Source organism: Anthonomus grandis, chromosome 9, assembly GCF_022605725.1.
Source record: "Anthonomus grandis grandis chromosome 9, icAntGran1.3, whole genome shotgun sequence".
In the NCBI taxonomy this organism is placed as follows: domain Eukaryota; kingdom Metazoa; phylum Arthropoda; class Insecta; order Coleoptera; family Curculionidae; genus Anthonomus; species Anthonomus grandis.
This window is the reverse complement of record NC_065554.1, coordinates 3397955-3974670: the sequence shown is the minus strand read 5'-3', so window position 1 is coordinate 3974670 and position 576716 is coordinate 3397955. Positions and strand designations below refer to the sequence as shown.

Here is a 576716-nt window from a genome sequence, read left to right as displayed (position 1 = left end):
ATATTAACTTCACACAAATAGCAGACTTTTTCTCAGCTAGTGCCTTACTAAAGCCAAATATTATTTACCATTATCATAAAACAACTAACACAAAAATTCCATTCCAAAACAAATTAAAAGTATACTAACCTACACCTCTATCGTGTATCAAAACTGTCAAATAACAATTTTTATAAAAATAATTATTATTATAATTATTCTAAAAAGCAAGGACCAATATAAGCCTTAACAAAAAAAATCCTATTTGAAATGTAACTAAATTTTGTAGTTTGCTCCCGTATTATATGAATATAACCATTTTGATTTTAAAAATAAAAGCACTTCGTTCGGTGTATGCGTTTACTACAACTTTACGAGATATCTCAGTGTATTTGCGCCGGGTGCATCTGTCAGTTGGGCTTATAAAAAACTGGTTCACGGATATCAAAGGAGCCGACGCAAGCCTTCGCTTCTGTAAGATCGTTTATTCTGTGGCCGTGCGGCAGAAATATCAGTGTTGCCAAACGTATTAATTTGAAAACGGCATGTATTTTGCCCTCTGTCTGTCTCATGCAGACTCCATATGTCCCCTCTCGCTTACACTCATATTCTTTATAGGAAATACCTATAGGCGAGATTTGAATGATTATATCTGTACAAATAAACCAGAATTTTAATAAACCATCATTTTAATTGTTAATCATACCTAAAAACTCTAAAACCTCTTTTCTGTTTTTTAGGCTCAGGAAAATTTTTAATCGCGTTGATTCAATCTGAATCTACTGTGACATCTTTGCTTGAAATTTGATGACCTAAAAATGTTAAAGACTGTGTTGCAAAAACACATTTTTTGTCATTTAAGGTTAGTCCTCCGCCTCCATACGTTTTAACACTTCCTCTAAAATTTTGTTATGTTCTTCCAAAGTCGAAGCATGAATTATTAATATATCATCGATATGACTTATGACCATTTTTACGCCTGACAATATTTTATTTAATAATATGGAAAAATATTCTGGAGTACAATTAATTCCGAAAGGAACTGTTTTAAAGAAGTACCTCCTAAATGGAGTAATAAAAGCAGTAAAAATTTGAGACTCAGGACTAAGCTTAATTTGATGAACACCTGAATTAGTAATTTGAATAGTAACAGAATGGTTTCTACTTTTCCTATTAGAAAGTGTGAACGTTGAACCGATTTGTTCAATTTAGTATAATCAACACATAGTCTAATTTTAGAATTTTTTTGAACCACTACAATAGGACTAATCCAGTCTGTTGGACACTATAGCTTCAATTATACCAAGCTGTTCAAGTCTTTCTAGCTCTTCTTTTAGAGGATTTAATAATGGAATGGGTACAACACGAGGCACAGACTGTACAGAGGGCTGAACACCCTTTGAGTTTAATGCGCATTTCAGTTTTGAAGGTAGCAACATCCTTAAAGGTTCCTAGAAACCTTCTCTTGACATTGTCTTTAAAAGATACTGCCATATTCCCTTGTTGAATGGAAAAATTTGACTTTTTATGTGAGAAAATAGATTTAATTTTATTATACCTTTACCAAGTACAAGTTTGGTCAATTTATCAATAATGTAAATGTCTGTATCGAAGCGCTGATGCTGAAAACTCAATCGCACTGATAATGTACCTAAAACATCTAGTTTAATTCCAGACGGACCGGTAATAACTTTTTTAGAAAATTTGCAATTATTTTTAAACTGTTTAAATAAATGAGATGGTACACATATAATGTCAGCCCCCAAATCAATTAAAAATTCTATATTTTTGTTAATCATAGAGACAAAAATTAAAGCTCAAAAAAGAATTGACCTCTTTAGAATCCCCAAAATTATTTACAGAATTGTACTCTAACTCAAGTTGTTCTAAACTCTTGATTTACATTATTGTTAGTGTGGATAAGCCTGACCTTATTTGTACTCCTGCGTACTATTGCTAAATATTCTGGCTTTTGGCATTTCCTACATGTAGATTTTGCGGCTGGGCATTAATCCCTAGAGTGGGGTCGTAGACCAAAGAACCCACACTTGTCTCTACTGCCAGTGTTGCCACTTTGAAAGTGGTTTTTGTCCCTACCTTGACTAGAAATACCTGGAACCTTTGAGTTTTCACTTTTAGTAGACTGCACTCGACTTACTTGACGACTAGATAGTTCCCTTGACTGGGATGCTTGTAATTCTGCTTGCTTAGCCATCAGAATGCACTCTTTTAAATTGAAGTGTTCTTTTAGCTGCAGACGCTTAGAAGTCTTAGAATCCAGCATCCCAACTACAATTCTATCTCGGATAAGTTCTTCTTTTAGAGTGCCGTAGTTGCAATGTAAATTCATTCAAATTTGTTATAAAGGACTCTATTGGCTCACCTGGTTTTTGAACCGTGGAATTAAATTCAAACCTTTCAAAAATTATATTTAATGCTTCTATATAAGATTCTGGCTATGTTGGAAACTGTAACATAATTTCCTCTGATTCTTCTCTCATTATGTACACCAAAATGTTAATTTTCTCTTCTGGTTTGCTTAGTTGTCCGGATAGAGATATACCGGATATAGATTTTTTTTTTGAGAGATATGACATATATCTCTCAAAACTTTTCCTCCAAGATGTCCACGCACCTGGAGTAGAAAAAGGAAATTTATCTGGCGGGCGCACACTAATGGGAGTTTGTAACATTAACCACTTGGAGGCCTTGAACACTGTCCAGATGTATTTGCACCTTCCTCTGCACCTGCTTGATTTTTTGTCTGAACATGATGATTTTTTAATCTAACCAAAAAAAATACCTTGTATGATTTCAACAAGGGGTTGCGTTAAATGATACTGTACACTACTGGAACTGGTAATCGCGCATTCGCTGATCTTGATACGTATTCCCGTGCCTAGCTTGTGTTGTGAGGCTTGAAAGCACATTTATAAGTTAGGTGAGAACCCACGGCGACCGTCTACTGTAAAAGCAATAATTTGCTTTTCACGCCACTGCACGACGAAACTATACCGCTGCCACATTTAAAAGAATTTTAAAGAATCATATTCAAAGGGTTTTAGGTTTAAATGAAAAACAAAGTGTACAGTATTTATTTACTGTCGATAATTGATGCCAATACATACTAGCAAATATTTGTGTGTATACCTGACAAGAATACAGAAGTATGGCGACAAAATAACTTCAAAAAATTAAATAAATCATAAAAATTATTTTGTTTTTAAGTTATATAAATGGGTATTCCTTACAGTGTACTTGTAAATTAGAAATTCTAAAACAGTACTAACATTTAGTGTTTGTGCCTTCTGCCAAAATATTATTGCTCTAATTCAGTGGCGGATAATTCGTAGATTTTTAATCTGGACCGCGTAAGTAAATGGTAACATAAAATGAGACACATTCTGCACCGAACGTTATTTAAAAAAAAAAACATTTTTGGAGCATTTGGGTCCTGTTAAAAACTCTGAATTTGCACCGAGTTAAATTCATTTCTTTGAACCCTTCCATTATCAAGCCGGGTGAAGTCGAATATAGAAAAAAGAAAGTATTTAAAGTATAAGAACTACAAATTGCAATGTTTATTTATCTCGGATTGTTAATTTATATTTCAAATTTATTCTTCTATTTTTTAGGCAGCAAATACTTCATAGCTTTATTGTCAAAATTTAAAATATTGGAAAAACTGCACAATTTTATTCTATTCAAAGCGTTTTCAAAAACAATTAATTCTTTTTGGAGTTAAAAAATATCTTTCCCGATCATTATGTTGAGTACAAATAGTTTTCTAAAAATTTGTAGGTTTCGCAGAAACCTTTTTTTTTAATAATTTAATTTTTTTTTATTACAAATAAAGAAAAAACTAAAGAATACCAGTGCTATCTCAGTTATCATACAGATCATCTCTACTGTATATAACCGTAAATTTGAACTTTAATTTTTCACTATTAATAAATAGGTTAGCGCTACTACGTTAATTGTTTCATTAAAAATGACTTTGGGAAATAGTAGTTAGTTTATAGCTCTGAAACATATCTAAGTGTCTTGTAAATTGGCAAGTTAATACGTTGTCGTTTATGAATTTGTTCATTATTTTCATTGTTAGCATATTGAAATAATAAATCAATTTTAGGATTTTGACTTGTGGAGTTATATGATGAAGGGCTTCTAAAAGGAAATTAAAATCACCTGAATTTAAATTACGTATAAGCCCATTTGACGATGACATTGCTTTCCCACAGCCGACTTTACTCAAGCCGCGAAATAACAGTTGACAACGTCGCACCACGTGGGAGATTCGGATCCGTTTACGCTTTGAAAGCGCGGCTCTGCCAAGATGGGCGTTCAATTTTGATTTTGCTTTATTTACAAATAAGAATATTTTATTTATGTGATTGATTTATCGTTTCAAATATGTATAGGCGCCGTTAATAATTATATAAATGCATTATTAGATTTTTCCCCCTATAGTCTAGTCTTTTAGTTATATAAATTTCATCAATTAATAAATACCTTTTGGTGGGTAGATTAAAATAATCTCTTAGCAATTTTTTATTCGCAAGTGGATATAATATATAACATAAAAGACATTACTATAGTTGATGGGCAATAACGTTTTTGCTTTAAAATAAGTAAAGTTATTTGGTCTATTAAAAGTATTACTCGATTACAAATGTCACTATCTTTTTCATCCTCTAAGTTGTGAGAATCAGAATTTTCCAATAAATTTAACGCCTGTTTTAAGAAATCTGAATTTTGATTAATGAAGTCATGAAACTTCTCTAGAGATGAAGAGTACGGTTTGTTAAGCTCACAATAATCAGAAGACTTATATCTAGTTAATAGATTTTCGAGTTGAGACCACCTGCTTAATTTCAATTCAAAAGGTAAAATCCATTTTAGGTCATTTTGGGACAACTCATTGTTTTTTAAAAAGACTTTAACATGTAGGTCGCTATCTATTGATATTTATACAAGCATCATTCAAGTTTAAAGTATAGAAATATAGTTTTGTAACCCCAACAATTTTTTACATTCCACAGGTCAGATATTCGAATTTTTTGGGAATAATTACTCATCTTGAAAATTTGTTATGAAATCAAGTTGCTCAGAGGCTTCATTGGCAAGTTCTTTATGTTTTTGTTGTTCACTATTTCTTTCGTCTGGACTTTTCCTAGAAAGAGGCACTGTTTTTGTTAAATATGCGGGTAAATTTGGAAAAAATTTGAGGCACTACCGAGAAAACTAATCTTGCTTTAACTCTAATCTTAGTGAGTGTGCCATTAGGTAAAAGATAATCATCTTCACGGATAATATCATTCGGGTCAAAATGCTTGGCACAAACCACAGAATATTGAGTAGGAGCCCAATTACGAGGGTGAATCAAATATGAACCGGACTTTTCTGTTTAGCGCGCCATAGGTGAAGCGAGTGGCGCGACGTCCTGATATATGCTAGATAGGGATGTCAAGAGGAGGGGAGTCAGTCGGTTTGGCGCACCGGAGTAGATGAGCTGTTAGTAGCATCATGTCTGAACAAGAGGTACACACGTCTGTTGCGCAACGCGTTATTATAAAATTTTTGTCGCGTGAGGGCGTAAAACCTTCCGAAATTTTGCGTCGACTAACTGCACAGTTCGGTAATGAAACCTTATCAAGGACTCAAGTCTACGACTGGCACAAAAAATTTTCCGATGGCCGAGAGGTAGTGGAAAACGAGAGCCATGCACGCCGACCCAGGACAAGCATCAATGAGGCGAACATTCGTGCGATCCGTGAGCTGATTGAAGGTGACCGCCGCCTTACATTGTGGGAAATTGCTGCACACGTCGAAATATCATACGGAAGTGCTCAATCAATCATTTCAGAAAATTTGGGTTACCGCAAAGTGTGTGCAAGATGGGTTCCTCGCCTTTTGACGGAAGATCAGAAAGCAAACCGTCTTGCCGTGTGTGAAAGGCTTTTGGCACGATTTGAACACCCGCCTTACAGTCCCGATTTGTCACCATGTGACTACCACATGTTTGGGCCACTAAAAGAAGAATTGGGAGGTTATCACTTTGACGACGACGAAGGTGTGGAAACGTTTGTGCGCAATTGGTTACTGACACGACCAGCTTCATTCTTTGATGAAGGAATTAAAAAACTTCCGATCCGGTGGGAAAAATGCGTAAATAAGAGAGGAGATTATGTAGAAAAATAACATGTGTTCAAACTTTTATTTACTGTACCAATAAAATTACTAAAACCAAAGTCCGGTTCATATTTGATTCACCCTCGTATCTCTAGGTATGGCTTTTAGCCATTTAATTGAAGACCACAGGGGAAAAAGAGGGAATGTCACAATATATCAAAAATTGAGTTAGCGTCTCCATCTACTAGAAGAACGTCTATATTTTATTATAAACACATATCCTGTAGAAGATCACGGCATAGTCCGTTAGTAGCCGCGTCTAAAATAACGCGGAAAAACAAGAAATGTCCACTGGCAAAATGATAACAACAAGGAATGTCCACAGATCGCTACGATGCATATTACCGGTTCTAATTTTAGTTATGTTTTGCTTTCTAAGAGTAAACAAGTGAATATTTTTCGTGCATATTTTTGCAGTTTACAGCGTTAAGGTTATGTTTTAATGTACAAAATATAAAAGTAAAAAGTGCATCATGGAAGAAAATGAAAATAGTGAGCAGCGGGAGCAGCAGCAACACAGTGAAAAGTTTAAGAAAAGAAAGATACATGGACGGATTACGGATGTAAACAAGAAAATAAAGGTAAGCAGTCATGAACTAGGAAATGACTGTAAGTGTAAAAGACTGAGATGTTTCGAGAAAAGCAGTAGTGAAGAAAGGCAGACACTTTTGAAGAACTTTAATCTATTAGCATCAAACAATGAACAAAATTTACATTTATGTGGTTTGATAAGATGTAAATCTATTAAAAGAAGACGTCCTCGAAAAGATGAAAATGTAGCTCTATTACATGATAATTCATATACATATAGTGTCAAAGTGGTAAGAGAAAATGCAATTTTAGAAGTCGATGTGTGCTACAAGGCATTTTTGGTAATACATGGGATTACAAAAACCAAATTAGAATATTTGCAAAAATCCCTAAAAACATCGGGTAAAGCCCCTGTTGATTTGAGAGATAAGTATTTAAATCGACCTAGAAAATTTTCTGACCAGACGAATGAAAATGTGGTTACCGATACTAAATCATTTCAGGGAAACAAAAGCCATTATGGCCTCAAAAAATCAGATTGTCTTTATTTAAGTGAAGATCTTAATACAGTATAACCTCGACTATCCGAACACGCGTTTATCCGAATATCCGATTAGCCGAACCAACAAATTTTTGGTCATTATCCGAACCCTCTTGATTAACCGAACAGTGGCGTCAATTTGCAGGTCTCGACTCGTCAGTTTCTCGGGTGTTTGCTTTGGTCGTTTTGTTCATTAGTTTTGGATAGATCAGCGGATGGGTACACGACACGTTAAGCGGCGTGTTACGTACATGTTCTAGATGGTTTTAGTACATACAGTGTTTAATAAAAAGACTATGTTCCTGAGTGTAACACAATTAGGTATATGCACTGCAAATATGTCAAAGAGAAAACGCATTTGTTTAAAGTTGAGTGATAAGGTCACAATTTTAAAAAGTATTGACGCTGGTGACAATGTCAAATTTAGCTACTAAGTATGGTGTTGGTAAATCTACGATCTGTGATATAAAGAACCGCACAAAACTTTTGGCCTACTTTGCTAGCTTGGATAGTGGCCTTGGAAATCGAAAGAGTCTTAAGTTAAGTGCTAATCCTGACGTAGAGAAGGCGGTTTACACCTGGTTCTTGCAGGAGAGGTCTAGAGGTAAAATAACAATGCATAAATGTTTCTCAAACTTACGATTTTTTTAAAATTAAATTACAGGTACACCAGTGTCTGGGGAAATTATTTGTGAAAAGGCAAAGTATTTTTACCAGCAACTGCATGGTAATAATACGTTTAAAGCTAGCTCAGGGTGGCTCCAAAATTTTAAGCAGAGATTTGGAATTCGACAGCTTTCTATTTCCGGGGAAAAACTTTCCAGTGACCTCTCTGCAGTAGATCCTTTCAAACTAAAACTTCATGATAAAATTAAGGAGTTAGGCTTAAATGCCCATCAACTTTATAATGCTGATGAAAGTGGGCTATTTTGGAAAATGTTGCCTCAAAAAACATTGGATCATAACCAGGAAAATTCAGCTCCAGACAGAAAACAAAATAAACAACGGATAACAATTATGCCTTGTTCAAATGCTTCAGGTAGCCACAAGTTAAAATTACTGGTTCTTGGTAAATCAAAGAGGTCACGTTCATTTAAAAGCCATTACATTCCTGTAGTTTACATGGGTCAAAAAAAAAGCATGAGAAATTTTCACAGAATGGTTTCACACGTGCTTTGTCCCCGCCGTACGTCAAAAAATGCATGACTTGGATTTACCTGAAAAAGCACTGCTACTCCTTGATAATGCACCTATCCAGAAAATTTATCCAGCGAGGATAAACAAATGTGTGTAATGTTTTTACCTCCTAACTGCACTCCTTTGATCCAACCAATGGATCAACACGTAATTCAAGCAGTCAAACTGTACTATCGGAAAAAAAAAATGTTGAAACACCAGGAGATATATCGGCGGAATTGAAAAAAAATTACCTTAAAGGATGTCGTAGCCGAACTGGCTGAAGCTTGGCAAAATGTCAATCAAAGCTTGTTAAGAAGATCTTGGAAATCGCTCTTACCACCAAATTTGATTGCACAGGAGTGGGATGAAGAAGATCTAATATCTCTTGCTAGTTTAGCGAATCGCTTAAAAATAGGTATTTTTCATCAAGAGCTGGGTGAAATCATAGATCTATCAAAAAAAATTGAAATAGGTTTAGCTGATGAGGAAATACAACAGTGGGCTGTAGGAAAAGAAGAAACAGTCGAAAAAATGACCGAAGAAGATATAATAAATTTGGATGAGGAAGATCAAGATTCAGAAGAAGAACATGGGCTCATAGCTACCAAGTCTATAACGCATAATGAAGCGGTATCCTCTTTTGATAAATGTATAGAGTGAGCAAATAATAATGGAGAAGCTCAACACCATATCCTTCTATTGGAGGAAATGAGAAATAAAGAAAAAACCAAATGGCAATAAATGCTATAAAGCAAAAAAAAATACCGATTTTTTTAAATAAGTGTTTTTTTTGTGTCAAGGTGTTTACATATTTATATGTTTATAAAAAAATGTAAACTGACATGAAATGTTTTGCTTAAAGGTTGTATACATATTTTAATAAAGAAATTTGCAACAAAAACATGTTTTTATGTAAAACTTAATTATCGAACATTTTGCTCATACTAACGGGCACTTGCAATTAATGATTCGGATAATCGAGGTTATACTGTATTGCAAAAATGTATAAGCTATATCAAAACAAATTTCCTAATCATCCTGTTTCATACGAGTTCTATAGAAATGTTTTTAATACAAAATTCAACATATCGTTCGGGTACCCTCGTAAAGACACCTGTAGTGTTTGTGATCAATATACTGCAACAAAAAAAGATTTAACATTAAAACTTGAAAATAATAAGAATATGCCAACTTTTACATCAGTTCTTGCCGAGATACAGAAATCTTTGCTGAAACACTGAAGAATGAAAATAAGCTCCACAAAATAAAGGCCCAAGTATTTTACGACCGAAAAAATTTTCAAGAACCAGGTCCAGAAAGATAAAGAGTGTGAAGGTATCTGTCTAGATTTCCAAAAGAATGTACCCGTTCCAAACAACGAATGATGTTTACTACAAGAAACAGTTATCTGTGTACCTGTTCAACATTCACATCTTAGCAAGTGGTGAGTCCGTCTCTTACCTATATCCAGAAACAGTGGCTGCAAAGGGAAGTAACGAAGTTCTTTCAATGCTAAATCATTTTGTTGAAAATTACCTTGACCCCCAGATAAAACACCTTGAAGTATTTTGCGACTCGTGTGGGGGTCAAAATAAAAACTATAACATGATCAAATACATGCATTATATTGTTCATATCCAAAAAAGACTGGAGTCTTTTTAAATAACTTTTCCAATTAGGGGGCACGCTTATTTAGAGTGCGACCGAAACATGGTTCTTCTGAACCAAAAACACCCTGCTGAGCTGCCGAGACACTGGGTCGAAGAAATGTCCAGAGTTAAGCCAGCACCATTTCATGTCGAAAACCTGGAAGAGGGCCACGATATAATAAGAAACTGGGATTTTTTTTTTGTGAAGCTGAATTAAAAGAAAAATTGCCCGTTCGCAATACGCCCTGTGAGGGAAATGGAAGTTACAATTAGGCACCCCCCGACTTGCTTCACATAGATGTTCCTAAAATGGGTGTTGGGAACAAAGCTCAGTACTACCACCTATACAAACGAGAATTTATGCTGTATTGCGAAATGATGTATTTTTATATCCTGACCGAAAGTATGAAGGTAAGTTTTTTTTAAATATAAAACTTTTACTCATAGAATACGATTTTCAGGTCTAATCCCAATAAGCGAGGAAAATTTTAAAGATTTGCCAGCTCTGAAAGTGTTCTGTTCTCAAGAAGCTTAAAACTATTATGATAAGTTACCTCATGCCGCTAAAAACAAAAAGAAAAAGCAGCAATAAAACTACGAAGGTAAGATATTTCCTTTGATTAGTTTATTGCTATTACTCATAGAATATTATCTACTTTTAGGTCCTAAATCAATATGGAACAAATACTATAACTATGATAGATGAAACCTCGATATATTGGACATTACCCCTTTTTACTTTGAGAATTGATTTTTTTTGGACATTCCTCATTTTTGCTATGGAGAATTGCAAGTTTTTTTTTTTTTTTTTTTTTTTTTTTTTGTATTGAAATGTGTTTTGAAATACAATGCTTTTGAATACGTGTAACAGACAGTTAAATAAATAATATTTGACATATCTCAACCATTTCATTTTTAAGTCAAAGAATCTTAGAAGGTCCAAACTTTAAAATCGATATATCTCAGTATTTTTATTTTGTGACATTCCCTCTTTTTCCCCTGTGGTCTTCAAATGTCAAATCTTTTTCATCCTCTAAGTTGTGTGAATCAGAACTTTCCAATTTAACGCCTGTTTTAAGAAATCTGAATTTTGGTTAATGAAGTCATGAAACTTCTCTAGAGATAAAGAGTATGGTTTATTAAGGTCACAATAATCAGAAGACTTATACCTAGTTAATAGATTTTCGAGTCGAGACCACCTACTTAATTTCAATTCGAAAGGTAAAAGCCATTGTAGGTCATTTTGGGACAATTCATTGTTTTTTAAAAAGACTTTATCATGTATCTATTGAAATTTGATTAATAATATTTATACAAGCATTCAAGTTTAAAGTATAGAAATATAGTTTTGTATCCCCAACAATTTTTACATCCCATAGGTCAGATATTAGAATTTTTTGGGAATAATTACCCATAAAATCTTCAAAAATTTGTTATGAAATCATGTTGTTCAGAGGCACGTTCTTAATGTTTTTGTTGTTCACTATTTTTTTCGTCTGGACTTTTTCTAGGAAGAGGCACTGTTTTTGTTATGCAGGTAAGTTTGAAAAAATTTGAGGCACTTCTGAGCAAACTAATCTTGCTTTAACTCTAATCTTAGTGAGTGTGCCATCAGGTAAAAGATAATCATTTTCACGGATAATATCATTCGGGTCAAAATGCTTGGCACAAACCACAGAATATTAAGTAGGAGCCCAATTATCTCTAGGCATGGCTCTTAGCCACTTAATTTTAAGTTGTTCACCTTTGGGGAAACCAAAAACAGAAATACTTGCCTCCCCTACTCTTAAACTCCTTTGGTGATTAGATTTACATCCGGGAGCACAGCAGGGACTTGGCATGTTTCAAAAGGCAAAAAAAAATCTTCAATGAATTCCTATATATAAATAAAGCTAATACATTTACCTACATTTACTAATACTATGGGAATTCCTTATCAGATTTTCTCCAAATATGTTTGTAAATAAAACAAAACCTTACCTACCTATTAACCTCGACTCTTAGGCATAAGTTTCTTGTTTTAGTGGAACACATGATATTCACAAAAAATTCCAAATCACACGGATAATGTGCTCTTACACAAAAATCTTAAAAGTGATATGTAAAATAAACTTGAAAATCGATAAATAGCACAATGATCCACTTAAGAAGCCCGGCCGGCTCCACCTGTTTCTGTTTCCAATCAAGGTGTTTATCTTTATAACCATTTATCACTTTTTATAGTATATAACACACCGACACTGGCTGGGAGATGTTACTAAGATTTAGTAAGTTCTTAATAATAACTACATTCACTTTCCTTTCCGAAATTTAACTTAAAAATTCAAATTTAAAAAACGGATTCAAACGATCTCTATTCCAAGTCCCATGAGAACTGAAATGAAAACGGATCTGAAAGCCATGTTGCCGATGTTATCATTTCGCAACTTAAGCCAAGTCGGCTGTGATTTTCCCATCTTTATTCTCTTGTATACATTTTACCAAACATTCAAGCAATATTTGCATACTACCGTTGCATTATTATTTTATTACCATTATTTTTTCTTTAATCGGGCATAGGACGACCTAACTTTTCAATTTCTCGTTAAAGGACGATTCTCCATTTTCTAAAATATTATTTAATAATATTCATTATTATTTTTTATATTTAACACAAAAAAAAAATAAATCCAACGATGATACGAGGGAGTTTAATAGTGTTATCTGTTTATTTTTATTAATTTTAATATTTTTAATTTTATTTTATTGAAAAAAATAGGAGCGTTTATGCTCCTGTGCCCCCTCCTTGTAGCCGTCACTGGTCAAATTTAATTTTAAAAATATTTAAAGTTTGGAAACTGGGACTGCCTGGAGATATTCAGAATTTTTGGTAGTACTTTTAGGCTAAAACCAATCTTTATGAAATCTAATCTTATGAAAATGTAAGTCTTTTTACTTTTCAGTAAAAAGATTCTCTATCAAAATAGATTTTTTTTTAATAGCTTGTGAGTTTTTAATGAATAAATCACAAAATAAAAGAATAATAATTAGTGTATAGAAATAAAATATTTAAAAAATAGTTTACTAGATAATTTGTAAGTGAATTTATGCAATACTCAATAATCAATGTCTAAAGGGAAAATTTGGTTTATGTATTTTTTTTTTGGTAAACCATAAAAATTTGGTATTATTGCTATTATGTGGAGTTATTCAACTTTATCAATATCTAAAAATTAATTTTTGTTTTATATTAAGTTGGCGTTTTATTTTTACTGTAGGGTCTTTTAGTAATTTAGAATAATTTTCATAATTAACCATTCAGTTTAATTTAACCCATATCAACTTTTGGTAAGTTTTGACATTGTAGTTTTTAAATAATGTGCTAGTTGATAAAACCTTAAATATTGTTAAAATTAAATTAAGAGACTGATGAGTAATTTGGAAGAAGGCATAACACCAGTCAATAGAATAAGGAATGTTTAATAGTCTTTTTAATATTAATAATTCTTAAAAAACACAAGTAGAACTAGTACAAATTTTTTATAAACACTACACGTACTATTAAACTATATTTTCCAAAATAGCAAAAGATATGTAAGAAAGGTAAATACCGTACAAACTTAGTTCGAACAGCTTAATTTCCTTTTTCTGTCTCCACGTCGACTTGGCCATAAGTGTGGTTTCTTAATATGCATTAATGGTCTTCCCACGTGGATGATGGGGATTTCTTGACCATCTACGTCATCCTCTTTAAGTTTTTTTGGTACGCTGATTTCAAGAATTCCGTCGGAAGAGAGAGTAGACTCGATTTTGGTCGTGTCACAGTCTTTCGGCAGGAGGTAACGACGTACAAAGTGTCTAAAAATGTAACTTTGTGCAAACATTGATTGAGTAAACCACAATTTCCTACTGATCAATCATGAAGTGTAGAAAATTCTACATTTCAATCCAAATTACAACATCGATACATTATATTTTGACAGTTTATACATTATAAACTGTCTCTTGTCTCGTTATATCTGTGATATTATTAATAGGGTTTAATTACATAGATATAATTAATATTTGTTTGAGTTAGAAGATAATAAAAGGCACAAATGAATATATTGTATAAAAATTTATTAACCGAATATTATAAGAACTGTTACAAAGAAATTAAGATGTTATTTCAACCTTATAAACTTACAGACTAAATACGAACGAAAAACCACATAATCCATATAGTGTTATACAATTATAAAAGAAGTGCTTATGCTGCGGTATCTCGATAAAAGTCCCCGAACCCATAAATTTGTTCTTAATGGTTATATTTTGAGATCCCGATGCCGCCATAAAGACTGTTTATTTAAGCTAGATAAAAATAATTATTGTTAAATATTAGATTCGAACATCCCCTTGCAACTAAAATTATTTTTCAATTAATCAAACAGACTCCCTCTATTACTTAAGTATTCTAACTTAACCCGATTCAGAGGCTTAGTCAACATGTCAGCTATCATGCTTTCAGTTGGACAATATCTGAAGGTAACAACGTTATTCTCATATAATTCCTTGACAAAATGGTACTTTGTATCAATGTGTTTCGTCCGATTGCTAAATTTGTGATTTGCTAAAAGTTTTAAACAGCTTTGATTATCTTCATATATAACAACTTTTGACTCTAAATTCACAAATATCTTTATTACTCCTTTCAACCAAATTGCTTTCTGACATACTTCAGCCAATGCTATGTACTTTGCTTCGGTTGATGATAGAGACACGCAATTCTGTTTTCTGCATCCCCAATTAATAGGTGAACCACGTAGCATAAATATATACCCGCTATTTGATTTTCTATCGGTTAGTCAGCGTCTGCGTAGCCATATAATGTACTATCTGTTCCTTGTTGTCCTAGAACAAGCTTTTTATATTTACTTTTCTTTAAATATCTTAATACTCTTTTTGCTTCATTCCAGTCTACTTTTTTGGATTTTTATTTTGTTGGCTTAATATGGTGACACTGGCCAATATATCCGGTCTTGTATTCACTGCAATATATAATAAACCACCAATTAGTTGTTGGTATATTTCACTGTTCTTCATGGGCTTTTCTCTGCTAAGCTTATAATATCCAACATCCAACGGTATATGAGATTCTTTGGCATCTTTCATCATAAACTTACCCAACAAATTGTCTATATAACTGGCCTGATTTAAACTAAATATTCCTTGCTCGTTTCTTTCATTATGCATGCCTAAATAATTTTTCAGCAATCCTAAACTCGTTATTTCAAAATTACATTTAACTATTTCTTCAAACGTATCAATTACTCGAGTATCTTTTGCTGCTATTAAAATATCATCCACGTATATTATTACGTAAACCCTTTCATTATTTATTTCCTTGATGTATAAACATGAATAAATATTGCTCTTACAACATTTTTCTTTTGTCAAAACTTCATCAAGTTTCTGGTTCCAAGTCCTAGCAGATTGTTTTAGGCCATATAAACTTTTACTTAACTTGCAAACAAAGTTTGTATCTTCTTCTTTAAATCCCTCTGGCTGTTCCATAAAAATCTCTTCTGTTAGTTCTCCATTTAAAAACGCTGTTTGTTAAGGTTTACGTTAATTAAAACACCTGAATTGTTTTTTGATAGACCAAAAAAACGTCACGTTGTTGTCAACGACGAACTAACGCCGTCAAATAAGCCCTCCACTTTCTTTGCATATTAAGTACATTTTTCTAAAATAAAGAAGTGGTTCACGATGGACTTGTTTGTTTAATTCAACTATAAAATAAAATACAGTCCACAAACAACCCTTGCTGTTCCCAGCAGCAGAGACACTACACAATTTGGTGATCCAGCAGCGGAGCAGCAACAAAACATTTTTTGGTCGCATCGAGCGGATTTCAAGATTTTCCGGCGATACAATTACAATTTGGGAGGTCAGTAGCCACAACAGGTGAAGACAAATACCAAGGCCGCCTCTACAACGTCAACAAACAATTTGCAAGACAAAGGGACAATTTACCCATAAGTATCCTTTTTAAACAAAACCAGGGATTGGAGGTAAGCCTTTATTCATCACTTGGTCAATCACGGGAAAAGAAGTGCTCCTGTAATATCGGATTGCAGTTCAAGCTGAGTGGCTTCGCCCGCATTAATGTATTGAACATATATATACAATAGTCAGTAATTAGTGTTAAAAGAGGCGTTAATACTTTTAATTAATCGCATTTCAATTCATATATTACGTAATCAAGTGTCGTCATAGTCATCGTCGTCGTTCATACCCACTACTGCATTCCAGAATTCACATGTATTCATAATGAAGTGTTATTTTAGAATTTAATGTACATAGTTTCAATCAGCTACATTCATATTTACATTATATTTATCTTATCGCATATAGGCTAAATCTTAGCATATACAATTAGAATTTGTAAAGAAGTTCTAATAGTGCAATTCTGTCATTTTAGCAAATTTGAGTCAGAGTACAAAATACATATCTTTGTAATTCATTTGGATCCTCAAGGGCTGCTCATTTTTCACACCTCTTATATTTCTTTGGGAAATTGAGCACATTTTTTAAACTAAAACAAACCTTGTCGAGTTTTTCATAATGGCACCAAGAAAAGGAGCAAAGGGTAAAAACGAGTTAGATGAAGATGAAACACTACCCCGAATTCAAAATCTGGTAAGAAAGAGGGGTATGATTAATTCAAAATTATCACGTTTATTAAACTATTTTAATTCTTCAAAGGAAAGTGCTAATCCATCAACAATTCTTGAAATTGAATTGAGGTTGAAAGAAATAGAAACAAAATTGCTCACAGAGTTTTCAGAGATTCATTTTGAACTCGAAGGTTTAGATCCTGATAATTTCACTGAACAGGACCTAAATGATTTTGAAACTTTATATTTTAAAACAATTGCTGATATTAAACAATTTCTTTCAATTAAAACAACTTCAAGTGATCAGCAAGTTATACACGATGAATCCATTCATTCTTTACCACCCTATATTACATCCTTACAACGTCAGGTCTCTGTTAAAAGGCAAAACACAAAATTGCCTGTCATTGAATTGCCTAAGTTTTCTGGCCAATATGATAAGTGGCTAGAATTCAGGGATTTATACACTTCTCTAGTTCACAAAAATAATTGCCTTGAGCCAATCGAGAAATTTCAATTTTTAAAGGCTACACTAGAGGGTGCGGCAGCACAATCAATTCAGGCTATTAACATCACAAATGAAAACTATGATTTAGTATGGGACATTCTTTGTCAAAGATTTGAAAACAAAAGATTAATAGTGCATAATCACATTAAATCCTTATTCAATATTTATGATATAAGACCGGATTCTGCCAATTCATTTCGCAATGTACTAGACATTATTTCGAAAAATATGCGCTCTCTTAACAATTTAGGTGTTATAACGAATTCTTGGGATCCATTAATCGTATATTTAGTAACCAGTAAGCTAGATGTTGAGTCAATCCGGGAATGGGAACAATCAGGCTTCGCTGAAGAACTGCCCTCTTTGGCAGAATTATATGATTTCCTGTCATCTCGTGCAGATTTCTTAGATAAAGTAGCAATGCATAAGGATAAACCACGCAAAACCTTCATTGTCAATCAACCGTCAACTCATCAGAGTTCTAACTTATGTTGTTTTTATTGTAAACAACAGCATGCAATCTATCACTGTCCTAAATTTACTGCTCTTTCAGTAGATCGGAGATGGTCTACAATTAAATCACAAAAATTATGTGTTAATTGTTTGCGCAGTGGCCACAAACTAGATAAATGTCGGTATGGTCATTGTAGACATTGTAAACAACGGCATAATTCATTACTTCATAAACAGCAACCTTTAATTCCAGTTGAAGATGGCCACCTTGTTTCAAGTAAAGAAACTACTCAAGGTCAAGTTGCCTTATATAATTCAACTAAGAGTCAAATCTTACTAGCCACAGCAGTGGTGCAAGTTTTCGATATTCATGGTAAAGGGCATTCATGCAGAGCCCTCCTCGACAATGCTTCAATGTCTAATTTTGTATCCCAAGATTTTGTGAATAAATTAGGCATAACACAATACAAAATTAATTCCTCAATCCTAGGAATTGGGCATTCAGTGTCTAATATTAACAAATCATGTCGAGTCAAATTCAAGTCTTGTTATAACAACTTCAATGTTTCATTAGATTGTTTAGTCATTCCACAAATCACAGGTGATTTACCTAACACATATTTCAATTCAGAATGTCTAGATATTCCAACTAACTATCATTTAGCTGATCCAGCATTCTTTGAGCCCAATCACGTTGACTTACTTATTGGAGCTCAAGTATTTTGGGATATTATTTCTGCGGAACGCATTACTTTAGGCCCCAATAAGCCTGTTCTGCAGAATAGCAAATTGGGTTGGTTGGTGTCAGGTCCCATAGGCATTCCTAACTCATCAAAGAATACCCTTTGTCATTTCTCAAAAACCTTAGATATTCAAAATCAGTTGCAAAAGTTTTGGGAAATTGAAGAGGTTTCAACCTCATCGCCAATCCTTTCAGAAGAAGAACTCATAGCAGAGAAACATTTTATCGAAAATGTTGAGAGAGATTCAGATGGCAGATTCATTGTAGGGATACCACTAAAGAAGTCTTTAGAAGTCTTGGGTGATACAAAGGTTCAAGCAACACAACAATTTTTATCCTTAGAGAGAAAATTACATAAAAATCCGAAGTTGAAGCAAATGTATCAGTAATTTATGTCCGAGTATCAAAGTTTAAATCATATGTCACCATTTATACCTTCTAATGATCAAATTTGTTATTTTTCTCCCCATCACGGTGTGCTACGTGAGAAAAGTCAAACTACCAAGCTCAGAGTCGTCTTCAATAGTTCGTTTCCAAGCACTACTGGTTTATCTTACAATTCAATTCAAATGGTTGGCCCAGTAGTTCAGGACGATTTAGTTTCTATAATCTTAAGATTTCGACAGCATCAAATCGTTTTTTCAGCAGATGTTTGCAAGATGTATAGGCAAATACAGGTAAAGCAAGAGTTTCGCCCTTTACAACTAATTTTATGGCGAAGTGATCCAAAGGATGATCTAAAGATTTTCGCTTTAAACACTGTTACATATGGTACGGCTAGTGCCCCTTTCTTAGCCACACGGTGTCTTAAGCAGTTAGCATTAGATCACATCTCATCATACCCTCAGGCATCAAAAATCATAAGTAAGAATTTCTACGTTGATGATTTGCTCGCAGGAGCAGACTCAGTGGAAGATGCAACTCGGTTATGCCTCGAAATTTCCTCAATTTTAAAGTCAGCATGTTTTGACTTACGAAAATGGAAGTCCAACAGCAAAGATCTTTTATCAAACCTTGCACATGGAAGTTGTACTCCTGATCATTTCTTCGGGTCTTCAGAAACAAACAAAACCTTGGGCATGTTTTGGTCTTGTGAAACAGATAACCTTTCATTTCATATCGATATCCCCTCAAAAGTTGGGCAATTCTCAAAACGACTTATTTTGTCCGAAGTGGCAAAGATTTTTGATCCCCTTGGTCTCTTAAGTCCAGTTGTCATTAAAGCGAAAATACTTCTACAGATTTTATGGACACTAAAACTTTCATGGGACGAACCAGTTCCAGTTGACATAGCCAAGAAGTGGTTACATTTCAGATCGCAACTGTTTAATTTAAATAAATTACAAATTTCAAGATGTATTTCAGTAAAAAATCCAGTCACTGTTCAACTCCATGGATTTTCGGATGCATCAAATAGTGCATATGGAGCATGTATCTATGTTCGAACTGTGGACGAATATAATAAAGTTCATGTCGAACTTCTTACATCCAAAACTAGGGTAGCGCCACTCAAATCTTTAAGCATTCCAAGATTGGAATTATGTGGCACTTTACTTTTGGCACAACTCTATATTAAGGTCAAATCTTCTTTAACTTTACAATTCAGTGAAGTCTATTTTTGGTGTGACTCAACTGTAGCCCTTGCGTGGTTAAGATGTTCACCCAACACTCTACAGGTTTTTGTGGGAAATCGCGTTTCCACTATACAACAAATTACTCCAATTGACTCATGGAGATATGTCTCTACGGATCAGAACCCTGCAGACATTCTAACAAGAGGAATGCTACCCAACGATATTATTAATTCAGATATGTGGTTTCATGGTCCATTGTGGCTTCGTGAGCCATCTATCAATTGGCCCTTAGATATTCACATGCACAAACCAATAGCTGTTACAGAATTGCCAGATCTTCGCAAAACAACCCAAACATTTGTGGAAATCGAAAATCAAAATTTATTTCCTTTCCACAAATTTTCAACTTTCACTCGTATTACTCGAATTATGGCATTTTGTCTTAGGTTCATTTTTAATTGCCGAATTAAAAAATTCGATAGGCATTTTAGCCATTTGACAATATCTGAACTTCGCAATGCTAAAGACATGTTAGTCAAGCTATCACAGCGTGAGTCATTTTTTGATGACTATCAACAACTGTTAAAATTTGGGGTAATGTCAAATAAAAGTAGGCTACTCAGTCTCACTCCTTTTATTAAAGAAGGAATTATCCGAGTTGGTGGAAGACTAAAGAACTCATCGTACTCATTTCATAAGAAACATCCAGCAGTGTTATGTCCCAAGCATCACCTAACCAAGTTGATTCTTCAGCATGAACACAAAGTGCTTATACATTGCGGCTCTCAATTATTGCTTGCACACATCAGAGATAATTACTGGCCTATATCTGGTAAGAATTTAGCAAAGCGAATTATCAAAGAGTGCCTCATTTGTTTTCGTTTCAATCCCACTTCACCTAACCCTATCATGGGTAATCTTCCAAGTTCCCGAGTCAGTCCTCGAATTCCGTTCTCTGATGTTGGCATTGACTATGCTGGACCTTTTCAAATAAAGGATCGAAAGGGACGTGGTTGCAAGATCAGCAAATGTTATTTAGCACTCTTCATTTGTTTAACAACAAAAGCGATCCATTTGGAGCTGGTTACTGAGTTAAGCACGGGGGCCTTTCTTGAAGCTTTTCAGAGATTTATTGCAAGACGTGGTAAACCGTTGAATGTTTATTCTGACAATGGTACTAATTTTGTAGGTGCATGCAATTATTTGAAGGAACTAGGTACCTTCCTAAAAAGCAATTCACCCACACTTAAAGAAAATCTAGAATCATCTTTTGAAGTTTCATGGCATTTTATTGCAGCATATTCTCCTCATCATGGTGGTTTGTGGGAAGCCGGTGTTAAAGCGGCAAAACATCACTTAAAAAGGATTTTATTTAACACAATATTGACTTTCGAAGGTCTTTACACAGTAATTACCCAGATAGAAGCTATTCTAAATTCACGACCTTTAACGCCACTCTCGACAGATCCAAATGATTTGCAAGTGCTCACCCCAGCACATTTTTTAATTGGGCGATCACTTCAATCTGTTATTCACCCTGATTTACAGAATACTGCTATCAATAGATTATCTAATTTTGAGCAATTAGAACTTCTAAGACAACAATTTTGGTCGCGCTGGACCAAAGAGTATATTTGTAATTTGCAAACTAGACTTAAATGGAAGAAGAACCAACCGAACATTCAATTAGGGACTATGGTTCTTATCAAAGACAATCACTTGCCACCGTTTAAGTGGAAATTAGGTCGCGTTAATACCCTCTATCCAGGGAATGATGGTGTTGTGCGCATTGTATCCGTGAAAACTATATCGGGTAACATTAGATGCACTGTTACCAAACTGTGTCCGCTTCCAATTAGTGACAATTGACATTTAGCAAAGTTGACATTGTTTAGAATAGTTCTAATTTAGTAAGTCTGTTATTAATAATTATTAAGTTCATTTTCATTTTTACTTTATTTATTTCAACTAACCTGCGTATTTCATTTTTTACTTAGGTTAAGTCATGTTTTTTATGTTTAGTGATTTGTATTTCTCTAGTTTTCATTGAAAGTATTTTCATTCTTTCAAGGTGAGGGGCATGTTAAGGTTTACGTTAATTAAAACACCTGAATTGTTTTTTGATAGACCAAAAAAACGTCACGTTGTTGTCAACGACGAACTAACGCCGTCAAATAAGCCCTCCACTTTCTTTGCATATTAAGTACATTTTTCTAAAATAAAGAAGTGGTTCACGATGGACTTGTTTGTTTAATTCAACTATAAAAAAATACAGTCCACAATTAACCCTTGCTGTTCCCAGCAGCAGAGACACTACACAATTTGGTGATCCAGCAGCGGAGCAGCAACACTGTTTTTGCGTTTAGATGCTTTACTATGAAATTTTGACTCCATGACTCCGTTAATAAAATTCGAAGAGTAGCCTGCCGTACGACTGGAGCAAACACTTCATAGTAATCTACGCCGAATTTTTGGCTAAAACCCCTTGCTACCAGTCGTGTCTTGTACTTCTTCGAGTTCTCATCCTCATCCGTTTTTAACTTGGAATACCCATTTACATGACACTATATTCTTTCCCTTCGGTGCTTGTATTAAATCCCAAGTTTTATTATTTTTTAATGACGTGATCTCTTCTTCCATAGCTTGCTTCCATTTTTCACTATTACTGCTTTTAAGCGCTTCTTTAAAGGTTTTGGGTTCTACTTTTTGGAGTTCTGTTAACTTTGCTATGTAGCGCTCAGGTGGAACACCTTTATTTACTCTGCTGGATTTACGGTCACCTAAATTCTCTTTATCCGTATCTTCATCTAATTGATAGCTTGAATCACTGTTATGGGATTGTTCTGAACTTAAACTGTCATACGTATCAGATGTCTCCGTATAATATTCTATATCCTCTGTGTTTTCAAAATCTGCTACCTCTTTTTCTTCTACTGTTTCTGTATCCTCCTGTTCCATCAAAAACTCGATGGATACTTCTTCACTTTTCTCTTTCTTTTTCTCGACACATATTTTCCTATCAGAAAACACTACACTACGGCTAATTGTAATACGCCTGTATATACGTTTAACAATCTATATGCTTTAGATTCCTGAGAATAACCTACAAATATTAATAACTCAGCTTTTTGATCAAATTTATTTTTACATCTTTCCTTTGGGATGTGACTATACACTTTAGATCCAAATATTTGCAAAGTCGACACATCTGGTTTTACTTTATGCCATAACTCAAACGGCGTTTTTTCTTTTTACTTCTTAGGTAGGCGATTTTGCAAATAGTTGGCTGTCACTATTGCTTCCCCCCAATATTTCTTTGGTAAATCCGCATCGATTAGCATGCACCTAGCCATCTCGACTAGCGACCTATTTATTCTCTCTGCAACCTCATTTTGTTCTGGAAAGTACCCCGCTGTATATTGAATCTGTCTGACCTAATTACTTTCGGAACCCTGCCTAACTGATTACTCGTAAATTCTATAAACTCTTTTATACATTTTACAGTTTCATTTTTATGATTTAATAAATATATAGTTGTATACCTTGAGAAATCATCAATTAGTGTTAAAATGTATCGTTTACCCCCTGGAGTAACAGTCTTCATGGGACCGCAAACATCTGTATGTATTAAGTCAAGAATATTAAATGTATTGCTTTGAGAAAATTTCGGGAAACTCTTACGAATAATTTTACCTTTTACACAGCAGTCACAATCCTACAATCCTTAATATTAATCCCGATTGCCATGTTCCTTTCCATTAAGTGTTTAACTGCATCCATGTCCCTGTGTCCAAACCGTCGATGCCATGTATGCTGACAATCACTGGAATGCTCAAAAACACTCAGTCCACAGTCGAAAGCTTGTATAAGTCGGGTGATGGCATCGCACTCGCAATCACTTTTTTGCACTCATTTTTATCGAACTGCACATCATATCCCGCACTTGTTAGCTTTTTCACAGATAGTAAATTTGAATCTAATCGCGGCACATACAAAACATTATCGATTTTTAAATTTTCCACTCCCGCACCAGTCGCACACTTAATAAGTCCTGTTCCTATACCCTGAACCTCGGAGTGTTGCCCTTTCTCTGCTATCCTCACAACGCCCTGTCTGCTACCCTTAAAATTGGGTATAAAATCCTTTGTAGTTAACCATGTGGCTCGAAGCTCCCGAGTCCACATACCACGAAGCAGAATTCCTTTTTTCGTTATTTCAGCTATAATTAACCATAAAACATGCATCATTAGTATTAGTTTCAGTGACCTTATTGGCCTTTTGCTTTTTAAACACTTTGTACTTAAAACAATCTCGTTTAAAATGGCCTTTTCTGTTATAAAAATAACACTGCTTTACTTCTGTGCTTGCAGTACCATTATTTCTGTTACCCTTATACACTGATTTCATAACTGACTGATCCTGGTTTCCTCCTGAAGCTCCCTGACGCCTCCTGTACTCATCGATTAATTTACTCTTTACGAATTCCAGTGTAAACTCATTCGACGACTTACTTTCCGGCGCTGTAATTAAAAAACTGTACGAGTCTGGAAGACTTCCCAGCAAAATTCCTGCTGCGAACCTGTCCTTAATTTCTTCCCCTAAGGCGGCCAATTTATTTAACAACTCTAGGAATAAACTGATATGTGATCTTCCATATCACTATTCTCCTCCAGCGACAACCTACAAATTCGTTTTAGTAGGAAAACCATGCTAGATAAACTTGATTTCTGGTGATATTCCTTTAGTGCTTCCCACGCATCACATGCATATTCTTTATTTCTAATATGCACTAATTGACTAACGTCGACAAGTAAGGCTATAGTTGACAAAGCCTTATCATTTTGTTTTTCCAGGTAGTGTCTCGACTTTCTTCTGCTGGTAATACACTCGAAACTACTCCCCATAAGTCAGCATTGATAAGCAACATTTTTACTAAATAACTCCACGACTGATAGTTCTGGCCATTTAATTTTTCGAAGTTATACTTTGCACTTTCCGCCATTATTCCGGCTTTCCACAAAACACGAATCCTACTCGCGATTGTACACTTTTTATTATCTTTATATAGGTGAGCTAACGCGACGTACCTGGGTCCATAACCTGTTCGAGTTAGAAGATAATAAAAGGCACAAATGAATATATTGTATAATGATTTATTAACCGAATATTATAAGAACTGTTAGAAAGAAATTAAGATGTTATTTCAACCTTATAAACTTACAGACTAAATAGGAACGAAAAACCACATAATCCATATAGTGTTATACAACTATAAAAGAAGTGCTTATGCTGCGGTATCTCGATAAAAGTCCCCGAACCCATAAATTTGTTCTTAATGGTTATATTTTGAGATCCCGATGCCGCCATGAAGACTCTTTATTTAAGCTACATAAAAATAATTATTGTTGAATATTAGATTCGAACAATATTTAATTTCAAAATGAATCACATTTAGAAATTTTAACAAAAAAAACCATGTTAATTTATATACAGGAAACCCAGGTTTATCCAGCAATATATAAAATTTAACTTCTACTGGCCAAAATTAACAACTTTTGTTCTGTAAATTCTTTACCCATTTTGAGATATTTGCGATCAATGTTTTTTTTCTGTTTTAAATATTTCTGATTAATAAAACTAAAATTTTTCTAAAATCACACTACCAAAAAGCATTAGCTTATATCAACTGCAGGGCACTGAAATGCTTTTTCAAATCATGTGAAAGAAAAATAATTTGACTGACTTGACCTGACAATTATCACTAGGTCCATTTTTTTGAGCGACCGTACAAAGCAGTTATTTCACAAAAATTGGAACGACACACATTAACAGGCCACTTTTTCAAAGTTAGGTAATGACTTTAAATCTTTTTTAATACACAAATCCTTTCATGTCAATTTAAATTACTGGCGAGGAAGTGCTTCAAAATGGCTTCCATTGTGTGCCACGCAACTTCGACACCTTTGACATACTCAACGCGTTGCTGTTGCTATCTGACCAAGTGTTATTTGTTGACAGCAAGCCTGGATTAAATCAATAAGCTCTTCTCTTGTTCTTTGGATTTCTGTAAAGCAGCGCCTTTAAATGCTCCCACAAAAAAAATCAAGCGGTGTAAGATCGGGGGATCTTGCAGGTCGAGCAAGGGGCCATTCCTTCCGAACCAACGCTCAGGACAATTAATGTTTAGCCAGTTTTGAACAAGTCGACTATAATGTGCAGGGCAACCATCAAATTGAAACCAAACTCGCTGTCTTACATTTAGCGGTAAATCTGCCAGAAGAACAGGAAATTCCTCTTGCAAAAAGTGTAAAAATATTGACCATTAAGACGGTTTGGAAATTTTAAATTTTTTTTTGGAAAAAATGAACCTATAAGTCGATTGTTAATCATTTCAATCCAAACATTAACGCTAAAATGATTTTAGAAGCGATCTTCTCGCATAGCATACAGATTTTCATGCATTCATCCAGTTCGTTTCACATATTTAAAAGACCTCTTCGAGCAAATGTCCCTTCGTCAGTCCATTAAATCATTTGGCAGTGTGGTCTGTTAAGGCGAACGGCATTAATAAACCATTGAGAAAATTGAATACGCCTTTCAAAATCTCCAGCCAAAAGTTGGAATTGTATTCGGGAAATATGATAAGGATATCTGCCATCTCTTCTTAAAGTTCGCCTAAAGCCGCGTCCACACCAAAGTCGCTTCTTTCGGCAGGTGTGGACGTGCGAGATAACTTATGCCGCGCAACAAAATTTGCCGAAGCCGATTCATTTACCGACGCTTGTCGGTAAAATCAAAGAGGCCGAAGCCGATTTGTGCAGTGTGGTCGTGCCGCCTGGCATAGTTTTTAGTTTAGTTAAATTTGTTGGTATTTTTTGTTCAGTCGTGTCGGGGTTGAATCTTAAAGCGATTATTGGCGTCAGTATGGAATGGTCCCAGGAAAAAGTTTTGACGTTAATTGAGTTGTACCGTGAGCGTGCTGTTTTATGGGATGCTGGAAATAAAAACTATAAAGAGAATAAGAGAGAATGGCCCAGTTACATCCTGTTTGCAGACATCTGAAATACGAAATACCCTATACAATCCAAATTTATCCCAGTTAATCACGATTTTTGTCAGTCCTGTTTTTTTGTTATGATACATCAAAAATATTTTCTAATTTATCATTTAATAACTTACCTTAACATATTCAGTTAGAGATTCTATAATGGCAGTGCACACATCTGGAATAAATTTTGAGATTGACTGTTTCGATATTTTGAAAAGATACATAAGCGAATGATATGAATCGCCCGTCGCGAAAAATCTGAGTGTCAACGCTAACTTTTCCTTTGCGGGAATTGCTCTTCTGTAATTGGTATCCTGTGTGGTAATTTTAGGTCCAATTATATTTAAAAGAAACTCAAATTCGCTGCTTGACATTCTGAAAAAATTGCGGAATCCACCGTTGCACCTGTATTCTAAATTCAAAATATCTTTATCATCGATGATCAGATCGTTAATTAAGTGTGTTCCACTATAACGAGTTCGGCTCCGGAGACTTGGTCGCACCCAAAATCTCTTATTTTTTTCTTTTTTTTAGCAATTACAATAAAAGCAGCCGCAACTATCAAAGCGTCTTCTTCGGTAAACATTTTTTACAGGACTATTCATGTTGATGCCACTGCTTGTCATTTCAGTAGTGTGGTTTCCTAAAAAGAGGCTTAAAATGAAAAATAGAAAACCATGGGTCACAGCAGGCCTCAGAACTTCAGCTAAAAACCTACGTTTTTTGGCTAAGTTGTGCAAGTTTACAACTAATGCAAACATTATTCTTTATTATCAGAAATATCGTAGTCTATACAGAAAGACGATAAAAGCAGCAAAGGTTAAATATTATAGTGACCGCTTGAATATGTCCTCAAATAGGCAGAGAGAATGCTAGTCAATTATAAATGACTTCAGGCATTCTCACAAGAAAGTTTCAGAACCAGAAGTGTAAATAATTATTACTGTAATATTCCTCATTTATTGCTCAAGGATGTGAATACTAATATTGATCCTTTTCATTATATTCAACAAGTGTCAGTTCAAAATTCTTTTTTCTTTTATCCTGTTAGACGTTGGAGATGCAATTAAAAGCTTAAAAAACCATAAATCAGCTGGAGCTGATGGGATATCATCAAAATTATTACTCATTTTGCCTGACTCAGCATTGAATGCCTTAGCTTCTGCCATAAACAATTCCGTTCATAATGGCATCTTTCCAGCATGTTTAAAGGAGGCAGTGGTTATCCCTCTTTATAAGGGTGGAGATTTGAGTGAGCCTTATAATTTCCGTCCAATTTCTATATTATCTACCCTCTCCAAGATAGATGAAAAACTTGCAAAAATCAGAATTTTGTCTTTTTTGCAACATAATTGCATTTTATCTGCAAATCAGTTTGGATTTCAAACGGGAAAAGGGACTCATGACGCTGTTTTCGGCTTTTTGGAGAGTGTCTATGTGTCCTTAAATTCTGGAGAGTCCGCGGCGGCAGTGTTTTGCGATTTATTCAAGGCATTTGATTGTGTAGATTATGGAATACTGCTGTCTAAGCTCAATAATTATGGCTTTAGAGGTGTGGCATTGCAATGGCTGGAATCCTATCTGTCTAATCGTACCCAAAGAGTTACAGTATCTGGATGTTTATCCGATTCCAGATCCCTTAAAACTGGAGTACCTCAGGGTTCAGTGTTAGGACCACTATTATTTTTGCTCTATGTAAATGATTTGGGTTCATTAAAACTGCAGGGCAAAGTGGTTCAGTTTGCTGATGATACCACCATTTTATGGAATCATATGGTGTGCTGCAAACAGGCTTGTATTTAATGTGGGAAAAACCTTTATTATGGGATTTAAGTGTGACGTTCAGGGCCTTATGTTTAGTGAAAACTCCCCCTTGCAAAACAAAGAAAGCTGTAAGTTCCTTGGTATTACCATTGATGGTCGCCTTCGCTTCGAAGATCATATCCTAAATCTTGCATCAAAATTATCCTCTGGATGCTTTGCAGAAAGAATGGCGGGGCATGAGCTGGGAGGGGTAGTTGCACGTTCAGTGTACTTTTCTCTTATTGAGTCCCATCTTCGTTATGGCTTGCCTTTTTGGGGTTTAAGCAACAAGGGATTATTAAACATAATTTTTGTGATTCAAAAAAAGGCAGTTATATACCTATGTTCCGCTGGGTTAAGAGATTCTTGTAAACCTCGCTTTATATCTCAAAAAATCCTAACTCTTTTTTCTCTTTTTATCTTAGAAACAGCTACTCTTATTCATAAATGTCCTAAACTTCCCTCTAACACTGGTCATATGACTCGCCAGGTTAACGATTTTCCCTTTCCAATCCCTACATCCTCCCTCACCAAGAACTCACTTATATACCTTAGCAAAAAAATTTACAACCATGTTCCTCTATGTATCAGACAAATTTTAGAAGTTAAGAAATTCAAAAAGGAATTAAAATCACTTTTATTATCCAGGGCATATTATAGCCTTGACGATTTTTTTAATGATACCTTTTGACCTGTGCTCTGACATCATTTTAGTGTTTTAGTTTTGTTTCCTATTAAATAATTTAATTTACTTCCTCTAAATTCTGTTTTATTGACAGCTTTACTTATTTTTTAATCAAATTTATCAAAAAGATGCTTTTTTTTTCTCAATCTGTTTTGTTATGATTAATTTTGGTAATGTGTGTAAATTTTATAGTAAAGTGTTTTAGACGTTATGTTGTTTGAAATTTGAAATTTAAAGTGAATTTGGAATTTTTTAATTTTTAGGATGGTTGTACAGGGTGACCCAATAAGACTGTTCCTCGGCCATATCTCGGGAACTGTTCGTAAAAAAAATTAAAAAAAAAAAAATTATTAGGTAAATCGGTCATGAAAAATCGTTGGAAAATATTTTCAAGTTCTAAAAATTACCACCAGAGGGCGTAATTGCCATCTTAAATTTTAAAATTGCATTTTTCTTTAAATTTCGCATAACAACCAAATTTTTTTTTTACATTTTTAAAGAGAATTTTTAAAGAGAATTTTAAAGAAAATCTATGATTTTCGTAAAATAAAAAAATCAGCCATTTCAAAAACAAAGATGGTGGAGCGCGTTCAGTTGTTTTTGCAATAACTTGCTTTAACTTCTTAACGGTTTGACCGATTTTAACAAATTTGGTATCGTTGAAAAGAGCATTCCTTGGGCAATAAGAATCAACCAAAATATAGTTGATTTAGTTGAATCCTTTTCCGCCTGGGGGCTAGCTTTGACACTATCACCCAAAATCCTAAAAAAATCAAATGGAATGATATGACTTTTTCTTTATGAAAAAGTAGCCAAATAACATCCAAAGAGACCAGTGAAAACCGTTTGTCAAAATGTCTTTCCTAACCGCAAATATTGGGAAAATAAGGAAAAAAAACGCATCCCGAACGTAATAAGTCACTTTAATATTATAGGTAGGCCTTGGAAAATGAAACAAATGAAACATGAAAGGAACAAGAAAGTGATCTAATGGCGACCCAGGTGTTCAAAATGGCCTCCGTCATTTTGGACGCACATCTGAAGACGCTGATAAGTTGAAGAAACAGCAGTTTCAATTTCAGCTATTGGGATATTTAAGATGGCATTCCTAACTCTTGCAATCATATCCTCGCGGGAAGTTGGCCTTGTTGCATAGACTATATCCTTAATCCTTCCCCAGAGATAAAAATCAAGGCAGGTTAAATCGGGAGACCTAGAAATATTCATTAAGTTTTAATACGTGTGCAATTATAAACAGAATCATTCCAAATAGGCAACGTCTAAAGATTCTTGTGTTAAATACTTGCCTTGGCGCCCAAGGGAATAGGCTTCCTCTTCCGATCCAACGGTCAGGGAAGGTGGCATCTAAATACTGGCGAACAGCAAGAGCATAATGGGCGGGGCACCATCATGCTGGAAAAACATATTTTGGCGGACGTTCAGCGCAATATCTTCCATTAAAATTGGAAGAACATTTTCTAAGAAATGTAGGTATGTTAGACCATTTAATGCGCCGTCCAAAATATATGGACCAACAACCCGCCCTCCAATTATCCCACACCAAACATTTACACTATATCTCCCTTGATGCTGAACTTGTCCAAGCCAGCGCGGATTATTTCGGGCCCAAAAGTGCATATTATGTAAGTTTAAGTGCCCATTGCTATTGAAGGTGGCTTCGTCAGTCCACAACACAGTTGAAAGAAATTGAGGATTTTCTGCTATCATGCTTATTGGCCAGTGGCAAAAATCTAGCCTTTGGTCGAAATCCGGAGGAGAAAGGGCTTGGTGTAAGTTGATATGGTAGGGATGTAGCCTAAAATAGCAAGAAATGTAAAAAAAACCCTAAGATATGATATTTAGCAGGTTACATACCTATGGGTTCGAAGAATGCGGTGAACCGTACTTTGAGGAATACCCAAGTCTCGAGAAATCTCTCTAGTACTAATTTGGGGATTGATTTCTACAGATGCCAGGACATTAACTACATTTTGTTCGTTATTTTGGCTATTTCTAATCATGGCAGGTCTATGGATGCTACCTGTTGTTAACAGCCGCTGGGCCAAACGCACAAACACGCGGCGATGGTAACGTGGTCGATTCGGATAGCGCAAATAGAAGGCGCGGGCAGCGATGGTCGCATTTTGCAAACACTCAAAATATATCGCCAGCATATTAAATGCTTCTTGGTTAGAAATCGGCATTGCAGAAAAGATTCAAAATTCAAATAACTACACTTTCTGAATGTAACACAGCAGAATAATGACAATAACAATGACAACAACACAGCAAATGACAGCTGTTATTATTTTATAATGCATCATGTTTCATTTGTTTCATTTTCCAAGGCCTACCTATAATATTAAAGTAACTTATTACGTTCGGGATGCGTTTTTTTTCCTTATTTTCCCAATATTTGCGGTTAGGAAAGACATTTTGACAAACGGTTTTCACTGGCCTCTTTGGATGTTATTTGGCTACTTTTTCATAAAGAAAAAGTCATATCATTCTATTTGATTTTTTTAGGATTTTGGGTGATGGTGTCAAAGCTAGCCCCCAGGCGGAAAAGGATTCAACTAAATCAACTTTATTTTGGTTGATTCTTATTGCCCAAAGAATGCTCTTTTCAACGATACCAAATTTGTTAAAATCGGTCAAACCGTTAAGAAGTTAAAGCAAGTTATTGCAAAAACAACTGAACGCGCTCCACCATCTTTGTTTTTGAAATGGCTGATTTTTTTATTTTACGAAAATCATAGATAACCTGGTTCTCTTTAAAAATGTAAAAAAAAAAAGAAAGAAAGACAGAAAGAAAATGTGCTATATTACGTAAGAATAATCTTGTGTACAAGCATCCTACAAGCTAAAAAAACAAAACACAAATACAATTTCAAAAATTGACAAAACAATGAACAAAATTAAACACAAAAAGACAAAACTTTTTGAACATACTTAAATTAAAGATAACTAAATAAAACAATCAATTACTAAATAAAGGTAAACTTGTTGACAAAACTAGAGAAGAAAAAAGGAAAAAAAGAAAACTTTCCAACATGTCCAAGGTTAAAACCTATCATTAAAAAAGTCATCCAGGTTATAATATGCCTTAGACAATAAAAGCGACTTTAATTCTCTTTTAAATTTCTTAATATCCGATATATGTCTAACACACAGAGGAACATGATTGTAAATTTTTTTACTTATGTAAATTAATGAGTTTTTGGTAAGGGAAGACGTAGGAATAGGTAGGGGAACATCATTTACACGACGAGTCAAATGGCCAGTGTCAGAGGGTATTTTGGGAATTTTGTGAATAAGAGCAGCTGTTTCTAAGATAAAGAGTGAAAAAAGAGTTAGGATTTTTTCAGAAATGAAGAGGGGTTTGCAAGAATCTCTTAACTTAGCAGAACACAGGTATCTAACTGCTTTTTTTTGAATAACAAAGATAATGTTAAGTAGCCCCTTATTGGTTAAACCCCAAAAAGGCAAGCCATACCGAATATGAGATTCAATAAGTGAAAAGTACACTGAACGTGCAACCACCCCTCCCAGTTCTTGTTTTGCCATTCTTACTGCGAAACATCCAGAAGATAATTTCCCAGCTAAATGTAAAATATGATCTTCAAACCGAAGGCGACCATCAATGGTAATTCCTAGGAACTTGCAGCACTCTTTATTCTGCAAGAGGGAATTTTCGTCAAACATCAGACCCTGAACATCGCACTTAAACCCCATAATAGACGTCTTTCTTACATTAAACACGAGCCTGTTGGAAGCACACCACCCTGATAAAATCTGAAGGTCTTCAAGGATACAAGTCTTAATATAGTCAGAATTTTTATGGCTCCATAGTATGGTGGTATCATCAGCAAACTGAACCACCTTGCCCTGCAGTTTCAATGAACTCAAGTCATCCACATACAGTAAAAATAACAGTGGTCCCAACACTGAACCCTGGGGAACGCCGCATTTTAGGGATCTAGAAGCAGACAAACGCCCAGACACTGAAACCTTCTGAGTACGATTTGATAGATAGGACTCAAGCCATCGCAATGCTACGCCTCTAAAACCATATTTATCGAGGTTAGATAACAGTATTCCATGATCCACACAGTCAAATGCTTTGGATAGATCACAAAACACTGCCGCCGATGACTCTCCAAAAAGCTAAAAACAGCATCATGAGTCCCTTTACCGGCTTGAAATCCAAACTGATTTGCAGACAAAATGCCATTATGATGTAAAAAGGACAAAATTCTGCTTTTTGCAAGTTTTTTTACTATCTTAGAGAGGGTAGACAAAATAGAAATGGGACGGAAAAATTTGGTTGTTATGCGAAATTTAAAGAAAAATGCAATTTTGAAATTTAAGATGGCAATTACGCCCTCTGGTGGTAATTTTTAGAACTTGAAAATATTTTCCAACGATTTTTCATGACCGATTTACCTAATAATTTTTTTTTTTTAATTTTTTTTACGAACAGTTCCCGAGATATGGCCGAGGAACAGTCTTATTGGGTCACCCTGTACACAAGATTTTGTTGCCTTCGTAATATAGCACATTTTGTTTCTTTCTTTCTTTCTATTCGGCAAAAGCCATCCAAAACCCGAGCGGCTTTGCCGATCGGCAAGCCGGCTTCGGTGTGGACGCGGCTTAATGGTGTCTCGAGGAATGTTTAATACATTACTGGCTCGTCTGACACTGATACTAGGATCATTGTTGAAGTGGTGAAGAATGGCATTACCTCTTTGTGGTACAACAGGATGTGGATGAACTCTCATCATAAAATGAAACGATCCTGTTTCTCGAAGAGCCCTATGAACGCGCACAAAAACTTTGGAGGACGGCGCCTTTCAGGAAATGCGGTTATGTAGACCCTTTGAGTTTTCAATGTGTTTCCCCGAGCAAGTCCGTAATAAAAGTGCATATTAGCTATTAAAGGCATTGCGTTTTCAAAATTTTAAAAAAATTTCAAAAGCACTTAATACCATACAAAATCAAATCACAACTAAATACTTTTTTTTAAATATTTATTTTTAAACCACACATAGATTTATTCGACAAAATAAGGCAAAAATCTAAAACAAAAACTTATTAAGGTAAAATGAAAATCATTCAATCTCCCTCCACTTATTTATTAAACATTTAGTTAGATTAAAATTCCCTACATGTTTCGGATACAGTGGTGTCCATCATCAGGGGGTAAAAGGTTTAAAATTGGTAACAGGCACACGCCCCAGGGTTTAAATTCATATCAAAAACCCTCTATTTATTACTATTGTTTTCAATTTTAATTTTTATTTGTTTACATTCTGTTGCTGATGTCAACAATGTTGATGATGAAAATGATGATGGACACCACTGTGTCCGAAACATGTAGGGAATTTGAATCTAACTAAATGTTTAATAAATAGGTGGAGGGAGACTGAAGGATTTTCATTTTACCTTAAGTATGGACGATTTCTTCACTAAAAACTTATTAACTTAAATTTTTTTTAAACGCGCCATAAAACGCGCATATCTGGCGGTTAAAAAATATCAAAATACCGAACAACATTTTTTAAAATAAATCCTCATAAAAAAAGACGCAATATAAAAAAACTATTTTTTTAACTGCATTTGAAACTCCTTAGGACAAGTATGTTTTTTAAAGGTTGACAAGTTATGACAAAATTTTAAAAATTTTTTTTAAAATTAATTCCAGAGAAACGCTTCGGATTTATTAAAGTCAAATGGCTTTTTTTGGCGTAAGTGTCAAAATAAGAGGAAAATCTTAATGGAGAGGCCCAATATTCTTTCCTGGAGATACAAATATCTTCGCGAAATACAATAATTTCGTGAAGAAGGCCGAAACATTATTTACTTGGACGAAACTTGGGTGGATAACAATTTGACGTTCAAGAAATGTTGGCAGAGCGATACGGTTACTGGTGTTTAAAAAAATATTAGTTCAACGGGTAAGCATACAATACAAAACAGTGAGTATAAGTTACAGTCATATATTTTTTCACGCGCAAGGACCCGTTAAATTTGAGAAATATACAGGGTGTCCCGAAATTACATCGCAATATTTTACCAGCCGCATCTTTGTCTAAAAATAAGACAAAAAGTCCATATACAGTATGGTTCAAAAGTGCATCGTTTTTAAGTTACAGGGTGTTTTATGAATCATGTTAAAGATGGTTTTTTGTTAATATATCCGGAACGCCTAGTTGTAATCTTTTGAAATTTTCAACATTTACTATTGGTTTTATTAAAAACTGATATTGCAACCATTTTTGCCAAAATGTGTACAAGGTCGTGTAAAATAAGTGGTCGGTAAAGTTTAAATTGTTTAAACTTTTTTTCTAGCAACTCCGTGATAATTTTGGTATTAGAATTGAAAAGAACAAACATTTTTACATAAAAAAGGTGCTCTTGTCTAATTTCAATAGGAGCTTCCGTTTTCGAAAAAATCAATTATTAATAAATCATGAATTGGTATTTCAAAAAGTAACTATAAATAACATCTTGTAAAATAATAGTTGGCAGTGTTTGTTGACAATTAGTTTATTTGTTAAATTTTGTTTAACGTTTTGTTGACATTTCACATTTTTTAAATTTGCTTTGGCAAAGTAAATTAGTTTTTTTTTGTGATTCATTTTTCAAAAATTATGGACAGATTTACAAATCAAGAATTAGCTGACATGCATTTTGTTTATGGTTTGTGTAATGGCAGTTTTTTAGCGGCTGTCCGTGAGTATCGCCGAAGATTTCCCCTAAGACATGTTCCAGATCGTCAAGTTTTTATAAACACTCACCGAAATTTATGCAATAACGGAAGTTTTCAAAGAGCTCGTGGACAAGGCAGACCACAAGAAGATTATAATTTAGAAAAGGTTTTAAATGTTTTTGAAGAAAATCCGGGGGCAAGTATAAGAAATGTGTCAAGAGCCACACATATCCCTCGCTCTATAGTAAGATCCCAAGGGTTACATCCGTTTCATTACCAGCGGGTCCAAGATTTAGAGCCAGACGATTTTCCAATTTTGTTAGTGGGTAATTAATAATCCAAACTTAATTCCTTCCATTTCATGGACGGACGAAGCCACTTTCACACGAAATGGTTCATTTAACATGCATAATATGCATTTTTGGGCAGATCAAAATCCAAGAGCCATAAGCGTAGTAATTTTCAAAGAAGGTTTCCAGTAAATTTGTGGGCGGGATTAATCGGGGACCAACTTATTGGCCCGATAGAATTACCCAATCGGCTAACTTCGGAGAATTATCTTTATATGCTGGAAAATAATCTTGTGGAGCTTCTGGAAAAAGTTCCTCTTATCTTACGCCAAAAAAAAATAATTTTTCAACAAGACGGAGCGCCTGCTCATTTTAGTCGCAATGTGCGTGAGTGAATAAATAACCATTTTCCTGAACGTTGGATTGATCGAGGTGGTCCTATAAATTGGCCTCCTCGATCTCCAGATCTAACTTTGTTAGATTATTATTAATGGGAACATTTAAATGAGTTGGTATATGCCGTGGAGATAAATATCCATGAACAACTGATGCAAAGGATTAATTGGGCTGTTAGTGAAATAAAGAGAAATCCATTTTTTGTTTTAAGGGCTACTCGCGAAATAACGCGTAGGGCAAGATTGTGTCTTCAGCAAAATGGAAAGCACTTTGAACATTTGTTGTAATTTGTGCTTTTTTGTTTGGTGTTTTTATGATTTTTTTACGTAATAAATTAATTGTTCCTTTTTTTTACCTATTCAATTACATTAAAAAAAAACAATTTTTGATCTTAAATAAAGTATTTGTGATAGTCTTAGGTCATGTTTATCCACAACGGATTTTTAAGATGCTTTTTAATTTTATTAACTGTTACCAAAATATCTTACGCGTTCTCTTTGCAAAACATTTACATCTAATTTTTTCGAAAACGGAAGCTCCTATCGAAATTAGACAAGAGCACCTTTTTTATGTAAAAATGTTTGTTCTTTTCAATTCTAATACCAAAATTATCACGGAGTTGCTAGAAAAAAGATTTTAACAATTTAAACTTTACCGACCACTTATTTTACACGACCCTGTATTCATTTTGGCAAAAATGGTTGCAATATCAGTTTTTAATAAAACCAATAGTAAATGTTGAAAATTTCAAAAGATTAGAACTAAGCGTTCCGGATATATTAACAAAAAACCATCTTTAACATGATTCATAAAACACCCTGTAACTTAAAAACGATGCACTTTTGAACCATACTGTATAGGGACTTTTTGTCTTATTTTTAGACAAAGATGCGGCTGGTAAAATATTGCGATGTAATTTCGGGACACCCTGTATATATTTTAAACGATATTTTAGTGCTAAGACAAGAGGTCGTAAGTAATAAATTTTAGATTCGAATATATTTGCCTTTTTTCAATGACAATTTGAATCCTTAATGAATTACGTTAAATTCATAATTTTTTTAACTCAATGGAAAATTAAAATTCCCCTGATTTGAGGTGTAAATCGATTGATATCTTATATGGTACCTTGGTGGAGATATTTGAAAATTTGAAAGTTACGACATTTTGATTAAGTAAATATTCAGATTTTTTAAATTGGAATTGATCTATCTTTTTGTCAGTTGCGACTTTTTGACTTTGGATTGTTGCGATACCACATATTATCTTAGTGATATATAATTATAGGTAAATATTATGTGAAGTTACGACATACTGTCTTAATAATGATAATGTAAAACCTAATAAACACTATTATAAAATATTAATGATCAATAATGTGCAATTACAGCTATTGTTATCATGGTTAAAGATAATAGGAAAAATGTAATTTTCCAGTGGGACATAAAATAACACAATATAAACTACTAGAAACATTTATTAGTTCGTCTTTATTAGAATATGACGTCAATCAAAAATAAATATATAAATCCTTAACATTAAAATTAACGTTATAATAATAAACAGTTTAGTCATTTAAATTGGTTTCTTCCTGATTTTCAGGCAAACTTTGCCAAAACAGAAGTCGGCCTTTTGAAATAACCATTGCTGTTAGTTTCTGAATAAGATTTTGTTTTCTAGCTATACTGATACCTCTAGGAATAGTTTTTCTTTCTGGCTCAGGAACACCTTCTTTTAGTGCTTTGGCAGTAAGGAAGTCCAGTTCAATTAAAGCACTCTCGAAGTTTGTTTTATACAATTATGTCCTACACCCTCTGACAAAAGTTACTTCACAAACATTAGAAAGGTAGGTTTTTGGTTCAGTTTTATTTAGTTTGAATCGGGAAGAAAAGTCTCTTACGTTCAGAAAATCATGGAGGTTCATTTCTAGGCAGCTGTTTCGGCCACTATTCGACAATTGTACACAATTTTTATAGTCTTCAAAGTAGTTCAAAGTCTAAAACTTTTCCTTTTTGTTTTAGTGATTTCTACACCTGATGGTGGAAGGCATCAGCACTCATGAAGGTGTGCCCTGATTGCAAATATTTTTTAGTTTAATTTGCTTTACAGATGTTTGCTCAGAATTTATAAAATACATAAGAAATGAGTACAGAGTCCAGTTTTTTTTTAATTTTTTCAAATTATTTTTCAATAAGCTAAATTAATATGTCTTAAGTGACACATAGTATATTTTGTTTTTGTATACATTAAATACGACATTTTGATTTAGTATTTTCTCAATATTTGGCAGATATGACAATATTGTTATACTGTTTCGGGCATTTCTACTTAAGATACAACTTTATGACTTAGTATACTGATCAGAATAATCATACCGGTCCCAAATATGCAAAAACCTTAAAATCCGAAATTTTGTCACTTACGACCTCTTGTCTTAGCACGGCAGAATTGTTCATGCAGGTTCCGACAAGGGTTTTGTGGACAATGCCTGTTTAATATTTAAAGCCGGATTGGCCACAGGTGATTACTATGGCCAAATGAATAGGGAAAATTTTACTAGATGGCTCACGGAAAAACTTCTCCCAAATATACCTGCCAATTCGGTAATAGTGTTAGACAATGCTCCTTATCATTCGGTGCAGGAGGATAAAACCCCAACAAAATCCACTTTAAAAAGAGATAAAAAGAACTTAATAATTAAGCCTTTTGAACTGATAAATTTTAAATATATAAATGTACCTACATAATATGTACATACACGGTGAGCTAATGAAAACTTTCCACCCCAGTTTCTTCAGATATTTTCTTTAAAAAAAAATTTTTGATGATCGTTTTTTGACTTCAGGCGAACAAATTTATTTGGTATTTTCAATCCCTTAACTCTAACCCCCATTCGGGGGTGACTATCAACCCCAAAACCTTAAATAGGAAGGGGTGTCGAGTGATATAATATCGATTGGCAAAAAAAATTTTTTTAAGAAAATGGCTGAAAAAAATGGGATGGAATAAGGTTTATCCTGTATATTATTATGTATTACATATACTATATGTTATAGGTACGATGCAAGTGCCAGAAAATTTAATCTTTTCGATTTGGTTTTACGCCACAAACCACCTGGTGACCAACAAAATTATATAGTAGATCGGATTATAAGGTCCCATGGGCATACTCCATTAAGAACACCGCCTTATTTATGCGAGTTAAACCCAATTGAATTAGCTTGGGCAAGACTCAAATTTTTAATAAGAAGTCGGAATACTACTGGCAATTTTAACATTACAACCTTAAAGGAGGTTACTGAGGATGCTGTATCCTCGATTTCCGAAAATGATTGGCAGAAATTTTGCTAGGACGTCAGAACTGTGGAGGATAAATTCTGGGAAACTGACCAAATCATGGAAGAAATCGAGCCCCTTGTCATGACAATAGGAAATGAGGACAGTGACACTAATGGCAGTAGTAGTGAAGACGATAGTAAATACGATGCTGAAGGTAAAGAAAACGAGCTCGCTTATTTCACAAGTGAAAATAAAAACATGTTTAAGTGAAGTGTGTGAGACTTAAAAAAAACATTAACATAAATAACAGTAAACAAAAAATTAGGTAAGTTATTTACCTTATATTTTTCTCAAATTACCTTACTTTTTCGGAAATACCAAAAGGGTGAAAATTTCGCATAAAAAAACATAAAAATTCCCGTTCCTAGTTTAACCGAACTTTTATCATTGCCAAAACGCTTATGCTGTTCGTTTTTTATAATCTATACCAGGTGGCTCATTTTAGTCGACGTTTGACTTTTGTTTTGTTTTTTTTAATGACCTTCAAAATACACGTACTATTGCAGTGACGTGGCCCCGTGTGACCTTAGCAACTTTTGTTTACTTTTTACAACTTTTTCAGTCAGAAGATGGCGCCAATTGAATAAACACGCGTTTCTACGTAGCTGCAACAAATTTGTGTAATTTTGTTTACTGTGCAGGGGCAATTGAGCAAATAAGTAATCCCGAAGGAGGCTCCTATCCTAATCTACAAGAATCTGTAGAAGTAATACGTATTTTTTTTTCCTAGTAGTGGATAAAACTCTGAGTTCCTAAGTGAGGTTATAAAGGTGCACATCTGTTTACAATGGTGTTATCAAGAAGCGATCTTGACAATATTAAGTCAATATTTACGGATCAATTCCTCAAATCTATAGTCGATAGAGTGTTTACTCTTGTCCAAGAGAAATTTGAGGAGCGTCTTCAACAACAAGATAAAATTATTAGTGACCTACGTAAGGAGCTTTTGAATTTAAAGGACGCCAATCAAAGAATAGAGCGCGTCCTTGATAATCAAGAGCAGGTTTCCAGGAACCTTAACATTAGGGTATTTGGAGTATCCTACTCAGAGAACGAAAATATTCGTGCCAAAATGTTAGGCATATTCCAAAAAATGAACGTCCCAAATATCATCGACGCTGATATGGTAAAATGCACTAGAATCTCTCCCAGGCATCCCACCGGCAGACCACCGTCAGTACTTATCCGGTTTGCAAGTGACGCTGTCCGCAAATCGGTATTTAAAAATAGAAATCTTCTTAAATCCACAAATACTGTAATTAAAGAAGATTTAACACGATACCGCGTGAATTTATTGTCCGCTGCAGGAAAAAAGTTTTCCTATAAATCCGTATGGTCTTACAACGGGGTTATTTGTGTAAAAACTGGTGACACGGTGCATAGAGTGAAGTGCCTTGAGGATTTAGATAAATTGCAGCCGAGCGTACGTAATTAAAATTAATAACAGCAAACCCTGTGTAGTTATATCAGGTTAATTTTAACGAACTTAGGTATACTGGCTAAACATAGTAAATTTAATACTGCTAAATATTTCCAATTTTACGATTTCTAGCTTTTTTTTAGTACCTATATTATTATTTATTTATTGCAATTTTCGTTTTTTCTTTAACAATAATCATTCTAACATGCCAGTATAACATAACTTTGGGTGCGCTAGGACTGTGATTAATTGTTTACTATATTATTTATTTGTTGTAAATATTACTGCTTGGTGGCAATTGTTTAATTTTGGGTTTTTTTTGTTTTTGCAGTAAATTAAAAGTTATAATATATATTATTTATCAATATGAGCAGGTACTAGGGCGTAGATTTATATTTTCTTCACATTAATTGTGTTTATTATTTGGATTTATCATATATTACTTAAAACCTGCACCCACTTAAAATTTAAATTGTTAATTACTCAACCTGCATATTTCTATTGCCCAGATACAATCATAATCAATTTATAAATATTTTTTATTCATAATTGTTAAACTGTACTTGGGGGTGATTTATTATTTTCTTGATATATTTTTGTATATCGTATGATTGGTAGATACTTCTGGAGCCATCTTTATTATGTAATGATGTTATTTGTTACGTTAATATTTAGTTTAAAGGAGTTCTTTGTTTAAGTACAGTTATTTTATTTATTTTTTTTAAATTTTTATGGCGTGAAAATGAAAGTAGCGCATATTAATTTACGCTCAATAAACACAGCTTTCAATGACTTTCAGACTTTGATTGTAAATTCAAATAACTTTGATGTTATTTTAGTCACAGAAACTTGGCTTTCTAATGGTCAGGATGTATCTGTTTTCAAAATGCCGGGCTATAATTTTTATATGAAAAACAGAGATGGTAGAGGAGGCGGTGTGGGTGCCTATGTTAAAGATCACTTAGATGTAGACTTAATTATATTTGATTTCCCAATAACTAAAGAACTTGAATATATCTTTTTAAAAATAAAGCTAAAATCTTCTTCTATTGCCATTGGTAATTTTTATCGCCCCCCAAATATAAACATAGGTCCTCTTTTGAAAGATTTTGATAACATTTTATCTGAAGTTGTTCCAAATTTTGATGTGGTATTATGTTTAGGAGACTTTAATATTAATTTTTTTGATTTTAATAATGTTGTCCTTAACTGTTTTGACTCATATAATCTTGTTCAGATACCAACTCGGATAACTCAAAATTCAAGCAAGCTTATAGATCCAATTTTTATCAGTGATACCACATTAGTTGCATCCTCTGGTACACTCTCTGCCGATACAATCTCTGATCACAGACTTGTTTTTGTTGACTTAAAACTAAAATCTAATAAACCTTTATCAAAACTTGTTACGTATCGTTGTTTTAAAGGTTTTGTTTTAAATGATTTTTTGTCCGATCTCTACAATTTGCCTTGGATGGACATTGTTTATGAGAACGATATAGACAAAAAATTACTTCTTTTTACTAATTTTTTAAACAGACTTTTTGATATTCATGCTCCCTTTAAAGAATCTAGAGTGACAAAACCTCATGCTCCGTGGCTAACAGAAAATTTGAAGGCTGTCATGAAGGAGCGAGATAAAGCCTTACAAAAATTTAAGCGTACTAAAGAACCTCAAGATTGGGACCGGTACAAAGAACTACGTAATTTTACAGTTTCTGTACTGAGATCCGAAAAAAAGGCCTATCTCAATTTTATTTCTAGACAAAAAAACATAAAAAAAACATGGTCAGCACTAAGATCGTTAAATGTCCTAAGCTCAAGTGATAGCAAGTTATCACCTAATTTAACAGATCCAAACTTAATAAACCAGCATTTTTCTCAATTTTTTAATAACAGATCTAACGACTGTGATGAAACTATAGAATTTTACGAAAACAACAAATTCAGCGCATCGAAAAAATTTAAGCTTTCCATGTGTTCTATAGAAGATGTTCATAAAATTATTCAAAACATGAAAACTACTGCTTGCGGCACAGATAAAATCACATCATCTATGTTAAAATATTGCAGTCCATTTATTGATCCGTACATAACTAATATTATTAACAGTTGCATAGAACAAAATTATTTTCCTCAAAGTTGGAAAACTGCAATAGGAATACCTTTACCAAAATCAAAAAAGCCAGAGACCTTCAATGACTTACGCATTATAGCAATTTTACCTGCCATTTCGAAAATAATGGAGAAAATTTTATACAGCCAGATGTACTCATATTTAAATGATAATGGTATGATCTCAGAATTGCAAAACGGGTTTCGTAAGGGGTATTCCACATCCTCCGCCTTGGCTGTGGTAACTGATGATATAATTGAGGCACTGGATCATGGACTTGAAAGTATTCTTATACTATTAGATTACTCCAAGGCATTTGACACTATAAATCATCGACTCTTGTTGGCAAAGCTAAGATATTACGGTTTCGACGTCGACTCACTGTCACTCATCGCATCATACTTCTCTAACAGATCACAAAAAGTGTTTGTTAATGGTGTGTACTCGGAGTCTAGTGTCATACTATCAGGAGTACCTCAGGGCTCTATCCTTGGCCCCCTTTTCTTTATTATTTACACTTCTGAACTTATAAGCTCTCTTCATGTCGGAAAGATACAAGCTTTTGCTGACGATACCCAGTTGTACTATCACTTCTCTTCAAAAGACTTTGTTACTTGTAACGAAACTATCAATCATGAACTAAACAACCTAAAAGATCTCTCTAAAAAACATGGCCTTCAACTAAATCCATCTAAATCAAAACTTATGCTGTTTGGCAAAAGAAATCAAAACGAATATTTAAAAAATAATATTAAAATCAAAATAGATGACCAAATATTACCATTTTGTAATTCTGCTCGTAATCTAGGTGTTATACTTGATTGTCAGCTTAATTTCTCCGATCATATTAAGTTACTTCTACAAAGGTCATTTACATCGCTTAAGCAACTATATTCCAATAGAAACCTTTTAGGTACCAAGTTAATGGCAATGTTATGTGAAACTCTTGTACTTTCTCACTTTAACTATGCTGATTTTATTTATGGCCCTTGTCTTCGTCAAGCGGAACAATATCGTATTCAAAAGGTGCAGAATACATGTATTCGTCTAATTTTTAATTTAAGAAAGTCAGATCACGTATCACATAAAATTAATGAGTTGAACTGGTTAAATATGTCAAATCGTAGAACTCAACATTTAGGTCTTTTTATGCATGGTTTAATTACTAATTCAAAATTCATATCTAAATCTCTAAAAAATAAATTTAAAACCAATTTGAGCGTCCATGATATAAATACCAGAAATAAATTTAAATATATTATTCCTCGACATAATACAAGAACATACAAGAAGTCTTTTACTTATAATGCGATTAAAACATGTAATTCCTTGCCAAACAATGATTTACTACTTTATAATTTTACTAAGTTTAAGTCAGGTTTTAGGTTGTATTTGTTTAGAGAACAGTTGAGCTCCTATTCTTTAACTCACTAGTATGGTGTGCTCCAGAGGTAACATGATGGTTCTTTACGATTGCATACAGAGGTATTTGTTTGTGTACAGTCTTGTTTTGGTGCAGGTTGTGAGTTTTATATCTCCTCCGTGTTGGGTATAAGTATTTTTTTGGTGTGAACAATTGTTTCTTTATAATATTTCATCTTTATATTATTTTTCTTATTATTATTATGTATGATTACCGAAATTTATTTATTATTTATTAGGGTTAAGTTTGAGTAGCCTTAGGCTAGACTTCGCCTTTTTTTTCCATTTGTAATATTTGTCAATCTATTGTTTTTTTTTTGAATAAAAGACGATTATTATTATTATTATTATTATTATTATTAAACTTTGTTTTTAAATTCGGCTTAGCAACAGAGATATTTGCGTGCGACCCTGTATACAGGGTGTTCCACAGTCAACGTCACAGGCAACTTTTTTATTTTTAAGTATATTTTTTTTAAATATATTTTTAATAGCTATAGGATCACTACCCAAAATTACTTTAAAAAACTACCTCCGACAAATTCATTTTTGGGGGATGTATTTGTTGGGGGTAGTTTTTTTTAAGTAATTTTGGGTAGTAGTCCTATAGCTATTAATTTTTTTTTTAATTTTTATAGTTAAAAATAAAAAAGTTATAGCCTGTGACGTTGATTGTGGGACACCCTGAAAAAAAAAGAACTTATTTCTAAAACCATAAAACATACAAATGAATAATTAATTAGGAAAATTTATTTTGATAAATTTTAAGATTATTTTCCTTAAATCGAATTTAAATAGTTTCACATAATACCACACGCCACTGTCCATTTTATGAATGAAGTCGGCCATGTTGTCTCCACTACTGCATTCCCCTTACCTCAGGCCGAAGTGTTTCAGATCCGTCTGCCACACTGTAGGTTTGTTAAATACAAAATAAATCCCTGTGTATATGTAAGTTAACGTGTTATTTTTCTTTTGAAAAAATTAATAGTGTTGAATTCGTTAGATTGATATCTAGAAACATAAAATAATAAACGAATGATCATCTTGAAATGTATATTTATTTGATTTTTACTCCCAAAGTTAGGAATTGGGGTAAGTTTATTTTTTGTGAGGGCAATGGGATTTAATAATCCTGCCGTTGAGAAATTTTTTTCTAACCTTAAAAGTTTATATGAAAAACATAAATTTTACCCTGCTGAAATATACAACATGTACGAGACCGGTCTTTTTCTCCTTTCTTAATACCCTGCCATTGGGTAAACTAACCTCCTACATATTTTTCGCGGATGACACTACTATTACTATTCATGATCAAGATCTTGTTAGATTGAATTGGAGATCGAGTCAAACACAATTAGAGGCCATAAATTGGTTTAATGCTAACAAACTTAAACTAAACCAGGATGAGATCCAAAAAATGCTATTTTTAATGAGAGATAAAATTCCTGAGTTTATAGCTGGATCTAAAACTCACTTGGGGGCCAATTTATTTCCAAATACTGTGCAACAGGGTGTTAAAGTTTTCAAAAAAAATATCAGTTTTTTAATAATAACTTAAACAATATTGCAGACATTTTTATGAAATTTGGTACATGTATTCTATGCTTCAAGACGCATTTTTTGATGTACAAAAAAATACAACGCCACTTTTATTTCTTAAAATAAAAATTATTTTTAAAATCTTTAATCACTTTTTAGCAAATTTGATCTCTTGGTTTTTTTTCGTCCGAGGCATGGTTTTCGCTTAAAAATAAATAAAAATTTTCTAATATTTTACCTAAATATCTGATGCGGTGTGAAAATGTTTGTTCGTCGATTGCAAGCAAATTAAGGGATCAGATTTATTACAAGTATGAAAAGTTATAAAATTTAAATAATTTAAGAAATACTGATGTTTTTAAGGCGTTTAAAAAGTAAATGGGAGTGCCGTAACGAGCTATGATTTTAATTGTCAAATTGTTAAAAACCATCACAGCGCGTCATTTATTTGATTTTTAACTATTTATTGATGTTATTTTCTTTCCACGCTATTTTTCTAAATATCAGTAACGGAAAATTATACCAATGAAGAAATGGCAGCAATGCGTCTCGTATATGGCCTCGCCGATGGTATCGCAACAGAAGGCAGACGTATTTATCAGGAAAGTTATCCGAATCGTGTCCTACCAGATAGCCATATCTTTTCAAATATTCATCGTCGACTTAAGGAAACTGGTTGTTTCAAGAAAGGTACTTCGGAAGGTAGACCTCGAATTGTCAAAATCCTTGAAATTAAGAACGCGGTGCTACAAGCAATCGAAGAACACCCTGAGACGAGTATGAAAAAGATCGCTAGAACTCTACATATCTGTCATCAAATTGTTTGGCGCATTTTGGTTGATTTTTTATTATACCCATACCATATTTTAAGAGTACAGGCATTACTTCCCGGAGATTTTCCGCAGCGAGTGAACTTCTGTCAGTGGAATCTCCAGAAAATTATACTAAATCTACAGTTTGAGTCACAGATTTTGTTCACAGACGAAGCAAATTTTTCTCGGAACGCTATTCAAAATTTTCACAACAGTCATTTGTGAGCAGAAGAAAACCCCCATGTCATAACGGAAACAATACCAATTTTCGTTTAATGCATGGGTAGGAATTATTGGTTATTACCTATAGGCCCGTTTTTTCTACCAGGGCGCCGTGATGGTCGGTCATATTTACAGTTTCTCGAAGAAGAACTGCCTGGGCTTCTTGAAGATGTGTCACTTCTGTTAAGAAATCAAATATGGTACATGCACGATGGTGCCCCTATTCATTTTAATTTAATTGTCCGAAACGATTTAAATAATACGCTATAATATAATAGCGCGATATAATACGCCAGGAATATTTGAACGTGTGCGTAATTCCATACTTAGTGAAGCTGGCCATTTTCAACAATTTTTATAATCAGTGTAATTAAGATAAAATACATTTGAGCCGTTCATTTAAGCTTAGTTACATAAAATTAAATAAAACTCGTTTTTTGAACTCTAAACCCTATTGTTTTCAAAGTAAAATTAGGCAGGTATTTCTAAACTAATTGCCAATTGATATTAATCAGACGCTCAAAAAAGAAAAAAACACATTTAATGGTATTCAACACCAACAATTTACTTTTTAAGACAACAGCTTTGTATTACTTTTTAAGATAACATCAATATTTATGTATAAAAACGGCATTTATTCATGCATAGGAGCAATAAGAAACATGCATATGCGACTCCGCGACTTTATTTGCGGTAAAGACGCGTTACGGCACTTTTTTATTCCCATTTACTTTTTAAACGCGTTAAAAACATGAGTATTTCTTAAATTAATTAAATTTTTTAACTTTCCATACTTCTTGTAATAAATCTGATCCCTTAATTTGCTTACAATCAATGAACAAACATTTTCACACCGCATCAGATTTTTAGGGAAGTAAAATTGTTTTTATTTTTTTAAGCGAAAACCAGGCGTCGGACGAAAAAAAACCAAAAGATTTGCTAAAAAGTCATTAAGGATTTCAAAAATAATTTTTATTTAAGAAAAAGCAGTGCTTAGTATTTTTTTCACTAAAAATATGCAATAGAAGACCTGTAGGGTACCTGTTGATGCATATAATATATGTACCAAATTTCATAAAAATGTCTACAATATTGTTTAAAGTCGAAATTATACCCGTTTGTAATGACGTCATTTTTGTTTATCTTTGTTTAGCATATTCGAAACAGCGGCGACAACAAACTTTTGAAAAAAATTGGTGTCTGATGATTATTCATCTTTTATATACTAAGTTATGTGAAATATCCGTCACTGTCAATCAAAAATATTGGTTTGTTAACTTGTTCTTGAAAGTTATTTCGAAAAGTGTTAGATAATGCCTAAAAAAAGATATAATAGGTATAATGAACAATCGCAGCTGATGATTTTAAATATATTGGCTTTTTTTCAACTGGAAAAGGAACAAGTCCGAAACGGAATTGCACTTCAAATTGAGAATGTGATACAGCGAGCCGCAGATGCGACAAAATTGAGCATAACAACGATCGCAAATATAAAGAAGAATGGGATAAAATCAGAATCAGGGTTACGCAGCCCGTATATCTTCCAAGCAAAAGACAGCAAAAACCAAAATTACAACATATTTGAAACATAGAATTCGGGACACAATTTATTCTATGTACGCCAGAAAAGAATATGTAATATTGGCAACAATAAGAGAAAAGTTCAGGGAAGAATTTGAATATTTTGAGTTTTCCATTGACTCCTTAAGAAGATGGATCAATAGTATAGGCTTCAAGTGGAAAAAATCAAATAACAGAAAATATTTGATGGACTTGCCAAATATTGTTCATAAAAGAATCAATTTTTTAAGGGAGTATATCAAAAATAGAAATGTAGGTCCGGAAGGTTTTACTCCAGTTTTCATTGACGAGACGTGGATTTTTAGCAAGGGATCATTTCGTAGTAGCTGGCAAGATGACACCAAGCACACGGATTCAAGGAAAAACAGTGAACGTAAAAATTATCTGGTTATCTTTTTAGATTTTTTTTTGAATAAAAACTATTGCCCTTGTAAGGGCCCTCTAACTTTATAATTTCATCTGTTTCATAGTTTCATATAATTTCTCTCTAAGACAATATAAGGGAATTTAACTCCTTACACTACTCGTATGTGCATCGAACATTACTTATTAATTATATTAAATTTATGTTCTGGAAGAATGATTTCTAAAAGAAGAGAATTGAACTATCTTTTATTTTTAAAGTCATCGTTATATCGTGGTCCACGCCGGAACCAAAGATGGCTTCATCAAGGGTGCAAATTTAATATTTAAGAGTGGATTAAAGACGGGAGATTATCATGACAATATGAACAAGAAAAACTTCGAAAACTGGTTTAAAACTCAGCTAGTTCCAAATCATCCCCCAAAGTCATTTATAATCATGGACAATGCAAGTTACCATTCTGGTTTATTAGAAGAAATCCCGAGAAAATCTTGGACAAAGCAGAGACTGACCGAATGGTTGAAGAAAAAGAATATTGGCTTTCCAGAAAAAGCCATGAAAGATAAAATATGGAGTATTGCACGCAGAAACTGCCCTAGTGAAAAAAAGTACTTCCTTGATGAATATGTTAAACCTTTAGGACACAAAATTTTGCGACTGCCACCATATCATTGCCAGTTTAATGCAATTGAAATGGTACGGTCGGAATATAAACGAAAATATGATCAATATATTTCCAATTTTAAGGGGTCACCTTCAATGTAGTAGTAAGTTCTGACTACATGGGAAAGGGTAATAATCGAAATTTCTATAGATCATTGGCAAAAATATGTTTTTCATACAGAAAAGGTAATTGAAAAGGCTTGGGAGGCAATACAAGTGTGTGATGCCTATGACATTCTGCCACTTGTGATTACGACTGACGAAGACGACGATGACGAAGACAATATCTCTGATTTCAGTTCTGACTCTGACAATACTGACGAGATTGATTAAGCTTTTTTTGTTCTAGCAAATTTTATTTTATGATCGTCGTTTAAGTATTCAATCATATCGTTGCAATTTCATTAACTTGGTAATGCAATATGGCGTGTTTTTTTTTGAGTTTGTATGTTTTATTTTTTGGAATGGTATTTTCAGTTTAATGTGTTAACATATTCCTTCAAGCAGCATTTTTTTTCATGAACAAGTAAATTAAATTGTCAGTATTTAAATTTTTCCCAGTGAGTTAAAATAATTTTATACTATTATTCACAATTTTTGTAAGCTCGGTTTTGTTACGTCTACTGCTCGTGCCGAATTCTACTTTTCAAATATGTTGTAGATTTGGTTTTTATGCGGTCTTTTGCTTGGAAAATATATGAGCAGCGTAATCCTGATTTGATTTTATCCCATTCTTCTTTATATTTGCGATCGTTGTTATGCTCAATTTTGTTGCATCTGCGGCTCGCTCTATCACATTCTCAATTTGAAGTGCAATTCCGTTTCGGACTTGTTTATGTCCCATTATTTATGATTAATTATAATAATATTTGTTAATTGTTAAGTTTGTTAATAATACAATAAATACTACAAGATTTTTTTTAATTTTTGGGAATGAAAGTATATACACGAATATAAAAATATAATAATATGCTGCTAAAATAAATCATTTGTTAATTTCTGAACGTATAAAAATACATAGCAGACTATTAATTTCTGAAGGCGATGGTAAAGTTTCTAACCTAATATTGATTGGCAAAAATCTCTACGCCGTACGTTTTTTCTCACCTGGATGACATAACTACAAATGGGTATAATTTCGACTTTAGTTTTTTTATTTTAAGTTATTATTAAAAAACTTATTTTTTTTTTAAACTTTAACACCCTGTATCTCAAAAGTTAAGACGTTTAGGACATATGTTCATAAAAACTTTTTTTCATAAAATAGTTCCAAGAATCACCCTCTTAAATATTAGCACGTCTTTAAGGAACATCCTGTATATTTTTAAATATATAACGTAATAACCTTAAAAAAATATCTATTTATATTGATATTCTATAATAATAAAAATGTCACATTACTTCATCTAAATAAAATTTGCTATTAACACATAAATAAATAAAAACATATGCTACTATTACCTGATTTTCGATGTGCTATTTAATTTTGTTGGGCTTACCTAGAAACAAATCCATGATCATCTTGTTGTTCTTCATGTTTAGCCTCAACTTTAATGGAATTATCATCCATTAGTTTGACACTAATTTCTTCAGGCCTGAATTGTTGAACATCAATGTGGGCTTCGAAATGATTTTTTTTGTCAGATATGGCAGTCCCTTGATCATAATGAGCAAGACTATTCCTTAAATCTCGTAGGTGCTGAGACGATCTGTATAAAAAAAAAACATTTATGAAACTGAGGTATATTATAACTGCGTTTTTTTTTGCAAGATTGCTCAAATATATATTACAAATCATAAGTATTATGAGTATTGTGTATATGTGCCTTATTTTTATTTGTTTGCTGAAAATTACCTAATTATTATTATTAAGATGAATTAAAAAGTTCATATGCAAGTAGTTAATGGATATCTACATATTTTAATTCAAAGTTCTAAGAATCCTAATATTAATCCCGTTTATATTTTTTGTATATCCTATAACATAATAATAATTATAAACTTACTTTAAAAGAACAAGCAGTTTAAATGAAATAAGTAGGTTGCATAAATATGAAAAGTGTTTGATATAAAAAAATATATAAAGTCCTACCTATTTGGCAATATAGCTGGCCATCCAAGAAGTTCATCCGAATCAATCCATTGTGATAGCTTTCGGTGCCGAAAAAGATCATCATCGAAAAGATAAGGAAGAAGGGCCATCTTTGTGGATATCTTACAGGGTTAAACCTGCTAATCACAAAAAATACTGGTTTAATGATATTATACCCGCCTAAAAATGTAATATGCTATCCAATCAAATCTTCTCCTATCCACCCCAAGCCAATCTTAACGAAACTCAGTTTGCGAATTACGTTTAAAGCGAGGAGTTCAATATACCGGTCCAAGTATATGTGGTGTTGTCAGCTTGTATTATTGATTTTCAAAAAGTCGCGAACTAGTCAGAATTACAACTTGTAAGTGGTGTTAAAACATTGAAAATGGCCATTTATAAGTAACAAATTTTAGTAAATATCTTAGTTTCTTCAATTTGTCAAATTAAAGCTTCGAAAATAAGTGCATTTTTCAGGTATTTACTCGAGATTTGGCAACACTAAGCTCTGTGTTACTGTACTGCGTGTCATTTATGAAGTGATCCTCAGGCAGTGGTTAAAAGTTATAGAATTGTGGTACAAATTCAGACAAAAAAAAAATAAGTTTTTTTCTATAATTTAGCAGATATGGGTTGTACAGGGATTTAATATTTGCCATCTAAATTTGAATTAAAGTGAATTTCGACCGAGTGAAATTGTACCTATATTAGATGTATGAAAATAACATTCATCAATCAAAAAGTTCAGTTCTTACGTGTTTACTTTGTAAACTCTTAAGAATTGATAGAGATTAAAGAGACATAGTAGGACTGTAATCATTATTTATAAGATGTACAATTACACAGTAGGTACAGTAGGTATTGTACATCTACATACATATTATGTATGTAGATTTTCTAAGACTTGGCAGTTTTTAAATTTTTACTTTTAAAAAATGAAATAAATAGACCAAATATTTCATTAAATTATTGATATTGCAATGATCATATAGTAATTATATGATTATTCAATATAGAAGGATTTGGATAAGGAAGTATAGAGCAGTTTTTTTTACAAGAAGCCAAATCGCGTTCAAATGTTAACCTTAAAATTGAATTCAAATACTCAAACTAGAGCCTTTACGCTTAAAAAAATCGATCAGGAGAAGTTTGGCAGCCCCATTGCGACTTATATATATAATCTAGGGCAGCAATATTAGGAAATATAAAAAAAAACACTGCTATTGTTAAATTACATATTGGGATATTTAAGCTGATCAATATTGTTTATTTAATAAGGATGAACATACTACTACCAGCATTTTATTACAGGAGATTTATTACAGACTGCCGATCAGAAGTGCGTTGGAGTATGAAAACTTGTATTGCATTGGGCAGAATGCAATACAAGTTTTATATGGGGATGAAAATAATGAATGTCAAGAGTACGGTACAGGAAATATTATTTGTAAGTTGTTATTTTCTGGCAATCTTGATAGGGGTCATTATAGTTTCGCTTCGCAACTTTTGCGAAAAATGAAAAGTCGAGTTTCGCTCATTGAATGCAGAACTAGTCCAAGTCCAATTTAGCTCAATTTGTGTTTTAAATCCTAAATGACACTATTAAAAACGCTGAATTTGGATGCAGAACTAGCCTATTTAAATTTTACGGCTATCCCCTCCATCGACACCTCCCACCTACTATCCTAACTGGAAAGCTTAAGTCCTTGAAGTCCAAACATTTATGGACTTAAGTTAGTTCTGATTTATTTTTTATAATTTAAACGGCGAATTTCTTTTTTTTGAAAAACTTGTACTCCTAAAATGAGTTCTAGAACTGTGAAAATGCTTCAGTTATTAAAGGACAAAACGATTAAGGAGACTTTAAACACAGGTTAGTTGATAAAATTTTTATTTTTTTTGTACTTTATAGTAAACATTAATTTATTCTAAGACAAAATCTAAATTGTTGTGGCGGATTCATAGTTTGAAAACTATTATTTGGATATTTCACCACAGTTCCATATAAAATATAATTAAATATAAAAAAATTAATTAATTGTTCTTCATTTCAATATTTTTTTTATTTAATTATATTTTATATAGAACTGTGGCGAAATACCCAAATAATAGTTTTAATCTATGTTATTTCAATATAAATTAATTTGGTAAACTTGCAAATTTAGATCTCAAAGATCAATCTAAACCTGCCACAGTCGTGCTAGCAAAAAGCGAAAATAACGTGTCTCGGGGGATAGACTTCCAGTCCAGTCAAAAAACCACTGATGGCAAAAACATTATCAAAAAAGGTAAATTACTTTTTCTTCTAAAATAAAATTTAATAAAAAAAATTACAGTTATTGAAGAGGATATCTCTACTGACTTAAGTAGTATAGCTCAATTAATGGATAGGAGTGTTACACTACAACCTCCCGCTTTCTTAACTCCTTGGGAAACCTCTATTTATATGTCTGCACCTCAAGCTATTTCTTCAAAACCACAAAATAAAATTTTTGCAGCTATACATTCTACAGTCTGTACTAACCAAGTGCCTTTACAATTAGGAACTGACGAACAAAATAAGAACAGCGTATTGCCGGACTATTTACCACCTTTAAACGTTTTGTCGTGTGCAAGTACCAGTAGAAATATAGAAAATGATTGAAGTAGAAATACAACTAAAGATCTGTGCATTTCAACATTAGAAAATGATATGTTTCTTTTTTAATCTGAAGAGGATCCTTCTGCATGCGATGAAGATTCTGATTATGAGCCGACCCAAAAAAAAACAAGCAAACAATTTGTTGAGAACTTGGATACTTCGTCGAGCAGTGATTCTGAAAGCCAATTATCTCCTTTAAAGAAAAATACACGTAAACGACAGAGAAATCCCAGTAATTGGAGAAGGAATCAAATTAAAAAGCTACGAAATTTGAGAAAAGAATATACTAGCTGGAAAGGAACAGTTCAAGCTGAAAGGCAAGTTAAACCCGCGTGCATAAATTGTAGACAGAAATGCACTGAAAAAGTGACAGAAGAAGAGAGAAGCCAAATTCATACCAACTATTGGAAGCTAGGAGATGTGAATAGGCAACGGGATTATATTTCGAAAAATGTGGAAATGAAAGAGAAGGCTAGAACACGAAAAAGAAAAGAAAACCAGGACGAAATAAGTAGTGTCGAAGAAGATACTACGAAAGAGGAAGAAAAGGAAAATTCTAAAGAAAGAAAAAGATCATTTTCTTTTAAATACATGTTTTTGATAAGAGATAATAAGATTAGAGTATGTAAAACCTTTTTTTTTAAATCCATTAGGTATAAGTGCTCAAGTCGTAAAAACAGTATTTCAAAAAATGGGGACTACTGGTATCGTAGTAGAAGATCGCAGAGGTAAAGCTTGTAAAAACTCGAAAATCGATGATTCTATAAAGCAATCAGTAAGAGATCTTATTAATTTATTTGAAACTGTACAGAGCCATTACTGTAGAAAAAATACGACTAAACGATTTTTACCAGCAACACTAAACATTTCCAAGATGTATGCCCTTTATCTCGAGTACTGTAATGAAAAACATCTCAAGCCACCAGCGACTGAAAGTTTTTACCGATTGATTTTCAATAGTGAATTAAATTTTTCTTTTTTTATTCCAAAAAAAGATTTGTGTGACCTTTGCAATAAGTATGACCAAAGTACAGTAGAAGAAAGAGATGAAGAGGAATATTAGCTACCCATTAGAAACAAAGACATTGCGAGGCAATTCAAAAACGCGGATAAGGAGAAAGCGAAATTAGACAATAATTTATGTGCAGCTGATCTAGAGCAAATTCTTCCTGTACCAAAATCTAATGTTGGGTTAACTTATTATAAACTCAAACTTTCTACATATAATTTTACGGTTTACAATATGGCTAATGGTGATGGATTTTGTTATATGTGGTATGAGTCTATCGGAAAACGGGAATGCTCTGAAATAGGTAGCTGCCTAATGCAATTTATTAACTTGAACGTACAAGGAAAAAAATAATTTTCCTTTTATTCTGATAATTGTACAGGTCAGAATAGAAACAAATTTCTTTTTTCCATGTAAAACTTTTTGGCCCATAAACATGGAATTGTCATCAGACATACATTTTTAGAAAAAATGGTCACACAGAGACTGAAGGGGATTCGATGCACAGTGTAATTGAGAGGGCTTCGAAGCATATTCCTATATTTACCCCTGATCAGTGGTATACCCTAGTCCGGACCGCAAAAAAAACCAAACCTTACAATGTAATTGAGATGGGCCAAGAAGATTTTTTTGATCTAAAAGACCTTACCAAAGACACTGTTTTAAATTGGAATAGGGACGAAAACAATGATAAGGTATATTTTCTCAAAATTAAGGTAGTCAAAGCTAATAACAATTTACCAAACACAATTCTTTTTAAATATAATTATAATGAAGAATTTAAACAAATAAACCTAACACAAAAAGGAAGAAAAAAAATTGACATTGACCTTACCAAAGTTTAGCTTAAGCAATGCCATGAAGATTTAATTACGTTAACAAAAAAGAAATATGATCATCTCCAATTTTTGTGCAAAAAGAAAGTAGTACCAGATCAGTATCATCACTTTTACCATAGTTTAACATTTTCCAGTATTCGTCAAGAAGAAAAAGATTCGGGATAAAATCTATAATAAGTGGTTTTTTCCACAAACACGTTTCCAAAATGTTTTTTTTTCAAAATGTAATTAAACAGCCGAATTTCTTTATTGGCAAAACATAAGAATTTTATTTACTGTAGGCACTGTTTTTTACTTTTTTTATCATTTTTTTTGCTAATCAGAACTAACCTAAGTCACATATTATTTTACTTAATCTCATAATTACATAGGATATTAGTAGTGAGAAATAGGGATTCTAAGTCCATTTTTTTTCTCAGTCATATTTAAAGCTCAAACTTACGAAGAAACTAAACAAGGATTATTAGATATATTATAAAACATAGTTTTTTCTTTAAAATTAACGCGTAGTTAAACAAAAATTTAAAAAATCATCTCCTGTAAAATTACGATTTTGTGACTTAAAATAGTTCTGCATTCAATGAGCGGTTTGGTAAAGGAAGATAATGTTCTTCAAAACTCTAAAAATAAACGAAGAAAAACTTTGACTGGTTGGAGGGAAAAGTTAGCGAAACGGATACAGGCCCAACGAAACTATCAAAATCAAAAGAGTAGACGTTTCAAACATTTTTTCAAACGTCGTACCTCTTTTTAGCTTAGGCAATTTGACAATTTTTTTTCATGAGAACGGATTCCGTTGGGCATTTTGGTCTTTGTTGCAGCAATAAAAAGTTTATTTTGGCTGAGTTTAAAACTCCTGATGAAATAAAACAGCTCTTTACTAATAAAAATTATTTATCAAAAAATCTTAGGGAAAATATCTGTCAATACAACAACTCTCTATCATTAGTGGCTGTTGAATCAAATCTAAAATTGCTTCTATTGTTTTAGAATTTTAAGTACAATATATCAAGATTTTTATGTTATATCCTAAAGCTGTAAAATCTGCTTCTTACGTCGTTCAACTTTATATTTTGGATTTTTCTGAAGCACCAAATTAGACTTCAGCATCCCGCAAACACTTCATGGCAAAAAGTTGTTCTAGAAATATTAAATAAAATACAAATCAATCAAACCAGATGTATTCAGAGCAATTTTTATTTTAAAAGCTTAGCAGAGCGCTTTCGGCGTATGAGCCATCATCAGTGCTAACTGAAATGAGTTGGGTGTTAAATGCGTAAAAGACACTATAGTCAAAGGTGAACGAATGGAATGTACTCACTTGTCAGTTTACCATAGTGGGAACACATTCGATATTATTAAAATTACACGTAACATTTAGACACACTTAAGACTATACAGAACACTAAACAGGACGAACAGTATTTAAAAAGGGGAGAACGTTGGTCTCCTTTGTGTTTTGTTTACATTTATTGTGGTTTCTTAGATGGCGGGAAAAAATGTGTGTCAAATTAGGTTAGATTACAGTTAACTTTACTTTAAAATTAATATTTATATTATGCGAACCTATCAGAGTGGTAGTAGCGACAGATCGGTCTAGATGTCATTATCGTAAATGATGTGCGGTAGTGCGAGTTGGTTATAAATTGGTGGCACAAATTAGAATACAACAGTGAATTTTTGTTCGGATAAGGAAGTTGTTATCCTTTAAGGATGTAAAGCAAACTTTTAAATTAGAAAGTTGCCAATGCTTATAAAAAATTTTAATTGTGGAGTCTTCTATGTAATGGAACGTAAGGTCTGTTAAGGTTCACTTGTATATTTAAACAAGAGGGATTTTTTATGAGCTCGTTGGTGATATAAATGCCTTCAAGAAAATCTAGTCGGTTATAGTTCTTAGAGGTTACCTGTTGGAGAATTTTAGAATTAGACTTTGGACTGAAATTATGGTTGTTAGATTTTATATGTTCACCAAATGCAGATGAGGGTCTACTTAAGTGCTCGGTTATGCGTGTTTTTAAGGGTCTACAAGTTCGTCCCACATATGAGCAATCACACTGCAATCTGTAAATACCACTCTTTGATAATGTGTCAAGTTTATCCTTGGTATTGATCAAAATCGAACCCAAGTTGTTTTTAGTTTTATAAGAAATTTGTAATTCTGATTGGTGTTTAATGAAGCTATTGTTGATTTTCTTATTTAGATGAGAATTAATGAATGGTAGAGATATGAATTTACTATCTTTTTTAACATCAGGAAAGATCTGTTTTTTAATTTTTGGTAATTTTATTTTTCTGATTAAAATATTAATTAGTTTGGGGTCATAGTTATTATTATAAGCAATTTGTTTAAGAACATTTATTTCGTTTTGAAAATTAGAAGGAGATAGAGGAATGCTTAAAAGACGGTGAATGTAACAATTAAAGGCAGCCATTTTGTGTTGGTAAGGGTGATTGGAAACATTTGAAATTATGCGGTCTATTTGAGTGGGTTTCCGGTGTATTGAAAATTCTAAACTATTTGATTGTTTATGTATTGTTAAGTCTAAAAAATTCAAATTATTATTTGTTTCAATTTCTAGTGTGAAAGAAATCTTAGGATGTATTTGGTTTAGCTTATTTAAGAGTAACTGAGCTCCTACTATTCGCATAATATAAATATTAATTTTAAAGTAAAGTTAACTGTAATCTAACCCAATTTGACCAACGTTCTCCCCTTTTTAAATACTGTTCGTCCTGTTTAGTGTTCTGTATAGTCTTAAGTGTGTCTAAATCTTACGTGTAATTTTAATAATATCGAATGTGTTCCCACTATGGTAAACTTCTGGGCTTAACTGACAAGTGAGTACATTCCATTCATTCAGCTTTGACTATAGTGTCTTTTACGCATTTAACACCCAACTCATTTCAGTTAGCACTGATAATGGCTCATACGCCAAAAGCGCTCTGCTAAGCTTTTAAAATAAAAATTGCTCTGAATACATCTGGTTTGATTGATTTGTATTGTCCTTCAAGCAACACAGCCACTTCCCTCTTCTATTAAATAAAATGTTAACTCATTATAATCCATATGTACATTCATACAAAACGATGCATCAGAAGATTTGTGAGGAAAAAGAGCTGATCCTTGAACTTGGTAATGCGATTTTATCATGAACCCCAGTCAGATCTACGACGTTATAATAATTCTACATGTTCAGAAGTGGCAGCAGTATTTGAATCAGTAGATGGAGGACCTCCGTCCCATAGGCACATTGCCGTATACCCCAACGAAGATGGGTTAAAAAATCTTGATTACGATAGCATGCACTGTGCTTATTTATATGGCCGTGGGGAGAGCCAGGTTGGCATGTTTCAATACCAACTAGGGGTGAGGGAAAAACCAAAGTACGACAAAATGAAGCCAACAATTGATTATAGATTATTACTGCCGTATTGAAGGAGAGAAGGGTTAAAGTTTATCCGCAAACAAAAAGCAAAAATTCGAGTAGATACTTATATTGGTCTTGCAGGTGAGAGCTAAAAATGAAAAATTAATAACTCGTCGGATTGTTATTTTACCTTTCTTGGCAGTCTACATAATGTAATGCAAAATTATCAGGATGTAATGGCAATGGTTAGAAAATTTGGAAAAGCGAAATATTTTTTTTTAACTTTCACTTGATATTATTGTACGGGTTTTTCATTCAAACGTAAAGAAGCTATTACGATTAATAAACCAAGAAGAAATTTTTGGTGAAGTACAGACTTTTTTATACGCCATAAGAGTTTCAAAAAAGAGGTTTACCACATGTTCATTTATTGTTTACATAAGTAAACACACATACAAGTGTCAAAACAAACATCCAATCGTAGTCCTGGTAGAATATTTAGTACCGCTAATTTAAGTTTCAGAGATTGCGTGACAGAATAGAATGGCAGAATTTAAGTCTTACTTCAGATCCTATTGCTGACTTTTAAAAATACATCAGTTAACAGGATGTAAACTGATATATTTATTAAGGCGTTTCCCATACAACTAATTAAGGAAAACACCAGAAAGAATAAGCTCTGGCTTACTAAAGATTTGAAAAAGTCAGGAAACGCTCTTTAAACTATTTGCAGAAATGCACCGATAACGTAAGACTTATTAATTATTGTAATAGTTATCGTAGTATTTATAGAAAACTGATAAAGTCTGCTAAGGGAATGTACTACAGTAAACGACTTAATAAGGCCAAAAATAAACAAAAGAAAAGCTGGTCATTAATTAATGAATTTCGCAAAAACTCATCTCATTCTAAATTCATATGAGTTGCAGCAATTCATTGGCGTTCCATCAAGAGAAAAAGATCTAACAAAAACATGTATTAAGCATTTTTTTAAGTAAAACAAACTATAATAAAAATTACAATAAAATATTAATAAAATCACTTCTATTAGAAACCCAAATAACCGATCACTATCCAATTATGCTAAATATTGAACTAGTGGAACCAAAAACAGAAAACAAAAATGTTAACTGTTAAAATAAGTTTAAATAAAAAACATCCGATATATTACAATCAAATGAGGTGGAAATTGTATGTCACAGGTTTATCACCCAGTTTAACGAGCACTTAAATTCATCTAAAATTGAAAGGCGAAATCCCAAAAAAGTCCATAAAATTAAAAAATGGATTTCAACAGAATTAATCATCGCAATACGAAAAAGGGACAAAATGAAAAGGAATTAAAAAAAAACAATACCCAAGAATTACAAACAGAATACCAACAATATAGAAATTATGTACAGGGTGGCCAAATAAGAATGCGAGGTACTGTATCTGGGATAAAAAAATTTATTACTAAAATGACCAAGAGAATGACCTGGAAAATATTTTCAAGTTTCTAAAATGGCCGCTAGGGGGCGCAACTGCAATCTTGAATCTAGAAAACTGATGTTTCTGTAAATTTTGCTGAATTAACCTAACAAAAAAAATAGCTGATTATTAAAGTAGAGACTAATCCGAACCTTTTTTATTTGAATAGTTTTGCTGTATCTCTAAAAATAAAGTGGTGGGGGGTGTTCAAATGTTGGCTTAAAACACACCCTGTATACTAAAAACGCCTTAGCCGATTTGATCAAACTTGGGCTAGTTGAAAAGAGCTATTATTAAGCTACGAATATTATTATATTTCATGTTTTTTTAGTTTTACATCTCGCCGCTAGAGGGCTTTTTTCGGCTTTCTGACACAAATGACTAATTTTCTCAAAAAACTTAAATGCGTTGATATGATTTTTTTTTTCATAGAAAAATAGCTAAATGATGTCTAAATAATCTTGCGAAAACCGCAACTCGATATCTTGTTCCTAACCTAAAATATAGGCCAAAGAATATTTTATACCCTTAAATTTTAATTTTTGTATACTAATTATTTTGGAATTTTTTAAAATTCACTACTTTTGAAAACAAAATTTACCATTTTTGAAAATATTACCTAATATCACTAAAAGGTAAGTATTAATAATGCTTATATCAAAAATCAGATCTATTTTATGTTATATATTCACTATGGATATAATACGAAAAAAATAATTATTAGAAAGCAGGCCATGGAATGCAACAAAACAAATGTCTACTCAAATTATAAACATTCCTCAAATTGTCAATAGTAAGTTGTCAAAAGTTTTACGTTACTTGAGCATTTTTTGTTTTTGCAAAATGCGTTTTACGAACGATGAAGCTGTTGATATGCTTACGGTTTATTTTGAATGTCTTCAAAATGCTGCAGTAGCAAAAAGAGTTTATGCTGCTCGATATCCAAATCGAAGTCCTTGCGATATTAGATTTTTTCCCCGATTAGTGGCGAACTTACGAGCCAATGGTAGTTTTCGGCCTAGGTTTCAACGGCCAAGAATTAGAAGAAATGTGGACAATATTAACAGCGTACTGGGATATATTGAAGGAAATCCTCATGTTAGCACAAGAGCATTATCCCTTGAATTAGGCATATCAAGAACAACGATTCAAAATATTTTGAAGGACAATAGGTAAATTCTAATAGCCATCGCCATATATGGATTTATTTAAGTTCAGCTTTTTTTTAAATATATTTATAGAATGCACCCATATCATGTTAATTTACATCAGGCATTGAAAGAAGCAGACTTTGACCGTAGGTTGGACTATTGCCATTGGATATTAGGCATGATACGCGAGGACAGAGATTTTTTATTTAAAATTCTTTGGACCGATGAAGCCACATTTAATAGTGACGGTAGAGTCAACCTGCATAACATGCATTATTGGTCTGCAGAAAATCCGCATTGGTTGCGTGAAGTTCAGCACCAAGGGCACTGAAGTTTAAATGTGTGGTGTGGTATACTTGGAGGCAACATTATTGGACCATATTTTTTTGAGCAATCTCTAAATGGCAATGTTTTTTTCGACTTTTTGGTAAATCAATTACCGTTGTTGCTGGAAGATGTGCCACTGGAAGTCCGGCAGTAAATTTACACAGTAAATTTACAGAAGTAAATTTGTTTTTGCAGTTGGATGGTTGTCCAGCATATTTAGCTAGGAATGTGCGAGATATTAATAACATTTTTCAACAGCGCTGGATTGGAAGAGGAAGCCTGTTTCCATGGCCTCCGCGATCCCCAGACTTAACCTGTCTTGATTTCTATTTATGGGGGCGGTTAAAGGACATTGTATTGCAGACTCAGCCTACGACTAGAGAAGATATGAAAAACCGCATTCGTAATGCAATACATACCGAGAGCCGAAATTGAAGCTGCAGTTCTATATACCCATGAGAGGCTTCAGCAATGCATAGAGCGTGATGGTCAGCATTTCGAGCATTTACGGGGGCATTAAAACCCTTTCTTTTTAAAATCGGTCCTTTATAGGGCCACAACTTACATTATAAAAGAAATTCGAAATAAATTATTTTGTAGTTTTTATAAATATTAAGGGATTTCCATATAAAATTTTCTTTGGCCTAAATTTTAGGTTAGGATGAAGATATTAAGATGCGGTTTTCGCAAGCATATTTGGGCGTCATTAAGCTATTTTTTTGTATAAAAAAATTTATACCATTGCATTTAAGTTTTTTGAGAAAATTAGTCATTTGTGTCAGAAAGCCGAAAAAAGCCCTCTAGCGGCGAGATGTAAAACTAAAAAAACATGAAATATAATAATATTCGTAGCTTAATAATAGCTCTTTTCAACTAGCCCAAGTTTGATAAAATCGGCTAAGGCGTTTTTAGTATACAGGGTGTGTTTTAAGCCAACTTTTGAACACCCCCCACCACTTTATTTTTAGAGATACAGCAAAACTATTCAAATAAAAAAGGTTCGGATTAGTCTCTACTTTAATAATCAGCTATTTTTTTGTTAGGTTAATTCAGCAAAATTTACAGAAACATCAGTTTTCTAGATTCAAGATTGCAGTTGCGCCCCCTAGCGGCCATTTTAGAAACTTGAAAATATTTTCCAGGTCATTCTCTTGGCCATTTTAGTAATAAATTTTTTTATCGCAAGCTTCTACGATGAATAGTTTCCCAGATACAGTACCTCGCATTCTTATTTGACTACTATAAAACTCAAGTGATAAAAAATAGGAATAATATTGAAAAAAATTATCAGAAAATAAATGATGTTACTAACAAAAAAAAAGCTCGCCTACTCCTAAAATTAATAACAATAACAATGCAGCTTTTGAAACGGACAAAGATACGGCTAATTTCTGCAATGATTATTTTATAAATATAGTTATACACATGAAAAATAAAATTAAAACTCCTCAGAACGAATTTCAAATTTCCCAAATCTTCAAATTCTTCCATGTATTTGACCCCAACCACAACGAGTTTTAAACACATAGCTACCTTAAAAAATAATTCATCTCCAGGTTTAGACCAAATTTCTACTAATATAATCAAATTAACAAATAAATTCATTTTAACTGCTTTAAGACATATTATAAATTTAATGTTCACAAGTAGCCAAATACCAGCTTACTTTAAACAATCTGTGATAACTCCAATACATAAAAAAGGTTTAACTAATAAGATTGAGAATTATTGCCCAATTAACCTTGAAAAATGTATTAAAGATCGCTTAACACTTGGTATATTCTCGGAAAATCAGTATGGATTTACAGAGGGCCTGAATACATCACATGCAGTATATAAATTAACTTCAGAAATAACAATTTTTAAATACTGGTAAAAAAAGTATTGCAGTTTTCATTGATCTGGCAAAGGCCTTGGATATGATACCGCATACAAATCTTCTTCAAACTTGAAATCATTATGGTATTAGAGGTATAGCACTAAAGCTATTTGACAGTTATTTTGAAAAGAGAGAGCAGGCTCTTAAAATAGATAAAACCTATAGTGATCCATTATACGTATCCATCGGAGTTCCTCAAGGAATAATACTGGGACATATATATTGTTTAGGATATACCTAAATTCTCTTCTTAAAATACCGTTGTCGGGTCAAATAGTATCATTTGCTGATGATAGTGCTTTAATCTTTAATGGCAAAACATGGCAGGAGGCTAGAGAAGCTTTATGTGATGGATTTAAGCATGTAAAAAACTGGCCGGTTATATACTTAAAAATTAACTATGAATATGGAGTACATAGCCTTTTCTTTGACCAATTCAAATAGACCACCTTTTAATAAAATTTTATTGGATGATATTAATAATGAAGAAATCTTTGAAAAAAAAGAAAACTAAATATTTACGAGTCATAATTGATCAACACCTCAAATGGGTAGACACATAAATCATCTTGCTGGAAGAATTAGACATTTGATCCAAAAATTTTACATACAAAGAGAAATTTTAAGCTGTAAACTTTGTATTCTCATTTATAAGTCCTTAGTAGAATCTCCAATAACATACTGCATCATAGCATAGGGCGGTATCTACAAGTACATTGCAGTCTTTGAATGTAGTACAAAATTATGTTTAAAAACAATAAAATGCATCACACTGAACATTTATATAATGAAAATATAAGCAATGTAGAACGTCTGTATAATCAGCATTCAGCATTTGTGTTCATTTGTTCATACATCTGATATATCTAAAAGAATTACTAGTCATTCAAAATTCACCAGAAATAATGCTCTTAATTGCTTGTCCCTTCCATTAAACATGAGAAGCATATTTAAAACTTATAGACTGCTTAGGACCCAAAATCTACAATTTGTTGCCAAAGGAAATTAAAATAATAAAAAACAAAAAAAAATTTATGAAATGGTCAAAGAATATATCTTTGTAAATATAAAAAAGTTCAAATCATGCATAGTAAATTGATTTAGGAAAATGGTTTTATGGTAAATATTTTCATTTTGTAAACAATATCTATTTATTTACTTATTATTTTTTTATAATATGGGTGTCTAAATTGAAGGTATTAGGTTACCTAGGTGCTTAAGGTTAAACAAGAAATGTTATGTTGAATACTTTATGTAATATATTTGATTTGATTCTAACAGTGATATCAATTCAGAGCACTTAAATATCTTTTTTTATAATATAGCTAATAACCTAACCCAAAGTATGACATCTACCTCAGATCCCCTGTATTATCTTAAAGATCTTTCTATTCCTCGTACATTCGCTTTTTATGATACAAACCGGCAAGAAATTAGGATAATAATCTTCGAAATTAAAAACAAAAATTCTAGTGGCGAAGATGACATCTCTCCTGAAGTGCTCTTACGACTGCCTGATAAGGCCCTTGACTCTCTCTCTATGGCTATTAACCATTCTTGGTCTGAAGATGTGTTTCCTTCTTGCCTAAAGCCTTCTCTGGTGGTTCCTGTTTATAAGGGAGGAGAAGTCGATGATCCGTCGAACTATCGCGCAATCTCCTTACTTCGAACCTTATCAAAAGTCGAGTCAAAAAAAGAGTCTGTGATTATGTTCGATCTCTTTAAATTATAACAACAAGACAATTCGGATTTCAATCATCTAAAAGTACTCAGGATGCAATTTATAGCTTTCTCAAGAGTGTTTAGTTTTGGTGTGAACCAGGGTAATGTATCGGCAGCGGCCTTCTGCGATCCGTCAAAGGGATTTGATTGCGAGGATGACGGAATTCTACGGTCTAAGATGGAAAGATATGGGTTTCGTGGGACCGCACACTCATGGTTTAAATCGTACCTTAAACGTCGAGCAGTTGTGAACTCGGGTGGGGGATCATCAGCCCTTAACATCAATTGTGGAATCCCTCAGGGCTCTGTTCTTGGGCCAATACTGTTCCTAATTTATATAAATGACCTTTTCAAACTGAATATCTCTGGAGAATTCGCCCTATTTGCAGACGACACATCTATCCTGCGGAAAGTGAATGAAATTCTAAGGCCTCTTGAACTTATACCTAATAATCTTAAGGACTCGTTAATATCTAATCGTCTTTGTCTGAACCTGAGTAAAACTCACATCATTGGGTTTAAGTGTGATGTAAATGGTCTTCTCTAAGATGGTCATGCATTGCCAGAAACTACAAAATCTAAGTTTTTGGGTATACTAATTGACCAGGAATACGCTTTTAAAATCATATATTATCATTAGGAAGAAAGCTCTTATCATGATGTTTTGCTGTGCGAGTGGTAAGGGAAGAATTAGGTCAACAACTAGCCTGAACAATTTACTTCTCATTATTTGAGTCTCACCTTAGGTATGGTATACCATTCTGGGGTCTTGTTAATCAAGGCTTACTAAACTTACATATAACACAAAGAAAATCATGTAGACCACACGGAGACACGTTCCCTTAACTTTAAAAACCGAGAAACTCCGAGGGTCTATTCCTTAGTACGAAACACGTCAAATTCAGTTTCTTCCTTTACCAATTCCCAAATCTTCTCTGGTAAAAAAGTCTGTGATTAACGAGGGTCGAAGGATGTTTAATCATTTGCCAATCAATTTAAGCACAACTTTTTCTCTTAAAAATTTTCACTGTCAATTAAAAAAACTACTTTTTAGGATGAGCTCTAATATTTATTTATTTTATTTATTTATTTTAAAAGTATCAACAGCTACAAGGCCACTTACAGATACTAACTTAACATACATACCTACATAAATATACATAACTTAAAATAGCATAAAAAGTACTGTAATAAATAATAATACATAAAATAACAAAAACCCAACACATCACTGACCAGTTCAGTTCTGTTTTAATTTATTTAGTATTATTTTTTTAAACTGATTCAGACTAGTTGAATTAATGTCAATATTGGAAAAATATAAGTTAAAATACTCACAAAGGTTATAAATGGGAGAATTCTTATAAAGGTTAATTTGTGGATAAGATAAAAGAATAATGGATGGCGAGTGTTAATTTCGTTTAAAGCAAAACTGACTAAGAATCTCAGGACAATCTATTTTGTTTTTCAGTATTTTGAAAAGAGTGCACAAAAATATGCTAATTCTTCTTTCTCTGAACGCCTTCAACCATTGCCACCCAAATACTGAACTGGGGCGACCAAATAATGGACCCATATTCCAAGATTGGCAAAACTAATCTATCAAAAAGAAGAAGACTAACTTCAACATTTAGCTCCTTGGTGATTCTAACAATAAATCCAGAAATTTTTGAGCATTTTCTACTTTTGATAAAATGTGTTTGGTTGAGTCAAAAATCACTCCTAGATCCTTCTGCTGGGGTACTTTTTGAAGTTGTTTACCATTAAAGACTACTATTTAGGGTAAATGACATACAAGCACACATACTGACCTTTAATCTAAAGCCATTTAATTCATACCAGTTCGCAACATCCCAAAATTCATCTTGCAAACCCTGACAATCATTCACAGATTGAATCTGAAGGAAACACTTGAAATCCTCAGCAAATAATAATCCCTTTGCATTTTTAATATTACGAGTCAGACCGTTGACAGCAGCGAAAAACAAAAGTGGTCCAAGATTGGAGCCCTGTGGAATTTGGAACACTAGAAGTACTTTTAAAAATACACGACTTGGAAAGGTATACGACTTAAAACCTTTAATTTCAACATATTGAAACCTACAACTGAGGTATGACTAAATTAGGCACATAATAGAAGGAGACACATGTAAGTCTGATAAAGATTTCAGGATTATACAGTGCTTCACTCTATCAAACGCTTTCTCCATATCTGTATAGATAACGTCAACCTGGGATCTTCCATTAATAGCTGCATGGACATATTGACAGAATGAGACAAGATTAGTGAAAGTTGATTTTTTGGGCAAGAAGCCATTCTAACATGAAGAGTAATGCGACCAGCTATTTCACTAAATAGGCCCTCAAAGATAATCAATTCCAAGACTTTAGAAATAGAATTTGAAATTTGAATTTGAAAGCTTATAGTAGTAATTGGGCGGTAGTTCTTAATTTCATCTCTAGAGCCAGATTGGTATATAGGATATATTTTGGTAATTTTTACCTACCTAGATAACTTGAAGCCTAGAGAATAATATTAAAAAGATATCATAGAGACTTCAACAAATGGTCACAGCAATGGTCACAACACATAAGTTGGAATTGCCTGTGACCATTGCAGACTTTTCATTTGTAAATCTTGTGTTGTCTTAATTGCTGCTGAGACTGACACTTAGACCATCCAGAACAGGTCAATCTCTTTTTATTGTAACAGTTGCTTGTGTTTCCCATCACTGACATATCCTCAACAGTATGAATCTCTCAAAATTCAATTGGATCGAAAAACCAAAAATATATTTTTAAACTTTAGGCAGAAGTCAGTGACTTATAATGAAATCTTGGATCTAAAATTAATAGATTAATTGGGGAAAATAAATTGAAAGATGATCACATCAAACGGCTCCAGATGCGAACTAAAGCTTTGGACGATGAAGTCTTTTTGGTAGTTAAAGCACGGGACACCAACATTAAAGGATAAACTCATTACAATTAAGTAATTTATTTGACTGCAAACCAAAAACGCCGAGTGTCGGAGATAAACCGGTCCTTGGTTAAAAAGTTGGAATCACTCGATGATGAGATTAAAGATCTTAAACACAGTAGGGACTCTCTACTTCATGTCAAATCTCAGCTGAGTGAAGAAAATGTAAACCATATTCAAAGTCTTATAAACTTAAATAAACAACTTTTTCTCAAAAACTCTTTTCAGATCGTACAGACAGATGCTCCCAAAATGATCTGTTCTCGTTAGATAACAGCACTCCAGAGGTGGATGCAGCTACCGATGTACCAACATTTGACGTATTAAACATGACGAAGCCTCAAACTCTCACCAAGGGATTAATTGGCAGCTGTCAAAAACGACTGCTTCTTCTGTGCGAACATTTAAACATTGATTGTTTGTTATCATAAAGTGTATTAATTTAGATATGTTTTGTATAGTAAATTTTAATCTATTTTACAATGTATTAATGTATGTGGTTTTAGTATTTATGTGTATAGTGCTTAGCTTTTTATTATACTATGTTTGTCAACAAAATTCATATTTTATAAAAATAAAGCACTTTTTAAATTTAAATATTACTAACTTTAAAAGATTACAATAAGTTTCAAAAAATTTTGGATATTGATAAAATTTATATTTACAGAAATTCCAGACCGTAATAATACAACACTCTATAATTTAGATAAGTCACATATGGTGCACGGTCATCAGTTTGTATGATTGAGGGGAAGTGTACAAAGGAATTTCTAAAAACATTTATTATCCTCTTTATTGTATAAGAAATAATGAAAGGACTATAACAAAAGATATTAATCCGAAAGATGTGAAAGTTGACAACCAATACATTGTTCCTTACAAACGAATAACTATTTTTTAAATTATAACTGGCTGGCAATTATGGAGGAGAATATAGAAAATACAGTTCAAAATTTCTACAGTTTCTGTTCTCATCCTTTGATCTTTTTGTACCTATAAGAAATTATAAACCCTCTAACAAGTTTCCCCAGTGGTTATCTAGTGAACTAAAAAAAAAATATATTTTAAAAAAAAATTGCTCATGAAAAGTACAAACAGACCAAAAGTGATGGGAACTACTACCAGTTTAGCACTTTGAGAAGGGAATGTCATTCTTTATCTGTCCAGTGCTACGAAAACTTCACAAGAAATGCTGAAAATTCACTAACCAATGATCCCAAAAAGTTCTGGAACTTTATTCACTCTAAGTGTAAGTGTAATGTGGGTATGGTGCCCCAGGTAATGCATCTTGATGGGGCTACTATCAATGATACTGGTATTTATGACAATCTCGATCATATTGACATAAGCACTGAAATGGTTCATAAAGCTCTAGATTCTTTATTTAATATTAATAAAGGCAAAGACCCTGATGGCATTTCAAATAGGGTTTTAAAATTGTGTGTAAAATCAAACCCTATATATTCGTCTCTACTGTATGTTTAACAAGTCTTAAAACTCTGGAATTTTCCCTGAAGTATGGAAGCTCTCCTACATTACTCCTATAACAAAAGTGGTGATAAGTGCAATATTAGAAACTAAAGGCCTATAAGTATTTTATCAGCAATACCCAAGATATTTGAACAGTGTGTCATGCAAGGGCTATCAACTCATTTCCAAGGTAGAATATTACCTCAACAGCATGGGTTTACCCCCGATAGGAGTGTAGATAGCAACTTATTTATTCATAACTATTCTTTCACCAACTATATTTTTAAAGACTCTGAATCAGGGCTTGAGACCCCTGCTATATACACAGATTTTAGCAAGGCTTTCGAAAGGGTCGGGGACTCATTTAGGTCCTCTTTTCTTTATTCTTTTCATTAATAACCTTGGCAAATTGCTTACTTGTAACTTCCTGATGTTTGCTGATGACCTCAAACTTTTTATCAGTATAGCATCTTGCAATGATGTGCTTAAACTGCAAGATAATTGTGACATTGTTTTTTTGTGGTGCCAGGCATATGATATGCAATTAAACTCCAACAAGTGTAAATTTTTAATTTTCAGTAGGCTCTTGAATAAAATGCCAGTTGTGTCCTTAATTACCAATGTAATTCTTGAGGAGGTCAGTGTAATTAAAGACCTAAGTGTGTATCTAGATTCCCAACTGACATTTCATTTTCACTGTGAAAATATTATTTCGAGAGCCAACAAAATGTTATAGGCTATATCAAATGGTCATGCAAATATTTTAAAAATGTCTTTGCTCTAAAACAATTGTATATTGCATATGCAGGTCTACTTGAATTTTCTAACATTATTTGGTGTCCCTATTTTCAAATTCATATTGACAGAATTGACACAATTCAAAATAAATTTCTAATATACGCTAGCTATATACTCTCTAAGTCTGGGATAAAATTAAACAGTGAACTTACTATGTCATACCTAAACCTAAGTCTATTGTCTGCTAGAAGGGAGTATTATGATGTTTGTCTCGCATACAAAGTGTTAAATAACTATTTAGATAGCCCAGAGTGTTTAGCCACCTTTAAAATTCATGTACCATCATACCAAACATTTGTTGTGCATGTGCCATATTACAGAACATTTTACTTGCTTTACAGCCCAGTAAACCGAATCTCAAATAAGGTTAACAAATATCGTAATGTGATAAACAAAACAGATTGAAAAAATAAAAAAAAGGTTTCTGTTTGGTGTCTTTTTGATAAATTTGATTAAAAAATAAGTAAAGCTGTCAATAAAAGAGAATTTAGAGGAAATAAATTAAAATATTTAATAGGAAACAAACTAAAACACTAAAATGATGTCAGAGCACAGATCAAAAGGTATCATTAAAAAAACGTCAAGGCTATAATATGCCCTGGATAATAAAAGTGATTTTAATTCCTTTTTGAATTTCTTAACTTCTAAAATTTGTCTGATACATAGAGGAACATGGTTGTAAATTTTTTTGCTAAGGTATATAAGTGAGTTCTTGGTGAGGGAGGATGTAGGGATTGGTAAGGGAAATCGTTAACCTGGCGAGTCATATGACCAGTGTTAGAGGGAGGTATAGGACATTTATGAATTAGAGTAGCTGTTTCTAAGATAAAAAGAGAAAAAAGAGTTTCTAACTGCCTTTTTTGAATCACAAAAATTATGTTTAATAATCCCTTGCTGCTTAAACCCCAAAAAGGCAAGCCATAACAAAGATGGGACTCAATAAGAGAAAAATACACTGAACGTGCAACTACCCCTCCCAGCTCATGCCCCGCCATTCTTACTGCAAAGCATCCAGAGGATAATTTTTAAGATTTAGGGTATGATCTTCGAAGCCAAGGCGACCATCAATGGTAATACCAAGGAACTTACAGCTTTCTTTGTTTTCACTAAACATAAGGCCCTGAACGTCACACTTAAATCCCATAATAAAGGTTTTGCCCACATTAAATACAAGCCTGTTTGCAGCACACCACTCAAATAAAATCTTAAGATCCTTAAAAACCTGAGCTCTAACATAATCAGAATCTCTATGATTCTATAAAATGGTGGTATCATCAGCAAACTGAACCACTCTGCCCTGCAGTTTTAATGAACCCAAATCATTTACATAGAGCAAAAATAATAGTGGTCCTAGCACTGAACCCTAAGGTACTCCAGTTTTAAGGGATTTGGAATTGGATAAACATCCAGATACTGTAACTCTTTGGGTACGATTAGATAGATAGGATTCCAGACATTGCAATGCCATACCTCTAAAGCCATAATTATTGAGTTTAGACAGCAGTATTCCATGATCTACACAATCAAATGCCTTGGATAAATCGCAAAACACTGCCGCCGCGGACTCTCCAGAGTTTAAGGACACATAGACACTCTCCAAAAAGCCGAAAACAGCGTCAGTCCCTTTTCCCGTTTGAAATCCAAACTGATTTGCAGATAAAATGCAATTACGTTGCAAAAAAGACAAAATTCTGATTTTTGCAAGTTTTTCAACTATCTTGGAGAGGGTAGATAATATAGAAATGGGACGGAAATTACAAGGCTCACTCAAATCTCCACCCTTATAAAGAGGGATAACCACTGCCTCTTTCAAACATGCTGGAAAGATGCCATTATAAAAGAAATTGTTTATAGCAGAAGCTAAGGCATTCAATGCTGAGTCAGGCAAAAGGAGAGGTTACATTATTTTAGTTGTACTTCTCCAAATAAATTTAAGTGTGAAGCACAGAAAGCTATTCTGCACAATTAAGCAAGAAAATAATTGGATGTTTCTCTTTATGGGTGTTTTATGAAGTTCTTTTGATATTCTATTGTTCCATTCTGTGGACACGTATACTGTTCATTGCCACTAACGTTAAGCTTAAAATAAGTAGAATTAGTATTAATATTGAAAACTGTAATGTAATAATGTAATTTATGTTAATAAATAAATAATAACAATCCATTTTTACTAATTTCAGGTTCACATTAATGTTGAACTGTGTGCAAGTATTCATACTACAAAATATATACACAAACATGTGTAAAAATATGTGATTATTGCAACAGAAGAAGCTACACTTCATTATGATGAAGTATCAACATTTTTGAATACTTGCTATGTTAGTTACCTACAGAATTTTTTACTTTCCAATGCATACAAGCCAAGACCTACATCATTTAGTCACTGAAGAAGAAAATGAAAATCTACAATTTCCAGTTTAGTTTTTAAATAGTTTGGAATTAAGTATATTTTTAAACTAAATGGTGCAATTGTAATGCTATTAAGAAACTTAAATGTATCTCAAGGCTTATTAAATGGTACCAGATTAATAATAAGATATATGCATGATAACTGTTTAGATTTGGAAATTATTGCCATTATTTGAAGTTTAGGAAAAAGAAAGTTATGAAGAATACTTTGATAAATAAAAGATAAATTTTTGAAAAATAGCAAATGATTAAGACTGGTCAAAGTTTTGAATGTCAAAAATCTCATTAGAAAATCTGGAATTAAATCAGGACCTGTTGTGGGTTTACATTTAAGTTTACGAAGTGCTAGCCAAATATCTTTTGTTATACTAACTATTTGTAAATTTCATTACTCATGTTAGATATTGAGTAATTATCTCCTCTCTAAGTAATAACCTTATGAAAATTGTTGAGAACATATCTTAAAAAAATCCACAAATGCATTTACTATATTAATTGGTTTATTTAGTCCCTGATTCTCCAACCTCTTAGAACTGCATAGATACACATAATACAACCGCTAGCTAAAATCCTGTGTTTTTGAGAGCTCCCCGCAATATTACAATTGATAATGTTTTTTTAGTCCATTCTAAGCATGTTTTGGTTTGTTACCTCTCAAGATTCTGGCACATTAAGTTTTTCCAACTCTTCAATGCATTTTATGTGGACGTTTTTAATCTGATGCATTATAATTGCATGTTATGTGCTTTAAATTTAATTGGGGCCGTAGTTTAAATTCTAAATAAGTTTGTAAATGATCCTAATAGTATTTAAAAAACATTTTGTGCATTTTAAGTGAGGGTGTGCAGCGTAATGCGAAACGTAAGCCGAAATATGCGAAAAGTACAGACCAAATTTCTATACATATTATTATGCTTAGAGTTTAACATCTAAATTTTTACTTCGTCTTATAACTTAACTGCGCCTATGACCTGACTTTTGTTTCTTTAACTCCCGAACACGCAAACAAGTGCTGCAACGTTTACAATTCGAAGCATTTTTTAAAGAATATGACTCATCTAATTACGAAGAAGAAATAATTTCTATTCAAAACTTACAAGACACATTTCATGAAAAAAATTTGGAAGAAGCACATGCTTACCTTTAATCCAACAGATTCATGCACAAGCATGAATCTGTTGGATTAAAGGTAAATATTTTATCGACACTATTGGTTTTAAATATTAAGGAGTCATACCAATCTTTAAAAAGGGCGATAAGTCGGAGCTTCGAAATTATAGACCTATATCTATTTTATGCAATTTTTCCAAGCTCTTTGAAATTTGTATTCATAAAAAACTGTACAATCAAGTTAAATCTTTCATCTCTATCGATCAGCACGGGTTTGTGGAGCAGAGATCATGTGTCACAAACCTGAGCTGTCTTTCTGAATATGTGTGTCAGGCGCTTAATGCTGGAGGTCAGGTAGATGTCCTTTACATGGACTTTCAGAAGGCGTTTGATCAGGTAGATCTCAGAATTTTATTAAAAAAACTGGATTATCTGGGCTGTTCCACAGGTCTGTTAAGTTTTCTTTCCTCGTATCTCAATGGGCGTAGGCAGTTTGTCGAGATCGACGGCTTTCGTTCTTCTCAATATATAGTGAAATCTGGAGTTCCCCAGGGAGCAAATTTGGGTCCTTTGTTGTTTATATTGTTTATTAACGATCTCGCATCAATCATCTCTTGTTATAAATTGCTTTTTGCCGACGATCTGAAAATGTACACTAAAATTAACTGTTTAGCCGACTGCCAACATCTTCAAGAAGTATTAAATAGTATTAATAGCTGGTGTCAGAATAACAGACTTTTTCTTAATGTATCAAAATGTTTTCTTGTTTCTTATTGTAGGAATAAAACTTCTATACAATATGATTACCATATACAGAATCTTCCTTTAACAAGATGCCATGAAATCAAGGATTTGGGTGTAACGTTTGATGAAAATTTTGACTTTAAAAGCCACATTCAGAATATTGTACTATCATCATCCAGGTCTTTGGGGTTTATTATTAGAAATTGTCGTAATTTTAACGATACCAGCGTGGTACTATTATTATATCAATCTTTTGTACGCTCAAGACTCGAGTATGCGTCACTTATATGGCATCCAATATATGAAACTGAAATCAAAAACGTTGAATATATACAACGCAGGTTTATAAAGTATTTGCACTATAGGGAAGATGGCGTTTATCCAGCCAGAGGCACTTGCCAAAATGTCATGCTTGGACGGTTCAATATGAAAACCTTACTCGATCGTCGTGTGACAACGGCTATAACTTTCTTATATAAGCTAGTAAATAACAAAATAGACTGCATTTCACTCCTAAATCAGATTCGGTACATTGTCCCAAGGATAAACTCCAGAAATTCTCGCACTTTTTATTGCAACAGAGCATTAAATAATATTTTCAAGAGAGCTCCGATTTTTTACATATGTAATTTGTTTAATACGCTTTGTAACTACAACATAGATCTATTTGTTGATACGCTATCTTCTGTGCTGAGGCTACTCAATCAATAACCTAATATTACAACCTGTCTAATGCTGTTTGTTATTTAGAAGTGTGGCATAAAGGTTTGTTGAGTTCTTTTTTTTTTATTTTTCTTTTCTTTTTGTTTATTCTTTAAATTAGTTTTAACTCTTTTACTTTACTACTTTGTTTTTTTGCATTTAATTTTTATTCTGTTATTATTGTTTTGATTTGTATTTTTTTTCTGCACTTCCTGTAAGTGGGTGACCGTTGGAAATAAAGACTTATTTATTTATTTATTTATTAAATTTAATCTTTATCAGGAACTATGGATAAAAGCAGGAACAGGGGCTACAAAACGAGACATCGCAATACATATTATGGCATTGCGTTGTGGCACAGAAACCTGTTTGGTACTTCCTGCTTTTCAAGCCGAACCAGAAAAGTATCTTTTGAACTTTGCACAAGGTATAATAATATATATCAAATCCTTTATTAAATCCATAAAACATGTAGTTAGAACAATACACATTTTTTGTTACCTATGTGAGGTGTGGATTTTGTCAGTAAAAAAAATTCTAACTTAATTAAATATACAATTAAAATATTTATAAAATTTAAAGCATTCAGTCACTTATCCATTCATGTCATGATTTATCAAAATATTAAATTTAAATATAAATAAAAAGGCAACACGCGAGTACACAAAAATTAAATAACAAGAAAATATAACATTCATTCACAATTAACTCATGCACTAATACACAATACTAGATGAGAGTTTCATTTAAATTTTAAGCCATATACTCATGAAGAGAATAAAAGGCCTTTTCTTGCAGATATATTTTAAGATCTTTCTTTATCTCTTTATCTGATTTTTGTCAGAAGTTTATTGGGAGTTTATTCCAGACATCTAAGATACTATGTACCACATTTTTCTTAACAAATGTAAAATTTGGTTTACAAGTCTTGAAATTGTTTTTGAACCTAGTATTATGCGGATGTTGCCCTTTCAGATTCTCAAAAAAGATTTTATTGTCAAGGATAAACGAAACACATTCATAGATATAAATACAATAAAATGTTAGGATGTTATGATTAAAAAAATATGGTTTACAGGATTCCTGATAGGGTAAATTCAATATAGTTCTCAAGCACCTTTTTTGCAAGATAAGAACTCTTTCAGAGTCTCCCGAATTCCCCCAAAGATTTATACCATATCTGCCTCTGGGCTATATATAGGCATGATATGCTGAAAGGGAAGCCACTGTACCCACCTCCTGTGTTATTAGTCTCAAAGCGAGGCAATATTTGGACATATTTGCTGCCACCAACTCAACATGGGCACCCCAATCCAATCTTTCATCCATCATTACCCCAAGGAAGTTAGCTGACTGCTGTGTTCTTATCTCTGTCCTTCCAATTTGCACTAGAGAGCTTTCACTAGGCCGTTGTTTAAAGTTTAATATTTGCGTTTTGTTGACATTCAGCAGAAGATTATTTATGCTAAACCAGTCTTCTAGCAATCCAACAGTTTGGGCCACATGATTTGCACACTCCTGATCTGTATTTTTGCTGCATATAAGACTTGTGTCATCAGCAAACATAACCATATCATCATAGACATTGGTGACATCATTGGTGTAGATTATATACAGCAATGGTCCCAGAAGGGACCCCTGAGGCACACCTTTTTCTATTTCTTTGTAACCAGACTTGAACTGTCTACCATCACTCATTCTGTCAACTACACACTGCCTACGGTTTGACAAATAGGACTCTAGAAGTTTAAGAGCAACTCCTCTGATTCCATAGGCTTCTAGTTTTTTAAGCAGTATTGAATGGTCAACACTGTCAAAAGGCTTGGATAGGTCAAGAAAAATTGCCATTGTAGCTTTTCGATGATTCATTGATTTAATAATTTTCTGCAGTGCTTGATATATAGCCCCAACTGTTGATCTGCCCTTTCTAAACCCATTCTATAATTCTGTCAGTATTTGATGTTTCTCAAGATAAGTTTCAAGCCTGGTGTATACAATTTTTTCAAAAACCTTGTTTATATTGGGAGTAGCAATATTGGACGGTAGTTTTTAGGTTCACAGGGATTGTCTTTTCTGAAGACCGGTTTAACTAGAGCAATTTTAAGAAGTGTTGGATAGGTACCCTGTTGAATTGATAAGTTTATGACATGAGCTAGTGGCCTCACCAATTGCCCTGAAATCTGCTTTAAAAATAAAATAGGAATGTCATCATGACCTGTTGATCTCTTATTTTTTAGTTGTTTTATTGTGTTCTCTACTTCAGTTGGATTGGTAGGAGCCAAAAAAATGCTGTTTGGATGTCTCTTTATTTTGCTTAGATCAATATTATTGTTAAAGTTAATGTCAGCACAGATATTTAAGAAGTAGTCATTAACAGTGTCAAGAAAATCAGATTCACTATCAGATTTAGTATTTGAACATTCCAATATTGATTTTTTTTGAGACTTTTTGTTTGTAAATTTTTTAATTAAAGACCATGTAGCCTTCCCTTTTTTTCTCAGATTCAGCAATATATTTAAAGTTAGTAATTTTTTTAGCCTCTCTAATTACTTTTTTTAAGTAATTTTTGCTAACATGTCCAGAAATCATTTGATGAAATAAATTGTGTTTCTTTTTTGATGAGATCTTGATACCTTGTGTTAACCAGGATCTATTCTTTGAGCTTTCTGATTTTATTTTTTTTATTGGAAATATTTGGTTGAGCTTAGTATCCAAAATACCTGCCAGCTTATTAAAAGCTTTTTCAGCATCCGCCTCCCCCAGCACATCATCCCACACACAGCCAGTCATTTCAGAACATAAAGCCTGTAATTTAGATTTTGAAAATATTCTCCCCATTTTCCATGCACCAACTTCTTTGTCGGTGTTTAGACTTGTATTAATTGAGATCTGTATTGCATGGTGATCAGAAAGGGCTGTTTCCAATACTTCAGCATTGCTAAAATCTAAAAAGTTAATGAAAAAATTATCTATACATGATATTTTATTTAATAGATTTGGTCTTGTTGTATCAAATATTGTTTGATTAAAATTATAAGAGTGTAAAAGATCCAAAAATTTCTGCTTTTCCATCCCACTCTCATTTAGATTTTTTTCTTGCGATAAATTGACATTAAAATCACCTGTCATAACTATCCTAAAATTCTTGAAAGCTGAACATAAACTCTTGACACAATTCCTCAAAGACGCGTATGGACTAACATGTAATCTCTTATTCTGTTTACTTTTGACAACTCATTTTATGTTTCGCCATCTTTAAAATATAATTTCAATTATTCTGCTGTATTCTAATATCAAATTTGGTTTTTAATATTCACCCTAATGCCTAATGGGTGAAAATATTAAAATGCAAATTATAGGGTGAGCAAATTTATGTGCTCTATCTTGTTTTTCAATAGCATTTATACAAGATTTTTGTTGTTTATAAAGATTTTTTAAAATTTTAAGATTAGATTGTTTTTTATACAATTTTACCATTTTAATCTGTATTTTTTTTAAATTAATAACAAAAAATGATGATGGCAAGAACACTTGATGAAATGCATTACTTATAACATTAGAATTGGATTATTATTTGTGGAAAGAAGACTTAGAATAGACACAAAACTGTTAAATCCAAGGTAGAATTAATTTGTCAAAAAATACCCTCAAATGTGTCTTCAACATTATGGCAATGCTGCAAAAACACCTGTCATGCAACAATAAATAAATCATAGAAGACAAGAAATAAAGCTTTGTCAAAATTATACAAATTATTACCTTTAAAGTTTATTACATTTTAAGAGTTAAATTTAATGCTAATGCAGGATAAAGAGTATTCTCCAAGGTATATTGTAATACTATTTAGGTATATTGTAATGGATTGCAAATGCCTTTCTTTATAATATTTAAACCCCTTCAAAGTAAAATGCATCTAATGGCACCCTGCATTCCTGATTGTTGTATCAGGGTTCCTAGTTTTTATTTTGTAAACAATATTAGGGCAAACTGTCTGTACATAATATATCAAAATACAAAACATAAACACAATAATTATGGAACAGTATCTGATTCTCGATTGATTACTAAAAATCTGTGTTCATATTTTTATTAATGATGTTCCATTAGAATATTAAACTAATATTACCTAAAAAATCGTAAACAGGTTTCCTAACACAAAACAAACACAAAGTACAAACGAATTAGGAACGTTTGACGGAATTCAATTGTGAATAAAATTCAAAAACCTCTAGAGACGTTTTCCATGACATGTGTGTGAAGCTAGCAGTGTTGCCAACTTTGTTACAAGACATTCCACCAGAAACTATCTACTAAATGAAAATATTAAATTCCACTAGAATTCAGCTGAAAAATAATCAAATTGAACTAGAATTCCACTATATATATATATTTTTTTTTTTTGAGAAAAATATCATTTAATTATTAGGATAATATGATTTATCATCTTTTCTGCGATTTTTAAAAATCAGCCCCATCTGTCGGCGAATGTATTTATATAGGTACATATGTCAATATGTTAAGGTATAGCAGAAATCTACAATAAGTTTTTGCTATGCTTACGCCATCTTTTTGTGAGGGGTAGTTGCAATTTGCAATTAAAAAACTCATAGTTTTATAGAAAACATTACATATTTATTATAAAAAAAATGGAAAATATATAAACCGATTCCAAGCGGTCTATCGGTAATTACCTTTCCTAAATGGTATTAACCAGACACGTCCAAGCGGTTATAGTTATAACCGCTTGAGATACGTGACCTCACCAATAAAGGTGCTGTTACATGCATCCGATGTCCGATGATACGACGGTACGAAATCGTTCTTATTGGTCAGAAATTTGAATTGTCATTTTTAGTCCGATAATTTTAACTTTGTACGATATCGGACGGGAGTTAAAATAATTTAATATTTTTTCCGTCATCGGATCAACTTTATCCTCACTTTTTGAAATGTTTTTATTATTATTTGTTTCTATTTCTGGTGTCTGTTTATTTTCACAAGAAAGTTATTCACAAAAATTAAATTTAAAGATTTATGGACGAATAGCCCTGGCCGTTTAGTCCATAGCTGCCCTCTCTGGACCCAGAAGGGTGTGAAGCCACAAGAAGAAAATTATAGATTTGTTTTTCCTTTTTTTTCGTGGTAATTTACCCCCTGGGAATCATACCTACTTGAATATCATGAATTTATGTTAATACGTAGAAGTCCAAAGGCAAAGAAGACGTATTATCAATGTATTGTTGTTATCGCTACTTCTTATCAGAAAAAGGCAACAAAAAAGGCAAAGACGGTTTGGGGTTCATGACATTTATAAAAATCGGAAGAATCAAGGAGCCTATTACAACTTATTAAATGAAATGAAGCTTACCGATACTGAAAAATATTTTAATTATCTGAGGATGTCTAGTGATTCTTTCCAAGACTTACTTCAGCGTGTGAGTGGAAAGTTGGCTAAAATTCACTGTGTACGAGAACCCATATCTCCAGGAGAAAGACTAGCTCTTACATTACGGTACAATATAAAATAAATATGTTATTTTTTTATTTACAATATTATCTTTCTAGGTATCTTGCCAGTGGAGACAGTATGATTGAGTAAATATCCTATGCCTTTCGTATCGCTCCTTCAACAGTGAGCATTATTATTAAAGAGACATGTGATGCTATTTGGGACTGTTTGAATCAAAAAGTTTTACTGACCCCAAAAATAGATTCCTGGTTGCAGATTGCTGAAGATTTTAAAGCCAAATGGCAGTTATCACACTGTGTTGGAGCTATTGATGGGAAACATGTTATAATCCGGGTATCTATTTACCAGATTTTTTTGTCACTACTAAATTCCTATGTAACATTGTCTACAGTAACCACTATAATAAATTTTCAGGCCCCAGTAAAATCTGGATCTACATTTTTTAATTATAAGGGGACGCACAGTTTAAAATAAATCTTCTAGCATTATGTGATGCAAATTATAAGCTTACACTAGTGGATATTGTGGAGCAGAAGGTAGGTAAAAAAACTCTGAAATCGGGAGGTTGATAACAATAAATAATATTAAATTTCCAGCACCAACAGTTCTATGCGATAAGGGGAAGTTATTCAATTATTACATTGCAGCAGATGAAGCTTTTCCTCTGACTACTTCTATTATGCGCCCATATCCAGGTCGGTTTTTCGTACAAGATAAAAGAGTTTTTAATTACAGGTAAAAAAGTGTTTTTTTAACTGTCAATAAAAATGAATATTCCTAGTTATAAAATATTTTTTGCATTTAATGTACAATACAAACTGGGTATGATGCCATGGACTCAATTTTATTGTTTGTTAACTGCATATTTTTTTATTTATTTTAGATTGAGTCGTGGCCGAAGGGTAATTGAGAATGTGTTTGGAATTTTGGCTCAAAGATGGAGAATATACAGAAAAACAATATTAGCAGGTGTACCAACTGTTGAAGCCGTAATTAAACCCCCTGTATGCCTACATAATTATGTAATAAATGCAGAAGCTAACAACAGGAGTACCAGAAGATATTTTACTCTTAATAGTATTGACAAAGAAACCAATCAGGGAGAAATAATTGATGCAGACTGGAGAAATGATGATTTCATAGATGGGCTTATTCCCATAGGAAGAACAAGCTCAAACAGATATGGTAGACCTGCAGAAATTATGAGAGATTCATTATGTAAATATTTTGTAGGTGAAGGAGGAGTAGATTTTCAGTGGAATAAATAAAAGCGTAATATTTGCTCCACTAGTTTTATTTGTTTTTGCTTTCTGGATTCTTTATCCCCATCTATTATCAGATATGTCAAAAAAATTGATAACAAATGCATTTTAAGAAAGTTACTTAGAAAATTAACCTACCTTTGCACCCGTTTCCAAAAATCCAGGCCTCGATTAACTGTTTAGCAGTAAGCAAAGACAAATTCTTTGTCATATGGAGTTTATTGGGGGAGTTGTAGGTGCTGGTGTAATGGGGAGTGGAGCGTTTACTGTTTCTAATGCAGCAATTATAGCCATATCCACCCCTTGCACTTTTTTATGTTTTTTATGATTCTCATCAGCACTAATAGGCGAAGTCAGTGGTGATGGGTTACTTGCTGTCGATGAAACACAACATTTGTCACAGTGGGCCTATAGCTGATTGTGTCATTTAAAAATGACATTTGGTCATAGTACTCCCACTTTTTTTTCTTTTTAGCAGCTGAGCCACTAGGAGTATATTCACCCCTTACCCTCACGTACGTGTCTCTTAGATTTCTCCTTTTTTTTTTGGAGAAAATCGAGCGAGAATTCAGGATTTTCTCCAAATTCTTGAAAAATCTCCAACCACAGCCTGTCACGAATTTTTTTACTTCTCTCCTTAAGGGATACTAAGAGTTCCATAATGGAGGTCTCTCTTCAACACACGTGATAAGCAACTCTTTAACGGTATATTGTTGAAGTGTTTCTTCGGGTTCATCAGGATCAGCACTATCAGCAAGTACTGGTGTTCCCTGGGATATTTGTGACATCTGAAATGTTAAAATAATTTATTAGAAATATAATGACTTTTTTAATAAGTAAAAAAAGCTAGTACTATAGGGTTTACTAAAAGCTCAATTTCTATGATCTATTCCTACCTCTGAATAGTCATTAACACTTTCTGGATCAAAGAGACTCTTATCCATCTCCAAGTTAAGAAGATTTAAAAAAATTATCAAAAATTAAAAAATAATACACAAAAACACAATAACATAAACGACAGATTGACAGATGACAGAAAATGAGAGAATATCTTATGGACGTGCTATCGGATACGTATGAATGTAAACACAAAAAATAGATAAAAGCGATATATTTGTTGACCAATAGGAAGGTAAGATTTCGACCAATAAGAACGATTTCGTACCGTCGTATCATCGGACATCGGATGCATGTAACAGCACCTTTAGCCCTTTATACGTCATCAATTTGGAACAGTAATTACCACTGGCGGCTAGCGACAAGTTTTCCACTTTGGCTTTCGCATTGTACGTTTGCGCATAAATCTGGTGAACCAAATTCTAACATTTTTGTTGTTGTTTTGAAGTTTTTGTATGGTAATTTTTGTAAAGCTGAATCCTTATATAAAGTTTTAGAGAGCGGGTATACTTCACACTAAAAAATAAATAAGCGCCTTGACTATGCTATTTATATTTTAATGAAGTTTGTCAGGGACAAGCTATTTAATCTTTAATTGTCGTAAATAAGGGAAAAGTTTCCAGCAAATTAAAAGAATTAAGAACTAGATATCATAAGAACATAAAACCAGTGAAACCTTAAATGTGTCTTCAGTAATAGTAAATAAAAATGGCTGGATTATACCATCATCGTCCACAAATGATCTATATCAAATTGAAGAACGGCAGATAGATTGTAACTGCAAATTGGTGTGTAGTCAGTGTCAAAATAAATGTATTCATATTCATTCAGGTATACCTGTTCATGCTTGGATTCTTCAATCAAATGGAACATGTGCAAATACATACGTCATACACCTTCTATGCAGGTTTTTAAAATCTCAAAATATCAATGGGACTGGTAATCAGGATTATCAGGAAATTGGGCAGTATTATGGTAGGTAACTATATGTATTATCTGAAAAATAAAACCTGAAATTTTTAAATTCATTGATGGCAAGTTAGTTTTAATGATTTCCTTTCATTATACGTATAAGAGGATTCAAATGGTTAAAACATTGGTTTAAATTTTAATGAATATCAATGAATTTAAAAACTTGCCCTTTCAAGCAATTTTTCAACCTTATATCTAAATGTCAATCATATTTTTTTTTTTCAAGAAAAACTAACGAAATAGGAGTACAAGGTATTTTGAATGTTTTTGGGTTGGTTTGGTGTAATGGTGTTGTGTAGAAACCATTTTGGTTATAAAAATGTTGGTGTTAGTAGTACAACATATTGTTAGTGATGTGAGTAAAATTGGTTATAAACATTAGATGATCATAATCTTTTAAAATAAACTATGTCATACTTTAATTCAACCTTTTTCAACCAGTTTTAAAGAGCTTTGAAAATGAGATTTTTTTACTTACATAATAATATTTGACATTAACCTCAAAGGGTCTTGAAGAGTTAAGATAGGAAAGTGAAATCCGTTTTTCTCTATCTTTAACAGTATCAGCTTTAGAACCCTCAAAGCTATAAAAATTCCATTTTCAACACCCTGTATTTCAAAACAGTTGCATTAAAGTATAACATGTGATATATTAAAATTTTTGGAATTTTATAATAAATACTTGGTATTTTATAAAAATAATATACAGGGTGTTCCATTTAAAAAATTATAACATTTTAATGCCAGACTTTTTGTGAACACCCTATAGGTCAAAATATGTTAGATATTTTATTTTTTTACATATTTTACACCTACAAAAAAGAAATTTTTCACCTGTAAAAATAGAGCCGCAATAATTGAGGGTAGTACTTTATACGAAATCACCCGGTACAATAGAGGTTTATCAAACTTAAACAGCATTTAGATTCCATAAGCCATTTATTTCACTTGATAAGAATGATACGGGTTAAATAATATACTGCTTACTTACTTATCAACCGCAACATATTTTAGGTACCTTTATTAATGGTAATATACCTATAGGTATTGCTTAAAAAATAAAGAAGATCATTAAGTACGACAAACTTTTTACTATTTATTAGTTTAGATTTATTGGATTGGATTAAAATATGAGTCTGGCTTTTATTCTTCTTAATTAGATTTTCAAGTTTTTTTTTTGTAGATGATGATAAACCCGAATTGATGATTGACGAAAACGAAAATGTTAATGAGGAAAAACCAATAATCAATGCATTATCGAAGAAAAAGGCAAACCAAATTGAAAGTTTTAAAAATGACAATTAAAACTGGAAATATCAGAAACTATTAACAGTCTTGAAAGTTATGAAGAATTGGATATAGCAAAACAAACATTAGTTTCCCTTGTGCCCAAAATAAGAGCATTCAGAGATTTAAGGAATAAACAAAATAGCAAAATAAATAAAAATGTCATACCTCATAATAGGAAGATTGCTCAATAACGACGAATGTTTAAGAAGAAAAAGAAACATGTAGGAGGCTCAAAACAAGATGGGATAACGAAACCGGATAGCGAAGACGTCAATAAAATTTCACGAAATATGCTACTTGGAGAATAATTTAGCTGTTTACTTTGATATGTTATTAAATCTAAATAACATAAAATTTGATTTTATTAATCACATAAAAGTAGTTTTATTTTTATTTTTTCTTTAATAAAATTATGTTAAAAAGAGCTCTTAACATATTACATTTTTATCTCTCAAAATAATGTTTATGCTCGAACTAAAAGAAAATGTAACGAAAGGCGTTAATTAAAGGCGTAAAAAGCGGAAATAAATTAAACAATTATATTTCCAAAATCTTAATGGAAATCTTAAAGTTCAATTTTCCAATAGTATGGGTTAATTAAAATTAATCCAATTTAATATTTTTACTGACATACCAATACCCTATTAGGGTATATATATTTAAAATCATTTATTGCGATTTTAGATTTCGATTTCAAGTTTCAGCGTATTTTTTTATATAAACTAAAATACACCTAATGTATAGTGTGAATATAAACTAATAATAAAAAGTTCTAAATTCTAACCTCTCCTTTAATCCTATGCACGTTATTTAAGTATATTTCTAATAGAGAAAAAAATATCGTAAATATCGCGCCAAATGTTAACGCGTGCGCGCAATGTGAAAGCCAAAGTGGAAAACTTGTCGCTAGCCGCCAGTGTAATTACCCACGTCCGGAGCTGTTTTCTAAACGTCAAATGTCAGATATTGAAATAAGTGCGTGAAAAAATAAAAACAAACAACAAATTATTTCCTTTTTAAAAATGACACATAATTTATTATGGCTAATAAGTTTTCTTTTTTGATATTTATGTTTAAGAACTAATTACATATAACATTACTGGCGTCTGGGGTATTTACAAACAAACAAAATGATGACAGCGACAGCTGACAAATTACGAAGTTTCTTCAACCAAACACGTCCAAGCGGACACGATTGGTTATGTTATAAAGGGACTGTTCAAGTTCAACCAAGGGCTTAACCGCGGTTAAAACCGATAGATCGCTTGGAATTGGTTCATATAACACGCGTTGACGTTGACATTAGTAATTGATCTAGGCTGCGTTCATCAGAACAAAGCGATGCAGAAGCGCTCGAAGCGCAGAAGCTTCCTTGAAGTTTAGCAGAAAAAATTGCATCGTTTTAGTAAGCGCTTTATTCTGATGAAGGCGACCGTATTGGCGCTTTCTCAAGTGACGAGCGGGTTGCCTAAAATGATGTTGCCAACTGATGCGCTTTACTAAAAAATTTGAAAATAACAAAAGTACCATCATTTTGCAAAATATCTTATTTTCACTAAAAATTCCGCTAAAAAATTCATTTCCACTAAAATTTCCATCATGGTGGATTTTGAAAACGCCATTCCACTAAATGACTATCAAATCCACTAGATCTAGTGGAAAATCTACTGTGTTGGCAACACTGGAAGCTAGCGTCCGATCGATATCCAGCAACCAAAATCGAGAACTATGCTGCCGGTTGCCAGCGACCAATTTATAGTCCGCGCTCCCTGTTATTTAATCAATATAATGCCCGTATCTCGTGGAATTCCCAAGGGATTTTAATATTTTTTTGTCAATATTAACAATGAATACCTAAATCGACTGACGATAGTCTCAAGCCTCTACAAACTAAGGTTTTGTTGTGAAAATTAATTAAAAAGTCAAATGGTAAAAAAATGAAAAACGCTCTAACTCCCAAAATTCCCAAAGGATTTGGATAAAATTATTTTTTATAAAAGATAATAACTATCTAAATTGATTTTAGATGGTTGCAAACCTCTACAAACGAAAGTTTTTTGGTAAAAAATAATTGAAGTGTTACATGTAGAAAAATATAAACGACTATAACTTCCAAAACTCCCAAAGGATTCGAATTAAACTTTTTTAGGCAATTAATAATAAATATCTAAATCGACTTAACATGGTTGCAAATCTCTACAAACGAAAGTTTTTTGGTAAAAAATTATTGAATTGTTAGATGTATTAAAAAAAACTTAAAGGCTATAACTTCCAAAACTCCTACAGGATTTGAATAAAAATTTTTTTTTAATATTAATAATAAACATTTTAAGTGATGAGATTTAAGAAATGTTGCAAAACTCTCTATTTAAACTAATTAAATTGAGTTATTTTAACCAATCAAAAGACCATAATAATTTTCCAATTGTTTATTTTTTTATATAACAAATACAAAGATAGTGATTTCTGAGTAGAAATACAAGATCCAAGTCCAGCCAAATAGTAGTATGGAATTAAACCATCGGGGCTAGTAGCTCTAAGTCGTCAATACTATAGTCAGGTCCTACAAAACGAGTCCGGGTCTTCCCTTTAGGTAATCGCTGTCTTTCAGGAGACAACAGTCAATATTCTCCAGAAAGGAGGTTTATATATATTATACCCGAGGAGGTTTCATTAATTGTATTTAAGGAAAACTTACATAGGCGTTGTTTGTAACAGTGTGTGGTCTCAATTAAGATCCTTTTGGAAATTCATCCAGGAATTTGTATATGTTGTTAGAAGCAGTTAAGTTTTTACCTACTGAACTGCCCAGCAATAAAATTCTTTGCGCACTTTGGTGTAATTTTTTTTTAAATTTTGTTTTATTACACGACGGGGAATGCATTTACGCACGAACTGGGACGCACAAGGCGCTCCAGGACAGTGTGAGGCTCGGTGAAGCCACTACCCACTAAACCCCTCCGTAGGCGCCGATATGTACCCATCTTAACTCCTAAAAGTCAAACTAGTTTTATACACGTATGGTTATTTGGGTGGTGCAATTCCTATAAATATAGGCGATCATGCATCTTATTATCTTAAAATTTTTGCGGTCCAGCCCTCAGCGATTTTGGGCAAAGCCAGGTTTTTGAGATTACCCAAAAGGCATAATCGCCGCATATTTATAAGAGCCCTCCATATGTGTATATGTTTTGGTTTTTGGAAAAATCGCGCTTTACTAATTAGGTGGAATATATAGCCGCTGTTTATTGGCTGGTCGACGCAACTACCAACTTGACCGCAATTCTTATTTAAATTGGGTACGCCAAACTTCGCTCTAGAAATAAATTCGCATTTTTGGTCAAAATCATTTAATCTAAAATCAATTTACCTGAATTTTGCAGCTAGCCCTCTACTCATTTTGAAGTCCGCTGAGACACAGTGGGCAACACTATGTCCAGCTTCTAAGAAGTCAAAAATGTTTGCCCCACATTCTTTGATATTTTTAGTGTCAATTTTTTGTTGATTAAAGAGCAGCCAAAACTGATTGTAAGATTCAACGTCTTTTTTCCTAGATTAAATTAATTTATTAATATAATGGAAAGCCATATCAGTGAAGAGTGAGGTATGTTTTTTTTTACGTCAAGGCTGTTAGTAATACAAACAGAAACGAAAATCAGATTTTTACAGTGGAGTTCTGCTCTCAATATATTTTTTTTTATTTTTAAGGATTAAATCTGTTTTTAAACTTCTACAATAAAGTTAAGAGAAAAAGTATAATTATATATAGACTAAAGTGGTGTAAATTTGATTTTTTTGCAGCATAAAAGATAAATTTTTGTAAAATAATAAATAGTTAAAAAAACACAGTAATTGTTACAAATTTTCTTCAAACTCGATTTATAAATAAAAAATATAAAATACACCATATATCTCAGAAACACACGTTTTTTCAGGGGTTTTCAAGTGGAAAAGTCATCTCCAAATATTTTTAAAAAATCTGCTAATAATTTTGTTAAACCTTCAAATTCGGCATGTAAATAAAAGATTATAAAATACACCCTATATCTCAGAGACACATCCCTTTTCTCTATATATAAGTATAAAATTGGAAACAATCCTTAACCATGTTAAATCGATTTAGATATTTATTAGTAATTGCGTAAAAAAGTTTCATTCGAATCCTTTGGGAGTTTTGGAAGTTATAGCCATTAAGTTTTTTTAATACATCTAACAATTCAATAATTTTTTACCAAAAAACTTTCGTTTGTAGAGATTTGCAACCATGTTAAGTCGATTTAGATATTTATTATTAATTGCCTAAAAAAGTTTAATTCGAATCCTTTGGGAGTTTTAGAAGTTATAGTCGTTTATATTTTTCTACATGTAACACTTTAATAATTTTTTACCAAAAAACTTTCGTTTGTAGAGGTTTGCAACCATCTAAAATCAATTTAAACATTTATCATCTTTTATAAAAAAAAGTTTTATCCAAATCCTTTGGGAATTTTGGGAGTTAGAGCCTTTTTCATTTTTTTACCATTTGACTTTCATTCATTGTTAATATCTGAACAAAAAATTATTAAAATCCCTTGGGAATTTCAGGAGATACGGGCATTATATTGATTAAATAACAGGGAGCGCGGACTATAAATTGGTCGCTGGCAACCGGCATATGCTGCGTTCTCGATTTTGGTTGCTGGATATCGATCGGACGCTAGCTTCACACACATTTCCATGACAGTGTTGCCAACTTATTAGGGTTGAGCAAAATTTCACTACTTCGCGAATCATTTACTGTGAATAAAAAATCACATTCACGACTCGATGACAACTTAAAAATAAACTGTGAAATGTTTCAAAAAAAAACATTCAGACGAACGAATACTCGATTCGTTGAAATTTGAAAAACCGAAAGAAGTAATTCATTCATCAGCGATTGGCCGTCGTTAAACAGACTATCTGACTCCCATCGTCTATCCGTCTCTCTCGTTTGTGGGGAAAAACGAGAAAACAATAATTTTTTATAAATTATTTTTGTTGTACATATATTATATTTTATATTGTCATGCTTATTTAGTTTTTTTACTGGATTTTTATTATGATAGAATCTTTTCATTTATCTATTTCTGCGGAAGGTCGAATATTAAAATATGTTTGTTTTTATCATTATTTTAAACTTTTAAAGACAATTATTTCTTATTAGGACATCGTGATATTAGCTTTAAAAATGTCTATGAAAATATATATTTTTTCAAATGTGACAACAATGAATCATTGTTGTCAATGTCAATGATATTGTCTCCAATTTTTATTTACTTTTAGCCCTTTTAATATTTGTATATGGGTATGAACTATCCGAATGAACTCCGTAATCCAGAACTCCAAAACTCCGTATGAACTACGCGATTTTCTATTCACTGTGAATATAACCTGTGAACGTGAATTCACGATTGAGCGCCGGTTGGCGAGTTTGCTTATTGTTTAGTTTAATATCATGGCAGTGAATTCGCATAATAACAAGAAAAGTATTACTATTCTGGGTTTATTATGTTAACAGTTATACCTGTGAATTCAAATTCACGACTTAGCTCAACCCTACAACTTATATGTTGGGCGTAATAGCACAAGCGTTGATTGAATATTTGATAAAAATATTAAGCCCGGTCCAGACGCTAGGTTTTGTACAACGTTGCAGACAAAAAGTTGCGTGTAGGTAAGAAAACTGTGCAGTTTTGAGAACTGCGCGGAGACGTTACAGTTGCAGCAACAAACGCGAGAGGGCAAAGATATCCGTGGATTGCGCAGGTAAGTTGGTACGTGTGGACAATTGGTTCCGCTTTTTTTACGTTTTTCTTTTACATTTTGTTTCGTTCTCTCTCCTTTTGTTACTTTTTCATATTTTTTATTTTGAAGTTTAATCGAGTGGATTTTACCTAATTTATTACTTTGTTGAAATAGCTCCGATTAATTCAAGATATAAAAATTTCCAGAGCCAAAGCTCTTAGACAAACCTCTTTAAATCAGTTAAATCATATTATTATACATCAAATTGCTCTGGAAGCTAAGGCTGACGCTTCATTCCAAAATCAATTTAAGTTAGTTTTCGTAATATAAAAAAGATCAATAAAGATTTTGAAAAGCACCACAATTCTCTTCTAGCCTTGATAGCTAAAGACGAATGTCAGTTATCTATTGAAAATCTGATTCAAACTAATTTTTTTGTAAAATCTCAAGAGGTTAAAACTATGTTTTTCGACATTTTTGAAGCCCCATTAGAAGACTCGATGTCACCTTTTAATAGCACTTTTGCTCCTGCTGCTATAACTAATATTGCGTCAGATCATTCATTAATTCATAAAATGAAATTACCTACCTTTTCCGGAGATATATCAAATTTTCCTACTTTTCAACAAAGTTTTAATACTATGGTACATAATAATAGAGCCGTATCTACTATCGAAAAATTTAATTTACTTCTCTCTTGTCTAAGCGGCCCACCACATGATTTAATTTCAGATTTACCTATACTTCATGAAAATTATCTTAATGCCTACACTACTACAATAGAGCGATATCAAAATCCTCGATTAAGAGCTTATAACATAAGCATTGGAAAGCTATTGAAAACTGTCCTAAAAGTTACCACAGAAAATGCAGAAACTGCGTAATCTGGTTGATACATTTACTTAACATATAGCTGCATTAAAGGTCATGAAATTGCCAACTAATGAGTGGAATTTCACTTTGTGTTATATGATGCTTGATAGATTGGATTCTAACACTAGGCGTGCATATGAGCAGTCTCATGGCAGTAATGAAATTCCCAAGTATAAGTCGGCTAAAACTTTTGTCTTAAAACAATGTACAGCATTAGAATGTGCTACTAATGCCTTTTCTTCTGTTCCTGCTAGAAAAGGATTATCGAATATTTTGCCTATTACCAAATCTAATTTTTCGAATAACCCTCGTAATGTAAATACCAATACCAGAAATAAAACATTTCATGTTCATAGTCAGTCTTCACCAACTTGTTTTTTGTGCAAAGCTCCCTTACTATTGGACCTCACTAACAAAAGATTGATCTTAATAAAAATCGAAATTCGATTCTAAATTTGTGTTTCTGTACTCCTTTTTATTAAAAATATAAAAAAATACATTTTCTGTAAATATTAGGATTTACATAAGTTCTAGGATAATCATAAAATATCAGGAGTTGCGATAACAAAAGTTCCGATAGATGTGTTCCACTTCACCTATTCCTTGGTTGAGCTACAATATTTCCTGCTTGAGAAAAGATCCTTTCCAAGACTGGCTATAATTTAGTTGAGTAAAAATTTGACCAAAAGGAAATTGGATTATTTTCCACTAGAATTGTTGGAAAATTTAAATATGCTTTAAGGCCAACTGACATTTCATTTTGATTAGAAGCTAAAAATTTGTTTTGGAAAGTGTCCAATTTTTTTGTGATATGGTAAATTGTCAGTATCAGTATCTGTATTGGTAGTTACTTGCTTTTGAGAATCCACCCCTAGTTGAGAAGTACTATTTTGAGTCAGGAAGTCTAAGTTTGGAATACTATTTTTTAAACAGTTATCCATTGGAAATAATTTTGCTGCATGTTAAATATTGTTTTCTGCTAATTTCATTGGATGCCTATTCAATAAACTTTAAAATAAAAAGGAGTTATTTACATACTTGTATTTCTGCAGCTGTACATACATATACTGACTTTTTATTAATAATGGGGGTAGAAATTGGAAGAGTTTTAAAAATCTCTCCACCTCATAGAAGATGGAATTCCACCTGATTGGAACTGACTAATTTTAATTTTTTATCAGAATTTTGTGATACCCTTAGCTGATCTGCCGCCTATACACTTTGTTTAAAATATGTAAAAGTAGACTTTATTTGTTAAATAATTTTTTTATTGGCAGCGTCCTCAGTAATCTTATTTTCAACTAAATTCAATGTATGTGCAAAACAGGGTATGTGTGTTTACTTTTACCAAAGGTATCAGTATTTTATACCATTTGATTCAATCACAATTCGCCCCATTATCAGTTACAACAGCACTTTTGACAAATCAATTTCTCACTCTACACAAACACACTGCAAGCATTCACTTAAATATTCAGCGATGTGATGAAGTTCTTTGACGCCAATACCAATAAACTTACTGATTTTATTATCTAAATAATAAACAATGACACATCGCGGGAATACAGTTGACCACACCACGTCAACTCGTGGTCAGGACTCAAGACCGGCGGTGAGGCTCTTCTTCAATTCCTTAGATTCATCACCCTAACATAACACTCACACACATAAGCATACGCGATAGGTGCAAAACACTACAACATACATCACCATCCCAAAAAAATTATGAATTTACAAGAAAGGGACATCGGCGAAAAAGAGTTCACAAACAAAACAGGGGATCCTACGTCCAAATCCCCTGAAGCCAGGGTGGATTTTTCATATATCCAGGAGGAGGAGCTACTAAGGTCACGCGAATTAAAGAAAAAAAGAAGCAAGCAAGGAACCGTAACCGCACGAAAAGGCGTAAAGAGAAAAGACAGAGGAAGAAGGAGAAGAGGGAAGTTAACCAGGAATGACGAACAGTTCCGCTAAGACTAATTTTCGCTCCTACAAATCGTCTTGTAGGAGGCAGCTCCAAGGGCAACACTAAAGACTCGAAAAGCGGGAAACATCCGAGGAGTCGCGTAAGGGCGTGGACCAAGGGCAAAAAATGGAAGGCGAGAGGCAGTACCGGCTCCTACAGAGGAGAAGTTAACAGGGCAAACCAGGTCATTTTTAGGTCGGATAGAGAAGGTGGGAGGGTGACCAAAGAGGAGGCGGAGCGCCTAAGACTTTATCTCATCTCTGAGATGAGAAGGACCAAGGCTGAGCTCCACTCCCAAAACTCTGGACTTAGAGAGACGGGCTAGTTTCTGGTCACGACGGAGGACGAACCCTTAAGAGACTGGCTTCTGAGCTCCCGTTAACCACTGACCGCCATGACCAGAGAACATAGTCTTCACTCTGAGGACCACCGGTGCGACCAGACCTGAGAGTATGTCAGGAAAATTCTTGAAAATTCCAGGTGGATACTCTTCTTCGAACTGGTCAGACAGGTAAGCGGGCTACCCGTACACCCATGGATGTCCACCCATGGCGCAATTAAGGCTAAGCCGAATTAATCTCCAACATAGTCGAGATGTAACTGCCGAATTGGCGAGCATCATGACTGGTAAAGCTGGAGAGATTGTATAAATACAAAATTCTTAATTTTTTAGGGAACAAATAAGAGGACTAGGAGCCACCATCTTCAAACTCATAGCTGGCGTTGAAGAAGACCAGAACGTGTCTCTTAGCATCCGTCAACTAACATCTCTGCCACTCGTAAGCTCCAAGGATGCTACGGCAGTTTTGCCGTTTTGGCTTTTGCCGGAGTAAACGGTAAGCAGCACAAAATAGAAGTTAATAATATGTAGTTTATATATTCCGTATGATAATGCACAACTTCCGACGGAAGAACTAAAAAGGCTAATAAAATATAGTAAGGATAACGATTTTCGATTAATCACGGGATGTGACGCAAACGCGCACAACATTGTATGGGGAAGTACAGACACTGTAATAACTCAGGTCGTAGGTTCGTTTTTTAGAGGCCATTAATAATAGTTAAAATTCAACCTTTCTACATAGTTTATTTAACTATTCTGATCACAATATGGGTCGTATATTGACCGGACATTGCACTTGCTTACTTTGCAGAATTGCATAAAACTATAACGATAACAATTTCCCTAGCATATTAATTCTAATAATATACCGGATGATTTTATTTATATTAAAATTACTTCCTACTACATTACAACACCAACGCGAGGAGATGGCATTATTAAAATATGTAGTACCGGCAAACCTTGAGGTAGCAAACGTAAATGCAGAACCGACTTTTGTCTATCGAATTAGACAAGAGGATATCGACATAACGCTGGTAACACGGTCATTTGCGGATAGGGTTGAAACCTGGAGGGTATTACAGGACATAACGATGTCCGACCATAGAATGATCCGATTGAAAACCGGTTCGGATAAGAAGGAAGCGCTCCTCAAGAGAAACCCGAGGACTACCGACTGGATCAAATTTAAAGAGGGTCTTGTTCAGTGGGTACTCTAAGTAGAGGAGTCTCCTCCAAGGAAGAACTAGATACAGAGGTAGTACGGCTAAACAGTATAATTACCGATTCTTAAGAGGGAGCATATCCTCCCAGGTGAGTTGGTAACAAGAGATTGCTCTAGTGGAATCATAGTCTCGACCGTCTTAAAAAGACGTAAGAAGATTGCACCACCACGCTCTCAAGGAGGGAACTTAAGAAAACTGGGATGTATACTTAACAGCTAGAAGAAAATTCAAAAACGAAGTCCGACGCTATAAAAGAGACTGCTGACGCCCGTCTTCTGAAGCTACTGTACTACTATGGACCTCAAACAAAGAAGAGATCATCGAGCTTCTCCTTAAAACTAACTTTCCAGGAGAAAGAAACACTGCACCTTGCGGTTTAAGGTTCCCGGAGCCGGACTGGAGCTCCGCCAAAAACATAGTACCAAACGAAGCTATAGCTTGGGCAGTGGGTGAGTTTAGTCCATATTAGGTTGCGGGATCTGATATGGCAGGTAAGCCTCGAAATTACACCCCTTACTTAAAGAGAGTTTTTGAGGTCAGCATTGCAATGGGGAATGTTCCACTAACATGAAGGGCGGCAGATGTGGTCTTTATCCCAAAACCGGACAAGAAAAACTACTGCCAACTAAAATCCTTTAGGGTCTGATAAGCCTGACTTCATTTCTACTGAGAACTCTAGAAAGTCTTATAGACAGGTATATATCAGAGGAGATTTTAACAGAATGGCCACTACTTCGGAACTCTACTACTTTTCTACTACTAATAGCATGCTTACTTGACCGAAACGACACTTTCTGTAGTGAGCAATGCTGAAAAAGCCATAGAGAAGAGTGGTACTTGCTCTTTTCTTTCATGTGGAAGGAGCATTTCATAAGGCGAAAACAGATACTATCTGCCACGCCCTTCTGACCAGGGGTACTCCGGCTTACCTGATTCAGTCGCAGTAAAAAACAAATCTCTCAGGCACTTAATAATTGGGCCTGGGAAAAAAACAAGGAAATTTTAGAGGACAAAAGGATGTAGACAGGCCAAGGAGATGACACCAGATCATGACGGCTCTAAAACAAGGCGACTGCTAGCAAAGATCCGACAGGGTATCAAAGACTTGGTGGGAATCCTGACTGGGCATAACTGTCTAAACAGGCATCTACACCTTCTTGGTATAAGAGAAACTCCGCGCTGTCCGAATTTCGGTACAGGGGAGGAAACTTCATACCAAATACTAGTTGTCTGTGATAGGTGGAGTCGCCTGAGAAGGAAAACTTTTGAAGCAACGACATTCCAACAGGAAGATCTTAAAGATCTGGACTGGGATAACGTGCAAGCCGTTATTGAAAGAATGGGCCGACTCAGTGAAGACCGCGCATTGGGAGTGGAGGCGCAGGGGTGAGTCATTCTGGGGTTGTCAAAATGGGACTGTTTGGGCCTACTTGCCGGGTTCTAGCTTCCCCACCCTTACTACTACTACTACTACTACTATCTTCAAGTGAAATATACAATACACCAGAAAAATATTACACCAAACTTGTAATATAAAAACGTGATAAAAAAACAACTTTATTTACCTTCTTTATTAAACATAAGATTTTAATTACAAATCGTTCCACTCGCTTGTTCTGATGGCTTGCAGTGATGGTAGCTTCATTATGATCGAGACTGGGTATGCTGGAACAAATAGTGATGGTGGTATTTACAAAGCATTACGAATGGTTGATGGCTACAACAAAAATTATTAGATTAGCCAGAATCCAAGCCCATGCCTCGTGATGAAATTGGTCAAAATTTCCCGCATTACTTTGTTACTGACGAAGCATTCCCCATTCATAAATAGCTAATGCGACCAAATCCGAAAAGAAGACTGGATAACAAGAATCGCATATTTAATTACCGATTAAGTAGAGGCCGGAAAACTGTTCAATGCTCTTTTGGCATGTTGACACAAAAATTTCAGGTATTATTGACTGCGATTCGTTGCAACATAGTAAAATCTGTTAATTGCATTGTTCGAGCACCTTGTATCCTTCATAACTATGTTCACATGAACGAAGGAAGACCGTATTTAACAGAGTATGAAGTAGATTAGGGTGAAGACGACCTAATGAAACCTGACATGATGTTTGCAAATGACAAAGAAATAATTACTAATAATACAACGCTCTGTCATGTAGAGCGAATGCACCAGCTTGGAGAGATTATTTATCTCAATACTTCCTACGCTAAAGCAAATATACGATTAAGAATTCAAATCTTTTTTAATTATTTGCAACACAAGGTTTTTGACAAATATATTGTATTCAAAAATAACTTACCTGTATCATTTAATTTTGACGCTACTGCTGCCGAAGCTTATTCGGTCACATCTTTTCGAGAATATTTTTGTATTTTATAATTGTAAAGGCAAACATATTTTTCTGCAGCGACGACTAATCTTTCATTAAATTCCTGTTCATTTTTCTGTTGCGCCATATCATTAATATCCTCTTTCCTCATTAAAACGCAAAAATACCCCGATCCTCCACACATAACACAGCTTTAATGTCGCTTCACAACTAACCGGTCGAGTCGCTTGGTAATTAGAAGCCGATACGCATCCTGGATGTTTCTTTGCTGGAGCGTCAATGGTGATAGGGTATACAGGTTGGCAAATAGAAGACTACACCTAGACATTATAAATGGCAACATTGCTTCTCGTTTACTTTCTGGTTGATCAGCAGCGCGGCGGATTCCGATCGTCTGATTTGCTATTTTCGGCACGATACAATCAGCAGACCTCATTTTGCTGTGTGATTCAAGCTCTATTTTTTTTTAAATATTTCTCATTTTGGCTGTTTATATCCCTTCCGAAAAAGTTCAAGTGATTAAATGGTTTTATTGAGGCAATTTGGCAGTACAATGCAGGGCTTTAATCTCAGTAAATTTTGAAAATGGACCAATGCCTTGTGCTAAAACTATTTTAAATATCGTGTCAAATTTTAATTTTTTTGTCTCCAAGAATGTAGAAATTATCACATCAAGAGACACCTATTGAAAATTCCAAAACTCAGGAGGTGGGTCCTAAACCAGTGGCAAAGAATGGCATTTTATGAAACAATGATGGAAAAGGCAGGAAAGGAAATGAAAATTTTTTAGAAAATATTTTGTTTTCAGATGATGCGTCTTTTTCGTTGTATGGTAAACAGAATCCTTCCATAGTTCGTTACTGGTCTCAAGAAAACGAGCACAGAAGTTTTCAGTTCCGTACTCAGTACCCTCAAGAGTTGAATGTTTGGGATGGTATTTTAGACGACTGCTAGTCGCCCAAAGATATTGGGCCACTTTTCATTGATGGCACTTTAAACGCCGAAAAATACCTTGATTTGCTACAAAACCAAGTCCTTCCTGCTGTTTAACTCCTGCTTATAATGCAGTTACAGCACATGAATTTTTAACAAATATTTTTCCTAACCGCCATATTAGTGGGACCTGTAATATTAAATAGCCTAAAAGATCTCCCAATTTGTCACCAACTGACTTTCATTTGTGAGGTTATCTTAAGGAGACTATTTATAAACACAAGAATAGTAGGCCAACGAATTTGGAGGAGTTGAGAAACAAAATTGTTGAATCTGCCGATTCCACCGTACCTCAAACTCTTTTGGAAGTAACAAACAGATTTTACGATAGGCTAACCTTTTGTTTAGCTTAAGAAGGAGGTCTTTTTGAGCCTTTTATTTAAAGAATTATTTGTTAGGTTTATTATTTAGAGATACAAACCCGACTGACGTCAGATCTGCCGTCTTAAGAAAGAAGGTCGTATCTGACAATTTCATCAAAATTAGGTTTATACAATATTCAGGATTGATATATAATTTTCTACCTATTGCACTAGAAACAATAGTCAAAATGTATTGCTAAATATTGCAAATTAATGGCTAAAATTTCCTTATGAAATTTGTCATAACTGCAAAGTTTCCACGGTTCCTAGTTAATCTTGTCGGATCTAGCTAATGCTAAGAAAAACTGTCATATTCGCACATATACGTCTGTTCCTTTTAGGACTAGTAAAACAAAAAAAAAAAATTGGTGTCCCTATTAAGTTAGTCGCATATGGCAGATACTATCAAAAATTGTCGTATATTACAATTTCGCCGTGAGCTCGCGAATGTGGAAACAACATAACCTAAATTCGTGTGCCTCGTTTGAATGTTAAATTAAACAGTAAGATAAGAATCGATGTTTTTTTAATATTTAGTGGTTTGATTACTGTTTTATTCTTCGAGAAATATTGACGATAAATAGATAAAGGTAAGTAGTTTTTTGTTTATTTATGTTAAAAAGTGTTTCAAATCTAAAAACTTGCTACTATTAACTAGAACTTGTTTTATTTGTTGTGCTAATTTTTGAAACAAAATTATTTTGTATATTTTATAATTGTATTAAATTTAGTACTAAAAAGTATGAAAAATTAGTCTCGGGTCTAAGCCTCTAATACGTTGTTTCATAATTTTAGCATGAATAGCAGAACTCAAAAAATCATGCAACTTCTGCCACAAAATCTACCATGGAAAAAATTAGCTAACTAGTTCGTTGGAATCGTCTGCTAATTTTTCGGAAGATTGTGATGATTCTGATAAAGACCGAGACTTTGTCTTATCAGACTTTGAAAAGGACGCGGATTTAGTCAGTAGTTCATCGGAAGATGACATAAATGAATTCTTAGATTTAGAAGAAGACGACCTTCCTTTGTTTATCTTAAAAGAAAGAGACACTCCAAAAGAAATAAAAAAAATGCTAGATTCTATGATTAAAGAAGTTTCAAAAAATTTCGATGGTGCTGTTTATACAAAAAAAGGTACAATAAGGAAAAGGAAAAAGTATGATACTTCTCCTGAACACGAAAAAAAAAATAGACTTAACATGAGAAAACAAAAATATTCATCTGTAAAAGAAAACTGTGGTGAAAAGTGTAGCAACGGCAGAATCAGATTAATCAGGAATATTGGAACTTGGAGGAAAAAGAAAGGCGAGCCTTTATATTGCATAAAACTAGCACCACTGCTGTTAAAAGAAGATCAATCATTTTAGCTGCTGAAGGATCCCGAAGAAATAGATCTGTTCAGTATAATTTACCTGATGAGAATGGCTGCAATCAAAAAGTTTGCAAAAATTTTTTTTGGCAACATTAGGGTATGAACTAAAAAATGACCGTGTTCTTAGAAATGTTACTTTATTAAATGAAAGGACATCTATTGCTCCAAAACCAGATAATAGAGGAAGAAAACAAAAAGAAAATAAATCTGATTAAACATTGATTGAACAATATGTTGAAAGCTTTCAACCCACAATTTCGCATTACAGACGGGAGCACGCCCCACTACGAAGATACTTGCCAAGCGATATTACAATAAGGGCAATGCATCAAGATTTTTTATTGGAGCTTAATGCTAAAATTTCTTATGAAATGTATAGAAAAGTTGTTGCCAAAATGAATATATCGTTTTTAAATTTAGGTCATGAGGAATGTTTTGACTGTAAATCATTTAGATTACATTGTATCTCGACCAAACATGAAAAAGAAAATGTCTGCCAAACTTGTGAAATATGTACCGGGTGTTTCAAATTCGAGCCACATCATTGGGATTTCGGAAACGGTAAGAGATACAGGGTCGGTTAAATTGGGACAAAGTTGCGTATTTTTATGCTTAACAAAATGCCGTTTTCAAATTTAAAAAATTCCGACTACGTACGAAGTTATTCGGAGGAGAAAATATCGAAATTTCGGAAAATCGTTTTTATTTTTTTGTGATGTTATTTGAAAACATATTTTAAAATAATTGACACTTTATTATTGTCACTTTTTCTCCTCTACCAGATGGCGTCGTCAAATTTAAAATCCGACGTTTCGTCTTTTGGCAACCATCATCAACTTTATTTTTTTAAATACGGCCCTGGAATTTTTTTTACTCATTTTAATTCCCCTTTTTATTATTAGAGAAATGACATATCACATAGTTTAATTTTCCAATATTTTGATGTCAAAAATTTACTTTTATTAAAAAAAAGTTAATACTGTCCTGTTGTTTGAAATAAAAAGTATTAATTTATCTTAACACTATCATTTATTGAATAAATCAATGTTTTTGACGAAATTTTTTAATTATTAACATGGTAAAAATAGTATAAATTTGATATATTATACTAAATTTTAACAATAACAATAGTAACAACTATAATTTATTACTAATTTGTATGTTGAACAACACAAACTAAAAATAATAGAACTTAATGCGAAAAAATGCAATATTTTAAGTTTAAAGTAAATATTCAAATAGTTGACCCTGCACCTCAATACATTTCTGTATCCTTCTACGTAAATTTCCAGACACTGCCCGCTGGATAGTCCTGGCTCGTATACCCCTTAATTCTGTCAATAAATTTGCACGTAAAATGTTTATATCATTTGGGGTGTTCTTAAATAGTCTGTTCTTTAAATAGCCCCAAAGAAAATAATCCAACGGGGAAAGATCGGGACTTCTAGCTGGCCAGCGCACCACCCCTTGATTTCCAATCCACTGATTAGGAAAATTATGATTTAAAAATCGTGTGACATTCCTTCCATTATGGGGTTGTGCACCATCCTGCTGCCACCACAAATCGCGGATAATATCAAGAGGTTCATTTTCAAGAACATCGAATATATTTGGCAGAATTAAATCTAAATAGCGCTCAGCAGTTAAATTACCGTCGTATATAATAGGTCCCAAAATTCGATTCCTGTAAAGACCCACCCAAGCATTGAAAGAATTATGCCCCTGTCTTCTTACTTCGCGGTTTTGTCTCGGATTTTCGACTGAATAAAAATGTTCATTATTCCGATTAAATAGCCCGTTGGTCGAAAAGTTACATTCATCTGTCCAAATTATTTTGTTTAAAAAGTCTTCATCATCTTGCAGTTTTTCGTTCAACCAATTGCAAAACTGAAGCCTTCTATCGGTATCTCCATGCCTAAGTTCTTGACTGATATGAAGTTTATAGGGGCGATAGCGATTTTATCTCAATACTCTGTGGATACGGGTACTTGGCATATTCAATTCACGGGAAAATTGTCTGGTTGAACCTTGCGGATTTTGGGTAACCTTTAAGGAAAGCTATCTGATAAAAAGTTATTGTGAAAGTATATCGTTGTAAAACTTACAGCATTAATAATCGCCTGCTCGGTTTCAGGATGCACTCGAGTCCCATACATATTTCGAGGTTTAGTGAAACTTCCATAGAGGCTAAGGTTCCTGTCCAAAGCTCCGAAATACGTATAATTAGGTTGGGGGCGCTCTGGATATTGCTCCAGATATTGTTGGCAGGAGCGTTGCGAATTTCTATTCAAAGAATAGTAAATTTGGACCATATCACGTTGTTCGCTACTGGAGAATACCATTTTTGATTTCACAAAATATCGAAAAAGCCAAATGTCAAACAGATATAAACAATTAATGACAGATGGTCGTCCATTTTTTTCTAATTCAAAGCCATCTTTGCTAATAAGAATTTTCAAGTTATTCAGCCGGAGACTTAGACATCAGGCCTGCAGAAAAATTTGTGAAAATATAATATAACATATTAGCAATATTTTTACCATGTTATTGATTGAAAAACAACATCAAGACAATTTTTATTTCAAACAACAGGACAGTATTAACTTTTTTTTAATAAAAGTAAATTTTTGACATCAAAATATTGGAAAATTAAACTATGTGATACGTCATTTCTCTAAGAATAAAAAGGGGAATTAAAATAAGTAAAAAAAATTCCAGGGCCGTATTTAAAAAAATAATGTTGATGATGGTTGCCAAAAGACGAAACGTCGGATTTTAAATTTGACGACGCCATCTGGTAGAGGAGAAAAAGTGACAATAATAAAGTGTCAATTATTTTAAAATATGTTTTCAAATAACCTCACAAAAAAATAAAAACGATTTTCCAAAATTTCGGTATTTTCCGAATAACTTCGTACGTAGTCGGAATTTTTTAAATTTGAAAACGGCATTTTGTTAAGCATAAGAATACGCAACTTTGCCCCAATTTAACCGACCCTGTATCTCTTACCGTTTCCGAAATCAATGATGTGGCTCGAATTTGAAACACCCTGTACATCATTGAAGAAACATCAAGATGCATATCGGAAAGCAAGGGAGGAGTATAAGCAGGATAGTGCTGCGAAAGATGGTTTATACTTTTTAGCTGACCTCCAGAAGGTACCTTTCAATTTAAAAATGTAAAATTAAATAATTAATTTTTTTACTGTTACAGGTTATTATGCTTCCTAGATGCGAAATGTTTAAAGAAATTATGTTTATGCCGAGAGTTATTGCATTCAACGAAACATTTGTGCCAATAGGGAAATCTCAGGAAAAACCGTTTGCCTTTATTTAGCATGAAGGTGTATCGGGAAGATCCAGAGACGACATTATTTCAACTTTTTATAATTTTTTATTAGCCGTGAGAGATGCTCCAAATGTGACCACATGGCGGACAACTGTGCGGCCCAAAATAAAAACTGGGGATTATTTTCTTTTTTAACATATTCAATCGAATTCGAACGAAATCAACCTAAAAACTTTGAATTTAAAATATTTTCAGCCTGGGCACACTTTTATGTCTAGTGATGCTTTTCATCAAGTTGAATTAGCCTTAAAAAGAAAAAAAAAGTGTATGATTTCGAAGATTTCAGCGAATGTATTACTTTAGCCAATTCAAAAAAGGTAGTTGTTAAAAAAATGAATATAAACAATTTTTATACTTTTTCGGATTTAACCTCCCAATATAAACTAAAGAAAATTAACCCCAGACCCTATTTACAAGATATGGTTTTTGTTCTGTTCGAAAGAGGAAAAAGAACTTTGAATTATAAAACATCTTTTTCAGAAGATTTTCAGTCCTTGAATTACCTATTAGCCAAATATGAAACAGGGCCCTTACCTCACCCTAATCAAAAAATTTGTGAGAGGGGTATATCCAAAGAAAGAAAAAGTAACATTTAAACTAAAATTCAAGGGTTGATTCCAGAAAATCGTTTACCATTCTGGGAAAATCTCGTAGAAGCTGAAACAGAAGTGGCTCTAGATTGACTGAAATTAAAGAAAATACTATGTTTTAAAGAATAATATTTTTTTTTTGTAATAAAATATGTTATTTTTAAAGGCTTAATCAAATATTTTGACAGATACGATTGTTTTTCTTAGCAATTATAACTAAAGTTATCTAGAAGAAATGGCGTATCTGACTTCTCCTAATTGTAAGTTTTTAAACATATTCCACATAATTTAAAAAAATTATACTTCTTAAGTGCCTATTTCATTTTAAAACTTTAAATAATGTGACTAAAATAGTACAAAAAAATTTATATTTTTATAAAAATTACCCTCGTGTAAAAATATAAAAAGTGCAGATACGACCTCCTTTCTTAGGACGGCAGAGATGCTTACTAAAACAGAATTTAAAATAATTGAGCTCGAACCTTGCACACCAGCGTACTGCCGCGGCGGCGGAGTTGCAACATCTCACTTGTTAGGAGCTTTATATGTGTCGTGACCCATTCGCCAATCTGTATATAAACCATGAGTTATGAAAGATACACACTGGGAACATCGTGTCTTTGTCGAATCGCTGTAGCTTTGGTGGAACAAGGGCTTAAGTCTGCTGCATTAATTTGAACTTCCCTGACTATAGTCGTATCCACCTCGGTAAATTATTTATTCAACCTATTTGCAATATTCTTACCATTATTTTCTAGTAGGCCATTTATTTCCACTTGGTAAATACCGTATTTTGTATTCACATTAAAAAGACCATATACGAAATATATTTGTGTCATTTCTAAATTAGAAAATTTGCCACTTTTTATTACAATCCACGTTTTAAGACAAAAGGAGAAATAAAAACAAATTGTTAAAAATAATCATTAACATCAGTGTTGTTTAGTTTTCCGGCAAAAGTAAAAGAGGAATTTTTGTTTATAACTTATTGAATAATTACAAAATCATAATTATTTTCTTGAGATAATCGCGTAGTATTTTATTTGTGAAATCGTATTGAAAATGTGTTAGCTATGCCACTGGTTACTGAAAAAAAGTAAATGATCATCTAGTGTATTTTTTTTACCATATCCTGTGCCAAAATTCATTTCAGTATCTCAAACCTTCTTTGAATAACTTATTAAAAACTGAAAATAAAATAAAACTTGAACACACTGTATCTTAAGAACTTAACATTTTAGAGCCCACGTTTATATGAAGTTTTCGACTTAAAATCGATTCAGGAATGCCTCCTCCCATTATACATTGCCCCTACTATGTCATATCATTAAGTAACACCCTATGTACAGGGTGTCGCAAACTCGAGCCTCACCATTGGGATCTCGTAAAGTAGAAGAGATACGAAGTCAGTTAAATTGAGGGAAAGTTGCTCAATTTGGTGCATCATGTCTTTTTTCTTCAGAAGAATTTATTTTGATTGAATACGAATTAACGATTAGTGAACCAAAATATTTAATAGTTTAAATGTAAACAAATAAACAATGATTCTTAGCGTGCACGACGCACCGCCGTTTTGATAAATAGTTGCTAAAATTTTTACACATTTATCTCAGGGCCTAAGATTTGAAGAATGCTACTTTAATTATTGTATTATTTATTAACCTTTTTTTATTGTTATTGTATAGAAAAGGTTTTTAATCCTATTAAAAATATATTTTCTGTTTTTTTTTTAACACATGAGTCTTTATGGGAAAAATCCATTAATATAAAATTTTTGAATAAGTCCATATTTAAAAAAACAGACTTGATGATGACCGCTCAAATACGAAACGTCGGTTTGAAAATCTGACGACACCATTTTGTAAGACAAAGAATGTAGCAATGAGAACGAATAATTTTTTTTTGTTAGATCTATCACAGATTTAACGAGACAAACAGATAAGTAAAGCAATGCATTAAAAACGGTACACCGAATGGATCCCAACTTTAAAAAGTTAAGATCCATTGGACTTCGACCCGACGGATTCGCTCCTCGGTCCGTGCTTAGTTGCCAATACAATTTTGTATGAGGAAGGTTTTTATCTATTTTTCGTATTATAGGAAAAATGCCTGCTTCGGTCTGCGCTGGTTGGATTCACTGCGGCCGTCGGCGATGAACGGCGTCGAGTCGATGAGCGTCTTTACCCTTTTATTTAGGAACTAGGCAAATTGAAAATTATTGTAAATGATTATTTCTCACTTTACTCCCGTGCGTTCTATGGGTCTGATAGTCTGATCTTTATAAAAGACATAAATGCGTTTTCAATATGCTTCCACGTTCAAGGGTTACTGCAGCAGGCAATAAATGCGATTATTACAATTGCGGAAATACTAGACGTATTGAAAAAATAAAAATGTTTAAATTTCCAATAAATCAAAGAAATTTGTGATGTTTGGATTTTTAATAGTGGTAAGTTACAAAATAAATGTATGTTTACTATACCATTTACATCACACAGTTTGTGTTTTCATATGAATAAAATTAAACTAATATTTTTTAAAATGCTATGTTTAAATTAAAACTAAATTATTCTTTAGTTATAATAGTAAATACAGCTATAATAGTAAGCTATAGTATATAATTGCCTGAACATTGAAATAATTATTGATATGAGTTATTTATGCTCGAATTTATGTTTTCGGAGATACCAAACATTTATCCTCTAACCAAATAATAATGTAATTTAGACATCTAGAACAATTATCAAACACATTTTTGTCTCTTAACCTTTAAAAAAAATTGAAAAAGGCAAAACCTTACTTTATCAAAATATTTTTTTAATAATAGACTTAAATGCAGAGCTACTTTCTTATTACAAAAATAATTATGAAATTAGTACACATATTATACATTTATTTTAAATTTAAAATTGTTTTTACAGTAGAAACAACACTTAAAGCCCCCAAAATAATAAAAAATAAACTTCTTAAAAAGATCTTATTGTTATTAATACTTTACAAATAATATAATTTAACTATATTAGCAATAAATATAACTTTTTTTAAAACATCTTTTTAACAAAAATAATATGTTAATTTACACAATAAACAAATAAATATACAGGGTGTCCCATAAATAATGGTAAATATTTTAACAGTAGATTTCTTTAAAAAAAATTAAGATTAGGTAAAATTTTCCTTGTCCGAAAGTCAAGGCATCCATGATTCAGAGTGATAAATTTAATAACGTTACTAAACGTATTTGAGTTTGAATTATTATAACCAAGCATCAAAGTAACTGACAAGAACATAAACCATAACAGTGACAATGACGTCTATAATAATTCATCTTGTTATGCACAGTCTATTTAAAGTGGGATAATAAAATGTTATCTTGAGGGCATTGAAAACTCTAAATGTAAATATTTCGAAAAGGGTGAATCGTAGCGAGATTTTTGAAGTATTTTTTTAAGCAAAAATGTTTGCACAATGCATATTTTAAATCAACAAAACTTTTTAGACACCTCCTTAAACTTATGATAATATTTACTTTTATTTTTTAACGATGTTTGTTATTTTAGAAAATACACAACTAGTCGTTCTTCCGGAAGATATGCTTAAAAACAAATGTATTTGCGACATTTTACAGAGAATGACTGGAAAACGGAAAAAAGACATCGATTAAAAGACAGTGCCGTTCCTATTAAATATAAATGTTTATTGGACAGTTAACAGAATTTACGCGTTTTAACGCCCAAAAAGACCTATACAAATATCAAGACTAACGTGTCATTAAGTGATAGTCCGCGTTTAAGTCCACCTTCAAAGAAAAAAATTAAATTTGAAGAAGAAAACGAGTTTGTTAAAAAAATTATCGACTTCCCGGATACACTTAACAGTCCAAGAAAAGTAAAACTTAAAAATAAAATCTCTTATCAAAGGAAAAAAATACATAATATTAAGAGAAGAATTACTCGGTTGAAACAAGAAGTTCGCAGGTGCAAATTTTCAATTTTTAATTTGTTACCTTTTTTATCATTCTTATCCATACCTGCAAAAACGTTTGTTATGATGCAAGTACGGGGTAAACGTCGTACTTTATATTCCCGCAACGAAAAGGAGTTGGCGGTCTCCCTGTACTATAGATCACCATCATGTTACAATTTTTTTAAAAGAAAAGGCATTATATTATCATCTACGTCAACCATTCAAAAATGGATTGGTCAAAATACATTTAAGACTGGCGTAGATGATAATATAAAAACCTGTGCTAAGCTGAAGTGTGCAGGTATGGATAAGAATGAAAACAAATGTTCGGTGGCTTTTGATGAAATGTCAATCAAAAAATGCCTCGAATATAATAAAAAACTGGACCTAATAGAAGGTTTTGAAGACTTAGGTCCTCTAGGACGAAAACCAACGGAAGCCACTCATGTTTTAGTTTTTTCTATTCGAGGCATATATTCATCATAGAAATTTCTACTTGCATTACTTTTTCTCACCACTACAATAATTTAAAACTTTTGATTTTTTACGTTTTAAAATCTCTAAATGAGACTGGTTTTATTCGCAAGGCAATAGTGTGTGACCAAGGAAGTCCTAATAGGGCAGCTTTTAAATTATTGAGTGTTACTAAGGAACGACCTTTTTTTATTATAATGATTTAAAAATTTTTGCTTTATTTGACGCTCCGCATCTTTTCAAAAGTATTAGGAACAATTTGTTGTCGGGAACTTTTAAGTTGGGAAAATGAAAGCATATGTTTTAATGTTATTAGGAAAACGTATGAAATTGATAAATCTTCATCTACAACAAAAACTCTTCCCAAAATTACCGATGTCATGCTCCTTAGCGCTACAGGTTTTTTCAAGTACTATGGCAGCCGCTATACGAACTCCTGTCGATAAGCCTTTTATACCCAAGGAGCTAGGTAATAATACTGCTGATTTTATAGAACTGATGAACAATTTATTCGATGCTTTAAATAGCAAATGCCCTTTTGCCAAAAATCCTTTTAACCGTGGTCTTAGCGAAAACAGTTCTTGTGTGAATCTGGTTTTTGGCAAAGGTAAATCTGTTTTTGAAGCATTGATTAAGTTGTACCGTAAAAGGGGAAAGACCGTAATTAGCGAAACAAGGCCTCCATGTTTCGATGGAATTATTCATACTATAAATGCAATTGAACAGCTTTTTGAAAGTGAAAAAAGGGAAAATATTCAGTTTATTCTCACAAATAGATTAAATCAAGATTTCTTGGAAAACTTGTTTTCAATGGCCAGGCAACGGGGTGGTTGGAATTTAAATCCAACTGCAAAGTCATTTCGACTATTTTTCAGGATTAAATCCATAACGGGTTTATTAACTCCATCAAAGTTATCGAGTTGCGAAGATGATACAGATACTCAACTTTTGTTGTCAGGAATTACAAGGAATATTGATACAAAATGGGACAGCGAAAAAACCACTCAAGGTGTTCATATATCACAAGAACTAAATACTGAAGAAGATTGGTCTCAAAGTCCGGTTTCTGAATTAGAAGAAATTGCAGCAGTCAAAGAACCTGAGATAAATTTGGAAGAATCGGCAAATAACTATTATGCGGGGTATTTAGTTCGACGTGTTATCGAACAATTTAAATGTAAAAAATGCAAATTTTCAAAACAGCACAAAATTTACAGACCATTCTCAAATTTTTTCCCTTCATAAAAGTTTCACTGGGCAAGAGAAAACATCTCTTGTAATTCCTACTTCAGAAGTTGAGTATATTGTGTCAAAAGCAATGTCCAAGTTTCAACAATATTTTAAAAAATATAAGCATCAAGAGTGGCAACAAAAATTAAAAATAAAATTGTTTCAAAACATCTAGTATGGTTGGGGAAAAAAACTGACGACTGTCATGACCATAAACTGTTTTTATTAAACAAACTTGTTCAAATAGGTTTATTTAAGTTCTGCAAATGGTCAAGGGAAATGTCAAAAAATCACAGACAAAAGATTAAAAATTTGCAAAACTCGTAAGAAAAATATAATGTACTTAACTTACCTAAGAATATTTTTTATACTATACTTTATCTACAGTGCGTTTTTTAAGATTCATCATAGATGATCTTACATGGATGATTTTACATGAAAAAAGTTAATTTTTGATTTATTTATTTGATTCATGTTAAGGTAATATAACACTGAAAATTTTTTTTTCTTAAAATGCCTGGTATATTAATGACCACCAATTTTAATAAAATTAAGACAATTTGTTAAATTTGACAATGGCTGGTTTTAAATACCTATCTCGATAAAAATTTTACGTGTTTCAATTAATTTTATTGTTTTTTTATACAACTCCAAAACGCTTTTTAATAATTAAATTTTACAAAAAAAAAACAATTAATTATTTGATAATTTTAATAACGTCTTTCAACACCAAGCACACAAAATTAGTACTTTACCACCAAATAACATCTAATAAGTTAATATAACACCTCCAAATCCATCCATCCATCCATCTAATAAGTTATAATATAACAACTTCAATATGTAGGTATGTTGATATTCACGGCATCGCAACCCACAAAAAAGATTTGAAAGTCTTTTTAGTTTGGCAGGGCAGCTTACGTACTTCGACTAAACAATCATTAAATCGCGTCTGTAGATATCAGGAGACATTCTATCCTAATAATTCACATATGGCTTATCATCTGGCAACGTGGTCTAATATCGTATTGCCGCGAGAGAAGCAAAATTTAAAATATTGAGAATTTAACTGATCGCTCGATCGAAACGCCGCCAAACACCGTATTCCATATACCGCCATAAGATTATGTATCTGTTTGTCTCGTTAAATCTGTGGATCTATTCAAATAGAGTCGTAAAAAAATAAAAATGGAATCGCGAATATTCGGTTTTTTCCCAATATCTTCGGAAGTATTGGGAATTTGTGAAATTTCAAAAGGGCATTTTAATGAGCACCAAATTGCGCAACTTTGCCATAATTTAGGCGACCTCGTATCTCTTCTAGTGTACGAGATCCCAATGGTGAGGCTCGACTTTGGGACACCCTGTATATCAATAAAAGATCTCTAAAAACAAAAATATACGGGCCCGGGATTTTTTTTAAATTTCCACATTCCGAGCCGTAAACTTTAGTATAGAGTTTTTTATACATCTAGAATTTTTTTTTCCTCATTTAAAAATGATAATTAGATAAAATGCTTACGTAAAAGTTTAATTAAATAAAATATAAAGCAATGTATTTAATTTATTCATTTATTTATTCAATCAATATACGGGAAACCCCATTTTACAAAAGATTTGGTTACAATATTAAATAAAGTAAAAGATGTATAATTAACATAATAAAAGTACTTTCACGAACATAATTAGACAGTCTTCAAAACATATACACAAAAAATAAACACAATAAGAGAACAATAAATTAAAATATTTTAAAATATTTGACCCCAGTTTACCAATAAATCCAGAGAGTGAGCTTGCAAATGGATCAAGTTCAGGGTGGAGTTTAAATAGGCAAGACTACGACAGATTGGAGAATGTAAAGAATAGTTGGAGTGACAGATTGGTAAAGCAAACAGTTCATGTCTCCTTAGGGTGCGTGCAGGGACCTTTAAATTAAAGCTGTTGATGAGAGCAGGGCAATCAATAAGCCCATGAATAACCTTATACACAAAGCTGAGGTCACTTTGAATCCTTCTAGATTCCAACGATTGAAGTCCCAATATTGCCTCCATGTCAAGTAGGTTATCCTGCATATTCAACCTGTAGGAACAGTACCGGGTAAACCTTTTTTGGACTCTTTTAAGTTGCATTTTGTGACAATTATAAAAAGGAGACCAAATGATCGAGGCATACTCTAAATGACTTCTAACTTATGAACAATAAAGTATCTTCAAAGTAGATATAGACATGTCACGACAAGTTCGTAAAACAAAACCTAACATCTGAGAGGCCTTCCCCTCCACAAGATCACAGTGTACCCCAAATTTGAGCTAAGTATCAAAGACTACTCCTAAATCCTTTATTGAGTCAACAGAACTAAGTACTATCGTTGATTGAATATTTGGGAAGATACGCAACCTTATGGGCTAAAGCGTAGCCGATCGATAGTTCTAGCCTGGACACTTATCCCCGCTTCCATCGATACCTCACAACAGAAGCCGAAATCATGCGAGGCGACGACCGCATCGCAATGGCACAAATTCCGCGCTGGGGCACATATTTTGCGTTGATTCGAAATAATATTTTACTGCAGTTATTATTGTAGTTTATAGTAAGATTACGCATTTAAAATTTTAAACTACCAAACTATTTTGATACTCGCTTTGAGTTTTAAAAAGAATAAAAATTCAATAATAAAAATGTAAAATATTAGGTCCCGCGGTATCTCCACTTAGTCGTCCTTCACTATCTCGGCTTCAATTTTGACGCCACGAAACCAGTGTCACGGCTAGTACTATCGATCGGCTACGGCTAAAGCATGACCGCAAATATGCGTGAAAAATAGATGGCGATTCTCCCCAGTATGCGCGAAAATAATTTCGTCCGTCGCTTCTTATTAGTAATCGGCCGATCATCCCTGAGTCGTGTGGGAGAGTTTTTGCACAGGTTCGTGTTTGCCGTATTGCAATTTGGTAGTTGTTAAAAAAATTTCTTGGATATCATAATCACAAATAGATAGATATATGTAAATGTGTTTAGTTTGTGAGACGATGGCTTCTTTAGGCAAAATTAATCAGTGTGCGTATATTAATTAAGACTTTGATTTATAACAACCTAAAATGGGAATCTCAAAATCTTATTAGAAAATCTTTAAAAAAATCTAATTATAAACCTCACAGAAAATTATCTATTTTATCTACAAAAATCAATCCGAACTCTTAAAGATTTTGTCTCTTCATGTCTATGAGAGTCATTTTCTCTTTTTCTTTTTTTTACTTTAAGAAAATTTTAAATCAATATATTATGTTTATGGTCTTTAGTGTTTTAAGTATTTTCAATAATTGTTTTCATGATGAAATTCATTCATGAAAAAGTTAAAAATAAAGCCTAAAAAGCCTTTAAAGTTATTGAGAAACTGGTTATAGTACGAATGGTAGCTTTCCTAATTAAAAAAAATAACATATTAAATGAATGTCGAGTAATGTTTTTATTCCTGGAGAGATTATATTTGAGCTTGAAGAAGGTCACTTTGCTGCAGCGGTATTCTGCGACTTCTCTAAAGACTTTGACTGTGTCAACCATGGAATACTGCTCGGTAAGCTTTTTAGATATAGGTTTAGGGGAGTTGCTCTAGAATGGTTAAAATTTTGTTTTGTTAGACACAGAAAAAAGTTTGTTTGGCCAAATGGCAGTTTGTCTGAACTTTGTGTAGTAAGCAGGGTTCGTTTCTCGGTCCTATTTTATTTCTATTGTATATAAATGACCTGGCGTCTCTCCAGATAAGGGTATTCTTCAATATTTTTGCAGATGAGATCTTATGGGCAGACAATAATAAAAACACATTAACAAGAACAATTTCTAAAGATTTATTAATGATTAAACAGTGGTTTGATGCTAATTTGTTGTCTTTAAACATAGATAAGACTAAATTGTTAAGTTTTTATGTTCAGAGCAGTTCATGATTCACAACAAAGAATTGGAAGTGAATAATTTTAACAGATTTCTTGGAATTGTTATCGATCATAAACCTAAGTTTTATGGAGATATGTCAGGAGGCAAAAACTGGCTAGACGATGTTATGCTGTTAGAGTGGTTTTAAATGAACTGAGATTGATATCTGCAAAAACGGTCTATTTTTTTTGTCGCAAGTTGGAACTTACTTTCATACAAAAATACCTACAGTATGGAATAACATTTTGGAGTTGCATTAGTAAACGGCTTTTTGACTCGATGTTTGTTTTTAAAAAACGAGCTATTAAATATATGTGTCATAAATCTCCACAGGACATGCAGACCCCTATTTAAAGATACTTTCCTTGTGTTGCTTGTTTATTGTTGAGTCTGCTTGCCTAATATACAAAAAATATAAATTGTATCTTCAGAATAATGGCTCCTTAAAACATTATAATATCAGAAAAAAATACAATATTCCAATGCCCATCCCGAAAAGTGAACTAAGAATTCTCTTATTTACTTGAGCATAAAAATTTTTAATCATTTTCCAAATGTCATAAAAGTCTCTAGAAGTTCTCCTCGCTTTAAAAAGTCCTTAACGAAACTTCTTAAAAGCAAGTATTTTTATAGCATTAGAATTTTTTGAAGATAGTTAGGAATAGGCCAATAGTATATAATTAGTTTTTAGTAAAGATATAAAGGTTAGAATTTGTGATGTTACTCAAAAAAAATTTTAGGTCGTCTTGCTTTGAAATTGAAAATACATTTTGTGTTTATACTAGTATGTTGAACCCACTATTGTGTATTGTTTTTAAATTATGTGTTAGTAATATGTCGATTAATGTGCCTATTTTATATCATAGAAGTACCATGTCAACAAGTGGGTACCATGTGTTTATGAATAAAGTAGAGTAAGGTATCCTAATTTGGACCACTTTTCAAACATCTATTGTATTACACATGTTAATAAATATTTCAAAATTTTATTATAAAAATCATTTACTAAGTACTGTTTATATTCCAAAAATTCACAAATAATAGATACATGGTACTTTATAATATTTTATTTTTCAAATGAAAAAAATTTAAACAAAAGTTCAATTTCGGATACCGGTATCCTTAATTGGACCATTAGCGCCCTAAATTGGACCGATGTTAAAACCTATATTTAAACATGAGGAACGCGAAAAAAGATATATATTAGCATAACCTAAACTAATATTCAACGTTTTTTAACTGATAATCTTAACCTAAATGTAAAAAATCTTTATTATTATGTAATATTAAAAACCATAATCTTAAGTTTTACAGTTTGAACAATAAAATATCTTAGTTTTTAGCGATACATTGACACATTTTGCATGAAACCAAATTTTATATTTAAGACACTGGATCATTTCTTCGACCGATTCAGACTCGCATATTTCATAATACCAGCTATCCGATTTAGCTCCACCTAATTTTGCTACCTTTTTTTTATCACTAATCTTTGAAAATTTTAAAGTAGTTTTAACCGATTTTGCTTTAGATGTCTCAGCTCTTGCTTCAAGTTCGTTTTTGTACGGGAAACTAGTCAATTCAACTGCGTCCTGGGTGCGGCAAACTTTTGATGATTTTGATTTTTTTATAGGTAACGGCGAAATATCCTGGACTGAAATATTTAGGGAAGTTGATGCTGCTCTCTTCGTTCGTAATCCTTGCGACCTAACGACTTGCGCCAATGGAATATTATCTTCTTCAGAAGAGGATGCCTCCTGTTGGGATTCATGGTTACAGTTTGATGCACTGTCAAACATCATTGAAGCTGCAAAATCAGATTCTTTAATTAAAAACATTTTCATCTATAGGCCAAATGCCACTAGCACGAAAAGCGTTCTGTCCGTTTCTCACTGTTGCAGCAAGCCCATAAGCCTCTCCAATTATCCCGGAAACCTGAAACATTGATACAGTTCGACCCACGTTATTTCGCAACCATTTTTGAATGCATTGTCCATAAACATGTTGAAAGGTTCTGAAGAATCCAACGGTTGGAGTCTGTGTGTTGTGTGACTTGGTAACTGCAACAACCTAATTCCATTATCCCTGGCAATTTGTAGAGCTTTTAGGTTTTTGCTGTGGGTGCTGTGGCCGTCCAACAATAACAAAACAGCGGCCTCAGGGCTTGGCGTAACTGTTTCAATGAAATGTTTAAGCCATGTCACAAAAAGATCGCTACTGATATATCCAGTATCGCTAATAGTAACAATGCTGCCAGGCGGAGCACCTAATGAAAGTTCCTCTTAAAACCGTTTCCTCTTAAAAATTATCATGGGTGGTACAAACTGCCCTGCTGCACTTGCACAACAAACCACAGTAGTATTTGCCCCCCTCTCTCCACTAGAAATGCTCCCAATTTGATGTTTTCCCTTCTTGGCTAATATTTTCTGACATTGCCGTTGTACGGTTGAGCAGCCTGTCTCGTCGACGTTGAATATGCGTGTGGCGGTCAATTTATCCTCTTCACAGATATTTTTTTTTAAAAGCTCATAGAATTTATTAACTCGTACTTTGCTAAATCCTGCAGCCCTTGCCATTGATGTTTTCTCCGGCTGCCGCAACGATATTCCTTTATGTCTTGACATGAAACCATAATACCACTTTTTGCCTGCCATACGTTTATCTGTGTTGAAATTGTGTTTCAAATTGTTTCTTGTTGCCAATTCAAATGCCAGTTTGCGGACGTCTCGTATGCCCATCCCGAACATTCGCTCTTCGAAAATTAAAATATGCCTAGCCAATTCTGCTTCAACTTCTTCATTAAATACACTAAACCTGCCCATTTTTTTAATTGAATTATTTGCCCGTTTGTTTTTCTCTTCGAGATGTCTTTTTAGTGTAGCTTTAGGTACTTTAAACAACCTTGCACATTCATTAAGCCCATAAGAACCATTACGAAAAGCGAAAATAGCACTGCTTAAATCTTCTGTGCTCCACTTGCCGTATTTACCACGTGATGACATTCTGAAAAAAAAATATTAAGAACTAAGTAAATGGAAGTGGTTGCCTAAATTGGACCAGTCCAATTTACAAGTCAATTGCTGTCCAATTTAGGAACCTCGCTCTCAAAACTAAACAATATCAAATTTCACCCACAACGGATTTTACCAATTTGGAGGTTAGGTCACTAAAATAACCCCTAAACTATGGCCAAACGAAAACACTAATATTTCCTCAACCGTTGTTTACAGACGCACACGTGTTGAAACTCTAACAGTTTTCGAGGTGTAGTTTTAGTTGGCATTGACAGATAGCGCCACTTGTTGTGGGTTTGCTCAAATCTTCAAAGGTCCAATTTAGGAGCCGGTCCAATATAGGCAACCCTACCCTATGTTTTGAATTTTTTGAAATTCGAAATTGTATTTAAAAGAAAAAGAGGTATATAATATTTAATAGGGATGATTCCAACTACTCACTAGAAATTACCTCGTTGAAAAAGTAATTAAAAGGGTTATTCAAAACTGCAAGTGGCCAACATGGCGTCGACAAGAAGAAACAAAGTTGATTATGACTCTCTAAAGAAGGAATGTCGTATTTAAAAGTTAAAGATGTTAACTTGTAAATAAGAGAAAGTGTTTACAACAATGTATAAATGATTTTATTTTATATTTTCAAATAACGCCAGAAAAAAATAAAAAAAAACATTTTGCCAAATTTCACCTTTTTTTTGAATATTAGGAAGTATTTGGCATTTTCTCCAATTTTTAGATTGCATTTATTCAATCATTGCATTTATATTGCGCAACTTTCGCCTAATTAAACCATTTACCGCTCATCCTTATTTTGGACATCCTGTATAATCGCGATGAGATCCTTCACATGTACTTCACAGATCTCACTACCCTACACAGTTTTTGAGATATTGGCTGGTTTCACAAACCCGTATTGTCAAAAATCACATTACGGGCTACTTTTTGCAAAAAATTATTGACTCTAAAAAACTATAGTACCTTATATAGTTATTAAATCTTTAATTATTTAATTTACTCTTTATATTTACGTGAAACCTACCTATATCATCACCTTTATTTAATATTTTTGTTAATTTTCTAATTAATAAATAAAAGCTTATTGAATTTTTGTTTTGTTTTTATTTATTTATTTTTGTCTCAAAAAAGGATTTTGGTAAGTAATTTATTATTTGTTAATAAAAAATTTAAGTTGTAAGAGATAGCACCTTCCAATACATTACCTGACCACCACATTTATCTAGTTATTTATGCGAGATCACAGCGCATTTAAATATCGGCAATAACAAAATAAATAAAAGCGCTGTTATCATCATCGCCCTTGTCTTAAAAAAATAACAAAACGGCCGGGCGCCCAAAGATTCCCGCGTCGTTAAACTGCAAATGGTCAATATAGCGCCGACAAAGAAAAACAAAGTTGATGATGGCTCTTTAAAGACAGAACGTCGTATTTTAAATTTAAAGGTGTCATCGTATAGGCGAGAAAAAGTGGTCACAATAATTTCTTCATTTAATAAATACTTTTGTCATATATTTTTATTAAATAACGCCAGAAAAAAAATAAAATGATTTTGCCAAATTTCAGTTTTTTGCAAAATTTAGGAAGTATTTAGATTTTGTTATAAAAGGACACTATATTGCTCAACTTTCCTCTAATTATACCACCTCTATTGACGTCCTGTATAACCGTGATGCGGGTCTTTAAACAAAATGTTTTTTTTTTGTTAATAGGTATCTTTTTATAGTTTTAAGTATAGTTGTAACAACTGGCAATTGAGAATTTTCTATTAATATTTGAGAATTTGTGTCGCTTAAAACTTAAAATGTGGCCTATTTTCTATTTCTATTAACATCCTCACTCACAACCCCTTACTTTACAGATCTCACTACGCTGCACAATTTTTCAGATATTGAATCACATGACAAAATGGGTTACTTTTTAGAAAAAAATATTGATCAAGAAGTTATATTACCATCGGTATTAAGTCTTATGAATTATTTCAATTATTCTTTATACCTAATATTTACGTGAAACCTACTTATATCTTAAAATTTGTTCCACATATTTTTTGTATATTAGTTTTTAGTTAATTAAGTGCAACGGGCTTTTTATTTAAAAACTTGACCCTCTTGAACACAAAATGAAGGAAACATAATGTTTGTTGGAATTATAACTTGTATTAAACTTTGTTGGTAATTTTGTAAAAATAGCTTTTTATATATATTTTTGTATTAATTTTTGTCTCAAAAACATATTTTGGTAAGTAATTATTTGTTTATAAAATTTAACTTTTAAGAAATTTCAATATGCCTCCACCCTTATGGTCAAGTGATAAGTGATATACTTATCACTTGACCACCACATAAATGACACCGTGTTGTATGTTCAAAAAAAAAATAAAAACATAGTTGGCAGCATCATTCCATATCTTAAAAAAATATCCAACACGGTCGCGTAACCAGAAATTCCAGCGTCGTTGAAAACCTGACTCAAAGAAGCCAAAAGCCAAGTCCATGCAGCTAAAATAAATCGTTCCTAGATTTGACGCTTCGCGGCAGCACCACACGGTGCACGAAACTGAACGGCAATCCGATAGTCGACCGGGTACACTTTTTAACACAGGATTGCGTATCTTTCCATATATTCAATCAACGGTACTATGTCATCAATAGTGTATATATTATTCATTTTATTTTTAAGTCTAGAAAATCCAATTGAGTAGCACTTATTTATATTTAAAGAGAGATCATTCATATTAGCCCACTTTACAAAAGAAGTAAGATTGTGTTGTAAGATATCAGAGTCCCGCTGTGACTTAATAACATGGAAAAGTTTCAAATCATCTGCATATGCTAAGTAATCACAGTCAGTTAAACACGTTACAAGGTCAGTCAGAAATAAATTAAAAAGCAATGGGGAACAGTGTCCCCCTTGAGGAACTCCAGAAGTAACCAAGATACTTCCAGATTCAGAATCTCCAATCCTAACACGCTGCTCACGACCCAGCAGCATGCTTCTAAACCACCTTAGAGATCTTTCACTAAAGCCAAGGGAACTAAGTTTTGCTAGTAATAACTCATGATTGACCCTGTCGAAGGCCTTCGAGAAGTCAGTATAAATTGAATCCACTTGATAACCATTCTCGAAGGCCTCCAGCAAGGCAACCTCATATAAAACAAGATTAGTAGAGGTAGATCTACCACTAATGAACCCATGCTGCCTCTCATCAAACACCCCCTTGCACGCCCACCTAAGCTGATCACATATAATATCATCCAAAATCTTGGGAACAGCAGACTGCCTTGAGATGCTTCTATAGTTCTCAATGCGATCCCTCTCACCACACTTATACACAGGGATTATATAGCTTAATTTCCATATATTTGGAAGCTCACCCTCTGATATAGATCTATTAAACAACAAAAACAAAGGAAGTGATATACTATATTTAAGTCTGCTTAACATGTACTCAGGTATCTTATCAGGTCCACAGGAAAGTTTATTAGGTAATTTAGAGAGTTTATCAAATATCTCAGACAAGCCAATATCACAAATAGAAAAATCAAGCCTATTCTCTAAACTAAAATTGGGAGTTCTTACATTACTGGTGCATTAAACATTAAAAAAAAAAATTAGCGAATAAATCATCTATATCTTTACTATTATCTGCACTTTTGGTATTATAAAACATACAGGTAGGTAGATTGTGAGATTTTCTTTGCTGGTTAACAAATGACCAGAACTTTTTAGGGTTATCAGTAATATTGCTTTCAGTGTTCCTTACATTCAGACCGCATTGCAGCAAATAATTGAAAATCCCTCTGGTAGCCGCTTATTCTGTATTGTTGGTGTGCTTGCTTTTTCAATATTATTTTTGTCCTCAATTCAGAGGTAAAGTAAGAAGGAAAATTGGAGCTTCTGTACACTTTAGTTGGAACAAACATAGCTAGACCCAGATTAATGATTTCATAAAAAGTGTCACTACAGAGTTGAATACTTTTATCCTGAAAAACACTACCCCACTGTATACTGGAAAGAAAGCTGTTAAATCCAATATAATTGGTATTTTTAAAATCAAGGTAAGTATGCTCTACTTTCAATTGAGGGGGATGCATAACAGCTATCTTACCAAAATAAGGAATATGGTGCATACTCTCAGGCAACAGATAATCAATAGCTCGCATAAAATTGGTTTCTTTAAAATGACTGAAAACTAAATCTAAGTAAACATTACGTCCATTAGGAACAGAAATTAATTGCTTAAGATCTAAAAATGTAAAGGACTCTACTAAACAGGTTGCATGGCTTACAGACTGACCAATTGCAGTTAATCGATCTTCATGGCTGCCCCATGTGACATGTGGCAGGTTGTAGTCTCCACACAGAACTAATTTGGATGATGGATTATTGTAACAAATTTGCTCTACAGCATTACAGTGGTGTTGATAAATATCAAGGCCAGAATTAGGAGGGATATAAACTCCTGCAAAAATAAGTTGGGTACCTCCATAATTGCAACAAACAAACAAATGTTCAACAGATTCAAAATCAGTTCTCACTAGCCTGGGACAAAATGAGCTCCTGACAAACATGACGACTCCTCCATCATACTGCTTTTCACTTGTCAGCACACACCTATCTTTTCTATATGTTGAATAGCCTCTGATGTTGATTTCGGAGCCATTTATATTGATCGAAAGCCAGCTTTCAGTTAAAATAATAACATCATATACAGTCAGCGCCACAGCTTGTTTAAAATCTGAGATCTTCGTTTTCATACCACCAACATTCTGATAATATATTTTCAGGGGGGCTAAACTTGGTGATAAACGGATTACCATTTTTATATTTAATGCCGATATTATTCTCACCATTGGCCTTTCTCTCATTTACTTCTGAGTATAATTGCTTTAAATGGGCTAGTTGAGTTGGGGTCAGATGTGGTATAAAGCCTCAGTTTGCGTTTTAGGCAAGCAAGAGCAGATCCAGGTTCAGCAAATATAACTTTGATTGGCGTAGACCTCTCACCCTTTTTTCCAACTCGAGAGACTTTGAAGTCAGTTATTTCAGGCAAGTTAAGAGTGTTTAGGACCTCAAGTATCTGCGCTCTGTCATAATCTATTCTATCTTTGGTCACCTCAGAACGACTTTCATTAATATTAAATACCATAATATTTTTTGAGCGGGAGGATCTCTCTTGAATTTCAGAGTACATGTCCACTTGCTGTACTGCAGACAAGTGGTTTAGGGGGGCATTTGTTGTTTCTTGTCTATTTCCACCCGCCTTAAGCTGAGAGACTTCTACACTAAGTTCTTCAATCTTGAACTCCAGAGCGTCAATTCGATCATTTTTAAGTCTTACATTCTTATTAATTTCCTTCAAAGAGCCTTCCAAACATTGTTTTTGCTTCAATAAGAGGTCAATAATGCTGACCATAATTGTAAGAATGTCCTTATTCGAAGTATTTTGTTTCTTTATAAGGCTATCCATTTGCTCTTTTAGTTTTACCTCACTTTCAAGACTCTCAGTGTCTCCAGAAACACTTACAGAAGTGATATTATGATCGATGTCAGAGCCCGAGCCAGCAGAAAGACGTTTGTTTACATTTGATTTGCAATTTTTGCACGTCCAGTTATGAGACCCGTTTTTCTTAAATTTCCCAGCCAATAGATCGTATTCCGCATTTGTTAACAAGGAACAGCCTTTATGAACCCACGATAAACAACTAGAACACTCAATAACTGCATGATTACGATTGCATTTGCGATTACAATAAGGACATACAAACACTTCCGTCATCCTTTACTTCCTGGTTACACAAACAATTTGCTATTAAAAAAGAGGCACTAAAATTTAATATTTCAGCTGAAATACGCTACACTAATATCAGTTAAAAAGTATGAAAATTTGCTACACTAATATTAACGGTAGAAGTCCATTTACTGTAGGAATGTTCTTTCAATAATAGAAATTCCAATGTATTGTTGTTAAAAATCCTCTGTCTTTGGCATTTTATTGATTCTATGTAATTCTGTTCTAGGGATTAACTTTAGTTAAAGCCAGTCAAATTAAGCACTTAAAAACACACATTTAGATATCAACCACAACTTATAACACTTTGATAAACTGTGACAAAAACTGATAATAAGAGAGAAACATTAAACACGTGTTAACAGTTATACATCCATACTTGCATTAAAAAATATCTTTATTTGAAATGAAAATATCCTGAAAACTTAATGAGTTAAAAAAAAACAGTTTAATGATTAAATTTTAATACGTAACCGATATTTACACTGGTATTAAATCATACTCATTTATGCCTGAAAAATAAAAGATAAATTACACATGAGGATATTAAAAATAGAACACCTGTATTCTAGCATACTAATAATAAGCATTTTAAATAGCATAAACCAAAATCATGTTTTAAGATGAGCAGTTATAGGATTGGCCAATATTACTCCATATGTTCTTAGTTGAAATAAAAGTCGCAGTATCACACAATAAATCTATGTCGGTAATCATATTAGGAAAAAATAGTTTACTATGACTATAAATGGTATACATCATCTTATCGTCATACGGAATTGCAGTAAGAAGTCCAGCAGGCAATATCTTAGAAATTTCTTGGAAAAATAAATGCTCTTGTGGATCTTCAGTTAAAATAATGACAGCGTTTCCTAAAAATATTCATACAAAAGATTAAATACGAACATAGTTTTATTTAATGTTCGTTTTGAAGTAACTTACCTAACAATAGAGGCTTTAAAACAAGTCTTGCCATATTAGTCTTTTGGTTAGGCCATTTTAAACGTCCAACAAAAAGGACTCCTACCGGATCTGGATAATACACAGATGATACACAGTAGCCATCTAAGGTGCCGTTAAAGGTATCCATTGAGTTTGGTTCTATTAGTACAGCTGATATACCACGTAAAAAGTCTTCAATTAGGTCTTCTGGTAGATCTCTTAAATTACATTAAAATAATATATAATGTTCTCAGCTCCTCGTTAAAAATTAATTTTCTATTTGAATTCCGTATTCTTTGTTTTCTATTTCATATATTCTTTCCGTTCAAAAACTAACTAAGAAAACATTCATAATAGTTCCCAAAAGGTCTTTACAAAATCTCATTACAAATTCATAAGATAAAAATAGGCCGATTTAAAGAAACTAACCTGAGTCCGAAATTGCTCCGATTTCGACCTACAGGACGGTAAAGTTAGAAAATATTTAGTTAGAATTAATAAGCAAAAAGCATATTCGTGTATGTTTATAAAAGATTGCTTAGAAAACGATTTCCTAAATGACTGGCCTTCTAATCTAGCTGAATAAGAGTTTTTGTGTATGAAGCAGTTATGCCGCTCTTTGTGTATATAAAAAATATATATTGCCAACAACACTGTTTTTTAGTTAGTTCTTAATAAGCTCTCATGCATAAAGCTTAGAATTACGGTAAAAGAAATATAATCGATATCAAAGTTGAATCACTTGTGTTTTGATGTGTTCAACCATACCTTATTTAATAGGTTATGGGCCCAGACACATAAGTGATCGCGAGTGATTGTGTATCTTGGTGCAAATAAAAATAATAAAATAAAACAATGGCTAGTGTAACCAAACGTAATTTAAAATTGTTTAATGGAGAAAACTATTTAATGTGGAAATTTAGGCTTAGTGAAATAATAGAACAAGAAGGTGCAAGTAAAGTGCTTAGTGAAGAACCACCAATGCCACTAACTGATGAGTGGGTAAAATGGGAACGTTTTGCAAGGGGTACGCTAATCGAATACCTCGATGACATCATACTTTCTCAATTACCCCTAGGCCGTGCAACAGCTAGGAAAATTCTGGAAAAATTCGATTCCTTATATGCTTGCAAAAAGGTGTTAACCCAGTTATGTGTACAGGATCGTTTATTTAATTGCAAGCTTAAACCAGGAACTCCCATAAAAAAAGCACATGATGGAGATAGAAGAAATGGTGCGTGATTTAACTGCCTGTGGCATGGAGGTGAGCGAAACTACTAAAGTTTGGTACATGCTCAACTCATTACCCTCAACTTATGCACCTGTAAAAGCTGCAATTAAAACTATAACTGACGATAGAGTGACATTAGCATTTGTAAAAGGTATGCTAATGAAGCATGAGGAGTATTTAATACGGGAAAATGCTGACACCAGCATGAAAGCGCCCCATTTTAGAGCTCCAACAAAAAACAACAAATGGAAGAAGACAGATACATTTCATACAAGAAAATCATTTAAAGCGAGATTGCTATTTTTATAAACAAAGTATAAAAATGCATCAAGATAATAAGTTTAAGAAAAGAAATAATCAGGGAAATCAGGAAGCTAGTGTATCAACCGCTGTTATAAATGAGTCATTTGCATTTATGATGTGTAATAGCTCCAATACAAAACAATCAGGGCATTTTGTATTAGATTCTGGTGCCACAGAACATATTATCAATAATATGGAGTTGTTTACTACATATAAAGAACTATTGGAGCCAATTCGTATAAGTGTTGCGAAAAAGGATGCAATTATAGAAGCAACACATATTGGCACTCTAAATGTAACGACAACTCTTGGCTATAGTGTCGAATTGGTCGATGTCCTCTACAGCAGCAGTGTGCCTGTCAACCTTATATCAGTGAGGCGCATCCAAGAGGCGGGACTGTCAGTTGTATTTACTGAGACTGAAGATGTAGAGATCAAACGAGCCGAAACAACAATGATAAAAGGTAAGCGCATAAATAACTTGTATATTATAGAGTTATTAATAAAAAATGAGTATAAGACAGCACGGGTTGTAGGTCACGTGGCTGAAATTATTTGTGACAAAAATAAAATATGGCATGAGCGATTAGGTCACATAAGGAAAAGTTCTCTCAATTTAAATTAAAAGGACTAGCTAGTGATAATAATTGCTTAAAAGATATAAATTCTATTAACTCATTATGTGAAGCGTGTATCAGCGGAAAACAAACACGTCTGCCCTTTAAAAAAATTAAAGATAAAAAGTACATACAAAGACCGTTATTTATAGTGCATTCTGACGTATGTGGGAAAATAACTCCTTCGACAATAGACAATAAAAACTATTTTGTAACTTTTATTGATGAGTATACTCATTATACAGTAGCATACCTGATGTCAAATAAATAAGAAGTCTTTATTTGTTTTAAAGATTACGTTCTAAAAGGAGAAGCCCACTTTAACCCAAAATTAGTAAATTTATATTGTGACAACGGTCAGGAGTACTTATCGGGCGAAATGAAAGATTTCTGTAAACAAAACGGAATAACATATCATCTTACGGTGCCATACACTCCGCAACAAAATGGTGTGGCGGAGCGAATGAAGCGTACTTTAACCGAAAAAGCACGTGCGTTGGTACATAGTGCAGGTCTAGACAAACGCTTCTGAGCATACGTTAAAATACAAATATGCCCAGCCAATCAGAGAAATTGAGAGTGGAGCAGCACTGCTGATCCTTTCGTGAAAGTTCGTACGTCAAATTTCGTTGCCGATTAGCTACGGAAATTGAAAATCAAGGCATTGGTTTTGTTTAACTTAACCAATAACCTATATTGCAGATTTTATTTGCTTTGCTTGCTTCCTAATAATTAATTTAATTATATCAACTTTGCGACTATTTGAGTGAAAATTCATAGTGTATAGTGTTGAGTGTTTACTCCATTATCTATACAATCCATATCTGTGCTGGTTTTGGGCTCAAAAACAGACAATTTAGTGTTTGAGTTTCATTACCTTTCAATAAACTTGCCAGTGTTTCTTAGCGCATAATTTCCTTCCACTTAAACCAATATTTGCACTTATCTGTTGCTGTCTGTTAGACAATTATGGCATCACTAAGGATCACTATACATATAATTTGTTTAGTTCTAATTTCAATAATTATTTATTTTGCAGTCAACAAAATGCAATCTGTGAAGTTTGTGATAAGGAATTTTCAAGCACATCTACCAGAAACAGGCATTGGAAAAAGTTTCACCCTGAATTTGTTGGGAAGGAACAAATAAAACACATTATATGTCCATTGTGTACTAATGATATCCAGACATTTTCATATTTTAACTGTTTAAACAAACATTTGCTTGATATTCACCATATGACTGTCAAAGAATCAATTTTAAATTCTAGGAATTTTGAAGAATTTACATCTTGGAGGCCACAAGATAATAGGGAAGTAGATTATGCTTGTCAGACCCGAAACAAGTTTAAGAATGGGGAAGAACACATATTTTACAATTGCAACAGGAGTGATATCAGAGGTTGTACAAAGTCTTAGTTATCATTATCAAACATACATAAGTATGTTTTCTTGTGTTTACTTTTAGGATTTAATAGCGCGTGCAAAGTGAGAAGTCTGGGGGAAGCATTCGCATTCAAGGAACATGTCAACAAGACCAAAGTCAAATAGCTATCAGCATAAAATTGTAATAGAAGCCCATAACAAAGCCGAAAAAATGAATGGTAAGGTAGAATTTTTAGAATTTGGAAAATTTAAAGTACAAAGTGTTTCGGTAAGTGGTAAGTTCTATGTTGTGTCTTGTCATGAACTATGTGATGAGCAATGTCACACTGGATACTGTAACATCTGTAAAATATGTTTTCATAAATACAGATGTGAGTGTCCAGAAAATTCTGTCTAAACAGTACTTTGTAAACATATACATGCTGTAGCCATTTTTGAGCAGAGGAGCGAGTTTGCTGTAGGTTCCCCAACTATGAGTGAAGAGGAAGAGGATAATGTTTTGTTTGTTGATCAACCCACAACTAGCCAAATCAATTATCAGGAGGATGTAAACCATTTTATTCAGGAGAGTTCAAAAATGAAAGTCAATAGTTCTGCAATGGACTTTGAAGAAAATCGAAGTAGTTTGAGTAAAATATAAGTTACATTTTTATTACATCGTTTATACTTATTTTAAGATTGCATTGCAAGAGATTTGTAGCTATGGTAAAAGTTTAGATAAAAATGCATTTGCCAGATTTATGGCTGTAATCAACAAATTTAAAAATAAAGAAGTGGAGGAAGAAAATTCTCAGGGCATTGAAAAGAAAAGAAAAATTGAAAAACAAATGTACTATCCAAATAAAAAATAAGCTAGACTTCTTTGTGTATTTAATGGCTAGATAATATTTGAATTATGGCTATTTTTTTATGTTTGTATTATAGCTATGAAGTTAACAAAAATAGGATGTGGTATTTTATATGGTATTTTGTGTTATAATCAGTATAATATAACTAAGTATATTTTTTGTAAGGTTTTGGTGCAGGTTTCAAATTGTAAATACAAATTTTATGTAAGAGGTCATATACATAACTAGGTATAGTTTTTGTAAGGCTTAATTTGGTGTAGGTTTCAAATTGTAAAAACAAATTATAAGACATCATAGGTGTTGGTTTCTGTATAACTATTTTTATATCTTTTATTTTAAGACTAAAATGTTAGCTTATTTTGTATGTTAATATTCAACTAATCATTTTCTATTACATTTTGTTTGCTATGTTTTTAATATTTTTTAGGGTGCAGAAAAGCTAATTGGATTAACTTGAAATTGACATGGAATGAGGGGGAAGATCCTCTGTGAGTATATATTTATGAATTAAAATGTATACAGAGCAGTATTTTTTTTCCATGTTACTATTGTATGAAAGTTTGAATGGTTTGGGCTGTATATACATGACGAGCCGAGATGACAAATAAGCTAAAGAAGTGCGAGTCTACATACTACATACTATATACCAGATTAATACATTTAGCCTCTTTGCATTTAATTTTGAGGTTGTTGATATTAAAAATACCATAAATTATTATATTTAAATAACAAATAAATTTATAGATTTTTTATTATTTGAAATAAACAAAGTTTAAATATAATTTCTACGTTTTTTTTTTGTTTTCTGTTCTTATACTTTGACTTTTTAGTCATATTTACCCTTTATCCAGCTTTTCCAACCATATATATATACTTTATATCAATTATCAACCACTAAAGTATAATGTATAGTGGTAGAGAACAATTTAAAATAATATTATACTTTCAAATAACTATTGACAATTATTATATTACTAAGGTGCATATTAGAATTATGACACAGAGGTATGTAAAAATGCGAACTTTAAAATGTTCACCATATATTGTTAAAAAATTTAATTGCCATTTATTTCTATTTTCTAACTTCTTTATTTATCCACTCATCCACCTATTAACCAATTAATTTATCAGCTCTACACACCAATTCAATTTCGTATCACCCCATTTTTAATATTTAACTAACCATAATAATTAAATAATTCATACATTGCGCTTACACGTACCGCTATACCAAATGATTAACAATTTCGTCACACGCTGTAAATATTAAAAAAAATCAATAATCCATTTACTAATAATAGCTAAAATATCTTCTTAGTAAATGTTTTTAATGCATATTGCACTTTTCTTCATCTAAAATATATATGCATCATAAAAACCTAATTAAATATAAATATGAATAGAAAAACTACATACATTGAAAATTTCCTATTTTGAATTTGGCGGTTCGCATACCACGCCCTCGCGGATGCCGAAGCGCTCTCATTGGCTAGGCATATTTGTATTTTAACGTATGCTACGCTTCTGGGGCGAAGCAATCTTAACTGCAACCTATTTAGTAAACAGGTCTCCAACAAAAGCAATAAATTTAGACAAAACCCCGTATAAAATGTAGCATAGTAGAAAGCCAAAAGTAGGTAACTTAAAAATATTTGGCTGCACCGCATATGTGCATAATAAAACAAGAAAAACTAAATTCGATAGTAATTCGTTTAAGGGTATTTTTGTGGGTTATGCGCTAAGTGGATATAAGATTTTTGATGTAAAATCGGGAAAATTCATTATTGCGCGCGATGTAATTTTTGATGAAATTTCATATAAAACATCAAGATTAGAACTTGATGAATTAGTAAAAATTGGTAGCGAAATTTATAGTGACGTAAATACAGAGGTAAATATTATACCAAAAGGTACAAATAATAAATTATCAACAGGGGGTGTTGATGAAAATAACTCTGTAAATAATTTTATTCCTGGTGAAATGGACAGTAAGAAGTGCAAACAAACACTCAGTAGAAGTGTCCCTGAAAATTGCACTCAAGGTCAAACATCTTCAAGTTTAAAGGATGTCCCTGAACAAATAAGTATGAGCTCAAATAGTGGTAATGAAAGTCCATGTACCCCAGATGATAATAATTATTATCATCCGGGGACATTAAATAATTCACAGGAAATGAGGAGAAGTGAAAGGTTAAAAGCTAAACCAATAAATTCTTATAAAGAGGATAACTTTGAAATTTATAATTGCTTAACAGGTTTTAATAAAATATCTGAAAATTAAATTCCTCAATGTTATCAAGACGTAGCTAATAATCCAAATAGGGTTAAATGTGAAAAAGCTATTAAAGACGAATTAAAATCCTTAGAATAGAATAAAACGGGGACGTTTGTACAAAAGCCAAATAATGTAAATATCGTCGACTGTAAATGGGTGTTTACAATAAAAGCGCGCGGTTTTAGCCAAAGAAAATCTCTGGATTATAATGAAACGTTTGCGCCGGTTGCGCGTATCAGTACATTCCGGTGTATTCTTGCGTTAGCAAACCAATATGTTGACACATCAAATGGATGTGAAGACGGCCTTTCTTAATGGGATTTTAAAAGAAAACATTTTTATGAGGGTCCCTGACGATGTTGTAGTCCCGACAAATGATTTAGTTCGTAAATTAAATAAATCGTTGTATGGTTTAAAGCAATCAGCCCGGTGCTGGTATGAATGCTTTAATAATGTATTGATAGAAAAGGGATTTGTAAATTCCTCAGCAGATCAGTTTTTATATCTTTTGGACAGAGGTGATGTAAATAAAAATATTTATATCATTTTATACGTCGATGATTTGGTAATTGCAACAAAGGATATAAACAGACGAAAAACAATGAAAAACACAAAGTCACGGTCTCACAACATTTACTTAAAGCTACACGTGTTTCGCTCTATTCAGAGCATCATCAGGCCTAAAACAATAATAATTAGTATTGAAAGAAAAAAAGAGGACATTAAAAAGACTAAAACCTTAAAAAGCCGCTAACGTTGGCAAAACAGTAAATAAACATACATTTAAGGTTAGGATGACTATACAGTTATTTAGAACCAAAAAATAAAAAATAAAAAATTGCAAAATAATATCACACCTATTGGGAATCGAACCCGCGACAACAAGCTTACAAGCCAGAGACTATAACCTATGGGCTACCGCAACACTGAGAAGAAGTTCAAAAAAATTTGTTGTTAAGCCAAGGCATTTTAACACAATATTAAACTTATTTCAGTTGGAAGAAATTATGTAAATATAAAATTGATTAAATAAGATTATTAAAAATAAGGTTGGGTTCAAAATTAAATACGTCGTTAACACAGACAAGAACAGGACTCTTCTTGGCTTTAGTAATTTCAAAGTTATGTGTGGAAGCTAACAGGTGATTCGCAAACGCTGACTTTGTATCACGAACGTCTGTATTTTTAAATTTCTCAAACAACGCTACATGTTCTTTAACGCGTGTAGAAATTTTTCTTCCAGATTGGCCAATATATACAGCGTCACAATCCCCACATTTCAAAGAGTAAACCCCTGATTTCGAAAAGACATTTGCCTTGTCTATCACGCTCACTAACTGTTTTTTTAAATTATTCGCGGTTTTGAAAGCGATTTTGATATTAAAAGTCTTAAAAAATTTAGCTAAATTTAATGAAATTGAGCCGAAAAAGGACAAAGATCTAAAGGACTTTTTGTCGTCTTTCTCATGAAGAAGATTGTAAGTCAACCTGTATTTATTTAAGAACTGAAAGTATAATTTGTTAATTAAGTAAAGTGGGAATCCATTATTAAAAGCAATATGTTTTATAATATTAAGCTCTTTAGCAAACGCTTCCTTTGACAGGGCGATGTTAAAAAGTCTGTAAAAGAAAGAATTGAAGGAGGCAAATTTGTATGGATAGGGAGAAATAGACGCGTATTGAATGACATTATCAGTAGTTGTGGATTTACGATATATTTCAAATATTAGTTTATTATTGAGTCTTTCTATAAGGAGGTCTAGGAATGGCAGTTTACCATTTTGTTCTTCCTCAATGGTAAAATAAATCTTTGGGTGCAAAGAATTCACAAAACGAAGAAAATTTGTCAAATCTTCTTTCTGGCCATTCCAGACAATAAAAATATCGTCAACGTACCTCCTATATTCAATGAGAAACTCCTCAAACCTACCCTTAACAATCCTTTCTTTTAGGTTGCTCATAAAAAATTCACTTAACAGTGGGGAAAGGCATGAACCCATAGCCAATCCCGAGACTTGTTTGAAAATTTTATTATTGAATTGAAAGAAATTTTGATTCACAACAAGGCTGAGCAAGTCCAAGAGGTTATCAACTATAACTCGACTAAGGGAAGATTTTAATAATATAGTTCTTACCAGATCTATACATTCTGTAGGGGGAATGCTAGGAAAAAGATTATTTATATTTTTACATCCAAAGAAATAAGTATAGATCCGTCAGGTATGTAAAGATTTTTCAGACTATTTGACAAATCCACTGAATTTTTAGTTGAATAAACACTCCTAAACTTAAAGTCACCTCCCTCAAAACTGTGTTTAACCAAGCTGATAAATGGTAGCAGGGGGAATTGATAAAAGAAACCACTGGTCTTATGGGAACATTGTCTTTGTGAATTTTTGGAAGACCGTAGAGAATTGGAGTTCTGGGATTCATAGGATACAGCTTTTCTTTCTTAGTATTTTTTTTTTTTTTTTTTTTTTTTTTTTTAAAGAAGTTAGGTGTTCCGGTAGCCCATAGGTTATAGTCTCTGGCTTGTAAGCTTGTTGTCGCGGGTTCGATTCCCAATAGGTGTGATATTATTTTGCAATTTTTTATTTTTTATTTTTTGGTTCTAAATAACTGTATAGTCATCCTAACCTTAAATGTATGTTTATTTACTGTTTTGCCAACGTTAGTGGCTTTTTAAGGTTTTAGTCTTTTTAATGTCCTCTTTTTTTCTTTCAATACTAATTACTATTGTTTTAGGCCTGATGATGCTCTGAATAGAGCGAAACACGTGTAGCTTTAAGTAAATGTTGTGAGACCGTGACTTTGTGTTTTTCATTGTTTTTCGTCTGTTGTATACGTCGGTCTCTTTGTGAAAAATGGATGAGATTTTCTTAATTAAAGGATATAAAAACAATGAATAGCTTTAAAGAATTTTTGATGAAGCGGTTTGATATGGTTGATCTAAATTAAATGAATTATTTCTTAGGAATAAGAATAAATAGGTCAAATTCTGAAGTTTCTTTAGATCAAACTGTATATTTAAAATCTGTTTTGCAAAAATTTAACATGAGTGAATGCAACCCCGTCAGCACCCCATTGCCTGTATAATTAAACTATACAGCATTAAATTCAGAAGATAGTTTTGATGCACCTTTTAAAAATTTAATTGGCTGTTTAATGTACGCAATGCTTTGTACAGGTCCAGATTTATGTACTGCCGTAAATCTATTAAGTAGATATCAGACAAAAGGAAATAAAGAGCTATGGTTATGTTTAAAGCGAGTGTTGCGATATGTTAAGGGAACATTAAATATAAAATTGGTATACAAACGTATTGAAAACTATCACCATGTATTAACAGGCTATGTTGATGCCGATTGGGCTAATAATGAAATTGATCGCCGAAGTACAACAGGTTGTCTATTTAAGTTATTTGACAATTGTACAATAACTTGGATTACACGGCGACAAAATTCAGTTGCTACACATCATCAACTGAGGCTGAATACATGGCGGTATTTGAAGCAATAAAAGAAATTTTATGGCTTAGGTCTTTATTGATGAGTATCAATGTCAATATGTTTAAACCAATATCTTTATATGAAGACAATCAAAGTTGCATAGCAATTGCAAATAATCCTGTCAATCATAAACGTTCTAAACATATCGACATTAAATACCATTTTACTCGTGAACAAATTGAAAACAAGATTATCTTTTTGAAATATTTGCCTACCAGTGAACAAGAAGCTGACCTATTGACAAAGTCCTTGACACCACAACAATACAAGGACATAAGAGAAAAAATGGGTCTTCACGAGAAATACGAAGCCATAAAAGATTTAATAATATATTTTTTTAATAATGGTTAAAATTGTAAAATTGTAAATTGCAAATAATTAAAATTTATGTTAAATACTAATTTAAACCGCTTATGATCTGGTTAGGTTTTTGTGGGGTTTTTCCTAACCCCTGCAACAAATGTTGGATCATTGTTACTCCCCGTAAGCCGTAAATTTTCAGATTTAAGATTTAAACTCATATCTTTTTGAGGAGGTGTGTTGGTTAATAAGCAAAAAGCATATTCGTGTATGTTTATAAAAGATTGCTTAGAAAACGATTTCCTAAATGACTGGCCTTCTAATCTAGCTGAATAAGAGTTTTTGTGTATGAAGCAGTCATGCCGCTTTTTCTGTATAAAATATATGTTATATCATATAAAAAATATATGTTATCAGTGACATAACATACAGGGTGTCCCAGCGAAAACAAAACAGAGCTATTTTCGGTATGAAAAAAAAAAATTTTCAAAAATCTCGGACACGTCGATTTTATTTTTGAGGGGGACAAATTTTCCTTACCAAGGCACCCTCATACCAGCAACCCCCTTCGAGGGGGTGGAATCACTCCTAAAATCCTAAATGGAAAGAGGGGTCGTATGATACCTTATTTTAAAGGTCTTTTAATTCTGAATATAACTGGCAAATTTGAAGTGGCTAAAATTATTTCTCTGGATAAAACAGCTTGTCAAAATTGCGGAAACAGCCAAAATGAAAAAGGTATTATGGACTCTTTTTTGGATAATATTTTTAAAAGAACAAGGAAATCCTATTTTCGAAGGGGTCACTTATTAATTAAGAGGTCACCTAATACCTGGAATCCTTTACGAGGGGTTGAAAGCACCCCTTAAATCTTAAACAGAAAGAGGGATCGTGTTATACCTTATGTTGAAAGCATTTTCACTTTAAATTTAAATGGTGACTTCTGAGTGACTGATCGATTTCTTCTGGATATGAAAGCCAAATAAAATTCTGGAAAAAATGCTTTAAATAAACCTTTATGCCTGAAACCCTTTCTTACAATTTTTTTATTGGATCATTAAAACATGATTAAAAATTTATTAGTATTGTTAATATTATTGTTATTACACCTTATCAGCATATCATAAATAAAAACAAAATATCAAATGCAAACACAAGTATCTGAAGAATTTATTTTTTAGCTTGCTAAATATCATTGGTACTTTTTTCATAAAGCAGCATTTATTTAAATAGTTTTAAATTATTACCCAGTCTTTTACGTGTTAAAACACTATTAGCAATGGTTTATTCTACTGCAGAGCGGGTTGAGATGATAGAGTTTTTCTTTCGGCATAACAATTGTGCCAATAGAACGGTACAAGAATTTAATGACCTTCATCCAGAAAAACGAGTTAACAGAAAATACGTTCTAGAAATAGTTGCTAAATTTAGGGAATCTGGCAGTGTCTTAAATAAAAAGCGTGAGGTTCAAAATGCTGTTGTTGTCAATGAAGCAATGCAAATAACTGTCCTAGGTCAACTTCATGCCGAGCCAGGAATAAGTGTCAGAAAATTGGCGACGAGTACAGGAGTAAGCAAAAGTAGTGTTCATAGGATACTTAAGCATAATAAATTCCATGCTTACAAAATTCATCTGGTGCAAGAACTGAATGAGGACGATTTTGACAGACGAGTGCAATTTTGTGAATCGCTTAGTGATATGATAACTGTTAATCCGCGTCTTATTTACAACATTTGCTTTTCAGATGAATGTACTTTTTTTCTTAATGGCAACGTAAATCGTCATAACTGCCGCTACTGGTCAAATGCAAATCCGGGCCAGTTTCGTGTAGTTCATACCCAGTTCCCTGAGAAGTGAAATGTTTGGGCGGGAATCTTGGGCGCCTCCATTGTTGGTCCGTTTTTTCTGCCCGGAAATTTGAATGGAGAAATGTACCGAGATCTCTTGGAAAATGCCGTATATCCAAGAATAGTAGAAATAATGGAAGGCGGAAATCATTCTGATGATGATCAAGTCGTTTTCCAACAAGACGGAGCGCCTCCACATTATGCTGCTGGTGTGAGGCAATATCTTGATGAGATATTTCCTGATCGTTGGATTGGAAGGAGAGGACCTTTTATGGAATGGCCAGCTAGGTCACCCGATTTAACCCCATTAGATTTTTTTTATGGGGGCATTTAAAAACAAAAGTTTACGCTACCCAACCAGACACCCTAGAAGACTTACGCCAGAGAATTATAAATGAGTGTCAGATGATAACACCTGAAGTTCTACAAAACGTCAGGCATCGTTTTGAGCAAAACCTGTATTCCTGCATGGAAGTAGGTGGGGCACAATTTGAACATTTAATAAATTGACGTAATTTAAATAAACTTGTTTTATTTAAAAGACACAAAAGGAAAAGGGTAGGTATTTCTTATCTCTCCACTTTTACTGGCAGTAAAGATTGTATTTCTTGCTATTTTTATATCCACAAGATATCCATCAGTCACTCAGAAGTCACCATTTAAATTCAGAGTAAAAAGGCCTTCAAAATAAGGAATGACACGACCCCTTTTTCTATTTAAGATTTAAGGGGTGCTTTCAACCCCTCGTAAAGGGTTCCAGGTATTAGGGTGGCCTCTTAATTAATAAGTGACCCCTTTGAAATTAGGACTTCCTTATTCTTTTAAAAATATTATCCAAAACAGAGTTCAAAATACCTTTTTCATTTTCGCTGTTTCTACAATTTTGACAAGCTGTCATATCCGGATAAAAAATTTTAGCCACTTCAAATTTTGCAGTTATATTCAGAATTAAAAGACCTTTAAAATAAGGTATCACACGACCCCTCTTTCTATTTAAGATTTTAGGGGTGATCCCACCCTAAAATCTTAAATAGAAAAAAAAATAAAATCTTAAATACTGGTATGAGGGTGCCTTAGTAAGAAAAAGTTGTCCCCCTCGAAAATAAAATCGGCGTGTTCGAGATTTTTGTAAAAAAATTTTTTTTTTCATACCAAAAATACCTCTGTTTCGTTTTCGCTGGGACACCCTGTATATATTGCCAACAACACTGTTATTTAGTTAGTTGTTAATAAGCTCTCACGCATAAAGCTTAGAATTACGGTAAAAGAAATATAATCGATATTAAAGTTAAATCACTTGTGTTTTCTTGTGTTCAACCATACCTTATTTAATATTTATGATCGATTTTTTTATAACATTTTTAACGCATTATTTTAAAAATGTGTATTCAGGTTTTTTTTTTGGACGTGAAATCCGAATATGGACACCTTTTCAGTGTGGTCATCAGAGGGCGCTTCACACTTTACTTCTAATTGTTTAAAATGCCCAAAACTTTTTTCTCGCTGTAGTTTCTTACTTTTTTGTTAAAAAAAATCAATTTTAAACAAAATTGCCCTTTTCTTAAAACCCGCTAAAGTTTCGCCGTTTTCGCGAAAATTCGGTTTTGATATGATCAATGTTGCAACGGCATGTTCAAATACTTTAAATAAAATTTTTTAGTTAGTTGTTTTGTTTTTAAAATTTAGTTGTTTTATTTAAGCACGAAATTAATTTATGAAAGAATACGGAGTTCCCCATTTTATTTATTTATCCATCTACAGCAAACCATTTACAGCAGATACCTAACAGCAGATAACACGTCATCACATGATAAGTCTACATATTAGTAAAAATTGCCTAAGCAGCTAATAACAATCCAAAGTAATTAAAATCAATACAAATTTAAAATAGACCATAAAAGTTGCAACAATATAAATCATTTAAACAAGTTTGTGTTTGCTTCGTCTATTTCCGGAGGCTATCTTAAACCTAACTAGGGCCAACAATTGGGAGCAGTCAATGATAGCATTGACAACCCGATGCAAGAAACACATGTCAATCAGGGTTCTCCTTGCTTCAAAAGAATGTAAATTCAGACGTGTTCTAACCCACTCATATTCACATTCCTCTCTCTGAAAGCCACAACTTTTAAAAAATTATTCTGCACTCTTTCTTTTTTTGATGGACATAACAGTGATATGAAGCAGACCATACAACAGAACAGTATTCCAAAATGGCACGTCCAGAATAACAGTATAATCTCTTAAATGTAACAATCATGCCCATTTTAACATTAAGTAGAGTATCATCCATAGAGTACACAAAGTTGATTAGATTTCTTTGTGTTGAAAATGTGATATTATGATGTGACGTCGCAACATTTAAAGTCATTTTATTTTCCACCCACCACTCAAAAAATACTCTATGGTCTTTCTGGAGGTGAATAGCATCATTGAGAGACCTATCCTCCCTGAAAAGTTTCACATTATCAGCAAATCATAGAGAACTACTGTTCTTATTTCTCTGACTTAAATCTGGTAATTAAGTTCATAAGACTTCTGGGGCACCCCAAAAGCAACCTGTATCTCCACAGAAATTAACAAATAAAACGTTTTTTTGTCCTTGGAATAGTGCAGTATATTTCAGCTCCTACTCCAAAATTGGTTTTGGAGCCGTCTGAATAAACTCAGATGTCCGCGTTCTCTAGTTCCATCCGTTTCTGATCCCGGTCCGCTCGGTCTGATATGTTGACCGAGTCTGAACTTCGGTTTCGTTTTTTTCTTGGCATTAGGTCTATGGAATAATAAGTGTGCTGTGATTGCACACCTCAACCAGTTCAGTTGATTCCATCCAGACTTCATTTGCCGACATGCCATTTATGACATGGTGCAGCTTGTAAGTAGTTCTTATGGCTTTCCCCTGCAGGTATATGCGCGGAGGGGTTAGTCCAAGTAGTATGGTGGCTGTCGGGGTGCTTCCGATCGCCCCCGTAATAAGCAAGCAGGCCTGCCTTTAAAGGCTGTTAAGTTTTGTTTTGGCCAGTTGCTGTGCTGCTTTGCTCCACCACAATACAGAGCCGTAGGATATCGTCGGTCTGCTGACCTGTGTGTATAACCACTGCATCTGTTTTGGGTTCATTCCCCAGGTTTTGCCGCGTATCTGGGACAGTTTTGCTTTCTTGATTGTTTTGTCAAGATGCAAGTTCCAATTAAGCGTCCTATCTAAGGTTATCCCAAAGTTATTTGACAGACAGGGCTTGCTATTTTATAGCATCACCAGGGCCTCTGTCTCTCTTATCGAGAGCAAGAAAGCGGCCGATGACACCAGGGTGGCTACTTCCACAGTGGCCCCTGGGCCCTCGGCCGCCGACTTAGAAAAGGCCACTACTGCTGACACCGCAGCTTCCGAAAGGCCAGGGCAATCCGTAGGCTCTTCCAGCTCCAAGGACTAAGCTGGCAGTCAGCCAGCCCCACACCATACAGCATGCCTTTAACATTTCTGCAGGCAAATCTACAGCATGGAAGAGCGTCCACCACTGTTCTGTGCAAAAGGCTCACTGAGCTGGTCGTCGCCTTATTACAGGAGCCCTGGACTTACCAGGGATCCCCGAAGAATCCCCGCGCAATCATCCTTACGAGGAATGTGCGGTGCTTTCTTCGCTCAGGCCTCTGTACAAGGGACCTAGTAGCCGTCAAACCGTCAATAAACACGGGAAAGGATCTGGAGTCTGCTCTGCCTACTTTCCCATCGAAATTAAATCAAATGGCCTAGAACTACTCAACCGAGGCAGTGTCACAACTTTCTACTGCACTGTCGCTGTCACTTCTAGATGGGGGCTTTACTACCAATGAGCGGGAGTCACTGGAGGTCATGCTGCGCATTCACTTCCCAGACTCCAACTCATCTCGCGATCCTCTTCGCTTAGAGTTCGAGACTGCTAGAAGTTACCTACGAGAGGGTGAAATGGGCAATCAAGACATTCCCCCCCTTCAAATCTCCGGGCATGGATAGATTATATCCATGCCTTTTGCAAAACGGGTTAGATGTACTAACCCCACACACAGTCAGACTATTCAGGACGTCCCTTGCTCAGGGCTACGTCCCAAAGTATGGCGTCAAGTGAAAGTCGTCTTCATTCCGAAACCCGGAATGAAGACCCGATTTTACAGATCTCAAATCGTACCGACCTATCAGCCTTACCAGCTTCATGCTGAAGGCGATGGAGACGCTGATTGATCGGTTACCTTAAGGAAAGCATCCTGGTCAACAAACCACTGCATGTGCACCAATACATCTATCATGCGGGCAAATCCACGGACCTGGCCCTACACCACCTCGTGTGGAAGGTGGAGGGTGCTCTGGGTAGGGGCAAGGCCTGTCTGGGTGCGTTTCTAGACATTGAAGGGGCGTTCGACAACACCCCTTTCGCATTAATCTGCCAAGAACTCAAGAGCCGCGGCTCGGAACCCAGTTTGGTTAGCTGGATAGAGGCCATGCTCTCGAAACGTCATGTATCTGCCCAGCTCAACAACGAGATTGTCGAAACGTTGGCGGCTAGGGGCTGCCCGCAGGAGTATTGTCGCCTACCTTGTGGTGCTTTGCGGTCAACAGTCTGATAAATCTTATAAACAATGCTGGCCTATACACACAGGCCTACGCTGATGATCTGGTAATCCTTTGCCCAGGGAAAGACGCCGTCTCAATGCGGGGCCCTATGATGAGAGCCCTGCGTATGGTGGACCTATGGTGCCTCTCGGGGGTCTCAGGATTAACCCCAAAAAAGCAGAGCTCCTACTATTCACGAGGAGACGTAATGAGGTGGCGTGCAACTGCATTATTCCAGGACAGTTCGATTTCTGGGAATCAAGTTAGATCCCAAACTCTCCTGGTACGATCATGCAGACACCAGAATGAAAAAGGCCACCTGCGTGCTATGGGCCTGCAGGCGGGCTTTCGGCAATACCTGGGGTCTGTCTCCGAAGATCCTCCACTAGATCTACTCGCGCATTGTGAGACCTCTTCACATACGGGGCTATCGTTTGGTGGCCATGTACGGAGAAAGCGAAAATTCGTGCTCAACTGGACAGAGTCCAAGTCTTGCATGTCTCAGCATAACGGGTTCCATGCGGACGGACACCGCAATAAAGTCGTATAAATATGCTCGGACAGCAGAGCTGCCATTAAGGCTATCACGGCCGCAAAGGTAACCTCCAAACTTGTACTAGAGTGCATAAAAGTCCTGAAAAAACTGGTGCAGGTGGGCTGCAGGGTCCAGCTCGTCTTGATACCTGGCCACGCAGGCCATGCAGGTAATGAGGAAGCGGACTCTCTTGCCAGACTGGGATCGGCGAATGTGCTGATGGGGCCGGAACCCATAGTTGGTATCGCCAAATGCGTTGCGGTCGCGTCAATGAATGGCCTGCTGGACAAGTGGACACACCGAAGATGAACTGAGTCCCCTGGTATGAGACAGGCCAAAGCGCACATAGGTGGGCCCTCTGCCTGTCTCACCAAAAATCTACTACGCCTAAAAAGACGCGAAATTCGGCTAGTGACAGGTCTTTTAACCGGTCACTGGCACTTAAGAAGCCATCTCCATACTATCAGTAATGCGGACAACCTGGAATGCCGATGGTGCTGTGAGGAAGATGAAACCGTTAACCATGTAGTCGGGAAGTGCCCAGCACTCACGCGCGCCAGGTTCAAATACTTGGGTAACACTTTCAGTGTACCGAGTGACTTTAAGTCCTTCAGACCAGAGAGCCTTATCGGTTTCTCTTAGGCCGTTGGGCTCTGGTAACCCCCGGTGGGACATGACAGGTCCATCAGGAGCCCTATATGCACAACTGCCTTGGCAGCCCACTGTTTCGACAATTCGACAATTTAAATCCCAAAGTATTTCGCCTCCGTTGTAAATTGGATGATTTCACCTCTCAGGATCGGCGGTTTGAGTTTGCTCATATTCCTTTTTCTGGTGAATGGCACTATTACCATTTTATGCGGATTAATGGACATTTCCTCACTCTCGCACCATTTTAGAATGATGTTTAGCACTTCTTGTAGTGATGTTGAGATTGCTTTCTCATTTTTTTCTTTTAATAGGATCACCAGATCATCTGCGTAAGCTTGGACTTTGACCTCCCACTGTCGAATTATGGCCAACAGGTCGTCAACGAGTAGCGACCACAGGAGGGGAAATAGTAACAGCGGACAACCTCGCGCGTCTCGGAAGTGCACGCGTTCGCCCTGTACGGTGATCATTATTCTTCTTTCACTTAGCATGGTTTTGATCCAGTTGCAGATAAGAGGGCTGACTGCTCTTGCTGCTGTCGATTTATAGAGTAAGCGTGGCAGTGCGTTGTTAAAGCCCCGTTCTATGTCTAAGAAGGCCGCCACTGCCACTTCCTGTTGTTTCAACGAGTTATTGTTGCTCGTTACAAGATTGTTGAGTGTTAAGTCTGTTGATTTACCGGCCTAATGGCGTATTGGAGGACATTAAGCGGGCGTTTCTCCAACGCCACATCACGATGTCCATCAATGACTTTCTTCAGGATCTTCAACAGAAAATATGTCAGGCTTATTGGCCTGAGCGGCAAATCCGACCGGGAAAGTGTGTTTGTGCTAGGGCTTCAAGCGTCCCTCGTCTCGGTTTGTGTCAAAGTGCCATCAGGGCGCTTTATTTACCTTACCTCCTGTTTACACTCTCTTGAGAGCGCTTTGTAGATCCTTGCACTGCGAGACATTTCATTGACGTCCTCGTCGAACCTTCTCCATGAATCCGTATCAACTTTACGAATAGTCTTATTGTAGTCGGTTAATGCCCTACGATGTGGCTCCACGAGTTGTTACAGGTTTAGGCAGGGTTGCAGAGTTTGCGTACTCCAGACCATATTTTGTTAAGATTGTTGTTTCACTAAGGTGTGCCACGATTGTACCGCTTCACCTTCAGTGGACAGTTTTCATTATATGCTGTTACAATAGCTTCCGACACATTATCAGCCATGTAGTATAGCTGATCATAATTCTTTTTAGTTTTGTTACAAGATAGTAAGTTCTTCTGTAGGGTCGATTTATATCCGACCCAGTTCCTGATCTTGCTGCCGATACAGTTTAAACTAATAGTCAAATCTAGTATCTCTTGATTTGATTTTAGTGATTAGGTTATTAATCTCTGTTATTAATTATTAAGATTATATATCTCTGTTATTAATTATCCAGAGTATATAGTTATCTCCAAGTATATAGTTAAAAAGAGACTCACTTCTGTGATTAATGTTTGTGCTTCCCCAGGCTGTGTGGTGAGAGTTTGCATAACATCCAAGGATAAACTGCACGTTTTTCTTTTTGCAGTATGCATTCAGATTTTGATCTGTGGGGAGGCTGTATCGCCCAGGAAGTATGCAGAGCATATGATTGCATCCGCTCCATCCGGGAAAAAGACGTGAGCTACTATGGTGTTCCTGTCGCAGAGATCTGAGAGAGTAAAATAGCCTGGTTAGCATAATGCACCATCCATAGATTACAACAAGTCAGGCCATTTCCTATGCTGCCCATGTTAAAATGAAAATGACCTTGAATCTCAACGGCTCTGGCTGTACTGCGTATTGGGGATTATTAATGAAAACAAATTCAGGAGGTCTTCATTATATGTATACGCAGGGTATTTATTAGTATTTTAATTTATAAAATAGAAAACAATTATTTATTAAAATGAGCTGGAATAGATTTTTGTACCTCATTTCTTATTGACATAACTTTTGATGTAAAACTAAAAGTAAATGCACAAGAAAAGTGTGTGGAGTATAACATAATATATAATATTTATTATAATATACTGAAAAAAAACTACATGCAAAAACTATTTCAAGAAACGTACTGCACCAGTGGGACGTATAAAGATATAAGCGAAAACTAAATGCCGGCAAAGTCTGCCGCTTGTACGGTAAAGCGAGGAACGGAGGCAGCAGAGGGAATTTTCCAGATTTGCTTGAGTGGCCTGACTTGTTGTAATCTATAGACGGTGCCAGTGGTTACACCCAGTCTACAGACTCGACCTTTATTGGAGTTCCATGGTTCTTGGATAAGGGCAATATCCAAACCATCAATTGCAGCCTCATCGAAGATTTTTGCCAGAAAAGTGATTGCAGCCCTAGCATGCTGCAGATTGGCTTGTAGTACTTTAAACCGTGGTGCAGCCAAGCTGTAAAGTACCAAGAGGAGGTTGAGTCTCCCTCGCGTCCCCGGAATGCTCCTTGCTCTTTTTGATGATGACGATGGCAAGGGCAGTTTCATAATCTTTGCTTTGCGTTTCCGTTGCGCCTTGTTAAGTTTCTTCCTAAGGGTGATCGGAGCATCTCTAGGGATCTTACATTTCTCAGAGGCACCACGATCACGTCCCTTAAGACTCACGGCATTGTGAACCCTTAAAGAACCTCCCGCCACTCGTCGCTGATCCAAAGCCTCGAGTGTCCGAAAGGAGAGGTTCTCTTCCTCACTCTCGGCCGTTACCACCTCCATTGCAGAGTTCATGACACCCTCTGCAGCTGTACCTTCGGGTAGCGGTAGCAGTGCGGATGGCAATTCATTCGTCACTCTCGAATATTCTTTTAAATGAAGATTGTGACTATTGCCTTTAAAGACCCTAACTTGCACGTTAAGATCTTTAATTTGTTCGTGTCGTTTCTCCATAAAAAGTTCCACGAGAAGCTAGGGAACGTTGGTCGATTGTGACAGAGCCCCGCATGCTACAACAAGATTTGAATATCTGACATTTTTTTCAGACAGGTTTCCGTAAAAGAGGAAAACCTTTGAATACCTCCCCACCACTTTATTTTCAGAAATACAGGAAAAACTGTTGAACAAAAAAGGTTCAGATTGTATCGAAATTCATAAATACTCCAATTTCTTAGATTCAAAATCGCAAACAGACCCCCTAGCGGTCATTTTAGAAACTTAAAAACATTTCCCAGGTTTTTCTCTTGGCCGGTTTAGTAATAATATTTTTTACCGCAAGCCTCTGCGATGAATACGTTCCAAGATACAGTACCTCGCATTCTTAGTTGGCCACCCTGTACCGCCGGCATGATAAATGTTAAAGAAATCATTAAAAATTGAAATACGGTCAAAGTTTAACAATAGCGTAGTGTGATTTATGAAGCTATGGAAACGACTAAACAATATTTTAAACAATATTTTCTTAGGTAGGTATAAAATGCGACTACTCTTAAAATGTATTCTGTTATTCCACCAAAAAACGAACGTGCACAGAAAATAAATAACAAAAGGGCTTTTTTTTGTTTAAAATTGATAAGGAAAGGGTGTGCATATTCGGGTTTTGCATCCAGTTTTTTTTTGGGTCTTATAATGAAGCACTTGCACAGTCCGTATCGAGGGCAACATGCACGCGAGACGCACAACGACGAATGGTATGATGGATGGATATTGGAGGACGGATGGAGTGAGAAGGGGAAAAATTCTTTAAACTTGTGCGCGATATAGCATGTACGATGTACTACCTTATACAAAATTATATTTCAGCGTCCAATCCTTATACAGTGCATCCCAAAAGTTATGTCTAAATTCATTTAAAATTCAGGGGTGTGTTCGAAAAAAAAACGCTCGGACCCGTCGATTTTTATTTCAAGTTGCGCATTTTTATACGTGAAGTTTGTATATACAGGGTTGCTCAAAAATAAATTACGACCATCAACTTCATTTTTTCAAACAAAAGCACCTTTTTTTTATTTCATCTTTGAATTTCGAGTGGAATTCTACGTCTGCTTCATGCATCATTTCCTATACCTACAGGCAACAGTTATCGAAAAAAAGATCATGTAACAAATAAAAAAAAGAACAAAAATTAAGTTAAATGTTCAAAATGGTTGCCATTTACGGCATATATCAATATATACAAGCATATGACAATATCCAAGCCGATCAATAAAGTCTCGTTGCACATTTTCAATCATTTCCGGAGTTATGGCGCGCACTTCTCTGCGAATTCTCTCTTTCAAGTCATCTAGATTATTTGGCCTATTAACAAATACCTTCGACTTGAGGTATCCCCACAAAAAAAAGTCCATTGGTGTTAGGTCAGGCGACCTAGCAGGCCATTCGATGGTTCATCTCCTTCCTATCCCCCGATTGGGAAAGGTTTCATCCAAAAATGTACGCACAGTGGCAGCATAGAGCGCCATCTTGCTGGAAAATTAGTTCTTCGTCAGAATAGTCTGGGTCCAATGGATTTGGAAATAAAGCTAGTAATGCTGGAACTAGAAATAGATAGAAGAAAATCGACATACAGTTGTCCCGTTAAAGTCTGTTCAAAGAAAAAGGGACCTATTACTCTTCCGCGCACTATTCCACACCACACATTTAGTTTTTGAGGGTACTGGGTGTTTACCTCCATCATCCAATGCCGATTTTCTGTTGTCGAATATCGACAATTTTGTCTGTTCACGCTACCATTCAAACAGAACGTGGCTTCATCGGAAAAAATAATATTTGTAACTAAATTATTATTTAGATTGCACATGTTTTGTAAGTGTTCACAAAACACATTTCGCCTATCGAAATCGTCATCAAATAACTCTAACTCGCACAGAAATAACTTTGTAGGGGTGATTTATGCTTTTTAACTATTCGGTCAACTATAGATTTCGCCATGTGTAAATTTGCCCCAATCTGCGACAGAGGAGTGCATGGATTTTCTTCCAAAGAAAGCAAAACGTCAAGTTGTTCATTTTCATCTCGAGCAGGACGACCAGATTTCGGCAGATCTCTAACATGACCGAATTCTCTAAATTTAGCCTCTATTCTACTCACCACCTTTTGACATATCGGAGGACGATCAGGATGGATTTCATTGAATAATTGAGCAGCTTCTCTTTGAGTATGTGTTCTATCACCAAACCGAACCATGCACAGAATTTCTATTTTTTCTCGTTCCGTTAACTTTACCATTGTGAAAACCGCAACTTTGCTTGTATACTTCACACTTGACAATAACTGTTTGACGTACAACTGTCATACAGTTTCTATGAAAATACACGGTCACCAGCCGACAATAAAAAAACACGAATGAATGGAATTTTGCTCTGTATAAAAATTCTCAGAGATAAGGTGACTCTGATAATAATGTTTGGTCGTCTTTTTTTCGATAACTGTTGACTTTAGGAATAGGACATGATGCTTGAAATATACGTAGAATTAATTCCACGCGAAATTCAAAAATGAAATAAAAAAAGGTGCTTTCATTTGAAAAAATTAAGTTGATAGTCGTAATTTATTTTTGAGCAACCCTGTATATACAAACTTCACGTACAAAAATGCGCAACTTGAAATAAAAATCGACGGGTCCGAGCGTTTTTGTTTTCGAACACACCCCTGAATTTTAAATGAATTTAGACATAACTTTTGGGATGCACTGTATAAGGATTGGACGCTGAAATATAATTTAAAAAAAATCGAATCTATTCGCCTCACAAACAGATGCTGTACTACAGATAAAGCCGGTATGCTTAAATTAGATCTTACTTACTTTAATTTTGTTTTGACTGACTCAATAAACTCAAACATCTCATGGAATAGTTTCCTCTTATTCAGAATCGACATTTTCCTAAAGGAAATTAGCGCATTATTCCCTAAAGATATTGCTTTCATAATCGCATTGTCGATCTCAACTAAATCATTTTTCCATATGTTCCACATAGACCATCTTGAAACATATTCCTGTAGTTCACACCAACCTAGAAAAAAAATGATATAAAACCGTGAATTTATTATCTTCTTTCTATTTTCTTAATTCTAAGCAAAGCAGGCCCGTATAGTTTGAATCAATTTAGGTTTTGGGTTGGAACGAGAAGCAAATATACAGGGCGGCCATTTAAAAACGGGACAAAGCCAATTTCAGCATACCTGCGTTAGGGTAGTCTAGCATTTCACTGCGATTAGCCATAAACTAAATGCATATTAGCATATTCTTTGTTATTAAAATAAATCATTATTAGGCACAAAACAATACTACTATTCCTCCTTAATAATATAGAGGGTGTTCATTTGAAAACTTCCCACCACGGATTTATCGAAAACCACTGTTTAAAAAAAAACGCCGAAATGCGTCAAAAGGTTTGTCAAGCGGCACAACTTTCTAAGCTAAAATTACTTCACCCTCTGCCCCCCAGAGTCAACCCCTTAAAAATTTTAAATGGCAAGGGGTATCGAGTAACAGCTTGTTTAAAAGGTCCTTCGAAGTCTTTTATTTTGGTGTTTGATTTTTTCAAATCGATCGATTTGTTTTCGAGAAAATTAGAAAAATCTTTGTTTATCTTAATTTGTTTAGATAGAATACAAAAACATGAAAATATCAGTTTTTATTTCAATAAGTGTTCAAAATGTGGCCCGTTAGGGTTTGCCAAATCTACAATTCGTTTATAATTTAAAACGGAAACTACCAACATAAATAGCAATTCCAAAGATTGGACGTGGAAAAAACTAAATAACAACCTAAATTTTTTTCCGCATTTTTTTCATCAACACAGATATCCTGGGCGAACTGTATTTATTGTTATACCTGCTTAGTTATTTAAGGGCGAAAACACAGTGAAAGCCGGTTTCCTGCTTACCGGAAACCAGCGCCGATCGGTTCCGAATTTCGGCACTTAGTGCGGACACAGTGCCGACGAGAAAAAAGCAAATAAAAACCAGCCTTTTGTCAGTTCCAGGTTAACCTTTGCGTCAACATGGCATCTAGCTCATCTGACGATGAATTTATTGCGTTAGATAGCCTTGTAACTAAAATAATTACTAGAAAAAAAGTTGGTGTTCACTCTATAAATCGTGAGAGGGTACTTTATGGTGAATATCATCATTTGTTCAAGAAGTTGACAGATGACCCTGACCGCTTTTTTCAGTACACCAGAATGAACCATGAAACCTTCAAATATATTCTAGAAAAAGTTAAACATCTTCTAACTAAAAACTGGTGTAACCTTCACAGTCAGCCCATTTTACCAGAAGAAAGATTAGTCATTACCTTGAGGTAAGTATCTTTATAATATTTACGAGTATATATTTTAAGTAGGTTACTAACAAACAAATCATTTACTATTAACAAAACGTCTAGCAAATAATTACATATGTTGGTTTTGTTTCAACAAAAATAAGACTTAAAATGGTTGATTAAATTTTTATTTCAAAAAGAAGGACAGTGGTGGGGGACATTCGGAAGTACCAGAAACCGTTTCAGGTTGTTCCATGTTTGATAAAATGAGACTTGTACATTCTTCTTCTGCAGTGAAACGATTTAATTCAGTGATTGATTGGAAATAGATGAGTTGGAAGTTGAAGGACCAAGAATCGTAGATGGAACAGATTCGAACCTATTTAGCGGGTATGAAAATTGTTCAACTAGCTCTTGAACCCGGCATCGAAAAGCTAATACGCGTGACTCAGGAATTTTTTTCACATGAGGCAGAAGACTTTTAAAAAACAAGAGGTGTTCATCTTCTTTCTCATTTGCTCGCTTAGATTTTGACTCTAGGTATGCTATTTTTTGTTTCTCAATTTCTAATAATGAGTCGTTAAATATTTCTGTTGGGCCTCGTTTCTTTTTAGATGAAAATTGTGGTGTCGAAGATACATCAGTATTCCTTTTTGTTCTCGAAGGTGTTTCAATATTTTCTTGCCTTGTATTTTCTACGATATCATCGCCAGCATTTCGTTGAGGAGGTACAACATCTTCAGTGGAACAAAAGCTGGTCTCGTCTAATTCCATCGATGACTGAATCGACTCTTCTGCTTCAGTTTGACTTTCTGCAAAGCTTTCAGTACGACCACTTACTTGTGGCAAATTTCCTTTCAACTTTCTAGGCATTACCGTATCTTTCAAAAATAAGAGCAGTTTGAAGTATGGCCACTTGGATGTCGGAGTATCATTTGCGGCATCACCTGAACGTGGAGGAGGAAATTTTCCTAATTCTACGGAAAATTGATCCCTGATATACTTCCATTTTTTCCTCAGTTTATTTTCTGAAACAAAATTACATAGTAAAAAATTGCACCGACGCGACGCCGAAATTCAAAATGCACTAAAAAGTATGAAATAAAAATAATTAGTATCAAAAATTTGTAAATATCTTGATTATTCAAAATTCAATAATTTTTTCAAATTTATTGTTTGCTTTCATTATCTTATGATTTTACCATCTCTAAAAATATACCTTTAGGATAATTTTAATTTACACCCCTCACTGACTATTTGTAATCATTCATTCATTTATCAAAACGTCAAAACCACGTTCTAATAAAATATGTTTTTTGCAGGTATCTTGCTACAGGCTCATCTTTCAGAATGCTGTCATTTTCATTCAGGGTTGGAGCTTCTACTGTGGGAAAAATTGTAACAGAAACAGTTGCTGCATTGTGGAAAGTACTGCAACCAGTCCATATGCCTGTGCCCACGAAAGATGATTTTCAAAAGATATCTGAAGATTTTAACAATATTTGGAATTTTCCACATTGCATCGGCAGTATTGATGGAAAACATGTACGCATTCTTTGCCCTAGAAATTCAGGGTCAATGTTTTTTAATTATAAAAAATATTTTTCTGTGGTCCTACAAGGAGTAGCAGATGCAAATTATAAATTTATAGTTATAGATGTCGGTGGATACGGCAAACAAAGTGATGGTGGTACATTTCAATCTTCGGAACTGTATAAGTTGCTATCGAATAAACAACTGGATATTCCAGAACCAGCGTATCTGCCTCAAACTACCTTAAAAGCACCGTTTGTACTAATAGGTGACGAAGCATACCCCTTGCTTCCCTATCTTTTGAAACCATTTGGTGGAAGAGATTTAAATTTTGAGAAAGAGTGCTTTAATAAACGTTTATCTCGTGCAAGGAAAACTATTGAATGTGCCTTTGGTATCGTGAGTGCTAAATGAAGACTACTTTTAAAGTGCATTGAAACTGACATAGCTACTGCAGATCATATAATTAAATGTATATGTATTCTTCACAACACTATAATAGACAGAGAAGGATTTGAACGACATTTGACAGATGTAAGGTTAAATATTCCTGATCACAATAGATGGCAAGTAACAGGACGACCATTAAATGAAGCCAAAACGATTAGAGATATATTTGTAACATATTTTTCCAACATCACTCTGTCATACGATAAATAATAATCTATTTATTCATATTTTTAGAGAAATAAAAACAATAATATTATAATAAACGAAATAATAGATATATATTTTCATACGTACCATCCTCTTTCATTTCTTCAGCAATTTCTTTCCAACATTTGTCAACAACATTTCTATTGCTGTGTAATTTACTTTTCTTATCCCATATTGGGCATTTCTTATACACTGATGCTATTAAAATCTCTATATCCATAGCTGTATCTGTCTGCCTGTACCAACAACCGGCTAGAAAGAACTAAATAATCATTCCGGTAAAACCGGTGACGCCGACTACCAGCGCCAACAAGCCTGAGCCTGTCTCTATTGTGTTATTGCTAACTTGAAAGCATTATTTATTATAGAAGCTTATAGGCGCCGATCGGCGCTGGCTGCCGGTAAGCAGGAAATCGGCGCCCACTGTGTTTTTACACTAAGGTACACACACAAAGAAAGCAGGTTAGCCAGCGCCTAATTTCGGCGCTGAATACCGGCGCCGGTATTTACACATCCTCCTAGGCTATGGCACCGGGGTGCTGAAATCAATGAGGATGTGTAGTAACCGTTCCACTACAAATGCTCCCAGGTTTCGGCACCGCGCTTTTCGCGATGTTATTTGCTGCTATTTTAAAAATGTTAACATGTTTGTGATGATTTAAACAGCAAGAAAATAAGATAGGCATAAAATTTAAGACTTACGAGATTGATATATTATATTAAGGATTTTTTAATTAAGTTTGTACATATTATATATTTTTTGAAACTTGGCATGAGTCAATAAGTCTATAAATACTATCATTTGCTAAAAAATTGACAGTTTTAATCAAAATGGCGGCTGGGCGCCATCTTAAAAAATAAATTTAAATGGGAAGGGGAGTCACATTGAAGGGGAGGGGGGGGACAATAAAGATCCGCACTGTACAGGGTGGCCCAAATTCGAGCATCATCATTCTCGCGAAACGTAAGAGAGGGGTAAATTATGGCAAAATTGCGCAATTTAATGCTTATTAAAATTCCGTTTAAAAAATTTGAAAAATCCGGATACGTTCGGAAATATCCGGAAAAAAAACAACATTTGTAAAAATCTTACCACTTAACCACCCTGTATTTAAATTTTAAAGAAAAATAAACTTTTTGAGATGAAATAATTGCCCTGTATGATGTGCAATTAAAAGAAAAGCAATACATATGTGATTTAAACAAAATCTTATTCGTTAATAAACCACAATTTAATTATAAAATACGTGATAATTTTCACGGTACGTCATACAATATACAGAGCGAATATTTTACGTCTTCTTAAAAAATTTCATTTAAATCACCCTTTAGGATATATTGCAGCAAATAATAACGCTAACGTCTAAGTTATAGCTTGGATATTTCATAACCTATTTCTTTTTAAATTGTCTTGTTAACTCAATTATTAAAATAGACATATTGATAATTATAATGTAATATAGCAGCTATTTAAATAAAAACATTTTTACGTTAAATCTTATGAAAAAAGTCTAGATAATGCAATAATTTTTTGGCGAAGTGTATTGCTCATCCTCAAAATCCCCTATGTACCAATTTTGAACAAAATTAAAAAAGCACCAAAGGGCCATAGTCTTACTACCCTTATCGTTACAATGATTATGTATTTTTTATTCAGAAAACAGAAATTAAAACCAAATTATTTTAAAGGACATAGTATGATAAACGTACGAGTATGCCTATTCCCTAAAAAAATGTAGGTAGGTATACTCCTTATTTATACAAAATTATTAATAAAAACCCTTATTACATATCTTTATGAATCATTTATATTTTTGTTTTGGATTTTCTTGCTGTTTAAATCATCGAAAACACGTTAAAATTTTAAAAATAGCAGCAAATAACATCGCGAAAAGCGCGGTGCCGAAACCTAGGACACCGAACATAAACTAGAATAGAAGGATCACTCTAAGCGCCGCCCAAAATGTTGCCTTTCTCACTCGCTTTCTGATGCTCTTTTTTGTTGCCCGGTGGCACAGTATAAAGAACAAGACAGTAGGTTCACTCTCTTGCGGCCGTTTGAAGTAGGGACTTCTAAACAGTGCCGACTTTTTTACGCGGTCGTAAATCATTATTTAGTTTCGACGGCAATCGTTTACGATACGGGGGGTGTTTGAAACATTTTTAATAAGGAATATTTTCGTACATCGCGGCGGGCAGCGTGTAATATATGGAATTTTTTTAAATTAAAGGCACTTTGTATTATTGTTAAAATGAAATTGAAAGAATATTATTAAGTATCTCTTTTGAACAAATAACTGTAAGAAAAACACTTGGTAGATAGCTTTAAAATTAAGTTTATTAGAATGTACACAATTAAATCTTAGGTTTACGTTCCTTTCACGCTCTTTTCTTAACTGACCAAGAAACTACCTACCTAATATTACATACACTTAATTAATAATGACTTCGTTAATATACCCATTTTTTAAATATTTAATAAAATTTACATAATAATGTGATAACAACACTCAGCATATGGAACTCGGTAACAGTGAAATATAAAAAGGCAGTTAAATAAAAAAAAACTTATTAAATGTCTAATTATTTGCTTTTTAAATAGGGGATGGAAGAACAAACCACTAAAATTCAAATAAAACGAAAATAGGTGTTTTACAACCTAGAATTCATATAAATATGCAAAATAAATATAGTTTTACATTGGGGATTATAGTACACATCAATATTTTGAAACTTAAACCCTTAAAAACCACCCTTAATGACGAAAAAAATGCAGTTTTAAGTATGGTTAGACGGTATAAGTGGCAAAAATTTATATCATTCAAATGATTGCAATGCAACTAATAATAAATCGGATAGCTTTCACTATTAAAAACCACCACTAATAACAGAATATTACCAAAAATTTTGCATTTTTTTAGATTAAAATCACGATTAAAAAAAAATATGTACTCTAAATCGCTGACACTTTTTGAACATATTATTGGTACCTATATATAGTCCATTGTAGAAGGCTACGCTTTAATTTTTGAAATAAATACATAATTTTTTGTGATAATTTTTTTTAAAACTGCAATTATTTTTATTTTATTCCTAACTTTTTTAATTTTTATGCTAATGACTTACAATCAAGTTTATTTTTAAAGTTTTTGATAGTACATACTTGAAAAAATGTGCTAGATATTTGTCTAAAAAACGTATTTTTTTAATTATTTCACGTTATTATTTTACGTCATTATATTTTGTTATCTAAAAAAAGGGGTTATGTTCACACAGTTGTATCTTAGCGTCTATAGCACCTAGATAAATCAAACAAAAGCCAATCTTTTGTTTTTAAACCAACTTTTGTTTATTAGATTTTTTTGTAGTATCTCAATTTTCCGAGATATTTAAGAAATACTGAAGAAAAGCGTGTATTTTTTTCTGTAAACTAATCCATTTTTATTTAAAAAAAAATGTATATCCCCTTTTACTCCTGCAGCCATCTACGCAACATATCGCCGGCATTTTTAAAGTACAAAATTTCCGCACAACGCTATTATAGTTCTAATATTGAAGACGCCCCTGTAAAACACAGTCGCCACCGACACCGAACATAAACTAGAATAGAAGGATCACTCTAAGCGCCGCCCAAAATGTTGCCTTTCTCACTCGCTTTCTGATGCTACTCTTTTTTGCTGCCCGGTGGCGACTGCGTTATACAGGGGCGTCTTCAATATTAGAACTATAATAGCGTTGTGCGGAAATTTTGTACTTTAAAAATTCCGGCGATATGTTGCGTAGATGGCTGCAGGAGTAAAAGGGGATATACATTTTTTTAAAAATAAAAATGGATTAGTTTACAGAAAAAAATACACGCTTTTCTTCAGTATTTCTTAAATATCTCGGAAAATTGAGATCCTACAAAAAAATTCAAAAAGTGTCAGCGATTTAGAGTACATATTTTTTTTAAATCGTGATTTTAATCTAAAAAAATGCAAAATTTTTGGTAATATTCTGTTATTAGTGGTGGTTTTTAATAGTGAAAGCTATCCGATTTATTATTAGTTGCATTGCAATCATTTGAATGATATAAATTTTTGCCACTTATACCGTCTAACCATACTTAAAACTGCATTTTTTTCATCATTAAGGGTGGTTTTTAAGGGTTTAAGTTTCAAAATATTGATGTGTACTATAATCCCCAATGTAAAACTATATTTATTTTGCATATTTATATGAATTCTAGGTTGTAAAACACCTATTTTCGTTTTATTTGAATTTTAGTGGTTTGTTCTTCCATCCCCTATTTAAAAAGCAAATAATTAGACATTTAATAAGTTTTTTTTTATTTAACTGCCTTTTTATATTTCACTGTTACCGAGTTTCATATGCTGAGTGTTGTTATCACATTATTATGTAAATTTTATTAAATATTTAAAAAATGGGTATATTAACGAAGTCATTATTAATTAAGTGTATGTAATATTAGGTAGGTAGTTTCTTGGTCAGTTAAGAAAAGAGCATGAAAGGAACGTAAACCTAAGATTTAATTGTGTACATTCTAATAAACTTAATTTTAAAGCTATCTACCAAGTGTTTTTCTTACAGTTATTTATTCAAAAGAGATACTTAATAATATTCTTTCAATTATTGTTAAAGTGCCTTTAATTTCAAAAAATTCCATATATTACACGCTGCCCGCCGCGATGTACGAAAATATTCCTTATTAAAAATGTTTTAAACACCCCCCGTATCATAAAGGATTGCCGTCGAAACTAAATAATGATTTACGACCGCGTAAAAAAAGTCGGCACTGTTTAGAAGTCCCTACTTCAAACGGCCGCAAGAGAGTGAACCTACTGTCTTGTTCTTTATACTGTGACTGTGCCTAGGAGCATCTGTAGTTAAACGGTTACTACACATCCTCATTAATTTTAGCACCCCGGTGCCGTAGCCTAGGAGGATGTGTAAATATGCCGCCGGTTTTCCCGCTTGTACGTTCATAAAGAAAGCTGGTTAACTGCTAGTATAAAGCCGAAAATGAAGGTAAGATGTCCAGCTCATCCTCCGATGACGAATTTGTGCTTTTGGAAAACGTTTTTCTCCAAATACAAAGACGAAGGCAAGGAGTTCATCACCTATTTCTGACTTTGAAACAACATGAAGAACGGTTTTTTTCGTATATGAGAATGACATTAAATACATTTAATTATGTGTTGGGGAAACCTGAGCAACGTCTATCAAAAACATGGTGCAACTGGCACAAACAGCCGATTCTCCCCGAAGAAAGACTGGTGATTACTATTAGGTAAGTAAAAATTAATTTTTTATCAAATTAAATATAATTAATTGAACAAAATTATAATTCTGATAAAAAGTTTTAAAAGATTTAATTAGATACCCTGTTTATCTAAAGTTCAAGCAAATCGGTCGATAATTCTTGCTCCACAGCTGTCTCATGGATTGTAGTTGTATAATTTGCATGTAGAGCAAATGGATGCGTGACTTGTGTACTATACGTGGATGAAGAAGAGGATGCACTTCCAGGATAAGGAGAAATTTTAGGAGTTTGTACAAAAGGTGATTCATGTCCATAATATGCATATTCTTCGACAATTTGTTGAACGCGCCCTCTAAATGATAGTATTTTGTTAACTGGAATTTGTCGTACATAAGGAAGCAAACAGATGTGTTTAAATGTCTTTAAAAAAAATAATTTTTGTTTCTCAATTTTTATCATTTGTTCATTCCAACTTTCAGTTTCCCGTTTTCTTTTAATTGATTTTGTTTTTTTGTTTAATGCTTCTTGGCGTTCTATTTTGTTTCCACCATTGTTTGCTTCGGCTTCATTTATTTCATTTGTTTTTGGGATAGCGTTATCTTCATTTTGCCATGTGTTTGTTTCGATATCTAAACTTTCATCTTGAACCTGGTCAATTTCTTCATTTGTGTGACTATTTGCGTCTTCGTCTTGCATACTTTCTGCAGTTTGAATACTACAATTTCCACTAGAGACTCTGGCTTTTACTATGTCTTTCAAAAAAATGAGCGAATGAAAATATGGCCATTTTGATATGTAACTAGAGGGTGCTGCATCCCCTGACCGAGGTTTTGGAATTTTTCCTAACTCCACTGCAAAGTGGTTATGCAAATACTTTTTTTTTCGTAACACATTTTCTGAAAAAAAAAATTGCTTAAATTTTTGTGTTGGAATTGATTAACGTTTATTATTTGTTTCAGGTATTTAGCTACAGGGTGTTCATTTAAGTCTCTGGGATTTTCTTTTCGAATGGGAGCCTCGACTGTAAGGAATATTATAGCCGAAACTGTAGTAGTAATATGGCAAGAGTTACAGCCCGAACATAGGCCTATTCCAACAAAAAACACTTTCAAAAAAATCTCTGAAGAGTTTTACAATATATGGAACTTTCCCCACGTAATAGGTGCTATTGATGGAAAACATGTCCGTGTTATTTGTCCAAAAAATTCTGGATCTATGTTTTTTAACTATAAAAAATATTTCTCTGTTGTACTTCAAGGGATTTCAGACGCCAATTACAAACTGATTGCTATAGACGTAGGTGGTTATGGAAAGCAAAGTGACGGCGGCACTTTCCAGTCCTCAGATTTCTATAAACTATTAACTACCAAGGAAATTGAAATACCTGAACCCTCTAATCTTCCAGGGATAAATACGAAGGCACCATATGTTTTTATAGGTGATGAAGCCTATCCACTTTTAGATTTTTTACTCAAACCTTACGGCGGAAAAAAATTGCCTCTGGATCATGAGTGCCTTAACAGCAGACTCTCCAGAGCTCGAAAAACAATCGAATGCACTTTTGGGATACTAACTGCAAAATGGCGTATCTTGTCCAAACCCATCGAAACGGATATACGTGTTGCTGACAATATTATTAAATGTATTTGTATTCTACATAACACGATTCTTAATAGAGAAGGTTTTGAGAGAAACCTAACTAATGTAGAAATTGCGCAAAGAAATCATGAAAATCATGGTGCTGGGAGACCGCCAAATACAGCTAAAACAATTAGAGATATATTTACCCACTTTTTCTCTAATAATCCACTAAGTTATCGTAATTAAACAATGTAATCATATCCGTAATTTCTTCTTGTCTGGTTTGTGTATTTAAGTAATTATAGAGGTATCTATACTTACAGTATTGTAGTTTTTATTAAATAATGGAAATAAACAGGCTTTTATTATTAATAATAAAAACTTACCATTGATCCCCATTTCAGCTGCTATCTCATTCCACAAACTTTGGGTCACGTTCCTATTGCTGTGAGACTTTAGCCGTTTGTTCCACAGCGCAGGTCTTGCACATACAGCAGATATCAAAATTTCGACATCCATTATTATAAAATAAATCCAAAACTCTACTAAAACCCCACATCTGACTCCGATAATAAGCGACCAAGAATTAAAAATTCATTCCGGTAAAATAGTCGGTGCCGATTCACGCTTGCAACAAGCTCCGGCCGGCTTTTTCTATGTGCGGGCAAATTTAAAAGTACACTTAATTATCGGCGCTTATAGGCGCCGACTGCCAGTAAGCAGGAAACCTGCTTTCTTTGTGTGTGTACACTTAGTTTCTAAAGAAAATAAAGAATTTATTTTGCCGTCAGTTATATTTGTGACAGTCTTGAAATAGTGAAAATTTATTTAATAAATTGAAGATTTTACTTCCAAAATGGTTTACATACGCGCCGAATTACCTATTCACCGCCCCTCACTTCATTTGCTGGGTGACGCTCCTACAATCGAATCTGTTGGGTTACACAGTGAGTGGAGTTTAAATCGTTTTGATGTGCGAGCGTTTTATTACTAGTTGTACCGGGTGGACTCAGTGGACTGGCAAATTATTATAATCTATTATATTAAAATGTCGACTTATTGTTCGGTAGACAGTTGTTTTACAAAGCGTGGAAGTGGATGAAAATATATATATAAAATATAATATTTATATATATAATAAAATAACAAATAAGAAATAAGGGTAACCAATAGCCAGGTTATAGTACCTCTCTGTCTTGAGAGGGTGTGTTGTGACCAAAATAACGTGCGCAGTTTCGTTTTCACATAAAATAAAATATGAAACTTGGATTTTGGTCAACTTAGAGAAATCCAGCTTAAGAGACTACATTGTTTACATTTTAAAATGGCAAAATATATTTTCCTCTCCATCTTTTGTCCTTCTTTTACAATATTGCACTTTTGCCAGAGCTATTTATCCGCTTTTTAAGTATTAAAAAATGTAATACCTTGTAAAGGTTATTTGAGTCGGAAACATAACTGAGCTTATAATGAAAAAAAAACTAATCGAAAATTAATAAAATTCATAGAAAAATCGACTTAATTAATTTAAAAGCAAAAATATTAATAAAGACAGCAGTCAAAACAAAAATATCTTGGAGCATTAAAAAATGTAGTCACTTCGGCCACGTTGCGCTACAGTCTCAAGCACGTTTTACTATTTTTCGAGTTCTGTCAAAAATTATGAATGAATGAATCCCGAGCGATGTTGCCAAGGAATTAAAACAAATAAACGCTTTAAATTATTGAGTCTAAGGGCGTGTTTTGTGTTTAGGGTGTGTTTTATCAGTTTTTTATTATTTTCGTACTTTTTGGAGAAAATTAATGCCAAAATAAACGATCATGGTGCATTCTTGTGTAGTAAAGAGAGTAGAGCATTAAAATCCAAATGTAACGTTTCATCGGTAAGTTTATTTGTTTACGTTTAAACAGCAAAAGACTTTTGTATTTATACCAACAGCGTCGTCACATGAAAAATATTAGGGTTAATTAATTATGTAATGACATTTTTCGCCTCTATTTAAAATTGCACAAGAGCGACGAAAACAACACGTATAGATATAGAAAATTATTTGTACAGTATACAATCCTAACCCGATTTGTAAGGGAGGGAAAATGAAAATTACAAACTTGTCGATTATTATAATATTATTTGCACTAGTGCATAAGCTCTACCCCACTGGCAAGAAACCAAACAAAAATTAATTGAAAATCTGCATTGTTGCCAAGGGATACTACCAACACTTTCTCCATCCTTTTCTCTCTCACTACTAATTTTAAAACAATAAAATTCCACATTTTTGGGCTGGTTATGAATGAAACATTACGTTTATCACTTATAATGTCTTTGACAATGCTATTATTAGTCTGACAAAATAACAAAAACGTCAAAAAGTGTAGTAATCAATCATTGAAAATTCAAATATGTCATTACTTAGTAGTTATGTCTATCTTTAGTTGTTACGTTTAGTAACAGTAATATATGCATTTTTTCACACAAACTTTTGACTTTGATTTAAAAATAAATCCTAATGAAACCAGTCGTACCAAAACAACCTTTAATAAGATACCTAAGTACTTAATTATTAATAAAAAAAAAATTTAACCATTTAGTTCTTGAATTACGTAAACTTTGATAATGTAAAATTTATTTAGTTTGGTGGCTATAAAAACAAATAATTTAAAGTATTATCAATTTATATATTTTTCCCAAGTAGGTACATTAAATAATAATTTTATGCCAGATAATAAAGTTATTATAAAATCGTGCTCCGTCTTCCCCTACAGTTCGAATTAGACGAAATTCGTAAAATAATAGGTATTTTTTACCAGAATTCCCCTTTACATTTTTTGCTAGTTCCCCGTCGGCAAGGAGCTCGGCGGCCTGCCTTTGAGATCAAAAGATAAAAGGTTTTTCGCCGAGTGAAGCAACTTGTATTTTATTCAGTAAACTTTGATATTGGAGCAATGAAAATCCTCATGCATTTGTAGAAGGGCATACCCAGTACCCTCAAGAAATGAATGTATGGGCAGGCATTTTAAGAAATAAAATGATTGGGCCATTATTTATTAACGGAAATTTAAATGAAGACATTTATTTGGATATGTTGGAAAATACCATCAATCCGCTTATCACTGAATCCATTGAAAACCAAATCGATGATGATGGAAACCCTATACTTGATGAGGCTGAAATATATTTCCAGCAAGACGGCGCTCCTCCTCAGTCCTCACTATGTTCTTCCCGTTCGGAAATGGCTAGACGACGAGTTTCCAGATAAATAGATAGGGCGAAGGGGGCCTATAGAATGGCCTGGTAGATCTCCTGATATAACGCCGTTAGACTTTTTTCTATGGGGTCATTTGAAATCTATTGTGTTTACTTCCCAACCTGAAAGTTTGGATGAACTTCGTCAACGCATCATCGACAGCTGCCATGATATCCCATAACATGTTTTTGAAAATGTCCGTCAGGAATTTGAACATCGCCTATATCATTGTTTGGCCAAAAACAGGCAACATTTTGAACACTTATTGAAATAAAAACTGATATTTTCATGTTTTTGTTTTCTATCTGAACAAATTAAGATAAACAAAGATTTTTCTAATTTTTTCAAAAACGAATCGACCGATTTAAAAAAATCAAACGTCAAAATAAAAGACTTCGATAGACCTTTTAAACAAGCTATTACTCGATACCCCTTGCCATTTAAAATTTTTAAGGGGATCACCCTGTGGGGCAGAGGGTGAAAGGGGATGAAGTAATTTTAGGTTAGAAAGTTGTCCCGCTTGACAAACCTTTTGACGTATTTCGGCGTTTTTTTTTTAAACAGTGGTTTTCGATAAATCCGTGGTGGGAAGTTTTCAAATGAACACCGTGTATGAAGCATTTTTTATAATAAAATATGATGATGCTCTATAAAAACTCAATATTCTAAGTTAAATGAATACAGATAACCTATATTGGAGAAAAATGCAACAACATTGCAATGCCGCTCGATCGCGTTATTGATTCCACCGACACAAGGAATCTTTCCAGTGACGTCAAAAATATTTACACAACAGATATTAATTCATAATAGATTATGCTTTAAATTATAAACAATATTACCGTTTATGAACTCTTTATGCGTTTTTTTTAACGTACTTCCATTAGAGTAAAGGTACCTATCTAATAAAAAGCATTTTTATAAAAATATTTTATAATTATTATAGATTTCTAATTAAAAACTAAGGAAAAAACACAGAACTTCACAAATGCCGCATGTTAATACAAAGCCGTTTGAAAAGATGACATTTCGCAAGATGATATCAGCTTTTGCTTGCGGTGTTGCCATTTCAAATTTTTTAGAAGCGTTTTACGAATAATAATGTTAATTTTTTTTTGCTTTAAAGATGACATTTTCACACTTAGAAGGGAAGACAAAAAAGGGAACACTAAATAACTTCGTTACTTTTCAAGATAAACAAATGAAATTTGGTATATCGATAGAATAGTTATAAGAGCATCTTTTAACGTATTTTATTGTTTTCCATTACTTTCGGTTTAACAGGAAATGACGCTAACTTTCTTATTTTAAATGGGACAGTTGGTATATTATGACGTATTTCGATAAAAAAATATTATTCTGAAAACAATAATAATGTATTTTCTACTTTTTTTTTATACTCATAGAAAAATATATTTTTTTTAAATTTTAAAATAAGGTGCCATGAATGCGTTCAAAGTTTTAATTTATCAATCTCCTATAAAAAAAAATACATTTCTACTTAAAAAACGCGGAAATACCATTAAAAATATGTTTAAGATCGAAGAAAAATTTCAATATTTTTTTCCCCGTAGTAACTTTTAATTGAATCTCTTAACGAAGTGTTTTCAAAATATTAGGCTGCCTTAATTTAAAAAAGGACCAAATTATTTCATAATTGAAAATATAACTGGTTTTTATCCGTAGAAATAAGGTAAAATAATATGTAAAAACAAACCTCTAACCCCTCCAAAATGGCCGTTACCGCTACCTTTTAATGGACACAAAGAAATCTCGGGTGAAAAAAGACCATGTCCGTTTATCCAAACATTTCCCACCTACAAAGTAAATTCATATAAATAAATCTATAGTAATACAATATAACAATTATTATAAAAGGGGCTTATAGAATTGTCAGGCTATAATATTCAATTTTATTTTTTTATATTGGGTTTCTTCCTAACGAGGTGGTGTAGGGCCAGGTCCGTGGATTTGCCCGCCTGATAGGCGTATTGGTGCACATGCAGTGGTTTGTTGACCAGGATGCTTTCCTTAAGGTAACCGATCAATCAGCCTCTCCATCGCCTTCAGCATAAAGCTGGTAAGGCTGATAGGTCGGTACGATTTGGGATCTGTAAAATCGCTTTTTCCGGGTTTCGGAATGAAGACGACTTTCACTTGACGGCATAACTTTGGGACGTAGCCCTGAGCAAGGGACGACCTAAATAGTCTGACTAAGTGTGGGGTTAGTACTTCTAACCCGTTTTGCAAAAGGCATGGATATAATCCATCCGTGCCCGGAGATTTGAAGGGGGGGAATGTCTTGATTGCCCATTTCACCCTCTCGTAGGTAATTATTCTTCTAGCAGTCTCGAACTCTAAGCGAATCGGAGCCCGAGAACAGCTAGGAGGATCGCGAGACGAGTTGGAGTCTGGGAAGTGGGTGCGCAGCATGATCTCCAGTGACTCTCGCTCATTGGTAGTGAAGCCGCCATCTGGAAGTGACAACGACTCCAATTTAGTTCCAGGTTCCTTGGACAGTACTTTGCACAGTCGTGCTGCGTATGGTGTGTTTTCAACGTCATCGCAGAACCGCCTCCAGCACTGTCTTTTGGAGTCCCTGAGTGTCTTTTTGTATTGCCTTTGAGCTGCGTGGAACGCATCCCAGTCAGTGGCAAGCTTAGTGCGCTCAGCCCTGCGAAGGAGCCGACGCGTAGTGTCACGAAGCTTTTCCATGTTCCTGTTCCACCAGGCATTCTTGGCATTGGCGGGTCTCCGTCTGAGGGGACAGCTGCCCTCGAATGCCACGACTATCGCACGAGTCAGGTTGACAGTCCCGATCTCTGTGTCGGCCGGAAGTGTGTACCTTGCCGGCATGTCCGCAAGATCACCGACTAGTTCCTCTCGAAAGTGGTCCCAGTCAGTGCACCTTGGGTTTCTGTAGGCTGAGGTATCGCACCGAGCCTGCTTCTTTAATTCAAAAAGAATGTGCCTGTGGACATTGTGACCTCGAGGGACACTCTCCATGAGCTAAAAAGGTTCACAGTACTAGGTGAACAGATAAGTAAGGTCAATAATTGATTGACTCTATTGCAGTAGAAAGTTGGGACACTGCCTCGGTTGAGTAGTTCTAGGCCATTTGAGCACAGGAAGTTAACCAGGGAGCGGCCTCTTGGGTTCTCATCTCCGCATCCCCAAAGGCCGTGATGTGAATTCAAATCGCAGCCCATGAGAAGCGGGAGACCCAGTATTTGACCACAGCAGGGAGGGGGGTGATTCAATTTCGATGGGAAAGTAGGCAGAGCAGACTACCAGATCCTTTCCCGTGTCCATTGACAGTTTGACGGCTACTAGGTCCCTTGTACAGAGACCTGAGAAGAGAAAGCACCGCACATTCCTAGTAAGGATGATTGCGCGGTGATTCTCACAAGGTACATGTTCATGTATTGTGCCGCCAGTTAAACCCAGGCCTTTAACAGAGCCCTGGTAAGTCCAGGGCTCTTGTAATAAGGCGACGTCGATATGGAGCTCAGTGAGCCTTTTATTTTATTTTATTTTTATTACACCACTCCACAGAAAAAATTCCAATTATTGAGTGGGGGAAAAAAATACAATATTATACAAATTACAATCCAAAACTAGAGAAAAAAAAAAGAATAAATTATTAATAGCAATAGTTTCCTACAATATTATACAATACTTAAATAAAAAATAAATACTTTAATAATAAAATAATTTTGTTTATGTCTACTATCTAGGAAAAGCGTACTCTTTTAATTTCGGACAAACTGCAGTTGAATATGTCACATTGATCCTGAACAGAATTAAAAGTGCCACATGCTCTACGCATCGGAGAATATTTACAAATATTCGTTCTAGGTCTAGATAGGTAAAATGTGTCAGAATTTCTAGATGATATGCGGGGCACATGAAGATTTACATGTCGTAATAAGTCTGGCGAATCAATTTTACTATTAAGAAGTTTAAATAAAAATTTCAGATCACAGCAGATTTTCGCCCCTCCTCAAGACTACTAAAGGAGTACCTTACTAGTAGGCGTTGATGTGAAAAACCAAAGGGCCATCGTCTACGGATAGCCCTGGCCCCTCGGAAGCTGCGGTGTCAGCAGTAGTGGCCTTTTCTAAGTCGGCGACCGAGGGCGCAGGGGCCACTGTGGAAGTAGCCACCCTGGTGTCATCAGCCGCTTTCCTGCTCTCGATAAGGGAGACAGAGGCCCTGGTGATGCTATAAAATAGCGAGCCCTGTCTCTCCCTTATCGTTTTGGCCGATCCCTCATTCACCCCACCACCAGCCTGAGGTTCTTAGCCTCTTCCTTGCGCTCCCACACTCTCCACTGGGAGCACGGGAGGCTAGGATTTTGAAGCTCCAGAAGGCTCAGGGTGTCCTTTTCAGACTTATATCTAATACCCGGGATCCTTAAGATGGCCCGGCGTAAGGGAAGCGTGGAGGGATCCACTGTTATCAGCGTAACCCTCTCCCAAGGGGAAAGACTTGGGAGTGCCCGACGGAGCCACTCCAGACTTTCCTGGTTCGCGGCCGTTAACAGAATGTGGTTCCTGATCAGAATTGCAGTGACTGTGCCTCACTGCCGGACGAAGTCCGCAGTATGGCCTCAGTCACCGAGTCCACGAATTGTAGCAGCTGTTCGCCAGTGAAACCGGCTATCCCGTTCTCTCGGGCTGTCCCGTTCGGCACACTGCCAGCTGCAGCTTCGCGCTGCCGACCGATCGCGCATAGCTGACTTGAGGCCGGGACTCAGCGGTCCGCGGTCTCTTAGCCCCGCCAGTGCGCTCGGTAGGCGTAGACCAGGGTGTCCTGAACCTTTTGGTGCCTGGTCCCTCCTTAGTGGAAGCCCCAGGCTTGCAAGCCTCTGAGGGAGTAGGTGCCAGGGCCGCCGCGGAAGCCGAGTCCAGGAAGCCCTTGGCCTCTTCTGCAGCCCTAGCCTTCCTTCTCCTTCTTTTCTCAGAACCGCAGAGGTCCTTTCTTTTCAGCTGTGCCCTGTTGAGAGCTCCAGCTAGATCGTCAATGTTGACTACGGAGATTTCCGGGTTCCCTGCTGAGACAGAGCCCTCGGGGGTGGAAGAATATGTGGGCCCATCAGAGGAAGGGCCCGCAACAGGAGCTGAAGGAAAGGTGTGCTCTCTGATGTATTAGAGCCCGCCATAGTGGAGGGGGAACAAAGGAGAGAAAGAGTTTTTTTGGTTTTTTGATGGTCCATGTTGGTCCCACGAGTATAACGGAATAGCGGTCCACCCAGGCAGAGACATTTACCTGGGTAAGTCGCCCGGTATTCCAGAGGGAACGTCTGCGACCGTGTTTTGCCCCACGGCCATTCATCCCTCGGCACGTTGCCTACACACCTTGGATTGGAACACTAAGAAAGAAAAACAGCAGGCCGAGAGCGGCAGATAGTAAGCAGAAAGAAGAAAAAGCAGAGGCACATCCAAGAATAGCGGACGAAAGGTGTGACTCTAGTCCAACAATCCCAAATGTTATTGCCGGGGAGTTTATCGACGTCCAGTCTAGATCTACAGGATTTAGTTTCAACAGGGTTACCGCGTGAAGGATGCAGGCTAGGCCTGCACACTCCCGCTCATTGACGGGAGTATCCTGTAGTCTTGGTAGTTTGATGACTATGGAGGTGCTAGCCAAGAAGAAAAACAAAAAGGTCTCCGTGCAGGTCCAACAAACTACCCAAGAGGTGTGCTAGGGACCGTTCAGCCTTACGCCGATTAGAGCCCAGACCACCTCCCCAACCCCGAGTGGATCCTTTTTTCTGATGAGGCTACATTTACCCTAAATGGTCATGTTAATAAGCAGAACTGTCGCTACTGGTCTGACGAAAACCCACACTGGGTAAGGGAAACTAATACACAATATCCCCAGAAAACTAATGTTTGGGCTGGCATAATTGACAGGCAAGTTATAGGGCACATATTCTTCAATGATACTTTAACTGGGGAAAGATATCTAGAATTTCTTGAACATGAACTAGTTCCAGTCTTACGTGCCTTATATCCGAGTCAGTTCGATCCAGATTTGTATGATGAAAGAATCTGGATACAACAAGATGGTGCTCCCCCACATTGTGCCCGTAATGTACGCCAGTATTTAGATGACAATTTTCCAAACAGATGGATTGGTAGAAGGGGTGCAATCGAGTGGCCGGCACGTTCTCCCGATCTCACCCCACTTGATTTTTTTCTGTGGGGACATTTGAAAAGTCAAATTTATATGAGCAAACCAGGAAACCTAGACGAACTCAAAGAACGTATTAGGCAAGAAATCCGACAAATATCTCCAGAAGTGTTAGAAAATGTCAGAAACGAATTTTATTATCGTCTTGGGCTTTGCCAACAAGTAAATGGTGCTCATTTTGAGCATTTTATACATTAAACGCAACTTTTAATAATTTAATGGTTTTTATTTTTTTTCGTATTTCTCCTTTAGATAATCACAAAAGTAAATAGGGCTATTTAATCAAGAAAAAGGGCTCTTTTCAATGAGAGTTTAAAAAAAGTGGCTTTCCATTTGAAAAAAAAAGTTTGAGTTAATTTGGACTCCCCCTGTAGGTGAAAAAATACAAAAACTATCTTGAAATGTGAAAAAAAATAAACAAAAATCGACGGGTCTCAGCAATTTTGCGAGATAAATTTTGATTAGTTTTAACTGAATTTATTCCAGTTAAAGTCACCACACTGTAGATCAAATGTGCCCAAGAACCGAAATTATTCAAAAACAAATATATGTCAACAAAAAATGGATAACCGCTGAGATTAGAGAACTCATGAAGGAAAGAGATAACCTATACAACAGAGCTACAATCACTAGAAACGAAAATATATGGGATGAATATATAAGGCAAAAAGAAACTTCATTGTAAATAAAATCAGAGTGGAGAAGGAGATTTTTTTGCAGAATGCATAGATTCCAAAAAAACAATCCTAAAAAATTGTGGAGAAATTTAAAGACCTTTCTACTAAATAAAAAGCAAACCCTACCTGAGCAAATTACCTTTACATCAGAGATAGTCCAGGAAGAAGCAGAAATATCTTATAGATTTAATAAATATTTTATTGAGAGTGTGAAACAGATTATACGGGATATACCATAGGTAACTGATAGATTAAACAATCCTATATTGCCACCTGGACATCATATATTTTCAAAATTTGAAAAAGTTACTATGTCGAAAATGAAAGAAATCCCCAAAAAATTTTAAAATGTCGCAGGTGGTGAACGTCGTATTTCAAAGAAAGTTCTCTGTGATGTCTCTTGTGTAGTTGGTAATTAACTGTTTTCGAGATATTATTGATATCTCACTGATTAATGGTAGATTTCCCGAATCTTGGAAATTGTCTACTGTTGTTCCTGTTCCTAAAGTTCAAAATAGCAAAGAGTACAATGAGTTCTGACCTATTAACACATGTGCTTATTTATGAGAAGCTCCTTGAGTGTCCTGCGTAAAGGAACAACTTCTTGATTTTTGTGACAAAAATGCAATAATAGTTCCCAATCAGTTGGGGTTTTGTGAGAATCACTCCTGCGAGTCTGTAATTGTTAATATTTGTGATGATTTTCCCAAAGCCACTGACTGTGATAACATTATTTTAGCAGTGGTCCTAGATTTTAAAAGAGCATTTGAAACTATTGACAGACTAATTTTAATATGAAAACTTATACTGTTAAGAGTCAGGAGTAGCGTTTGTTTATTTGAGTTAATTTTGAGGTACCACAGAAAACTGTTTTGGGGCCGATATAATAATATAACAAATGAACTCAATAACTTGTTTGATTGGCTTTGCGAAAATAAGTTAAGTTTAAATGCGGCAAAATAAAAAATCTGTGTATTCGCTAAAAACTAAGCAGGGAAACTTTGCAACGAACATGTAAAATTATATTTTCTGTAATCCTCCTGATAATTTTGTTCAGTTTCATTTCTACTACCTCTAGAACACATAGGCAACATCGCAATACGTCACCAACACGCGCGCGAATATCCTCCTGGTCGCCAGTTGTTTATCAGCAACCGTCCGAATATTAACGTAAAAATTCTATGATTTTCTGGCTTTGCAAAATCATACTGTGCAGAAAGTCCCAGAGCACAAAAATTGGTAAGTACATGTCTAAAGGCTTATACTATAACCGATTGCAATTTGTAGTTGTTAAAATAACGGGTTTAAACAAGGATAGCAATAAAAAAAACATTGTTTACATGTGCACTGATCACGTGGAATTGGGTATACTTTGCACCGCTCAAGTGGTGCAAAGTATCCCCAACTTGCAAGTGGTGTAAAGTATCCCCTACTTGTCACGTCCAAACTATTTTCATTCGCAAGAGTAAAAGGTAAATGGTTTTCAGAAAATGCCCAGACGTTATATAAGGAAACTGGGATCTCGCAGATATGACGACTACTCAGAAGAAGATTTGGAGGCATGTTTGTCAGCAATACAAGATGGCATGAGCACAAGAGTTGCCGCTGAATCCTTTAACATTCCAAGGAGAACTATTTTTTACAAATTAAAAAGAACACAAGCTAGAAAACCTGGATACCCATCAATTTTCTCTTAGAGGAAAGATGTTTCGTACAATGCATTCATAGCCTTAGTGATTCTGGTTTTCCTGTTACTGGAATGGAATTGCGACAAATAATCAAGAGCTATTTAAATCGCAAAGGAAAAAAAATTACTCGTTTTAGGGATAATACTCCAGGTATCGATTGGGTCAAATAATTTTTAACTCGTCATAAGGACCTTACTGCAAGGATAGCCTCGAACATAAAAAGAAGTAGAGCAGCACTCAATGCAAACCAAATGACTGAATACATAGAAAATCTAAAACATTAACTGGTGTAGAGCCGCATGCTATTTTTAATTATGACGAGACAAACTTAACCGATGACCCCGGTCAAAAAAAGATATTAACTAAACGTGGTGTTAAGTATTCCGAAAGAATTCTTAATGCCTCAAAGAGTAGCATTTCTCTTACGATTTGTGAAAATGCATCTGGTGAGCTTCTACCTCCTTATGTGGTGTACAAATCCAAGCATTTGTGGGACACCTGGACTGAGAATGGTCCCTCTAGTACGCGTTATGCAAATACTGCATCTGGTTGGTTCGAATCACAGACATTTGCAAATTGGTTCAGCACTCTCCTATTGCCCAGGCTTAAAAAAATTCAGGGAAAGAAGGTCGTTTTAGGAGACAATTTGTCTTCTCATATTAATGATGAAGTCCTCGATTTATGTCGAAGACACGACATTGATTTTGTGTTTGCCTCCGAACAGCACCCATGTTAAACAACCGCTAGATGCCGCGTTATTTGCCCCCATTAAAAGAGCCTGGAGAGACATTTTATCTCAATATAAGGAAACTCAGGAAGGGAGTAGATCAAATGTACTTGAGAAATAGCATTTTCCAATGCTTTTACGATCATTAATGGAAAAAGTTCAAAAGAATAGCGCTGAGATATTAAAGTCGGGATTTAGGAAATGCGGTATCGTCCCTTGCGATGTAACACCGCTCTTGGAGCGGTTAACAATAACTAAGCAATCTAATATGACAACTGCTAGCGACACAAATAAATCAAGTTCGTCGGATATCGAAAACACTTTCATTAAGTATTTAGAAGATAAAAGACAGGAAGCCACACAGTTTAAGCCACGTAGGAAGAAGAAAATAACGGTTTCAGCAGGATACAGTATTTCACATTCTGAAATTAGTTTAACAGATCTAACTGGAGCATCTACATCCACACCTTTTCAAGCTGTTGAACCAGACATCGTAGATGATTCAGAGGAGGACATTGTTTTGGACGACCACTTTCCACTAGGCAGGGATTCATCAGATGATGAAATAAATGAGATGCAAGAGATGGAAGAATAAAAAGAATTTAGTGAAAAACTCGTCTCAGGTTCTCTTGGAACAAATATTGTCGAAAAAGTCAAAAACTCTGAATTAGATGATGTTAAAAAAGTTGTTGGTGAGTACGTTTTATTTTCCTCTGAAGATCATGTTTATCCTGGAGTGATAACAGCAATAGAAAACGATGGAGCGATGATCAATGCTATGGCCAGATCGATAAAGTTTTGGAAATGGCCAGAAAGACGTAACGAAATATGGTATTCGTGGGACAACGTAATTGGTGCCATTAGCCCTCCCAAGAAAATGTCCAAACGAGGATTGTACATTGTCCCAGAATGCGACGAATTGTGGTGGGATTAGTTTCAAACGTTGTATTTTTACTATTATAATGTTATAATAAAGTTTGTTCATTTAAATTTTATGCTTGTTTCATAAATATATATAGGTAGGTAAATTTAAATTCACAAAACTTGGCCCACGAATATTTTTTCGCATTTAATTGGTGCAAAGTTTGAAATAATAAGGGTTTTCTATGCACCAGCAAGCATTTAGTAGCCAAATATTAATAAAATATTAAGTGGTGCAAAGTATGACTTTTTTAGGGTATACTTTGCACCACTAATAAAACTAGGTTGTTCTCTTGGTTAGGCAATATACGTTACAAATAGTTATAATCAGAGTTATATTACAACCTGCTCAATTGATATTTATAATAAAAAGTTCAGATCTTCTTTCGAGTGACGTTACATCCTAACTAATAAAATAAAGTTGAAGAAGTAGTCCATACTTGCGATTAATGACTAAAAACAAAATAAAAATTACTAAAGATTTTTAGTCACTTTCTCATGCATCTTAATATGCCCTTTTTATTTATTGTTAGTAATTTTAACCTTTGACCTTGCCAGAAGCACTGTGGCTTTTTATGTGTTGTGATGAAAACCCTCATTGTATATCCCTGATGATGGACATCTTATATGTCCGAAACATGTAGGATAGATGGTTTTTCTAATAAATTTAGTGGAGGATGACAGAAACTATTTTAGTTACCATTTAATAAAATAAAACTAAAAAAAAATGGTGCAAAGTAACCCCGTTTTACGGTATTCTAAATGCTAATTTAGATTTTAATGTAAATAGAAATAGACAATATGGATATTACTATAAATGGAGAAAATATTCACTATGAGAAAGAAATTAATCTCTATAATTATATCTCGGTACTATTCTAGATGCTAACTTAGATTTTAATGCAGACTACATAACGCGAAAATTTTCTAAAAAGTTTGGATTTATAACGAGAGTGGGAAAAAATCTCTCAATGCATATTAAATTACTTCTTTTTAACACAATTGCACTTCCTCATTTACAGTATTGTTCAACTCTGTTGTATTTTCTACCCGAATACAGGATTCACCAATTACAAAATAAAGCTTTGAGACTGATGACTATGAGTATGATGTCTGTATGTCAACGTATAATGTTTATTTGTTTATATTTAAATTAAAACTTCATTTGTTTCCTAACTATATCTGTGATAAGTTGAGAGTCTTTAGGGATGTTCATAAACCGTACAGACTTTATACTGATAAATAGATGCAACACTGGTCAAATGTTCAGTTCAACGAATTACCTGTGATTATTAAAACGTGTGATAACTTAAACCAATTTAAAAGGATTTTGAGAAAAGTCATTTTAGTTAGGGCATAGTAAGATCGTTTTTTTTTAGATTTAGTTTTACTGTTTTATTATTATTATTTTACCCTTAGCTTAAGTTTTATTTATACAGTTTTAATAATATTTTTATTAATACCAGTTTTTTGTTAGTTTTTTTTACACTCATTTATTGTAAATTAGTTATTTTATTTTTTACATTAGTTATGATTACCATATTTATAGTCATTTTGAATGGAGTATTAATGCTAAATAAATACCTCATTCATTCATATTTTTAATATGGGTATCAAGATAGTATAGAAGTATACAAATTGTTTATGTAAGCCGATTTGTTGTCTACTTTTTTGTATCTTATGTCTAATATTTATAAAAGTTTCGAACCGGAATTGCACTTCAAATTGAGAATGTGATACAGCGAGCCGCAGATGCAACAAAATTAAGCACAACAAAGATCGCAAATATAAAGAAGAATGGGATAAAATCAGATCAGGATTACGCAGCCCGTATATCTTCCAAGCAAAAGACAGCAAAAACCAAAATTACAACATATTTGAAACATAGAATTCGAAACACAATTTATTCTATGTACGCCAGAAAAGAATATGTAATATTGGCAACAATAAGAGAAAAGTTCAGGGAAGAAATTGAATATTTTGAGTTTTCCATTGACTCCTTAAGAAGATGGATCAATAGTATAGGCTTCAAGTGGAAAAAAATCAAATAACAGAAAATATTTGATGGACTTGCCAAATATTGTTCATAAAAGAATCAATTTTTTAAGGGAGTGTATCAAAAATAGAAATGTAGGTCCGGAAGGTTTCACTCCAGTTTTCATTGACGAGACGTGGATTTTTAGCAAGGGATCATTTCGTAGTAGCTGGCAAGATGACACTAAGCACACGGATTCAAGGAAAAACAGTGAAGGTAAAAATTATCTGGTTATCTTTTTAGATTTTTTTTGAATAAAAACTATTGCCCTTTTAAGGGCCCGCTAACTTCATAATTTCATCTGTTTCATAGTTTCATATAATTTCTCATGGAGATTATCATGACAATATGAACAGGAAAAACTTCGAAAACTGGTTTAAAACTCAGCAATGGTCCCAAATCTTCCCCCAAAGTCATTTATAATCATGGACAATGCAAGTTACCATTCTGGTTTATTAGAAGAAATCCCGAGAAAATCTTGGATAAAGCAGAGACTGACCGAGTGGTTGAAGAAAAAGAATATTGAAAGATAAAATATGAAGTATTGCACACAGAAACTGCCTTAGTGAAAAAAAGTACTTTGTTGATGAATATGTTAAACCTTTAGGACACAAAATTTTGCGGCTGCCACCATATCATTGCCAGTTTAATGCAATTGAATGTGACGAATAATGGAATGTAAACGAAAATATGATCAATATATTTCCAATTTTAAGGGGTCACCTTCAGAAGTTCTGACTACATGGGAAAGGGTAATGAACGAAATTTCTATAGATCATTGGCAAAAATATGTTTTTCATACAGAAAAAGTAATTGAAAAGGCTTGGGAGGCAATACAAATGTGTGATGCCTATGACATTCTGCCACTTGTGATTACGACTGACGAAGACAATATCTGTGATTTCAGTTCTGACTCTGACGAGATTGATTAAGCTTTTTTTGTTCTAGCAAATTTTATTTTATGATCGTCGTTTAAGTATTCAATCATATCGTTGCAATTTCATTAACTTGGTAATGCAATATGGCGTGTTTTTTTTGAGTTTGTACGTCTTATTTTTTAGAATGGTATTTTCATTTTAATGTGTTAACATATTCCTTCAAGCAACATTTTTTTCATGAACAAGTAAATTAAATTGTCAGTATTCCCAGTGAGTTAAAATAATTTTATACCATTATTCACAATTTTTGTAAGCTCGGTTTTGCTACGTCTACTGCTCGTGCCGAATTCTACTTTTCAAATATGTTGTAGATTTGGTTTTTGCGGTCTTTTGCTTGGAAAATATATGAGCAGCGTAATCCTGATCTGATTTTATCCTATTCTTCTTTATATTTACGATCGTTGTTGTGCTCAATTTTGTTGCATCTGCGGCTCGCTCTATCACATTCTCAATTTGAAGTGCAATTCCGTTTCGGACTTGTCGTTTATTTCACATTATTTATAATTAATTATAATAATATTTGTTAATTGTTAAGTTTGTTAATAATACAAAAAATACTACAAAATTTTTTATTTTTTTTGGGAATGAAAGTATATACACGAATATAAAAATATAATAACATGCTGCTAAAATAAATCATTTGTTAATTTCTGAACGTATAAAAATACATAGCAGACTATTAATTTCTGAAGGCGATGGTAGAGTTTCTAACCTAATATTGATTGGCAAAAATATCTACGCCATACGTTTTTTCTCACCTAGATGACGCAACTACAAATGGGTATAATTTCGACTTTACTGACATTGCAATTGCCGCCACTGCATTTATTTTAATATGTGATCATCTTAAGAAAGCTCAAAAAAAGAAAAGACAACGCTAGTGGACAACAAGGCTATTTCAGAGTCGAAAAAAGTATAGTGAAAGTGTTCTAATAAATGAATGTCTGGTTCTCGACAATTTAACATTTTTTGCCGAATGTTATCCGAAGACTTTGAATATCTTATAAATTTAATTGGCTTCAAAACAGAGAAACGTGATACAAACTATAGGGAGGCGATTCCAGTGAAAGCAAGATTGGCTGTAGTTTCTTACAACTGGAGATGCATATGCTAATGGGTTAGATGAAGCATTATGTGAGCAAACATGCACATTTCGGCTATTAGCTATTTCTTGTCAAGCGTCATATTTTTTTGTTTTTTAGGTGGTAATTGTTATTGGTTAGATTCCACAGATCCGGCTTAGATTCATAAAGATTTATTAACCTAATTATTTTTTCATGAGTCCACTCATTACATTCTTAAACACACGATTACCAAAAACAACGATGGTCGAATTCGATTTATCCTATACATGTGATAGCCAATGTTAATTAAACCAGATATCAAAAAAAATTAAATAACTTCTAAATTCCATATTATTAAATGACTTACATCTAATCTTCTAGCCACTTCATTAACCAGTCCGATATTCTCAGACCACACGGATGCACCTAAGCCTTGCCTACGATTATTTGTTAAACTGACTGCTTCTTCAATTGATCTAAATGGTACTAATGTTACTGTGCCATCATTTTTCTCAGATGTAAAAACTGACTGGGACACTTTAGCACCTGTAAAAAAAAATAAAAAATAATAGTGTATAATGTTGCAATAATAATTGCAAAATTGCAATTTAAATACCAATTATAATAGTAGGTGAACCATTATTATCCTTCTGGAACACTTTAATCCCTAATGAGTTGGCCTTATTAACAATATTTGCCTGATTATTAAGAAATTCCTCACTAGAAGGGCATACGATATCGGAACTGTCAATAGCCTCTACCTTTTTTGTAAATTTATCTGTAAATTTTACAAAAACGCTTTCTTGGATCAAAATGGTATTCACTGACCAAGGTAGCTAAAACCAATTAAATTAGTTTTTAACAACAAATTTTCGTTTAACATACCATTCCGTGATATCCCCAAACGGCCTCAATGGCATTTTCCACGGTCGAATTCAAGTCGGCATCCTGAAATACCAACATGGCTGCTTTTTGGGCTAGAATTAAAATAATGCTACTATACAAAATAGTTCTCTATAGAGGTCTACAGCTTACATACGTATTAAAGAAAGAAAATTATATTTGCCATAATCTTTGCTTTCACTTTGGAGATTTGCGAAAATGACTGGAATTGTTAGTCTATTGGTTGCCTCATGATAACACTTTAAGTTCTCTGTGTAGGAACATACATGGAGTATTAAATTTTTTGGAAAACTGAAATAAAAATATTAAAATGTTATAAGATATTTGAGATTTTAATTGCAATTTTAATGTTGTTAACAGAAATTCTAGAAGATTCAAATAGAATATTAAATGCATCAATTTAGTTACATTTTAAATACAATTTTTTGCGTTATTTTGAATGAAGATTTATCTTTTTTAGTTCCTAGATTAAATAGATAAAATTTAGATGGGTTTCTAGATTAGGAGATTTGGAAAACGCATCTAAATTTTATTATCAATGCATTGATGTAAAAAATATCAATGTTTTTGGAATATTTAAAATACCAAATTTATGCTGACACCTGCAAGGTCTAAGTAGTATATCCACTGTGTAAGAAATATTACACCCAGAAAGAATAAATTCTTTAACTAAATTATTTGGCCATGATCTAGTTACATCAAGAATGAAACGATAACAAGTAATAAGAACAAAATTAATAATGTATTTGGCGACCCCGCAGCTAATTACACTCCTGTATACCTCTAGGCATCGACAAAATGAGATGATCGATGTCTGGTTGTGGCACCTCATTTCAAGCAATTCGAACATCGTGGATTAGCTGTTCCAAAGTCTGTGGCGGATGGTTCCAAGTAGTTAGTCTCTTCCCCATCATACCCCACATATGTTCGATGGGATTTAAATCCGGTGAGTGGGTGGCACGGTAAAACAGTAACACCTGCTTCTTGAAGAGCGTCCGTAGTATGACAATATAAGGACGTGCGTTATCTTGATAAAATAGGTCGTGTGGACGGCCCTCTAGATAAGGCAGTAAAATGGTTTGTAGAAAATCATCAACATAACGCGCAGCAGTCATTTTGCCTCGAACAAAGAGAAAGGGTGATCGGCTACCATAGGCAATATCCCCCCAAATGTTAACTCCCAATGTTGCCGCTCTCTACTCTAGTTCAAACGTTGACGACAGTGGTCCGCCGACGAAGCACGATTAGTGCTTCCCCTAACTGTGAACGGTCTTCTCCTCTCTCCAACCAACTTTCTACTTTTTTCTCTCCAACTTTCAACCTTCTCCTCCAAACGGTCTTGTAAGATTAGATGTCTGAAGCGCCTATATTGAGGCTTTGTGGTACGCTTCTGTTGACCAGTTGACCTATGTACAGGGTTTTTCCGAACGCTCGATGTTTAAAAACAGTGCATAACCAAAGCAAGTATCATACAGCCGTTAAATTTCAGAGTACTCAGTCATTAGTGACATTTTACTATGGAACGCTACACGATTAAACAACGCTTAGAAGTCGTTAAAACTTTAATATTAATATATCAATGTTCAGTTCGCCAAACGTTGCGTTTAATTTATGGTATTCACGATAGTCTTGCAGGGTCAACAATTCGTTGTCTAATAACGAAATTCGAACCAACCAAGCAAGACCTATACATCATCAAATTAAAAGAAGTCGTCCATATTCTCAAAGAGACTCTGATATAAATAAATCAAAAGAGAACAACACAAAATATCGGTCTCTGTCTAAACGACATTTTTTAAATATTTTACATTTTTTGGTAGTTTTAAATATTCATACATATTTATATAAAATTGTTTATATTAGCCGGTCAAGGTGTTTGCGATGGATTTTAAGCTCACGTTTGCTATAAGTTCGCAAGGTCGAAATTAGTAAATAGTTAAAATTATGATTACGATGCTCACCTTGATTTGTATAATTACCTCGAATTGTTATCTTAAGACTGATATAAATAGTTGTTAATTTTTGTGAATAAACCAGTATTGAATTCTACAATCAAGTGGTTCTCTACTCAACCTATTACGGCCAAGCCACCCTTGCCTGTAAACCTATAGTGAGGCTGCTATAGGGTAATAGGGAATAAGAAAGGTTTAGGGATAAGCCCTACATCTTTTCATGGTCCTTCGAGCTTTTAATTGAACCAGGAGTTGCCGCCCACGACGCCGCCTCCATCTTCAAATTAAACAAAAGCAGTTGCCGCCCACGACGCCGCCTCCATCTTCAAATTAAACAAAAGGAGTTGCCGCCCACGACGCCGCCTCCATCTTCAAATTAAACCAAAGGAGTTGCCGCCCACGACGCCGCCTTCATCTTCAAATAAACCAAAGGAGTTGCCGCCCACGACGCCGCCTCCATCTTTGAGTTAAACAAAAGGAGTTGCCGCCCACGACGCCGCCTCCATCTTCAAATTAAGCCAAAGGAGTTGCCGCCCACGACGCCGCCTCCATCTTCAAGTTAAACCAAAGGAGTTGCCGCCCACGACGCCGCCTCCATCTTAAAGTCAAGCCAGGAGTAACCGCCAAAAAGAGCCGTCTCCATCTTCAAATCAAAGCAGCCAAAGCAGACAAGTCAGTCAAAGCAAAGCAGTCAAAGCAATCAAGCCAATCGAAGCAGTCGAGCCAATCAAAGCAGTTAAAGCAGTCAAGCTAGTCAAAGCAGACAAGTCAGTCAAGCCAAAACAGCCGCGCCCATCATCGAGAAAGCAATGGAAGAAACGAATAAAATTGCCCTCCGCCAGCAGGAGCTAGCGGGAGAATTAGAACAACTTCTAACCAATGTAAAGAAAGATTCAAACTCAAGAAAAACATCATCATATATTACTCAGAGAAACCAACAGGGAGACAGAATATGGGACGCAATTGTAGAAAATGACGAGAAGCTTAGAAAAATCGGAGAATTCAGTCATAGTTACTTCACGAAGAAATACTTGGACCAAATTAAGGGATTGTACGATAATTTAAAAAGCCATTTGAAGACGTGCAAAAAACCAGAAGAAGAAAAGAAGCCTGAAGAAGACGAAGCAATACTAAGACGAAAAGAAGTAGTAGTCCAAGAGTTTCAATTTTTGATTGAAGAAATTGAAGAAGAACTCTGCAGAGATAAACCTACAACTCGCTATGAATTTCTGAAAGAAGACACCAAGAATCAATGGGGTCCCATTCAGCAACTTCACAACGAGATCCTCTGCAAAGGCATTACAAGCAAGGAATATTTATCTGCCCACCGTCTAATTAAAAGGTCATACGATGATATTATAGAGAAGCTAGACGAAAAAATAAAGGAGGGCCAAAATCTATCAAACAACACACCCATCCCAACAATTAACATTCCAACATTCAACGGACTGTACGAAGAATGGCCCACGTTTGACGATCTTTTTACCAGGATAATTCATCGAAATGACAAATTATCAAATGCACAGAAGCTCCAGCACCTGAAATCCCTTCTTCGAGGAGAAGCACAAAGCACTATCAAGCACCTACTTGCAACAGATGGAAACTACCCTGCAGCATGGAATTTATTGAAGCAGAGATATCAAAACAAACGTCTCATTGTATCAAAATTAGTAGACAAGATTTATGAGTTTCCGACAATTACGTACGAATCAGTGCCAAAACTTAAACAACTGTATAATGTCATAACCGAATGCCTAGAAGGCATTAGGAATCTAGGCTACGACACGTCATCGTGGTACCCGATAGTAGGAAGAATAATATGCAGAAAATGGGACCAGGAAACGACAAAAATCTACGAGAAAACTTTAGAAGACCCTCTAGAAGTCGCCACACTAGAAGACATTTTAGAATTTTTAAAAAGAAGATTTCAGTCACTTGAAGCACTCAACTCAGAAAAAAAAGATAGATTCCCAAGAGATCAAGTATGCCAACTATGCTACCGAGGACATAATATTTGGCGCTGCAATCTATTTTTGCGCCAATCACCAATGGACCGAATGAAGATGATAAAAGATCATCAACTATGTACCAGATGTTTAAGCCATAATTCGAGAGATAGTTGCACCGCAACAAGCAACTGCAAAATCTGCAGTGGACCCCACAATACTTTACTACATCAAGCCCGACAAGCCACTTCAAACGCAAGAAATGGAAACTCCACCTCAAGGCCACAGAACTACCAAAACAGCTTCAGGAGAAACAACGAATCGATCTTCAGGCCCAATATTGTCAACTCTAGATACAATGAATCGAACACAAGAAATAACAATTCAAGAAATCACCCCCAAAGCACTCACCACGCAGCTGAAGAAAGAAACAATACCGATAAAAAAGAAGTTCTACTGGCTACAGCGCTAATACAAGGCACATCATACGACGGCACGTCCCATTTATTAAGAGTGTTAATTGATCAAGGCTCCCAGTCGTCATTTATTTCTGAAGAGGCTGCACAAGCATTAGCTTTACCAAGACAAAAAATACGCGCCGAAATATCAGGAGTCGGCGACAATGAATCAAGTGTTTCCAAGTCAAAAATAAAAGTCCAATTAAGGCCAAGATTTCCCAGCGACTACATACTCACAACAGAATTGCTAGTATTACCAAGGATTACGAAGGCGCTCCCGAGTGAACCGTTAAACGAGATAGACGCAGGAGAATGGGAAAATACTATTCTGGCAGACCCCACATTCAATACAACGGGACCAATCGACGTACTACTAGGAGCAGAAGAACACGGAAAAATAATACTAGAAGGGCTCAAAAAACGGGATGGACTAATAGGACAAAAAACAGAATTTGGTTGGATTATTTCTGGAACAATGATCATCAGTGAAAAGAGTAAACACCTACAAATAAAGAGCATGATATCAAGAACAGAAGAAGATAATCAACTGACCAAATTTTGGGAAATAGAAGAAGTCTCATGTCAACAGCAAATCAAGCCAGAAGACCAAGTGTGTGAGGAACTCTTTCAAAAAACAATAAAAAGAAACAAGGATGGAAGTTATATAGTGAAGCTGCTCTTCAAAAAATATCCACCGCAATTAGGAGAATCAAAATCCCGAGCCATAGCAAGATTTCAACAATTAGAGAAAAAGTTTGTAAAAAATAAGAGCCTCTACGACCAGTATCGACAATTTATGGAAGAATACATAAGGCTTGGGCACATGGAAAGAGTGCCCAAATACGCCTATAATCAAGGAAAATATTACATACCTCATCAAGCTGTCACAAGAGAAGAAAGTACAACTACAAAACTTAGAGTAGTCTTCGACGCATCATGTAAAACAACCAACAAACAAAGTTTAAACGAAAACATGCATACCGGACCCAGATTACAAAATGACCTGGCAGACATTCTACTACGCTGGAGAAAACACAGAATTGGATTTATAGCAGACATAGAAAAAATGTATAGACAAATAAAAGTGGATAGTGCAGATCAGGAATATCAAAGGATTGTCTGGAGAGAGCATCCAGATGAACCACTACAAGAATTCCGATTAACCACAGTAACATACGGAACAGGCCCGGCACGATTCTTAGCCATAAGAACTCTTCACCAACTAGCTCAAGATGAACAAAGAAACTTTAAAAAAGCATCGAAGATTATCCTGGAAGACTTTTATGTTGATGACGTACTTTCGGGTGCTAACAGTGTCACAGAAGCACATGAACTTCAAAATGAACTAATAAAATTACTAAAATCCGGTAATTTTACACTGAGAAAATGGTCCAGCAACTTCAAAGACCTTCTACAAGAAATCCCAGAAGAGCTAAAAGAAAAAAGCACTATTGAAATTGGTGAAGAAGAGGTCAAGAAATCACTAGGAATATTATGGAGTTCAGCTGATGATAGCTTCCATTTTAAAGTCAATGCAATAACAAGAATCAGCAATACTAAAAGACAGATGCTGTCAGAAATCGCGAAGATATTTGACCCATTAGGATGGTTAGCACCCTTTACCATTCGAGCAAAACTAATCATTCAGGATCTATGGCTTCAAAAATTAGCATGGGATGACATTGTCGAAGGAGAACCCTACAAGAAGTGGCAAAAATTTCAAAAAGAAACAACCAGCATTTCAAAAATCAGAATTCCAAGATGGATCCAATACGACAACCAAGAAATTAATCTGGTGGGATTCTGCGATGCGTCCGAAAAGGCATACGGTGCAGTAATATACAGTATAACGAAAAGTGGAAATGAGATTAATATTACTATGCTACAGGCCAAATCCAAAGTGGCTCCAGCAAGAAACCGGACTACCCTTCCAAAACTAGAACTATGTGCTGCCGTACTACTCGCTAAATTAATGGACAAAACAAAAAAGGCCCTAAAAATAGAATGCAAAGAAGTCTATGCCTGGACAGATTCAATGATCACACTAGGCTGGATTAAAGGAGATACTACAAGATGGAACACTTTCGTCGCCAACCGAGTCTCCGAAATTGTGAAACTAATACCAGCGCAGAAGTGGAACCATGTCAAATCTCAAGATAATCCAGCTGACGTAATATCAAGAGGCATGGTAATTACCGCTCTAAGAGAATCAAAATTATGGTGGAAAGGACCGAATTGGCTGTGCAACCGAGAAGAATGGCCTATAAACAGTGAAATCCCCGAAATTGACGAAGGACTAAAGAAGATCAACTGTCATCAAGCATGTATAACTACACAAGGGGAGGATTGGAGCCGTTTTTCGTCATTGACTAAAATGCTACGAGTTCTTTCAGTATGTAGAAGAATGAAAAAAGACTCTCCAAAAGGAAATCTAAGTCCAGCAGAACTAGAATCGACATTAGAAGCCGTCATCCGAGGTGTACAAGAGTCAGAGTTTGCAGAAGAAACCAAAATACTTAAGCAACGTAAAAGAATTGACAAAAAAAGCAAATTACAAAACCTATACCCAATATTGGATCAAAATGGAATAATGCGTGTAGGAGGAAGACTCAAGAATGCTAATATACCAATCGATCAAAAACATCCAATCATATTGCCCAGAAATAGCCATCTAACAAAACTCATCATAAGAGATGCCCATGAGAAAACATTGCACGGAGGAAACCAACTAACTTTGGCCTACATTAGGCAGAAATTTTGGATTATCAATGCAAAACGGACAATTGCAACAATGATAAACAAATGCATAAAATGTATCAGATATAAGCAGCAAGCAGCACAACAAATAATGGGAGATCTACCGAAAAAAAGAGTCACACCATCACCCCCGTTTTCTCATACTGGAATCGACTACGCAGGCCCCATATTCATCCGAACAACAAAAGGAAGAGGTCATAAATCGTACAAGGGATACATAGCGATTTTTGTGTGCATGGCAACCAAGGCAATTCATATTGAAATAGTAAGTGACATGACCACAGAGACTTTCCTGGCAGCATATAGAAGATTCATTTCACGAAGAGGACAATGCACAGACATATACAGTGATAATGGAACCACGTTTGTCGGAGCAGCAAATCACATAGAAGACGAAGTACTAAAAATAACTGAAATACAAGAAGTACAAGACGCAATTAGCACCACAGGGACAAAATGGCATTTTATTCCACCCTCCTCACCACACTTTGGAGGACTGTGGGAAGCTGGGGTTAAATCAACAAAACACCACCTACGAAGAATCATTGGAGAAACGACATTAACATTTGAAGAATTGTCAACGTTAGTATATCAAATTGAAGCGTGCCTGAACTCTCGGCCACTGTATGCAATAAATGACGCTACAGACAATGAGACAATACTCACGCCAGGTCATTTTTTAATTGAAAGGCCACTAGTAGGCCCATTTGCATGGTCAGAGACAGACATAAATGGTTCTATGCTTCAGAGATGGAAGTTAATTCAAAAAATGAAGAAGGACTTCTGGAAAGTATGGTCGACAGAATACCTAAGTAGACTACAAATGCGATACAAATGGAAAGAAGACAAAGAGAATTTGAAAATAGGGACAGTAGTGCTTATCAAAGAAGACAACATTAACCCAGCAAGATGGCCATTAGCGAAAATAACCAAAGTGCACCCAAGTGATAACAACAAAGTTCGAGTAGTCACCCTCCGAAAAGGAAATACGGAAACAAAAAGGGCAGTAACAAAATTAATCCCGTTACCATACGAAAAGGAACAAGACTATCATCAACCCGCAGAGACAGTAAAAAGCAATGTAACAACATCAAGGAACGACCCAAAATTTTAGCGTAGCCGACATCCAAAACATGGAATTACGCTATTAAACATCCTGCTATGTTTCACCATTTTTATGCCAACAAGTGGAACAGCAAACTATGCAATCAAGCAACCCGCGAAAGGCCTATTTATCGAGCATTTGGGAACATCCAGAATCGAAAGAGGAGAATTTAGGCTTCAACTCAATATCAACAAAAGTCGAATTGATGATGACAGTAAAAAGGTCTCACAAGTAATAAGTCGATTCGAAAGCCTATGTGAGGAAGCAAAACAACTTTCAACAGCAACCAACTGTCAAACATTGGCACACCATCTTCTAGATAAAGAAAAAGAGATAGAGTTATTTAACACTGGATTATTTGGAGTTCGCCGCAAAAGAAGAGGACTTTTTGGCCAATTCCTAACATCGGTTTTTGGAGTAAATGATGAAGTTTATAGGGACATCGACAGCTTACAGTCGAATCAAGAAGAACTAATTCAAACTTCCAAACACCAAACCAAAGTAATGATCTCTGCTATCGCGCAGATCAATAATACAGAAGTAAAAATGGAGCAGCACATCAATCGATTCCAAGAGAAAATAAGCCAAAGTATGGAAATCATCAATAAGATGAAAGGGTATGAGCGCATAATAGACAGTAATGAAGTTAATATTCATATCCTTATGGTCTATCAGCTGGCATCAAATTTCATAGCTGAAATAAGTGGCTACTATTTAATACTCTTCAAGATACTATTTGAACAAGGATCAATTTTCACCATCTTATCACCAGCCCATGTACACAAAATTCTTCAGAAAGCCAACGAAAAATTACCATCTCACTTAAAAATAAGGCAGGTACCCATAAAGACATCGCTACAAGAAGAGGGAAGACAATGGGCAAAAATGTTTACACATTTTGCCATTGAAGATATTTCCGATTTCAACCTCCTGAAGGTATATCCTACAGCTCTACACGTTGAAAATAATTCCTACTGGTCTCTGGACATACCTAATGACATTTTGGCTGTAGACTACAACAACCAACAATACTTTGAGCTATCACACAATGAGTTAACAGCATGTATACATCGAAGCAGCCATTATTTATGTTCGCCGACAACAGTTAGGAACATAGACGCCAGTCCAAATTGCGTCATTGACGAAATATATCAACGACATCAAGGGAATTCTTGCACCATAACAAAACATAACCTCCACACGACTATTTGGAAACAGCTTTTTACTCCAAATACATGGATGTTTATCTCTCCAAATCCCATAAGCATCGCAATCACGTGCAATGGCGTACGAGAAGAAATGGTATTAAACACCACTGGTATAATTCAATTAACCGAAGCATGCATTCTAAAAACAAAACAAAATAATATAATTGCAAACCGATTTGATACCGTTCCTGTTGTTTCTAGTTATACAAAAACATCAACATTTATTGATGTCAGCGACCTACACCATACAGAAACAAACACAATCAGCAGTTTTTCGAGAGAAGCCGTGTTCAAGGTATCAGATGACCTGACTAACCTTTCGATTGACGAGCAGCGACTAGACCAGCAGCTGGAAGACAAGATATGGAAGAAGGTCACACTCCACTCCTATACTGCAGGGGGCTGTACTATACTGATCATCATCCTAGTGTCTTGCGTATTCCTATGGGTTATTAAAATTAGACAATACAAGCAACGAGAACCCAGACATAAGACCAGAGAGACCGAGATGGTAGAACTCCGACCCTTAAACATTCCTCCAGCAGAAAGCAGAGAGAGCGGGGAATATGTCTAAACGACATTTTTTAAATATTTTACATTTTTTGGTAGTTTTAAATATTCATACATATTTATATAAAATTGTTTATATTAGCCGGTCAAGGTGTTTGCGATGGATTTTAAGCTCACGTTTGCTATAAGTTCGCAAGGTCGAAATTAGTAACTAATTAAAATTATGATTACGATGCTCACCTTGATTTGTATAATTACCTCGAATTGTTATCTTAAGACTGATATAAATAGTTGTTAATTTTTGTGAATAAACCAGTATTGAATTCTACAATCAAGTGGTTCTCTACTCAACCTATTACGGCCAAGCCACCCTTGCCTGTAAACCTATAGTGAGGCTGCTATAGGGTAATAGGGAATAAAAAAGGTTTAGGGATAAGCCCTACATCTTTTCAGTCTCAAAAAATTATTTTATCGGTTAAAAACACACTGAACGGTAAAATATAGGTTTAAAAAATGACGTCACAAATATATAAAAAACAATAACATAGAACTCCAATACAAGAAAATAATAAAAAAGCAAAAAGAACCTATCGAGATTCGAACCTAAAACTCACAGCAAAACTTAAGGTTTAAAACTTAAAAGTTAAGGTTTGCTGCGTTCCATTTTTGGTCAAGTGATTTTGTTAATAAGCAAAATTGTTGGATATGGGGACGATGAAAACCTACGGGCCATTCATCAGGTTCCATTGCACTCTATAAAAGTTACTGTTTGGTACGCGTTTTGGTCCTGCGGAATAATAGGCCCTTATTTTTTTGAAAACGTAGAAGTCGCGCTTACTGTAAACGGTGATCGATATCGGGGCATGATAACTAATTTCTTTTGGCCAAGATTGAATGGGATGAATCTGCAAAACATGTGGTTTCAACAGGATACTGCACGCGAGACAATAAATTAAGTTATTGCGTGAAAGATTCGGAGGTGCCGAAATCAACTGGCCTGAGAGCTGTGTCTAATCTCGAACAAACCACAAACGATTGCCGCCTTAAAGGACAACATAACTCGCACCATCGGCCAAATTTGTATTAGAATGTCATCGAAAATTGCATTTCTAGGATTTGAATGACTCAGCAAAGCCACGGCGGTCAAATAATTTAAAAACTTAATGTCATCAAATATACTTTAAAATAAAAATAAAGCCATTGTAATATCATTTTTATAATTTGTTTTATTTTCATTCAAAAATAGAGCGCTGAAAACAGAAAAACTCTTTATATCGGACATACACGCATTACTGCCATTGTAGTACAATTAACACGGTACAGTGGTCGAAAATACCAAATATCGCACCAAAACCTATAAATTTCGTAGTTACCGATCGGAATAAAATTCATTATATCATGTTCAGGGTGCATGACTGTCGAGAAATACAAGAGGGCGGATGTTTCCATTCATTAGTTTCGAGCAGGTAGACGCTCAAAGATTAAAGGTGCATCCAGACCGGGCGAGCCGAACCACGCAAAACGTTTTGTAACATTGCATCGCATTCAGTGTGGACAGAAAACATTCATCTTTGCTGGTCTTCGTTATTGTTCCGTCAGTTGTCGGTACATCACAAGAAAACCGAGGCTCGTGCGTGTCTTGGCGCGGTTATTTTGGACGAAGTTTTTGAAGTGAACTGTTAACGAATAATTTAATAGATCGCTTCCACTTTACTTTTTTCGACTCTGAAATAGCCTTGTCCACCAGCGTCATCTTTTCTTTTTTTGAGGTTTCTTAACATGATCATATATTAAAATAAATGCAGTGGCGGCAATTGCAATGTCAGTATCACTCATATTTTTAAATTGACGCAAATCGGTTTAACGATCAATATTCACCACAAAATTTTAAAGAACCAAACAACCAATCGCAGGGGTTGGAACACTGACGAATAACTGTTTGTTGCAGAGTGGAGCAGCCGGTTTGGACGTTTCTCGCGCTAAGATCAAATTATGTTTGCTAACGTCGCCGCAACGTTCACACACAAATGCTCAGTGCGGCTTGGCGTGGTTCGCCGCGCCTGGTCGGGACGCAATTTGTTTGTTTGTAGGCGTTCAGTAGATATGGCGCCACTTGTTGATAACTGATCGAAACGCAGCAAACAGCGCCAAAAGCCGTAAGGCTCCGCGCATAATTTTTTGTTGCAGATCGTGTGGAGTGCGCGGCGCGATTGTTTTGTTGCAAGACAATACGCACCCTTACGCGTGCACGCGAAAGTACTAGTTCGTAAAGAGAGTGAAACGTTTCCGAGGATGTGGTATGTAGATTATTTCTGTATAAGTTTGAACTGTTTAGATTAATATTTACGACCGTCAAAGATGTCCAAACAAAAGCGTTCTTTTTTCCTTTTGTGTGATGATTTTTTTTTTATTTAATGGAGAACTAGTTTATGAGTGCCACCGAGTTCCACCTAGAGACTTATTGTTTTGTAAGCGGAAAGTGTCTAGAATAAAATAGCGTCGAGATTAGCTGCCGAAATCTGCCGCCTTCTTATTTAGAACGAATTTAGTGAACCTCAAAATAAAACCTACAATTAGATCTTCTGCCCTGGGCCTTACGTACTCTGCAGCGGAATAGTGCGCTCCTGTGTGGCTTAATAGCGCTCAGGTGAAAAATTCTGTTGACTGTTGTTTAGTTGACGCACAACTAAACAACACCAAGAGACTAATTGCTGGCTTAATCAAGTCGACCCCAACTGAATGGTTACCAGTACTGACCAACATTCCACCGCCTCAACTCTGCCGAATCAATATGCTGACAAATAAATACAAACAGATACTCAACAACAGAGAGCTCCCAATACATAACTATATCGAAGACGCCAACAAAAAACGACTACGCTCGAGAAAGCTACCAACAAAGACCACAAGAAATGCCATAGAAACTAACTTCAGTGTAACGAACAGGTGGACTCACGAATGGTCTGAAGCTCAGCCAGACAACATCATGCCCTGCATAACACAGAAACCTCCTGGCTTTAATTTACCACGCAAGACCTGAAGCACACTTAATGACCTGAATCGCATTAGAACCCAATACGGCAGATAAACACACTTCCTACACAGATGCGACAAACTTCCTTCTCCTGCATGTGACTGCGGAAAGGTTCAAACTATCAATCATATCATAGAAGACTGTCCAGTACTTTCATTTACAGGCCCCTCTGATGATTTGTTGATTGCAACACCAGTAGGGATAGAGTATCCAAAAAATCTTGATGTTTCGTTGTGAAGTTATTTAAGTTTGTTTTCTTTATATCTTTATAAACGTGTCGAAATGCCATACGCTAAATAAATAATAAATATGACCTAGATACAAAATTAATTAGCCATTTTTAATCGTAATTCAAAATAATCATCCATCATTCCCAAAGAGACTTAAGTATATGAATAAAGGGGAGGAGAAAGTAAACTCAAAGTCCAAGTCTCATAATCAAGCGTCTATTTAAGGGTTACGCGTTTCGCCGCATTAGGGCATCATCAGACCTAAGTAAAATTAACAAAATTAAATAATATGGAGCAGAACGCTAATTAACAGAAAAGACATACCTATAATAATATATAAATACAAAAAACTGCACACTGACTCACACTAACACAAAAATAAAATAAGTTTATACCATCGTGTATCGTTATTGACTAAAATATGAATTATAAAACGCCAAATATCACATCCAGTAAATTCTTTACATATTATTTTATAAAGAATGAAAACAAATACAATTATGAAAGAAAAAAAAAAAAAAATACAAAAAGGTTATTCAAAAAAGTAGTTTTTAAGTGAAGTGTTTATGAACAACTTGGAGTGCAAAATTATGAACAGTTCTTTCGCCGATCATATAATAGCATATAAACGATATGTGGATGATATTTGTATTGTTTAGGGAGGCAATGACGATCAATTGTCCACCTTCTTAAATTTTACAAACAGTCTACATAGTAGAATTTCATTTACCTTAGAAAAGGAGCACAACAAAAGTTTACCTTTCTTAGACCTCTTGTTAACCAGGAATAATAATAAAATCGAATTCGATATATACAGGAAACCATCCACAACTGACAACATCATACAATTCACTTCTAACTCACCACATACCCACAAGTTTGCTTCATTTAACTCTTTATTATATAGGATGTTTACCCTTCCTCTATCCAAGGAATCTTTTTATAAAGAATTTAACATAATAAAGCAGCTTGCAGTTAATAACGGTTTTCCACTTTCTACCATAAATAAACTTTTTTTCGTATACATGAATAAATATAAATTCTCCTACCACATCTTACACTCCAATTCTTTAAATCTTAACAAATTCAGATCTTTAACATTTTTTGGTTCAATATCTCTCCAACTTGCAAAACTCTTTAAAAATAATCTTAATCTTTCAATAGCTATTAAAACTGCAAACACTTTGAAAAAGCACTTGATAAACACAAAGGATAAAATGGAGCAAACTTTAAAATCTGGGGTGTATTCTTTGAATTGTGGTGAGTGTTCCGCTGTGTATGTTGGTCAGTCTGGTAGAAGAATTTCCACTAGGGTAAAAGAACATATAAGTCTTTTCAACAATTGTAAGGACACCGATATTAAAGAAACAAAGTCAGCCTTTGCAAATCACCTTTTATCGACTGGTCATAACTTTTCGGTGTCGGATGATGTAACTATATTACATGAGTGTGGAAAGGGTAAAAAACTAGATCTCCTCGAAAAGCTGGAGATTACAAGACCTAAAAGAAGCCCAATATTAAATTGTGTCAATGATATCTTCAATTTCGAACCTAATCTAATTTTCAATAATCTCCAATAAAAAAAAAAAAAAAATTTTAATCTTGTCTCATATAACGTAATTACTCGCATGCTACATCATTACCCCGGTTTGGCGATAAGTTATATGCTTCGGACTTTAGATCCAATGGTCTCTGGTTCGATCCCTGTGTTTTTTGAATAACCTTTTTGTATTTTTTTTTTTCTTTCATAATTGTATTTGTTTTCATTCTTTATAAAATAATATGTAAAGAATTTACTGGATGTGATATTTGGCGTTTTATAATTCATATTTTAGTCAATAACGATACACGATGGTATAAACTTATTTTATTTTTGTGTTAGTGTGAGTCAGTGTGCAGTTTTTTAAATTTATATATTATTATAGGTATGTCTTTTCTGTTAATTAGCGTTCTGCTCCATATTATTTAATTTTGTTAATTTTACTTAGGTCTGATGATGCCCTAATGCGGCGAAACGCGTAACCCTTAAATAGACGCTTAATTATGAGACTTGGACTTTGAGTTTACTTTCTCCTCCCCTTTATTCATTTTTAATCGTTTTAAAATGGACATCATTTTCGAGTTCCGCGACCCCAAAAACTTTCAGGTATGTAAATTCCAACAATATTTTTTGACGGTTAGGGGTTTTGATGCATTATTTGGGATTTTCTACCACGGTGCGGTGGCCAATTTCCCGATAGGACAAACCAACATTTCGATAGGCAATAATTTGATCCCTGTCAAAAAGGCTAACATGGTGATAATTTTGACGTCTTCGAACTAAAGGCATTCTGTTATGTTTAACACTAGTAAACGGACGAGCGATAACTAAAATATCGGTACTATATATATACGATATTTTATGAAAGCTAGTTAGAGCTTTCAGAAAATACGCTTTTCACAAAAACTTGGTTTGTTGTGAGTGGGACACCTTGTGTCCCTGCGACCCTAGGTCTATTTACTCTATGGCTTCACAAAAACTAAGAGATAAAATGTTAAGAATTGTAAACAAAAACAAAAATAAAACGTTGTCGTTTTTAACATAGCATGGTTTAAATATATAGTCATCATGTTGCCAAAAAGTCAAGTCGAAGAAATTATGCCTTCTGGGTGTAACATTTCTTATGCCAGTAAGTATATTTATCCCTCACTACTACAAAGAAATATGACAATATTTTACCAAAAATAAACTCCTGGACAAAATTATCGCACCACTTGATTTTTAGAGATTTTTTTTAATGAAGATAAAAAAAATTAATAATAAGTATTGTTAATTATGCATTATTTATTAACAAAAAAAATTATTCTATTTAACAAAACGATTTTTAAGTAACTAAATTCAATACAAGGCAAAAACATCGATTTTCACTAACGTCAATTTTGATACAAAAATAAAACAATGGACCCAAAAAAAACGATAATGAATTCTTAATATCGTGTATTGCCACCTCTAGCTGTAATAACCGCCTGAAGTCTTCGCCGCATTCCTCATATTAAATTTTGAAAACTTTCCTGAGCAGCATGTTCCATGATAGAGCATAAACATAGTTTTTGTCCAGTGCTGCTTTTTGTATGAGAAAAGATATACAGGGTGTCCCGGTTCATGTGGGAAATATCTCGGATCCAGGTAGAACATCGAAAAATAATACCGAACGTTCCTATAAAAAAATTCCTACAGGCCTTCTTTACGAAGATACAGCCTCCTAAAGGACGCTACTGGAAATTGGTTTTTCATAAATTACTTTTAAACTACCCGGTAGAATTTAATAAAAATTTTAGGTGATGAACACTATTAGGGACCTCTTAAAATGACATCCTTAAAATAGATTTACCTTGTTTACTTTACCAGGGGCGGACTAGGTTGTACACTTTAATGCGTATATTTTTAACACCCTGTATGTTAAGGTCTAAAAAAAAAATTGCTAAATTTAATAGTTTAGAGTAATACCTATCATTTAAACCTAATCTTTGTCAACATATTCATCCTTTATTTGATAATATTTTTTTTAATTTTTGTATTTTTTGGTAACTTTTAATTTAAATTACGTCAAAATATGGAATTTACTTTTATTAAGTATGCAGATATGCATCTTATGTATGGTCTGGCGTCTTGCAATGCATTGGAAGCAAAAAGATTGTAGGAAGAAAGATTTCCCAATCGCATTATTCCGGATCAGAAAACATTTCAATCTAAGGGAAACTGGTAGGTTTCTGTTTTCTATTTAATGAGGTAATACTATTAAATTTCCTTAATGCAATTTTAGGATGTTTTGAAAAAAAAATAATAATGGTGGTCGGAGGAGAACAGCACGTACAGTGCAATTGGAAAAAAATATGTTAGACGCTGTAGCTGACACTCCTACAACGAGTACTCGAAAATTGGCCGCTCAGCTTCATTCCTCCAAAACAATTGTACATATGGTACTTCAAGAACAACTGTTGTACCCATATCACTTACAAAAAGTGCATGAACTAGTGCCCAGAGATTTTGCTCCTAGAATACACTTCGCAAACTGGCTGTTAGATCAGCAGCGAAATAACCCTAACTTTATCAGCACGATTCTTTTTACGGATGAAGCAGGGTTTACCAAAAATGGAATTGAAAACTTACATAACTTGCATGTATGGGCTAATGAAAATCCCCTTGATACTATTATTTCTCATCATCAACATCAATTCCAATCAATAAATATCTGGGCAGGAATTATTGGCAATTTTTTGATTGGGCCATTTGAACTGCCACCACGTTTAAACGGAGAACTTTATTTGGAGTTTCTCCAGAACAATCTTCCAGATTTATTAGAAGATTTGCCCCTTGCAACCCGCCGAGATATGTATTTTATGCATGATGGAGCCCCACCCCATTTTAGCCTTGCTGTAAGACACCACCTAAATAATACTTTTGAAAACCGTTGAATAGGTAGAGGAGGACCTGTTGCTTGGCCTCCTCGGTCTCCCGATCTAACGCCATTAGATTTTTATCTATGGGGTCACCTCAAAACCTTGGTGTATTCCACCCCAGTCGATACTCGGGAAGAATTGCTCCAAAGAATTACATTTCATTTTGATAATATAAAAAACAATCTTGGGTTATTGTGGCGAGTGCAGCAGTCCTCGATTCGTCGTGCCCGCGAATGTGTTAGAGTTCGTGGAGCCCACGTCGAACCTACTTATGAAATTTTTAATAATTAATTGTTTATTGCTCGTATTGAAGAATTTAACTTTTGTTTACATATTTGGTTTTTGGCATTTTTTTGTAAGTTGTTTTTTCTAATTTAAAAACATACACACATCATAGGTTTTTTTTATTATTTTGTAAAAGTATTTTTTAGGACACCACTGTATTTTTAGGAACATGTATTATTTTAAATTAAATGACTTACATCGAAATTTCTCTGTTCTTTAAATAACTAGCCTACTTATCTCATTTAAAGAAAATAAAAAAATAAACATTGGCTCGTTTATTATTTTTTTCTCCAAAACGGTTCATTTTATCGATAATGAACAAGAGTACTGGTTGGTCTGGTAAGAAAAAAAGAACTTTTTCTTTTGTTTCTCTTTTGTAAAGTTGTTAGTTATCTTTTTAGTTAAGCACAAACTGGATTTAGACAATTCAGTTAGAGATTTAAAGTGGACTGTATTTGTATGATTAAAAGTAAATGGGGAAAGGTCGAAAAACCAGCCTTTAAAGATCCTTACCTTAAGGTGTCTGTATCCAGCTTCAGGGGGCCTGCAAATCACGGTCTGTGATGCGGTAAGATTAAGACAACAGTTGCGGAAATAAACGTATAGATCACGACACTGCAATCAATGCGCGATGATAAAGTGCTAACAAGGAATGGTCGTCTTCTCTCTGGTCTCCATTCAGCACAAACCAAAAGACTTTAGAAATTTAAAGGCTATCGTACACGCGCGGATTTGTTGTTTAAGTTAATTTTAGTTTTGTTGTTAAGACTTAAATATAAAAATATTAATTAAATTGGTTATAATAAAAGGAGACAATTAAATTAAATGAAATGGTAGTTTTAATTTGGAGAGAAAAACAAAGAAATATTATAAGAAGAAAAAAATTAAACTATTTGGACGTTCACAAACTAAATGTGGACGGACCAAGTACCTTTTTTTAGCCTAGGGTTCAAGGTATCCAAATTTATTTTTTTTAGATTTTAACATACAGGGTGTTAAAAATATACGCATTAAAGTGTACAACCTAGTCCGCCCCTGGTAAAGTAAACAAGGTAAATGTATTTTAAGGATGTCATTTTAAGAGGTTTAATTTTTATTAAATTCTAGTTTAAAAGTAATTTATGAAAAACCAATTTCCAGCAGCGTCCTTTAGAAGGCTGTATCTTCGTAAAGAAGGCCTGTATGTTTTTTTTATAGGAACGTTCGGTATTATTTTTCGATGTTCTACCTGAACCAAGAGATTTCCCACATGAACCGAGACACCCTGTATAACTGTTTTAACTGATATTTATTTTTATTTAAATTTTCTTGACAAAATAATCAGTGGTGCGATAATTTTGTCTAGGCGTTTAGTTGAAAAGTTTTTTTTTAAGTTATTAGCAGTTTGTATCTTTAAAATTTAATGTTTCAAAATGATGTTATAAAACAGACTTTTTACAGTTTAACCCGAAATAAAACGCAACTTAAAGCGAGATGAAAGAAAACAACTTGTTTACGCTCATACGCAATATAATAATATATTTAATACTGCAACTTAACTCCGTTACAGAGTGACATGCGCATAGTGGACAAACACAGTAGTAACAACATATGACACTAGATATCGCTACTTTGTTCAACTTTAAATACAAAACGGCCACAGTAAACTTTTGGTATACTTATTCACAACACAAAACACTTTTATTAGAATCTCTGCTACAATAAAAAGTATTGTGAGGTGCCTTTATCCTCACTTAAAAGTGCAACAAATTAACTAACTGTAAAAAAATAAAATCTCTGTCACCAGCAGAGTTGTGTCGCTCATGAAATAAAGCGACTAAGATTAGAAAAGGGAGTTATGCTTGGTTTTTGCTTGGTTTTCAAATATTCTTGAAAACCAAGCAAGACAAATTGTCACACCAATTAATATATGTTTATGATTTAAAGCTCATATGAAATTTTATAAGCTTTTGGTTGCCTTCTGCCCCTATCCTCTTTATTACTAAATGATATGACGAAAATTAAAGATAATTGTTAAAATATTCTGACACATCCTGACTTTCTTGTCTAGGACGATTGAAAATGGTTAAAATAATTTTGTGTGTTGTTTTAATAACCTAGTCCATTTTTTTTTAATTTTTAAGGGTTTAGTTGGATAAATAGTCAAAAAAAATCCAAGCTTTTCAATTTTTTTCTTTAATTGGCAACGTTTCGGTCTATATTAGGCCTTCTTCAGGGCACTACAAAATTTAAAAAAAAACATAGTAAAAACATTTATAGACAAGTCAAAATGGTATGTTATACAGTGGGAAAAAAAAGATCAACAATTAGCAAATTAAATAAGCATATTAAAGCTATGAGGAGTTAAGGTTAGAATTAAAAAAAGTAAGTATATTTAAATGTTCCCATTTAATTTTTAATTTTAACCATAACTCCTCTTAGTTTTTGGTAATTAAAAAATTAAAAAGCTTGGATTTTTTTTTACCATTTATCCAACTAATCCCTTAAAAAGTATAAAATAATTCTTTGGCCCTGAATATAAGCCTTTATGCGCAAATTCACTGGTTCCTCATTGGAATTACTTACCGATAATTCATCGTCTATCTCAAATAATCCGCAAAAAGCCATCTTAATAACAGCAACAAAAAAAACTAAAATATTATCCTACCAAGAAACTCAAATAACTAATTACAATAAACTAAAAAATACATACAACACTAAAATCTACGATTACTCAAAACACAAAGAAAATAACGATTATAACATGTGGGTTTTGATCTAACTTGTAAAACTGATCCCAATTCCCAACTGCATGAAGCAGTCTTTCGGTTGGAACGCTTTCATCTTTTATCATTTTTATGGTTAATCAGGTGAAATTAGAACTACTACACTATTTTTTATTTTTGATAAACAATAGAATCGTGCACTAAAATCAACTCAGTTTTAATTAAAATTTGTTCCAACTCGCATAGCTATCAACAAATAAAATTGTTTTTATAAAAATTACAAGCTTACCCAACATTTACAGCCAATTCTAAAACATAGCTGGTTACACTGGCAAATTTAAGGCCAGTTTGAAGTATAACATGAAAACCAGAAGCTAAAGCTGGTCCCAAAAGCAGTCCCAAGATCCAGATTGGATGGTCATCCTTAAAAATACCCAGTATATTTATTGCATCTTCTGTAAATATAATTAATATAAGTTAAGCGAGGTTGTCGTTTCCCCCACAATAAAATGCAAAACATCTTAAATTATGAACTTTAAATCTATTTATACAGAGTGTTTAGTCAACATGCCGCAGAAATTTAAGGGATTTTTCCTTGGACTATTCTAAGGATATTTTGTCCTTTCATGATTTTTGATAGGACGCTTGGTTTGGAAGATACGGGGCGAAAAAGAATTCCAACCATCCAATTTTGGTAGTTTTAAAATTATTAACGTAGCCGACTAAAAAGTATAGGGTACTATACTGGACCTACCAAGTAATAAAAAATCTAACAATTTCGTTGGTATCTTTTAAAAATATTCGGATTAAACCGAGCCCAAAAAACTTGAGTTTGTCAATCAATATCAAAATTTTAGAAAAATGTCGATGTCCGGAAAAAGGAGGCCAATCCGCCGGCCACATATAGGGTGGACCAAAATATTGCGACTTTCGTTATGCGATTGTTTAATTGGGCGCTCGGTATTCAATATACAGGGCGTCAAAATGAGAAATATAAAATCGGTTTTTTTATGTAAGTATGTGAGGTATTAAATTTAAATTTGGTGTAAGGGGGTTTTTTGGAACGAGAAATAGAAATCCGTTCACGGATTCGCTATACCTAGCAGGGGGCGCCTTGTGCGCCTTTTCTTGTAAAAAAATATTTTCCCAAAAGAAAATATTTTTTAAATCTGATTAACCGCCTAAGAGAGACTGGAAGTTTCAGCGAAAGACGGTTCAACCAGGGCAAGAGGAAGAAATTTTAAGAATTGTCGAAGAATCACCAAACTAGGGTTTTGGCTCAACAGATGAGAAATACTGGGAAAACCGAGACACATAATATTTTACGGAGTCAACAACTTTACCCATTTCATCCTCAAAAAAGAACCGGGTCTTTTACCCGACGATCCCGAGGAAAGACTTGGTTTTTGTAGATGGTTATGTGAAATGAATAATAGAAATGTGGATTTTATAAGGGCGATTCTGTTTACTGACGAAGCTACGTTCACGAGAAACGACATGATAAATATCCATAACGCACACATATGGGCTGAAGAGAAACCTAGGGCCATAGTTGAGATACACTATCAAGTAAATTTTAAAGCCAATTAGTACACAAAAATTAGTCAGATTTATGTGGAATAGAATAAAAAATTTATAAAAAGCTGAAATTTTCAGGATAGTTAGTTTATATGTGTAAGAATATATATCAAAAAAGTTCCTACCCCTAAGAAGTAAGCTTCATCCCCATTTCACCCCCTTTAGGGACATTGCACTGTTATTTTTTGAATATCTTTTAAACGCTTGATCTTAGGGAAAAAACATAGGTATAGAAAAAGTTTTGCCACAAAATTCTCTACAAAAAAGATTCTATGATGTGTGTCGATATTTTTATGAGTTTGTATATTAATTAATTTTAAAATGTAGGGTTGAAAAAAAATTAAATCTTAATTATGTTAAATACGGTATTTAATCGATACGTTTGGTACATTCAAGTTAAAGTGTAATAACATGGTTAAACCATTAGCATTCATAGATACCTTATCGAAAACCAAAGATAAAGACATAATACAGGTTGATTCTACTCAATTATTTCAAAGAATAGTATGCACTGTGCGCACAGCACATGAATTGAAACAATGTTTTGCCTTTGAACTTGCAGCGGTGCCTTTATCTATATTTAATGAAGAACGACTGATGAGAAAAACTAAAAAGTCATCATTATTTCAAGTTTTCAGATTCGTACCAGAATGTCCGATTGATGTCTCCTGTGAGTATGTACCTACTGTGAGTATGTGATTGATGGAGGAAATCTAATTCATCGTGTTGTATGGCCGAGTCAGGGTACATTTAAGGATGTTTACAGCACATACGTTCAATTTGTTAGGCGGCATTATGGGAAAAAAGTTACAATTATTTTCGATGGTTACGCTAATAATCCTACCAGCACAAAAAGTATCGAACGCCAACAGAGAATTTTAACCAGAACATCTTCGGCTGTTATTTTTGATGAAAATACGACCATTACAGACCCTAAAGAAAAATTATTAAGCAGCCTTGCCAACAAAGAACGATTTATTTCCCAAATAGTTCACACCTTGCAAAATGAAAAGATACAAACTGTGACTGCGAATGATGATACTGATACAATTATAGTTCTTAGTATTAGACTAATAAGGGAGGCCCAAGGTAATATAAAAGCAAGAATTTATAGCTCTAAAGATTTACAGTTGTCAAATGTCCTTAAGAATGCAAAAGAAGCAGTTCTTTTTGCTCATGCATTTAGTGGAAGTGAGACAACGTCTGCTTTTTTTGGAAAAGGCAAACTCCAAACTATACATTTATTAAATTCTGAAGGAAATTTGCAGGAAGTAGTTAAAACCTTCAACAAACCAAATGCTACTAAAGAGGATATTAATGGAGCTGGCGAAATATTTACTCTTGCACTATTATACTATATACTCAAGCAGAAAAAAACGAAACGTCAGTAAATCATCAAATCGAAAGCGATGCGGATGTTTCAAGGTTGGTTTAAGATGTTCGCTTATGTGTAGGAACTGTCACGGACAAGGATGCTATAATGCGGATAGGACCGACGAAAGTGAATTGGAGCAAGAATAAATGCCTTCAAAAGTGGACTAGGCCTACTGGGGACACCACTTAAAAAAAAACGCGCCGACAAACTCTACCTCCTGGATGGTGCGGCAACGTTTTTGTTACCTACCCCCAAGTTTGCCGTCGATTAACGTGAAAACCCATCATAATTTGCAGACGATCAATAGGAGCAGTTTTATAGAAAATTTAATTCTGAATATTTTTTAATTCCTCTGTTTTTGTCGTAGAACATCGCGCTTCCAAGATATTATTGGCAAACCAGCACGGTGTCATTATAAGTGTGAAAAAGGGGATGAAGCTCACCAGTTAAGGTTGGGAACTTTTCGATCCTGTATTGCTACTATTATAAACTATTTATTCAGAAAATATCAGGTTATTATAATTTTTTTCTTCTATTTTTGCCAATTTCCGTGTACTAAATGTGTGGGCAGGTGTTTTGGATAACTTTCTTTTAGGACCTGTCGTTTTACCAGGTAATTTGACTGCTGATTCATTTCTGTTTCTACAAGAAATACTTGATGATTTGCCTTTAAATTTAAGACAAAATCTTTGGTTTCAACCCGACGGTGCTCCGGCTCATTTTGCTATAAATGGGATATAGGAACTATTTACATCAAGTATTTCTTAATCGCTGGATTGGTCAGGGTCGAGATGCTTCTGTTCCGTGGCCACCACGTTCGCCAGACCTTACATTTACTAAGAATACTTTTTTTACAAGAAAAGATTGGATAATTAGATTTTTTACTAGAACTTTATTATACAGGGGTACAAAAAAGTTTTGGTATTTTTAACACATGCAATATACTACAAGTGGCGCCCTCTGCAAGGTATATCAAATCCGTGAACGGAATTCAATTTCTCGTTCCAAAAAACCCCCTCACACCAAATTTTAATTTAATATCTTATGAAATACTCGACTTAGTTCAAAAAAACGATGTTATATTTCTTATTTTGACGCCCTGTATATTGAATACCGAGCGCCCAATTAAAAAATGGCATGACCAAAGTCGCATTATTTTGGTCCACCCTATATGTAGCCGGCGGATTGGCCTCCTTTTTCCGGACACCCTGTATAGATTTGAAAATAAAAGATTAGGCATTATACACATGCATTATAAATGGCAACACCGCTTCTCGTTTTCTGGTTGATAAGCGGCACGGCGGATTCCAATCGTTTGATCCTATTTTAGACCTCATTTTGCTGTGTGATTGCATACTGCAATAGAAATTGTCACATCAAAACTAAAGAACTACCTATTGAAAAGGTCCAGGAACTTTAGTGCTTTAGTTTTGGATTCAACACGATCGAGCAGAAGTGTTGGAGAGGAATTGGGTATGCACTATAAAACTGTGACAAGTATTTGGAAAAAAACATGGATACAAATGGAGTGTTTTTGGAAGTTAAGCTAAACTAAGATGTATACCTCTACAAAAACGTGTTTTATTGTTTAATTGCTAAAAACCTACATATACAGAAATATTGGATAGGGTACCCCAAAAAAACCAATAATAAATATTTCGCCATGAATTTTTACACCAAATGCAAATCAAGATTCTAAGAAAACTCAGGACGAAATCCTAACGAGAATACATCCAGGTAACTTAAATTTGGGGATAAAAAACATATGCACTGCTAGGCGAGGATTTAATAATTCAATGCTCAACTAAAGAAGAAACTGAAATACTTAAAGAAGCAGCTAAGGAATTACTGGGAAATAAGTACACTATAGATACTCCTAAAATGAAACTAACTAGAATTAAGATTGTTGGATATAAGGGCAGTTTAAATAAAAATCATATTGAATCAACTTTAAGAAAACAAAACAGCTGGATAATGGGAGAATACAAAATCTCTGTTACATTTCTAAAACAAATTAGGAACAAAGGACCGACAATTGTATTCCCTGAATGTTCAGGTGGACTGTTTAATAAGTTAATGAGGTTAGACCAACTTTTCATTGGCTGGCAAAGTCTAATGGTTTTTGAAGATGTAACTGTTCTTAGATGTTACAAGTTCCAAAGTTTTTATCACAGAAGCTCATCTTGTACCATTAAAGTCAATTATATCAATTGTTCAGAGGGCCATGAGGATCCAAATAACTGTACAAACCCAAATAAAAGTGTCAAAATTGCATAAAATCCAATAACATATTTAAAACAAAATATAATATTTCACATGCTGCTAGTGACTTAGAATTTTTTAAGGTCATAAAGCATAAGAAACATCTACTTAGGGTTGTCCATATAAATATCCATAGTGTTCAAAAAAATTTTAATCAGTTTTTAATTTTTCTTGAGGGTTTTAATCCTAAGAATTTGGATCTAATTGTTATGGACAATAGTAGAATTAATCAAAATGATGTTTTGCTTTTTTTAAATAGGCGTATTAATTTTAGTGTCTTACATACTACTTTTCTCCTTAGTAAAGTATGCATTAGTACTACTACTTTTGTTTTAAATAGGGTAAATTTTGCGATTAAGTCATGTTATAGGTTTCTAGCATCAAATGATGACTTGTTCCTGTCTGACGTTCAGATATAAGGATGTTGAAATCATCTACCTCAAGAAGCTTGTAGCAGAACTTGAAGATAAAAATCGTCTTTTGGAGGAAAACAACCAGTTGTGGAGAGAAAAAGCTAGTTTTTTGGAAAAGCAGCTAAAAACACAGGAAAATGAGGTTATACGACCAGGTAAACAAACCCTCCTATTTCCGCAAACCCAAGCGCAGATTCCAACTCCAAACTTTTCGCCGGCCACACACGGAGTCGCCACTTTCGCTTTCTCCGAGAGTTGTCCCAAGACGCCGCGTGATGTCGCTACAAGTTCAGGAAGCCAACAGTCCGCAGAATCAAACCTAAATGGCGGCACCGCCACCGATGGAAATAAAATTTCACAAAATGAAGCTAACGTAAACAAAAACGTTGACAACAAAAAGACACCGAATGGACAGAAATTAGGAAAAAACCAAAAAGGTTAAACAACAAGACAGTGGTCCATGCAACCCCACGTCCCGATCCCATTAGAGGTCAAATAAAGCAGATTCTGTGCTAAAGGCGGCTCAGAAAACAACCACTCTATTTGTTTCTGGCCTGGATCCAAGTACAAAGGAGGAAAATATTTTGAACTTTTTGGAAAGTCAAAATTTGAGAGACCAATGTTTCTGTGAAAAGATGAAAACTACCAAAGAAAAAAGATAGAGTTCTTTTAAATTGATAGTCCCACTAGAGAAGAAAAAGGATTACATGTCTGCGTCTGTGTGGCCACAGGGAATTATTGTAAACCTTTATCAGAACCTTTAGCGCCAAAACCCAAAGGCAAGAGTACACCCTCAAAAACAATAAAAATCAAGCATATAAACACCCGATCTGTAAGAAATAAAGCCCAAATGCTTGAGGCGTTCTTAGAAGACAAGTCATTTGATATTGTTTGTCTCTCGGAACATTGGTTTAAACAGGAAGAAGCAGAAGTTCTACAGCTTGGTAGTTACAAACAAGCTAGCATATACTCGAAAGCAACCTTTAATGGTGGGGGAGTAGGTATATATACTAAGAATTGTTTTAAAGTAACATATTATGATGTAAACATGTTTTGAATGTTGTGCAGCATTTTTAAATGACTTAAATATAATAATGTTTTAGCCATATATAGGTCTTCATCAGGAAATTTCCAACAATTCCTAAATTCAATTGAATCAATTATAAATAATATTGGTATACATAAAAAAAAATTTTTGTACGAGATTTTAATGTCCACTTCAATACTGATCAGCAGAAGTTCCTTCACCTTTCTGACATCATGGGGAGCTATGGTTTTAAACAAACTATAACAGACCATACAAAGGCTGGAGCTTGTCTGGACAACATTTTTATAAATTTCAGTAGTGATTCCTTTAAATCCAGTGTGTTCGATATTGGGATATCAGATCATCTTGGACAGGAGCTCGAAGTGATCGTTAAGAGTATTATTGGTGGGACTCTGCACCACCATAAGGTATGTAGCCCTGTGACCCAAAGAGGTATATTTCTTTGAACTGGTTTCCTCATATAACTGGAATTTTATGACGGAGGAGAGTATATCTGTCAATGACTGTTTCAAAATATTTCTATCTTCTCTAGAAAAAGCATATACTCTTTTCAATGATCGGTGAAGACCGATCAGAGAAATACAATAACTTGGTTTGACAATAACCTAAAAGCCATGCGGGATCATCTACGGCTGCTGAGTGGAGTGTCTCGACAGTACAAAAACAGAAATTTTGAGGGGGAGTTTAAGGACTTTCAAAAAGTTTATAGAGCTGCTATACAGGAGGCAAAAATAAAAGCGAATGATAAATTCATCTCATCAGCTTCTAATCCAACTAGGGCCGTATGGAAAGTTGTTAATAGTAGTGTAGGTACGTCAAAAACGAGAAAAATCTCATGAAAGTACTTTGAGGGCTGACGATTTCAATAATTTCTTTTCATGTATTGCCCATGATACTGTTAGAGACATTCCACTGTCGCAGGGTGACCCCATTCAAAGTCTCTTCTTGGTATGCCGGAGAATGTGTTCTCTTTCTCTCCTGTATCATTCATAGAAGTAAGAGAGATTATTGATGGCTTAAAAAATAAGACTAGTCAATACATCTATGGGCTAAATGTCAAATTGATTAAGTCTGTTAAAAACATTATCATAGCTCTAGTAACAAACCTAATAAACAGATGCTTCAGGGAGAACACTTTTCCAGGTGTGCTCGGATCAGTCAAGGTAATACCTATTTTTAAAAAGGGTGATTCTGATAGGCCCGAGAACTACCGCTCTATCTCCTTGTTGCCCATAATCTCAAAAATCTTTAAAAAATGTATTACTGCTCAACTTGTGAAATTTTTTGAGGGTTACAATCTTTTCACATCCAGCTAATTTGGTTTCAGGAAGGGTAAAAGTACCACTATGGCCATTTTAGACTTAGTTGATTACTTGTTAAATGCTTTTAATAACTTGCAATATGGCAGTGTCTTGTTCTGCGATCTGAGCAAGGCGTTCGACTGTGTTCTCCATAACATATTGCTGCAAAAACTTTCTAAATATGGACTCAGTCCCACATTAAACTTCTTGCTTCCTATCTGGCCAATAGAGATCAGATGGTGATCAGATGGTGTCATCAGCAAAAAGTGGGATAACCATAGGTGTTCCTCAAGGATCTGTTTTGGGGCCTATCCTCTTTTTGATCTATATAAATGATTTTTGCTGATGACACAACAGTGGCATGTGCCGAAGATACTCTTCAGACCGTAGAGAGGAAATTGAGAGTATTGCAGGGGGGAATTCAGGAATGGTTTAACATGAACCGATTGCATCTCAACGCAGACAAGACCAACAAAGTTATTTTTACTACCAGCTGACATATCAAAGGATTTTTCTATTGAGTTTCTGGGAGTTTTATTGGATCCTCTACTTCACTGGCATTCCCACATTAATATTGTTGCCGGAAGGCTAAAAACATCTATATGTGCCCTTCGTCGCCTAGCTGGATGTTTATCTGAATCTGGCTTAAGGGGTCATGCCTCACAAACAAAAAGGTGGTTTTCACTACAAAGAAGGGCAATCAGAATTTTGGGTAGGCTGGGTTGCAGGGAGGATTGTAGATCTGTTTTCTCTATGAAGGGAATACTTACCCTACCTTCCGTATATTTATTGGAAAATCTTTAATGGGTACACAGGAATAGGGATCGGTATAAAGTACATGGTGATATACACAACTATGGTACTAGAAACATAAATAGGCTAGTTCCAATTTACTAACGCTTAACAAGGTGTCAGAGTGGTCCCGGATTTCTAGCTGTTAAGTTATATAATAAAGCTACCGACTGTTATATAATATCCTACCGACTATGTGGATTTAGATTTGGAACGTTTTAAGAATAAAATAAAACAAATTCTAGTCTCTAATGCCTTCTATTCAACTGAAGAGTTTTTAAACTTCACATTCTATCTGTGATATTGAGTACCTATATATTGCTTTTTATTTAAGACATATTGTGTTTGTGTATTATTCATAGTATGTATATCAATCATTGTGTTTTGGTTTTAACGAGTTTTATGTAGTGTTTTAGGAAAAATTTTATTATCAATTTTTATAAACAGTCACCCTATTTTTTAACTTTGTAATTCTTGACTTGTGTGAATACTATTTTGTATATTGGCATTAATAAATTGATTGATTGATTGATTGACATTTATCAAACATGAATAACAGTAATGATAATTTTAGCGTTTTTCTAAGAGACATAAATTTTAATATTCTCAAACCAACGAATCCCTCTGTTAATAGATATTTATCAGTATTGTCTTTGTTAGGATTTAAACCTTGTATTAAATCATTTACTAGAGTAACATCAGACACTCAAACCTGTATAGACGATATTTTTATTAAAAACAAGTTAAGGACTAACAATCTTAACTATAATGGTATTGTTCTGGAAACTGATTTAACAGACCACTTTCCCCTTTATTTGGACATATGGCTTGACATAGATGAAAAGCAACAAACACCAACATTAGAACATCAAAACTATATCTCATATATTGATCAGTTTCTTCAATCACTGGAAAATGAAACCTGGGAACATGTAACAGTTGCTCAGGATGCAAAGTTGGCTTATAATAAGTTTTTTAAAACTTTTAGTATATGACATAAAAACTGTAAAACAACAAAAACTTGTTATCATAAAAAATATAAAAAAATTAAACCTCGGAATACATATGGTATTATATGTTCAATCAAACATAGACAAACTAAAAAAAAAACTCTTAAAAATAGAAATAACCAAAATCTCAGACAAAAATACTCCACATATCGCACATAACATTTTAAACAAAACAATTTATCAAGATAAAACTCATTACTATAAAAACCAGATATTGGACAATATGAATAATACTAGACAAATCTATAAAATAATAAAAGATGCCGCAAATGAAAAAAAGACTAAGACTAACGCTGAAATGGCTATAGCAAATGAACATGACGTAATAATTTCAGACAAACTGGAACTAACCAATTACTGTAACAAGTACTTCGCAAATGTGGGAGAAAAATGGTTGGAAAAATCTGATGTGGGTAACTCCTACAATATACCAAATTCTATGTCACTCACTCCAGTCACATGAAATAAACTTATTAATCATATTAAAAGTTTAAAAAATAATTGTGCCCCTGGTAAAGATGGAATTTCTTCTCGACTTAGGATAGGATTATACACATGTTTATATTGTATATTTTCTAAATAAATAAAAAAATGTTTTAAAAATTCCAAAACTCAGGAGGTGTTTCCTAAAGATCAGTGGCGAAGTTTGGCATTTTGTGAAACCATGATGAAAAAGTCCAATGGAAATAAAATTTATAATAATAATAATAATAATAATAATAATAATAATAATAATAATAATAATAATAATAATAATATGTCTTTATTAAAAAAAAAGCAATATTAATCTTACAATATTACTTAATACTACATTGCCAAGAAGGCGAAGATTAGCTTAAAGCTACTCTTTAACTCTTAACCTTCCTAACATTCACAGTTTAAATGGAGAAAACGAGAAAAAAAACAAAAAAAGAAACAAGTATATATAAAGTATTTATCTTCTAGAACACAAGACTATATTTTGGATTGATTTAAAAACAACAGTTTATAATATTTCCTATACACATTTAACGAAGTATTAAATATTGGTTTATAAGTATTAAAGAACTTAACGGCATTATAAGTAAAAGATCGCTCGAATAGAGCCGTGGAATGGTGCGGCATGGTCAAGATATTGTATCTTATATTTCGAGTGTGAACCTGGTTTCTTGGTATTAACTTTTCAAAAAGATATTCAGGTCTTTGACTAATATATAATCGATAAAGAAAAGTAGAAGTGAAGAATTTGAATAGGTAAGGTAGCGTTAACCACCTCAACTGAAATATAGAGTCTGATACATGATCAAACTTTCCGAGGTTAAAAATAAATCTACAGCAAGTATTCTGCACGCGTTGCAGGCGGTAACGATTTATTTGGTCTAAGCAAGGATAATAAACTATAAGGCAGTAATTTAGAATAGATAAAACAAGAGCCACTACAAGTTTTTTCCTAGTTTTAAAATTTAAAATGTGTTTATTGGTATAAAGCATACGCATGCGTAAATAACACCTCTGCAGAAGAGTATTAACACGTTCCTTAAACCTTAAAGAATTGTCTATTGTAAGTCCCAGAACCTTCACAGTATCAGAGAACAAAATAGTTTCGTTATCCAATTGAATGTGAACAGTTTCCATTATATTTTTATGTGATCCTCAGTTTGAAAACAAAACCATTTTTGTTTTATTAGGATTAATGACAAGGTTATGCTCTTTTAAAAATTGATTTATTACGTTCAGATCAGCGTTAATAGTATCAGCCACATTATCAAAATTAGCAGAGTCAAAATAATGTATGTATTGAGTGTCATCAGCATACTGATGTATTTCAGAATCTTCAACTAGACCGGGTAAATCTGAAGTATATATAAGAAATAATAATGGGCCTAGGATCGACCCTTGTGGGACACCAGAAATAATGTTTTTCGAAGCAGAATATTCATTATTCACCCTCACTTTCTGGGTTCTACGCCATAAGTAAGTTTTAAAAAAGGACAAAACAACCTCACTACAGCCATAATATTTCAGTTTCGCTACAAGCAAATCATGATCGATGACATCAAATGCTTTCGAAAAATCAAGGGCTATCATAATGGCTGAAATCTTTTTGTCAAGAGCTCGCATGATATTATCGGTGACGTTTAGAAGTGAAATAGCTGTACTATGATGTTTCCTAAAACCAGATTGATGGGAAGGGAGGATATTATTTGACATTAAAAATGATGACAGCTGCATATAGACTATTCTTTCGAGAACTTTGGAGATTACGGGAAGCAAACTTATCGGACGCAAATCTTGAATACTTTCAGGACTGGAGGATTTGGGAATCGGACAGACCACTGATTCACGCCAGGCCGTAGGAAAATATCCTACCTCCAAACAACAATTTATAATATGAGTGACATGATCCAGTATATCAGGGAGACATAAGTGTAACATACGTCGAGTTATGTTATCCACACCAGAGGCATTGGACCTAATATTTTTTATAGTTTTTTCAACAGTACTTTGGTCTACTAAAGAAAAATGAAAATTATCCTCGGTAAATTTAATACTGGAGTAGAAGTTAATTTTGTTTACACATTTATCAGATTTATTAAAAACACTTACAAAAAAATCATTTATTTGATTTGGATCAGATATATTAAACGGCAGCTCGTTATTATTCTTGGTTGTTTTAATATTTAAAGTTTCTAGACCTTTCCAAAGTTTTTTACCAGTTTTGTCACTCTCCAAGCTTGCAAGATATGCAGCTTTTTCTCGTCTTATTGATGCCAACGCAAAATTACGACACTCCGTGTAATATCTCCAATTTTCTAAACACTTGTGATTTTTGTATTTAGTCAAAGCCTTATCACGTTCCTTTAAAATAAGTCTTAAGGTGTCTGTCAACCAGGGAGCTGGCTTTTTACTGACTCTTATAGTTCTGTAGGGTGCATGAATATTAAATAAATAATTAATATTTTGTTCTAAATATTAAACTTTCTTATTTATGTCCTCAAGATAATAAATATTATCCCAGTAAATCTGTGATAGATCGATCCTAAAATATATCTCATTGAAATGTTTAAAATTGCGGATGGTTATAAATTTTTGTTTTTGTCTTTTAACTACTAATTTTAAAGTGCAGAAAGGTATTTGATTGTGATCACTTAAACCTGAAACAACGGTGCCACTTTTATGACAAATATCTTTAGTATTGATAAAAATGGGATCTAAGCATGTTGCGGTAGTATTTGTTATACCAGTTGGTTCATTTATAAATTGTACATACCCAAAAGAGTTAAGCATAGAATATAATGAATTAGGTTTTAACATATCAATATTTAGATCTCCGAGAATTACTGAATAATCATAGGTCACTAAAAGATGTGGAACAACTTCCAGGAAATTTATAATTTCAAACGCTTTCGATTTAGGGGGCCTGTATATTATAAGTATTGCAATATTGTGTATACCAATTTTAACATTTAGGAGCATAAATTCAAAGTTTACATTATTAACATTAATATTTACAATTTCGCACTGAAACATTGACCTGACATAGATGCCAACACCACCCCCAACTCTGTCTAATCTATCCTTTCTAAAAAAATTATAACCTGGCATAGAAACCGCACTGCTTAATATATTTTCATTCAGCCACGTTTCACTTATACCCAAAATATCATATTTATCGTTTACAAATTTGAGAAAATCCGGAAAACTTGGCAATAAAGATCTAATATTTAAATTGGCTACATTTAAATAAGAATTTAATTGTTTGTTAGCCATTTCTTATAAAATATAAATATAAAAAAAAACATAAAAATAGCTATTTATCCCAGTAAAAAAAGTTATTCGTAATTAATTTGAGATCCAAGCTTTAAAAGATATTTCTGATAGGAAAGACAATCTTTATCAAAGCTATAGTGGTTAGTAGAGATAGACTTTACATTATGTTTGTTCTGAGAACCTAATTTAACACAAATTTTATACACATTTTTTCTTCAGAAATACATTCTTTCAATTGATTGAATTGATTTCAATGATTTTTTCCGCATTTGGGACAAGTGTCTTTTTGTTCGCGACAGTCTTTTACGGTGTGACCATATGCACAACATCGAAAACATTTAATAACATGCAGATAGTCCTCCACAACTGACTTGCTCCATCCCACAAAAACCGATCCTATTCCTAGAAGGCACTTACGAAGTGCCGGGGAAGCTTCAATCACAAGGTCAATTTTGTTATTGCGTTGCTTTAACTTGGTAATATATTTGATTTCAGATGCTAAATCTGAGATATCATTTAAAGACGTTATGTTGCCTATTATTTGGTCTGGTGTATCTAACCCTTCTAAACGCACTCCCTTTATGATTAATCTTGGATTAAATTTTTTAGCTTGATCAATATTTGATAATAAAATTTTTGCCCATTTTTGCAATTAAACTAGTTTTTCATGTTTGCAGCGATCTATTGTCTTGACAGTGTACTGCAACTCCGCCACGAATTTTCGTTGTATTGTTTATGCAAGCTTTAATCTGACCCGGATTAACGGAATGTGTAATGTCATTTAAAACATCATCCTGCTTGGTATTCTCGTTGTTACTTTTAACAATTAAGACAGAAGAATTTGCTTTAACGATATAGCTATATTTGTTGTTAGGTGGTTTGTTAGAAGTGCTACTATTATTAGGTAATAATTTAGTTTTCAAGCTATTATATTCATTACTCTCAAGGGAATCTAAAATTGTTTTCTGCAAATTAATGGTATATTCAGAGTTTTTTAATAATCTATTCGTTAACTTAAGCTGCTGCTGCAAACAGGAAACCTTCATTTCCAAAATAGTATTTTGAGTATCGACTTCGTTGCCCTTAAAAGCCTTTGTAACATTTTCATTACATTTTTTGCACAGCCAATGCAGGTTTGGTGTATCAACAACAATTTTTAACCATGAATCCTTAATACCAGAGCATTGCACGTGAGACTTAGCCGAACAACCGCTGCATTTAATCTGCTTGTTATTAACAATTAAATTGTCGCTACACTCGCAGCATGTATCCACATATACATCCGGAGCCATGTTGAGCTCTCTCTAATGCAAGGAAATTGAGCACAATCTGGCAACGTTGCAAGGCGTTCACCAAAAGTTTCGCTGCACAGTAAGCAGTGGAAATCGGAATCCCAGATAATTGTTATTACAAATATGCATGAACACCGCCAAAAAAAAGTAAACATGCAAATAAGCACTTAATGTTTTACAAGTAAAAACATAAGAATGGAACTTGCCTTCAATAGCCGGTAAAGATTGCACTATAATTATTAACAGAATATCCTTTTTACTTATTAAACTTTGCAAAAAACTCTGCTTTTAAAAATTTTCAAGGAGTAAATAATATTTTGATGTTTTACGATCACCAGCGTTGCCGGCTAGGAAATTTTTCTTAGAAAATATTTTGTTTTCAGATGAGTTCTCTTTTCCATTACATGGCAAACACAATCCCTCCATTGTTAGTTACTGGTATCAGAAAAACGAGCACAGAAGTTTTCAGTTCCGTCCTCAGTACCCTCAAAAGTTGAATGTTTTGGCTGGTATTTTGGGCGACCATATTATTGGGCCATTTTTCATTGATGATACTTTGAACGCCGAAAAATACCTTCTAGTTTCTACAAAACCGAGTTTTCCCGCCTTTGAACTCCTCCCTGATATAGACCTTGGATCAGTCTATTTTCAACAAAATGGCTGTCCTGCGCATAATGCGATTAGAGTAAAAAAATTGTTAACAAATACTTCTCCTAACCGTCTTATTAGTGGCACTGGCAATATTAAATTGCCTCCAAGATATCCCGATTTGTCACCAAATAAATTTTATTTGTGGGGTTATCTTAAAGAGACTACTTACAAAGAGACTTCAAGAATATATAGAGCGTAATGGTCAACATTTTGAACATCTACGGTGGCATTAAAAACCTCTTTCTTTTAAATTGGACCTTTTCTAAAAGAAAACTCGAGAAAAATTAATTTAAACATTCATATAAAATTTTCTTTGGCCTAAATTTTAGGTTAGGAATAAGATATCGAGATGCGGTTTTCGCGAGCCCATTTACCTACTACTTCATGAAAAAAAAATCGTACAATTCATTTAATTTTTTTGAGGATATTTACCATTTTTGTCGGAATGTTCAAAAAAGCCCTCTGGCGGCGACTATAGAAACTAACAAAATTTCGAATACTAAAACAGTTAAAGCAAGAATTGCTCTTTTCAAAGAACACATTGGTGTTAAACTCGACTAAGCCATTTCTAAGATACAGGGTTTTTGTCATGGAAACCTTTGAAAAAAAAAATTCAGATTGTCCTCTACTTTAAAGATTAAGTATTTTTTCGATCGAAATTAACAAAAAATTTCCTTTTTTAGATTCAAGATCGCAATTACGCTCCATAGAGGTCATTTTAGAAACTTAAAAATATTTTACAGGTTTTTCTCTTAGCCGTTTTAGCAATAATATTTTTTACCGCAAGCCTCTGCGTACTCATCGCATCGTCCTGAGATACAGTACCTTGCATTCTTAGTTGGCCAGGGTACATTTTCATAACAATATTTTATCTTCAATAATTGAGCATAACAGATTATGCGTAGATACATCATAGTCTCTTACAGTTAACTTATACTAAAAAGATACTTAGCTTATAACTAAATTTGTCACAACAAAATAGATTACTTATATGTTTTCAAAACTTACCAAATTGATGCTTTTTGGCAAAGGCAGCATAATAATATAAATACTGAGCTAAACTATCAACTGCCTTTTTTGTATCTTTCGCAAGAATCCCTCTGGAGGTGCTTTCAATTTGGCATATAACATCCACATTTTTTTCGAGTTCTTTAGCAAGCCTAAAACATTTAATAAATTACTTTCGATCCTAAATAAACGTTGTAATAGTCTTCATGATATTATTCAATGCAATTCACACCATTTTAATTCGTCTTTAAAATACATAGGCCTATGGTAGTCTTTTCTGTATCTCTGAAAATAAAGTGCTGGGGGAGGGAGGGTATTCAAAGGTTTCCGTAAAAAATACCCTGTACATTAGAAATGGCTTAGGGGAGGGTGGACCACCATGAGACGGAAAAAGTTTTTTAAAATTAAAAAATATAGTTTTGTGTAAATGTTAGGTTTTAAAGAATGATATTTATAATCATGTTAATCTTAAAACAAAACATTAAAAAAAGTTTTAAATTAATAGTTTTGCGAGTGAATTTTACAACATTCTTTTTTTTAAAGATGTATCATGGAGGCCCAGAGAAGTGGGCCACCATAAGAAATAAGACATATGTGAGAAAAACAACATGTTTGTTACAAAACTTAATTAAATAGCGGTTTTGACAACTAAAAATATGTACTTAAACGAAAAAAATACAAAAATATAAGATTTGCCAATGTAAAATATGCCAAAAATCAAACAATCATATATTTTTCTTGGTAAAAAAAGAACTTTAGCGTAAATTTATATTGCTAAACTGGATTTCGAATTTTAGATATTCCTGTAAACGTTTTGTTTTACCCAAATGAGATGGTGGCGGTGAAATCATTTTAACGTCATTTAAAGGAACGATTCCTACATCAAGTTCCAAAGGATATACGAAGTGTCCGCTGAATTTTACCGACTTCCGCAAAAACTAATTCATCGCTGGAACTTTACAGATTTATCACTTTTCCAACATACAATATATTATCATTTTTGGCACTAAATGACATTAATAAAAAGTCGTCAGGTTTGGGATTTTGATCCAGTTCTTCAAATGCTGAAGGATCAGCCTCGGGAATCCAGTCTGTTGAATCCTGGTCAGAGTCGGCAAAAGATAAACTTCCATCTTCCTCTGACAAAAATATATCATTGAAATCAACCTTCTTTTTTTGCAAATAAATTCCGGGTGGCAGCTTTTTATTTGTCATCCTTGTGTTTTCTTTTTAATTTGTCTTTTTCAATTTTTTCCTGGTATTTTTTTCAAACATATCTTTCTCAGGCGTATCAGTGGAAATGCAGCTGGTAATTTTTCTACGCTGACTATTAGAAACATTTCTCATTTCTGCTTTTGGGTATCCCTTAAATATTTCTGGACTTATAAAAAATTTCAATTTTGGTGACTGATCATTAGGTGTATCATTGGTAACTGTCTGAGCTACTTTAGATGATGTTGATGAAGTATTTTCATCCACGGTGGAAACTTCTGTATTGTTAATATTTAAAATTTCTCTATCGGTAACAGAGCTACACAGGAAATCGTCATCCGCAAAGACATTTCTGTCAAAAGGGTAAATTCCGGCCTTCTTGAAGCCTGATTTTATATTGGACGGTGTCATAGACCGTTCGAATGCTATTCCAACACAAGCAGCAATTTCGTAAATGGAGTCAACTGCAGTATTATAATTCGCCTTAAATGGCGCAAATACTGATATGTCCAGTGGCTGCAGTCTATGACTACAATGTGGTGGAAGTGTGACTGGAATGACTCCATTGTTCTTAGCCAAATTCAGAGTTTTAATCCCAAGGTGGCACTCATGATTGTCCATGATTAAAATAGTGGGATTTTCTTTGGACGACCCACTATGTCTAATTAAATGTTCCATAACAGACGGAAATAATTCGGAGTTCATCCAACCTGAAGTAGAAGCCAGTCCTAATGTTCCTGCCGGTGCCCCGTTTAACAGATGATTTTTAATTTTTTTTCTGGGGAACACCATTATTGGGGGCAGTGTATTACCAGTAGCACTTATTATGCAACATGTTGTAATCAAAACTCCTCGTTCTTCACTAGTACATTGACTTACTTGTTTGATACCTTTCGACAATAGAACTTTTTTTGCTTTTTGAACAGTTGTTGTTCCAGTTTCGTCTAGGTTATAAATCCGTGTACCATCAGAAAACTTCTCAGACCGACTATACGCTTTTTCAAGGTTGTCAAAAAATAAATTTACATTATGTTTGTTAAACGAAGTTGCTCTTGAAAGACTACATCCTTCTGGTTGACGTATGCTTAATTCTTTTGCATGTCTTTTTAAAAAACCCTGTAACCAGTCGATACCAGCAGATTTATTCTTATTCCAAGATAACGGAATGTTTTTTTAAATTAATTTGGGCCATCTCATATGCCAAAACACGGGTATCTTTTGTAGTTTTCCCATAGCACATTTTCGAACATTTAATAATGTAATTGACTAAATCCTTCTCTTCCTCTTCATTAAAAACCAGGCGATGCCTATAATTGCTTTTCATTGAAACAATGTCATTGGGATTGGCTTTATTTTGTTCTTTTTTATCATACCTTTGCAACGTTTGAAACGATAAATTGTTTTCTTCTGCAGCTTTCCTAAGAGACAACTTAACTCCATTTATTCCTACTAAAACTTGCTGAACCGCTCTTTTCATATTTTCTTCTTTAAAGGTTCCTTTTTGGCTCTTTCTTGTTCGTCCTCTTGACATCTGCAAAGGTAAAACAATATGCTAGCAGTAGTACACACTAGGTTATACACTACTACATTCTGTTACTCTACTTCAATTGTCTTATTGTGGCCCATTTGTATATTTAGGAAAAAATATTATTATTATTATTATATAGTAAAACTAAAGTTGTCTTTTAAAAGTTACATTTAAAATTTAGCTAAAAGGTCAATTTACAAATGCATATAACTGTCTTATCTTTAGGGTTTATAGATCACTCAAAAAAAACTTATCAAAAAAATACATGGAAAAAAAAATCGACCTCGCCACGTGCACTTTCCATAAAATCTAGAAGACGACTGATCCAGCGGCGCGAAAAAATGTATATTCAGGTCATGCGCTTACAGAATAGTATATTGTGCGACCGATAGATGGCTATCGCGTAAACTAATGGAAATATAAAGATGTCTCATCGTTGCCCATGTCTCATAGCGGCCCACCCTACCCTACTCGACTTTAAAATACAGTTATAGATATGCAGTGCTTTCATTTCAAAACAAACCACCCTTAAAACCTTCTTAAAAAAAAACTAAAAATACGTCAATCTAAATATACATGGGTTTAATTTTATATTTGACAAAGTTGTGTCAATCACCTGCTAAATCACCTCCAGCTAACCTCACTTTGATATGTCAAATGGGAAACCCCCATCGTGTGACACTTCATTGTAAGCAACATTAAAATGTCTATTCAACAGTGCAAAAAAAAAACAATTCGATAGTGGTAGACATACCAGCAAATAGTGAACAAAAATGTATCGGAATAATGGACATTTTATCGACCTGAAACTTTTGTATTGTTAATGAATCATCATCATTAGTAAGCAAAAATGTGTGATAATAAAAGACATTTTATCATTTTAAATTGTGGTAAGGCAAATGATTACCAGTAAAAATGTATAGTAATAAACAGTCCATTGAGTCCAAATATTTTTGGTGAAATTGGTGTTGCGATACTAAACGAAAATAATTTGTATTTTCAACAAGATGGAGCACCACCGCACTACGCTTTGACAGACGAGAGTGACTTAATTAACAGCTTCCAGGGGTGTGGATTGTCAAGCGTAGTGCAATTGAATGGCCCGCACGATCGCCAGACCTATTTATTTATTTATTTACGGAATCCATTTAGAAAAGTGTTACATAGCATACCCATACAAACATATATATTCAGATACAAAACTATCTATAAATCAATGAAAGGTGTAGATGAGTTAATTAATTAAAGCCTCTATGAAATAATATTCTTTAACTGCCCCTTAAAAGATGTAATCCTAGAGTCAAAAAAGCTTATCTGTCCTGACAGACCATTAGCACTTCGAGCCATTCATGTAATTGGTTCATTAATACTATAATTGGTATGGTGGAATGGGACTGAAAATATTTCTGATTGTCTATTCAATCTGGAAGGCACCCTAAGTTTAAAAAGAGACAATAACTCGGGACAATCTATAGTAGCATTTAAAACCTTATACATAAAACATAAGTCAAGTAATGTTCTTCGTGACTCTAATGTGGGTAAGTTCAGGTTATCCCTGAACCACCGATAGTAATACTCCTATCTCTTGTAACCACATTTAAAAGCAGCCACCCTTAAAAATTTATTTTGAGTTTTTTCAATCTCCTCAATGTTATATGACGGGGACCACACAATTGAGCCATACTCCAAGATGGACCTAACAAGAGAGCAATAAAGTAATCTAAAAGTAAACAAAGACAAATCAGTTGTAGACCGTTGGATAAAACTCAGCATTTTCATTGCCCTACCAGTCACCTGATTGATGTGACTTTTAAAAGACAACCTGGAGTCAATAAATATTCCTAAGTCAGAAACCTCTGTTTTGACACCAATTGCTACATTATTTATTTTATAAAAAAAAGCAATAGGGTTTCTTTGCTTAGAAAAAGTAATCTTATGGCACTTATTGATATTAAGGGACATTCCATTCAAGTGGCACCAATCTAAGAACAAATTACGGTCTTTTTGCAGGAGCACAGCATCGGAAAGGGATGTGATAAGCCTAAATAGCTTCACATCATCAGCAAACATTAGCACACGACAATTTTCAAGTTTCCAAACTAAATCAATCAAGAAGAGGCAAAATAAAATAGGGCCTGAGTGAGAGCCCTGTGGCACCCCAGATGGCACCAAAATTTCAGAGGAACATGTACCTCCAAGATTAACAATCTGGGTTCTACCTTTGATGAATCCCGAGATCCACTGAAGAAGAGGCCCCACAATACCTAAAGCCCTAAGCTTCTGCAAGAGTACCCCATGGTTAACCCTATCAAAAGCCTTGGAAAAATCTGTATATATTGAGTCAACCTGAAGTCCCTTCTCCAAGCTGCGGTAGACATACAGCACCAAGATAGCATCAGTAGATCTGCCTTTCATAAATCCAAATTGCTCAGGATTAAATAAAGATTTAAAACTCCAGGCAATCCTATGACTGACCAGGCAGTCAAACAGCTTTGGCAACTCAGATTGGTTACACACACCCCAAAAATTGGAAATTTCATTTCTACTACCAGATTTAAAAATGGGCTTTAGAAAACTTCTCTTCCAGAGAGTAGGATAAGAACCAGTACCTGGAGATTTGTTAAAAATGAACAGTATTGGTTTCGTACGAACACAAACACATTTCTTTAGGAAGAATGCCGGAATCCCATCTGGTCCAGCGCAGAGCTTATTCTTAGAGGAAGTAATAACCTCATAAACATCCTGCGTTGACAGAGTTAAATTGCTCAGACAAATTGATTTATCAAAATCAAAATATGTTATGTCATTGACATCCGAATAGACGGATGAAAAGTATTCTGCAAACATATCTGCAGTATCCGAGATATTCATACTAATCTTGTTATTGTATGTCATTCTGGAGGCTAAAACCAGTTCTTTTATTTTGAATATATGACCAGAAGTACCTCGGATTGCTAGCGAGATTCATTTCCACCTTATTAATATATTGTTGATAGCACAACCCTCTTAAGTACTCACATTGATGTTTAAAAAATACAAATTCATCATATTCCTGCTGTTAACCACTAATTTTAAACTTTTTGTGAATTTGTTTCTTTCTTATGATCAAACTGCGAAGCTCTGAAGAAAACCAACATGGAAAAGAAGAACTTTTGTACCTCTTTAGAGGAATAAACCTTTCCATTGGAGGAGTAGATCACATTATAGAAAATTGAAACTATGACATCAATAGATGTCTCTCCCAAAAACAATTGATTTCAGTCTATCCCAGCAAGACAATCGTTAATTGCTATGTAATCTCCCTTAACAAAATCATAAAAATATTCCTCAGAATTTTCTGCCCAACAAAGGTCAAAACTAATTGCTGTATGGTGCAAGCTATTCTCAAAAATCTTGTCTATTGCACGTTCGACACTAATTAAATCTGAGCTACTAAATACAAGATCCAAGGCAACCTAGTTGGTATTTAAAACCCCATTTACCTGAAAAAAGTTATAGAAGCTAAAGCAGTTAGCCAGAGAAAGCACAGAGAGAGTCTGTGTCATTCTCCAGACAACCACCAACCACCAAACCAAGATCATCATTTTCCCATCTAGCATGTGGTAAATTGTAATCACCTCCCAAGACATACTAACTACTTGAATATCTACTATATACATGTTTAACGGATTCACAATGGCTTAAATAGGCTTGAAGTGGAGATGGAGATGGTATATAAATGCAACCAACAACAAAGCTTTGATTGTCAATTGTAAAAGTCAAATAGATCTTATAAATATCCACATCAACAAGTGGGATACCAATTCTATGTGTATATAAACTCTTTTTAGCTGCAATCAATACACCACCTCCACGAGCCTTGGTAGTATTTGAACCCATTTGACGATCATAGCTATATAAATCATAGTTTGGTACTCCAATTTCAGCATCTGAATATTCAAATGTTAACCAAGTCTCTGCAATCAAAACAATATCATAGCAGCAGCAACTAATTATCTTTTATTTTAGTTCTCATACCACCTGTATTAGCATAATACACGCAAACACCAGAACTAAATTACGGTTTGATTCATTTGATTTTGATAAAAATTTATCTTGCGTTTATTATTTAACCAAAATTTTCGCAAGATAACCCCTCTAGGCCAGTTATCCGGCCTTAAAAAATCATCCCTACAATCGCCGTTGATGCTTATCTTAAAAGAAATAGTCTCACCCTTAACTGGCAACAATTCTACTTTAAGGTCCCTAATCTGAGGGCACCGCTTTTTAATGTGCTCTTCAATAAAACCAGGGGTCACTCCCATTTTGACACGTCCCAGATAAAAATATTCCCTATTTACTGAACCTGCGAAATTTTCATCACCTCGAAAGTCCGCTTCTCCTAAAACCAGATTTCGATTACGATTTGTATTTGTACGTTTTCGATTTTGTCCCAAAGTAAATCCCTGTTGCAGATGGTCGCCCCCAACATCCGTTGCTCCAGAGTTCCCAGTCCCAGTTGATTCATTGTTTATGTTTGTTATTCCTTATTATTCCTTATTCCTTATTATTAGGAATAATAGGTATATGTTGTTTACCTTGTCATTGTCTGAGTGACGTTGCTCCGCCGTTGCTCTTTTAGGAGAGAAAGAAGAAGAGGAAGTTTTAGCGGCATCTACCTGTTTCACTCTACCTTGAACAGCTGATTCAAAGATATTTCTGCTGTTGGATTGTTGCTGGCGTTGTGGGGAAAGCGGAAACGGTAGCGGCGGTGTCACGTTGTCAGGAACTGCCTGGGTATTTAGGTTGCCATTTTTATTTTTATTCTGCAGCAATAATCTTACTAGGTCCTTGTTAATATCGATGACATTCTTGGCCCAGTTTTCCAGCTTGTTTTGAAGGCGTTCTTCTATACCTTCTAAAGATTCATTTATAAGGCATTTAGAAGTATTAATTAAACTATTTGTTAACTGTGTGGACACACCAGAATTACTAGGCTCTCCAGAATTCTCCAAATTGCCTTCAGAAGTAAACTTATTGAAGTTACTATGCAATCCTTGCACCATATCAAGACGGTTCTAGTTTTAGCGATTGCACATCTAATCTCTTGCGATGATATTTCACTACAATCCCTACAAGAAACCTTTCTGCAATTGTCACATGCACATTCAAACAAAAGTGTCTTACTTTCCTTAAAATAACAAGCTTAGGTACAAAACCCGCATTGCATCCCTTCCATAGTTGTAAAAACTTTTTAAGAAATGCGTTGGCAACGTTGTAAAAAGACGATATTATGTAATTTTATCTTTAAACAAAATTACAGCTAGTTAAATCAGCAGCTTAGTATTCACAAGTCCAACACAGATTGGTCTTCTAACTAACTAGAACTTCTAACTTCTGGTTCTTCTAACTTCTATGGTAAGTATTTCTCTTAATTCTGGATCCAAATGACTCAATACGATTCGAAAACATGAGCTCACACCACAACACGTCCGTTTGTTGTCGTCAATCTGTTACTAACACCACTAGATTTCTTACTTTGGAGGTATTTAAAAGTTTAAGTTTATAAAACCCCACCTGAAAATACTAATGATTTAAAAGATCGAATAACTCGCGAATGTAGAGATATTAGCGGACAAACCCTTACCAATGTTCGTGAGGAGTTTCAAAACAGACTTAATTATTGTCTCGTGAATAACGGGCCACATTTTGAGCACTTAATAAAATAAATTCTGTGAACTGATTAAATTGTTTAGTTTTTAAACACCTTTTTACACCCTTACTGTTTATAAGTCTATAAACTTATACTTAATACTTAAACTATTTTTTTTGGCACTGTTGAATAGACATTTTAATGCTGCTTACAATGATGTGTCACACGATGGGGGTTCCCATTTGACATATGATTGACAGAACTTTGTCAAATATAAAATTTACATAGTACGTCCCTCTGTATATCTAAATAGACTTTTTTTATAAGAAATTATTAAAGGTGGTTTGTTTTGAAATGAAAGCACTGTATAATAATGAGAAAAATATACAGACTACTACCTGACGATTATATAAGGACTATACTTTTGACTGCATGAATCATGAAATACTGCTGGGAAAGTTGAACAAATACGGTTTCAGGGGTGTTTGTTTAGAGTGGTTTAAGTCCTACCTGTCTGGCCGAGTCCAGGGAGTACTTTTCAATGATGAAATATCAAGGGAGTTGTCTGTCAATGCTGGTGTTCCCCAGGGTTCAGTTTTAGGCCCACTGTTATTTCTTTCATGTCAACGACCTTCCCCAAATTTCTACTGAAGGGAAGTTCACTATGTTTGCAGACGATACAACTATCTTATGGCATGATGCAGATCCGTCTTAATTAAGCAGAAAAATAACTGCCGGTCTTCACAAAGTAAAAACCTGGTGTGACTCAAATTTGTTGAGTTTTAATGTTTCAAAGACTAATATTATCAATTTTAAAGGTTCCAATAATAATATTCTTATGGACTCTCGTTTTGTTGCAACCCAACAGTTTAATAAATCTTTGGGTTTAACCATTGATGAGACTTTAAAATTTGAGGAACACATCTCCCGTGTTTGCAGTAAGGTCTTGTCTAAAAATGCATATTATGCCCTAATTGAGCTGCGCCTTCGCAGTATCTTTTTAATGGCTTGTTTGTTTTTCAGAAGAGAGCAGTTCGCTATTTATGCGGGGTAAGGTCTACTAATCAGTCCTGTCGTCCTTTATTTGTTAAATGTAAAATTTTGACTTTATGCTGCCTCTTTATTTTGGAAACGGTAACACTTATTTTTGAGAAATTTACAGGGGACGTTCAGCTTGAAAGACACTATGCGACCCGCCAGGTCTGTTTGCACGGGTTGCCTATTCCTCACTCTTGTTAGGAATTCATTTGTATTTGAAGGTAAAAAACTGTTTAACCATTTACCCTTAAACATAAGACAACTAAAGCGCACAAAAAAGTTTAAAAGAGCAGCAAGGACACTTTTGGTAAATAAGGGATTTTATAGCTTGGAGGAGTTTTAAGCAGATAATTTGATCTGATGCTTCTTTTAATATTTCTGTTTATCGTCATTGATGAAATTTTAATTTTATTACATCTAGGTTACTTATGTGTTATGTTGTATTAAGTATGTAATTTTAATGTATGACTGTTCTTATTGTATTTTTTAGTGTTTCATATTTTCTGAAGTTTTTTATATTTCTTAGTTCCTATTATAAGTATTATAATTAATATCTTATATCTATATTTAAATTTTTGTTTTACCAAATGGCTTTGTCAACATAGTTATGTTATGATAATAAAGCTATCTTTGACTTTGACTTATACAAAGACTACCTCACGATTATATAACCATTCCACAAGACTCATTTTCCCATAAGACTGTGTGAAGCTGTCCTTTATATTTAATCTTAAAATAATATAAAATATTAGAACCACATTATACAAATAATATAATAATAATTGTATAAAATTAAAATTAAATATAATTGTGATATACAGAGTGTGTTTTTAATATAGCAATAAAATTCAGAGGCGTGTTCCTTGGATGAAATCAAACAGAAAAGTTCCTATGAACATATGAGTATAGTAAATGCGAAACTCGGTATTTGACAAAAAACGCGAAAGTGATTTTATTTTACATTTTGACAGACTACACTGATATCTAATAGATATACTACAATATTAGCTGCAAAAGTGCCTATTTACGTATAAAAAAGACGTTTACTTATAGAGGATAAATGCAAAACTGTATATTTGCAATCGCCGTTCTGATGCAAAACTGGGTATTTTCAATCAACCAATAAGAGCGCTAGAAACACTTGTAACGGCCGCATAACACCTGTTATAATTTCATTATTTTTATTTTTAGTTTGTTACTGTACTTGATAGTATAAACATCGTCTCGCAGTTTTTAACCGTTAAAATTTTAATTTGTTAATATTAGTTTCGAAAAAAGTGTCTAGGAATTAATGTCTAGGACTACTGTAGGAATGGATACAGTACAACCATGTGAAAAAGGAAAAGGGAGAAATCGCGAAATAAATAAGGAGAACTGGAAAAGAAGGAAGATGCAAATTGAAAGGTAAATGCAATGTTTATAATAATATTGTTTAAACCTGCATAACAATAAGTATCCAGGAAAAATTTAATTTTACAAATTATTATAGTTTGTTTTTTTTTTAATTTCAGACATAAGCCACATGATTTGCCTCAATACCCGAAATGTGCTCACAATAAAAAACCAGTGTTTTTGTGTCGGAAACTAAGCATGAGAGACATTCAAAGCTTCCACATGGCGTTATATTCAAATGTTGACAAGGTAAAACAAGACATTTTTGTGCTACAATTTTCTGAGGGTTCAAAACCCAGAAAATCATTAAAAAATCATCATGGACTTTCCATAAAATATTTTGTTCCAGCAATAACCAAGGAAAAATTTAGAGTTTGTAAAAAAGCTTTTCTCGGAATAACCCGTTTTAGTGGAGACAGGTTCGAAAGAAATGTAAGAAATTATTTGCTTTCTAATGAGTTGCCAAAAGAGCGACGTGGTGGTGATAGGGTTAAAAACAAAAATGACCATCTTAAGGATTTAATTAAGCAATTCATTGAAAATTTGGAATGCAAAATAAGTCCTTATCAAAGAAATCGAACTACTCGTCTGTTTTTGCCCTGTGAATTAAATTTTCGAAAATTATACAAAATGTTTTGTGAACAAAATCCTAATTTGGCCATAAAATTGTGTTTTTTTAGAAGATATGTGAATAAAAATTATAATCTAAGCTTTGGTACCCCCATGACTGATTTGTGTTCCACTTGTATTCAATTTGAAGAGAAGTTGAAAGTGAACACTAATGACAAAGCTCAGATAATTTGTGAACAACGTGTCCATAAGTTGAAAAGCAAAGCATTTTATAAGTGTTTAAAATTAGACAGAGAAGATGTACAGCTTTTTTCTTATGATTGCCAAAAAAATTTGGCTTTGCCTAAATTGCCAGATCAAAGTGCATACTTTTCTCAACAAATAAACTTTTATAATTTTACTGTGGCTTGTGGCAGCTCTTCAACAAAACTATCTCAAAATACAGTGTTATTCTTTGTCTGGCTAGAAACTGAATATTATAAAAATTCCAATGCTATTGCCTCAGATATACATACTACGCTGAAAATTTTTGATTTTAGAGAAACTACAAACAAAATTTTACTTTTTGCCAATATATGTGGGGGGCACCAAATAAAAATAGCACCATCATGGGGCTGCTAGCATACTGGCTCTGTTATGAGGCACCAAAAACCATTGAAACTATCGAGTTTACATTTCCAATAGTTGGCCATTCATTAATTCCCCCAGATAGGGTTTTTGGGTTGATCGAACGCGAAATTAAAAAAAAAAGTGTGATAATCAATCGCCACGAATATGAGCAGATTATTCAAAATCATTCAAGGGTTCTTAGGCTAAGTCAAGACTGGACAATTCTTGAATGGAAAATCGCAGTGTACCAAGTAATAAAAAAGCCTGCCCAATGGCACTTTAAATTTAATCAAAGTAAACGCTTCGTATTTACACGAGAAGGTAATAGCACTCTATTAAGAGGAGAAGTGCTCTATAAGTCTGATTTGGGTGTGTTTAAGTCAGTTGTAAAGAGAGGAAAAACCCTTTCTCGTTTAAAGCCTGAAAAAATTCCTACTGGAGTGCATTGCTTAAAAGGAGATAAGTCCTCTATTTTTAATTTACTAAAGAATCATTTTGGATTGGACTGGGCTAGCAATCCAGAATTGGAATTTTACAAGGATCTTCAGAACGCAGTTTATAATTACCAACAGAGAGGAGCTGAAGAAGACCAACAAAATGAAGAAAATGAAAATGATAAATGTGGTCATTGAAGAATATGAAGTACTTAGGATCTAACCTGTTTAAGGACTTTTTGTACTTTTTTGCATTTTTCTAAAAAATAGGAATTTAGAGAAATAAATTTTGTTCTTAAAAATTATTTAGAATTTGTGTTGTTTTCTTTAATAAACTTTTTCACAAAACATAGTTTTTGGTATTATTATTCTTTACTTTCAATGCAAAACTTGGTATTTGCAAAAAATAAATGCAAAACTTTTTTTTTTGCAAAGATTATTTCCTTTTTTCTTATTTATAAATAAGTAATGATTTAAAAACTAAACACAAATCGAAAGAATTTAGATAGACTCATCTACCAAACATTTTCCCAACTACATAACACTAAAAATAATTTTTTTACAGATTTTTGCGCTTCCTGAAAAATTGCTTCTATTGCAAATGTCGAGTTTTGCATTTAGTGTACTCATATGTCCTAAACATCTTAGATTTTAGACTACAGGGTGGTGGGGTTGAACAAAAAAACTTACTTTTTTCGATAAATTTGATACCCCTGTATATACTTTTCTGAAGATTGGTATGCAGTTTCTAAGCATCCATAGTATTTTTCCTATACACAATTTAAATTTATATATTCTCCATTGGAGTTCAAATGGGCTTTTAACTAAATATTTTTGTAAAAAAAAAAAGAATTTGCGTCTTCTGACTTACCTCTGAATTTGGTTCTTCTTGTAAAAAAAAATATTTTTGAATTCTTTATTTCTTTTAGAGCTTATCTAGTCTCTTTACCTACTTTAGGTAAAACTTGGCAGTTGTTAATATAAGTCAATGATAAATTCCAATTTTACTTAATTTTTCTTGTAAGTGAATTTTCTATTGTTCAATATTGGTACTGCATATTCAAGTGTTTGTAAAAAAAATTTCATGTTTGTGCCAATTGTTGCATTCTCCTACTTAACAACAGAATTCCAATTTATAAAACATTGCATAATATGACTAATCTGAAGTGGTGACACAAGTAAAAAAATTAGTTGAAGACATACTGTACATACTGAAGAACATGAACACATTTGTATAAAAAAAATGGACAGAGAAATAAAACTTGAAACAAAATAGTCCATGTGACCTGAAACCTTCATGTTCTGAAATAATATCTATAAGGAATGAAACTTAAGAAAATAGGTTCACATTCTGGCAGAAAATTAATTATTAGTTTGATTCTCTTGAATAGGTTATCTCAATAATTTGACAAAGAATTGATATAATGGGTGCTTGCAAGATTAAGAAGTTTATTCTAAAAGGTAACATATTAGGTACTCACCCTACCAGATGTTTTCTCTTAGGCTCATAGTTAGAAAAGGTATGATTTTTTAACTTTTCACTGATATCTTCCATTGAGTCTTCTGCAAATAATTGTGCAAGCTTAGTATTTATCCCATCCTAAAAATAAAACATAGGCACTGAGTCTAAAAAAATGTAAAATAATAATAAGTGGTAACTTGTAAAATCAAAGGCATCTACAAAATCCTGATAATTTAAGACTTAGAAAGCAAAAGCATGCAAAATTAAAGAAGAGTTGGCAAATGAATGTTTTAGTAACAAATAATAATAATATGAGGCGTTCAGAGCTAAAGTGGATCAAGTCCAAAATTTCAAAAATGGGTTTAGTATACAATAATACCCAATAAAAGTGTATCTTTTCAGTGCCACAGTGAATCAAGTCCCTACTGCCGTAGTTAGCCAATAGTTTTCTTTGGTTCTGAAAAAAATTAATAAAATTTCAGAGACAAAGTGGACCAAGTCCAAACTCATTAGAATCGTAGCACGTGGTATTTGTGTACTTGTTTACGTGTGTTCCTGTGTAAAAAGTGACTATAATGGATTCAGATACATCATTTATGGACTTTTCTGATTCATCCTCTGATTACGAGCCCCCAGAAAACGAATATTCGACGTCAGAATCTGAAGGTATAGTAAAATGATGTAGTTTATTTAGTATAATTACAAATTCTAACCTAACCTTACTTGAATGTATACATTATACAGGCCTGTAGTGGTATTAGTAATAATTGGAAAATTCTTCTTTAAAATATACCGTGCATTAAATATTTGTTGGTAACATTTTCTTTCACGGCATTTTTAAAATTTTTAAGTTTCCAAGTTTAAAATTATTCCAAAATAAGATTAAAATTATTATTCCTGTTACAAAAAAAATGGCAAAAGTGTTTTTTGTTTTATTTTATTTCGTTTGTAACATATAAATAAAACCTGTTGACCAACTGTTATATTTATATGTTACAAAAAGTAGAGTGAGCCAAAAGTTTATTAAGATAAATTGAACACAGTATATAATGCTTTTCTTTTCTTTCTAGATAACTCTCACTCAAACCAGAGGGAACCAATGACAGCTTCTGAACCTCTTCCTGGACCAAGTAGACAAAATCATGAAGGCGACCCTGCAAAGAAGGAGAGAGGTAGAAAGCGAACAAAAAATGAAAACACTTGGAAAAAAAGAAAAAGACAGCAACTAAGAAATAGTGGACTCGCCTATAACTCAGTAAAAGGCAAAGCAATAGAAAAAAAAACTCTAAAAACTCACCCTGCCATTGCAAAAAAAGATGTAATGAGAAATTCACAGAGGAACAGAGGAAGTGCATATTCGAATCATTTTGGAAGTTAGGGGACTTCAGCAAACAAAATGTATATATCAGGAGTTCTGTTTTGAGTCAAAGAGTAAAGCGTAAGCGAATACGAGATGGAAGTGCTAGTGAAAAAGGTGTCTGCTACAGTTTTGTTTTAAGAGACAGTGCAAATTCTTAAATAGTGTGCAAGAAATATTTTTTGGAAACTCTTCAGCTTAGTCATGGAAGAGTTTACAGGTGCATTTCAAAGCCTGAAGTTCACTCCGTTATCGATTCACGCGGGAAAGGAGTTCCAAAGAATAAACTTGATGATACCGATGTAGTAGCACATATATTCTTTTCCTGCCTATCAGAGCCATTACAGCAGGAAAAAAAATCTGGAAAGGAAATATCTTCATCCTGATTTAAATATAAGAAAATTATATGACTTGTATGTTGAGAAATGTAATAGCGAAGGGAAGCAAGCTTGGAAACAAAAGTTTTACTATCACGTTTTTTCTACTAAATTTAACTTACATTTCAAAGTTCCTGCAAAAGATACCTGCAGTAGATGTGATGAAGTTCAATTACCCTTGTCTGCTTTTGATAATATTAAATCGTTACTTTTGATTTTATTTTTTAAAGAAGTTAAATGTTTTTTGTTAAAATTAGTATCATTAAGATGATCTGAGCCAAAACTAGAATTTAAGAAATTTATTATTTTAGCACGTAAAATGTTCTTATTTTTTATATCAGTTGTTTGCAAAACACTCTCCGCCTCCACAGCTAAAGTTTCCCGTCTATGTAAATCCACCTTCTTAGAAAGATTGAACTTAAGATTTAAGTTAAGCAAATTCTCTTCCTCTGAAGTAAAAATAACATCTGATAAATTAAGAAATCTTTTATGAGATTGAAAATGACATTGGCCCAACTTTATTCGGTATTCTGTAGAATTAAAAGACTTTAACTTATTATGGGCGGCTTTAAGACGACTTAACTTATTGCTTAACCTGCTAAAAGAGTCTCTAGAATAAACTACTACCCTATCTCTGAACGAGCTATCTAAAACACTAAATTCCAAATGAGTTAAAACTAGATTAAGTGTAAAATACAAATACTTAAGTAAAGAGTTCACATTGTTTAAAGTTTTATAGTGGCACTTAACTTCCTCCTTCAACCAAGTGCTTCTGGCGACGTCCAAAGCATTTTGAGAAGCTCTAGTTTTGGATTTACACCTTAGATTAATGAATTTCGGGGTCAAACGGAAATGTAAGCATTGTTGAAGAAACCATATTTTTAACAGCAGATTCCTCCGTGCAATAAGATTCTTCAGATAGTGGCGGATGAGCTGAGCTTGACTAGCATTTTCAAATAAGAAAATCTCATCCATTTTTCACAAAGAGACCGACATATACAACAGACGAAAAACAATGAAAAACACAAAGTCAAGGGTTTACTCTTTGAAATGTGGGGATTGTGACGCTGTATATATTGGCCAATCTGGAAGAAAAATTTCTACACGCGTTAAAGAACATGTAGCGTTGTTTGAGAAATTTAAAAATACAGACGTCCGTGATACAAAGTCAGCGTTTGCGAATCACCTGTTAGCTTCCACACATCAGTTTTCTCCAGAGGTCGGAGCTGAAATACTTCATGAATGCCCTAAAGGGAAAAAGCTTGACCTTCTGGAGAGGATGGAAATTACTAAAGCCAAGAAGAGTCCTGTTCTTGTCTGTGTTAACGACGTATTTAATTTTGAACCCAACCTTATTTTTAATAATCTTATTTAATCAATTTTATATTTACATAATCTCTTCCAACTGAAATAAGTTTAATATTGTGTTAGAATGCCTTGGCTTAACAACAAATTTTTTGAACTTCTTCTCAGTGTTCCGGTAGCCCATAGGTTATAGTCTCTGGCTTGTAAGCTTGTTGTCGCGGGTTCAATTCCCAATAGGTGTAATATTATTTTGCAATTTTTTATTTTTATTTTTTGGTTCTAAATAACTGTATAGTCATCCTAACCTTAAATGTATGTTTATTTACTGTTTTGCTAACGTTAGTGGCTTTTTAAGGTTTTAGTCTTTTTAATGTCCTCTTTTTTTCTTTCAATACTAATTATTATTGTTTTAGGCCTGATGATGCTCTGAATAGAGCGAAACACGTGTAGCTTTAAGTAAATGTTGTGAGACCGTGACTTTGTGTTTTTCATTGTTTTTCGTCTGTTGTTACTTGTTTGTTAAAAAATTTGCTTGCTTTGTCTTTTACCTTTTGTAGTATTTTAATGTATTTATTTTAATGTATACTTATTATTATTATTTATATATAGAAAATTTTTTGACTTATGTATATTACATTAATAAGAAAATTAAATTAAATATGAGTACAATTAATTTAAGTGTGCAATGAATATACTTTTTATACATATATGGAAATATTAAATAATAATAATTTGAATATACAGTAGAATATATAAATATAAATAATTAAATGTTGAAATTAAAGGCCTTATTTTATTTGTTAATTCCTTGAGATGCCATTTAAGGTATGGGTCCACAGTAACACCCAAATATTTCACAGATGAGAAGGCAAGAATAGACAATGTCATATTTATATTGAGAGGCCTGATTTGGTGAATATTTCTTGTGAAAGATGTAAATGTTAAATACTTTGTTTTTTGATAATTTAGTGTTAGTTTATGTTTCATACCATTTAATCCATTTATTGCCAGTGATGTGTATACGCAACACTGCACTAATGATTTATTTACAAAAAAATAGTGCTTTTTTCGCCTGAAATATGGGCTGGTACCATTGACGCAAGGTTGAACAAAAGTGACACAATTAAATTTGAACCATTTTTTTCCTTTGCTTTTTTGTACGAATTTTGTAAAAAGCTGGATTTTTTCTTATATATGGTCGCACATTTTTAAAAATCATATACTCCTATTTAATGTTTTGATTTTCAAAGTTTTGTATTTTTTTAACACTAATTACATTGCAAACTACACCATAAAATTGAAAACCGGGGCCTAGTTTTACCAGGGTTTTCCTAATTAGGTCATAAATTATGCTGTTGCGTTCTCACATCACCAGCCGAATAACTGAAATTGCCTGTCACAAGTGTGTCTAGACAAGTCTAGCAATTAGTACCCATTATCATGTAGAACCTCTTACTTCTACTAAAAGATATAATAGAAAATCGAAAAAAGAAGTGTCAATCCCACAACCAGCTGATCTCACTTTTACAAATAGGAATGATCTAGTGGTGAGTGAAGCTGTTGACTGTGTTTTTGACAAATCTGTCTATCATAAGCCTTATCATTTTGAATTAACTTTTAACAATGGTAAAGAAAAAACTTTAAATTTTGTACAGTTCTTCTATGACTTCGACTAGAAATGCAAATTATTTGGGTGTTAATAGTTATTTGTGTGGAGTTGATTGGGACCATGTTTTGAATGTAATTAATATTGATGATGCGGTTTCAGAGTTCTATCATATATTGAATATGGCTATAGCTTTGTTTGTGCCTCTTAAGAGATTTAAAACCTCGTCTTTTCCCAGTTGGTTTTCAGGGGAGTTAAAGTACTTGATCCAGCAAAAGAAAATTTCACATAAAAAACATCAGTCTAGTCATACTGTTGCAGACTACGAAGTCTTTTCAGATCTTAGAGCTAGGTGCAAAACTCTAACGGAGACTTGTTACCAGAACTTTATTTCAAATTTGGACCAGTTACTTTATACAAACCCCAAAAGTTTTTGGTATAAGTTTAATAACAGTAGAGCAACGAATAGGCTTCCTGATTTGATGACCTATAATGATGGGGAGTTTGCAGGTTGTGAACAAATTGCAGAGGGGTTTGCCAGGTTTTTTTCTACTGTCTATAATGGAGATAATAATGTCTTACCTTCTCGGCAGGCTGGTGTAAACATGACTATTCCAAATCCTAAATTATCTATTGGATTAATTTTTGATAAGATCTTTCGATTACCCCTTAAACTTAGTGCTGGCCCTGATGGTATACCCAATTATTTTTTGAGAAAATGTGTATGTGCCTCTCTTATCCCCTCTTTATTTTATTCAGTAGGTCTTTAGACTTGACAGTTTTTCCATCTGAGTGGAAACTCAGTTTTATTACGCCTATATTTAAATGTGGTGCTGCTAATGAAATGATCAATTACAGGAGTGTGTGTGTACAGTCTGCCATCCCAAAACTTCTAGACAGTCTTATTTATGACCAAATTAATTTTTATTGCAAAGAACTTCTGTTAAATGAACAACATGGCTTCAGTCGTGGCAAGTCTGCTATTACAAACTTGTTGCTGTATCAGGGTGCTCTGTTAAGTGCTTTGGAGAGGGGTGAACAGGTGGATGTAATATATACAGACTTTTCCAAGGCATTTGACAGTGTCAACCATAGCTTATTATTAGAAAAATTGAGACTTTTTGGTTTTTCAGATTGTTTGGTGGCCTGGTTTGCGAGTTTTCTTTCTGACAGATTTCAGCAGGTACAAATTGGGGATGCTAGGTCGCATCTTATCAGTGTGACCTCTGGGGTTCCACAGGGTGGTCATTGTTCTCCCCTGTTGTTCAATATTTTCATTAATGATATTTTGGTTTGCTTTAAAAATAGTAATTTTTTGTTATTTGCCGATGATTTAAAGTTTTATAAGGTGATCAGTTCAGAACAAGACATGGTTCTCTTGCAAGATGATCTGAATAGATTGTGTGAATGGTGTGTTGGTAACAGTTTGGCTCTGAATGTGGGTAAATGCAGTTACATTAGTTTCTACAAAAGAAACAAACGGGTAACTTCCTCCTATACTATTGATAATGTTAATCTTAGGTACACTGAAGTAGTAAAGGACCTTGGTATCTTTTTTGATGAACAATTGAATTTTAATATCCATGTAAATACTATTATAACTAAAGCATCTAAGGTCCTTGGTTTTGTCCTGCGCAATTGTAAGGATCTGTCGGTTGAAACTTGCAAAAGGTTGTACATATCACTTGTTGTCTCTTTGTTGGAGTATGGATCAATAATTTGGTCTCCTCTGTACATGAATAATTGTATGGCACTGGAGAGGGTTCAAAATAAATTTCTACGATTCTGCCTTTATAAACTTCGCATTCCAGTTCCTAATGACCATTCTTATGATGAAGCAATGAACTTGCTGAATATGCGGAGTTTACTTAAGAGATGCACTGAGCATGATTTGGTGTTTATTTATAAACTTTTGAATGGCCTTGTGATTTGTCCCGAACTACTTAATAGGATTTCATTTAATATTCCATACCGTAATCTGAGGGCAAATCGATTGTTTTCTTTGCCTTATCATCGTACCAACTATGCTATGCACTCGCCTGTCGAAAGGACCTTGAGGCTGGTAAACTCTACTGGAATTGAATTTTAAGGAATTTCCTTATTGCATTTTAGGAGTCTTATTAAGAGTTTGTATGATTTTGTTTTTTTAATTAATTTTGCTCTATGATTAATGATTTGAAATACATTTGATCATTGTCATTGATAATAATATATTTTGTTTTTTCTTACCTAATTTTGCATTGTTAATTGTTCTGATTTTGAGAGAATATTGTTACTACTTGTAAAACGGTTTAATTATCCTTGGTATTAAGATTAAGTCTGATAATTATTGTTAATTAGTAATTAGTGGTTAGGTAGTATAGCTTTTATTTCTTTTTCAGAAATATATATATTTTTTGTAATGGGGTTGATCCCGTGTATAAATAAATAAATAAATAAATAAATAAAAGTAATTTCAAGATATAATAAATATGTGGGAGGAGTAGATTTGCATGATAATGGAGTGGCAAATTATAGAATTGGTGTGATGGGTAAGAAATGGTGGTGGCCACTATTTAAAAATACAATAGACAGTACTCTTGTCAATTCCTGGAAACTCTACAATATGGTGAATCACAATAAAATGTCACAACTGAATTGTAAATCATTCATCGCCGTACGCTTATTAAAAACAAAGAACTTTGTCTTTAGACCACTTCCATTTAGAACCACCCAGTGAAGTGAGGCTTGATCACTCTGGACATGTAATCTGTAGGACTGAATCCCGAAGAAGATGTCGTGTATGTCAAACAATTTATATTTGTGAGCGTTGCACTATTTATTTACATGCTGACTGTTTTCGGCAATATCACTTAACACTATAGGCCGTTGATGCGTTTACGCAACACCACTTATTTCAGAAAGTAGCAGATTTATTTCTTTTTTGATTTCACATTATGTGTTTCTGTAATGTGTTTTCATAATTAAAATATATAATTTAAAAATTTTAAGTTTTATTTCTATCCTTGGCCGTAAATCGGTTAATGGTTGTATTAAAGAATTTTTCAATATTCAAATATTAAAAAAGCTACTTTTATCTTGGTTTACCTTTCCTTTACATGAGTCTTCCGGCTTTTTTTCATATGCCATTGTGTTAAACACTTCATGCAATTTTTCAATGTTGACCATTGTTTAAGTTAGAATTGCCACGACGAAACGGGACTTCTTATCGCGAACGTTCATGCAATAATATCTTTAGCAAGGTTATTATCAGCTTATTTTATTGTGATCATTTTAAATAAAATAAAGATAAAGTATAAATAAAATTAAGAAAAATAGACATAACCATAGAAAGAAAACATCCTTATTATTGTCAGATTGTCAATTATTGATGTCAAAATGTCAGCTGTCAACTATTGACATCGGGTTCTAGGCCGCCTTCACACAAGATTTTTAAGGGCCGTACACAGTTACACGACCCGATTTCAATGGCAATCGGCAGAGTATAATTCACACGTTTTACGTCACACAATTTGTCAATACGATGATAAAATGACGAAATCAGACGAATAAGTAAAGGTATTATTATGATACGACTCCGTAGCATTTGAACAAATTATAAGAAATATTCTATTGTAAACAATAAAAAAGGCAACAGTGCAGTCCCTCAAGAGATATGTAACGAAAACGTTAAATGCTCTTCTGGTATTGATATAGTCAATCTGTTCTCTAAGTATTTTTCTGAAATGTATAGAAATGCACCACCTAACTGTAATGATTCAGTATCTGTAAATCAAGTTACAAATAATTTGAATATTTCTAACTTTAGCATTAGAATCTCTGAAATTTATTCTGAGCTGAGTACATTGGATGCTTGCAAGAGTCGTGGCCTCGATGGGTTGCCTCCTATCTTCTTAAAGCATTGCACCTTTATTATCTCAAAACCTTTATTTATATTATTTAATTTATTCCTAAAGACAGGTATTTTCCCTGATTATTGGAAATCAAGCTTTGTGACGCCCATCTTAAAGTCTGGTGACAGCACTCAGGTCAAGAATTATAGACCAATAAGTATCCTTAGTTCTATCTCAAAGCTTTTTGAGGATTGTTTATGATTTTTTGGTGGGTCATTATGGTATTGTAATTAATGACAGCAGACTAATGTAGTAATTAATACAGATAATTGGTTTTATGTCAGGGCGGTCTACTGAGCTAAATGCTCTCACTTTTATATAACTTTGTTATCCAATCTTTTGAGGAGTGTTGTCATGTAAATACAGTGTATTCGGATTTACTAAAGCTTTTGACCACTTCAACCATATAATTTTGTTAAACAAATTAAGCAACTGCGGCCTTACCGGTCCCCTATATATGTGGCTGAAAAGCTACTTATCTAACCGTAGGCAGATTGATAAACCGTGCAATTTTGAATCAAATAAAGTACAGATTCTATCTGGTGTTCCCCAAGGATCCCACTTGGGGCCGTTGGTTTTTAATATCTTCATCAATGATTGGAAGTTGTTTCATGAATAGCTATCTGAAATTTGCGGATAACCTTAAGGTTTACCGTAGAGTCTGAAATTTGGACGATTGCTTCAGCGTGATTTAAATACGCTTGCTGGTTGGTGCACCGCTAATAATATGGTCTTGAATACCAGTAAATGTCATTCCATACTTTTTACTCAAGGTACAGGCCAGCTTAATCATGTTTATACTATTACTGGTACTGCTCTGGGAGTTTTATCTAGTGTAAGGGACCTTGGTATAACTTTGGACTCCCAGTTAAATTTTTCTCTTCATGTCACAACAACTGTATTAAAGGCTTTGTAAATGCTGGGTTTTATTAAGAGATGCACCAGAGATTTCCAGGACATTGCTTCAATTAAGTTTCTTTACTATGCACTAGTTCGTCCTCACCTAGAGTATGATTCATGTATTTGATCACCTTATTATAACAATCACATTCAGATGATTGAACAGATTCAGCAGAAATTTTTAAGACTTGAAGGCAATTTAAAAGGAATGTTCCACTTTCTACTACGAGTTTGAGTCTGAACTTAATATCCATACTCTCCAAACCCATCGTAAACATAGTGACCTGTTAGTCTTCTATGACATTCTCCTTTTTGGATCTTGCTGCCCAGGTATACTCGGTAAAATTGTTCTATATGTTTCGTATAGGCAGACCCGTTAGATACCCTGATTCCATATTCCATCCCACTGAACCAATTATGGAAATAATTCCTTTGTTACCAGGGCAGGCAAACTTGCTAACCAGTACTCGGATCAGTTGGATTTTTTTACTAATTTAATAATTCAGTAAATATTCAATAGCAGGTGGTTAAACCGATGAAGCTATTGCTTATTTAAATATTGTTGCTGTTCACTAGGCACTATAGTGGATCATCACTTCTGCAGTATGTTTTAATTCCCTGTCCAAATGGTTCTTAAAAGAATTGACACTTGTGACAGTCATAGTTTCTTCTGATAAAGAGTTCCATGGATAAACCACTCAAATCCACCCAATTTTCTTTGAAATTTAGATGCAAGTTTTGATGCAAAATGCTCCCAATTTCACAATTATTATAGTATTCACTCATGATTTTATACGCCTCTATAAGACATCCATGAACTCTTCTTTCCTTTAATGTTGACAGTTTTAACCTCTGCAGCCTCTCCGTGTAAGGTAAGTCTTGTAGCTCTGTTGGAATTTTTGTAACTCTTCTTTGTACCTGCTCCAGTATTTCAATATCCTTGATGTAATAAGGATTTTGCACTATAAATGCATACTCAAGTTTTGGTCTTATATAACTTTTAAAGAGCTTCATTATCATTTCAATTGAGTGGTCTCTAAATGCTTATTTTATAAGGAAAACAAATGAATTGGCCTTTTTTGCAATTTTAATAATGTGACTTTCCCATTTTAAATCACCTGTAACTATTACCCCTAGATCATTTTGCTTAGAAACAGCTCTTAAGGTCATGTTATTTACCTTGTATTCCTCCTCTGGGTTGTTTGATCCAACTCTGAGTACTGTGCATTTGGACTCATTTAATGTTATACCCCATATTCTTGACCATGTTTCTACTTTCTGAAGATTTACTTTCAGCTGCTCTCCATGTGTAAGAGGATTTATATATACAGGGTGTTCATTAGAAAACTTCCCACCACGGAATTATCGAAAACCACTGTTTAAAAAACACACCGAAATACGTCAAAAGGTTTGTAAAGGGGGACAACTTTCTAATCTAAAATTACCTCACCCCCTTTCACCTTCTGCCCCCCAGAGTCATGCCCTTAAAAATTTTAAATGGCAAGGGGTATCGAGTAACAGCTTGTTTAAAAGGTCTTTCGAAGTCTTTTATTTTGACGTTTGATTTTTTTAAATCGGGCGATTTGTTTTCGAGAACATTAGAAAAATCTTTGTTTATCTTAATTTGTTCAGATAGAAAACAAAAACATGAAAATATCAGTTTTTATTTCAATAAGTGTTCAAAATGTTGCCCGTTAGGGTTTGCCAAATCTACAATTCGTTTATAATTTAAAACGGAAACTACCAATATAAGCAGCAATTCCGAAGATTAGACGTGGAAAAAACTAATTAACAACCTGAATTTTTTTCCGCATTTCTTTCATCAACACAGATATCCTGGGCGAACTGTATTTATTGTTATACCTGCTTAGTTATTTATAGTTGCTAAGGAACATAAAGAATTTATTTTGCCGTCAGTTACATTTGTGTCAGTCTTGGAATAGTGAAAATTTATTTGTTGAATTGAAGATTTTACTTCTAAAATGGTTTACACACTAGCCGAAAGAATGGAAATTATTCTAATTTATGGTGCCCAAAATCAATGTGCTCGGCAAACTGCCGTCACGTTTAACGACATCCGGAGAAGATAACTTCGCATAGGTATGTTTTGGACCTTGTTACTAAGTTTACTGAAACTGGATCTGTTGCAAATAAAAAACGTGATCATCGGCGAATTTTGGATAAAGCCGCTCAAGTTAAAGTTTTGGGTCATTTTGGAATAAATCCTAATACTTCATTACGCAAAATTGTTGCTGCCACTGCTGTTTCATTAGGCTCTGTTCACACAGTTACCAAACTTCATAAATTTCATCCATTCAAAATGAAAATATTGCAAGAGACGATTTCGATAGGCGAGTTGAGTTTTGTGAAAAAATGACTCGATTAATAAAAAGCGATTAATGATAATACTATTCATGTAAAGAATATTTGCTTCAATGAATGCACATTTTATCTAAATGGATTTGTTAATAAGCATAACTGTAGATATTGGAGCAATGAAAATCCTCATGCATTTGTAGAAGGGCATATCCAGTACCCTCAAAAAATTAATGTATGGGCAGGCATTTTAAGAAATAAAGTGATTGAGCCATTATTTATTAACGGAAATTTAAATGGAGACATTTATTTGGATATGTTGGAAAATACCATCAATCCGCTTATCACTGAATCCATTGAAAACCAAATCGATGATGATGGAACCCCTATACTTGATCAGGCTGAAATATATTTCCAGCAAGACGGCGCTCCTCCTCACTATGTTCTTCCCGTTCGGCAATGGCTAGACGAGACGAGTTTCCAGATAAATGGATGGGGTAAAGGGGGCCTATAGAATGGCCTGCTAGATCTCCTGATATACCGCCGTTAGACTTGTTTCTATGGGGTCATTTGAAATCTATTGTGTTTACTCCCGAACCTGAAAGTTTGGATGAACTTCGTCAACGCATCATCGACAGCTGCCATGATATCCCACAACATGTTTTTAAAAATGTCCATCAGGAATTTGAACATCGCCTATATCATTGTTTGGCTAAAAACGAGCAACATTTTGAACACTTATTGAAATAAAAACTGATATTTTCATGTTTTTGTTTTCTATCTGAACAAATTAAGATAAACAAAGATTTTTCTAATTTTCTCGAAAACGAATCGACCGATTTAAAAAAATCAAACGAAATAAAAGACTTCGAAAGACCTTTTAAACAAGCTATTACTCGATACCCCTTGCCGTTTAAAATTTTTAAGTTGAAGTTGTCCCCTTTGACAAACCTTTTGACGTACTTCGGCGTTATTTTTGTTAAACAGTGGCTTTCGATAAATCCGTGGTGGGAAGTTTTCAAATGAACACCCTGTATATATATATATATATATATATATATATATATATATATATATATCCATATATATATATATATATATATATGGATAAGTAACTCACTTAAAAATCATGCTACGCACTTATTTTCCAGGCTCCAACTCGTGTCTCCTCGTAGCTCTCGAGCCCCGATTCATATCAATTACGAGACTGCTAGAAGGATAATTGCCTACGGAAAGGTGAAATAGGCAATAAAATTATTATTTTCTTCAAATATTCGGGTATGGACGAGTTATATCCATCCATCCATCCTTTTCCTTCTGATGAGCAGTAACTGTATAGCACTTGAGACTATGGATTGCAAGGGTTTTGTGACCTTTGGTGGGCCTATAATGCTAAATAAGGAAACCATCTGATATACATATAGCTTTAGAATGAGTAATAGAGCTGGCGCAGGGCGCTGTAGTGGGATTACATATATCAGCAAGACATACTCGCTGGGGGAGCATGCTATGTCTAAAGTTTATGTGAATAGACCAAATAATGTTGAATAAAGCAAAGAATTCGATAAGAAATTAGACCAAGGTATGAGTGATATAGTAATTTATATTTACCAGTGGCCTGCATGCGGGCTTTTAGCTGAATACTTTTGGGAAAGAAAATGATTCGCCTTTTTTCGCTAGATGCACTGTTTTTGAATAAAAAAATAAAAACCATAGACATATCGCTTAGATTTGAGTAGGTTAATCATCCTAATATTCATTGATTTTATTTATTTTATTTCATGCATTATTTTATTTATTTTTATGCAATTTAGGAATGAAAAACTTCTGCTTCTGCATCCTTTAACTTAAATTATAAGTTTTTGAGTGATAAAATAAAATACACAATTTTTGTATCATTTTTTTAAGAAATATTATAGGCTTAAAAAAGTTGTAGGTCCTTCCTAGTATCCGCCCTTAACATCAATACAAACATCTAGTCGACATCGCAATGATTGGCGGACATTAAACAATTCCTGGAGTCTACCAAATATTACAAGAAGTTATAATACGACTACATAAATTCTCTACATTAAAAATGGTTTTTTAAAAACCAAAGATTTAGGTAGCTCCACAGAAAAAAATCTATTGGACTTATATACGTATTATTCAATACAGCGAAGCAACTAAACTAAAATCTGCTAGAGCACCGTCAGACAAAAAGAACATTTGGTCTCAGCTGAATAGGAAATTCTTTAAGCTGGTAACTCATCAAGATATTCGTGATACATTTCTCTAGTAAACCAAAAACTTTTTAAATATTGCCGATCCATACATTAAGCTTGAACCAATTTCTTTTAACTTTGGAGTACCATAAAATGGGGCTATTTGATACACTTTACACGCACACACACTCTACAAAGCTACCTTTATAGAAACTAAAATTATTTTAGATTACTTTGAGGTAAGCGCTATAAGATGTAATATTAAAAAAAAAACTAGTCCTCATCAGATTGAAGAAAGAAAAATACATTTTCTCAAGTAGCCCATGATAAGGCTAAATGAAATTTGTTTGGAAATCGTATTTAAGATGTAAGTCTAGATAGTTGACGCTACTTGAAACGCAAAATCATAATAAAATTCGCAGGTAGTTAATTTCATGAAAAAACAAATATTTATGACAAAAAATTCAAAAATAAACACTTTCTCTAAACAAAACAAAAAATCTTTGGTCAGTACGAACTTACTACCTGAATACAAAGATAATGAATAAAGGAGAATATTTATTACCACTCTAAAAATTTTATTTGTCCTCTTCTTAAAATTTCTATTTAGAAGAAAATTTCTATACTAGAAGCCGTTTTTTTTCATTTCACTTTTTATGACGATGCTGGTGTCTTCAACGCATAAAAAAGTAAGATAAGTGTCGTTTTTCTCGCAGGTTATTACTTTGGCAGCTTGTTTATTCGGCCCAGTTTCAGTTTTTATATTGACGTAAATATAAACCTGGACTAAAATCTTTTAATTCGGCGAAACTATCTTCAATTATCGTAGGGTTTGGTTGAGTTGCGTTATTTTTTTCCTAATTTAGAAAATATTTGATGGTCTAAATCCATATCGCTGTCAACCGTAATTTTTTCTTCACATTCGCTTCAGAAAAAGATAAATAAGCCAATTAACCGTCGTTTTCAAGTAGTACAAGTACCCGTATAGTATTTTAGAACTGTCAAGTCAAGCTTATACGCCATGAACCCTAGAACACCACTTTTGTATGATTTGCCCAAAACACATAAGGGTGGTTATCTAGTCAGACCTGTTGTTTCTTTTGTGGATTCGCCTTGCTATAAATTATCCTCGTGGCTTAATAATGTTTTAAGTAAGGCTATTGGTTTTATAAAACTTATTCTGTCAAGAACTTCATTCACTTATGCTATTTTACTGTCCTTGGACGTTCAAATATCTTTTCTCCAGTATAGCATCACAGAAGTATATTACTATTACTGAAAAACTTCTACAAAACTTTCCAAATTAGTCATAGATAATCTAACTTCTCTCCAAATGCTTAATTGCTTAAGCAGAAAACAGGTCTTGCTATGGATTTATTTGTGTTATTGTTGTTTTTTCTAAGCAAGAATTTTATAAATGACTTGTAGAAACAAATTATGTCTAGGCATTTTGTATCACACATAAGAATTTAAAAAAGGTACGTGGACGATGTTTTTGTTTTGTGAGTGGCAGTGATGAGGTTCTTACCGATTTCTTAACTTTTATCAATTCTGTCCATCATAATATAACATTTATTTTAGATAGGGAATCAGATAAGAAACTAAACCCTTAGATTTATTTCTTCAAAGAGACTTCAACAATACCTCTTTCAAGGTTTACAGAAAATCTTCAGCCACCGAGGTCATTCAATTTAATTGAAATTCTCCATCAACACAAATTTGGATAATAATCATGGTCCTGACGAGCCGCATTAACAAGATAAAGGGAAATAAGTGAATCCAGGAATTTTTCTTCCAAAAATCCGGCTTATTTTTGTCGCCAGCAAGCAGCTAAGCGTGGGTTTTTGGTTGATAAGCACCGAACAGCAGGTATTTAAGTAGCAGTGCAAGTAGCAAGCAAGAAGAATTACACGTCTCCTATTTCCATTAAGTGTAAGGGTTCAAGATATTCGCGCATTAACAAATAAATTTCTGTTAGCACTCTAATAATTGTTTTATTTTACAAGTAAAAATGACAGAGGTACAAGAATTCACTAGAAAAGGGGATCGCTCCAGGGTTCTCTAACATTATTTGTAAAATGTATCGAGCAAAAGCAAGCAAGCGTTGAGCAAGGGCAAGTGATACAGAAATGATTCAAATTCAAGACAGGTTATCGCAAATTGAATTTGTCTATCGAGACTATATAGGACTTTAAGACGAAACCGAGGCAAATGTTACATTATCCCATTTAGATGAGCAATATGCAGAGCGTGCACCATTTGATATGACATATTTTGAAATTATATCTGTTGCCAAAAATATTGTAAATACATTTTCTGTCAAAAACGAACATGAGTCAACACACTCAATGCATTCAACTGCAAGATCTAGTCCTGGGTCATCTATCAACGCAAACTTTGATTTTGATTTGGGTGGAGTTAAATTGCCAGTAATTCATAAAAAAGAGTCCTTATCAGCAATTCAAAAATATCATTATGTACGGGCTTCGCTAGAGGGCTTTGCAGGGCACGTTTTAAAATCCATTAAATTTCACCGACGTTAATCTTCACCGACCCTGGTTCGGTTCAGGTAAAAAACCGCATTGTCAATGGTTTTTGCATTTAGCCTTGAGGGAAAAATTAAAAAGTTGGCTATTGTTAGTTGAGATTATGTTTTACGTTACCTTCCCTCAAAATCGAGTTTTGAAATTATTCACCAAATTCCCTAAATAATAACCGCCATGTTGTCTACTTACAGGATAGTAACTAGAGCCGCACGACCTACCATAGCTCGTGCGGAACTGAGTGCACTCAGGGCAAAAAGTGTCACCTTGGTGCCCCAACGGATTATACAAACCTGCACTAATTACACCAATTGTTTGTAAATTTTGCCCTGGTTCCATGGACATTTTTTATATTAAGTACTAATTTATAACCACATCAACAAGATAAAAGCTTTGTTTACACTAGAAAACATTCAAAGGGAATCTTCAGTCAAGATTAGGAAAATAATAGATGACGTATCAAAGCATCTTAGGTCACTAGAGCAATTAAATTAAGTAGTTAAAGATTGGAATCCATTATTAATCTATATGGTAACGTCCCAGTTTGATCAAAAGACGGCAACCGAATGTAAAAAATATTCAATCACATATTCAATTACAGCTACATTAGCAAATCTAAAAATATTTTTAACAAATCGAGTTGATTTTTTAAAAACTTTAGAATACAAAACAAACATAAAATGTATGCAAAATGACAGGAACATTTTGCCTCCAGGTCACTAGTATCTTTCAGTTCTACTCTTTCATGTAATTATTGCAAGAAAAATTATTCGATTTACGTTTGCGAAGATTTTCGGTTAAAAACGTGCTAAATAAAAGTATCGGTTGAAAAACCGATCGAATTCATCAACATGACCAAATTATGCATAAATTATTTGCGTCAATATCGTCCCAAAAAATGTAAATTAGAGCCGTGCATAAAATGTCATTCATAGCATAAGACTTTACTACATGAAGATAAAGGTGAGTCTCTATCTCAGGTTCCACATTCTGACAATAGCGCCAACGAAGTTTGCCAGGCTGAAGTAGTTTTAAGTAGTACCGTAAGTAAAATAGCTAAGCGATTTACGCTATCGTTAACAGCTCGTGTCAAGATACTAGATAAATTTGAGATACCTCATATCGCGCGTGCTCTACTAGATTCAGGATCTATTTCGTCATTCATCACTAGAGATTTTTGTGATACATTAGGTTTAGATAGGTTTGCTATCAATTTAAATGTATTTGGCATATCAAATTTATCAAAAGGCAAATACTAAAAGTTCTTTATGTCGTGATTTTAATACAAGATTAGCATGTTGGATTCTCCCTGAAATCACAAATATTACCCCAACTGTTGAGATTGACCTAAGTTGCTTAACACCACTTACTGCACACTCTGCACTTCACCGTCTTTTAATTGAGTGCGAATTATTTTTGGCCTTTGTTAATAGCAGGTCGACTTTCAGGTGGCAAGTACAGCCCAACGTTGCAAGAAACTGAACTTGGGTGTGTCGTAGCTAGTCCAGTAGCAAGCACCTGCACCAAAGAGCAAAAGATGTCTGTTTCGTGCAACTTAAGCATCAACCAAGATTTGTGAGATTTAATCCCACGATTTTGGGAAGTTGAGAAGGTAAATCAAGCCATATCTTGCGAAGAAGCAGAATGTGAAGGATTTTTTCCTGACATGACAACTATAATTCATGAAAAGCAGAAGCAGTCAGCTGATTGCTTAGGTGAATCACGTTCTCAATCAAAGAAAATGTTTTACATCTTCGAGAAAAGGCTCTTGAGGAACGAGTCTCTGAGAGTCCAATATGTTAATTTCATTCAGGAGTACCAAACACTCTATCATAAGACAGTTGCGGATTTGAATACTAGTTTCTCTGAGATAGAATACATCATGCCTCATCATAGAGTGGTGAAAAACTATAGCTTAACAACAAAATTTTGCGTCGTTTTTAATGCCAGTTCACCATCAAACAACGGAATCTCTGTTAATAATATTCAACAGATTGGTCCAGTTTTGCAAGATGTTCTTTTCTCAATATTATTAAGATTTTGGGAAAAGCATTGTTTATGCCGATTGCAAAATGATGTATAGACAAATATTGATAAATCCAAAACAAAGAAAACTTCAAAAGATTTTATAGCGAGTAAGTCCTACTGAAGTACTAAAAGTTTATACACTCAATACAGTTACCTACGGGCAAGCTAGCGCAAGTTATTTAAAAAAAATGTCCATTGTGAAATTGAACTTCATAATTAACTAACCGCAGAATTTCCATACTACTAAATTTAATCTTGAAGTCAGCTTATGGTGAAAAGATTTCAATTAATCGATAACATCAAGCCAAAGTTATCTAAGGCTTAACAACATTCCAACAGCTTACACTACAGCAACATTGATGTATACGATCGCGTAGTGACAACAAGAATTAAAGGGTTTTAGAGTGGACAAATCAAATTTTCGTATCTACTCCGCCACTACTACCGTAGGGGTTCTATTTTGAATGTGCAAATAGAAGAACTTTTTTACCAGAGGCAACCGGATCAAGTCTAATTTTATTCGGGTATACTTTAACCAAAACCCTGAGCTACTTTACCTTTATTTAGGCTAGACTGCAACTAGTAAATAAAACACCAAATAATTACATTTGTTAGAATATTTATTTGTTGTAAAATAAATATTTCTGTAGTCACCCAATCAGTGTTAAAATAAGAAAACTGGGGTGTATTTCAACGAAAACAAATACTCTTAAATTTTGTCATGCGCTCATCCATTCATGCTTTTCTTAACTAAAATAACAACAGTAAAATTATTAATATACAACAAAACAAATTATCAAAAATACCAGCAAAATTTGATACCTTTTTTTTTACATGAATTTGGTATCAAGTTATATTTCAATTTAATTTAAATATAAGGAGAGCGAAGGAAAAACTGTCTCTTTATTCCTATAACACTTATTGAGACACTTAATTCACCAGTAAACTCTAGGTTTAAATCAGGAAAGCACTAAACTGAATGTTTTTGTTTTGTAGGTACTTTACATTAATTACACGTAACATTAAGAAATCTGAGTAGATTGGTCAGGCATACAGTACAATAAACTTAAAAGGTTACCTTGTATAGTTTTCTCACCATCAGAACCCAAAACAGGTAAGTATCAATGCACAGGTACCACGAGTAGCAGCCATCACAATCAGAGACAATTAACGAGACGTCTTACGTTGTTTTATGTCATCACAATTGGTTTAATTACCGAGCCAAAAATAACTATCTTACACTTATTTTTGCACACAAAATGGTACTTAAATTGAGCACATTTCGCATAAAAATATACAGGTTTAATATAAAAATCGTTATCTTAACGATTAAGAACAAATAAAATATATAAATTGCAATTTTTCTGCAATTAGAGCAAATAATTGTCACTCGACAATTTGTGGCGAGAGGAAAATTTGAGCTAGAAACAAGAGCAATGTGTCTTCGAGGGAGTGTGAAATGTGACTTAGTGTTGGGTTGCTCTTTAGCAGTCTGCTATTTTTTCACTGCTATTTGGTTTAGTAGCAACTGCTATCTGCTATGAGTTTAAGAATCGCTGCTATTAAAATAGCAACTGAATTTTTTTACGCAGGCACCTCGCCAGCTGATTGTCTGGTGTCTCGTTGGTTGCAGCGGCACAGCGGGCACTAATATTTAGACTGCGAAATGCCACGAGTGCGATAGCCATTGTGACGCGTGGACTGTTTACAGCTAGGACTAGCTATGATGTACCTATCGAATAAAACTCAAATAGCACCTGCTATTAAATAGCAGCTATTTTCGACTGCTATTTTTGATTCGCATTAGCAAAAGCATTTGCTATACGAAAATAGCAGGTTTGTCCCAACACTAATGTGACTGTCGCGACGGGGGACGGGCCGTAGGGATGTTCGATACAATACGATATTTTTCTGTATCGATATATTTGTGTTCGATACCCGACATTTTGTATCGATATTTGTAGAGCGATATCTGACCCGTATCGATACAATTACCGCAGTATCGTATCAAATAAAAAACTCAGACAGCTAGTGACATCTATCAATTTTCAGTAAAATTAGTAAAAATCAATGTTGATCAATGCAGAGTTCTGTCAGTTTATTATTTTTTACATTGACATTTTGACATTGGACATTTACACGGCGATCCAGGCCAAATACTGATTGGTGTATTGGTGATTCCCCCAATGCCCCAATTTCGTATTTCGGAGAGAGCCCAAGTTATTTGGTGTTTATTAATTTATTTTCTTTCTGGTATATTTATCTTAAAATGCCACCAGTAAGAAGTACTTTGTGGAAGTATTTTGTGAAAAATGATTCAAGTGGAAAGTGTAAAATTTGCCAAGTTGAGGTAAAGACTTCAGGCAATACAACAAACCTCAAAAAACCTCTCCAAAGAAGACATCCAGAAATCAAATTAACTGATGATGAAAAAGAAGAACCGTGGAATATCAAAGTAGGTACATTAATTTAATATTATTTAAAATTTCTTAAAGCCACACTGGATGGAATAAAATTTGAATTATCTATTTATTAATAAAACAATCTACATTATGCTTATTAAGAATTGATGTTTATAAATTATAAATCCCTAATTCTGTCATATGAAATAAATGCTTATTTATGGTGTAATATTATTGCCACTTTTTAACGAAACACCGATAGACACTGACATTTTTTGTTGCTACAATCTTGTTCGGGGCATTTGTATATGCTATAATATGTAAAATAATATATTTATAATACTAATACATTTATTGCTAGGGCGGTGTCAAGAAATATTTTAGCAATCAAAATATAGTTTTATTTATTTATTGTTTATTTTTCCACCTAGCTCACTTATATTTAATCACCTATTAAATTTATTATTTTCAAATGATTTTAGTGTAGCAATGATCAGGAAAAGGAACCACAACTATCCACAAGTATGGATAACCCAAATTCAGCAATAGCGTTTTCAGAAAAAATTTTGAAATATTAGGGGATATTCGAACGTCTTCTACATTATCTATGGAAGAAAATAGTAGCTGTAGTAGCATTAGCAGTGCTGTCTTTCCAGTCCACCGACAATCTTCAATAAAGGAGACTTTTTCAACAATAAAGTCATTTTCTGGTAAGTTTATTTTTCTGATTTTTATAATGCATCCAGGGTCCTGGGAGTAAGCAAAAGTATCAATGGTGAAAATTAAATAATGGAAAAATTACTTGCATTTTTAACATTTTTTTTTAAATCCAAGCCAAACCTAATAATAAAAGTCCCAAATATTAAAATTTCTATTTTAACTATTGTTTGTTTTGTAGATAGGTACATAAATTTGTTTGTGCTGGGCCAAGGTATAAATTTTTTTTGTCCTTTCCTCATGTAAAAATATCATTACACAAATATCACATCTAAATTAAAAAGTTTCAGACGAAACTATTAATTTAAAAATACAGGAAAATGTTATAAATAAGCACAAACAGTTTAACTACTAAGTATTTAGATAAATTTAAATCAGTAAAAGGTTAGGAATACCTTGCTTAGTTATTTTATATTTTTAGATGGTGGTGTAAGGGCCGGAAAAATTACTAATGCAATTACTTATATGATCGCAAAAGACAACCAAAAAATTACAGCTATAGTGACGGATAATGGAGCAAATGTTGTTAAAGCTATATCTGATTTTTTGGGAAAAATAGACATCTGCCATGTTTTGCTCACACTTTAGATTTGGTAGCTTCAAAAGTAATAGAAGAAGAGGATGTTAAAGTAATTATTAACAAAGTAAAAACCATTGTTACATATTTTAAGCAAAGTGTTGTTGCAGCAGATGAGCTTAGAACAATACAGCCTGCCAACAACACTTTACGACTAATTCAATCTGTGCCAACTCGATGGAATTCCACCTATTTGATGTTGTTTCTTAGTTTATGCGAGTATATTGTTCAAATTTTATTAAAAAATTCCAAAGCTCCAACAATGTTAGGGGCATCTGACGTTGATACAATAAAGGAATTGTTACATATTTTAGGCCCTATAAAAACAGTTTCTGAAGAAGTTAGTGGTGAACAATACGTAACAGCCAGTAAAATAATTCCCATTATAAACTGCCTTTTTAAAAAAATTGATAGTCTATCCTCTTTGTCTAAGGAAGTTATTGCTTTAAAAAAATCAACAAGGGATGAACTTTTGAAAAGATTTGGAGCTATTGAACAAAATTTAATTTTAGCAGTTTCGACAATCTTGGACCCACGATTTAAAAAACTGCATTTTAACAGTCCAGTGGTATGCTCTAAAACAATTTCGTTTATAAATCAGTCAATCAAAAATTTAAGAGAGCAAAATACACAAGAGAAAGAAAATATATTACAAGAAGATCAAACACCTTCAACATCAAAATCTTCGGACTTATGGTCTTACCATAAAGAGCTTGCTGCAAAACATTGTCACGAAAATACTAGTGACAGCATGGACCAAGCTTTTAAATTATATTTGGTCAATAAAACAATACCAATATCAAATAAGAAACTCTGGTTTTGGATTTACACCTTAGATATCACATGACCCAATTAAATATTGGAGTAAAGAGCCATCTAGTAATTTAAAGGAACTTGCATTAAAATATTTATCAATTGTTGGAACCTCTGTGCCATCGGAGAGGCTGTTCTCAAAAGCTGGAAACATTATTAGTCCAAACCGAAATAGGCTATCTAGTGAAAAATTGCAGCAGCTTTTATTTTTATCTTCAGTTAAATATGAAGACTGGAATTTGGAATAGCTCTTAAGCCTTTTTTTGTCTAAATTTTTATTGCACATGTTATTTACGAAAATTAGATATACATGTTACATAATATTTAATTTGTATCATTTTAGATTTATATACTTCATCATCATTTCTTTAATCTTTAATCCAAATAAAAATGTATATCTATAGTGATACATTATTTCTTCTGCTAAAAAGCAAATTTTTCTCAATATTAGTGTCAATATTTTAAATATAAATTTGTTTCAAATTATCTTAAAAATATTGACTTAAGAGCATTCTTTTTATTAAAAAAATAATTTATTTATATGTATAATATTGAGAAAAAAGTGTATCTTCCATTTAACTAAGCGTGAAAACACCTGTTATTTTTTTTCTCAAAGAAATTTACACTTGTAAGCTAATCTTTCTTGATACTGAGCTATCTAAAAGTAATTTCTATGTCCTGATTATCAAATTTTTGTTTCAAATCTTTGAAAATTACTATTAAAATCTTAAAAATTTTCAATTTAAGATTTGACAAGTCATTTGACGCGCCTAGTTAAATGGAAGGCAACTATTATAGCTCTGTTTAAAAATGTTGTATGGCTAACCGCATCGATATTTCAGATATCGATTTTTTTATAACGATATACTGTCGTATCGATACCTCTTTATACGATGCAGATCGATCTTAGATATCGATACTATCGTGAGTATCGTACATCCCTAGGACGGGGGCTGTAGTCAATCGTTACGTACTTGCACAGATGTAAATAGCTCCACAGATGTAAATAGTGCGGAGCTATTTACATCTGTGGTACTTGTCCGTGCCACTTCTAATTCGCCCCGATTTCGGGAATTTGGCGGTCTGATTGTGTTAAAGAGGGACGAACATACGTAAAAGATTTCTTTGTCTAAAACACAGTGGCGACACAATTTTATTTGGGGTTTAACTTGTTCGGAATGTGTTTTCCAAACAGGTTTATTATGAAGATAATGGAAATGTCTTTGTTCCAGTTAGCTAACTCAGTAGTTCTAATCAACGGTAAAAGTGGATTGCAAATTTTATAGTCTAGGAGTTCTACCAGCAAAGGTGCTATCTATCCATCTAATTATCCATTAAATTACGACGGTTTCTTAGGAATGGCTCAACTGGAAAATGATTTTGAAAGAAAATAAAGGGCAACAACCATCTCGTTAAAAGGTGAAGTACGATCCTTTTTTTCCAGGATTCATTCAAGTGACAACGTCATCCTATGTTTACTGCCCCCTCCCCAAAAATCAATAAGTTAAGCTGAATCCCCTAGCGGTTTAAAGATTCCAAATCTTAAAGAAATGTTCCTAAAATTAGAAAATACACTAGCTATAAAATTGAGCACTCTATAATTTATGCCTTTTGCTGAAATCTAATATCCAAAATTGTTTGACTATTGTTTGTTGACTGTCTGATTATTGTCATGGTGATTGAATTCCTGGCTCGTCATCCTAAATAGAGAGAAATATCTTCTGTTAGCTGTTCAGAATCACGTAAAATTTCTGAGCCAATTTAAGCAGTTTTTGAAGGTGGTAGACAATGGTACAGTGAAAACATCTTGTCGAACTTGCGTTGTCTTATTTATTTAATGTAACATAACTTATATTATATTAATTATTTATTTAATAAGACAATGCAAGTTCGACAAGATGTTTCCAATTTAAGCAACCATTTATTAGTTTATAAAAATTATGGTTGCTTTATTTATCATAGAGGATGGTTACAAGTAGGTATTCGTAAAAAGGATTTAAATATACAATACAAATACATGAGTTAAAGAATATTTAATTCATCTGCTTATACAATATAACGATCTAACAATTATTGTAATATAGTGGCATCGTACATGATGTAAAATATTTTTATACTGTTGAATTACAATAAATTAAGCATGCGGGTTCTTAAATAATTACATAACTATATACTTGGTCAAATATTGGAATGCATTGAATTTAGATTTTTCCCTTTTTTACAAATGTTATTTAAGATTTTGATATTTTCTAAAACTACAACAAAAACAACGATTTAATCATTTTTAATAAATATCTAATATATATAACTTTAGTAAACCTAAAACACTAGGCAAAGCAAAATAATAGGCGAAGGGTCCTGTTTACTTCACAATCTTTATTTCAACAATGCCGACGCGTTTCGGTTGTTAAACCATTATCAAGGGAAAAATGATATTATCATAAAATGTCCATAAAAAGGTTAAAAACAACGGCACACACATAACATCACAATACATTAATCCTATTATATACCTTCGCCTATTATTTTGCTTTGCATAATGGTACTTCATCCTGGATAAATCTATGGTAAACCTAAAACACTACGCATTATATATAAATTACTATATTATATATATTGTTTTTGTGCAAGACATTTTGTTTTTATGTTCTCCGTAATTAAAATTAAAACGTAATAAAAGTATTCTATTTAACGCCATAAAATTTCAGCATAATTAAAACCGCATTACGATATGCGGTTATAATTACACTTAAAAAATGTACTCAGATTTATTGCTTTTAAAACAAACAGAATATTTATTGCTAATCACAATTAGAGTAAATATAAAGAATAGGGTGATTTTTTCCTTGGTGCTTGCTAATTTATTTTGTCATTAAAGTTGATATACCTATAAAATATTCCAAAAATAAGACCAAAGTTTGTCACTTTGCGAGACTCTTATTTTATGTCAAGATTTGAAATCCGTTTTTTTTAAATAAATTCCCTTATTTTTATTACCAAATTTATATCGATCGGATTCAGTCAATTTAATTAAATCAATTTTTTTAAACTTGTTGAAAATGTGTTTTTCATGTTTTCTTAAGTTGTCTTTTGGAAAATCTCTTTTTTTGGGTAAAGTTAAGAATAAAATTTATAATTCTCGTCTTTATTGCCTGTTAGTCCAGCTACATCTATAAATTCAGTCGAAATCTCTTTAAAGAGGAATTTGATTTATCTTTGATGACTATTGAAAATTTCCTGAATGGTGTTTAGCTTTGTTATACGGAAGCTGCGGGAACTAAACATTACAGTAAATACGGAAGTAATAAAGTATGAAATTTACAGAATTTTCTTTTATTTTTAATTATCACTTAAACGCAACGCAACAGAAACTAAAATAAGTAAGGCAGAATAGTTAAAAGATTTAAACACAACTTGCCTGAAACATACAAAGTAAGGAAATTCTATTTTCACAAAATGTGAAAACCATATTCATATACATAGGGTAGAGTGCTCTAGGAGTGCGCGGTCAATAAGAATACGCACTCGTCGATTTTTGGAGCATGTCGTCGACAACAACAAGGTGTTATAGTTCGTACTGATTAAGAGGAGTGTCTGCATGTTTCTTGTGCATTTTAAGCAAATAAACAGCGATAATAACGTTATTAGGTAAGTTTAAGAAATTTTATCTGTTTTGTTATTATATTTTGACATTTTGGATATTGTACACAACTGTAGTTTTCAAGAATTTCGCGGTCATATTTTGTCATGCTTACAATAAACCTTGAAGAATCGTATAAATCATACCGTTGTTTACAATTTCGAACCAAGATGGAGGCAGCACTGGCGCTTTTTAAAACATGCTCGTTTTGTAAGAGTACGCGCGCACTCTTACAAATCAGGTTTTTTGTTTTAACGGATTAAACGTATTTTTTCTTGTGTTTCAGCATGTCTGGCAGAAAACGAAGTTCTCAACGTGCTTTATGCTCACCGGCGGTTATGGAGGCAGCAAGAAAGAGTTACATTAAGGCAACCCACCGCTACAAGCGTCGCCAGGGCTGTTGGGTTTAATAAGCCACAGTGTGAGCGGTTTTATAAAAACCTCTTGGAATTAATGAACAAATATAAATTTCCGCCATATGCAATTTACAATATGGACGAATCGGGATTTTCCACTGTCCCAAACAAGCCCCTTAAAGTTTTCTCTACAAAAGGAAAAAGGTGTGTCAATAAAATATCAAGCGCAGAACGGGGAACCAATGTTACTGTTGTATGTGCAATGAGTGCTAGTGGACAATTTATTCCTCCCGCATTTATATATCCACGTAAAAGAATGAAGGCAGAACTTTTGGACGGAGCTCCGCCATCTTCAATTGGAATGGTATCTGATAGTAGTTTCATCAATCAGGATTTGTTTGTTGATTATGCCACACATTTTCGAGATCATGCTAAGCCAAGAAAGGAACAACCAGTACTAATGATAATAAATAACCACACTTCCCATTGTTCTATTGCAGCAGTTGATTTTTTTCGACAATATAACATTATCGCATTAACACTTCCTCCTCATAGTAGCCACCGTATGCAGCCACTTGACCGATGTTTTTTTAGCCCGTTAAAAAAGTTTTATTCCAACGAGTGTGAAAAATGGTTGACGAACCATCCAGGGCGGGTAATTACGATCTACCAAATTACTTCAATATTTGCACCTGCATATTAAAGCTGCTACTTTAACGAATGCGATTGAAGGTTTTAAAGTGACAGGGATATGTCCCATTTAATGATGATATATTTACCGAAGCTGACTTCATGGCCACTTTAGTCACAGAACGAGAAAATTCTGCTACAGCTACAGTCGCTACGCAAGTAGAAGCGCCAAACATTCAGTTAGAAGTCGCTGATAACTCAACATCTAAAATCAATATTCAACTTCATCAAACCTTTGAAAATGCTTCCAAAGTTGTTTGGACTGTCAATCCAACTGTTGTAACTCTCTCAAGAGAGAGTTCCACTACTAAGAAAAATTCACCTCAGCCTACAGAGCTGGTTGCCAACACATCTGCAATCATTTCAACTTTGGAACAAACAGTTGCTGTAACGCCAGAAACCAAAACACTTGATTTATCAAACACTCCTGGAACATCATCAACTTATATTAAATTAACAACAATTTCTCCATTACCCAAATCAATTACGTTCAGGTCAACAAGTCGCAGAAGCAAAAAGTCGGAAATTATCACCAGCTCCCCATATAAGGACCAACTAATTGAAGAAAAAGAGAAAAAAAAAACCGAAACCCATAGTCAAACTAGATATGGGCGATAACCTACCACCACCACAAGAGCTTTCGGAAGAGAGTTTAAAAAGAAAATGCGCTGTGAACCTCAGACAGGCAAAGAAGACACCGAAAAATGGAAAAGCTGTTTTGAAGAAGCCAAAATCACCGCCTCATAAGAAAATGTGGAGCTGTCCTGTCCAGGGTGCAACGAAACATGGATGCAACCAAACAACATGCAGTGCCTACGAGGGTTCTGGATCTTATACATGTGACCTATGTTCATAAAATTGCGGGCGTACTCTTACAATACTAAATGCGTACTCTTAAAAAGCGGGTTTATAAGAGTGCGCAAAATCACTTTTTTTAAGTTTAATTTTTTCTGTTGAAGTACTGATGTTTAGTTTGCGAATTATACCTTATTTTGTTGTTTAAGTATCAACAGTCATAAATAAAAAAATATATATTTTCAACGCAATTCCTTTGGATTTTTTACCTGATTAAACCTTAAGTGCGCACTCTTGAAGCACTCTACCCTAGAGCCAACAGAAATATATTTTACCAAGCATTGACAAAGGAGAGTTTAGTAGTTTTTGAACTATCTTGAAAGGAAAATTAAAGGTATTTCTTCCGAAAACATTAAGAGAAGCTGTCAATATTTAGAATATGTGTAGAACATGTAATAGTATTGTAAAAATATCGTCTACGAAAATATTATATATCAAGATTTGAAATGTCACATATATAATCGGCAACGAATAGTGCAATGAATCATCAATGAATTAAGAATTAATACTCAGAAAAAAGTTGAAATTAGTAAAAATTTGTTTAAAATTTTCGGCAAAAGTAATTTGGCGAGCATATACCTATTAATACGTATACCCTTGTCAATGATTATCTGTTAATATTGTTTCAGTAAATTAAATTAAGTAGTGCCAAATCTGGCAACAGCCAAATCACCTGATCCTCAGGGTCGGCCGCCACCTACGACGACACATTTTCAGCAGTTCAGTTCAGTTAGTTGAGTAAGTTAAGTTACATTTTTGTGGTATGTAAGTAAGGATGTCGCGCGGCAGCCACCACCGTGACGCATCTCAATTCATGCCATTGTCAACCCTCATTTTCAGTAATATTTCGCAGTAAGTGAATAAAGTAATAAGTGCAACGATCATACTTAATTGGTTTTATTAATAAATTAAATATACAGTCCACAAAAAGTAAGCAGTAAAAAGAATAAAATAAAAGTGTAATTTAATAGCAACAGAACCAGCGACGAAATAAAATAACCCCAAACAAATATGTCTGTTATTAATAGACGTTAAAAAAATCTGAACTTTTTGCGTCAAAGAGATATGCTCTACTTTGCAGTTTAATTTCCTAAGCTGACGATTACCAGTATCTCCGAAGCTAATATGATTCTTGGCAATATTCTATCGCATAATCCCTGAATGAAAAGGAGTGTTTATATTCAGCAATTAAGTCCTTTGTCTGTCTATCTTATCTGTATAGGTTGGTCGCCCCAGGGTCGGTGGTAAAAGTGTGCAAGAGTTTTTTTTGACGTCATATATATTTTATAAATTCTGAACTATGTTTTACGGTAATACGAAAAAACGTTAGCACGTTAAATTGTCTATACCTCTAATGCTTTATATTGCATTTACAATAAATTATTGCTAAAATATACGCATTTAATAATTAATACTAAAGGAGCTACCTTTTGATTCTTTTATGACGTCACAGCAATAATGAAGACTTAGAAGGTGGTGGTAGAATATATGTTATTTTTGCTTCGACTAATATGATAATGTTTTAAAAATAGAACATCACATTCGGATGATTAGTTTTATCTTACGATGCATGTTTTCATCTACCGTATTTTACAGTAATGAAAAGCCTTCAAAGACATTGAAAAAATAATAAATCAAAAGCCTTGATAAATTTTAAATTGGTAAACAAAAAATGTTTAATTTAAAATAAATAGTAACGTAATTATGCACTAATTGTAGAATCGTTCGCTTAATAATCGCTTTCTGACGAGTTCTGACCTTCTCCAATTATTAACTAGAAAGCTATAATGGACACATTTATGTTGTGTTCTAATTACATTTTAAGCAGAAAATACACATCTCCAAAAGTCTTGGCTTCCCTTGCTAAAGTTTGCTGTCTAATTTAAGGTGGTCATGTTTTATTTATGAATATTTTTTTATCTTAACATAAAGATAAAGAACAATATGTGGTAAGAAATTGTTTTAGGTCGACGATATGAAAGAATTTATAAAATTAAGAAGTTATAAACTGATTTCGAGTGATAAAATATCGATATATCTAGGCAATTTGATTTCTTAGTTTGATTTGCAAGAATAGTTGCCTTACAGCAAAAAGGTTTATCAAATCATTAGATTAAGCGTATTTATTAATATTCCAAGGACTTTTATAAGGCACATAGTCCTCCTTTTCTAGGAAATTACCAGCGTTGCGCGAAGGCTGGTCAGTAGTCGACCTAAAATGACATCAGAGGAAGATGGTTAATTTCCCCCGGAGAATCCGAACGATAATAGCAGCAGCTGTTCAAAGTCATTTTTTGCGTACATACCGGAGGGTGGTTTTGACAAGTACCCTACGAAGGCTTCATTCTTCAAATCTAAGGGCCAGAAGTCATTTAAGGGTGAGTAGACTTACACCTGAATATAAAGCAAGACGGGCTACTGAGCACCAGCATTGGCTTTTACGCCAATGGCGCAGTGTATTATTTTCGGACGAGTCACTATTTGGTTAATACAGTGATTTGACAGAAAAGAATCTGATGGAACGACCACGGAAATAACACTGATGTTTTGGGGGCGTATAATGTATCGTCGCCGTACCGCACTTATCCTCAAATAAGAAATAACGACACGTGCTACATACGTCGATAACATTGTTGAAGCAATATTTCAACCTTTGCGTAACGAATTTCGGAATCATTTCATTTTTCAAGACAACAATGCCAAAATACACCGTACTCAAAGGGTAGAAAACTTGTTACGGGAAGGCAATGTCCAGACATGAATTCCATTGAACATGGGAGTATGGGATTATCTTGGTAGAGTAATATTCAATTAAGACAATCCTCCTTTGAAGTTTCAGGACTTGAGGGAGGTGCTCAAGAAAAGTGGAACAGTATGCCAGAGAATTTCATCAACAACTTGATTCGTAGAATTCCGAGACGCTTATGGTCTATTGATTGAAAGAAGAGACAATAACATAGACTTCTAAAGTTATGTTTTCAAATTTTTATTTTCAAATAATTTTTTTCATTTTCAACACATTTTTCTTGCATTGTTCTGCCATATTTGATAAAAAAATTAAAACATTATTCGTCACCTTATGCTGTTAACCGAATAAAGAATAAAATGCAATATATTTTGAAAATTTAATTCTTTTATTTTTATTTAAACCCTGAAGGACCAACACTTTTGGAAATGTGTTTATTAATCAAACGAATATACAACTAAAATAAATTAACTTCTCTCAATACTAAATATTTGCAGAACATAGGATAGGTTCGGTAGTTCGTAGACTCGATTCATCAAGCCTTTACCAACAGATTAATGGTTTGCACTCTTATAACTGTACATAAGAGTGTATTCGAGTTAATGCTCTGTATAATAAAGTCTTAATTCTTTTATTAAATCGAAAAAGCAGCAAAAATTACTATAATCTGGTGAAATAATTACTTATATCGCACTTACCTTGTATAATTTTACGATTATACCAGGTTCAGAGGAAAGGAGGGCAAGTTGACGAAGTAGGTAGATGACCAATTGGCCAAAATAAAGCTGTGGCAACGCTTGATAAAATGGCGACTCTGTCAAAACATCTGTTTTGACACAACTAATTGGTTTTCTGCCGGACATAGATCGTCAGTTATAGTTATAAAATTAAAAAAAATAAGTTATGGCCTAGAAACTGGGATTCGTATCAAAGATCCTGGTTGGAATCCCAGTTGAAGTAAAAAAAATCTAATTTAGTCTTCGCCCTCTCTTCTCCAAAGAAAGCAGGTCGATATTTTGTTGAGTGGTTTATGAGAAAATACAAGTGGTTACTAGGAACGCCATTAACGTTCATTGCAAAACTTTTGGCTTTTTAAAGCTTATGGCTATCAATCAGCAAAATCTTGCTCAGTTCTTCATTGCATTAAAGGACATTAGAGAAAGGTACAATTTTACATCAAACTAAATTTATAACCTCGATGAAACCGGTATTTCTACTGTTCCTAAGTATTTCTACTGTTACTAAGCATCCTAAAGTGATCAACGTCAACAAGCGACATCAACATCGAGTTGTAAAAGTGTCATCGGTAGAAAGAGGTATGAATATAACAGTGATCTGTTGCATGAATGCCCGTATGTATTTAATATCACCATTTTTGATTTTTCCAAGAGTGAGAATGCAACCAGCACCTGGATTGTTGAGTATGGCCAACACGCCACCTGGATTCGTTGAGGTTGCACATGAAACGGGTTCATCAGCATGCAAGATCCGGCGAGAACAATAGAATATTATTGTTAATGGACAATCACGTCACCTTAGAAGCAATAAACTTGTGTGCGGGGAAAATGTTATTTCTGTCATCGGATTTCAACCTCACACAAAGTCAGAATGCAGCCACTAGATGTTTTGCTGTATGAATGGGCATAGGATGACTACTAAATAATTCCGATAAAGCTATAACTCTACCTAATATTGTCTCCATTTTTGGTGAAGCATAACGCAAGAGGCAACAGTTGCGAATGTCATGAGTGGCTTTAGAGCCACTGGAATATAACTTGATTTTAAAGTATCAAAAACAATAGAAAAAGAATTAACTTAACGGCAATAGAAGAATCTCGCCAACCAGAACTCAACTTACATGAAATTGGGGAAGCTCATATATTACCAGAACCAGTGCCTTCAACTTCTAAGTAAACATCACTACGCCGTTATTACTAGTAGACAGTCATTCCATGCCTTCAATTTCATCTTGTCATTGCTTCCTTAATTGACAAGATGAAGTTGCCACGACAAACTCCAACTAAGAAAATCCAAATAACAAGTGTATTACCTCCGCTACTTCATGCAATCGTAAAAAATAGACGTAGAAAGTAGTAATCGTAAAAAGGGCCTTCTTTGATTCTTTTCTTTTAAAAGATGCTCTGGAAGAAAAAGAAGAGGAAACCTAAATAAAGAACGCAAAAAACAATTAAAGCCGCAGAAACTGAAAACCACCAAAAAAATACAGATTAAAAAAAATTATAAAAATATAAATTAAAGGAAAACACAAAACGACAGTTATTAGATTCTTCTTCTTCAGAGAGTTCAATAGTACAAAATACCTTATCATGACAGTGATACCGATATAGATCCAGAGAATGAGGAAGACAACAGAATGTGTTTGTTTTGCAATAAAGAAGGCAAAAACAACGAGTTATGGTTTCGATGCACATTAAATGATCTGCACTTGAAAGACCTGACACAGATCTACACTTAAAAGAAGCAAAGGCCAATTAACCAAAAATAGTTCTGCAGTACATTCTTTGTTGTTTTTTCGTGTTCTATCTGCATTGATATGGCATATCATATTAGATTAAGACCATGACCATTCTATTAAGATTTTGAGGCTTGAAAGCCAAAAAAATTGGGTTTGTCCTTTTTTCTGCCACCCTTTCCTACTGCTTACCAAATACAGTTCGTCGCTTATAAACACTTGTAGGTAAGATGATGAACATTGCATCTCTTTTTTTAATTATATTACAAAAATGTGTTGAGCTAGAGCTGTGATATTTTGTAGGTTGACTACTGTAACAAATAGAGTTACAAATATCAATAAATAAATATTTTTAGTTTGGAAAAAAAAAGTTTGGATATTAGCCTTAATTTCGTCAACTAACCCCCCTTTTCCATATATTATATATGATTATTTCAACAATATACTATAGTATAGGTCCCATCCGTGGGTATCAGATTTTACCCAACTCAATCTTGATAATTATTCCCGATGTTATCAATAAACTGAATTGACTGTCTAGTGCCAAAGAGACTATTGTGTAAAGCTCCTTTATTATTTTGTAAAAATATGCATTTCCCTATAACGCGAATTAGGAACGAATGCATAATTCGTTTTTTGCCAGTCCTTTTTTGGTTTGTTTTTGCCGGTCGTTCGGATGTTTTTATTTTGAGTTGTCGGTCCGTACTTGCAGTTATTTATAGTTACGGCATAAATGTTATGTATTTATATTGAAAATGCCGAGTTTGTTGGATGAAATTTGATATTATCTTTGTTGTGCCTTTGTTTGTTTATGTAAACACCTTTAAAACATTTTCTGTATAAACGTTGATTAGAGAGAAGAACCGGGAGTTTTCTTTAGAACGGGTAGTCCTATTGAAACCTCACAGAGACTAAGGAAGGAGTTAATATGAAGGCCTATGCAATGGCTGTCTAGGTATTTGAAAAAACTAACAAATATAAAATTAAAGTTTCCCTACATGTCTAAGTAGACGTGTATTAAAAAATATATTTAGATTTGTTGGCTTTGGCATGAAAGCACTGTATGAGCAGCAATTATCAAATCAAAGTAAATATAACTATTGAACGAATAATGTATGAATAATATACGTTACCATGAACCGAATAGATATACCTCCCGAACAAAGAACACTCTCATTGTTCGTTTTTATCATCATTTATGAATAGAATATTTTGTCTATTAGTTTCAATGTCTTCTTTAGAGATATGAAAATGAAAAACTTTCTTCTCATTACTGCTTTGAAAATAATGTTGGTTTAATGTATTGCGAAAACTAACTCACTGTTAACGTGCTTTTATCAGATTAGTCGTAGAAAAGCATATATTGTACATAGTTTAAAAGTTGCTGCAGGTGGGATCGCGGTAACTTCCGTAAAATCCCACCGCACGGTTGGGTAAAGTTTCACTTTTAAAACTAGAACTCTAACATTAAAAAACATTAATATAATTCTTTATTATGAATGTATTGAATAACTAATTTATAGACTCCGTATATGTTTTGCCCGCCTTACCAGTATACAGCTAGACGTCAATCCGCTAGACAACTTGCCTAACTGCATAATATTTATTGAGCGTCTGGGATAGTCTATTTTTTCTCCAAATTTCTATAATGCAGAATAAAATTATAATTAAAAACTTATTAAGACAATATAAAGAAAATATTATTTAACTATATCTTTATTTGAGGCAGTGTTAGCCTGAACTTTACCTTAAATGATAACGGAATCTCTTCAGAAGCCCTATGTACTAAAGTACCATTAAGATACAAGACGTTAGCTGCCTCATCCTCAGGTAAAGTCAGCGTCTGATAGCTAAACGTAGCCTCTCTCTCCATTCTTTTCAGTACTTCTTGAGATTCATTTCCGACACCGACACATAGCAGATCTGGCCCACACATCGTGATATATGATTTAAGATGCTTCTGCTCAGGTACCTAAAATGTATTTAATTAATGTAAAAAATAAAAGGTGTGTACTTAATGTATGTAAATATGCAGTGAGGGTGTAAAATCGCACATACATATTTATAAAATCTTATTTTTTAGTGGCTGTAATTAAATATACGATCATAATCTATTTTTTTATGGAAAGCTTTTCTAAAGCTTAGTAGTATGACGCCGCCAATATTAGCTACATTATTCCGGCATTTTCGCAGTGACATAAGCAGGCACCCGCACGACATCTCTGAAGACGCGTGGAAGGTTAGCGAATCTTCCGAAACCATGGTCTGTCGAGTACATAGGGAGCCTGCGCCGCCGGGAATCAGTTCAAGTCAGACGTTTATTGATGCGACTTTTAAAATCGATATAATTAGTAGTAAGTAAATACAGTGTTAATAAATATTTCGAGTACTCTTAACTGATTGTGTTTAGTGTATACGTGAAAAATAAATTAGTTGACTATTTTTGTGCATTTAATTCACACCTTGACGAACGGTAAAAACGTTACATTGGTGTTAGGTGTGTAGTGTGAATTGGACATTGATAAATAATAAATAATAGTTAACTGAAATAAAACAGACTAAAGTGTATACAAATGTAAAAATGAAAAAGCTGGTGGATTTAAAACTTGCTGAGCTAAAAAGCGAACTGGAGGAAAAGGATTGCAATACGACGGAAATAAAGCTGACTTGAAGAAGGCAGTGACCCGGACAATTTTTTTGCAATAGTTTTTGCTGATGCTATCGATATTGATCAATTGTTGCAAGGTTTAAAAAAATGATTTGCTGAAAAATCTGCAACAATGATAGAAAGTTTAAGATTCGAATTACTAGAAAATTCCGTCAACTTGAAAGATAAATTGGTGAAAAATTCTGCCAAGCTGGAAGCTGCTGGAAAATATCAAAAATGGTAGAAGATTGTGCCACACAAAGAGAGAATTATGCAAGTTGGAAGAAGAAATTTTAGAAAATAAGAAGAAATTATGAGAAGAAATTCCGGAAAAAATATTCTTTACGGAAAAAGGAGATTATTTCATTAATGAAGGAAAGAATCCAGAAAGTTCAAAACAAAATTGCAAAACCATTGCTTAATTAGTTTTGACATCCAGCAGGAATATCAAACATCTGTTTGTGAAGGTTGACCTTAACCAGACCAAATTAATCATTGCAAAAGCCTATTTTCCTCCACGTAGTGCACCTAATAAATATCTGGAGTTTGCCGAGAATGTTGAAGCCGTGTCTGAGGAACACCCAGGACACAAAATTTGTATACTAGGTGATGTTAATCTCCTCCATTTTATGTGGTCTGATGACTGTAGTGCATCAAAAACTAAGTGGCACTAGAGGAGGTTGAATCTTGTGGCGTTAACTTTACAGTGTTACTATTTTGCCAAGAGTTTGCAGACGGTAGCTCAGAATTATTGGAGGCTTGGGATTGTTCGAAGGTTCACTTATGACTGGCTATTAAAGAATATAAACTTGATTATAACTATTAAATAAGAGGGCGCCACTTAGTTTTTTTTTATAAACGAAAGAAAACTAAGAAAAAGACTTGGTATATAGGTTTCAATTAACAATTAAATAACCCTGGATAAGGTAGATTTAAAGAGGCAAAAAAATCTCAATAATACAACCAAATTATATTTATATTAAAGATATGTACACACCTCATGTTCTAATCTGATTTGCTATGAATTAAAATATGAATAATGTTGATATGATTAAAATAAATTTGACAAAAGTAACATTTAAATTATGATTTCACTACTAGGTAGATTTCAGCACTTGAAAAATTAATTGCAATTTGAATCAAATACATAATGAATGGATCACTAGTGGAAAAACGTCAAGACTTTTCAAGTTGTTTTTTTGGCTAAGACGATTTCTTCTGCAGAAATTTCTAAAAGAGGCATCCCCGAGATGTTGATTTTTGAAGAACATTATAAAGTTATTGTTTGCACCGCGTCTTGAACTTCTTGCTTAAATAATGCAAACTCCCACTGGTTTATTTTTACCAACTTTGAAGATAAATCTTGTTCGGCCTCAACAGATATTGTTGGTCTTCGCCCTTGTTTTGCCAAATTTTGAAAAATCTTGAGTTCTCACCAAATTTGCTGTTTTATCGAGTTTTATCATATTACTACGAGACATCTTACTGCTTTTTTTTAACCACAAAAATAATATTCACTAACCCCTTGTTGCTTAAGCCTCAAAAATTACACTGAACGTGCAACCACTCCTCCCAGCTCATGTCTTGCCATTCTTACTGCAAAACATCCAGAGAAAATTAAAAAATTTTCATGACCTACTGAGATATTAGGGAAAAACGGAAATTTTCTTACCTTATTTTAAAATATATAAAACAACTATCAACGCTTTTTCATTGGTACTTTTTAAGACCTACGTGATGGCGTTTTTAGATTTTATAGCTATATTTGCAGTGTTCTTCTGGCACAACATGTAGCAGGTCAGCATGTCAAACTTTTCTTCATTACTTACACAACAAAAAAATACTCAACAATAAGCAATAAAAACTGTAACAACAACAACTTAATAACTCTAAATCAACTCAAAAATTATTATTTTATCCGACTACAAACATAAAATTAAGCCTTTTGTGATAGGGTAAGAGGTATTTACGTCAAAATGTTAAAGCATCAAAAATGCAAAGCCTACATAAAAATATGATTAAAAAAATAAAAAAATCTTTTTGTTGTTGATGGTTTCTCGAAAACGAAACGTCGTATATAAAATCTAAAAACGCCATCACGTAGCTCCTAAAATGACTGGTGCCAATGAAAAAGTGTTAGTTTTTTTATATATTTAAAAATAAGGTCAGAAAAAAATAAAATCGATTTTGGCAAATTTCCGTTTAACAACTTTTTTCTAATTTTACTTAGGCTGTAACTTCAATAGGTACTGAGATCCCCATGCTTAGAATTCTTATCTTGGACACCCTGTATATAATATCATCAATAGTAATACCAAGGAGTTTGCAGTTTTCTTTGTTTTGTAAGGGGCATTCTTTATTAAACATCATTTTCTGGACGCCACACTTAAACCACATAATAAAACTCTTACGCACATCAAACACAAGCTAGTTTAAATCACAGTACCCTTATAAAATCTTAAAATCCTCGGAAACCTGAGCTTTAATGTAATCAGAATCTTGGTGACTCCACAATATAGTGCTATTATCAGCGAGGAATCACTTTGCCCTGCAGTCTCAACGAGCCTAATTTATTTACCTTGACACTGCATCACAAAACACTAAATAGAAATTGGACGCAAATTACAAGGCTCATTCAAATCCCTACTACCTCTTCCCTACAACTTAATCAAAAAAACGGAGGTTTTTAGCAGAAATTCTGACCCATGGTTATCTATTTCCCATTTTAAGCCTTTTTTTTTAGAAAAACACTAATTTCTCTTATCATATAGCACATAAAAAATAGGGTAAATGGGCCAGAAGCCATTTCAACTAAATTCTCCAATTAACCAAGGCTGTAGCAGAGGAAAAGGAAAAAACATACCTATGTTTTTTAAATAATATGATTCTGAAATCGATTTTTATAAAACAAAAAATTCATTTAGTTGTTCGCGTGAAGGTGATCCAGCGTGCAATTAATAAACTTTTTACAAAACTGAGCACACTTATTACCTTCACCTTCTTCTCGACATTGTCACGCAAATGGGCCACGATTATATTTTCAGGTTTTACCTTTATCGGGGTACATGGATACTCTGGAAACGCTGCAGCGACGGCACGAGCTCCCGCTTCATTCGTCCATTGAGAAATTCCAACAAAGAATTCCCTTCCTAGAAAATAATTGTATTAACATAACCTCAAAAACTATTTTTTTTATATTGAACTAATAAAATATATAATTCATACCAGTAAAAAGAACATCTCCACCATCTAACGTCGCATTTTTATCGGATATTTCAATAATTGGTAAGTCTAGTTCTTTCTTTAGTACAACACGTATAGTCTCTACCTACAAATAAATACTTATTTTATTGGGGTTTTACGGTAACTATAGCATAGGTTAAATGGGGTCGATTACTTTAACAGCTTAATTCAATTTGAATAGAGTATTCTTTTTCACATGTCCCAATTTAACGCTTTAAGTACTTTAACAATAACCTATTCTACACATGTATAGATTGTGATAATAATTGTTTAATATTTGTGCTTAAGTTAAAAATAATTTTAGTCTGTATATATATTGTGGAACATTTTTAAATATTTGCTTGTTAGTGTAAGGGAGAGTGGGGCAACTTTGACATGCTAAAGTTTACGGGCTTTTAAAGATAATTTGGTGGTGCAGAAAAAAAATCATTTTTATTTTAACACAGTTTTTACACTTCTTTATTAAGTAAAAAACATATAAAACTGAAAACTTAAAAAATAACGCAACTAAACTCTAACTAAATATATATTTTTTTATTAGTGCCAAATGACGAACTTGCCTTCATCTATGGAGCAAATCGGACAATGCGATTGGTATGGAAAAAAAGTAATTTTTTGAATAAATCGCAACAAACAGTGCCTTTTTTGTTAATAATCTGTGCGATTCTCATTATTCCATAGAAGGCATTTACAGCATTAAATCCAGTTATCTTCTGTTAGTCCATATTTTTCACAACAGTAAATACAGAAGGTGTCACTTTCATCCTCATGACTGTTTTGAGATTTCTGTTTTTTTCGTTGTTTTTTCTTTCGATCTCTTGCGTGTTTCCTAAATTTCTTTTTATAGATTTTTTTTCTGTATATGTAGCTATTTCATTTCATGTTCGGATTTATAAGGAGAAGATGTTCTACTGATTTTTCCTGATACCTTCTACGTTTTATTGCGTCAAAAATTTTGGGTTTTCACAGAGGAGACAATTCGGCAAATGTCACTTTTCTATTTTCTTTTCCTCTAAATTTAAAATAATCTGTAATCTTTGAAGTTCCAGGCTGTGGATTTTGAAAAGGGATCTAATTCTATTACATTATTTTATTACATTATGATTTAGCGGGTAGGCAGCATATTTATTTCTTCATCTTTATTATTGCTAGAGTCCTCTGTGACAAGTGGAAGTGATACGTTACCACTTTTTTCTAGCTTGTTTTTAGTAATATCAATGCATGAATCAGCTGGGGTGCGTTGACCAAGTACAGCGAAAACGCCCAAAAACTCGTGTTCGCCAAATACATTTTCATGATTTTAGGAAGACCGTATAATAGAGGGGTGGATGGGTTATAGGCGTGAACTTATTTGTCCGGAAAAATTCTAAAGTGTTTGATACTTGCTTCAGTGTATTTTTAAATTTGATGAAAAATTCTTCTAAAGGGTTAAAAGTAATGTGCGAAAAATTGTCAGAAGACAAGAATGAATCTATCTTTTCGACGTATTGAGTTCTGAAGGTAAATTATTCAGAACAGAGAATATATTTTCACAGTTGACCGCCAACAGCTCCAAATCTTGTTTTTTTTGGACTTGTGTGAAAATTGTATTTAATTCCAGAGTTTAACAGTTGTATTTCTTTAACTGTAAAGACGGTGTTGCTTAAATTAAGCGATCTAGGGTGAAAGTTGAAATCTGGAGTATCATGTGTTGAGATGTTTTCTTGAAATTCAGACATAGAGATAGAATCATCAAAACTTAATTTTGTAATGGATTTATCACCACGTTGAATTAAAGCATTTCCTTTTAGTCGAGTGATAGCCAAAATAGACTGGGGTCTGGTTTTGGTTAACTGAAGTCGATTTCTCTTTTCTGAATTTTAAAAATATGAATTTTGTTTTTTAAGCGTTGGAATTTAATATATTTTTGATCATAAATAAAGTTTAAAAATTGAGAAATTAAAGTATCCAATTCAGCAGCATGCAACAACGAGCTTAATCTAAAATACAAAAATTTCAGTTTGAGATCAATAATGTTAAGTTTAAAGTAATGTTTCTTAATTTCTTCTTTTAACCATACTTTTGTAGCTAAATTTATAGCTTTACAGCTGAAGTTGAAGGCTTGTTGGTCTTCAGATTGACAAAATTAGGTTTTAGATTATTCCTTACACATTCTTGGTTGATCCAAATGTCAAGTTGTACTAGTTTCCTTCTTAAGAGGTTCTTTTTGTACTCTCGGATTAACGTAGCTAGACCACAGCGAGCGAACTCTCTAACTCGATAGAAAGAAAATTTCTTTCTATTATAGAAAAAAAAGTCTAAACTCTTCTCTTAATCTCAACTGGCTTCGATCGGGTAGAGTTCGGGTTGCCGTCGGCAACGTTCGGAATGAAATATAGAAAGAGGTTGTATGGTCTTGCTATTACTTTCGTCTCTCTTTAGTACATTGAAAAAATATGTATTTATCTTTGTTTTGGGGATGTTTTTGTACCAGATTTGAAAATCAACGAATTCTCATATTCTCATAAAAAATGAAAATGTTAAAACCATAAAAGTCCACAAAAAAATAACTTACTTAAATCACTTGGTTACAACAGATAATTAGGGTTTTATTGTGGTCAAAAGATCAACGGTATATCTTTGAGTGAACTATAATTTGTTAACCACTTTTTTCAGGTTTAAAACGATCATTAAGTTTATAAGGTCATATAGTTTATCCACGCTTATTTACACCCCGAAATTGGGAAATTCCCAGTGATTCCACAGAAAAGAATAAAATGGGTTTTATTACTCTTCACAAATTTTGAAAATACTATATATATATATATATAATCCTTTTATCCTTAATTCAATACAGAGTTCGTCCTCCGTTAAGTGCATCACCTGCACTTAACGTCGAAGTGTTCTCTGAACCAGTCCCGCTGTACCGAGTGCACCAGTGCGACCGACCCCGCTGTCCTTCTACCCGACGACCGAGTCTGCCATGGCTCACAAACTAGATGAAAATTCTTCCTTCCTGTTAGAGGACGACGAGGATTTCTCGGAGTTCTGTAACACGGACGAGGAAGAGGAGACACCACAAGACGAGGCCGAACGCAAAGCGGATCTGGCCGCTTTGCAAATCACCCCGTCGAATCAGCGCCGGATAAAGGCTCTTGAGTCCGCCCTGCCGTCCGCTTCCGCTGCGGTACAGGCCAGTCCCGCAGTCGAAGCACCCCCTGCCGCCCTGGAAACACCTGTGGAGTCCATCGAGCAGGCCGAACTCCCAGCACAGGAGCCTAGCTCCTGCACTGCGACTCCAGCAGTTCTCCAGGACGAAGACGACGGATTCCAACCTGTCGTCAGCAGGAGGAAGAGTAGGAAGACCTCGGACCCGGAGACGGTCCCGAGGAAGATGCGATCCATCGCGCCACCCGACCAAGCTCCCGCTGCCACCACCTCCACCTCTAGGGCTGGGTTCAGGAACACTCCTCCTGAGCCCAATCCCGAGCCAGCTCCAACAAACCGCAGGACCCAAGCAAGAACCCTCCTATCATCATAAGGGAGAAGACAAAATTCGAGGAAGTCGCCGCCGTCCTGAAGTCCAAAGAAGTACAACACGGCCATGTTGTCAACACTCGAGACGGAATAAAAATCCACCCTCAGTCCATCACGGACTACAGAGTCACCCAGGATTACCTGGAATCATCAAAAGTGCCGATCCACTCCTTCTCCCTGCCAGAGGAGAGAAGGATACATCGTCCTCCGAGGACCCTTCGAGCACTGGTCGGCCGAAAGTATCCTGGAGGACCTGAGGAAGCTAGGCTTCCACCCTCACTCAGCGGCAAGATACTTTAACAGGAACAGGCAGCCTACACCACTAGTCCTGGTGCAACTCCCCAGAGAAGAGAAGGCAATCTTCTCGCTTACGGAGCTACGCGGCGTGAAGATAAGGGTAGAAGCCCAAAGGAACAACTCCTTAATTTGTGTAAGTAATTTAATACCTTTTGTAATTTAACAATTTGAATCTATATCTTATAAGTTTCCTTGGTTCTTTTATAGTATCCCTGATGATGGACATATCATATGTGTGAAACATGTAGGATTAATATTTTAAATAAATTTAGTGGAGGATGATCGAAGTATCTTTAGTTATAGTGCATACGATCTTAATCCGAATAGGGGCAAAATTGGGGAACAGTCAATATTCCGCATCTATAGGTATTAAAATAAGAAGCGAAATATATGTTATTAGTCCTCATATATTTCGAAGGCGACGAACGCCGGGATTTTTAGCCACCGGGCCCGTTCAACAAGAAAACTTTGTCAGAGAGAGGTGTGCGAATGCCGTGTAATAGACGAAGAGGTCAAGTGGCGAGTCGAGAGAGGTTTGGGAATAAACGCCAGTGTCTTGCTTAAAGGCGATTTTTACTTTTTTATTTATATTTCATATTCGTCTGTATAGCAGGTGTTTTGAAGTGTGCTGGTCGCGTGCCGTTTAATTCTAGTTTATGTATTTGTTGCTTCTCTTTTCATTTAGCATTTTTTTGTTATAATAAATTGTTGCTGCTGTTGTTGTTGTTCTTGTTGTTGTTTTTGTTGGTGTTGTTAATACCTAAAATTAACAAGATGGCGTTGTGGAGACCTTTTGATGTGTCTGATGATGAAATGGAAAATTTGGATGCCAATATAAACCAAGATCAATTCGAATTTAAAAATAAAGACTTGCATGTTCAAGCCCAAAGAGCTTGGGCTGCCAAGGCAGTTGTGCATATAGGTCTCCTGATGGACCCGTCATGCCCCACCGGGGGTTACCAGAGCCCAACGGCCTTAGAGAAACCGATAAGGCTCTCTGGTCTGAAGGACTTAAAGTCGCTCGGTACACTGAAAGTGTTACCCAAGTATTTGAACCTGGCGCGCGCAAGTGCTGGGCACTCCCCGACTACATGGTCAACAGTTTCATCCTCCTCATAGCACCATCGGCATTCCGGGTTGTCCGCAATACCGATAGTATGGAGATGGCTTCTTAAGTGCCAGTGACCGGTTAAAAGACCTGTCACTAGCCGAATTTCGCGTCTTTTTAGGCGTAGTAGATTTTTGGTGAGACAGGCAGAGGGCCCACCTATGTGCGCTTTGGCCTGTCTCATACCAGGGGACTCAGTCCATCTTCGGTGGGTCCACTTGTCCAGCAGACCCTTCATTGACGCGACCGCAACGCATTTGGCGATACCAACTATGGGTTCCGGCCCCATCGGCACATTCGCGGATCCCAGTCTGGCGAGAGAGTCCGCTTCCTCATTACCTGCATGGCCTGCGTGGCCAGGTATCCAGAGGAGCTGGACCCTGCATTCAACCTGTACCAGTTTTTTCAGGACTTTTATGCGCTCTAGTACAAGCTTGGAGCTTACCTTTGCGGCCGTGATATACTTAATGGCAGCTCTGCTGTCCGAGCATATTGATACAACTGTATTGCGGTGTCCGCTGCTTAGCATTTTCTGTCCGCATTTTAATACAGCGAATACTTCGGCCTGGAAGACAGTGGCGTGCTCCCCCAGCGAGTATGCCCTACTGGTATGTGGGATCCCATCAATAAGCCCTGATCCAGCTCTGTTATTCATTCTGGAGCCCTCTGTGTACCAGATGGTTCCCCTATTTAGCAATGCAGGTCTGTTGGAATGCTGCCACTCCTCTCTGCCTGCAATGTGCGTCACGAATCCCTCGCAGTTCACAGTCACTGGAGCCATGCAGTCACTGCCCATCAGAAGGAGAGGACATTCCTGTATGGCCCGTGACCAAATTTTTGCGTGACCGGTCTCGCCAGCACGTAGTTCGCCGAGGACGTATAGCCTGTACGCAGTCCTTATCGCCTCGAATTGCACAACGAGGTCCAGAGGCGAAAGGCTCAGCAGAGTCTCAAGCGCTCTAGTTGGCGCCGTCCGCATGGAACCCGTTATGCTGAGACATGCAAGTCGTTGGACTCTGTGCAGTTGAGCACGAATTTTCGCTTTCTCCGTACATGGCCACCAAACGATAGCCCCGTATGTGAGAAGAGGTCTCACAATGCGCGAGTAGATCCAGTGGAGGATCTTAGGAGACAGACCCCAGGTATTGCCAAAAGCCCGCCTGCAGGCCCATAGCGCGCAGGTGGCCTTTTTTATTCTGGTGTCTGCATGATCGTGCCAGGAGAGTTTGGGATCTAACTTGATTCCCAGAAAAAGAACTGTCCTGGAGTAATGCAGCTGCACGCCACCTAGAGATATAACAGGGGGCGTGCCAAAGTTACGTCTCCTCGTGAATAGTAGGAGCTCTGCTTTTTTGGGGTTAATCCTGAGACCCCCGAGAGGCACCATATGTCCACCATATGCAGGGCTCTCATCATAGGGCCCTGCATTGAGACGGCGTCTTTCCCTGGGCAAAGGATTACCAGATCATCAGCGTAGGCCTGTGTGTATAGGCCAGCATTGTTTAAAAGATTTATCAGCCTGTTGACCATAAGGCACCACAAGGTAGGACAATACTCCTCCCTGCGGGCAGCCCCTAGCCGCCAACGTTTCGACAATCTCGTTGTTGAGCTGGGCAGATACATGACGTTTCGAGAGCATGGCCTCTATCCACACTCTTAAAAATAGGTGAATAAAAATTCAACAATTGTATAGATTTTACAAACAATTTGATTCTGGAAATGGTACAGAATCAATTTGTGTAGAATTTCTCTATGCTATTGTGTTTAAACATTTGTGGTTCTATAATCCACAAATTGTGTATCAATTTGATTTATTTTATTGTATGTATAGTACACTATTTGTGTACTTAAATTCGACAATATTTTATATTTATTTAATATAATTGTTCAGTAAAAAAGCACAATTTGTGCATTTTAAATACACACGTTAGTGTAGTTTGTTTTAACAATATATTTTATTTTCTTTCATTTCAATTATTAAATTTTATTACAAATTGTGTATAATAATACTATATATTGTTTTATAAATTTAAATATAGTGTAGGTTACTTATTTTAGGTTTGTATATCAAATTAACATAAGAACTGGAGTTTTTTTATTACAATGTTTTGTATTTATATTCATAAAAATTTAAAAATAATCAATATATTTGTATAAAAAAAATAAACAAATTGTTTAAAAATTTAAAATACATTTTAGAGAATTTCGTCATAAATCTGTGTAATAATAAATTCTAGTGCGCCTGGGAAAAACAGGATAAAAAAAAAGCTGTTTTTTTATTTTAACAATTTATTTAATTGTATGAAATATTTTCGAAAATTCCACCATTAATACATTAGAGCAATGTATTAAATCTTTTCTTCAATCGTTTCAAACCTAAGTTTTTTCCATAGATATTTTACACTGTCTCCTTTATAGCTCCATGTAAGTTTAGGGGATCTTGGTGGACACGATATTTCTACAGGAGCCTTCCTTCCTATCCAATAAAAAAAATCTTAATTATTTGTTTTAATATTAATAGCCTAGGTAATTTTTAGGAAATTTTTAAAATTTAATTTTAAAAGGTTTTTAGTTTGTTGATAATAGTTTAGTTACCATAGAGAGTGTGAGAGCTAGTGGCTGCCCACAGTGAGTAGGTATATGTAGGTATAGGTGTTCAATACTACTACAGGACTTGAAAAGGACGGTACAGGACTGTCAGACAGTGCTATGATTAAGTAGATACCATTTTGTAATACAAATTGAAATACAAATGCAATAAAGGTTACAAATTTAACCGACCTCTACATTAAAATTGGATATTCTATAAGTTATCAGTTATCACTGAACAGCTACCTGTCTAAACATCAAAATATCCAGTAAATTCCAAAGTATACAATAAATGCAAAAAAAAATATGGTGCTTACCTAATTACCTACCTACAAACTGCTCCTGGAGTTGGTCCAATAAACCCCACTCCTTAAGTTTATCTTCAACGAATATATTCATTTTTTTTCTTATGCAATTTTAACACTTAACAAAACGAAAAAACCTTAAAACAAATTAATGCGGGCCGATTGATTGAAGGACTGAAAAATGAACAGTTGAACACCTGTGGCACTGGGAATTATAGCAATGCTGCCATCAAATGTATCTTAAAGATTACACCGCCAATTAAAAAAGTTACGTTTCCTTTTTCCCTACGCGTGTTATTATCACGATATTATTTAAATAAACAAAATTAGAACTTATGATGATTGGGCTTATTTTTAAATATCCTATTAAATTATTTTCAATTAACAACGTTATATCGACTGCAAATTTTGATGCATATCTTTACAACTGTTTAATATTGAATCTGGCAACATTGACGCTAACAACGAAGTTCTAGCGGCAAAGGCAAGGGCGTCGGGCGCGTCCTCCTTTATACACAATTGTGTATTATAACTACACAATACATAGTTTAAAATTCTATAATTGTGAAGGGCTATTAGCAAGAATCTTTTTTATTCTACACAATTGTAAATAAAATCAACACAAGCCAGAATAAAAAATTTATTAAAATTGTAGTAAAAATATACTTGGTTATTAGATTTTTTACCAAACTGCATTGGATTTAAAAAAAAAATGTGGAATATTTATACACATTATCTTAATAATTAATATCCACTTATATTGTATTAATTTAATATGCAATAATTGTATGAAATATACACATTAAAACATATACAAAATGCCTGAGAATTTTTATACAGGACTGTGAGATATTATCTAACAATTGTGTATTAAAATTAAACATTTTTTTTTACACAACAAAATGTGAAAAAATCCATCGGGATTTTTCTGTGTGCAGCTAACCAAACAGGGTTCTGAGCCGCGGCTCTCGAGTGCTTGGCAGATTAATGCAAAAGGGGTGTTGTCGAACGCCCCTTCAATGTCTAGAAACGCACCCAGACAGGCCTTGCCACTACCCAGAGCACCCTCCACCTTCCTAACGAGGTGGTGTAGGGCCAGGTCCGTGGATTTGCCCGCCTGATAGGATGATAAGTGGACCTTGTTCTCGCGGCAAACGCGTCATTATTTTACACGCCGGTGGTATTAACGGCTTTGTTCCCAATGCCTTATTATTATCGGCGAAAAATATTAAGAATTCCTCTGCTGACTACCATAAAGACATGACAGCCAGTCTGTTTGAAAAATGGTTTACTGAGCAACTGTTGCCAAATTTATCGCCAAATTCTGTTGTTGTGATGGATAATGCATCATTATCATTCCCGGTTGCATAATAAAATTCCCAATAATTCCACAAAAAAAGAAGAAATTGCGAAATTTATGGAAATTAAAAACTTGCAGATTCCTAAAAAGGCGACAAAAAAGGCGTTATTAGAAATAATAAAAACAGAAAATTTTAAAAAAGAATATGTCCTTGACAAAATTTACGAGGCAAATGGTTATACAATTTTACGTCTTCCTCCGTATTACTGCGTTTTTAATCCTATTGAAATTATTTGGGCTACTCTGAAGGACAAAATACGGAAATATAATCATTCCCCCCAACTGACAGTGCTTTCGTCTTAGAAACCATAAGAGCAGTTGTTGAAGAAATAAACAAAACTGATATATGGAAGAATTGTGTCTGAAGTGGTGAAAAAAAAGAAGATAAATATGGCATTTTACCCGCTGTTGACTCTATTGTTATAACTCCAAATTTGGACTCAAGTTCAGAAAATTCTGATAGTGAATTTCAAGTCGTAGTATATTTTTAAAGAAATGCAAAAAAAACGCATTCTAAGTAAAATTAATGAAAAATTATGTAGCTGTATAATTGCATATCTGAAAACATTTAGTGTTTTATACCAAATTTTTATTAAATTGGTATGTGATGTACATTAATTATGTCATCGCCATCTATGTTTAGGTTAAGAAGGTTTTGTGACATTTGACCGGTATTTCATCTCTTTTACATACATTTTGTAAAATTTTAATTTATTCGATACATAAATATAACTCTATTTTAATTGTGAATGTATTGTTCATCTCACCCTCGACATGCGAACCAAATCAAATTTAACCCTGATGGTGGACATCTCCCATTTTGGTTTTTTGAAAATTAAATTAGTTGAGAGTGATTGATGGTTTTATTTCTAATTTAACTCCATTGCAAGAAGGGACTACACTTCTTCAATACAATTTTTTTATGTAAGTTCTTATTTTTACCCATTTTATAAATAATAATATTTAAAAAAATTCAACTACACATTATTATGATGAAAATAAAAAAAAAATTCAAAGTAGTATTAAAAAAACTGTAATTTCGAATTAGCGAGTCTGGGACAATTTTAAAATAAAAATTTACTATACCTATTAACTTGTTATAAATTAATGTACTAATATTTAATGTAAATTTATTTAGATAAAAAATTTGCCGTTGCACGCCTATGTCTCATAAAGAAGATGCCGCTTATGCCCACAGTTTTGTTTTTTTTTGCTGTTCAGATTGATATCGTATGAACTATACCGATTGATCTATTAACTCCACTGCAAGAATGAAGAATGGACTACTTCTTCAACTTTAAAAATTAAAATCTTAAATTATATTAGGCGAGGGAAGTTCGACAGCGTCAAAGTTATCCCATGACGAAATTGTTCCCTCCTTTGCAAATTTTATTAAAATGTGTAACAACATTAGACAGAAGCTTTACTTACTGAGCATTACCAGTTAATTCCAAACATGAAGAGTTAAAGACTCTTTTAAGAAGAAAAAATATGAAAAATCAACCACTTTTTTAACAAAAATCTTACTTAAGCAAAACTTAATGCTTTCATCAAAATATTAAAATACGTGATATTTTAGTTTTGCACAAAAAACTGCACACTGTGATTTTTTAGACAAAACCCATTCTGAGTAAAGCTCATTGACAAAGATTTGACCTGGCGAATTTGCCCCAGTATCTCCTACTAAATGGAATAATAATTAAACCAAGTGTAAAAGTATACAAGAGTGGTCACTTCCCTGGAGAGCCTAAAATTAGATCAATCTTCAATGAGAGGAGCATGTTTTATGTATTATGCCATATAACAGTTAAAAAAAATTAACGTAAGTCTAGGTAGTTTTATAGTAACTTGAATTATGGTTATGCCTTAAAATTATTACCTAAAGAATTCTAAAAATATTAATTCTCAAAAAGTTTACATAAAGGTCTTCTTAAAAGTACACTTTTTCCGTCCATCAGAAGTTCTAAGGATGTATAAAATTAATTTAAAAAAAATATCATTATATCAAGTATAAAAGTATACAGAAATAGTTAGTGTCCTGGATTTAAAAAATATGTATATTTAACGTAAGTTTAAATTGTTCTAGAAATATTTAATTTATTGTTATGCCTTAAAACCATTACTCAAATAATTCTAAAAATATTAATATTTGCAGTTCTTACTGAGAAATTTTACATAAAGGTCTTCATAGGCAAATTTTCATAAAGGTCTTAGAACTGCTGACCTAGCAATTATCAGTTCTAAGAAGGCATGATAAAAGAACACAAATATAAAACCTTATGGCGAAGTTTAAACGTAAAGTAAATTTAAATTTCTTTCAATTAAAAATTGTAAGAAATTCAAATTATTTATTTCCATTATACCGAATATGGTGGGTTACCAAGCTGGCCATAAAATATCCAATATAAATTATGATACTTTCAAATATTGGCTCCCCTGTATATTTTACAGAAAAACTGTATTAGACTTTTTTACAGATAAGCCACCATACCAAATTTCATTACTTTTTATTAAGTAATTTATTTAATAAATGCAATTACTTAGAAGCAACAAAAAAAAATAAATAAAAATTAATTTTTTTAAACTAATACATTAATTTTTCATTAAAAAGCCATTTGGTGAAAGGTCCCGAGACCTGGCTGGCCAATTAATAGTGTAATTTAGTCCAATTACGCGTGCATTGAATATGTTTTGAAGATATTCCCTCACTTGCTGTAAATTGTGCGCAGGATAGCCATCCGTTTGAAACCAAATCTCATCAATCATTTCAGGTGCAACTTCTTCCAATGCTGGTCCAATTTGTCTTTGTAAAAGTTGCTAAGATGCGTATCCTCCCAAATATTAAAAAAAAAAGTTCAAAAATTTTATGACAAAAATACCCGCCCAAATAATAACCTTTGAGGGTAATGGATGCTTGTAAAAACGCATCTGTGTTTCTTTTCTTTACTCCAGTAACGAAAATTTTCAACATTTGGCTTATTTTTTAACGCAAAAGTGCATTCGTCCGCAAAACAAACGTTTCGTAAATAATCCCTGAGGTTATTCGCCCTTTCCATAACTTAAAAAAAATCTGCTCTTCGGATTTCATCGCCTTTCCTTAATTCCTGATGTTTTTAATATTTAAAGGAATGGTATTTGTATTTTTTTAGTGTGCGCAATACTGTACTATGATCTCTTCCAACAATATTTTCAAGCTAATTTCTTTATTTTCTTCAACATGAAGTAACATTTCAAAAATCTGAATTATTTTCTTTAGCTCTGCCTATCATTATTGTTTTGCTTTGAGCATTTACATTTACTAATTACTGTCTTATCCTTAGTCTCAAAGTTATTAACAATATTCTGCAGTGTTGCTTTACTTGGAAAATCAGGGAAATTCACTAGAGAATATTTCGGAGACTCTTCGAAAACTATTCCCTGTGTAGGATCACTTAATCATAGTTATTTCGTCTTGGTTAGTGTACCTAATAAACATTCATACTGACCACTAAATAAATAGATGACAACATTTTGATAATTTGGCTGGTGGTTTCATATTTTACGTTTTTTCAAATAAATACTAAATCCCTTATTAGAAAGTAATGAACTTTGGTATAGTGGCTTTTCTTACTTGCACCTAAATTAAAAAATATTAGCATAGTTTTTCTGTAAAATGAACAAGGCAGCCAATATTTGAAAGTATCATAACTTATATGGGATTTCCTGTGCCGGCTTGGCGATATCAGACCCGATATACCATACACATCATGGGCGCCCAGCCGTGGCGAAAGTTCCTATCTATCATGATATTAGGTACTTTCTTATTTTCCCTTTTAAGGTGAGATTCCTGCTATGGATAATCGGGTTTTTGGGTATTTGGAGAATGCTCCCATTGGTCGCGAGAAGGACGTGTGGTCGTGGGAAAAAACCAATACCCAGAAGTTCGTTCAAGGCCACCTTTTCTGGTTTCGGTCAGATCTCTGATCACGCGCATTAAACAAAATATTTTTGTGTTTTGCTTCTGTCTTCCTCGGTGTTTTTTCTTTTATATTTAGTAGTTGTACGGAATATTTATCATGGACCGGAGTAAATGTATAATTTCAAAAAATACCCATAGTCTAGTGGTGAATACGGCTGGTAAACCAACCATTTGTAAAAGGAAAGTTTTGCTACACAATTGGTTAGGTGAGAGAAGTTATTGATACATGTAAAAATATTTTTTAATACTAATTCTATCATACAAATGCCTACCATCACGCACATGTTTGATCTGGAGAGAACAATAAATCCTCAACCAATTGAATTGTCGGAAATTGTTGAGAACAGCCAAATAGGCACTTTCAAGGACATCGGATCCAACATTCAGGAGCATTGCCACTAGTCAAGATTTGCTTCTAGAACAACTTATCCTTGCAAGAGAAGTCACGGAGTATAAAAGCTGCTCTTGAAAGCGAAATCTATGAGGCTTTAGCCGAAGTCTATGTATTTATTATGAGATTGATATGTATTTAATATTATGGATTATTAATGTAATTTTGGATAATTTAATAGATCATGTTAAGAGATCATAGTGCATGTTCCTGAATGCGGTACTTTGGCCAATAAAAGCAATTTAATTTTTTATACTTATTTTAGAAAAAATACCTTTAGAAGATATTTTTTAAGATGTGATATTCCAGTATAAGTAAGTACGTAATGTGAATTTGGTAAAACTATTCTCTAATATTGATTTTCTATCTTTTGAAAAACGAATAACATCACAGAGCAGACATCTGACTAAATAGCAGACAGAATGAATTTAGAAGAAATCTAGACAACTGCAAAAATTTTTGTCCCATGCTCCTGAGATGAAAAAGCTAGAAAGAGAATTTTGACAATGTTGAACGAAGCTTTCTATGATGAGTGAATATATTATTGTTTTGCAATTAATTTTGTTTTATTTTATGTACAGAATGTGTTCAGGTACATGTTAATATATTTACATATTTGTTTATTTTAATTTATAATGTTTACAATAGTATACAGTTTGTGAAATAAAAATAAGGAAGGGTAGTTCCCTCCCCCAACAATCTATTTTGCGGTTTTTCTGTATTCATCAAAAGTGCCGCTTGCAGTGCCTTTCAGATAGGTGGAGGCAACTATAGCATGATTTGACTAGACGACTTTTGTGTGGGTAATAAATTGGAATTTATAGAAAAAAGAGACAGAGAAACAAGGGTCAATGTCAAATCCGTCAAGTTTCAAAAAAACCTCTTCGCCAATACCCCAAACAAGAAACTAAATTTATAAATTTAACCGAATACCCAAATCCCTTATTACCCATAGTAGGAAGTCCACCTTTAGTAGAATATTTATATAGGGTGTCAGACGATGCATGGCACAATCGAGGTTTTACGAGAAAGGTATCGCTGTTCGATTTGAAATTGGACAAGTACAAATACGAATAAAAAATCTATCATTTAAAAATATTTGTATGTATTTTTGTAAAATTGTAAAGACAAATTTAATGCCATATTGTCAATTCTACGCTAAACTGGCAATGACTTCGCTATTTTAAACAAAACACCGTATAAATTCTTTAATATTTTCACACAAAAAAATATACAAGGTGTCCCATAAATAAATGTAAATAATTTAACAACAGATTCGTTTAAAAAAAAGAGGTTCAGTTAAACTTTTCTAGTCAACTTCCAGATGTCAAGGACAACCAAGATACAGGGTGATAAATTTAATGTAATTTTTTTGAATTTTGGCCATAAATTTAGCAACAAAATTTGGACAATATTTTTTTTATATAGCAAATCATAAAATTTACGTTTTTTAAAATTGTGTCATAGAGGGAGCCACCTGGAACATTTTGATTTTTATTTTAACTCCGTTATGTTCTTAGGCTTGGCATAATTTAATTTTTTATTGAAAATATGCATTGTGCAAATAGTAAATAGTTTTGCTTAAAAAAGATATACTTCAAGAATCTCGCTACCATTAACTATTTTCACGATATTTACATTTAAAGTTTTTAAAGCGCTTGAGATAAAATTTTATTTTCCTATTTCAGGTTGACAGTTACTTTCAAATTCAAATACGTTTTATTTGCCAAATATTAAATTATACGCATGCACGAATTTTGAACCCTCTGAACCCTCTAAGAGATTTAACGGGTCTCCATAAACAACATCTCCGTAATCAAACAGAGAAAAAATCAGGTTGTCACAAAGAAAATATGTTTGTTTGTGTGAAAAATATTCTTTTATTTTGAAAAGTTTCCTACCGTAAATACGCAGCTTTAATTTTGATTTTAACACGTAAAGAAAAAGATATATGTTTTGTCAGCAACCATATACTTGCTGTTTCACAGCAGTAAGAAACAAGTTTTCGACAAAGAAACATGCGCAATAGAGTAAAATGCGTTCGCACAGGAACTTCTGATCGGTTTCAAATCAAAAGTTTGATGTTCTTACACAAATTTCTGCTGCTTTCTTCATGATCGTCATCTGATAGTCAGACAGTGGCGAAGCGTACGAGTAGACAAGGTAGACACTGTCTACCCAAAATTATCCAGTTATTTGTCATATTACGTAATTTATTACGTAATTATTTCATGTAATTGTTGAATTAAAATTTTAAAAAAATTAACACAGAACGTAGTCGCTCTCCTTACTATTATTATATAGTATCTAAACGGCTATAATATCTATCTATCTATAATATCTAAGGCGCGCCCCGCCTGAAGCACCAATTGAAATAAAAATGCAGGGCTGACACCCAATTAATGTATATGAGCCCCAGGAAGACACATTGATATTTGTCTTCCGAAATTTGGAGCATCTTATCGAACCATATACGCATCAAGCAGGTAACAGAGGTCCGGCCGTATCAGTATTCAGCCTATTACGTATGCAAAATTTACTCGCGGAAAAAACATCGAGTTTTTGTCTATCGAAGTCAACCAGCTATTTTATTATGCTGTTGAGGGTTATTGCTTATGGACACGCTTGATCTGGTCGACCGCAATACATCTTCAGTTTAGTTTTTTGATCAATCTACACTTGGCATTTGATGCGGACGCGTGCTATAGTAATTTAATAAGTATTTTTATTTTTGGGTGTATAGAAATGGTTTTTTTAGTGGATATTTTAGTGGTTATTTATGAACGACTGTTCGATATTGGCAATTGTATTTTAGTTGTGTTTTTTTATCTACCTTTTTATGCTAGTAGTAATAATTTTTTTCTTTTTTATATCACCACATAATTTTTCTTTTTCAGTTAATATTTCATGCGCTTTCATTCTCTATTTCATTAAAGTGAATAATATTGAATACACATTTTTTTCTAATTAACGATTTTTATTGTTTGTCTACCCGAAAAAAAAGTTCACGCTTCGCCACTGTAGTCAGACTTGTTTTCGAATTTATTTCAAGCAAAGTGTCAGAGAATTTGTGTAGCCAGTCAACGCCGATCTTCGGAACATAACCTCTAAATTGTTGTTTGTATTTTGTCGTTTTGTATAATCCTTGATATTCGTTTTCAAAATTGTATTTTAAATTGTTGGATTAGTCTAAAAATAAATATTAAGGAAATAAGTGATTTTGAATCGTCGGAAGAATCTGATCAGAATTTTATTGATTCCGAGTTATGTTGATTCCAACACAGACTTTTAAAGAAGATTTAATTGAAGAACGGATAAAGCCCAAAACTATTTTGATGAAACTGTGTCCTAATTTAATAGAATAGAATTTCTCGACCATTTTAGAGTAAGTCTTGAATTAGCAAATCACACAATCTTAAACTTAATAATATACAGCTATTTCAAGGTTGTAGTATAATTTTTGTTTGTTTATTTTTGATTTATTTTCCCATTTCCCACTGGCATAAAAAAGTGAGTTAATTTTTCTTCTCCGCTCAACCCGTATTTGATGTTCGCACAGACGGTTTCAAATCGATCAGAAGTTGTAATATTTTACGCATGCGCATCAAGAATGGTTTGGAAACAGTTTCAAACTTGTAAGAAATTTGCAGTGAGAACAAACCTATAGACTTATCTAAAGTTATTCCTAAGTTTTTTGCTTACTTTTTATTGGAATGGTCAATGGGTATATTATTTATAGTAATATTCAGTGAATTTTCAATGTCTTTAATTTAAGAATATGATTTTTTGGCCATGTGTAAGTTATTTAAATTAGTAATAATAATACTAATTTAGTATTAAGCTTTTCTTGAGAAATTTGAGCTTGTAAATTATAACAAGCTGTTGAAATATACAATACCTGGGAAACATCTGCATATTGCTTCAAAGTTGAATATTTTATTGTCTTATGCTTATCTTCACCGTAAATTAAAAAAAAAAACAGGGGTGAAAGTATGAATCCCTGGGGGCGTATTTACATACTATACTACAGCACAGAGCACCATAGAACTCGGCGGCTCTGCACCGCAGTATAATATGTAGTTGAGAAATGCGCTTATTTATCACTACATACTATACTACGCTACAGAGCATTAGAAAGAAAAATGTTTTTATGTGATTTGTTTGGTGTTGTAAAATTGGTACTAACAGAGTGAATAAGTGTGTTATGATTATTATTGGTTTTTGTTTCATTTTTGTTGGTAATTTTAATATACAAGATGAAGCATGTTAAAATATTTAATGAATTCAATGCTACTTTCAAATTTAAAAACAATGTTTTGAAGGTGTGTTGTATTTTGGGTTTTAGAATTTCGATAGTGCTTTGTTTTTAAGTTAGGTTTTTTATTTTAATATATATGAATACAAAGTATGTATGTATGTAAATAAGTATATCGACACCTCATAGGCCAAATGGCTTAACCCACAAAATAGCCGAAATTAAGTTAAGTACATATCTCGATTCTTCTCCGAAAAATATATTAGCTGGCTAAATGATATAACCCACAAGAAAAACTAAATTATCAAAAAAACTGAAAAAAATAAAATCTACAAGTTTGGAGTAACCGTTTTAAAAAGTGGCCAGTTGATGTATCCCCCAAGTTTAACCCTATTTCTTAAAGGATTGACCTAACATGAACAAGGCCAAATGCAGTAAGCCATATTATTCAAAAATAAGGTAAAAAAAATGCGCAAAATTGTCAGGAGCCATATAACGTAACCCACACATGCTCACATGTATATTAGCGTAAGAACTCAAGGAGTGATCTGTGTTTGTTGTTTTGCTGATATTTTCAATTTTTCTTAAAAAGTGTCAGATAATGTTCTTAACTTTTTGATAAGCCAAATAATGTAACCCGCATTTTTTTAAATATTGTTAATTTTTTATTTATTAATATTAGTTTTATTAGGATTTGCTTTATAAAACTTTTTCTTAACAAATTTTGCAACAAAAATCTAAAATTTTACTATTAAAAATAATTATAATCAAAGATTTATTAAGTTTTTTGACCCTCCTGTAAAATATAATTTTTGTGGGCTACGCCATTTGTCCTATGAGGTGTCGATATATAAATTGTTAGATTTTAATTAGGTGCTACCTATTTAGTTTAGATTTGAAATTTAAAGGGCCCAATGAATAATAATAAAGCAATTACTTTTGCTTAAAATATGAAAGCAAAACCTCAAGACTTTGCGTATTAGAAATGGTTGAATTAGAAACATATTTTTGTGTGTTAATGAGACAGAATGTATATATACAGATTAATATTTATTTTCTTTTTATTTTACTCATCTACCTAATATTATCTACCATAGATTGGACATGTTACCTATCTATAGACAATATTACCAAACTTAAGCAGTTTATACAAACACCACTGTTAATCAGTAAGAAAAAGCTGTAAGAAATCATTCCATAGAAGTACATAGAAACATAGAAGTGATCGCAAATGAAGATAACAGTAAAGAAAAAGATGACACACTTACGTTTTTTCAACAAGATATGGTTCCAAATTTGCCTTTATCATCTTCACATCCAGATGATCTACTTAAGATAAAAGAAGTTGCGGTAGAGTAATTAGGTCAAAATTTTTCAAATCTCGTACAGATGGTTAAAAGAGACTCGGCTCCTGAAGCAACAAATATAGAATGAAGAATATTTGTCGTGGAAAAATAATTAAAGTACAGCCTACGTCCACAAGTAGAAGATTGCAAAGATCTGGAATGACATCTGGATCAAAAAGAATTCAGGCAGGAAGGCCAGCAAAAAATTAATAAATCATCCGAAGACGTAAGGTTCCAAGGTTCACTGAATCAAGCTGAGGACTGCAATAGCTATAACGCCAAATATTATTAAAAAGTTTATTTTAGGCTAACTATAATAAAATACTAATTTAGATACTTATACAACTAATTAGATAATAAAGTTAAGATACTAACATAAAGTTTCGTAGACTGAGATATTTTATTTTTATTTTACGTCAAGTACCTGTATTTATTTTTAATAAATATTTGTTAATACCTATAAATCTGTTTTATTTTTCCTATTAAAATTAATCTAAAAAAAAACCTCTTAAGTATAAATTTAGATCTTAAATATAAATCTGTACATTCTGAAGCGAAACCTATATTTTAAAATTAAACCAAATTTAGGAATGGACTAAAGAAATTACGTTTTACGTTTAAAAACCCACAATCCACTATTACAATTTTTAAATTACAACACACCTTCACAACATTAGGTATTGGTTTTCAAATTTTCCAGTCGCATCATATTCATTAAATATTTAAACATCCTTTATCTTGTCTTATATCGAAATCACCAGAAAAATTTATTAATAATTATTTACTAATTATTTTGTATATTATGTATTTTGTATATATTAACTGTAATTATTTAAATTAATAAATAATTACACAATAATTAAATTTTACAGCACCAAGCAAATCACATAAAAACATTTTTTTTGTAATGCTCTGTGGCGTAGTATAGTATCGTTGATTGAAGAGGCGATTCCCTTTTCAATCAACGATAGTATGGAGTGATAAATAAGCGCAATTTTTAACTACATATTATACTGCGGTGCAGAATCGTCGAGTTATAGGGTGCTCTGTGCTGTAGTATAGTATGTAAATACGCTCCCTGGGGGGTACTCTTTTATTAATTAGCCTGAAAGTAGATAATAATGTATCATCGGATTATTGTTCGATCCTCATACACCTGTGTCGATCGCACAGTAATTACTTATTATCAAAGTCTTTACTGAAATCTAATAAGGCCATACCAAGTATAATAATTTTGGTCTTCATCGATCCTTTTATCATTTACTACATTTTTTCTAAAACCCGATTGATAGGTGGGAATTATATTATTCGATTCAGTAAATTTATATATTTGATTAAAAATATGTTTTTCAAAAACCTTGGATAATGCGGGCAAAATACTTATGGATCTAAGACCCCAAAACTCCCTTGGTTCTGGTACTTTTGCAATGGGCTTAATGATTACCTTATTGTAGAGAATATCTGTTGTACTTTGATAAGTTGTTATAAGAATTCAAACTCACATATTTAGTAACGTTATCTATAATCTTTTATTGGGTTCTTATTGTTAGTTCTGTTAGTTATAGTTGTTTATTATTATTTATTGCGTATGACGTGATAGTAGAAGAACTTGGCCCGCTCGAAGTCCAGACTTTAACCCCTTTAGATTTTTGCATATGGGGGGATGCGTGAAATAAATGGTAACAATATTAACTGCTGCTGCTGAATCATTTCGAAAAAAGCAATTATTTTTTAAGATTTTGCGATGTTTCAGTAAAAGAATTTCAAAATGTATTGAGACAAATGGAAGTCATGTCAAAGTCAAAGTCAAAAAAGTTTATTACCAAAAAAATAGTTGACAATTTTTGGTAGAAGGAACTGCTTCGCGATTATATAACACCGATAGCGCAATTTACGTGAAACAGGCTTCGAGAACATTATAATAAACACAAAAAAAAATTCCTAATTAACCTAAAAAAGAACAAAACTAAAACTAAAAAGGGCAGAAATAAAAAATGGCAAAGCAATTTGGCTGGCATGCGACGGAAGGCAACAAGAATAGACAAAAGAGAACCACAAAAGAAAGATTGAACAGGCCAGCTTATCTTTGGTCTTAGTTGATTTTGCAGTTTATACTACTAGGTATCTACTACTAGTCATACTACTAGGCATCTCGTTGGGAGTCGAGAAGAAATGGCTTAACCTTGGTGTAAAATTGATTAAGTGATAAATCTTTAATATTATTTGGCAAGGTATTCCACATTGTAACTCCGACAACCGAAAATGACTTGTGGAAGTTACTTGTTCTATGTTGAAGTATCCTAAAATTTCCAACTTTACGAGTATTGTGTAAATGCGAGAGAGTAGTAAATAACTTATTCAAATAAGCGGGTTGACCCGACTTTATTATTTTATATATAAAGGCATATATGTGTAAGTTTCTTCTCCTTTCCATATTTAAAATAGAATTTATGTTTAAATAAGGTGTGATATGCTCCCGATAGGCAGCGCTATAAGAAAATCTTATACAGCTATTTTGCAATTTTTGTATAGATCTAGAAAGCTCAGATGTTATAGAATGAGAATATACGATATTACCGTAGTCGAGTAAGGAGAGAATAAGGCTATTGCAGAGATAATATTTACTCTTTAAGACATTTTTAAATCTGACAGATTTCTAACACGCATATAGCCTATATTTAATTTGTTCTTAATGTGTGTCTCAAAACAAAAGTTAGAATCTAAAGTCAATCCTAATATTTTCACTTTATTGACAACTGGAATTTTTTCTCCATTAAGCTCAAGATTTATACTTTTATATAAGTGTCTCAGAATTCCTGACTTACAGCCATATAAAATGATGTTAGATTTAGCAGGGTTAATTTTTAAGTTATGCTCATTGGAAAAATTAACTATGTTTAGTATATCCGATTTAATTTTTTGCTCAGAAATATTAAAATTTAAAAAATTTAATGGCATGTATATCTGAGAATCATCAGCATATTGTTGTAATTTACAGTGTTCAATAAAGTTAAGCATATCTGCAACATAAATCGAAAATAAAAGAGGTCCCAATATGGAGCCCTGAGAAACACCAACTTCCAAGTCAAGATAACTTGAGTGCTCCAAACTTTCCATCCAAACCATTGTTGGTTTATAACAATACCGAATGTGATCTATTTTTAAGAGAGGAATCAAAAAAGAAACTGTAGATTCGGAATAACCAAAATATCCCAACTTTGCAAGGAGCATTGAGTGATTTATAGTATCAAATGCTTTGCTAAAATCAAGCACCGCCATGCAAGTACTTTGTTTCATGTCGATCATTTATCAAAAAAAATATCCATAACTTTTATTTTTAGTTGATCTTTTGTATTTTATCATTCATTCAAAGTAGAATAAAGCAATTTAAATAGTGTATGAATGTAATTTTTTTTAGTGCATTGAAAGAATTAAGTGTAAATGTCTCGAAAAGGGTTAATCGTAATCGAAAGGGTTAATCATAGATAAATTTTGTGCTTTTTTTATCATACCGTGTCGAAAAAAGTTAATGTGTCATTAACTTAACAAAAAAAAAGCATAAAGGAATATATTTCCGTTGAGACATTTCTTAATATTCCTAATTATTGGTTTAATGTTCAATTTATTAAATAGCAACATACAAAGAAGTCTGATGGGGTAAAATCTGGGAATTTTGGTGTGCTTTCAAGTGGTTTCTATCCGTTTAAATACCACTTTAAGAACGATTATAATCAGTGGATTCTAATGGTTGTTTATTTTTCTTTTTATTTTTCCCATTTTAAATTTGATGTTGAAACTTTTTTAAAATATGCTAGAAATGTATTAGCTGAAGGTCCACCATACCAGTAAAAGTTTGAAAGTGATGTACGTGAAAAAATGTTTGGAAACCTTTGCTCTAAACTGTCTCAAGATAACAGTACTGTAAGTTTCTTTTTCACAATTAAACTTAACACATTCCCCACTTGACAAGGATTATTAATTGACACGATACACCCCTAAGTTTTATCTTTATTGAGGTTCAGTGTGTTCAACGTTTAATTGACTAAATAGAAACAGACAAAGAAGCCTGGTGGAGTAACATCTGAGGATCAGATGTAAATCAAGATAATAGTATTGTCAGACCCTCATCTACAATTAAACCCAGCAGTTTCATACATATTTTACTTGTCGACGATTATTACTTAATATAAGCCCCTGATTTTTATCATTATTGAAACTCAGTAAATTTTCTTTAAGAAATTTCTTAATATTACCTATTTATTGGTTCAATGTTTAATTAATTAAATAGCAAGAGACAAAGAAGTCTGGTGGGGTAAAATCTTGGTGTTATTTATTTAACTAGTTTCTTTTCCTTCTAATCCACTGATTATACTGAGAACCAGTAAGTGGCCATTGATCCTCTGTCTTCGTTCACTGAATGATTAGCAGACCCATCGGTTTGTTTACAACAAACATATTGTGATGACTAACTTATGGACGGGTCATTATTATCATTATTATTATTATTATTATTATTATTATTATTATTATTATTATTATTATTATTATTATTATTATTATTATTATTATTATTATTAATATCATTATCATTATTATCATTATCATTATTATTATTATCATTATCAAAGTTATAAATGAAGAATTGAAGCTTTTTCTCCTTAAAATTTTTCTGATAAAGTTGATTTCCTTCTTTTTGTTGAATTCTTAAAATGATTTTGTTATTCTTAAAATGAGCATTTTGTCTTTAAGAAATTAAGTTTTTCAATTTTTTTTTAAGTTTTAAGATTTTTCTTTATTGCGTGGTTATCTACGCATATGGAAAATTAAGAATCAAACTACGAGCAGTGGCGATTAAATCTGCACATTTTTGACCAGTAAGATTCCAATATTAATTTTTTTTATATTCCATTAAGTTTAGTCATAGGTAGTCATATTTGGATACCGCTTATCTAAAGAGCACCAAGCGACATTTCCTCGTTTGGAGAAAGTTCAATTTGTATATTTCAAGCTATCCCGGAAATCGTATTGTAAAAATTTTGCAATGATGTTTAAAAAAAATATTCTATATAAGAGGTAAAATAAAGAGGATTATTGAATTTTATAAAAATTTCATAGGATCAAGGTCAAAAATGTCATTTTTGGTCTTTGGTTCCTTTTTGAAAAACTGAAAATTTAATAATCTGTTGTCTGTTGGGTCCATATTGTATGATATAAATTATGATTATAAAGTGAAATAAAAAGCAATTATAGACAAACATTTTAATTAGAGCTTTAGCAGAACTTTTGTTTTAAAACTTTTTTATTTATATTAAAAAAAAAAAATTTTCTTCAATTTCAAAGTCAATTTCAGATCCAAATCCTTCCAAGTCTTCTTCAAAATTTGCTGTTTGCAGTTTGGTGTTATAAAAGTTCTTACACGCTTCGGGAACTGAAGTCATGAGGCTTTGGATATCCGCTGCCTTTTTTTCGGAAATCGGTTTTCCCTCTGGATATAATGTTTTTAGTTTTGCTCTAAAATCTCCATTTAAAGAGTTTAATACCTTTAGATCTTTTGTCTATTTTTAGCTCCCTATAATCGACTTCGACGTGCGAGTGTTTAAAAAAGATGCTATAAGGATTTTCTTTTTCGATTTTGATTATTCTAGCATTTAGCCAATCAACCTTTTCACCTGTTTCAAATGCCTTTCTGTTTGAAATAGCCTTCTCAACATCCTCAATAGAGAAAAAGTGGTGGGTGTCCATTTCAGTCACAATAAACTTATTATTTTTCTTGCTTGATAAAATAATTGATTTAAAATCATCTAAGGTATAGACACGTAATTGGTGCTTCATAGCTCGTTCGATTTCTCCAAAATCAGTATCATTTGATAAAAAGCTGTGTGCAGAGATAGGTATTTAAAATATATTTTTTTTAGACTCTTATGTCCGCTAAGGACAGCCTTTAAAAGAAGAATTATTTAAATATTACGATTCTGCCCACCGCATGAATCGGACCACATAATGAGTTCTTCAAAATTTGAATCTAGATAATTTTCAATAAAGTATTTTATGCATGATCCAACCTCTTGTGCTCCTCGATCAGCGATTCCTTCTTCCCAGATAAAACAGTAAGGCAAATTTGTTGACGCACTATGTATTCCTTCATTGTACACAGAGAGCTGTCGTTTCTAGTATGTTACATTTGTCGGCAGCTTCGGTAAGCTTAGTACTTTTTGCATGTCGTAACTAATAACGTCATGGGTCGCATTTGCTGTAGCGAAATCTACCTCCATTGCCTCACGCACTTCTTTAGCTTTATTTAAATGAGCAATGTGTTCGAGATTTATTTGTTGCTTCAAATTCTCACTTTTCTGGTTTTGTAGTTTTACTTGGTGGCTATCACATACATTGCAAGTATCTTTTATTAGAGGCTTTCTTCTTAAATTGAAATTTTCATAAAATATTTTTTTGTAGGTACTTAAACTAACAAAAGGATTATTTTCAGACAAGTATAATGAATGCATTTTTGGAACTGAAAGATCAGGGTTTAAGTACTTTGCATCTGATTTTTCCCTAGTGTAATGCGATATGTAGGTTGGGAACATAGCTATGTGACCAAGAACAGCATCCTTAATAATTTCGGATATTTTATTTAAACCTCCTGATTTCTTGCCCCTTTTATCTTTAATGCAATCATTATTTAATTTTTTTACTGCAGTATGAATTCTTTTTGTTGAGATTTGATATATTTCAATGAACATTTCTCGACATACATTTTCATTTCCTAATTTATAAACTCTTGTGTAACCTCTTTTCAGACTGTTAGGAACTCGTTCTTTTTATTTCATTAAGGAAAAGTCACGTTTTACAAAAAATTATTCTTGCTGAAAAAATACAATGGTGTATAAGGAAAAATGTAAAAATTTAAACAAATTTAAAAACCTATAGAAAACTGAACAAATCAACATTTTTCATATTCCAATTTAGGTTTTATAAACATCTAACTTAACTAAAGCTTCTTTAACTAAGCATTTTATTTTTAATCAATTACTTTTTGTACAGTATCTTTTTTACAGATCATATATTATTTACCTAAATAAAATTATACAATCAAGAAAAAGATTATTAACATTAAAAAGTGAGAAAATAGTCTAAAATAAGTCTAAATAGTAAAAACTTTTATTATTCCTTGTTTTAAAGACCTTAAAATTCAAAGACTGCCTAATTAATTAATTATTTAATTTTCAGTACATACATATTTGTAAATGTAGTTTTTTCATTTAAATAGCTTATTTTTTATTTTATTTTTCAATTGTTGTTTATCTGACTTTTTCAATCTTTAGCAAATTTCAAAAAATTCTAGAAGTCAATTTAAAATCCATTTTTAAGAAACATTAAAAAATCAACCTTTAATAAGTTTAAAGAAATATATTTTATATTCGTAACATCTCACTTGCAGCACATTCAACGATTTAATGTTTTTAGAATAAATTCATATTTTAGTCAAATGTTTTTAACTAAAACATTCTCAGAATAAAAACTAAACTTTTGTTTCAAATAGTGATGGCATTATCAATTTAGCGTAACACCGAAGAATTTCAAATACATTCAAAAGATAGATTTTCAGCCCTATTCGATGGTGCCAAATTTAAAATCTTGCCGTTCGAAAAATTGTAATGTCCTTCCACCGTGGGACACCCTGCAATCTCTGCATACATGAAAGTAATGAATATTAAGTCTTATATAATAATTTATTCAGAAAACATAAAACAAACTAATTATAGATTTTATGTTAGAAAAGGTCATGAATGCTATTAAATTTTATAACAATAAATAAATTTAGAAGATTTGGGAAACCGGTCATAAAATTCGTTATAAAAAGATTTTTTATAACGAATCAGAAACATAAAAACTGGATTTTTGCTTATAAATGTCACGCGTAATGTGGGTTATAAGCAAAAATGTGGGTGAAATAAGTATGCCCCATTGCTAACCTCTTTATTTTCAAAGATATGGGGTTAAATCAGCAAAGTTGGATCAATTTTTCTGCTAATCAACATAGTAAAAACATTAAGGAATAACTGAGCCTTACACTTTTTCATCAAGTTATTTCCTACTATGATAATTAGGGCAGATCGGGTCACAGTGGCGACTCGGGCACAGTGGTCACTTTTGAATAACTTTTGTTTATTGGGCTTATATGTTACGCCATCTAGGATAAAGGGGGCAAATCACCATCCCAACTATCTTTCTTCCTCTGCTCAATCCAACATTTACGATTCTCGTGTTAGTGTCTGTTATTGTTTTGAAGCCTGAATGTAAAAAATTTGAGGTACGTCTTATTTTTTTTTATTATTTAATATCATATTATTTTTCCATAAAGAAACTTAATTAATATTAATACATATACAGGGTGTCCCAAAAGTATGGACACACCCAAAAATCTTGGGAAATAGAAAAAATCTTTAAATACAAAAGTTTTGGGGATTCAATCGTGCATCTGATGGTGACCTTAAACTTGACCTTCAGCTTGACCTTCAAGGTTATTTGAAGGTCAAAGCGATTTTTTTAAATGGGAACCCCTATTTTTGACACCGGATTCTGAAAGAGCGGAAAATTTTACGTCCGGGTATGTATTGAGGTATGAGGTTGAAGTAATCCCGAGAGGTCAAATAATGACTTCTTAAAAATCTCGCGAGTTCAGTGGTAAAGAAAACAAATAAAGGTCATACCCTAGGTACAGTGGCGGCCAGCTAATTAAAAACGACACAAAATTTAATTTTTCTGGAAAACCATTTTATGCAGTTTTACGAATGATATTTATTTATAAGGGTTAGACATATTAAACACATTCTACCATAAATCAATAGTAATCTATTCAAAAATCTAGGGAAAAAAAATGTTTACAAAATTAATGGACAACAAATTAAAAACGAATTCAATATTTTAATTTTACACCAAAAAAAACCAGTATTTGGTAGGATATCCTTTAGCTTCTTTTATTGCTAGACATCTTCTTTGCACAGATTCTATTAAAGTTTGGCAGCGAGTAATTGGGATGGAATACCAAGCTTCTTGAACACCTTTCACTAGTTCGTCCATGTTTTTAAATTGCTTTGGCTGAATTATTCTTTTAAGATCATTCCACAGATTCTCTATCGGGTTGAGGTCTGGACTACACGAGGGCCATTCAATTACATCAACGACGTTTTGTTCAAACCACCTTTTTACTGAACGTGCTGTATGCTTGGGGTCATTATCCTGTTAAAATTTCCAGGTAATAGGTAATTTTTCTTCTGCATATGGAAGCATCACATTTTCTAATATAGATTTGTATTTCTCCTGATCCATAATTCCATCTATTTTATAAATTGGACCAACTCCATACCATGACATGCAGCCCCACATCATGATTGAACCACCTCCATGTTTAACAGTTAATTTTGTGAATCTTGGATTTAATTCCTCGCCAGGTGGTCTTCGTACGTAAGTACGACCATCCGATCCGATGCGATTAAGTTTTGTTTCATCCGACCAAAGTATATTTTTCCATTGGGTAAGGGTCTAACTCAAATGATCGCGTGCGAACTGCAATCGGAGGTTACGATTCTTCTTTGAGACAAGTGGCTTCTTTCGGGAAACTCTTCCAAATAGTTGAAACTCATTAAGTCGGCGGCGAATTGTTCTTACTGATGGCTTCGGATCGTTTTGTGCATACATTTCACGTCTGATATCTACTGCTGTTAAATGGGGCGACTTTTTTGCTAAACGTACCATAATTTTATCCTCTCTTGCGGTTGTTATTCTAGGCCTTTTCTTCCTAGGTACATTTCTAACCGTGCCGTGAGTTTTATAATGTTTAATAGCATTATGAACCATAAATTTGGAACATTTTAGCATTGCTGCAACTTTACTGTATGAATGCCCTTCTTGAATCAAATTTAAAATTACTTGTCTTTTTTCAGGGTCACAACTTTTTTTTTTACCCATAACGTTTGTTTTATATTGACCTTGTATTACTTAAGTGAGACATTAACTAAATGATAAATAAATGCTACACATTCATATTCGACAAAAATTGATAAAAAAAAACAAAAGATGAATCGTTTTTATTTAGCTGTCCAAGGTATTTCTAAATTGTTAAAATATCAGATTCCAAACCTGTTTCAAATCCAAATATTTATGCATGTGCAAGCTTAACATGAAGTGATAAAAACATTTATGTGCAAATAGAAAATATACCGTATGATTTTAGCATAAAATATTAAAAATTGTATCGTTTTTAATTTGCTGGGCGCCACTGTAAGTCTTAACGAGAAACCCAACGGTGACCTTGGATTTGACGTTGAACCTCATTTTTAAGGTCATTTGAAGGTCGACCTCATTTCTTCAAATGGAAATCTTTATTATTTGACCTCTATTTGACCTCTTGGGATTACTTCAACCTAATACCTCAATACATACCCGGACGTAAAATTTTCCGCTCTTTCAGATTCCGGTGTCAAAAATAGGGGTTCCCCTTTTAAAAAAAATCGCTTTAACCTTCAAATAACCTTGAAGGTCAAGCTCAAGGTCAAGTTTAAGGTCACCATCAAATGCACTGATTGATTCCCCAAAACTTTTGTATTTAAAGATTTTTTCTAGCACCCATATTTCCCAAGATTTTTGGGTGTGTCTATACTTTTGGGACACCCCGTATATTAAAGTATCTTAGGTAAAGAATAAAAATATTTTAAGTTACGAATAACAGGTAGTTAGAATAACATGTTAGGTCTTGACTAACAATATTTGTTTGTAAAATATGTATTGTAGATTTGGGACACAGTGGCCAGGTTGAAAAAGGGGCACAGTGGTCACTACTAATTTGTAGTAATTCTAGTAGCCACTCTAGTGAATTTTTATTTTCGTAAAATTCTTAGACATCTAAGTATCAATAATGAAGTATATTCTCAATATAAACAAACAGTCATTTTTTGCTTTCTTTGTGACTATATGGTATTAACACTTCTCACAGCATTAAAAGCTCTCTCTATTTATTTTTAAATGGTATATTTTATTATAAAATCAGCTACCAAATAAATAATATATGTATATAGTAATTGTTTCACGTTACAAAGCCCATATAAAACGCCACGCGATAGAAAACGTAAGACAAAAATGGCTTAGTTGATAAAATAGATATGAAAGCAGCTGTCACTGTTTTAAATGGAGGGTTATCACAAAGGCAGATTCACTACGATTTGCAATACCTCGTATCACGTTGCAAAGATATATTTTAAAATGCCCTAACCAAAATATCAATTGGGAAAAGCCGATTTGCCCTAATTACGAATGCCGAAAAATTTTTACATATGAAGACGAGGAAGTTTTGTGCCAATATTTAATTAATTGCGGAAAACTGCAACATGGCTTACAACCAAAAATTGCTAGAAAGCTGGCTTATTATCTTGCAGTAGCAAATAATAAGCCAATAAACAAGTTCCGCAGAGTTGGCAGTAAAATGAATCTGCCGGCTCAGATTAGTTTAGTGCTTTTAGGAAATGAAATCCTATTATTATATTACGTACTCCTGAATCGACATCCATGTCAAGATTTGTAGCAGTCAGTAAAGTCTTAGTTCATAAATTGTATTACTGTTAAAACTATACGAAAAATATCTTACTTAAGATACCAGCAAAATGTATAATGTTGACGAAACTGTTTTAATGACTGTGTAAGGATCAACTAAAGTTATTGCAGAAAAATGTCAAAGACAAGTAGGTCTTTATAGGGGTGACTTCTGAGGCTCGAGGCATATTAGTTATTATGTGTGGAACAATTAATGCTCTTGGAAATTGTGTTCCACCACTATTATTTATTACAGTATTTCCAAGAGTACATTTTCGAGATAATATGATCAAGAATGCTCCAATAGGAACAATAGGTACAGCTTAACCCAATGGATGGATGACTTCAAAAATATTTGTATCTTAGTAACAGCATTTTATTAAACATGTTAAACCTTCGAAGGAAGATTCAGTATTACTAATCCTGGATAACCACAAGACACACTTATACAGTGTGGTGACTTTAACTAAAATAATTTCAGTTAAAACTAATCAAATTTTATCTCGCAAAATTCCTGAGACCCGTCGATTTTTGTTTATTTTTTGTTCACATTTCAAGATAGTTTTTGTATTTTTTCACCTATAGGGGGAGTCCAAACTAACCCCAACTTTTTTTTTTCAAATGCAAAGCCACTTTTTTTAAACTCATTGAAAAGAGCCCTTTTTCTTGATTAAATTGCCCTATTTACTTTTGTGATTATCTAAAGGAGAAATACGAAAAAAAAATAAAAACCATTAAATTATTAAAAGTTGCGTTTAATGTATAAGATGCTCAAAATGAGCACCATTTACTTGTTGGCAAAGCCCAAGACGATAATAAAATTCATTTCTGACATTTTCTAACACTTCTGGAGATATTTGTCGGATTTCTTGCCTAATACGTTCTTTGAGTTTGTCTAGGTTTCCTGGTTTGCTCATATAAATTTGACTTTTCAAATGTCCCCACAGAAAAAAATCAAGTGGGGTGAGATCGGGAGAACGGGCCGGCCACTCGATTGCACCCCTTCGACCAATCCATCTATTTGAAAAATTGTCATCTAAATACTGGCGTACATTACGGGCATAATGTGGGGGAGCACCATCTTGTTGTATCCAGATTCTTTCATCATACAAATCTGGATCGAACTGACTCGGATATAAATCACGTAAGACTGGAACTAGTTCATGTTCAAGAAATTCTATATATCTTTCCCCAGTTAAAGTATCATTGAAGAATATGGGCCCCATGTAACTTGCCTGCCAATTATGCCAGCCCAAACATTAGTTTTCTGGGGATATTGTGTATTAGCGTTGATTGAAGAGGCGTTCCCTTTTCAATCAACGGTATTAGTTTCCCTTACCCAGTGTGGGTTTTCGTCAGACCAGTAGCGACAGTTCTGCTTATTAACATGGCCATTTAGGTAGAATGTAGAATGTGAATGTAGCCTCATCAGAAGAAAGGATCCACTCCGAAGATATGCGATTTTCGTCAATGGCGTTCATCATTAATTCACAGAACTGAACTCTGCGATCTGGATCGTCTTCCAATAACTCTTGAACGGGTTGCATTTTATAAGGTCATTTGTTTGCAGTTTTTAAAATTTTTAGCACAGATTTATGATGAATAGAGTTTTCGCGAGCTACTCTTCTGGCTGCGGTTACCGGATTTTCTTCCATCGCTAACAATACATTTAATTGGGTGTTTTAATCGATTTTAGAAGACATTTGTCTTAAAACATCCCTAACGTGCCCAACTTCTCGAAATCTGCTTTCGATGTTACTAACGTATCTTGGTTAATAGGTGGCAAATCTGGATATTTCTGCCTGAATAAGTAGACAACTACTCTAGCTGAGTACGACTTCTGTCCCCATAACCAATCATCATTAAGATTTCAATCTTGTGGGATTCAGATAAATAAGGCATTTTTTCAATATAAGTTAACTTATTTAACAACTGGTTGAAATTCACTTTAACAGTGACACTACAACAATGTCAGGAAATGTCTCGATACCAATAAAATAAACAAACACACCAAAAATTTACCAACACAAAATATTTCGAGACTTTTAATAATTTAATGGTTTTTATTTTTTTTTTCGTATTTCACCTTTAGATAATCACAAAAGTAAATAGGGCAATTTAATCAGGAAAAGGGGCTCTTTTCAATGAGAATTTAAAAAAAGTGGCTTTCTATTTGAAAAAAAAAGTTTGGGTTAATTTGGACCCCCCCTGTAGGTGAAAAAATACAAAAACTATCTTGAAATGTGAAAAAAAATAAACAAAAATCGACGAGTCTTAGGAATTTTGTGAGATAAAATATGATTAGTTTTAACTGAATTTATTCCAGCTAAAGTCACCATACTGTATATAGATATATTAGAAATAATTTTGTTTACGCTGCCACCGCACACAAGCCATAAATTGCAGCCTCTAGATAAACGTGTATGGGCCACTAAAGACTTACTATAATAACGTTTGTAGATCTTGGCTGGCTACTAATCCCGGAAAGCGTATACAGGGTGTCCGGAAAGTTAACGATAGTACTCTTCAGTACTATCGTTGATGGGTATGGGAGCATTTTATAAGCACCCGAGATATTGGCACTTTAGTGGAAGTCACCAAAATCCTAGTCTTGGATCAGGTCTTCGATTGTCACGCCTTAAAAATAGATTCTAAGATGAAGTATTACTTATTTTTATTTTTAAAATCTCAACTTTGCTCTCCCATATTGGACCAAAAAATTATTCGGTAACCTTGCCAATACCTTATTAAGTTGACTCATTTAATTTACTTTAAACTACCCAATATGTTCTAAAAAACGTTTTACTATTTTTGCGATGAAGTGAAAGATAAATCTAATCTACCTTATGGAAAAAAAGTAAAACAAATTTATAAGTATGTTATGTTCAAAAAATACTTTTATTTAACTTAAAATTTAACTTTAAAATTTTTTTAAAATCATATAATATATTTGAACTATCTACCACCAACGCGAATGCAGGCGTGGCATCTTTTAATAAATGATCAGATCCATCTTGCATTCAGCGTTAAGATCTTGAGCGTCATTTATTTGCCGGCGTAATTCAGCATATTATTTATTGGTCTTGCATAAACTTTTTCTTTTATGCTACCAAAAAAAAATCGAAAAGGTTTAGGTCTGGAGACCTGGGAGGCCATAAAATTATAAAATTGGACCAAGTCGGCCAATCCATCTGTTGGGGTAAGTTTGGTTTAAATATCGACTTCATGGTCATAATGTGCCGCGTAACCATCATTTTGGAACCACATTATTCGGCGACTGGCCAAGGGAATATCTTCTAAAAGAATTGGTAGATCGTTTTGACAAAAATCTAAATAAGCCTACCAGTCCAAATTTTCTGGTAATTCGAATGGGCCAATTAAATGTCCGTTCAAGATACTCGTCCACAAGTTTACTTTAAATAGGTACTGCGACCTTTCTTCTCGAATAGAGTGGGGGTTTTTCAACGCATAAGTGTGCAAATTGTGCATGTTATAAAGCCATCGTTTTTAAATGTACTCTCATCCGACCACAGTATATTATCTAAAAATGTAGGCGTAATTCGTAGTCTCGACGCAGTAGGCTTTGCACCCGTTGAATATGATATGGGTGACATTGAAATCGCCTAGTGATGTCGTTTACTTCTGATTTCGGTATCCCTGTTCTTTCGATTGCTCGTGCCGAAGTAGTCGGATCATTTTCTTTAAATTTTTTTCTAAAACTTGGTCAACATAATCAATACAAGGTCTTCCCTATCGAACAGAAGCATCAAACATCCTGCTATCTGTATATGAGCAGTAAAAATTAATAAATACACGATAGTCAGGATATCGAGCCAAATTTGGATATCTTTCTTGATAAAGATTAGAGGCTGCTAGAGCATTTTCTCTACATTCACCATAAAAGAGATGCATGTTTGCATACTCTTAGGCGGTATACGACAAGAGCATAATAAATGATAAATTAATAAAACAAACGGCTCAAAAAACACACTCCACAGGAAATTGAATTCAAAAACAAATTCAAACCAAAAGGTGACAGAAACATTAAGATGCAAGCAAAAAACTAACTACGTTCACGGAATACTGTAAACAAACTTAAAATCCAAAAATGCTTGTTGTTTATTGCTATGGTGATAAAAATTACCTTCGAGTTTTCTTCTCAAAAAAGGAAACGATATTTTTAAAAAAACTTTTATTCAGATTGACAGCAAGTACTACCAACAAATGAGCTGCATATAATTGGTTTCACCCATATTTATAAGATATTAATATACTGACTATGCAATTACGGGAATTAACAGTAAGCAATATTATACAAGGAATATACGTTATACAGGGTATATAACTCCTCCCATGCTAGACGAAAGCATATCTTAAAGGGTATGTTTTCGTAAAATAGGGTACAGTAAAAATACTTAAAGGTCTAAACATAAAACGTAAAATAAAACATTAATCTTAAAATCTAAAAATAGGGTAAAACAAACCAATATAAAAATATAAAAGGATATAAAATATAAACTAAGTATAACTAGACCATAACACTTTCAAAAATAGTGTCTTTTGGGGTACTAGTTTTCTCGATAGGTCTTCATTTACGCACTGAACGAAACTTTTTCACTGTTAGATATAAAATAACTAGTACAATGAGAATGTAAATGAAAATAGTCCATACACTAGTCCTAGTTAAGGAAATGGGTGACGTAATGTCTTCAAGGCTTCTAGCTTGGCTTCTTAGTTCTTATTGGATTTCATCGGTGGCTTTAAGATTTACTAGTTTCAAATCAATAGAAGGTGGATTGAATACAGGCGGCTTCTCTTGTACATCTTTAGTCCAGTTGAAGGTAGGAAGACTAATTTTCTCGTAGACTAATTCTGTTGGCTCGTATGATTCAAAAACCATTGACTTTATTTGAACCATGCAGTTTTGCAGGATTTCCATCAAGTAGGAACCTTGGAGGAGTTGGCTTGACTCAAAGTTGCCACATTTGACTTGGGCGACTGTGCTCGTAGGGGTGGTAATTGCCCAATTACCGTTAACGATTTGTACGGCATGTACATCGTGCAGGTGAATCGCAAATAGATGGCAGGTGGTAGTGGTTGACCTTAGGGTAAGGAGCTCAACGGCACATGGCGGATGGTCCTCAATAACTCTACTATGGGTGTTCTGGCATAGAAATTGGTTATCTTGGACTTCTGGACATTTCTCGTCTTGGTAGAAATAACTCGTGCTGCTCAGCGCAAGATATTGTTTAAATGGTAAATTGACAAGAAAAGACTCATTACTTGGCACTGGTAACGCTAATAACTTATAGTATTGAAATGTAATTTCACTAACCAGTGGAAGCTCAAGAATGAAAGTTATTTGAAAGTCTTTGGCGAGGCTTTTGACTTGGATTAGTTTTTCTAAGGTCAATATATTTTCTACGTTATCACTAAGGGGTAGTTTATCATTTTCATTAAGGTGTTTATTTAATTCCTTAATTTTAAGTAGCAATTCATCTGGATTAATAATCGAATTAAACAAGATGTTTGTTTTCGAAAATGTCAAGGCAACTTCGATTTTATTTAGGGTGTTGTAAATTGATTGGTAGATTGATGTGATTTGACTAGTTATGACGAATATTCTTAAATATTCATGCAGTTGAACATTATGAATATCGTGTCGCTTAATTGATTCCTCTATTTGAAGGATCCTAGATTTTAGTATATATTCATTATGAGTAATGTTAGCGATGATATGCTTAAAATTCTCAATAGTTTTGTCTAGGAGCGAAATACGGTTAATCGCATCAACTTTTAGTTTATTCTGATTTGATTGTAATAATCTTATACTTTGATATATGTTCTCAGCATCAGTTTGGTCTAAGTTTCCAGTGATACTTTTAATAAAAGAACCCAAGGGGTTAAACAAACCTCTTTTCCGTCTATTATTAGGAGAAACATAAGGAAATATTTGATTTATTAAAATATCAATATTTCTTTCCATAGCATGAAGGGGTGTTAATGAATTAAAGTACTCGGCGTGATAAGTAGTACTGTTTTTTAAGTTAAATGATAGGGTTTTAGTGTGGTTTTTAAGAGATAGGAATTAATTGATTATTGGTTGTAAATCTATAGTTTGTACAAATGACCAATGATTTGTAACTAACTGTGCTGTTCCTAATTTGAAAGGCAACATTCCTGGATTTCCGTTTAAGTCGTGGAACTTGACGTTGATGGTTCCGTAGACGGTCCAGGTCCATCTGGAAGAAGAGAGACTGATTTAGTCTCATTGACATGGATTATTTCCTTCTTGTTATTTCTAGGGTTTTCTATCTCTAATTTGCTATTTTCTAAAATTTGAGTAACTGCAAAGGGGCCTAAGTACCTATCTTTGATTTTACCAGATCTCTTATCTGATTTCTTATAGATTATAGAACCTATTTTGGGGACTTTTGTAGTTTTCGATTGATTAACTCTATCGATAATTCGTTGTTTGAGCGCGGTAGATTCTTTTGCGATTTCGTCGTATAAAATCTGCGTTTTATTTTTATGATTGTGTATATATTCTGTATATACATGCGATGCTATTAAATTCGTAGGGTCTCTGTTATCGGTATGACCGTGAACTAGCTCAAAAGGGGTGAAGTTAGTACTCGAATGGATTGTACTATTATAAGCTATAATCGCGTAAGGCATTAGTTTTACAACATCGGCGTTAGGATCAGCTTGACGTAATAAACGAATATGTTCGATTAGCGTGGAGTGTAAGCGCTCAATAGGTGAATTAGATTCGTGATGACTAGGGGTTGTAAAGTGAATTCCGATGTTGTGGGCTTTAAGAAGTTCTGTAACAACTTCGTTCTTAAATTCAGATCCATTGTCTGATACTATAAGTTTCGGTACACCTAGAAAAGAGAAAATTTTAACAAGTTGTTCGCAGCAGGATATTGCGTTTCCATTGTATGGAAGAGCTTGTGCGAATTTAGAAAATTTATCTATAAAGGTGAGAAACTTAGTATTCCCTATGATAAATGTATCTACATGGGCAATTTCAAAGGGTTTACTTGGTGTTTCAGTTAAGACTAATGGTTGATCTGGGGGTTTTCGATTATATTTTGCTCTTTGGCAATATACACATCGATTGATATAGTTGATGACGTCTTTCTTTTGTGATTTCCAATAGTAATTGGCTTTTAAAGATTTAAGTGTTTCGTCGATTCCTCTGTGATTGGTCTTTCCTTCGTGCCGTGATATTTAATCATGAGGGTTCTTTCGTCCTCTTTTACATTGTTAACCAACTTAGTTAACAATATTAACCAATTCTATTAACCTAAAGTTTCGGAAATGGTTAACTAAGGCTTGGTGGAAATATTTTCTTAACTCTTTAGAGTAGAAATATATATAGGAAGGAGAGTGATTTAAATGTTCTTTTAAGAAATTAACAATCTGTGTCATATTTGTTGGAAGAGTTGCATGTACAATTTTATTCCCATCAAATATTTCATGGTCAATTTTAATGTAAGTTGGATAGGGCGATTGTTTAACAATAAATTGATTTAATTTATTATTAATAATCTCATCCAATAAGGTCATTGTCGTGTAATTCTGGTCCGAATTTGTCGTGTGTACGGTGTGTATCGTTTCGTCATTCGCAATTAAATTATCTTGGGTATCAGGTTGCAATAGTGGGTCATTGTTTTGTTGTTGTGTTGGGTCAGTATTTATGGGATTTGGCGGACGAATTTGAATGTTAGACAAAATCTTGATTTTGGGTGATTTTGGCTTTTCTAAATTAGTTATAGTATTCTGTACTAATTCAGGGTCCAGTGAGTTTGGGTCAAATTGATTTATGTTGTCGAAGAATTGTGCAATGTCAAAGTCTATGTCGCCTGGGCTATTTAGTATAGACTCAGTTTCAATTGCGTTTACCTGTATGCGAGAGAGTGCATCCGCGTTTGTGTTTAAGAGTCCTTTTTTATAAATTATGTCGAAATTGTATTCGTCTAGTTTACATTTCCAACGCATTAATTTACTGTTAGGCTCTCTGAGATTTGCTAACCAAACTAAAGGTCTATGGTCTGTATATATGGTAAACTTTTGACCGTATAAGTAAGGTCGAAAATATTTACAAGCCCATACTATACCTAGGAGTTCTTTCTCGATGGTACTGTAGCGTTGTTCGGTTTCGTTTAAAGTTCTCGACGCGTATCCGACTGGAAGGTCTTGGGGTACAATTCCTTGTGATAGTACGGCGCCTAAAGCTACGTTAGAGGCGTCTGTAGTCAAGATAAACGGTTTTGTAAAGTCTGGGTATCTTAGAATGGGTGCATTTATTAACAGCTCTTTTAGATGGTTAAACGAGTTTATGAAGTTTGGCGAATGTTTTACTATTGCATTTTTCTTTAGACAGGCGGTCAGGGGTTTACAGATTTTCGCGAAGTCTTTAATAAAGCGTCTATAATATCCGGCTAGACCTAAAAATGACTTAATGTCTTTTGATGTTTTGGGCAAGGGGAAATTTTTTACTGCGTTTATTTTGTCGGGGTTAGGTTTAATTCCGTCACTAGTAATTTGATGTCCAAGGTATGCAACTTCTTTGCGCAAAAATTCGCTTTTGTCTAATTGAATTTTGAAGTTGGCAAGTCTTAGTCTTTCAAAAACAGATTTTAATCTGTCGATATGCTCTTGTAGGGATGTAGAAAAAATGATGATATCATCAAGATATACAAGGCATATTTCGTTCTGGAATCCGCGAAGGACGTTATTCATTACGCGTTGAAAGGTCGAGGGTGCGTTTTTTAAACCGAAGGGCATTCGTTTAAATTCGTAATGTCCTGTGTCTGTTGAAAAGGCGGTTTTTTGGATGTCGTTTGGATCCATCTCAATTTGGTGGAATCCGTTGGCAAGGTCTAAAGTCGTGAAGTATTGCGATTTTCCGAGTTTGTCTAAAATGTCGGATATGTTAGGTAACGGGAATTTTTCGTCGATAGTCTTTTCGTTAAGTCGTCTATAGTCGATGACTATACGCCATTTACGTTTACCGGACGCATCCATTTTTTTTGGGACTATCCAAATTGGACTACTCCATGGGGAGAAGGATTCTTGAATAATTCCGTTTTTTAACATTTTAGAAATTTGGGAGTTGACTTCAGCTTTATGTACATGGGGGTATCTGTAAGTTTTGGTGAAAATAGGAGAATCTTCTTTTAAGTTAATTGTGTGTTTGATTTGGTTGGTGAATGTCAAGGGAGTATTTTCACAGTAGAAAATATCTCTGTACTCGTGACATAAGGTTCTAATGGCTTTGTACTCTTCAGAGTTACAATGGCTAAGCCTTAAGTTTTTTAAGTTTTGTTTTTGTAAATTATCCATATGCTCAGTTAATTCACAATCAGTTTCCATTTTTTCAATAAAATGAAAATCTGGTTCATCTAAAATTTCAACTTCTACGCGTTTTAACAATGTTAATTTAATGTCATTCTCAGAAGAATTTGTAACAGTAGTAAATGCATAAGAATCAGTTATGCTTACTAAGGCTTGAGGCATTTCGGCTGGGCCAAAATTCTTGTAATTAATAATGCCTACTCCAGTAGTGTAATTCACTGGAATTTTTACACGTTGAGATGTTCTCGCGGGAATTATTAATTTGCACGGTGGACAGTCTGTTAACTCGAGTTATGGTGAACTGGGTTTTGGGAAATATAAAGGTAAAGTTACATTCTGAGATTGTAATGTAGAGTCTTTTAAGTTTATGTTAGCTTTTATTTGTGTGAGAAAATCTATACCTAATAATCCGTCAAATCTCGAGGAAAAGTCAAAAAGATAAAATTTATGCTTTTCGTTTGAGTTAAATGAGGCGAATATAGTATGTTTATGGTTTCATTATGGTTGGATATTGCGTGGGCTGTTTTTACAGAAAATGGTTCATAAGCTATATAATCAGGGTAAATTTTATAAGCTAATGCGGGGTTAATGAAGCTTTTACCGCTACCAGTATCTATAAGAAATTTTGCATTAATTTCCGGTAGATATATAATGGGTAAGTCGGTATTAGGGTGTGTATTTAGGGGAATTACGTCATGTCGTTGGGATTTTGAACCTCTTGAAAATTTCCGTCTGAGGGGAAATTATTTATGGGGTTGTAACTATCATCGTACAACAGAGATTCTTCGGGTCCATTCAAAGATTGATCATAATAATAATTATCATAATTACTATTTCCTTGCGGGTAATAGTCGACTTCATCATAACCTTGATCGGGGTCGTAGTTATTAGATTGACTAGAACTTGAAGGGTAGTTGAACTGATTATTATTAGGATTTTCTAGCATAATTTGAGGTTGCTTAAATTGTGGTTCGTGTGATTGGTTACGAACATTGGGATGAACATCTTCAATTTGATATTCAGATTTCTGTTGGGTTTGAATAGGGTGAGCATGAATAACGGTGTTGCCGGACGATGTGTCCATCGGCTCAACTCTTTGGGTGTAAGGCCTGACAACTGAGGATGTTGCAGGGCGTTTATTGTTTTGGTTAAAGTTATTATTATAACTGCGGTTAAAATTAGGATTATGATTTGTGTAGTATTGGGGTTGAGGCGGCTTTACTGGATAACCAGGATGAAATGGCTTGGGTTGTTGATTTCCAAAAACATTTTGGTTTTGTGTAAATCTATTATGTCTAAATGGATTTGGTGTAGCAAAATAGCGATGATGGTTATTAAATTGGTGTTGTCTAAATGTGTTTTGATTGGTGTTGTGATGTTGTGGATTTTGTCGTTGTTGTGGAAATGTTTGATGTTGTTGAGAGGGTTTATACTCAGAATTTCTTTTTGAATAACTCATGAAGTTTTCTTCTTCTTGAGCTAAGCACATAGCTTCTTCGAGTGTTTTGGGGTCTTTTAGGCGTACTACTAGTTGCATATGGTAGTTAAGACCATTAATGAAAGTTTTTAAAACTAAGTTAGAATACTCTTTAATTTTAAGAACTTTAAGGTTGTTTTCGTCATTACTAACGTTAATTTTCGAGAATAGTAAGCTACGTATATCCTGGAGCCTTATACCAAACTGTTGGGGTGACTCTTCTTTTCGTGGTTTACAAGAAATAATATCTTGGACTATACAATCTATCGATCGTTGGTCTGCAAACGTATTAATTATGGATTGTTTAACATGTTCCCATGTAGTTAATTCTACTCGGGATGCTACCAAATCAGCAGCTCTACCAGTCAATTTTGTTAGAATGGTATCGAATAAGCAAGAATTAATAGTTGCATTAACATTTGTTGTGTCTTTATGGTTTTTAATAAAATTTTCACAGGCGGAAATAAAGCGGTTAATTTGCCTGGGGTTACCATCGAATGGGGGGATGTTATCGGCTTGGAACCTAATTAACGCATAATTTGGTTCTGGCATTTTGCTATTTTAATGGTAACACAAAAATAAAATAAGTAACGTAAAGACGTTCAAATACGACAAAGAAATAAAATTGAATTCTACTTGAATTCTACAAATAAATCAAATCAATAAATCGATCAAATAAAATAAATCAAGTAAATCTTTCAATACTATAAAATATCAAATCTTCCTTGTCAAAATAACAAATAAACAAAAATCAATGTACTTACGACAGCAATAAAATTATCTTCATTCCAATAGGACGAGCGATGCTTGTCTCTTCCCTGGAGGTTAGTTATGAGGGTCGGACGATGTCTGTTCTTCACCTCGCACCAATAGGACAGTTTCTTCCCTGGTCGTGAGCCCTTTGCCAATGCACTACAGAATCTCGAATTTTGTTTTTGGGTATACACCATTAATCGTTGAAACGAAAGCGAATTGTAAATTTTCGCTATGAAACTTTTTTAATCAACCCGCTTGGTGTATCCTACCGACTGCGCCAGTTTTCTTTTCAAAAAAGGAAACGATATTTTTAAAAAACTTTTATTCAGATTGACAGCAAGTACTACCAACAAATGCTGCATATAATTGGTTTCACCCATATTTATAAGATATTAATATACTGACTATGCAATTACGGGAATTAACAGTAAGCAATATTATACAAGGAATATACGTTATACAGGGTATATAACTTTCGCTCTTGATTTTTTAATTTTTAAGTTAAGTAAAAACATTTTAAGCATAACTTAAAAATTTGTTTAGGTTTATCTTTCATAATAACAGTAAACCGTTTTTTAAAACAAATTGGGTTATTTTAAAAGTAAATTAAATGAGCCAACTTTATAAGGTATTAGCCAAGTTGCCGTACAATTTTTTGATCCAGGATAAGGAGGCAAAAATGAGGCATTAAAAATATAAATAAGTAATACTTCATTTTTAAATAGATGTCCTATTAAATGTTTTGGCTGTTTAGTTTAATGTTTGTCTTTAATCAGTAAAATAGCTATTCAGTGTTGCCAGGCTAAAAAAAATCTAAAAAATATCTATTTTTAAGGCGTGACAATCGAAAATCTGATCCAAGAGAAGGATTTTGGTGACTTCCGCTAAAGTTCCAATATCTCGAAAACCATCGATTTTTACTAAGGTCATTTTATGTTTTTCTGGGTGCTTGAATGAGTTGGTCCATCAGCCCCTTCAGTATTATCGTTGACTTTCCGGACACCTGTATATGAAATAGCTGAACTTCTTATCCACCTTGCTTATCCTCTGGCGTTTACACAAAAAAATTTCTGGTTTTGCTAGTACAGGAATATTTCCCCTAAATAAGTTTGTATATGGAAATGCTGACTATTAGCAGCAAAAGTCACAGATCAACCAGAAAAACCAAAGGACCAAAGTTCACACGATAAGACAGAATGCTTTATTGTCATAAAAATAAATTTGTTGACAAAGCTGTAAAAAAGAAAAACATATATACACAAACATGTAAAAAGGTTATTTAGCATGCTATGGATCATCATCCTAAAGGCATTCTGCTTCCATGAATATAGTTTACCCGTACCGGTAAAACAAACAACATCCCCATTCTTCAGAAATACTCCTCCAAGACTGTGAACCAAAACATACAAAGCTAATGTAATGTCAAGAGTATCAATATGTATAACACAAACAGATATTATTCACTCCCGACATATACAATTTTATTAAATGTAAAACTGTAAAAAAAATGAATCACAGAAATAAATTAGGCGAAATGATATGGTGTAAAAAATATAAAGAATATACCTAAAGTCCTGCAAGGAAAAGGTAAAAATGACTAAAATCTATCCGACAAAAATTCAGTTATTTCATAATAGCCCTTTGCAACTAAGAGTTTTTTAACACGTTTTCTAAAAAGTTTCCAGCTACCTATACCTTTCAAATCTGCAGGAAGATGATTAAAGAGTTTTTTACCATCAAATATAAAAGTTCTTTTGATCAGTGAACTTGTAGGCATAGGCAAGAGCACATCATTAGCTCCTCGACTGCTATATTCATGCCTATTAGTTGTGTTCACTTTTCTAAATTTCTTATGAATGAGGCAAACAGATTCCAATATAAATAAGGCAGGAAGGGTTAGGATTTTATGAGTGATAAATAGCTGTTTGCAAGACTCTCTCATACTCACATTACACAGACGTCGGATCGCTCTCTTTTGCAAAACAAAAACACTATTAAATGAGTAATGTGTGCATGCACCCCAGAAACACAAACCATACCTTAAATGGGACTCAATTAAAGAAAAACAAACATTTCTCGCCATGTCAAAATCAACCTCTCCTGCGACCACTTTAAGAGCATAACAATTTGCTGATATTTTTCTACACAATTGCGTGATACGGCCCTCAAATTTTAGTTTATTATCAATAAATAAACCTAAAAATTTATTTTCGTCTAAGTTGTTTAGAATGTGAGTCTCCAAAAACACATTATTTAAATTGCATTTAAAATTCATAACACTAGGTTTTGAAATATTTAAACACAGTTTGTTGGAATCACACCATTTCTTGATTTCAACAATATCTCTGTTAACTGTGGTATTTAGATTCATCGCAATCGTGTCATGCCATAAAATTGTTAAATTAGGAGACCCCGTCCGCCAGCTCTCGTCAATCAATGCCTGTCGAAAATGTGAGTGTAGTAGATCAAAATGAGTCTACATATGTTTTCATACCATCTGAAAATTTACGACCATATCCAAAAGTTAATGACACTGAAGAACGAAAAACTGGACGGAAGAAAAAGATAGATAGAGATATTAACAATCTCATCGGAAGTGAACAGAATAAAACAGGAACACATGGAAAAATGCCGAAAAGAGAGCTTCAAACAAAAACAAAATAAAAAAGATAACACTATAAAGGTTAAGAAGAATATAATGAATTTATTGGCATTCAGCAGCGAAAGTGAATGGGTGAAATATCAGATTTAGTAGATAGCGATACTTCTAACGGAGAGATTTTGGAATCAGATGAAGATATTGTGGAACTGGATGAAAATTTAAACAATATTCGTATGAAGTGCTTTGTGTTAGTTTGGTTTTGCAATAAAAAAAGACAATCATCTTCTATGTGGTTAATCGAAGGTATTAAATACCATGAATTTAAAGTAAATTTCTTAAAGAAGCAAGGCAATAATTTTGTTTTTTCTCAAGTGAAAGACGAGGCAACAGTATAAGTGTTTCATATTGTTGCCATTTTACCAGCCCCTTTAAATTATGGTGGTACTTCCAGATTGCGTACAATTTATAAGTTCGGTATTGACTTTAGTGGTTACAATATAATTAATGTATTTTTTTCTAAATATAGATTTTAATCTGTATTTCTTTGTTAGTAGCTAGTGTGTCCCAATGTCACTCTATCCTTGGTGCCATCTACAGTGGCCAAAAATCAAGGTTGATGAAAATGTTTAATTTTTTTTAAGAATGTGTGTTTTAGTAAAATATATGGTTGTGTTATTAGTACAGACTATCTTCTTTCTCTTTAAGGAAAATCATAGAGCTCAAATTGGTTATAAAATATGACAACAATAAAAAAAAGGTGGCCACTGTGAGCCGGTCTGCCCTACTGCTTGAGATTGTATCCAAATTTTTTATTGCATATAACGTGGAAGTAGCAAAAAAAGGCTTTAAAGAAGTGGCATAAAATAAAACCTTAAATTTTACATAAATTTATTAAATTTAAAATGAAAAAAATTACGACAGGAAAAATAGATAGAAACATAAATAAATATGCACACAATAAATATATTTATTAATTGCTTTTAAGTAGCTTATTAAGGAAGTCAAATTCTTGGCGCTCAATTACTTTTTGCAAGTATTTTCATGTATTTCCGTTCGATCTTGAACAGAACTTGCAGCCTGTATATTCAAATATACACTTTGTTAAAACAACATAAGTTAGTCTATTTTGGGATTTAATTATACAGAGTTCATAAAAGCTATTAACTTATAAATAGTGAAAAAGATTTTTAATTAGATACGTTATTGTAAAGTTAGAGGACTGGGCATAAAGTTTCCAATATAGAAATTTTTTAATCCTGTAACAAACGCGATGACAAAAACCGGATTTTCGCTTCAATGGCTAATTCTATATTATAATATTGACCGTGGCTATTTTTGAATTGCCCATATAACGTAGATAACTTCGATATTAGTGTTGCAAAAAAGTTTCATAATATAGAATATTACTTATTATTTTGAATTGATAGCAAATTTATACGATGGTTATTCTGGTGTAAATGTTTTAAAATGCTTTCTTCGGGTAGTATTTTTAACGTAATAAGCAAGTTTTTGTATAAAAAAAATTTAATTCACACATTCTATATTTTGGGTATGAATCAGCTACGCTAGTTTGGAATTAAACTTACTGGAAATAAAAATGTGCAATTTCAACAAAATAATAAGTTTTTTAATATTGTGCACATCAAATAGACCTAATTATGTAAAAAAATAAACATTTTAAGTTTTTACATATCGTAGATTTTTAAACATTAGAAAACTTCAATGCGGGTATTTTTTGTAACTTTTCTAGTTTTGACACACGTTTTCGTAACTTAGAAAATCAATATTAACTATTTACCTTTAAAAAAAAAGGAAAATTGATGAGTTTCCAATGCAACTTCCCGGTCAGACATTCTCGAGATGATAGCAGTAAACATCATAAGGTATGTCAAGCAGTCTTTTCCCAAGCAAGAATAAAGGATAAATAACAGGAGAAAGTAGTAAAACATATTCAACAGGAGCTTATAACAGTAAATTATTCATAGAATGAATGTGAACAAATAGCTATGAAATCCTTCATTACATAAGAGATTCCCTGCTACTGTTTCTTGCTGTGAATTATTTCTCGTGATATCATTTTATAAGTTTTAATTTTTTTTATTGGATATAGATAAAAAACTACTTTAGACAGTTAATTATAAATTTTGATCTCTATATGAAATTATCTTTAGCCAGTTTTATACAATTGAAATTACATTAGAATTAATTTTTTTTTAAATTTGTTGTAAAACTTCAAAACGAAAAACTGCATATACACTTACACATATTATAGATCGTGCTCATTAATAATAACTGTAATATCATAATTAATACAAGAAATTATAGGTCTTTCCGTGCTTTAGAGTTTTCAATTTTTATTTTTTTTTGCTTTGTTATAACCATCTATGTTAGGAGATGAATTTTAGCAATAGCGGTGAGACAATCTACAACTTTGTTTATTTTTTCAGAATCTTTGGAAAATAAATCAAAGACAAGTTTTTCTAATATGTTGTTAAATAATAAAATTATTACTAATATGGTGAAAATATGTAATGGCTTTAATGTTTTGTTTTTGTAAATGCTCAACAACTGTATTTAAACCAACCTGCTGACAATCGATTTTTATTTCCACACATTAATGAAACTATGTTTTTCTCATCAGCAAATAGACTTGATAGTTGAATAGAAGTCCATATTTTGTAGGAGAATGTGTATATAAAGATTACAAATAGGGGAAGTCTTTATCTAAATAAGCCTACCAGACCAAATTTTCTGGTAATTCGAATGGGACAATTAAACGTCCGTTCAAGATACCGGTCCACAAGTTTACTTTAAATCGGCACTGCGACCTTTCTTCTCGAATAGAGTGGGGCTTTTTCAACGCAAATTTTCAAGTGCAAATTGTGCATTTTCTAAAGCCATCCTTTTTGAATGTACTCTCATCCGACCACAGTATATTATCTAAATAATTCGATTCTCTTGATTTTTTTGCAACATTCTGCGGCAAAATTGTAGGCGTGGTTCGTAGTCTCGAGGCAGTAGGCTTTGCACCCGTTGAATATGATTTGGGTGACATTGAAATCGCCTAGTGATGTCGTTTACTTCTGATTTCGGTATCCCTGTTCTTCTTTCGATTGCTCGTGCCGAAATAGTCGGATCATTTTCTTTAATTTTTTTTCTAAAACTTGGTCAACATAATCAGTACAAGGTCTTCCCTATCGAACAGAAGCATCAAATATCCTGCTATCTGTATATGAGCAGTAAAAATTAATAAATACACGATAGTCAGGATATCGAGCAAAATTTGGATATCTTTCTTGATAAAGATTAGAGGCTGCTAGAGCATTTTCTCTACATTCACCATAAAAGAGATGCATGTTTGCATACTCTTAGGTGGTATACGACAAGAGCATAATAAATGATTAATCAATAAAACAAACGGCTTAAAAAACAGACTCCACAGAAAATTGAATTCAAAAACAAATTCAAACCAAAAGGTGACAGAAACATTAGGATGCAAGCAAAAAAGTAGTTAGTTCACGGAATACTGTAAACAAACTAAAATCCAAAAATGCTTGATTTTTTAATTTTTAAGTTAAGTAAAAACATTTTAAGCATAACTTAAAAATTTGTTTAGGTTTATCTTTCATAATAACAGTAAACCGTTTTTTAAAACAAATTGGGTTATTTTAAAAGTAAATTAAATGAGCCAACTTTATAAGGTATTAGCCAAGTTGCCGTACAATTTTTTGATCCAGGATAAGGAGGCAAAAATGAGGCATTAAAAATATAAATAAGTAATACTTTATTTTTAAATAGATGTCCTATTAAATGTTTTGGCTGTTTAGTTTAATGTTTGTCTTTAATCAGTAAAATAGCTATTCAGTGTTGCCAGGCTAAAAAAAAATCTAAAAAATATCTATTTTTAAGGCGTGACAATCGAAAATCTGATCCAAGAGAAGGATTTTGGTGACTTCCGCTAAAGTTCCAATATCTCGAAAACCATCGATTTTTACTAAGGTCATTTTATGTTTTTCTGGGTGCTTGAATGAGTTGGTCCATCAGCCCCTTCAGTATTATCGTTGACTTTCCGGACACCCTGTATATGAAATAGCTGAACTTCTACACCTTGCTTATCCTCTGGCGTTTACACAAAAAAATTTCTGGTTTTGCTAGTACAGGAATATTTCCCCTAAATAAGTTTGTATATGGAGATGCTGACTATTAGCAGCAAAAGTCACAGATCAACCAGAAAAACCAAAGGACCAAAGTTCACACGATAAGACAGTCCAACTGAAAACCGGGTTCAATCAATTCAAATCAAATCAATTAATGCTTTATTGTCTTAAAAATAAATTTGTTGACAAAGCTGTAAAAAAGAAAAACATATATACACAAACATGTAAAAAGGTTATTTAGCATGCTATGGATTATCATCCTAAAGGCATTCTGCTTCCATGAATATAGTTTACCTGTACCGGTAAAACAAACAACATCCCCATTCTTCAGAAATACTCCTCCAAGACTCTGAACCAAAACATACAAAGCTAATGTAATGTCAAGAGTATCAATATGTATAACACAAACAGATATTATTCACTCCCGACATATACAATTTTATTAAATGTAAAACTGTAAAAAAAAAATGAATCACAGAAATAAATTAGGCGAAATGATATGGTGTAGAAAATATAAAGAATATACCTAAAGTCCTGCAAGAAAAAGGTAAAAATGACTAAAATCTATCCGACAAAAATTCAGTTATTTCATAATAGCCCTTTGCAACTAAGAGTTTTTTAACACGTTTTCTAAAAAGTTTCCAGCTACCTATACCTTTCAAATCTGCAGGAAGATGATTAAAGAGTTTTTTACCATTAAATATAAAAGTTCTTTTGATCAGTGAACTTGTAGGCATAGGCAAGAGCACATCATTAGCTCCTCGACTGCTATATTCATGCCTATTAGTTGTGTTCACTTTTCTAAATTTCTTATGAATGAGGCAAACAGATTCCAATATAAATAAGGCAGGAAGGGTTAGGATTTTATGAGTGATAAATAGCTGTTTGCAAGACTCTCTCATACTCACATTACACAGACGTCGGATCGCTCTCTTTTGCAAAACAAAAACACTATTAAATAAGTAATGTGTGCATGCACCCCAGAAACACAAACCATACCTTAAATGGGACTCAATTAAAGAAAAACAAACATTTCTCGCCATGTCAAAATCAACCTCTCCTGCGACCACTTTAAGAGCATAACAATTTGCTGATATTTTTCTACACAATTGCGTGATATGGCCCTCAAATTTTAGTTTATTATCAATAAATAAACCTAAAAATTTATTTTCGTCTAAGTTGTTTAGAATGTGACTCTCCAAAAACACATTGTTTAAATTGCATTTAAAATTCATAACACTAGGTTTTGAAATATTTAAACACAGTTTGTTGGAATCACACCATTTCTTGATTTCAACAATATCTCTGTTAACTGTGGTATTTAGATTCATCGCAATCGTGTCATGCCATAAAATTGTTAAATTAGGAGACCCCGTCCGCCAGCTCTCGTCAATCAATGCCTGTCGAAAATGTGAGTGTAGTAGATCAAAATGAGTCTGCATATGTTTTCATACCATCTGAAAATTTACGACCCTATCCAAAAGTTAATGACACTGAAGAACGAAAAACTGGACGGGAGAAAAAGATAGATAGAGATATTAACAATCTCATCGGAAGTGAACAGAATAAAACAGGAACACATGGAAAAATGCCGAAAAGAGAGCTTGAAACAAAAACAAAATAAAAAAGAAGAGTATATTTTTAAGAAGTATGTATGTAGTATTGTATTTTTTAAGAAGAATATAATGAATTTATTGGCATTCAGCAGCGAAAGTGAATGGGTGAAATATCAGATTTAGTAGATAGCGATACTTCTAACGAAGAGATTTTGGAATCAGATGAAGATATTGTGGCACTGGATGAAAATTTAAACAATATTCCTATGAAGTGTTTTGTGTTAGTTTGGTTTGCAACAAAAAATACAGTCATGTTCTATGTGGGTAATCGAAGGTATTGAATACCATGAATTTAGAGTAAATTTCTTAAAGAAGAGAGGTAATAACTTTGATTCTTCATCAAGTGAAAGATGAGGCAACAGTACCAGTGTGTGATATTGTTGCCATTTTACCAGCCCCTTTAAATTATGGTGGTACTTCCAGATTGCGTACAATTCATAAGTTCGGTATTGACTTTAGTGGTTCCAATATAATTAATGTAATCTATCCTAAATATAAATATCTATCCTTGGTGCGATTTACAGTAGCCAAAAATCAAGGCTGATGAAAATGTTAATTTTTTTTTAAGAATATGTGTTTTAGTAAAATATATGGTTGTGTTATTAGTACATACTATCTTCTTTATTTCTCTTTAAGGGAAATCATAGAGCTCAAATTGATTATAAAATATGTCAACAAAGTAAAAGGTGGCCACTGTGAGCCGATCTGCCCTATCTACTGCTTGAGAGCGTATCCAAATTTTTTATTGCATATAACGCGAAAGTGGCAATAAAATAAAACCCAAATTTTACATAAATGTATTAAATTCAAAATGAAAACAAGATATTTATTTTTGTGTAAGTATTTATTTAATTATACACGACTGCAGAAATAGAAACATCAATAAATATGCACACAATAAATATATTTATTAATTGCTTTTAAATAGGTTATTAAGGGAGACACATTCTTGGCGTCCAATTAATTTTTGCAAGTATTTTTATGTATTTCCGTTCGATCTTGAACAGAACTTGCAGCGTGTATATTCAAATACCCTTTGTTAAAACAACATAAGTTAGTCTATTTTGGGATTTAATTATACAGAGTTCATAAAAGCTATTAACTTATAAATAGTATAAAAGATTTTTAATTAGATACGTTATTGTAAAGTTAGAGGACTGGGCATAAAGTTTCCAATATAGAAATTTTTTAATCCTGTAACAAACGCGATGACAAAAACCGGATTTTCGCTTCAATGGCTAATTCTATATTATAATATTGACCGTGGCTATTTTTGAATTGCCCATATAACGTAGATAACTTCGATATTAGTATTGCAAAAAAGTTTCATAATATAGAATATTACTTATTATTTTGAATTGATAGCAAATTTATACGATGGTTATTCTGGTGTAAATGTTTTAAAATGCTTTCTTCGGGTAGTATTTTTAACGTAATAAGCAAGTTTTTGTATAAAAAAAATTTAATTCACACATTTTATATTTTGGGTATGAATCAGCTACGCTAGTTTGGAATTAAACTTACTGGAAATAAAAATATGCAATTTCAACAAAATAAAAAGTTTTTTAATAGTGTGCACATCAAATAGACCTAATTATGTAAAAAAATAAACATTTTAACTTTTTACATATTATAGATTTTTAAATTTTAGAAAAATTCAATGCGGGTAGTTTTTGTAACTTTTCTAGTTTTGACACATGTTTTCGTAATTTGGAAAATCAATATTAACTATTTACCTTGAAAAAAAAAAGGAAAATTGATGTGTCCCCAATGCAACTTTCCGGTCAGACATTCTCGAGATGATAGCAGTAAACATCATAAGGTATGTCAAGCAGTCTTTTCCCAAGCAAGAATAAAGGATAAATAATAGGAGAAAGTAGTAAAACAAATGCAACAGCAGCTTATTAAACACTAAATTATTCATAGAACGGATGTGAAGAAGTTGCTTTGAAATCCTTTATCACATAAGAGTTTCTCTGCTAATGTTTCTTGCTGTATGTAATGTTTTTTGTTTTAATTTTTTGTTATTGGATATAGATCAAAAAACTACTTTAGACAGTCAATTATAAGTTTCGATCTCGTTGAATTAAAAATCAAGGAACCAGTTTTATACAATTGAAATTACATTAGAAACAATTATTTTTTTAAAATTTGTTGTAAAACTTCAAAACGAAAAACTGCATATACACTTATATACAGGGTGTTTGGCGGAGGGTTACCCAAACTTGGTGGGCATATAGATAGGCTCAGGTAGAAGATATTTTCTTAATAAACTTGTGTTCTAAAAGTCTCGGGTTTTTTTATATCATTGATTTTGTGTTATTTTCAGGATTTTCAAAAAATTATGCCTTTTGACATCTTTAAATTTTTTCAGCATATTTTTCACGTTTGTTTTACATTTGTATTTAGTCTGTAATGTATCTTGAATCTAAAAAAATTAATATCAAGTACAAATAATACCGAAATAATTTGTTTTGAGCTCAAAAAGTTAATACAAGTAGCAAAAAAAGTTATGAAAGGTAACTTTAACTTGACGCAAAAAAAAAACTAAAATCTATCAAGATGTTCAGGTAGTTTTAAAAACATCTCCAGTTAATACTCTTTTCAATGATATACGATGTGTAACACAAAGCCGACTAACTTGCCACAATTCATGACTTTAAAGGACAATAAAGTAAGAAAAATATTTTTTAAATTTTATGTATTTATTTCAAAATTACAAATTTTGTTGAAACTGCGCTCCCCTGGCTCTTATACATGCCCTACATCGCCATCGCATTTCCACTGTCGTAAGACGAAGCCGCATCTCTTTTCTGATAGTTTGAAAAGCGGCATAGATTTTTTGAATGGTCAAATGAGGAGATCGTGGAACATGCTATGGGATTGTTGTTGTAATAACAACAATATGTGCTACATATTGCTGTTGTCATTTGACATTTGTCATTTGTCGTGGTGTAACTTTTTAGCTTTCTTACGTACCCAAGTCGTTAATTTAGTATTGTATCGTTTCTGTAGTTATTGTTAATGCTGTTGTTTTTGTTGCTGTTAATTGAGTTTTTATATTGTTTTTGTGACTTTCCTTATTTTAGTATCATTATCGCCACAATGGCTGCATACACTACCGAAGAATACGCCGATATTGTCTTTGCTTATGGAAGAGCCAATAGTAATACGCGAGAAGCACAAAGAATTTATGAGGAGCAATACCCCAATAGGCGTGTGCCCCACCACAACACTTTTGCTAACACTTTTTGTCGATTAAGGGAAACAGGCAATCTAAATTTTCAAGAACCGAGGATCAATCGGAGGCAGTATGATGTTGCTGTAGATGAAAACGTAATTCGCGCATTCGATGAGGATCCCACCACTAGTACAAAGAAAGTAGCTACAGATCTGAACATTTCTACATGGAAAGCATGGTCAGTTGTCAAGGCAGAAGGAAGGCATCCTTTCCATTACACCCCAGTGCAAGGTTATTTCATACTACATCAACAACTTAATTCCGCAATTTTTACTGGCATCGTGATACTCTATTCTAGGTCTTCTACAAGCCGACAATTACTTACATTTTTTACAAAATGATCTCCCACAATTATTGGCTGATATACCCATATTTAATGAAGACGGCCAATCGTCTTCCAGAATGACGGGTGTCCTGCACAATATCGGGTCGCCGTTAGAGAATTTCTGGACAATACTTTTCCCAATTCGTGGATCGGAAGAGCAGGTCCCATCGCATGGCCTCCACGGTCTTCTGATTTAACCCCTCTCGATTTTTACGTATGGGGACGTGCGAAAGAACTCGTGTACGAGGTGGAAATTGACAATCTAGACCACTTAATTCAAAGCATCAATGCCGCTTTTCTAACCGTCAGAGAAGAGATGCGACTTCGCCTTACGACAGTAGAAATGCGACGGCGATGTAGGGCATGTATAAGAGCCAGGGGAGCGCAGTTTCAACAAAATATGTAATTTTAAAATAAATACATAAAATTTAAAAAATATTTTTTTTTACTTTATTGTCCTTTAAAGTCATGAATTGTGGCAAGTTAGTCGGCTTTGTGTTACACATCGTATATCATTGAAAACGTTGGCAAGTTTTAAAAGATGAAATCCCAACGTTAACACTAAAACCTCTTTCTAGTACTAGATGGGAAAGCAGAATAGATGCTCTGAAAGTTCTTAGACATAATTTAGGAAAAATATATGACGCTTTATTTGCACTTTACTCTGATAATACTAGGGACTCCGATACCAAAACTATAGCTAATTCATTACTCTTAAAGATTAAGTCGTTTAAATTTATTTGTTCCATTATTGTATGGTATAATGTGTTAACAAAAATTAATATTGCAAGTAAAGTGATGCAGGAATCCGATGTTGCCCTACCTAATATTATTTTAATCTTAAAACAGACTAAAACATATATATCTAGTATTAGATCAGAAGAAGGTTTCACTGATATTTTAGAGGAGGCCAAAAAAGTTACCGAAGATATTGATTGCGACCCTTCGTTTCCTCCGATTAATATTGTTAGACCCCGAACAAAAAAGCGTTTATTTGACTATGAGTGTGTAGACGAGGCCCCCAAAAAATCCAGTTGATCAGTTTAAAATTAATTTTTATTTTATTATATTAGATACTACATTATTAAAATTGGAAGAAATATTCGAGCAAATGAAGCAACATGATACGTTGTTTAATTTTCTTAACAACCTACATAGCTTTCTCCAAACAGAAAAATCAATTAAGTTTGCAAAATGTGAAGCTCTTGAGAAAATTGTATATGATCCATCAAAAAATGAAAAAGATATTTTAGCTCAAGATTTATCTGATGAAATTGATAATGTTGCACCCTATATTTCCCCTGAAATGAATGCCTTAAATGTTCTTACCTACCTATTTATAAATAACCTCATCTATGTTTTTCCCAATTTAGTATTTTCCATTAGAATTTTCTTAACATTACTTGTCACAGTAGCTAGTGGAGAAAGAAGCTTTTCTAAACTCAAAATAATAAAAAATTATTTACGATCCACAATGGGTCAAGAGAGGCTTTCTGACTTATCAATAATTAGTATTGAAAAAGAAATTTCAGAAAATATAGATGTGTCTAACATTATGAGTTACTTATTATATTGGGTATTACGTCACTTATAGCAAAAATCAATTTAGAAATTTTTATCTCACACGCTCAACAATTGAAAAGAAGAAGAAAATAGACTTATTCACGTATTTAAAAGAAATATGAACTTAAATCTGTAACAATACCGTTCGATATACTTAATTTAACTTAAGTTCAATAAGTTTTAAATACAATAATTTACTTGAGGTATAATAGATTTTTTATATACCTAGGAGCTGAGGATCAATCTATTAATCTCTGAGCTCGTTTCTTCTTTTCAATATCCTACCTAACTTTGTTATGAATATTACAATTAAAAAACGATAAAAAACAACAAGAAGACCTACATTTTTTTTTTTTTAAATATTTGAACCAACGTTTCGGTAGTTATATCTACTACCGTTATCAAGGTAATTAAAGTAAAATTAAATTAAATTAAAAATAAAATATACTTATCTTTTAAATTTTCAGTAATGCAGTCTCATCAAAATTTCTTCCTAATTCGAAAATACTTTATATACTTTTTTATATGATTTGACGGTTTATTAATAGTTTGACAAACTATTTTGAAAGATAACAAAAATTTCAAAGGTTACTTTTTTAAAAATTAAAGGGGTGTGATCTTAATGTAAATTAATCATAGAAAATACATGAATATCAAATATTTTAAATCATTAATTAATTTTGAGATTACCCTGATCTACTTCTCTCTTTAGCAAAGGAATCCATGTATTATGAAAATCAACCGAACAAGTAGCTAAGCATTTATCTTCATTTAACATTATAAATGCACTTTCCTTTAGCTTACGTAATTTTGAAATTGGTTCCTTTGCTAAAATTGAGGAAGCATTCCAGTCTATTCTGTGGTTATTGTCGAATGCATGTTGTGTAATTTTTGATTTCTGAAAATCATTGTTTTTTATGTAAGATTTATGTTCATTAATTCTTTCTGGTAATGGTCTACAGGTTTCACCTATGTAAAATTTACCACAAATACAAGGAATTTTATAGATTACATTTTTATTAAATTCATTTTCATTGAAAGGTTTAGTTTTTGTTAATAAGTATCGTAATGTGTTTTGTGATTTAAAAATAGTTCTTATATTAAATTTTTTAGCAATTCTTTTTATCTTATCAGAAAAACCTGGAATAAATGGTAAAATAAGATTTGTCGTAAAAAGTGGTTGATTCAATTTTATACGTGGATTATCAAACTCATTAAAGCAATTTTCTAAAAATTCTTTGGGATAATTATTTTGAATTAAGATATTTTTAATAAAATCTTTTTCAGTTGTTAAATATTGATTATTACAAATAATGTGTGCACGATCATATAAACTTTTTACCACTCCTTTTTTTACCATTATTGGATGATTAGAATTAAAATTAAGATATCTATTAGTATGAGTTGGTTTACGGTAAATTCTAGTTTCAAAATTTTGTAAATCCTTTTTAATTAAAATATCGAATGAATTTTAATTAAAAAGGATTTACAAGGATTTTTTATGAATTCGTCACAACAATACAGATTTTACTTAAATCAAAGTGTCTAACATTGTTAAAACATTTGCATTAAAAAAAGCGAGAAAAGCAAACTTCGTAAAATCATTGGATATGTTAGCTACCTGCCCCTTTATGTATACATATACATATTATAAAGTGCATGTTGCGTATGTAAATAATATATATGTATGTATTTAATTACAACTTATTTGTAAATACATTACATTACAAATAAATTGTAAATAAAATTATGATTTAATATAAAATAAAGTGTTTATGTTTCTAAAATGTTGTTTTTTTTTAAGTTAAATTATTTCAAGTGTATTTATTTACAAATGTTTATCAAAGGCCGGATTCGGTGGGGTAAAGGAGGGTCGGCAAAATTTTTTTTGCACCCGGGCGGCGAATACCCTAGGAACGGCCCGGGATATAAGCCTATTTAATTTAGTTTTTTGTTTTAATGTCATAGATTCAAAAATTTTGCCGAATTCTTAAATAAAGACCCTACAGTTACTACACAGAACAATATGAACAAAATCTTAGATAGACTTATTTTGTCATCAAGAAGCGGGATTTTCAATAACCACCAAATTATGTCTTGATATCATTGGATGTTATTTCTTTGTTGACAAATATTCCAACTGATCTTGTCATTGCAATTTTAATGAGAAAGTCGGACCTTATAAAAAAACCGATATACGTTATTTTTGCGAGTCGCTTTAGACTATTAAAATTTCGTATTTCAAAATAATTATTTGAATTTTATTGAATAGTTTTTAGATTAGATATGGCTAATTATTTATCACCTTTTTGCTCCGACATGTGATAATATGTGAACTTCAAAAAATATGCATTGATAAATTACCTAATAAAATAACATTTTTCCAACGATACTTCGATGACGATATTACTAGCATGCCTGCTGACCAAATTGGTGTTCTTCTTATCATATTTAATACTTTTCATTCAAAACTACAATTTACGCTCGAAATAAAGTCTTACAACTAAATCACCAAAATATATAAATAACCAAATATATATAAATAAATAACCAAAATATAATAAAAACAGATTGGTACCAAAAACCGACATTCTCAAAAACGTTTTTAAACAATAATTCTAATCACTCTTTGAAACAAAAAAATTAATATTATAAAAAAAATCTTAAAATACCCTATGTCAGTAATCTCTCTAAAAATATTTCAAGAGAATTTAATGGCGACAATTTATACATTGCTTTTAAAAATAAAAACACTACCAAACGATTATTTTCAAAATTAAAAACAAAGACATCCAAGGACTTAGAAAGTAATGCAATCTATAAAATTCCATGTTGTGAATGCGATGGTGTTTACATCGATCAACCGTCAAGGTATTTAAAAGCTAGAATTTCTGAAGATAAACGCAGGGGAAAACCTCATGTACTTATTAACAGGCATTCAAAAATCGCTCTTGTTGATCACTTTGAAAAATTTTGACATCCTTTTGATTTAAAAAAAACCGATTTTCTATCTAGACAACAAAGATATAAAAAAAGTCTTAAGTAAATTTATTGAAATTAAAAAAACACCTAAGCAGCATTAATAAAAAACAGGATGTTGACAATCTAATTATTGCTTATTTTAACCTAATTAGCAACATAAATGTGAAAAAACAAAATGAAAAAAGGAGAAAAAAACTAAATTCAACTAAAAACACCTTGTACATAGCCTAACATCCAATACGATGTAAGTCCCCAGGTATATTTATCAAATAAAATGATAAAAACAAACCTTATCAATGTAATTACAACAAAAAAAAAATTTAATAAAAACAAATTACCTAGATTGTCTCACAGCTATTGCTAAAATTCATCTACTAACATAGATGGTTGAGTGTTAGTTTTTCTTATTTCAGTTAAGTTTTATAAAAAATTTTCAAAATAATTAATTTTAATCATATTCATCATTATTTTAATTGTAAAAAACTGATGGTCAATGGTTCTTAATTTAATGATTTTATTTGTTTTTTATGTATCCAACAAAAGCAAAATTCAACAAACAAATAGTAAAAAATTGCTATTATCCAGCTTTAGAAAGAGTCATAAGTTGCCAAATTCTTTTACCCATCTTGCTACCGTTTTCAGTACATCATTTTATGCATGGATAAAAATAAAAACAATATACAATCCCAATCTCGTTTACCCCAATAAAAAAATCTTTCACTCGTATATGCATATTATTCATTATTCTTACATATATATTAATGAATAAATGCTGAATTTTTGGATAAGAGATAATAAAACAATGTTTTTTTTCAAGTTTCTTGATGTTATGCGTTCATGTAAGCATAAAGTGTTTAAATATTTCCTTAACTTAAACTAATTTGTATGCTTGTTAAAATGACTTGTTTGTTTTTATTTATTTATTGAACACTGTCAATTTATAATTGTAAATAAATCTAGAGTGTTCAACTGGTCACCCTACCTATGACCTTACTTCTTTCTGCCGATGTGCCGCACCTGGCCTAGTAATAAGCGCGGTTCCATTACAAACCACCGCGCAATCCTCAACAAAAACACATTCCGGTAAAGTTTCGTCAGGTGGTAGCTCAATTACGTCCAATCCTAACTCCCTTAGCACCCTGACGTAATTTTCATGTTCTTTTTTAGCCTCTTCCAAATCGATTTGACCTCTAGTTCGCAACGAATTCGGTATACGGCTGACCACGGCGTGTGTGTACCGAAATGCCGCCATTTTGTATCCGTGCGGATATCGCGAAAGCCGTAGATGGACTGCCGAGTAACGGTTAACTTCGAGGGAAGGCGCGAAATCGAATCGGCTCTATTCGGTTCAGTCGGCGGTGTGCTTTTGGTCCTTCGAACCGGACTGACGCGACGCCCTGTTTGGTGTTATTTTTAGGTTTATACCGGAATTCTATTGAAAGGATTATAAATGATCATTGAAATTTTTTTTACTAAAACACCAAAATCGAAAGACCTATATGACTTAAGTGATTGGTATTATTGCAGACAGTACAAATGTGTCCTGTAGACACCCAAAAGTTTTTTTGTTTTTTTTTTAAATACAAAGGTCCAACGGACATTAATATCTTCAAAAAATCCAATAGATATCCATATTACAACTTTTACTGTTTATACAAAAAAGATCTATTGTCTTAGTTTTAATATGTAATTGATATTTAAGGGAGAGTTGGGGAATGGTGCGCCGTTAAGCAAAAATTGTATTTGTGGCGAGCCTATAACATATAAATTAGTTTTAAAAATGGTATGAGATGTATTACTTATTAATGTATATACAGGGTGACAATTTCAAGAGTAGCCATGGCTTGTAATTTTTAAACCGTAAAAGATATAAAAAAATGCTTAAAACCGTTTCTATAGTAACAAGGAGGAACCAAAATGATGAATTTTTTAGGGATAGGATACTATCATCTCCCTAACCCCCAGAGCCACCCTCTTAAAAATTTTAAATTGGAAGGGTAGTCGAGTGATACCTTGTTTGAAAGGTCTATTAATTCCCTATATTATGCGACCCTACTTATAATAATCAATGCATTTATTTTAGAGTTATGCCAATTTTAATATTTTATTAAAGGTTATTTAAGTGTTTTTTAATTTCTTATAAAATTAACATATTTTGAAAATGTCATAAAATATTTAACATTTGAACATTAGTACAAATGGTTAAGAACTAGGAAAACACTCTGCAATATTGCGTTTATTCTATTTTTAAAACAATAAAAATCTGCATTGAACTTTAATTATTTTATTAAATGCTTAAAGTGGCTTCCATTATTTTGCAAGCAAAAGTACAATCTGTTTTCAAACTCTTGACGAACATTTCTAAAAACTTCAGTTGTTAATAATCGGCACTCTTGTGTAATTCTTTGTTTTAGCTCCTCAATGGTGGCAGGCTGCGTTTTGAAAACGACCGATTTTAGGTGACCCCAAAGAAAAAAATCGAGAGGGGTGAGATCTGGTGATCTTGGCGGCCACTCAATAGGTCCTCTTCTACCAATCCATTGGTCTGGATAATGATTATCTAGCCACTCTCTAACAGGCAATACATAATGTGGTGGGGCCCCATCTTGTTGAAAATGCAATAAATTTTCATCAAGAACAAGATCTCCATTTTCATTCCTTTGGTTTTCCAATTCCGTTATTACTAAAGGCTCAACAGTTGTTTCTAACATTTCAGCATAAATTTCTCCATTTAGATTATCATCAATAAACAATGGCCCAATTATATTATTCCCTAGAATTCCGGCCCACACATTTATTTTTTGGGGATATTGGGTGTGCCCTTCCCTAAAAATATGGGGATTCTCATCACTCCAGTAACGGCAGTTTTGCTTATTAACGTTACCGTTTAAATAAAAAGTGCACTCGTCACTGAAACAAATGTTTTTTATAAAACGTGGCTCATTTATTATTTTGTGGGTCATTAATTCACAAAATTCGATCCGCCTGTCTGGATCGTCATCACCAAGTTCTTGAACAATCTGTAGCTTGTAAGGATGTAATTTATTAATTTTTAATATCTTTCGTACTGATTCACGAGACACTCCTGTGGCAGCTGCTGCTTGACGAGTCGACATACCAGGATCCATAGCAAAATGCCCAAGAACCTCAATCTGAGTTGCTTCATCCAGTATTCTTGGCTGATTTTTCTTTATATTAACTACAAACCCAGTTTCTTCAAATTTTCTTACCAACTTCTGGTTGTAATAATGCCCAACCTGCTTATCTGGGTGCCTCTCATTAAATATTGTGGCACTTCTACGAAAACAGCGATTTTGAGAACCATAAATAAATATCATTTCAACTCTTTCGGCGATCGTATAAACCATTGTAAAAATAAAACTAGAGTAGTGAGAGAACTTTAAATCACAAAAAGAACCACGATATTACTAACCAAACCAAAAATTGAACATTTTAAGGCAAAATTTAAATAAACAAAAAACAACAAATATTTCGAGAATGGCAGGCATCGAAAATTTTCCTTTTTTTTACATCGCCAAATACCATTCCGACAATTCAATAATTTCAGTATAAGTGTACTATTTATTGGAGTTTTGTTTTGGCTTTTAACAATTCATTTTAGTATCAGAATAAATATTTTTATTCTGATAGTAAAATGAATTGACTAACATTTAAAAGGACATACATATCTCGGAAATGGTTGCATTGATTTTAATGAGTAAGACGGCAAAGTATAGGGAATTAATAGACCTTTCAAACAAGGTATCACTCGACTACTCGGTTAGGGGGATGATAGTATATCCCTAAAAAATTCATCATTTTGGTTCCCCCTTGTTACTATAGAAACGGTGTTAAGCATTTTTTTTATATCTTTTACGGTTTAAAAATTATAAGCCATGGCTACTCTTGAAATTGTCACCCTGTATATGTAAAATGTTATTTAAAAAAAATCTACTATGCAAGTATAAAATTAAACAAAAATAAAAAACCATTTGCGCATAATTACCCGTCCCGACAATGATGGGCAAGTGTTAGGTAGTCGTGCGCAGGAAATATCTGTTTTAAAAAATTATTTATTTTTAAATATTAACATTTAAAGTAGTTAATTTTTTAGTAGTAATATTTAAACAGCAGTATAAAGCCTTAATTTAAACAGTAGTCGCAGATGTAATTTTCTGGAGTATCAGCAGACGTGCAGGCTGCGTGGTTCCAAGAAGCACACATAACACAGCGGTACTATAGTTCTCGATTTTTGCCAACTTCTCCACAAATACAACATATCTCGTTGGGTTTTGAGGGAGTTTTTGGAGAAGGCGGCATGAAGTTAAATTCATCAATATCGTCTAACTCATCATCGTCGCATATCTCAGACAATTCATTTTCCAATGAATCATCGGATGTCTCAGGTGTGGCCTCTCTCTTTCTTTTTTGTTTTCCTTTAAGTGTTTTTGTATCTTGTGTTTCTTCTTCAAAACATTTTCTTATAGTTTTCTTTTGGAGTGATTTTCCTTTTTCCTTTTTCTTTAAGTTTTCTTCTAAGATTTTTGAACATTGCTTTTTTTAGCATTTTTTTTTACTCCTTTAATAACTTTTTTGTTGGTATAGGAGCCATAGAAAGGAAAGAGTTCTCTTTCGATGTACCTGGCTGAGGATTGTTATAGTCAATTAAAGATGTTTGTCTAGCCTCTGGCAAAGAATCCTTTTCTTCTGGTTCAGAACTATTTGGCAATGAAACATTAGCTTCTGGTCTGGATAAGGGTGGGTGATTTTCGTCGCTGCTAACAATAGTGCAATTTGTGTTTTGCCTAGAAAGGGTAAAATCATCCTCACTAAATCTGCCTGGATTTAGTGGATAAATTCCTGAAGTGCGGAACCTTGAGACAGCTTTCTCCATGGTGGCGACTTTCATGAATGCTCTGTTTAATAATTCAGATACGTCATATTCTGTTATTTTTTGATGTCCAGAAGTAGATAAATGAAGATCGTATTCTCTATAGAGAGCATTTTTAAGTGGACTAAAAAAAGTTAGATCCAATGGCTAAAGACGATCTGAGGTGTGGGGAGGAAGAGAAACCATATTAATATTATTTCCTTTACAAAAATTATAAGCCGAAATCGAAATATGGCTTGAATGGTTGTCTAAAACCAATAGGACAGATGCAGTAGGCTTTGCATATTTTGTAAAATGAGACAACCACTCAACAAATAGCTCAGAGTTAATCCAACCGTTCTTGTACAAGGCACCTAAGGGTCCATTTTTTTACAGAGTTGTTGGCATTTTTACTCGGGGATATATGAGCATGGGGGGGTGTAATTCCCTGCAGCGGTCATAAAAAAAACTCCAGTTATTGTCCTTCCCCTTTCAGCAGATATAGCAGAGCCCACTTTTTTTACTCCTCTGGCACCATAAACTTTCGGACATTTAGCTTGAACCATTGTAATGCCTGTTTCGTCCATGTTAAATATTCTGCTTGGTTAAAATTTAAACTTTTGCATAAGAATCTTCAGATTAGAATAAAATAGTTCTACAGATTCTCTCGTAGATAAACTCGTGCCCTCAGGCTGTCGCAGTTTTATCTCGGGAAATCTTTTTAGAAATCCATAAAGCCATGCTTTTGCCAGCTAGTCCCCATTCTCGATTAAAGTTGTGAATAATATTATTTTGTTCTGCATACCTAAATGCAAGCCTTCTTAGACCATCAGGTGTCAACCCAAAGAACAATTTTGAAAGCAGCAGAACATAATCTTTTAATTCACACTCTATTTCTTTAGAGAATACAGTTTTACGGCCCAATTGAGGTAGTTTATAAGATCATCTTCCAATAACTTTTTTCTAAGGGTAGATTCTGGTATTTTAAAGGATCTTCCTACTTCCCTAATTTTTCTTCCGTCGATCCTTATAGCATCTAGGGCTTTTTGCAGGGTTTCTGTCGTGTAAGAAAGGATATCAGTCTTTCGTGTGTAATTTCTAGGCATCTGAAAACATTAAATAGTACTATTACTTCTTAGCATTTAATTACGTGAACGGGAATCGTGCACTTCTGCGCACAATTGCCCTTTTGTTATTGTCTTTTATAAAAACATGATGTGGCCAAAAACATATAAACAATGTATGATTTAAAGGTGCCTAAATATTCACAATACTCTAGATCTTACAAATATAAGTAATGTAAAACGATTGGACAAAAATTATGGACTTATAAGAAACAAAGAAAAATTCAATCGGTTAACCTCTCGGCGATCGTAAACACACTAATGGCGCCAACGGTCGCGCACACATTTTAGGCACTCCGTTGCAGAGAGCAGCACTGGTTTAGCGTTTCGGATAGCCCGCGAAATACAAAATATCATGGTGCGCACGATTACCCACCGCGCACCATTACCTAACTCTCCCTTACCCATTAAACGAAAAAAAACAATACAAATACTAATTGTAACATAGATAAAAGTTTCTTTAACTCAAATTATGTGTTTAAGCTTTATTACAATTAATACAAAATAATTTAAAGACCTGTACATAAAATTTGTTTTGTATATATATTTCTTATTATAGAGGGTATGCCACTTAACTCCACAACTCCACAACAGTTTACACTTGATAACGGTTGGAGATACTTACCAACCGAAACGTCGTGTTACATTAAATAAATAAGACAATGCAAGTTCGACAAGATGTTTTCATTATTTTTATCCTCGATTTTACCTGAAGTTGTAAATAGACGTACTTATTTGTTTTCTTGTTATTTAAATGTAAATATTTCGGAAACAGTTGAGTTTTGAAATAAGGTGTGTTATTCGAAACTTGCTTGAAATTTCGCCTATATTTCATAAATGCAATAAAAAATGTAGCATTTCATTTAAAAAAATGACCGATGACGTCATATCTTTTTTTTGTTCCACCCTGTATACAAAAATTTATGTGAAATAATGCGTAACTTAAAAAAATATAAAATATTTTTATTTATGAAATAAAAATCGACGGGTCCGAGCGTTTTCTCAAAAAATCATGTCTCATAATTTTTATCGAATTTATGCGGAACTTTAGGCGGTCACTGTATACATTACAAATGTACAATCACAAGCATTCCTAATATGCTGATGGCTGGTTAGCCAGTGCACAAACCTCTGAATAGGTGTTTTTATGCCTTAGGGTTGTCAGGGATTGCTTCGAGTGACGGGGTAAGGGTCTCTCGTCTCCGATGTGGTTTGTGGCCACGATAGCAAAATGTAGATTTAGCATTTTGAAGATTTAACGACTTTGTATGACACTTTCCTTCAATTACTAAGGGAAAAATAGATTTAAAAAACCCGTTTAGTGGTCTCAGGTACCGCAGCACAAAAACGGCGTGTCTTAAGGGCTCTGAATAAATTTGACAGCTTGGGAACTTGGGAAGCTTATTGTACAGGCAGACCGATTGCGCACACACCCAGGGGAACACGTTAATTGGCCTGTCTTGCCAAGGAAGTCTCAGATGAAAAGTAGTGGAAGGTAAGAATGATTGTTGTTATTGGTTAAGTTAGGGTGGTCTATGGCGAAAGTAAATTAGGAGTCTTTTATAAATAGGGCTGTGTATAGAGGGGTTGTGAAGGTCGTATCGGATATCAGTGAGGTTTCTAGTTATTTCAGAGAACTGCAGTCACTGAGGGGCTCCATCCTCGCAATGTGTGATCCTCATGTTACTTGGAGTTAAAGTTCAACATCTAAGGACTTTATTTTGAATTGTTTGTAGCCTTTTCCTCTGAGTATCCAATACGCTTACCCATACCGGTGTTCCATATGTCAGGGTGGGTCAAATTATGGTTTTGTAAAGTTTTAATTTATTTTCCGTGCTTAAGGAGTCTGATGGGATCAATGTTCGGTTATGCGAAAACTTTCGGAAGAGGATGGTAAGTTCAGTTAATTGGGGGTTTATTTGAGTTTAAATTTTTCGTAATAAGGAATAAGTTGGTTAAGGTGTCTTTGGATTAAGGATTTAGTTGCTGGGGAATAATACGATTGATTACACATAATACACTTGATAGATAGTATAGTTGGTTACCTATGCATGGCACATTGCATTATCATTAGCGAACTGCGCAATTTTTGTGGTGGGAGTTTTGGGGATATCAGAGGTATATAAGGTGTAAACTAAGGACTGAGCCCTGAGGAACTCCTGCGTCTAGTTTTTTAGGCTTTGAGAGTTTATCTTCGATTTTTATTTGAAAGAATCAATCGCTTATGCGGGAGTTAAGATTAAAAATTAATCCTTCATGACAAACTGAACCGAATGCCAGCACCACGTTGTTGATCTGCCTATTGAAGTCCAATAGAGTTCATGGGATGTAAAGGCGCTATCTAAGGCGCATTTGGCAGCTAAGAGTGTTGTGGTATGCCCGGGTCTAAAGCCAAACTGTTCAGCAGGTAACAGCTGTAGAGTCTTGACCACAGAGATGATCCTTGTCATAAGATACCTCTCGGTCAGTTTGGCTAGCGAATTACCCACTCAACATAAGTCGGTCTCTTGGACGTTCCGTTTCATCCCATAAACTCTATTGGACGATCCTGTGACATGCTTTTGGAACAGTACGGGCCACAAATGGGATTGTCCCAACTTGATCACATAGACGTCCTTTGGATAGTACCATAAAAGTGGAGGGAGCGACCTTCAATTTAAAATCCGAGGTAAAATCATCTCTGCTGACCGTTGCGACCACAAGATACCGATATAGACGAAAGCGAAAGTCTTAAATTAGTTATTATGAAAAAGCATAATATCCATTAGGAATCAAACGTCCTAAATCAAAAAATAAAATGGAGCACGGAAAACATCAGACACAACAACGCAATGCACCGAACGTCTCCAATGTGCAATAACAATAAAGAATTGTCGAGAAGAGCGACCTCTCTATGTCGTGGAGTAGAACTAGCTGGAAACTAAGTTTGACTTTACAATACGACGACAAATTTGAATTTTATTCTATAGTAGCGTGGGCGTAAAATAGTTGGGATGGTGACTTGGGGAAAAAAAAGTTGGTTACATTTCAAGTTTGATTGTAAAATTACAAAATGTTAGAAAAGCTTTATGCACATACATTCGCAATTACTACTTAAATAATACTCAAGATTAAAAAACAAGAAAAAAATGTTATAATAATATATATTTAATAAGGGATAAAAACAAATACCCAAGAGACATCCTACGAATATCCTAACTCTGAAAATCCCCAGGACGTCCAATAAATGTATTTGGACCATCCCACGCAGGACATTTGCGTCCAATATAGTAGTACCACAGATGTAAGTAGCTCCGCACAGAGCTATTTACCGTGGTATTTATCTGTATACCGAGCTATTTACATCTGTGGTAGTGCTTCCCCGGAACAATAAGTGTTTACTGGGTAAGGACTGAAATGGGGCGCTAGGAATTGGGTAGGGAGGGATCATTCTCTGGTTTGAGGATTGGGATTATTATGGCACTTTTCCATTGTTTGGGGAAATGTTGCAGTTTAACTATAGCGTTAGTTATGTGCAGGATTTGTATTATGGTTTTGCGGGGGAGGTTCTTGAGGACTTTGTAAGGGATATTATGCGGACCGGGTGATTTGTTGTTAGGAAAACCTCGAAGGTGTTTTCTTATTGCACTGGGGTTAGTTTTTAGGGATAAATAGGTTTCTAGAGTAATGGGATATTTTCTTTCTGAGAATTTCCTGGCAGCGTCTGTTATGGTTTTGTGTTCGTCTGTGACGTCAGGTGCTTTACTGTGGACTTGTGTGTGCTTGTCAAAAAGACAAAGTAAATTTGAAGTTAGAAACTGTACCTTATCGTTAGCATTATCCAATTCATAAAAAATCTATCAAGATTTGTTCGGCCATGCTTCATTGCATTTTCCAATCTATTAGTTACATCTTCAGTATATAATGCGACTTGTATAGTCCAACGAGTCCAAATTGAAAAAGCAAAAAATAAAATAATAAAGCCATCAAACGTTTCTGACCCGACGCCACATTACCGGGGCTAACTAATAAAAATTCAACAATTGACGTTAATATCTTGGTGTACAATTTATCGTGTTGTAACATTTGGAGACATTATAGATCATTCCATAAAGCGGAAGCAGGTCAACCAACACCAGAAGTTGCGAAAAATTGACAACGCGACTAAGGACGTTCCTTGACGAATAGTGTATGGTTTTTATGAAGACAATTTAGTGCCAACTTTGGAAATGATAAAACACAAACTAACTTAAGCATAAAATACTTGACAATAGGATGATTATAATGGAATCACGGCGTATCGTTTCACTTTGTCAAGAATATTTACGCAATATTAAAAACTATAGAAAAATAAACAGAAACATAGTGTATTTAGATACCGTGGTTCGATACGTATGACGTTGTTAAGTTTAGTTGACAAATCTAATAAATGTGTTCTAAATACGTCTTGCTCACGGGAAAAACTTGTAATTATTCTCTATGCTGGTGGAGAATTTTTTTTTTTTTATCTCGAATGCACTGCTTTTATCAGCAAAAAACATTGCAAAATCATCGGCCGATTACCACCAAGATATGAGTTATTTGAAAGATCAGCTTTTGCCAAATATTCCACCTAACTCTGTTATCGTAATGGACAATGCTTCTTACCATTCCCGAATATTAAATAAAATACCAAGCACCAGTTTTAGTTTAGAAGATATTTTAGATTTTATTAAAACATTGACATTTTAGAAAAAGTTCCCACTAAAAAAGATTTACTGCAAATTATTAAAAATTATAATCTCAAGAATGAGTAGGTTATTGACAGTATTTTTGGAAGTTATGGACATACTTTACTAAGTCTACCTTCCTATTATTGCGTCTTTGATCCGATTGAACTGGTTTACGGAACCATAAAACCAAGCTTCCACTCGGAGGAGTGATGGAACTTTTGGAGGTCTGCCTACGTTATTCCTATTTTCAAGTGAAAGATAGGTTTTACGCTCTTTTTAGTCTGCCTATGGGGTCATCGCTGTCTCCGGTGGTAGCCAACATATATATGGAATGGTTTGAGGAACAGGCAATCAGCACCTCACGACAAAAGTCAAAGATGTGGCTGCGATACGTTGATGACACATTTATCATCTGGGATAAAGGGGAAGACAAACTTCAGGGCTTCTTACACTACCTGAACAGCATGGTGCCAAGTATCAAATTCACCATGGAGACGGAGAAAAATTCGACGCTGCCATTCTTAGATGTTCTTTTCAAAAATTCAAATGGCATTATAAGAACGTCTGTGTATCGAAAACCCACACATACTGGACAATACCTACACTTTGATTCCAACCACTCTGGTTCGACTAAAGTTGGAATCATCAGGTCTCTGTACAACCGAGCTTTAAATATCTGCAATAACGACGCAGACTTTAAGGCGGAAGTAGCACTTCTTACTAAAGATCTGCAGGAGAATGGTTATACAAAAAAACTTATCCAGAGGTCGATAACGAAGGAAACCAGAACCAAGCAAGATGATGTATCAACTGGGCTTCTCGCAATCCCCTATATAAAAGGTACATCCGAGAAAATCCGAAGAATTGTTAAGAAGTTTAATCTAAAAAACCGCCTTTAGATCTGGCAATACAATAAGAAGTTCTGTTTCCAAAACAAAACCAGAATCTACAGCAGACACCAAAAACTGCAGCTACCAGATCCCTCGTGAGTGTGGCGACTTACATGTTGACGAAACCAAAAGACCTTTGGCAGTTAGGACCAAGGAACATCGCAAATGGACGACCACTGGAGAAGTAGCCAGATCAGGTATAGCTGAACATGCTTGGAAAAACGGTCATAACATTCACTGGTCTGAAACAAAAATCCTAAGAAAGGAATCACACTGGCGAAAAAATAAATTTCTGGAAGCTGTCTACATAACGAAAAACCAGGGCGTCTTCAGCCAACCCAGTGTGGATGTTCCCAACATATGGAGACCTCTTCTAGCAGACGCTCTCTTCACGCATCATCAGAATTCACGCCTCATTGATGCCACTAATCATATATAAGCCTGCAGAATAGGAAATTGCTTTAGTTTATACTTGATAACGGTCGGAGATACCTACCGACCGAAACGTCGTGTTGTACCAAAAACAAAGACAATGTCAGTCCGACTACCTGTTTCTATATTACAATTGTCTACCACTTTCAAAAACATTTCTTGTATTATTGTTGCAAAATAAAATGTTTGTGCAATTTTTACGCAAAATCGATGTTCGATTCAAGCAGATACATACATATACATTTCCGAAAAAGTAGGAGTTGTAAAATTTCAAAATTTTTTTTTTTTTTTTTTTTAATGAGTCACCTTATATTTTACATATATCAATTTTGGATTTTACGGCAAATTCTAAGAAATATGATGTGCCATCATTTATTCAATATTATATGATTTTTTTTTATATTATTATGATTTTAATATTATATGAATTATTAAGTATAGTGGAACAAAAATTTCTTATTTTAACTTTTTAAGACCTGTGAAATGTCGTTAATTTTAAATAATCTCAACTGTCAAAAACAGTTTTTGTTTAAGATGACATAGAAAAAAAATCAGAAAGGAAAGTGGAATTTGTTTAGTTTTGGCACCATAGATAGCGTCCATAACCTCTTAAATTCGTCATTAATCTACTAATTTAAAATAATAATTGTAAAAACACCTTGAAAACAAAAAAATATTGATATAAAATATCTTCAGATTATTAGTTGCATTTTAATTTTATATATGGGACGCCACTGACTACTACGAAACCTCCTGAAATAAAACGTTTTTGCTTCTTCATTTTGGTCTGGTTAAACTATAAGTAGTTTTAGTTTAGTTTTAATCTTCTCCTAAAGATGCTAACATCGTAAGCGAGACACGTGTTAAGAGTAAAATAAAGAGTTTTAGTTAGTGATAAACCGTTTCTACCAACAGACATTTTACTACTTACTTTTTCTTATACATACTGGTGTAGTCTGAGCGTTTAAGCGATGTAGGAATAAAGCCACAATCTTCCAATAACACTTATATTTACAAATATCCCAAACAATAACTTTTGAATAAATAATAATTCTTAATTTATATAAGTCTTATCACTTCGAGTCGAACGAATATATTATTATATAATTATATTCTCTTAAGAATATTCCCTTTTTGTTATCTCGCCCTGCGAAATATATTAAAGAATGTTCCTATTGCCTCTAGAGATGAGCGATCCGGTGATTTATGAGGAACGGCGTGATTAGCGACTGTGATTCGGCAATCATCGTTCTTTCTTTTAAACGGTGACCGTGACCACTGTATTTTTAATATTTATATTTAAGGAGCCTGGTGGCGGGCGAACCGGGCTGTGGTTAAAAGCTGTAAAAATATCAGTCATCACTCATATGTTATACGCATTTAGCTTGAAGTCGTTCCATGACAATATACACTATTGGAACGGTAACAGGTATCTCGAAATCACGGGTCGCCGTGATATGAATATTTCAGTCACCGCCGTTATTGGCCATTTACAAATCACGGTGACAAAATCACCGATAGTGAAATATTGCTCATCTCTAATTGCCTGAGTCATTCCAAAAACATCCGATCGGGTGAGTCATGCCGTTGAATACTTTAAGTTACAGTGGTGGGTTGGGAAGGGTAGTACGTCACTGGGTACTTACTGTCCTTACTTTACCACAAAACACTTTTCTAATAATACCCCGACATTCTTTAATTCGATTTATCGCACAGAAACTTGTTTATCTATTAAACCAGCATTGGAACCATTATTTACTATGCATGTACATAATTTTGGGGCAGTTAGGTCGTCTTATAGCGATTAATGATTGATCACCTTCTCAAGATAAACGAAATTACAATAAACCATGAAAGATATCAGAGGTATACATACTAAATAAAAGCCTGATTAAAACTTAAAATATGAACTTATATTTATTCAATTATAGCATATTAGCATACAACACAGTTTTGAAAGTCGAACCTATTTTAACTAAAATTAAACTAAATAAAACTAAAAAAAAAAAATCTTGCTAGTTACTTGAGCTTTTCATAATTTTTTTTTTATTTAATGAGTTTAATTTGGCCGGATCGTTTTATGAAACAGAGAGCGTCGTCATTTGGAAATCATGTTCTTAATTGCAATAATTAAACCGCGCCAAATTAAACTGAAACCTAATAAAAAAAAAACGTTAATTTTGAAAAAATGGTCCAACAATTTTACACAGCGTAGTTTAAGAATTAGGTGGCCTTAAGGATACAAAAACTACTGAAGTGTTAATTACAGGTTATGTTTTATTTTTACCTATTTGGTTCTCTTATCAGTTGGTGGGAGTGTTTTTTTTTTAATAAGCAGTGGCGGCTCGCGAGTTTGGTTTTAGGGGAGGGAGCACAAAAATAATATTTGGGTGTACAAACATAAATATTGAAATTAAAAATGTATCTATTATACACATGTTTTAATAATAATAATAATAATAATAAGAATAATCTGCATGAATATATCGTGGGCGTACAAAGAAAACCCTGTAAGTCCACTTTTTTCAAAAAAATCGTTTTTTTGCATAGCCAAGTCCATTTAAATATAACCTATCATACTAAATGCCCGTTAAGTCCAATATAGTTCAAATTGAAGAGATACGTCTAGCTTCCAAGTTATTAAGTCCGGAGAGACTAAATATTATTCAGGAAAAATCTATTAAGTGCACTTAATTAATTTATAAATTATTTGACACTCACAAAAAAATCCAATAATAAGTTTAGTCCAATAAGTTTGCGGTATTCGAAATTGCATCCTGATATTATCGAATATAAATACGAACATAGCAGCGATTATAAGGTTATTAGAATTTGGGGAAAAGGTAGACCACCAGCAAATCCAAAAAAAATTAGAGAAACTATATAAAGGCCCTTTACCGATAAGCACAAAGAAAAAAGATCTTTTGAAATTATGCAAAAGTGGTGCTATTCCTTCGGAATTCCATGGGTGGTACCAGTCTCTTTCTACTGCAAAAAATATTGAAGAAGCCAGTATTGGAATTTCCGATGAAGAAACTGATTCCGATTCCGACAATGAGCCTCTTTCTCATTATCTTTCTTCAGAAAAACTAATACAGTTTATGAAGAAAAATCTGATAAGTCTCAAAAAATGTGATTAGTTTGTCAGCGAAAACCCATTAAGTGCAATTATTATTTAAAACGCTAATAAATAATTTGTATTAAAAAATAATGTATTTTAATTTAACCAAACTAACTCTAAACAGATGTTAGTACCCAAAAAATGCATTTAGCAAACATAAAAAATAAAATTGGATTTTACATAAAAAGTTTAAAATCGCTTTTTTCCACATTTTTAGTTTTAGGACTTACAGGGTTTTCCTTGTACGCCCACGATATATCTCATGCAACTATACGATCAGCTTACTTTGACATATTTCACAGTAGCCCATTTTCTCAAAGAGACTTTACTCATAAAAACGAGTCTGCTTTTCCACGCTGTTTGTGTTTGATTTATATTTAATACCGGCGTAGGACGTTCGTTATTCTAAAATTCCACTTTTGCTTCTAAACTTAAATGGCTAAAAACCAGTTTTTTCAAATCACGCTCATTGCTGTTTTCACAATCACTTAGACTTACCTCGAAATAGTTTTGGAGAATCGAGTTAATACGCATGGAAATATTATATTTAGGTAGACGTATTTAAAACAAGTATATTTCAAATAATAAAATATGGGTTATTGTATGTTGTGTGCGGATGTGAAAATTCTTGGAGGAGAGTTCTCCCTCACGAGCCGCCACTGTTAATAAGCCTTTTTTGATTATTCTTAATGTGCGTTATTAATTTTTTTGAAACTGAACCATGATGTTACTTAATTTTTAATTCTCGTTGCATTTTTGATTTTATTTTATTAAAAATTCACTAAAAAATCTAAAAATTATACATCATACACACACTACCCACTGGACTGATTCTTCACAAAAGCTTTTCTACGTTGATTTCTTTAAACGCGATGGTAAAAAATGTGGAATGGATATAATCAATGAATAAATGTACTACTTATGTATTACTAAATACGGAATATTAATAATGTCGTACGTATATTAGAGACTGCACTAACATGTAAAGTTACACACAAGATCCTTGAAAAACAATTTTAAATTTCAAGCGCTTTAATATTTTTACTTCATTTCGGGTCAATCAACAATGCTAAGACGATAATGTTTTTTTCACAATTAAAAATATATCAAGCCCTTAAAATTAAAAATGCATCAATTCTCAAGAACTTAGCTTAAAAATCTGAGAACTTTACATAACCAAGAAAGAAGCTAAGTAAAGTTCCTTTCAAACATACATGCTTACATTTAAAAACCTAGCTAAAATATTTATACAAACAATAATAATAACTAGCAGTTAATATAAAACTTTTATTAAAAAATCCATTATATTCATCAAGCTAAAAAAGTCTGCTATACTGGTATGGAGTGGAGTATTTTTCAATCAAGACAAATGCTGTAGAGTAAGAATTCTTGGGTTAACAATGAGGGATGGTTTATATACCATATAATGGCACTTTACAATAATAATGAAGTTCGAAAAGTTATTTTTACTCGTCTCCATTTCAAGTAAACTAATAAAAAAATAGATTCATGAACTTACAAACTAAATGTTGCACATAAATCAGACAATCAAGAGAGAGAGAGAGAACAATTTAATATAACTAATATATAATAGATGATGAGATTCCACAGAAAGTGATGAAAAGAAATAGATAGCAAAGGACTTAGTCGATTTTTTATTTCGCGGCTTCTTTCTCTTTATTTTCTTCTGATTCTTTGTTCAAAGCCTTGTCCTTTTCTTTGGCTTCTTCCTGTAATATTTAAACATATATTAATATTGTATAGAAAATTTACTGATTACTGATTTTCAAAATTACTAACTATACAGGGTTATTCACGACATACTACACGGAATATTTGCACGGAACTACAGTGTGAAAAAAAAATAAATTGGGAATATCAGAGGCATTCCAGACGTATCTTTCTAGACGTAACTTTTTATCGAACGATTTACCAGGACACTTGGAAAATGTGCCTTTAGAAGTAAGAAGAAACATGTGGTTTCAACAAGACGGATGCCCGGCACATTATTCTCGAAATGTGCGAGATTTTATGAACAGGCATTTTCCTAACCATTGGATTCGTAGAGGCAGTCTATTTTTCTGGCCACCACGATCCCCCGATTTAACCTGCCTTGATTTTTATCTGTGGGGCCGAATAAAGGATTTAGTATACAAAACTCGATCAACTACTCGAGAAGACACGATAGTCCGAATTCAAAATGCGATAAATAGTATACCAAGCGGAAATTGAGTCAGCTAGCAACTCCACCCAGAAGAGCTTAAACCAGTGCATTCAAAATAACGGACAACATTTTTAACATTAACGATAAAGTTATTAATTTATTTTTAACGTTTATTTTTAAGTTCTGTGTTCTTGTTTTTAGTGTTATTGCTCCTGCTGTTGTTGGACAGTTTTATTAAGAAAATATTTTCTCAATTTTTTTTTTTTTTAAATGATTGAATTGAAATTATAGAGAAATGTATCCTCTTTTAAAATATATAAAAATTAATATACCATTACATTTATTTTTTTTTTTTGAAAAAAACTCAAAAATGTGCTACCATTTAAGTTATTGCCATCTAGCGGCGACAGCAAAAGTCAAAAATTCAAAACCAAATAAGCATTTTGTAGTGCAAATTATGCTCTTTTATATGAGCTTAAGTCTGCTAAAATCGGTCAAAAGAAACGGGAGAAATCTTGGTTTATTTAAAAAAACAATTGAACTTGCCCCACCGCTTTATTTTGATAGATAGAATAAAACGTTTTAGACAAAAAATGTAGGGAAATGGTCAGTAAATATGAGAATGATATTACCGATATACTTTCATTAGACAAAATTCTATAAAAATCCCATTTTTCTACTTGGTGTTGGCTGTTACGCCCTCTAGCGGACGTTTGACAAACTCGAAAATAATTTCCAGCAATTTCTCTTGGCGACTTTTATCATGATTTTTTTTTCTCAAATCTATACGACCAATATCTTATGAGATATGGCCGCTCGCTACCCTTAACTGATCACCCGGTACGATAGGTTGCCAGGATTGCCTTATTGCTTTCCCATCTGGCGCAAAAATTTCAATTTTAAAACAACCGCCCAATTCACAACATTTGATCCGACTAGTGCGGTCTGTGCGGATATAAATCGTGATTACTTCCTTAACCGCTAAATAGGCGATTTCAAAGTCAACCTGACATTTGACAAACTATACATGGTATTCAGAAAAAGTAAAAAAAAGTTTTCGTGTACGTTGGGTTGCCTACCCACCTGCCGCGAAGGGTCCAATTTTAAAACAGCCCCATCTCCGAATGGGGGCTTTTCCGGACATGGTTTCATTTCCTATGCTCAAAATACTTGCCTATGGCGTCCTTACCTACCCTACAATTTTTGCCAAAGTTACCGTGGTCACCCTGTATACTGATAATAAGTGAAGCAAACCCACACCTATGTATGTAGTACGAAATGTATAGGACTTTCAGAAATTATACTACGCAGATAGAAAAAGTGATAAACAGGGGACTTCGTTTAATATGGAGATAAAAAAAGTCCCAATTTGACATTTTTTGAATCTACCTATTATAGTTTCCGAAAGAACCAAACATTTCCCACTAATTTTAAGTGCAGGGCATGATAAAGCGAAATTCAAATTTGGCGCCTTAATCGAATTTTTTCCCGCCATTATGACGTCACAAATTTATTTTTGTTTTCTGTTAGTACTACTCCTCGAAAATCAGAGGGCGCAACATTCATCGACGTTTTAGTGTTCAATTGGCTCTTATGGGAGTTTCCTATCTAAGTAGTATTAATCTAGGTTTAGTAAACGGATTACTGTCGTTCCGCCCTGGTGTTGGTTTTCTTTATGTGTTTTTGTATGTAACTCGTTCTTTGCACGTGGTTTTACTACATTTCGATCTAATAGCGCGGCTTGAAGTGTGAGGCTTTTTTGTGCAGCAAGGTTCATATTCTTTCTAATTATTTACTCTATCAAACAACTGGAGAATGAAATGTTGTATTAAATTTATTTTAAATGTTTTTAAATTAAATAAAGATATAGTTACAAATGTAGCTTTAGAAAAAAAATATAAAATTTTTATAATTCACAGATGGCAAACAACTGCGATCTTTTTGAAAGAGAAAATTTTAATACATTTATAACACTCAATGGCAAGTAGTTACACATTTTAATCCCCATGTAAATAATGGAATCCTTTATGTAACTAAAGTGAGGAATAGACAAAAGAGATAAATCATGTTCCTGAGTTGCGTGTTTAATAAGTTCAGACATTTGAGAAATTAGAAAGATGTCTCGTGAACAATACACACGGTTTCCAAAACAACAAGAGTTGGTAGGGTAAGGATTTGATTTTCAATGAATATTGGTTTGCAATGAGTACCGTAAAACAAGGTTACTTTGCCCTGAGCAGGGAAACTTTGCACCGAAAATGTAAAATTATATTTTCTGTAATCCTCCTCATAATTTTGTTCAGATATCTCTACTACCTCTAGAACACATAGGCAACATCGCAATACGTCACCAACGCGCGCGCGAATATCCTCCTGCGGCCTGTTTCATAAACCATACTGATAATATTAGCTATTAATATTAGTCTCATAAATTAATAATATTAGTATGCTTTTTTCTGTTTCATAAAAATATATATTAGACTAATAAAAGTGAAGACTAATAATATTATTTTACTAGTCAGCTGTTTACAAGTTAGTGAGGTTATGTCATAATTTGCGGTGCGGTTCCATTAAGTGGCGTTAAATTTGCATAATGTCTAAAATAAGAAGTAAAAGATCGGAAAAGCAAGTTAAGCAACAAAACTTTCTCCGAAAAATTAAAGACATGAAAGATAGTCTATTTGGACAGTTTTCTACCACACTGACCAAGGAAACAAAAAGATCCGCATGGATGGAAGTTAGGGACTATGCGGTTTCTATTGGATTGATTACATGCGAGAAAGACTACACCTACGTGCGTGATGCTACTTGGCCTAATATTCGGAACCGAACAATGGTAAGTAACTTATTACTTCCGCATTATAATCCGTTTGTATACAAACGGATTATTATAGTGTATTAAGATACACTATAATAATCCGTAACCATATAAGTGGTTTAGATATCTCACAAAGTCCTAAAACGTCGTAAAAGTCGGTTTAGAGGAAAAAAATCGTGTCTGTTTTTTTCTAAAAATCTAGTATGTGCGTGTTAAGTAATAACTTTTAAACGGCTTAATATTTTGCGTTGCCTATGAGTAAAAAAAGTGGGGTAAGTCGAATCAGATCCAGTTCATGAGCTTTACGTACTAAACGCAAAGCGTAAAGTTTATGAATTGGGCTTTAAGAGGAAGAGAGGAAAAATTTATTTTATTCATGATAAATAACGAAAGTGATAATACCATTTTTACCCAAAACAAAAAAAAATTGGTTTTTTGGTCCAAAAAAACGGGAAAAAACAATTTTTAAGTTATTTTTGGACAATTTTGTATATTTTTTTATTTTCTTATTTTGAAGGGATCGCATGATGGTATTAATTTCATTAGCATCCGTTTTTTTTCAATGTAGGCACTTAAAAAAATAGAACTTTATTACTCTTGCTCAGCAATTTTATTAAAAAAATATTCATGCAATTGTTTTATTACGCTACAATGCAGTGCTAACGCTCTAATTTAAAATAAAAACTATTATACTTTGTATTTTAATTGAAGATATTTTTTAGATCAAACTTGATAACGCAAAAAAAACTGGATCAGATGGCGGCCCCGATTCGAAACTTGATGACACCGACAAGCTAGTAATTGAAATAATTGGAAAAAACTCTCCAGTTATAGAAGGAATCAGGGTCGCGGATTCAATGGAGGATGAGGTTGTAACCCAAACTCTACCGACTAATACTGAGACATTACCTGATGTAACAGAGATAAAAGAGGATGTGGGAAATACATTTGAAGATGTCGTAAGCCCACCGCTGAAGTCCCAAAAGTTAACAAGAGGTTATTATCGATAGTTCCTAAATTAATTTTCAATTCCAGCTGGCTTTGGATAGAAGGCTACAGCTGGACAAAAATACATTTCCATTAGATAAAGACCTCGATAAAGACTGTCCTCATAAAAAGATTATTACTTATATTTTTTATTTTTCCACCAAAAAACTCGTTTATTTTTGTGCATAGAAAGTAACCTTTCCAAGTAAGTTTTCCAAGCGTGTATTTATCATTCCCTACACTGTCCTTTTTCCATCATTTGATTTGACCTTTTTACTAAAATTAATTGTTTTCGGTTGCAGGATGTCTTAAGAGAAAAATCATTGTCCAAAATTCCAATGAAACAAAATACCTCGAGGACCTCAAGAGAAAAAAACTTGAACTAGAAGTCCGAAAATTGGAGTTGGAAGTGTGGGATAAAGAAAGGTCACTTAATGTAAGTCACTGTAACCTTACAAGCCATATTGAAGAGCAAAAGGACACACAAAATATTACTGAATATATTTTAAATGAAGAAGGTGATGTAATCGGTATTAATGAAAAACTATGACTGATTTAAAAAAAATTGTTATCTATCTAAATAAAAAAGGTAAATAAAGAACAATTTTGCATTTAAAAAAATATATTGTAGTTTCTTTTATACGTCCTAACCTTTCTTTTATTGTCCTATATTTTAATTAATTATTACGAAAATAATTGTAAAAATAGTTAAGTTTCTCCTCAGCTCCTATATCTATTTCATCTTGTTCTTCTGCATCTATGTTGTCATCATTGGCATTTTCTTCCTCCTCTATGTTATATTGTTCGTTATCTGCTTTTGATATGTTGCAAAGAGTGACGCAACATTTTATCATTTCGCAAGCAAACACTGTATTTCTCAGTCGAACATAATTGAGGCAAGGAAATTTTTCTTTTAAAATGCCTATAGCACATTCAACTACTCTGCGAGTCGTTTTATGAGCTCTTAGAAATCGCATTTGCGAAGCGTCACCGTCATTTCGTAAAACAGGTGGAATAAGCCATGATTTAAGTGGATAAATGGAGTCTCCCAGCAATACAGATCCTGGAAATGGTCGCCAACCGTTTTCCATTCTTTGGAATAATGAACTAGTTCGCAGAACTCTCGCATCACTTACGCTACCAGGCCAGTTAGCGGAAACGTAGTAAAATTTTAACGAAGGACCACAAACAAGCATAATATTTAAAGAGTGGTTTCCATGGCGATCAACAAAAGCTGGTTCATGTAAACTAGGTGCATCAACTTTAATAAGTGTTCCATCAACTGCTCCACAAACAAGCGGCATACCAGCAATTTGTTTAAATTGATACATAACTCTTCCAATATCATCGGGCCAACAAACGGTTTCTCTAAGCAAGGTTCTGTTAATAGATAGAACAACTTTGTGAACTATACGGCATACTGTAGCTTTTGAGATGCCATGCATATCTCCTGCACTGTGATACTGCATGCCACTTCCAAGCCAATGTAAAGCAACCATTAGTTGCTGTTTCGGCGTTAACGCGTAATTTCGCCTTGTATCGTGGGCTAGTTGTTGTTCTATTCTGTTTAAAATTACGTAGAACTTCGCACTAGGTAACCTAAATCGTTCATTAAATTCATAAGTATCTTCTATATAAAAATAGGAAATTCGTTCCCTAAATATTCTTGGTCTTCTCACAAAAACTCTCTCTTCCTCGTCACTTGATTCAGAATCGCCCATTTTGTAAACTTTTGCAAATTAACTCTATTATTCTAACTCACATTATTATGCTAAAAACACTCATAAAAATACATCAATTTTATTAGTAAAATTTATGAAGTCTAGGTATTTATGAAACAGTTCTCAAATTATCCTAATAAAATGTACTAATTTATTAACCAATACGCTAATAATTAATAATATTATCTAATAAGTTTATGAAACATAAATTGATAATGTAAACTAATATTACTAGATTTTTGCCAATAATATTGGACTAATATTTTTTATGAAACAGGCCCCTGGTCGCCAGTTGTTTATCAGCAACCGTCCGAATATTATCCTAGAAATTCTATGATTTTCTGGCTCTGCAAAATCATATTGTGCAGAAAGTCCCGGAGTACAAAAATTCCGGTCCCAGAGTACACGTCTAAAGGCTTAAACAAGGATAGCAATAAAAAAAAAAACATTGTTTATATGTGCACTTATCACGTGGAATTGGGTATACTTTGCACCGCTCAAGTGGTCCGTCCCTACTTGTCACGTCCAAACTATTTTCATTCGCAAGAGTAAAAGTTAAATAGATAAATGGTTTTCAGAAAATGCCCAGACGTTATAAAAGGAAACCGGGATCTCGCAGATATGCAGACTACTCAGAAGAAGATTTGAAGGCATGTTTGTCAGCAATACAAGATGGCATGAGCACAAGAGTTGCCGCTGAATCCTTCAACATTCCAAGGAGAACTATTTTTTACAAATTAAAAGGAACACACGCTAGAAAAGCTGGATACCCATCAATATTCTCTTATGAAGAGGAAAGATGTTTCGTATAAAGCATTCATAGCCTTAGTGATTCTGGTTTTCCTGTTACTGGAATGGAATTGCGACAAATAATCAAGAGCTATTTAAATCGCAAAGGAAAAAAAATAACTCGTTTTAGGGATAATACTCCAGGTATCAATTGGGTCAAATCATTTTTAACTCGTCATAAGGACCTTACTGCAAGGATAGCCTCGAACAAAAAAAGAAGTAGAGCAGCACTCAATGCAAACCAAATGACTGAATACATAGAAAATCTAAAACAAACATTAACTGGTGTAGAGCCGCATGCTATTTTTAAATATGACGAGACAAACTTAACCGATGACCTTGGTCAAAAAAAGATATTAACTAAACGTGGTGTTAAGTATCCCGAACGAATTTGTAATTCCTCAAAGAGTAGCATTTCTCTTATGATTTGTGGAAATGCAGCTGGTGAGCTTCTACCTCCTTATGTGGTGTACAAATCCAAGCATTTGTGGGACACCTGGACTGAGAATGGTCCTCCTGGTACGCGTTATGCAAACACTGCATCTGGTTGGTTCGAATCACAGACATTTGCAAATTGGTTCAGCACTCTCCTATTGCCCAGGCTTAAAAAAATTCAGAGAAAGAAGGTCGTTTTAGGAGACAATTTGTCTTCTAATATTAATGATGAAGTCCTCGATTTATGTCGAAGACATGACATTGATTTTGTATGTTTGCCTCCGAACAGCACCCATGTTACACAACCGCTAGATGTCGCATTATTTGCCACCATGAAAAGAGCCTGGAGAGACATTTTATCTCAATATAAGGAAACTCATGTAGGGAGTAGATCAAATGTGCTTGAGAAACAGCATTTTCCAACGCTTTTACGATCATTAATGGAAAAAATTCAAAAGAATAGCGCTGAGATATTAAAGTCGGGATTTAGGAAATGCGGTATCGTCCCTTGCGATGTAACACCTTAGTTAACAACAACTAAGCAATCTAATATGACAACTGCTAGCGACACAAATAAATCAAGTTCGTCGAATATCGAAAACACTTTCATTAAGTATTTAGAAGATAAAAGACAGGAAGCCACACAGTTTAAGCCACGTAGGAAGAAGAAAATAACGGTTTCAGCAGGATACAGTATTGCCCATTCTGAAATTAGTTTAACAGATCTAACTGGAGCATCTACATCCACACCTCTTCAAGCTGTTGAACCAGAAATCGTAGATGATTCAGAGGAGGACACTGTTCTGGACGACCACTTTCCACTAGGCAGAGATTCATCAGATGATGAAGTAAATGAGATGCAAGAGATGGAAGAAGAAAAAGAATTTAATCAAAAACTCGTCTCAGGTTCTCTTGGAACAAATATTGTCGAAAAAGTCAAAAACTCTGGATTAGATGATGTTAAAAAAATTGTTGGTGAGTACGTTTTATTTTTCTATGAAGATCATGTTTATCCCGGAGTGATAACAGCAATAGAAAACGATGGAGCGATGATCAATGCTATGGCCAGATCAATAAAGTTTTGGAAATGGCCAGAAAGACGTGACGAAATATGGTAATCGTGGGACAACGTAATTGGCGCCATTAGCCCTCCCAAGAAAATGTCCAAACGAGGATTGTACATTGTCCTAGAATGCGACAAATTGTGGTGGGATTAGTTTCAAACGTTGTATTTTTACTATTATAATGTTATAATAAAGTTTGTTCATTTAAATTGTAGCAATTTTCTTTACTTTTACGCTTGTTTCATAAATATATGTAGGTAGGTAGATTTAAATTCACAAAACTTGGCCCACGAACATTTTTTCGCATTTAATTGGTGCAAAGTTTGAAATAATAAGGGTTTTCTATGCACCAGCAAGCATTTAGAAGCCAAATATTAATAAACTATTGAGTGGTGCAAAGTATGACTTTTTTGGGATATACTTTGCACCATTAATAAAACTAGGTTGTTCTCTTGGTTAGGCAATATACGTTACAAATAGTTATAATCAGAGTTATATTACAACCTGCTCAATTGATATTTATAATAAAAAGTTCAGATCTTCTTTCGAGTGACGTTACATCCTAACTAATAAAATAAAACTTAAAAAAATGGTGCAAAGTAACCCCGTTTTACGGTACGTGGATGTACCAGACACAATGACCGAACAGCTCTTTTTTGTAGAACAAAACAGGATTGAAAAAGATATTGGGTATAGAAGCCTCAGATTGGAATACAGTACCTTAAATGTGATTCCATTAAGGCAAAATAACGAGTCCGTGCAATAACGGGACGAAGATTCTTTCCAGTTACATTCACGCTATAGCAATCAAAAACCAGCTTCCTATTTAGACAGCTCCCATAAGAGTCAAATTTCAACCCAGATATTTAGAATCTTCAACAACCTTCAGTTCTAATCCCGGAAGCTCCAATCCCTTCTAAAATATTAAGGTTTAGCACATCATTGATGTGAATCAGGAAAAGAGTTGAGCCTAACACAAACCCCTAAGGAACACCACAAGTAATTTTGCTATCCGATGCTCTGCCCTTGATAGAGAGCGATTGTATCCTGTCTGATATATGAGACTTAATCCATGCAAGCTCAGCATCTTGGAAACCATACTTATAAAGCTTAGACAACAGTATGACTGACACAATCGAACACTTGTGATAAATCACAGAATTTCGCTGCCGAAAACTTAGGCTAGTTTAAAAGAGTTTTAAGAAAAGTACTCATAAAGTGAAAGGCAGCATCTGCAGTGCTTTTTTGGTGTTGAAAGCCAAACTGATTTTTGTTTAAGATGTTGAAGTTGGTAAAAAAACTTTGTGATGCGTATGTTAATTAGGCGTTCTACTACTTTGAACAGAGCGGAAAGCAATGAAATTGGTCTATAGTTTGAGGGATCAGAGGAGTCACCACCTTTGTGAACCGTTATTATGTTGCCAACCTTAAGGCAAGAGGAAAAACTTACCTCTACCAAAAGAGGAATTAACGGCAAGTGCACTGCAGAAAGAGAATTTTCAGGAAGCTCTTTTAGAATTTTTACGAAAATACCATCATATGAAGCATTGTGATTTGTCACCTTACTGAGAACTCTATGAATTTCAATTGAGTTGGTGGGTTGAAAATGGTACATTTACATTGGCTAGGTATAGGATCCTTTTTAGTGTGAATAGTCTTAGGCTGTCAGCTATGGAACAGCAAAAGCACGATACACAAAAACACGGCTCGAGTAAAGATATTTTCGTTCTGCACACTACTGTGTGTAGCAGAATTAATTTTAAAGCATGTAAACAATAAGCTTTGGCTTTTAGGGTTGAAAATTTAGTGTAAGTTTGTTTTGATGTACACATTTGTTATGATTTTAATGATTGTTTGTATATTTTTTATATTTTGATGTACACAATTATTTTGAGTGGTTACCACCTCGTATTATACTTTCATTTAATGTTAAGAATTGGTCTCCTGAATAACTCCTACTTCGCTCAATTTCAATATGCATTTGTTCATATCATTTTAAAAAATATTGTATTGACAACTGCCTTGACAACCCTTACTGAATTATAGCCCAAAGAATACATTTAAAAAAAAGATGCCTTGCCAACTTTAAATTTGCGATTAGCCAGTTAAACATTAAAAAATGATTGGAACGTAAAATATTAACATTTACTAATGCTAAGAAATGATAATTATTGAAAAAAAATTATATAAATCTGTTCTTTCATTACTTATCTTGTTTTCAGTCTTAGAAGTTTATTTTTAGTGAATATAGTTGACCAGAAGTTTTGTTTTTTCACTTCATTACTCGTAAGTTTAATTAATAATTCATGACTTTTAAAATCTCATGTCAATTTTCTAATTATGTGTACAGTAGACTCGCGTTATACTGAACACACTGTCTAGTGAACTATTCTAAATAGTGAACAGACATTTTTTCCTTAATGTATTCTGTCAAGTGAACAAATTGATTCTCGAAATAGTAAACCCAATAGTTTTATTAGGTAAACAAACAAGTTAAGACAAGAAAAAGATATTAAACGGTTTGTTTCTTTTCATGCAATTAGTTTTCTTTAGTATTTGGGTGCAGTAGGTCGCGTCACGCCGCCAGAATAATTATGGCAAAAATTAGAAAGCATTTAACCCTAAGCGATAAAGCCAAAATATTAGAAGAATTAAAGAAAGGTGTCGGAGTGACCGTTTTGTCTAGAAAATATGGTGTTGCTAAATCCACTATATGCGCGATTCGTCACAGAAGGATAAAGATTTTGAAACGAGTCAACAGTACTTTCACAGGACCTGGAAAAGCGAAAACTGTGAGACAATCAGAGTGTCCTAGAATGGAAAAAGCTTTATATAAGTGGTTCTTAAAAACAAGGGAGAGAAATTTTCCGGTAACTGGTTTAACGATCCAAGAGAAGGTCAAGTTACTTCACAGTCAATACAAGGAATCTCCTTCTTTTAATGCGAACAGTGGTTGGATGCAAAAGTATAAAAAACGTTTTGGAATACGCTTCCTAACGATTTCAGGAGAAAAATTATCGTCAGAACCCGAGCTTGTTGATCCTTTTAAAAGAACTTTACGCCTAAAAATAAATGAGCTTCAGCTAACAAAAGAACAGATTTACCATGCCGATGAAACTGGTTTGTATTGGAAACTTCTTCCCGGAAAAACATATGTAGCTCGCGAAGAAAAAACTGCCCCAGGTAGGAAAACCGAGAAACAAATAGTGACTTTTCTAGCATGCACAAACGCGGCAGGTACTCACAAAGTTAAACCATTAATTATTGGGAAAGCAAAAAATCCACGTTCGCTTCGCAATTTTAACTGTCCCGTCCATTACAGAAACTCCAAAACTGCTTGGGTGACGGCAGCAATTTTCAAAGAATGGTTTCACCGAATGTTTATTCCTGAGGTAAGTTTTGTCATAGGAAGACGTTTTAAATTTTACCTTTGTATCTCGAGAATTAGAAAAAATGGTTTCAGTCCTTTTGGACTACGATTTTTACAAATTTACGCCCTTTTTTTATTCCTTTTAAGAATTTAAACTGCACATTATTCTAGCATTTGTTCTTGTCTTAGGTTACGGAATTCCTACAGAGCCAAAACCTTCCAATTAAAGCCATGCTTTTGTTGGACAACGCAGCAAGCCTTCAACCTGCAGAACAGCTAAGAAGTGATGATGGTTCCATTTTCACTGTTTATATGCCACCTAACGTTACTCCGCTAATCCAGCCAATGGACCAAAACGCTATTCGTCTGATAAAACTATTTTATCGAAAAAATTTGTTATCACAAATTATTGGAACTAACCAGGATATCGGAGATGCTCTAAAACATATTTCGTTAAAGGACGCCATTCTAAATTTGACTTTGGCGTGGAGAAATTTAAGGTCTAAAGTTATAAAAAAATGCTGGCATAATCTACTTTCACCATTAGCCGACGAAGTTGACGATGAGGAAGATAACATCCCCTTAAGTGTTTTACGGAGCCGAATAAGAAATGAAGACATTGACACAGTGAGATCAGAAATCATTACTTTATTGCAGACTTTTAATCCAGAAGTTCATATTCAACCTATTGATGTAGACGATTGGAATAAAGATAACTTACCTGACACAAAAAAAACTAATGACCAAAGTGAAAGTGATGGAAGCGATCAAGATGATGGAGTACAAGAACAAATGGTAGTAAATAAGGAACGAGTGACAACAAATTCGGCAATAAAGTCGATTAACAACATCCTTTAATGGGCCGAAGAAAATGAAGATAAAGTGGAATATTCTAGTATACTCGTTTTACAAAACTTAAGGAATACGATGGTACAAACAGGACTAAAAACAAAAAAGCAAACAAAAATTACATCATTTTTTGAAAAAATAGATTAGATTGCCGTTTTTGTATTTTATTTTAATTACATATGTAATATTTTTTCTGTTTCGCATTAATAAAGTTAGTTTTCTAAAGACAAACGTTGCTTTAATACGTACATTAAAAAAAAAATTGATAGAGTGAACAAATCGATATAGTGAACTGGATGTGCATTAATTAGTTCACTATATCGCGAGTCTACTGTATTTCTTTTTTTTTATTTTTTAAATTTGGTTTACCTATAAATCACAACCAATTTTTTATATGGCCCTACGAATTTGAAGTCAACCTAACTCAATAATCATCTCAATCAACATTTTGGTTGTATTTTACAGTTAATGGGAATTTTCCGTCAATTCAACTAAAAAAACTCAAAATATAATATTTTGCTCCTTCCCCCCTGCCTATATAATATAATAGCAAATAAAATAAATTCCTATCCACGTCGTGTAGTGTGATGACATATTATTCTGTTACACACGTGATGTCACGCTAATCGGCAAATGCATTGTGTATGCGCGCTCTCATACCGTGTGTTCGTGTATCGTTATTAAAAGTTGTTGAGATCATTTGGATCCAATAAAATGTCCTGCGAGTTTTGGCTTGTTCTACCTGATAATTCATTTACAATTTGCAAGGATGTTCGGTATTTGTTATTTTTTTTTTTTGTTATTTAGAAGCATAGAATTGTTTGGCCCTGTATGTCCTACGATATTCAAGAAAGTAGGTTTTTAAGAAAACACTATTACTAAAATGTTTACGCACCGAATTGAGACAGCGAAGATTTTTTGAAGATGTGTGGATACCTTTTGTTATCCATAATTTGGAATGTGGCTCCATTTTTATATTTCTTGACAGGTTGGCAGGTCATGTTGTTTATAATTTAAATACTTTTAAGTAACAGACAAGTACAAGCCAGATTTTAATCCAGTCGATTATTACCTTTGGCGATATTTAAAAAATATAAGTTTAGAGCATAAATATTGCAAGTCAGGAGCACCTTTTTACCGAATAGAGCGTATAAGTAACAGCAAAACCCAAAAATTATCTTTTTAAAATAATACAGTGAATAAAATTATACCTTTTCCTTTTCGATATCTTTATCTTCGGGTTCCTTTTCTTTGTCGCCTTCTTTTTCGTCCTTGGCTACTTCTTTCTCGTCCTTCGATTCTTCCTCCTTCTTGGGAAGATGCGAATTCAAATCCAATGTGCTACAATAAAAATAAAAGTAAAACATTTTTTAAATTCTTTAAGAACTATAGCTGAGCGCTATTATGACAAGTAATATTGGTTTGCAAGCCTGTCCCAAACGAAGTTATTGATAAAACCTTATTAAATCTAAAAAAACTTAGGACTAATAAATATCACAAAGCAAAATAGAGTTACAATAATTTTTTTTTTAATCACACATACATCATTAATCAGGATAAAACATCATTAAAAAATTCGTCTAATGTATAATATACCTTAGTAACTAACAATCTTTTTAAATCTAATATAAGAGCTTTCTTATTCGGAAAGGAAGGTGATTAAACATTTTTTGACTCATGTAAATAAAACAACTTCTCACTTGCTCTGAATGCGGAATGGGAAAACGAACTGCCTTCTACAATTTCTTGCTCGTGCTTTTTGAAGACCATATTTATTGTTTCAAGCATATAAAAGAAACTTAGATATGATAGGGAGGATGGTGTAGACTTTACGTTCCGTTACATAGGATGCTGCATAACTAACAATTTTATAATTAACATATTTTCTGAGTGATGCTAGTTTTGGGTTTGCCTTTAAACCTTTAAATAAATTACAAAATATTTTCAAGCTTTTTACTCATACACAAATTCACTTGAAGTCTATTTGTTTCACGATTTTGTTTTATTATTTAACTTTTTTGGCGATTTTGCGGTGAATGATTTTATACCGATTTGTCGCCACTATATTTTTGACACGTTTAACGCTGATTTCTGGTTGATGTTGTAGTTAGTTATAGTTGACAGTAGGAATGACTCTAACCTATTTTAACGTTGTGTTTCTCGCCTTTTACCACAATTCAAACATAAACATGAAAGGGCACCAACGTCCTCCCTTACTAAATATTGTACTTCCTCCTGCATTTAGGGGTGTGTTCTATGTAATCTTAAATGATTTTTAAAATTATTTTAAATTGTGATAATTTTCTCCCACTACATGAAACTCCTGTTTGTAACTGACAAGCGACAACATTTTATCCCTCTATCTTTAATTTTAACTTAACACTTTCAGATAGCACTGATGGTATTTTATAGTAGTGAAGAATATCTGAAATTTCAATTTTAATCTGTGTGTGTTTTTTATTTTTTCTATTAAAACAAAAGAGTGATCCGACTTGTTGAAACATATAGACTTTGGTACAAGGTACATAATATTAACTTGTGTATATAAAAATTATTAATTGTAAAAGTAGTAAGGTAGAATAGGTATTACTAAGTATGTCTTTGAATTCCAATATATTGATTTTGTTATTTATACTTCTTGAGCATGTAAAAATTATGAGGAAAAGGGCTGTATTATAATTGTAAAATCCTAAAATTGCAATAATATAATTTCTGTTGTTTCTTAATTTCTCAGTTTCCTGATTGTATTCAATGAATTATTTTCTTACTAAAAAAGAACGGATGTTATGATATGCATAATATTACTTGTTCTTCTCCTTGTATATAAATTAAATACCATAGTGAATTTGTTTGAGTCGTCTCAACTGTGGTACATCGATGTTTTCTTATGAAAATAAAGCAGTAATACTTTTACAAATTTCAAGGGTTTGATTTTGAGCCTAAATTCTCAAAACTAAATAGAACAATATACAGTAGTGGCCAAAAGTAGATAGACAAAGTATTATTCTCATATAATTGTTTAAAGATTTACCCACAGGTCCCCTAGATTTTAAATTATTGTTATTTGTAAGGCGGTCTATAAAAAGATACCAATAAATTTCAGTTAAATATTTTGCTTGCTATCAGATAAAGCAATAATATAAATATAGCTGGTCAAACGTAGATAGACAAAAACAATTTTGGAATTATTTTTTTGTCTAGATATTTATAAAATAAAATTAGTATACTACACTCAGAAAAACTTGATAGGTTGATTCAAACAAAAAATATTGTTAGGTAACAAAACCGCTTTTTTTGTAAAAAAAAACTACTATATTGTTTATTTTAACTAAAGGGTAATAGTTAATGTAATCATAAAAAAATTATTGTTACCATACAAAATTAGTTTATCTAATAATTTAGATAATTTTAACTTAAGTTTTGTTGCCTAACAACCTTTTCGTTATTAAAAAAGTGATTTTAACTATTTCTTTATTTGTTTTCCCACCGTTTAGTAAAATTTTGTTAATTCAAACAAAAAAATGTTTAATTTATTTTTAATTAATATTTTATAATATATTTAACCCACATTCTTTGTTAAACTACTAATATATAGAAAATTAACACTATTTTTTGTTAAATCAGCCCACTAATTTATTTGGATAAACCAAATTATTGTTTGCAATAATATTTAATAAGTTAATTTTACTTATTAGGAATAGTTATTTTAATAATAAGAAATTGCCAACTGTCAAATAAAATTTACTTAAGAAATAGTATAATTTAACAATAGTTGGGTTACATAACCATGCTTTTTTGTTAATTGAAACTAAAAAATGTTCAATTTCAATTTTACCTATTCCGACGTGGTAAATTGAACCCACTTTATTTGTAAAGCAACTAGTATTTAGTAAAGCAACAATTTTTTTTGTTAAATCAACCTACTACTTTGTTTGGATCATCCACAATGTTGTTTCAAATAACTATATTCATTGATTGATTTTACCACTTATTCCAGGTAAATTTACGTTTTTCGGTATTCCTGGAAATATAAGTAGCACACGATACATATTCTTTGCTTGCGGCCCGTTTCATTATTTTCCACAATACGGCTCGCGTTGCACGTTGATAAAATTGCGCGCCAAATAATAGGAATAGGAAATAATTTTCTTCATTTTGTATTATACACTCAGTGTTTTGTGAGTGTATGTTGAGTTATTTTTTATATTTTATAAGAGTGAGTAAACAATTGGTGTAGTAAAGATGGATGATGATTTTTCAGTAAGATATACAAATCAGTTTGTAAATTCTCTACTCAATTCAACTAAAGGCAACGAAGACGAAGGTGGTCTCAATTTATCCAGCCTATCTATCTTATTATTTCTATCTTAATATTTCTTATATTATATTTCTTCTCTTATTATTTATATCTTATTATTTCTTATATATACTTCAGATTTACCCGGTCTAGTTGAAGATTCTGAAATACATCAGTATGCTGATGATACTCAATACATACATTATTTTGACTCTGCTAATTTTGATAACGTGGCTGATACTATTAACGCTGATCTGAACGTAATAAATCAATTTTCAAAAGAGCATAACCTTGTCATTAATCCTAATAAAACAAAAATGGTTTTGTTTTCAAACCGAGGATCACATAAAAATATAATGGAAACTGTTCACATTCAATTGGATAACGAAACTATTTTGTTCTCTGATACTGTGAAGGTTCTGGGACTTACAATAGACAATTCTTTAAGGTTTAAGGAACATGTTAATACTCTTTTGCAGAGGTGTTATTTACGCATGCGTATGCTTTATACCAATAAACACATTTTAAATTTTAAAACTAGGAAAAAACTTGTAGTGGCTCTTGTTTTATCTATTCTAAATTACTGCCTTATAGTTTATTATCCTTGCTTAGACCAAATAAATCGTTACCGCCTGCAACGCGTGCAGAATACTTGCTGTAGATTTATTTTTAACCTCGGAAAGTTTGATCATGTATCAGACTCTATACTTCAGTTGAGGTGGTTAACGCTACCTTACCTATTCAAATTCTTCACTTCTACTTTTCTTTATCGATTATATGTTAGTCAAAGACCTGAATATCTTTTTGAAAAGTTAATACCAAGAAACCATGTTCACACTCGAAATATTAGATACAATATCTTGACCATGCCGCACCATTCCACGGCTCTATTCGAGCGATCTTTTACTTATAATGCCGTTAAGTTCTTTAATACTTATAAACCAATATTTAATACTTCGTTAAATGTGTATAGGAAATATTATAAACTTTTGTTTTTAAATCAATCCAAAATATAGTCTAGTGTTCTAGAAGATAAATACTTTATATATACTTGTTTCTTTTTTTGTTTTTTTTTTCTCGTTTTCTCCATTTAAACTGTGAATGTTAGGAAGGTTAAGAGTTAAAGAGTAGCTTTAAGCTAATCTTCGCCTTCTTGGCAATGTAGTATTAAGTAATATTGTAAGATTAATATTGCTTTTTTTTAATAAAGACATATTATTATTATTATTATTATTATTATTATCTAATCCTCCTCTTGAAATTGGTTTAAACTATTCTGGGCTGACTTATCAAGCTGAGTCTGAACCAGAAATAGAGGGACCTTTAACATTAAAACGCCTTCTGCAAAGGGGCTTTGAAAATTTATTCGAAATCTTAAAATGTAAGTAATTTTTCCATTATTACCAATTTCATTTTTAAAGTAGATCCACTTATTCCTTGTGCAATACTTATGGATCCACATTAACCTCCACACAAAAAAAAATACCTAAATTAAAATCATTACATTTGCTGCCCAACAAAGAAGTGTTTTGTTAATTTTCCAGTAACTACGTTAATACATTTTCCACTTTTGTATTCGTATATTGTTATAAGGAGCGTTAGCGACTTATTATGTACGCCACGTCCGACCCTAATTTGGGTGTTTTTTGGGAAATAAAAATTCATATCTTTGGCTGTATGGCAAGCGAAACGATGAAATTTGGCATGTGGCCTCTCAATACATTGAGAATGATGGATCCGTAAACAATTTTTTTTTCGGTACCCACAAACGGAGCAGTACCGAGTTGAAGTCAAAAATTCGTAAAAAAATGGGTAAAATTCGAGTTTCCGACGAGATCTCAATTTTAAAGCATTCAATCGAGCTGAAATTTTCAGGATATACGGGTTCTTGGGGGTTACGTGTCTGTATACTTTTTGGGCCAGATCCATATACAGGGTAATTTTTTATAAGCGATCAAAGTGTAAAAAAAAAATTCAAAATGGTCCAGAGGCTAAAAGAAAATTTTTATAAAAAAAGTTTTTCGGCGAAAAGACTTAGTTTTATGAGAGAAATAACATATTTAGAGGTTTTTTTTCAAAAAAATTTTTTTAACGAGTTCTGACATTTTTAGTTTTTTTGAATTTACTGCCAAACGGAACTTATTTCCGAAAAAAAAAATTTTTCAAAAAATAGCTTTATCTTTTATCTTTCAAATGCCATATAACCGAAATTTTTGTGAACCATACAGGGCGAGCAATAAAAATTTTTCTCCAAGAAGGTCCAAAAACTTGACAAAAAAAAATCACATTTTATTTAATAACTTTTTAAGGGTGGCACTTGGAGATTTCAAACTTTCAACATTTATAATACTTTTTAAGAGCTTTTTTCTGATATACTCTACAGTCATCTACGTAGAGTAGTTTTTGCTCTACACCTTTTTTTAATTTTGACGCTTAATACTGGCATACCTATGCAACGCACGAAGACCAATTTTGCCTTCAGACACGCGGAATTTATCTGGCTATAATAAACTATATACCGTTTTGTTTCAAATAACACAATTTTCCAAAAAAATTCAATTTTCTAAAAAAAGTGCCAAAAATCGGTCAGTGGAATGCTGAACACCCCCGGTGCGGGGCTATCAGGGTACAATAAGTAAGTGGTCTAGCACCCAACAAGCCCGTCACCCAGGCAATGAAACCTGCGCTTTTCGACCGTTTCCGTTCGAAAATAAGACCCTTTTTATAATCGAAATTTGACTACTAAAACCACCTGGAATAGGTCCAGAATTGATGTTAAACTGTTCCTAAGGCTTTATACTACTTTTCCATGTACAAATCATAAGGTAAAAACCACAGCATAAAGAAACCAGCAGTCTCACTCCGCTCGAAAATGTAAGCGAACTAATAGCATCCTTAGCCATGCCGCAGCCATGTTCTCCGGATGCCGAGCTCACTGTTTATCGAACTGTGTTCATAGGTGTATCGCCTAGTTCAGCGCCGTACTTAGTGAGTTTGTCTTTATTTATTGGCCTAAGAGTGTCTATTTGTTTTGAAATATTACTTTATTTGTATAATTAGTTATCCTTAAACTACTATGTAGTCAGATGTTAATCTAAAAGCGTTACTATACAGGGTGGTAATTAAGTATGTACCATAAATTATTTAACAGGCGATTGTTTGAGTAATTTTAAGACAAAAAGTTCATATGAACATAGGTCCGCAAGTTCTCTGGCGGTGTTATTTATAACATTAAGGAGCTAATTTACCCCTAACATGATTAAATTTATTAGGTCCAGTGTAATCTCGAACGGGACCTGAAGAAATATTTGTGGCAAAAAAATTGGGGCACCTCAATTTTGTGCCATTTTTTAATATGTTATTTGATTTACTCAAATACAAATACAACTTTTTCGTATCTCGCTTATTTTTCGAGAAAAAAAAAGGCCACTTAATTGCATATCCCTGGATCACACAAGGAATTTGGGGAAAAGTTTCATTTGGAATTTATTATTAACTAAGCAAGATACGAAAAAAATTCAAGAGACAGAAAAGTTTTATTTGTATAATCCACAGAACATAATAAAAATTGCGCAAAAGTCAGTGGCATATATTTTAGTTGTTATTAAATTTTAACACCCTGTATATTGAGAACGAAGAATTTCTGGACATATGTTTATATGAACTTTTTGTTTTAAAATTACTCAAAGAATGGTCTCTTAAATTTATGGTACATACCTAATTAACTTCCTGCACGTATTCTTCTATATCGTCGTTGTTAGATGTAGAAATGCGATGTTTATTTTTGTTTAAATATTTTGTTAATGTATGAACTTTATTTTTATTAAAAAATCAATATTTGTACTATGTAGGTATTTTTATTTTACAAGATAATAACATCTAAAAAAATGTTTAAGTCCGGCTCTAGCCAAGGCAAAAGCCGCGTGGACCGTAGCGAGTGTCAGCGGCATCCCTACTATAAGCAAAAATGCCTCGCCTGCGTTAGTACACATGCACCGAACTCGCTTATTCAAGCCAATGTATTTTTATTGAAGTGCGACTGCTGGTTTCTTTATGCTGTGGTAAAAACCTTTTTTTATACCCTAAAGGGTGTCGCCCACTAGAGCGGAGCACGTCGGAGCGTACGGCAGCGCGCCGGAACGTACTTTTTATAATACATTGTTCTAAATGGGAGTCCGCTCACTTGTCGGAAGAGCACCGATCAGCAGCGCAACGAAGCGACCGAAATTCTATGTTGGGTATATTTTTCCGCTGCCATACGCTGCCGATTGCGGTGCTACGCCGCGCGCTGGCTAACGTGCGATACGTAGCGACCCAAATACGCATTTTTTTTAGTATTGTCTTTTGAAAGACGAGCGCAAAATGTCGGACGAAGAAGAAAAGCTCGTGGGTTTAGTTTCAAAATATGAATTGTTGTTTGATATGTCAAACAAAAACTATTCTAACACTGAAATAAAAGACAATATTTGGAAGCAGATAGGAGAACAAATGAATTGGCCAGGTAAAAGCACACAATAATTTATTACATAAACTTATTGTACTGGACTTCCACCTAGTAACAATTTATGTTTATTTCTACAGGGTGTTTTTAAGATTATAAGTTGTAAGATTTTTTCTTTCTTTTTTATTATAATTTTCCCACAACTGCAGATATTTCTGTGAAATGTAGTACACTCCTTTTAAATATTAAATAATTATTTTGATATAATTTATTTTTATTTTCTACCAGTGGCGTCCGATTGCGACTGAATAATATAATATTTGAACGATAAAAAAAGCATAAACTTAAATTCACTCTATATAGTCTAAGATCGGTCTTAACCCATCATTAGAAGAAATAATGAAAGGTTTTTTTTATGAAAAAATAAATCGAGGATGGCTTGGCAAATGATATCAGGTCAAGGCTATCCTACATATTGCTTAAGATCGATCTTAGTTTCGGATCTTATACTATAACTAAATAGACATTTTATTGTCAGTATTTTCCTAATCCATTATTTCTCCGTTTATCATTGCATTTTTCCAAGGAACTGTACCCTCGGGGGAAGAAAAATAATTTGCAAATATATCCCTAACAGATATGGCCTCGATCGTTGCATTTCCTCCCACTCGTCGTAAATTTTGAAGATTATCATTATTGAGGTTATTGTCAACTGATTCTAATGAAATTAAAGAAGGCCTTAAAAAATTATGTAAACAGGTCGCTAAAATAACTTTGTCCACATGTTCGGGGCTCATTTTTAATCTCCTTTGATAAATTCTAAATACTTGTGTCAAAATTCCAAAAACATTTTCAGATAACCTTCTAGCTCGGCTCAAGCGATAATTAAAAATTTTTTTTGATATATTGTCTTTAATTTGTGAACCAGGAAACGGTCGCAATAAATGCTTGTTTAGAGGGAATGCTTCATCGCCTACAATTACGTGAGGCACAATAATATTGGTTCCTGGAAGACTTTTATCAGGAGGTATATTAAAAGAGTTCTGCAACAGTGCTTTTCTCATATTAGAAGAAGCAAATATTCCTCCATCACTGTTCTTTCCATAGGCACCTACATCTACACATATCAAAATTGGCATCTACTAATGCCAGTAGAACGACACTAAACGTCTTTTTGTAGTAAAATATAGCGAACCACTATTGGCAGGTGCTTCAATAATAACATGTTTGCCGTCGACGGCACCGATGCAATTGGGGAAATTCCATAGTTCGTAAAAGTCTTTTTCAACCGTTTTCCATGATTCCTTTCTTGGGTTTGGCATGACAATATTGCATATTTTAGTCCAAATTATGTCACAAGTTGAATATACAATTTAACAGTGCTTTCTCCTAAGCGATACGAAAATGCAATTGATCTAAATGAATCTCCTGTAGCCAAGAATCTGAAAAGAAAATTTTTATATTTCAGCTTCAAAATGTAAAGATAAATGGAAAAAACTAAAAGACAATTTTCGCAAAGCCATTAAAGGTCGTAAAACAAAGAGTGGGGATGCTGCAAAAAAAATTAGGCCCTGGAAGCTTGAACAACAGATGGCTTTCCTTCTTCCATACATCGCTGAAAGACCTCAAACCTCAAACATAGAAACAACAGAGGAAGAAACTGGTAATTCAAGTGAAGAGGATTCTTACTCCAATATTAGTTTACCACCGCCCACTCCATCGACTACATCGACCTCATCAGCTCCTAAGAAAAAAATACAGAAATGCCGTCAGATGCCCCCAAATAATGTAGCAGATGTGCTGCAAAACTACCTATCAACTAAAGACATAAGTAAAAAAAAGTAGAAAATAATAACTCAATAAGAAGTTTTTTCCTTAGTATGTCGGAGGCAACTGAAAATTTGCCGGCTCATCTCAAAATAGAGGTAAAATCGAAAGTTTTTAAAGCCGTCAATAAAGCTGAATTAGCAGCTTTATCTGAAAGACAACATGTACAATCAAATAGAGCTGAATATTCACCATATCCACTCTCATCTTTATCACGAACATCTCGTCATCATTCAAATAACTTTCAAGATTCTGTGCTGTTGGCAATACCTCAAACATCACCAGACATAAACCATCAATACTATTCCTACACTCAACCATCATCATCATGTCAACAGACACAGGCCCCACAATTTTCCGAGGATCTTAACAATTTACATAATTTAGATGATTCACACTAGTTGCCTGAACACTTATAAAAATAATTAGGAAAACTTTTAATTTTATTTTTTTATTATAATTTATAAAATGTGTATTTTGAGTTTTTTTGCATATTAGAGGTGTACTTTTTTTGTAATATTTTTTGTATGAGAATAAACAAGTTATTTGAGAAGGTTGCCTTTAACTTGCCTTAATTATCTGTTAAATTAAAATGTTACTTTTTTTTTATTAAACCACTTAAATTACCTATTTTTTAATGTAATTTACCTTAAGCATACAGCTAACCTTTCTTCTGGACCTATAGCTTGACGAAATGACGTATTTTGTCTTTCTATTTCTGGTTTTAGGTAACCTAATAGTTTCATGAATTGTCCATGCGTCATTCGGAAATACTGATAAAATTTAATTTCGTCTTCTATTAGATCAGGAAATAAAGTATAGAATTCACCCTCAGTCTTACGTTTTTTACATATATTATGTATCCAACATTTTCTTTTCCTTTTTTGTTTTTTTTCTGCTTCTTCGCACAAAGCAGAAATTATGAATACCTCTTCCTGATCGAAGGACAGCATTGTACAAATTGAAGAAACTCAGCTAGCCGCTCCGCGTCGCTTCGGTTCAGCGTGCTCTATGTGCGTAGGGGCAAGAAAATGCGCTCCGCCGCGCTGCTATACGCTCCGGCGCGCTCCGCTCTAGTGGGCGACACCCTTAAAACATCGTCTGAAAATGGTCGATTTTGACGTCTACGGGCGATTTTAATACCGACTTTTACCGCAGTTTTGATGACATCAGTGACATGACGTCAACGTGGATGTATCGGCTCGGACTTGCTTCTTATTTTTATTGATAAAATGCTTAAATTAGCTGAGAATTTCCCGAAATCGGTATGGAATAATTCTAGAGACTCTGGAGAATCCGATTATGTGCATATCTTTTACCAAGTCGCCTTCCTTTAGCTGTGATCATTCGACAAAGTTGTAAAGTTTTAGAATTTACCGTGTTTTCATGCGACGGAAGAACTCATACATGGCATTTTGGGTGCGGGAGTGAAAGTTTAATAACTATTTATTTATTTTAACACAAAATCTAACTGTGGACTGTGGATCATTGTTATTATTTGAATTGTGAAGAAAACGCAAGCGTTAAGGTAGGCCTTAATGTAATATGAGCTTCAATGACAACCTAACCTCTACATGTATTATGTAAATAAATAACAAGACCAAAAAGAAGAAAATATTGACCTTATTAGTTAGAATAAGGTCCAAAATGTGAAAGATTGGCAAATTTCCGCTTAACTAAACGCTTTAAATGTTATATTACACCTTGCATATAAGCATATAATCAGTTTTCACCCAAGAGGTGTGTAACCTTAAAAGAGTAAGGAAATTCAATTACAGTTATGTGTCCCTAGTCAAGTATGAATAACAAATAGATATCTGTATGGTCTAACAATTAGCGTCCATGCAAGGGTATCTTAATGGTTTTGCTCATGACTGGCAGCAGGCCCCTTAGTTTGAATGCTCAGGTCAGCGAGATGGCAGGCTTTAAATATCTAAGAGGATAACCGAAGTAGTTAATAGCATCCAGTTGTGGTACTAATGATGGATAGGAATGCAGATTCTGGCAGCAAGATGTTTCAAGTATTGAATTGATGATAAGCTGGAAGATGGGGGTGAAAAGAAGCAGAAAAAGCCAGTCTAAAACTGGAGAGACTTTTTATGTTATTGTTGTTGTTTAATATTCAATATTATTTAGGTACCTACCATAGATAGTTTCCTTACAGAGAAGTATTTATATATTATATAGTTTGGTACTTATTAAACAACATATTAGCGATTACTCCATAAAGAAAAATGTACATAATCATTTTACGAAAAATAGAGAACTTATTATATATACAGATTTTCACAGGATACACAAGGTTAAGTGTTGGGTTTTCTTCTATGCTCCCAAACTCTATAATGCTCTCCCTGCTACCATTAAACTGTTACCTACCAAGTTTTTTACTGCAATATAAATTTACTATAAAACAATATCTATTAAAAAAATGTTTTTTCTCAATACAAGAATTTCTAAATGATGATTTTCATATATGTAATTATAATATAAAACTTAGGCTTTAAATCCTTTGATTATTAATAATATTAAGAAGTGTAAAGATTTTCTCTGTGACATATGTGAGCAACTTTGTGTATATGGCATTAACAAATTATGTTTATGTTTAAATTAGGTGTAAGAACAGCTGTTTTTGTTAAATCTCTCTTTTCTATCACATAAAGTGATATGTAAGTGTAATATAAGTTCATGAAATAAAGATGATTTTACTTAATTATTTAACTGTGTTCACCATTTATTTTTCCTACCTAAAAGATTGAAATAATATAGCGGGTTGGGTTGGGTTAGAAGGGCAGTTAAAAAAACTTATAAACTTACTGGTTTTTCATGTAAAATTACAGCTATGTGGTGTTAGAGTCTGGTAATGATGAGTGAACTCATCGAAACACATAAACTTGGAATATTTAAGAGAATTGGGTAAGTATTCATGTTCTTTTTCTACTGGAAAATAAAATTGTAAAATAGCTAATGTAACAAAAATATTATAATTGATTTAACATATTTATTTGACCGAGAGCATTATGAGAAACTAAAAGATAATTGTAAGTTTGCTTCAAGGGTTAGTCCTTGGATTTTTGTTGTCCTCCCTTTCCGCTAGCATACCAATTTGACAACCAGATATGTTTGCTGTTCTGCAAGACATTTTAACTTATTAATGACCTAAGTACATATCTTAAAAGACTTTCTAAATAAATTAAAAACTTTGATTTAACAAGATGTATTATAATTAAGCAAAAGAATAAACCAGTTCTTAAGTTAAGTATGTAAGAATATTCAGGTATAAATACTGTCTATGAAATATTTCAGATTAAGTGTATGTACAAATTTAAACTGCTCGCCACTTATAAACAGTAGCTCTTAGAAAACTGTGTCAATAATATCTGCTTTATATGAGAGTAAAGATTGTTTGTCTAAAAAGTGTAAATTTTAATTGTATGTTTTGAAATGTAAACTATTTATTATAGACATTTTGATGAAAATTAAAGATATGTATAAAATGGATAATAACTGTATGCTAATGACTGCAAAGTAATATAGAGCAAATTTCGTTTATGCCTTAAGGAATGGAATCTTGAATAAAACTCAACCTTTGTTATAGATCATTTTTCTCTTTAATTATTAAAAGTAAATAACTGTATGACAAAAGTTGATAAAACAATAAACAGGTTATGGAATACAAACATGAAATAAGTTTTATTTTCTACCCAACAATAGGGTTTTTAGCTCCAATTAAAAGATTCTCGTGCCTTTTTCCCTATTCAAGATTTGAAACAAATAAAGTATATATAATTACATATGTATATTTCATTGAGACAACATAAAGTATATAAATTATAAATGCATCCAACTTCTGGTGAAAAAATCCAGTATTAAGTGAAACTTCATTGAAATATTGCTCCGTTCCGCAACAAAGAAGTTGATTGTCTACAGTTTGTGTCATTCCTGTTTACTTCTAATCTTTATTTCCTTCCTCATATGATTGCACCTACTCCATCAAACACATTTCATGATCTCTGGGGAATCCTAACATACTTCATGTAACTTATTTATTTCTGGTTGTGTAGTCTAATCAACAGTAAAGACAGGCAGTTCTTCCTGGTTTCCCAATTTCATCAATATGGTAGAATCTCAATGATTTCTTGATGGATGTCCTTAAGTACATGGTCTGAGCCCTATCAAACGCATTTCATGATCTCTGCGGAATTCTAACATACTTCAATTAGTTTATTTATTCCTGGTTGTGTACGTATACTAATCAGCAGTTAAAACATGCAATTCCTCCTAGTTTACAACTAATGGGTCCCACAGCCCTTGAATGTCATTCTAGGTACACAAAAGTTCACACAGGCAAGATATATGTAAACTTGAATGAAATTATGAGATTTTTATCAGTCTTATTTAGCAAAGTCAATCTTTTTTTCATATATATTTCCACAATACAAGCTGAGTATACATATTTATATAAAACTTATAAAATACATATAGGTATGCATCTTCATACACATAAGCTACGTCCGATCGTGTTAAGCGACCGAAATCGAGAACGCAGCATATGCCGGTTGTCAGCAACAACATTATAGTCCGCGCTCCATGTTATTTAATCAATATAATGCCTGTTTCACACGCCTTTACTCAAGATGCGTTTTGGGAGATCCGTTTGCGCTTTGAAAGGGCGACTCTGTCGAGAAGTTCAATTTTGATTTTGCTTTATTTACAAATGAGAATATTTTATTTATGTGATTGATTTATTGTTTAAAATATGTATAGACGCCGTTAATAATTATATAAATGCATTATTAGACTTTTCCCCCTATATTGTAATCTTTTACTTATATAAATTTAATCAATTAATAAATTAACAACTTTCTCAGTCGGTGCTAAAGAAGTGGATCCAATGTTTAAATAATTAGTGGAATGGAAATGAATGGAATGGAATTGGAAAGGTAAAATCAATTTTAGGTCGTTTTGAGACAACTCATCTTCAAAAATTTTTACATTCCACAGGTCAGATATTAGAATTTTTTGGGAAAAATAACTCATAAGCTCTTAAAAATTTGTTATGAAATCAAGTTGCCCAAAGGCTTCATTGGCAAGTTCATTACGTTTTTGTTGTTCACTATTTCTTTCGTCTGGGCTTTCTCTTTTTGTGTTAAAGATGCAGGTAAATTTGGAAAAATTTGAGGCTCTGCTGAGCAAACTAATCTTGCTTTAACTCTAATCTTAGTGAGTGTGCCATCAGGTAAAAGATATTCAGCTTCACGGATAATATCATTCGGGTCAAAATGCTTGGCACAAACCACAGAATATTGAGTAGGAGCCCAATTATCTCTAGGTATGGCTTTTAGCCATTTAATTTTAAGTTGTTCATCTTTGGGGAAGCCAAAAACAAAAATACTTGCCTCCCCTGCTTTTAAACTACTTTTAAATTAGATTTACATCCGGGAACACTGCGGGGACTTGGCATGTTCAAATGATTCGAATGAAACTTTTTTATGTAATTAACAACTTTTTTGCTATTGATCCGATTGGGATGAAATTTGGTATTTGTAGTTTATTTAGGGTGCAATTAATATACGTTGACAGATATTTGACATATAACATATTATATTGACATACAACGCGACTATATAACACATTATGGTTCTTTGAAGCATGATACCCCAACAACTGGTCCTCTTTTTCCTTGGCATATAAACGTTGGCCCCCTGACTGACCAGACTTAAGTACACCTGATATTTTTTGATTTTTTTAAGAAATTCTATATGGCTCTTCACAAACAAGTCCTAAAGGTTCCAAATTGGTCCCCACGGACCAAAAGTATAGGAGCGAAGCGACTATACTTGTTATAGTTTCTTGCTATGAATTAATGAATATTTAACATTTAAATTTACATATTAAAACTTTCCGATATAGTTTTATTGGTAAATATTTTAACATTTTACAATTTTCCAAGATTGAATACTTTTTCGACACTGCATGGAAAAAAATTAGGTAATAGAAAGTTTTTGCAAGAAAATTTTTTTAACATTGGATAAATTATTTAAACCTAAATGTTATGCTCAGGACTTGGGCCTGCTAACAAAGGTTTTTTTTAATCTTGTTTTGCCTCTGTATGATACATCTTTTATTATATCCAAGTATTTATCAATAATACTTATAAAAGGTAGGTTTTTAGAGTAGCCTCAATTCAACATTATTGAATAACTTATGGGATTAAGGCATAGATTTGTTAAAAATGGTTGGGCTATTACCTAGGTATATCATTTCCATTTATATAAAAATACATTCTAAAATTTCTAAATCCTATGTTTTTTCCATTTTTAAATTTAAAAACACTTTGACTAGTCTTAGACTTAGACTACTACATTGACCAGTATTCACATATTTTTTATAGTATAGAGTTATTTGAAGCTCATTTTGCATTTTATAAAGTGTTACTTCTTTACATCATTTTTCTTTATGTGAAAACTAATTTGCCAGTTAAAGGCTCTTACAATGGCACTTTAAATAAATACACCAAACTGGATGGCGCCCACAATTTAAGAGCGTAAATCTCTAAAATAATTCATGTCAACCCACCACCAATTAGTGCTCTCCAGACTGCTGTTAGCATATGTCTCTATTAAAGACTTTCAACATCAGTCGATTTTAATAAAAAGCAAAAATTTAATAAAAAAATGTAACAGTATTAACTATTGAAATATGACCACGAATTAATATTTATATCACATTTTAAGCATATGAACAAGATATTATGAATCTTATTAAGACATTCTAACAAAATTCAATGCAATAATTAATATCATTTAGACTGTTGTTTTATAAAACCCTTAAAACATAAATATTTTCTTAGTGTTTTTTCCAAGATAATATTAATTTAAAAAAAATCTGTTGAAACTATTTTGAAATTCTCATGTTATAAAAACATACCTGCACAAATCATCCCAATCCGGAAAACAACGTTCCTTCATCCTGTTAACATGCCCTACTAAATTCGGACAGCATTCGGTCATAAAATCACGGAGTTCCCATTCGACTTCCTTGTCCAGGAAGTATATCTGAGCTAAGTGCGCGAAAGCAACTACGTCAAGCTGTGAAAACATATTAAAATACTAATGAATACACCAGAAAAGGGTATGCCTTACAGTCGTAGGCTCATCCCCGAAGAAGAACGGTTTGTCGTCCAATGTATCTGAAAGTACTTCAAGGTCCTCCTTTCCGAACTTGATGATTTCTTCCGGAGTGTGGACGCCGATACCGTGGGCCTTGACCTTCTTGGAACCCTGGAACCACTAAATTGTCAATAATGAGATAAAACAATATTAGGAACACAAAACACTGGAAGGGAACATGCAATTAACAGGATCAACCAAATTTAAAAAAAAACTAGTTAAACAGAAGTTATGTCTTTTAAAGAGTTATTTAAAGTGCAATGATTAAAGGATTTGTTTAAAAACAATAATGCAGAAAACGGTTTAAGTGTTGGCAAATTAATTTTTGATTATTTTTTTTCAAGTTTTGTGATAGGGTAGTGGAAATTCAAGGCATTTAGAAAATATTACTCAATATTGTGTTAAATCGTATTTGCTTAATTTTAAAGTTCCTATTAAGTGAATTAGTTGAACTTCAATAATCTTCATCATATATCTAAATCTTTTTTTTTTCTTTACGAATTACTTATTTGTATAACAAAAATTAAATGGTGAAAAGAAAAGTGAACATTATTTATAAAAATCAGGGTTCGAAGGATATACATTTATCATATTTATTACGTGACATACAGGGTATCTCTTAAACGTCTGGACAAAATCCTAGAATATATTTCTGAGGTCAAAATAGGGTGTTATATTTAAAAAATAGATTTTATCTAATTTTTTTTTAACCTTTTGCGACATACCTTTGAAAATTGGTATCAAACGGTTTTTTGGTGTAAAAAACTCGATGAGCATCTTTTACTAGAGGGCGCTCTATACTGCACTGTTGATGGTGTAAAATGGCTATAACTTTTTTGCAAGTGTGCTTTTTATTTTTTTTTGTAAAGGAAACAATTTCGCCTAACACTTTTGAGTAAAAAAGGTACGCTTGGTAGAACCCTCTAAAATTAACTGTTACCAAGATATAAAACCAAGATATAGAATAATAAAAAATAGGAATGAAATTTTTTGTGTAGTTACTTTTAACGTGGTTTGAAGGAAGATTTTTTAAATTAACAAGAAACAATAGGTTATTTAAAGTTATTTTAATTATTATAAACTTTTAACAATTGTTCGAAATGACCTCCGTCAACATGAATACACATATTAACACGGCGTCAAAAGTTAAAAAATACTCTTTACATCAACTTCTCATCGTTCTTCAGTTGTTGGCTGCATTTTCAAATTCTTGCACTCTTCTTCTGTATTAATTGCTCTAGACTACACTATCGTTTTTAAAGACCCCCACAAAAAATAATCTTATGGAGTCAAGTCCGGTGACCGTGATAACCAGTTTACAGGAACGTCATTTCCTTTTCCAATACATCTATTTGGATATTGTTGATGCAAATAATTCCGAACATTTAATGTGAAATATGGTGGAACACCATCATGGATGAACCACACATCTTGCCAAAGTTGTAATGGCAAATCTTTTAATAAATCTTGCAGCATATTTAGTAAATGTTATAAATATTTCACACCAGTTAGCTTGGTAAAATTACAGGACCGATTATAAAATTGCCAATGATTCCCGCACACACAGTATCCCTAAGCTCATGTTGACAATGAGTTACTTTAGTCATTGAAATTCTCAACAGCCTAAACATGTTCATTATGAATTCACTTCTTGTAAAGCATGCTTCATATGTAAACAATATCAACAATATAACCCAAACATTGTTCAAAATCCAAAGGCAGAAGCGAATTGCCAATGGAATTGCAGGAATCTGTATATTCACAATCATCAATGGAATGTAATAACTACAGAACAGTAACTCTCATTCCCCACGCAAGCAAAGTATTAATCCATATCAATAATAAGCCTTTGGAATCATTTCTGCTTCCACAAATGTCGAATGAAAAGAGAGGTTTCATATCAGGTAAAGTTACATGGGAGCAGCTACTTAATGCTCGATATACCATTGAAAAAGTAAGGGAACACAACTCAAAATTATATTTGTAATCAGTGGACTATTCATTTCTGTGTATCCTCAAGCATTTGGTATTTTTAATTAAGAGTCTCTACCATCACTATAACGCCAATGTCAGATCAACACAAACAGTGTTCAGAGCTTTAAGGATAGAGGCGGTGTCAGACAGGGATGTCCCTCATTTACAACACATATAGCAAAGATACTAAAGAAAAAATAGTAACCTGAGATATATGAATGACGACTTAATTATTGCAGAAGAGGAAGACCAACTGATAATTATAATACAACAATTTGGAAGTGGTATGGAGAAAGTGGCTGTTCTTTCAACGGTCTTTGAACCACATCCTTAGATGCTCCTACTTCTAAACCGAAGCGTCAGGTGCTTAATGTCGGATGGATTTTTTACAAAATTTGTTCCTACCATCTGAGAAGTCTCTTATCATATGGTGCCGTCCATAATTGACAGGTACAGGAGTAAAACAACCGGTTTCGCGAAGGCGTCTCTCAATAGCAGCAAATATTTGATGAATTGGTATACACCGATTTAAAAATCTTTGCCCATATACCACTACAATTTCACGGCCATTTCCTTCACAATACCCAAAAACTAATAACATATCCGTCTTTCTGCAAAACTGTATCTTTCAGTCATTTTAACAAATTAGAAATTGAATTTTTACTAACAAGGTTAAAACACCTTATTTATTTTCGCACTAGCAAATTCTCAGGGACAGTGCACCAAAAACCGGGACTGTCTTGCTAAAATCGGGACTGGTGGTCACTTTATTTTAGAGACACCCTGTATGTCAGGTAATTTATATTTTTAGTAACTATAAATATATTTTTAGTAATATAATTAAGGAGAAAATAAAAAAAAAGACTAAGTAGACCTGGGGCCGTATTTTTGAAACCATTGGAATTTGATTCGCATACGAAATTAGAGGATTTCGCACGAAAAATCGATATTCGTATTTTCCACCGCATCGTATGCGAACTTTTTCGCATGCGGTGTCTCGAGTGGGTATATACCATTCGAATTTGAAAGTTCGTGTGCGATTTTCAATTTGATTCTGCCACTTGTCTTATCTACAGAAGATACTACCACTTCCTTATTAAGAGAAAATGATTCTGTAGTAACTTTTGGTGGATTCAAAGTAGACTTGGTGGTTGTTTTTTGTCCAAGATCCACTAAAACTTTTACCAGTTCTTCACTTCCATTTGCTCTCATTGCATGCAGTTCACTGGTTCTATTGGGATCTACACTTGCAGGTTTGCAGTGTAGCGTTGTAAAGCCTACAGAAGTTTCTACTACTTCCTTAACAAGAGAAAATGATAAAATGATTCTGTAGTAACATCAGATGCATCCAATGCAGATTCAGTGGTTGTTTCCTGAGTAAGATCCACTGAAGACTTTGCCAGTTGTTCACTTCCATTTGCTTTCATTGGATGCAGTTTACTGATGCTACTTGTTTTGATTTTAAACTAGCTTTGTTTTTTTAAAAATTTGTGTGTGTTCTTTAAGTATTTAAGTAGTGTTTTTTTGTCGTTGATTAAAAAAAAAACAACTATAATCGAATGGCAAGATTAAACAATCTTGTGCAAAGAAACGTCGTCGATGCACTGGAAGAGACTGAAGCTGCGGTAGATAGAAAGAATAAGATGTACTCTTCATTTCTTGAGCCATTTGAAATGTATTCAGATGCTCAATTTATTAAATTGTATAGATTAAGCAAGCCTATTACGATGGAATTGATGTGCTCCAGGGAGACTGCGTAATCCACAGAACACAAATATATAGTAATCAGTCCGCTACTTTTATCGACAAGGCTTGTGCAGTTTTAGCTGGAAAATCTTGGGTGAAGTTGCCCGACTTTAATTCCGGGTGCAATAAATAAAATTAGTTCTTTCTTTTGCTCACTCGACAAAAAACCGTAATATTCTTTATTTTTTGAATCCAACTTAAAAGAAACGCCATGAAAAAAGCCTCAAAATTCCCTGATGTTTTTAAACTTAATTTCAGGTTAGGTTAAAAAATCTTTAACGTCTTTATCCCGTTTGACATGGCCTCCAATAGTACTCGACTTGGCTACGTTGCCACTACATTTCATGTTCGTATGCGAATGAAATTTCGAATGCTGTTCAAAAATGCACTTTTTAATTCGGGTACGAATTTTGCCGTTCGACTTTGTTCGCATTCGAAGATTCTAGCATGGTTTCAAAAATACGGCCTGCAAACGTATTATTACAGGGGAATGCATTAAAACCATAAACAGTGGAAATTGGGCCAGGTGTAAAAGATGCAAAAAATAAATGCAAAGCATTCCCACAAGAATGGAAAAATATATGGAAACTTGTGAAGTAACTGCTGAAGATCTAAACACAGAAAATAAATTACAGAATACCGAAATCTTTACCATCAACCAGTAAAGGTGGGTTTAATTGAAATTAGTCTTTAAATGTTATAATGCCTATAAAATAATACAGGGTGTTTCAGAACTATGGGATCAAACTTCTAGGGGTTGTTCAGTGCAACAGTAGATCCATTTAAGTAGAGGATTTGTCCATGTCCGGAAATGTGTCACTACGCCACTACGGCCCTAAGACGCGTTTAAATTTAGAAAAAATATTAATTACCTAAATAGGATCTGCTGCATTTATTTTTACCTTTTGTATATGATACCATCACAACAATTGTTCAAAATGTCTTCCTCCAACCTCAATACACCGATTTAAACGCCGCACATGATTTCGGCGGACTACACAAAAAAATTTGATCCTCGTTTTGCATGATTTCAAATGCTGTTGTTATTCGTCCAATTAAGTCTAGCTCTGATTCTATTAGAGTTTCGTAGATTAAAGACTTTACATGTCCCTACAAGAAAAAATCGAGCGACGTTAATCGGGTGACCTAGGAGGCCAAGAGGCCTACTCCACCTCTGGCAATCCAACGGTGCCCAAACCGCTGAGCCAAATACTCGCGTACTTGTACAGCAAACTGAGCCGGCGCTCCATCATGCTGAAATCACATTTGCTGTCTAACGTTTAGTGGAACATTTTTAAGGAGTTCTGGGCGAACTTCCTCCAAGAAACGCAGATAAATAGGTCCTGTTAACCGTTCCGATAGAAGGTATGGCCCAATTAAATAATCATCAACAATGCCTGCCCATACGTTGACAGACCAACGACTCCTATTCCTACTATTAAAAACACCGTCTCTTGTGAAAGAGGCTTCATCGGTCCACAAAACATATCGTAAAAAATTTGGTTGTGCAATGATGTGATCCAGAAGCCATCGACAAAATTGAACTCTAGGATGATAATCGGCTGCAGTCATACCTTGAACTTTCTGGAATTGGTAAGGATGGAGTTGTTGCTCGTATAGTACCCGCCAGACAGAAGCGTTACTCGTATTCATATTCTTAGCGACGTCACATGTGCTATTTGACGGTTCATCGGCAACTCGCTGAAGCACCTCTTCTTCAAATTCGACCGTTCTTACGGTTCGAGCAACACCAGTATCATGCATCTTGGTCTTAAACATGCCTGTCTCAGCGAGCCGCTGATGAACCGCAATAAACTTTTTGTATCCAGGATAACGTTCATGATACAACCGCGATGCTGCTCGTGCACTGCAGTTTGTTGCTCCGTATGCCAAATTCATATCCGCCAATTCTTGATTGGTAAAGTTTTCCATCAGCAATAAATGTTTAAACATTGTAAGCTATAAAATTTTTAAACATGACATTGAGAATTGACATTGATAAGCGTTGATTTTAAACAATTGTTGTTATGGTATCATGTGTTATGGTGATACAAAAAGTAAAAATTAATGCAGCAGATCCTATTTAGGTAATTAATGTTTTTTATAAATTTTAACGCCTCTTAGGGCCGTAGTGGCGTAGTGACGCATTTCCGGACATGGGTTCCTATACTCAAATGGATTCTTTTGTTGCACTGAACAACCTCCAGAAGTTTGATCCCATAGTTCTGAAACACCCTGTATTACACGTAAGTAGAAATTGTTAAATATATGTAAGAAAATATTTAAATATTACTTAAGAACATTGAATTGTTGGTTTTCTTTTGAGATAATCATGATGAAATTATTCTACAGCCACTACCACAAAAAAAAACAGACGTTATCTAGGGTCACGAATTAAGGCATAATTGGCACTTCTAATGAATATATCCTTAAGATAAACAAATTGATTTTTGATTGATACTTCATCATGGTGAATTAAAAAAAATATGTGCTCTATCTTACGACCGGGTTAGAAAGGCCGTTCTCGATATCAACTTTAAGATCCTCTTTTAGACACTGTGTAAGAGCAAGCAAAACATGAGTGTAAAGAAAAATTAAAGGATCAGCTGGTGTGCATGTCGTTAGATGGTTGGATCAATCGACTTCAATCAATACTGTAGATACAGGTGTTACTTTACACACTGCTGAAAATCTCAAGGATATTGCGATAGCATCAATAGATCTTGCAGAAAAAGTTTTTCAAGTAAAAGTTAAAAGTTTTGTGATGGACAATGTGGCAAATGTACAAAAAATGTGCACTAATCTTATGAGTGAAATAAATATCCTTAAATATGGCTGTTCGGTGTATTTTCTTAATTTATTGTCAAAAGTTCTTGACCTTCCAGCAGTTACACAGTCCATCATAAGGGTAATAAAATGCTTCAGAAAATTTACATATTGCAGCTGCTCTTTACAAAGGATCCAGAGGAAAAAAATTTGTGATACCCCAAGAAGCAAGATGGAATACGATGTATTATGCAATTATATGCTACCTAGATATTAGAGGTATTCTTGTCCAACTCTGCCAAGATACAAAGTTGCTATTAATACTGAAATAATGAAAATCATTTATGACACTCATGTCACAATAAATGCTGTTGATTTATTAGCTCGTATGGCACCAATTGCTGTGACACTGGATCGCCTGCAATGTATATCAACAACCATTTCCATTGTTGTAGAAATATGGAATTCTTTGGAAATGGCACTAAAGAACCAGCCCTTACATGTCAAAAAACAGTTTATTAGGCGTAGAAGTATGGCCATGGGTGGGGCTCATTTTGCAGCAAACATGTTGGACCATAGGTTTCTTGGGAAGAGATTAAATAATATGCAAAAAGAACAAGCTTACCATTTCAGCAATGAGATTTTGTCATGACACTGATAACTCAATCGAAACAATTTCCAAAATTAGGTTTGGGGCGCATTGGAGATGAATGGCCTTCAGGAAAACAACATTTTTCTGATTTAAGTAAGCAATTATTGACAGCTAATGCAGCCTTGGAAATGTATTTTTCGCCTTTTGGAATAGTCCAATCCAAACTACGAAATAGATTAAGATCTCAAAAAACAGCTAAACATGTTTTCCTATTTCAATATTTAAATGAAAAGTCCAGTATCCAACAATACAATTTAGATTGTTATTTAAGGCTATTAAATACAGAATTATTATGTATTTTTTTCATTTAAATACATATTTTTGTGAATAATAAAAATATGATTATAAGCAATATATTTGTATTATTTATTAAAGACTGGAAACTAGGTAATAACAAAAATTCAACATAAATATCAAGATTTGGATATATATCCGATATTTTGATATTTATATAAACATCGTGATATTTTTGAACCCTGATAAAAATAGAATTATGGAAAATAAAAATAATGTTCATATTTCAATACCTTATAAATATAAAACTTTTTTGGGTAATAAGAGATCTAAAATTATCAACATATCCGTACTAAATAAACCTTGAATTTCGACCCCCTAGAGATAACAATTGACATTTAAACTAATTTTTTTAACAAAAAACCCTTTAAACTTGGAAATGATAAAGTCCAGCACCAAATTAAAATAAACCAACTTATTTTTCAAAAACGAATTTACGTATCAGAATTTTTTATTAGTTTAGGACAATAACATGAATTACAGGACAAAACTATTGTTGCTACTATAGTGAAGTTAGTTACTTTGTACTAATTGCTATATTGCTTAATAAAATCTAATTGCATATAATTATAAAAATGCTTCATTGCCTACATAATATTCCACATGCATAAATAAACAAGGATGCTTCTAATTGATTTTAAAAACTATAAAAACTAAAACACAGCATTTCTCTTCACTATATCTAGAGAACCTATCGAACTATTATTATTCTCAGTATACATTTTCTAAAAAGTTTAAATAATAACTAGTGTTAAAGTTGTCTCAAATAATTATTAGTGAAATTAGTTTAAAAATTCTATTTTAAAATCGTGGTACATATAACAAGTATAAAATGAATTTTCTACCACACACTAGTTACCTGAAATACTTACTAGGTATCTGGAAATTTTTTACACGTGATATTTAATCCAAAACTTTGACAAATAACATAAATCTATGGAAAACTAAGTACTTGGAAAGTTCTACGCTAAATTGACACATGAGATTTTGAATTAACAAAAAATTACTTTACATTTTAATTGGTGATCATTTTTTAGTAATAATATGATGGTTTACAATAACTCAATTGTCGAAATTAGAATACATCTGAGATTGCATTATTACCACATGACCTTCCACAAGACCAAGAGTGAAACGTATACCTGAATATATTTTTATAACTCATCTAACCTAACATTTAATGAATGGTTGGAATTACCTTTCTTCCATAGGCAAATTTAAAGAAGAAATTCAATATTCCGTTGGGTATTCTTGTTCCAAGAGCATGTTGGAGGTTTACTCTATACCCTTTTAAAACGCTGTCCGGATATTTGGATCTCCACCTAAATGTAAAGAGACAAAACATGGTCAATAAAACATTCCATCATTAGCTGTACTATGTACCAAAGTAAATTAAAAAATCTTATTCTTAAGTTATTAAGTAAAAAATGGGGATTAAAGTTTTGAAGTACAAAAAAAAGACGAATACCTTTTAAAATATGGATTGAATAACAAATAAAGTAACATAAATTATTATCGTACCTACACTATTAAAAATACACTATACATGCAAAACAAATATAGATATTGTTGTTTTGACAGCTATATTTAGATCCGACGTTATTGCGAAAGCTCCTAATATAGCAATATATTTACTATTAAGATTTATTTTCGTATATTTCGCAACCAAACAGAAATTTAATCAAGATTAGCAACCAGGAAAAAAAGTATTTGCTTACCACATAACAACCCAAGACAGATGATTCTCAATCATGCTTATTGTGGTGTGCGACAAATTTCGCTGTTCTGGTGTTAAATATGCATCCAAATCTTTGTTAAATACTTGACTGAGTTCCTTAATAATCAGGGCGCTATCTGCAATTTCTTCTCCATTAAGTTCGACAAATGGTAAAAGACCTTTCTTGGATCTGTATTTCATCTTGTGATCAACATTCTGGAACAAAAAAATATATGTTATTAAGCAAATTCTTAGGGTGCTTATAATTATTTAATTTTAAACAAATTAAAAAAAATAAAGGTAGATGATGATGTCTTTTATACTATGGAATTATGCAAGCTACACATATTATTATCGTTAAATATATATTTATTCAACGATTTTTAGTAAATTTTTGGTTTTGGTATATTTATCAACCGTGTATGGTCAAGTTATATTTATTAAACTGTTGATTATACATATATCATATAGGATTCTGTTTACAAAGAAAGAGAACATTTCGGCATTTTAAAACATTGTCACGGGAATTACATATCTAGTTCTTAAACTCGATTACTTCACCTCAGATATTCCATGAAATTCTTCTGAAAAATTACTGTTTTTCGTCCATATTATACAGTCTAATAATGTTGTGTTTATACTAAATATTTATATATAAAATTTAAATAAACAATGTTATTAAATTAATTATTGCATATATATTTTTTGCAGAAACATTGTTTTTCATCAAACAACCCTTAACCGCCCACGCACCACACACAGTAAGAAATTCTTTTGAAAAATCACTGTTTTTCGTCCAGAATATCCAATCTAATAGCACTGTTTTTGTATTAAATAGTTATTAATATACATATACAGTGCTTTTCTTTAATGACCCCCCTTTTTTGAACGGATCAATTCAAAATATTGAAACTTGAGGTAATGCAATTGATGAATAAATACTATGTTTTAGAGCAAAAATGACAGATGAAAATTTGAAGATGGCTGCTGGGCGGCATCTTGGAAAAAAAATTAAATGGAAAGGGTGGTCTTGTGGCACATCATTTTGAAGCTCCTGACGACTACTTTATAACCCTAGAATATAAATTCAATATCTTTACCTACTACAAAATGGTGGTACATTTAATAATTACCTGAATACATTAACATTTAACTTAATATATCGAATAAATACATTGAGTTCAACTGAGAAGATGCTAGATGGTTGCCTTGAACTTCTTGACACAAGAACAGTCGGTCTAAAATTTCACAGCGAACGAATAGCTGTCGATGACCTGTGGAATGGCCAGCTTGCTCGCCAGGTTTGACACCTCTAGACTTTTCTTTGCTTCAGTATTGGATTTACGACAGACAATAACGAATATTTGTAGAAATATCGATGTTAGTGTATTTGAAAATGTTCGGTGTGAAATTTCGGACCGACTGTTAGGTAAAGATATTGAATTTATATTCTATGGTTATAAAGTACTCGTCAGGAGCTTCAAAATGATGTGCTACAAGACCACCATTTCCATTTAATTTTTTTTCCAAGATGGCGCCCAGCAGCCATCTTGAAATTTTCTGTCAATTTTACCTTAAAATATAGTATTTATTCATCAATTGCATTACCTCAAGTTTCAATATTTTGAATTGATCCGTTCAAAAAATAAAGAGGAGGGATTTCAATTTCAGTTTTTTTGGCCCTAGACAGCTTTTTATTACCTAGGTTCAAAAATACAGATTAATTAAAACTATTAGTATATTTATAAACGGTATGTGTTGAAGGTATTAATTATTAAATTTATTTATTGAACTGTAGAATATACGTATATAATATACGATTATTTTTAAAAAAGGGAGCAAATTGTGGCATTTAAAAAAATTGACACCGGATTTACATATCTAGTTTTTAAACTCGATTACTACATCTCAAATATTTGATGAACTGAACCCGATATCACTTATATACCACTGTGTAGAATACGATATACTGTTCATATACGGACATATCTTGTGTAATAATAGAATATCATACACAAAGAAATCTAAAAAAAGGAAATAAATTAACGTATATGAAACACAATAATTATACCAAATAAGACATACAAATAAAAAAAAAACTCAAGTATAAAAATTTAATTTACAGGATTTCAAAAATAACATTTATTCTAGAAAAATGCAGCAGTGTAATTTACTATAAATGTAAAGTTTGTTGGCAGATTTCCTGAACACTTGGTATAATATACTACAATTTAAGCTTAAATAGATACCTTTATTATAAATTCCACATCAGCAATTTTTTAACGATTAAAATTAAGGTTTTATACTGATTTTCTATAACTAAATATTCAACGTTTTGTTGATGGTAAGTATACTTGTTTAAAAGCTCATTCCATTTTGTAAACATCTTTAAATATACCATACTTAAACGTTTATCGTTTATGAAAAAATTATTGTATATTATTAACATTTAATAAACCTTATTGTTAAACGTGAATAATATATATATAATATTAAATTCTTCAACGTATATCACGCGGACATTTAATCCGGTATTTGTAGTTGAAGTTCAACACTAAATGTTTTAGTATGAAATCACATACATTTATAGATGTTAAACGTTTGAACTAAAATCGGGGGCAAGAATGGTGCAAAAAAAATATTACAATAAATGCTAACAATGCAAGACCACATATATATACATATACTTTCAAATTGTCACACATGTTTCAGACCTCATTTTAAACAAATAGTGTTCTATAAAAATAACTTAATTTTCTCTGTGTGATATATCATCCGTTTTTTATAATAATTTTTCAAAATATGTTTGCAGGAAGTATTTTAACCTCATTCGACTGTTCAAAACACCAGCTTAACAACCAGAATGCAGGCACAATGTTATCTCTATGCCTTATATTGTAGTCATGAATTTCCTGATGTATAGATCAATATTTTTTCCCAGATAGCGGAGATTCTCAATTATATATTTCGAAAAATTACGAAATGATTCTTGTGATTTTGCGTGGCAAGCCTGCATGTGTTCTCATGCCAGAACGGATTATGATAAGAGAGATTGAAGCAATAAGAAGTAGGCAGCTTTCAGTATCATTTGATATATACAGTTTACAAGGTTTCGAAATAGGAATAAGTTTGTGCTTAATGTATTGCAAACAATTCTAATATGCTCGCCTCAGTTCAACTTTGAAATAATCTGAACCCACAAGAACCTTAAATTATTCGTCCTGATCGCCCATCTCTAATCGAAAAACTGACCTGATTTGGTTTATCTTGGTTAAGAATAAGCCTGTTGTCGGAAAACCATTACCATAGGACCTATTAACAGCCGCTGTTATATCACCAGCAAACAAAATGTAACTTGCATGGGATCAATATTTGGAAGATCATTGATGAAAATAAAAAATAGAATTGGGTCTAAAACGGAACCCTGTTCTTCTTAAGGAATATATCTGTTTCAGATATTGCCAATTATAAAAGCAATTTTAACAGCTTAAAGCAGTTCTACTGAGCTTTTCTCAAACCAAGTCTGTAGGTTTCGCAACCATAATGTTCTTCTTCCCGGCCCTCTTTTACCTAATAGCTTTCTTTGTATTATGGTTTGCAGCCGGGAGAAACGATCTTTATTTTTCGTAACATGCCTCAGGTATTCTAGTTTTCTTCTTTTAATGGTGTACATGACTTCTAAATCTTTTTCCTTTATTTTTAGCACTTCTATGTTTGTAATGTGAGCTGGCCATGGTATTATAAGCATTCTCCTAGACAGCCACATCTCAAATGCTTCCCAGATTCTTAATGGTGGCCTCTGTGGGTGTTCAGAATTCTACGTCATGCAATAAAACACAAAAGACATAACATCTTAAGTTCCTTATTTATATATCTTTTGCTGATAATCATTTGTTTCGTTTGCTTTACGTTGATATTAAATCCATACTGGACTAGTGCGTGTTATGGTTCGTTAACCTTTTCAGTGCTTTCAATCTATCTGCTATCCCCATGGTATCGTCGGTGTATCGAATGTTATTAAATCTAACTCCATTCGATAGCGTATCTTCTTCTACTCCGTTAAGGGCTTCGTTGAACATTTTTTTCATAAGATAAGTTAAATATGAAAGGCGAGAGGACATTTAACACAACCCTGGATCCCTGTATTATACACCATCAACCCTAATAAGCTGCTCCACTCACACAAGTGTTGACTGAACAAGTTCCATAATGCGATCTGAGAATCCATATTTTTTTAAGTGTCAAGGAGGGTCTCATGATTAATGCAACCAAACGTCTTATTCAGGACAAAATGTTAGTTTGATTTTAAATTCTGAAAAGCATCACATCTGATATGTTATAATTATATCTGATATAGTTATAAAATACCTGACACTGTGTTTCTAGCGTTGTAATGTCGTATTCGTTGAAAATAATATTCCACATTAATTTTATTGGATTGATAGACTTCTGAATTAAATTTTCTATTTGAATTTATCTTCAAATTGTTTACTGTTCTTTTACATTGATCTAAATTTTTTAACAATTAGCAAAAATCAGGTAATATATACTGTTTATTAAGATTCTCTGTAGTTTCTGACGTAACCATTAGTAACCCAGCTGATTTGGATTTGTTTTGGTTTTCTGATATAGACCTTTTTGGGAAATTAGAAATAATCAGTTCATTTATTAAAATAAATTTTACATTTTTCAATGACAATCGTTCTACTTGCCTCCATCAATCAATCTCACAATATTTGTGTAATTGACCTGCAAATGGTTTTATGATGTCCCTTGCTGATTGCTTATGTGTATCAAAACTTTAGTAATTTGGCATCTGTGAGGTATTCAAATAAAAAAAACAGGAAAAATAAATAATTTTTTACTTTTAAATACATGTGGATCTGCAATTTAAAGTCATAGAGTTCTTTAGGTACATATCAAATTTCACTGGTGAAGCCCAATCTACAGATTATTTTATTAAACAACTCCCACATTACGGCGTGTGAAAAATGCATTACTTTAGAGTTAAAATTAGTCATCACCATCTGTTAGATACTTTAAATCGATACCGTGACAATGTGGTAGCTGTAATATGACCAACTTCAATTAAAAGCGTATAAACCTTGAGGACCTTATTATCCAGTTTAATGGCCAAAGCAGTAAGCAAATATTTATTATTTGGTAATAATAAAAATTAATGGTCGGTTTTAACTGACTCGATGGCAATCAGGTATAATGCAAACATCCTCATCTATCGACACCGATAAGTACCGGTTAACGATTACTTCAAATGAGCTCGACATGCGGAAGATGTTTAAGTAAATATGAAATGAGTTTAAACCAACGTTCCAAAAATAGGCCAGTTATTGGATATATAGCGCTAATTTATCGGTCGCGTTTAATGACCTATTAAATCTAGGTAAAGTATACTTATTAGCGAGAATAGTAACTCTAGATTTACTGATGCGTTAATGATCCTGGCTATTACAATACTTTTATACTCCTGTATCTGTTAAAAATTGTCCATATTTATAATCAGTTATAAAGCACAACTTTTAGAGCAATCATGCAGAAGATTGGTAAAACGTACTGCAGAAACGCATATATATATATATATATATATATATATATATATATATATATATATATATATATATATATATATATATATATATATATATATATATATATATATATATATATATATATATATAATTTATTTACATTTATAGAGCCTGTAATTAAACATGAAATATGTGGAATTATTTGCCACCGAAAAAATTGTTCTAAAAGACTTGAAAGGGCGTACAGTTAGTTGCCTGCTAAAACTTGAGGCTATTAGGTCATACTACTACTCAAGCGCTACAAAGTATTGTAATTTTTTTTTACGTTCGTTAGCTGTAAATTAAACAATGGAAAATTGCCAACTAATTTATTTACATACTTTACAACGAAAAGATAATCACTCACGACTACTAGAGTTATTTATTTTTACTATATTTATTTATAACTTTTTAAATTTCGCGCCAATATTCCGAACTTTACTTCACTAAACTGACAACTGACCACTATCGGCGATGCGGCCCAGTATATACTCGGCAGAACGCTGTTCCGGAAGCTTCTCGCCAAACTACGGGATGTCGTGCGGTGTGCGATTTGTGTCATTCCGGAAAGACGGCGTCGGACGAATGGTTTCTCGGTGTTTACAATATCGTTACAGTATAGAGGACTCGATAAAGTTGAAAAAATTCTTAGAATTGGCACTAAAAAGACATGCAGGCCATTAAAAGTGGTCTGTACTGAAGAGGCTTTTGTTAAAGAGGTATTAAAAGTTAAGAAAAAATTGTCGGGGAGTAAGTACAGCATTAATCTAGATTAGACGATGATGCAAAGAGACCAGTTTAGGAAGGTAAAAACTGAGCTGCAAGAGAGGAATGCCGAAGAAAATGATAGTTACATCTTTAGGTACATTAATGGATGTCCCAAGGTTGTAAGGAAAGACAGCCTGAGAGATAACACACGTAACACGAGAAAAAACTAGCCAATACCCCATTACAAATGTATTACCAGAATGTGGGAGGGCTTCGTACCAAAATTGCTAAGTTGAACTTAATGTTGGATTGTTCAAGTTTTTTTTTTTTTTTTTTTTTTTTTTGGTCGGTGGAGAAATTCTTTATGAACACTGGTTACGCGGCGCCGCCCCCAGTAGTGTGGGACTCAGTGTCGAGTCTGTCTCGTCCTATACCCACTAAAACTCCACCGCTGGGTGGTGCCTTGTGGCTCCCTACACTGCGGTCTGCTAAGAAGCAGTCCTATTGTGTCCCATATGTTTAGTCCCATAGGTTCAATTCTGTAGCTTCAAGGAAGTCCAGGATTGTGCCCAGTGGTAGATTTCTTATACCCTCTGGTGCGGGTTTCTCTTCCCCCAGGAATGTTGCCCTGGTTTGATTAAATGCTTCACAGAAGCACAGTATGTGAAGAGTTGTTTCGTCCTCCTCATTGCATCCCCTACATAGCGAGGTAACTGATTTCCCTAGCGTATGCAGGTGTTTCCTGCTGGGTGCATGGCCTGTAAGTAGCCCTGCGACCTTTCGCAGTTGTTGTCTGGAGAGGCCCAGTATGTTCTCACCCTTCTTGAAGGGTGGGCTGCCTATAAGTTGTTTGGATTGTTCCATCTTTGGCAGCTGCTCCCAGTAGAATTTGTTCTGGTTTGTTAGCCAGTTGCCGATTTCCCTCTTCCAGGTCTTATCGCTGACATAACATGTTGGTTCAGGGCCTACCAGGCTGTTGCTGGCTCCCTGGGTTGCAAGTTGGTTAGCCCTTCTTGCAGCCTTATTGTTGCCCATATTCTCTGCTAGGATTATCTCTGGCCTATTTTGCGCTTCGGCGAGGTTCCTGAGATCCTCCCAGCAGCTTTGCACAGTCCTTGACTTAGTCTCGAACTGTTGTAGTGCAAGTGTCGCAGCCTGGTCTCCTGTGAAAATTGCGAAGGTTTTGCCTCTTGGCAGCCCTTCTCTCATCAGTTGGACACAGGTTTGAATTCCTATTATGCTTGCCTGTAAATTTGTTGTTTCGAGGCCCAGGTTTAGCATAAGTTGTCTGCCCTGTTGTTCGTCCTCCACCATGCCCACAGCTACCCCGATCTTGGATCGTTTGGTTGCCGTGTGCCATACTGAGTAACCTCTTTGCCTGAGCCTGTTCGCTTCTGCGTCCAGTGGTCCCCTTTTTTCTTTGATGATAAAAGGTTTGTCTAGGTATGTGACCTTGGTTCTGTCTGTTCTTAGGGCCAGGCGCCCAAGGTCCTGTATTTTGTCAAATAGGGCATTGTGCCCATCTTTCGATAGGATTGTTGCGCCATTTGACAGCAGTCTTTTCGCCCCCGTTATAGCTTCAGCCCGTACCACTAAGTGTAGCGGGCTTAGTCCTATCAGGTTCTCTAGGGCAGCAGTCGGCGTTGTTGACATCGCTCCTGTTATGCCCAGACATGCTATTCGTTGTGTTTTGTTGAGTATCTGTATTACAGTCCTCTTTTCTGCCGCATGCCACCATATAGGTGCTGCGTATGTAATGATGGGTCTAACCATTGTCGTGTACATCCAATGTACCATTTTTGGTGACAGTCCCCATGATCTACCGAACATTCTCTTGCAGTACATAAGAGTTTTCGTGGCTTTATTTGTAGCTTGGATTACATGTTTCTTGAAGCTGAGTTTTTTATCCAGGGTTATACCTAGATATTTGACCTCGTCTTCAAGTCGCAGATTTTCTCCATAAAATTTTATGTTTCTAATGGGCTCTAGTTTCCTTCTTTTGGTAAAGGAAACCAGAGTAGTTTTTGTGGGGTTTACCCTTAGTTGTTCTTCCTCACACCAGTGCTCGACAGTAGTCAGGGCTCTTTGCATTTTTTCGAATACATAAGCCTGACTACCCCCTCGTGTAAGGATGACTATATCGTCAGCATATCCTATACTAATATTGTTCAAGTTATGATATTATTGTTATTACGGAGAGTTGGTTGAATGAGGACATTTTTTCGGAAGAACTTAGTTGCTGTAATTACAGTATATTTCGTGCTGATAGAAATGTGCAGATTACATCAAAGAGTAGAGGTGGTGGAGTGCTAATACTGGTAAAAAATCACATACAAGCTTCAATCATTAAAAAGACAGAATCTCACTTTGAACAGCTGTTTTTGATATGTAAATGTTCAGGATCCAGTTTTGTAGTTGGCGGTGCAAGTTTTGTAGTATCACAATTGAAGAAATCTGTTCTATGTATCCTAGCACTTAGTTTTACATGATGGGTGACTTCAATTTGCCAGGGGTACATTGGTCAAATGCTCATAATGGGGTCCAAGTAGACTGTCCAACAAATTCACCAGCCGTGTTTCTAGCACAAATATATGTTTTTTTTAATATGTACCAAATGATTGATATGCCAAATAGCAGGGATGTGTTCCTGGATCTTCTGTTTACCAACGATAGCGCCATGAAATGTTTTCATGGTGTCTCCAGATCCACTTTTTTGTGACTCAATTTATCATATTTCTTATACCTGTAATTTTAGAGTAGACAACAATGTAATGTTGGATTCACTTAAAGTTGAGGAATTTTATTTTGATTTTGAAAATGGGAACTATCAGGGTTTAAATGATATTTTTTTTTCTATAAATTGGGATACTATTTTTAATGATAGCGATATTAAAATTATGGTGTCAGAGTTCTATAACATTTTAAATTTTGGTATACAATGTTTTGTGCCTCAAAAAAAATATAAGACATCTAGCTTTCCTCCATATTTTTCTACCGAATTAAGAAGATTGGTATTTCTCAAAAAAAGTAAGCATAAAAAATATCAACTATCCCATGATGAAAGAGATTATCATGAATTTACCGTTCTGAGAGCTCGGTGTAAAAGGTTATGTCAAGAGTGCTACAGAAATTATCTTGCTACTTTTAATGAGAACTTGACTAGTAATCCGAAAAATTTTTGGAAGTTCGTTAATAAGAAAAGAGCATCTAACATTGTACTAAGGGAAATGTTTTTAGATAATAGTGTTGCAACTGATGGTCAGCGATTGTTGATTTATTCGCTACTCACTTTTCTGCAGTCTATTCAAATGCAAACACAACCCCACCTGAAAAGTCTTTTAGCCAAATTAATATTGACTGTCCTGTCATAGGTCTGGCTGAGGTGTTTGATAAGCTGGGGGCTTTGTCTAATAAGTTAATGATTGGTCCAGATGGAATCCCCAATATTCTTTTAAAAAACTGTCGATATGCACTATCACAGCCACTATGTAAACTTTTTAACTTATCTCTTATTTCTGGAACATTTCCAGAAATATGGAAGGAAGGTTTTAATTCTCCTATTTTTAAATCAGGGTCGAGGGATGATGTCAGAAATTATCGTAGTGTGTCCATAGTGTCATCCATCCCCAAAATTTTTGACAGCCTTATGTTTGCCCATTTAAATTGGCAATGTAGAGAAATTATTGTTGAGGAACAGCATGGTTTTAGAGGTGGTCCACTCTTACAAATTTACTCATATACCACAACAAGTTGTCGGATGCCTTGGAGAGGGGGTATCAAATTGATCCTGTATATACAGACTTCTCCAAGGCGTTTGACAAGGTAAATCATTTGTTATTAATTGAAAAATTGAGAAATATAGGTTTTTCTGATAGATTGCTAAAATGGTTGCTTAGCTTTCTTAGTGATAGAAAGCAAGTGATTAAACTTGGTAATTTTATATCTAGGGTGAAGTTTGTTCTGGAGTGCCACAAGGCGGACACTGCTCTCCTTTGCTATTTAGTTTGTTTGTTAATGACCTTAGGGATGTCTTGGAGTATTGTGAATTTTTAATGTTTGCTGATGACCTCAAACTTTTCTTGGTTATTATGAATGAACTTGATATCAGCCTCTTACAGAAAGATCTTGATGGCCTTTCTCTGTGGTGCCAAAATAATTTGTTGGATTTAAATATTAATAAATGGTTCCAAATTTCATTTCATAGGAAAAAAAGTAGGATACCATCATTTTACACAATTAACGGCCAGAAACTTCAATTAAAGGATGCTGCTAAGGATTTAGGAATACTGCTTGACACGAAATTAAACTTCTGCCATCATATAGACCAAATAGTAGTAAAAGCTAATAGAATGTTGGGTTTTACGCTTAGAAATTGTGAGGGGTTATCATTGCAAGCTGTCAAATCTGTATATGTGGGATTGGTACGATCACAGCTTGAGTATGGCTCAATTATCTGGACTCCCCAGTATAATGTCTATAAGTCATTACTGGAGAGTGTGCAAAACACATTTTTAAGATATTATAACTACATGTTTAATTTGGATCTTATTGCTAATCATGATTATTCCCAAATATTGAATTATGTTAAAGTTTTGTCTTTGGATAAAAGAAGAACAATGTTTGACATCTGTTTTATCTATAAGTTGTTGAATGGTATTATATCCTGTCCGGATTTACTTTCCCAAGTTAAATTTTCTATTCCTCAGAGAACACTTAGACAAAATAATTTATTTCATATTGGGTTCCATAGAACCAATTATGGTAAAAACTCTTTTTTGGTGAGATCTCTAGATTTTTTGGATCGGGAGGAGAGGCTAGATGTTTTGGGCAATTCATATGGGTCTTTTAAGGGTAGTTTAATGAAAATTTTGAATACTTAGTATTGTTCAATTAATATTTTTAATTAATATGTTGTTTGATGGGTAAACCAAGTGAGAATTTATGTTCCTAATCTATTAGTTAATACAAAGATTTTTTTTTTGTTTATTTACTTTAGAGTCTTTTTTTTAGTTAAGTACTTTAACTCTTAATAGTTTAAGTAAGGATTATTAATTATTGACATAACTGTATTTTATAATTTATTTTTTTTTTGTAATGGGGGTTTCCCGTTTAATGAAAAAAGTATGTGGGTAGCAGTTACATAAAGAAATAAATTATCAAACTATACGTAATCCGCCTCACGAACGTAGGTTAAATAAAAGATCAGATAAAGTATCGCCTTTGAGCACTGCTTAGCGTAGAACCAGATGCTTGTTTGTAGAAGATAATATTGTATTACTTTCACAAAGAACTTATTTTTTATTCATTACTCAGTTTCTCTTTAACCCAAAGAAAGTTCAATTTTTGCTGCCCAAGACTTTAAGTTGTCTTATAATACGAAATAAACAATTTGCCATATTGCTTATACAATCTTAATTAACATAGCGACAATATGCATACACGCTAGATAATAAAATTTTTTGGTACATGTCTTGGTATTTATATCAAAAACAACAAAAATAAACATATGCCGCTTGTATCTTTTGTTAAATCACTAAATTTAACTCTCATAATTTACCACATTTATATAAAAATGCATACCAAATTAATTAGTGACACGAATGTCTAGATTTCTTATTTCCGATGAAGCTCATAAATAATTTAAAATGTAATCTGTTAATATTTATTGATATGCAACGAACACCCTATTTGTGTGCATTACTGTTTTACCGCAAATAGATGAGTAAGTACCGTTCAAATAGTCGCAAATAATGCCTGTGTAACCTTAATTTCTGATAAATTAAAAAATTCATTGATGAATGAATCTCTAACAAATAAAAACACATCCACAAGCAACAAATATATAAACTGTGTGCTTTAAATTTAATTGGTCTGATCATACCCTTATTGGGTGAAACCTGTTACCAACAATAAATAACATTAAGTTTTAACCTGTGATACTTTAGATTATGTATTTGTTTTGGTCGGGTTTGAACTTCATTAACGTATCGTAAATTGAGGCTACTTGCACACCCCGGAGTACCTTGCACACTACGTGAATTTTTAATTTATTTCTTATTTTAGGTTACGTTTTGTTATGTTCTATCGACGGCTTTCTATTGTTACAGGTAAATAAAGGTTAATATCAAAGAACGCCTTGCGCAAAGCGGTAGATGCAGTAAGCCTACATTTACTGTAGTAGACAGAATTATCAGTTGAAACTTTCAAAGTAAAATTGACTACGTCATTTCAAGACATTGGTTGTTGTAGCAAATTGGAAATTTCATCTCACAAAGGTTGATATTCGTAACGTAACGAAAAATCTTGGACAAACAAGGAAAACGTGATCAAATATTGAAAAGTAACTTCCCTGATTTTTTATAATTATTTCAAAATGATAAATGGTTCCAAACATAAAGAGATCCAGAGCATCAGTGCATGCAGTACTCTTTAATAATATTGACTTAAACAGCATTTACAGAAGTAAAAAACTGAAATTTGATTTCGACCAAACGAACGAGACTGATGATTCCGGCTCCAAGAAGGTGGTGGTATCAAGGAACACAAGAGAGTGGAAAGAGTTCACGAGTATTCCTGTGCTACCATCAGTTTAATGGTTTGTAAAAATGCTAATAGAGATGCTTTACCACAAAAGGTTATATACAACGCTTTAAATGTTAATGACAACTGGACGCAAGGTGGATCAGGAGGAACAAAATATGCGAGAAGTGCGAGCGGAAGGTTCAACATGAACTTATTCGAAATTCTTAATATATATCTAATAGAACTTAATCGTTCTTCCAGCTTTTCATATCTCACGTCAAATTTACCAAAAGGAATTACGACCAAGTGGTCTGTACTCGCCCCAATGAAAAGATAATAAAGAGATTCTAGATCAGTAGAGAAAAAAGTATCGCTCCCAAGACTATATCCTATATCCCGAAGAACAATTTCCGAACCTACTGTACAGATTGTGGAAAAGGCTAAGTCAAAATGTGGCAGAGAATATCAAATCAATATTTAGAGTTACTGATAGACAATTACTCAGACGAAGTTTTGAAGCGCATTCCTGGTGAACTAGAGGATGCTGACATAATAAGAGAAAAATAAAGTCGAACGTGATACTGCTACCGATCCTAACGTTTTTGAAAGAATAAGAGGGAAAGAAAGACCAACTCCCAATGTGGTATCTGCAAGATTAATTCGAAAGAGTACAGAGGCGCAATTGATTGGATACAAAGCACGAAATGTCCTGCCTGGATTTATGAACTCTGTAATAAAAACAGCAAAAACCCTTATTTTGAGTGCGAAAGGTGTGAGGATTTGGAAGACAATGAATCTCCAGTCGATGACATATTACTTACTTGGTATAATAGGTACTTGGATATTTTATGAGTAAGAAAGTGAGCTTTACAAGACTTCCGGACTAGATGTTTGGTGTAAAAATAAATACCAAGACTTAAATTTTTAAATTATTATTATAAAGTTATATTTTTTAAACATTACTTTGGTGGCGTGAAAATTCAATCATTATTTTATTTTATTTGTTAGCCTCCTACACAGAATTATAAAAAATATACAGGGTGACAATTTAAAAACTTGACATGGTCATATATTAGAAGCAAAAAATTAATAAAAAAAAGCTGAACAGTTTCTATAAAATGAATGGGAAACAAAAATAAGCAAATTATTTCACCCTTACAAAGCAACCGAATTGTAACCCTTGGACAGAGTGAGATATACCCCTAAAATCTTAAATAGAAAGGGAAAGATAAAAATACTATTTTAAGTCTAAATATTAAAAAAAAAATATGCATCTATTATTTGCGAGAAAATAACTAATGCTGTTTTGAAATTCTTCCCGACATTTTTTGCTGTATAATATTTAGAGTATTTGTACAAAAATAACACTATAGTAACTAGCGTTTTTAATACATTTAAAAATCATACCGTTATTATAGTTGCTTATATTATTATAACTTGTCATTCTGACGATCAGTCAAAAATTAAGTGCGAATAATTTAAGATGGTATATACGCTAGCCGAAAGAACAGAAATTATTTTTCTTTATGGCACTGAAGATCGGTGCAATCGTAGAATTGCCAGGGCATTTAATGACAGACATCCAGACAAGAACGTAGGCCATAAATATGTACTAGAATTGGTAAGAAAGTTTGTGGAAATGGGATCTGTTTGCAATAAAAGGGTTGTTAATGGATAAATAATTTGCAATGGATCCAATAAATAATGATTTATCCCCAAAGTCGCATGGTTAACTAATATTTCAACAGGTGCTGTATAAAAAATTAAAAAAAAAAGTTTTTTCCCTACAAAAGTCAAATCCTTCAACAATTAGAAGATTTTTATAGAAGAATTGAATTTTGCGAACTGATGTGCCAACGAACTTTCGAGCATCCCCATTTAATAAAGAACATCGGCTTCAGTGACAATTAAATTTTTTTTCTAAATATACTGGTAAACCGACATAACTGTAGATACTAGGATACTGAAAATCTACACCTTTTTGGAGACGATCACACTCAGTATTCTTAAAAAATTAATGTATGGAGAGAAATTTATGGTAGCGAAATCACAGGACCATTTTTTTGGAAGAAAATTTAATTGGATAAATTTATTTAGACCTCCTCAAAAATACAATATGTATATCCTTAAATAGTCCAATCTTTGGAAAAGTGGATAAAAATGGTGTTGGGATATTAAACAAAGATAATTTATATTTCCAACAAGAGAGCTTCCTCGAACTATCCTTTGACACTTCGAGAGTGAGTTAATGAACAGTTTTCAGGCATGTGGATTGACAGGGGTGGTGCAATTGAATGGCCCGCACGGTCGCCACACTTAACACCACTAGATTTTCTCCATTGGGCGTATTTAAAAAGCAAAGTTTATAAAATCCCACCTGAAAATATTAATGATTTAAAAGATGGAATTATTCGCAAACGGAGAGATATTAGCGGAAAAACACTTGGCAATGTTCGTGAGGAATTTCAAAACAGACTTTATTATTGTCGAATAACGCAGCACATTTTGAGCACTTAATAAAATAAATTCTGTGCACTTATTAAAATATTTATTTTTTAAACACCTTTTTTACACCTTTACTGTTTATAAGTCTATAAACTTACATTTTTTATATACCGCTGAGTGGTAAATTGTATGCCGTTTAAAACGATGTATCACACTATAGGATAGCCATTTGATATACCAAAGTATGACATGGATAAAATATTCATTATTACCAGACATTTTAGTTTACTATTAGAATCTCAGACTCTTTCTTACTACGACATAATAATCTTAAGTATATTAATAATACATATAATAATAAGGAAAACTATAACAGAAATGATGCTATATTAATTTTTATGAGACAAACATAAAACACATAAAACTAAATTTATCACATTTAACAATAAGCAGCATTATACTTAAATATTGTGGTTATGTTTTGGAATCACATGTGTCTACAAACCACTAAAAAATATTTTTAGAAGACTTATAGAGGTAATTATTTTCATGATACATTATTTAAAAAGTATGAAATATTTGCAGGTGATTTTAAATATAAGAATCAAAAATAATGATTGTAGGACTGTGAACCAATGAACCAATATGATTTCATTTCTTATATTAACTCTCCAACAAGAGTCATTACAGAAACATCCTCCTGCATTTATTACGTGTTTATAAAAGGTTAAATCTTACATAATTTTGTTAACTTAATCATCATTAAGTATAAAATCTTTTATTTTATACACTGATATAACAGACCATTACCCCTTAATGTTAAATATTAATCTAGGACAAAAACTAAACATACCAACATAGTCAAACAGATTTTAGCAGGTTATGATTATATATACAGGGTGTTACAAAATTCGGAGCAAATATTTTAAGAGCGTATTGTTGGAGTTAAAATAAAACTTTTTTCCCTGTTGTTTACGTTGTTTACATGTGTCCTAAAATGCATCCTTTCAGAGCTACAGCCCGCGTAAATTACTTGAAGAAAATCGATTACTTGGAACACTGACTACAGTTTAGCTCTTAAAATATTTCCACCGAATTTTGTAACACCCTGTATATTATGCTCTTTTGAAAGAAAACATTACCTCACATCACTGGCCGCAAATTTATAATTCTAAAAACCCTGAATTAACGAGTTTATCATTAGCATATTCGAAAAGTGCTTACACCAAGCCACATGAAAACGTTCAATAAAAACAGCTAATTTAAAGAAAAAAAGAAAGAATAGATTACAAAAGATTTGATGGTATTTATTAAACATCAAAACACACTGAACAGAAAACTACAAAATGTTTTTTTTAAGGTTTTAAGAGTGGTTCGTTTTAAAATGAAAGCACTATACCGGGTGACACAGGAAAAAGGGAACACCTCATAACTATTTTTCTCTTTAAGGTAAATAAATGAAATTTGGTATATTGATAGAATTATTATAAGAGTATATTTTGACATATTCAGTTGTTTTCCTGATGCTGTATTAGCTACTTTTTGTTTTATACTCATAGAAAATCTTTTTTTTTTTAAATTTTTAATCAAGTACTCACGGAAAAATAGATTTCATTGCATTTTATGACTTAAATCTTTTACACGCCTATTTAAAATGTCCAAACCAACAATTTTGGCATTTACTTTATTTTTTTAAATATCACGTTATTGGGAACAACCACTTTTGAAATACAGATTTTATTTCTGTACAATCTGATATGGTTAGTTTTTAAATCGGTTGAAAAATAAGCCCATAATAAAAAAAAAATAAGTTACATAAATAAACGCATTTAAATAATCAAACGCTTTGATTTCTTGAATTGTAGGCTGCGTTTTGACTCCTTTTTCAATTATTTTTCAATTGACATAATACATGACACCTTCTCAAGCGCAATTTTAGTGTTTACTAATATTTGAGACTTTTACTGACTATATTTCTGAAAAACTAAGTAAGTAGATATTCATAATAAGGTGCTATTTAAAAAAATAGAGTAAATGTCAAAATTATTAGTTTGGAAATTTTGAGTACACACAAAAAACCCGATTCTATATTTAAAACTAAAGCCGCTTGAAAAAATTATCTTGAAATAACTGTAATTAGGTTTAAATCTAATGTAACCACATTCAGATAAGAACACCTCAATCTTATTTTCAAATGTATGCTTGTCTTAAAATTTAAAGTAAATCTTACTTTAAATCAAAATAAATTTATAATTGTTCAAGAACAAGCTATATTTAACATTAGGGAAAAAACTGCAGTTCAATCAATTGTAAGTTCCTGTTATTATAATTACATATAATGTTCTCATATATACAGGGTGGCCCATCGAAAACGTACCGCAAGGCATTACAGGATGGGAAAAAAACTTTTCGGCAAAATCCACAAATACGTCAAGTATGTTTGTCAGGGGGGCAACTTTTGACATAAAAACCATTTTAAAAAACTCAACCCCTTAAGCGGGAGTGACATCCCCTAATTTTTTTCAAATAGAACGGGGGGTCAAGTGATACCTCCTTAAAAAGGTCATGCCGTTCCCTATACAACGCTGCTTAGTTTTAAAAATTGCTCGTTCAAGAGATATGGACCCTTGAAAGTTGAACAACAACGTGTGACGAAAAATGCAAAAAGCGATTTAATGCTTACCGTGTTCTTCAAGTAAATGCTCGAAGTGCTGTCCACCAACGTTCATACAGTGATACAAATTATCTTCAAACCGTTGCCGAACGTTTAGAAGCATTTGCGGTGTCATAATAAATAATAATTCTTCTTCGCAACTCTTTTAATGTAACAGGTGGAGTTTTGTAAACTACGGATTTTATTTGTCCCCACAAGAAAAAATCTGAAGGATTCAAGTCGGGTGACCGAGGTGGCCACTCAATTCCGCCCCTTCGACCTATCCAGCGTCCGGGAAATCTGTCATTTAAATAGTTGCGTACATTTAGTGAGAAATGTGGAGGAGCTCCGTCTTGTTGGAAAATCAATTCCTGTTCGTTGTATGCGCGGTCCTCTTCTATGATATTTGTTAGAGCTGGGTCGATGGCATTTTGAAACCAATCTAAGTACATATCGCCTGTTAAATTTCCAGGGAAGAAAAAAGGGCCCAGAATGGAATTTCCAAAAATATCAGCCCATACATTTAACTTCTGGGGATGTTGTGAGTGTGTTTCGTGGAAAATCCCTGGATTGCTGTTAGCCCAATAACGGCAATTGTGGCGATTCACTAAACCATTTTGGAAGAAAGAACACTCATTAAAAGTCGACGATCAAAGTCGTCTTCATTCAATTCTTGCGCTAAGCGAATTTTATAGGGATGGAACTTGTATTTCTTCAATATCCTTTGGACACTTATTCGAGACACACCCGTTGCAATGGCCAATTGTCTTGTACTTATAGCTTCATGAAACCCTGCATTTTCAATATTTCTTTTTTTTTGTTATGAACTAAACCTGTTTCGCGAAACTTTGTAACCAATTCCCGAACAATTTTCCCAGAGAGATGTTTCTCAGGATGCCGTTGAATAAATAAATTTGCGACCCGATTTCCACACTCATTGTTTTTAAAAAAAAGCTCTATAATCTCTACTCTTTCTGCAATTGAGTACACCATATTTGATAATAAATTTAAAGGTTCAACAATTTTTAAATACTTTAACCACAAAACAGGTATCTAGCAAAACTAAGCAGCGTTGTGTAGGGAACGGCAAGACCTTTTTAAGGAGGTATCACTTGACCCCCTGTTCCATTTGAAAAAAATTAGAGAATGTCATCCCCGCTTAAGGGGTTGATTTTTTTAAAATTGTTTTTATGTCAAAAGTTGCCCCCCCTGACAAACATACTTGACGTATTTTTGGATTTTGCCGAAAAGTTTTTTCCCATCCTGTAATGCCTTGCGGTACGTTTTAGATGGGCCACCCTGTTTATGTTAACTATTGAAATAGATGTATTTAATAGTCAACAAATATGACTCAATATATTTCTATTATTGGAGAGGTTTATGATGTTTATATTTAGTTTAAGCCAATATCCACATGGTCATCTTTCTTTAAGAAAACAGAAAGCAACTGTAATATAAATGCGTTTGTATAATAACTGACGTAGTGTTTTTACTAATACAAAGACCGATTTATTAGGTCCGTATTAGTCTGTATTAAAAGGGATATATTTAAGATTCATTCCTTTTTCGACTTTTGCTTCATTCGCTGCTTAAGTAATAAAAATAAAAGAATAGTTATTATAATTTGTGTTTTTGTTCTACCCATATTCTTAATATTAACAGTGCCTTCACACAAATATTTAATTTTCTTAAATTAAGAATTAAATTATTTCTAGCGAAAACAATTAACCTTTCTTGAAATGCACTACAGATTAATTAAATTATATCTTCATTCTCCGAAACATGCCAAAATTTTTCACCCGATATTTGCTATACTTGGATCCAGTTAAAGGCAGATCGGAAACATCACCTGGTAACATTTGCTTCGAACTTAGCAGAAGCGAGTAAATTTTATTTTGGCTCGATTCGATAACTTTTCATTTTCCTTTTCAAATTGTTTGTTTAATGATTTGCTTTAAACTTAATTTGTGATTTCCACGAGTGTTATTTGATCCCATTAATACAATTAATCCTTTAGAGGTATGTGATAAAAATGAACCCAGTTTTGATGTCTCTGTTTCCATTTTTCTGGTTCTCTGTTCAAAGTGCTTAGTGATCCATAACACCGGGGTCGGGTACACGTTGCATGGCTGCAATTGCTATCAATCAAAATGGAGGATATTTTAATTGTGGTCCATATATGTAAGTCCATTATGTAGTAGTAAGTGCGTAGGTACTCTTTTTTTAATAAAATCAGTTTGTTGAAAAAATACCGGATGTTCTGGAATTTTAAATATTTTTTGTTTTGGAATATTAAATTCTTTCTTAATTGGGAAAAATTGTTTATTTGATTTTTAAATCTTCTTTGCTGCATGTAAATGCCTCATAAGGGGTGTCACTTATGTTAATGTTTTAATACAAATTCATTCCCAAAACCCTAGAATAGAATAACATTTTTCTGTTATGAATTATTCAGTATACCTTCTGTATAAAAGAGAATAAATATTTTTTTAATGTTAATATGAGTTTTTGTTACCTACAATTACGTTGCTATATGCTTCTAATCCATAATGAAGTAAGAAGCTTGATGATATTGACCTATACAGTATTGTGCATAAATATAGCAACAAGCGATGTTTTCAAAAATATTATTTGCTCCTTTATTTATTCCATATTATTTCTTTACTTTTAAGTACACGCCTCTGTATTATTTATAAATATACCGAGATATCATAAAAATGCCAATGCAGAGTAAGGAACTTCATGTTTGTTTATTTAGACCATGTGCATAAATATAGCAACATTCTTGTTTCGCATTTATTTTATCAGTAAAATATCGATTTACCTGCTGTAAAGTTGTTATTTTTGAATCTGAGAATTAGCTTAAAATGGGTCGCTCAAAAACCGTCTCTGGTGGTGTAAGAAAAATTATTGTGGAGCATTACGAAAATGGTGTTAGGCAGAGTGACATTGCAAGAAGCTCACGGCTTCGCAGGTCAATCGAATCCAGAGTTTGCAAAAAATTTCGCCTTTCTGGAACAGCTGCACCGGCGCCCATTCCTGGTAGACCCAGAAAAACAAATTTAAGGATGGATAGGCAGCTGCTACGAATTTCCAAAGAAAATCCTTTTTTGTCTTCTTCCCAAATTTTGGCAAAATTAAAAGAGAGTGGAGGAGTAAACCTCAGTTCCAGTACCGTAAGGAGAAGATTACTTGATGCCAACTTACCTGCTCGTCGCCCCGCCAAAAAAACCGTTACTCTCAAAGAAGAACGCTCGTCAAGGCTCGTTTTCACTTTGCCCAATCTCATGTCCACTGGTCTGTAGCTGATTGGAAGAAAGTCGTATTTAGTGATGAATCTAAATATAATTTATTCATGTACTGATGAAGAAATGTACGTCAGACGCCCCAGTGAACAAAGATTAAACAAAAGTACATTTGCCCCACAGTTAAACATGGAGGGGGGAATATTCTTGTATGGGGATGTTTCTCGGCTCGTGGCAGACTACCCATACTAAGAATAGTGGGAAAATGGATCGTTTCATTTACAAAAACATTCTGCAAACACATTTAGTGCCATATATGGATGAAGTCATGTCAGTAACAGCCATATTTCAGCATGACAACGATCCAAAACATGCTTCACAATTCGTTAAGAGGTGGCTATCTGATGAAAAAATAAATGCAATGGTCTGGCCATCTCAATCGCCAGACCTAAACCCTATAGAGAATTTATGGCATTACATTGACACCAAAATCAGGCACCTAACATGCTCTAATGCAAATATTCTCTTTGAAATAGTGGAGAAGGCTTGGAAAGAAGTGAACAGTGACTATATTATGAAATTAATTGAGTCCATGCCAAGACGATGTGCAGATGTTATAAAGGAGAAGGGGTACTACACGAAATATTGAATTGATTTTAATTTAGTTGGGTTATATATTTTTTTGAATCAAAACAAAAAATATGATAATATGAAAATATAAACAGGCTCTAACTATTCTTGTAAATAATATATAAACCTTACTTATAAAATAGATACTAAAATATATATAACAGGAAAGTTCAATGTTGCTATCTTTTTGCACAATACTGTATGTTATTATATTAATGTACGGATGGAGACCAAATTATAGGGAAAAATTAACCAAATTACCTAAATTAAAAATTTAGGGTAAGGCTATCATTTGGATTAATGGCTAGTTGACAAAAAAAACTTAAGTAAATGCCGTAAGATTTGAGTTTTTTTTTACCTAATCTAATTCATTAATCAATCTATTGAAGAACTGTGAAAAATTAGCTAGTGGGCGAAAGTACCTTTTCTTTTTTTAAATTGCATCGCATTTTACAACTTCGATGATACAGCAAATTTTATATTCTTATTAATAAAATATACAAGTGTGACTATTCTTTGTAATAAAAACCTTAGCGTTTTGTTTGAAGATGCGTATTTTAAATTCAAAATTATAGTTACCTTCCACTTAAGAGTAGCACATTAATAATAAAGTATAAGCTGTACCCTGCTATGGTAAAAGGATGTACTCGCAAAAATATAGTTTGGAGAAAAACGCGTTTTAAGTTAAAAGTTGTGTTTTTTTTTTCTTGTAATCCAAAAGGCTTCAAATTTTTATAGAAGATTTAATATTATACTACATTAGAGGTAAGTATCTAACTTTTATTAAATTGTTACTAGTTTTTGAAAAAAAGTCAATACATTGTTTTACCAAAGTATTTCTAAATTTTTATTAATCCTCAAACTTTAGCAAAATAATGTAATAACCAATACATCCTTTTGTCAAAGTAAAAGAGTTTAATTTCATTAATAAAAACTTACCTATTTGAACTATTGTATAATACATTATTTGGCAAATCGCTAAATATATATTAAGAGAAACAAAAATGATAAACGCCTTTATTCATAAAAAAAAATAACAAAAACATATTATAAAAACAAAAACAAATATTATTATAAATAAATATATATTTTTTTTCGAACGTCAGAAAATCATTTTTACTTCTATAATAAAACAAAATACTCAAAAGTATATAGAAAGAAGGTACGATGAAAGGATATAATATATTTTATAACTCTGAACCCTCTCTCTTATTTATATCTAATAATGGCAAAGTGAATAAACGAAACACTCTAATCCACACCAAAACCTTTAAAAGCTTACATTAAATCCATATAAGTATACGGTCGTGCGTACTACATAACATTATTATTTTTGTAAATACAATTTTTTTTTCGAAAACACCCAGCTCTAAAACATCCCAGCTCAGTATAATACATAACCATAAAGTTTTAAACCATAATAAAACTTTATAAAATTTTTCAGCACTTAACTACTTTTCGAGACTTAACTCACTACTAAACTGCGGTGAAATAATAATAATAATAATAATAATATTAATAATAATAATAATAAATGCCTTTATATTACGAAAATAGTTACAAAAGTTATTATCCAAAAATGCGGCGAGATCTAGCCTGGGGCTACTCTATCTAACCGCACTGCTAACTTAACATACGAAAGCATAACAATGTAAATAATAAATAAATTGAATAAGTTTTAACCATTACGAAAAATATACAGAAAAAAAAAAGAAAAAAAAAAGAGAAGCCTAAAATTATAAGAAACCTAAAATAGAATTTTGCTTATATCACATGACGTAATTAATTATTAAAATAATTATAATTATATCTAGTTTATAAAAGAAAAAAGTAATTAGTTATATAACTTAAAATTAAATGAAATATATATTTTTTATATTTTAGTTATTAGTTCGCAGTGTTAGAAAAGTAAGATTTGACAGCTTTTCGAAATAAGACAGCCGAGGTTTTAGCTTTAAGGTTATTTGGCAATGAATTATATACCTTAACCGCACTATAACTGAAAGACCCTTGGAATTTGGAAGTTCTATGATTTGGTATCAAAAGGTTTGCAGAGTGGCGCATTTCACGGCCATGTATGCTGTTATGACTGGATAATTTGTCATATAGATATTGGGGAAGTTTATTATGGAGTACCTTATAAACAAGAACAGCCATATTGATTTTATAACGTTCATCCAAATTCAACCAGCCAGAGGCATGAAATAACGGGGTGACGTGATCAAATTTTCTTCTATCGTAGCAAAACTTTAGGCAAGCATTTTGTAGCTTTTGTAGGCTTAACTTGTCCTTTTGAGCAAGAGCTGGCCAGAAGAGTACACTACCATAGCTAATTAAAGAGAGAACCAACGAATCACTTAATTTGAGTTTAACATCAGAAGATAAAATATCCTTATGCATGTATAGAATTCTCAATTTATAATAGGCTTTTTGTAAAATACTGGAAATATGTTTTACAAAATTAAGCTGATTATCAAGAAGAATGCCTAGGTTTCTTTCGCAGTCAGATGGTTGTATAATATTTCCATCGATAATAACATTTAAATTCAAATGATAAGATTTAGGCATTCCAAAAAGTAATAGTTTAGATTTAGTACCGTTGAGAGCCAGCCCATGAAAATTAGACACCTGTACAATTTGATTTAAATCGGTATTAATGCGTGCTAAGCCAGTATTCAGTTCATTTATTGGAAAAGCTGAGTAGAGTTGGACGTCATCTGCATATTGGTGAGACTTGCAGTTATGCAGGAATTCAGAAAAATCACAAGTATAAATCGAAAATAGTAGTGGCCCCAAAATGCTGCCTTGAGGAACTCCCTGATTAATATTTAAATATTCTGAAAAGGTTGAATTTAAGCGCACTCTTTGCTTTCTATTACTTAAGTAATCACAAAGTAGACTCAGCGCCGACTCATGTAATCCAAAATATTTTAGTTTGGTAAGAAGAAGAGAGTGATCCAGAGTATCAAACGCTTTGCTATAGTCCAGCAGCACTAATGCAGTAACCTCTCTATTATCCAAAGCACTAAAAATATCATCACATACATGCAATAGTGCTGTCATGGTACCATGCTGCGATCGAAACCCTGACTGAGTACTAGGAATTATGGAATTAAGTCTAAAAAAATCATTTAATTGCATATACATGGCCTTTTCCAATATTTTAGAAAGGGTTGGCAATATACTTATAGGTCGATAATGAGAAAATTCCGTAGGGGTATTATTTTTTGGGATGGGCAGTAAATCAGCATTCTTCCATTCAGATGGAAATTTTGATAATACAAGTGCTTTATTAATTATAAAAGTTATATAGGGTGTTAAATAAGGAACTAAAAGTGAAATCATTTTAATGCCCATGCCATCAGAACCAGTTGCAGTAGATTTTATACTACAAATTATTTTTCCAACTTGCTTTTCAGAAAATTCTTTAAATTGAAATAGTTTCTTAACATTAGGGTGTACTTTATTGGTATACTTAGTTTTAAGGCCATTATTAGTGCATACCGTATTTACCTTGGGAATGCTATTAATAAAAAAAGAATTAAGTCCATCAGGTGTGTTTCGAGAATCGCTAATAATTGTGGAAGGAGAAACTTTAGATGTTATGTTAAGAGAATTCAATGTTTTCCAAAAACAAGTAGGGTTAGATTTAAATTGTTCATTCAAGTAGGCTTTCTTTTCGCTACGTACTGCACCCGTTACAAAATTCCTAATTTGTTTGTATTCATTAAGCGCAGCATCAGTTTTTAGTTTCTTATACTTCGTGAGGGCTTTTTGTCTAAGTTTCATCATAAATCGTATATTGTCAGTAATCCATGGAGCTTTATTTTTAGTGAACTTGGAGGTTTTAAAGGGCGCATGAATATCAAATACATCAATTACGTTTTTTTGGAAAAAAGTTACCATTTCATCAATATCAGTAAAGTTAAATATATTTTGCCAGTTAATTTTTAAAATGTCATTAAGAAAATCTACGAAATCAAAATTTGAATAGTCCCTGTAAGTACGTAAAGACTTTGGTGTACGGGTTTTTTCAAGTTTCAACTTAATACTAAACAATGATCGGATATGTCATCCATATTAATAACCTGCACATCCGTGATTAAGCCAGGAGCCGAAGTAACAAGAACATCAATTAACTTGGCTCCAATGTTTGAAATTCGAGTTGGAGACTGAACCACTTGGGTTAAATTATATTTATTTAAAAGACTGTTAACACAAATATATCCAGGGCTGCCAGTATCCAACATATCTACATTCAAATCTCCCCCAAAAACTACATTATCAGAATGAGTTAAAAAACTAACTATAGAATTTTCCAAATCGTCCAAACAAGAACCAAGATTAATAGATGGTGGTCGGTAAAGTGAACCAAAGATTATAACTTTGCCATTAATTTTTGCGCGGAACCATATTTGCTCTAAAGCACTAATTTGTGGTGGGGCGTCTAAAACTTCAAATTTTAAAGAACTACGTATATAAAAAGCGACACCACCGCCACGTCCATTTCTATCTTTACGAATAATATTGTAATTAGAAAGATTAATACCACCGTTTTTAATCGAATCGTTTAACCAAGTTTCGGATAGTCCAATTATATCATATTCCTCGGCCTCCACAAACTCGTAAAAGCTGTCAAACTGTGAACAAAGTGAACGTACATTAAAGTGAGAAAAATAATAATTATTTTTGTTGCATGCTTCAGACATATATACATTTTAGAAGCATTAAAGTTTTCTCCGCCAACTACGATACAGTAAAATAACCAATATGCTATATATGTAATAATATAGTATTCTTTAAAAAAACCGAACAATCCATATAATATGTATATCTTGTAAATAAATACAAAAATCACCTAATAAAAAAAAAACAACTTTGCGAAAAAAACTAAATTATATGCATTCTTTGAGTTTGAAAAGCCAAGTATTTTTATATATAGAGATATACCGTAACTATTCTAACGATAACCTTATTTTACATCGTCAATTTTATTAATACATATTTTTTGTGAAGCTGCCGGGTTCCAGCGAAATATCTTACCAGATGTGGACCAGACGTTATTGTGACCATATTTTCGTTTAGCTTCCAGAAGCAAATGGTATCTACGAGACGTTAAATCTTCAAACAAGGATACGGGATGATTTTTCAGCATTTTCTTCTGCATAAAAATCTGGTTCCTTTTAATATTGCTAATAAAACCGGCTATAATTGGGGAAGGGTGATCATCGTTGCCTTTAGGAAGACGAAAGACATAATTGAAATCATCAATGCTACATGAGACGCCTAACTTTTCTTGAAAGAATTTCGATAGATCAACACCCAGGTCTTCATTCGCCAACTCTCTAAAGCCGCAAATTCTTAGGGAATTTCGTTTTGAAGCTTGCTCCAGATCATCCAAACGAGTTTTGACGTTATCGATTTCTTTACTGTTGTTTGTTACCGAATCTTCCATCTTCTTAATCGCATCACAGAACCTGTTTAACTTAGTCTCCAAGGCTCCAATTTTAGTATCAAATTTTTCTTCAATTTTTTTCAAAAAACTAGCACAAACCTTGGAAATCAGTTTTTCGATTTGATCTTCTTCCAGGCGATTAGCGCTTCCGTTACGGGTTGTAGTACCACCTCCCATAATACAAGTACTCTCTAATATTAACCAGCAGTCAAATCTCAAATGATTGGTACTTTAATTAGTCAGATTATAAAGACCAAACCAATTATGTTCAAAACGACTTACTCAGATCATGGTTAATACACTACTTCACCAACTTATAATAAAATTACTAATTATTAGTGAGTATTTTCTACATATATAGCAAAAGTATGCGGAGCTGAAAATGTGCTTCTACTCGGACGTAAACATCGCAATTTACTGTGTAAATAATGTATTAGTAAAATAGGCTTTGTAGCGTTCCCGCATAATAATGACATCTCCAATGGCAAAACAGGGTATTGTATAATACATTATTTTACCATAGTTTAAGACCTGCTTAAAAAATCAAAAAACAACGGTATTCACCATTACACTATTTTACCAAAGTAAATTGGGCAAAATTTTGTCGATAACATTGTTTTGCCCAAGTTTAACTTAATAAATAGTGATAATAGACTGTTTGGCCACCGTGCTAACTCGAGAATGAAAAATGATACAACAATGGGAGAAAGAGCTACTGATAGGTCTTTTAAGGTAGGATCGGGGTATGTAAATAACTCAAAATCGTCATTTTTGCGAATACATTCTTTTACCATAGCAGGGTACAGCTACCGTCAAAGTGGGTGACTTGACATTAGAGGGTGAAGTGAAAAAATTTACGCGGTCGGACGGATATTTAAGTTATCACCTAAATGCACGGGAGCACGCTGCATAGGCACTGCCGCGCATTTGACCTTGGTACATGTTTACTTTTAGGCTAAAACTTGTCGCGCCATTCTGAATTAGTGTGCCGTAGCCGTAGGTCAAAGTAACTAATAAAAATTGTTGATTTTGTGAACCTCTACTTTTACTTCTGAGCCATAGTTGGAATTCAGTCAAAGGTATGAATTTTTAATATTAGATGGAAAAAATAGTTTTTTTGAAGATGTCATCACAGTTTTGCTTTAAAAAAATGTTTCACATTTTTTTTTAATTTTTTTAACTTTTGGTTATATTTTTAGGATGACTTGAAAAATCATGCCACAGAAATATAAGAAGAAAATTGGCGGACGGCGATATGTGAATTATACAAATGACAACCTAGAAAGTGCGCAATTAGAACCGCAATTAGAGATGGGATGTCCTATTCCGAGGTTTCTCAAACATATAACATTCCTTTGGTGACCCTATGGAGGAAGATTAAGAATAAACCTCCGAAAAAGTTTGGGGGACAACCTGTTTTAAATAAAAGAGAAGAAAATGCCATTGTAGCAGCTGTTGTTACGGCGGCAAAATGGGGCTATTCATATGAGAAGGAGGATATAAAATTATTAGTTAAAAACTACTTGGATCGAGCCGGCAAACAGGTGACCAAGTTTTCTAATAACATGCTTGGAGAAGATTGGTGCACGGATTTTCTTACAAGGATTTCATAAAGATGTATTAAAGGTTCGTTTGGCTGAAAATATAAAAAGATCTAGGGCAGGTGTATCAAGAAAAGTTTTATATGAATATTTTGATAAATCGGAAGTTTCTCTCAAAGACGTACCACCAGAGAATTTAATCAACTATGACGAAACAAATTTTGTTGATGATCCCGGAAGGCCTAAAGTTGTTATACGAAGAACTATGAAGCACGCAGAGAAAGTTTGTGATTTTACCTAGTCTGCCCAATCAGTCATGTTCTCTGTAACAGCGGCTGGACTTTTGTTACCTCAATACGTTGTCTACAAATCTGAAAATTTGTGGTCCACTTGGACTCAAAGCGGCCCTGAAGGTTGTATTTACAACCGCAGCAAGTCTGGGTGGTTCGATCAAAGTTTGTTTGAGGATTGGTTCTTCAAGATCATTGTTCCTTATTATAGACGTCTAGATGGCCCAAAAGCTATCATTGGGGACAATCTAGCAAGTCTATTTGTCAGAGGCTGTAATAAAAAAAATGCAAGGAAGAAAATATTAGATTCATTTTCTTACCAGCAAACAGTACCCATTTGACACAACCCCTTGATGTGTCCTGCTTCAGACCAATTAAGATTGCCTGGCGACAGCAGCTAAAAAAATGGAAAATGTCAAATCCAGGTGTGCTACAGAAAGATCATTTTCCCCGAGTTCTGAACAGGACAATCAAACCGATTGCTCTCACAGTTCTGGATTTGAGGCTACAGGTTTATATCCGCTTAACCGAGAAAAGGTCCTTGTTAAAGTCCCAGACGACAATGAGTCTGACGCCAATAATAGTGTTACATCATTAGTTGCAGAGTCAGTTACATCTCTTTTTAAGGAATCCAGATTTAAAGAACCGTGAGCCAAACAAATCAACGGTAAAAAATTGGTAGTGGCGCCCGGAGAAAGCGGTACAGATCAAAAGATTTCATGCTCTTCGGAATCGGAAAAAGAAACTATAATCGAGCCAGAAGAAGATATATTGTTAAATAAAGGATCAGAGGAACTTGAAGATATTGAGCTGCCCTGCTTTGTAAACCCAGTGCAAGAAAAAAAAATTAACTCGGAAAACTTACAAAAAGTCGAGAAAGCGCTAATCGCTCTAGACAACTTGGTAGAAGGGGACTTCATCTTGGTAATGTTTACTACACTAATTTTCTGTTTATTATTTTTTTTTTTGAAAACTAAAAGAAATTTAAAAGTTTTTTCCAGATGTATACAGGGTGACAATTTCAAGAGTAGCCATGGCTTATAATTTTTAAACCGTAAAAGATATAAAAAAATGCTTAAAACCGTTTCTATAGTAACAAGGGGGAACCAAAATGATGAATTTTTTAGGGATATACTATCATCCCCCTAACCCCCAGAGCCACCCCCTTAAAAATTTTAAATTGGAAGGGTAGTCGAGTGATACCTTGTTTGAAAGGTCTATTAATTCCCTATATTATGCGACCCTACTTATAATAATCAATGCATTTATTTTAGAGTTATGCCAATTTTAATATTTTATTAAAGGTTATTTAAGTGTTTTTTAATTTCTTATAAAATTAACATATTTTGAAAATGTCATAAAATATTTAACATTTGAACATTAGTACAAATGGTTAAGAACTAGGAAAACACTCTGCAATATTGCGTTTATTCTGTTTTTAAAACAATAAAAATCTGCATTGAACTTTAATTATTTTATTAAATGCTCAAAGTGGCTTCCATTATTTTGCAAGCAAAAGTACAATCTGTTTTCAAACTCTTGACGAACATTTATAAAAACTTCAGTTGTTAATAATCGGCACTCTTGTGTAATTCTTTGTTTTAGCTCCTCAATGGTGGCAGGCTGCGTTTTGAAAACGACCCATTTTAGGTGACCCCAAAGAAAAAAATCGAGAGGGGTGAGATCTGGCGATCTTGGCGGCCACTCAATAGGTCCTCTTCTACCAATCCATTGGTCTGGATAATGATTATCTAGCCACTCTCTAACAGGCAATACATAATGTGGTGGGCCCCCATCTTGTTGAAAATGCAATAAATTTTCATCAAGAACAAGATCTCCATTTTCATCCCTTTGGTTTTCCAATTCCGTTATTACTAAAGGCTCAACAGTTGTTTCTAACATTTCAGCATAAATTTCTCCATTTAGATTATCATCAATAAACAATGGCCCAATTATATTATTCCCTAGAATTCCGGCCCACACATTTATTTTTTGGGGATATTGGGTGTGCCCTTCCCTAAAAATATGGGGATTCTCATCACTCCAGTAACGGCAGTTTTGCTTATTAACGTTACCGTTTAAATAAAAAGTGCACTCGTCACTGAAACAAATGTTTTTTATAAAACGTGGCTCATTTATTATTTTTTGGGTCATTAATTCACAAAATTCGATCCGCCTGTCTGGATCGTCATCACCAAGTTCTTGAACAATCTGTAGCTTGTAAGGATGGAATTTATTAATTTTTAATATCTTTCGTACTGATTCACGAGACACTCCTGTGGCAGCTGCTGCTTGACGAGTCGACATACCAGGATCCATAGCAAAATGCCCAAGAACCTCAATCTGAGTTGCTTCATCCAGTATTCTTGGCTGATTTTTCTTTATATTACCTACAAACCCAGTTTCTTCAAATTTTCTTACCAACTTCTGGATGTAATAATGCCCAACCTGCTTATCTGGGTGCCTCTCATTAAATATTGTGGCACTTCTACGAAAACAGCGATTTTGAGAACCATAAATAAATATCATTTCAACTCTTTCGGCGATCGTATAAACCATTGTAAAAATAAAACTAGAGCAGTGAGAGAACTTTAAATCACAAAAAGAACCACGATATTACTAACCAAACCAAAAATTGAACATTTTAAGGCAAAATTTAAATAAACAAAAAACAAATATTTCGAGAATGGCAGGCATAGAAAATTTTCCCTTTTTTTACATCGCCAAATACCATTCCGACAATTCAATAATTTCAGTATAACTGTACTATTTATTGGAGTTTTGTTTTGGCTTTTAACAATTCATTTTAGTATCAGAATAAATATTTTTATTCTGATAGTAAAATGAATTGACTAACATTTAAAAGGACATACATATCTCGGAAATGGTTGCATTGATTTTAATGAGTAAGACGGCAAAATATAGGGAATTAATAGACCTTTCAAACAAGGTATCACTCGACTACCCTTCCAATTTAAAATTTTTAAGGGGGTGGCTCTGGGGTTAGGGGGATGATAGTATATCCCTAAAAAATTTATCATTTTGGTTCCCCCTTGTTACTATAGAAACGGTTTTAAGCATTTCTTTATATCTTTTACGGTTTAAAAATTATAAGCCTTGGCTACTCTTGAAATTGTCACCCTGTATATTCCCCAAACTTATGTGCAAGTTTTCCATATTTTTTTGCAAACCAATTTTTTATTCTGTGTCTCGTAGAGGGATGAACATGTCAAAATTGTTATCAAGTCACCCGCATTGACGGTATACTTATTTCAAGTTTAGTTAGTAACTATCAATACAAATAAAAAAATTGTATCAAAAGATTACTATTCTTAAATAAAGCTTTTATCCTATTGTAATAATATTTGCAAACGTGTTCTGCCAAGTATCGCTATACTAAGACAAAGATTATTAATATATAAATGAAATGTATTTTTTGCATTGGATTAACACCAATACGTTTTTTGGAATAAAATTAGTTGTCATTGCGGATATATGAATATAAACATCTTCAGTCAAGACTATTAGTCTTAGTTATAGTGGAGTTTTTTTTCCGTGTAGGCGTGTAAAAGATTCAAGTAATAAAATACAATGAATATTATTTTCTATCACATTACGTAATAATATACGTCCAATTGTCCTATTGTAAATCAAAAAGTTAGTGTTACTTCCTGTTAAACCGGAAGTAACGAAAAATAACAGAATATGTCCGAAGATGCTCTTATAACTATTCTACTGATATACCAAACTTTATTTCTTTATCTCTTGAAAAGTTATTAAGTGCTCTCTTTTTACTGTCTTACCCGGTATATAAAGTCTAATTTGAAATAATTTAAAAACATATCGCCTATGACCGATAAGAGTAACATAAATTCTTCCTAAAATAATAGATTCGAATAAATTATCTCAATCCGGCAACATAGCCAAAACAAACGATATGGAGTATTCGGTCTGCAACGAAACGGTAGCTAAATTGAAAGAGAGAAGAGCGATAGGCGGCGGCCGGGGGAATAAACACGTCGATGAAGGGATCGACCGTTACCATGGAAACGGGGTTGCGAGCCCTAGACATCCGCAGGCGGGGGTGCAACACACTCGCTCGTCCAAGTTCACAGGCGCGCCGTCGGCTTTTCCGCATAAAAAAATAAAGTAAAAAAGGAAAGAAAATCGAGGCAGCAATCTAAATATTCATAATCTAATCGCACCGATCACACCCTGTAAATATTGTTTTTTCTTTTTAGAGGGGCTGCCAGCGATTCGGTCACGTGACTGGGGCAGCCGAGTGCATGTGCATTACATCCAATTAAATATAGTTCTGTTGCGTGTTTGAATGCAGGGACCACACCCCAATACAATATTATTTTCAAATAAAATATATTATTATGGGTGACATTTAGTTGTTTCTTGTAATTATCCAATATTAACGCAGCATGTTTTATATAAAAAGTCTTTGAAAATCAAATTTTTCAGATTTCAGTTAATATTAAACTATGGTATTTAAAATAGTTAGTAGTTATTAAGGGATTGGGTTGGTTATACGCTGGATAATATTTTTGTAAGTAAAGAACTTGATGTAAGATGTTTTAATTAAACAGTGGGGCTAATTTTGGTTTTATAATATAGTAAATTAAGAAGTAAAATAGTCAATCAGTCAATATAGACAAACCATAGCCAAATACAATGACATAAAAAAGGCAAAAAGAGAAGGTTGGAGAAAACTATACATGGACCTAATTGAGATATGCAAATATGCTCCTTGGATATGCCACAAGGCAATAGCCAAGGAGCCGCAACAGACTTGGTTTTTGCATATATACGACAACCGAGGAGGAAACGCTCGGCTTAATGCTGAACACTCCTTAACTTCCCGGGATCGGAAATTCTCCAATCAAGACAGGCCCAATACCCGACAGGGGCAAAAGGGAAAACTTCGAACCGGTAAAAAAGGTTGTAACCTATGAGAAAGTTAAATGACAGTCGACACCAATATGCTTACTTACCAAACAGGTAAATCTTGTGAATCAAATCCACGAGATAACTCAGAGTGTCGAGCAATCTTTGAACAGTAAAGAAATCGTCATAAACAGCCTGCTTACACATTAAGGGAGCATTTGACAACACGTCATACGACTTAATCATCCATGCCAGCTGAACGAGGTATACATCCTGTGATAGGCGGTTGGGTCAACCAAATGCTAAAATACGGTGTGCAGGGGAACACCGCAGGGTACCGGAGGAGTACTTTCATCGCTACTGTCAATCTTGCATCGGACAACCTGCTAACACGACTGCAGAGACATCATATCTTCGCTGTGGGATACCCAGACGACGATCAACTAGGCTCATGTATTCGAAAAAATACAAAAAGCTCTGAACGTTGTCGAGCACTGGTTCATGAAAGAACAACTAAAAGTAAACTCAGAGTTACGTTTATTTTTAAGTATTTAAAATTTTTAACGTTTAAACAAAATCTTGTAAGTTATTCTATTTAAATAAATTTAAATACCCAAAATGGTGTAGTGGGTGACATCTCTGTATTGACCAATATAACATTTTCTAAATTTTGCATTGAGGATTCCTAATAATTTTAACACGCTAAAATAAAGTGCTATCTTTGAACAATAGACTATAGTTCGACTTAAATCGATCACTATATTGCATATTTCTACTATGCATGGAAGAATGTTTGACCTATTTGCAAATTTCTGATGCTGCTAATTTGGGTACCATGTATTTTTAACGTGGGCATATTTATTTATTTATTTATTTCACTTTCAACGAGCAATTGGCCAATTTACAACAATATAAAAACATTTTACAAGAGAAGAAAAACCTAACCTACAGTACACATTGCACAAAATCATAATACCTGATAAAAACCTTAAAAATAGATAGGGTACAATTTGACTTAAATATTTTCACATCACAGAATACATTCACAGAACATTGGCTTTCAACAGTCTTAAAAATTCTATTCTATTAGTAAAACAATCCAACTGATCCGAGTACTGGTTAGCAAGTTTGCCTGCCCTGGTAATAAAGGAATTACTTCCATAATGGGTTGAAGAATGGCATAGAACACTGACAGGTCACGATGTTTACGACGGGTTTGGAGAGTATGGATATTAAGTTCCGACTCAAACTCGTGGTAGATAATAGGAAGTGGAACATTCCTTTTGAACGCAATGTATCTTAAAAAATTGTGCTGAACCTGTTTAATTATCTGAATGTGATAGTTAGAATGAGGTGACCAAATACATTAACCATACTCCAGGTTAAGAACGAACTAGTGCACAGTAAAGAAGCTTAATAGAAGCAATGTCCTGGAAATTTCTGGTGCACCTTTTAATAAAACCCTGCATTTGCATAGCCTTTAATACAGTTGTTGTGACATGAAGAAAGAAATTTAACTGGGAGTCCAAAAGTTATACCAAGGTCTTTTACACTAGATAACACTCCCAGAGGAGTGCCATTAATACTATAAATATGACTAAGCTGGCCTGTACCTCGAGAGAAAAGTATGCAATGACATTTACTGGTATTCAAGACCATATTATTAGCGATACACCAACCAGCAAGCCTACTCAAGCTGAAGTTTGAGGCAATCATCCAAATTTAAGACTCTACCGTAAACCTTAAGGTCATCCGCAAATTTCAGATAGTAGCTATTCATGAAACAACTTCCAATATCATTGATGAAGATGTTAAAAAGCCCCAGAAGTGATCCTTTGGGAACACCAGATGGAGTCTGTACTTCATTTGATTCAAAATTGCACAGTTTAACAATCTCCCTACGGTTAGATAAGTAGCTTTTCAGCCACATATATAGGGGACCGGTAAGGACGTACTTGCTTAGTTTGCTTAACAAAATTGCATGATCGACGCGGTCTGCTTTACTGAAGTCCATATATACTACAGGTACATGACAACCCTCCTCAAAAGACTGGATAACAAACTCAGTAAAAGTGAGAACATTCAGATCAGTAGACCGCCCTGATATAAAATCAAATTGTCTGTCATTAATTACAACACCAAGATGACGCATCAAAAAAACCATAAACAATTCTCTCAAAAAGCTTTGGGATAAAACTAAGGATACTTATTGGTCTATAATTCTTGACCTGACTGCTGTCACCATCGGACTTTAAAATGGGCGTCACAAAGCTTAATTTCCAAAAGTCAGGGCAAACACCTGTCTTTACGGATAAATTGAATAATATAAACAAAGGTCTTGAGATAATAAAGCTTTAATACTTTAAGAAGATAGCATGGGAGGCAACCCATCGGGGCCAGGACCCTTGCAAGCATCTAATGTACTCAGCTTAGAATAAATTTCAGAGATTGTTATGCTTAACTTAGAAACATTTAAATTATTTGTAACTTGATTTACAGATACTGAATCGTTCCAGTTAGGTGGTGCATTGCTATACATTTGAAAAAAAAAACTTAGAGAACAGATTGACTATATGAATACCAGAAGAGCCTCTATCGTTTTCGTAAAATATCTCTTGACAGACTGCACAGTTGCCTTTTTTATTATTTACAAATTTTCAAAAATTTCGCAGATTATTCCTAAGAGATTGCTCTGTAAGAAACACATATTCACCATGGCAGTGTTTTTTTTTAAATTTTACATCTTGTCCGTAGAACCGAAAAAGCACGATAATCGGCATCCAATTGTGAGTTCAAAAATCTATTGTGTGCCCTCTTCTTTACAACTATTAACTCTTTCAACTCTCATGAAAACCAATATCGAAATTTTTTAGCGAAACATTTCTTTAAAGGAACAAAGCAGTCAATACATAAATTCATAGAAGGTCGTACTTGGTTAATTGTATTTGAATTTTAGAAATATATTATTTAATTAATTTTTCGTAATTATAAACAATTTTATAAACAACGTTTTGGCTTGATTGCTATTTGTATGGTAGCCTAATTATTTTTTTTGCAACTAAGGCTGAGATGTATGGGTTAGGATTTGCACCTTTTGAATGAGATGGTAAGTTAGTTTGATTCACAGGATATTTCTAACGAATATATAAATTATAAAAAACTGCATATTAAAGAAATCAAATGGGCAAAAATAGATTCTAATCCTAGGCTCATTTGCAACTCCTCAAATACAGTAAAAACAATGTGGCAAATAATGCATTTATTATGGGTGTAAAATTTTTACAAGACAAAAATGCATGAAAACATTTCACGCAATGACTAATGAATTTTTCTAAAAAATTGCCCAAAACACTCTAAAAATATACCTTTTAGTAATGATGACCTTCTCAAGAGTGATTCTCGCACAAATGGTAGAAAGTTCTCTTTTCAGGAGGTTATATATTAAGAAAAAGTCTAGACGAAACATTTATGGATTAAATATAGGTCTAATTAAGACCGTAAAAAACCAAATGATTATTCCGTTAAATAAACTTATAAATATTTGTTTGAGAATTTTTTATAAGTTTATTTATTCTTTACCTGAAAATTACGGGCCCATCTCTCTTCTTCCTATTCTATCAAAGATCCTAGAGAAATGTATAGCGGGACAATTTTTTTTAAATCAAATGTCAGTCATGCAATACTGGATCTGGTTTCGAATATTGTGGACTTATTTCACAACATGCGCTTTAACTCCTTTCATCCTCTTTAATTCCTCTACCGAAGCTCTCCCATTATAACTTTTCACCTGCCAGCATCTGACTCAAGGAGTGTTTAGAGAGTATTAGATGGAGTGCCCTAAGGACCTATCCTGGGACCAATTTTGTTCATCATTTGTATAAATGACCTATCAAAACATGAAGTTGAAGTAATATACAGGGTAGAACTTGTCAAAAGACGTTTATATATATCAAAAATCACATACAGGTTGGCGAATAGAAGACTACATGAAGGCATTATAAATGGCACCACATGGTTTTATGGAGGCAATTCGGCAGTACAATGCAGGAATTTATTCTCAGTAAATTTTGAAAATAAACCTATTCCTTGTGCTTAAAGAATTTTAAATGTCGTGTCAAATTTTTACACCTCTTTTTACCTCCAAGAATGTAGAAATTGTCACATCAAAGCTCAAGAACCATCTACTGAAAGCGTTCAGGAAATAGAACGGCGGAAAGAAATGGTTTGTAGTGCTTTAGTTTTGGATTCAACACGATCGAGCAGAAGTGTTGGAAAACGGTGACGGGTATTCGGAAAAAAATCTGGATACAAATGTTTTAAATAATCCAAAACTCAGGAGGTGTTTCCTGAAGAAGAGTGGCGAATAATGTAAAAGTTTTTAGTTCCGTACCCAGTACCCTCAAAAGTTAAATGTTTGGGTTGGTATTTTGGGCGATCATATTATTGGGCCATTTTACAATGATGGTACTTTGAACGCCGAAAAATACCTTGAGTTGCTACAAAATCAAGTTCTTCCTGCCGTTCAACTCCTCCTTGAAAAAGACCTGAGATCAGTCTATATTCAACAAAATGGTTGTCCTACTCATAATGCGGTTAGAGTAAAAGAATTTTTAACAAATACTTTTCGAAACCGCCTTAATAGCGGGATTGGCAATATTAAATGGCCTTCAAGATCTCCTGATTTATTCAAATCAGCACTGGTCTTATTGATCTTGCAGGCATAAAAATTTAAAAAAAAATAATAAAATTTTAAATGGTTCATTTTTGTGTCGTGTTGTCCTGGTTTTCCAGCCTCGGCTCGTGTTTTTTGCCGCCCTTCCTCCTCTCTGACTATTGCACAAATGATACCTATATTAATGTAATTGATCTAGTGAATTATTACTCTATATTTTTTTTGTTTTTAGCTTTTATATGTTTTTAGGGTTTAATAACTTATTTTCTAAATAATTATAATTGGGAAAGTATTCTTGTTTTAGTTGTAATTAGCATGTTTTAACGGTCTGAGCAGCACATGCGCGCTAGCTCGTGTATGTATTATCGGTTGTTTTTATAATCGCAGTTCAGTCCGCATTACTCATCTACATTGTGTAAATTCTTGTAATGAAAAAAATATATTTTTTTATGTACAATGTTTAAGTGGTAATAAAAGTCTTATGAATTTGTCACTAAATGACTTGTATTATCTTAAGGAGACTTTATAAACATTATAATAGTAGGCCAACGAATTTAGAGGAGTTAAGAACCAAAATTGTTGAATCTGCCAATTCCATTTTAACTTAAACTTTTTGGAAATAAGAAACAGCCTTTACTATAGGCTAACCTTTTATTTACCTAAAGAAGGAGGTCTTCTTGAGCCTTTTATTTAAAGAATTATTTATTAGGTTTATTATTTAGACTTTTATTTTCGTTTTTTTTTTATAATTCTTACATTCTATTTTTATTAAAGTGTATATTTTATTTTAATAAGAACAACGCTTTAATTTTTTAATATGCAATGCACAGCATAAAAAAAATGTAATTACAAATCTATGCGGGTTTTACACATATAACTCCTGTCTAATATTATATATACTACTAAATATTATACCAAAGTCGCGTAATATGTTTTTTTTTTAAATTTTGCCGCAAGAGATACAGCCCACACCGACGTCAGACGCTTATAAAATAATCGAGCTCGAACCTGCTGTTTAGGTTCGAGCTCTGTGCAGCTGTACTGTGACGGCTGCGGCGTTGCAACATCTCGCCTTTCAAGAACTTTATATGTGTTGGGATTCATTCGCCAATCTGTATATTATAGTTGCATAAAAACAGAATCGCAAAGCGTTAAATTTGGAAAGCGAGGAATCCAGAAATGGGTTGATTACGCCCTTATCCATCTATTCGGAAACTAATTATTTAGATGTTAATAAACTTCTTGCCTAAAATGTGGTGGAGCCCCATTATGTACGAACCATTCTGTATCACATTTAGAGGAATAATTAATAAATCTTCTAATAATTGTGGCAGATTGCGGCGAAGAAAATCTAAATAAATTTCACCAGCCAGTCGGAAAAGAAAAAAGTAGGGTCCAATAAGGATGCCATTTACTAACAATAGATGATGAAAATTATTTATTTTTAGAGCATGCGCAATTTCTACTACCAAAACATGATTTTTGTGGAAATTGTGCACTCCATCTGGTGTAAATGTGGCCTTGTCTGCATACAAAATTAATTTCGTATAATCTTCTGCCGAACTGTTCTAAAAGCTACTGGCAAAATACAACTCTTTTAGTTTTTGGTCGTCTTCGACCATTTCTAAAATGTCTTCCTCAAAGGTTAAGCAGCTCTTCCAGCGTGGCCTCTCGTTGTTCTTTTAAATACCCTGTGTCAGGAAGTCTAATAACTAAATTTATAAACATATGGGGGACCGGATGATTTTTTAATGAAAACTTTTCCGTATAGAATAACCTGCATGTTGCGGCTGCATTTTGTTGGAACTCTCAATAGGTAAGTATTATGTTCACAGTTTTTTGATGTTTTACTATCTCTTTTATTATGGAACTTTTATAAAGGCGATTTTTGTTATCAACTACTTTTGATTAAAGCCCAACAGTAATCTTCCAACAAGTTGCTCCTTAATACAGCAAACACCAGACAGATGGTGTTTTCTATGAGGGAAGTAAATGTTCCAAATGAATCTGAGGTCACTTTTTTAGGTAATAATCTTTAGATCCTCAGCTGCAATGGAGAAATCACATAAGTAGTTTTGCCGGAAAACTAGGAAAAAACCTGTTTTCTCTTGGAATTTACAAAATGCTTAAATTCTAAGAGAGTTACAATATTTGTTGTCTTTGGGAGATAAAAACCTGTATGTTCTCCGCAACCTCAATCTCTCTCGACTATTAAACATTGTTCCACTATCATTTATCACATATGTTATTATAGCTTGGAGGCATTCGGCAGTGGTTGGAAGAATATTTGTCCTCCATAGAAGAGCTATAAAAGTGATGGCGGGTCTGGGGTACAGGGAAGACTGTGGAAATGTATTTGTGAAAGTTGACTGTGACCTGTGTATTTGTTAGGTAAAACAAAACATCCTGAGGTACATAATACACGTGTCTTTATTTGCTTAGAAAATTCTTTGAGGGGTAATTGCTTAATACCTCTCCACATTCCAGTAGCTATATATAAAGAGTACCGAAAAGCTGCAGTTCCGTGAATTGGTACCATAAAATCATTATAACGTGCGACTTGTGAATGTTGGAACTCTTCAAATTGGTCTGTTGGTTATTCAGCATTTAATTTAAGATTATAGTTGTCTGCGTACTTAAATTTAAGTTTATTAGATCGGTATAGATAGATAAGTTTTTGGTGAAAGTGTTAATATCATTTACATGAATAGATAACATTTGGTTATATGATTGACGATAAACAATGACTGACTTAAATATAAGTCTTACACCGCCAATTTGTTTAGGCGTTTTTTTCTTCTCTAAATTTAAAATACGTTATTATGATACTACTATTTTTGTAACTGTGCAAATTTGATTAGTTCAATTTCATTGTATTAAAGCCATATAGTTGCTTCGATATAAATAAATAAATTAAGAAGAATCCGACATGACAATCCTTAATAAATAAGATCTTATCTAGGTAAACGTCTATATATACGCAGCAGACTATCAAGGGTGATTACCTTACCCTCGTGTCGCTCAAAGGTCACATATTTTGTCGATAATCAGCCTATTTAAGATATTTCAGCAATTACAATGCATTAGTGTGCACTATATTGGAATAATGACTAATATTAATTATAGGCAAACACTACATTATATTCTATAATATTTTACGACCTGTATTTATTATTTTTCACTGTTAACTAATTTTTTCTGAGTTTACTTTTTTCCTTTTCCATTCCATTCCATTCCATTTACTTTTTTCCTTTTCTGTAACAAATAACTTTAGAGAACCATACCATTTTAAATTTGTAAATCCGTAGTGTATACACTAAATAAATTAAACAAACAAGCTATCATTCGTCACCTGCTATTATTATTAGCATCTCCCACAATCCCGCTTCACCGGATGGTATTTGTATATGCCGCAAGTCCACTAGGAAAAATTCTAGTTAACCACTCAATTAAAAGTTTAACACATCCCTCTACTGCATGGAGTTACTGTTGGTTAAATCAGGTCTAAATATTCCCTTCGAAAAGAAAATGACCCGCTACCCCCAAAACCCTATATCGCTTAAAGGTATAAATAGGCTTTGTTACGATTAACTCGCCCTATTCCACAAAGGTGTAAGTGCTCCAAACTTCGGTCCTAAGAAGTTTAGGTATTGATCGTCTTTATTTACCACAAATAACTGACGGAATATCGACCGTCGTCTCTATGTCGCCTCGGTGGAATTTAATCAGTGGGTAAAGACAACAAAGAAATGGAAAATCCTGGAATGTTAAACTGCGCAAGATATGGGGGATTTTTTTGCTACGTAATGTGGACCAGTGTCGGACTCGATAATCAAAAAAAAAAAGAAGTTAGGGATTAATGACGTGTACTATTGATTAGTGAGGTAAGAGAATATTTTCTTGAAAGAGGATATTCTCAGCCAGAAAAGGCTCGCTGAGAGTTCTCTAAGCCATCAGCTAATTATGTTCTATTACTTCGCATTTACAGAAACCAAAATAAACATAAAAATTAAAGAAGAAGAGCGCATATCGGAGAAATTATTACAATTTAAAAAATACAATTCTTCTTTCTAGAAGGATATGTACATTGTTTTTGGACATTCACCTATTATACAGGGTGTCCAAGATAAGAATCCTAAGCATCGGGATCTCGGTACCTGTTGGAGATACAGCTTCGGTTAAATTAGGAAAAAGTTATGCATTTTGAAGCGTATTTACATGCCATTGAAAACTTTCCATGGCCTGCTGAGATATTTGGAAAAAACGGAAATTTGCCAATATCGATTTTATTTTTTCCTGGCTTTATTTTAAAAGATATCAAAAAACTGTTGACACTTTCTCATTGACACTTTTGAAGTAGTACGTGATGGCGCTTTTAAATTTTATATCCGACGTTTCGTTTCCGAGAAACCACCATCAACTTTATTTTTTTATATGGCGCGAAAAGAAAGTACACCATGTATCTGATTCCATTTTTTATTACAAATTCAACGATGTATCAAATGTCACATTTTTTTTGTTAGTTAAAAGGAAAAATAAAATTTTTCTTTTTTTTTAAACATATTATTAAGTAGGCTTTGGAAACAAATGCTTTGACACTTTGACGTAAATACCTTTTACCCTGTTACATATTTTTTATTAAATATTAATTGCCGTTGTTGTTACCGTGATTGTCGAGGTGTTTTTTGTTGAGTAATTATTGTTATTATTATTTACTGTTGTCGTTATTATTGCTAAAATTGTGTTATTATCTTCAAATATGCCTGCTGGTCATTATAGTCATGAAGAGAAGTTTGACATGCTGTCGTGCTACATTTTGTGCTACAAAAATACTGTAAATATAGCAGCAATCTATCTTAATAAATTTCCAGATAGAAAGCAACCATGTAAATCCATTTTCTTAGTTGGCTCGAAATTTAAAAGAATATGGTGCGTTTAAAAAGCCTGTTCTATCTCGAAAAAAGGAATCTCTTGAAGAAACTCAAAATAATGTTTTACAAGCAGTTATTGAAAACCCCGAGATATCAACCAGGCAAATTGAAAAAAAATGTAGGAGTGGCCAAATCTACAGCTCAGTTTATTTTACGTAAAAACAGATATCACCCCTACAAATTTAGAATTTGCCAAGGACTTAAACCTGGGGATTTCGAACGACGTCGGCATTTTTGTGAGTGGTATACACGTGCCTGTGAAGAGGATTTTAATTTTCCGTCAAAAATAATATGGTCCGACAAAGGTATGGTCACTAATAATGGTATCTTTAACCGCCGCAATAGTCATTACTGGGTCCAACAAAATCTCAAGACATCAACAACGTTTTGGGTTTAATATGTGGTGTGGAATTTTAGGAACCAAAATACTAGGTCCATTTATTTACCATTATTCATTAACAGCAGAACGATATCTTAATTTATTGCAAAATGATTTAGAAGACTGCTTAGATGATTTACCTCTGGCACAAGTCAATAGCTATTGGTTTCAACAAGACGGGGCTCCTGCACATAATTCTGGGCAAGTTCGACAGTATCTTTCGCAGGGTTTTCCTGAAAAGTGGAGTGGAACCTCCAGTGAAGTGTCTTGGCCAGCGCGATCCCCGGACTTAACCCCTTTGGACTTCTTCCTTTGGGGATTTATTAAAAACCGAGTCTATCAACATTCTTTTGGAACTGAGCAGGAGTTACGAGAATGTGTGACGGCCGCTTTTCAAAGTATTACGCCAGAGATATTGCGTGATGGTTTAACTGCTACTGTAAGAAGATCATACTTATGTCTAGAAAATAACGGAAACCTGTTTGAACACCTGTTTTAAATTAAATTTATAAAATGCGTTAATTTATTGCTTTTTTCGTTATTTTTAAAATGTATTCATTATTTGTTGCATATCGTTAGAAAAATCATAAAACATTTGTCTATAACTGCTTACATTTTTTTATTTATAAGTAGTACAATGTACAATGCAAATCAATGCTTCATTTAGCTTCATCACTCTCTAAATAGATATTAAGAAAAATGTGACAGACTCGGTAACAGGTATTTAAATACGTCAAAGCATTTGTTTCCAAAGCTTACTTAAAAAATATGCTAAAAAAATTGAAAATTTGCATTTTTCCTTTCAACTAACAAAAAAAATGTGACATGTGATACATCATTGAATTTGTAATAAAAAATGGAATCAGATACAGGGTGTACTTTCTTTTCGCGCCATATTAAAAAATAAAGTTGATGATGGTTTCTCGAAAACGAAACGTCGGATATAAAATTTAAAAGCGCCATCACGTACTACATCAAAAGTGTCAATAGTTTTTTGATATCTTCTAAAATAAAGCCAGGAAAAAATAAAATCGATATTGGCAAATTTCCGTTTTTTCCAAATATCTCAGCAGGCCATGGAAATTTTTGAAGTTTCTCAACGGCATGTAAATACGCTTCAAAGTGCACAACTTTTTCCTAATTTAACCGAAGCTGTATCTCCAACAGGTACCGAGATCCCCATGCTTAGGATCCTTATCTTGGACACCCTGTATTTTTCTCATCCTGAAAATTATTATCCTATAAGCCCAAACACCTATTTTGTCGCTCATCAAATGCTTATTCGCATTCGGTCAGCAGGCGAATCCCGCAAATTTTATATAAGATTCCCGAATTCTAACGAATGAGATTTAAATTTCGAAGTAGCTGGGGAATCCTGCGAGCCACTAGGGTATTTACGGTTAAGAACAAAATTCAATTTTTTTGTTGTTTATGAGAAATTTTATGTTTTGCTATTTTTTTTGTATTATATACAGATTCGGTGTGTACACAATACTTGTGCACACTATGAGTGCACCTTTCATGGTCATGCTAATCGACAAAATTGCCGTTATTGGTCTAAAGAAAATCCTCACTGGATGATATACCGAATACTCTAAAAATGTTTGGACAGGAATTGTTGAATATCATATCAAACATGGGTCATATCAAAGCATGGGTCCCTTGCTTAGAACATTTAATACACTAGAATAAACATCGGATGTTTTGGATTGAGCGCAACATCTACACAGTGGAGATATTGTTTTGATAAACATGCTTAGTATTCCATGTTGCCAGTGATTAATGAATGAATTGTAAGACCCTGTTTATTTTCTAAAGAATTGAAATATTTTTCTTAGTCATTAAGATGAAATTTATCGGTCTGACCGAAAAGAGGTCCAGGATATTTACAAAACTAAAGCTAGCTCAGCGGTACCGTAAGTAACCAAATACGGTTTACACTTAGCGTTTCCCCTCGGGAATTATTTTTATGGGTTTCGATAAAAGAGTGAGATAAATATTTGGTTTATAAAATTCATTTGCGTTTTGGTCACTAAAGAGTGAAGTTATTTAATAAAAACAATAAAGGGTGTTGCGACGTGAAATAAGCTGTGTTTGTTTGGTGTAGTGTTTTACTACAAGAAAGGGTGAGTGTTATCACAGAGTATGCTTATTTCTATCTTATTGATTACACCGATATTTTACCTTTTTAATTAAAAATGTGATTAATGAAATATTTTAATGACCGATTGTTGTTTGTCTTGCTTGTGTTGTTGTGACGATTGTTTATTGTTTCTTGTTAAGATACTGAGCTGGTCTGGGACCATTGCACAGCTCGTTGTATTTAACAAGGCTTTGTATCTGGAGAGGACCCTCGCGTTTTGGTGTCCATTGCACCCCTCAGTACAAAGTGTGTCATCTCATATTTTATGATAATGTTTTTGGTAGCATTTTGGCTACGGTTTGTGAGTAATGTAGTGCTCACGTTTTGGCATATTGAACGATTCTATATCATTCAATATCAGTCAGTGTCGTTACTGGGACATTTAACAATCGGATAAAAATAATAAGTTGGTGAATAATGAATTTTGGGATATTTAAGTTAAGTGGTTAAATGTTGGTGAACATGAATTAAATGGTTATCGTAAAAGTAAAATCACTGAGCAAGTTTAAAACATATTAATTCATATTTTTCATATTAATGAGTTTTGCTTAATATTTTTATTATTAATTATTTTTACGGGAATAAGTGTGCTCAGGTTACTTTTATTATTTCAGGTCTACAGGTCACCATCTCTACTTTGGAGTCGCCCAAGCGCCCAGTTGTTTTACAAGGTGTTTATTCTATTTTTATGATTTATTTTGGACTATTTTGAATTTATTTAACGTATTAAAAATTATAAAATTATTTAAATGACGCTCACAGGTTTTAATTATTATAGAATAATTAGCAGAAATTGAATTGCATTATTTATTATAAAGCAAAAGAAAGAGTGAAATTCGTTTAATAACCAAAACTATTTTGTATTATATTTATCGTGATACTAATAATAATCAAGATTTTTAATTTGGATTGGAATGGCAACGCTGTAAGTTTCGTACGAAAATATTTTCTGTATAGAGGTATTGGGCAATTGCCCTCGTTGTTTACGTTTGGATGGTATAACTTTTGTGAGATGTAAGTTTTTTTTTCCCTTTAAAAAAATATTAAACTAGACCAAACACTTCGTCCCATTTCTTTTAACGCCGCAATAACTATTAAGATTAAGAAAGAATTTATGGACAAGCCATACAAGAGTAATTCGATACTAGAGGTTCGATCTCATAAACATCCAGTCTAAGAGCCCTGAGATCCAAACTTCGCTTAAAAGATCTTTTTAAAACGTATTCGACTTTTGAAGTGAAAGTAGCGTGCGTGAATATTATTTGTTTTAAGTGCTTGTGCCTTATTTTGGATTATTTTTATACTGGTGAGTTTTCTCACGGAGCATATCCAATTTTCATTATTTTTTATTTCCTATTTTTATTGTTGTTGCTATTTACATTTCACCATTTTATTTTAAATATATGTGTTTTACAAGATAATAATAATATTTGATATAAAACATTTAATACCTGTTTAATCAACATAAAATATTTACAGATAATTCATTTAATAAAAGCAGAGTGCTAGAGCTGCATATAATCTTTTTCCTTTTACCTAAAATGGCCATATAACGTAGATTTATTTACCAACAAGTTGCCCATTGTGGAGTGATTGAGCCACAAGCAATCTTTCTGTATTGTGGAGTGTTTGAGCCACTTACAGATTTGAATGTTGCAAACTACGTTTTCCTGTACTATTTATAGTATGAAATTCTATTTTTCCAAATATCCTATTTTACTATCTGTTTAAGCAGTTAATAGTACATTTATATTGCGCTAGTGGGTGACAGACACAATGCGTAATTATATTTCAAATATCATAAATAGCTATTAAATAATAATTTAACTAGTTATAAATGTTTAAATCTTTTAATAATGAAAATATCTAAATACTAAATAAAATAACATAATTAGGAAATTGGTTGCTCAACACATTTATTTTTTCCAGGTACGTACGTTATGTCATCTTACACTTGACTACATGTATCAACATATTTATCAACATAATCAACAAGTAATTTAAGTATCGTGGTTTTTAAGTATATAATGTAAGTAATTATCACTAAGACTAGTATTTGATTTATTTGATTAATATTGTTTTTATAATAAAAATTGGTAAACGCCCATATATTAAAATTAAAATATTTATTTACCGCCACCGGATTTTAAATTAACATTTTTGACCTGACACTTTCGTATAGTATTATTTTTTTAATTAATAATAAAATTAACAACTTCGGCGAAAAACATGCGGCGGTTTAAGAAAAATATATATTGTATGAAAAATTGAAAAATCGATTTGACATCATTGTCTGAGAGATGGTGACCTCAAACACTTTGCCTATGGGTTGCAGCTAGGCTTATTCAAGGCATTCCATGTTCTAAAGTCCCTTGTTCATCGATAGAATTTGAATGATAATAATTACGTAACATTGCTAAAATAATGTCTTGTCAACTTTGACAAACTTATATCCTGATCCAGCAAACCCATAAGTGCCAGCTAATATCATGTGGTTTCAGCAAGATGGAACCCCACTCCATTACCAAATCAATGTCCGGCAGAACTCAACCGAATATTTCCAAATCGGTGGATAGGGAGACATATCCTCCTACATTAATTTTTTTTGTTGTTTAAATAAAAGGCAAGCAATATTCCTTATTAGTTTTTGAAATAATTTTCTTTGTTTTTAATGTAATTTTTTGCAATAAATCGGGAAACACAATATCAACGAAACAGTTGAAAATTGGTATAGAACATTGTACATCAAATATGTCTAGAATATACTGAAAAATCCAAAATTGAATAATATACAGGATGTCGCATTTAAAATAAAAAAGTTGATATCGACCACTGTTACATGACACACTTATATTTTTTATTATAAAATTTATTCTACTTGGCTGATACACGCTGTATATGAAAAACACTGTTATTTCTTTTTATGATTTTGTATATAATTTCATTTTCTTAATACCCCATTTCAGCGTTAATTCTCAAAAAACCTCCATCTCGAGAATATTCTCCGAGTTTAGAACTAGATGTTCTAATTAATCATTAAATCTAGAAAACTAACTAAAAAATCAGTTTATATACATTAGGTGTTAACATTATTAAAGTATAAATTTTCTAATTTAGAAACTGGTTAGGAGATTCAAATCACATCTCTGCCCACAATATAATCAAAATGATCGTTTTATGTATTATTATTTACTAACGAGCTAGAGAACAGAGGCCCCCAACACACACCATCTATTATTAGTAAGATAAATAAACGCTAAGTACGCTGTTGTTCTTATATCGCGCATATATTTGTTCAGTTGGCATTTTTCATTCTACGGAGTTGACATGTTTGGAATTAGAATTATTGTTTGTAGATGATTTGCAGATTAACGAAGGTTTATTATCCTTGGCGGGGCGCATGCGATTGAAAGTTATCGGCTACAAATTTCTTAGGAATTTAACCGATTAGATAATAGGCAAAAGTTCAAGTTGCTTGGTTTAATACACTTTTATGAGAATAACATTTAATTTATTAACTTAGAACATTGAAAGGCTAGAATTAGTAAACAACAACTTTGTTTGAGTCCAACATGTGCACAGGGGCAAGAGGGGTGTGTTGTTTACAAACATATTTGCCGATTCTCTGTTGTCAAGTCGACGCGAATTTCCAACGGAGGAAATTTTTTGCTATATTTTAACAACCATTATAACGTTAATTTAACTTACTTGTGTTGTATTTTATAGGAAAATTTGAATTAAAAAATATAAATACTACAATTAACCTATTTTAAGAATAAATATAATATCTAAAAAATTTGAAGCGACAACACCGGAACTTAAGCGCCTGAGCCATACGCATAGTGTCATCTGTCAAACGGCTTTTTGTTTACGTTCGGGATTCGTGTATTTTCTTTAATTTTTTGGTTTCAAAAGGAAAAAGGCCACATTTTAGTGTTTTTTTAAATTGCTAGGATGGCAAAAACTTGTGTCGTTTGTGCCGCATCATGATAAAAAGGTGATTCAAGCCGATCTTTTCACAAGTAAGTACCGATACTTTCATAACATCACATCATGGGGTAACCATCATCATAAACGTAGAATAGGGGATCTTATAGATATAAACCTAATAAAAACTTGAATGTGAAAGTGTGTGTAAAATACCAAAATATTTATATTTTTAAATCTAAATATATTTTTGAACATATTCATCTATCAATAGGCTATAAAAAATATAAAACTAGAATTTTGTCCCTGGTTTTATTGCAGGATTTTATGTTTTTTTTGTTGTTTTGGCATAAAGATGGCATAATACCCATATACCTATCTATATATAGTTATGTTTTTTAATATAGACATTAGGTAGATAGATGAAATTACTAATTTTTTATTGCCTTTAAAGAATTTTGTAATTTATTTAGATTTGATATTTATGTATAGTTAATTTTGTCTTTCCCTAAAATTTGGTCGATAATTTTTTTTTTGTTTTACCATATTGCAACTTATAATAATATATATATAGTAATTGGCACCACATATTAATTTATTACTGTAATTTTTTTTGCTTTTTGATTAAATATCAAATACTTATTATAAATTGCCTAATATATGCCCAAAGGGAACAATGGATTTCATTAATCGAAAGTGTTACTCATATAAGCTTTATTTATACCTAATACTTATTAAATTAGGTATGTGTGTAAAACTATTTTTTTACTAGAATTTCTGATGCACTAGTTAAAAACACAGCAGCCGATAATTCAGTTAATTTACTAAGTTATTTACCCTTCAAAGCTGCAAGGGTAGTTTTCCTGAAGAGTGCAAAAACTTCTTTAGCTTCCAAAATGGTATATAGTACAAACAGTGAAGCTAATATAGACAAGTATGAATAATTAAAATAAATTAATATTCTTGATACACCAAATTTTGTATAATTATAGATATGATCATTCATCATCAACAATAACTGCATCTGCGATTAATAGTTACTGTGGGGTCTAGGTCAACAATTACTATTTCCCATCCAATCCGTTTTTGTTTAACCGCTACACATTCCCTGACTCTGCCAAGGAAAAGGTAAAAATACACTCAAAATAGACATCATTATAGCACATTTAAAAATTATTGTTCAATTCTTTCTCTAAGTACAAATAAGACTTTTATGCCATGTATCATCTTATTCTATATATCTTATTTAAAAGTGATGTAGTATTTTATTGTGTTATATTTGTAATTAAATGCAATTAATCAAATGTATGATATTTGAAAGATTCTTTATAATAACATACATTTTATTGATCAATTGGATTATCATAATACATTTTTTTATTTTTTTCTTTTTAATATTGGTAATACTATTTATTAATATTATTTTTATATATATTACTCTAGGGTAAAATGAAAATGATATCCTGAGGACTTTTTAAAAGCTAAATCACTTGTCACCAAATTATGGAAAAAAAAAAGAACAAAAAATTAAAATTCGAAGATTGCAACAAACAAATTTGCGCCAAAGAAATTGAATTAGATGTCTCAAGTTATTATTAAAATACTTAAGAAATAATAACATGATTTTCGAAAAAGCCCAACATATTACATATTTTATTTGACTTGTAAAAGTACTTGTTTGTATATTACTACTAATAAACTATCTAATCTAATCTATTGTACATAGTCTTTTTTCTTAGGTAAGCTTTGTTTTTTAGTATAAATTAATCTGATATAATAATTGGTATTAGGTATTATATAGGTCACTGTTAAATGTCTCAAAACCATTGTACAGGCTAAATAATACTCATAATAAAAATCTTATAACCTATAAAAAACCTGCAACTCCTTCACAATTTGAACATCCTTGTAGTTTTAACTCTTTCCGCTGAAGCAATACTGTCCCTTTGAAAAAGTCAGCACCATAGAAGTATATATTATGTGATTTAAAGTAAGTGATGTAAAACTGAGTTTTGTCCAATATAACAATAATAAAATTTTGCAAAATGTTAAAAATGTGTGTCTTAAAACATGATTTATTAAGAAATCTATAATATTATATTAATAAAATATTTTATTTCCATAAAAATGCTGCCTTTTATTAGGACCTTCCTCTAACGAAGTCCGTTAAAAAAACACATAAATAGCTCATAAATGGTAATATTACTTATACTTAAACTCTATAATAATTAATAAAAATTTATCAGGTAAATATTTGTTGACGACGTCACTGGTGAGAGTGCTTGTATCGGTGGCGTCAACAATGCGTTCGAGCGGCGTTGCGATGCCATTACCGTTTTCTCGTTTCTTCGTACTTTATTTTCATATTTCACGTATATTGACTTCGATATAGAGTATCTTATCAAATTTATTTTTAAAAAATGCTTGATATTTTATTAAAGGGGAGCAGTAGTATTGTTTTAAGTTTTCGGAAAAAACTGAAAATTTTTATGATATTATAAAGTGATTTTTGCCATTTCTCTATAAGCATTTGGCATCATTGTATCAGAGATGTTGCAAGCAAACAAACCTGCCCATAGTTCCACGACATGCTACTTCTAGCCTTTCAATGTTCTAAGTTTATTAATATTAAAAAACAATGACAAATTTATTTAAGGCACAAAGAAGGCATAACGCATCCATTATATTATATGAATGTTAAGCTAGGGATGCTGAAGTGATTTCAATAAATTTTCAGTTTTTATAAAACTCAATACATTTTTTTTTTAAATACCAGTCAAAAAAGTATCACTATGCAATTGTAATACTCAAACTACGAATTTATTCTTTTTTATTCTTAATTAATTTTTATTTAATTAAGAGTTATGAGTTATGCATTCGTGGAAGCTGTATAAACTCGGTATGTGTAAGAAGTTATCAGAATGCATTATTCTGATAATTGGCCTTAACAACGTGCATCTACACTCACTACACATATCGCATACTTTATGCTTTTTAGATAAGTTAAGTCACATCAGCTTCTCGAATCCTGACGTTTGCAATCATTATTTAGTTATCATAATTTATTATTTTAATTTGTATAAGAACTGTCGTTCTATTAATTTTGGTGTTTTTTTTTTTGTTTTTAAAGATAAAATATGCTTTAAATAATCAAATCAATCAACCAAATTTTTATAATCAGTCAAAAAATGTCTGTGCTACTCAAACACTGTTTATTGCAGTAACTGATTACAAGAATGTCTCAGAACACATTTTTAGGAAAATGAGTCTTCCCTTATGTCAACAAAGAAAATGAAATTCATTTAAAAATCAAAGGACAAAAAAATTAGATATTATGTTCTTACTTCTTCTTCAGTCAAGCTTTCTTTCTAAATCTTCCTATGGTGCTGAAATCTAAGGGTGATCTCGCCAAAACAAACGTCTTTTACTTATTAACCCTTATTTCGGCACTAATAGACATTACAAGAAAAAAGGTTAACATATGTACAGGGTGTCCCATTTTGGGTACTTTTGCGGGCTATCTCCGTTATTTTTAACGTTAGCGTGATGCGGTTTTCGCGACAGTGTGCTACTTTTTCGTGAAAATAACGATGCCGTTAACAAAAATTCCAAAGCCCTCTTAGTTTTTAAGATATAGGCCATTTTTGAAAATTCGACATTTTGGGACTTCCCTTGTATTTCGGTTATTCTTTAACTTATCGAATATGTAAAAAAACAGTTTTATAGATTTTTTTCCGTAGAATGCAGTGGCGTAGATTATTTTTTTTAATATTTACTGTTTTTGAGTTATAAGCCAAACATGTTTTTTTTAATGGAACACCCTGTATATATATGCACTAATAAATTTGTCTTCTTTTTACCTTTTCAAAAATATATAATGGTATGCACGTTTTTTTAAGAAACATACAAATAAATGACAATTTTTTTAAAATTAAGGACATAAATTTATTAGTAGGCAATGACTCTTGTTGATAACAAAACAAAAGTCAACTAAATGTCAAATATTTATATTTTACGGTTTCTTAAGTCAAATATTTGTATTGTAAGTATTTGATTTTTTATTTATTCAATAAATTCTTTGAAAAATGGCAGCGTATGAAAATTACGAAAAATATGATATGTTGGTATGTTTTATACAAAGTAACGAAAATTCTGAAGAAGCTTCGGCGTTATATTTTCAAAGGTAAGTAAGCGATAATGGGTACTAAAATTTAAATTATGATTATAAGTTTGTGTTTGTTAGATATCCAGAGAGGCGACAACCCTTTATTGAGATATTTGCTCGGTTAAAAGCAAATTTAGTTGAACACGGAACCTTTGTTCGCCCGCGTCCGAAAACCTATAACAAGGAGAATAGGGAAAGAAAAGAAATAGATGTTTTGGGATATATTGAAGCAATACCTTCGTCCTCATGCAGAAAAATTGAGAAAGATATTGGTGTGTCAAAAACTAAGGCTCAAAGGATCCTAAAAAAATACAAGTATCATCCGTATAAATTTAGTATTGTGCAACAGTTGCATCCTGGCGATGCTGAGCGCCGAGCACTGTTTTGCCGGTGGTATCTACAACAAATCGAAGCTAATAATTTGTTCGGCAGACTTGTTATTTGGTCAGATGAATGTTTTTTTTCAAGTGCGGGTATTTTGAATCGTCACAATACCAGGAATTGGAAAACAGAAAACCAGTATTTATTGTTCGAAAGGGCACAACAGGGACGTTTTGGAGTTGGAGTGTCTTGTTTTATTTTGGGCAGAAAAATAGTTTATCGGATTTTTGAAGGAGGTCTTACAGCACGTAGATACCTAGAGATCCTTGAGGAAGTTATTCCTGAACTGCTAGAAAATATTCCGCTAGCACAATATAATGCAATTTACTTACAACAAGATGCTCCTAGTCATAATTCAAGTCTAGTAAGGGAATTTCTTGAGAATAATTTTCCGCAAAGATGGATAGGTACCAATGGACCTGTAAGATGGCCCCCACGATCTCCAGATCTTTCAATTTTGGATTTTTTTTATGGGGGTATCTACAAAATGAAGCGTATAAAACACGTTACGATGGAATTGCCGAACTTCGAGAGGCAATTAACTTAGCCTTTCAAAATCTGCGAAGGAGACCAATGGTTCTTTTTAATGTCATTGAAAGAATCACAAAAATGTGCCAATTTTGCATTCGAGAGAGTCATCATTTTGAACATTACCTTTAATTTTTTTTTCTTTTTGTTAAATACAGTTGAGTTTTTTGTTTTGTATGTTTTGTTGCTTTATGCTACAAAACAAGCTTATGTTGTAAAAATTAGAGCTATACTGTGTAGTGTATTTTTTTTAATAATATGCTTTTGTCTCAATAGGTATATTTTGATTGCATCCAATGTATTTGCAATGAATCCAATTCTTTGTTAGTGATTTGTCTAAGTTTTATCTTTGTTATTGTTATTCATGGCCTAATAATAAATGTATGTCCTTAATTTTAGAAAATTGTCATTTATTTGGATGTTTCTTAAAAAAAAGTGCACACATATATGGTATTTTTGAAAAGGTAAAAAGAAGACAAATTTATTAGTGCATATATATACAGGGTGTTCCATTAAAAAAAAAACATAAGTTTGGCTTATAACTCAAAAACAGTAAATATTAAAAAAAAAAATAATCTACGCCACTGCATTCTACGGAAAAAAAACTATAAAACTGTTTTTTTACATATTCGATAAGTTAAAGAATAACCGAAATACAAGGGGAGTCCCAAAATGTCGAATTTTCAAAAATGGCCTATATCTTAAAAACTAAGAGGGCTTTGGAATTTTTGTTAACGGCATCGCTATTTTCACGAAAAAGTAGCACACTGTCGCGAAAACCGCATCACGCTAACGTTAAAAATAACGGAGATACCCCGCAAAAGTACCCAAAATGGGACACCCTGTACATACACAAATGATATCGATTTTGAGTGCCCACCTCTACTTATTTTGAGGTTCAAGACCTATCGCCGCGCGTTGGACACTCGCATTGCGTTGGAAGATTGTTGCTCGATTCGGATTTACCAAGAATCCTTTCCGCAGCTTGCTTACCAAGTAAGGGACTATTTGCACGTTTGCCGGATCATTACGGGTAAGATTTGTTAATAGTGTTATAAAGTGTTATTCATCCGGATTGTTCATGGTAACAAGACATTTAATTTGCAGAGGTCTCATAATGTGGGGGGAAGACCACCCACGTGCGTGTACCAGGCATGGAAGAGGAAATCTTCCAGCGCAAATTGACGAATCTGCTTCCAAGTATCCGAGCTGTAGCGCACTCGTTGCGAATAAACTATGTTCGGGTATGGAAGGTTTTACACGAACAACAACTGCATCCATTTCATTTCAAAAGATGCACGCACTTCTGCCTGAGAATTATCCCCGTTGGGTAGAATTCGCTCAATGGTTTTTAGAACCAACGAGGCGCGAATTTCCGTCCTTAGTGCTATTTACGGATGAAGCCCCTTTATCCGCGAGGCGACTTTCAATAGCCGCAACAGCTACGTTTGGGCTGAAGAGAACCTCCACGCTCCGCACCTGCGTGGTTTTCAACAAAAATTTATGGTGTTTAAAAAATTCTCTGGTTGGCCCTTATCTCTTGCCACCACGACTAAATGGAGAAAGTAACTTGACATTTCTGCAAGAACGCTTCGCGAATTGATAGAAAATGTTCCCCTGAATGTCAGACAAAGCATTGGAGCCCCAGCACATTACCTGTTAGCCGTAAGGGAACATGATTGAGTGATTGATAAGGGTGCACCAAATGCATGGCCTCCACGTTCACCAGAGCTGACCGCATGTGACTTGCGGTGAATAGCGAGAATTACCGAGCCATGCTAATCGAATTTTTGTTTCCAAAAATTGAAAAGGATGACATGGACGATATTTGGCATCAACAGGATGGCGCAATTTGCCACACAACCAACGTAACAGTTGAACTTTTAGCCTCCCATCTTTGAAAATCGAATAATCAGCGCCAATTCCGAAGTCGTTGACGAAACTGCGATTCGAGCCCGTTGGATTATTTTTTATGGAGAGCCATTGAGGATAAATTTTACGTTAACTATTATCCATAGAGAATTGAAAACTTGAAAGGTGAAATCGGAATTGCTATTGATGCGATTCAAGTCAAAACAATCGAAAAGGTACTGGAAAATTGGGTTGATCGAATGGCCTATTGTAAGGCTAGTCGTAGCATCGATATATCATTTTCTCATTCTTAAATAAAAAACTATCTTTTTAATAAAACCATTACTACTTTTTTTCTACAACCGATGTAAATTTCAAATCTTAAATGGCTCATACTGTTTACATTACCCTCGAGATGACCAAGCGGCAACAACTTATTGGGATAATAAACAGTTTAATGAATCAAAACCCTTTCTAAATGCTACAAAGCCATGAAAAACTTTGACATGGCTCTTGCGCAACAGATAATAGAGTGAAGTTGAGCTTGTGCGTACATTTTCTTAGGTATTATAGTGTATAGTTACATAATATAAAGCTCACGTTAGAATCAATTATTGACTTTTCTGTTTCGCAAGATAGTATCCAAAGATATAATAAAATTTGTCTGGAAAATTAACTCAAAAGAATGTATAGATGTACGTATATCATTGACAGGTATACAGGTTGACAACTGAAAAACTTGAAATGACTATATATTAGGAATGAAAAACTGAAAAAAAAGAACAGTTTCTATAAAACAAATGGGGAACAAAAACAAGCATATTATCTCATCCAAGCATATATATGCAACCTCTTGGAGAGGGTGAGGTACACCCCTAAAATCTTAAATAAAAAAGGAGGTCCGGGGATCTAGGTGACCATTCAATAGGACTTCTTCTTCCAATCCTCTGGTTAGGATAATGATCATCCAACCATTTTTTTTAAATGGTAAACACAAGCACAAGAGGGAAGAGTCCTATGTAACTCTTGGAGTGGTGCTTGCGCGAAGATATTTGTGGGCATTTATCTTGAATCGCTGTAGGTTGTATGCGTCGGAAAATATGTGAGGTGGAAGCCTGTTCCACAAAGAAGATGTTCTCCAGATGAATGAGTCCCGATACAGCGACGTCCTTGATGGGGTAGGCAGGTGAACTCGATGTTGATGAGCCGCAACTGCTAGAGGCGTCCTTCTTGCCGGAACAGCCCTGGGTGGAATCAGGCCTGCCAGCTCACAGGAGCACTTACCGTGATAATAACGGTAGAATAAACAGAGATCGGCTACCTTTCTCCTGTGCTCCAGACTATCCAGACTCTTTGTCAGTTATGGTTTGTCGATAAGACGAATAGCTCTCTTCTGTATAGAATCCAGCAGGTTTAAACTATGCTTGGGTGCAGAGCTCCAGACATGCGAGCAATACTCGAGGGAAGGGCGTATTTGAGACTTATAAAGAGTCAGCAGCTGTTCTGGTGTATACAGTTTTTTCGTTTTGAAAAGCACTCGAGTTTTTTGGAAGCCGACCTGGCGACCTCGGCAACGGGGTCATGCCAGGACACACTGTTGGTGACCTTGACTCCTAGAAGATGTAAAGATGATTGCCTGCCTAATGGGAACTACATAATGAGGAGGTGCTCCATCCTGTTAGAATTGTAGTAAGCGTTCTTCTAAAGATAAATTTCCGTGTATGTCACTCTGAATTTTCTAATTCTCGCATTACTGGTTCGATAGACCTCTGTAGCATTTCAGCATGCATGTCGCCATATAAATTTCTTGGTATAAATATTGGGCCGATAACACCATATCCCAATATACCAGCCCAAACCTTAATTTTCTGAGGGTACTGGATATGCGCTTCTCTAAATACGTATGGGTTCTCGTCATTCCAGTAACGACAGTTTTGGTTAACATGCCCAATTAAACCAAATTAACCTTATCAATGAAGCAAATATTCTTAACTAATCGAGGTTCTGCCGTAATTCTATCTGTCATTATTTCACAAAAATTGATTCTTCTGTCAGGGTCGTCATAACCAAGTTCTTGCAGTATTAGCAGTTTATAGGGATAAAACCAATAAAATTTAAGTACCTTTCATTAAAAATCGTGTTAGATCCAGTTGCTACAGCTACCAGACAAAATGATACAGTTGAATTCATTCTTGCAAACAGACCCAAAATTTCTACATGTTTAAAATTCTTAAGAGACATGCCAGTAACTCTAGGGTCTCTGCCAGTGAAGCTTCTAGTAATAAAAAAAATAGTAGCCTAACGATTTTAAAAGTTTCAGAACAAAAGTAAAAGTTTATTTTCGATACCATATTTTCAATAACTTTAAAATATATTTTTTTATAAATATTATGCGACGATGGTAATTCAAAAATAAGGGTGTCAATCAATTTTTCGTGTGACATTCACCACAATATGTCTAACACGATTTGGTTCAAAATACCGGTGATAAACTACCCGGTCTCTTTCTAGTTTCTAAAGATATAAATCTGCATGAACATGTTAACAAATTATGTAAAAACTATACAATTTAATGTTTCCTAGAAACGAACGTGCGAGGCTCTGTTCTCTCGCTTAACGTATTTATACAGAGAGCACACGACATGAATGTAGAAATATATGCCTGTTTTATAGACTACCGCAAAGCCTTTGGCTATATGCAAGATCAAAAACTACGAATCATTACAGAACTCTCCTGGCATCAGACAGCTCAAGTGAGGGTAGGGACAGCGCGTCGGAAGAAATAGTCATAAGAAAAGAAGTACAACAAGGATACGTATTTTCCTAGCTGCTCTTTAATTAGTATTCAAAAAACATTTTTGCGGAATATCTTAAGAATTCTAGAGCTGGAATCAACATCAATGGTAAAAAAATTACAATATAAAATATGCAGACGACACAGTCCTTACTGCAAGCAACCTACCGGAACTCCAGCAACAAACTGGATGTTTAGAAGTATAGTGGCCTACAAGCCGTAACACTATCGTATCCCAAAACGAAACTTATGGTTTTGTCGAAAGTGCAAACACGAGCTGCTTTTTGAATATAGAACAAAATCGTTGAACCAGCATTCACCAACCAGCAGTTCATCCTTCAGATATCTAGGCGAACTAATGAGTAATAGTTGCGATTCGATGAGGGAAGTGCTATCAAGAATTAAAAAGACCGGGAAGAAATTTATCGGCATGAAGAACTTCTTTATTAGGCAAGATTTAGACCTATGTGTGATCCTGTTAAAAAAATGAGAAAGCAATCTCAACAGCACTACAAGAAGTGCTAAACATCATTCTAAAATGGTGCGAGAGGAAGGAAATGTCAGATTCACCAGAAAAAAGAATATGGGCGAACTCAAACCGCCAATCCTGAGAGATGAAACCATCCAATTTGCAACGGAGGCTAAATATCTTGGGATAACTTTAGATAGGACGCTTAATTGGAACTTGCATCTTGACAAAGCAATCAAGAAAGCAAAACTGTCCCTATGGAACTGTCGCAGGATACGCGGCAAAACCTAGGGAATAAACCCAAAACAGGTCATCAGACCTACGATATCCTACGGCTCTATGGTGTGGTGGAGCAAAGCAACATAACAAATGGCCAAAACAAAACTTAACAGCCTTCGCAGGCAGGCCTGCTTGCTCATTACGGGGGCGATTGGAACCACCCCGGCAGCCGCCATGGAAGTACTACTTGGACTGACTCCACAGCACATATACCTGCAGGGGGGAAACCATCAGACAACTTACAGACTGCACCATGTCATAAATGGCATCTCGACAAAAAAAGTCTGGATGGAATCAACTGAATTGGTTGAGCGGACTGGGATCAGAAACAGATAAAATTAGAGAAAGCGGATATCCGAGTATATTCAGACGGCTCCAAAACCAATTTATGAGTAGAAGCTGGAATATGCTGCACTAGCCAAAGGATAGAAATATCTATTTGCCTTGGGAAACACTCATCAATTTTTTAAGCATGCTATTGAAATCTGTGCAAGAATGCTTACCCAAATGCAACTTGAAAACAACCAACAAAATCTACAGTGACAGTCAGGCGGCTCTAAAAGCGCTAGAATTTCCTACCTGCGCATTAATATGGAGCTGTAAAAATAAACTCATACTGCTTGTAGAAGGGAACAAAATTACCATAACATGGATTCCGGGACATGCTGGACTAACAGGAAGTTACACGGCTGACAAGCTAGCCAGAAAGGGAGCAGAATTCAACCTGATAGGTCCAGAACCACCATTAAGCATTTCCTAGAATACGTCAAAACACACGGTTTTCATACCGGACGTAACAAGGAATGTAACAGGTGTGAGGGAACTTAACAGGAAGTACCTAAAAGCCCTAATGGGAATGTATACCGGCCACTGCAGACTGCCTCACCACATGAATAAGATTGGTTTGGCCGAAATCGCGGAATGCAGACTATGCATGGAGACTGCAGAGTACATCCTATGCACATATCCGGCACTAGAGAGGAATCAGGCAGGCCTGAAGTCTGAATGCCTGACCTAAGAAGGAAAACACTAAGAATGCTTCTCCCAGTCAAATTATCGAACTTTTAAGGAGCGTGGACTTGATTGGAGAAGTATAAGCATCTATGACTGAGCAACAATAGACCTAGGGTTGCAGTGGAGGGATGCAAGGTGCCCCACTCACAATAAACCTAAAAGCTGGACCCTCAATCCCTCAATATAAAAACTCATTGAAGCTTTCAGAGTGACTCTTTATAGTAGAATACTAAGCATATCCTGGATCGAAAGAATAAGAAACACCAAAGTTCTCATTGGAATGCAAAAAATCAAGGAGCTGATGCCAACAATAAAAAAACTAACATATATTGGACATATAATGAGGAGATAGATTGGAATAGCATCGGTTGATCCTCAAGGAAAAAATACAGGGGAAAAATTAATAGGGACAAGATAGAACTCATGGCTCAAAAACCTACGCCGATGGCTCAAAAAAAACATCATGGCGAAATTTTCAGCTGTTTCATGAGTAATTCTTTGCCAGTTGGATCGCCAACCTTTAAAGAGAAACGGCAAAATAAGAAGAAGAAATGGACCTTTTAAGACATCCTTGCAAATAAATTATTTAATACTTATTGCGGATGATTTACTTTCCTCGTTGGTGATGTGGGGACACCTGTTAAGTATGGTCCGGTGAATGCCGCAGAGAGAGCTTTATTCGTTCCCAATTTTATAGTAAGAAAGTTATCATATTATTGCTTTTAAAGAAGAAAGCAGCCTACACCACTTTTTATAGTATGAACCTAAGATATATGTATGTTATGTATGATTTATGAATTCGTCTATGTAAAAATTATTATCCAGATTAATCATATAATGAAAAGCAAAACCTTATTTGATCAGAAAAGTTTTGCTTGTCCTTTGGCCCATCAATCAAATGAAATATGGGTGGTTACTACTAATAGTAAGCAAAGTATGTAAGATCCTTGGTAATGGATTCATTTGCATCAATATTTTATAATTCTTATTGAAAATTATGATTTGTGTCTATGATATCATTATCATGATTTTCTTGCACCCAGAGGTTATGAATCAATTTCAAAAAATTAGAACAATTATATTACTATAACGGCTACTTCCACGAAGTTATGAACATAATTTAATAATTATTCATATTACCACACCCATTATTAAGAGGACAATAAAATTTATAAAAAGCAAATACGGGTACTTAATATTTAACAGGGAAAATTAAGCTGTTGTCTCCAAGCGAAGCCAATTTAACTCTATTTGGGGTTCAAATATTTTCGAATGAATCATCACTTCACTTCACTATTTGATACTGAAGCCACAATTTTTTCCTATAGATAAAAAGTTCAATAAACTGTAAAATATTTAAAGCATTTTGAGAATAGTAAATAGGACTTCTTTAAAATGGAAAACATCTGCCAAACACCCTCCAATCGTATATTTACTTCTATACAGTAGTGTAAATGTTCAACGAGTTTTAAGAGGTAGATTTTTCTTCAAAGAAATTAAACTATATAAGCACGTTTTAGAAATTTATTTGATCTTAATTCTTAAATAGAACGATAGATCACCCAAATAAAACTAATTTTTTATTAAGCACTACAGCTATTATCTCGTTGTCGACACATTAAGGCAGTTGTTAAAAGAAGGGTCGACTTTAAATATTTAAAACCAGATGTATGTTTATTATAAATATGTAAGGGGGACAAAAAATCAAGCGGATGGAGGAAGAAGTGTTATTTATGAGCCACAAATAACTTATGTAACTATACTGGGCGTTATAAACATTGAGTAAATTTTTATAGAAGATAAATGAAATATGTCTTGTTAGATTGTTCACTCTAATACGGCTTAAAACACTTTTCTCCAAACAAATCAATTTGCCTGCCAAATTAATTTCTCTTTAAGTAAATTGCTAATCTCTTTATGTCAGTATACCTATTGTGAACAAGGCGATCATTCGACATGGTTCGCAGCAGAAATCTATTAATCGTAAGTGCAATAGTATTTTTTACTATCCAGGAAACAGTTTGTTACTACGGCCCGATAGGTAATATTGATCTAGGCCACAACGAATAATGTCTTTGCTAATAAATTATTACATATCACTATCGACAAATGAGGCTTGAATTATTTTAAAACTGGTACTTGTTTAATTTTAATAGTTTATTTTAGCTTGAATATTAGGGTCAAGTGGGGTAATTGTAAAAACGGGGTAAATGTAAAAGGCGTGTTTGTCAAATAGCCGCGGGCTTTAAAATGTAGATGGTGCTTCTGCAGCAATGTTTTAACCTTGGGCTATAATGTACATGATCAGGTTGCATTTGTATTTCGTGGGATGAGGTTTTAACGCACGTGTTTTTGAAATGTGTCGAAAAAACTAAAAATCGTTTTATAAACGTTGAATGTTTTTGTAAAAATTTTGAGTGTTAATACTTATTCTAAATATTTTTAAAAGGCAAGTTAGCCATCTTAGTATCTGACTAGCAACAATTGTGTCTTTTTGACAAAAGGGTTTTTGTATATTTTTGATAATTTACAATTACCCCAAAAAAATTTTTGTTATGGGGAAATTGTAAAAATAGATTCAGGGTAATTGTAAATAACTGTTTTTTTCTCAGAAATGCCTCGCAAATATACGAAGAAGCGCCAGGGACCTCAATATAGCAGAGAAGATCTAAGAAGAGCTGTGGAGGATGTTCTCAATAAAAACAAGACATATCAACAAGCTGAAAACTTTTACGGTGTTCCCAAATCCTGTATTTTTCATCGAATTAAAGGACGCCATCCATATCTCTGTAGATAAAATAGGTGCTGGGCGTCCATCAGTGTTGTCAAAAGAAGAAAAAGAAGAAGAAAAGTTGGTACAGTGTATTAAAGCTCGTGCTAGGATGGGTTATCCCTGTGACAATATGTCGAGATTTCTCAAATTAAAAATCCCTTTAAAGATGGTATACCCGGAGACGATTGGTACTACGGGTTTTTAAAACGGAATCCCTCAATTTCATTTAAAAAACCCGAACTACTAGAAAAATCAAGAAAAGACGCCAGAGACCCTGAAGTTGTTTACGATTTTTATAATGAACTTTTGCAGCTTGTTAAGGATTATAATTTGGAAGAAAAACCATCATTTATTTTTAACACAGATGAAAGTGGATTTGGTACTGATCCACACAAACTAAAGGCATTAGGAGAAAAAGGAAAATGTAAGTTTCCTTAATTTTTAACTAACATTGTATTACCTTCCTTTTTGGCTTTAGTATGTATCACAGGAGGATCAGGCAGAGAATCCATTTCAGTGTTGACAACAATTTGTGCAGATGGTTCGTATTTGCCCCCCTATATAATATTTAAAGGAGCAGCAGTTCAACCAAGATGGATTTCAGAAAAAGCTTACCCAGGGACGCTATACACTACTTCATTGGTTGGATGGAGGAACCCCAGTTTTTTGAATGGTTTTCTACAGCTTTTGTGCAAGATGTTCAGAATAAAAGAAGGACATAGGGAACACCAAATCAAACAGCTCTTTTAATGTATGATGGGCATAGTTCTCACATAAGCTGTCGTATTGTAAATGCGGCACTTGATAACAACATTCAAGTTTACAAATTTCCGAGTCATTTGAATGATAAGATCCAACCATTGGATAAATGTGTCTTCGGTCCAGTGAAAACGGCTTGGACAAAAAAATTAATAACCTTCATGAAAAAACAAATTGGTAAAGGTAACATAAGGTTAACAAAATCCCAATTTGTTGAGTTATTGTTGTATGAGGAGAGGTGTATGAGAGGTGTATAAGGAGAGGTTTGGAGAGATTCTATGAAACATGATAACATCAGTAAAGGTTTTATTTCTACTGGCACATTTCCAGTTGATTTAACAAAATTTCCTGAGGCAGATTTTAATCCTGTTTTGTTAAGAAGATATAAAGAAAATCAGCTAAAATCTAAAAAATCATCCACACCATGCACTAGCCCTACACAATTTACAGAAAATATTGAAGAGCAATCTCCGAGGCAATCTCCTATTGAAAATCTTAAAATATTAAGTGTAAATAATCAAGCCAATACTACCTTAGAAAACAGCATACTTGATATAAATTTGGAAAAAAACGTTTCTAAAATCTCTGGTCCTGAACTTGCTATTCCTTCGAACTCTACCCATAAAACTCCAATTAAAACCCCAAGTAAAATAATAGATATTTTTTGTCAAGCAATGAATACCAGCTACGAAAAATTAGAGGTTGTTAAAAGAAGAATTAATCCAGTACCAAGATACAATCTGTAAAATACGATGAAAGTCTTCAAAGAAGTCAAGAAAAATAAGAATAAAGAAAATAAAGATTTAAAAAAGAAACAGAAGAAACAAAAAAAGACAGGGAAAAAGAAAAATCCAATTGAAACTGATTCAGACAATGAAGACCTTGATGAAAACAATACAAATTATAGCTCAGATAATGAATCAGATGATTCTGATTTTCTGGAATCTTGCATAACAGAAAATTTGAAAGAAGTAGATTATGAACAGCCAGAATGGAACAAACTTAAACCCGGCATGTTTTTAGTGGTAGACTTTTTGGGGGGCCCAAGGAAAACAAACCATTATCAATATGTGGTATGCATTGAACAAGCATCTATAGATGAGGGGGAAATCTATGTCAATTGTTTTGGAAGAGAAGATAAATATTCTACTGTTGTTGCTGCTCGAGAAGAACCAACTACAGAGATTGAGTTCAGCTCAATAGTAGCAATTTTACCAGACCCCAAAATTAAGTTGGAAAAAAGAAAATTGCTGTATATTTTTCCTGGCTATGTTAGTGTATTTGAAAAATAGACCATAATTGGGCAAAAACTGAGTTAACTAGAGTTAAGTTTTTTATTTTTCTTTATGTTTTTTTAAGAAGTGGCTTTGTAGGCACCTTTTCTTTAATAAAAACTACTTTCAAATGTTTAGTATTATTTAATGATGTATTTGTAAACGTTGCACATGGGGTAATTGTAGTTGACAGATCTTGATATAAAACTACCATAATGCTAACATTGACTAATCAAGGAAAAATTATTATCGGCCCATTTGTTTCCAATTACCCTTTGTTTTGAAACATTATCACCCATATTTAGACTAAAATTAATTTACATTTACCCCAAATATCAGGGGAAATTGTAAATAGCACCGGGTAATTGTAAACGAACCATAATTCCATAAAACTGCAAAAAACTTGATGGAAACCATCTTAGATCAAAAGTAAAGACTCTAAGGAAGGCTATAATATATCCTATGATTTTCAAATTATTTACAAATATATTTAAAAATATTGACATTTATAAAAATTGCATATTTCATTTACAATTACCCCACTTGACCTTATAACATAATCTTTTCTGGCTCTAATAATCCTATAGACCCACTACTATTAGCATTTTTGTTCTCAATCTCACATGTAATGGACATCTGTGTAAATCATCTAAAATGATTTACATAGTTATAAAGGGTGCTTCAATAAGAGCGCCAGATTTCAGTGTTTGATAAAACATGGTATTGAAATATTTATTGATTTAGAAAATATACATTTGGAAATTATGCATGAAACAAAATATCTTGTAAATGGCTGCGACGGCTTTGCTTGCATATGCGTACCATTTTTTCAATAGCGTTACTGTATACAGGGTCCTGCAACAGTGCGCCGGTTTTCCATAAACCCTAAAGAAACATTATCTAACCTGTTAAAATTGTTTTGAGACGTGATAGCACATGTCTGGAAAATATTTTAAAAGATACCGGGTGCTTCAGAAAAGTGTGGCGATATAATCGGCATTTTTTTAAATGGAGTGCCATTGTTTTTATTCCATTTTTTTGGGACCACTTTAAACTACTTATTATATGCGCTAAATATGGCCACTTTGTCATGCGCGGTTTGACTACAATAATTAAAAAGTAGATATAAAATTTTAAAATAAGAACCAGGAAATCTGCATTCTAAACAAAATATTTCAACTATTTTTCTAATTAAATTTTTGACATTTTTGTGTGACATTTTTGATGACAATACCATTTTTGTGTGTTTAGTATCAATTTCAATATTCAGTTATTTAAATTTCCGTAACTTTGTTTTTAACGTAGTTAAGTTTAGTTTTGTTCAAAAGTAAGTTAAGTTTTGTTCAAAAGCATTTTTTCAAAAAGCAAGTTTAGTTTTAAAACAAATAGAAACATGAAATTCAGTATTGTGAATTTGAATTTTATCTTATCTTCTTCACTTTGAACCTTTATCGTTAGACTATGACTATTTCAATTACAAGTAACAAACTCAAGTGGTTAAAAACAATAAAATTCGTTTCATACTTTTAAATTGAGGAACTGATTCTAGGCTCTTTATTAATTCTTGAGACAGACAATTTTCTGAAATGGACCGCTGCAAGCTGCTGTATCGTCAGAGACGAATCACAGAGGATGTTCAACCCGTAAAAGGAGCGTTGTTGCCGGAATGAAATGGGGTTTTAACGATTTATCTTGCTATGCAGTAATGCCATTGAAAGTAAAATGGTTCAGCCTTTATTAGGAATTAAGTGATTTTACGAATGATTTTCAGGAAACACATTCTGGGTTAGCAATGTAACAGTTTTCAACTTCAACCAAATGGGTTTAAGGTTTTAGAGTAACGGGTTATAAAATAACATTTATCTTCCAGTAAAGATTGACTATTATCAAACTATTTGCTATCAAACAATTTATCACATCGTCAGGCTAACGCCCAGAAGTTTTACTTTCGGTATCAAATCGTGTCAAATCCTGTCACGTAATTATAGGAGGTTACAATTTGACGAAAGGTATACTATGATTACGTGACTCGACTATACAAATAGTACCACAAATTGGTGAATGAATAAAGAAAGTGGCCAGATTAGTTTATGAGATCCTTATTTAGGTTTACTTTACGCTAGACACGTTCTTATTGAATAAAAAAAGGAATATTACCTAAAATGACGAAATATACAGTAATGGCCAAAAGTAGATAGACAAATGGTTTTTTAAAAAAATCTAAGGAAATAAAAATTCTATAATAAAGATATTTAAGTATATTATGGGCAACATAAACATGTATGAAAATAATAAAACATTCTTTAGAAACAATCACCTAATTTGGTAAATAATAAGAAATAACTAAATATACGCTGGACAAAAGTAGATAGACAAATTTAAAAAATAACCAATACTCTTTTTTTTCGAAGTATTTTTTTTAAATACTTCGATTCAGATTTTATTTTATGATCCTGTCCTTTCATATCTTTTGATAATTGCCCAAACAGCTTTTCTTTTAACATCAAATCTACGAGCAATATCAATTTGACGATCACCCGCGCGATATGCATTAATAATGCGTTGTCTTAAATCAAGAGAGAATCTAATTCCGCGTGGCATGTTGCACCTTGAGTTAAAGAGAAGCAATACTATACTAATTTTATTTTATAAATATCTAGACAAAAAAATAATTCCAAAATTGTTTTTGTCTATCTACTTTTGACCAGCTATATTTATATTATTGCTTTATCTGATAGCAAGCAAAATATTTAACTGTAATTTATTGGTATCTTTTTATAGACCGCCTTACAAATAACAATAATTTAAAATCTTTAAACAATTATATGAAAATAATACTTTGTCTATCTACTTTTGGCCACTACTAATGTAGTTTAAGATAAGGTACAACAAGCAGGAATTCACGAAGGGTTTAAACTATCTATATACATATAAAATAATATACACAGTGTGAGTGTAACTTGAAATAAATTCAGTAGTTTATAAACTTTTTTTTTCAAAAAATGCTCTCTCGATTAGAATTTTTAGTTGCGCTCTTTTTTTGTTGAAAACAAAGTTATACAGTGTGCCAAAAAACTAAACTATGAAGTAATCGACGATTTTTGTAATAACCCCAAATTTTTATTGGGTTTTTTTAAAAAGCTTATGAAATTATACGTAGCTCCAAAATTTCAAATTTATGGGATTAACCGTTTTCAAGGTTTTTAAAATATATGTTTTTTTATTTAATATAAATTATAAAATCTGTTTTATTCAAAAAGTGTTTTAATTTAATTTCAATGTTTAAAATGTAGTCCATTTACTATTTGATATTCTACTAAAAGTACATACTTGAAAATCGTTTTTGAACATTTTTAACGAATTATGTAGAAATTGAAATACATATTATAATGTTATCGATGATTTTTTTCAAAAATCGCTTTTATTGCTTATTTGTAAAAACATATCGACTTATAGAAAACTGCAAAATTTCAGGTTTTCTTTTTTTTCAAGAAAAACAAAAATTTACACAAAATTTTTTTCTTTATATAAGTTTTTAAAATGTAGCTCATTTACTATTTGGCATTGCCCTAAACGTAATTGAAATTCGTTTTAAACATTTCTTATAACTTCTAGAGAAATTAATCCACACTCATTCCGTATTCTGGTTCAAGCCGGCAAACATTGAGGAGCTGACTCAATCTTTGCCGGCTTGAAAACAAAAAGTTTGAATTTCAAATATACCCATAGGAAAAAATCTAAAGGATTTAGATCGGGAAATCTTGGTGGCCATACAAAAAGTCCTCTTCTACCAATCCATCTGCCTGGAAATGTACTATTCAGATAGTTTCGAACAGGACATGCAAAATCGAGAGGCGCACCATCTTGTTCAAACCAGATGTTCCTATTTGACATATCAGCTTCTACTTGATCAGGAAACAGATTTTGCAACATTTGGAATTATTGCTTCTTGTAAAAATTTAAAAAATCTTGCTCCATTTAAATTTTCTTAAAAACAAATTGAACCTATAACTTGCTGACCTACAATACCTGCTCAAAGATTTACTTTCTCTGGGTGTTAAGTCTTGCTCATCCAACATGGATTTTTTTATGCCCAATAACGGAAATTTTGTCAATTTATTTCTTTCAGCATAAACGTTGACTCATCAAAAAAGAGAATATTTTGTGTTTTAACAGTATTATTCTGCAGTAGTTTCATAAATTGTTTGCAAAATTCGATTCTTCTATCTGCATCCTGTTCGTTGACTTCCTGAAAAACTGTTAGTTCAAACGGATAAAATTTCTGTGCTTTCAGAACCTTTACTACTGAAGACTGACTTACTTCGAATTCGCGCGCTTGTCTAATGAAAATGTTAGTGTTTGAAAATGTGTTTGGGGATTTTCATTAAGCGCAGATTTAAGAGAAATAGTTATTCTTCTAACGTTACCATTTTTCCGAAACTGATTTTCAATTTTGCAGTACTCTGCGATATCGGTGGTCAATCAGGATACATGTTTCTGAATATGTCCATAACCTCCTATTGGATTCTTTTTCTACCAACGTATTCAATCATCATTAAAATTTCAATCTTGGGCTTTTCAGATAAATAGGGCGTATAAGTTTAAAAAAAGCATTTATATTTGATTATTTGACTTATAAAGATCAATTAAAAAGGAAAAAGGGTTACACTAACAAGACAAGTCTTGTTTACAACAAAATTTACTGCTTTTACTGTTTAACCCTTTCGTCCCGAAAGGTACACATATGTCCCAGGCAAATTTTAAAATTCCTGTTTGTAAAATAAAGCGTTTTATTTGGTATAAATGTGTACCGGTCCGGTGTATCAGGCTTCCGCAGTGTACCTACAATATGCATTGTGGTAAATGTGTGGTTATGTTGATTTAGTTAGCACGTGTATTTAGTAGCGGCAGTATTGCTGCAATAAAATTAGTTATTTAGGACAGTCAAAGTGCTTATTTATGCAGTTTTTTTATTAAGTTTTATTTATTATTCAATTGCAAGTGCAGTGCTGTTACAAAGGAAGGGCAAAACTATGTTTTATTTTTGTATTTTTGGGTATGTTCGTGTAGTACATATATGTACTAGGAGGTATTTATGATGGTACACATGTATACCAACAGGTCTGTAATTACGTTTATTTCATTTCAGCTTCAATATGGATCGCCGCCGTCCGCTTTCACGAAATGAGCTGGAAAAGCTTATTGAAGAATCCTCAGATTCGGAACCATTTTCTGCTGGCTCCAGTGATAATTATGAACCAAATTCCGATGAAGAAGCTGGCAGTGATATGTCCGATATGTCTTCGTCGTCTTTATCGGAAACAATTCAAACCACTGTGCATCGAAACTCAGACATAAACTCTGTGCAACCACCACAGGTAATTGTTGATAAAAACCTAGTTCTTGACTGGGTCATTCCTGACGAAAAATTTGAGCCTGCTAAAATCCTTCCTCCTGAAAGAGAGCGTATGCTGGCTCTAGATATCACCAAGCAGTTGACACCTACGCAAATTTTTCATGAAGTATTTCCTCATTCTCTTTATTTGCACTGTGTAAATTGTACAAATGAACGTCTGAAAATCCTAAACCAATTAAAAAAAAGGAATGAGAAAATGACTGACAAAGGAGAAATACAGAAATTATTTGGCTGCATGTTCATTATGTGCTACAAACGCCTTCCAAGCCTAAAAAATTATTGGAGCAAGAAGGAGTCAATGGGAAATAGCACAATTAAAAAAACTTTTTCAAGAGATCGTTACATGGCTTTGAGCTCAAAAATTTACTTTGCTTCTCCTCAAAGAAGATTTATTATCTTGTTTCAAATACACATTTCCAAAATGTCGCCAGGATAGCCAGTATCAAAGTATCGACGAATCTATGACCAAATTCAAGGGTCGATCTTCTTTGAAACAATATATGCCCCTCAAACCAACCAAGAGGGGCATAAAACTATGGCTTCGCTGCGATGCAGATTCCGGCTATACGTATGACGTCAATGTATATTCTGGAAAAGAAGACCCAATTCCCGCTAAAAATCAATCCCTAACTTTAGGAGAGCGAGTCGTAACAGCTCTTGCGTCTACAGTTAAAGAACATGATGTTGTGTTGTGTTTTGATCGCTTTTTTACAAGTGTGAATTTGTTACTTTCACTAGACTATGCAGCCTTGGGAACTTGCATGTCCAATCGCAAGAATGTACCAACTATGCGAGACAAACTCCAAAAAGGGGAATCTCAATTTAGATGCACTTTTTTTGGATTACTTTGTGTAAAGTGGCAGGACACAAAGGAAGTTTTGCTAATGAGTAACTGTCATAAGCCCAATTTGACAACAATTATCAAAAAAAGCGAAACCGGTGAACAAAAAAATATCGAATGTCCAGAGGCCATTTCTTTTTACAGAAAAAAAATGCAAGGGGTTGATCGGGCTGATCAATTTATTGGGCTATATGATCACGATCGAAAATCAGCAAAGTGGTGGAAAAGGGTGTTTTACACATTCCTCAATATGTGTGCAGTAAATTCGTGGATAATGTATAATCAACTGAGACGTAAAAATGAGAGAATTTCTTTTCTTTCCTTCCTTACCACACTTGGCAGAAGAATAATTAGTATAGCAGAAGGTATACGATATACAAGCTTACCATTACCGAAATAAGGCGCTCCTTCAAGAAAAAGAAAATTATACGGATCTTCAGCATTACATCTGCCTGTAGAGGGATCAACCAGAAGAAGATGCACTAGATGTTCTGAAGAGAAAAAACAAACTCTTTGCCGAGAGTGCAATATTCCATTGTGCAAGTTCTGTTTTATGTTATATCATACCAAATAGTTAATTAGGTTCATTTTCTACTTTGCAAAGCCGTTTTTGTATTTATTTTTTTAAATAAATGTTGGTATAGCATTTTTTTCTGTTTTTATGAAATTTTCGATCATACCTGTTGGTAAACATGTGTACCACCATAAATACCTGCTGGTACATATATGAACCACTCCCTCCACCATTCTCTGACTATTGACAAAAATTTATATTAATAAAAACTCATTGTTAGGCATCCTAACAATAATACTTTACACTATTTATTACTTAAACTAAAATATTTTAATTCAGGGACGAAAGGGTTAAATGTGGAGTGAGTGTCATATTTTTCCAAATTTACGAAAAAGCTATATTCAGTGAAACCAAGTGGTTTAAAGTTTTAAAATAATAAATTACATATCTCGGAACATACAAGTCACCAAAAATAGAGATTTTTCAGTTTTCTATAAGTCGATGTGTTCTTTAGAAATAAGCAATAAGAGATATTAAAAAAAATCATCGATAACAAGACATATTCTTGAGTATCACACTGTATACTAATGTCTACATAAATCGTCACGTATTAAAAATGATTTTCACGTTTAGGATAATATCAAATAGTAAGTGGACTATATTTTGTACATTTATTAAAAGACTTTTTGAGTAAAACAGATTTTATAATTTATGTGTATATTAAATCATTTTCTTTTATTTTATTATTATTTTAATTATATCTTGAAAACGGTTAGTCACATGAACTTGAAATTTTACAGCTATGAATAATTTGATACGCTCTTTAAAAATACGCAAAAAAATTAGGGTTACTATTTAAAAAACCGTCATATCTTATTTCACTGTACAACTTTGTTTTTAATAAAAAATAACGCAACTAAAAATACTAACTGACAGGTCCGTGGATTTTTTGAAAAAAAAAAAACATAACTTTAAATACATCTTTTAATCGCTTTATTTCACTATCAAATTGGTACAATGATTTTTTATGTATGTATTCAATGTTTTTCGCAAGCAATATTTCAATTCTATCTCCCCCGAGAAAAAAATGCATATGCAAAAACAGAAAATTCATTAGGGGTTATTAAGTAATTTTTTTATTTAAAATTATCAATCAAATATTTGGTTATTATATCAAAGGTTAGAAAGAAAAGAAACACATTTTAACGGAAATTAAGAATAAAATATAAATTTGCAGACGTTAAAAAAAGCGTGAAAATACCCTTTGCCGCATGCCGCGTTAATTCTCAATACGCCAGGGTAATATTGATTTTATCATTGTACATTTATCTGGTGCTACAAGCCACATCTGAATAAAAAAAAACACTGAAAACTTTAAAAGGGACGATTTTTTCTAATAAAACGTCATTATGTTTAAGATTTTTCAGTCTATAGTCTAGCCTTAAAAATATATACTAAAAAACAAAGAAGATGCAATCGATTTAAAAAAAAACAAGTAATAAATCATATACCATAAAAGACTAAATATTCAAATAAGTGCTATCGAAATATCTAAATACTAAATTATCAGCCATCAAATTACATGACTTTAAATTGATTTACAGACTTGGGACTAAATTCATTTCAAAATAAAAAAATATAGGTTAAAACTAGATTTCTTCTTTAATGTCTTGTTATATGTTATAGCAAATGAGATGTTCAAGATCTAATTTAAAATAGTAGTAATTATTTGTGAACATAACGTCGTCTTCCACACAGAGTGTCGTAACTAACAAATATTTAAAAAAATTAGTTACGCCGCCCCCAAGCTTACTTCGACTTGCCGTTTGTTCTCACAAAGTGCCGTAACTTCACTGGCGAAAACTCCTAGGCTATAGCAAACAAAACAAATGGCGTATCTGACAAAATTTCGTTTTTGAATCACACAAACAGACGTAACCTAATTTACGACCATTTGTAAGAAATGCTTCTTACAGTAGTATCAAATCCCACAAAGTGTCGTATGTGCAGTTAGGTCAGTTTGTGTGAAATATTTTCGTTGTCGCTTTCGAGAACGTTGACGTAACTGACGGTTTACGTGGTGGTTTGTTATTGTTTTTAAACATAACCTATAAAACACTGTATCGTATCGTTTCGCTTTTATAGACAAATTACTTCAGGCTTCATTCCTATTTTTTTTTTAGATTTAAACCTTGCAGTATGGATGCTTTAGTTTTATGGAAAGATGGAACAAAAAATTTTCGAAAAAATGAACTGTTGTTCGAAAAAGTGTTTAGTAGATGGTTATAAAATTATAGTAGGATCAAGAGTAAAAATGCGTTTCAAACGTAAATGGCACTTTGGAGAGGTAATTGATGTTGAAGAAGATATCTTATTAAGTGACTCAGACAAAAAAGTGACAACCGAACATCATTCCCACTGCACGGAAATCTCTTCTGATGACGGTCTTCCACTTAGCCTACTCCGAGAACGTTTAGTTCAACAAATTATCCCACGTTGATAGAAGCCAATGAAGAAGTGGCCGAAAACAGAACATCTAACCTGCCCGATGTTTACAAAGGGATCTTGTCGTCTCCACCTTATTATGATTCAGACGCCGACCGACCTTTTGGACAATGTGAAGTGCGTAGATCTAAAGATGAAGTTTTTAGCTCCTTCGAAATTTGTGAAAAACTTGTGTGCTGGGCTCATTTTATAGCAGATGTAAAATGTCGTAAACAAAACTGGATACACGTCACTGCCGAAGATAAAGGCACAAACCAGGGTGAATTAATAAATGACCCCATTATTACTATTGAAAAGCCTGAAAACTACACAGTTGACGGTGGTCAGAAAGAAAATGTCGAAACAAAAAAACAGAAACGCCTCAATCAATATCATGAAGCCAAGAAACTGCGAAACTTGGGACAGGGATTTAAACACCCTGTGACTAAAAAAATTATTCCAGCCAGAAGGCTTAAAAATAGATGCAATGGCGAGTCTTGTAGAAAAAGTGGCAAGCTTTGCAGTGAAGTGAACATTGAGAAGTAATATTCAGTCAGTATTATGCCTTGGGCGATATTACAAGGCAACGAGAGTGTTTGATCCGCCACATTGAAAAAATGGAAACAGTCAGGAAAACTAGCAAAAAGGAACACTCTCGAAAATATTGCACTTTACGTTACTATCTGACAGTAGAAGGGTAAAGAAAGATTGTTTACAAGAAACTATTTTTAGGCACGTTTGATATATCAGACCGGACTTGTAGAACTGCATTAGGAAAACTTAGTGGATCGGGCATTCTTGAAAAAGATAAACGAGAACGGAGGCATAGGTATCAAGCAAAAATTAAAGAAGAACATGAAGTAAAAGAGAAAATTTCGCAACATATTGATAGGTTTCCCAAAGTTGAGTCACATTATTGTAGATCTTCAAGTTCCAGAATGTACCTTCATCCTGATTTATCTCTTCCAAAAATGTATGCCATGTTCCTGCAGGAATTAGAGCAGACAACATCAGAATAAAAGCTCAGTTTTTCTACATACCGGAGGGTTTTTGTAACAAAAAACCTTTCATTTTTTCACCCAAAGAAGGATATGTGTTCTTTGTGCGTAACGTACAAGCAAGGAGATGATGAAATAAAAAGAAAATTAAAAGACAGATATGAAAAACACACTCTAGAGAAGGTGAAAGTAAGAGAACTGAAAGAAGAATCCAAAGTTCAATCGTACAAGGATAGATCTATTTTATGTGCGGTTTTTGATTTGCAACAGGTGATCTATTTGCCAATGAGTCGTGAAAACGCAATTTTTTATAAAAGTCGCCTGTCCAATTTTAATTTTACGTTCTATAAGCTACTAAAGAGTGTCTATGTTTTTCTTGGAACGAGTCAATCAGTAAAAGGGGGACCTCAGAAATATCTAGTTGTGTCTTTAGGAGCATCGAATATTATGCAGCACAAGGTATAACATCTGTAGTTCTATATTCGGATGGATGTTTTGGTCAGAATAAAAACTCGATTATGGCCGCAATGATGTTGTATTCAGCTCAGAAATTTAAGGAAATCGAAACCATGTCTAATCTAATAACAAAAAAAAAAAAAGATGGCGCTTGAATAGTCAAGACGTGGTGTTTGTCGCTCTTCAAAAATCCTCCTAATTAGTGGTTTTAAAGGTTTTTTTTTAAAACATAAGTGATATTAGGGGTAAAGAGTAACCTCTTTTGACGACTGACCTGTTTTTGTGTAGTGTGTGTTTTGTTTTGTGCCAGTTTTCTTGGTTTTTTTAGCCAACATCGCTTCCCGCCAAAATATGGGTTTGTCAACAACTGACGTAAGAGAGATAAAATCCATTATCTCTAGTGTTTTCACGATAAATTTCTATCGGATGTTGCAGAAAAAGTAGCAGCATTAATAGGAGAAAAGTTCGAAAAACAGCTCGAATCCCAAAACAAAGAAATATCAACCCTAAAAACTGGATTACGTCAGCTACAGGACGAAAACAATCAACTCCGGTCCCAGATAGAGAATCAAGAACAAATCATGCGCAGCAACAATATTCGGATTTTTGGTTTAAAAGCTGAACAACACGAAAACATCCGAGAAAATGTATTATCCCTGCTAAATAATAAACTTAATTTACATATCAATACCACCGAATTAAAGAAATGCTACAGAATTTCGCAAAGAATTCCTGGACGTAAACCGCCAGCAGTGCTTGTGCGGTTTTCAAATGATGATGGTTCGATCGGCGGTACTTAAAAATAGAAAAATGCTTAAAAACACTGGTGTTTTCATTAAAGAAGATCTGACTAAGACACGGCTGACTTTATTAAATCAAGCAACGGACCTTTTTTCTAACAAATGTGCGTGGGTGTCAAATGGCAACATTTATGTCAAAGCAAGTGATGGTTCCGTTCATCGTGTGAGTTCTGAACGTGATTTAGTGGGGCTCAAAAATAGGCGTGCATAGTACATGTGAATAAAATGACAGGTACTTTCGTAATTATTTGGTTGCTCAAAACTCTTGTTCTTGGATAACTTTGCGACAAACTAACTTCCTAAACTTCTTAGTTACCTTTTTTTTCTTTTAACTCTTTTTTTTTATAATCTTTGTTACATATAGTTTTTTTTCCATAACATCATTCTATTCAAACGCACTATTTAAGTTTTTTTTTCTTTTATTTTTGTTTTTACTTATTTACTCGGGTTCTAATATATACATTAATTTATGTCCTTGGTAAAGGTTTCACATATAAACTGTAGGTCGCTGTTGGCTCATTTTGATGATTTTTCTGCGGAATACTGTTCAGGGGATTTTAACCTTATTGCAAGTACAGTCATGGCTGACTCGCGATATTGATAGTGATGCTGTACGCATCCCTAATTACCAACTAATAAGAAATGATCGACAAAATTATAGAGGTGGCGGTATTGTTGCCTTTGTTCAGAGCAGATTAACTTATGAAATTCTTTTGTCTGAAATGTATAAATTTTTAGAAAGCCTTTGGTTAAAAATTAATATTGATGGTGAACCGCATATTTTTGGAATAATTTATAGACCTCAAAATTCTAATATTCAAAGGTTTTTCTTAACATTAGAGGAAACACTAATTGATATGTTTTCTAGTTTTAACCATATAACCTGCCTCGGGGACTATAATATTGATGTTTCAAAAGCTTATGATAACCATGCACGCCAATTAATATCTTTGTGTGAGACTTTTAATCTAAAGCAGGTTATAGCTGAGCCGACTCGTATTTTTAATGGCACCAGCTCTTATCTATCATGGACCTTATTTTTACTAACTAACTCGTCTATTATGGACCTTATTTTTACTAATCAGCTAAATATTTTAAAAACTGGCATTATTAACTCTACGTTTTCCGATCACTTTGGCATTTTCTTTGAATTTAATAGTATGGTGCCTAAAGTCGTGGACCTATAGACCCCTAAAAAATATAAACTTAGATAACTTCCAGGCCGATCTAGAGGCCATTCCATTTCATCTTATATATGATTATCAATCTATTGACGACAAAGTAAAATTTTTAAATACCAAACTAATAAAATTGTTTGATACCCATGCTCCTGTTAAAACATTTACAGTGCGAAAAAAGAGAAACTCTCCTTAGTTGATAGACAATATAAAACTTCTTCAAAAACTAAGAGATAAAGCTCTAAAAGATTTCAAAACAAGTAAATTGCCTGCAAAGTGGGAGCATTACAAGCAATTTAGGAACTATACCACCACAGCCGTTAGAGCAGAAAAAAAAACAGGGAGTTATAATGATATATGTTCTATTTTATCTAACATTAAATCCAAAGCATTTGGTATTGACAATCTTAATATAACATTAATTCATATGTGCTGCCCTTTTATAATACCTTTTATATTGCATATAATTAATAAATGCATTAAAAGCAGCTATTTTTTCCCAAATGTTGGAAAAAGGCCTTTGTGATGCCATTGCCAAAGGTAAATAATCCAATAGATTTTAATCAGTTTAGATCCATTAGTACTCTGCCTACATTTTCAAAAATTCTTGAAAGAATCTTAGACACTAAAATCCGAAATTTTTTAAATGCCAATGATATTTTGCTCCTTAAACAGTCTGGGTTTAGAAAGAACTTCAGTTGTGCTTCAGCAATGGCGGATGTTATTGATGACATCATAAGATCTAGGGATGATGGTATGATTTCTGTCCTTGTTCTATTGGACTATACGAAAGCCTTTGATTTTGTTAATCACGAAATTTTAAAGTCTATATTTCACTATATAGGTTTTTCTGATAAAGCTATTCATTTCATTAATTCTAATTTAAGCGGTAGGGTGCAGCGAGTCAAGATAGAGGAAAATGTATCTGAACCCTTGGAAGTTGATAATGGCGTGCCTCAGGGTGGTATTTTAGGACCCTTATTTTTTATTATTTATACTTTTAGAATTTATTTTTATTTAAAAAAACTGCCTTTACCATTTTTATGCCGACGATGCTCAGTTGTATTACTTTTTTCTGCCAGAAGATGCTAAAAATACGGAAGCAAAAATTAATCAAGACTTACAAGCCATATGTGATATTTCTTCAAAGCATTTTCTAAAATTAAATCCTTCTAAGTCGTCTGTAATGTTTATTGGTAATAAGCAAAAAATTAACCATATTTTAAACAGCAACAACTATTAATATTAAGATGGGTGATGCTAATATTCCTGTGGTAGATAATTGCAAAAGTTTGGGCTTAATAGTGGATAGTGATTTGCGATTTCATCAACGTTTCTAATTTTCTAAAAAAAGGGTATTTTGCTTTAAAATTAATTTACTTGCATAGGCATTATCTAAGTGAAGATATTAAAAAGATGTTGTGTGACTCTTTAGTGCTGTCACAATGCAATTATTGCGATGTTGTTTACGGTTTGTGCCTAGACTATAATGACAGGTGCCGATTGCAAAAGCTTCAGAACTCATGTATTCGCCTAATTTTTGGCATACGCAGACATAATCGCGTTTCCTATAGACTTTCCGAGCTGGGGTGGTTAAATATGCAAAATCGTAGGGTTGCTCATTCACTTACTTTTTTTTATAAAATTCTTAAATACCGTAGTCCACCTTACCTATACCTTAAGATTACTTTTAGAAATGATGTTCACCATTTGGGCTTAAGAAGAAACACAATTCATATTTCAAGACATAAGACTCAATTATTTAAAAGGTCCTTTTCCTATAATTTTGCATATCAGATGAACTCTTTGGGCATAAATTTTGAGTTGGGTTTGGTGTCTGTTCAGACTTTTCGCAGGGGAATGATGGTGCGTCTGATGAGTCAGCAGCTGTCTGCGTAAAATACTGAAGGGTCAATATTGTTAGTTTGGGTATGGGTGGAGACTGAAAATTTGTGTTTAGTGTGGGTAACTAATGTGCGAGTTTTTCTTTTTTTTTTTTGTGAGAGGTACTATGTTAATGTTAATGTTCTAAATTTTTTGGGTAGGTGTGTATAATTAAACTTAGTCTGTTACAAGCATTTCTACATTTTTTTTTCTAGTTAGTTTTTTTAAGTTTAGGCCACAATGTTAAAGACCAGAATCTGCCTTGGCAGAATTCTGAATTTGTCGGCCTTTTATTTGCATAAAATAATAAATGTGTATTTCTTTATCTTTTTTTTATGTAGTTATGTTGAGTTTGCAAATAAAAAATATTTATTATTATTATTATTATATCTCTACGTTTTTTCGAAACCAATCATGGACAAAACGAGGGAAATTCAGCGCATAGCGCAATAAGTACAGCTCTTTCTCAAGTTGGTGATATTTTTGTTCCTAGCCAACTTCATCCTATATTCGAACTTGCCAGACGAAAAAATCTCTACAAAGTCATGCCAATGGGTTGGAAAGACTTTCTAGATTTTAAGGTTATCTCAAAATTATTACGATTTTTGACAGTCCATATCAGTCATGAAGGAAAAAAATTAATTGGACCGACGTTATGGAGCTAAGGGTGAACAAAAAAGAAGCTACGAAGATATTTTTTAAATATAGCCACTTTGACTCAAGGTATGACTTTATAGAATTAAAGCGATTGGAGACCAAAGTAGGTGATATTAAAGTTGGTAATTTGAACAGCGCTCCACTAAAGATAACAAAGAAAAAATACGATGATCTTACTTCGCTATGTAAAGGGGATACTCCTGTTATAAGGCTTCCCGAATTCTAAAACTTTTACTACAATCTGTCTCACGAAAATTAGTTTGTATTTGAAATACTGAATTTTTTTTTTCTGCTGTTTGTTTCGTAGTTTTAGTTTTTCTGTTTATAATCAAGCTATTTAGTTAAAATACATCATAATATTATTATGTCAAAGAGTTTTATTGTCAACTGTCCTATCTGGAAAAAGTCGAAAAAAAATCATACAAACTGACGCAAGTGGTAATTTTTCGAAAAATCTGGGAAACTAAAGACTTTTTCCACAACTTTTGTATGAAATAACCTTACTCGTAAAACATACTTTTACATATGTATCAAAATGAAAACTTCACTCTAGACAATTTTTCAGTATGTCTGGAAAACATTACACCTATTTTCGTTTTTTCAATTCAAATTTACAAAATGACACTTACGACACTCTGTGTGGAAGGCGACGATAAAAATCTCTGCAACTGCATTCAGCCATACATATCGTCTTCTAAAGATTTCAATGGATTATGTTAATCTATACTAATTAAGCACTCAGGCCTCTGTTTTTATTTATGAGTCAATGTCTCCGATTTCCTAGACATTCGTATATTATTATTTTCTTTGCAGCTGTTACGCCTATTGTACGGTTCAATGGGCTTGGTACCGGTACTGGGACCATCACACTAAAATCTTTTAAAGTGAAAGAATATATTTTGCCTCTCGTTTTTTTTGTGAAGTAATTTATCAATTTGGCAACAGCTTTTTGCATTGTTAAGAAGAATTAAAAAGAAGTTTAATAAAATGCCCACCTACTATGTTAAAACATATAAAATTTAAGCCTATTCAAAATTTCTTTAAAGTCAAGCCACGACGCTACATGCCGTTCTGGTATATTACGAGCAGTAAATAAATTTTATTAGTTGCTTTCTCTTATTAAAAATGAATTATGGACGGGCTCTTTTTACCTTTGATGACACTAGTTCGGGTTTTGTTGAAGTCCTGTACATACCTGAAACAAAACAAAATTATTAGGCACACTGCTTATATTACTTTCATAGATATTTAAGGATAAAAGACATAAGTTATCGAATGAAATAACCATGCATAATTTAACATGACTAACGCTAATATTGTTTATAACTTCAAAATTTATGGTAATGGAAGGAAATAAAGTAGGCAATCAATTTTCAAGGACTCGATCGCCAACGCATAAACAAGCCGAGGAGGAAAAGGTGCGGTGGTGCCCTCGACGACCAGACACATCCAGCAGATAATAAATGAACAACGCCCGCAATAATTTTCTTTTTTTGTCATGTCAATATGGAGGGCACACGCAAACATCTATTTTAACACGTTATGGGTATATAGGTGTTGGGTCAGAAACTTAATTAGCCTGAATAAATATTAATTATAAATTGGCACTGAATCGAATTTTCTACAAGAACTTCACTGAAAAGGTTAATAACCTTACGACTCATTTTCTTCACACTGATAACATTCACTAACGCAGTATGAAAGAAATCTGCGGATGTCTAAATTCCGAGTTAAAAACGTTGTTTGGTTTTTATGGCCACACATGGCAGTTTGCTGTTCAGCGACTATCTTAATGACTTGGTTGAAAAAGTGTTTGAATTTTCAATAGTCTATTGCAAAAAAATTACGTACTAAAATTACGTAAAAATAGTGTACATTTTGGCGGTTTACAGATCCACTTCTGAAAGTTGTGATCTTTTTTGGAGAAATTCGAATTTTTATTGTCACACCTATCAGTCAATGCTAATATTGTTGTTTCTAGTGTTTTTAACATAGACTTTCTGAACCAGTACAGTGTACAGTAATCATACCATGTCATTGTGCAATATTTTGCGGTCCTTTATTTTGAGCATGCATGTTGATCAACCGACACGCATCACAGATCATTCATTCTCTACTCGCGATTATGTTTACTCAAATTTGGGCAATGGTAGTATTATTTATCATTGAACAAATGCAATTAAACACTAAAAGTTATGAAAGTATACTTCTTTTTTGGTAACTAAGGTCGCAAGTTGCAAACATTACTACAGAGTGGTGTTTAAATCACAAGACAATAAATTGATATTTTTGCGGTCACAGTAACACCAGTTCGCTTTTCTCGATCAATAATAGCAATACTGTAAATTTGATTAGTTTTCTTTAAATGTTTTTTTACTCTTGTGACTGTAAAAACAAGGTTTGTTTTTTTATACTAAACATAGTCGCAGTAAGGCATGAGAAAACCTCTACAGACAGATACAGACTAGACTATATTGCCGAGATAATTACTCTTACTGTATTCTATTATAATATTTCCCATATTGCAACGCATTTGTGTTCAAGTTTGGCAAATAAAATAATATTGAACTTTGTTATAAGTATTAGTTCACTTTTATGTTTAATAACTACAACTACAACTACTTTTGAAAGCCCAAATGGTTTAACATTTTGAGTCTAATAACCTTTTTTCCGTCAGTGAGTTTGGATTTCGAAACAACCAGCTCAGCAGTAAACCACCTGGCAGGGAATATTCTGGAAGGCTTTGAGGATTTCTCTGAACACGTTTGCCTCTTTTCTATATCTCACCAAAGCATCTGATTGTGTATCACACAGTATTCTAGAAAAACTGAGTTTCTACAATGTTCATGGCAATTCAGTTTCATTGATTGCCTCATATCTTTTAAATAGATTTCAATGCGTCTCTTTAACAAGATTGTTTCTCTATACTCCTTTACGATTTAGGGCTCTATAGGGATCAGGACTAGGTGATCTTGCATTTTGCCAACAGTTGTGGTTTATTCGCTGATGACACCACATACTACCAAAGTTATCATGCATCTGAGGCATTGGTCTCGAAAATCCAGAAAGACACATATTTAGGGGTTCTGGTGCAATAAGTTATCCCTCTATATGTTAGAATTACAGATCACGAACGTTACATTTATGAAGATACTGAATGACTGATTGGCGAACTGAGCTGAGGAGGTTACATTTCTTGGGATCCAGGGCTCACTTGGGAAAATGATACCATTCATCTCTCTAAAAAGCTATGTCATAACTTCTTTTTGTTTCAAAATTTTGTGAAAGTGGCTTTAAGGCAGACTGTTCCAATGACTTATTATGGATACTTACATATGCCATCTTGTCATGGCAAAGTATGGACAGCAAATGTCCGAATCAAAACAATGCGTTCGAGACAAAACAGTCCACCCTGAAAATCTTCAAAAATAAATTGTTTCGCTAAAAACGACCGAATACGTCGAATTTAAAATTGAGGGAGACATTTATTGACAGAAATTGCATTTATCTGACAGTATCCGCTCACCCCCCAGAGCCCCCATGTCAATTTTTTTAAATGGGAATTGGGGTCGAGTTATACTTTGAATTACAGGTATTTATTCTCTACATAGCCCTATTCATATAAAAAATAAACCTTATTTTAAATGAGAAAAATAGAAGTACCTAACACCTATTTTATTAAATGTTAAAAATGATCTCCGTTGACACCCAGACAAAAATAACATTTTTGTTCAAAACTTTTGCGCACACGAGTCAGCAGCTTTGTGGCAACGACTTTGGTTATATACCTTATGTAAAATCGAAAGGGGTAAGATCTGGAAATCTAGCAGGCCATTCTACGGTATCTCTCCGGCAGCCGTCCAGAGCCGAAAAACTTCGTGCAATAAATGACGTATGGCAGCAGCATAATGTGACGGTGCCCCATCTTGTTAAAACATCAGTTCATTTTCTAGGTTATCATCTTTTACAAGTAACTTAGTTATTCTGGGATTCATGGCGTCCTGCAGAAGTTTCAAGTAATTTTCAGCATTAAGATTTGTATTAATAAAAAAGGTCCAACAATATGATCTACCAGGATACAAGCCTTTTAACGTCGCTGCATATGAGTTTCTCGAAATAAATGGGGATTAGTGTCGCTCCAATATCGACACTTCTGTTTATTGACTTCACCATGTAAATAAAAAGAGCGTTCGTCCGAGTAACAAACAGTATATGCCAGATGCAGAAGCAATTTTTCGAGCAGATGTATTAAGTTCCATCTCAACTTGACCCAACACTGTAATTTCTACCACTTCATTTCTCACTGGATGCTGAACTTATTTTTTCTATTTTGTACTTTAGCAATAACACCTCTACAAAAGGACAAAGCGCTCCAAAAAATTTTGCTCGTGACGTCACGCGTTTGGGCCATGCACTTCAGGTTGATTTTCGGGTGAATTCAGCTGTTGACAGTTTAGTTTGAAGGCTGGCTTCAACGCTGCCAGACTTTGCAGATTGTCGTGAACGTTAGGATGATCTATTACTATCTTAAAATAATCAAATCTATATCTTTAACTGCTCTTACTTTACAATAATTTAGTTAAAAAAGAGTGCATCCTTATTTCTCTTTTTATAATTTAAACTTCCATTTTTTCAAATTTTATCATTTATTTAATACCTTGCTACTTGCCAATAGGAGTTCTTTCTATATAAATCTGACGACGGCGCAACTACTAGTTGCGCCACCTGATGAAACGAGAGGTTAGGTTGTTTATATTTATGTTCTGTGGTTGCCGGTATTTCTGATGAGATCCGCAGTAAACATTAGCTAATTTTTGTGTTTTTTTCTAAAATCGGAACTGTTTATTTCCGCGAAACGTGTATGTTATATTTATGTAAAATCTTCGCGTACTTTGAAATCGCAAAATCGTATTTTCGGACTAGAAAAATCCTCGGAGAAACTGGTTCTCCGGCGCACCGGCCGGGCGACGCCGCGGTTTTATTTGTTTATATCAGATTTTAATACTTTAGTTCGTGTTTAATTTAATGTTTTTCTCCTATCTCTCCCTCGGCTTGTAGTTAATACCAGAGTTTAAATATGCCTCAAAAGTGCTGTGTTCCGGGTTGTAACGGAAACTATAAAAACGGACCTAAAGTGCATGTCTTAAGTTTTCTTAAGGATATAAATCTAAGGCGAAAATGGGTAAAAGCCATACACAGAGATGACTTTGAGCCCACAAACACCAAAGTATGTGAAGCTCATTTTCTAGCTTCACATACTTTAGTATAATAAAGAGTACTTAAGTTCAAGATTCCAACACAGGTAAAATTTGTACAAAATAATTACTAAAACCACGGCTAAAAGAAGACTGTACACCATCTATTTTTTTAAATTGCCCTAGTTATTTGTCAAAAACTATAAAAATACTGCCAAGTAAAGATGAAAGGATTAAAAATATTGACGAGTTGAATTTAGCAAAAGCCCTTGAATTAAGCAAAATTGACTTGGCGAGCATGAGAAACAAAATAATTTTGACAGTTTTGAAGAGTTTATTGAAAAATGTTCTGCTTTTAAACTACCGAAAGATACTGCTCACAGTGAGTCTCAAGACAGCAAAAAGCTAACAATTTTTAAAATTTAATACACACCTGGTCCATGCATTAATTGGGCAATTGTTTTTAATTTAAATGTTATTAGGATATGAATATTATATGAAACTTTTTATATAGCGAGCCAGTTTGTGTTTTAACATCAAAATTTAAAACTCCATATACTTCCCATAGTTTAGATGATTTGTATGCATGACTTGAAGCAATAGACCTTACTATTATTACCCTGCCTTTGGAGGAAAATGTTACCAATAATGACAACCCCGACTGTGACTTAAATCCAAATGCTGCTACCGAGACTGCTACCAATACCCTTGGCAATACTATTCTCAGTCATGTCAAACCATCAAATGACATAAATAAAATGAAATGTGTGTTCGATTTTGTGTCAAACATACTAAAAAGTTTTAAAAACATTGAAGACAACAAAATAGTGCATGCTTTAGATTTTATTTGTGAACAATTAGCTTTGCTTATAACTGCAAAGGAAAGGTACAGATATTCAAGTATGTAGTACAATAATTTTGACTTCTATAATCTATACTATTAGTCCTCATGCATACAAGTATTTAAGAGGTTATGGATACCTATTTTTACCACATCCTCAAACTATAATGGGTATTTATAACAAACACATAACCGATCCCCACATAGATGAAAAAAAAAATGTTTTTAACTTATGCCCCAAATGTGTTTAGTTTACTAAAGGATCATGAGAGATTTGTGACACTACTTTTTGATGAAATTCATATTGACCCTTACATGGACTATAAAGGCGGTAATATCACTGGAACATCAGTAAATAATAAGTCTCTAGCTTCCTCGGCATTGACTTTTATGATTACAAGTGTGTGTTCCAGCTTTAAGGAAGTAGTTCACATAGCTCCCATCTCCAAAATTACATCAGACATACTTCATAATTTTATTAAGACAATTATTGAAAATTTCGAGGAGATTGGGTACATAGTTTTTTGTGTTACAAGTGATAATAATGCCATTAACGGGAAAGCCATGAGTCATTTTTTAACTGCAGACCAACTTAGCATTGTTTATTCTCATCCCATAGATAATCAGAGACCATTATTTTACCTATTTGACACAGTTCACTTACTTAAATGTGTATTTAATAATTGGCTTAACTCTAAACCAGACCAAAAATTTTATTTTCCTGATTTTGACACTTTGAAAAAAAAATGTGCTTCTTTTGCTGCAATTAAAGAATTACATGAACTGGAGTATGATAAGCTTTTTAAGCTTTTAAAGTAAATATATGTATTTATGTGTATATAATAACATTTTTTACTACTTAATGATATAAAAAAAGTATTATAAATACCTAAATACATATGTTGAATTTTGGCGCAGATGTAGGGGAGTTGGGAGTCTGCATTTAATATTACACCATAATATTTAATCTGACATTCAACCAGAACTAAAACATACCTTTGAATGTTTCCTGAACTCTATTCTATTCCTAGCATTTTTTAAAATAGGCCAAATATTGAGATATTAGCATATGAAATCCCTTGGTTTTTAAAAATCGGTGGCCCACATCGATGACGTCACGCGCCAAGCACTAAGGCCTTGTCTTTGAGTGGGTGTTGACTTTAGCCTGTTTCTTAAAACTTCCTCATCAAATTCATTACATATGGGCGATTTCCCCTTCTATCTAGATGATTACCATTAAAAGCACGTGCTGCTGGTCTAGCAGACTTATTTTGTTAATAATAAAGACCCACCAACTCAACTCTTTCTTAAAGTGCATAAACCATTGTTATCTACTATCAATATACAGTGCATCCCAAAAGTTACGTCTAAATTCATTTAAAATACAGGGGTGTGTCCGAAAAAAAAAACGCTCGTACCCGTCGATTTTTATTTCAAGTTGCGCATTTTTGTACGTGAAGTTTGTATATGCAGGGTTGCTCAAAAATAAATTACGACCATCAACTTAATTTTTTCAAATGAAAGCACCTTTTTTTATTTCATTTTTGAATTTCGCGTGGAATTCTACGTATGTTTCATGCATCATGTCCTATACCTAAAGTCAACAGTTATCGAAAAAAAGACGATTCATGTAACAAATAAAAAAATAACAAAAATTAAATTAAATGTTCAAAATGGTTGCCATTCACGGCTTGACAATATCCAAGGCGATCAATAAAGTCTCGTTGCACATTTTCAATCATTTCCGGAGTTATGGCGCGTACTTCTCTGCGAATTCTCTCTTTCAAGTCGTCTAGATTATTTGGCCTATTAACAAATATCTTCGACTTGAGGTTCGACCCACAAAAAAAGTCCATTGGTGTTAGGTTAGGCGACCTAGCAGGCCATTTGATGGGTCCTCTCCTTCCTATCCACTGATTGGGAAAGGTTTCATCCAAAAATGTACGCACAGTGGCAGCATAGTGCGGAGGAGCTTGCTGGAAAATTAGTTCTTCGTCAGGGTAGTCTGGGTCCAATGGATATGGACATAAAGCTAGTAATGCTGGAACTAATTCAAATTGGAGAAAATCGAGATACACTTGTTCTGTTAAAATCTGTTCAAAGAAAAAGGGACCTATTACTCTTCCGCGGACTATTCCACACCACACATTTAGTTTTTGAGGGTGCTGGGTGTTTACCTCCATCATCCAATGCGGATTTTCTGTTGCCCAAGATCGACAATTTTGTCTGTTCACACTACCATTCAAACAGAACGTAGCTTCATCGGAAAAAATATTTGTTACTAAATTATTATTTAGATTGCACATATTTTGTAAGCGTTCACAAAACTCATTTCGCCTATCGAAATCGTCATCAAATAACTCTTGCACAGGAATAACTTTGTAGGGGTGATATTTGTGCTTTTTAACTATTCGGTGAATTATAGATTTCGCCATGTGTACATTTGCACCAATCTGCGACAGAGGAGTGCATGGATTTTCTTCCAAAGAAAGCAAAACGTCAAGTTGCTCATTTTCATCTCGAGCAGGACGACCAGGGGCCGTATTTTTGAAACCATTCGACTTTGATTCGCATACGAAATTAGAGGATTTCGCACGAAAAATCGATATTCGCATTTTCGACCGCTTCGTATGCGAACTTTTTCGCATGCGGTGGATCGAATGGGTATATACCATTCGAATTTCAAGTTCGTGTGCGATTCTGCCACTTGTCTTGTTTTGATTTTAAACTAGCTTTGTTTTTTTTTTAATTTGTGAGTTGGTTAAGTATTTTCGTAGTGTTTTTTTATTGTTTATTGAAAAAAAAATAGCAATAATCAAATGGCAAGATTAAACAATCTTGTGCAAAGAAACGTGGTCGATGCACTGGAAGAGACTAAAACTCTGGCAGATAGAAGGAATAGGATGTACTCTTCATTTCTTGACCCATTTGAAATGTATGCAGATGCTTAATTTAATAAATTATATAAATTAAGCAAGCCTATTACGATAGAATGATTAAGCATATTACGATGATGTGATCTTTATGTGCTCCTGAGACTGTGTAATCTATCCACTAGTTTTATATAAGGCTTGTGCAGTTTTAGCCGAAAAATTTTAGGTGAAATTGCCCGACTTTAATTCCGGGTGCTCTTCCATAAATGAAATTAGTTCTTTCTTTCGCTCACTCGACACAAAACCGCAATATTTTTTATTTTTTGAATTCATTAAAAAAAAAGTCAATTCGCAAAAACCCAAGAAACGCCATGAAAAAACCTCAAAATTCCTTGATGTTTTTAAACTTAAATTTTAGGTTAGGTTAAAAAATCGTTATCGTCTTCATCCCGGTTGACACGGCCTCCAATAGCACTCGACTTTGCTACGTTGCCACTACATTTCATGTTCGCATGCGAATGAAATATCGAATGCTGTTCAAAAATGCACTTTTTAATTCGTGTGCGAATTTTGCCGCTCGACTTTGTTCGCATTCGAAGATTCTCGCATGGTTTCGAAAATACGGCCCCAGATTTCGGCAGATCTCTAACATGACCGAATTCTCTACATTTAGCCTGTATTCTACTCACCACCTTTTTACATATCGGAGGACGATCAGGATGGATTTCATTGAATAATTGAGCAGCTTCTCCTTGAGTACGTGTTCTACCACCAAACCCAACCATGCACAGAATTTCTATTTTTTCTCGTTCCGTTAACTTTACTATTGTGAAAACCGCAACTTTGCTCGTACACTTCACACTTGACAATATCTGTTTGGCGTACAACTGTCATACAGTTTCTATGAAAATTCACGGTCACCAGCCAATAATAAAAAAACACGAATGAATGGAATTTTGCTCTGTATAAAAATGCTCAGAGATAAGGTGACTCGTAAGGTGAAGTTCAATAATAATGTTTGGTTGTCTTTTTTTCGATAACTGTTGACTTTAGGTATAGAACATGCTGCATGAAACATACGTAGAATTCCACGTGAAATTCAAAAATGAAATAAAAAAGGTGCTTTCATTTGAAAAATTTAAGTTGATGGTCGTAATTTATTTTTGAGCAACCCTGTATATACAAACTTCACGTACAAAAGTGCGCAACTTGAAATAAAAATCGACGGCTCCGAGCCTTTTTTTTTTACAACTCCCTGAATTTTAAATGAATTCAGACATAACTTTTGGGATGCACTGTATATATTGTGTGTATATAGTGCACTGTGTATATAGTGTTATATACTATCAATATCAACAGTACTATAATAGTACTATATACTACTATTATAGACCAGATGTTTTTGTCAAAATAATTTGAATTTTCGAAAAATGTCTTTTTTCATAATTAGAGATAACATTTGGACAATTAAAAAAAAGTAAAATTTATGCAGGCAACAAAATTGCAAGATTTAAACTTTTGAAGAATGTCAGCCGGGTTTATTCATATTTCTTGAAAATGAATTGATAAAATAAAAATAGAACTATGTAGAGAATAAAACTACCTTTAATTCAAGTTTTTAATTCGTATCACTCAATCCATATTTCCATTAAAAAAATTGACAGAGGGTGAGGATATGACCTCAGAGTAACGCCATTTTTGTTAATAAATGTTCCCCTCAATATTAAATTTGACGTATTCGGCAGTTTTTGTCTAAACAATTAATTTTCCAAGATTTTCAGGGTGGATCAGGTGGTGTTTTGTCTCGAACTAGTTTATTAGAGACCTGGGTCGTCAGAGGTTCATATCTCTGGAAAACCTTACCTTGCCATATATCTGGAATGTCTATTGTACATCTTCATCTCGATAGAACCCATCAGGACATTTATGATTATCCTACAAGGAATAATGAGGGTCTGGTACCGGACTTTAGCCGCCTTGAGAGGACCAGATATATACCTATATACCTTTTAAATCGCATAATAAAATATTAAATCCTAAGTCTTGTCTATGTATTAAAGTAGTGTACCTATGTAAGTTGTTAGTTAGTTAGGATTTGACTTGTAAAAATGATGGGTTTCTAGACATGTATTATTACCAATAAACTTGATTGATTTTGTCTTGCCTAAAAAATATGAAAGAGAAAAATCAGCAAGAATATAAATCTAAATAATGTTCAATAAACGAAAACAAAACACAAGAACTTTAAATATTTTAAATTAAATTAATGGAGCAAAGTATCAAAACCAGCGCCAACATAACTTAATTAACAGTGAACTCCGCCCATTTAAGAAATATTACTATGTATTATCTTTTTTCTTTTTCCTTTATTAAATAAATAATTATTAATATTAAACTTTAATGTCATCAATTATGCCTTCGATAAAAATTAAATATCGAGTTTTTTAAAAGGTTTTATTATTCAAAAAATTAATGTCGAGCTTAATGCCTTTACCCACATTCAATTCATACTCGCTTCTCACCAAAGTACCCCCTTTTCGTTTAACTACCCCTTAAAAGATATTTACTCTATCTTGACGCGTTTTTGGTATGGCAATTTCCGGCATGTCCCGTCTTTTAAACCTTACTCCTGATTAGACACTAATGCAAACAAGCTTGCTTACTTAAGAAAAAGTGGTGGAGCGTCTCTATAAAACTTTTCGAGTTTTTGATCCGATGAGTATGTTTGTTTTGTAATCGAATTTTCATGAAACTCTTTTTTTTTTCTTTTTTTTATTTATTCTGGAGAAAATAAATATCCATCTAACAAATTTGTTTCTAATTAGTTTTTTCTAATTAAAAAAAAAAGAATTTACAATATTATTCTGATCAAGTCTAGGAGAAGATAGGAGAAATTATCAATACGTTTTCTTGCATGTGTTTAATAAAGTCCCGATACAACTCTGGAATGTCTTTATTACTAAGGCTAAAAACACACGAGGCGGTTTGCAAGCGGTTTGCGCCGCGACGGCGACCGGTGGACCGCCGCTCGACTTAAAACACACGCGACGGCTTTCGCAACTACGAACGGCGCGAAAAATTACAAGATCAGTTTGATGTTGCCAAGGTTTGCGTACAGTTCACAGTTTTTTATTTATCGTGAGCAAAATGGACTCCGACAGTAAAGATGATTTTTTATTTTTGTTGGCGGCATCGGCACTGGCATTACGCAAAAAACCAAAAAAAAAAAAATAGAACGAAACGTAAGCTATGGATACATCCCATAGTTATGGAAAGAAACAAGAAGGGATATTTTAATACCATCTATAAGGAGATTTGTGAAGATCCAGAAAATTTAATTTAATTTCACCAGAATGTCAAAGGAATCATACCAGGAGTTACTTTTATTGATCCAAGAGCCATGTACAAAAGCTAATACCAAAGGAAAAATTATCATCACGCATATCCCAAATCGCTGGCCTCAATTGAACCTCAGTAATTAAGTTTTCTATGTTGAATCCCTGGTTTCCATAATAAATGAACAATTTTCAACACTGCACAAAAAAAAACGCACCAAAAAGCCCTACGTGTGGTTTGCAACACAGAAGATAAGTAAATGATGTGCCGCGGTAGTGCCGCTAAAGCAATAAAAACCAAGCGGCGTGCCGGCGGCCCATGGTATCGAGCAGGGTACGCGCGACGGACGCCGCGTTTTATGGGATTAGGCGGCGCCGTCTGTTTCAAAGCTCACAAGTCCCATAAACGAGGCGTCGAGCTCGACCACGGCGCGACAACCGTCGCGGCGCAAACCGCTTGCAAACCGCCTCGTGTGTTTTTAGCCTAAGGGTAAAAACACACGAGGCGGTTTGCAAGCGGTTTGCGCCGCGACGGCGGCCGGTGGACCGCCGCTCGACTTAAAACACACGCGACGGCTTTTGCAACTACGAACGGCACGAAAAATTACAAGATCAGTTTGATGTTGCCAAGCTTTGCGTACAGTTTACAGTTTTTTATTTATCGTGAGCAAAATGGACTCCGACAGTGAAGATGATTTTTTATTTTTGTTGGCGGCATCGGCACTGGCATTACGCAAAAAACAAAAAAAAAAATAGAACGAAACGTAAGCTATGGATACATCCCATAGTTATGGAAAGAAACAAGAAAGGATATTTCAATATCATCTATAAGGAGATTTGTGAAGATCCGGAAATTTTTTTAAATTTCACCAGAATGTCAAAGGAATCATACCAGGAGTTACTTTTATTGATACAAGAGCCATGTACAAAAGCTAATACCATTATGAGAGATAGCATATCAGTGCAAGAAAAGCTTTTGATAACTTTAAGGTAGGTGATGAATTTATACCTATTTCTACAATTTTTGTCTTTATTAAATTATTGGTTATACCCCGTTTGCCTGCCTAATGAGGATTTAGTTACCTACTCCACATCTACTCGAAATAGTATTAACTCAATGGAAGTCTTAAAAAAACGCCTAAAAATGAACTAGATATAGATATAATATATTTAAACACAAACAAAAACAAACAAAAAAAACTAAATTAAACTTATATGCCTATAAACTCATATGCTCTGAACCATCAAGAGAATATGGTGAGAATTGGGATTCGGGTGGCGCAACTCGTTGTAGCCCAGAAGGCCCTGGCTGATTCTGAAGGTGTGGTGTTGAAGTTGGTTGATGTTGTGGTAGTGAATTCTGTGGAGGCAATGAATGTGTATACCATGATGGTGGTTCAACGTGGGGTTGGAAGTGACTAGGTGGTTCGGAGAATGTAGTAGCATGATGTTGGTGTGGAGGTGGACAAATATGCCTATTTAATAAAGCCATCAATTCCATTCTGACCAACAACTTGTTATCAACTGGAATTTTTTTAAAAAATGGCAACAATGACAACAAAAAATGCTTGTCATCATCCACACTTTCTTTTTCTTTCATCAGTTTTCCTTTTTGAATATCGGTGTGTGTTTAAAGAGCTTCACACAAAACTGTTTCTACCGAATCATTTTTTTTCTTCTTAATGCGCTCTTCACCATAATGCTGTTGCTGTTGCCTTTTTCGGGATTCCCGCTTGGTTGTATTTGGTTGATCTGGTGGCTCTATCGATGCATCTTCATCTGTACCCTTCTGAGGCGTGGCTGCAGTCTCATCATCTGTGGCTGCCAATTCATGTGTTGCATCGAGCGAACTCTCTGTTGCCCTTCTTTGGACCACATCCGACAAAAATGAGAGCTGTTGGGCAAACATATATGGGGTTTTTCCTTTCCGGCCTTGCCCAGATTTGCCTTTACTTTCGGAAAGGTGTTTGGAATATCTGTCCCTGACATTTTTCCATTTTTTTTTGTAGCATAGGACCTAAAAAATTACCGAAATTTTATGTTTTTTCAGGTACCTAGCAACTGGTTGTTCATTTGTGGATTTGCTCTATGCATTTAGAATTGGAAAATCTACAGCAAGTTTGATTGTTCAAGAAGTTTGTAAAGCACTATGGGCGCATGTTAGGCAAATGGCTTTTCCAGTTTTAAATGCCGAAAAGTGGATGGAAATCGCTGAGGGATTCAAGAAACATTCCAATTTTCCGAACTGCATAGGTGCGATTGATGGCAAACACATTAGACTGATACAGCCATCTAATAGTGGTTCTATGTTTTATAATTATAAAAATTATTTCGATGGTACTATTTGCAATGTGTGATAGAAGGAGATGCTACTACAGATTATCCTTTTGTTATAGTAGATGGTGAAGCATTTCCTCTATTAGAAAATTTGCTGAGACCTTATGGTGGATCAAACTTATCTTACAACAAAAAAATTTTTAATTATAGATTATCCAGAGCTCGACGGTACATTGAATGTGCTTTTGGTATATTAGCTAATAAATGGCGCATTTTTCATCTAGCTGAAGACATAATTAAAGCCTGTTGTGTTCTTCATAATTTTGTAAGAGTCAGAGATGGAAACCGTTGCGATAACATTGAAGCAGGAACAACGCATGACAATTTGACAGTTGATTCATTTAGCAAAGGGAATCCAAGAGCATTAAATGGCCGAGATAAATTTGCAAATTATTTTGTTAATATTTATCCACTAGAGTGGCAAAACGAATCAATATAAACTATATGTATATTATATCATTATTATTAAAATAAACGTACCTACTTATAGCATATAATATGTACATACTTATAATTTTTTTTTTCCTCAACAGAAGCAGCTGCTATTATACAGAGTGAAATGTGACATACGAGGGCGGTTCAGTAAGTCTTTAAAAACCAAAAAGTTAATCTTTAAATCCAAAATTCAAAAATTATAAATTATTTGTATATTATTATTAAAAACGTTAATTAAATCGCAACAGTGTATTTTTTTGGCTGTTACTTTTAGACAGGTCAAAACGGAGTCCACCGAGTCCATGTAATAAATATTAAAAGTACTCAATAAAACCTTTTAAATGAGGTAACAAAAGATTTCTATTTAATGCATTTATTCAAGATGGCGCTTATGTGTTATTTTGACATTTAGAACTGTCGTTTTTATGTCAAAATAAAATAGTGACGCATTTATTTTCGTACACTGATTTTTACCTATTCAAAAACCATAAAAATGTAAAACGTTAAAATAAAAAAAAAAACTTTTTTATTAGACCGCCATTTTGAAACGAGTTAAGATATGGGTCTAATATTTCAGGGTTATAAAGTACTCATTGAGGCCTTTAAAATGAGGTACCACACGACCCCCCTTTCTATTTAAAATTTTTTCTTAAGATGTCGCCCAGCCGCCATCTTGGAATTTACAACTACCTAGTTTACAGTGAAAAATAGTATCTATAGACCAATTTACTTATGCCAAGTTTCAAAAATTTTTTTTGACCCGTTCAAAAAATAAATGGGGGGGGGACTTCAAAGAAAAGCACTGTATAAAACTTTTAGGCTTTAAATCCATTGATTATTAATAATATTAAGAAGTGTAAAGTGATGTATGTGAGCACCTTTGTGTGTATATGGCATTTTATAATGTTATATAGCGTGCTATATGACAATTTCAAGCACATTTGTGCTGCTTGGACATGGACCTAACTATATTATTATTTTATCTGAGTTACCTTTAACGTTGATTGAGAAAATGGGAAATATTGAGAATGTATACCATATTCTCAATCAACGCCTTTAAGGAATCGCCGAATATTTTGGTTCAATCCATAAAAGCAAAATACACCCGTGCACCACCGGTAGACCACGTCGCGAACGTGTTAAATATCTGTATTTTTTATAATTTGCATTGGTATTAACAATCGAATTATTATTATTATCATCATTAATACACTTTTACCACACTGCCCTAAATAAAAGTATACATAATTTGTTAACACACACATATTTAGAGGCCTTATTGCGGCCCGGCACGAAAAACAACCAACAAATCGCCGAATGACGGCACTGACGCCACCGTCAAGACGCCGTTCTTTGTTCTCTCGAAAATTGGGCTCAACAGAAATTCCTGTTACGAAGCTTTATTTTCAGTTTCAGGAATTTCCAACGGTAAAGCAGAAATATAGTTTGGAGGGAACGAAATATATAGAAAGAGAAAATATTATCTCATCAAGTGGAGCCTTTGAGCCAAATTGTAACACATAAGAAAAAAAACAGTATTCATCAGTTTCAAGGCAACTGTTCAGTAACCCACTTACAACTACAATAAATGAGCCCTGAGTGACGCCAAGTAACAGGGTCAAATTTCATTATCCGTTTCTTCGAGCCAGACGAGAATACTGGAGATTGTTCTCCCACGGCTATTTATACTGCCTCTTTTCATTAGCCACTGATACGAATTATACGTTACACATCAAAAGGGATAAATTAAGGCATAAATGATTCCTTATTGTTGACACCATGCAGCAAGCCCTCATATGTGCGGCTTTAGTTCGCGTACATCTGACTCATTTCTCATTCGTGTGGATGATGGTAATCTATACAGTGAATAATGTGCACATGCACGTTAAAATTTGTTTGATAATTTTCTGATAATACCAGCAAAGTTTTTATGAGAAAAATTTGATGAGACCCAAGAATCACTTAATTTTATGTGGTTATTTTTTTTAATGTTATGTGCCAATAAATAGCCGTGTTTAATTACGCATATCTTATCTATGAAAGTGCTGATCGTTCTATCCAAACAGAAAAATTAGATATTTATAATAGCCAACAGTTATTTGTCATTTTAAATTAGATTTAAAGTAATAAAACAATTAAGTAAATAATACCAATAGATATTTTCGTTACTTTGAAACGTGTATACTCCAAATTTTCTAATAATGGACAAGTTCATCGCCATAATGTGCTTTATTAGAGTTAAGGGAACTATACTGTATTTCAAATAGGTAGAGAGTAATAAAATTAAAATTTCGGAGAGTTTTGATCATCCATGGGCATAGGTAAACTTAGTACCTAGTTAATAAATAAAGCGGAAAAAGGTAGATTAGGTAGATTACAGATTAGCATATTTAATATAATGATTTGGCAGGTAATGTAAACTTCGCTTGCCATTTGCTTCTCCTGGTGGATGGAAATAAATAAATAGGGCTGGTAATAAAAACACAGAGTACAAATATTACTTCAAAAATGATTAACATGGTAGTATTTGCTATTACGCCGTAGTGTTAAATACAGGTTGGTTAAAAAGTAAGGAATAAATTAAATATTTCGAAAAATTGTTTTTTTGTAGAAATCGCTCGGGCCCGTCGATTTTATTTTTATTTTCGAGGCATTTTTTGCGAAAAAAAATTATTCAGGGTGTCTCAAAAAAGCTTTGATATATTTTTTTCAAATATTAACACTATGATATGGATATAATAACTGATCCTTTAAAATAGTCCATACCGTCATATGATTGACATGTAGCTGCAGACCAATTTTACTAGTACTGGTGTCAATTAAATTAAGTACTGCTTCTTCCAATTTCATTTCTTCCAGTCATTTCTGCATTTGAATAATTTGCCATTTTGATAAAATGGATCAAAATTGCACAAAAAAGGTTCTACCTTAAAGGAGGTAAGAACTGACAATCAACCAACAATTAGCAGACATTTAACGGATTAATACAGATTAATAGGTTAATACATTATTTAAAAGGTTAATTAAAAAATAAAAAGGGTTAAAAGGTTAAGTAAACAGTGGTGTACCATATTTTTCATCAAAAATATTTAGTTTAAACCTTACACGAACGTCACTGGTACAAATAAAAAAAAAATGAGTGAAGTTCAGAAAATGCCTTTTAATGCCTAGGGAATGCATACCAAATTTTATTAAAATATCTACAGGAGTTTTACAGGTATTATAAAAAAAACATATATTTTTCTTCAATCTTTACCACCCGGTATCTCAAAAGTTACGCGTTTTAGGACATACATTCATATAAAGTTTTTTTCTTAAAATTTACCCAAGAATCAGCCCCTGAATTTTTTCGCATCTATTTATTTACACCCTGTATTTTGATGTCAAAGTTAATTTGATTTTGTGACAGCCGCGTCAACAAAATCGTTCTTTCAAAATGCCGCATTATCTCCTCAACAAAAAGATACTATACACTCGCCTCATGGATGGAGTTCCTATAAGAATCGCAGAAGAATTGGGCATTAGTAAAAATACCGTTTCCTTGGCTAAGGCAAAAATTGCAGAATATGGAGCTATTGTATGAAATTCAGGTTCTGGTCGACAAAAAATTTCAAACGACATTTAAGATAGAGAGTTAGTTAGCTTTCTAAGAAACAATACGTGTGAAACAGCAATAAAGGCGAAAGAAGACACGCATTTTCCTGGTTCTGCTAATACAGCTCGTAGTAGGATTAAATTAAAAGTTGCTCTGCAACAAATAAAATATTTTTGACTGAAGCAAACAAACAGAGAAGATTAGAATTTGTCCATCAACATGCACACCAAAGCAACATATGGGCAAGAGTAATATTTTCGGATGAAAAAACCTTTCAATCATGCAATAATGGCAAAATCCGCGTTCTAATACCAGATATGATGAAACATAAACACATTAGAGGACGTTTAGTAATCAATCATTAATCAAATAGGACGTTTTAGTATAAACGTTTGGGCCTAGAATAGTTTTAGAGGACTAGGCGTTTTGTCAAATAGTGCAGGGAAGGCTTAATGCCTTAGGATATTGCAGTATCCTGTACAATGTTATGATGCCATCGGTTGGTGTAGTCTATGGGCAAGATTTTATCTTCAAACATGATAATGCTCCTATACATACAGCCCGTATAGTTCAAAACTATTTAGACGAAAGACGAATTCAAGTTGTACCGTGGTCCTCGAAAGGCCCTGATGTCAACCCAATTGAAAACGTTTGGGGTAAAATGGCAAAATAGATGTATAAAGATAACTTTAGGCCTAGAAATCAGTATGAATCAGGCCTAAAGATAGATGACGCATGGAACCAAATAACCGAAGAATATACCAGAAACTTAATTTTAAGTATGCCGGTTGTCTGGCTTATCTGTCAATATTTATTTAGCCACTGGCGTTGACGTAAAAATCAGGGCCGTATTTAGATTTAATAAAATTTGTGACAGCCCTGAATTCACCATGGCAATGACAGATAGCATACGAACGCTAACGTCGACCATATTTGTTTCATACAAATTATAGCGCATGCGCCATTTTTTACGAAGCAAAGGTGCCAAATTTCAAACTAATAAATAGGTTTTAATATACTTCTGATAGTTTCGTCCATTTACATTTAATTACTTAAGTTGTTTAATTGTGATTTTTGTATGAAAATTTGTGGATGAAAAAGGAGGTTAGCTCCCGAGTACTGACTGTCATCTTCCGGTCATTACCGGTTTATTAAATATGGATTTGTTAATGTAATTGTGTAAAAAAAATCAGAACATTATACTTAATTTAATTTTTTTATAAAAACCCTTTATTAATAAATATATATTTTTTTCACAATGAATTACATTTATAATTCGCTCTTAAGAATAAGAATAATATCTCTTAAGAGCGTTTAAGCTCCTGAATCTAATGTCACTTATGCCACGACGTTTGCAAGCTGTAATTGATAACAACGGTGCGCTTAATAAGTATTTGTATTCCATATTATCAAAAACGATAACATTAGTTAGTTCTGGTTTATTTATAAAATGTGTTCCATATAAATATAAATATCGAAAAATACAAATGTTTTGGATCAATATTATTATTTAAATATGGAATTATTAAGACTCCAAAAATTCATAAGCATACCACACCCAAGGAATGCGATTTACTATAATAGACCAGGAGACAATTCCCTACCTAAATTTTGATGTCCCATCAGTTTTTTTTCGGCACGACGATACATATTCATATAATATTTTTGTCATGTGTTAAACTTAAATCCTGTATTTAGTCGTTTTCTTTTTGAAAAATTAATTTTTTTGTTTTGGTGTTCTTACTCTAATCAATGTATTTTTCCATCTGCTATTAAAGTCCGGCAAATTCACCCAAGATTTTTCAGCTAAAACATCCTATTCCTTCTATCTGCCAGAGTTTTAATCTCTTCCAGTGCATCGACGACACCTCTTTGCACAAGATTGTTTAATCTTGCCATTTGATTATAGTTGTTTTTTTTTTCAATAAAGTAGTAAAATCAAATTGAAAATCGCACAAGAACTTTGAAATTCGAATGGTATATACCCATTCGAGACACCGCATGCGAAAAAGTTTGCATACGATGCAGTCAAAAATACGAATATCAATTCGTCGAATCAAATTCAAATGGTTTCAAAAATACGGCCCCAGTAACATAGGCGGTAATTTGTTTTTCCATTACTTTTTCCAAAATTTTTGAAAGGGCTGATAAAATTGAAATTTATCTAAGTTCGCCATAATTTAAGGGATTATTATTTTTAGGATGTGGCAAAATAAAAGCAGACTTACAAGATTTTGAAAAGTAGGAGTTTAACAAACAACTATTTATGATATGGGTGATAAATGGTATTATAAATGGACAAACAAGAATTATTAATGTTGTGTTTAAATTATCAGGCCCAAACGCCTTAGATTTAAGTTTAATAATTAAAGTTCATACTAAATTTTCATCGACTGGTGTAAAAAAAAATAATGGTGGAAAAATAACTTCTGATTAGATGTATAGAAATTGAAGGTTTGTCGGAGTATACTCAAATAAGAGTATACTTGATATTTCACCCAAATGCATTTAATTTTCAATTCGAGATGAACCCAACCTTGTTTATTTTTTTTAATATTACGCAAACGTCGTTTTTAAAGTTAATTGCCTTCTTCTTATGGTAAAGTAATTTAAAATTCTTCTAAACAAATTAGCACTTGCTTGTGAGTTTTCGTGACATCCTCTTTAAATTGGTAAAAGTGTTATCAACTCGTTATTTTACGGTACTTTAAACAATAAACAATTTAATTTAATAAAATTCCTCTCTCACCTCACCACAACAAAAACGTTACAACAAAAGTTAAGGGAAAATCTTTTCTCCACAAATAAAATGCTAATCCTCTGATTTCAGGAGTGATGCATTTCGGCAAATGTTCTTGCAATCATCAGACTCTAAAATATATTTCGAACAGTTCAAAAACATATACGAACTTTTTTTTTCTTCACGTTTTTCTTCATCTCAAACAATTATTTAAAAGCTGTACAGCTACCTTCGATCATTTTTCTTTTTCACCCTACAAATTCCTCCCAATGAATCCGGTTACTCCACTTCTTTATTGTCTACCTAAAATACATAAACAAAACTATCCTGTGAGACCCGTAGTTTCCTATATCGATTCTCCCGCCTCAAAACTTTCCTCCTGTATAACGTCTATCCTCCCTCAACTCACCAATTTCTCTAACCCACTCTTAATAAAAAACTTATATGAACTTACCAAAAATTTAATAAAAACAGAAATACCCCCTAACTCATTTCTTGTTTCCTTCGATGTTTCTAACCTTTTTCCAAGCATCCCACCAGAAGATTGTTTATTATACACCCGAGAACTTCTCTTTTCACAAAGCAATCTACCTACTCATATATTAGAAATTTGTTCTCTTATCGACAGTGTACTGAAGCAAAACTTCTTTCAAGTTGATAATAAATTATATTGTCAAAAGTCTGGTCTTGCAATGGGTTCCAACTTGTCACCTTTTCTGGCAGCAGTGTTTATGTTTTTTCTTGAAAGAGAAATCTTAAATTGCGAGATTCATAAAAAACATATAAGATGTTGGTATAGGTACGTCGATGACATATTTACAGTTTTCACTGGTTCCACGGAGGACTTACTGGAATTTCAGGCATTTCTAAACTCTATCAATCCTTCTGTTCATTTCACTCTCGAACAGGAACAATCAGGCAATCTACCTTTTTTAGACCTCTTAATTAAAAGAACAAACAACATAAAACTCGAATTTGAAATTTATAGAAAACCAACTGCTACGGATAATGTTATATCCTTTTGTTCAAACCATCCAGTTAATCAAAAGCTATCCGCATTTAACTCACTTCTCCACCGTCAAAGAACATAATAAAACACTTGCCGAAATGCATCACTCCTGAAATCAGAGGATTAGCATTTTATTTGTGGAGAAAAGACTTCCCCTTAACTTTTCAATATTATATTGACTCCGTTTCAGAATGGACTTCTTCGTTAATATAAATTGACAATTGCTACCTAGCACTTTCGGCCGTAGGCCATCATCAGGGCTTAAGACATTGTCAAAGCAATGACACTATTAAAAAAAAACGGTATATGGACGGTAATCCATCCATCAGGTAAAGGTTAACTTTTTACTTTTTTGACCTTTTTGTTTAGTACTTTAAGTTAGCACCATAGGCAAATATGTTGTATACCGTTTTTTTTTTAATAGTGTCGTTGCTTTGACAATGTCTTAAGCCAGGGCTAAGCCCTGGCTTAAGACAATTATGATTAATGATGGCCTACGGCCGAAAGCGCTAAGCAGCATTTTCAATTTATTATACGCTGAATACAAGTAGCGTGTTTTATTTATTAAGCAAACACAGCATACAACTGATACACTTTTATTTATTTTATTGATTAAAAACTTTGGAATCCCTTCCCCCAATCAGCCGTGTACATGTAACATGTGAGAACAGACAATAACATGTGAGGTTATGTTTCATAAAAAGATAGCAGACCTGACTGAAGCTGTAGAGCAGATTTAATACAGGGTGTTTCTTAACCTATACGCATAAACTTGGAAAATTATTGCTGACGGCAAATAATGACTAATGGTGAAAAAAAAAATTAGTAAAATAGTTTTAGTTACGGAGATAAACGACTTAATTAATTAAAATTTAAAAAAAAAACGTAAATTCTCCAAAATAAATGTTTATTTAACTAAGTAAGTAACTGTTCGAAGTTATTTCTATGACTTTCAATACATAATTGAGCACGCCTAATCCAAGTGTTGCAGACAGCAGCTAATCCAGGTTGTAGTCGAATTTCCTCGGCGGCAGCAAATATCCGATTTCTTAATTCTTGTTCATTGTCAACTTCGGTTACATACACCAGAGATTTTAGGTGGCCCCAAAAATAAAAGTCAAGCGGATTAAGGTCGGGTGATCGAGGAGGCCATCCAATTGGACCACCTCGGCCTATCCATCGTTCGGGGCACATTCGATCCAAATGCCGTCGCACTGGTCGCGCAAAATGTGGCGGAGCACCATCGTGAAGAAACCACAAATTCTGCCTAATGTGAAGAGGGACTTCTTCAAGGAGTACCGGCAAATTTTGTCGCAAGAATTGTAAATAAAGAGCACCAGTTAGACGATTATCCAAAATGAAAAGGCCAATAAGTATTCCGTTTACAATTCCAGCCCACACATTTACTGAAAATCGTTGTTGAAAGTTTGTTCGCCGAATGGCATGCGGATTTTCAACTGCCCAAAAATGCGTGTTGCGAAAATTGTGAATGCCATTACCATGGGCGAAGTTAGGGGGGGGGCTTAGCCCCCTTTAAAATGAAATTAGCCCCCCCAAAAAAATTGTTTAAAACGTAAAAAAACAGAAAGTATAAGACTTAAAGAATATGTGGTTGAAGCTTCCACTTCCGCAGTACACGAAGAAACGTTCTTAAATTCACCTTTGATAAAAAATGAGGCACAAAAGTTTTGGCTAATTTCAATTTATTATAGGTCTCTCGACAATATAATAAATCATCTAAAAATAAGATTTTCTTTCGAAAGTCAGAAATTAGCTAAATCTGAGATACCTTTTTAATCGATAGGGAGCTATTAAAAGCTGAAATGACCGTTATTGGGAATTGCATAAATAAAAGCCAGAGCCACAACATTACCATTTCTGATATTAAAGATGTATTAAGAAAAGAGACTTTTCCAAATGCATATACCCTTATGCAAATAGCATTAGTTTTGCCAATTTCTTTAGCGTCCTGCCAAAGTTTACTGAATAAAATATTTATTTTATAATTATAAAGTAAAATTAATTATAATAAAATTAATTATAAAGTATTTTATTCAGTAAACTTTGGTCCTGCGAACGCTCTTTCTCAATGAGAAGAATTAAAAATTGGTTTAGGTCAACGATGGGTCAGGATCGATTTAATTCTTTAGCACTAACCACTCTTAGTATTGAAAGTGGTCTAATAAAGTCATTGTCGCCAGATGAAATTTTAAAAGAGTTTTTAAAAAAAGGAAATCGAAAAGTTTTATTAGAGTAGTTATAAGATAATTTTATTGGATTTCATTTCATTTAAGGACATTTTTAATAAATTTTGCTTTTACTATTTTTGAAGAATTATTGCGTTTTATTAAAATGATATTGGTTTTGAAGGTGGCAGACAATGGAGAAGTAATATCTAATTGTCGGATTTGCATTGTCATTAATTTAAACAAAGTTAAACACGACGTTTTGGTTGGTAAGTATCTCCAACCGTTACCATAAAAACTGAATACCATATTAAGTGTAAACTGTTAGTTTACACTTAATATAAGATTTTAATATAATAATGGTTGGAGATACTTACCAACCGTAACGTCGTGTTTAACTTTGTCTAAATTAATTAAGTCCGACAATTAGATATTAAAATGATATTATTTTAAACTTTGAAATTTTTCTTGAAAGTTTAAATTTTTTTTAAAAACTAGCGACTTTTGACTTTTGCTGTGTATTCAATATACTCCAATACATATACAGAATAGTTCATACATTATGGATATTGCAATAAAATTCAGAAACGTGTTCCTTGGATGAAACCTAATATGAAAATAAAAGTAAAAGAAATTCATGATATTATGTATATAGTACAGCAAATTAGAATAGAAGCTGTTTAAGACTATTCTTTTTTTTTAATAATTTTAACGACTTATAAGTGAAAATGAAGGTGCCCACCAAAAAATTTGTTACCTCCGGCGGCGCCTGCGGCGGACTTTTCTTTGATGGCCACCCCCTCACCTCTTCGTGTAACACTGCCCCTGGATGGGGGCTTTAGCCCCCCCATTTTTGAGGCTCTAACTTCGCCCATGGCCATTACGTGTGAAAATTGCTTCATCCGTAGCTAAAATGTTCCTGGTAAAGTTTGGGTTTAACTGCTGCTGATGTAAAAGTTTACTCGAGGCGCATGATCCCTTGGGAGTAAAGCTTGTACCCTTTGAACATGAAATGGATACAGTAATTCATGCCTTAAAATTCGCCAAACTGTGACTGGTGATAATCCAAATTGCGTTGCAATTGTTCTAGTGCTTATGTCAGGATGCTCTTCGATGATATCTAAAATCAAATTCTCCAGATTTAAAATGCGCCTAGGTCTAATGGCTCCACCATGTTGCCCTGGCCTCGGCCGCAAATTTCCAGTTTCTCTACCCCGCTGAACCACACGCAAAAAAGCTTCACGCGACGGATGATACCTATGAGGAAACCTTTGTGCATAAAGATTAGCTGCAGCCACACTGTTTTGTCTTGATTCTCCGTATGCCAGTCGGCAAACATGTCCATTAGTTCCTCATTTGAAAAATTATGCGGCATAATTTTAATAAAAAACGAAATACGACCACAACTGTATCAACTGATAGCAAAGTAGGTACTACTAAACATAATAAACATCATCCGGACTTGTTTACTTTTTAATTTGAAAACAAAATTCTACCTGATAAAGTTATTACACTTTTGTGAAAAAAAAAAAGAATTATCTCAGAAACTAAGAATATTTTACTTAAATTTTTTTTCACTATTAGTCATTATTTGAAGGGGTTAGAATAAAAAGGGTGCAAGTAACATAGAAACAGTTTTGAAATAATTAGGCTTAAAGTTGTGTTAATATAAAAAAATCCAATAAATATTTTTACTTCCAGTTTTTTTAAAATATAATACTTAAAATATGGTATTATTAAATTTTTAATGATATTTAAATAAAAGTGTTTTTAACAAAAAAAAAGCACTTATATCCTTTTTATTCTAACATCTCAGAGAGGTAGTTTAGTAAAAATTAAAAAAAAATCTAAAATAACATTTAATTTTAATAAACAGTAATTAATATAAACTTAAAACTAATCAGCAGCATCATCAGATATTAGAAGCCCCATGTCGTCCCCTTCAGATTTTGATATCGTTCGGAAGAACATTATCAGTAACAGCCAGATGTAGATGCTCCTGTTTTATTATTATTTTCCTTTTTTGCACTAACTTTTTGATTTTTCTTTTTATTTCCATGTGTCAACTCTTGGTAAAACTTATGGTGTCGAGGTGGTATGTACTCCATAAGAGATTATAAATTCTTCCATTTGTCAACGCTGATAGATAAAGATTCGTTATTTAATAATGTGCGGAACATATTTTCCATACGATTACATGGTCGACCAGAAGCCAATGAATCACATTCACACGTACAAAATGGAAAATCATTGTTAAGTGTGCACTTGAAATTAAATGCATATGATTTTGAAGTTTTGGCATAATTAAAGTGACAAATTTGTCTAAAGTTAATTTTTTTCATGTTGGTATCTTTTTTTGGATCACCTATTGCAGCATTGAGATGTTCAAAGGAGTAAAACTGCTCTTTGGTCATTTCCTGTACCAAAAATCGCTTCGAAGATGATTTAATTACGTTGATCCAATCGGAAGGAATAAATTCTTGTGGCATTTTTCTTTTGGATTTTTCAATAAGGCCAAAAGACCTATCACATTCCATATATGTGTGACCAGGCTCCAAAAATTTATGGTCAATTTCTTCAAGTTGGGTAGCTTTAACCAAAAACATAAATAATTTGCATATGTTTTTATTCTTATTCTCACCACCACATGAGTCGCTATAGGCGATCACCCTTTTAATGTTTTTTGGAAGAGATTTTATAAAATGCAGTAAACATGACCCTATCTCTTGAGAGCCTCTTGAAGCTATATTTTCCGACTAAACATACATATGAGCTTTATTATCTAGTAGATTATAGATACAAAAATTGTATGTCCATAACTGCCGCAAATAAAATACTTTAGATGTTGCCAAAAGGGGTGTAGGCAAAGATTGTTGCAAATCAAAACATATAACAATAGTATTTGTAGAAAGTTTATTAATTTCTATGTCCATTTTTTTCATACTCACTGCATTCTCAGCACGTTTTTGATGGATAACTAACTGCACCTTACTGTTTGAAACTTTGGCTTCATCAGACGAATGTTTTATAATATACTCCTGGACAAAATTATCGCACCACTTGATTTTTAGAGATTTTTTTTTTAATAAAGATAAAAAAATAAGCAAACTTATAAGCATTGTTAACTATGCATTATTAAATAACAAAAACAATTATATTCTATTTAACAAAACAAGATTTAAGTAACTAAATTTAATACAAGGAAAAGCATCGATTTTTACTAACTTCAATTTTGATACAAAAATAAAACAATAGACCCATAATGAATTCTTAATAACGTGTATTGCCACCTCTAGCTGCAATGACCGCTTGAAGTCTTCGCAGCATTCCTCGTATCAAATTATGAAAACTTTCCTGCGGATGTATTCTCACTCCTCACGAGCAGCATGTTCCATGATAAAGCATAAACATAGTTTTTGTCCAGTTCTGCTTTTTATACGAGAAAAGATATTATAACTGTTTTAACTGATATTTATTTTTATTTAAATTTTCTTGACAAAATAATTAGTGGTGCGATAATTTTGTCCAGGAGTTTATTTTGATGGGAGTCACAACGAGAGCATGTACCGGAATGTGGGCGGTGAAATCTTAAGTTAAATTCGCTGTTAAAAATAAATCTATAATAGGAAAGCTTTACAGGAGATTTATTTTATTTATTGCACGCACTCTTATATAGACTATACATAGTCCTTATGTTTAAGCCCGATGGGAGGTATTTGGTCTGAGAATTTTCTTTTCGAGAATAGTAAATTTTGTATCTCGGAAGTTGCCTTATACGTTTTATAACAGACGCTTTTTGCTCACTACTTATTTTCCTGTGGGTCTGCCCTTTTCCTCTTCTATCAGGCGCAGCTACACCAAGACGATTTGTCTTAGAACATATGTATGTAAATCGTTTACTCGAAATTTCAAATGTTTTAAGAAAAAATGGCTTGCAAACACGTTTCCCCAATAAAAATATATTCGTGCTAAAAGTTTTATCAACAGACCTATCATTTTGTTTACGTTTTATGTTGACTTTTTTGATGCATGATGATAAATATGCGGTTTGATGGTCATATGATGGCAGGTTATAATATGCAGAATAAAGTTCAAGCCTTTGTTCTTCATTAACGTGTTCATTACACTTGTATCTGCATGTGTGTAGGTACGGTTGTACTGACTTGCTTCTATGTTCCTTATTGTTGGAAACATATTTTTTTCCTTGAACTCTACATCGTTTTTTCATATTTATCTTCCATTCAGATTGTCGCCTTTGCCTTTTCTTTGTTTTTGCGGTAGTAACGTGAACGTTATTTTCTGAGTCTGTGGAACGAGTTTCAATGTCTTCGTGTGCTTCAGACTCGGATGTGGATGACGGAAAGTATTCTTCGTCTTCATCTGTGAGAAAAGGATCTGAAAATAACAAGAATAAAAAATACAAAATACAAAAAAGATAATCGAAAAAAGAAAAAGCGTGTATAACTAACAAAACATTTTCTATTATAATAACGCTGTTGTTGTGGTTATAATATTAAAGCCCTGAAGATGATGTAAATAAATTCCAAAATGGTGGCAAAAAATATTTGGTTAATATTTAATATTAAAATACTATAAAATAAACAAAGACACTTACCTTCATCGCTGTCCATGATAGGTTCAAAAACTAATCGATAAAACAACAAAACTTTTGAAAAAACACCAGAGATTGTCGCATGTGCTTATACCAAACGTATTAAATATTCTAGAATATTTAAAATAAAAAGGGTACAAGTGCACTTGTACCCTTTCTATTCTAAACAAATATTAACATTTAATAACCTACATAATTCAGTGACCAAGAGATGGCGCTAGGAGTATTAAAAATCACTTGGATCCTTTTTATTTCAATAAATATGCATCTTAACTTTTGAATTATGGCCGAAAACCAAATTATCAAAAAAAAGCACTTGCACCCTTTTTATTCTAACCCCTTCATTTATCATTAGCAATAATTTCCCAAGTTTATGCGTATAAGTTAAGAAACACCCTGTATTAGTGAGACTCTAAAAAGATCTTGTGGAAATATTTATATTTTATACAGTATTTTTGATAATTTAATTGTTTAATCTAATATCCGTCTTATTAAACCGAACTTTACATTCATTAAATTCTAAAATTTTTTTCATTAATATTACTTTGCTTAACTCAAACTATGTTTCTACTAAACAGATTTTAGATAAATTATAAAAGCTAGAGAATTGTCTAAATATAATTTACACATAAATTGACCAATTTAAAATTCTCCTATAGAAAAAGAAGAGAACGTTATACGACGTAATTTCCGCAGTAATCTTTTTTTATTTCTTGTCTAGATATGGTCCAGTATGTCTCCAGAGCAAAGACCTAAAGTCTCGTTGCCATGACTACGAGCTGAAACGCACCCCCGCAAACCTTTCGACGTTGCCAGCTCGCAGAATTGATTTGCTGTGTGAATATAAATGTTATTTGGAGCCAGGGACTTCCTGCAATGTTTTAAACGCTTTGAATAATAATAATTGAATTATAACATTTTCGAGAACATAGAAAAGCCATTTTAGCCTAGAAATCCACCACAAAAAATGTATCACGCAATTGTATTCGAGTAAATAGACAAAAGCAATCCGTTTATTGATTTGAGAGTTTTTTGACACTACTTGCATTTTAAGTATTAATATTATATGGGTTGACAGAAACGATTCGCATGTACGAGATGATTCTTTTTTTTTTTAAACACATGTCACGTCAAACTTAAACTACATACTTATTTTATAATTATTATTTTAAGTAGTTTTACTGACTACATAAACTGTACGTACTGGAATGTCTTATTATAAATATTTGTCTGCCAGTTTACGTATCACGTATATTTTTAGTATTTTTTCCCAGACTCGCTGGAATTTGTTTATCCGAGATTTCTAACACGATGCCTTCAAAGTAACTGTAATAATAATTAATATAAACTACAAAAAAGTGTTTTACACCTTAAATAAATAATCTAATTATTTTACTAGGTCTAAAAAATATATGGACTTAATCAGCCTATAATTTAAAATCATATTGGAAATAACATTGACCTTCCTTGAACTTTCATGTTATACCTGTTTTCAAACGTTAAGTATTGATTTAGTATTCGAACAGACTTATCTTTATGAGGAAACACGATTATAGCATTACCTATGTCAGTTTGCTAACTAATAAGGAAATGCGTATATTTCTTTTCAAAATATGTGATAACCTGGTTTAGTAATTATTTACTGGTTGCTGTTTTAACTATGAAAGCATAAATAAACAAATCTCAAGGCTTTATAATAAATGCACCAACGTGAATAATTTTACATGTAATGATTATGGTGATTAAACACATTTCAATGTAACTTGCTTCGTTTCTTATGAATTCGTTTAGTGACTAAGACCAATTAATTTTCATGAATTGAAATGGCAGGAAGTTACTTGGTTAATACATACATTTTATCAATAAAACGATGTTTAGGAAACTAGTGGTAATTTGTTACAAAACGCTAATTAATGTAAAAAATACTCATGATTGTACACAGATAAATGAAGAAACCGCTACTAATTTAAATTAATTAAGTTCGACGCCTCAATAAAATGTGAAAACTGCATTTCCCCATAAAGACATACTGATCCAATGAAGCGTCACTTTTACGTTAACTAGGTCGTTCAACCTTTTTATGTACGAGCATTCTTCAAGCCCATTAGGTTAATTGTCAAGTTGTGTTAGATGATCCGGGTGAACAATTAATTTCCTACATTAAAAAAAAATTACTATGTTGACTAAGAAAACAGTAAATATTACATTCCAAAGTTAATTTTCTGCTCTACGAATGCAGGAGCTCTATGAACCCTACCTTTAATGTTGCAGTTTACCACTTTGACGTTCTCCTGAACCAATCATTTATATATTTATACACATTCCAATGTTTTTGTTACGTTTGTAAATTTTTGCAATGTCCTTTCCTAAATGGTTCACTTCCGATTTTAGAAAATTAACATCTGAGAAAAAACTTCTTCTCTTTATATTAAAAATCATTTAGATGCTGATTATATCAGGTTTTTCCAGCTTAGAGCTGAGCGCAAACAGCTGTCTGATAGTTGTTTTAACAACTATATTTCTGGGGTGAACGCTGACTTGAAGAATAAGTCAAAATTCTTTTGGAAATATATTAACGACAAGGGCTTAAGTCATGGTTTACGCAGCTTACTCTTATACGAGGGCGGGTCAATAAGTGACTTTTTGAATTTCGCGCCCTTTAATGGAAATGGCAACTCTGCTACTGTCAACAGAGAACTGTCAGTTGACGCCTGTCAAAATGTGAATAAGCTGCGTCATTTAGTTTGTGTTTGACAGCTGTTGATAGCAGACTACCACTCGTTTTGAGAAGAAAATGGAAAAAAGTGAATTTCGTGTGCTCATTAAGCATTATTTTTTACGGAAAAAAACCATCACTCAAACCAAAGCTAAGCTTGGTAAATATTATGGGGACTTTGCACCATCTATTTCCATGGTAAAGAAGTGGTTTACTGAATTTCGATGTGGCCGTACAAGCACGGAAGATGCCGAACGTTCTGGACGCCCAGTCGAGGTCTCTACATCCAAAACAATCGAAAAAATTCACGATATGGTTTTAGCCGATCGGAAATTGAAAGTGAGAGAGATTGTGGAAGCCATAGACATCTCACATGGTTCAGTAGTTTCAATTTTGAATGATCATTTGGGTATGAGAAAACTTTCCGCAAGATGGGTGCCGCGTTTGCTCACAATCGACCACACACGCAACCGTGTGACAATTTCCCAGGAGTGTTTGGCGTTATTCAACCGCAATATGGACGAATTTTTGCGTCGTTTCGTCACCGTGGACGAAACGTGGATCCACCACAACACGCCGGAGACCAAACAGCAGTCAAAACAGTGGATTTCTCGGGGTGAATCGGCGCCCCAAGCAAAGGTGGGTTTGTCAGCCAATAAAGTCATGGCGACCGTTTTTTGGGATGCACGCGGTATAATCCAAATTGACTATCTTCAATTTTGATCAGATCAGATTTTGATGACCTCGATAATACATATTTTTCCGAAGGGATAAAAAAATTGGAGAAAAGTTGGACTAAGTGTATAGAACTCAAAAGGAGACTATGTTGAAAAATAAAATACCTTTTTATATAAAAACCTGTCTTTTATCCAAAAAGTCACGGACTTATTGACCCGCCCTCGTATCATGACCAGGCAGTGTCAAATGGTCAAGATATCGCTAATTTATTTATGACATATTTTCAGACAGTTTATTCGCGAAAATCCAATCAGCTTCATGTACCAGTGTAGTTGATTCCAACAAATTGTTCAAATTTATTTTGAAAGACATGGTTCTATCCGAGAAACACATCGGGCATTACGTGAGTTTTATGGTGCTCATAATCGTCCTTCAGAGAGATTAATTCGAGAAACTGTTGATCGTTTTCGCAATACTTTTACTCTAGTCGACAATAACGCATTCCGTAAGACGCCGTACAGTGCGCACGCAACAAGCGATAGCTGCTGTGCAGCATAGTGTTGATAATGATCCAAATGTGTCAATTCGTCGTCGTTCTCAACAAGTAAAGTTATGTCCATCCACTTTATGGAAAATTTTACGCAAAGATCTCGGATAGGATCATCTTTTGCGCCATACGTTAGCTGAATGGCGGAAGGAAAGATTGCTGTTGATCCACGATTTCATATGAAAATTTTGTTCAGTGATGAAGCACACTTTTGGTTAAATGGCTATATAAACAAAGCAGAATTGCCGAATTTGGGGGGATGAGAATCCACGAGCTAATGGCGAAAAACCGTTACATCCAGAAAAACTAACCGTTTGGTGCGCTTTATGGGCCGGTGGAATCATTGGTCGTTATGTATTCAGAAATGCTGATGGTCAGAACGTTACAGTAAACGGTGAGCGATACAGAAACATGATAACCAACTTTTTTGTGCCTCAATTGGAAGCCGTTGCAGGCGTTGCAGAAATGTGGTTTCAGCAGGACGGTGCCACGTGCCATACAGCGCGCCAAACAATTAATTTACTGCAAGAGACATTCGAGCAACGAATAATTTCAAGGAATGGACCTGTAAACTGGCCAGCTCGTTCGTGCGACTTGACGCCATTAGATTTTTTCTTTGGGGCTATGTTAAGTCGCATGTCTACGCTGATAAACCCGAAAAACTTGAGCATTTGGAAGCCAACATAGAGTCCATAAAATGAGAGAATATGCCGGTGACGTCAGACTTCGCGCATCTAAGCTGGCTATCGTTAAGCGTAGAAGCGTAGAATTCTAGCAGATGTGAAAGAGAGAGATGCATGTATTCACGGTCAAGTAAACCTAATCAGGGAAATATGGGGCCTCCCCTTTATTGATTTTTTGGCTTAAATTTAAGTTTGTGCGCATTTTACGTCACCGGCATATTCTCTCATTTCATGGACTCTACGACGCGTGATTGCCGAAATACAGCCTGCAGTACTGGAAAGAGTGTGTGAAAATTGGACCTCTAGATTACGCCACGTACGCGCCAGCCGTGGGGGTCACATGCCCGAAATCATTTTTAAATATTAATGCCAAAAAAATTCTTTAATATAAAAGCAAATTCGTTTATATCAATAAAATATTTTGTATTTAATTTCAGTTTATTAAAGTTCTCCGCCTCTAAAAAAACACCCTTTATATAGTGCTTTCATTTCAAACCAAGCATGCTTAATAACTTTATAAAAAAATCACGTCAATTTAAATATACAGGGACGTTTAATTTTATATTTGACAGTTCTGTCAATCACCTCCTCATCTCCAGGATACCTCACTGTGATATCTATGGTATGTATAATTTTAGCACTAGTACCTGCCTAATTAACTTGGTGAATGATGTAAGGCTTGATCAGGATCGGAAAGAAATCACGTGCCTCTGCCTATTAGACTTCAGTAAGGCCTTTGACACACTGTGTCACCGGATGTTGTTGGCTAAGCTTCACCATTTTGGTTTTTCTCAGGAAGCTGTAAAATTCTTTGAATCTTATCTAGTCGGGCGTGTTCAGAGTACACTTCTTTATAATGGGCCCAACAAAATTAAATCTGATTACATACCGGTGACAACGGGCGTCCCACAGGGGTCGATATTAGGGCCATTATTGTTTTCATTATACGTTGCAGATATGAACAAAGAGGTTATAAATTCCAAAATGCAACAGTTTGCTGATGATTCCCAACTGTACATTTCATTTAATCAAGATCTATTGCAGCATTTTCAGAAAAATCTTAATGATGACCTAAAAAAAATTCGAAGTTTTGCAAATAATCATAATCTTAAGCTAAATGCTGCAAAATCATGTGTAATATTGTTGGGAGAGAACAAAGCCAGAATAGCAAATATTAATCAACATTTAAATATTATGATAGATAATGAAAGGTTGCCTGTTGTCACAGAAGTCAAGAATTTAGGTGTTTACCTTGACACAAGATTAACTTTCGAAACGCATATAAAAAAGAAACTTTGCATTGCCTATTTAAGATTGAAGAAAATATATCAAGTAAACAGATTTTTGCCCTCAACAACAAAATACTATTTATGTAACTCTCTTGTTTTATCCTTGTTGGATTATGGTGACATCATTTATCACAGCTCTTTGACTAACAGAATTTCTAAATCTATTCAGAAGTTGCAAAATGCGTGTTTGCGATTTTCATATAATATTTTGTATAGAGATCATATTACTCCACACTTAAATAAACACTCAATATTATCTATGGCTAATCGACGTACGCTACATTTAACCAATTTTATTTATAGAGTTTTAAAATCCAAGCAACCGCCATATTTATATCAACTTTTCATATCTAGAGATCACTATCACCAAACTCGCTATACTGGCAATTTTCTTGTACCGCAACACCGTTCTGCAAATTTCCAAAAATCCTTTGCTTTTGTTGCACCTCAAATATGGAACAATATTCCAATTGAAAAAAAAACTTTAGCAATATCTACATTTTCAAAACACATTAAAAATAAACTTTTGCAAGAGCAACGTACAATTTAATGAAAATGTGAGAAAATGTTGAAATTATCTGACTATTTGTGGCTAGATCTGTGCGTTCTCTGTCAGTCCAATTTATAAATAATAATGAATTATTAGTGCTATTCTCCTAGTGACCTATGGGGGGTTCTTGTGCTTGACCGGATACCAAAATTATTGTCATAAACTGAAAATTATTAACTTTATTGTTAAGTATAAATAGTGATTTTTTTTTTCTTTAGGTTTTAGTTTTTTATAGGTTTTAGTTTTTGGGGCGCTCTACACATTTCTGAAAATAAGTTCCAGACTTGTGAATCGGTTTATTAATCGCAGGGTAGTCCTTTATTTATCATCAACCGAGATTATTGTTATATTTAAAAATGAAGTGTAATTTATTTTGGGATAAATAAAAAGCTTTTGAATTTGAATTTGAATATGTCAAATGGAAACACCCTTCGTGTGACATATTATTTTAAGCAGTATTAAAATGTCATTCCAACAATACCAAAAAAAATTAAATTGGTGATATTTTATCGACCTCAAACTTTTGTATTTCAAATGACTATACTAGTAAGTAAAATGTGAAAATGTAAAATGAATAGTAAGCAAAAATGTGTGGTAATAAAAAGCATTTTATCAACTTAAACTTTGGTAGGTCAAAGGGTTACCTCAGGTTGTCACACATTATTTTAAATGACAAACCATTTTCCATCTTACTTCGCTAAAAAAAATCATGTAGGTTAAAGCGATTTACCACACTGGTTTTGGGGCAATGTAGTCAACTCTCTTGGCTTCCTTGTTGCAAGAGATTTTTTCTTTCCAGAAAATATTTGCGTTTGCTTTAAGAGAAATGGCGCATTTTATATTAAATGAATAAAGGCATTTTAATCTCATGAATAGCTATTTTTTTGCAATTTCGCTTTAACACTATAGTATTTCCGTGATAGCAGTTTTACTGCAGAAATCCATATTATCAACAATTTTTTTGCGAAACCATAGTGTGGTCCAACCACGACTGCACCTGCAAGTAGGAAGTAGGCTCTGCGACTGTGGAAGTTTGCCGCTTCGACGGATGGTGGTAGCGCACATAGATTTACCTTGCTCTTAGTTTTTGCCTGCACAAATTTCTTGTAGCGTAACTCTGACAGCTTATCTTTTTGAGTATTCCCAAGATACAGACCCACAATAATTATTTGTCCTGCATTTTCTATGTCTTTCGGATGAACTTTTCGTTTCTTAAAAATTTCTGCATGTTCTCGCACTTCATCATTACTTTCAAGTAAATTCACGAATTTCGCTTTTCCGATCGTGAATGGAGCTGACGTAGTATCGCATCCACTGAATGCATGAGCTATTTTGTAGATTTTGTAGGTATTTTTGTCCTCTTCTTGTTGTTTCTTAGTGAGAAAATGAAAAAAATCATTTTTGGTGACTTTGGCGCCCTCTAACTTTTCGAATTTTGGTTCTATAGCTTCGGGCCCATGAGATGAATTGTAGAGCACAAAAAGCTCTACATTTTATGTTCAATAAGTTTTTCTGTATGACTCGCTGTTTAGCTGGAAAATCGATTTGAAAAACTTTTTGAGTTTCGCAAAAAAGAGGGGGGGCGAGACTCTCAATTCCGAGGACTTAAGCTTTTCTTCGGAAATAGAATCGACCCTCAAAAAATTAGCGACTTGGATAGTTTTTAAAAAAAAAATTACAGATTGACTGTACTATTGTGACAAAAGAGAAATATTTAGTGGAAAAACTATGCGATCTTATGCCAAGAGAGAAAATGTTGCGTTAAAAATAATAGAACAAATAGACTTATGATTACAAATAGGTTTTTGATTTAAAAGATGATAGCATTAAACCAAATCATTTTTTCTTTGGTTCCAAGAGAACTGTATTAGTGTCAAAGGCCCTTTAGCTAGATTTAAAAAAAAATCTCGTGTGTCAAATCTCCGTAACATAAACCAAATGTTTTTGGACTTACGTCAATGTATTATATCTCTTACATTGGAGCAATACTCTTGTACCAAATCTTTTAATCTCTTCGTCGCAGAGAGAAGTTTCTATCACAAATACCTGTGCTTTTGATTCAAAATGTTAATTAGTACGGACAACATCGAGCTCTCTCTTGCACCAAAGCAAACCAAATCTTGTAATCATCTGCACATTTGAGACAAACGCAAAAAACATCAAGTCTTTCTCAACTCTTTTTCTCTAATGCTAAAGGATTTTCTTTTTTATAACAAGAGCTTTCGCATTTGGAATAAACTTTAATAAACTATTCATAAACTTAATGAACAGTTTTCAGGCATGTGGATTGGAAGGCGTGGTGCAATTGAATGGCCCGCACGGTCGCCAGACTTAACACCACTAGATTTTTTCTTTTGGGGGTATTTAAAAAGTAAAATTTTTACATCCTTACACCTTCATACCCTTTGGGCCCTGTCTAATTCGCAAGCACGTTTCATCAAATTCAGATAGGCCATCCCATAATTATCCTCTCAGAAACGCGATGAAAAACGCGAGTATGATTTATATTATTTATTTATGATTATTTGAGCATACTCCACATTCAGAATTGGTAAAAAACTCTAGCAAAAGCTACAAAGCAAAAAAAATGCACATTGATGTAGCTATATCTATATCTTACTTTTCTTTTATACTTTTTTAATGAACACTTTTGTATATTTTTATATATATACTTTTTTGCTTTCTTAGGTTTCCCTTTTTCTGTTCTTTTTTTGACATTGTATACGTGCAATTGTATATTTTTTAATTTTTAATTGTGTTTTATTTATTTATTCATACTTTTGACTACATATACAATTATTGATTTGTGTAAGTTCGTATATTTGTTTTACTAGTTTTATTTTATTTTTGTGTGTTTTGTTTGTTTTTATGTTTACTTTAGTTATCAGCTTTGTCTACAAATTGTAAAATTTTTTGACAATAAAACGATTGATTGATTGATTAATTGGGTGGTACATTGTATGCTCTATAAAATGATCACCCTATACGATAGCCATTTAATATACCAAAATATGACGTCGACAAAATATTCATTATTACCAGACATTTTAGCTCACTATTCGCTGGTATACGTCAACCGATTTAATTTTTTTTGGCACTGTTGAAGAGCTGTTGAATTTTATTGCTGCTTATGCAAAGATGTGTTACACAATGGGGCTTTCCATTTGACATATCTTAGTGTGCTATTAGGAAGGTTAGCTGGAGGTGAGGTGGAGATTGACAGAACTCTGTCAAATATAAAAACGTTGTCCGAGGACGTTGGGCATTTTCTGCATTTTTCGTTTATTAACGATATTGCCCAATGCTATTAACGATAATATTCGGTAATTATCGTTAACGTTCAATTTACGACATTAACCGTAACATATACAGTGCATCCGTAGAGTAGCGGATAAATTCAATAAAAATGAAATGGACCGTTTCTTAAAAAAATGCCCGAACCCGTCGATTTTAATATTTGGTTTAGGATTGTTCTAAGTGAAAATTAAATATACAGGGTGACTCAAAAAAAAAGATATGACGTCATCAATACGTCTTTGAATCCACCATTTTTTAATGCAGAATCAGGAATACAAATTAATAGTGGTTACATAAGCAATTTTGAACGAAAAATGATGATAAAATGTAAAACTAAAGAAATACCTATCTAAATTAAATGTTCCAATTAAGCACCATTAACAACCTGATAATAACCAAGGCGATCTAAAAATTTAGTGACATACACTTTACTTTTTAAGTATCCCCATAAAAAGTAATCAATGGGAGTTAAATCATGGCAATCTGGGTGGCTATTCAATAAACCCTCGTCTACCTATCCAACAATTTAGAAAAACTTCATCTAGATAATTGCGAACGGGTAAAGCATCATAGTGTGGCGGGGCCCCATGTTGCTGAAAAAAAAGATCACGTTAGTGCATGTAAAGTTCTTTCAAATCCGGATACAAAGTTCTCAGAGCGGGGATAAGATCATTTTAAAGAAAGTCCAAATTCAAGTCATCAAAGAAGTAAGGTCCTAAAACTCTTCCTTTTACTATACCGCATTACACATTGACTTTTTGAGGGTATTGTGTTTGACATTCTGTGAACCAATGAGGATTTTCAGTCGCCCAGTATCGACAATTCTGTCTGTTCACATGACCGTTTAGAGCAAACATTGCTTCGTCAGAAAATATAATCCGTTTTAAAAAATTATTGGTATCATTACATAGTTACTGCATTTGCTCAAAAAATTCATTTCGGCGATCAAAATCGATATCTCTTATATAGATATCTCTTCTCGATAGCTCTTGAAGTAAGAATATTTTGTAAGGGTGGAACTTTTTTCAATATTTTATGCACATTAGATCGCAATAAATTAACATTAGAAGCCGTGCCTGTGATTGTGGCTTTGGGATAATCTTGGACCGTTAACCAAACTTTAAGCTCATCTTCTTCAGTTATTGAACCCCGATCAGCGTTTTGAGTATCCCGAACATGCCTGAATTCACAAAACTTTGCTTACCATGCTTTGGCTAATAGGCGACCAATCAGGATGAAAACAACTGAACCACCTCCTTTTGAGTACGCGACATATCTCCGAAATCAATAAACGTCCCCCTGTATAACTAAATTGACGCGTTTTTGCCGTGCTAATCCTGTGACCAACAATAATGCACCAAGTGCTTCAGTAGCAACTTAGGAATGTCTATGGCTAAGTGAAAAGCTAAGTAACATTAAATGGGAAATGCCCAGCCATGATGATCCACCACAAATGTACCATACTCAAGCTTGAAAGATATAAATTATGGAGTTCTTGTTCAAGCAGATCCAATCGATTATTTCGATCTGTTCCTGACGCATGATATTTAAAAACTTATCGCAGAACACACAAATCTGTTTGTAACTTAAAACTTGTTATCTAATGACGACAGTCTTAAAAATTTTTAAATACGTTCATATGAGTTCCCGTAACTGTTGAGAAATTTGTTGCCCTTGTAGGGTGGATGTATCTAGTAAAGTTGCCAGCTATAAAGGATTATTGGCGGAAGCACAAACTTTATAACATTCCATTGGCTCCTTCAATAATGCCTCGGAATAGGTTCGAACTGATACTAAAATATATACTCTTTTCTGATAACTGAAGCGCTGATCCAGGTAACAGATTTAATAAAGTAAGAACATTGATCGATAAATTCATTAATAATTTCCAGAAGACCTACACTCCTGGAGAAACAGCATGCGTCGACGAGTCTTTGATACCTTGGCGTGGATACCCCCGCAGTATATTTCAAATAAGGGGCCAAAAACGGAATTAAAACTTATAAACTCTGTACCGAAAAGGGACGAACGTGGAATCTGATAGTGTACTGCGGCAAATCGAGAGACCCAATAATGAATGTTCTCGAAAAAACGGTAACGAAAATCTATTAGACCATGGAAGAACCATCTACACCGACTATTAATACACGAGTGTACCGCTCGTCTATCGTTCGAGACGCAGACAAGTCTAGTAAATGCCCATTTTTTATATAATGACACCACTGCAAAAAAAAAGCTCTTTCTTCTGAAAAAATTCTTGCAATGCTCCAACGAAAACAAAATGCTGAAATTCAAGCTGACGCGGTACCATAAAAAAAACGAAACGGTCCATACATTCAGCATTACTTGATAAAAAATGAAAAGGATGGAATAAAAGTGCGTGGTATGTGTGCAAGATGCTATAAGAAACATGGAAGAAGGGGAAACAGATCAATGGTAAAATAGTAAAAGCTTCTCAAGTTATAAGCCAATGTTCAGTTTCCATTATTCAAATTGTATTTTGTTCCTTTACGTTTGGTTCACCAATGTTTTGCGTTTTTATAAATCAAAAATTTACAAGAAACCGTTATTAAGACATCTATTATAAATAAGATAATCTAAGTATCTACTCCACTTTATTCTGCTTCATACATGGATGAAAGGTAATGAAAGCTCACTAAATAGGATACCTACTACTTAATATTGATTTTTAGATGCATGATGAATGTCCGCGAAAAGCACGAATTGAGACTATTTCCGACCTAAAAATTCACAAAGAAATTTAACAGTATGCAGGCTTCACTATATCATATTATAAAATCGTTTCAGGTATTGCATGGAGTGATACTAAAGCCTACCAATCACACTTTTGTAATTATGGTAATGGGTTTGACATTCCATGGGTCATATTTGGCGTTGGCATTATGCGCACTGGCAATCCTTATTAATATTTTAATAAGTTTATTATATGCACCGCTTGTCTCCGATTAATTACGAATCAAGGATATGCGGACGAATGCTGGAATGTGCTTTTAACGCTTCATGTTATTGTGTGAAGGATTCCTTTGATAGAAATATATAGAATATTCAACCTTGTGCATTTAAATCAAGCATCTAGATTACAATTCCGGTCGTTTTACTGCAGGTAATTTTATACAATAAAAATAGCTGTGAAAAAAAAATTAATTTAAATAAAACACCTAATATTAGGTATTCATAAAAACAAAATGCTTAACAGGGGTAATTTAAATTACATGATACTTGTGTGACACATTATACACACATTTGTAATATTATTATTAATATTAAGATTTAATGCGTAGTAGTTACAGCTATTTAGATTTACTGATAAATAATTATTAACGAATATATTGTATTAATAGATTCTATATTATCTCTTCACTTTTACAACTGTCATTAGTTAAATGAAAAATTAAATATTAAATGTCAAATCCTATGAAATTTGTTCAACAACTATGATTTATTATAAGAATTTCACATTTTAGCTACAATGGCGTCCTTTTAGCCTAAAATATTGTGTTTCTCATGTAATTTAAAGCATTATTGCGTTAAATCAGTATACACTATGCGCATTACATATGTGTAAAAAATTAATAATAGTATATACAGGGTGTTTCAGAGTTGTGGTGCCAAAACCTTAGGGGAGATTCCGCTCAGCAAAATAAGAAAAAAAGTTTATATGAACATGGGTCCGGAAATGTTTCGTTTCCGAGATACAGGGTGTCAACTTTTTTCCAAAAATTAAGTTTTTATTAATAACTTAGAAATGCGTTAGTCGATTTCATTGAATTTTTTAGAGTTTATTTAAACCATTATCAGACATCTACTGAAGCAATTAAATTCGATCCGAAATTTCCAGGGGCGTACCAATAGAGCAAGTATTTTGTCTTTGTAGAAAAAAATATCACCCTGCAACTTTTTTGCGGTTTTTATTTACTTATTTTAAAAAAACCACTAAAATACAACTTTTTGGTCTCTTGACTTTTTTTAGTGTCGCGCTTCGTTTTTGAGAAAAAATTACAATACGGCACCACGGCACGTCTCTGAACTCCATAAGGAAAAATAAAAATGCTTAGGAATTATCCAAAAATGTATCGCAGTGTGTTTGAAAACTAAAAAAAACATTACCACGTAGATAACATCGAAATCGTAAATAATCGTAACTAACATCGAAAATACCGAAATTACATTCCTATCCATTCTAAAGATTATTTTTGTATCAAAGTAAGTGTTTTTGTTTACAACGCTCTGCATTTGTTAAAGTTTAAATTTAACAGTGTTAGTTCTAAAATACCTATCTTGGTAGTTGGTGGTGAAAAAAAATGGAATACACTTTTGCTGACCTAACAGATATGCTTCTTGTGTATGGTGAGGCCCGTTGCAATTCTCGAGAAGCCGAACGAATTTATCGTCGAAAAGTTCCCAATAGGCGACATCCCAGCAGAAAAATATTTCCAAATATCGAAAGGCGAATACGAGAAACTGGTACATTGAGTGTAACACGGCCTGATGTTGCTCCCAGAAGAACTGCCCGAACTGTGGCTGCCGAGGAGGAAATTTTGGAAAGAGTGGAAAATGCACCATTCGTTAGCACTCGTGAAATAGCTAATGCTATGGGAATTGGACACAGTTCAGTCTGGAGAATATTGCATGAGCAGCTGCTGCATCCCTACCATTTGCAAAAAGTCCATGCATTGATTCCAGCCGACTATCCACTCCGTGTTTTTTTCTGCCAGTGGTATCTTCGTAGCCTTATAAACAATCCACAGTTTAAGAGGAACATTTTATTTTCCGATGAAGCGTTGTTTACCAGAAATGGATATTTTAATAGCCATAATTATCATGTTTGGCATGAAGAAAATCCTCATGCAACGCACGTTACAGGCCACCAGCAGCGTTTTCATCTAAATATCTGGGCAGGAATTGTAGCTGATCAATTGATTGGCCCATTTGTATTACCACCGCGCTTAAATGGAGATCTTTACTTAGATTTTTTACGCAATACTCTTCCAGGACTCCTAGAAGAAGTTCCATTAAATAGCAGGCAGCAAATGATATTTCAGCATGACGGTGCACCGGCTCATTTTTACCGAGAAGTAAGAAACTATTTGGATGAAGCTTACCCTGGACGATGGATAGGTAGAGGAGGACCCATTGCATGGCCTCCTCGCTCACCAGATCTTACATCTTTAGATTTTTTCCTTTGGCGTTACCCTACGTTGGTATAAATCTATGGTTTGCTCCACAAATTTCTGAGCATTGACCATAGAATAGTCCTGTGCAATTTAAATTAAAATTTGTTTGGTTTAATCGGCCAGGGGTTCCATCAATTTTTACCTAAAAAACCTTGTTTATGCTATCCCCGTGGAAACAGTGGAACAATTACAGCAAAGAATTTTCGATTCTTGTCGGACTATTCAGAACACAGTTGCAGGTATTTTCGAACGAGTACGACAAAGTATGGTGAGACGGTGCAATGCTTGCATCGAAGCAGGAGGTTGTCAGTTTGAACATTTATTGTAATTTTGTTATCAGTGATTACTTTAACAAAAATGTATTCTCGTACCTACTAAGAAAATTGAGAAATAATGTATTATTTTAGAGAAAATTTTATTTGATGTTTTTTTTTAGTTTTCAAAAATAAACACACTGCGATACATTTTTGGATAATTCCTAAGCATTTTTATTTTTCCTTATGGAGTTCAGAGACGTGCCGTGGTGCCGTATTGTAATTTTTTCTCAAAAACGAAGTGAGACACTAAAAAAAGTCAAGAGACCAAAAAGTTGTATTTTAGTGGGTTTTTTAAAATAAGTAAATAAAAACCGCAAAAAAGTTGCAGGGTGATATTTTTTTCTACAAAAAGACAAAATACTTGCTCTATTGGTACGCCCCTGGAAATTTCGGATCGAATTTAATTGCTTCAGTAGATGTCTGATAATGGTTTAAATAAACTGTGTAAAAATTCAATGAAATCGACTAACGCATTTCTAAGTTATTAATAAAAAACTTAATTTTTGGAAAAAAGTTGACACCCTGTATCTCGGAAACGAAACATTTCCGGACCCATGTTCATATAAACTTTTTTTCTTATTTTGCTGAGCGGAATCTCCCCTAAGGTTTTGGCACCACAACTCTGAAACACCCTGTATAATGGAACTATTTACTTTAATTTTCTCACACAAACAGAGAGTTAAAATTCGGGTATACTATTGCCTGCCTAAGTTGAAAAGTAATGGATCTATAAAAATTTATGGTTTGCAACATTTTGTGAATTTGAGATTGAAATACCGTCGGTCATTAGAACAAGTTATTGCATGCTGGGCTATTTTTGAGCTTTAATAGGAACGTTTGACAAACAATCACTATAGGAGAAATTAAATATAGAACATTTAACCAACAAAATAATAAAGCAAACGCGGAAGAAAAAATATTTTCAAATTACTAGTAGTAGTAAATTTACTCTCTCAACGTATGCCATATCCGGTAATCGTTCTCGAATATATATTTTATTATGATGAAGTAACGGTATGGCAAGTTCTATAGGGTTTAAACGGAAGTAAACTTTTATTTAAGTTTTAAGCAAAACATAAGCATACTAAAATATTTTAAGATAGCGGTCAAAGTTCTCCTTAATTCTTAGATCTAATCAAGATCATAATATGAACCTGTAGAGTTAATTGGGTTTAGTAAGTGCATGACCTGACATTTATATGAGCGCGCCCAACTTATAATTCAAAAAAGAACGAACTCTATGACTTTTTTGCTTTTTAAGAAAAATAAATGAAATTTGGTAAGTAAGTATATTCAATAAATGATTTCTTGACGTATTTACTTGTTTTCAGTTCAATGGGAATTTGCTTTAATTTTCTAATTTTAAATAAGACACTTGGAATATTTTTAGATATTTTGATAGAAAACAATATTCTAACAACAATGATACCCGACTTATAATTTTTTTACCCATGTCAGAAAAATTAATATTTTTATTTTTAGAGAGTAGAGTGCTTTGCATAAGTTAAAAATTTTAAATTTGCTTCAAGTAACCATGAAAAAATTATTTTATTTATTATTTATTTATTTATCCAGGGGTCAAGCCCATTAGCAATTTTTTATAAATCTAAGAATTAAAATTAAATCAAATAGACCCGATCTAACTACCAACTACATATTTTGCTCAGCTAAAGAAACAATACACTAATAGGTATTTATACCACAAAAAGAAAAATATCGATATAACACAGGACAATAATATCTATATATCAGTAACATATTACAGACACTGCGAGAGCTGTCGCCTAAATACACTTTTATTCAAAAAACAGTCAAGCTTGTCAGCATACTGATTCGCCAGTCGAGACCCCCTGGAATTGAACGCTTGAAGCCATAGTTAGTTCGGTGGTAAGAAAGAATCGTTGTCCTGTACGCCGAGATAGTGCATTAATATTCATCCTTCCCGTCAACTCAGGGCTAAAACTAAACGAGTGCAATAAATTATAAAACATGTCCAGATCCATATGCATACGATGGATCTAGAGAGTTGTAATATTAAGAGATTCCTCTACCTGACGATAATTAATGTCATCGACTGCCCTATGGTCCTTAAATAAAATAAATCGAAGAAACTTATATGCTGCACTCTTTCAACAGCTTGAATATGAACATGGTAATGGGGGCTCCAAAGACATGAACAATAATCAAGGGGTGAGCGCACAAAAGAGTAGAACAATAATTTGATGGATGTTACACTAAGGAAATTTCTTTTACAACACTTAATAAAATCCAAGATTTGAAGAGACTTTGTGATAATGGAGGATATGTGAGGTATGTACATACTTATTATACTGACAATCAAATATAACTCCCATATCTTTAATTTGAGACACCTTAACCAAAGGATATACCTTTATGTTGTAGACAGGTTCAATGGGATTTTTACCACGACTAAAAGCCATCAAATTAGGACACAAGCGGTCCAAATCCGACTGTAACTCAATACAACTTCAGATCATCTGCAAACTTAGAACATTGAAAGGCTAGAATTAGCATTGGCCTAGAATTATGGACAGTTTGTTTGCTTGCAACATCTCTGATGCAATGATTCCAAATGCTTATGTATTGCAAAAAAACACTTTATATTATCATCAAAATTTGTCACTTATTTTGATAGACGCAAAAATAATACTATTCCTCTTTAATAAAATATGAAGCATTTTTTTTTCATAAAATATGATAAGATACTCTATAAAGAAGTTAAATGAATCTAAATAACGTCTCTATATTAGAGAAAAAGGCAACAACGTCGCAACGCCGCTCGATCGCATTGTTAATTCCACCGACACAAGTAATCCTTACCAGTGACGTCGTCAAAAAATATTTACATGATAAATATTTATTATTAATAGATTAGGCTTTAAATTATAAACAATATTACCGTTTATGAACTCTTTATGTATTTTTTTAACGTACATCATTAGAGCAAAGCTATTATTATACTTGAGGAGCAGAGTTGCAAAACGCAGTTTGTCCAAATTTTCACATTTTGAACTAAAGGTGGCGCAACATTATTTAACCGAATTTCTATCATTTCACATCACTTTGGACGTTCAAATTGAATTTTGTACCATTTAAAATATATTGCAAAAATCCCCTAGACATGCAAAATGCATTTAGTCCATCACCTTTAGACAAACAAAAAGTATTTTGTCAACAAGACAAACAAATCGCGTTTGGTCCAGATGTAAACATGTTGGTTTCATAAACTAATTTCTGTCGGTGTGGTTTTAGTTTATGTACAAGTATTTTGTGTGTCTCATAACTTTTTCGTGAAGTTTAAATTGCAATGGAGTCTGTGGATGGTGAGCACATTGTTGGTGATAGTGACCGGGGTAGCCGAAAGCGACAAATTAATTTAACAACTAGGGAAAGAAAAAAACAAGTGAGGTATGAATTTATTTTTTAATACTTATCTCTTTTTGTTACGACTTTATACTTTTTTAAGGTATTCAAATCATGATCCCGATTTAGAGCAATTTGATATAGCTTGCAACCATAAAAATAATTCAAATTTAAAATGTCAGCAAGTGAGTCGAGAAGATGTGATTAAACTTCGGGAAGTTTTTTATAGAAAATCCAATAAAACCGTTCAAGATGGAATTTTACCCAGTTACATTACTTTAGATATACGTAAACGAAAAAGGTGTCGCAAGGCTGATGGAAAACCTCACTCATTTGCAGTAAAATATTGCGTAAGTTAAACTAAAATTGCTCAAATCCCCACGCTGTTATATACAATTATTTTTATTTAAAAAAATATGGATTTGAATTTTTTTACCTATTAAAATTAAATAGTTTTTTAGTTTGAATGTTTCACCAATTTTTCGTTAAGCAACAAAAATTGCAGGTTTGTCAGAAGTTTATAATGGCTTTTTACAATGTTGGTCAGAGGACGGTGAAATAGTTTTAACAGAAAAAAGGGGAGGGGATAGACCCACTATTAAGTTTGTGGATAAACTGAATGCTGCAAGATCTTTTTTTAGTCAGTTACAAGGAAAGGAAAGCCACTATGGAAGAAAAAATTCTCGACGGATTTATGTATCATCAGAATACAACATTTCTATACTTTGGCAATTAACAAAAAAGCACCAAACAATCTGAAGGTAAATTACAAATATTTCAGCCGGGTGTTTAGTAAATACTTTAATATAGGATTCGGTAGTACCGCTACTGATGTCTGTAGCTACTGCGTTAGAACACAAACCAAAACTGGTATGTCTCAAATTGCTACACAAAAACAAAAGGTATCTACTGAACTAAAAGTGCATAAATTCCGCGCATCACAATTTCATAAATTAATGAAGGTTAAAGATCCCAATACCATTTCATATTGCTTTGATCTGCAACAAGTTCAGGTATTACCCAAGGTCCCTATTCAGGAGGCATTTTACGCCGAACAGCTGTCAACATGCTTTAATGTTTTGGCTTCAAACGTTTTCATGTGAGCAGATTAGGGACATAGAAATTATATTTCCAATTAGAGGTCACTCTTATCTCCCCGCCGATCGTATCTTTGGACGCATTGAAAAAAGCTTAAGGTCTCATAGTATTATAAAAACTCCAATTTGGGATAGTCCAATATCCATCAGTGGGATAGACTCCTATTTGGCGATCAATATTGGGATATCTACACAAAAGTGGGTGGTGTACAAAAACTTGGAACTGACTGGCCTTTACTTGACATAAAAAAACTTTTGCTTCATCTGATAAAAGTGACTGGCATTCATTCTTGTCGAAGACTTTTGTTAAAGAAAGAAAGTTCCACCCATAAGATTTTGCTGAAAACTGAGTTACTATATCGCAATTCAGATGAGACAAAAAAGTTTCAATCACTCCTAAAACCACGAGCAAGATTCGATCAAATAGAATTACAGGAATTAGGCTTGGGTCATAAAATAAAGGGAAAAAAGTAGATAGTTTAAAAAAATTATTAGCATCATTATCTGGAGAAAACTGGAATCAGGATCCAGAATTGGAATGGTTAGTTCCAATTTTAGAAGGCCAGTGTGAGGTTGAAACCAATGTTGAAGAAAGTGAGGACTGTGACTGTAACAATACGGAAGATGTTAATTTCATTTGAGTTTAAAAAAAAATAAAAATACTGCTTAAAGAAAATGGTTCTTCATTTTTTGGTGGTAATTTTACCCAAAAAGTTTTTCCAAATGACAATCAAAAGGCATTTTGTCCACTCTAGACATGCAAATAGCATTTTGTCCATATGTTTTTCTAAAATGCCAAAGTTACTTTTGCTTCTTCTAGTCTGCCATTCTAGTATTTACTTATCCTAAATTTTCCTAATTTTTTGGTCTAGTCTAAAGTCCTAACTCGGTAAGTAAGATCGATTCGAAGCACCAGTTTTTGATGTTTCCTGAAAATTTACAATTTTGGACAAACCGCATTTTGCAAGTCTCTTATCTAATAAAAGCATTTTTATGAAAATTAAATATTTTATAATTATTATAAAAATAATTTTAAAATTTATTAAAATTATTGGAATAATTTTAATATAACTTCATTGTTATATTAAATAAAAGTTTTGATAAAAAAGTAATGTTAACGTGTCTTACTTTGAATGTATAGTTGTGCGATTGATAAAACGAAAAAAAAAACATTTCTTGTATTCGACTGTACGTCAGATTTGTCAAAGCCTTATAACAAATTGTTTGCTGGTGGCTGGTGTCTGGTTTTACCTGAACCGAAAATTTGCTAATTTTGCAATTACATTTAATTGAATAATTCAAGATTCGCTTATTAAAATTTTTTGAAACTTTGCACAAGGGTTTGCCAGATTGGTCTCTTCAAAAAGTTATCTTACATTTTTTCTATAAAATGTACATGGAAGCCAATAATAATTGACCCCCTTAAAATTTACATGGGTTTTCCTATATTCCGCTTGGCAACCCGGTAGATTTCAAGTTTTTATTATTTTACATTTATGACGACGGTTGTCCCTTGATATGATGTTATGACAATATCGTTATTTACTTGTAAAAAGATCAGCCTAAATCGCCTTTTTCCCATGGTGCGGCACAAACGGCACAAGTTTTTACTATCGTAACAATTCACAAAAACACTGAAATGACTCAACCTTTTTCCTTCTTCAATCAAAAACTAAAGAAAAAATACAGAACTTCACAAATTCCTAATGTAAACACAAAGCCGTTTGTCAAGATGACATTTCGCAAGATGACATCATCATTTGCCTGCGGTGTTGCCATTTTAAATTTTTTAGAAGCGATTTTAGGAATAAGAATGTTAATTTTTTTTTCCTTTTAAGTTGTTATTTTTGCCCTTAGAATAACATATATCTATTTCTACTTTTTATTTTTAATCCAAAATCTAACATCAATAAGTTAAATTAACATTCTTCTATGGGTTGATATATAGCTGAACATGTCCTCTTTCGAAAATGCGTGTAAACTTGACAACAGAGAATCGATGAATATGTTTGTAAACAAAATACCCTCCTTGCGCCTGTGCACATGTTAAACTCAAACAAAATTGTTGTTTACTAATTCTAGCCTTTTAATGTTTTAAGAATTATTTATTTAATTTTTATTTTTAATTTATCTATTATTTATTTGTTTATTTAATTGCAAACTGTAACGTGTGATTTCCGGCCCTGAAGATGCCCTAAATAAAGGCCGAAACGGCGGCAATTCTTCTGAAATAAAATCAGTTTTATTTGAAGTCCTAAACCAGAGACACTTTCTTTCCATTAGGTAGTAATTCTAGGGGACCACATATGGTCAACAGTGTTCCCTAATGATAAATATGAAGTAAAAAAAGTTGGTGGGAGAGGAGGAATAAGTACAATAAAATACAAGAAGCTCAGGAGCCACAATGCACTTTTGCTTGCGCATACGTAGTACGTACAGGAACCTAACCTCAGTTTGTCTTTTGTGTATTGCGGTTGTTTAATGTTAATTGTTTACGTTTCGTGTATGTATATTAATTATTCGTTTTTGCAAGTGATACAAAGATTAAAGTATTAAAGTCGAATAACGTGTTTAGAATGGAGACTAAAACATTTTGCAATGTTTGCAATAAACATTATTCCAAAAGTCCTAATTTGCGAGCTCATGTAAAAAAATGTCATCCTGGTAAGTAGAAAATGTTTCGTTAATTTTACTTCTATTTAATGTTACTTGGAAGTCAGTTTCAGGCGAGGCGGTTCATCGTTTAAATTTACTAAAGTTTATTTTATTTTTACCTATACATTCTGAGTTATTACTGATGTAAAGAAGTAACACAAATTAACATTCCATTGCATAAATCGGGACTCATTTTTTAAATTCTTCACTAGCAATGATTACTTTGTAGTTATTTGATTATTTTACATCACTAGTCTGGTATACAGGGTGTTTTTTAGATATTGCGACAAAATTCAGGAACGTGTTCTTTAGACAAAAATAAGAAAAACAGTTCCTATAAACATAGGTCCTAAACAAAAAAAAATAAATAAATAAATTTACATTAAATTATAGCGATCAGTTAGTAGAAAAGTGTTTTTTAATTTTTTGTGCGAAAACCGTGCATCTAACGGACAAAGTCCAAGGGATCAAAAATGTTGCAAATAAAACGGGAAATTTAAAAATATTTTTTAATACAATAAAAACCAGTGGCGTACAACCCGCATACACGCCACTGGAGAACATAAAAATGTTAAAAGTATGTTGGTAAATGGCTCTGGATACACAGACCCTGCATACCAATCTTTGAACAAATATCTACAGGGGTATTTAGGTTATCGAAAAAAAATATTTTTTTTGTTAAAACTTTACCACCCTGTAGCTCAAAATCTAAAAATCTAATACTTTAATCTTTATATCACTTGCAAAAATGAATAATTAATATACATAAACGAAACGTAAACAATTAACATTAAACAACCGCAATACATAAAAGACAAACTGAGGTTAGGTTCGTGTACGTACTACGTATGCGCAAGCGAAAGAGCAAAAGTGCATTGTGGCTCCTGAGCTTCTTGTCAATAAAATTGTCCATTATTAGTTACGCTTAGTGCCGGCTGGTAAAGAACAAGAGATGTTTGATTTTGAGAGTACAGATGTTGGAGAAAGCGATGAGCCAGTGTCGGCTGATTAGCTGCGGTTATTGGTTACTTGGAGGCTGTAAAAGCTGCTAGATAATAAAAGTGTGAAGATTTGTTACTATGGTAATGTTCTTGAGACGACATCATGTTTTACTACGTGATATCCTAGTGGAATATTAGCTATTAGGATATTTTTTACTTGTCAGGTTAAAGAGAGTTTTTGAGGCCAGCATTGCAATGGGTCCAGCAAACCAAAGTCCTTTAGGGCAATAAGCCTGACTTCATTTCTACTAAAGACTATAGAAAGGCTTATAGACAGGTATATAACAGAGGAGATTCTAACAGAATCGCCACTACATAGAAATCAGCATGCCTACATGAAAGGGAAGCCGACGGATTCGGCATTCTGTAGTGAGCAAAGCTGTAAAAGCCATAGAGAACAAGGAAATAGCACTTGCTCTTTTCTTTGATATGGAAGGAGCATTTGATATGGCAAAAACAAAAACTATCTGCCAAGCCCTCCTGACCAGGGGCACTCCGGCTCATCTGGGCCAAAACGGCGCTGGAAGACCGGAAGATCAAGGCTACACTAGGGGACTGTCGTGTCGAGACCAGGGTGAAAGGCAGGCAGTTGCCTTTTGCCACACCTTTGCTACCTGGTGATAGACAGTCTCCTGAGGAAGTTAGAAGTTGAAGGATTCTATGCACAGGCATACGCAGACGACGGACTAGTGATGGTCGCAGGTAAAATCGTGAACACAGTCTGTGAGCGGATGCAAGTCGCGTGCGGGATGGTGGAACAGTGGTGTCGGTAGACAGGGCTGTCGGTCAACCCTGAAAAGACCGAGCTCATTCTCTTTACTAAGATGATTTGACGGAATTTGACAGGCTGTAAACCTGTCATTATGTATCAGACTCGCCTAACTTTGAGGCAGCAGGTCAAATACTTGGGAGTTACTTTAGACAGCAAGCTCACGTCTCACGTTTAAAACTTATGTAGAGCAGGAAGTAAATAAGGCAACGACCCTAATATAGCAATTACGGCGAACAATAGGTACAAGATGAGGTCTAAAGCCCCCTAAATATTCTTCTTGGGCTACCGGACCTCCCAGTCTGAATTGAGCGGCACATAAGAGGATGAAGGATAGCAGAGTGGCGCAATGTAGCAATAGCAAACATGCTATACTCGAAGTAGCAAAAAACCGAAAGGCATTGGAAGGTAACGGGGGGATTTGCATCTACTCCGATAGTCAAGCTGCCCTCAAGGCGATTCAGAAGCTCAGGGCCAGCTCAGCGCTAGTCCAGGAATGCAGAGACGCATTGTAAAGGCTTGCAGCACACAGGGAAGTGAGACTGAGGTAGTTCCCAGGAAACCAAGATGTCAAGGGCAATGAGCGGGCCGACGAACTGATAAGGTTCCGTTAACCCCTTCGTAGGCCCCGAACCTTGCCTCGGTCTTAGCAAAAAACAAATCTCCCAGGCACTTAATAATTGGGCCTGGGAAAAAAAAAGGAAGAATTGGAGAAGGACAGAGGGATGTAGACAGGCCAAGGAAATGATACCAGACCATGACGGCTCTAAAACAAGGCGACTGCTAATAAAGACCCGACAAAGTATCAAAGGCTTGGTGGGAAACTTAATACCACATACTAGCTAGGTATCTGTGATAGGTGGAGTCGCCTGCGAAGGAAAACTTTCGGAGCAACGACACTCCAACGGGAAGATCTTAAAGATCTGGACTGGGATAACGTGCAAGCCTTTATTAAAAGGACGGGCCGACTCAGTGTGAAGACCGCGCATTGGGAGTGGAGGCGTAGGGGTGGGTGATTCTGGGGTTGGCGAAAAGGGACTGTTCAGGCCTACTTGCCGAGCTCTAACTCCCCCACCCTTACTACTACTACTTGTCAGGATGGACAAGCGGCATTAGTTAGTTGTAGTTGTTGCTTTGATTCCAAGTGACTCCTCCAGACTATTAAATTAGGGCATTTGTTTATATTAGTTTCTAAGTGACTGAGGACTACAGCGTCATAACAAAAGCGACAAAGTTTTCTTTAATAGTCTGGATTCTAATTTAATAGTGCTGAAGTATTCGACGTTCGAACTGATATGCAACATGATCTGATATGAAGAAATAAATATTGACAAGAATGAAACGTAGCCGGGAATGAATAGAGCATTTATAAAAAAGGTTATTATTAAATTTAGGGGTAAGGACCGACAGTTTTGTAAAGAGATTGGTCGAGATCGGTAACAGACTATAAATGACAGGTTCTTATTTTAGGGGTCGGTAATTTGGCTTGTGTTAAAAAGTAGTTTGAGAATTTGATGTATAGAGTACCTATTTTACAATTTTTTTTTGTAAATATATTTTTTTACAATTTTAAAACCAAAACAAGTTTTATAAAACAAGGATCTTCGTCTTTAAAAAAAGCCTGAGAAGCCCTATATTCAAACCGATTTAAAAAAAAAATTATTGGCAGCATAAACCTTTTTTTAATTTGATTCAGAGTCATGATTTATTTTATCCGGGCAGTTTCTTTTTTAAAAACTTTTATATTCGCTTAATGTCTGAAATCATTACTTGTTTTTGTCAAGCATTTGACGTCGTTATTTAATGATTCGTGGCAGTTAAGCAATTGTTGTTTTGTTTAACTAGGCATAAAATCTCAGATTAAGATAGGTTCGACTCTTATGTTTAATTCATCTATGATGCAAGTCACAAAAAATCTTGTTAATCACTATGTCTAATATCAGTCACTAATATATAATAACAAATTAAACGAATGATATTGCCTAACTCTGTTTTTTCCGTCCATGTTTGCAATAGAACAAATTCGCAATGGCAACCAACGAAAACTAATTGACATTGATCAGAGCCGTTAAGGCATAGTTCCTGCTAGTCGGGTCTGATTAACTTTGAAATCGAGCGCAAGTGAACGTGATGTGCGATTCCTTTATGGCGAAACCCCAGGGTAATATTATATTGCGGCCTTACGTTTCTAAATATATCATGTTTAGTTAATAAAAAACACATATGCACTTTTTATTAACTCATAAATTCAGTGTTTGTTTTGCATGCGATCCTTCGCAATATGCACAGTTATGCCTCAAGAAATAAACAATATTTTGCAGGAATTATGACTATAAAATTATTTTGCTGAAACAACAATATTATAGCCTTCAGATATCACATAAGTCAAGATATGATGTTTATTTAATTGCACTGTTGTATTGAGAATATGTGGAAACAGGCTAGTATAATAAAGTATGCAATTCCAGTGAAAACAATATCATCATTGAATTATTATTTATGTGTAATAAATGTGATACAGTATCATAATAAAAATTATTACTTGATAAAAATAGGTTATTAGTATAGCAACTATTTTTCGGAACTTGTGAGATACCGATTTTAATTAACTTACAGTACCGAGCAAAAGTAAATAAACTTTTTCTCCATTTTTTAACGAATTTTCTATTATATTACGAAATATCAAAAAAAAATTCCTTTGACACTATACCAAAGCAGACAGTAAAAATAACATAAAAAGATAATTCTACTTGTTATAAAGCCATCCTGTAATTTAATTTAAAAACACAGGGTGCAGAAATAGAGAAACACATGTAAAAAATGAAACATATCATAACGAAAAATTAATATTTAGTTTGCCTATTTTTGATAACTGCGAGGCATCTCCTCTTTATAGATCCAATTAGATTCTGTAAAGTCTCTTTGGCTATAGAGTGCCACTCGAGCCCATTTTTAATTTTTTTGGGATGTTTACTACGAATTTTGTTTTCAAATGAAGAACCCCACAGGTTCACTTTGGGATTAAGGTCAGGACTCTGGCCTGGCTAGCCCTATGCTTTGGATCATTGTCGTGTTGAAACCGCCATTGCAATGGCATGTTTTTCTCTGCATATGCCAACATACTATCACCTAATTTTTCTAGATATTTATACCGATCAATAATCCCTTCAATTTTGACTATAGGACCTATTTCAATTTCAGAGAAGCAATCAGACTTGTACATTTCCACTTACATGCTTAACAGTGCCCAAAGTATACTTTGGATCAAATCTTTTATTTTTCGGACGCCCGAGTCAAATAATACATCCGAAGAAAATAAATTAAATTTACTTTTATCGGAAAATAACACTAAATTCCATCTTGTTTACAACCAGTTCAAATGTTCATATGCAAATTGAAGCCAGGCGGTTCGATTCTTCTTAGAAATGAAGGGTTTCTTGGATGATTTTCTTTTTTGGTCTTTTAAGCGTCTTCAAACTGTATATACACTAACATCTAATTCGTCCAGTTGACATTTTCTGTCCACTGCTATCTTGGATTTCCAAAAGTTAAGGCTTTAATCTTTTGGTCAACTCTAGGTGTCGTTTTTCTAGGCCTACCGGTTTTAGACAAGCGTACTAAATTTTTGATGCAGTGCAATTTTATAGTTTTGGACACGACCGGCCGATTTAATCCTAATTCTTGATTGTATAATATCCGATTTATATTTTGATACTATCAACCGTTTTATATATAATGGCAAAGTAATATCTCGAGTCAAAGAACTGCTGCTACCTGGGCAGTCTAGCCACGGCGCACATACCAGAGAGTTGGACTACCCCTCTACATCGACACCAATAGGCCTATCGCCCTAGGAGCCTTCTTAGACATTGAAGGAGCATTTGACAACACGTCATATGACTCAATCAATCATGCCATAGCGAAGCATACATATACTATCATAAGCGGTGTGGTCAACCAAATGCTAAATCATAGGAAAGTGACAGCGAGCCTCAACAGCACCACGGTAAAAGCCAAAGTGTGCAGAAGAACACCGCAGGGGGAGTACTCTCACCGCTCATAAGCCATGTATTGGCCAGCCTGCTGAGACGACTGGATAAACAGCATATCTTCGCTGTGGGATACGCAGACGATATCGTTCTACTGGCACGGGAGCAACCAAGCTTCGTATTCGAAATAATGCAAGGAGCTCTGAACGTTGTCGAGTACTGGTACATACAGACAAACAGTTACGGGTAAACCTCGCAAAAACTTCTCTAGTTGCCTTTACAAAAAAGAGAAGAAACTAGATTACAGACCTAGAGCTCTTTGGTGAAGAACTGTGACTTGAAGATGAGGTCAAATATCTAGGGTTGAAACCTGACAAAAAACAAGGAGCATGTAATGAACAATACAAAGAAGGCCACGAAACATGTTATTTTATTCAGGCAGATCATGACTATCACCAAAATTGATACACTGGATATACACAAAATGCTGAGACTCCTCATTATACATACGCAGCACCAATATGGTGGCATGCAGCAGAAAGGAGGACTGCTATTCAGACACTTAACAACACACAAAGAATAGCGTGTGTAGGTATGGCAGAAGCGATGTCAACGACATCGACTGCTGTCTTAGAAAACCTGATAGGGCTGAGCCCACTACATCTTGTAATACGGGTGAAGCAATAACAGGGGGGAAAAGGCTACTGTCGAATGGCGCAACGATCATAAAGAAAGTTGGACATAATGCCCTATTCGACAAGATACAGGACTTTGGGCGTATGGCATTAAGAACGGACAAAACCAAGGTTACCTCTGCTAGACAGACCCTTTGTAGCCAAAGAAGGAAAGAAACCACTGGGAACAGCAGTTACCCAGCTTAGGGAAGGCGGCTGCTCAAGTTCAAGTTCAAAAAATGCTTTATTATTACAGAACATTACAATTCAGTTGACAAAGCTCTAAAAGCTTTAAAGATAAAGTCAAATAGTATAAATATAAGCTATAAATATAAGCTATATAAAATATAAGCTAAGATCCGGATGAAACAGTAACAAAAAAATTTTTAAAACAGGTTACAAAACAAAAAATAAATAATCAGGCATTAAAAGGAGAAGTTATAAACTAAGGAAACAGAGTTTTAAAAAGAGAATTTAAAATCTTGATTCTAGTACTAGTTTTGGATTCCTTCAACGTTTTTGGCAGATGATTATAGATCTACTTGGAATTGTATAAAATGGAATTTTTGATAAGCGCCGAGTGAGGAATGGGTGTTAGTAAACAGCCGCTCTGCCTTGTACTGTTTACAGTGGGTGCTAGATGTCTGGACTTTTTGTATAATAAACAAGATGTTTCGAGAATGAAAAGAGAAGGTAATGTCAGCAACTTGTGTTTTAGAAATAGGGGTTTGCAGGATTCCCTTGGATCCACACCACATATTCTCCTGACAGCTCTCTTTTGCAACACAAATACAGAGTGAAAGAAGCCCTGATAGGCGCATCACCAACAAACTATACCATACCGCAATTGAGACTCGGGCGGTTGCAAAATCCAGGCTTTTAGAGACGATACTCAATGCGTAATACCATGATGATAATTTACCTAACAAATTTAGTATGTGGCTTTTGAAATTTAAGTTTTTATCTACTAGGATACCAAGCGATTTAGAAACTTCACTACAAGTGATTTCATTATCATCTAAAATGGTACAGTACGGCCACACGATCAAAGATCGGGGTAGTCCTAGTAGTGGCCTTGCTAGAGGCTGGACAACAGGGCAGCCATCTCACGCTGAACCTGGGCCTAGAAGCAACAGACTTACAAGCAAATATAATAGGAATCAAACCTCTGTCCAACTCACGAGAGAACAGGCACCAAGGAGCCGCCCCTTTGCAATCATTACAGGAGACCAGGCAGCAGCAACGTTCTCTCTCGCGAACAGTTTGAGATAAATAATTTATTGGTATAATATATACAAATTCAATAGATTTGTTCTTTAAACTGATTAAGGTTAAGAGCTTTAATTCTAGTCAGTACGCAATTAAAGAATTTTTACGTGCAACAAACACTGCATAATATACACACAGGGTAAGGCTAAAATGTATAAGACTTATAAAGGAATTACGACAGTCCTCTTTATAGCCACGACCGGAGATCATACGGATGCATTTTTTCTTTGTTGCTCAAAAGCCTTCTCAATATGACAAGAATGACCCCAGGCAAGAATAGCATAAGTTAAAATAGACTGGAAGTTGCTGTAATATGCCGTTAAAAGTGTATACCTTGAAGTCACTTGGACCAGATGTCTGAACAAGGACAGTTCTCGAGACAGCTTCTTTGAGAGACTTACAAGGTGTTGCTCCCAGGTTAATCCTACATCCATATGAACGCCCCTGAAATGAAGCTTCTATTCCGCATTGAGGCAAGGAACTATGTCCAATTTCATTGTTGTTCCTTAGAGTGAAGATAATACTTTGTGATTTTGAATTTGTTTAAGGATAGACGAGTTGCTAAAAACCATTGAAATAGATTTTTTTCTGAAGTTTTATAATTTAGATTATCAACTTCTGAAGGGTGACAGCTCATATAAAAAGTGGTGTCATCTGCAAATAATACGGTGTTCATCTCTTCACCCTGAGAGTACGTTAGGTCATTTATAAAAATGAGAAACAGCGTAGGACCTAACACCGATCGGTACCTCAAACTTCAGAGACTGTTTTTTAGAATTGCATCGGTTCAAAGTTTTTTTATATTTCATATTGATCTCGATCAGTCAGATAGGATTCAAGGAGCTGGATGGCGTCATCTTGAAAATTGTAGAAAGATGGTTTTTGTGACCATCATGCCTGACGCAATCAAATGCCAAAAATGATGATTAAGATTATAGGTCTAAGAATGTACAAAACTGCTGACAGGATCTCGCGGACTTAGCCAAAGATTAAAACAGGCCAGAGGTAATCCTAGCACAGACCATGAGCAGCCGTGGTGCTGCAAAAAGGGCAACCCAACATGCAAAGAAGAGGCCAGCAATAAGCTCATAGGCCCAGAACCAACATGCCGTGTCAGCTCTAAAACCTGGAAAAATGATATCAGGCACTGGTTGGAGAACTGGAGCATAAAAACTATTGTGAACAATTGCCCAAGTTGGAACTGCCCAAACAAATTTTGGGCAGCCCGTCCTTCAGAAAGGGGAGCACATACTGAGGCACACCAGGCAACAACTGCGACAGGGCTGCCCACAGGCCATGCACCCTGCGAGAAACACCTACACAGACTCGGGAAAGTAGATACACCGCTGTGTAGAGGCTGTGGATAAGAGGAAGAAACCACTCTTCACATTCTATCTAAAAGCAACGGGAAGTTTTAATGGTTAACCGGTCATAGATTCCCACTCTACCGGGGGTTCAAGAACTACCGGTGTTCATAAAGAATTTCTCCGCCGACAAAAAAAAATAATTAAAAATATTATTTTCTATTGCATATTTAATAAGCCAATTTATTTTACGACTTCTTTTTCTTATAAAATAACGAAAAGCAAATACTTCGTTTTTGTGGCTAGAATTTTAAAATACCAAAGGTCTTTTTGCATTCCTCTAAACCTAAATAAAGAATGTGAAGATTTATTTATGGGCGCAATAATCAGCCAGTCTGGCATTTTATTTCATAAATAAGATGATTCTTCATTGTTCCTCGGTACTGTATTTTATAAAATAATTAGAACACATTTTTTACACATATTTTATACAATACATTAGAACTTTTAAACTGTGAGTTTTGTATATAGTTTGATATTAAAAAAATCCTTCAAATCAATTAAGGCACAAAAAAAGCCTAAAACCAAACGCCGGCGTCGAATAATATAAATATTTAGGCTAAAGTGGTTTCAATAATATATCTACGCAGCGAGGACCAAAGTTTAAAATCATATAATATGGGCCATTAAATACTTCTTTATGAAATACGTTTAGAATATAACATATTTCAGTTCCAGATATTTTCCATATCATTTTTATTTGAATTAGGGTATTTGTTTATATTAGTTTTTAAGTGACGGACGTTTGCGACTTCCTTTATTAGTCCTGCTTCTAATTCAATAGTGCTGAAGTATTCGACTTTCAAACTGATATGCAACATGATCCGATATTAACAAATAAATATTGAAAAGGATGAAATGTAGACTGAATGAATAGAGCATTCTTGAAAACGGTTAGGGGCAAAGACCCAGACAAAGCTATGGATTGCAAGTTCTTATCTTTACGGATCGATAGCTTGGCACTATTTTGTTAGACAAATCACACTTCAAAAATTCCTTGGGTTCGCATGTATTAAAATATCGTCTGAAAAAATAATAGTGATTCTCCTACATATATTATTTAGATACGATTTATATAAACAAAAGACTATTTACGTATTATCTCTGTAATATTATATCTGCTGCACTTGCTCAAAAAATGCACTCAAATCATAAAGAGCCTGTTTTAATTTTTAATTTAAAAGGAGTCTTTGGCATGCTTTTAATTCTTTCAGGAATGCTATTAAATATTTTCAGGATGGAATGCCTGACATTTTTTGAGTATATGAAATATTGCATTTAAGCCTGTATTCATTGGCTCTCAGACAATCCACAAACAGGTCCCCATTTGTGTAGACAAACATAACAACATCAAGAATATACATGCTAATAGGGGTTAAAATGTCATGTTCGATAAACTTCTGCCCGTAACTTGCACACAGCACGCAAACCTCTCTTCTGTAGGACACATATCCGCTCAACCTCCGATGCATTACCCCAAATAATTAGACCATACCTTATTCTCGATTGTATGACTATATGATGAGCTGTCAAAGCAGCTTCTGCTCCAACGCTATCAGCGATAATTCTCAGAGCAAAGCAGTATCTTGATATTTTGGCAGCTACATCCTCAATATGCGCACTCCAATCTAAACGCCTGTCGATGGTAACACCTAAGTATGAAATACTGGACACTGAAGTGATATTAATGTGGTTGAAAGTAAAAGAGAAATCTTTATCCGGGCGATTACCGAAGAGGATAGACTGACAGTCATTCAAGACCGTCATTACAGACTTCACATTGGTCAATGAATTCTCCAATGAGTTTTCCGAAAAGATTAGAGCAGCATCATCAGCGTACAGAAAAGTCGGTTGGCCTTGTATCTTAGCTAGTTCATTGGTTTAAAGAATAAACAGCAGAAAGCCCAATATAGAGCCCATTGTTTCTAAGGGATTGTACATTTTGGTGCAGTAGAACTAGATTCTCAGTCATACTGCTTGAAGTTCGATTTTCTTATAATTCTTATGCAAAGATAGCATAGAATTTGTCTTGCAGAAAGTATTATTCACAAATCATTCCTATTGTTTCCGGTCCTAATGGTTTGCTATATCACATCAGTACTTCATAATTAATTTTTTGCCTTTCCTTTTCTTATAAAAGGACAACTCGACATATATTCATAGCATTTATACACTCTAAATCCCAGATACACTTTGCCATCGGCATAGCCCATTATCATATTCAATGTACTCGGATCGCATTCAACTATAGCCAGATAAGTTTTAATAATTTTTTTACAAACAATTAACTTCATTATACTTTGCGTCGTAATGGTATTTGGATTGGTCCCAATGCTTTTAATAGAGCCTCTTTGGTACACTAATCTTCCGAGACCTATAACTTTGATTGATGAAACAAAGAAAATGAGACCATCAGAAGACCAGAGTTAGCAGAAAAAATAAAACCTCCTGATATAAATGTTCATGTAGCCACTAACTCAAATGTAGAGTCTTGCTATTTTACACTAGTAACCGCAAATGACCTAATCAGCATAATCAACTCACTAAGAAATAATGTAAAGAGCGGTGAGGATCACATTACTTCAAAAGTCTTAAAACAGAATCACAATTACTTGATTTCATCTTTATTGCATGTCATTAATTGCATTTTTGGTACATGAGTCTTTCCAATGATTCTAAATAAATCAAATATAGTCCCAGTTTTTAAAAGTGGCAATAAGGAATTACTTTCCAATTATAGATCAATTACTTTATTAAGTACGATTAGTAAATTAGTTGAAAAATGCATAAAAGTCAAGCTATAGTCTTTCCTTGATGATAAAAACTTACTTTACAGTAATCAATATGCATTTAAAAAAGAATTCCAGCTCAGAGAATGCATTGAGTGCTGTCACACAGTTGATCCTAAGGGGCTTGGATGATACAAAAAAAGTTTTGGGGATTTTCCTGGATCTAAAGAAAGCATTTGACACTGTGGCGCATCACATACTACTGCAGAGACTCTATAAAATAGTTATTAGAGGTATTGCATATAAATTAATAGAAAGCTACTTAAGTGATAGAACACAACCTGTTCAGATTGGAAATACTGTGAGTCTCTAGCGGTAGTTTGTGGCCTTTCACAGGGGACGGTGCTGGGTCCACTCTTATTCAATATCTACATGATATTTTGTCTATTCTTTGCAACAATGAGGGCATGGTGTTTTGTTTTGCTGACAATGCTGCAATAATAGTGCAGGGTGAGTCCTGGGAAGCTGTGGTGAGGAATGTACAAGCTGCTATTACAAATATTAAGTCTTGGTTAGATCACAGTTTATTGTCACTTAACATTGAAAAGACAAAGTTCATCACATTTGGGTTAACTGCAAGAACTCAAGAACTGCAAGAATTGAGAGGGTAATATCTTTAAAATATTTAGATATCTTTTCTAGATGTAAATTTTAACTAGAAAACACATGTCGATTATGTCACAAAAAAGATTAGAAATAATATGGTCGTAATGGTCATTTATAAATTTTATGAGCTTAGAAATGTGTTAACTCTTCAAATGTTAAAAATGGTTTATTATTTATTGGTCGAATGAATAACAAATTATGGAATAATAATATGGAGGGGTGCAAGTAAAATAACAAATTCTAACTATTTGGCCTATTGAGTCTTCAGCAGTTTGGCTTTCGTGAGTCTGTGAGCACAAATGATGCTATCTTTAGTTTTCTAGAGCACCTGTACAACCAAGTGAATGTTGGTGAAGCTGCAGCAGCGGTATTCTGTGACTTGTCCAAGGCATTTGACTGCGTGAGTCACAGAGTGCTGCTGATGAAACTGGAGCTCTTTGGTTTCAGAGGAACTACCCTTGAGTGGTTTCGTTCCTACTTACCAAATCGTGTCCAGGCTGTCAAATTTAATGGTAGTATCTCGAAGGAACTTAATATAAATGTGGGTATTCCGCAAGGATCAGTACTTGGTCCTTTACTTTTTCTCATTTATGTGAACTATCTGCCACAACTGCAGGTAACTGGCAAATTTACATTGTTTGCCGATGATACCACCATCCTCTGGCACGACTCTGATGTTTCTCAAATGGAGGCCAATATACGTGCAGATTTGTTAAAAAATAAAAGACTGGTGTGATGCAAATTGACAATGTTTCCAAAACAAATATCCTTAATTTTAAATGTAATACAAATGATATACGTTTAAATAATGAAGCCATCACCATGCCACCGTTCAGTAAGTTTTTGGGTCTTTCCATAGACAAGTTCCTTAAATTTGAAGACCATATTGTGAATGTATGTAGAAAAATCTCATCAGGCTGCTACGCCCTAAAGGTTATAGCCACCAGTCTTAATTTCTCCATCGCCAGATCTGCTACTGCATACTACTGCATATATATGCTACTGCATACTTCGCGATTATCGAGTCGCACCTTCGATATGGAATTTGCTTTTGGGGTTCATGTTCAAATTCACTTTTTAGTTCAGTGTTTGTGCTCCAGAAAAGGGCCATTAGATATCTATGTGGGGCCAAGCCTCATGACTCAAGTCGCTCGCTTTTTGTAAGTCATAATATTTTAACCCTGTGTTGTATCTTTATTTTGGAAACAGTTTGCTTGGTTTTTAGAAAATATAAACAGGAACTCCACTTAGGAAACCACTATAATACGCGACAAAATTATTTGTTGAGGCTACCCATTCCTCATTTTGAACTTGTCCGTAGCTCTCTCATATATGGAGGTACAAAGCTTTTTAATAAATTTCCACTAGAAATAAGACAACTTAAGACTGAAAAAAGCCTACGTACAAGGACAAAAATATTTCTTGCTAGTAAAGTGTACTATAGTTTGGTGAATTTTTTAATGATTAGCATTTAAGTATTTTTCAAAGTTTTATATAATTTTATTTTATTTTAAATTAGTTTCTCGTTTTTATTCCTTTAATGTAAAGTCTATTGGCTTTGTCTACAACTTCTATGTTTATATTGACAATAAAGCATTTTTGAGTTTGAGTTTAACCTCTTTGTAGCTCAAAAAAACATTATAAAGATATGATGTTAAGGAATAAAATATTTTCCATGAGCCTACTCTCTCAGGAGATTAAACTCTTGACATTAGAACAGTTATACATAAAAGCTGTAATACACTTTATGCTTAATACTCAGTATTACAGACAAAAAATAGCGCCTTATCAAAATACGCGTAATGCTAAGACCAAAATCTAAAATTGACATTCTCCAGAAATTCTGCAACTCAGAGGCATATTAGTTATACTGGTCCTGCGGTTTACAATGTGTTGCCTGACTTCATTAGGAATAAACCATTTAAGGTTGTCAAACACAAAAGATCAGTGGATATTGGAAAGTAGCTTTTGCTTCAATTTTTAGAATGTTTGCTAAATTATAATATTTACATGTTCCATACAAAAAAGTAAAAATAGTATTTATAAGATAAGATGTAACTTTAAATATAAGAAGGAATTAACTAGAATAGGTAAATAACCAACACACACAGATTTTTGTTGCCATTATGTTGGTAAATACTGTTAGTAAAGGGCGTTTTTTTTAGAGGCGGAGAACTTTCATTTGGCAACACTGTTTTTTATGACAGCCGACCTGACAGTTCTAGGTTATTTTTAGATTAGTTTGGTGTGGCAATTCATCATGAACAGACTCACGCCGGAGCAACGTTTCCAAATTGTTCAAATTTATTTTGAAAGACATGGTTCTATTCGAGAAACACATCGGGCATTACGTGAGTTTTATGGTGCTCATAATCGTCGTTCAGAGAGATTAATTCGAGAAACTGTTGATCAATACGCATCCCGTAAGACGCCGTACAGTGCGCACGCAACAAGCGATAGCTGTGTGCAGCATATTGTTGATAATGATCCAAATGTGTCAATTCGTCGTCGTTCTCAACAAGTGAACTTATGTCCATCCACTTTATGGAAAATTTTGCGCAAAGATCTCGGATTGCGAGCATATTCAATTCAAATTCAACTTGTCCAGGAATTGAAACCCCAGGATCATCTTTTGCGCCGTACATTAGCTGAATGGGCAGAAGGAAAGATTGCTGTTGATCCACGATTTCATATAAAAATTTTGTTCAGTGGTGAAGCACAATTTTGGTTAAATGGCTATGTAAACAAGCAGAATTGCCGAATTTGGGGGATGAGAATCCACGAGCTATTGGCGAAAAACCGTTACATCCAGAAAAACTAACCATTTGGTGCGCTTTATGGGCCGGTGGAATCGTTGGTCCTTGTCTTCAGAAATGCTGATGGTCAGAACGTTACAGTAAACGGTGAGCGATACAGAAACATGATAACCAACTTTTTTGTGCCTCAATTGGAAGCCGTTGCAGAAATGTGGTTTCAGCAGGATGGTGCCACGTGCCATACAGCGCGCCAAACAATTAATTTACTGCAAGAGACATTCGAGCAACGAATAATTTCAAAGAATGGACCTGTGAACTGGCCAGCTCGTTCGTGCGACTTGACGCCATTAGATTATTTTCTTTGGGGCTATGTTAAGTCGCATGTCTACGCTGATAAACCCGAAACACTTGAGCACTTGGAAGCCAACATACGACGCGTGATTGCCGAAATACAGCCTGCAGTACTGGAAAAAGTGTGTGAAAATTGGACTTCTCTAGATTACGCCACGTACGCGCCAGCCGTGGGGGTCACATGCCCGAAATCATTTTTAAATATTAATGCCAAAAAAAATTCTTTAATATAAAAGCAAATTCGTTCATATCAATAAAATATTTTGTGTTTAATTTCAATTTAAAGTTCTCCGTCTCTAAAAAAACACCCCTTATATTGTATAAATGAGTTGTAGGTAGTGATTTAACCTTCAATTTGTAAACAAGATGTATTGTATACTAATAAATTGGGATTTGATTTCAGATTTCTTTTCACTTGGTAATGTTGTTGTAAATTCCTTTCCTATTTTTGGATCTAGAGAAGCTTTTAGTTTTTTCGCATCTGCCTGATTCCTGCAACTAATGAAAACAGATTCATCTCTAGCATCCTTCATGTGTTTTATACGAATGCCTAAATCAACTGGATTAATTTGTTCCTTAATATGTTTCATGGCTTCATTACTTCATACTAACACATGATTTCGTAGGCTTGATTTCTAAGCTTAGGTAAAGTTCTAATATCCTGCTTTAACGATATTGCCTCTACAGGCTTAAGAATTAAATCAGTTTTACGTTCGAGATCCTTCACTTTTTTAACACGCTTTTATTAGCTCGGGTTGTATGTATGTAACGAAATCTGTGAGCTTCATTTTCACTCGGTTCTAAAAATCTGATCAACTTGAAACTTTGCACACATATTAAGGACCAATGACAATGCAATAATTTGGTAACAGTTTTTTATTATCCTTATTAGGACTGCCAGGATTGATAAATTCTAGCTTCTGTATTTACGGACTTGGTAAGCTAGACTAGCCGATTTAATAGTTGAATAGAAGTCCATGGACTTCTAAAACATAAATTCTTTTTTATTTACACTGACACGCAAGTTTGGTTAACACTCAAAAACAATATATGATCAATGACATTTAAATGGGTCTGTTTATAGTTGCACGGACGGCCAGCAGAATTTTGCTTAATTATACGTTAAATTCATTGTAAAGGGTGTCCAAATAGGAACGCACGTTTTGAATTGCGCAGCATTCTTTTTTTATCGCAGTATGTTAAAAAAAAACTGAAAAGAATAATGTAAACAGTTTGCGATTAGTAGCCATGGAACGATATACGATCGAACAACGAATTATTATTGTTAAAACACACTACAAATATAGATAATGTTTTGCGGAAACAGTTCGTAAATTGCGGGGCATTTTTGGTCGACACGATGCACCAAATCACACGACCGTCCAAAGACTAATTGATAGATTTGAACAAAATGGTTCTGTCGTGGATGTAAAAACACCAGTGCGTCACCGTACTAGCCGTTCTGCTGAAAATATTGCCGCAGTGCGTGAAAGTGTTGGCGAGAATCCGGGAACATCTATCCGTCATCGTGCACAGCAGTTGCACATTTCGAAGAGCACTACCCACCGAATTCTAACAAAAGATCTTCATTTACATGCCTATAAGATTTAATTGACCCAAGAATTAAAGCCAGTGGACCATGCGACGCGCCGTACATTTTCTTCTTGGGTATTGCAAAAACAACAAATGGATGTCGATTGTTCGAAAAAAATGGCTTTGTTAATAAACAAAATTGCCGAATTTTGGGGCGAAGAAAATCCTAGAGTCATTCATGAGAAGAAAATGCATCCATTAAGAGTCACTGTTTGGTGCGGACTTTGGACAGGTGGAGTAATTGGACCGTACTTCAGAACAGTGAACGCTATCGTAATATACTCACTGAGTTTTTATGGCCTCAATTGGATGGTATGGATACGGGCGGTATGTGGTACCAACAGGATGGTGCGACATGTCACACTACACGTGAAGCAATTCAATTGTTGCAAAGAAAGTTTCCCGGTCGCGTCATTTCACAGAATGGAGACCAGAACTGGCCCGCAAGATCATGCGATTTAACGCCTTGTGACTTTTTTCTTTGGGGTTTTTTAAAATCCCTCGAATACGCTAATAACCCAACAATTCCAGAGTTGAAAAACGAAATTAGACGTATTATTAGCGAAATTGGGCCGCAATTATGTGAAAATGTAATTGAAAATTTCTCAAAACGAATAAGAGTCTGTCACGAAAGTCGAGGCGGCCACTTGCCAGATATTATTTTTTACGTTTAATAGCAGTGTATTAGCTTTACATTAAAATATAAATAAAACTCAGTTTAAAATAAATTATGACTTTTATTTACCAATTAAAACGTGCGCTCTTATTGGGACACCCTTTATATTAAAAAGAGCGCATCGCTGTATCAAGGGAAAAAATATTAATTCAATTTACCAAAAACGAAATGTATACTAGAAGAAACTAAATATTGAAGGAAAGGAAACATACTGAAATAAAATATCTTAAATATTTATTTATTCTGGTGATAAATAAAGAATTAATTCATACATGGTGTATGAATTAAAAAACCTTTTGCAAGAATCAATTAATTCTTGCAAAAGGTTTTTTAATTATTTCGGCAAAATATTTTGCCATTAAAAAATACTTAATTAAGCAAAATCTTAGAAAAACTCAAAGTAATTTTTTAAGTTTATAAAGGATAATACCAACTTTATTTTTAATAGAATATCCTATATATGCTTTCAAATTGCGATTCTACTTAAAATTATAGACGTATTTTATGTATAATGTCCTCTATCTAAATCTATACATTTTTGGCGTATTGACTATTGAAATGTGACCAATTTACACATTTAACATTCTATAAAATCTAAGATTTGTATGCTTTGAAAAATACCTTAAAAAGATAAGCTGTCACCGTTAATATCACCCCTATAAAAAGATCATGACTTAAACTGTGACTATTACTTCGTAATAAAAAATGGTGTTATAAACCGAGCAGCAGCAAACTGATATTTTAATAATTTCTGGTTATGGCGATATAATCAAGAAAAGGTTTGCAGACTATTTAATAAAATATATCTAAATATGAACTTATGTTCATCGCAATCAACAGTAAGCAAAATTGATAAAAAATATCGGGAGCATGTCAATGTAAGAAATTTGCTGCTGGCCGAAATACCGTTCTTTCTAAAGAAAATAAGTTAAATTTACGATTAGCACTTCAGGAAGATTCTTGGACGTCTTTACGTCTGTTGGCAAGAGATCAATATTTTAATACAAATTCGATATTTAGATATTTAAAAAAGGAGCCTTATCATCCCTTTAAAGTTTTAATTTATAAGAACTCCTTAAAAATGATCCAGAGAATTGCCTAGGAGCCTACGAAAATATGATAAGCTTATGCGAACAAATTCCAAATTTTTTAAACAATATGATATTTCACAAATATATCGATATGTTTATTTCGATATATAAAAAACTTTACTAATAATTTAATTTCAATTTGTGTGATTTTCATCGTTTACCGCTATCACTTTTAAGGTGCTTGAGACAGACCGTAACGGTTAACCTGGTTACGTAGTGACTTAGTGATGCAGCAAAATCCATAACAAGAAGAAAAGAAGAAGAGCATCTTTTGACAGATGACATAATGTGTGCATGTTTTTGTCAAATGTAATGTCAAGTCAAGTAATATCTTATTGGTTATTGTCTAGTGTATAGTCTTTGTCTTCTATGGCCTATGATTATTGGTTATAGTACGTCGTGTTTTTTTTGTGGTCTCTGGTCTCAAAAATCTACTTTTAGTTTTGGTTTTGTGCAAAAAACGTGTAAATAGTAAATTCTGTTTCGCGAGTCGTGAGTGCGCGAGTTTTGCAAAATACTAAAATGGCACCACCCAGAAGTAACATTTGGCTACATTTCACAAAAATTTCAAAGGAGCAAGCTCGATGCAATATATGCTCAAAAATCTTAATAAAGACCTCAGGGAATACCACTAATCTTAACAGTCATTTTAAGCAGAAGCATTCGGATTTAAACAAAGGCAAGGATGGTGAGTATGGTGACGGTGACGGAAGTGCAAAGTCCTCGGCAAAATCTAAAGATAAAGACGCAAGTGAAAACGAACCAATTCCTGGGGGTTCTGGAATATGAGGACATAGGGCCGGTTGTATAAATCAATTTTGATCTTAGGTTCGGCGGAACGCCGATCAAAATGTGAACTGCGTTCATTCGATATTCTGTTGTTCAATGTAAACTGAACTTTAGTTCAGCTGAACTGAGGTTAGTTTAGGTTGGCACTACAAATATTTAGTTACTTTTGGTTTTTTTAAATTTTTGACATTTAACATAACCTAAAAGGAAAGGTTTGTTTTGTTTTTGTTTGATTTGGCGGGCTGGGTTGCTTGCAAGTAAAAAAAAAAGTAAAAGCAGTAAAAGTTTATAAAAAGTGTATTTTCTACTTGGTGTGGCTGGTACTACTAATTAAACTTGATTTTATATACCTATACGTAAGTACAAATTGACATTTTTGCAAGCCGTTAAATACTTTCGAATTTTATTGTAGTAGGTATTGCTTTTATTTTATTGGGTACAGTGTTTGGTTTTTGTATTTATTATTTGTAGATTCTTGTTTGGTGGTGGAATATTTTATAAATGGATTCTTGTAAGAAAAGAACTGTTAATTTCAGTAAAAAGGAGGTTGGCATATTAATGAGCCTTGTACTAAAATATAAGGGCACAATTGAATGTCGAAAGACTGACAAAATGAACAACGATTTAAAGCAGAAAGCTTGGGAGCGTCTATCAAATGAATTTAATAGCATTTATGGAGAGCCTTTCAGAGATGCAAAAGTTCTTCGTGGCAAGTATGAAAATCAAAAAAAAAGGTCAAAACAAAAATTTGCTGATGAAAAAACATACCTACGAGGAACTGGAGGAGGGCCTGTAAAACCTAAGATAATTGACGATATCGACAAACAAGTTAAAGAAATTATAGGTACTCAGATGACAGGCTTTGATTCAGAATTTGATGGAGATAGTAGTAAGTTTTAGAAAAATTAATAATAATTCAATTAAAAGTTGTATTTGTTTCAGAATATGGCAACATGCAGATGAAAACTCCTGAGGGATCTCGTTTTAATATTTCTGATTCAGGTAAGACTTTATCGTTGTTCTTAATTAATAGCGTCTATCAATGATTTTTTTTTCAATAGAGTTACCTAATGAAGACATAGAGCAAATGGAGGAAGATGGCAAAGATTCCAATGAGGAAGATAGTTTATTGTCAGGTATAGGTAAACGCTATCCCTATACTTATGTTTCAATTATTAGTATTAATAAACAATATGTTTAGATGACACTTTCTTCTATTCTGACTATTCTTATTTTAGCTGCTTTACCTACCAACTGGAACAAAATAACCCCAGAAAAGCTTCGCACTCCAAAATCGAAGCCATTGAAAACCATTTTGAAGAAGTCTTGTGCTAATAAGGGTAAATTTTGTAATAATTATTATATTTCAAATTATTGAAATTTATTTTAATTTTAAGAAAATAAAAATGTTCTGTCAAATAAAATTATTTCCTGGGCTGCAAATAAAGCTGAATTAGTCTCCAAGGAGACAGAATACCTTGAAAAAGAACATCTTTTGAGAGTAGAAATGATGAAGGAACGCCACAAACATCAAATGGCACTAGAAACAAAGCAGATTGATAAAAGAATTCTTATTCAAGCTAAGAAAGCTGAACTAGAGCTGGAGATCCTTCAACTGAAAAAAGATCAGCTGCTATCTGCTAATAAATGATGTCTGTTTTTAAAATTTAAAAATATGTATTTGTAAAATAAGTTGTATTTTATTTATAAAATAAAAAATGGTTTTTAAAATTTAACCAATTCTTGTTAATTTTATGTGTTGAAATGCAAAATTAAAAATGTTTTTGTGGTGGGTGGTGGGTGTCAAAGTAATAAAAACCGTAAAAAAAGTTTTTATTGCAATTTTGAGTTCTACTCATGTGCTACATTATCTAACAAAGACTGAAAATACTCAGTTATCAAAGCTTGCCGAACCACATTATTTAGGGCTATATTCTCAACACCTGGTTGTACCACAGGTATAGGGATATTTCCTAATTCAAGAGCCGCTTCAACTTCTTCATTTACAAGGGGAACGTCATCTCTCAACATGCATGCAATATTATGAAACACTGCATATGAGACAACTATTGCTTCCACTTTTTGCACATTTAATTTAATTCCTAATGCTAATATTGGGAATCGACGTTTTAATGCACCAAAGCATCTCTCTATTGGGTTTCTCGTTCTTATTTGTGCTTCGTTGAATAAATGTTCTACAGGAGTGGTTGGGTTAGAAAGTGGTGTAATCAGGTATGGTTTGTTACCATATCCACTATCACCCACTAATAAATTTTCGCCAAAATCACCATTTTCAAATCTAGCTCGTACTGTTGAGTTCCTAAATATATTTGCGTCATGAGCAGACCCAGGCCATCTGCACACAATGTCCCAAATTTTTAGTTGTGAGTCGCATATTGCTTGTATATTAAAAGAATAATAACCTTTTCGGTTTCTAAAATTTTTTCTTTCTTTGGTTCTTCTCCACCAGGAGATTGGATTTTTACGTGGGTACAATCCAAAGCCCCAATACATCTTGGGAATCTGCTAATGTTGAAAAAACCCTGTCGAACATTATTTATTTCTTCATCGGGTAGTGATATATAGGTTTCATGCATATGTGCAATTGCCCGGGACACTTTATTAATAACTCTGCTTGCTGTAGATTTGTCTACACCAGAAAAATCTCCAGCTGCTTGCAAAATGCACCCTGTTGCAAAAAACCTTAAAGTTAGGAGTACCATTTCTAAAGCCGATAGTGTGATGCCTTAAAAATATAATAAGTACCTATATCATAATGCGTAGTAAAATAAATAAAAACATACTAATTTTACCTTCTGATTGTGAAAGAGATTGTGGGAGAAACACATTCACTAATGTAAGCAACTGTCTTTTCCGTCAATCGAAATCTTTGTAAAAATTCATTATCTGTCCATTTAGTAAAATGATCAGGACGTTCTCTGAATGTCCGTGGCATTCTAGGATTCATTACAGCATTCACAAGACCCAAAAAATCTTCATCATCATTAATAACTTCGTCGTTAAATTCATTCATTTTTATACTTTTTCACTTGAACGAAAGTTCAGCTTCTTGAACGGCGGCAAGTGGGCGTTCACTTGAACTTCGAATTTGAACTTAGACCAGTGTCAAATATTATTGATACAACAACTTTTTTACTTTGAACTGCAGTTCAACAATAAACTACAGTTCAAAGTGTTTATACAACCGGCCCATAATGTTTTTAATAATATACTATTTCTTTAATTTTATAATATTATACTGTTTCTAGATAGAAACGTTATAATATCATAGAAAATATTGTTCTTTTTCTTTGTGTTAAATTCTACAAGGTTTTTTTTATACCACTTGGGTTTTACACAAATAATCAAAACCTTTTACATATCCAGAAAACAAATGCTGAAGAAAATATAGATTTAATGGATAATGAATCTATATCGATGGAATCAACACAATCGACTGTCACAATAGATCTGTCACAAGAAGCATCAACGTCATCAGTGTCATCAGTATCAGAATTTAGTAGTGGTATAGAAAACACAATCTATTAACAACATTATAACAACCAACAATCACAAGTTTATTAAAAAGGTCCGCTCTTACACAGGAAATTTTTTTTAGAGGGGTCCGGTAAAGTTAAAGGGACGTCTAAAAAAAGATTTTTTTTTTGAAAATTTTTACATAGAATGTTGAGTTTGAACATTTTATTGATAAAAAAGTGAGGATGAAGTAAAAAAATGCAAAATTTTAAAAATTATAAAGGATTTTCTACTTACGTATGATTCACAATTACACCCGGCTTAACTACACTCTATTTGCGACTAGGCATTACGTTGACCATTATATATGCTATTAATTTAAATTTAAAGGCTTAAGTAACAAAATTCTGCAACTTAAAAGGATTTACATCACTTCTTTAGGTGATAAACACAAATTTCCACACGCAAATCAGGAATATCAATTAATCTAATGAAACAAGCAACTCCTTTGTACAAAGTACCTAGCAGAAACACAATTAAAAACAAAACTGATGAAAAATATGAATCTGCTTCCATTCTGTTGAGGGATATTTTAAAGAATGTGCAGTTTTTACTGTAACTACTGACACATGGACATCTGACATGCAGACAAAAAGTTTCATGGGTATTACCATATATTTTATTAAGGATCTCAAACTAATTTCAACCACCATTGGAATTACAGAGTTATATGAATCACACACAACAGCATATATTGGATCAAAATAAATTGAAACTTTAAATGAATGGGGAATTGATCTCGAAAAAGTAGTTACAGACAATGCTGCAAACATTGTAAAGGCAGTTAACGACGACACATTTGGGAAAAAGAAACATGTGCCGTGTTTTGCACATACTTTGAACCTTCTTTGTGAAAATGGTATTAAAAACACAGAAGGTCTCCAACCACTCATTGAAAAAGTAAGAACAATCGTATATTTCAAAAGAAGTGTCAAAGCAAGTGATCTACTGCGTAAAATGCAACGCGATGCTGGGATACTTAAAGGAAACCTTAAAAAAATGATCCTAGACGTTAAGACCACATGGAATTCGACGTTTTATATGCTAAAAAGATTCTTGGAACTTATACACCAATAATGCTAAGTGGAATCGAGTTGGAACAACTGAAGGAAATAAAGAAATTGCTCTATCCTTTGGAGCAAATGACTAAGGAAATTAGTAGTCAAAATTATGTTACCATTAGTAAAATTATTCCAATGGCAGCAGGCCTATTTAAAACGTATGAAAGTGACCAACGATGTCTTAATTATCAAATAGCAAAAAATTTAAAATCAGAACTTATAAAAGAGTTTTATAAGAGATTTAACGGAATTGAAAGGTCTTTTTTACCCTCAGTTGCAACTGTTGTTGATCCGAGATTCGAAAATCTTCATTTTAAGGATCCAATTGCCATATCAAATGCCATAAGGCACTTAAAATCTGAAATTGCTTAGGCCACTCAAGGGGGATCATTTTCCTCATCATCAGAGTCAGAGCTTGTTTCAGATCACGAGGAAGAAACTTTTGACATCACAAAAAAATTGCCCACTCAAAGAAAAAAACTACGACCTCTGATGTTGGGCCCGATGAAGTAACACAATATCTTAGTGTTCCAGTCAGAAGCTTAAAGGAAGATCCTCTGGAATTGTGGGGGGAAATGAAGGGTGTTTATCCAAACTTATTAAAGGTGGCAATCAAATACTTCTCTGCAGTGGCAACTTCTGTACCAAGTGAACGGTTATTTTCAAAGGCTGGTTTGACAGCAACAAAAAGTAGAAACCGTTTGACTGGCAAAAGATTATCCAAGTTATTTCTTTTTTCTGAAGTTTCCTTCCAGAGACTTTTCGCGTAATGTAGTTTTCGAATTTCGAGTACTAATAAATGTACGGTTTAGTTTTCAAGAAATTTTTTTTGTTACTTAATAAATTTATTTTTGGAAATAAATAATTATTTTTTGTAAAGAATGTGGCTGTTTTTTAATTTGTAATATTTCCAACAGACAGGGTGTCTCACGACGAATAGACGCGATCGATATCTCAGAAACTAATTTTTTTTAAAATTTGAAAATTGAGCAACATGGCTCAATCGATGGGGACCACACAACTAAAATATTTTGACAGTTGTGACGTTTCCGGTTATACCGGAAGTAGGTGTCAACTTCGTTATTTTTAATGGAACACCCTATATATTTTTACATTTTTGGCTTCCACGTGAAATTCTAGGTATATTTTGTGTATAATGTCCTATACCTAAGTGTAACCGTTTTTGAGATATTTTTAATTTCATGTGAAAAATTATGTTTATAAGCCCTAACATAATTACCGATTACTCCCTTTTAGTAGCCTTTATTTATTGGTTAGTTTCGGTTTTATTTTAAAGGAAGGACCACTTTAAAAGACTATTTTAATATTTGGCTTAAAAAAATATATAGGGGGGTCAAAAACTAGTATTAAAAATTAAAATGAAAAAATCATTAAAAGTCAATTTTTTTAAATGGAAACCCCCTATTCTTATAATTTTTTCATAAATATAATTAAAAATAAGGTTAACTTTATATAAGGTTATCTAGTCCAAAAATTGATAGTTTCCGAAATATTGACAGTTTAAATTTTACCTAATGTTAAAAGCCGTATAGTTGTACACGGCTCAAGGATTGTTGATTAGTTGACCATGACGGTTGTCATAGTAACCGCTAGAAGCAGCAGTAAGATAATGTATTATAACAGAAATGTAACTTTTTAATTAAATTATACATTAAATTACACTTTTACGAAGAAAACTTAAATAGCACGTCACTTATAAATTTAATGCATATAATCCATTGTCTTACTGCCGCTTCCAGCGGTTACTATGACAACCGTCATGATCAACTAATCAACAATCCTTGAGCCGTGTACAACTATACGGCTTTTAACATTAGGCCAAATCTAAACTGCCAATATTTCGGAAACTATCAATTTTTGGACTAGATAACCTTATATAAAGTTGACCTTATTTTTAATTATCTTTATGAAAAAATGATAAAAATAGGGGGTTTCTATTTTAAAAAATTGACTGTTAATGATTTTTATCATTTTAATTTTTAATGCTAGTTTTTGACCCCCCTGTATCGTTTTTTTAGTTAAATATTAAAATAGCCTTTTAAAGTGGTCCTTCCTCTCAAATAAAACCAAAACTAACCAATAAATAAAGACTACTAAAAGGGAGTAATCGGTTATTATGTTAGGGCCTATAAACATAGGTTTTCACATGAAATTAAAAATATGTCAAAAACGGTTATACTTAGGTATAGGACATTATACACAAACTATACCTAGAATTTCACGTGGAAGCCAAAAATGTAAAAATATACAGGGTGTTCCATTAAAAATAACGAAGTTGACACCTACTTCCGGTATAACCGGAAACGTCACAATTATTAAAATATTTTAGTTGTGTGGCCCCCATCGATTGTGCCATGTTGCCAAATTTTCAAAATGTTTGAATAATTAGTTTCCGAAATATTGATCGCGTCTATTCGTCGTGAGACACCCTGTATATTAATGCTTTGCGACTTGTGACATTTAGCAATTTAAAAAAAAAAATCGATATATTGGATATATCGATGTTTTTGTTATGATATATCAAATGTGTCGATATACTCTTTCGATATATCGATATATTTTCTTATTTTGCCATCGCTAATCCAATCACCTACTCAATTCAGTGACGACGGATATCGGAATTAAAATGCAGTATAATTTTCACAATTTGGCAATTCCGCATAAAGATATTGATGGATTCAAATTTCTGCGCAAATAATGTGCATCTAGTAACTCTTTTCAGTGCAATTAAAAACTTCAGACTGGATTATCTTAATAAATAAGCTTAATTAACCGTTTTTAGATTAATCGTTTTATTTTTCAGGATCTTTCTCAAGTTTAATAAAAACCAGACTTCGTATTTCAAGGTCGACCCGAAACACACCAGTGGGATAGTACATCATTTAAAAAACGGATGTTTCTTACGACTGCAACTTTATTACTGCCAGATGGAAAAGTTATAAATTAAAACACTCAGCTGAAATGAAATGAAATAAATTTTATTTTGAGTTCAAGGTGTTAATAAGACTGTAAAAATTATATGAAAATAAAAATTTTCTAGCATCAGTAGCAGTTTTTATTTCAAAACTTGAGATAACACAATTTTTATAACTATAGGGGATAAAACTGAAAATCCTTAGATAGGGCAAAAGCAGGTAGTAAATGTTATTTATCTGAACATATGTTTGAAAGAAACACATTTTAGGGTTCCTCTGTGTCCCTCGATTAATCGTTTTAATACCTTCCCAGACATTCAGGTCGTCGAAGGCGAAGGCTATAAACATATTATATACATCTCTTACTCCTTCGTTTTCTGGTCAATTGCCTAAAGGAAGTCACATCCCCTCTATTTTCCTCTTTCATACAGATTCAAAGGAATTTCAGCATATTGTATCGGCCTTGCCAAATAAATACTCTGCTGGTCTTGATGAAATACCAATCAACATATTCAAAACAGCTAGTCACCATATAAATGTGCCTCTAGCTCACATAATAAATGCCCGTCTGCACATGGGAATCTTTCCATCTAAACTAAAAAAGGCGAAAGTTCTTCCAATTTTTAAAAATAAGGGTGATGAGCAGGATGTAGAAAACTATTGACCAATATCTCTCCTTTCTTCAATATTAAAAATCTTTGAGCGAGTCATTTATATCCATATTATGAACTTTTTAAAAAGGCAAGCTATTCTTTCAGATAGCCAGTCTGGTTTTAGGCCCAATCATTCAACCCAGTTGGCAGTTTTCAAGCTTATATCCTTTGTGATTGAAAATGTTGACAAAAAAGAAAAAGTTGCCGGACTCATTTTCGATTTATCGAAAGCATTCGACACAATCAACCATGGTCTACTGCTGTCAATCCTTGAAAATTATGGACTGAGGGGAAACTGTGCCAGACTTATAGCCTCTTATTTAGATCAGAGGGAACAAACAGCTTGCCTTGGCTCTGGTAATGGTACATATGTTTACTCAGCGACATCCTTGGTGGTACAGGGAGTGCCTCAGGGTTCAATTCTAGGCCCAGTACTATTCATATTATATGTAAATGGACTCTTGGTATTTTCCAGGGAGTTTTATCAACCAATATGCTGATGACACTTCCATAATCTTGTCAGAATATTTGATTGAACTATCTGTCAGAGCTTCTCAGATGGTAGAGAGGATGCAGGAGTGGTGTGGCAATCATGTTCTGAAGCTAAATGCTGATAAAACCGGGCTACTGACATTCTCCAAAACTTTACCTCAAAATTCCCCACTAGTAAAGTTTGAAAAAAAGTCTCTTCAAGAGGTAACTTCCTTAAAATTCCTTGGTATACAAATTGACTCCTGTCTCACATGGGTCCCACACATAGACACTCTTGGCAAAAAACTAAATAGTTTCTGCGCGTTAATAAGGCGTATACGAGAAGAGCTTTCGTCTGAAGCAACTTTACTATGCATCGGTCCAATCTCTAATCACTTATAGTGTGATGTTTTGGGGATCTTCAACTGACGCCGTGTCAGTCTTTAGGTATAGCACAAAAACGCATCATAAGATGCATGCTCAGACTCACACCACAAACGTCTTGTAGGACTTATTTTACTAAGCTTGGTCTACTCACTGTTCCAGCTCTGTACATTCTTATGTTAGCTATTTTTGCAAAGAAACACCTGCATCTTTTTCAAACTAATAAAGATCATTATGCTGAGGGTATGTCTATTGTGACAAGGGGGAGAGCTGAACTGAGTGTCCCAACTCATCACTCTGCCTTTTTTTAAAGATCTCCTGCCTCTGCTACTATTAAAACATATAATAGATTACCTCTCGCCCTAAGGCAAGAGAAAAATATCATGAAGTTTAGGAAAGACACTGCAGGGTATCTGTTGGGCAAGTGTATCTATAGTTTCGATTTACAATTTTAAATGTGTATTATGATTAATATTAAGGGTTTGTTTACTAATTTATTTATCTTCATAATGTATCATACTTGAGATACAAGTGGTAAGGTAATGCACCCCTTATTATGTCCAACATTATCTTTTGTTCTTACTATTTTTATTAGCAGTATGTACTGTGTAGATGTTATCAAATTTTAATTTTGTTTTGTGACGTTGCTATTGTCTATTTTAATTAGATCTTGGAAGCAATAAAGAAATTATTATTATTATTATTATATACTGCGCTTAATTATTCATAGATTTACATACGACCACTATTTTACGAGTCTATTATTTAATAGTACAAAACCAAATAATTTCGTAAGCTGCTAATAACATGATAACTGCGTGGGTCTACAAAAATAAATGTCGGGTACGTATACCCGAATGTTTTAAGGTCGCTGAACATGACCTATGACAACCACATTTATGTTGATAGGTTTATTGACAATAAATATAGTCACTTATTTTTTGATAAAATGTAATTTAAAATATCAGTATTCTTTAAAATTTGTCTTTGTAAATTAAGAATTTTGGAAACTGTCCTTTACTACTCAAACCGCCCTATGTAAAATGAAAATTTATTTATAGTTTTTCAAAGGCCAAAATGGACACTTACCAAGGTTTTGGCATTTGACTTCTGAATTCTTTTTTACTTTTTGTCATAAAGAGTTTTAAAAAAATTAACCTTAAAAGTAATGGATTTTTTTTACATTACTTTACTCGTTTCACGTGAATTATTCTGAAAGAAATTTCAAAGGATTTCAATGAAACTCTCTCTCAGTGAACAATAGCGTTCGAGAGCGCCTGAAAGCGATACCACTTGTTTTACGCGTGTAATCACACTAATGCGTATACATAATTATAATTTACAATTATTGTGCACATGCACTCACATTTTCACAAAGCTTTTTGCTGCATCTGTGTAATTATCATTTATAATGGTTGTAAAAATCCATTATAAGAAATATCGGATGCCGTAAAAAACTTTTCAAATAAGAATGTGATTGTCGAGAATGTAAAGTCAAATGTCAGCATTAATAACAACAAATGATAAAAATAATAACAATACGACACATTATTACGGCTTGTGCATAAAATATCTATTTTTAAAATTTAAAATACATATTCTATCTATACAAATTGAACTCGCTGCGATCAAATAGTTGAAAGAGCATTAACCTCGAGGAAGGTTATCCGGCTTGGTGCAAACACAATTTGCCAATGAACTTGAAAGTACTTTAACGCCTCAGGGTGGTGATTGTTATATTTAATATCTATAAGAAGCAACTGGTCGAGAATGTTGAGATAAATCGACATGATAACCACCTATACCGGATGTACCAATATTGCCTTATGTGTAAGTTCTATATATGTTCTATATTACACAGATTATCTATATTATAAAGTAATTAAGCCATATCCAATTAAATAGTTTTTTTTTTTAAACACTTGTTATATTACTCAAAAATATTACATACAATTTTTTACACTAAATCTCTAAAGAGTGCTTATAGCGCTGGACTCGAGAATTGAGAATAACAATCAAAAAGAGTACATAAAAATTGTAGTTAGGTATATACAAATAAATTGTAAGTACATTACTAAAGTAACCACATAATTAATCCGATGAAATAAAAAAGTATTAGTTTTAAAATTTTGAATAATTTTCAAATTATTAGGTAGCCTATTAAATCCTTTAGAGTACATTGGGCCATTCAATCCAATTATCGTTCTATTATACATGACATATAAATTTAATTGACCTCTGGTATTGTGTCTATGAACGTCATTTGAAAATGTAACAGTTGCAATACATTTTAAAACTTAAAGCTCTCTATAAAGCGACTCTGTATTAATAAGTATATTATACTGAAATAATATTTTAAGGCACCTATTTTGTAATATTTGGACATTGTCAAATTTAGTCTTAGAACAAATATTTTATCTGAGGTAGGACAAGAAAAAGGCATTATAGATATTCATTTTTGTATTATCTATTAGGTAGTTTTGGCTTCTATATATATATACAGGGTATCATTGCATTTACTTTGGATGTTATTTTGTTTATATGAGTTTGCCAATTCAATGACTGATTCATATTCAGACTGAGATATTTCATAAAAGTAACGTTCTCCAGGCTGATCCCATTTATGTTTAGTTGAATATTACCAATTGCCAATATCTCTAACTAGTAACATAAGTAAACTTGTTGAAAAATGTATAGTCTATAAAGTCAACAAATTTCTTGAACAGCATAGTATTGGATCTAAAATTGGATTGGATTTTATTTTTAGATCCTGTAGATAGCTTGGAAATTTTTCGTATCATAATCAACTTGCCAAATAAATTTTCTGTAGGTCTAGATGAAATTCCAACTATAATTTTGAAACATTCAGCCAAAATCATAGCTAAACCAATATCAAGCATAGTAAACCTTTGTTTTCAAACAGGTACATTTCCCTCTGCCCTTAAGGCTGCAAGAATTGTGCCGGTACATAAAAAGGGAGATGCCCAGGTACTAGAGAATTACAGACCTGTATCTCTTCTGTCTTCCTTGTCCAAGGTTTTTGAAAGAGCTATATATAGCCGATTAATGACCTTTTTAGATCAGTATAATATACTTTCTGATAAACAGTATGGCTTTAGACCTAATCGATCAACACCATTGGCAATATTCACAACAATAAATCATATAATAAACAATGTTGACTGTAACAGGAGGGTGGCTGGGCTTTTTTTTGATCTTTCTAAGGCCTTTGACACCATTGATCATAGGATGTTGTTGCATAGATTGGAACACTATGGTTTGAGAGGATTGTCTGGTGCTTTACTGGGGTCTTATCTGGAGGAAAGAAAACAAATTGTGTGTATCTCAAAGGACAATAGAAATTATTATTCTAAGCCAGTTATTGCTTCGCAAGGTGTACCTCAGGGCTCGATTCTCGGTCCTGTGCTGTTTCTATTGTATGTGAATTCACTTTCAGATGAGGTGGCTGCGGGACTCCTCTGCCAGTATGCTGATGATACATCGGCTGTCGTGGTGGGGCAGGATTTTGGGAGCCTGGCTAACGAGTGCTCATGTGCAGCGGGGACAATGCAGGATTGGTGTGATGGGGCAGGGTTAATTCTGAACTGCGAAAAGACTGGTCTAATGCTATTTCAGAAAAATCCCAAATTAACAGAGTCTGTTTATTTGAAAATGCGAGGCAAATCAGTGCCTGTGGAAAACACAGTTAAATTTTTAAGGGTCACCTTGGACACTGCTCTTGGCTGGGAGGAACATGTGAGGGTGCTCCAATCTAAACTAAATATCTTTTGTGCATTAGTGCGAAGACTAAAATATTCATTAACAGTAAATTCCATAAGACAATTTTATTTTGCAGGGGTGCAGTCATTGATTGCCTATAGTGTGATGTTTTGGGGATCATCCTCTGTGGCTCCTCAAATTTTTGTAGTTCAGAAAAGGATCATCAGAGCTATGCTGGGGTTGCGCCCTGGAACATCATGCAAACCACATTTTGAATCACTGAACATAATGACTGTGCCTTCAATCTACTTTATGTCCTTAGTGATGTTTGTCAAAAGGCACCCACACCTTTTTTCAGTAAACAGTGACCATTATGGCACTGATATTGCAGTAATCACAAGGGGGAGGGAAGATCTTCGGGCACCAGCCCATGGTTCAGCGTTTTTTGAAAGGGGTCCTTATTATATGGCAGTTAAAGCATATGGGTTATTACCACCAGAAATAAAATCCATTAATAATAGTGTTAAATTTAGGAAAGCCACTAGTCAGTTTCTTTTAGATAAGTGCTTTTATGATTTTAAATTTAGATTTTGATGTGCCAGACCTGTGAACCTGTTACACATATGTACATATTCTATATATTTTGAACTTCATTTATTGATATTGTAATTTTAACTTTGTAGTTGCTGTTTTAACTTTTAGTGGCCCATCTGAATTTTTTTAAACTAGCTCTAGATGGCGCGACAATACTGCTTTTGCATACTCTATTAATGAAATAGAAGATAATGCAATAGTAACCCAACGTTAGTGAATAACAGCCGACCTAAAAATTTGTTGTGCAATACTGGCTTATCTTTTAACCTTAAAGTATACTTGTTTGTTTCTTTCCGTGTGTTTACATTTGTGTGGTTTTTGAGATATTTGTTTATTTTTATTGCAAAAATGGATTTACCATCAACATCAGGTAAGTTTTTACTTCCTTATAATACTAGGATACAAAAAAATTAATCATTGAGTTAAAAATATTGTTAGTCAGGAAAATCGGTATATATACTTGTTATGCATACTCATTATGTTTTAGCCACAAGCAGCGTCCTGAAACCTAGATAAAAAAGGCAAAAAAGTGAAAGTTCTGAGACTTCAGAGGATCCCTTTGCCGATTCTGGATCCAACTATTCTGAAGGATCAACAGATGAAAATTTAGGTTTGTGTTTTTCTCAATAATTAATCGCTTAGATAAATCGCATGACTATAATAATAATACTTATTTTTAACTATTTTTTTATTCTAGACAATCCTACTTTTGAAATAGAACATGAAATACACGAACAAGAAAATCCCAGATCTAAAAAGCGAGGCCCTAGGAGAAAATATGCAGATAAAAGTTTGTGGAAAAGGAACATAAAAAAAGTTACGAAATAGTGGTTGCGAATATACAAATATAAAAGGTACTGTGGTTCCTGCTAAACATTTGATGGTTCAGACTGTCCATGTGTTAAGAATGTCATAAGCTTATCAACCTTAAACAACGCGAGAAACTATTTAAGAGTTTTTATGAGCTTTCCAGTTTCGATTTACAGACTGCATACCTATGCGGTCAAATAAAGCTAGTTCGTAAATCTACTCACACAGTTAATAGTGACTAGAAGATACATCAGAATCTATTACCTGCCCAATGACAGGGGTGTTGACATTCCAGTTTGTAAAGAATTTTCAAAAAAAAATTAAGAGTTTCGGATGGACGATTAACACGTGCTCTTCGTCAAAAAGAGCAAGGCAACACACCAAGCAAGGACAGAAGGGGCAGATGCGTACCTGCTAATAAAACCAGTGAAGATAAAATTCAAGAAGCCATAGATTTTATCTCCAAATTTTCAAAGTATCAATCTAATTATTCGCGAAAAAAAAAATCCAAACCTATGCTACTTATCCCCTACCCTAAATTTAACAACAATGTATTCATTATACAAATCTGATGATAACATAGTTAAACCTGTATCCCTTTTTGTATTCAGAAATGTGTTTAAAAAAAAGTTTTACTTAACTTTTCATGCACCTGTATCTGATAGCTGCAGCAAAATGCAAACAAAAGAGTTTGAACAAAAAATTAAAGCTGGAGGAGCTGAAGAAACAATAAACAGAATAAAGGTAGAAAAGACTTTGCATCTGAGGAAGGCTGAAAGTGCATGAAGTGGAAAGAATTTAGATGCGGAATTGGGTAAGATAGAGGATAACGATATTACTGTTATTGCTTTCGACTTAATATCAACACTACCTACACCACACCTTTCTACTGGGGTTTGTTATTACAAAAGGCAAATGTGGATGTACTGTTTGGGGATACACAACTTGTCAAATAATAACCAGGCGCACATGTACGTTTGGCACGAAGCCATAGCATCTAGAGGACCTCAAGAGATCGGATCCTGCTTAATTCATTACATAAAAAATGTTGTAAAAAGCTCCAAATTAGTTATGTACAGTGATCAATGTGGAGGGCAAAATAGAAATTACAAAATATCCTTAATCTGTAATTACATAATAGAAAACAAAATCTCTTCAGTTCAGCAAATTGATCACAAATTTTTAGTATCGGGTCATTCTTACTTGGCTTGTGACCGTGACTTTGGGGTGGTGGAGAAAAATAAAAAGAGATTTAATGAAATTTATTTTCCTAGTGATTGGATAAAAGTAATTAAAACTGCCAGAAAGCATAATCCTTTTACAGTAGGTGAAATGCAGACTTTATAACAACCGTCCCTCTAGAAAAAAATAGAATAAACCGCAAAAAAAACCTTGAATGGAGAGGTTGTGAGTTGCTTAAAAATGCAATCGATAACTTAGCTAACCCCAACCGTTTCTTTTATCCAATCCAATCATCCAGAAGTGTTCTTTAAAGAAGTTGATACATATTTCCAAACGAAATACTAAAACTTATGTAAGGGACCTCCCTCTATTATATCCTGCAGGTAGAGAAATTGAGGCGGCCAAGTATAACAATCTGCAAGAATTATTAGCGTATGTTCCTCCTTATTTACATACCTTTTACAATAATTTAAAAGTTAAAGACATTAATAATGTGGAAAGACAAAATACTAATATTGAAGATAACACATACGACAATGTTTTGTACTCGGTTGAAGATACTCCTTTGACTTCCTAATCTAACAAAGTACCTCTTTGAATTCATTATGTTCATTTTTGCTCAAAACTTAGTTAAACTTAAGAAAAATTATTTTTTGTTATAACTTAATATGACTAAAAATATATTATAAACAGATGAAGTTGTATATTTTTTAAACAAAATGATAGTGCAAAAGGGGCCTAAACCTTATTTAAAAACAAAAAAAACAATATTTTTAATTTCCTTTCGAATCCTAGTTTAAAAAATGGCTTTTTTAGTATTTTGACCAAAAAAAAAATCGAAATAATAAAAAAATAGATATCAATATATAAAAATCAAAAATTACAATTTTTTTTAACTCAATTTTCTACAAACTGTAATTTTTACCTTGGGCCATTATTGCGCTAAACGCCTCATATAGATTAAATGTTAGGTATATTTGGTGAAGATATTTTTTGCTTTGCGGATGATACTGCAATTATTTTGGCCGGACACTCTTGGCACTCACTGCTAGTACAGGTGGAGAAAATTGTTATGAAAGTTAAGAACTGATTAGATCATAGTTTATTTATTTATTTATTGCAATTCTCCACAAACACCAGAAAATTGGTAATTACATGTAAAGTCCTAAGTTACAGATTAATTAAGCTTTAAAAAACAGAAGATAATATAGCTTAAAAAAAAATTATAATAAGAATAAAATATAAAACTTAAAAATAATTAACAGAGATAAAAAAGAAACAAGAACAATCATAAAAGGGGTCTTAACCTGGTACAGCATTTCCAACTCAAATATAATAATTAAATGGAAAATCAACAGTAAAGCTTTCAAATCTTTTAAAGAGGTACTCAAAATGTCTATTTTAGCTTGAGTAAAAACTTCATTTACAACAGTCATCATTCGAGTGAATGGGGATAAGTTGTTATTTGGATCAACCTTAAAGAATTTTTGATCATTTGGAAGCCTAAGATTATTTTTTGGTACATTCAGTTGAATATAATTAAGCAAGTTACTGTACAGTCTTTATAGAAGTTATTTAATATTAAGTGTATAGTCTGCCGACCGTTCGGCTGTTTAGTGTATTCCGCTAGTCTACCGACGGCTTGGTCGGCATATTATGATACAACCAATACAACACACTATTCTTCCGACCACTGTTTTAAGGTTATGTTTTTGTTTTGTCAATAAAAACAGTTTTGTTTTTTGTTAATGTTCATGTTTTTATCGTTTTTGGTTTGCAATCATCAGCTTATGATGTAGTCTATAATACAATACATATCTATTTAAAATGTGTGATTTCAATGTAAGTGATAAGTTTTGTACATTTGCCGATTTAAGTCATTAAATGAAAGCTTATGAAAAACATAATTATGTTCAATTGTACGTACAGGACTGCAAAACTTTAGAGAATGCAAAGAAGAGTAAACTACAACGTGTGGCCAATGCCAAAACTACTTTAAAATACTACCATTTGGTATATGCCTGCAATAAAGGTGGAAGACAGTTTATTTTGGAAGCTAAAGGAAAGAGAAAATCTAGGTAACTTCATACTTAAATAAGCAGGTATACAACACCTTTAAAAAAAATCATTTTTTTCCATGATGGGAAAAAAAATTTGACATTTTATATCTGTTACCAGGTGCTAAAATGTCACTTTATGGAAGTTACTTATTGCCCCGGGAAAAAACTAACAAAAAAATTACACATTTTTTCCCTTGTATAATAAATAACGATTGTTTGTGTTTCACATTTTAGTACTTTCAAAGAAGGGTGTCCAATGAAACTCCGATTTGCATTATCGGAATGTGGCCAATATCTTGTTGCAGCAGAGGTTTTCCTGCAGCATTCTCATGATGTAACAGAGGCTTTATTTAAGTCTTTTCCAAAACAAAGAAAAATTCAAAGTGATGATGTTGAAGAGGTCCAGAAATTGTTGCAAATGAAATGTAACAAAAAACTGTTAAAAGAATATGTTACCAATAAAACTGGAAAAATTTTTACTTTAAGAGATTTAACAAATGTAAATGCCACAAGGTTAAAAGACATAAAAAATGATGATTTAGCAGGATTTGCAGAGTTAAACAAGAATAAAGACTTCACTGTAGAAATTGTAGTATATTATGCTGACAGAGATATGAAAAGATACTTTGAATTTTACCCTGAATTTCTTCTTTGTGATGCAACATATAAGTTGAACAATCTAAGAATGCCTCTATATTTAATAATTATTATTGACGGAAATGGACATTGTGAAATAGTGGCCACTTTTTTGATGGCTTCTGAAACAGCTGAAGCAATTAGAAAAATGCTAGAAATTTTTAAGACATCAAATCCAAATTGGCATATGACCCATACACAATCATGACGGATAAAGACATGACTGAAAGAAAGGCATTTAATATATCTGCAAATGCAGCAAGTGCAGCAGATATATTCAAAGGCAATGAATATATCTGCTGCACAAAGACAAGAATGTTTAAATATTTGTCAAAAAATGGCCGATTCATACACCGAAGAGGAATATTTTAAAAACTATGATCTCCTAATAGCATTAAATGTACCAAAGGTTTTAAACTACTTTAATGAAAATTGGCATAACATAAGGACAGAATGGGTTGAGGAGTTTAAGAAAAGTGCTGTTACCTTAACAATAGTACAACTAATCACTTAAGAGTCTCTGAATCAAAAAATCAAACAAGTTGCATTTTATGAAGATTTTTTAACGTTCATTAAAATCCTTCGGAGTGAAAAGGATCACGCTGTTCAAATAGTTCTAGCCAAAATTCCCGTGACGGATTTTCAAGCAAACTCTGTAGAGGGAAGGTATCTAAAACTGGTAACACCCTATGCCTTCCATTTTATACAAAGGCAACTTGAGTTAAGCATGAAAGTGGATGTTCTAAATTTAAATGAATTTAATAATCTAAAATATAGAGGGAAAACATGTACATATGGAGAACTGTCTATAACATAAAGTGACTGTCCATGTGGATTTCGAAAGGATATGAATCTGCAAACATATTTTTGCAGTAAGGCGAAAAATGGAGTTAAGTCTGTATTGTGAAAACTTAGTTGCCACGCGATTTCAAAAGTCTCATTACATTAAGAGTCACGCTAATGACTTTGGAGGTGAAAAGGAAAATATGGAAGAAGACCATCCTATTGGGACTATAAAGATTAAAAATCATGTAATAGCCATGCATGCATGTCATAAATTAGCCAATGTTGTTTCAGAATGTGGTGCTAAGAAATTTGAGCACTACATTACAGTTATAAATAATCTATGTGACATGGCGAATCATTACAAAGACGTAATAGTAATAGAACATATTGAAAATATGGGTTAGTTATTGTTTGGTTTTTTTCTATTCTACAATAATTCACTTATTTTCTATTTATATTTTAGATATTTTATCTCCACAATCAAATGCTGGCGAAACCGAGGGCGAAACGGTCCTATGTGATAGTAGTTCTTTAGACTTAACCGACGGCGATGTCCTGGTGAATCAACAGAAAACGTAGTGCTAGAAGTTATTGAAAATATTGGTAATATTACTATTTTATTTCCGTAATTCGTTTTAGTATCTATTGTTTTTTCAGAAACTTCAGATCTACAATCAAATATTAAGAAAACAGTCCTTTCAACAGAAATATATGATTGTTGTCTTTTAGATTTAACCGAACAGAATAACGTATAGTAGAAGTTATTAAAAATATAGGTATATGTTATTACTATTTTATTCCAGCAAGTTGTTTGACGGTCTATTGATTTTTTATAGAAACTTCATATCCAGGATCAAATGAGAAATCAGATTTATTGGAAATGGGGAATCAACATAACCCATCTTGAAAAGTGCAATCAATTGTGCAACGTAAAATTTCCTCTCCAAATGAAAAGAAGAGGCCGTCCTAGGGGCATTAGTACCACCGTTGTGGGTCTGTGGAAGAAACGTGGAAAGTGACAAAAAAGTATTAAGTTTGTAATTATTGTTTTTATTACTTTCATATTAAATAAATAATCATTTTTACATTATTACGTATTAATCATTTTTTAATAGTTTTTTACTCAATAAAAATTGACATTTCCTATAAACTTTTTATAAGCAAGCATGTTTCGTTCTGTTTGTTTTTTTTTGTTATGTTTCGAGTGAGGTCGGCAGAATAATAGTTTTGTATATTCTGCCGACCAAGCGGTCGGTAGATTAGCGGAATACACTAAACAGCCGAACGGTCGGCAGACTATACACTTCCTTTAATATATTGTATAAAAATATCACAGCTTGTATCTTTCTTCTATCTAAAAGAGTTTTAAATGAAAAACTGTCCAGCATACTTTTATAAGACACTTTGTATGGATAAGAGTTATTATTCAAAACATAAACATAGAGCAGAAACCTTTTTTGGACTTTCTCTATTTGATCTATGTGCACCAATTCTAAGGGCATCCATATTCGAGAGGCATATTCAAGGTGAGGCCTAACTATTGCATTAGATAATCTTACTATTGAAACTATTGAAATAGATGTATTTAATAGTCAACAAATATGACTCAATATATTTCTATTATTGGAGAGGTTTATGATGTTTATATTTAGTTTAAGCCAATATCCACATCGTCATCTTTCTTTATGAAAACAGAAAGCAATGTAATATAAATGCGTTTGTATAATAACTGACGTAGTGTTTTTACTAATACAAAGACCGATTCATTAGGTCCGTATTAGTCTGTATTAAAAGGGATATATTTAATATTTATTCCTTTTTCGACTTTTGCTTCATTCGCTGCTTAAGTAATAAAAATAAAAGAATAGTTATTATAATTTGTGTTTTTGTTCTACCCATATTCTTAATAGGTTATGGGCCCAGAACGTTTGTTTGAATAAATTCGGTACGCGATAAAAAATTATAAACTTTCAAAGTGTAAATAAACTTCAGTGTTGTTAGTGCAAAAAAAAAAAAAATAGTGACAATGGAAAACAATAAAAAGGTGCGACGTAATATTACTTCGTTTAATAGAACTAATTATTCAATATGGAAGTCCCGCATAAAAGCTCTTATTGCCGAAGAGGGTGCATCACAAGTGTTATAAGAAAATCCACACAAGTTTTAAATTCAAGCAAGATACACCTTTAATCGAACATTTCATCAGATGAAATGATTCAGATGAAATGATTATTGAATTAACATCCGCAGGAGCTGTATTAAGTAAAATGAGTAGAGTAGCCCACTTACTCTTAACTCTGCCGCCTTCATATGATGGGATAGTGACTGCCATTGAAACTTTGTCGGAAGACACCATCAATTTAGGTTTTGTAAAAACCCGTTTATTGGATCAGGAAACAAAATTGCTGCAGGAAAGTGGAGACACGGCTAGCAAAGTTTTGCATGTCCAGGTAACAGATCCAAAAATAGCAAGGCCGTTTAAGAAGCAAAAATTCCACTCTTTTAAAGGCAAAAATAAATTTGTCAATAAACGGAATTTTAAAACAAAATCAAAGTATAATAGCAATAGTAACAGCTACCCAAAGAAGAGATATAGTTTTACAAGGTGCGACTATTGTGGTAGGACAAATCACCTTAAATCAAACTGTTTCTACTACAAACGAGAACAGGAATCCAGGACATTACATACGATTCAAACCAATCAGGATGAATCAAGTTTTGCATTTATGATGTCTAGTAGCAATTTGCCAAAACCTGCTAACCATCAAAGCAATAATACTATTAAGTTTCTTCTGGATTCTGGAGCCACCGATTACATTATAAATCGGCACCAATATTTTACCCATTCTACGGAATTAACAAAACCAGTGGACATATCAGTTGCGAAAAACAATACTGCTGTAAAGGCTTATCAAAGAGGAGAAATCAATATTATTACCAACTTGAGTGTCCATGGAAAGTTGGAAAATGTGTTATTCACTCCCGAAGCTCCATACAACCTACTGTCGGTAAGACGCATGCAAGAGGCAGGTATGGATGTACTTTTTACATCAAATGGAGAAGTGACGATAAGCCATGAAAGTAAAACCATTATAACTGGTAAGGTGATTAATAATTTAATACCAATAATTTTTAAAATAAATAAAAGTCTAATTCAAAATATTGCAAATCAAATAAATGTGCATGAAACCAAAGCGCCATATGATAATTATGTATTGTGGCATGAGCGCTTAGGTCATATAAGTAAGAAAAAATTTTTAGAACTAAAAAGGCAGAAATATTATAAAAAATTAAATAATGTATATCCCAGTACTGGTTTATGTGAAGCTTGCATTTATGGAAAGCAAGCATGTTTGCCTTTTGCTAAAAGTAAAGATAAATCTCATATTCTAAGACCACTATATATTATTCACTCAGACATTTGTGGACCTATTTCTCCACCTACAATAGACAATAAAAATTATTTTATAACATTTATTGATGAATTTACTCACTATACGGTAACATATTTATTAGTCTATAAATCAGAAACATATAATGTTTTTCGAGATTTTGTACTAAAAAGTGAGGCCCATTTTTCTTTAAAAGTAGCATTTCTATATTGTGATAATGGGCGTGAGTATCTCCCTAACGAAATGAAATCATTTTGTAAAGATAAAGGTATTTCTTTTCATTTAACCGTTCCATACACTCCTCAACAAAATTCTGTTGCGGAGAGAATGAACAGAAATTGTGGCATAATAAAAAGCCCAAAGTAGATCACTTAAAAGTTTTTGGCTCTACTGCTTTTGTACATAATAAATCTCGAAAAACAAAATTCGAGCAAAAATCTGTTAAGGGCATATTTGTTGGCTATGAACCGAATGGTTATAAAATTTTTAATTCCCAAAATAATAAATTCATTACAGCTCGGGACGTTATATTTGATGAAACCACTTTTAACACATCAAGACCTCAAATTGAACTTGTTGAAAGGTTTCACACACAAAGCTCCGAAGGTATTAAAATATCTAAAACTGATAAAAACCCGGTACCGATTGTTTTCCCTTTACAATCGGAAATTAAAACAGTTAATAATAAAGCTGTCAATAAAACCGAGGATAAAAATCAGTTATGTAAACAAAATACCGACCAAAAATCTGGGACACCCGTTACGGAACCCAGACGGAGCGAAAGACTCATAAATCTTCCTAAAATTTCATATAACGAAAATGAAATTGGTACTTTTATGAGTGTACAAACACCCCACTTAAAAGTCCCTTCTTGTTTTCAAGATATAAATAAACGAGCTGATAAAAATGAATGGGAAAAGGCTATTAATGAGGAAATCGAGTCTTTGCTAATTAATGACACCTGGTCTTTAGTACCTAAACCAATAAATAAAAATATTGTAGACTGTAAATGGGTGTTTACTGTTAAAAACAATATACAGGGTAGTTTACCCAAGTATAAAGCTCGATTAGTAGCCAGAGGTTTTAGCCAACAATATCTCCTAGATTATAATGAAATTTTTGCCCCAGTTGCCCGAATATCGACTTTCAGAATATTTTTAGCAATTGCCAACCAATTTAATTTGCACATTCATCAAATGGATGTTAAAACGGCATATTAAAAGAGGAAATATATATGAAAATTCCCGAAGGTGTTAATGCAAAAGACGGCTATGTATGTAAATTAAATAAATCATTATATGGGTTAAAGCAATCAGCAAGATGCTGGTATGAGCATTTTGATAAAATTTTAAAACAGCACAATTTTCAAAATTCAAGCATTGACCACTGTTTATATTTCTTAAATAAAGGCCATATCACCGAAAATGTTTATGTAATTCTATATGTAGACGATTTAGCAATAGCTACTGGTAATATTAACACAATGTTGAGTTTTAAAACTTATTTAAAAAATAAATTTAAAATGGTTGATATGAATGATTTAAATTATTTTTTAGGAATCAGAATTGAAAGAAATCAAAATCAAATTTCTTTAGATCAAAGTAATTATTTAAAAAATGTGCTTAATAATTTTAATATGAGTGATTGCAAACCCGTAAAAACACCTCTGCCGTCTAAATTAAATTATTTAGCATTAAATGCCGATGAACGTTATGATGCCCCATGCCGAAATTTAATAGGTTCTTTAATGTATGCTGCTCTTTGTACTCGACCAGATTTGTGTACAGCCGTTAATCTATTAAGTCGTTATCAAAACAAAAATAATAAAGAGTTATGGCAATGCCTAAAAAGGGTTTTAAGGTATATAAAGGGTACTTATGATTTTAAACTAATTTATACCAGAAATAAATATACCGACATTTTAATTGGCTATGTAGATGCTGATTGGGGTAGTAATGAAATAGATCGAAAAAGTACGACAGGATTTTTGTTTAAATTATTTGAAACTTGTGTAATTTCATGGAACACAAGAAAACAAAATTCTGTCGCTACATCTTCGATGGAGGCAGAATATATGGCAATTTTTGAAGGGGTTCGAGAAGCTCTCTGGATTAAGTCCTTATTAACAAGTATTGAAATAAATATTTTTAAGCCAATAATTTTATTTGAAGATAATAATGGTTGTATTTCGGTTGCTAATAATCCTGTTGATTTTAAACGATCTAAGCATATAGATATTAAATATCATTTTACTAGAGAGCAGGTACAAAATAAAACCATATTAATAAAATATGTTCCCACAGGTCAACAGTTGGCTGACATTTTTACGAAGCAACTTCCAGCTCCAAAGTTCCACGAAGTCCTATTCAATTTGAGGCTACAAAAACTATCGAATAAATAAGATAGTATACTTTTAAGTGGAACTAAATGGTTTGATTTGGTTTTTCTTTTTGGGGTTTTTCCAAATCCTAGCAACGAATGTTGGACCATATAAATTATTTTCCCCAGATATGACTATTCTTTGAACGTTATTACTTAATTAGGTTATAACTTATAAATTTTTATTTAAATATAATTGATTCATTTTTGAGAGGGTGTATTGAAATAGATGTATTTAATAGTCAACAAATATGACTCAATATATTTCTATTATTGGAGAGGTTTATGATGTTTATATTTAGTTTAAGCCAATATCCACATCGTCATCTTTCTTTATGAAAACAGAAAGCAATGTAATATAAATGCGTTTGTATAATAACTGACGTAGTGTTTTTACTAATACAAAGACCGATTCATTAGGTCCGTATTAGTCTGTATTAAAAGGGATATATTTAATATTTATTCCTTTTTCGACTTTTGCTTCATTCGCTGCTTAAGTAATAAAAATAAAAGAATAGTTATTATAATTTGTGTTTTTGTTCTACCCATATTCTTAATAGAAACGATTTTGATTTCCTTTCATTAAATGTACAGAAAACCAATTGTATAACTTTAAATTAAACAAGCAAAATGTACCTAATTTTGAAAAAATAACAGTACATTCATTAAGATGTGAAATGGAGCAGGAATGTCAATGTGGGTTAAAAGAACTGATTGTATTTATTTAAGGGTGTTAGTGGATGAGTTTGAATTGGAAAAATCATATTGAGTATGTAACTAATAAAAAAAAAATTATGATTTAAGAAATGGAATGCACAGAAAAATTCTTAGAATGGTTTACTTTTCGTTGGTGGAGTCTGTTTTGAGTTATGGTATAAGTTGTATGGGGAAGTGTGTGTAAAAGTGTTTTAATACTTTTGTGTGTTGCCCAAAAATATATCATTAAAATAATATATTTCAAAGCAAGAATGTATTCTAGTAATCTTCTTTTTAATGAATCTGAATTTCTTACTGTAGAACAGTTATTTTTGAAATCTATTATAAGATAGATGCTTAAATCTAAGCATTTCAGATGTAATATCCAACAGAAGTTTGGCACCAGAAATGTTACTAATCAAAATATAACCTTACAACAGGTGAAACTAACAATTTTATTATGACATATATGTTTTTTGGGTCCTTAGTTTACAAGTTTTACAATAGATTGCCTCTAATGTTTAAATTAATACCCTACATAATAATAAAAAGACTAATAAATAAATGGGTTATAGATAACAACATAAATCTGGAAAATTGGTAAAATTAAGTATGAATGGTGCATGTCTGAGTTGAATTAATAGTTTCTTGAGTTGAGTTTATAATTGTGGTATAAAACAAATATAATATTATAGATGCCTTATTATTTAGTTTTAGTTTTAACTGTATTTATTTTCTGGTTTGCACACAGAGATTTTTAAAATCAATTATGCTATTAAAAATTAACTATTGTTATTGAAATATTATCATTATTATTAATCTTTTGTAGTACATAAACTTGAGAACTTGAGAATATACCTACATTAGAACAGAGCTGCTCAATGTGATTTTTGAACTTTAATCTACTGTATAAGTATACCTAAGAATTTAGTAAAATTATTAATAGTAATGATTTGTGAAAAATTATTAATAGAAACATCTAAAATATTGGTTTTTGAAATTGTTCATTTTTGATTTGGTCACACCATCTTTTAATACCAGCTAGATCCTCATTCATCATTCCTCATAGGATAATTTTATCTTTAATTTTTGATAATTTAAATTTAAGTAAATCTTTTTTGTTTTGTTTGCTGGTGACAGTTTGTAGTACATTTGAAGATTGTTGTTGTCAAAAAATAGCTTGTGTTTTCATTTTAATTTATATTTCTATTATACCATACCTAAAGGTTATGTATAACTTTTTTAATGTATTTGTAAAATACTAAGATTTCTATTTTATTATATTATTTTATATTTAAATTTTGTAAATGGGAATTCCATAAATGAACTTTATTTATTTATTTATTTATTTATTTAGAGAGATTAGTAAACCCTGACAAGATAAAATAGAAGATGCAAATTTTTTGCCTGATCACTATTACAAATTCAACTTGTTGTAATGCCTAGGTGTGAAATATATACCTGTGTGCATTAGTTATCGCTTATGATTGGTATTTTAAAGAAACAAATAAATTTAATAATCTTAAATACTACAATACCTAATCTATTAACACTTAAAAATCTGTGAAAAAGGACTATATTATAATACCTACTTAAATTCCCAAAAAAATTAAGAGAAAATATTTATTTGTTGTGCACATACTTTGTACATTTTTTGCTATTTTTTTTGTTTTTTATTCCCTTGTAACTCAGGTGGTAGAACATTATACATTTTTGGTGTAAGATAAACTAGAGATTTTAGGTTAATACTTTTGATATTATTTGGTATGATTAAGTTACCTCCAGCTCTTGCTCTTGTATTATGATTGTATTTATTTGGTTTTTAGCAATATCATGGTTATGAATGTGTGAACACATTCATGTTAATAGTGAAGAAATAGTCCATACTGCAGCAGTGTTGCCAGTTTGATTTTGCAAGGGGTAATAGAATGTCCAATGAAAAGGTAAGAGATTTGAATAAAAGGTAATAAATTTTCAAAAAAGTTGTGATTGTTAGGTTAGGCATATTCTGGGCTCGAATCTATATTTAGTTTAAAAAATAAATAAATTTTGACTGTTTAACGGATGCCGACATGAAACGGAAACATTAAACCATCATGCACGAAGAAAAAGACACCTATTATAAAGTGTACTACCATTCAGTTTTTGCATTTAAGTATCTCATATATCAAATTGTTTGGTTCGAGGAGTAGTGTAATATGTTTCTTTATCCCTACTTCATGGCTTGGTGTTTGTTTAATCCGAGATTATCTACATTTTCAAATTCAAATTCTTCTAATGTCTCAAAAAGTTACCAACTAGATACTGAATTAAAATATTGTAAAAGTAATATATATAAAAGTCTCAATATTTAGATAAACATTTTAGAGATTTTATTAGATAAAAATATTTTATGACATTAATATGATGTATTTATCTTTTATCTCTCACATTATTAGACAAAGATAGAAATAAAATCAGCTTTCAGTCAACTAGAAGTTCAGGTGTCGACCAAATATGAAAAGGGCCGAGTTTAATGGTTTTCTTTTCTTTTATAAGTCAAATGTTTGATAAAAAAATTAGTAGTATTAGTAGGGAGTACGTGTTAGGTAGTAAGCCATTTTTACACCCAGTACAAAAAAACAAGATTAAATAAGGCCCGTTGCTAATTCTCATACATATTATGTTCTTTCACATATCTTTAAAAAAAAAACTTAACAAAAACTACAACGAAACAAGATATGGAAAACAAAAAATGTATTAACAACAAAAAAAAACTTAAACAAAATATTGATTTTTGGTTTATAACCAGGGTTTGATTCCATATAAAAAAAAACATCTATTTATTATTATTGTTTTTTTTATTATTTTTTTTATAATTTTATTTACATTCTGTTGTTGACAAGCACCAAACAGTATCATCTGTATACAAATTGATGTTATGTATAAAATTCTTATTTTTAATTTTAAATAGATATTCTGTGGGGTGAAGTTTTGGCTTGTTGCATATAGTTTTTAAAATATACTTATGTACAATATTTAGTTTATGCAATGCATTATTGTAAGATGTTAAGTTATTTATATGATAAGATATCAATAATTATAATTATATTTATTTTTGGAAACAAAATATTCATTTTTCTGCATTTAAGCTCAATCCGTTGGCTGAACTCCATTGATAAATTATCTCTATGTCATGTTGCAATTTTCAGCAGTCATCAAATTCATTAACATTCATGAAAAGTTTTAAATTATCCACATATAGAAGACGTTCACAGTATTTAATTTTTAAATATAAAGTGAAATAAACACTAGGAACAATTTCTTGAAATATGCTGCAGGTCATAATAATTATTCTCTAAAAAAACTTACAAAGGCCCCCAAGAAATGTAATATTCTTCTTGAATACATGATAAATAAACTAACACTAACATTTTTAATGATAGAAACATACTTAAATTGAAACTTAAATACTTTTCAAATTACCCCAGTATAGGGGCAAACCTAGTGAGCTTTTGTAGGATGACCCTTGCTAGACAAAAATTAAATATGGCGGCTCCTGCTTTAACTTATTGCCCCTTATGATACTCTTACTATATTATCCCATTTTTAAATGGAATATTTTAATATATTGTTTTAAAACGAAGTAGTAATTAATGTTAAAAAACCAGACTTACCTCGAATTTAATCCCGGCCAATCTGAGCCATGTTTCAACTTTGAGACAGAAAGGACTCATAGAGGGGAGCAAGGGCGTCCGCGAAAATTGATACAAATAAACAACGTCCTTCTCGAAATTCGCTTTATGCACCGTGGATTTGGGAGGAGCCGGTTCCTTAACTTCTTTCTCTTTGGGAGCATCGCCCGCCCCAGCTTCCTCTTTTTTCGTCTCTTCCACCTTTGGCGTCTCCTTTTCCTCCTTGATCTCTTTAGTTTCGGCGGTGGGTGCGTTATTTTCGACTTCCGTAGCCATTTTTTCTTTTAGTTGCTTACACTTAACAAACGCGTTACGAACACGGACAAAACGACACAAAGTGCGACCTCGGCTACGACACGACGAGAAATGAGCGAGGATTCGAGGAAATGGGAATGCAAGAAACAAGAACGGACGGAGCGAAGCGAAGAGCGGCAGTCGCAGTAGTCGTTGGTCACAGTGTTGCCAACTATTACCGCTATTTATCGAAAGACAAATAGTATTAGGGAACGGAAACACAGGGCGTTTGTTTCGATATTTAATCTTAAGTCAAATCAAATATGCTTTATTATCATAGGTATTATATTTGTAAAATATCCTAAAGTAATTTATTATATTTAATAAACGTATATTTTATAAACACCCTGTATTCATTTATAAGTGTCTCAACCGCCCGAGAATTATCTTACATCCTTGAAAATCTATACCCTAAACATAAATAATAATATAAGCAGAGATTGAGAGAGACCCAAAGAAGTAAAAGGGTCAGTGAGTGCTAGCACTTCGACTTATAAAGAGCCATGTATATAGAGTGGTCATAGTTGACCAGGAGTGGTGCTGTTTGTCCACTAGGTGGATATTAGAAGTGTTGTGATTGTTTTGTGCACAGGTTTATCATGTCGACATGTGAGTAATATTTTATATTGTTGTTGTATAAGTCCATGGCTAGAGTTTTATGGTATACCAGAGTTTGTCGCTGTTTAGCGAGGTATTACCAGGTTGTGGTCGATTGTGTAGCAATCGACAGGGATGCCCTCTGAGCGCGCAGTTCCTTCGAGTTGGTCTTGTGAGTTATAGAGGGCCCTCACTTGTCTTCTCGATTGACACATTTGGATTCTAAGATCTCGGTATATGTTATCTTAGTTTCCGAGTATTGAGATGCTTACTGCTTAGCGGTAGTGGAGCGTCTGGGGTATCCTTAACTATTTTAGGGGACACTAGCTAGTCGTCGAAGAAAGAAGATATATATGTAAATTATTAGCAAACATAAAGTAACTATATTGATGGTTGTTGGCATGACTGAATCAAGGGGACCGAGGATCCCCGGTGAGTAAACTTAATCTTTATTAGATGGGTCAGTACAGTAAATCGTAAACATTTTTGTTTCATGGTACTCTCAATCTCTTGCTGTATACATGGTGGAACACGCTGAACGAATTGCATTGTCAATACTCACGTAAGTTTAATTTTAAAAATACCCAATTTTACACATTTATGTAGAAAAACAGTACCCCTGATCACTACTAACTTTATTATCAATGTAACGAAAAATATAAATACATATTTAAAATATTTCTAGAAGAAAAAAAATATAAATTCTATTTAAAGGGTGCCTAAATTTAAGAAAATTGTATGCACCTGGATCACGAACTTACTAAATATACCTGGACTGCCAACTCAATGAAAAGTAAAGTGGGGTTTACACGATGCCAGTGACTTGAACAAGTTACTAAAATCCAGCACTGGATTTTAGTACTTGCTTTGTGTAAACATATATTCCAATACTAAATTCCAGTACTAATTTTAGTAACGATTCCAGTACAGTGAATAGAAAGCATTTCTATTTACTGGAGCAAGTGGTTACCCCCACTCCCACTATCCTCTTAACTAAACCACACCGGTATGAAGGTTGAATGTGGTGGGGCGGAATAGTCTGCCACCCAAGATGGCCGATTCATTCTGTCTGACGTTAATGACATTTTAACTATCGTATTTGACGATCGTCTTTTGTAAGTTCTCTTTGGGTGGTAAACAAGCCAAGCCTCATGATTATCTCCCAATTTAAAATTTTTAAGTAAATTTATAGCTTTTTATAGCTTTTTATAGTTTTTTTGAGTCCTGGGTTGATAAATTATTTTACAAACGTGCCAACATCGAATCATCGTGCAACTACATAGAGCAGGAGACAGGTAAATTTCAATTATGACATACCTACCTGTGTTTTCTAATAATGTTTAGGTGAATCTTGGATGTATTATCATTTTCCAGGATGATAATACAATAGATTTAATCCTATTTTGGACATATCTATGTCACTGTTCTCAATTTAACTTTTTTTTACAATTCAGTTTTAATTCTTGAACCTTCACAGGGAAAATATCAACTATTTCTTTTTCCTTGTCTTCTTCTAGATTAAGATATTAATGCAAATATCCTTTATGCACTAGTTTGTATATTAGGAATTGCCCAGACAGTCACAGAAATCATTGACTTTCTTAATTTCCATTGAATCCATCCTTACAAAAATCTTAGTCTGTCATGTAAGTCCGACTAAAAATGTCACCAATTATCGAGTTTGCTCCAAACACTTTTCTGGTTCTTGGGTAGAAATGATATTCACATGGAGTAGGAACACCTATTTGTTCAATTTAAAGAAAATAATGACACATGCAGATTGACATATCCTTCTCAAAAACTGATTTCCCTAATTGACTTAATCCACCTTAAGCTATGCACATTTATGGATAGCCATGGTCATTTAGTCAATTTAGAGAAAAAGTTTTGGTTGGTTTATAAATATTTAAAGGATAAAATCAAAAACCAACTTCAAAACCACAACGACAATCTTTAAGTGTTGGTCATTCTAGAAAACAGAAAGTTTTGACAATCTAAAATGCCTTCAAAATTTGATCTTGAATATCCTCATTTCATACTCATGATACACAATCAGAATAATTTTATTTTTTAACTTTTTAGCTAATGATACTAAGATTTTAGTATGTAATATCTTATTTTTTAAAATACCTAAATTACCTGAGATATTTTGATAGTAAATGCTATGCTGTTTACAGTCTTATTTTATTTACTGACCTATAATTAAAATCATGTTATAAAAATCGTTTAAAGTATTATTAAAGTTTACAGAATATAATAGTGTTCTACACAATACAATATAATAGTATTCTATTCTGTAAACTTTGGTATTATTTAGAACCTTAATTTGTAATCATAACTAATGTGATAATCAATACTTACTAATAATAAAGACTTCTGTATTTTGGATTATTAGGATGAAATACTTATTAGGAGATTTAATTTTAACCCAATTAAAATATAATATTGTATACACAATACACTGTCTTAATATGTTTTCTTATGTTTCATGTTCCATATTTACTGGAGACAACCTCACTGACTTTTGACATCTTTACCCAATTGTGACTAACCAAAAATCAAGTCATATTTTGTTTTTATTTTCTTATACTAAAAAATTAAAATGAAAAAAAAAATACATATTAACTTGTATATTTTACATGTGTATTTGTGTTATATCTAGTCATATTAATTAACTTATTTATAATGAAAAGCCAGATTTATTTCAAGAGATAGGTTCAGTTTCTGTCTTTATAAGAGTTTATATTTTGTTTTCCATAATATGTGGATATATATTATTTTGTTACTATTGTATAGTAGTTAAAAAATATATATGTTTAATGTTTTATTTAGATATGTGTGTTACATGTTTCTTATAATGTTTTATACACTTATGGAAACAAAAAAAAGCAGATAATTTTTTTTGAAAATCCAGAAATTAGTATTTTCAGTTAAAATATGCTTTATACCTGCAACAATTCTATTTTTTACATAAAAAGGTCTTATTAATACCATACTTACAGTTTGCAGTATTTAATTTAGAATATATTGTAACTTTTTTATGCATTTTAAAACCCTTTGTTAAATTTATTTTATTTCATCTTAAAATAAAATATTGAAATATTTTATTTTACAATTTAGTTTTGTTTTTTTCTATCTATCGTGCCAATTTTTAATTCTTGGTAAGTATCTATAGCTAAATATCTTAATAAGCAATGTCTTGAGAACCAAATTTAAATTAAATAATATTTTAGTTGATGTGTTAATTCTTGATTAAAGTGATGAAGGATGTCTGAGATGCAATTTTTTTTTTCTCAGCAAAATTAATGATTTTAATTAAATGTGGGTATTTCTAAATTGATAAGCATATTGTTTTTTTAAATAAAATTCTATTTAAATATATCTCATCACTCGTCAGTTAACGCATCAACTTTTTGTAATTCTGCAATTTACTTGAAATTTAAATATCAGGCAATAAATCAGGCTTAAATTTCCCGCCACATGCCACCCAAGATGGTTGCCCCCGTCTCTGTCAACAACGTCAATAAAGCTGTCAACAGAATTTCTGTCTGTTCATTAGGCAACACGCATTTCTCTATATTTGTGTTCTGTGACTAAACCTGTGTAGACACGATGATTCCAGCGTTCGATTTTAGTAAATAAATCAGTACGTAGTTTTAGTAATTGTTTTAAAGTGTAGGTGTTGTTATTATTCAAAATGTGCGCAAAATGGACTGAAGATACCACAGTAAAGTTTGTAGAATTATATAGGGAGGAAGAGTGCCTTTGGAATACACAGTTGGTAATCTATAGAAATAAACAAGCTCGTGAGTCGGCTATAAAAAGAATTGTGGAAACAATGGAAATCGAGAATTTTGGCCCAATAGATGTAAAAAACAAAATAAAAACTCTAAGGTCGACGTATGTACAAGAGGTAGCAAAATTTAAGAAATCGCAAAGCTCTGGGGCCGGAGCCGATGAAATATATAAACCAAAAATGAAGTGGTTTTCAGTTATGCATATGTTTTTACAAACAATGGATAAGAGAAGGGTAACATGCAGTAATTTGGTAAGTAAGAAGCTACTATATATTTTTTATTATATGTACCTATATTACTAATTGAATACAAAATATATTAAAATGAAATTAAAAAATCATTCGTTCCTGCCATGAAACGGCCCCTGTAGTCATAAAATAGTGTTTATATTTATCCCTTAAATTTCTTGCAAATTGTGAAGAATGATTACTTCCTATACGTGAAACTGATGGCAAACCAGCTACTTCTGACCTCCAACTTCCAAGAATAATTCTACCTTGATCGATATCTTCTTCGTCAACGGATCCCTTTGGCAAATATTCATTTACAGTAGTGCATCTAAGCCAGTTATGTAGGGCACAACATGTTCTGACTATTTTATCCACTGATGATAGTCCACAAGCTATGGGTTTCTCAAAAACTCGAAATCTAGACACTAAAATACCAAAACCATTTTCCACAATTCTTCTTGCACGAGACAATCTATAATTGAAGATTTTTTCATCAACAGTATGTGCATTCTTTGAATATGGTTTAAGTAAATAATGCTTTAACGGAAAAGCGTCGTCTCCAACAAGAAATCCACCATCCGGTAATATATTGTTTTCTAAAGCAGCAAAAATAGAACACTGCGCAAAAACTCCTCCATCTAAGGCTCTTCCATTGTAGCCAACATCAACGTATATAAAATTGTAATTTCCGTCTACAATTGCCATCAAAATAATACTGTTTTGTCCCTTATAGTTGAAAAAGTTACTGCCACAATTCTCAGGAGCTCGAATAAGTATGTGTTTTCCATCAATGGCACCATAACATCCTGGAAAATTCCATCTATGGTTGAAATCACTTTCGATAGCTTTCCATTCTTTGTTACTTTTTGGTACCTAAAATAAAAAATACTAAATAATTTTTTATTATGCCAAATGTGTGAATATGAGATATTTTCTAGGCTTCAGAAACATATAATGGATCGAATACATTACAAGTAGAAGATGAAGTTGAAGAGGCAACACACGAAGAAGTACCATTAGCAGCAGAGGTAATAAAAGCGAATGTTAGTGGAGCTATTAATGAACCTACTCCAAAACGCCATAAGGCAGCGAAGTCCAAGATTAAAGAAGTTGCTGGTTGCATCAAAGACTTAAATTCTTTAACGACGTCTATTCGAGATCTACAATCTACGGAATCATCTGAAAATGAATTCGATATTTTCGGAAAGAGCGTAGCTGCACAATTAAATAAGTTGCCCCTTTTAGCGGCCGTCACGGCTCAAGCTGAAATTCAGCAAATTTTGACTCGTTCCAGAGTGTCAAATATAGAAGGTACAAGCACCTCATTAGGTTCTTCCAGATGCACCAGTGCATTTATTCTTGAATCCTTGATTTCTCCAGAATCACCCAACACATCCCTACCACCGGCAGATAACAATACAAGCAATATTCTTTTCGAAGCATATAGATCCGCTTTTGATCTAGATACTGATAATTGGGGTTAGAATCATATACTTTATTTTCATTCATACTTAATATTTAGATTTCAGTTTAAAGAATAATGTGTTATTTTAAGTTTAATTGAATAATATGATATATGAATAATTATTTTTTTACTGTTGAAAACTATGATTTTAATTTTATAAAAAAAGGAATACGACATTATTTACCTGTATAAAATCCTCCAATGCATCGTATATGGCATCGCATACTTCTGGAATAAACTTGGAAATTGCAGGCCGGGAAACACGGAATTGCTGCTGCAAATTTCGGTAACTATTTCCAGTAGCTAAATATGACAGAGTAATTTCTAATTTTGTTCTGGCAGGTAAAGCCATTCTCATTGTGGTGTCAGATCGCTGTATAGCTGGCGATATTTTTTTCAGAAGAACGTCAAAGGAAGCAGGAGACATTCTCATACAGTTTCTGTATTCTCGAACGTCTTCGATGGCAAGTTCCTTTAAAAGCATGTTAGATGCACCATGCGTGCTTCTCCTTGCCAGCCATTTTCTAACCCAAATTCTTTTCTTGGGATTTGTTGTTAATTCACTCTGAACAATGTCAATTAACTCCTTTATCAGTACTTTAACACCTAATATTAAGCTTCTTTTAAGTAAAACATATTCCTTCTGCTTCGCACTCATCATTTAAATTTAACGTTTTTAATTCTCGCCTGTAACTTACACTACAAAAACTTGATAAAATGGATTTTATGCAAGTTACTTGATCAAATGACTGGCATCATGTAGACAAGAACTATCTTCCAAAGCACTTGCTTTTGGTACTGGATTCAAGTAACTTGTTCAAGTCACTGGTATCGTGTAAACCCCCCTTAAATGACCACTACTAGGACAAGAGGCTAAATCCCAAGTTAATTCCGTGTTTTGATTGGTCCTCGTCTTTTGATCGTCGTCGTCGTTTGATGACAAGGATCTAGGGAACCTACCAAGTTTTCGATGCAAAAGCTGTGAACTTGTGCACGTACATCGTAGATTACTTTGTGATTACTTTTGACTCCTGTCTCTAAAAGTTTTGGTGTGTTTTATGTTTTATATTGATCCATCCTTTGTTTTGTGCTTATTTATACTTATAAAAGACTAAAAATACTTTGAAGAATATTTAGCTAACTTTACCTAAAATGGTAGTGTTTTGTGGAGACTGTAATCTTCAGTTTTCGAAGACTTCGAACTTACGTCTGCATGTAAAGAAGAAACATCCAGGTAATGACTTTTTTAAATGTTCTGAAAATTTTGGAAACAAAGTAATAATCAAGATAGAAATAATAACCAGATGTTCTCGTATTTTAGATAAACTAGAGGAACTGGCTCCTAAAGTAAAACAGAATAAATCTATGGTGCAATGCTCCGCCTGCAATAAAAACTTTACCAACTTTGGTAACCTAAGACGCTATTTAAAAACAAAACACCCTGGTAAGTTTTTATGATATCAAAAGATAATTTCAGCTTCTGAATAAGTGCTATATTTTTTACAAATATATTAAATACATTGGCACCTTTAAGAAAAAAAAAATATAAATGTCCATATTGCCTAGAGGAGTTTGAAACATTAAAAAATGTTATCACGCATAAAAAAACACAAAACTGCTAATAAATTGAAATGTGTTTTATGTGATTACACAGGCCCACAAAGGCAAAATATTATTGGATACTATAGAACCCAACATTTTATACATATTGAGTGTGAAATTTTGAACTTTGAATCAATGGCTGATTTTCAGTCATGGAAATATGAGATTGAAAAAAGTACATGTTCTTCTTTTATCAAGAGATATGGAGTGACTAAGACAAACATAATTTACAAGTGCCATAGATCAGGAGAATTTAGGTCAAGAGGAACAAAGAGTCGAAAGTTAAAAATACAAGGCAGCAATAAAATAGGAGGCTACTGTCCTGCTTTGATAAGCACAGTTTAAAAAAATAATGGATGTGTTGTACGATACTGCAAAACTCACATTGGGCATGGTCAAGATTTAGGGCATCTTTTTTTGTCCGAGTGACATAGCCACCAAGATTGCTGCAAAAATCCCTTTCCAAACTATTTTGGATGATGTAAGGGATTCACTGATTCTCATCTAGAAAGGCTTCATTTACTAACAAAACAGGACTTGTTTAACATAGAACAATGTTTTAACCTGAACAGTTCATCAGTCCGACATACAAATGATGCTATCAGTATTGAAGCATGGGTAAAAGAAATGGAGGATACCAATACTGTTTTATTTTATAAACCCCAGGAAACTTTGAGTGATGAATGACCCATACTAAAGAAGGAGGACTTCATGTTAATCATAATGACTGAGGGTCAAAAGGAACTGTTGTTAAGATTTGGTGAAGATTGTATCTGTATTGATGGCACTCATGGAATGAACGGATATGGTTTTGAATTACATACTATCCTCGTCATTGATGACTTGCGAGAAGGGTACCCATGTGCTTTTTTAATTTCGAATCGCAGTGATTCAGAGGTTATGCAAGTATTTTTTTCATGTGTGGAAGAGAGGATTTTTAAAAAACTGAAAAGAAAAAACATTCATGTCCAATATGGCAGAAAGCTATTATAATGCTTGAGTATGAGTAATGCTGCCAGCTCAATATAGGTAAGTCCTTAGGAAGAGCCTATAATGTTATATATAATTATAAATTTGTTTTAGATTATATTGCACATGGCATGTTGACAGGGCCTGGAGGAAGAACATAGAAAAAGTAAATGGCAAAGAGAAAAAAGTAGGTAGATGTGTAATTTATCTTGAAAAAAATTATATACAAATATTTTATTTCTCAGGTTCAAGTTTATCAAATGCTACGGGTATTGCTACAAGAACGGGATGTCAATGCATTTACTAAATTAGTAAATGAATTTCTGACATATTGCAAAAAGGATCTAGATATTTTAGAATTTGCAAAATATTTTGAGTTACATTATCTCCTAAAAGTGGAACAGTGGGCATATTGTTACAGAATTAATTCAGGACTTAACACAAATATGCATATTGAGCGGATGCACCGTACAATACAACACATTTATTTAAATGGAAAATTTGTTAAAAGATTAGATAAAGCAATAGGAGCTGTCATGAAATTTGTAAGAGACAAAATTTTTGAGCGTTTAATTATCATTCACAAAGGTAAAGTCTCTACAAAATTAAATAATCTGAGAAACAGACCCAAAAATAGTGAATCACTAGACCTAAATAATGTGATATCAAGTGAAGAAGGATGGATGGTCCCATCGTCTTGATCAAATGAAATCTATTTTATTGAGAAATTAAAATCGGACTGTTCATGCAAATTAACATGCAGTGAGTGTTCCAGCTGCTTGCATCAGTATTCCTGCACCTGCCTTGATTCTACTATCAAATGGAACGTGTGTAAACATATACACTTAACTAAAGAACAACCACAATCTATATCAACACGAATGGAAGCACCACCAGTAGGTTAGTATGGTAGAACATTTTTTTAAATATCTACATATTTAAATAAATATTTTTATTTTATAACAGAAAATATGCTGTCAAGTTATAGCGTTTTAATGAAGGTAATACTAATTACACAATATTTTTAGGTTTGGTTTATTACATGATCTTGGTGAATGGTGCTTTATAAAAGGTGATTATTTTATTTATATTTTTCCTCTACCTTTAATTTTTTTGGGCCACCCTGTAGAAGAAAATGGTAAATGTAAAACTTGTAGGGTCTCCACATTATATTATTAAATATACAGAGTTTTCAAGAAAGTATGAAAAACGAAAAATATATTATTTTGTAGAAGACCTGTATATCGATACCGAGAACGAATCGTCAGTCCTTGTAAGTACAATCACTTCACAAAGGCAAGAACAAAAAAACTTTGAAGAAGAAAAAAAGAAATATTTGGAACAATTATTGAGCCAGTTAAATGAAAAGATTTGCACATTTGAGGAGCTAGAGGCAACGAGGAAGTTAACTAATCCAATAATACCTACCCTAGAAGTCATGAAAAGCAAGCAGTTTTCTGAGACAATTACTCCGGCTCCTAGTGGTTCACACGGCAGAAAAAATGTTCCTGCTAATAAAAAAATTGTTGCACAAAGACGCCTGTTCTCAACAAAAAAAGTTGCCAAGAAAAAGCATGAATTAACAAAGCCATTGTCTGAAGAGTCAGATACTTTAGCATTACAAATGTTATATAATATTAATAATCAGTAATTTTTGTTTGTTAGAGGGCATTTTTTTAAGACTTATAATGTATCAATGTATGGCGAGCAGAATAGCTTGGTGACTAAGCAGAGTTGATTAGTTTGTAAAATAAAGTCAGCAAATCAGTTAAGAAAGTTCGTTATTTATTTTCTGCCAATATTAAATCATTAATTATTATCATTTCAGCTAATATCTGACTAGATAACATATTATAAATAGCACAATTTTTGCCTAAAGCTTTTAAGTTTATGTTTTTTTTACGTTAAAGCCTATTTATATTTTAGGTACTCTTGCTCAAATTCTTCGAAATTCTTTACTTTATGTCTTTATGTCAATCAAAGATCTTAAAAGAATCATAATAAATTTT

The 576716-nt window shown here is 33.4% G+C and overlaps 7 protein-coding genes and 4 long non-coding RNA genes across 16 annotated transcripts; 5 read left to right on the top strand and 6 right to left on the bottom strand.

Annotated features, from left to right (window-relative positions):
• Positions 1 to 3063: 3063 nt before the first annotated feature.
• On the bottom strand, positions 3064 to 52633 carry LOC126740756 (heat shock protein 67B3-like). The gene is made up of 3 exons (XM_050446922.1): positions 52494 to 52633; positions 51901 to 52110; positions 3064 to 13908 (listed from the first exon to the last, which is right to left on the bottom strand). Exons 1-3 carry the CDS (start codon positions 52601 to 52603, stop codon positions 13671 to 13673), a joined length of 558 nt encoding a protein of 185 aa, XP_050302879.1. The 5' UTR covers positions 52604 to 52633; the 3' UTR covers positions 3064 to 13670.
• Positions 52634 to 103335: 50702 nt separating this feature from the next.
• Positions 103336 to 104833, bottom strand: LOC126740758 (uncharacterized). The gene is made up of 2 exons (XR_007661989.1): positions 104358 to 104833; positions 103336 to 104298 (listed from the first exon to the last, which is right to left on the bottom strand). It is a non-coding gene; the product is annotated as an uncharacterized LOC126740758 (long non-coding RNA).
• Positions 104834 to 125062: 20229 nt separating this feature from the next.
• LOC126740736 (uncharacterized) lies at positions 125063 to 237257 on the bottom strand. 4 transcript variants are annotated; one of them, XM_050446891.1, is made up of 12 exons: positions 237006 to 237256; positions 229293 to 229411; positions 215397 to 215548; positions 199206 to 199371; positions 178423 to 178577; positions 178269 to 178360; positions 178000 to 178219; positions 177751 to 177929; positions 164853 to 164952; positions 149393 to 149600; positions 125558 to 125775; positions 125063 to 125487 (listed from the first exon to the last, which is right to left on the bottom strand). In XM_050446891.1, the coding sequence occupies exons 1-12, from the start codon at positions 237084 to 237086 to the stop codon at positions 125234 to 125236; spliced, it is 1944 nt and encodes a 647-aa protein (XP_050302848.1). In that variant the 5' UTR covers positions 237087 to 237256; the 3' UTR covers positions 125063 to 125233. The 4 variants fall into 4 exon arrangements, with proteins under 4 accessions (XP_050302848.1, XP_050302849.1, XP_050302850.1 ...); XM_050446892.1 differs by having other exon boundaries at positions 199206 to 199339; XM_050446893.1 differs by lacking the exons at positions 229293 to 229411; positions 237006 to 237256 and adding an exon at positions 218753 to 218771 and having other exon boundaries at positions 199206 to 199339.
• On the top strand, positions 150594 to 153248 carry LOC126740742 (uncharacterized). Its single transcript, XM_050446902.1, has 2 exons — positions 150594 to 150892; positions 152176 to 153248. The coding sequence occupies exons 1-2, from the start codon at positions 150594 to 150596 to the stop codon at positions 152798 to 152800; spliced, it is 924 nt and encodes a 307-aa protein (XP_050302859.1). The 3' UTR covers positions 152801 to 153248.
• A 17070-nt stretch (positions 237258 to 254327) lies between the features above and the next one.
• LOC126740744 (N(G),N(G)-dimethylarginine dimethylaminohydrolase 1) lies at positions 254328 to 329095 on the bottom strand. The gene is made up of 5 exons (XM_050446904.1): positions 328752 to 329095; positions 268944 to 269046; positions 268770 to 268867; positions 264819 to 265043; positions 254328 to 264714 (listed from the first exon to the last, which is right to left on the bottom strand). The coding sequence occupies exons 1-5, from the start codon at positions 329007 to 329009 to the stop codon at positions 264589 to 264591; spliced, it is 810 nt and encodes a 269-aa protein (XP_050302861.1). The 5' UTR covers positions 329010 to 329095; the 3' UTR covers positions 254328 to 264588.
• Positions 329096 to 341655: 12560 nt separating this feature from the next.
• On the bottom strand, positions 341656 to 566154 carry LOC126740739 (failed axon connections). Of its 2 annotated transcripts, none has more exons than XM_050446897.1 (7): positions 565736 to 566154; positions 383967 to 384181; positions 383447 to 383570; positions 374790 to 374936; positions 374575 to 374735; positions 358294 to 358423; positions 341656 to 344615 (listed from the first exon to the last, which is right to left on the bottom strand). In XM_050446897.1, exons 1-7 carry the CDS (start codon positions 566027 to 566029, stop codon positions 344541 to 344543), a joined length of 1146 nt encoding a protein of 381 aa, XP_050302854.1. In that variant the 5' UTR covers positions 566030 to 566154; the 3' UTR covers positions 341656 to 344540. The 2 variants fall into 2 exon arrangements, with proteins under 2 accessions (XP_050302854.1, XP_050302855.1); XM_050446898.1 differs by having other exon boundaries at positions 374790 to 374927.
• LOC126740746 (uncharacterized) lies at positions 347304 to 349437 on the top strand. 2 transcript variants are annotated; one of them, XR_007661984.1, is made up of 3 exons: positions 347304 to 347885; positions 348590 to 349059; positions 349157 to 349437. XR_007661984.1 is itself a non-coding variant. In XM_050446907.1 (3 exons), exons 1-3 carry the CDS (start codon positions 347643 to 347645, stop codon positions 349402 to 349404), a joined length of 765 nt encoding a protein of 254 aa, XP_050302864.1. In that variant the 5' UTR covers positions 347312 to 347642; the 3' UTR covers positions 349405 to 349437. The 2 variants fall into 2 exon arrangements, 1 of the variants encoding a protein (XP_050302864.1); XM_050446907.1 differs by having other exon boundaries at positions 347312 to 347885; positions 348590 to 348863.
• On the top strand, positions 478485 to 480534 carry LOC126740766 (uncharacterized). The gene is made up of 2 exons (XR_007661996.1): positions 478485 to 478733; positions 479794 to 480534. It is a non-coding gene; the product is annotated as an uncharacterized LOC126740766 (long non-coding RNA).
• On the top strand, positions 536221 to 538418 carry LOC126740761 (uncharacterized). Its single transcript, XR_007661991.1, has 4 exons — positions 536221 to 537671; positions 537725 to 537784; positions 537844 to 538122; positions 538180 to 538418. It is a non-coding gene; the product is annotated as an uncharacterized LOC126740761 (long non-coding RNA).
• Positions 566155 to 568832: 2678 nt separating the features above from the next.
• On the bottom strand, positions 568833 to 572620 carry LOC126740682 (putative nuclease HARBI1). The gene is made up of 3 exons (XM_050446809.1): positions 572321 to 572620; positions 571247 to 571544; positions 568833 to 568840 (listed from the first exon to the last, which is right to left on the bottom strand). Exons 1-3 carry the CDS (start codon positions 572618 to 572620, stop codon positions 568833 to 568835), a joined length of 606 nt encoding a protein of 201 aa, XP_050302766.1.
• A 1868-nt stretch (positions 572621 to 574488) lies between these two features.
• Positions 574489 to 575333, top strand: LOC126740765 (uncharacterized). The gene is made up of 3 exons (XR_007661995.1): positions 574489 to 574767; positions 574822 to 574894; positions 574953 to 575333. It is a non-coding gene; the product is annotated as an uncharacterized LOC126740765 (long non-coding RNA).
• The last annotated feature ends 1383 nt before the right edge of the window (positions 575334 to 576716 follow it).

Coding starts and splice junctions, on each gene's coding strand:
- LOC126740742 (XM_050446902.1), top strand. CDS start 150,594: ATGGCATCTAGCTCATCTGACGATGAATTTATTGCGTTAGATAGCCTT. Junction 150,893..152,175: donor AGATTAGTCATTACCTTGAG/GTAAGTATCTTT, acceptor TGTTTTTTGCAG/GTATCTTGCTACAGGCTCAT.
- LOC126740682 (XM_050446809.1), bottom strand. CDS start 572,620: ATGCTTTTAAAGGAACTTGCCATCGAAGACGTTCGAGAATACAGAAAC. Junction 571,545..572,320: donor CATTGGAGGATTTTATACAG/GTAAATAATGTC, acceptor TTTTTATTTTAG/GTACCAAAAAGTAACAAAGA.
- LOC126740736 (XM_050446891.1), bottom strand. CDS start 237,086: ATGGTCAACATTGAAAAATTGCATGAAGTGTTTAACACAATGGCATAT. Junction 229,412..237,005: donor AAGACTCATGTAAAGGAAAG/GTAAACCAAGAT, acceptor TTTTATTTTTAG/GATGGGATAAATACTAAGCT. Junction 178,578..199,205: donor GAATTGGCTGTAAATGTTGG/GTAAGCTTGTAA, acceptor TTTTTATTTCAG/TTTTCCAAAAAATTTAATAC.
- LOC126740746 (XM_050446907.1), top strand. CDS start 347,643: ATGTCTAAAATAAGAAGTAAAAGATCGGAAAAGCAAGTTAAGCAACAA. Junction 347,886..348,589: donor ATATTCGGAACCGAACAATG/GTAAGTAACTTA, acceptor GATATTTTTTAG/ATCAAACTTGATAACGCAAA. Junction 348,864..349,156: donor GTCCCAAAAGTTAACAAGAG/GTTATTATCGAT, acceptor TTTCGGTTGCAG/GATGTCTTAAGAGAAAAATC.
- LOC126740756 (XM_050446922.1), bottom strand. CDS start 52,603: ATGGCCCTTCTTCCTTATCTTTTCGATGATGATCTTTTTCGGCACCGA. Junction 52,111..52,493: donor CCAGCTATATTGCCAAATAG/GTAGGACTTTAT, acceptor TTTTTTATACAG/ATCGTCTCAGCACCTACGAG. Junction 13,909..51,900: donor GATCATGGATTTGTTTCTAG/GTAAGCCCAACA, acceptor TTACATTTTTAG/ACACTTTGTACGTCGTTACC.
- LOC126740739 (XM_050446897.1), bottom strand. CDS start 566,029: ATGGCTACGGAAGTCGAAAATAACGCACCCACCGCCGAAACTAAAGAG. Junction 384,182..565,735: donor TGGCCGGGATTAAATTCGAG/GTAAGTCTGGTT, acceptor TTTTTGTTCCAG/AATGTTGATCACAAGATGAA. Junction 374,736..374,789: donor TCGGGGATGAGCCTACGACT/GTAAGGCATACC, acceptor ATGTTTTCACAG/CTTGACGTAGTTGCTTTCGC.
- LOC126740744 (XM_050446904.1), bottom strand. CDS start 329,009: ATGGCGGCATTTCGGTACACACACGCCGTGGTCAGCCGTATACCGAAT. Junction 269,047..328,751: donor CGGCACATCGGCAGAAAGAA/GTAAGGTCATAG, acceptor ATTTATTTGTAG/GTAGAGACTATACGTGTTGT. Junction 265,044..268,769: donor ATCCATGTACCCCGATAAAG/GTAAAACCTGAA, acceptor AATACATTTTAG/GTACCTGAGCAGAAGCATCT.